A 542669-nucleotide genomic window follows, 5' to 3' on the forward strand; every position below is an offset into this window, starting at 1 on the left:
TGTGCACATGCGATGACAATCTGTGTGCTAAATTTGGTGCTATTATTTCCCCATGGAGCCCATATGTGTTTTATAATATTCCATGCATTTACTGTAAATCTGCACATTTGATTTGTTTATACTGTGCAGAAAACGCATGAAGATGGGATAGGAAATGATTTCCTGTAACAGACACAAATAAGCTTGATATTATTTGACCAGCTGTAGATGATCTAACTCTGAAGTTTAGCCAGAAAGTCAGTCCACGTTATGGAGGCCTTGTTGGAAGCATCTGAATGTTTTCTTCCATATTTATATTCTGCATCTCTCTGCCAATTTATGTCCATGCCTACAAAAGCCATATGACAAAAGACACAGCCAAGAACGTTAAATTTAACTTCGAACATAAAGTCCTTGTGATATTGTTGTTGATCAAGTCGTATAAGTAGCTTTCTGAAAAGCTACAATTTTCCCTTCTTTTATTTTTTGAACCCATTTTTTATATGCTGTTGTGAAAAATGTTCTGACTTCTAAGCAGCTCTAATAACTTGGCCTATTCACGTGCACTTTTCACATTTCTGTTAGCCTGTCCACTCAGCCACAAGGGAGTAGGGGTTAGTCCACACTTCAGCTCCAGTCATTTTTTTTCCTCCCATTGCTCACAGATTCAGCCAAAGCACACACATTTGGCGGTGTTCTCAACCAGAGACTGGCTCTGCTAAAAGCTAAAAAGCAGTGAACTTGATTTAAAATGATAATTTGCATCATCACTGGTAGATGCTCTCATTTTTACTGTCAGATATTTTGATTATTTTAATAAAACATGTGCAGGAAACTCTTGTGTCTATTATCTGGCTACAGATAGATGTGAAATAAAAGGATTACTTTTAAGAGATGTGCTTATGAGTGAAATAACTCCAGTATGGAGTCTTAATGGACCAGCAGTGTGTGTGTGTGTGTGTGTGTGTTTGTGTCTGTATGGTCTATAGGACTGGCACTGCCCACTTGTCTAGTCTACTGTTACCATGACAATCCCTACATTGCACCAAGCCAACACCATATGGTTGCTATGGTAACGTCCCCCCCTTTTTTGGCTGTTTCCATGAGCCAGGTGTATCTGCCAGCTGGTAACGACAGGTGGATGGTGGGAGTGAGTGTGTATGTGTGTTTCTCTTTTAGAGGAGACAAACCAAGAACACAGAGCCTTCAGAAGACACAAATCTGTAAAGAACCAAGCAGAAGCCCGCACGTTTACTAATTCCTAAATACGAACACTGATAATTGTCCATTCATTAGTTGTTAAGCTCTATTTGAGTCCACAGCAGTTTGACCTTTATTGAGAGTCCATCTGAGGACTCGGACCAGTAGCTCCGCGTAGCTGAGAAAGTCCGAGAAATATCCTGAAATTCTCTCGGCATTACTTTCGAATGTGCTAGATTTTAATTCAAAAAATGACAGCAATGCGTACAAGTGGTTACATTGGCTGTCATGTGCCATTTGCACACGGTGTTACAATGATTGGCTTATTCCTGGCTGTGTACCAGCAACCATTGGTTAAAGTGGGAATGATCCAGAACAGCATTTTGGGACATTTGATTAATAGGTAGTTTAATGTTTATTGCTGTTGAATGAGTTAATTTTTCGAGTGCTGCAGCCTAGTGTTGCTTCTTGTGATGGCATGAAGATAGGAGATACCTGCTCAGTAGTTAGGGGTGGCTGTAGCTCAGGAGGTAGAGCTGCCAAGTATCCTTGGGCAAGATACTAACCCCAAATTGCTCTCCGATGCGTCCATCGGAGTATGAATGTATATAAATGGAATTTAGGAAGCACTAAGAAACTTAGAAGATAGTCCTTGTGTGAATGGGTGTGATTTTTATAAAGTGATTCTTTTTGACTCACTAAATCGCATTTACTTTGGATGCATATTGTAGACAGTTTAACCTTGACACTTACTAGTGCTGCTCTTTTAATGTTGCTGATGGGATTAATATTTAATGTTCATGTATGTATTTAGTAAGGGGGATAAGTTTTTTTTCAGCAGAATACTTGTAGCTGCCCACCATCTTTGGGAAGCCCCTCAAACAGCAGACAATTCAGTAATTTACTTCTATATCCTCTGACAGAAACATGGGTTTGTTTACATTCATTGTTAAACACCAAGTGCATTGTCTGTACTCTTGAGGCCTCACCAATGTTTTGAATCTATTTTTTTCCTCATAATGCAAAGTCATTTTTGTGTATTTTAAATTGTACACTAAACCTTATCAATCAGTGTTTGCTTGTAGTCCACTGGCTTTGGTAGTTAATTGTTATGCTCCTGGAAGGAGTGGCAGTAATGTGCGTAAAAATAGCCTGTGTGTTTAGTAAATGTATGTCCACAGCAAACAGTTGTTTTTCCACCAGGATAGCATTGATCCTTAGTGTTACTAATGGTCAAAACGCTACAGGGTACTCTTAATTGGCCAACCTACTTGTGTCACACTTTTTCACTAGGCTTCTTAAGGGAGCTGGGTGTGTGTATTTGCTGGAAAGTGATATACATGTCAAAAGATTGTTACATATCTACATTGCTTAAATAGCTTTTCACACTGTTGATCAACCAGTTTACATATCCATCTTTAGCTATCAGTGAAATTGTTCTGTGGAATCTTGCAATAGCTGCTGCTTTTCACTATTTAAAAAAGACACGCCATACTTAATAAGCTGTTACTGTTTAAAACCCTTCAAAACGAATTTTTGTTCATTTAAAGTGTTAATACAAAGTATTTTCTTATTGTTCCAGGAAGACAATAGACAAAATTTCAGAGTTGTGTCAATGAACAATATTCGTCTGAAGAGTAGCAGAACTAATGAATTTGTGACGACTTTACTAGCTAATATTAACATTACATTTGGCTAAAGAGATCTTGTTTTTAGAACTGCATGCTCTTCTATTAGCTTTAGATACATCATATACCAAAGAAACATCTTAAAAGTAAGACAAAATGGAATAAATACTTTTTGAATAAAAAGAGTAAGAATAACAGAGCTGACAATAGTGATATAAAATGGAAATAAATGTACCTTGAATTTTTTTTTACTAAAGCAGTGTTTGAGTCAAGTAAGTGAGTTTGTGGGTCATTTGTAAGGACATATTTTATATATGTTAATATGTTTATTGTTTGACCTATTACCTTGTTAAAGTGACGCTAGCCTCATGAATTACATTAGCTAAAGTAATTTGCTAACTAATGTTAGCTAACATTAGCTAACTGTTATTTACTAGCTAAAGATAACATTACTTTTGGCTAAAGAGATCTTGTTTTTAGATCTGCATGCTCTCAGCTTTAGATACATCACATACCAAAGAAACATCTCAATTTTCTTGAGCAAAAGTAAGACAAATTAGAATAAATACTTTTGTCTCTTGTTGCTAATGTCAAGGTTGCAAGTCAATAGCAGCTTCCTACGCTAGACTGTCTCATTGTGGCCTTCGTTGCCCACATCCTTGGTAGGATGCAGTCTCTAATGCCAGTTAATGATAGCAAAAGTTGAAACTGCAGCACTACAAAAGTAGCTGTGCATATAGAAGAGGATGGAAGAAAAAAAATCGATTCTTTTTAGAATGGATGGATGATTATAAGTAGCAATTTTTTTGTGTGTGTTGCGGTGAGACTTGATTTCTCCACATTTTGTCTTACTACCATTACCTGCCAACTTATAAATTAGAAATTTTTACAATGTCATACAGCAGGGGGAAAAACTTAAATGTTTGATTAACTATAATGGTATAAAGTATATTAATTATGAATGCATGCATTGTTTTTACAGTGACACAAACAAACAAAATCCATATACTAATAGGAGATCAAAGGAGCTTGCAAAGAAAAGCGTCTGGACTTCTTTTAAAGAAGTCCAGACGCTTTTCTTTGCAAGCTCCTTTGACTACGATGACCTGGATGACTGAGAACCTTCACAGACTAATAGGAGATGATGACTTACTCGTCAGAAAGCATCAACTTAAACCTTTATTCTTCAAATATGCTTTTTATTGCTGAAGTATAAAAATATCAGGATTTTTTTTTCTTCTATGCAGTAACACTAATGGGACAGAAGTGGTCACAAACAAACTTTTTGTCAAACGATTAAACTGCACATCAACTTATCTTCTTGAGGAAGTGTGCAAAGAAAATTGATTTCTTGGCTTGTGATTATTCAATTATTTATTTTATTATTATGCGTGCATTTGTTATTCTGTAATGATTGCTACTGCAGTGGAGATCCGATGACAACAGTAATATTTTTTAAGTGAGTGACACAAATTATGTATTATGTGGCGTATGAAGAATGGGGAAGACCTAAAGTCGGGGTCATAAGGTTTATGAATGGCATTCACAGCAAGCCGGAAAGGACAGAGAACATTAAAAATGACTCCCAAGCTTAGGAGCTTGTTCTTGCCAAAAGAGAAAAGTTTGTGTGTCCCGCTGCTTTCCCTGGTGTGTGTGTGTCTCAGTTTGTTACTGTAGATGTGTGCACTTACATGTATACACTATAAGTATCTGTGTGATGTTGGTGTGTGTGTGTGTGTGTGTCGTCGCCCTGAGAGGAGAGGAGGTAAATTCATGTCAGAATGTTTTTGCCACAGGCATGGTAATTATGGCAGTTTTTAATAACTGTGCTTTATAATCATTTAGCACTGATGTTGCACACACACACACAGACACACACGCACACATCTCTTGAGGCACTAATGAATTTAGATGTGATAGGCACTGAAGCTGAACTTCAGGATGGGGGGTGGGACAGAGAAAGATGGATGGATAAATCACGTGGAAGGCCGAGAGATAGAGAGGTGGGGAAACTTTGCTTTCAGTGTGACAAAATAACAATTTCTGCATGAAAACATTGTGCCGCTTTGATTATTTTTCATCGCGTTTACATCATGTTTAAATTGAAATGATTAATTGAAGTGATTAGCGTTCGTGAAAGCACGAGTGAACACAGTTGTGGCTGAAAACGGTCGTACTCTGTAGTTATTAACATATTTGGTTTGGAATAAATTACATTCTACAAATGATAACACTATTGATGCTGGGCAGAGGTGACGATGACTAATCCAGTGATTTCCAAATGTCCAGTGATCCATTTTCCAAAGTGGGTTCAATGATAATGTTATGCTTTAATTTATTTTTAATTATTATTATTATTATTATTTTTAATTAATTTGCGTCCAGTCCTCTTTGCTTTCATTTTCTTGTTTAGACCATGATTTTTTGACATCAATGACAAATCTGATAAAACAAGATTTTAGAAAGAAATTGAATGTCTCAATAAACTGCTAACAACTCACAGATACAGACTACAAGCCAAAGCTACTTGATTTTAAGGTAGAAATCACTAAAATAATCCTTGTTTGTGCAATTCAATGCATTAAGCCAGCTGTCTCCAACCTTTTTTGCCTCACAGACCGGTGTGAGTACAAGAAAATAATTATTATAATATGATGTGTTAAATTTGTTTAGATCAGAGGAATAAGGAAGGATTTGTCTGTGTTTTAGTTTGGCTTAGTTGTAGGCCTGAGAATGTGTGTACTTGTTTAGAGAGAAAGAAATTTATGGACACTGGGGGTTTGCCTGCCATAGAAGGAGACAGGAAGCTACAGTTGGGGGTTGCTGATGCTGATGCTTGTACTTTTAATAAAACTCATAATTGTTATAAACTTAGAAGTAGGTTTGTAGGAGACTCTCCACCTTATCTGTAAATGTAAGACAACAAGAGGCCAACGGCCCAGTCGATGCATAGTGGAGGTCTCAGTGTTTGTAATATGTTAACTGTGTTTTCTATGTTGTGTAGAGGAATTTGGTGTAGCTTGGGTGAGATTACTTTTATGACCGTCAGGAAGTCACGTACGCAGTACTGTTACACTCACACATCCACACGCACACTCACTCACGTGCACTCACATAGACATACGGGTACGCGCACACACAGGCACTCACGTGCTCGTGCATACACACAGAGTTTGCAGCACACCATGGGGGTTTTATGATGGGGTCGCTTCTACAAAACTGTGTTTCACAGACAAAGGAGTGAAGATCTGCAGAGGGACACCGGCCTTGCAGGTCTTCCCTTCTAGAAGATGCATGCTTAAATGAAGATGAATAAAGATGAATAAAGGTTTTGTGAAATGACTACTGAGTTCCGGTGCCGTCTCTGGATGCTTCGAGGAATAAAAAGAACCGGGGTGAAACTGATTTCGCAACACCGGTTTATGTTCGACAATAATTTCACGGACAGGCCTTTAAGGTGTCGTGGATAACTACAACAAAATAAAACCAGTACCGGTGTTCTGGGAATCTATCCTACCTCACAAACCATCCTACCCATTGTTTCTGCGCATACGCTGCGCATGTGCGTAACACAAACCCCATTTGCCAAATTAGGACGGTTTCTCAGAACACCGGTACCAAAAAAATGAAGATTTATTCACAACACACAAGAGTTAATGATGAAAACGATAAAAGAATAACGTTAAAAACCGTCAAAACCCCTGAAAATCATAAATTTCCCACCTAAGCCTCAACTCTTGCAGCCCGGTACCAAACGACTCGTGCCGGGGTTTGGGGACCGCTGCATTAAGCTTTGGGTTCTTGCCAGGAGAAGACTATACGTGCATTTTATCCCTGCCTTTGGAAGAAATAAACTTTTGTTTTTCACATTCAAACTTCGGCCGACATTGACTTAGATTCTTACAATGTTGTAATGAGCAATGTCTTGGTCAATAATAACCTGAACCATATTCGAGACAGCAGAGTTGTTGTGCGTTGAACTCTGTTTCCGATGAACCAAGCAGAAATTATGAAGACAAATTCCAGTCTTACCGTTGGGAGTGAACAGTACTGTTCACAAGTCCTGAGTTAGCCCTCATTTCTATACTTTCTATTTCCAAAGAGACAGAATTCCTTATATTTTTTAAAGCATTCTTGAGCAATAGTTCTCTGGGCTTTCTGAAAGTCTTTCAAAGTTTTTCTTTGAACATTTGCTTTTGCTCTTTCACTTATTTTCTGTCCAGTCCTTGTACCTGACCATTTTAAATCTTAAATTGTATTTTTAGGCATGTGTTACAAGCAGCCTGTCACAAGAAAAACATTTCTTTACTTGAATGTACAAATAATGCCAAAGATAACAAAACCTGACAGGCATAAAATAGTGTTTTTGCACTAACAAGGTGAAAAGGGCTATTAGCCAACAATCAAGTTCAGGGTTTGTTGAAGAATAAATGTGATCCTTACATATATTGACTTTCAAGCTTGTTAGAATTTTCTTTTTATGCTTACTCGTTTCAATAAATCACCTGATTTCCATATTTCTTAGCAAAATATATAGAAATGAGTGGTACCTCGAGATTTTTATGCTTTATTTTTTGTGATTTAAAAAACTGCTGACTTGTCTACTCACCAAAAAGTCAAGAATTTGAGTTTTCATTGCATCTCTTTCGCTGTTCTTTCAGCCTAAGAAAAGGACGCGAAAGCTCTTTAGATAAATAAACCAGCCTCCTCTCTTCTCCTCTCTTCATAGGCTTCGACAGGTACTGAGTGTGGCAGAGCTGAGTGAATTGGTTGCTGAGATGGGTCATTAGCTTTTCGCCCTCGCCATCGATCTGAGGCAGAAGAGACGTGGGAGAAAGGGAACGATAGACGGAGCGAGAGAGAGACAGGAGCACGGTTGGGCCTTTAAACTGAGACGATTGGAAAGAATGAAACACTGAATGAAGTGACTGCAACAGAACGGGCCAGGTTAAATGGATTAAACTGTCCAGATTGCTTTGTTTTAACTTAATGTCACAGGATCCGTAAGTGAGTCTGATAAGGCCGCCATTTTAAGCCCTGTCATGCATGACACCGTGGACAGTTTATTTGGAAACACAAAATGGAATCAGAGAAATCCATAAACCCAGCAAAGAGGATTATTTTGGGTTTTGTTATCCAGACCAGTTAATCTACTGATCAGAATTAACAAACTACCACAAAAGGGGAACTCTGAATGTTTTTTTATTTCTTATTTAAACCTTAATTTTAATATCATTTTGACATCGGCTTTAAGTTTGGCAGTGTTAGTCCATCACATCTGTGCAGATTACCATTTTCTGATCACTAATCCCAGACTTTGTTAATCCCATGAAATTTCGTCAGGTCATTTTTAACAGTTTAAAGAGCCTAATTTCTAAGTTGTGTTGGATCTTATGATCCACAACAACAGATATGATGAAATATTTAAAGAAGTACACATAAACCATAGAATATCTCTTCAAAAATGACAATCCAGCTTCTGAATTCACACTAATAACAAAACTGAGTGTTTTAAAAAATAATGTACTGAATTAAATCTTAAATAGGTTAATGGGAAACATGAAATTGCCCATAGGTGTGAATGCGGGAGTGAATGTGAGTGCGATTGGTTGTCTCCAGTCTATGCGTTAGCCCTGCGACAGACTGGCAACCTGTCCTGGGTGTACCCTGCCTATTGCTATGAGACAGCTGGGGCTCCAGCACCCCCCGTGACCCTGAAAAGGATAAGCAGAAGCGAATGGATGGATGAATTAAATCTATTAAAATGCTACTCATACTAATAAGAAAGGAGTGAGTCAATAAAACCAGCCCGGGCTAGTGAAACTGATAAAAAAAAAAAAAAAGTTGTTGTAGTTGCCACCAGCAGTTTAAACTAGAGGTGTACACCATGCCAAAAGTATAAATAGTCCTTCATTGGAGCATGAAAAGTACACCCTTTCTCTTTTCTCCCAGCAACAGTGACTTGCCTTCGTGTATGCTCTGCGTGTGTCATGTGCATGGTGTCCGATCACGGGGAAGACAGTGTAGAAGACGGAGGAAACATCCACTCTTGGTGGTGCTGGACAACTTGGGCAGAGGTCTGAACTCTGTCGTTGCCGTGCTGTCCTCCTCAGTTTGCGTCGGGTGCTGATGCTGACCTCTGATGCTGTGCGAATGCCGCATTTCTCTTCTTGTCCCTGTCAGTGCTCAAAGAAATGCCAGCGTTCCATGGCCTCCCTCGAATTAAGGTTAATTTTCTCTGCACGTTTTGCCGCTGTGCTTCTCAGGTCACTCTGCCGTCTCTCTCATCCCATCCTGCTCTGCTGTGCCTCTTTTAAAGAGTGGACTGGGCAGGTGTGATTGATTTTGCATCGTTTGGGGCAGTTGTGGTTTGGATGCAAAACACTGAATAACAATTTTTCAAATAAAAGTATGCAAAGATTACAATAAAATAATATCATGCAAAATTTAAAACAATCAAAATCCACCAATAACATCACACAATAAAACACATGGCAAAACGTGACCTCCACCTGGTGACAACGTGAACGTGCTTTTTAATTCTATTAAATTCTTTTGCTTTTAGCATTAACGCTCATTTCGTACCTTAAGTGGCCACAGGAGCAGCTTTAATTTCAGAGAGTGTGTTGACTTCATTTTTTAGCTGTTTGCCATGAACACTCTGGTATTGCCTAAACCTATCCTAACCTAACCAAGTACCTATTGTAGCACAGAGTTGCTTGCATGGCTGTGGACTGTATGCACTTTTCCCTCTACTTCCTCCTCCACCTTTCTTCCTGCCAGAGCATCACGAGTTTTCCTTCCCTTTGCCAGCACCCTGTAATTATCCTCGAAGATGTGCTGCGTTTGTGTTTCTCTTCACAATTCTTAAATACAGCTTTACCGCATCTATTTAGGAGCGTAGGTGGAAATTGCCTGGATTCGACTATATGGTAAAAATGCCTCAATCCCATCCGCTCATCCCCTCCACCGTCTTTACAATCTTAACGATCTGTGACATCACCACCTCGCCGTTCTAACGGACTGTGACATCACTGCAGTTGTGTTTATTGATTAAAACGCTGGCAGCCTTCAGGAAGTTGAAATAAGATTCAATCCAATCAGGCTCTACTTAATAGCATTAGTAGCTGCCATTGGCTGGCTGGTTGCTCAGTAACCTGATTAGTACTAAAGCAGTTTGATGCTAATGAGATTTGGTCTTATTGGTGTCTGATTAAATCAGATCATGAATGTGTGTGTACACACACACACACACACACACACACACACACACTTGCAAATACAAACACATATGCATACATTTAAGCATATATCATATTCATATGCTCATTAACAAAACACGCATATAGGATATACTGCACACACAAGCACATACACATATTATGATTATGTCACTATGCAACACATGAACAGAAAACCCCCTGATGAGTCAAAAACAGATCAGGAATGATGGTAGAAAAGGCTGGAGAGAGGATAAAGAACAGAATGAGGAGTAGCACTTCTCAGTAATAACCCAAGGTGAGTCCTGGTGTGTTTACAATCTCCCAAATTATTCTGTTAAAGCTGCTGATTTTGAAGCATGACAGGAACAGAAAGAACGGGTTGTGTGATTTAGAGCTTCTCAGAATCCGGGTTCTGCTCTAAAAACCAACAACTGACGTGAGAAACTCCATCAATCCTCTGGAACTGTTCCACTTAGAGAGCAAACGCTAAGAGGTTAGACACCCCAGCGAGGGTGCGCAGTCGTCCGCTTGGAAATTCCCGTCCAAGCCACGTAGGCTTGTGTATACATCCGCATTTCACAACATCCGAACATCTGCTATGAATATTTTTTAAAGGTTTATCATGTCAGATAACTGTGTCTCAGCACTCTCTGCTGTGCTAATGAAAGGAAGGAAGCTGCAGGTACAAAGCCCAGTATGTGTGGCTTGATACCTGCCACACGTCTTTTCTTATTGGAAAAACAATAAACTATTAAATTTGCAATAATATGACTAGGACTCGAGAGCAGTTTAATTCTATGTTCTAAAGTAATTGGCAAAAAATGAATCAGGGATTATCATTTTTTTCTTTATAGAATGTGGATGAGTCTTTGGTTCAGAGAATTATATTACTCCTACAGACTGAGTGATCGTTAAGTATTGGTTTTGATGACTGCCTTGGCAAATGGAGCACAGCTCATGACAACCTGCCAACTGGCCAGGAGCTGATGAATGAATATTCATGAAAGAACCAGTCGACTGTGGAGACTCAGACCTAATGTCCAGGAAGAAACGATTAAATTGCATCCTTTCTAATGTTTTCAGCCTTCTGTCCACCATAAACTAGCTTTTTTTTCACAGCCCCAAATAGCTTTTCAGAAATGCAAGCCAGAGTGGATAAATCTTTAAAAGATGGTATTGTTTATTTTACCCTGAGCTTATGTCTGTTTAGAGGCAGGTTCTTTCATAGAAGTCGTGATAAAAAGGCACGCTCTCTGTAGAGTGAATACCTTTTGTTGAGCTTTAAGTTTACTAGAACTTTCTGTGAAAAAAGTGAGGAACTGATCAATCTCTGTGCAGGGGTTTTTTAAGGTCATGTTTATGAGCAACAATCAAATCTATATTAAAAAATAAAACCAGATCAAATATTGAAGTTTGCCTGATTCTGTCAAGGCCCTGTCCATAAATACACGTGTACTTTAGTAAACTTAGCCTTTTATTTTTCTTTTAGTTTGTCATCCACACATAAACAGAACTTTTAAAAACCTCCATGCATGCTGAAGACTTTTTTGACAACAGACTGTGCACTACAGTTAGACTGTGGAAGGATACAGACATCTGATTGGCCAACATTTCACTGCCATTAGGGTTATATCACCACATGTTCCTTTGAAATGCTTTTGACAGCATTTCACATCACTTTCAGCATTTTTGTGTGGATGGAGGAATATATGAAAATGAAAACAAAAAACAAAACAAAAAAGTTTAAAAAAAAAATGCTCATGTATGAGTAGATCCAGGCCTAAAGTCTGTTCACTGCCCCCATGGGTACCATGGGTCATTAAGATATTTGCAGTCAATTTTACCAGGTGAAAGAAGCAGCTTTACCAAAAACCTCCCAGTGATTGCTTTAGTCACTGGCAGAATGTTGCTATACTTCGCATAAAGTTTGCATCTTACACTTCTGCAAACATTTACACACACACACACACACACACACACACACACACACACACACACACACACACACACACACACACACACACACACACACACACACACTACAAACATAGTAGCCACTCAGATCTATAGTGAGGGCAAATGTGTTCACATAATAGTTGGCACGTTGAGCCTGGAGGTTGCTGGCAGTCTCTCAATTAAACTGGTTGCAAAAAAAAGGTCCTTGTGTTTGCTTTGGTTGCTAGCAGAATGGTGCCATGGCCTGTACTGAAGACGCTCACTTGTCTGCAAACCCTTGCCAGCTACTCTCCAAGCAGTAGTGCAACTGTGGTGCGTCACGAACTGGAAACATAGACTGATGCCTTCAAAGTAAGAGTTCTGAAAAGTGTTGGTTTCAGCAGTAATGCGGAGCTTTTAATCTGTATTTGAACAATCATGGTTTGCATTGCAGAATAGTTGACAAGTGTTTGCAGACAAGTCAGTGTCTTTCATACAGACTACAGGCCACTGCACCATTCTGCTAGCAAATGCAAGTGCAAGGAGCTTTTTGGAGCAGCATCCTCTCTGCAGACACTTTCATCTAGAGACTGCCAGCAACCTCCAGCCTCTATTTACCAAATATTAGGAGAACACGTTTTCCCCTCTTTTAGACCTGTGTGAAACAGACTAACCTCAGTGTTAGTCTCACGTTTTATCATTTGACATTGGTAGTAGTTTCAGAAAATAAGCTACTGTTAGTAGCTTATTCCTGGTAAGTTATGGTTGCAGTAATATAGTCCTCAGCAGGTATAGTTTACCCTGAAAACAAATACTTGCAGAAGGCATGTTTATGCTCTTTGTGTGTGCATTTTTGCAGAATTGTAAGGAGCTGGACTGTGTGAACACAAGAGGAATCTTGCGTATGCTAATGCATACTGGATGACAAAAAAAATCTTCTAGAAGAATATGCAGAGGGAAAAAAATCTGTTGATAGTAGCTTTGGCTGTGTGTATGTGTGTGTGTGTGTGTGTGTGTGTGTGTGTGTGTGTGTGTGTGTGTGTAGGTGTGTGCGTGTGTGCATGTGTGTGTGGTGTGTAGGTGCAGGCTTCTTTTTTCTTTGCAAGTTGAAATGCCAACGCCTCTTTTCAGTCTTACTGATTCCCTTATAATTAATCAGCCATGCAATTATACTGCAGAATAGAGAAAGAGAGAGAGAGAGAACAAGAGAAGGGGGGGAGCATGATAGGGTGAGAGAGGGAGAGAGAGACACAGGGAGTATGGAAAGAGAGAGCATGAAAACTTCTATTGTGGTTGAGCAGGAGGGTGAAAAAAGAAAGTGATGAGGGGAGAGAGAAACGGAGAAAGAAAGGGTTTTTCATGAAAGGTGATAATAAGGAGCCCTTAAAAGAACAAATGAAAATGTCATTTCTCCACCATCACCCCCCTGTTCCACCCTCCCCCTTGTTCTGTGGAGGGATAATGAGGGGGGAAAGGGAGAAAGTGAGGGAGAATGAGTGTTTCTCAACATGAGACCTTTTGTCGAAACATCTCCACACTCCTTTCCTCCCTTGGCTTTTCTCTCTTTTCCTTGTACCCTGACATCTTTCCTCCTCCACCTACCTTTTTTTGCCATCTCCCCCTCACCACCCTTTTCCCTTTGTTGGGTGTGATTATTTTCCCGATAAGGACGTGTCTTCCACCACCCACGCCAACCCCTCTAAACTCACTTTTTTCTTCTTCTTCTTCTTATGCCTGCACTCTATTATACTGGACATTAATTCCAGGTTGTTATCAAACCGAAAGATTTGGATTGGGCCACAGCTGAGTCTCTGTCCTTCTTTTCAACCAATAGAAAGGTCAGTTATTATGGTAATAGGACACAGTTTGATATTAGAGCTGCTCTTTTTGTTCTAGACAAGTTTCATTACTCTGGAGGAGCTCTCATTACAAAGAACAACGCCTCACTCTGACTCTCTTTTGTCGAGAGGATAATACATGAGGCGGGTGAATGTAGAACACTCTCTGCTCACTGTAAATAAGCTCCTGAGGTGCCCTTGAGCAAGGCAATTAACATTTGACTCCCTCTGCTGTTTTAAAGCGCAGGACATTTTGGAAAGCGATATAAATTATAATTTTGCATATGGCAACAATTTAAAACGCCCTCACGCCGGAACGTTCGCAAAATAAGAATTTACCTTCAGTTCGATTTGCTTTATTCAGAGCCCGCATTCAGCGGAATATCAAAGCAGCTCAGCGTTACTTCATCTTCACAAGCACGTCTTTTGCACAGTAAACACTTGACATTCAAGTGTCAGAGCTGTGCTTTTAGCGCCGCTCTCGATAAGGGAGTCCACTGTTTGGTGCTGCCTCACCTTTCACATTTCACACCATTTCACATTTTAAGCCACAACTACTGAGAAATCACTCATTTGCAGTGAAAGGTGAGTGCAGACCCGTGGGCAGCCTGGCAAGCAGGGCAAGAAACTGACTCCTTCTCATGGAAACTGCTGTGAAACCACAGGTGAATTGTGTTGAGCTTTTTGAGGCCATCTGCGCACAACGCTGAGCTTGACCAATGACATGTCAGCCCCGATCGCTCTGTCAGAGAAGAAAAGGTAACTCCTGCTGTGCACGGTTTTATTCTGATGTGTGTACTGTACCAGAGTTCTTTGAATCACGAGTGCCGAGGGGAGCAGCTCTCTCTTTGCTCTATGTTTGCAGCGAACGTGTTCTGATTAAAATGTTCTCTCTTTGTCGGGAGAAAAATCTGAACTTTTGTACCAATAAAATATTTGAGCATGATGTAAAAAAATTACACATGACAAACCTGGTATTAAACCGTACCAACATTTAAAGGGGCTGAGGTAAATCCTTTAGTGAAGAACAATAAAACAACTCCTACAACAGTTTGAAAATGTAAAAAAAATGTTGACTGTTATCTTTCTGTTGATTGATTGTTAAATGGATTACCCTTTCCCTGGCACAGGGACATCATTTCAGTGGGAACCATACACCAAGAAGTTGACGATGCTGCAGTCATGCTGAGGAAAATGGTGATTGGAGACTCTGGCATAAACCAAATTACTGCAACTAATTGCAGTGAACTTGAAATCTTCTTGCCTTTTGAAATGGTGGCTTCAAGCTCAGGTTCTGTCAGAGCAGGCTGTGTAAAACTGTGTCACCATAAATATTCAGTGTAGTGGTTTTCTTAGTTTTGGGCTATATTTCTTTCCAAAGGTCAGCAATGGCTGAAAAGAACAATTCTGTCATCAAAGTTAATTGATGGATCAGCTCTTGATGTAATGTTTTCATTTATAGTCAGTGACACTTTCACTCGTACATTTTCTTTATGTACTGTCTTAACGACTAACATTTTAATTAAAATGTTTGCATTTATTTCATAATGGGAAAATGTAAGTTAAGGTTTGGATTTAAAAAAAGATGTTTATTTCAAAAACTTAAAAAAAAAATAGGTATACATTTTTAGTAATACATATACATCCATGACAACGACCACATTCATAATACTGATGCTTTCAGTAATGCAGAAAGGGAGCTGTAGTTGAAACTCTTGCTTCTTCCTCCGCTTAGTGTTCCCAGACTGCAACAAGGATGTTGTGCCGTGGATCTGCAGGCGACACACAGCTTATCGTCTGTGAAAGAGTTTAAGTTGATTCCGTTATGCAGCCACAGGGAGGTTGAGTCCAGCTGGACCAGACTGATCAGAGATCAGTGAAACACACCGTGGAATCAGACGAGACTATTACCAAAAGATACAGAGCCTGTGTGTGTGTGCGCGAGCAATTTATCTTTTATTTTCCCACCCTTCAACAACAGCTTGTGTGTGTGTGTGTGTGTGTGTGTGTGTGTGTGTGTGTGTGTGTGTAGCAGCAGATGGGCAATAGAAGAATCAGTAAATTAATCCTCAACACATCGCAGACCACTAATTACTGATTAATAACCACTGGTCTGCTCTCTCTGCCTTTTCCCTCCTCACACATACACACAGTTCAAAGTGGTATAATAAAGAAAATGAGTCAGAAATTGGTGGAGGTAGAGCACCAGAAATAAAATCTCATAAACAGAGACAATGTGAGAGAAAAGAATGGAAGAAAAGATTTGGTTAGAGAGCGCGGGCAAAGAGAAAGATGAAGCAACAAAAGGGAATAAAAGGCTGTTGTCTTTTCATCAGAGCAGTCATTGTTTGTAATCCACTTAGATAGACAAACAGACACACAGGCGCACACATTTATCTATCTATCTATAACAGGACGGGTGTTGCTCTTCTTTCTGCCACAAAAAAATAGTGACAGATAACAGATGACTGTGTGCAGATACAAATAGCTACACAGCTGATCAATACTGTGCATGTTTGTTCTTCTGAAATTGCTCCAAGTATAAGCCTGGTTACATCAGCGCTGTTGAGTTAATGATACTTCAATTCAAAACATATTTGTGTCAAGTTTTTCTCTCCAGCTAGAGATAAAACCTCACAACTTCAGTGACTAATACATTTTAACCCACAGAGGAAGATGATGTATCATTGTCATGTGCTGGTGACATTTTTTTGCCTTTATAAAAACTAGTTATCTTCAGAAGCTTGCCTGCTCTTTGCTTTCTTCCGCTCTAGGACCAACATGCCATCAGCTAAAGATAAATTTATCCAAGGTCTGAGATTACTTGTAAGTCTTACTAACTACTAACTACTAACTACTGGAAAGAATCATATGTTTTTTCATGTTGATCTGGAAGATGATATCCTGTTTACCTTGGATTTTTTATGTCTCGTGACTGGACAGCAACTACACACTACTGTTTGCACCGATCGCTATCATGTGTCCACAAGATGTTCAGCTGTGCACTTGTCTTCAGATTTAGTTACATCCAGTGTGACAGCTGCTTAGTTGCTGTAGTACGGTTGGTACACCTGTAACAAATCAAGTGCAGCCTTTTTTAATAGGTTTTGATAAGAAAAATATACATGCACAACCTGTATTTTTTGTAAAAGGAACAAAGGGCAGAGGCCAAACTGAAAAAGAACCACCATGCCCTACAATGATTACATACATCTTTTTCAGTTAGACCCTTGTTGGCAATGCATCTCATTTGCATTTACACTACAGATGTGCTTTGGAGACAACCTCAGAAAGTAGTTTGAGTGATCCAGCAACAATTTATCTCTGCCGTCATTTAAACCTGTATTTAGTCGTCTCCATTCGTAATAAAAACATTTTTAAAAAGTGTAAAAAGGGTCTAACATATATGTTGATGTTAATGTTTATAAACACTGCTCAGTTTGAGACGTTATTTTTAGCTGCTGTTCTTCTTTTCGTGGTTTTTATGTATTCCTGTGAAAGAACTAAGTACACCCTTTACAGCTTTCACAGGAATTAAGAGACTAAGTAGCGACCAGGTGTAGCTAATTAAATGCACTTGATCAACTGATGATCAGCAAGTGTAACCACTTCCAAAAAAGAAGAAGTTTGGTTGTGTGTTCCAGCAATAAAAGTCTTCCTAGGAGTGGATATCCCAGCAACGTCAGGCCATGCAATGCTCAGAGAAACTGCAAAACATCCAAGAGCTACATCTTAGAGTCTACAGGTCTCAGTTAGCTTGTTAAATATTCAGTTCATGACGGTACAATTAGAAAACTACTGAACAAGTATTGCTTGTCTGGAATGTTTGCCAGGACAAAGACTCTTCCCTCTAAAAGAACATGGCAGCACAGCTTAGGTTTGCAAACTACACGACTTCTGGAACAATGTCCTTTGGAGCCACAGGACCTGGGCACCTGCACTCACTGAGTCGAAGAACTCCTCTGTATACCAAAGTATTTACGAGACAAATGTGAGGCCATCTGTTCCACAGCTAAAGTTTGGGTGAAACTGGGTTATACAACAAAATAGTGATTCCAATCAAAGCAGTAAATCTACAACAGAAGGGCTCAAAGAGAAAAGAATCAAGGTGCAATGGCTCAGTCAAAACCTAGACCTCAACCTGAACTGCAGTGGCAGGAACTTAAGAGAGCTGAGTCCACAAACCTCATGAAACTAAAGCAACATTGCAAAAGAGAGTAGTACGAAACTCCTCCACGGTGACATGAGAGACTGATAAAGTCATAAAGCCATTAATGCTGCTAAAGGTGGTTCTACAAGTTCTGAATTATGGGGTAGTTAGTTTTTCACAAGACTGCATAGACTGCTATGAAAAAAGTCTTTTTCACATGACTATTAAAATTGCCTCTTTCCTCTTCAGCAGGTAATTCCTTTGATGTATGGCACTCTGTTTTTGCTGGGCTGAATTTTCAAAATCAGATCTTGTTGGTCGCACTATAAATGGACACATCAAATGCTCTTCTGTTGTATATCTGACAAATATTCAACAATATATTGTTACTTTTTCCAATGCTTTGCTAACTTCAATGGTGTACCAATGCTAAATGTTGTTATAAAAATGCTAAACATTGTTATACCACGCAGGCATTCTGGAGTTTCGTCCTTTTCACCTTACAGGGAGCAGGAACACTCCAAACGCTTCTGTGAGGGTGTCAGCGTGATCACCTGGCTTTTGGTGTGTACCTTTAAGAGCAGAGCTGGATGGACTGGAAAATTTGCACTCATTACTCAACATAATGGACAGACAGAGAGAAGGGGGGAGGAAGACACAGAGAGTCAGTGAGATTGTGAGCGACTGTGTCCCACTCTTGATCATGCAATATCACTGCTCTAATAGATAAAGTAAAATTTGCTGACTTGTAGTTTTCCCACCTCTCTCCTGGACCATCTATCTCACTAACTGCTAACGCCTTTGGAGCTGCTATTTCTACAGGAAATTACCATAGAGCACTAACTTCCCCCAAGCGTGACCACATTAGCCTTATCTCCAGGAGAAACTACAATATGCGGGGATATTTCTACAAACGAACTCAGAAGCACACTTTTTATCTTCCAATGTGGCTTTTCATTTTAGGAAAAATAAAATTTAATTGAAAAGTTACAAGGTCTAATGTAGTATGAATAGAACCCTATGAGAGTCCATGGAAATCATTCATACCTGACTAGATTTTTTTAGAAGTATAACAATTACAAATCTAATTATGAAATTGTTCATCTTTAATCCCGGAGTAGATTTTTTTTTATTATCTAATTTTTGTTACCCTGCAATAAACCTATAGCTCAGAGAACCACCTACTTAAAAGGTTATAAACTCCTTGAACATTAGACATTCAGCTCATTTCAACCAGGAAGCTGAGAGCAGCAGTAATTTACATTAAACAGAGGTGATTCAATGGGAATGTATATTATTAATGTTTCCTCTTTTCTCTTGTTTAGTGTTTTTATTTCAGTTTTACACATTGAGCAAAGTTAATATCTCTACCTTAAACCATTTATAAGAAGGTTTTATATTTGGTATACCTTTAGCATATACTGTGTTTGTCACAGTCTGTCTCTAACAAGACTTACTATTAACTGAAAACGAGCCGTTTATTGAAGGCTGATTTTAGCAATGAAAAACTAAAGCAAAGACAAAACTAAATCAAAACCTAAACTGGGTGAGCTAAACATAACAAAACCCTGGAACATGGACATGGACATGGACATGGAGACCTGGCATGGAGACAAGGTAGGATATCAGATGCTCGGACAAGGAATGAATGAACACACACAGACTAAAAGCGCACAGGAGTTGATCGGGGGAAGTGGAAACACATGGGGAAAACAGCTGACACAAATGAACATAATGACATCACAGTAGAAGAGTAAAACTAAACACAATGAACACATGACCTCTTCAAAATAAAACAGGAAACATAATGAGACAGACATGACAACATGAACTTGACAACAAATGACATGCGGACATGAAACACATAGGACGGGGGAGACTTAATACAGGGGTAGAAAACACAAAGGGAAACTAACAAACAAAGAACTATAATGACAACCTAGGCATGATAGAATGAAATTAGAAAACCTAAAGGACTTAAACATAAAAACAAACTAAAACTCAAAACGCTGGTTCAAAATGACCCAGGATCGTGACAGTGTTAAAGTGCCTTAACTGCAACAGATACAAAAATAAAACATATTTAAACATTTACATTTTCAAAAGTTTATTATATATTAATTTCTTAAATAAATCTTCTGTGTCCATCTGCCAGTGAAATCATGTACACATGTACTCATACATAAGTTAGGGTAGCAAACAAAATAGTCAATCACATGACAATAACTCTAGGGGTTTAGCCATGTAGGCATGGTCAAGATGACCCACTGAAGTTCAAACCAAGCATCAGAATGGACAAAAAAGGTGATTTAAGAGGGTTTGGTCTTAGTATTTCAGCAGTTGATGATCTACTGGGATTTTCCCACACAACCATTGCTAGGTTTTACAAAGAATGGTCTGAAAAAGAGAAAATGTTCTTTGAGAGTAAATGTTAATTTGAAAAGTCAGATCAGTATGGCCAGACTGCTTTGAGCTGACTGAAAGGCAACAGTGACACAAATAACCACTCTTACAACCAAAGTATGCAGAACAGCATCTCTGAATGTACAACATGTCAAAACTTGAAGCAGATAGGGTGTAGCAGAACATCATAGTGGGTGATACTCCTGTCGGCTAAGAACAGGAAAACGGGGCTACAATAAGCCCAAGTCCAACAAAATAAGACTTCAGAAGATTGGAAAAATGTTGCCTGGTCTGATGAGTATCGACTTCTGCTGTGATATTTGCATGATAGGGTTAAAGTTTGGCCTAAGCAACATCTAAGCATGGATCCCTCCTGCCTAGTATCGATGGTTCAGCCACCACTAGCGCCTTAGCATCAACTGAACATTGTTTAACCACCGTAGTCTACCTGAGTATTTTTTCACATGTCCATCCATTTATGACTCCAGTGTACCCATCTTCTGAGAGCTCACAATGAGTTCACTGCACTCAGTACACCTCCACAGTCACTAGATCTCAATCTAATAGAGCACCTCTGGGATGTGGCAGAACGGCAAATTCACAACATGCCTCAACTCTCGCAGCCCGGTACCAAACGACTCCGGTCTGTGGCCCGGGGGTTGGGGACCGCTGGTATAGTGGGTGTTGACATAGAGTGACAGATTTGCCACCATGTACAGTCAGCAGATAAGACAAGTATGAATACATGGCAGATTAAATGTCACGGATTATTCATACACGACTTTAATTAAATTTCTTTTAAACTAATTAACAACTAATTTAAATGTTTTATTTCATTCGTCCACTCTTTTAGTTCTTATGAGTGTTTTTTCATCTTTATTACAATTGTTTTTAATGTTTTTAATTTATTTACATCTTTATCCTATTTTTAAAATTTGTATTTTTGTATTGTATATTTGTACGTCCTATTTAAACTTGGCATGTTACATTTGGATTTCTCAGAGCGGCACCTTAAATCTGCCTTTCTGCACAAAAGATGCTTTACAAATTAAACTACTTTGCCTCGCTTTGCCTCGTCTTACCTCAGTGTGATGTACAATCAAACAAAAAGGTTCTTGGAAAAAGGATTTTAGTGCTTTTCTAAGAAACGGAGGTTCATGGGCTGTTGTGACATATTTCCACACATAATTGTTCCACATAACTCACATGGACACACACAGACACGCGTATCCACACACGGCTCATCCTGCATCCTGCTGTTGAAACAAATCATATTAACAGCTGCTGAGAACCAATATCACTAATGACTGACCCCATAATATACTACAGTGGCACACACTAGACCTGGCTTCCAGTAGGTGCAGCATGTGTTTCGTGTATTAACACATGTATTGTATGGTGTGTGTGTCTGTAGCTGTGTCAGATGTGGGTCATTGTGTGTTTGGGATCCGTGTCTGATGATATTAATTTTAATCATCATCTGTCTGGCCACACAACAGCTGCCACAGCATAGAGCAGAGAAAGACTAGAACTGGCTGATGTTTTAAACTCATAGAAACATGAATTAAAAATAAGGGCGATCTGTCTTTAGGATGCACATTTTGCAGCGACATGCATTTCAAGTGTTTTCACAAATCAATAAAAATAGAGAATCAAGGTAGACCATGCTTCCAGTAACTGCCCAATCCTAATGACTGCTAAAGTGCTTCTTAAGTGGGTTTCAAGGACGATGCTCTTATTGAGAATGGCTGATGTTTAGAGCGGATATAGTATAATTAAGCGGCGAAAAGCACACAGGAGGACAAAGCACGAGTTGATGGGGAGTTTGGAGTGAAGTAAATGTCAGTGCAAGTGGTATATCTTCGTGATTACAATGGAAATCTCAGTCATGAATATTGCATAAATGGCTGTATTATGAATAGCTTAATTGTTAATTAATATTAAGGGGAAAAAATATGCAAAGTGGGATGCTTTTCTGCTCAGTGCCATGCAGTACAAATAGACCTATTTAAATATGTAAAAATTATTTTTCAAATACTTTGGGGCAGTGCATACAACACTGACTTTATCAGCAACATGATTAATAGACCGATTGATACTTTTTCCCTTTGCACATCAAAGTACATTGAACCTACATACAGTGCTTTAGTATGTGTTTACCCATCATACATATGCCTATGGATGCATTTCAGACAACACAGAGTTTCCCTTCTTACTCCAGAACACTTTAACTTGCAGTCAAGAGAGACTAGGGAATCGAGCTATTGACCTTTGGATTGGCAGACAACCAACCGTATCTCCTGAGCCACAGCACCCTTACCTTGCAAGCTAATAGATCAAACTTGTTAGCAAATGGCTGCCAACATGTTATGGCATTTGACGCTTGCCAACAGCTGAATAGTAGATAATTAGATAATAATGAGAAACAGTCTGTCTCAGAGTGATGCTGAAAAGCTAGTTCACGCAGTTATTACTTTTAGGTTAGACTATTGTAATTCATTATTATCAGGTCATGCTGAAAACCCTATAAAGAGCCTTCAGTTGATCAAGAAAACTACAGCGAGGACTGGGAAGAGAGGCCGTATTTCTCCCATATTTGCTTCTCTTCACTGGCTTTTTTGTTAAATCCAGAAGTGAATTTAAAATCCTTCTCCTAACAAATAAAATCTCAAATGATCAGGCCCTCTCATATCTTAGAGACCTCATAGTACTTTGGTTTCCTAACACTTCGCACACAGCACTTTGCTCACAGACTGTTGGTTTACGTGTGGCTCCAAGAGTTTTTTAAAAGTAGAATGGGAGATTTGAGCTTTCAGGGCCTGCTACTATAGAACCAACTCCCAGTTTGGATGTGTGAGACAGACACTCTCTCCACTTTTAACATCAGGCTCAAAACTTTACTTTTTGATAATACAGCTGCAAAAGGTTACCATGAACCATCCATTAGTTAAGCTTCAATAGGACTAAGCTGCTGGGGGGCTTACCATGATAAATGAGTGATTCTTCTTCACTTATCACTTTTCACTCTTTGTATGTTTTAACCCCTTGATAACCACTTGTGAAAAACATTTTTGTTACACAGGTTATTATAGTTAAGTAAAACTAAATTAGAAGCTAAAACTATATGTGAAAAATCAGTTTTGTTTACTACTTAAAAAATATGAGACTAACTAATATTATTTTGCAAACTTTAACTACTAAAATAAGATCAAATCAATCCTTAGTTTTCATGTTTTTCTTAGTTTGGTAAACATTTTATTACAACTTGCCTGGTGTGGCTTTGATCATTGGATACCTACAAGATTGTGAATCTACTGCTAAAAGGTCTGCAGTTTTGTACTAATGTTCCCATTTTCCCATGCTTCAGATTTATGCCTCATATACAACACAATGAATAATTTTAAAAAGGCTAAAACTGAAGACCGAAGCTAATAGAAACACAAGTAAAACTATACGTTTTCACACAATAAAAACCGAACTAAAATGAAAAATCCAGTCTGGAAACAAGGTAAAACTAAACTGAATTAAAAGCAAAAAGCAAAAATGACATAAAACTAAAAACTAATACAAAACTATATTAACTCTTTGTGACTGGTTCGCACAGGGCTGTAGGAGGATGTGAACTGTTGCTAGGTAAAATTGGTCCCAATGGGTAATATGGTGTTGCACTGAAAACAGCCTCTGTCTAACAACCACTTAGCAAGTAGTTGATGAGTGTTTGCAGACATGTTTTTCCACTGCTTGGTGGTCATTTAGCAAGTGTTTGCAATCAGCATCTTCCATAGAAACTACAATCAGTCTTTTAGCGGCCAAAACATTCACAAGGTTTTTGCACTTGCTAACTCGTCGAAAAATACTAGTCACTATTCCCTAGTTACCAGACGTTGCCGAGGAGTCACTGACCAGTTTGTAGACCTCTGTGGCTGAGGCCTTAAATGCTTTTCATATTTAAATTCCTTAGAATATAAAAGTTGTTTTTATATATAAACACAGAAAAGGACCCACAGATGTGGGTGAGACTAAAAGTCACGGCCACACTAATTAATGAAACGCTGCGTGCTTTAAATTACCACAATATTTATTTTTGAACGGTGCATCTGGAGTGTTAAAACTAAAATAAAAGCTGTCTTATTCCAACAGCATAAATGAGTGGTTACTAACTGTGTTTGCTGTAACTTCATGAGTTTATGGCTCTCCCTCATAAATTACTTCTGGGTTGTGCGATATAAAATTTAACGGGCCCTTTGTTTGCCTCTCTATCTGCAGTTTGTTTAGGTGTTCGGTTGACTAATACTGCATGTTTCTCAATCTTCTCATGCTTTGTCTAGTTTCTTTGTCTTATAAATGTGACATGCGTGGCCAAAGTGTTAAAGCTCTGCTCCCACACCTGTAATTTATAAGCATATAACTTGCAGTCAAATACACACAACGCACTTCTTCAGCACTATAGCCAGGCTGACAAAAAGAGAGAGGGCTCTTGGGTCAAACATTCCTTTGATGTTAACTAGTAATAACTACAGTAACCAATTTCTTCAGTAACCATCAGACACTATGAACAGCTACTTTTAATACCATCAATATTTGTAAGTTAACTTCAGTTCTTCCTCCAACCCATCACTCTATCTTTAAGACCCCATTCCTACAAGACTGCACAAAGAGGTCCTGCCATTAATTAATGTTTTAATTTTAAATATGATCAACCTCTATTAATCGGCTATGTGCCACAGGCCTTCAAGCTGGCACTTTCTCCCCTCATTACAACCAGTTGCAGCAGATGGCCGCCCCTCCCTGAGCCTGGTCACTGCTGGAGGTTTCATCCTGTTAAAAAGGAGTTTTTCCTTCCCACTGTCGCCAAAGAGCTTGCTCATAAGGAGGTCATGTGATTGATGGGGTTTTCTGTGTTTTCTTTTTTTTATTGAAGGTTCTTTACCTTACAATATAAAGCGCCTCGAGGCAACTGTTGCTGTTATTTGGCGTTACATAAAAGAATTGAATTGGAAAATATATTTAACCTAATCTAAGCATTTGAAGCAGTGGACAGCCCCTGTGCCGCAAGAATTGCTGTAAACCTCTGCCTTGGTCAAGGGTACAGTGACTGAGAATTAACCATACCACAAAACTAGCAGCATGTTAATGCTTCTGGCCACTATACTGATTCTGAGCATCTTCCTAGTTTAAAAGAATAGTTAACTAAATGCCAACATTTTAAAGTAAGATGAGTCAATCAAGGATGTTGCAATCTCGGATGATTATTTCATCCCTGAGGTTCCAACTGTTTCAGGGGGTTTTGACAGTAAATGTCAGCAAAAAATAATAATAATTAAGCCAAGTAAAAAAAAATATATATCAGGATTAAAATATGTTAGGTATGTAATCACAACAACTGAATGTTCAGTGTTCACCCCAGAGGACATTTTTTTGTTGATTCCATTTGTTGCATTTCTGTAATGAGGAATCCTCCACATCTGCTGACCCCATGCTCAAAGAGATTAAATATGACTCAGGCTTATTAGGATGCTTAATTATCATAATGGTCTCATTATTTTATGGTCAGCGATGCAACATTGTCATTTTTTAAATTTATGTTTGTTTAACCTTGTAGGTTAGTGGGATATGAATTTATTATTGCTGGGACAGGGGCAGAGCTAAGATTAAGAGATATAGAAGAGAGAGGGGGGGAAAGAGGGGCTTTGGAGGAAATCTGAGGTGTATACAGTAGTGTGTACAGTAAAGAAAGCAGATAAATTAAGAAAAAGCTAGCATGGTTTGTAAATCTGAGGAAGACAGCAGGTGCGGGAACTTGAAAGTGTTTTGACTAGCCTATTTTTAAAGGGTATGGCTGGGATGAAAAGATCAATTTGGGGGATTTTGGAACTCACTGCAGTTGCTGGCAGCTGCACAGTGGAGTGGGTTACAGCCAAAGAAGGTGTGAGCTTCAGGGAGGAGGAGAGGAAGAGGGGGAAAATTGCTGGAGCTGGTGGAGATGTGGACTGGTGAGCTCAGATAAAGCAGAGTCTTGCCAAGGATGGATTTGCAGATGAGTTGGTCTGATGAATGAGCGAGTACAGCACTGATAGACTTGTAGCACTGCCCATAACTCGTTAATATTTATGACAGTGCCAGCTGACCAAAGTGGTGTTATTATAATGCGCGGGCCAAGTTGAGTGCTCAGAGACCCACCTAGCATGCTCCACTACATCCTTCAATTTAATATATTTTCTCCAAACTCTCCATAATTATGTGAAATATGTAGTGTAAAACTGGAATGGTAATGAGTATATACACTCTTAGTTTCTGGCAACGTTATTTCTCTTCCTCTTTGTTAAGCACTTCCCAATCTTAATCATTAGGAGACTTGGCACTGGAGTTGAGTGATAAATTGACATAACAAAGGCATTAAAAACCACAAGCAGCTGCAAAAAAAAAACCAAAAAAGGAATATAAAGAAGTCGGTCTACAATCACTTATACACAAAAAAGGAAAAACATATGCACATTTAAAATTGGGTCAAACAAACACATCCCAAGAATTTTAGACAGTGAAACTTCTCCAGGATTTTAGCATTTCAGTGCAACACCCATGAAACTTTCATTTGAAAACCGGCATTGCTGACTCCTGACCTTCACAATACAAAGTGATGTACTAAACATGTGAACTTGAAGTCGAGTTTGATGTATCTGACGTTTTTCTGGCAATGATTAAAGCGAACTTTTGGTCAAGTGCAGTTTGCCTAAAATACAGTTCTGAGAATGTGAGCCTGGGTTGAAAAAGATGACCGCATTAGCCCCGTCCTGAACCTTGTTGCATTTGCTCCAATTTTAAGGCACTCCAGCTGACATATTACACAGAATTGCACCATCTGAAGCCTGCCTGAGCCAACAATGCAGAGCTCCTGATTATTCACAGAATTAACAAAGAAATTCTCTTATGGAAAATATGTTTTTTGGAATAGCTCCCCAGCTTTTGAATAGGCAGTGTCTTTGTTAACTTCAGATGACAGAATTTAATACAAGCCCTATAGGCTGCACACAATAGCTGGTCCTATAAGTACATTTAAAAAAAACAACCTAAACTTTCATATAGCCTATATTCATGGTATCAAAGTGAAATGTATCAAGCCTTTTAAAAAAAAAAAAATCTTGATGATTTAGGCTTACACCTTAGTTTATTTCATGTTGTTTCAATAAAGTACTGTTCAGACAGTATAAAAGCCATGTAACTCCTGCTTTAGTTGAGTACACACAACCACAATCATAAGGAAGACTGCTGTCCTTACAGATTTCCAGGTGACCATCATCAACACCCTCCACAAGGAGGGTGATCATTGCCTGACCACAGAAGGTCATTGCTGAAAATGCTGGCTGTTCACAGAGTGCTGGAAGGAAAAGGTGCACATGCATCATGAATGACCACCACCACGAGAGGACTGTCAATAAAAGTTGATTCAAGCATTACAGTGAGTGGACTGAGTCTGGAGTAAGAGCCACCACAGCGGCTACAGACATCAAACATGCATTACCAGAACTGGATTATTGTTCAGTTTTCCAAAGTAAATCTTGTGTTCCTCTTGGAAGTCTAGATCTTGGATTCTGGAAGAAAAGTTGCGAGGCACAGACTCAAAGGTGTTTGAATTCCAGTGTGAAGTTTCTGTGGTCTATGATGATGTGGGGGGCCTGATGTTCATGGAGTTTGTACACTGTATTTTATCTAAAGTCAACAAAGCCAACTACCAGGAGATTTAGAGCACTACATGCTTCTGTGTGAAAAACATCACAGAGATGCTGATTTCCTTTCCAGCAGGCCTCAGCATCTGCCCACAGTGCCACAAGATGATCACCTCCACGCTGCACCACACTGATTGCATGAATTTTTGGTAAAGGAGCCCCAACCCAGTAGTGAGTGGACGAAGACTTTTGAAAGGTTGGACATTTCCTTCCTTCCTATAATTTATAATCTTTATAATCTCTTTCTGCTATTTGCACATTTTTTACTGTAAATTTCTAAGTTAATTTGTAAATTTTTGTAGTAACCTGTAAATTGTAAATACTGTAAAACCACTGTCATTTAATGGTCGGGCATTGTACAGCTACAAGCATTTCACCCCCCATGTCATACTGTGTATGGTTGTGTGTGTGTGACAAATAAAATTTGAATTTGAATTTCTGTATTGTAAATTCTTGTTTAACCCCCTAAGACCCGAACTCTTCCACGGCATGCATTTTTAATTTCTCTTTGATATTTGGGCTGATTGGGACCTGATGAATGTAAAAACAAAGAAATAGAAAAATCAGAGCCACTTATGAGGATATTCATTTAAAATTTCGATAGAACAGTAGCAGTATAATGTCCTCGTAAGTGGATATCAGGCCCTTGTAGAGCAAAATTTAGTATTTTGGTCTAAATAACCCAAAATGTGATGTCCACATATGTGGACGCCAGGTCCTAGGAGGTTAATTGATATTTTGATAATTTGAGACAGTAGATTTCACATTTTTATACAGTATAAACCATAATCATCAAGATTAAGACCTCAGATACTCAAGAAATATTCCGAGAACACAAACCTCCACCTCAGCAGTACTTACTTTTAAGGCAACAGTATACATGTTATTTATGCTATTTCCTGTTTTCTTTAGGCATTACAAGAGCACACTTAGCTGTAATCAAACATGACATAAAATAAATGCACCTTTTTGTGTGAATGCAGACTAAGCTGATACAACTGATAAATTATATATGTCACTAATGGCTTTCTGATTTCATATTCGGGGGTATGCTATGCTGCAAAATTTAAAAAATAAGTCAGATGGCTCTCTGATAGCAAGTCATGGAGAAGAAAGTAAATGTTTGAACCTTGTCAAATGTTTTGCACACAGCACAATTATCGACTGGTTTTAAATAAAAAGGTTTTTTTAAATATTGGTCAAATATCTTCAGTAATACAATTTAGGAAATATTACCCTGAAAGCAGTTGTGGTAACACGCAGACACATAGTATAACATATACATACACAAATGTATAAATTCCCATATGTGCACCCACATTGCCTTACCGTATGAGCAGAGCAAAACTGATAAATATATGTATGTGTAAGCTGGCCCATAATGGCACTCCCACATACATATACACAGTGTCTTAGCCAGCCAGATGTTAAAGGGATTAGCAAAATTGGCAGCCAGCACAGAGCTCCTTATCCACTGGAGCTAATTCACTTTACTACAGTACCTCTGTCGCTTTCTCACTGACAATCTCGCCTCCATCTTCACCTTTTGATCTCTGTGTCGGTCTCTGTTTCTGTCCCTCTCTTTTTCTATTCTCCCTCCTCTCATATCCTTTTCCACCTCTATCTCCCTTTCTTCTCACCCCTTTGCTCACTTCCTCTCTTCATCTGCTTTTCACTGCAGCAGGAGTGCTCGACTTTCTTTGTTAGGCAGGTGAAGATGTCTTGGAAAGCTCCCTATGCCTCTGGCAGTAAAAACCCTGTGCTGATAAAGGTGTAGCCTACGTTACTCCTGAAACTCCTTTAGCATCTGTGAAAATTGATAAAAGGCACGCCAGACTTCCTCTAACTTTTGAACACATTTTGAGTTATTTTGCCTGTGCAGGAAGAAAAACTACAACTATACACTGCACAACCTTATTCCTAAAAAGTGTGGATGCTGTCTAAATTCTAAACATAATGATTCATCATCATGATTTAAAAGCTGAATGTAATGATTTGAATTCTCTTTTGAAAACTTATATTTTCTTCAAATAGAATATAAAAAGCAAATCAAATGTTTATGTGTACCATTTTCTGAAAACTATTTGATCATTTTGAATTTGATGGCAGCAACACATCCCCCAAAAAGTTGGGACATGGCCATGTTTATCACTGTGTAGCATCACTTCTTCTTTTAACAGCAGTCCATTAACACCTGGAAAGTGATGAGACCAGCGGCTGGATGTTTCTTTAAATAAATGTTTCCCCGTTCCTGTCTGATATAGGATTCTAGCTTTTTAACAGTCTTGGATCTTTCATATTTTTTATTACACAACGCACAATTTTTTTCAATTGCTTGAGATCCAGGCTGCAGTTAGACCAGTTCACAACCTGGACTCTTCTACTATGATGTCTTGGTGTTGTAGTGCAGTTTGCTTATTAGTGTTGTCTTCTTGAAATATGCAAAAGCTTCTGGATGGGCACATATGTTCCCTTAAAATCTGTATATAGCATTCAGCAGTGATGCACAAGTTGCCAGTTCCATAGACACTCGCGAAGCCCCATACCATCAGAGATGCAGAGATGCAGGATTTTGAACCGAGTGCTGACACGGTCTCTTTGCTCTTTTGTCTGGAGGATGTGGCATCTATCTTTTCCAAAAGGAATTTTGAATTTCGATTCATCTGACCACAGGACAGTTTTCCACTTTGATCTGTCTTTGAGAAGACAGGTCATGTTCACATATGGCTTCTTCTTTGCATGGTAGAGCTTTAGCCTGCATTTGTGGATGGCACTGTGAGCTATGTTCACAGACACATTTCTGGAAGTGTTCGATGCATGATTTACATAAGCAGTGCTGCCTGAGGGCCTGAGGACTGAGGACATCGAATAGGGACTTTCAGTCTTGTCCCTTGCACACAGAGATTTCTCCAGATTCTGGGAAAGTTTTGACGATAAGATGTGCAAAGTCTTCACAATCTTACGTTGAAGATCATTATCCTGAATTTGTTCCACAGGTTTTCTTTTTTTGCATATTACTGAATCTCTGCCTGTCTTTAATTGTGAAAATCTCTGTTTCTCTCCAGCTTTTTCATCTCAGTACCTCTTATTTCTCAAACCTTTTCCCAACTTTTTTTGAGACATGTTGTTGTGATCAAATTTAAAAATGTGTTTCAAAACTTTCAGTTTAGCATTTGATATGTTTTCTTTGTTGTATTGTAAATAAAATATGGGTTCATGAGTTTTGCAAATCATTGCATCCTGTTTTTATTTACGTCTTATACAGCATCCCTGGTAAAGTTAGATAGTGCTGCTTTGACACTGACTGCAACTGAGCGTCTTTAAAGATGCCAAAGCTCTGATCACACCACACAATGGCAAAGAAAAATGTACCATTTACATCTTTGTGGGTAACATAGACCAACTAAAATAATGTACCTAACAAGCTAAGCACTGACATGCTGTGGCAGGATGTGGTTTGTGGCTTAGTTGCAGGGGGAGGGTAGCAGTGGGTTCAGGGTGTGGTGTCAGGGGAGGCTGCCACAGCCGGTAGTCATCATCTAATCATGCCTCCCTTATTTCAGTTGGATGCTGGGACCTGGACAAAACAGAAGAGATGACGGAGACAGAGCATGAAGCAGAGGGCTGATTTGAGTGAGTGAAAGCGGTTTAGCTGCAAGTGCGCTAAAAAACGAACACTGTAAATAAACAGGCGCTGAAGCTGCTACCATTGTGCGTGAGTTCCTCCTTTACACATGCTAGTAGTTCATGCTTTTTATATGGTCACTGGCGGTCACCATGGTTCCAGTTTTTATTTTAGCTAAACGTGTTTTCCCAACAGTCTTGCAGCTCTAGACCTTTCTAGACATTAGGCTACCCAACAGAGGAACAGGTGAGAGCACAAATCTTAGGCAATTATATGGCCTTTAACCTTTGAGCTTTTGAGTACAAAGTCTGTGTTATATACCAATGTGAGAACGGCACAGGTAATAAATAGTTCAAATTCACAGCTTGTGGGTGGTGATCCTGTGTCCTGCCTCCTAAATACTCTAGTTGGAACGCTATCTTGCCTAAACTTATTAAGAGCACTGAGAACTCATCTGACTCAGTATTCTGCTATATGCTACACGTGACAAAGGACAACATGTGACAATGTCCTGACCTGATTCTCCTGACATTTTCAGGAGTTCATGTGTGAAAACAGCTTAAAAGTTAACAGATTGCTGGCAGTAGCTTCGTGTTTACCACAGAAGAAGAAGAAAAATCTTTTGAATGTCATTGTCACCAGGCATTAACGCACATCGTTTACATGCCTGCCTTCACAGAGGTTTAAACCTTGGTCACCCAGCTGAAGGACAGTAGCTGTGATGCCAAATGTAACACAGTGGACACCTTCATTCAGAGCAGCTCAATATGGTGAGTGCATACTTCTACCACATAATTGGCTCCAGTGGGATTGACTGGAACAACCTTCCAGCCTGACCCCTGATGACATGGCACAACCCAACCCACGCTCAGGCTAAATCACAGCCAGTAAGACCTACACTCTGCTTGTGAATTTACTGGGTGGCAAAGCATGAGCAACTACAGTTTGTGTGTGTGAATGGGTGGATGACTGAATGTGTAAAGCGCTTTGGGGTCCTTAGGGACTAGTAAAGCGCTATACAAATACAGACCATTTACCATTTACAGTATAGCAATGGATATCTAGAAGTAATTTTTCAAAAATGATACACAGAGATCTCTGGAAATTCAGGTACGTGCTATTAATGCAATCACCGGAACCAAAAGGGTATGGCAAAGAACCAGCATACGAATAGCATCATTTATCATTGCACAGTACAGGTCCAGGTGTATTAAATATAATTTTGGAGGGCGACCGCAGCGACGACCGATAACAAGATATTAAATCTCCTTTGTGATAAATCAATAGATTCTGAGGTCAGCGGGCTATCATTGCAGAGGGTACAATGGTTTTTTTTCCCCATGTAGTTTAATGCTGTTTTCAGCAAAACTTAAAAGAGCCCCTCTGCACATTATATGTTTTGGACAAGTATGAGCACTTCGCACTCTCATCCATTTTTCTCCACCCATTTGGACACCGCATCCATGATCAGGCGGTATCCACTATCTCACTGTTAAAATTTGACATCAGTGATGCGTGAACTAATTTATTTTCTCCTGATCTGAATGGACTGGCTCTGCTGTTGGACAATTATGGAGTATTTATAAAACTTTTTTTTTTTTCAAAAATACAAAGGAGGTCTTAGGTGTAATCTCCTGTCTGAATCTTTTTTCACAGGCTGTTTTGTAGCGATGTGTTGGTGTGGGCTGTCGTGTTCCTGCCACATCGCCGTATGAAACTGACCTCCTCTGGCTAGACACACATGTGTCTTATGATATTTATATGGACGTGGCAGGTGTTGGCTTAAAGACTTTGTCAAGCTGTCAACTGAGTATGTGTGTGTCTCAAAGTAGAATAAGGTTGTAACACGACACCCATACACCCAGAGACATTTTTTATTATATAGATGCACCTGTTCATCTGCCATTTAACACACATTTCTAATCAGCCAATCATGGCCGGAGGAATGGAAGTCTTTTTGCAACCATGGTTAATAGAATTTGGTGGTCTTGAGATAGGATTAAGGTTTTCAGGCACTTCCACATTGGTTTTATTTTTCCAACCTGGAAGCTATGCCTGTGTTTTGAACTGTCTATGGCAGCTCCACCCATTTAGACATGTAGACATGGTCAAGATGACCTGCTGAAGTACAAACCGAGTATAAAAATGGGGAAGAAAGGTGATTTAAGTGACTTTGTTTGTGCTCAGAAACTGCTGATTTACTGGGATGTTCTTACAGAATCAACTCTTGGACAAAGTTCAGCATTTTTATTATAATCCTTGCACTGATTTTCCTAAATCTTGTCACTGGCATATGCTGTCAATACATTAATAATAATGAAAACTAAACATTTTGAAACTATAAAAAACTGAAACAAGAAAATCCAGTCACTACACAACTGTAATAACTCTAATACTTCTGATGGACGGGTCAGAAGTCTCTGGAAACAGTAATGATCCATGGATAAATCCTGCCTTATATCAATCATTCAGGCTGCTGCTGGTGGTTTAATGGGATGTTTCCTCGGCACGCTTTGGCTTTAGGCCCCAACAACTGAGCATCCTTTCATTGCCACAGCCTACCTAAGCATTAGGCACGTTAGTATTGTGCATCTAGCTTCTTATTTCTACTTCCAGCAGGGTAGTACACTATATTACAAACCCCAAAACAGTCACCAGATCTCAGCCCAGTCGGGATGTGCTGGAACGGGAGGTTGGATGATACTATGTCAATGCGGACCAACATTTATGAGGAAAATTTATAACTTTTACACGAATTGCTTTGTTTTCAGCGTTACTATAGTGCAGCACAGTATATATGTGTTTGCTTGTCTCACCAGTGACTCAGAATCTCTGACTAAGAGTTATCACATATCCCCGAATATAGTTCCAAGAAACACAGAAAACTTTAATTTCTCTTCCCCTCCTCCTCAACTGTCACTTTCTGTTTGCCCTTTCTCAGTCTTATCTTTTCCGTTTTCATTTTTCATTCCTCTCACTGTTCATATTCATGCTCAGTAGATGTTTTTTAACATGGTGAAAAATTAAACTACCTTGGTTTCCTTTGTAGTTCTTTTAGGTTTTTTTTAATCTATCTCAGTTCATTTCAGTCCACTTCCACAGCGTGCTGAAAACACACACAACTGCCAAACCAAAGCCAGAATCACTCTCACCTGCACACACACAAAACACACACGTGTGTGTGTGTGTGTATATGTATATATATATATATATATATATATATATATATATAAAAATGTTAAAAATTTAGGCATTGGAAAAACATAAGTCAATTTTCTCCTGCCCAGGAGAAGTAGATAAGCAATAATTTTTCATATTTACTCCCCCCAGAGACTAATTAGTTTCACAACAATGATAAGGTGCATACATTTTTATATCTAAGAATTGTGTTTTACAATAATAATGTACAGTTAAAGGGTATATCTTTAACTTAATTTCTCTTCCCCTCCTCCTCAACTCGTCTAGTCAGAACAATTTTTTTCTCTTTTTAAGGTTAAATTAAGTTTAAATTACAACATATGTTACACTCTTTTTGCCATCTCTTAAAGAAACCCTTAACCATGTTTGATATTATATTACCCACTCTGTGACGATTTCTTGTTTAAGGAAAAGAATTTGTCTGTGATGTCGAGGTCAAGCCCAAGTCTCTTTCTCGTTATGTCTTCCCATAACAAGTCTGTGTGGGGAATGATATTTTAAAGGTTTGTTGCTGTAGTTAATAAAATGTCACAGCCACGGCCATTTGCGAGCAATGACTCCATCAGAAGCCACGAGAAACACACAGCTGACTTGCTGATTTTCACTTCATGTTCTTGATTCAGTCTCAGCATTCACAGTTACCCTTGGAACTGTGAGATTTGAGTCTGCCTGTTGCCACAAAATGCTCTCTATTAAAAGTATCAGTATATGCGATATGGAGGAGGAAGCTTGTTGCTCATATAAATGTAGCAGTAGTTTTCTTCCAATAGTGAATATTTGCTTTTATGGAATAATTCAACTCTTCTGTGGTGGAAATGAATTTTATTCACACAGATTCAACACTGAAGATCACAGCATGCACATACACTGATTTAGATGATCTATAAAAGAGGTTTCAATATAATGTGTGAATTATCTTCTTTTATGAAATGTATTTACACTTCTATATTTTTTCACCTACATGCAGATTATAATCTAGCAGATCTAACAACAGAAAGGTCACAATATCAGTTTTGTCCAGAATCAACTGGACTTGGTCTTCTTAACTTTACATCAATGCTCAGAGTAACAATTCAAAATGTATGAACACTGCAAATGTCTTGAGTCACCCCTCATTTCTTTATGTTTTGCCTCCAGTGAGCCAGACTTTCTTTAATTTTTTACACAGTTTTGAGCAATAGTTCTCCAGGCTTTTTCTTTGGCCACTTTTTCACTCATTTTCATTCATTCCAGTCCTTTTACCTGAACATTTTCAGAAGATTTTAATGATTTGTTTTTAAAACTGACCTTTGAATCATTCAAGCATAAAAAAAAGTAGCTAACTCGGACAACTTTGCAAAGAACTGATTTTAAATGCCATCTTTAGGCACTGTTAATGACTCCCTGTTACAAAACTGCAAAGATAAAACAGTTTGACAGGGCAATAAAAGAAAATATTAAAAAATATCCACTGAGAATTTTCATTCCCAAAGATCTATTAGCTAAATATTTAGCACTCACACAATTTAGCACTGTTATGTGTCTGCACTGTTATGTGTCTGTCAATTTCTTTGAACAAACTGCACAAGTGTAGGATAAAAGATGGACTGTATCTCAAAGTCATGTATTTAAGAAACAGGGGAAAAAAATCTCAGTAAGAGTCTACTGTTCTCCAAAGTCTCATCAGAGGTGATTTAAGTAGAAGTGCTGCTGTCAAGAAGTCACACTTAAGGAACTGAAACACGGACCAAACAGGGAACAAACCAAATGACACAAGAAGTGGACTGAAAATCAGTGGCAGCAGGTCTTATGGAGTAATGAGTCCAAACTTGGAATATTTGATTGGAAATATTGGCAGTATATAAAAAAATGGAGGAGAAAGGTGCATTTCAGTGATGTTGGAATGTTTGCAAAAGTGATGCAATTGTGAACATAGTAAAGTACCATCAAATTTTTAACCACCATGCAGTGCCATTTAAAAAAAAAAAAAAAAAAAAAGCATCTGAACGTCAATCTCTTCATTTTTAACATGACAATGATCTCAAGCAGACTACCGATGCATAAAAGCATACCTGGATAAAAAACACACAGTGAAACACTATCAGTCTTGGATTGGAATCCCCAGAACTCGGACCTCAACATTATTGAAGCAGCATGTGCCTGACAGACGACAGAACATCCAAGGAAGAGCTTTGAATGTCCTTCAAGAAGCCTGGAGAGCTAAGACTTACTTAAAGAAGTTACAAGAAAGCTGTAACGGTGGTCACACCAAATCTTGACTTTCAAGCTCATTTGAAATGTTAAGACTCTGTTTTTGCCTCATATACTGTATTTTCATGCATGCTTGCATGTGTTTCAGAAAATCGCTGCAACTATTTCTTGTTTTCCAAGCAAAATATAAAGAAATAAGGGGTGGCTCAAGACCAGGGGTGTCCTGCAGGTTTTAGACATCAACCTAGGTCAAAACACCTGAATCACATGATTAGTTCGTTACCAGGCCTCTGGAGAACTTCAAGACATGTTGAAGAGGTAATTTAGCCAGTTAAATCAGCTGTGTTCCATCAAGGACACATCTAAAACCTGCAGGACACCGGCCCTTGAGGCCTGGAGTTGGACACCTCTGCTCTAGACCAGGGGTGGGCAACTCCAGGCCTCGAGGGCCGGTGTCCCTGCAGGTTTTAGATGTGTCCTTGAACCAACACAGCTAATTTAAATGGCTAAATTAGCTCCTCAACATGTCCTGAAGTTCTCCAGAGGCCTGGTAACGAACTAATCATGTGATTCAGGTGTGTTGACCCAAGGTGAGATCTAAGACCTGCAGGACACCGGCCCTCGAGGCCTGGAATTGCCCACCCCTGCTCTAGACCTTTGTACATTATTCTTCATTGACAGTTTTCAGAACAAACAAAAAAAGAGAAAAAGAAAAAAAAGTACAATTTGTACATTTATTGGATCCTAATATACCTTACAAGCCTTTTAAGACTAACAGAAAACGAAAAACAGCGTGCCTATTTTTATTTGTACTGTAAACTATGTTTGACAAGTACAGAAGGGAAAATATTTGCTCATACATTATTTTAATCCAGGAATAAATACAAAGAAGAACTCGCAGCTGTTCTTTAACGTGACTGACTTAAGCTATTAACAAATTTTTGCCTTTATCCATCTTCACCTCCTATAGGCCTTCCAGTAGCCTTTTCACTGAACAAATCACACCAGACACACTACAGATGACCCCCAGACTCAGAATACCCACATCTATCAGTCGGTCCTTCACAGTAAGGCGGCTCCACTGCAGTCTAAGGTGAAATAAACATGGCAGTATGAGTGTCATTGCCGCCCCGGTCACGCTCCCTGTCAGACCCATCAACAGGGAGAACCTGGGCACCAGCAAAGCCAGCAAGTATGATGTCATCAACAAGGCGCCGCGGACCACAAGTGCAGGACGAGATACAGCTTGACCTCGGTGTTTGGAGTAAGACGACATGGCAGCATCTGAAGGGATTAAACCAAAGAAGTTGAAAAGATATACAGTGGTAACTGGTAACTGGTTTATATTCACTATCAAAGAAGCTTTTGTTGTTTGGTCTTTCAATTTATGGATCACTGAACAAGTGGGTGTTACTCAACCACAGCCATTAGATATGGTTAGGCAGTTGGTTGGATTACAGTTGGGGTCGCGAAACATCCTACTCTGACTCATTGTTTTCCACCTGCACCTGCATGTTGACTTTAATTACTAAATGACTGGAAACTGTTAGCCATGCATCATTACATCATCATTGAGTAGTGTGATGACTACATCAACTATGAAAGGTTCAGCTATGGTGGCCCATCACCAGTATGTTGACAGTTGGCACGTGTTGTAGGTTACTTTTAGCCTAATTTGTAGGGTTTTCCTTATTAAATTTGACTTACTGTAATTTTTTTTCTTACTTCAAATGGTTACACTAATATCATTAGTGAAACACTCTCTGTTAGTCATGTGTTCAATTGTGGCTGAACGTATTGGAAGTATTTTTAGCTATTCACTGTCTGATCATATTTCTCACAGCATCAAAATGCACTAAGCCTTTAAATACATCTGCTGACACTGTTTAGTCACTGTAACTGCTTCTATTTCCTACAAGGCTGTCACATTGATTTACCAAAACTGCCTTCTTGGGAATCATATTTTTACTTGTTATAGACTCTTTTGACAGTAGGCATTTTGAAGTGCCATTACAAGGTAAACAAAGGTGTATTTACTAACAGCAGCACTGTGTAGTACTGTTTCATTGAGACAATCCAGTGTTCTGGTTTTGTGCATGCTAGCTCACTGGAATGGCTTTGACACTCCAAACAGAACAGACTGTTATTAATTAAATCCACATTTAACCCACTATTATCATACGAAAATGCCCTCTGTTAAATGGCCCCATGTGGGAAGCAAGGTGGACACCAACTACAGACATGGGTGGCTAAAAAGCCATCTCAGCTGGGTGCTCATAAATTGTCTTAGGCAGACTTGGTTTAAAGGGTTTATAGAAACAGGTTGCTATTTTTGACATCTGGGCTAATGTAGTCTTTCGCTCAAGAGTAACCTCACAGCATGAGGTGAAATACGACTGATCTGTATTTACTGGCATTTGAAAGGGTAAGCGTTAAGTTTGAGCTTGTCTTTTATGGGCCAAAATATCTGGAAGAAATCACAGCTTGATAAAGCAACATGTGACCTGCATGTTCTGCAGACTTTACAGTGGATTTATGGTTCCTTGTTAGCTCCCAAGCATGCTTTTTTTTTAATTAAAAAAGGCTAAAATAGGCTAAACTTAAGGACCAACACCCCCACATATATTTGACACTACCTCCTGGTGACAACAGACATCCACAACATGTAAACGTGGGTCTGCAAAGCCCAGTGTGCCACCTGCAGACTATCAGAGCACTACTGCCTTTAATTGCAGTAGCTTATGAACATTTGAACATCTTTTTAATTTCAGTGACCCACTGTTAGTTTTAGTATGTACTGAGACAGCACTAGGGGTTATGTTTGGATTTTCTTTTGGTTTTACCTCTGAGCACACATGTTTGCAGTATTTCAGCAGCAGCATAGAATGGCAGAGGGTAGGACAGTTGGGCTTTAGCCAGCAGGCACAAATTGACTAGAGGTCGTAGGTCAGAGGGTAGATTGTCTGTGATGACCTCACTGGTTTCTGGTCCCCAGGTTAACACCGCCTAATGGAGGAAGGAAACAATCAGCCAGTCTGTTTGTCAACTTATCAGTTATATCAAACCTTAATTGCGAGATACAATTTTTGCTCTGTTTAAACGTGCATGTGTATTAACAGCAAAATAATAAGAATGAAAAGCTTTAAGCAAGGGAAGTGCTACTGCAAACTCATATGCTAATGTTACAAACTTAAAAACCCGCTTTTGACCATCATTTAACTGAAGCTTGTTAGCCTGTGCAATCATATGTTTTCCAAGTTGTCACTAACCATTAGGGAAAACATAGTTTTCATGATGCAAGCTGCTCCATGGGTCCACCCCAGCATGACATTAAACTGCCCCCTGTCTTCCATACTACCCTCTAGAGGAGGGAGGAAGATCTGCGAGGTATAGGAGAAGATGATGACACCGACGGAAACGAGGAAGTCCTCTGGATCCACAGAGAGAGACAGAGAGGACCAAGACCAGCTGCTGGCGCAACTCAAACAGTACAGCATGACCAATAGGCTGTGAGTGAGACAAAATAAAAGCTAATGAGAACTGATTAATTCAAAATTTATCAGCACAGCGATAAACACACACAACAAAGTGGGGCGTAAAAGTCCTAATTACGCCGAGAGGAAGAACAAAGTGATGAACTGCAGAAAAAACCCCCACAACAAATAAAGGCAGAAATTATTAATGGGGTAATAAATTAAACTCTCTGAAGAAGACAGTTTAATCAAAGTCTATCAGCAACATCTTAAACTATTTTAGCCCACTACACAAATGAAAAAAACACTAATAATTGTACCGGATGACACTTTAGAAATGCATTAATTTTAAGAAAGTACATGTAATAGTATGAGAATAATTTAATTTACAGATTTAACATAAATCAATAAACTCTGAATTCAACACACTGTACTGTAGTTTGATACAAATGAGTCATACTAACTGATGTCATCATATCTTATTCATCCAGTCTACCTAATAAAAAAATGGATATATTGATGTTGATATTCAACCAGTTACACCAAAGCACTTTATGATTACATGGTTTTAATTACATGATGAATTAATCTAACCAGCACTGCCAAAGAGTGGAGTGAAAACCCAGGCTTTACAATTTCTTTTTTTCATGAACTGAAAGTCAAAGTGTGTGCTTTAAAAGATCAGACAGCTGTAAGAACCCTGGCAGCTCATAGACGCAACTCTGTGCTTCTTTTCTCATGCAAGACACCTGGTGTTAGAAATAAATCAAACAAGCAGGAACAGCGGTGTGTAGCAGGTGACAGCAGACGACTTAAACAGCAGCAGCTGCACCGCGATCACACGAGCGAGAATGAGAGAGCAATTTAGACAGCTCGCCTTCCTGTCTTGATTTAAAATGATTGGTGAGTTTTTAAGGCGATCAGGTCAGCCAGTACAAATTTGCTGGAGTGTTGGGACAAATGAGTTGCTTCTTTTATTCTGTCACCTGATAAGTATGTGAGCCAGGGAACAGAGGAGGCTGAGAGTGGAAACTGGTCTGAGATCAGTCAGAAGCAGGCAGGGCAGAAGAAACACCAGAGAGACGAGTGAACACACTGATCGAGGAACAGCCACCCAGGACAAACTGTCAAACAACAGGCTTGTAGAGACGAGTAGATAGAGGGTACAGGTCATCAAAAGTTCAATGACCTGAAAGATAGCACAGACGTATATTTTTACTTCATATATTTACTGCATATTGTAGGAAAGTAAATAAATGGCCTTTTTCTGGATATACATATAATATTAGTGCATCTTAAATATTGTTAGATTTTGAGTTATCTAAAAGTTAAGTAGTTTCAGGTTTTTTTCAGTGTAGAATGATGTAATTTCACTATCTTCTAGTGCAACTCAGTTTGAATAAAGATTCTTTTTGAATTCTCTCAAAAGTGACAATATTTTAAGACTCTGCCACAAACTTAGAAGATTGTTTGATTGTTTCATCTGCTTTAAAGAAAAGTTTCGAGTTTATACGTTATATTGCAGAGCAAAAAGAAAAAAAAGGAAAATAAAGGACTGCGTTACAGTTGAAGGCGTGTTACCTGAGCTACATTTACCATCAGACCTCCAACTCCAGACCAATTCGGCCACAGTCCTTTGCAGCAGGCCTCCATAATGTCCTGATAGCTGGTTCGGACCCGGACCTTTGAAACTGACCCAGACCCACCACTGAAATATACCAAAAATATACCAAAAACAACTATTTAACAGAACTAGTAATGGCCTCATTACTTTGTTAAAATGCTTGTGTATTTGGTAAATGTAACAGTTCCCTTAAGTATCCCAATAAAACGAGACACTTAAGGTTACTTTTAGTAACGGGCTCGCAACAGGCACTGTCATATTATATTGATATTGATAACAATGTGAAAGAAACTCTACCTCATTTCTTCTTCATATAAACAGGACACCAGGGTTCTTCCTGTGTGGTTACAGACCCACGCTGAAAGAACCAACAGGACCAGACCCACATAACCTGACTGCACCAGGGCGAAGGGCAAACCCAGCACAAAGATACCCTTTGAGAAAAGAAAAAGTGCATTTAAAAAATGTAGGTTTGCGAATAGTCTAAGAAAAGCTAGAAATGACAGACGAATCAAAAACAGCTTAGATGTTCATGTAAGATCATGTAAGGGTGAAATTTCTGGCTTAATCTGCATGTCGTTACTTCATCTTTGAAGGGAGAAATTTACTCAAAATAAAACAAACTTTGATGGTGGGTTTTGTTTCTGTTTTTCAGTGTATAAATTGTGCATAGTCACACATCACAGATGCACATTTTCAGTGAAAGTTCAGCCCAAAATCAAATTTGCACATTTTAAAGATCATCTTAAATGAAACCGCTCACATCAGGAGTTTTTTTTTTTTTAATGCATGTGAATTCTACCAAGTTAGGTAATTCAGAAATAAACAACCTAGATCGATAAAGTACACTACAACCCAGAGGGTAATTTCTTCTTTGTGTGCACACAAAGCTAAATTATAGAAAGAAAGAAGGTGGGGGAATATCATTATCTTAGAAAATAATCCACCTTGAGATGACTGTTCTCATGAGATGGTACCATAAAAATAAAATTCCATTAAAAAATGTAATTGAAAGGTTTGATATTATTATAAAGAATACATCAGCATTACTGAAATTCATGCAATAATCATCATCATGAGACCCCAAAGACAAGAAATCTTAGTCAAAGTTAGATTAGGATCGTAACTGTGCATACATACGTTAAAATATTTTTTTAAAATGTGGAAATTCACAACTTAAAGTGGAAACTGAAGAGCGAAGGATGGCTGAGGAGAAGAGCGAGAGAAAAGAGATGAAAGGACTCTTCATGGTTGGATGATGAGGAGGCGAGAGAAGAGTTTTGGCTGGATGCCTGGAGAGTCTGAGGATGCAGGAGACCAGCAGGAGCAGAAGGAAGAATAGAGTCGAGCTTTGGCCCATCACCAAGGGAAAATGTAAGTCACTGCCAGAGAGGGAAGATGGAGGAGAGGGAATGGAGGTGAAAGCGTGAGGTGAGGAAAAGAAGAAAAAAAAACAGGGAGACTAGGGTGGAGGAGAAGGACACAGACAGGAGAGAAGGTTGGAAGGAGAGGTGCAGCCTCAGCGCCAGAGAGCATGAGGTTGGATGATGGGAGATCAGAGGAGACAACAAGCTACTTTGATGGAGTTGCTGTGTTTTGAATGTTGGAACACGGAGATATGCAGACTCACTGAGAGAGTTGTGGAAGCACATCACAGAGCAGACATAAGCACACACTGTGGATGCATAAACAGACAGAGACACATTCTCTCTCTTTCAAGTTGCTATTTTGTAACTGGTGACTGTTAGGCATATGCTGATAGAGCTTTGATGTTCAAATGGAGCTGCTGGGGATGAAAGCAGTTTGAGAGGAATCTGACGCTCAAGTATTTGATTTCATCTCCCCGCTGCTCTCACTGCACTTCTGTTTCTCTGTGTTTTTGCCAGCTAATTCCTAATTGGTTACTCTGAGTACAACCAAAAGCAGCTTCCAATCACAAAGGGGTACAATAAAGGAAGAAACAAATCCCTGATTGGCTCGAGAGAAGCTGTAGAAGAAGTTTTACCCCCACCCCCTTTTATTCTGCCACAATATGACAACTCTAGTATCTTCTATTTACCCAGCACTACCTTTATACTCTTTCATATCTTACACAGGAAGCATTGGCAAAACAGTGAGAGTTCTTTGGCATTACATGCTAATAGAATAAAGTTTATTACACATTCACTGCACCATGCCTGGACTTCTGAGTTAGATTTCAGCTCCTGCCCCTCAGGTCATGGCCAGTATTTTATGCATGGACATGCCTAGTTGGCAAAAAGTGACAGAGAAATGTCTCATTTTCTGCCATGGGGGGATTAGATGGTGCTGACACAGGCAGGTTTGACATTTAAATAACTGAAAGTGACATTTTTTTTTTAAAACCAGGAACAAAGAACTGTTCTCAAGTTCAATCAAGCCTGCATTGGAAAAATCAATAAAACAACAAATGGATGTGCCTAATTCATGCATTTGCTGTTTTTCTCTTTTCACTTTATTAGGAACAGGGAGATGCTCATTGAATCCAATGACACGGCATATGCAACTCGATGGATTTAGGCGTGAAGAAGTTGTCAAGATTATCTGTTGACGTTTAAATCAAGCCTTCAAATAAGCAAGAAAGGTGATTTGAAGTGATATGTAATGTCAGATGGTTGTTGGTGTCTGAGTATGGCCCGTCTGGTTTGAGCCGACAAGAAAGAAACAGCAATTTGTAATTCATTTGTTGCAACCAACGTATGCAGAAGAGTGTCTCTGAATCCACAATACATCGAACCTTCAAGCAGGCAGGCTACGGCAGCGGAAGACCACACCATGTGCAAATCCTGTTGGTTGAGAAGATTAAACTGAGGCTAAAATTCACATGGGGCTACAAAATTGGTCATTGGTCTGATGAGTCACAATTTCTATTGTGGCGTTGGTATATATAGAATTGAATACATTGAATATAATTAGAATTTGGTACAAATAACATGGGTGGTTGTATTTTAATGGTGTGGGTAGTACTTTCTTGGCACTCTTAGGCCCTTTAGTAGTTTAAATACTATAGACTACCTGAGTGTTGTTGCTGACCATGTCCATCTCACTATGCAAAGCATGATGGCTGCTTACAGCAGGATAACGCATCATGTTACAAAGCTCAAATCATCTCAAAGTGATGTTTCAGGTTTTTTCTCAGCATGACAATAAGCTCACTGTACTAAAATAGCCCCCACAGTCACCATATCTTAATCCAACAGAGCACCTCAGGGATGTGGTGGAGTGCGAGATTGACATGGATGTGCAGCTGACAAATATGCCGCAACTGCGTGATGCTATCATGTCAGTATTGACTAATGAACTAAAATGCCTGAGGAAAATTTCCAGCAGCTGAAGACAAAAGGGGGTCAAATCTAGCACTAGCAAGGTGTACCTAATAAAGTGACTGGTGAATATATGTATTATTATATTATCATATATTTCTTTAGCAAAGACTTATGAGTTGGTAAGTTCACTAGTTTAAGATGGCTTGATGTTCATATTTTTTAGTTATGGTTCTATTTAGAGTAAATCACGATATATCTAGACTGAAAAACATATTCTGATTTATAGAGTATCTATATTGTAACTGAAAAGTCACATGAGCGTGTAGTGTTGCTCAGTGAGATCGTTGTCATGTTGTAGACTGAAGTTTATAGAGTGTCTGCATACGATTAGCCTATTCATCCGTAAACAATCAGCTATAGTCGTTATTTTTGATTTATCATTTCACTGATCGTTTAAAACTTGAAATGTAAAAATCTGACGCAATTAGTTCATTAAGAGCATTTTTTTTAAACGGGGCGAATGAAAAACAGACATTCAGTTTGTAGCATCCCAATAAGTTTTTAGTCTAAGCAAAGCAAAAGAATAAAGGAACAGATCCTCCTTTTCTCAACAATCTTTCCATAACAGAACGAGTACATTTATTCCCCTCTGGCTTCTGTTTAGATCAGAAAATCACGACGACTTAAATTTTTCAGTGTGGCTTAAAGTAAAATATCACTTGTAAACAGAAAGCGTGTCAGTCGCAGCCATTCTTATTCTCAATAACATAAGGTCCATATCTCTAATTCGAAACAAAGACACACAAACTGGAGCTGCCTCATTAACAATCAGATTGGAAATCAAACTGAGTTTCATTATTCCCATGTCAGGAGCCTTGAGAGCTGGAGCTGGTTTTTGCATTTTGGCAGCAAATTTACTTTCTAATAAAAACTTTATTAAGCTGGCAGACAGTCAATTATATTGGCATCAATAAATCACCACAGGAAAGTACATATTTTCTTTTTAGCCATGATAGGAGATAAAAGTGCTGTTCTTTTCCCATTATTTAGACATTTGTTAGCCAAACATCAGATCTGTGATTAATGCCCTAATATTTCTTTACACACCACAGATATCCTTTGTCTTTGATCGCTGCCATGTGATTGTTCGTCGCTGTTCGATATTTTAGTATCCAGTGAATATTAAACCATAACCTGACCGTCTGTAACCTCAAGTGAAAGCATTACTGAGCAGTTCATTTAGTCAAGGTCGCTGATTGAGACAGAGGGCTGCAGGTAATGAACAACCTATAAAACATTAACCAATCCAACAACCCTGGAAAGTGTTTGTGCTGAGGTAAAAACACGCTACAGGAAAAGTATTCAGATCACACTGGGGTTTGGAGCTAAAATAAATAGCTGGGAGCATTTAAAAAGCCATAGCTTTAAATAAGCAATTTTAATCAGTAATACAGTATATATCACAAGCTGAATTTTCACTGGAGACCAGGATTCTGTGGCTTGCTTGGCACAGAAACCGAGTCTCTAAGGAAAACTGGAATTAAAAAAAATCTGGCACTCAGATATAGACTGCCGTCAACAAACCAAGCACATAAAATACTTCTCTACTAAAAATCATGTGCTAGAATATGTGTTATGTGCTTATACAACGGGGTTAACGGTAAGACTTTTGAGCAATCGAACACAAAAGCATCTGATGCAAATTTACCTCCGCTCCCGAAGGAACGTGTTTGCATCTTAATTAGTCAGCATTTATCTGCATATGACTGTGTATGGATGTATACACAGTATTCATATCCTAATGTCATAGAGCATTCTCTATGGCTCCGGTGACACTGTTCAATTACACCAGAGTTATTCAGTTAAAACACACGTGCACACACACACGCATTTACATGAATGCAGTGGTTGAATAGAGCCCAGCATTTAGAGCAAGAGAAGCTATTAGCATTACTGCCACGAGGACACGCTGTGACCGGGGAACTGTCATTTTTTTAAAAACGATTTTATTCACACTTAATTTAATTATCAAGGCTCGCGAGTGCCTGACAAACAGCCTGCAAGACAAAAGAAAGCATTGTTCAGTAATATAAAAACACAAAAGGAGTAAATGAAATAGGCTGCTTCATGCTTTTTGAATGACGTGTGCAGCTTAACACCTTCACAGTTGGCATTTCGAGTTGTCATTTGTCAGAGGAAAAATAGATGTGGTGCATTTTCAGCTGCACTTAACAAAAGATGTGTTATCAGAAGACAAACATGAGGGCTTTCTTTAAAGTCCTGTTTGAATGCTGCCGCTTTAAACGCTGAAACACTGACTCAAAATTCTGAATTGAGTAAAAGCACTCAATAACTGGATTAAATAACTTTGACTAATGTCTTTTCATAACTGGATAAGTCATACTAGCAACATGCTGAGTTATTGCATTCATTTGGCAGGGAACAAATCAAGGATTGTGCGTCTGTAGCTGTAGGAAAGGTTGATCGGCATGATACAGGTGCATGAAAGTTATAAAAGTGGAAGTCTGAAAAATGTGCTGCATTGTAACAACCTAAATTATGTGCCTCTGGCAGAAAATAAGCTTAAATGTAAGACAAATATCTGTATTGCTGCTCTACTGTTTTTTTTTTAATCACTTACATGAGGTATGGCATCATGAACTTCTAAAGCAGGGCATAAGAACTGTTATATTTTCTTTTAGGGAAAGCATTTTAACCATGCATGTGTGTATTAGTGTACCTGTATAGCATTGGTGATGTTCCAGCCGGCCTCCCAGGCTGTGATGGTGGGAGAGGGGTTCAGACCCAGGGTGCAGGTTTCGGGGCTCTGAACCGAAGTAACCAAACTCATGCTCCCACTCTGTTTTTCAAGGCGTGTACAGAGCTGAGACGTCCCTTCTACGGGTTTCTCCCCCTCTTGATTCTTCTCTACATCTCCTGAAACTCTCCATTTTACCACTTTCCCTCTAGGAAGCCCAGATGGTCTGATGGACTTCTTCTTGTTCCCCCGGTTCTGGCTGGAACCTTGATTCTCCCAACTCTCGCTTCCCATCTTTTCACCTTGCATCTCAGATAATCTTTTTTCTTTTTCATAGCTTCTGGTATTTTCCAACCAAAAGGGCTCTTCAGTAGAGACAGCGGAAGTTATGGTGAAGGTCTTGGTTCCAGTGGAGATTACAGTAGCCCTTGTTTCTTTAAAGGCTGGGCTTTCCCATCCTAAGGGGCTGGTGGCTCCATTATGAGCTGCTATAGAGGGCTCATCTTTGCGTCTGTCTTCTCTTGATGACGGTCTGCCGTTTATTCTGTCATCAAAATGTGGATTAATATTGCTTGTGATGTTGTTAAAGGCTGATCTGTTGTCCTCACAGTAACTTCGGTTTAACTCATCACTCTGGGTCAAAACCAGCATCTCTTCATCTCCTTGAAAGAACCTGTAAATCAAAACCTCCTTTGAGAGCTCATGATTCCTCCCCCATCTTTCATTTTACAAAGAACTTCTAAATAATTTTTACTCCTCCAGAGGTTCCACACATATTCAGACAGATAACAAAATAGGAAAAATATCAAGAAGTATGAAAATAAATCTCAAACCCTCAATAAAGTTATATCAGTTGTGAGAAAATGAATCTATAAAAGTTCACGAAAGTTATGTTATTATATGTATAACATTACTGTAAAAATATTGTTCATTTTTAAAGTGAATTTATAAATTAATATATCTCATGATGTCACTAACCTTGTTGTTCGGTCCAGGTGCAGCCTCGACATAGCCCATCCCCACAGAGACCCAGCAGCACTCCAGGGCTGCTCAGGCCCACGAGCCCAGTGAAGAGAGCCCATCTTCAGCCTTCGTGTCTGCAGAGTAAGCCTCTCTGTCTTTGGAGGTCTTAGCCTCCGGGGGAGCTTAACTCACACTGGACACATAAACAAGCCCAAACAAAAATTCTCACCCAAACACACACAAATACAGGAGTAACATATTCACTCAAATTAGCACATCTGTGTAAGTACTCACAGTCACAGGTGTGTGAATTGACTGACAGGTTGATGAGCTGTAACATTATAATATGCCAGTGCTTTCAGCAGGGAAGAAGTAAACAGCTCTAATAGCCCTGAGTACACTCAGGGAGTGGAGGCCATTGTAAACAAGTAAACAAGAAACACCCTGAAGTCCCGTAGACAATCCTACACCACTACATTTACATTTATCTTACTGCTGCCAAACAGCAGTAAGATAAAGTAATTTATTCTATCCTAATTTATCATTTATGTTTATAACAGACCAGAGCACTTTATACTGTAGTACACTTCAGTACACACCCTATAAGTAACAGCCCTATATGTCCCTTATATTTGGTAAAATATAACATCTTTATATTTGTTTTTAAACCGTTTTGTATTTGAAAATTGCTTTAATTCCACCCTTAGTCTAATCCTTCTTTTTACCCAACATACGGAGGAACCAAAACCTCTAATTACCAAATATTGTGCATCTTTAACTTTAATGTGCAGGTCATATGTATGTATCAGCGTCTCTGATTGTTTCAACAGATGGAGCTTTGTGTAGTTTCACATCTCACTTCATTCTTTAAACTACAAGCAGTTGTTTTTTTTAACTTAAAACTTTTTTTTGTCAACAAATAAATAAAATTGTAAAATAAACTGATAACAGTGCATGGCTTTCCCTTATCTAAAGTCTCTCCAGTTTATCTGTGATTTAATGTTGTTTTGCCCCAGAGTGTGGTAAGTTCTATGGGGCAGCAGGAGGAGCCATAGAACAGTAGAGCACATCTGGACACGTGTGGACCAGAACTTCTGGCTTTTTTGATACTGTCTGTGAACCACTACTTTTCAAACTTTTCCCTCTGCTTCTCCTCTTCTCAGAACTGATGCAACACTTCACTGGCTTTGTAGCATCTGTCTGAGTGTTCTTGTCTTGAAGAACACATTTTGGTTACAAGACCGCTCATTTGGATGTAGTGTTGTTGTTTTTTTTCACCTGCATCTCCCTAGGAAGGTTTCATATTCCATTCCCATCTCCCCCACCCTTGCTCCCGCCACAACTTTTAGAGAGGAGAAACGAGAGGAGGAGGAGAAGAAAAAGAAGAAGAAGAGAGAGAGTTTGGATCAACTTCTGTTAAAACTTTTCTGGCGTTCAACTCAACACTGAGCCGCGCGAGAGGACGCCGCGGACCCCACATCGCGCGCGCGGCAGGCTACACCATAGCAACTCAGACAGGACAAAATGAAGTTGCTTCTGCTCGTACTTACGACCGCGTTGCTATGGCAACACTGCCAAGCCCAGCAGAGGGGTAAGTCATCAGCGACTGATAGATAATCGATACGCCGATACCCGGCGCTCTCTGCTGGAGTTCTTTACACAGAACCCCCAGAGCTCATTCGGCTGTGGCTGTTTCAGCGTGTCCCTTAATGAACCACTCAGTCAGTAATTAGCTACACCTTTTAACTTCCGGCTATCAGTTCAGTATATTTTGTGTCGGTTTAGTTGCGAAGAAGCCTGCCTTTACTGGCTGTAGCTTTACTTTGTTTTCAATTAACAAAAGGGAGGGAAAAGTATGTGAAAATCATTCAAAGCCTATTTAAACACGTTTGTCAATGAGCACAGCCGTCTGCTGTAGCCCTAAGTTAATACTAGCACTTGATGAAAAGATGTTTATGGTGGGATTTATGCCCGCTTCTTCTCTTGAATCTGATATTGAAAAAAAAAATATGAGAAACACAAGTTTAATGGATCAGAGACTTACTGGTGGATTTCGTATTATTTTTAGCCACATAAATCAAATTAAGTGCTTGACCTTAAACATAATTGACCCTGGCTTAGCTGTACTGTTATGTGTTAGACAGATGTCACTTGGCTTGCTCTTTTGCAGTTACTGCTGCAAAACAGCATACACTGAGTTTATGATGATCTAGTCCATGTCACTGAGTTTCACAAAATACAGCCTTCCCAGTATAGAGTCCTTCTTTTTCTTTCATAAAGTTTATGTTCCACCTACTGCAACATCATCAGAAACTAATTTATTTATTTTCAATCAAAAGTCATATTTCTTTGGTCTCCTGTCACTGTAAATATAGACAATGTGTATATAGGCAGTACTTTGTAGATGCACAAAGTGACACATTTACATCTAAGCACACAAATACAAGACCTACGCATCAGTAGCGACGCGTAACATATGTGCACTATTAAAAGTAATGTCTCTTTTCTTCTTTTTTTTCTATTCTGTAACTCACCTCCAGCCCCAGCTGTAAGGGCTCTTAGCAAGTTACAGCATTAGGCAGGGCCGGTTGACCTCACCTGGGAAAACCAGCAGTTTCTAGTTTACTTATTCACACTTCAGGGGCAAAAAATAGTACTGTTTGGTCAAAGCCACTGGGATCTCATAGAAAACATTGACAAAGTCCGGATCAGATGTAAGTCTAGTAGCGCTTTCACCCAGGAGACTGCGGTTTATGTCCTGATTTTTTCTAATTCTAATTTTCACTTCCTTAAAAAAAATGAATGAATGTACTAAAAAGCCATGCTGGTTTTTATTTCATATATTGATTTTGCAGTATGACTTTAATATATTTGGTCAGAAAACCCAATATAACAGAGATTAATTGAATACCATTACAACCTTACGGTTGGAAAAAATCTCTAAATTGTTTTAAAACCAATGCTCTTAATACAGTACTAAAAAAATACACTGACCACTCATTTTTGAACATTTTTGGTGATATAAAGATTGTCCTAAATAATAGGAAACTGATGCTAACATTTTTTAAACAAACAAAAAACTAAACAATCTGCATCTGTGGACACCAACTGAAAAAAAAAAGTCTAATAGAAGTAAGAATTCAATTTTTAATTAGAAGTGCCCTGAAATGCACTCGAGAAAGAAATACTGCTCTTTTTTTACTTGGTATGTGTGCAAGGCTATGAAAGATTAATTCATTTAATGTGTGTGTGTGTGTGTGTGTGTGTGTGTATGTGTGTGTGTTAGGGCCCTGACACAGTCAACAATGAAAAATGAGCAACGAAGCCTTGAGCAGAGATGGGGATTGACAGCTGAGACAAAACCAACATAACATGGTGCACAAGAAGAGTCAAAATATTCATGCAAGCAGTGCTTCTAAGAGTTGTTAAGCAAATTATCTCACAGATCCACAAAATGCATTAAAACTGGATTGGAAAAGATGAAATAGTTGCATCCTGTGCAGGGAGCTGATCAGTCAGGTGTTTGAACATGAGTGCGTGCAGAAGTTCTTTGCATGTGCATGTTTTTTTCAGTATGAGGTGATGGTGACTGTTGCTTGAAAGATGAAGCAAATGTATTGCCAGTCATGCTTTTTTCTATTTATCCTCTTCAAACCATCTCCAACTAGTCTGTAAACCTGGAGTGCTCTGGACCTCCTGCAGAGAAGAGGATGGGGACTGCCATCAGGATGTATGTGTTTCTGTATATTGTTTGTGTGCGAGAGATGGAAAAAGAGTGAGCTGAAGAGGGTGGAAGAGGCCATCTGCTTAAGAAGCCTCATTACCAGGCGTGTCAACCAGGCATGCTATCTATCAGCGACAGAGCTCAGAGAGACACTAGGAGATAATCAGAAAGAGAAGAGAAGGAGGAGGCAAGCTGAAAGAGAGAGGAAGGGGGATCTGTTTAAGAGTTGTTAAGAACTAGAAGAGTGATAGAGAGTGGACTGATGAAACAGGTAGACAGAAGGTTCAGAGGATATAAGACAGAGGATGAGGTTGAAGTATAGATTTTCTGCAAGGAAACCAAACTACATTAGCAACTAAACAACAACAGCTTGACTGGAAAAGAAGGTTTTGTTATTCTCCAATATTTATTTTGTGCCTGTGAGAGGGTAGAACTGAGATTTTTGTTGATCAGGAAATAATGGGTATTTTTTGGTCATAGTGGAAGTTCAAGTACATTTCCTGGAGAGTCTGGTGCAGAATACACCAGACCTTTCAGCTTCAGTGTGGAACATAAATAATGATTAGTTTTAACTGATGTATTCTCCTGATTCTTGTATCTGAAGAAAAAAATCTTTGCGCAGCTTTGAGGGCATATGAAAGGATTTGTCTGTGCTGTTCTCACTGGTTTGAAGTTGGGAGGGTGAGCTGGAAAATGTGATGCTCTACATTTCTCTTCATCGATAATGAACTATCAATATTTGAATCTGAGGATTTTTTGTGTTTGTTTGTTTCTCTTAGTTGCCTCAGCATCGACTTTTGAGTGTTAAACACTTCGGGGTATTTTTCCCCCTTAAACTTGGATTCACTGTTGATTTATTATCTTTGCTTGTTGAAATTTTTTGAGACAACGTGAAATCGGGGTCTCACAGCCACCATTATTTGCTGATATTATATGGAGTGATTGAAATAATGAAAAAAGATCAACAGATTGATGAGAAAACACTGAGGTTTTGGCAAGTGATAATCAATGAACATTATGTTGAGTACTAATGCCAATACATTGCTATTTGCAAAAACAGTATGCACTGGTCAGCCAAAACATGAAAAATAGGTCTGTGGTTTAAGGCCACAGACCTAGAGACTGGTCGGCGACCTGCTGGAAACCACTCGTTGCTTCTAAAAAAATTATATTCCCTGAGTGGTTGCTGGAGGCTGCTGGCAGTCACTAGGTGAAATTGGCTGCAAAGAGCTATATGGCCTTGCACCAAAAACTGCCTTGTGATTGCCTTGATTATTAACAGATTGCTGTGGTCGCCTGTAATTTGCATGTAAGACAGTGCGTTGTTTGCAGTTGCCAAATACTCATCAAGTAGCAGTGAAACTGTGAGAATTGCAGCGCAAACTGGAAACGGAGACTGTTTGCCTTCAAAGTAAAAGTGCACCATTCGAAATGATTGGTTGTACTGGTAGGGTACACGTTTACAAGTTTCGCTGTAGCTCAGTGAGTAGCTGACAAGTGTTTGCAGACAAGTTGGTTGGTTTTCCATGCAAACTTCAGGTGACCATGCCAATCTGCTATTGACCACCAGGAATCACAAGGTTTTTGGTGTCGCACACTCTTTGCGACGATTTCACCAGGCGACATGCAACAAATCTCCAGCAAACACTCACTAACCACTAACCAGAATACTTTTTTTTCTCTAGTGGCCAGAGTTTGCCAGGGTATACTGACAGGTAGGGGTATGTAACTGGGTCCCCTCTTTCCACTAAAACATTAATGTGGTTTTAATATGTGGAAAATTAGTGTTGGTGGATGCTTATGAATTATTTTGCTCCTGCACATTCCTTGATTTCATATACTCTTATAACTTAGCATGAGCCTTCTTGCAATATAAGTTTTAAACTCTGACTTTCTATCAGATGAGAGCCAGTATGGTGCATGGGACTCTGGCACCAAACCAAACAACTGTATTGATAAAAGATAGCAAAATGTCAAGAATATGTGGCTGTCACTGGGGGGAAAAAAATGTAAAAGTTCTGAGAAGTTGCCAGAAAGTTAACTTGTTGGAGTTATGTGTGTATTAATGTGAGTATTACCAGCCTGATTTGCATGAATAGATGTCAAGTATAGTCACTAGAGACACTAGTGTGGATTGAATCCAGACAAGGCTTGTAAACCAACTGAGAAATCAGCATTTGTATTCAGTGAATTCATGTGACTTACTCATAATCTACTGTCCTGCAGAAACCTCATGCTGCGTCTTAGACAAGATGCAAAAATGTAAGGAAGAGCGAGAAAACTGATTGATTTCCCTGTTGATGTTTATCACACTTTAAGTGTAATTAAAGGTGCAGACTAATCCTGTGATATATTTTCTCCTTGGCAGGATCTATTTCAAAAAATATAACAAGTAGTTAATTTGCTGATAAAAAAAAGTCTCTTCATAGCAACTACAGATGTGTTTATAAGTTTATGGTAATGTGGATTTAACCAAGCTGGGCCAAATGCGATGAGATGTGAACTCACCAGAGGCGCCGCAATGAAGGCGATGTGAATCCAGAATGGGTTTTTCTGCTCATCAGAGAAATCAACATTTTTATGAGGTGAATTCATCCCAACGTTATAACGTTTCTAAAATATGTTGATCTCACTCTGCTATGTTAATGTGAGAGCAGCCAAGCTTAGCTGAATGGATTTGATGGTATACACAGGAGGGGGAAGCTCACTTTTTCTCAGCCTGGTACCCAAATTCAGTGAATATAATCAATGTGTCCTAGAAAATAAAGGTAGAGGGAGTGAAGAAAGGAAGGAAAGATAGGTTCAGGGAAGAATAAAAGGAGAATAGGCAGGAAGATATGAATGACTCAAAAAGTTTGCTTGGGTTTAGGAAGTGCTGTCATAAAAGCTGTAGATGCATGCAGAATGTAGATACATATGTCCTTTTGCTTTATACAACTTGCAATTACATGTTATACTTTTAATTGTCTTTTCTACAATTTCTACTAACTTTTGACAGGAATAGTGTAATACAAGAGAAATCACTGTGTTTCTCATGCGAGTTTTTGTACATTGGAACAACTACGCTTACCAAAGTTCACATTTCTTGTTCATTGTAACCAATCATCAGGCCTCCATCCACTTCACCACCACTGCAACAACAACTCGTGTCTTGTGACACCGTAGCCAAGAATTAATAAATGACATTGTGCCAAAAACATAGATCACATTTCCGCTAACAGGTGTTTGTGTTTCTGTGTGCTTCGGAGGAGTCTGGGTGCTAAATTTAGGCAGGTGCTAAGTTGGAACATAGTTGGATGCCTCCAATCAATAAGTGGAAGAGAGTTGGAAGCTGCAGGAGAAGAGAGACACAGTCAATTGCACGGACTGATTTAAGTTTTAAATGTGAATTAGTTTATTCTCGCTCTTGTACAGTTAAATAAAACTAATAGCCTGTGTCTGACCTCCTTTTGCCTTTAACAAAACACGAAAAGTTAGGGCGTTCTTTTTTCTCCATAACAATCAATATTAAAATATATCATGAGATGAATTAAATTCACTATGTCAAACAAGCTTAAAGATTACTTTTTACTACTAAGTGAACAATCATAAGGTTGATTGCTGATTTAATTGCTGATGTGGCGTTCACTGTCCTTATCCCAGTGTCTGTTGTGATGAAGACTTCAGTCCTAAAACAATGGCTTTGCCAACACAGCCCGAAGACATTTACTTTCCAGATTCCAATGATGGACAGTGAGTTGGACATTGAGTCTTATATGTGGTTCTGATGTCCGAAATCCAATGTGGTAGCAGAGCATATAGCACTTTGCGGCTCATTTTTAGTGGATTCTCTATACTTTGTCTATAACTGAGGAACTGACATCTAAGAGAAATGTTTATGGCCAGGGAGTTGGTAATGAGGGTTAGCTACTGTAATAACTCAGTTAAAGCTTATATTTTTGACTGTGCTTACTGGTGTCATGCGTTTTGCACTAAGGCAGACTGTTACATCTTTGATACCACCATATCTCTCTTTGTTTTGTTTGTTTTATTTTTTTTGTACTAAGGTATTGAACTGGAGAAAGTGGACACTATGGGTTGTTGTTGCGCAGATATCCCAATTGTTGTTTTAGGGGGACCACCAGCACTTGCTTGGATCTGGAACTGTAAAGTCTTGTAAACATTGTTTGTGCTCCAAAGGATGGAAATGCTTCAGAAATAAGCATTTTTTTACCATAATCTGCAGTGCTTGCAACTTTGTTTCTTGCCAGACTTTAAAAAGCCAAAATATCTCCACAACACTGTATTTCTCTGATCCTTCTTTTCAACAGTGTCCTTGTCTTTTGGGCCTAGAGCTATATTCACTGGAGTGTCTTTGTTGGTAATCCTGTGTCTTGACTTGTCTTTAACATTTTCTGTTGCCACTTTCTCTTTTATCTTACTCCTCATATGCTGGTGTACATGGCAGTGGCAGCAGTAACCCAAAGGTTTGTACATGTGCCATGCCTCCTTGTACTTTTTCACTGTTGTTGTCAACCGACCCTGATGTGGCTGTAACTCCACTCCAGAAGATTTCTCATGATTATTATCATTGCCTTTTTATGCCGGCTGTCAACAAACTTGGATGGAATGAGTGTTATCAATATTGTATTCACCATGCATTGCATTAATTACTTTCATCAGTTTACTTGCCAGCCTTACCACCAATTGTAAAAGGCACACAGCATGTAGAAAAACAAATCTTTTGTGGATTTAGAAATCTAAAATGTTTGCACAGTGCTGTAGGTCACACTATGGATTCATTGATAAGTGATGCATGCTATCTCTTAAAAGTAAAGTAAACTAGCAGGACTTTTTTTTAGAAATAATTATGTAAGTAACGACTCCACAAATTATTTCCATATTACTTTTGAGGCACTTGTAATTCATTCACTGAACTTTAGACCTTTATATGCTCAATTTTTCTTATTTTAGAAGTAATGCATAAACATGTGATACATAAACACGCGGGACATTGTCTCCACTAATGCATGTGTGATATGGTTGTCAGAAGATTTGATTCAGTTAGCTTTGCATATTTGATTATTTGTGTGCATCATTGTTTGTGAATGTGTTCGATGCTTATTACAGCAGGATTTTAATATTTGACTTGTGTTCTTCCCCGTGGGGCTTTGCCGCCTCCTAAAAAGCGCATCTTCCACAGAAAAAAAAAATCTAGGTCTGTGCATGTGTGTGTATGCCCATGTGTGTGAGTGTTTCTTTGCTGTTTTGTTGTCAGAACAGCATTGATAATGCTGAGGAGAAAATCAATAGTTAATTCTACCAGGGACACAATAGCTACTCTGCCCAGCTCCATTCTGTGGTGGGCTTAGACACAGAAACAAACAGGGCATGTGCTGATGAATTGGTAAGTGTGTGGTGTGTGTGTATGCAGTAACTGCAGCACTCAGACTGCTTAATGTGCCTAAAAAATAAACTAGACTGTGACATAGATTTGTAGGATGCAACACACTGTAAAAACTGTAAAATACTGGATGACAACGTTTTTAGGAATGCAACCCCTACCACTGTTTTGAATACATTACTTATTTAGGTTACACTGAGCTGCGCTATAACCAAGTGTGTCTGCAGCAAGGAATACATGGGAAAATAATGGAAATTAATACAAGTGCATTCTTCTAATAGCACCGACTTCCCACATTGAGAGGCGTCAAAATAGAAAAAGTGTTCTGTGAAGTAGTAATACCAGTACTTCAACTTACATTTTAGAGGGGCATTGCAGAAATAACTACCCAAATTACCCATCTTTCATTCCTCTAACCTTTTTTTTTGGTATTTTGACACATCAAATGCTGCTGTGTGGGTAAAATTGCTCTCCAGTAGAAAAAAATCTTTCAGCCCATCAGGTAGCTTATCATGAAGAGTAAAGAGCACAAAATGGGTTACTCGTTGGGGGTTTTACAGTAAAATCATCATAACTATTAAACATAGTACTGGAAACAGCTAAAGGTGTGCAGGAACCATAATTTGTTATGCCGTTTTTTTCAGCTTTAATTCCAAGTCAAATAAGTAAAGGTTATAATAAATGCAACTCACTCAGTGTTTACACTGTGGAGTAATATTATTCCTTTTGCTAACCAGTTATGTATTTGGTTTATAAAAAGTCCAAAAATGTAAAAAAAAAAAAATGACAGTTGAGTGTAATGTTTTCACAAATGGTACAGCAGTAATTCAGAAACATGGTGATCAAGCTTTTTATAATGGGGTGGGACTTCATGCGATGCGCATGCCACAAAAAGAAACAGTGCACTCTTCCTGGGGTAACATTCAACAAGGAGCGTTCATGATACTTAGAGTTAGAGTTTTGCATTAAACACTATCTAAATAATCTTCCTCAAAATAGGAAATGTTGTACCTATTTCGATTGTTTTTTTCTTTTTAAAGAAGCTAAACTCTTCTGATTCTCAAATTCCTATCAACTGAATAGACAATGTGCATTCAAATATTGATGCATAAATGTCTGCGTTGGATAGAAGGTTAGTAAAGCAGACAGTCAAATCCATGTATGCATGCTAGGGGATTTGATGTTATGAACTTGTGGCAAAAACACAGCATGTTTGACATACAGATACGCTGCTACAAAACCAGAGGCTGCTGACCCTTACACACATAAACACACACATCTGCAGCTGCAAAGGTTTTGGAATGACCTCTGTTTTTTTTTTTTTTATCTCTCTATGTCAGTCTCTCATCTCTCTCTTGCTCTCTGATCTTTCTGGGTGTTTATATTTTTCCAAGGAGGTTCCTGTGGTACCACATGGTGTCAATAATGAGCCCCCTACACACACACACACACACACACACACACACACACACACACACACACACACACACACACACCTACTTTGCAGAAATGCACACAGACATCCCCCCTTCCTCCCCTACTCATACTCCTCTTTCCTTCCTGTCCACCTCCGCTTTTTCTTTCCATCTCTCCTTTCATTCATTGGCTGCTTGATTGCTTCTCTCCCAGACTTTTTGTTTTTTTTGTTTTTTTTATCACTTCTTCTATCTCTATGCTTGTATCTAATCAGCAATAATCAGTAATTTTTTTTGAAATTGTCTACATTTTAGAATTTTAGATCAAAATATCTGTCTAAATTTTTAAAGGTACACTGGTGATGTGTAGTTTTTGCACATTACTTTAAGCATTTTGGAGTTTCTACATTTCATATGTAGACACCTTGCACCTCTCTTCCTCCTTCTACATTTCCACCCTTAACTTTTCTTCCACGTCCTTTTGGGTGTCTTCCTTTCATCCTCTGTAGGAGTACTCTTGACAACCTCTGTGGCCATAGCTGAGCGCAATGTCTGCCCTCAGTTTGTTTGTCTAGCTACTCCCTCACTGCTGGTTTCTGGAGGTCTTATTGTTTTGTTCCAACTCAAATCAGCTGAGTTCAGAACCTCTGTTTATCCACAGTGAACACAGTGAGAGCAAGATGTCTTTTACAGGAGAAATCTGCCTGACACAGGCAGTTGAAAGACAACCATAAAGCAAGACAAACACCCCCCGGCTTTATTTTGGATTTTTTTAGCTTGTTAAATTTGGTTTGTGGAAGTTTTTTTCCTTCTGTGTTAAAGTTTGAGAACTAGTGCTCAGCTTGTTGATTTGGGTCCAGGCTCTTCCTTTAAGCTGTCTTTACATTTTATCTAGGTCATGAACCTAAAGCATTGAGTTACACCAAAATAGTTTCTTAATCAAAGTTTGTGCTGTAGCTACACAAAAAATAATCCTATTGTAAAGATCAAATGTGTGGATATTATGTCTGAGTTATATTCAAGGCACATCTTTTAGATGAAGTCAAAATAAACTTGAAAATCTTTTGCTCATGTCTAGTTGAGTACAAAAATTTGACGTCCCTGTGTTTCCAGGGAATTCTTGCCAAATTTATTCATTTTCCCTAGGATCAATCAGAGTGATCCTGGGAATTCCAAATATGGTATTTCCTGGTATTTCTAAAGGTTAAAGCAGGATTTGCGGATCCATGTTCAAATTTACTTCTATCTCTAGCTCTAGTATTCTTCTGTTGTACATTTTTATTAATTACCTCATTTTAAAGATTAGGCCAACAAATAATGCATATATTAAGTTCAATAAAGACAACCTTTAGAGGAATTGAGATGTTAGATTTTTCTGCAGTTTAAAAAGTAAATAAAAGTGTTTATATCTAGAATAGTAACAACCTGAAGAAAGAAATTGATCACATGGTTTCAGGCATATTGCAAGCAAGGCATATTGCACACATTGAACTTGCACTAAATATGGTGTGTATTAAGACTGAAACAAGGGATAGTATTGCTGAAAAATGTAAATCAAAATCTCACAACACACCTAACCAAAGAATAAGCCATAAATAAGATGAACCAAAAACTGAAAAAAAGAAAAACAACAAAGAAGACTGTAGAAAAAGTATTACCTGCTCTCACAACCAATTAATTTCAGTTCAATTCATTCAATTTTATTTATATTGCTTATTTCACAACAATAGACGCTTCATATTGTAAGGTAAATTCTAAGGTACCTTACAATATTAGAAAGAAACCCCAACAATCACACAACCAGTATACAATCTTGACCATCAAGATAATGTCATTATATCCCGGGATGTCACGTGAACTGACACTTAAACCAACTTTTGGTACCTTTCAATACAAAAAGTCTGAAAACCAAATGGTATTTATTCTTTTAAGTACCACAGGCAACATATGAAAGCAACCCCTAACCCTAGGCTGCAATTCTTCCAGGCAGCAAACGGCTACAAGTCTTCTAATCTACCCTTGCATGCTGAAAAAGGACAGCCACAAGCTTAGGGAAAACAACTCATGTCAGTGCACTAATAGCTTCTTTATAATTATAAAAGGACCACCAGCAGACTGACTACTAAACGAGTACAGTCACCCATTGCAGTGACATCTGAGTGAAGATAATGCTTTTTGACTTCAGACCTGTTACATTTATGGCATTGCACTTTGAGACACTTTTGCCCTGTTTTTAATTTCAAACCAGTCTTGTTTATAGACACACAACAGAAGAAACCATGGCTTGCATGTCTTGTGTAGTGCACACCAGACACATGGTCTACACATGTTATAACTTTTTTGTCTGGATTCTTTGTTTGTCTGCTTGCCTTGTTGCTTCATAACATGGTTCTTATTCTTGAGGGGAACATAAACTGCCATAATTAGTTTTTGCCTATTTTTATTTGTGTGATCTTTATAGAAAATACTTGAAATTACTTGATTTTGTGTATGTTTCCCCAGCAATTGAAGTAGTCATTTCTGTATGTGTTCATGGAGAGGAACAAGGGAATTTTTGTATCGTGATGTTTTTTTAATTACAAATAAAGGCTGATAAAAATAGCAATTTAGAGTAGGTTTTAATCCTCGTGTCTTCTAGAAAATTGTGAAAAATTAGGTCAAGAATATAACATTGAGATTTAGCTCAGAGTTTTTCAAGACACATTTTGGTAAAACATTTTTTTTCTCAGAATAATTTCAGAGGCCCACTCAGTCTCGACAGAAAACCCCTTGTTTCAGACTCCCACCAACATCGCAATGCTTTATAGATCATGTTTCAAAAGCGGATTTTTACACTTTAGTTGGCAAGTCTGCTGTGGGCCACTGAGGAGTAGGAATGTCTGAGCTCAGACTGCTTGTTAGACTGGGGTTTCTCTGAACTCTGCTCAATACCAGTTGTTTTTAGTGGTTGTTAGAAATTACCAATTACCTCAACCACAACATCCCCGTTCAACACATGGTCCCAAATCTGGGTACAATATGTGTGTGTGTGTGTGTGTGTGTGTGTGTGTGTGTGTGTGTGTGTGTGTGGGTGACAAAAACAAATACAACTGAATCATGAGGATATGGCTTTTTGTTGATCCATCTGTTTTTTATTTCTCCATCTAGCTGTCTAGCTTTTATGTCATGAAGTTCATAATAACCTCTACCCTCTTACATTCATGAACTTTGACCTGCAAGGGTCACCGTCCTCGACCTTTTGTTATTGTAACCGAGGCCATTTGTGTGGTCCAAGTTGAGATATCTAAGATTATTCCAGAGCTATACCCACAATGGCTGTGGTTGAGCTCCAGAGTTCAGTTTGCATCAAGGCGAATAAGGAGCGGTATTAAAGAATTGAATCTACTGGCTGCATTAGAACTGCATTTCGGTGCATATATAGAACCTTTCCATCATCAGTTCCATGGTTGCAGAGAGTTGGTGTAATTAGTTCAACAAATTAAATCACAATTTGTTCAGCACTCCTACGAAATGGCTTGAATGCAGTTATTACTTTCTGTGAATCTCTAAGACAAAGAGACAAAGACAGATACCTGTTAAATAGGCAATCTCTGTTTTGAAGGCACCCATTTTCTTTGATTTTTTTGTTTAAATTTATATATTTTTATGTTCTGCTTTATCAAAAATCACTACCAAAGACACTATTTGACTGGAAAGTAAATTTTTGTACAATTTTTTCTCAAGGTTGACTGCTTTTGGAGCAAGAGCTTTTTATTCACTCATCTATCCGCCCCTGTTAGGTGAAGGCACATTTCCTGTTGTCATGGGGTCTTTTTTTGTTTGCTTGTTTGTTTTGATTTTTGTCTTTCTTCTGTTATTTTATACAGAAGACAACTGCACAGTTTGCTGCATACTGGGATTGTCACAAGATTAGAATTTTCAAATTTGCTACTAATACTCAAGACTCCATACCATTATCGATACCACTGAAAAAAAAATTGCCATTTTTTTTGTTTAAAATAAAGATAGGAAAAATCTAATGATTAGAAAAAGTCTGTAGCTAAATACGAAAGGCATTTAGCTACAGCCTTGTTTGTTTCTGCAAGACTTTTCTCAGGTTCAATCAGAGACTTTAAGATAAAAATAACATTTTTTAGACATAAGAGATGTGTAAACTGGGTAGTTGCTAATAGTTAAACCGCTAATTATATTGTGTGTGCCAGCCACCTTGATGTTTATGATAACTGTTTTGAACTGTTGTTGAAATGGGAGCTTTTATTACACCTTGAATTCTTCGTAATGACCAGATTAATTACCAAGTTTGTTGTGCTGCTGTTCATGCGTTCAGCTGCTAGTGGTCTCAGCTGGCACAAAACGGCACTGATGTAAACAAGTATCTAATCTGATAGTAATTTTTAGCATCAATTAGTATCCAAGTATACACTTTTTTAAAAACTCTCCTCAGTATGTATGCGTACTGTGTTGGCATGTTTTTAGAATTTGGCACTGAACGATATTCATTCATTAGTATTCATTCTGGTGACATCCCTACCTTATATATTCTTTGCTGCTGAATCAAGTAGTTAAAGCTTGGGGAGTTTATGAGGGATTTTTGACTTCGTTATCTTCACTTCCATGCCATCAGACTTATATCCACTTATATATCTTTTCTTTTCCCTGACTCCCCACTGATACTGTAGTAGAGAAACTAACATGAACATAAATGAGTTAAAATGCAGTAGAGACTCTCACAATATGGTGAAATAAAACCCTTGTTAATAAAAACTTTTTATTATTTATTTTCCCCTTTGGAGAGAAGAACACACACAAAGTTGCACCGTTTGGACACTGCAAACAGACTACCTAGACTTTACCTATTTTTATTAATGTGTTCCTTCACTACTCATAATCAGTAGCTTTTTTTCATTTGTAACTTTTAATTAATTAATTTCAAATATGTGCAGTCAGCTTGACTGACAGGTGGGTAAATGAATGAATAAAAGTCTAGGGCTTCCCATCCCAACAATTGCCATTTCTGGCATTACTGACAGATCTGTATGCAGTGCACACATTCTGTGCAGCACAGCTCCTAGATAGAAGTGTGTGCGCACGCACACACACGCACACACACACACACACACACAGACAGACAGAAAGAGGCAGCAAACAGAAAGGCCATTATTTTGGGGCTGAATGTTTGTGTGATTGAGCTGATAAAGCATCAGAGGAATAAGGGTCTATTAGACTGGCCTGGTTAGCTATGGATTTAACATTTATACACACCTCTATGTGTGTGTAGGTGTGTGACAAAGAGAGCGAAAAATACAGATGGTGCAGAGTGAAGGAGGGAGAAAGAGGTATGTGTTGTGTATACAATTTTTGCTTTTCCATTATTCCAGTTGCTTTTCTCATCAATAGTGTGTGTGTGTGTGTGCGTGTGTACATATGTGCACAGAAAGGAACATACTCTATATGTAATTTCACATTTCCATTATATTTTTTTGTGTTTCCATTATTATGGTCCAAGGCAAATCCACAGAGAGCCTAATGCAGAGCAAATGCTCACATCTGACATGAGATGGAAATACGTGAAAAATGGTTGTGTGTGTATGTGTGCATGTGTGTGGACGGGGGCCCATAACCTCTGCAGCCCCGCAATAATAGACTGGTGACACCCGGGATTTGGGACTGCGGGCTCGGGATTGGACAAGACTGGTATGAAGTAAAATATTCCACACTGTCATTTCCTTTTCGGGCTAGCAGAGATGGAGCTAAGTAGTTTTTCTAATAAATCATTTAATGGCTGGGCTTAAGGGGGCGTGGAAGTATTGAGGCCCAGAACAAACACAGAAATGCAAAAGTGACACAAACTTAATTTGATGATGCCAGGAGGAATCAATAATGTTCTTGGTGAAAATCTCACAGGCCGGTGGCATAATTAAAAAGGCATGGCATTTCCTTTATATGTACATTTGTTTAATTACCTGCATCCAAAATTGACACACATTACTGTAATGGCTGATTGGTTTTAACCGAGTATGGATAAACCAAATCTATATTTTAACTTAAAATGTCTACTGAGGAAACTACTAGGAGCACCTCCAATTGTGATCCATGTCTCACTTTGCGCTATTTGGGCTGACTAGTGCACTATATTTCCTTTTAGTCAGTTTCAAATTAAACAAAATCAAGTAATGGACTTTGTTTTTTACGTTTTTCCCAGCTGCTTATCCAGTTTGAATAAAAAAGAAGTTGCAAACAAGCAATACCAAATCTTGTTTTGTTGCTTTAGTCCATTCCTGTGAACCCAGTATTTCCGGGATGCTTTCAGAGAAGGTTTAAAATTTGGCATGGACATTAATTTGGATTCACAAATGAACTGCTTAGAATTACAGGAATACTAAAAAGTAGTTATTCAATGAAATACCAGAAAGCAGCGAAAGAAAGTTAGCTTTTGTCCTTTTTAAAAAAACATATGTAAAGAAGGTGACCGGTGAACTAAATAGTTGTTGCAGCTCTGTGTTTAATTATTGATTGGTAATTTTTGACAGAGAGAGATGAATAATCAGGACCCAGGGTGCTTTTTAGCTGAATTTGACTTTTGACCTTCTCCTTGTTGGAGGAAATTCCCCTGCTGGCATCAGTCAAGTATTAATCTGTTTAGTGTATCCTAAAATCAAGAGCAAATGTCAGATGCAGTAAAGCAATAAGAGGCAGGCTTTTTTTTAAATACATCTTTGCATCCTCATTTTCCCCATTAAACCTTGACTGTGTTTTTTTTAACCATCTCTAAGATTCATACTTTATTTTTCTTCTGCTGACCTTGTTTGCCCCTGCAGAGAAAAAGTCAACCTAAGCACTCAGCTGAGCCCAAGGCTTGTGCTGACAGTGGGTGGGAGGTGGGTGGTCTGTTAGCACATTTATTCCTAGGAGAGCCCTGTACTCTCTTCTTGCAACCCAACCATCATTGTCCTCTGCTGGCCTAGGCCATGTTAACAAAGGCTTCTGTTAGTATGACTTGTAGGGGTCTTGATCTTCTTTGCCCCCTGCTTATTGCTTTATTAATTTATTTATTCAGCATTTTAAGCCAAATCACGTGTTTCTTTATCTAATCGGTTAGAAATCCACCTGCTTTATTTAGATTTTCATTTTCAAGTCAGCTATTGCAAACACATTCTCAAAATTGTATAATTACCTGATAAAAATGAGTTCTGATCAAATGTATTACCTAAAACAGCGGTCCCCAACACCCGGGCCTTGGACCGGTACCGGTCCATGAGTCGTTTGGTACCGGGCCACGAGAGTTGAGGCTCAGGTGTGAAATGTATGGTTTTCAGGGTTTTTATCGGTTTTCAGCGTTATTTTGTTATCGTTTTTATCGTTAACTCGGTTTTCCTGGGTCTTTTCACGTGTGTTATGAATAAATCTTCTTTTTTTCGGTACCGGTACTAGTTTTATTTTGTTGTATTTATCCGCGACACGCGACAGGGCCGGTCCGTGAAAATATTGTCGGGCATAAACCGGTCCGTGGCGCAAAAAAAGGTTGGAGACCACTGACATAAAACACAAAATTTAACACATAGTGCATAAAGAGATGGATACTGCCACTTGACATCTGATTGTGAAGCCTTGACTATGGCTATTTAAATAAACAGATCTTGATTTTATTGGGATTAAATGCTTATTTGTGCTACAAACCTATTTTTTTTTTTTTTTTTGCCTTGTTATTTTGTCTTAAATCAAGTACATGCCTTATCTTTACAGCATTGCACTCCAGTCTCTCCCTCAAAGCCCAAACTTCCACACTGTTTTGTGCCGCTCCAACCAGGACAGCTCAAAAACATGTTCGTAACTTTTTTTTTCTTTTTTTTCTTTTCCTGTCCCGTTTGGCTCTTTTGCCATCAGAATTATTGTCTAAAGGCGGAGAAAGATGCCCAACGGATTTACTTTACCAAATGGACCAACCCAGCCTTGTCGTAATGGTCTATTTGAGTCACCTTTTATTGTTTATTTTATTTTCACTTGCTAATTACGGGACAGATTTGAGTGGGGAAAAGAAAGGGGAGAAAGAAAGAGGGAAAGAAAAACAGAGGGGAAGAGGGACGGGGATAAAGGGCAAAAAACAAAAACCAACAAAATAAGCACACACAAAAATACATATATCAATCACCTGGATCACCTGTTGAGAAAGAAAAAAGAGAAAACAAGCAGAAGAAAAAAAAAGAGCAACATCATAAACAACATCACGATGATCTATGGGAATATCACAGTAAATACTAAATATTAAACATTATTGTGCAGCACGTTGGATCGACAGCGCACAGTGTGCTGTGAGGTAGCATCCAAAAAGGGTGTAGTTTGTGTGTGTGAGCACCCGTGTGTACACCTGTGAGCATGAGTGCGCTTGTATTTAAAAGGTTCCTTCATGTAATGATCTGCTAGAGGGTGTGGGGGGCCACAGCCCCGTCCTCCAGGGCATGAAGCAGGTATGGAGGAGATCAAAACTCCAGACATCCAGAGGCCCTCAGAACACAAGAGACCAAGGAAGACCAACAGAGGGGCAGCCGCGCCACTATCCCAGAAAGAGCTGAGGAGAGCCCCAGATGAGGGGTCACACATGTATTTCTTATTAATTTCATCAAAAACAATCCTGATTATGATTTTTGCTACCCCATTCTCATGAGCAGGTAGCAGCGTGGAGAATTTCCTGGTTTTATCTCAACCGTTTTGGTACATAGAGTTGGGACCACATCTGAGGAGGCAGAGAAATAATTTCAGAGAGCTGATTGAAACGAAGCATTGTTTTCCTATATATTCTATAACAGTGTGCATTTTGAGCTACAAGTGAACTTGTAGCCAAATCCAGTGGTCTGATTGGTTAGATCTGCATATTCACATCCAAGAAATTAAGTTTGATCTGAAAGAATAAATGCCACAAATTTGTCCTGCACTAAGAATAGCTGAGCTCCAAAAATATTTTTAATGCCTGAAATATTTGCATGAATTTTACGTGTTTGGTGTCTAAAGTAGTTTACTCTGAAGTAATGGAGACCAACATCTCATCAGGAAAAGTCACAGATTGAGGAAATTTAGGGTTGTTTCTCATAGATATTTACACAATTATCAAATGTTGTTGATATAATATCAAGCTTAATTCTTTTTTGAGTTGTACTCTTTATTATAATGTCAATTAATATTTTTTGTCATCCTTATTCCAGGATTTTATGCAAGTTTCCTTGTGGTTTGGTGCAAAGTCGTAACTCAGCACGGTACAGATGCAGTGCACTCATGCACAAACCTGGCAATGGAAACACAACGCACATTTTTGAGGAATAGTCCTCAATCTTAACACACGTCACTGTGTATTCTATGCGTTAGATCGTTGTGTCTGCCCCCTGATGTCAAAAGCTTTCAAAGGCTGAGATAAGTCTGGGGCTTATTTTCTGCATCAGTCTGAAATCAGATTGAATAAACTTTTGAAGGTAAGTTGCAACCATGTTGAAGCTAATTTCCAGGTGGCCTACATAAAGTTATTGGCAGGCTCTTGCTTAACAAGCAGCTGAATAGAACACGTCACCACTGTCAAAAAAAAAGCACCCTGGGAAATGTGTAAGGGTAGCCAATGAAATGTGTAAGGTTGTGAGTGGGCATGATTACAACACTCAATCACAATTTTAACTGCTGGAGAATCTTGACCATCACAGGTTTAACAGTATAAGCACATCTGAGAGGGTATGATGGGATCGTTTAATTGCTCTCTAAGGTTCAGGTCTAATTTCAAATTTGCCATTCAATGGCAGTTTTTAAAGTGAGTGTGCCTTTTATGTATTACATCAGCATGCCATTATAATGAGCGTGTTAAGTCACACATACACAATAATTACAGATTATTAGATGTGTTTATTTGCTGTTTCCCTTTATCACAGCCACTGCTAATTTTAATATTGTTAAATCATAGACACACTTGTAAGGATGCATACTTATAGAGCTTCTTTCCGATGGGCCTGTCAGTCTTTCTTTTTTTTAAAAACATAGTGTGTCTAATGCAGGAAAAATCCATCTGTTTCTCAGCAGACACGCCTTTGGTGTGTGTCACACACTCAGCAGCTGTTCCCAGACTGAAAGCAATAGGAGAGCTTTGAAGTACTCTATCCTATTCTGTCATATTTTCTTTTGTTACCCTATGTTTTATTCTAATACCACTGGTTCCCAGTTGATATTTTCTTCTCAAACAACCAAAGACGGACAAGGTTTTATATGACTTCACACAAACCGGTGTTTGGTTTCACTGATTTACATACTGACTCAGAGAGAGCAGAATTCTAACCAGATATATATTTTTTATTATGCCCCGTTTCCATATGCTCTCTGCTGAGTTTCTAGGGGGTAGGTGGGTGTATTTGCTGAGACAGCAGGTCTGTGTACTAGTAGCCTCGCACACTTGTACACAGTACTGGTGATGCATGGAGGAATCAGAGCTCCAATAATGAGCGGAATCAGCCTTTAACATGGTAATGTGTCATTTAGGGCCCATCCATTTAGCTAACGACTTGCTTCCTTTTGAAACCTATTAGCAGTAATGGTAAATAGCAACTCCCCTTTCAACTCACATCTGATCTATTTGCTTTGCCTCTGTTAGTCTTCTCTTCTCTTCTCTTCTGATTTTTCTTTCATCTTCATTATTGCTTTTTAAAAAAAAATGAAGTTCAACTTCTGTGCCCTGTCTTTCATATACTCAACTTTTATTTTCATTTCCTCATTCACATCCCTTGTGTTTCCTTTTTCTTGTTAATGCAATTCTCAAAGTCCTTCTAGAAGCCAGTCGTGCCCCGTGTTATCTATCTTAGCGACAGTATTTTCACAGGTCCTTAAATGAATAATAACCTTAACGCAAGCAGTCTCCCTTAAAAAACATTAGTAAAAGAATGGGTTGTTCTAAAGATCTCTCTGCATTTGAGAATGGTGTCGTAGTAGGTGCCACTGTTGCAACGAGACACTTTGTAAAAATTTGTCCCTCCTGGGTATTCAGCGATTAACTACTGTACAAGTGTATTTTTGAAAAGTGGAAGTGTTTAGGACCCACAGCAACTTGGGCAGACCACCTAAAGTTGCAGAGTGGGGTTTCCAAATGTTGAAGTACATAGTCCATAAAAGTTACCAACTCTGCTGGCTTTGGCATTAATATCAGAACAAGAAGTGTTTGCTGTAAACTTCATAGCATAGGTTTCCACAGCTGAACAGTTCCTCTATCTGTAATACGTGTAATGTATAGGTGGTACATGCTTTATTCCCTATGATGCAAAAGGTTTTGTGTTGTTACGAGAAGGGTGTTTCACACATGACATTGTAGGAACAAGTCAAAAGAAAACAACAACAAAAAATGTTGGTCTACACCTCCCTACATCTTTACTATGTTTATGAGAAGATATGATTGTCGACCTCCCTTGAGGCTGAAATATGTCCATGTATCAAAAATGCAATAGTTTATATTAATCAGCTTTTGGGGAGGCTGGGTGGGTTGACATTTTTGGCATTGCTGAATTCTCTTGTAGTTTGTTCTTTCAGGATTTTTTAAATCCTCTGTGATGTCTTAGTTATTTCCTTTCATCCATTTTCAACCTTGCCCTTTATGCATTCACATTTTGGCCATACCTTAGGTCTTACAACCTCTCTTCTTCTTTCCGCTCCTCTCTTCTCCAACCCACAGGGGCTCATTCATAACATGTACCCATTACCCACCAAGCTATTAGGTTTGCTAACAGTGAGATCCATTGGGTGAAAATCAATGTCTATCCAGGGAGCAGTTTGTCTGTAGTGCCACTGTAATGAATGCTATATACTCCAACACACACAACTCTGGCCCTGTTTTCCGTGCACACTCTCATAAACACACACATACAGGTTCAGACTGAGAATGTGAGCATTGGTGTAACCGATAGTTTTGTCAACAGTGCACCTATTCGAAAGAGTTGTAGGCAAATTGTAGTCCACACTTATGGGCTCTTTGGAACTCTATCTGATAATCTGTCCACCCTGGTTTTGTCTCTTTTCCATTTTTCTCTCGCTTGCTCATGTTTCACCTGAATACGATGCTGAATGTTTGCTGTCAAGAAAATTTAAATGGACATTTTCTGTATATTTAGTCATAGTAAATGGCATAAAGCACTATATGTAGTCACCCATTCACTATATATTAAACCCTTGCATACACTCTTATAGCTTCTATATTCTCCAACCCATATTTCAGCTACATTCAATCTAATCGGAACCTTTTCCATGCCAAAGCAGTTAGTGATAGCCCCAGGTCAGCTAATAGCCGACGTGTAGTCGTCAGTGCTGGCCAGAAACCATGACTCAGCAACCTGTACTTCAGTTCTTGCAAAAAATCCATAGTCATTATTTAATACTATGTATGAACCTTTTAACTCCAGGAGAGCTCATTTCTAATTCAATCATTTGATTCTGAGTTTTCAGACAAATGCAGTCATATTTAAAATGTCACACGCAAGAGTAGTCTGCATAAAAAGAAGTCCTGAAAAACAGTCTGATCAACTTTAACAAAAGGTTGAGGGGAAAAAATGTGTATGAAGTGGTTGCATACTGATTCATCTGTTATCCAGCTGCTGCTTTCAAAAGAAATGGTTTCCACATTGGGAAGATTTGGGAGCATTTCTGGGTCAATTTTGTTACTCCCCAAAAATCTTTTACTCATTTCTTAAATAAAATATAGAGTTATCATTATGAGGTTATATTTTATGTAGCACAATATGTTTTTATGCATGACGGATGAATAATGAGCATTTAGTTTCATACATTTAAAAGCCTGATGATTAAGTATCAGGCTTGTATGTATGATAAAGACTGTAATGCAGCCATGTACTAGAATAAAATACTCTGATCTCAGTTTGGTCAAAGAGCTTCCTGTAAGACTTTAAACATCTGTGTGCTTTTTGACTTTTTTTTTCTGTTTTTGTTGGCTTGCAGTAATGTTTTCCATGTTGACATTCACATTTTGGGCTGCGTCTGGGGCCAGCAGACTATAAAACATTTTGAACTAATCTTCAGATCATAGCAACACTGAGACTAATGGGAACAAGTCTAGCTTCCATCGGTCTTTCTGATGGCCAGTGAGCTATGTTCTCCTTACCAATGTAAAGAAGTTGTTCCCCTGAGAGAATGTGTGAAACTGCGTGAGTTTGTATGGTTAATATTCCTTATGAATAGTGGCCCTTTTGAACCTATTGTGTTAATTGGTCCCCGTGGACCCACTCACACAACTATTCAACCAATACGCTGTTTCCTGTCTCTCAGATTTGTCATTTGTCAGTCACGTGAATCGAAACTAGAAGAGAGGAGATAAAAGTCGTGCGATAAGGGAAGAAATCATGAGGAAAATGGGAAGAGAATAGGAAAAGTAAAAGAATAGGAAGGGTGCGCAGACAGAGATGAACAATATTAACATTGTAGAGTGTGTTCGGTTTGATGTCTGTGGTAGCCGTTTCTTCCAGGAAGCTCATGCACATCCATCTGGATTTCCAATTACTCACAATCCCTTGTGACCCAACTGGCGGCGTCTAGAAAATAATGTTATTTCCTGACCTGACAAATACAAAACACACTCAGGACAGACCTGCACATTCACACAAAATACATCTACTTGAACACATGTAGGAAGTACATATGTACAGAAACACACATAGCAAGGTAACAAAACGAACAAACCTTGTTTTCTGATAATGTTATACTTGGAAAAGCTTCAGCACTAGAAACTCTATGAAAAAAAGGGTTTAGGAATGCACATTAAAAAAAAATACCTTTTACTATATAAAATAGCAGTCTGTTCAAATCTCTGTGTCACATCATGAATCAGGATAAACTCAAATTGTCTTAAAAATGTTAGAATTCCATTTTCTTTACCTTGGGGACCGCTGATGAATCACCTGTCTCTCAATGACCATTTTTAGCTGTTAAAATAAATAGAAAGATTGTGTAAAAAGATTAGACAAGGAAGCATAATTTTAGATAAAAATATTGAATTTGGTGACCAATTTGTTTGTTCCACCATTCGTAGACACATCCATTACTACTGCGACAAGTCACGGCAGCCACTGATGGCAGCAGTGTCTCCTGCTGTCTACTGATAGTGGGTACTTGGAGTGACAGTGTTACACCCAGTTTATGTTCACTTTTCTTGCTCTTGCAAATTACAGAACATTTCGAAGATATATCAGTACAAGAGCTCAGACAATCTCAGATTACAAGGATGCAACAGCTGCATCAAGATTCAAACGCATACATATTTTAGGGAGACACCATCACTGTAACGGTGACAGGTTTGTTTCAGATATTTGTAAGTGCACAGCACCATCAAACTTAATTTCATATTGCCTCGGTTTTATAAGCAAATTTGTGTAATACCTTGTACAGTTTAAAATGTAATTTCCCCCTGAGGGATAATGTAATAAGCCCTATTTGCACTGGATTAGTATTATCAGGGGGCTTTATTTTAGATTATAAATTTGTTACTCAAATTTACTAACATTTGCGTTTGCCAGTGACGAACCTAATGTTAGCATTTAATGGGATGTTTCATTTAAAAACAGGTTTGATAGCCTGCAGCATTTCCCTCTGCTGATGATTTTGATCATTTTCTGTGAATTTTCACCAGTGCTGTGTAGTTACATGAGCCCTGCTGAATTTTCACCAATGTCAACTCATGTGCCAATGCACGCTCTGCAACTCATTTACATAAAACAGGATTGGGAGAACACAAAAATTGTGATGTCGTTTTTACTTTGCACACTACAGATGGCAGAGTCACAGAGTATTAAGATCACAAATGACCTCAATATTTATTACAAATTACTAGAGGTCCCCGGGTCATAGTCCCATGTGAACAGGGCTATAAGCTCTGACAGATTGCAGACAAGTAAAATGACCTTCTAGCAGTATCATTGTTTTGTAATTGTCATATTTTCCTTTGGCTTTTATTACATAATGATGTCTACTCTATGCACAGTTAATTGTATTTACAGTACACAAGAGGTTTTATTGCTTGGACATGTAATTGTTCGTTGCATATTAGCAAAGTTATATATGAAATCAAGGCAATGCTATTTTGTCCTCTTTCATTACCTAGTCAGCAGTAAGACTGACCAATTATTTTTGGAAGCTGGAATCAGTCTGGAAATATTCAATATAATTGTCATTTTTTGTTACTTTGACATTCACCATTTCATTTGATGACATCGGGTTTCATAATTGTTTTGCTTTGGTTGACCATAAAGGCCACATATACATGCTGTAAAAGCCTGAGCAGTCACTGATCCATGACTTTATCTCCAGGGAGCATTTCATCTCAAAGAGCGGTTAGCAGAATCAGGAGGCCACTGCTGGCTTCCTGTTAAATCCAGAAATAAATTTAAAATCCTTCTCTTTATATTATCTTTATATCACCTTATCTTAAAACCTCATAGTACCAGGCTTAGTTGTGCATCCCAAGGTATTTAAAAGCAGAATGGGAAGCAGAACCTTCAGCTTTCCGGTTCCTCTTCTGTGGAGCTAAATCCCAGTTTGGATTCAGGAAACGGATACAAAAAAAGTTACTTTTTTAACATAGCTTATAGTTGTGGATTGATCACGTGACCCTGAACCCTCCCGAGCTCGTTCTGCTGGAAGTTTCTTCCTATTGAAAGGGATTTTTTCCTCCCCACTGTCACCAAGAGCTCACTCATAAGGAGTCATCTGATTGTTGAGGTTTTCTCGCTATTATTGTAAGGTCTTTACCTTAAAAGATAAAGCACTTTGAGGTGTTGTATAAATAATGTTGAATGAAACTGTTGAGACTGACATAAATGCAGTCCTGTTCTGCTCTATTTTGGGTTGCAGGAGAATGTAGTGGTTGTAGCTATGAGAAGATTAGATGCTCTCTGGGGCCAGAGGTCAAGTTGCTCTCTCCTGTAAATCTGCTCTCTGGCATGTTTTCATTACTAGCACCAACATATCCCCCATATTCCCCAGACAACGTGTGAATCTAAGTGTGTGTGTAGTGGCCTTGGCTCAGGCTGGACTCTAAGTACTAACCAAGGCTAGCAGCAATAGTTCCTGCTTAAATCATACACGGCCACACACACACATATACGAAGCGAGAGCGAGGGACAGCCATTTCGCTGAGGTGCTTGTGGATGATTTAACAAAGTACTCATCACTGCCTCATCAGGTATGGATTGGGTGTGTATATGTGAGAGAGCAGTTGGAGGGGGTGGCAGGATAGATTTACTGCTGACTGGTCTGAACTCAGCTATATCACTTCAAACACTTATCCAGGAGTTATTGCACATAAACATTCTCCCTGCTCCCCTTTGCCTTTAATTATTTTTTATTTTTTTAAACATACAGGCCTTGGATCCATTTGTTACTAGAATACTATGGTATTCAATTACAAAACCTGCCTAATTAAAGAAATACATTTTGCAATTGACTGCTCTGATTTCCACAAATGTTAACTGTCCTTTCATGGAAGTAGTCACATGGGAAGTCGACCAAATGTTGGTGTCATGCGAAATGGTATGCATGGACACCAGTAGCAGTGATAGTCTTAGCCAAATAATTTACAGTACAGTGCACCTTTTTGCATTTCTCAATACATACAAAATATCAAAATTGACCTAATTTTAAAAACCTGGCATCAGTTATCATGCCAAGGTATAGTGTTACAGTGTGGATATGCTGTCGGTGCTTGTTGCATTAGCTATAATAGAATTGTCCCTTTACAAAAGTAGTAGTTAACAAGTTATTTCCAGAGGTATAGCATTTATCTAGTGCTTTTCAACTCAGATATCCATCCATCCATCTTCATCCGCTTTATCCGAGGCTGGGTCGCGGGGGCAGCAGCCTAAGCAGAGAGGCCCAGACCTCCCTCTCCCCAGTCACCTCCTCCAGCTTATCCGGGGGAATACCAAGGCGTTCCCAGGCCAGCCGAGAGATATAATCTCTCCAGCATGTCCTGGGTCTGCCCCGGGGCCTCCTCCCGGTGGGACATGCCCGGAACACCTCACCCAGGAGGCGCCCAGGAGGCATCCTTGTCAGATGCCCGAACCACCTCAGCTGGCTCCTTTCGATGTGGAGCAACAGCGGCCCTACTCTGAGCCCCTCCCGAATGGCCGAACTTCTCACCCTATCTCTAAGGGAGAGGCCAGCCACCCTTCGGAGGAAGCTCATTTCTGCCGCTTGTATCCGCGATCTCGTTCTTTCGGTCACTACCCACAGCTCGTGGCCATAGGTGAGGGTAACTCAGATAGCTTGCTTAAATTGTCTTACCTTTAAAATATTGTCTAGAAATTTTGGGTTGGAAATAAGTGCAAAGATTTATTGAAACTTGTGCAAACATACAAGGAAGTACAGTATATGAGGTTTAAAAAGAGTTTGTATAATTCTAAAGAGCTTGAAAGTTAATATTTTGTATGTTCAACTTTAAAACAGCCTGAACTCTTTCTACCTTATTTCTTTTTTCAGTTGTATCAGAATCACAGTTGGCTCATGGCACTTTATATTGTAAGGTAATGACCCTGAAACAATAACTCTCTAAGTCAAGCTTTCTTGCGATTTCTGTAAGTAATCTTCAATAAGATCTTCAAGATGACCCCACACTGTTTCAATAATGTTGAGGTCCGGGCTATGGACAGGCCAGTCTGTGATTTCCATTGTATGTTTTTCTGTGTGATTTTGGTTAAGATCTACTTTTTGCAATTTCATCTTTTACTGGGCTGCACTGACTTTCACTGAAATGTTGTTTATGCAGTACTTCTTCAAACTTCTCAAAGCCTCAAGGAAAGAAGTTACATTAATTACCTCGTTAACTAAAGTTGATAAAATGAGCCAAACAGACAAATCGGACATTAGTGTACTAGTCTGTGAAATTAAGGACCCCAGGAAATTCTGACACTGATAATCGTGTTTATGTTTATGTGCCTGGATGCTTGACAGTTTTGAGAAAACAGAACTTAAGCAGACATACTGTTGGATAAAAAGGAGTTTTGATATTTAGTTCAGACCGCAGCCGAAATGATATATTGTCAAAGTGCACCACTCCCTATTTTGTAATTTAGCCTACATCCTGGTCAGAATTAATTTGTGAGTGGACCTCCTGGGAGATGCTCACCCTCCAGTCTGGAGCAGACAGTTCATTGACACTGGGTTTGTGAGTTCCTAAGAGTGTGTTTAAGTAGGGGATTAACTGTCTATAACTTAGCGGTTTTCCTGTTTAGTCTGGGTTTATGACCGTCTGGAAGAGGACAGCTTTCGCAAAAATCTACCATACAGACACACAAATTCACACAGAGATGCACATACTTAAGCCCACGTGTCTCTTCCTCTTCGGCTCTGTAATGACTGTGTGTGGCCATCTGGAAAAATACAACATTTGAGTCAGTAATTTCCTAAAATTTGGGCCAGTTGTAATTAGTAAAAAGAAGCTTCACGCTCCAATGAACATTGAAGTGTTAATATGTGACTTCTTACTGTGAAAGTACAGCAGTTACATTGACTCGTAGGTGAAATAGTTCAGAGATAGCTGGTGTTGTTTGTAGTTTTAGTTTAGGAGCTTTTAGACCAGTAAAAAACGTGATGTGTGGGAAGGGACAAAAAAAAAGGCAGAAATGAAATTTTATTGAAACAGAAATGAGGTAAAAGAGAGAGAGGTCAATGTCCTGACTCTTTTGATCCCACAGCCTCTTTCTTTCTTTTTAAAATAATTTTCTGCATTTATTTTCTTTTTGTAATAAGTCATTCATCACTCTCTTTCAAGTCAGTGTGACTATCTGCCTGCATTTCCTTTGGAGCTCCATTACTGTTGGGAACCCACACAGAGACACACACACACTGACACACACTCTCCCAGGGCAAGAAGTCCTAGTGAGAGCAGGATGTTGACTTAGTTTTCATTTCAGCTTTCCCTGAGAACCCCGGAGGTCGACAGAAGAGGGGCCAACACGTGTAAAGCTGGAGACAGAAGAAGGGGAACAAGACTATAGATTAATGTATATTTTCTCACTCTTATCACCCCAGAGAAGCAATAACAAGAGAGCTCAAAGTACATATTTATTTTCAGCAATGGTATTGAGGGATACAATTCAAGAAAAAAGCTTGGGGAAAGCAGACACAGAGAACATGCAAGCGCAAACACAGATTTGCCTTGAGTTTATGAGTATTGTATGATGAAAAATCCCATATTTTATCGTTTGGCTCATACGGTAACATAGATAATGGGACTTTTCTGAAAGACTCTTTGAATGAAATACACTTTAAAATGAATGTGTTCAATGTGACACTAAAGACAGTGACAGAGTGACACGTAAAGATGCTTTTCAAGTGCTACAGTAATGACAATGTCATAAAAAATGCCCATAAAAACTGAAAGGCACTACTATCGTGCATATCAATTCATTTTCTCAGCATAACATGTTTGGGTAATATTTCTAAAATCGTTTGACTATCAACGTTGTCTTAAAATCAGCCTTAAGATTGCTGAGGTCAACTCATAGCATTATGGTGACTGAATTCAACCATATCAAATAAACTGACTCATGGGGACCAAATTGGAAATAAGCAGCAGTTACAAAGCGTCTCAGAAGATAATGTGACAAACTGCTTTAAGGTTAAAGTTGGAATGGGTATGATGCACGCTGACAGGAACAAAAAGCCGCTCATTGTCCAGTGCATGAAATTTTCCACACTTCACAACGTCATTCATTTATCAAACATGTCTGTGAATTATGTTACTATGGAAACAACATGCAGTAACCAAGGAACACTGACGGTGGTGCATGGGCGCAAACGCACCAATGTTAGTATTTAACCTTTTCTTTGATCTGAGTTATGCTGAACATAAGTCTTGATAAATGCTATGAGAATTCATGATTTGCACGTGTATGTTTGTGTGTGAAGCAACCAGGGATGATCTGGTCTAACTCTGGAGCCACAGCCACCTTAAAATATAATAATATATGTTCCATATAATAAAACCTGTTAGTTGAAATCTTTAAGCAGATATTTCGCTTTTTCATGTTGCCCAGCCTCAAATTAAATGCCGTGCTGTGAACTTTGCTGTTATTTACCCATTTCCACACCTCACCTTCCCTGATTTCTTATTACTGATTGGCTCCTGTGTTACTTTGTCTCTTAATTAAAATCACCTATACAGTAGATATTGCTTAAGGACCTCCCCTTTTATTAAGTCTCAGCAATGGGTGTGTGAGTTTGTTGTTTATTATTAGTTAGATTAACTAATAACCTTACTTATCATTAAATTACTGACCAAAAGTCTAGTCTTTTTTGTGTCTTTTTAAGAGTTAGTAGTTAATGTGTGTCTTTTCCCTATAGTTAAAACTGCTTTTCTTTTAAAAGTAAAAATAAACTTAAAACACAGAAGCAGTATTGTTGGCTGTATTTATATGTATTCTGATACATGATAATAAGCCAGTTCCTGTGAAATAGCTAATAACTTTTTGGTTTGAGTAGTCTGGGTCACAATAAAGTATACATATATATTTTAACAGTTAGATTTTAAGACCAGTGATTTACAAAACAAACATCTAGCTATTTATACGAACTAACTACTGGAAAACGATGACATTTTGAATCTTCACGATTAAGATAAAAAACAATTACATGCTATATATGCCACTATATTTGCACAGTTTAGTGATTAGTCAGTTTGTCACACTTGGATCTTTTTCCATTTCAAATTCTTACTTAAAAGATTTTTTTCTTTAAACTTGAGCCCTTAAAAGTTATGCTGCATTTATTTCAATTCGCAGTTAATGAAGACTATCTTCCTTTAGATAAGGATGGTGGCTGTTTGTTAGTGATGGATGACTGAGTGTATTTTTCTTTCCTATATAATAAGTAATTTAGACAAAGTGCTACCTGTTAGGTTCCTTCCTGTAGAGCCATGTGTAACAGGAGGAAACTTTGCAATTATATCACACTTTGATTGAGCCTTGGGGGATTCAATAGATAGCTTAATTTAGCAATTATAATTTAATCATTCGGTTGCATTATTTTACTAAGGACTCCAAGTGTTGTGTTGATGTTACACTTAATGATCACTTTCTTTATTGGAAACATGCTTTGCTGTACCTTAGTTCTGTGTGCAGTTGCCTGCCTGTACCCTGTGACACCTTGTTAACTGAGACAGAAAATTATTTATGTCTTATTTGTATTTATTTATTTATTTTACCAGGGTTTCAGTCATGACTCAGGCTATCATCTCGCCCACCTTCAGTAACAAAATTAGGATATGGTCTTGAGAACACACGTTATTTTCATCTAGCCTGACATATGACGAACTGGCGAGTTATAGTCAGTTTAAGCTTCTGAAAAGGGGCCATGGCGTGTGTTTGTGATTCATAACTTTTCAGTTTCTCCTTGATGAAAAACAAACATGATGTAATGAAGCAGATACGTGGCCACCAAAAATTGTTTTGTCTTAAAGGAAAAACTGTTGAATCATTGATATTAACCACATGGCTCTGGTCATGAGCAGATGCGGGCACTGCAGCCAGAATCAATTAGCAGAAGCTTTGGTCCCTCGTTCTGATGGAAAATTTGATATATCCAGATAACAAGATAATTAAGTTTTGATTTTGATGCTGCTGGAGTCGAAATAGCTGCTGCTGATCTCACCTTCATGTGGACATTTTGGCGATATTTGGTACAAATCTGGGCATGCATTGAATTCTCCTGTCCTTGTTAAACTGTTAAAACCCCATTTCCTGGATTGCCTTGTTTACCAAGCTCAAACGAAGGCGAGAAATCATATTTCTGGTGTTTCGAGCACAGCTGAGCTACAGTAACAAAGCTGATTAGATTTTTTAGGAGAGATCCTCATGAAGCTGAAGATGAGTCCAGCACTGATTAGTGTCTCTCTCTTTATTTATTTATTTTTATCTTTTTGCTGGAAATTAATTTGCGTGTTAGGTGCATATGCATCTTATGAATAATATCTCTGTGAGACTGGACATAGAGTAATTTTTTATATTTTTGCATATGTTTTTTACAGAGTGTAAAGCTCTGCGCCTCGGTTTTTCATCTTTTTGCTTATGTAAATATCTTTATATAAAGGTTATGTGTGTGCATATACAGGATTATTGCAGTCTCATTCCTCTTCTGGCCCTCACCCTTTTTAAACAACACTTCATCTTTCTCTGGGAATCCCTCCATCCATCTATTTGCTCTCCATCAATCTTTCTATCTTTTCTTCCATCCATATCTCGCTCTCACCCTCTAAGCACTCAGGGTGGAGGGAGAGATGGAAAGTTACAGAGAGAGAGAGAGAGAGATACAGAGAGAGATGATCCTGTCTTTTTCAACCTCCTCCTTATTCCATCAAGCATACATCTAGCCTCAAAACTCAACAATAACACATCCATCACACACACACACATAAGGCACACGCACAGACGCAGAGCAAGGCGAGCAGTGCCGAGTCATCTTCTATTATGACAGAAAAAGCAAATAAAGTTTTATTCCTAATGCAATAAAAAACCTTTATAAGATAAAAAGAATATGCTATCGTCCCGAACTTGTGGAAATCTGATCAGTGTGACCATTTTCCCCTTAGATTTAATGTAGACTCCTATGTTAATGACCCATGTTACTACATTGATGAACGGTTCAGTAGCCTGACTTTTGAAAACTCTGCTTGTGTGCACTTGAGCATGTGTGCCCACCTCAATTACATATATGTAAAAAAGCATAAATATAGAAGATAAATAAAAGAAGGTGAGAGGTGTTTGAGGAGCTTTCAGTAATATTTTACATTAACAGGTGGGTTGGTTTGCTTAGTTGACACAGACGTTATATAAGTTCATGTGCTGATGAAGGACTCAAGATTTTGACTGAATTGCATAGGTACTTGTAGACTATATGAATATAGACAATATCATCTCAGTTTTTGTGCTCGACATCCTTTAAGGGCTCACAGTTGTGCTCATTGTGTAGCTCTCTGGCTATGAAAACAGAAAGTTTATGAGAATTCAACCAACACAGAGACCACAAAGGCGCTCTATTGTGCAGCCTGCCAGAAAAAAACAATCACGTGTCACCCAGTGGTGGTGACCCGATGCATAGTTCAAATACTAAGTTTGAAAAGTTGGCTTGAAAAAGTCAAGAAATATGGATGTTCACCACAAAGAGGAAAATGTACAAGGAAAAGGATAAAGTTCAAAGAATGAACAACACGATACCCTGACCGTGGCTGGAGTTGATAGTGTTCATGGTTTTTCAAACTATGTTTCACACAATTATAAAAAAAAGTGTTTTGTGTATCTGGATTGCTGTCTTTTCCTCAGCAAGGGATAGGCTAAAGTACCAGCAAAAGCACATATTTTTGCAGTATTTCTCATGTTTTTCATAGTAAATGTAGCAATAGCTATGCTCCTTCAAAGTCCTGTTGGTGTTGGTACTGACTAATAATCATAATTCAATTTCTTTGTAAGTGCACTTGAGGAGACTGGGAACTGGGAAAAAAGGTCAAAGTTCAAAAGTTTAAAAAGTCAACTTGATTAACACAAATTTTTAATGGTAACAACCATTTTTTGCTTTTGTTTTTTTTTTTGTTTTTACCTAGCTATATCAGTATGCAAGCCCATTTCCGCCCACACAAAAAAAACCCCAAAAGTATCCGTAACTCAAAATGTCGAGTTATTAACTCAGAATTTCAACTTATTTTCTCGAAATTTTGACTTATTAACTTTAAATTTTGAGAAAAGTAACTTTTCAGAGAGTTAGCTCTGCCAATCAGTAATATACGTGGAATGCGCACTCAAAACCGGATCGCAACAAATTGGCGCTTTCGAGAGTACGTTTGCTGATAGTAACGCCATGTGATTCAACTAATAACTCAAGGATTTCATCATTTGTGAAGCCACGCTGAAAATAATCAGCAATTTGTGCATTCATGACTGGCTGTAATACTAGTAGCTTAGCTCTAGCATTTGTAGCTGAGAGCTTCAGCTTCCGGCTAACAAGGAGATGATGTGATTCACGTAGATTACTGATTGGAAACTCTAACTCAAAATTTCAAGTTATCAACTCAAAATTTTGAGTAAGTCAAAATTAAAGTAAGTCAAAATTTCGAGCTACTTTTGTCAAAATTTCGTATTAATAAGTCGAAATTTTGAGAAAGATAACTCGAGTTATGGATACTTTTTTGTGTGTGGCAGAAATGGGCTTCCATAATATCAGCCTTTAATAGTAGCAAAACATCGAAAGTTTAGGACATTGACAACTCCTTGGGCAATGACACCGCCCAGCTTTCCCTAGGTATACTTATGCATTTTGACAGTATTAAAATTTAGAGCCAGTATGGCAATAAATCCTCAGAGACTTCTGGTTAACAGAGCGTAGATGGAGGAGGATAGAGAGGCCAACAGACAGACAGACACACAGACAGGCAGGTTGCCATAGTTATCAGAGCAGAGAGAAAAGAGTGGAAGGTGATGAACCTTCGTAGGTGTGTGTATGTGAGAGGCATCCACGGACCCGTAGGCAGACAATCATTGTGTCCTTGTCATTCAGTGAATCTGAAATGTGAACCCTCGTCTTTATCCAGCGCTCTCTGTTTCTCTGTTATCTCACCTTATTGTTCAACATAAAAGGCATGAGAGAAAAAACTTATCACCGTCTGAAGTCACAGTCGGACATATGATCAGAACTAACCGAGAATTTTGATGTTGCTGTAACAGCCAGCAACCCATAAAAGTCCCCAAAGTAAAGATCATTCAAATGTCCTCGTTGTATTTCTTTAAAGCTGGAATGTTTTTCTTCTCTGGAACATGAAAATTGAAATGTAAGGATTGTTGGGTTAAGATTAAGTTTATGTGGTGAGGGTCGACTGCTTGAATGTAGCATGGTGCAAGGTCTCAGAGCCTCTGCCCACAGTGCTGAGTTCTTTTTGTTCGCTCATTGAAAAAGTTCTGTTTCCTATTAGAGCTGTGTAGGTTGGATTTATGCTTGAATAATTTCCTGTTAATAACTCACATTGTTTTACTTCATTTGCTGTTCGTTGCATGCCACCTGCTACCAATGAGACAATCAGCCTCCTTGCTGTTTCACTTTGTTTATGGACAGATGTTTTAGAACTTCTTGAAGTCTAGCTTTTTAGACGTTCTCCACTGATTTGCTTGTGATTTTTTTTTCCTGAAAATCTCTCTTTGTTCTTAGTTAGCTATTTGTTTTTTTTTTTTGTTTTTTTACATTTCTTTGTATTGTTTACCACACTGACTCAGGGGTGTACTGCAAAGTGATGTTAATGGATTAGCAGCTATGTAGATCTTAGAGTCAAAGCTTTTTTTAATGGCTCTCTTTTTACCTGTCTAAATCACTGTGGTAACTTATACTGCAGCACCTGGTTTATAGCAGATTACATTCAAAGTTATAGTTGAAAATTGGCTTGAAGTACCACGATTTCACTAATTATTTTACTTTCATTATTTGCATGTGTTAAGTGTGATGTAGATTCTTTATTGGCCACGAAGGAAGCCCAGCTGTAAAATTTCAAGAGTTCTAGCTTTGCACTGACATTGCATTGGAATGTTTTTATATTTGATTCTAAGTTTCTGCTAATTCTCTTTCCCACAATTACAGCTACTAGAACACAAAGTAGAAAATTAATCAGTTATATTTGTTTGATGGTCATTAAAAAATTTAATTCATCAATAGTGGTGATCTAATGATTTTCTTGTTTCCTTTATTTAGACTATAAGATGGTAACTTTTAATTTTTAACTGTATTTTATGTTCTTTATAGATTTCTATAAAAATAAATAAAGTTTATTATTTCTGTCAACTTCTTATCATCATTATCTGAATTATTTGTCACTGGAGTAGGGACACTCATAGGGATCATTTTATGTGGAAAAGAAGAGTCATGAGTCTAATGAAATCTGGCTGTGTTGAAATTCCTTAATAGTATACCACTCCGATGGCCTGCGTATGACCTCTTAAGAGCAGTTCACAGCAAAATGACCACAACATATACACCGAACCTAAATTTGATGACAGGCTGATGAGATCAAAATGGTACTTCTGTCTAATTATAAGACTTATCCAATTCAGGAAAATAGATTACCCAGAGAGGAGCCAACACCAGTCACTTGTTGGATTTGAACCCAGGACAGTACCAATCACTGTGGCATCAGTGAATTTAATCTGACCACCAGTATTTCCCAGCTTGCTTGAAAGACAAAGCCAATACAGTTAGACACGGAAAAAAATGAAGTTCTCTTTTAAGCCCATATGGAAAAGATATATATATATAAATCTTATAAAGTTTGTATATGTCTTGTGTGAAACTTGTATGAAAAGCATACAAGAGTGAAAACAGATATAAGATCCCTTGAAAAATTATATAATGAAACTTGTATGTTTTGGATACTTACTAAAACAATATATGAAAGTAATGAGAAAGTGGCCACTTTCATGAGTAAATCATATAAGTTTTTACTATTTCTTTTCCATATGGGAGACCACATGTGAATCTGTAAATCAGACATGAAGAAGTGATAAAAAGCTAAGGGTATTAGCTGTCTCAAATCAAGCTGAAAATTCCACAGTCTCCCACACACACTTGTATCTAGAGACTCTTCCAGGTTGTGAATCAAAACCCCAGGAATAAGTAGGATGTTGGCTTGATTTCCTGGCAGTTATAAACAGTGCGGACAATAACCATAAACATATGTTCATGAAGACATTTTTTATTGTGCAGTAAGACCTTAAACTAAGTTTTATACTCGGGTCTTGGTTGTCTATGTTGACCACAAAAGAATGCAACCTCTTTTTTCTTCCTTACCTCTGTGGTATGTATACAGGGAGTGCAGAATTATTAGGCAAATGAGTATTTTGTCCACACCATCCTCTTCATGCATGTTGTCTTACTCCAAGCTGTATAGGCTCGAAAGCCTGCTACCAATTAAGCATATTAGGTGATGTGCATCTCTGTAATGAGAAGGGGTGTGGTCTAATGACATCAACACCCTATATCAGGTGTGCATAATTATTAGGCAACTTCCTTTCCTTTGGCAAAATGGGTCAAAAGAAGGACTTGACAGGCTCAGAAAAGTCAAAAATAGTGAGATATCTTGCAGAGGGATGCAGCAGTCTCAAAATTGCAAAGCTTCTGAAGCGTGATCATCGAACAATCAAGCATTTCATTCAAAATAGTCAACAGGGTCGCAAGAAGCGTGTGGAAAAACCAAGGCGCAAAATAACTGCCCATGAACTGAGAAAAGTCAAGCGTGCAGCTGCCAACATGCCACTTGCCACCAGTTTGGCCATATTTCAGAGCTGCAACATCACTGGAGTGCCCAAAAGCACAAGGTGTGCAATACTCAGAGACATGGCCAAGGTAAGAAAGGCTGAAAGACGACCACCACTGAACAAGACACACAAGCTGAAACGTCAAGACTGGGCCAAGAAATATCTCAAGACTGATTTTTCTAAGGTTTTATGGACTGATGAAATGAGAGTGAGTCTTGATGGGCCAGATGGATGGGCCCGTGGCTGGATTGGTAAAGGGCAGAGAGCTCCAGTCCGACTCAGACGCCAGCAAGGTGGAGGTGGAGTACTGGTTTGGGCTGGTATCATCAAAGATGAGCTTGTGGGGCCTTTTCGGGTTGAGGATGGAGTCAAGCTCAACTCCCAGTCCTACTGCCAGTTTCTGGAAGACACCTTCTTCAAGCAGTGGTACAGGAAGAAGTCTGCATCCTTCAAGAAAAACGTGATTTTCATGCAGGACAATGCTCCATCACACGCGTCCAAGTACTCCACAGCGTGGCTGGCAAGAAAGGGTATAAAAGAAGAAAAACTAATGACATGGCCTCCTTGTTCACCTGATCTGAACCCCATTGAGAACCTGTGGTCCATCATCAAATGTGAGATTTACAAGGAGGGAAAACAGTACACCTCTCTGAACAGTGTCTGGGAGGCTGTGGTTGCTGCTGCACGCAATGTTGATGGTGAACAGATCAAAACACTGACAGAATCCATGGATGGCAGGCTTTTGAGTGTCCTTGCAAAGAAAGGTGGCTATATTGGTCGCTGATTTGTTTTTGTTTTGTCTTTGAATGTCAGAAATGTATATTTGTGAATGTGGAGATGTTATATTGGTTTCACTGGTAAAAATAAATAATTGAAATGGGTATATATTTGTTTTTTGTTGAGTTGCCTAATAATTATGCACAGTAATAGTCACCTGCACACACAGATATCTCCCTAAAATAGCTAAAACTAAAAACAAACTAAAAACTACTTCCAAAAACATTCAGCTTTGATATTAATGAGTTTTTTGGGTTCATTGAGAACATGGTTGTTGTTCAATAATAAAATTATTCCTCAAAAATACAACTTGCCTAATAATTCTGCACTCCCTGTATACAGGTCTTGTATGCCATTGCTTTTTTTTTTTTTAAGAGCTTTATCTCTTCCCTGTTGCCAGTGTTCAAACTGAGAATAAGTGAACAAAAGAGTGCTTTTGAAGGAGTTCAGACTGCTCTCCACTGACTGTGTTCTTTGAAAGGTTGACCAAATATCAGACTAATCTTGAGGCATCAAAAAAGAAATCTCAGAAATTCACAAAGAATCACAGTGAACAGATTAAATTGAAAAGATTTTGATAGCAAATCTATAAAAGTGGCTGCATTATCATTCCAGGGTTCAGAGAGAGACAAAGAGGAGTTGCACTTAGACTGTTTGATTGTGAGTTGAGATTTAGGCATTTGTGACTGTGGGACTATTTGTTTGAACACTTTGTTGAATAAGCTTAGGAAAATGAATTTATATTAAGTACAGCAACATAAATCGCAACAAATGAAGCATAAAAAATAAATGTGGTGTATTAATGCATGATTCTGTTTTATTTCAAGCCGGCATATTTCCCCCAAAAGGTGCAGCTCGTGCACATGTTGCAGGTCATGTTAAAACTGCACATCCCATCTTCGTTGGAAGGATTCAGGGGAATTACTCGTGGAACAAAAAAAAAATCCTGGGGAAGTCTGCACATGCCTCCCGTAGCTTTCCAAACAATCACAATTTTTACATGAATTGTTTTAAATGCTTTGCTCTGACTGCAGCTACAAATAAGCACAGTGGGTAGCTGCCTAGAATGGTCATTTTGGCTAACTGCATAGGGATCTACATCTGGGTCACCTCACCTGCTGGCTGACTTCAATGGTTATTTTGACAGCAGTTATGTTCGAAATCAAACGGTGTGACTGCTCAAACTGCAGAACAGCTGATCAGTGATTTTACCATCATCACACCCCCCAGAAGTTACACATTAAATGACGACTGATTTGGAGAAAAATTGGGCCAACTCTAATACTTATTTGGGGCTAATAGTCTGTACGGTATCCTTGCAAGGTTTCTGTGACTAAAATGCACATTTTCTGTTAAATCAAATGTGTTTCAATACATTACAGCTCGAGGAATTTGATTAACTATAAATATTTTGTGTGCTTCAGTGCTTTAAGGTGAATTAAAACCACTAGAATATGTAATACAGGAGGAATAAATACGGGACTTTGTGTTATTACTCATTGAGAACCTGGTTAAAATATTTATCCGTGACATTTGCTTTATTTAAAAAAGTCGTAATGGAAGTCTGGGCTTCCTAAGTGGCAGGGGCTTCTCAGATATCATTACTAAAAGCCTGGGAAACACGTGTGCGTGTGATATGTTGTGAGTATTCGTATGAGAATGTGTGCGCATATGTGAGAGAGACTTTGGGTGTCTTAGATGTTTTTCACAGTTCATCTGTCTTGACATCTGGCCAAACAGCTGGACTCATCTGGACAAACACTCACAGACAGTCCACGCTTTTCCAAGTGCTTCTCCTCTCAGACTTCCTTACACTTTTCCTCTCCTTCTTACTCACCCTTGATTTGTTTGTCTCCTATGTGCACAATATGATACATTTATATTTATCTATTTTTCATTGTGTATACATGCACATGTTCTTTAACTTGTTTTCTTAAACTTTAATTGTAATGTCTAGTGTAACATAGTATATTTATGTGTTTATCTGTGCATGATTTCCAGAAAGGAAATGTGAACCATATGTAGGCCATGTTCAGCATTCCAGGACTTTAAGTTCAACAAGCTTGCCATTCATAGTGAACACTCTGTGATCTCTTAGGGACAGCTGATACTGGCCAATGTTCCATCCTTGTACTGCAACATGTAAAATGCAGCTTTTGATATCTTGAATGGAAGTTCTGGTTAAACACTGAACAGTTATAAACCTTGGTTGGTTTTTACATTTTAGCTTTACATGCATAGCAAAATAGTAATTTTGATTTTTTTTTTTAAGAATTGAATTAATGACTTAATTGATAAATTCTTTTTGAAAACAGTCTTTTTTTGTTTAAAAACTGAGCATAGTGTTATTTCAGGCAGACCGTCAAGTTGAGCTCATCCTTAGTCTCAGCGGCTCAGCTGATCTCAGTGCCAGCCCACATCAACTGAGGGTTTGGCTGATGTCCTTTTTTGCATCCAACTGTCAAGTCTAATATAGGGTATGTTATTTAAACTGCCCACAGTTGCTGTGCCTCTGCAAGCCACTTCGCAACTCACTCCAATCCCAGGTCCTCTGTTCAAGCTTTATCTGACTTATCCGTGTCATAGTTGTTTCTGTAGGAGGTCTCTGCTATATTGGTATCCCTCAAAAGCAAGTCATTATATCTCAAGGAAAATTCCAATAATTTTATGTCAACAGGGAGAGATCACTTGGAAGACTTGAACATGATTTATTGAGATTGAGAAATTAATGTGTTTGGTAATTAGACATCATGGCAGAACAGACTTCCAGTGGTGATAGGATTTAAGACAGGAGCCCTTGGAGTCTAGACGCTGGCGGTGGTGAAGATGAAGACTGAGATTTGGATGAAGCTCTGATGGGGAGGAGGTTAGTTGCACTGACGGTGGGCAAGAAGATGACTGGACCAGAGTCATGATGTCAGTACTGAGATTGACAGCTTGGGAAAGTGGTAGTGATGTTGTATTTTGAAATAAGCTTTTTAAAGCTTTAAGCCCTGCTTTTTCAGTACTTGTCCATCCACTGTTGCTCAGTTAAACTTATGCAGTGTAACTGGTGATTGCTGTAGCCATTCTCAGTTGAAACATTTACTTTTAGGTTGCACAAAACTAGCGACTAATATTCAACGGTATGTTTTTGGTAAAACACATTTGCCATTTCCAGCAGTTTTGGTGCACAGTATTGTTCTTTGTTGGAGATTCCCAAAGTGAACTGTCACTGAAGGTTGACAGTACTCTGGCTTCCTGGCTCCATGACATATATGGTCTTGTCTCATTGTATCCACTAGGGAACTTAAATGCATCAGGATGGATTTCCATCAATCCATTCATATGATATTTTACGTCATTTAAACATTTATTGATTAAATATGTAGATTATTTGAAAACTAACTGAATGATAATAGGTCTTAGGGATGAACAGAGTGGTGTCAGCCTTACATGGATAGATGGAGAAATGTGCTGAATGTGCATAAATATGACCTATTGGGGAATAAATTGTGGCAGTGAGTGGTATATCATACGTTTGGTCTTCACTTTTATCCTTGATATCAGGCTTGTTGCATTTTCTTTCTGCATAAAACATCCAAGTTTCCTGAATGTCCTTCCTGCTTGAATGAACCTGGTCTCACAAGATTACCATAACAATAAGGTTGAAAACAAAGTCCTGTTAGCACAGTATAACTTTATTAATGGATTCCAAGAATATCCTGGAAAAAAATTTGGAGGATTTTCCATAATGTATGTCCTCTCCTAGTTTACATTCTGTGGCTCCAGCAGTGAAAAATGTCCATGGTCAGAAAATGAAAGTTGCTTGAACAACATAATGCAAATGAACAGTTTTGATACAAAAGTACAAAATTGCTCAAAGTCTGCACAGTGGAAAGCGTGCCCGAAAATATTCTGTCCATGCTTCTTTTATCAAAAGATAAAGTGATTACAGCCATTTCTATCTGTTAATGTTAAATGATGTTAACTGCTTTTGACTGCACTGAAAATACACCCAAATTAAATAGCTCGGATGATGCGAACCCTTGCCCTCCCCCTCATGTTCCAGGCTAATTACTCATAACCTCAGTACAACAGAAATACAGGGATCATTTTGATTTGAAATACAAAACCTAAATGCAAATCAGGATGTGCTGTTCCTAACAACCCCCCACGGTAGCATTTGGCAATTGCCCACCTTTTATTTTATGCTTTGACTAAGAAATCCAGCCTGGCCTCATTTGAAGTGCTCTGAAAGGACTTTGATGTGTGATTAACGAAGATCTGAATGCACAATAACATAGAACTTGCTTCGAAGTTATCATGTACTGTGTTCTTTTCTTTTCTTTTCTAGATATGTTGAAAACGAGTGAACTAACTTTTGAAATATTGTAATTTTTTTATTGGATAGTTGATGTAGGTTTGCTTTTTATTTCACATTTTTTTATTTGTACTAAGACAAAAAAAAGTAGAAGGTATATGCAGGCATCAGTACTAATGCATAAAGCTCTTTAACTTTCAAAAGTTGCATCTGTATGCAATTATCCAATTACCCATGTCTTTTTTCTTTATTTCTTTTTTTCTTCCCCAGGTCTGTTTCCAGCTGTGTTGAATCTAGCGACTATGGCTAATATAACAACCAATGCTACCTGTGGTTCAACTGGTCCAGAAATGTTCTGCAAGCTTGTGGAGCACGTTCCAGGACAGCCTGTTAGAAATGCACAGTGTCGAATCTGCAACCAAAGGAGTGCAAATCCCACGGGTAAGGAAGAGTCACATCCACATGAGACTTATAGTCTTGGTGATTACAACAATTAATCATTTTACATTAGTTAATTAGACTATGATTGGCCAGATGTTAACCAATCATTTTGTCTAAAACGATAATTATAGAACAAAACGAGGAATCAATTGCAACATGACAAGACGACAATACAAAATTAGCCTGCACTCATTATTCAAATAGTCTACCAGACTGTCATAATACAATGGATCAATAATTCAATTAACCGCTCAGCCAGTCAAATACCCAATCAGTTTGTCAGTGAAGCACTCCATCATTAACTAGTATCCAGTGATTAGTCAACAAACCAATTAGTCAGCCATCAGTCAGCCAGTTCATTGTTGGTGTTATTCATTAAATGGAGCCCATCCTTTTCTTTATTTTCTTATTGTATACTCTTACGTTGGCGCATATTCATATAGTGATGGGCCATGGTTTAAATAATAAGGTCAACGTGTATCCATAGTAGCCTAATGCTTAGTCTTTAGTGTGCTCTCAACATGAGGTTTTAGAGCTTTGTTTTGTTTTTTTGTTTTTTTTTAACTTGTGGCTCTTTTTGTCCTTTTGAGCATATATCTTTAATTACATTTTATTTATATACCATCAAATCACAACAGCAGTTTCCTCAGTGCACTTTATATTGTAAGGTAGAGATGCTACAATACAATACAAGGAGAACCAGGCTCAGCGGCTACCTGCCACAACAATCCTTAATATGTTCATTGACAGTGTGTTCAGTATGTTCAAATAACAATGAGCTGTATTTTGGTAGGGTATGTAGATCACTTCTTGGCTGTGTAAAGTGAGTTAAGGGGGGTCAACCATCAGGTTGCCCAACATTCAGAAATGGCCCACTGCTTATAAAAGCACTAAAAGAGCAGTTGACAGTTGGTGGGTGAAATTTAAAAAAACCTCTTTGCTGTTGCTTTGGTCCTTGTATTTTGTGTAGAAAACAATATATTGTCTGCAAACACTCACCAACTGCTTGCCAAGTAGTAGTAAAACTGAAAAGTGCAACTCAACATATTGGTTTTAGAGACTTGTAACAACTTTAGTTTGAAGGTCAACACTTGGCAAGGATTTACAGACAAGTCGGCATCTTTTATGCAAACTACGGGTGATTACACCAACCTACTAGTAACCACAGAAATCACAAGGAGCTTTTTGGCGCAGGGCTCTCTTTGTGACTGATTTCAACAGAAAGCTCTAGCATCCACCAGCTGGTCTGGGAATTTTTTTTTTTCTAGGGCGTAGCTTCAGTTTTAAAATAAAGTTTATATGTCTTCATCTACAGGTAACTTTGTAAGAAAGCATTTACCCTAGGTCAGGGGTCAGCAACCTTTAAGACCCAAAGAGCCATTTGGACCCGGTTTCCACGCAAAAGAAAACACTGGGAGCCGCAAATACTTTTTGACATCTAAAATGAAGATAACACTGTATATATTGTTTTTTACCTTTCTGCTTTGTACGAACAACTAAGGTGTGTTGCTTATGAAATCCATGAAGTGCTACAGAGAAAGTTACATTTTATTTATGTAATGAACACATTTTGAACTCTTAAAGAAATATAACAAAAGGAAAGACGCTGAACTAAAATGATCCAGCAAACAAAAACTGTTGTGAGCCGCCACCCTTATATCGGCTTTGGGCTTTTGGAGCCTTGACCTGACTTTTAAAAAATAATTGGAAAAAAAGCACTATGCTGCTAAAAAAAATGAAAAATAGATATTTGCAAAATTCTGCCTAAATATGTATTTTACCAGGTTAAGGTGTGTGGCGGGGCGTCGTCTGCAGCGCCGCAGGGGAGGCTGACGCACCTGAGCGGCACCCGCAATCACGCCTCGCTGCCTTAATGTCTGTGCTATATATGCTGTTGTTGGTGTATGTCGGGCTGTGAGCTGAAAAGCTACAGCTGGCTGTATGCATCAGCAACCCTGTATGAAAAGTGGTCAACCAAGAGATGCTGAAAAGCATGTTCATGCAAACATCGTCGGGTCTGCCGTGATATGTTTACAATGGGACTTCTCCTCCTGAACCTCTGCGCATATCCCATATGCGCACAGCGTCTGCAAATCGGGGCTGTACGAAGTCACTTTCATCTTTACGCAGGACTGTAAGCTGTCATCTGTGAGGCGTGAGCGGTGTTTGTTTTTAACATAGTTCACGGTGGAGCTGCTGACATAATGTGGATCCGAAGATCCATAATTGACCTACCTGGGGTTAAATGCACGGCGTTTCTGCGGGTACACCGGCTTCCATGAGTGTGATGCTTATTTAGAGCGATGAAAAAATAATAAAATATAATTTTATTTTTATATTTCAATATCACAATAATCTTCCAATTTAGAAGTACAAGTTAAAAAAAAGAACTAAACACAAATAAAATACACTTCAGCTAAATACTTCTAATTTATTTTACCAAACCACGCCGAGCTGCAGTATAAGGACTAAAGAGCCGCATGCGGCTCCGGAGCCCAGGTTGCCGACCCCTGCTCTAGGTGAATATTCATTTTCTATATCGTGGTTTTAGTGTTTTATCCATTCTTTATTTGCTTTCTGCAAAATAATTTTCTTTACTGTGTTCTTCTAATGCCACACAGCAGGGTAGGAAAGAGCAAGATAAGTGCAATACCTTTATTTTGTTATAGATAATTTCCATTACTTTTAACTGAAATGTCACAGGTAAGTAGCCAGATGACTGACAGGTGCCAGTCAAGCTGAAAAAACATGTCTGCTCTTAAAAACCTTCATTAACACACGTATAAGCACCCAAACGATTCTGCATATAGCGCATAAATAAAATGCTTGATTGTGACCTTTGCTTTATAATAAATTATAGTGGTGATGCATTTTTATCTTCCTGCTCTATTAAAACTGTTCTATAGACTTGTAATAGTACCCAGAAGAAGACTGTGCACATTTTTTCTTATTCAGAAGTGAAATCAAATAATACTAAATGGGAAGGAAATCTGTTATTACTTCTTTTACGAGGTGGACAAATGTGCTTTTGATATCTGGCCTTGAACGTCTCAAATGCCAGAGTGGAGAAAAATTGTAGAGTACTACATTTTCACTTTAGAACAATGTAGAATGCAAGATGAAAATACCTGAGATATTTAAAATAAACTGTTTGTGTGTGTGCTTACAGAACATCATCCCATAGAATATGCCATAGATGGAACCAATCGTTGGTGGCAGAGTCCGTCGATAAAGAATGGAATGGAGTACCACTATGTGACAATCACACTGGACTTGAAACAGGTAGAAAACACACATTCATTATGCGTGAAATGCTGTTCACGTACTTTCACTGCATGCCTCTTTTCTGTTTTATTTATTTATTTGTATTGAACTGGGTTACTTGTCTTTATTAGCTTGCATCATCAAATTTAAGCATTAATTTTCTAAGGTACAAACTCTTACAATAACAAACGGGCAGCAGTTTCATCATTCGACAGATTTCTTTAGTGATGACACACATGCATAATTCGCCAATATAGAAATAATGTCAGCCAGACACCAAAGAACACACACAAGCAAATGTACAACTTTTCCTCATTTTATACCTGATTGTCAGCACCTGGGGTACCAGAGACTAGGAGGTAGGAATCACAAGCCCTGATTTCTGTTTGCAGATACAGACGTAATAAAAGATGGTTGGGCTCACCTCGAAGTCACTCGCTGGTTGGCAAATCCAAATCATGTTACAAAGCCTTGAGTGTTTTCACCATCACTTTATGTTTTGAAATCAGATGTGACAAGCGAGGAGTGGATGTGAGTGTGAAAATGCATACTTGTTGGCTAAAGACTTGTCAGTCACAAGTTTTCATCAAATGAACATTTCCTGGATCCTTTCTGACCTGACATTTCAACTCAATCACTCAATTAGTCATTAATTGAGTGACTGAGTACAAAAAGCCATCAGGAAGCCTGAGCTTGGGACTGTACCAGAGACTTGTGTAAGACCAGGAGGTACAGATATAGAAATGTAAGAAATTTAAGAATTTCTATATCTGTGTTTGTTTTTTGTTTTTTGTTTTTAAATACTGTCTAGCTTTATATGTTGGAGAAGTGGAGGCAGGGTGGGATGCTTAAAGATGGCTGGTTTCAGATGCAGCATTAACTAAGGGGCTGCACAAGGGCTGGCATAAGCTTAAAATATTTTTTAACTGTGAATCATTCCTCCATTCTCTGTGAGGTTTCATTCATGTCATTTTCATTCTTTAAGGTAAATAACCACATGCTTGTAATTGCAATTACTGCATGTAAAATCGAAATCCTTATAAAATTAATAATTTACTAATTACTGCCCAACCTTTCATACTTAGCCCAAAACATGCAGCAATAAATGCATTGCTGTGACCCAATAATTCAGCTTTGTGACAGGTTTGTGATGTGATATCAAACCGCTTTTTTAAAAAAACGAATAAAGGGCAAAATCCTCTTTATCAAGGGGTATTTAAGGGGTATTCAATGTAGTCCTAGCAGAAAATCTAAGTACACAAATGCTCATGTGTGCTATTGCAGCATGTTCATTCTCTGAAGGTGCACCTTCACTTGATGCCACATCAGAAATGTGTCTTGTCAGTACAGTGGAACCCCGACTTACGAAATTAATTCGTTCCCGAGGGTCTTTCGTAAGTCGAAAATTTTCGTAAGTCGAAGCAGCCATCGTGCGTTCTGACTGAGGCGATGCTGAACGATAGGCTATAGGCTAATCCTAACTAGAACAACAATACGTCGTTCAAGTGGAACAGCGAAGCGCAAGTACGGAAGCCAAGGGGTTGTCACATGATTCAGAAGGCATTGTGGGCATTGTAGGCTCAGCCAATCAGAGCCAGTGGATTTCGTTACTCGGGCATTTTGCCGTAACACGGGCAAAAATATTGCCGTTCAGTGCCTTCGTAACTTTTTTCGTGAAACGGGGTATTCGTAAGTCGGGGTTCCGCTGTATTTAAACATCAATCCCTGTTCGCAATGTCCCTTTTTTTTACACAATGACAGCTGTGGTTGCCTTAATGTTGACTTGTCATTATTGAAATTCATTGTAACTGCGATGAATCATAGCCACCACTCTCCCTGAAGTGGCAAACCTTTTTTCATTTGTTAAGGTTCATTTAACAGCTTCAGAATCATTATTTAATTGCTGTGTTGTATATGTGTATTATACATTCAGACATACAGATATTTAAAAACTCTTACTAAAAGGAGACATGTTTCACTAGACATGTGTACCTTTTTTTTAATTTTCGCTCAGTTTTCTTTTAGTTTTAGAAGTAATATTTAGCTTTTCCTAAATTGATTTATATGGAGATCCACAATCTCATTTTTCCATTATCAGTCGTACTCACACAAATGCCTATTGTAATGAGTCAAATTCTTTTCATTTGCTTTCTGTTTGTGCACATATGATTGGATTCACACCGAGCGCAGATGCATTCAGCTGCCAGGTGCTTGATCCATCAAGCTCATCCCTTTTCTGCCACTGTGTTCCTTTTCCATCAGGATGTTGCACATACAAACATTGTCTTCCCAGAGCTACATTAACACCCTGTGCTGCATGCTGTCATGGTCAGCTTAGCTTGGATTTTATTTTCTGTGCAATTAAAGTGATTACTGCAGTTAGTCATTTAAAGGTGCGGTGTACAAAATGTGTCATTGATGTGTCATCAGGGTTTTAAGCTACACAGAACTGTTTCAGTAGAGCTGGAATTAGTTAAACCAACTTTGCTATTAATCACTTCATAATCTTGTGTGCCACTCTTTAAATATTGGCTTCCATTTTTGACTTGGAAAGCTTGGCAGGAATCTCTGTGATTGAGTGGCTGTGTACTGGCATGGGCTGATTTAGGACATTTAGTTTAGTTTAGAAGTGTGATTAAATAGATAAGACTGCCAGATTGTAATTATATAGACGTTATGAGAATAAAAGTAATGAGCATGGAAGATTTCGTTTCTGAGAATCCATGGCTTCATGAAGAGAAGTCAGTCAAAATTTGGTCTAAAAGTTAAAAAAAAGAGAGATTAATTTTAGATGTCTAATAAAAACACCAATATTCATGAAAAAAATGAAATAAATAATTAAGTTCAAGAAAAGCTGAAAACTAACTCGGGTTAACAATTTCTGATTTTCTGATCACTATTTGACTTTATTAAGTATGTTTTTGATGTCAGCGGATCAAAATTCATACTATTATAGGGTTATGTAAAAAAATCCAGGTTTAGAAATTGTAACTTGTTCATCCCTTCTGGCTCCTGTTATAGTGGACTGGAAATATGTCTTTAAATTCATTTTAAACATATAAAGAAGAAACAGCAGTTAAGCCTTTTTACACATCTAATGCATCCTTTTCTCTTTCTAATCCATGTGATGCGTTCATGGTGCAGATGTAAAGTTGCGGTTTTGATTCTGTCCTAAATTGAAGAAGAAAAATTAGAGTTATTTAAAAGTTGCAAATAAATACTTTACTAGGCAGTTTGCTACGGTTTAGTAGAGGCTGATTAAAGGTTAGTTCAGAGTTCTGAGGTGAAGTTTATAGTAATGTGCTAAGTTGGACTGATTCTGGACAGACTGTGGCGTTCATAGGTTATATTGAGGCCTTTTGTATGTAAGCTGATGATACTGATTAGATTCTGCATTATCTGCTGTCTAAGGATTGGGCTCAACCATGATACCTCATTTAACATCTGCTGAAATTTAAATCCAGGTAACTAAATCCATAAAGAGAAGTAAACCTCTGTAGCAGTGCAGGTCAGCTTGTCAGAGCCTAAACACAAAGAAAATCTACCAAAAAAGTTATTACTTGACTTATTTCTAACTAGTTCTTTAACCTCATGCCGCACTGCTCCACCTGATCTACAAAAGGCTACAAAAGTGTAAAATGGAGCCGCAGAACTGTGGAATAAAAATAAATAATTAAATAAACAAGATAAAGTGAAAAGACAGACATGGAGCACACAAATTATGAAAATGATGATGACTGAAAAAACTGTTAATTTAATGGCAGTACATTGCATCACACGTTTTTCAAATGGAATTTAAAGTTTTTTGTTATAATAAAAATAAAGTAATTTTTATATGGCAATGTCTTGCAAATAATGTTTGTTTCAGTCAAATATATCTATATATATAATAAAATGGACTTGAGTTATTCAAATCAGTTAATAGTCTGGTGGTGAGTGCTGTCTTGTGGCTCATTAAAATCAAACTGCTAACTAGCAGTGCTGTGCTCTATTCATAGAGGATAATTGTCATAACACTAATAGAAATTGCAGGTGGTGGTAGTAGACTTCACTTTTACTTCACAGGTAAACTGGACCCGTTTGACTGACAAAACATAATCAATCATCAAAGTACTGAAATTACAGCAACTAGCTCTATCCACAACAAGCAGAATAAAACCCTCCTAGTTGCCTTATTTCAAATTTTAAGATTTCTATTCTAACATAATCCCACACGTTTAAGACAATGATGGATGAAAGTGGATGTAATGGAATGACCCTCACAGTTAAAGTGTAGTTTGTTAAGCGAAATGACAACAAAAAAGTAGTGAAACAAACAAAAAGTAAGAGTTGAATACTAATGTCACATATGAATATTGTAGTATTTCTGGTCAGAGTCCTACTATTCATACTGAATTTAGAACCACAAAGACAACTGCAACAAAGTGAGGCAAATGTGAAGAGTGCTTTTTCCTTTTCTTGCTTGCTCTTTTTTTCCTGCACCCAACACAAGTAGAACGTAATTACAGCCCTGCACAGGAAGAAGAGTAACAGCCATCTTGAAATAATAATGACTTTAGGCCCATCAATCACACCTTTCACCACTGTGGTGCGTCTACTGAATAAATATTAAGGCTTCAGTGGTCTCACAAATACACACACGCACACACACCTGTCTCTGGAGTAGTACGGCCAGTGAATGCATCTGCCTGGTTACTCATACTCACTCACTCACTTACCCTGTCACTCTTGACCTTAATATTAGTGTGTGGAGCAGGTGACACCCACACACACCCAACACCACAGTCATTTTGATTCTTATTCATGTCTAAGAAGATAATAGAGATGTACAACGAAAGATTATAAGGACTGAATAAGAATTCCAGAATTTCAGGGTATTCCTCACAATTAAATAATCTTCACCACATTTAACATGTTTACATATTTCTCTGTATTTACAGTATCCAGAGTTAATAATTTTAACATTAGGACTAGAAATCAATGAGAAAAGCCTCTTAAAATAAAACCCCATTATCTCATATTTCACTACTTTTACTAAAATTGCTTTATTTATGACGTAATTAATTATATAGCACTTTTCTACTCTCCTCGAGCACTCAAAGCGCTTTATACAACATGCCTAATTCACCCATTCATACAAGCACTTTTTTATACTTTCTATCTAACATTCACACACATTCATACTCCAATTGATGCATCAGAGAGCAACAATCCTTTATTAATCATTTCTAATATATATTTTACCTTTATAACCAGGGGTGTTAAATATGAGACCCAGGGGCTAGAATTGCCTTGGCAAAGACCTCAGATCGGCAGAATGGACAGTTTTGGAAAATAACATGGAGGGCATAAATAAACAAAGCAATTAAGTAATAGATAAACAATTAGATGGCAGTAAAAGTCCAGTTTTTTTGCAGTGGGTCTGCAGTAAAAAACAATAGGATATTTTCTTTGAATTAACTGAAACTTTCTCTTTTTCTTGTTCTGTAATTTTACATATTTATTTGTTACAATTTAAATCATGCTGACACTTTTCTTTGAATTACTACAGCAGCATTTTTTTATAATGTAGAAAAATCAAGAAATACTGTTCAAATTGCCTTTTTTTTTTCTTATGTTCAGACATACTAGGGGTTAAATCTGTAGTTAAAGTTCTTTATGTTGAAACAGAGGGGAGTTTCACTGGTCCGGGCCACTTGGGATAAAAGTGGGCTCCATGTGACCCATCATGTAAAATGAGTTTGAAATCATTGATATAAACCAAACTTAACTTACTGAGGTGTAAGACATCATATGTGCTAACCCTAATCCTACCCTGCACTTTGGGAGAGCAGCACCAGTATCAAACTAACAAAAAATAGCTGGATCCAAAATATCGTGCTGAAAAGTGTTTACCCCTTCCTAATTTCCTAGTGTTTTGCATATTTGTTACACTTACATGTTTTGGATCATCAAACAAATTTTCATATTAGACAAAGATACATCAGGTAAATACAAAATGCAGTTTGTAAATCATGGTTTCATTCATTAAGGGAGAAAAGTTATCCAAACCTCCCTGGTCCTGTGTGACAAGTAATTGCCCCTCTTGTTTAATCATAAATTAACTGAAAGCTGAGTTCAGTTTCACTAAACACACTCAGGCCTGATTACTGGCAGACCTGTTGAATCAAGAAATCATATAAATAGAACCTGTCTGACAAAATTGAAGCAGGCTAAAAGATCTCAAATCAACACATCATGCCACGATCTAAAGAAACGGCTGAAAAATAAAGTCGTTGACATCTATCAGTCTCGAAAGAGTTAACAAAGGGTTACAAGGTCATCAGGGTTTTGAGGGTTCCAGTGGACCAAGGTGAGAGTCATTATACACAAATGGAAAAAACTTGGAACAGTGTTAAAGCTTCCTGGGAGTGGCTGGGCCGACCAAAATTACTCCAAGAGTGCAGCGATGACTTATCATGGAGGTCAAAAAAGAACCAGAAGAAGATTAAAGAACCACAGGCTTCAAATGTCTCAGTTAAGGTCAGAGTTCATGATTTAACAATAAGAAAGAGACTATGCAAAAATGGCTTCCATGGGAGAGTTTTAAGACAAAAGTCACTGCTGACCATCAAGAACACAAAGGCTAATCCCAAATTTTCCAAAAAACATCTTGAAGGCATCTGGGAAAATACTAGACCTTTGGGATGACAAGATAAAAGCTGAACTTTTTGGAAGTTTTGAGTCAGGTTGCATCTGGTGCAAAAGTAACAGCATTTCAGAAAAGGAACATCATACCAACAGTAAAATATGGTGGTGTTAGTGTGATGGTCTAGGGCTGTTTTGCGGACCTGGAAGACTTCCCGTGATAAATGGAACCATGAATTCTGCTGTCAAGGTCACAACAAATGTGAAGATCAGTAAAAACGTTATATTACCAACTGTTTTTTATGGATCGTCGTCAAACTTCACAACAGTGCCACTGGGGGACATGAGTATATACATTAACTAATTATTTGACCTTGAACTTAATTGTTAGCGCTAAAGGTCAAAGTTTACCTTGGAAAAAAATTTAAAGAAAGCATATTGAATAATATATTATATGAAAGGGCATGGAACAATGCCCTACAGCAGCGGTCCCCAACCTCTTTTGCGCCACGGACTGGTTTATGCCCGACAATATTTTCATGGACCGGCCTTTAAGGTGTCGCGGATAAATACAACAAAATAAAACTAGTACCGGTACCGAAAAAAAGAAAAAATATTCATAACACACGTGAAAAGACCCAGGAAAACCGAGTAAACGATAAAAACGATAACAAAATAACGCTGAAAACCGATAAAAACCCTGAAAACTATACATTTCACACCTGAACCTCAACTCTCGCGGCCCGGTACCAAACGACTCACGGACCGGTACCGGTCCGAGGCCCAGGGGTTGGGGACCGCTGCCCTACAGCATCACAGTGATGTCATAACAGGCGGACTTCATTGTACTGTAGTACAAACAGACTAATGTCAGCTTGTTGTAAAAAAACATCATAAAACATCAAAGTTTTAATACAGCCTTTGCACTTCGGGGGGAGTTGCACTCTCTGAGTGCTCTTGTTGATTTTGAAGTCATGATTTTAGAGAGTAAAGTAAGTGATATGAGTGTCAGTCGGTCTCAATGATTACTAATGTTTTTAGTATTTTCAGAATTGAAAATTTGCATTCTCATGAACCTGAGACTTTTAGGTCAGTTGAATATTTGAAACTTCTTTATTCTCCTATTTAAATAATGGCTTTTATATTAATTACAGTACATAATAGTACATTCCATCTATGCTGCAGACGTTGACTACAAATTAAACGTGGTTAATTTTTTGTTGATGCATATGTGTGAATGTGCTTCACTGTATGTGTGACGCTCGATCAAACCAACAGAAAGCTATTTACTCTCCAGTGCACTGAATTTCCTCTGCGACCGCAGTCATTTCACTCGGAAAATGACAGTGGGCTTGTGTGTTTGTGTGTGTTGTTATCGTCTGTGACATCACCACTCTCATTTCCTCTCTTGTTATTGTTGAGACTCTCTGGACAGAAAGACTGAATAATGAGAGAGTGGGAGCTGAGGGTCTATGTGCTTCACTCCGTGTGTGAAGCAGACAGTTGATGTCTGTGTATGTTCTTCATTATTTTTAGATAAATTCTTGAATCATATCCGTGCGTGAAGATGCATCAAACTTGACAATATACTAAAAGCCATCCGCAGAGATTCTGGAGAGTGGCTTGAGAATAATTTCTAACTTTGCAAAAATAAACATTTTTTGGGGGGCTTTCATTAGTTTTGAGGTTTAATTTACTTTTTAAAGATTAAAAAAATCAAATCCCTTTTTTTTTACTGTATCATTGGAGTATTGCAACTCCAGTTTTTCATGCCAAACTAAGAGCTTTCTGGCCATGCATTGCTGGTGTATAAAACTCTGAATTGCAGTTGGCATAACTAATAAAATACATTTAGACTAAGAGATGTCTTAGAACTATTTTACCATGAGTGGATATGCTTCTCTTGCAATCCCGACATTTTAAAATCATTGTAAGATAGTTAAATGCAATACGTACTTACTCTACAATACTGAACTATTGGGTCATGCAAAAAGACAGAAATGCATGTGAAGTAATACAAGTACGCAGAGAAAGTTGCAAAATGTGAATGCAATGGAGTCGTAACATGATTGGGTGTCAAAAAAGGAGCGTAGGCTTTATCATATCCATCAAAAGTTGTCAGAGACTGTATGGGCTAATAGTTTAGCAGATAAGAATCTATTTTCTCAATATTAATTTGCAAACATTTTAGAGATTTTATCATCTACAGAACAAAATGATATTGAAACACTGATAATCTGTATGGAAATCTCAGTGTGGAAGGGACACAGCTGGAAACCAATTTTGAATGGCTGTGATCTTCTTAAAGCCATGATCTCTAATCTAATTTACTTCATGGGCTCAGAAACACTTCTGAAAATCATTCAGTCAGTGAAAATGCACAGCAAAACTCCACCATACAGACAAAAAATCAAGTAACAAAAAACATATCAACAATCTGAGAAACACATCTTTCCTTCACTGTGACTTTGCTCATATAAGCTGGACTCAATTTGAAGTGTACAACTATTACATCATTAATATAATAAATATTATAATATTATTAAGATTTTTTTTTTTTAAATTATGGACACAGCATTGTGCTGCCAAAAGAAAAGTGGATTTTCACCAGTGCACCTGTGCAGTAGTGCATATGGCATATATGCAAATGAAACACTAATAAGAAACAAAATATTAATGTTTTGGAGGAACACAGGCTACCATCTAGGGATCCTTTTTCAAGGAATGCCTTCTCATTTCAAGAAGACAGTGCTGAAATAACTTAAAAATAGCATGGCTCCATGCAAAAAGTTGTCCTGTTGCTACACTGGTCTACCTGCAGTCCAGATGTGCCACCCTATGTAATGTTTTATGAAACGAAGAGTAAAACCAAAGGTTTGCTGAACAGCTGAGATCCTGTATTAAACAAAAAGAGGAAAACTTTGTGCTTTCTAAACTGCTGCAGTTGGTCTCCACAGTTTCCAAAGGGTTTGTGTTGTTGAAGAAGAGGTGATGCAACACAGTGGTAAACATGCTTCTGACCTAACACGAGCTAAACATATTGCTAGTATCAAAATGAATATGAAAAATAAAAAAGAAATACTGTTGTCACTTTATGTTACCTTCTTATTTTAGTCAGTACCCTAAGAAAGCACTGAATTAATTATATGTTTTGCTTTCCCTCCCATATTTTACACAAAGTCACACCATTGTTGATTCAAAATTTGATGTGTTAAATGCGTATTTCTTTCTTTAAGCGATACAGACAAACTTGTTTAGCTTTTCAAAAATAACAAACATAAAAAATGATGTAGTCAGAACTTTTAGTGCCAACAAAAATCATAACTAAGAGGACGTAAATGAAACATCTGCTGTACCCAATAAAAGTTTGCTTGTTTAATGTCTGACAGTAGCTTGGGCCAAAGCAAGAATGTGGGAGATTGCAGCATCTGGTGTTTTGTGTAGAGTAAAGCCTATTTAAAAGCTTAGGGCCAAATTACGACCCAGTCTGTGAGTGAGCGTGTTAGTGTATAAAGGCATTTCATTTGTGTGTGCAAGTGTGTTTTGAGCAGTTCAGGCAGAGTGACAGACTTAAACAGAATGGATTTCAAAAGGCTGTTACACAGCCGGGCATTCCTCTGTCTTATCCCGAGGCCCGTGTTTGTGTATACTGCTTCCGCTTCGCTGTTCAAATCTATGTGAAAAACAATATTTTTTTCCGTATTTCTTGTTGGGGTGTTTTTTTGCTGCAGTTTGCTCAAATATCAGAATCCTGTAACTTATTTGCTGCAGGACTGGCGAGACTTTCAATTTTTTTTCTGGTACATTCAAAAATATGTTCTCAAATTGTTTTTAGTGGAAAAGCACAAAAATGTGAAAAACAAGTGAATGGTTCCACTGATTATTTGCAGCTTGTTTGCCTGCATTTAGTTTGGCAGTAAAGGATGCTGGATGATTCACACCATTTTGAACCGGACCAGCAGCTACATTATTAGTCCTGTGAGATGTTAACACATTTTCGTTTGAAGTGACAGTAAATCTTCGTACTAGTTTCTCTCATGACATATGCACCTGTGTGTTTATGTCTGGGGGGGAAAAAAACAAAACTACAATAACAACAACAACAAAGCACCTTTTGCTATTTACATTTTGGGGGTAATATATTATCTTGTTCTGACCTCATCTCACTTTGTTTCTGGTCAGGCTCTGTTTTTGTGCACTGGAACTGACTGGAGTACTAACAGGAATTGGAGGCTGATGCCAGTGTATCAGGCCAGAGAGATTTTAACACGTTTCCATGTGAATGACCTGTAAACACCAGCTGTTCTGTAAAACCGCTGTAACTATGTGTCCAAATCACACTGAGACAAAATGGATTCTTCACAGGCTATTTAATTGTAGGCAACCTAGCCACACTGGATACGGGGCTTAAGTGGCCCGATTGAGCATTAAAATAAACATTTTAAGTGCTCAGTTGGCTGTAACGCTGAAATATCTGCCAAAAGCCAGTTCCTGGCATATCATGATGATTTTCTGTCAAGTATGTAATGGCAGCAATGGAATACATGAGAGCTATTTGGAAATGAATTTATATTTTTCTGAGTTTTTCATTTAAAAAAAAAAAAGATTTCTATGAGATCTAGATATATGTGCGAATGTTGTAAACTTTAAAGACACTGTTTTATTGTGTTTTTATTTACGTCAACTCTGAAATCTTGTCACTTTTATCTGAAGCAATGTGCAATGTAAAATTAAAATGATTCAGGAGTTTATTTTTGAGTCAAAGAATTATTCATCGCTGCAAAAAACAAATACGATTTTCCACTTCACCTGGGGAACAAATGAGTCACCGTTTCACTTTTTAACTATTTATAAACTCAAACAAAACACAGAGCACAGATTCTCTCGCAAAAGTAAAAGCTGTTAAATTTTATACTTTTTAATTGCACAAGAGCACCGTCTGTCTGTGCATTAACATGTTGGAATTTGTGTTTTTATTGTAGAAAGAACGTTTAAGGCTTCAGCACCAGTATCAAACCATTTATTTTTAAATGGTATCAGTAAAAATTTGTAACGTCATTGAATTAACATGTGATTATTTCAGTGTCAATTTCACTAAACACACATGGGCCTGATTACTGGCAGACCTGTTGAATCCAGAAATCACATTAATAGAACCTGTCTGACAAAAGTGAAGCAAGCTAAAAGATCTCAAAAAGCAACACAGCGTGCTACAATCTAAAGAAACACCTGAGAAATAAAGTCACTGACATCTATCAGCCAGGAAAGGGTTACAAAGCAATTTCTAAGACTTTAGGACTCCAATAAAACCAAGGTGAGAGCCATTATACACAAATGGAGACAATTTGGAACAGTGGTGATGCTTCCCAGGAGTGACTGGCCTACCAAAATTACTCCAAGAGTGCAGCGACTCATCCAGGAGGTCAAAAAAGAACCCAGAAGAAGATTAAAGAACCACAGGCTTCACATATCCCAGTTAAAGTCAGAGTTCATCAAAAATAAGTATGCAAAAATGGCTTCCATGGGAGAGTTTTAAGACAAAAACCACTGCTGAGCAAATACAACACAAAGGCTTGTCTCACATTTGCCAAAAAACATCTTAATGATCCCCAAGACATCTGGGAAAATGTTCTGTGGACCGATGAGACAACTTTTTAGAAGGTTTGAGTCCTGTAACATCCAGCATAAAACTAACCAGTATTTTAGAAAAGGAACATCATAGCAACAGTAAAATATGGCGGTGGTAGTTTGAAGGTCTGGGGTTGTTCTGCTGCGTCAGGGGACCTGGACGTCTTGCTGTGGTAAATGGAACCAACCTGCTGTATACCAAAACATCCTGAAGGTGAATATCCAGCCATCTGTTCGTGACCTCAAGTTGAAGCGTACTTTGGTACTTTGGATCGAAAACACACCAATTTTACCTCTGAATGGCTTAAGAAAATCAAAATGAATGAACCGGCTTTTTAAGATCATGCCACAGCATCTCAATCGAATTCAGGTCAGGCCTTTGGAGTGGCCGAGTCAAAGTCCTGACCTGAATCTGATTGATGTGCTTGATTGCATGATCTTGAAAACTCTCCAATGTGGTTGAATTAAAACAATTCTGCAAAGATGATTGTGCCAAATTTCCTCCATAGTGCTGAAGAAGACTCATTTACAGCTATTTATAGTCATTTATAGTTTTTCATTTACTACTAAGAGTGGCCCAGTCAGGTTTGGGAGGCAAACACTTTTTCACACAGTGCCATGTTGGTTTTGTTTTTTCCCCCCTTAATAATTAACCGCATCATTTAGAAACTGCATTTGCATTAGCTTTGTCTAATATTTAAATTTGTGTGTTTTGGGGGTGGGTGGGGGGCGACTGGTCAGGTCTCCAGTCTGGCATTGGGCTAACACAGAGAGACAGACAACAAGCCACAACATATTCACAGAGATACCCACACAGACATGGGGAGAACATAGAAACTCAACACAGAAAGAAAGATCCCTCTAAGGTGGCGGATTTAAACCCAGAACCTTCGTCCTGGGAGGTGGCAGTGCTAAGCACCATGCCACTATTCTGATCAGAGTAGAACATTATGCTGTAAAACTCCTTTCAGCTGCTACATTATTCAGTAAGGGTTGCCACAGTAGAAGAATATGCATATTTGATTTGGTAAAGATTTCAGATGCCCCTCCTGACAGGAATCCTTTCTCCCTGAGAGACTTTTGTCTCTTGTCCCAGTCTTGAATCAAGGACTTTTGTGTGTTAGGTGAATGTGTTAACCACTACCATATGGAACCGCAAACTGACAGAGTAAATATTTGAAGCTAAAATTCAATTAATAATTAATAATAATTATGCTGCAAAGAATAAAAATAAGTTTTGGTTCACAAGATAGACCAGATAGATAAGATAGACACGACGTTAACATTGTTGGACTGTACTTGAAGTGGGGTGACAAATACAATGGTATTGAAAGGCAGTAACTCTGTAGTAATACCACCACATTTTATTTTTGTTCAAAATTTTCAATTTCTTTGTTCTTTCATTTGGTGATGCACTTTTTTATCCATTGAGAATGTTTTGTTTGCTTCATTTTAAGTTGGAAATAACAAGGTCTCATGCAAAACCTGATGAAACTCGCTGACACCCTGCTGCTTTGAGCTTATAGTTCTTGCACTATAAAGGAAAAAATAAATAAATAAACATTTGAGCTGAGAATCTATCCAATTAAACTTTATACTTATATGGGCTCTACATAAATGTATTTATCTGACATTAAATTAAATTTCATGCCTATGAGATTCACATTTATTCAACAGCTCTCTTATATTTTGCAGGATGGTTATTGGTTTGTGTATTTGTTGATGCTGTGTTGAGCTCCAGAGGCTGAAAAAAATCTCTTGTCTGATCCACATTTGATCAAAACCTAGACTATGACACAATGCAACCCTGGGTGCGCGCGCACACACATAGACACAGAGTGCATTAGTTAGTGGTGTTGATCTATGTTTAGCTGCTGGAGCTGCTTAGCTGTCCCAAAGTTGTCACCATATTAGAAGTTACCCCTGAAATCACTCCTTTTCACATACACACACACACATGCACACATACACACCATCCCGTTCTCAGTAAGTAACAGTGACTCTTTGTAGGAGGTTTGAATAACTGCTATAGGGTTACTTAAATGACACAATCTCTCCCTCTCTCTTGCCCTCCCTTACTTTTGCACACACACACACACACACACACACACACACACACACACACACACACTTTTTCCCTATTCTAATTGCTGCAATGTGACACTTCTTCCCACATCTGAGAAAAAAGGCCAATGAGCTTGCATAGAGAAAGGAAGCACAGCCTGGTGAAGATAGTTCAAGCAAGCATTTGACCTAAATCTGAATTTCGCATATACAGTACATTTTTATACCTGCCTATAGTGAGCTGACCTTTTATCTTGCTGAGCGAATCTGGAATTTTTTTTTATTTAAATCATAATAAAATATTTAATTTCTATTTTATAAATACAAAAAGTCGGGCAAAACTGGACAACAACATTCTGATATGGTTTCCGAAAGAGACTCAGGCGCAGGCCAGGGTATTCCTTTAAGTGAAGAACAGTGCGTTTATTCACAGTGAACACAATCACCAAGTGGCTATATACAACGTGCAGGGGAAACGGGTCCGGGTCGCCAGGGTCCGTGGGAAACAGGGTTAGGAGAAAAGGTGCTCCACACTTTCTGTACAAAAGCTCCTCCTCAGTCACTCCTCTCAGAATCCGGTTCCAAAAACGATCTAAACACAAAAGGTCAGGTTAGCGGGATAATAACAAAGGGCTTTCAAGATACAGGTTGGCAGATACACAAGTTTGACTGACGCTGATAGCTCAACAATCCAGCGAAGACTAGTGCAGACTCGCCATCTTAAGTAGTGCAGTAATCAGCTGGGATCAGCGGCCGGTGCGGTGATGAGAGCAGGTGTGTGGGCCAGCAGCGGGAGAGAGAGAGTGAGAGAGAGAGAGAGAGAGCAAACAAACCACAAACATATTGCCTAATAGAGGGTCGACCAGCGGGGCACAGGGACCATGACACATTCAGTGACTGAAAAATAAAAACCTTTTAGTTTGTTCTAGGGTTTTTTTGGTTTATTGTGGTTGTCTAGCTTAAAGTTACCACAAAACCTGCTTACTGTAAGCGCTGGTTTGCATATGTATTTTCATATATTTTGAAATTACTATAGCAGCAAATAAGCATTGGCTTTAAGCACATGAGAAAGTCATGCTCCCTTTGTGTGAGTTTTAATCTGAGTTTCCCTCTTTACTGTTTTTGGCAATCGGTACAGCTGGCGTGTTCGTGCATGTAAGCCTCTCCCCAACACCTGTAATCTACTGCACTGCACTGTAAAAGCAACAAGGGCAAAGTGCAGTCCTGAGCATTCAGTTACCCAATTTATGTGCACTTTATTTTTTAATTTTCACTTGTTAAACTCCGCAGTGAGAGTTTTGCTGCCCTCCTCTGCTCCGTGTTTCACCATCGAGCAGAGCAGGGGAGAAATTAATGAAATGAAGATAATTTGACCCAAAATAAGGAGAACTTGATACACTACTGCAAGTGCAATAAAAGCTCCCCAAAAAGTGTTAATATGTGTTAACATGTTAACGCCTTCTAAGATATTAATGCAATAAATTAAAGGGAGAGAAGCTGACAGGAAGACTGTGTGATGAGTAGACGTCATTCAGTGCACTTTTTTGTGTGTTATTTGACAGTGTGGTCTAATGGATTTCATTTTCTCTATGTATTTATTTACTTTTTGCTCATCTGTAGGCACAGGTATGCACAACTTTTGTTAATATGGGGAAATATTGAATGCCATATATTTGTTACAGTGAAACAAGAAAAAAGCTGAAAAGAACTAAATTTTCAGTCTGAGATACAGTAACATTTTATTTATTCACATATCCCTGTTAAAGGTTACTAATATTGGACTGCTCTGTATTAAGGGTTAAAACAGTGAAAAAATTGTGTAATTGTTAAAACCAAGGTATGATGTGGATTTTCTTCTGTGTGCATCTTTCAGGTTTTTCAGATCGCCTATGTGATAATAAAGGCAGCCAACTCACCTCGCCCAGGTATGCGTTCAATTATAAAAAGGTTATTTTATCAGTCTCATACTACTTGAAGTGTTAATATTTTTGCTTTGATTAATTTTAAGGAGAGGACTGTGACTAATGCTCAGTATTCGTCTTAGGAGCATTAATCATCAAGCTAATGATCATCCCACAGAGAAGTCTTCATATAATGGAAGACTCCATTCAATCAAATGGATCTTTAGCTCAGTGATTAACAATACTGATGTGAAACAACAAACTAGCACGTTAAAGTAAAATGGCGGTGGAAGGTTTAAATATGTTGAAAAGTAATCTAGAAAAAAGACGAAACAGTTGAATTCCTATGGAATTACTATGTTCTTGGCAAACAGTGCTATCCATTATGGCCACATCTCCGTTTGATCTCGTCAAAGTTCCACAAGTCTTGTGGTTTGTTCAGATGCAACTTTGCAAACTTAAGCCATGCTACAATGTTCTTGTAGCACTGTACTTCCAGACAAGTGCTACTTATTCAGTCTTTCTCTAAATCAGGGGTGGGAACTGCAAGCCTCAAGGGCCAGAGTCCTGCAGGTTTAAGATATCACCCTGGGTCAGCTCACCTGAATCAAATGATTAGTTCATTACCAGGCCTCTGGAGAACTTGATGACATGCTGAGGAGGTAATTTAGCCATTTAAATCAGCTGCGTTGGATCAAGGACAAATCTAAAACCTGCAGGACACCCCTGCTCTGTACTGTCATGATCTTTACCATTAAACATGTTAACTGAGGCCTGTAGAGTCTTTGTCAGATCTTGTTTTTTCTTTATAATTTTTAAGAGGACTGCATGATCTGATCTTGGTGGAAATTTACAGAGTTGTCTGGTCTGTGGCATCGTGTTAACACAGACCCAAATCCATCCAGATCCAGACCACCTGCTTAATAGAAGTGGTCACGCTTGCTGATTATCAGTTAATCAAATATATTTCATTAGCAGCACCTGTCTGTTACTTACCCTAATTAATTCCTATGGAAATAGTAAAGGTGAACCTAATTTTTGACAGTATTGCAGAAAGCAATGTGAAAAACCTGCTTTTTCACATGACTCTGTATAATGGAGGGATGTGGTGCTTACATGATAAAATAAGCAATTATAATGGGCAAAAACAAAGCTGATGTTCTAACTAGTTCACACAGAAACACAATAAACAAAAAAATAATAAAGATTATGGAAATTATGAGTGCATGTTTGTTTGATTTTTCTGTTGTTGTGTTCACACTTGTTTTTTCATTCAGCAGGACTCACTTTACTTTGCATTTAATCAATCCAGAATACCACAGTTAAATATGAAACTGAATGTTTTGTCAATTTTCTATGTATATTAAGCAGCGTGACCTTAATAGAGACTTGCGTGCCACTCATTATTTTTATTGATCTTCCCTGGTCTCCTCATCACACACTGAAAGCATTTCATTGTTTTCTTTACCATCATTTTTTTTGTCCGCAGGCAATTGGATCTTAGAGCGTTCAATAGATGGCGTGACCTTTGAACCCTGGCAGTACTATGCTATCACGGACACAGAGTGCCTGACAAGGTTCAACATAAATCCTCGGACAGGACCTCCATCCTACACCAGAGATGATGAAGTCATCTGCACATCCTTTTACTCAAAGATTCACCCACTGGAGAATGGAGAGGTAACACATGAAGATGTCACAAACTAGGGCTGCTGCAATGTCAGATTTTGACTATACAATTATTCTGGCTGAAAGAATTCATGCTGATCATTTTAACTGTATATCTAAAGGCTTTTGGTTGCATAAGGGTAAGCTGTCCTTCTTAAGCAAAAGAGAAAACACATTTGCAAACATTTCCAATATACCAGCTCATATAATGGGAAGCCTTGACCTGGATATCTGCTCACTCAAAATATAGCTGTTGGGGGTAGGAGGTTGGATTGACTCAAGATTATTTGTCTTTCTTTGGTCCCAGTTGGGGAAGAAGGGTTAAGGTGGGTTAGTTTAAATCTACTTAAACCATGCTGGAATTTCTGGATTTAATGCATTGCTTGTATAGGCAAAGAAGAAAAAATCCAGAGTGGTCAGAGATGATAAAGAAGGAGGCAGAACCAAAGTTGACTGTACAACTGTGAGACACAAAGGAGGATGTGGCAAAGAAACTGATCTGGTGGACTGGTGTAGGCAGGTGATGGCCAGGCGACAAGAGGGATGTGGGAATTGTTATAAAATACTTTAATCAATGACATGAAAAAAAAAACACCACAAGACACACAAATACACACATGTGCACCCCAGTGTTTACTGTTGTGTTCCTTTGATCTGCTATGTGTGATCACATCCAGTAACAACAGTCAGGCAGGCCTGACATTAATGAAGAGAAAGAGGATTTCAGAGCACACAAACATACTAACAAATACACAAACACGCATTGAAAATAAACTAATCACACATTAACATCCCCCCACACAGGGCTGTAATTGTAGATGCCCTTCTGATTATCTGCATGCGTTTCCATGTGTGCTAATGTGCGTGCATGAATATGTGTGCTCGGTGTGTCTTTTTGTGTGTTTGCACTGTATGTGCTTGTGTCCTGCGGGGGAGCGCTAGAGGGGGTGCGAGCTGGGAGATGTCAAGAGCTGCAAGTAACGACGGAGGTGTCTGAATTGTGTGTGTGTGTGTGTGTGTGTGAGCACAAGTGTGTGGTTGACAGCTCCCTTGCCGTCTGATCACAGTGAAACCATAATGAGTCGTAGGCGATGTGTCACAGCATCGCACACACACGTTCACAATGTCACCCCACCACTCATCACACACACGCCAGCACACACACATAGAGAACCGGCTCCTTCGTTACTTCCAAGTGTGCAGCTTACACCCATCAAGTGTTTCCCCTTGACATACATGCACATACACACAGTCAGCTCACTGAAAGAGTTTTTCTTTTTTTTTCTTTTTTTTACAGATGCCAAATGTTGCTTTTGGCCACATTAGTGAGACAGACAGATGGACAGTCAGACAGGCAGGCAGACAGAACCTAACACTTCTTATTATGTGCCTGCTTGGTGATTATTGTTTATGCACAATATAAACTGATGCTTCTACTACTTTCACTCTGATTTAATGTTAGACCAGTGCTGGAAAAATACAAGATTCTTTGAATGCCATCAGTAATTGTGCTTGTCCTTCCTTTTTCTATTATTATGATCCAAGTTGTAAGATTCTGTAGAGAGGTATATTCTTTGCCTTGTGGGCATCCTGTCATTAGCAATTTTGCATCAGGAAATCTTTTTTTGTTGAGAATTACTACGTTTCAGAAAGGATTTGTGGTCACCTAACATTTCAGCTCATACATTTAATGCAATTCAATGTTATTCATATATTGCCAAAAAGGTAAAGACCCTAAAATAATAGAGAGAAAACCCCAGAAATCAAACAACCCACTTTGAGCATGAACTTGGTGACAACGGGAAGGAAAAACTCCCTTTTAACAGTAAGAAACCTCTGCCGTGACTGGTTGGGGTTAATGGGAGGAAGACATGATGCAGAAGAGAGCCAGAAATTAATAATAACTAATGATTAAATGCAGAGTGGTGTACAAACACAGTGAAAATGAGGCATACTGAAGAAATACACAGTGCATCATAGGAAGCCCCTAGCAACCTACATCTATACATATAGATGTAGGTTGATGTAGGCTATTTTCCCAGGCGTGGGACTAATAAAGGTTATCTTCGCTTATCTTATCTTAGCTTATCTTATACACCCAGCCTAAACTATATACTTTATCACAAAGGAAATTTTTAATCCTAATCTTAAAAATAGAGATAGTGTCTGTCTCCTGAATCCAAACTGGAAGCTGGTTTCACAGAAGAGGGGCCTGAAAACTGAAGGCTCTGCCTCCCATTCTACTTTTAAATACTCTAGAAACCACAAGTAAGCCTGTGGTCTTAGAGTAAAGTGCTCTATTGGGGTGATATAGTACTATGAGGTCTTTAAGCTAAGACGGGGGCTGATCATTTAAGACCTTGTATTTGAGGAGAAAGATTTTAAATTTAATTCTGGATTCAACAGGGAGCCAATGAAGAGAAGCCCATATAGTCCCTGTCAGTACAATTGCTGCAGCATTTTGGATCAACTGAAGGCTTTCAAAGAGTTTTTAGGACATCCTGATAATAATCAACTGCAATAGTCCAGCCTAAAAGTAATAAATTCATGAACTAGTTTTTCATATCTATTTTTAATCAGCATCTCAAATGGCTACAACTTCATGCATTTGGACCTGTAGACATAGAAAAAACAACCTGCTGAAGTTGAAACTGAGCGGAATGGGGGAAGAAACGTACTCTAAGTGATTTTGAACATGGCTTTATTCCTGGTGCCAGACAGGCTGGTCTCAGTATTTCAGAAACTGCTGATTGACTGAGATTTTTCCACACAACCATCTGTAGGGTTTACAGAGAATGGTCCAAAAAAAAAAGAAAACACAGAGTGAGGTTTATGGGTGAAAATGTCTTGATACCAGAGGTCAGAGCAGAATGGCTAGACTGTTCTTTTAATAGATGGGCAACAGTTAATCAGATATCTACATGTTAAAAGCAAGGCATACAGAATAACACAACTGAGCGCACAACACGTCCACGCCTGCCGCCTCTGTCAGCAAAGAACAGGAAACTGAGACTACAGATTACACTGGCTCACCAAAAATGGACAATAGGAGATTGGAAAAATGTTTAAACACCACAACCTACCAGGGCACCATTTATATTGATGTCCATCTCTTTATAACCACAGTGTAGGGCTCTTTTGATGGCTGTTTTCAACAGGATAATGTGCAATGCCATCAAGTTCTTGGTTTCTTGAGCATTCGCTGAACTTAAATGCCTTCCACAGTCGCCAGATATCATTCCAATAGGGCACCTTTGGGATGTGATGGAACAGGAGATCGTCATCATGGATACGCAGCTCACAAATGTGCATCAGCTATGTGATCCTATCTTGTCAGTATGGAAAAAACATTTTTGAAAAACCTCTTACACACCATCATTCTGTGCGGTGAAGGAGCTAAACATCCAGGAAACGAAACACTGATCAAAAGATGTGGCTGAATAGAGACAGATTTTTTTAAATAAATTATGAACAAGTGAAAAACCTTCTGTGGTATTACATAAAAAAACACGCTGATGCACTCAGGAAAAAACAAATTTAGGTATAAAGAAGCATAAGAAATTTGAGGCTTCCGACTGAATCAGGTGTGCATGACAAGATGTCTTAGCCAGCGAGTATTTAAACTCTGTCAAGTTGTGGAAGGCAGGGTGAAACTGTTACTATGTGATAAGTTATCTTATTGAGTCTTCTTTAAGTGCTTTAAGTGTTAGTGCCAGGTTAGCTTAGCCTACTGTGACCAGTCACTGTTCAACAACAAAGACTGTATATAAAAGTTGGTCACAGCCACTGTGACATCACCCATTGCTTTTCCCTCTGCATCTTGAGGTCTCTTTTTCCTTTTGCCATGCTGGGTTTTTTTTGTCAGAGGGAAGTATATTTGGAAGATAAAGTGGTGTGCTAAGTTATCTACTAAGCTTGATTACAAAACAGGTATCTGATAATTATTACTAACTAGTGCTAAATAACAGATAATTCATTTGCCCAGAAAGGCAGCAAGAACACAAGAGATTAAGTTGAGTGACTCAAATGCGCTCTGATGTGGCTACATGTGTCCCCATTTTAAACCCTTTCAGAATTCATTTAAATGAGCTAAAAAAAATGCCAAAACATTTTTTGTCCACATTTTTGTCACTTCTGTGCTGGCTTCACTTTTTAGTTCTGGACTCTCAGTCTGTTGTGGTCAAAGGGTGATAGCAGGTTTTATGTTTGAATCACTGCTGTGCTTTGCTGTAGCCACTGTCTCCTGGTCTGAATTTGAAATCAGTTTTTATTATTACCAAATAAAACCATTTTCTACCCTAACATTCTTGTTGAATCCAGTGAAAATCAGCATTCTTTTAATTAAATTTGATATGGTTCTGTTGTTAAAGAACAAATAGCAATTTATCCTAGAAGCTGTCGCTGCTCATCAGTGTTGGTCAAGTTACTTGAAAAAGGAATTAGTAACTAACTACTGATTACTTGTCCAAAAAATTAACCCCGTTACTCTACTGACTACTTATTTTCAAAAGTAATTAGTTACTTAGATAGTTACTTTTTAAAAACATGATACATTATATGCAACAGTCTTTGACTTGAAGAAATTTGTTTAAGATTTAAACCTATTTTCTGCATATCAGCACATAAAATAAAATAATGTTTTGTGTTTACGCTCACTCTTTCAAATAGATGCAAGTAAATGGACTGGTTCTTATATAGCGCTTTTCTACTCTGTCCGAGCACTCAAAGCACTTTATACAGCTAATTCATTCACCCAATCACTTCTAAGCATCTAACATTCATACACATTCACACTCCGATACATCCATCGGAGTGTGAATGTGTATGAAGCAACATGGGGTTAGTATCTTGCCCAAGGATATTTGGCATGCAGACTGGAGCAGCCTGGGATCAAACCACCGACCTTCTGGTTAGTGACTGATCCGCTCTGCCACCTGAGCTACAGCCACCCCTGTGGCAAGTAAAACACAGCAGAAATTAAATAAGATCAAAGACTCAGTGGCACTGAGTCCTGTCACTCTTAAATCTATTTTCACCTGTTTAGCTGGAGTGGGGCGGGTGGAGGTTTGCCCGGTGCCGCAGCGGTCATGTCAGTGGGGGGGATCTGGGGGTTTCTCTGTGAATTTCACATTCGCGTGGCAGCGTGCTAGGTACTTGCTCAGAAGTTTAGGGGGTTTTTTCGCTGTAAAAAGAAGTTTTCTTCACACGCAGTGTACAGTGGATAGTAATGTTTTTGTCACTTTTTACGGAATCAAACTCAAAGTTGGATTACCTGCCCATCATTATGTCGTTTGAATTTTTACTTCTTCTGTTTACTGCTGTGAGAAACTCACAAAACATTTAATCTTCACAGCATGCAGTCGAATTCTGTTGTCATATCTCGGCGTTTATCTCTACAGATACACACTTCTCTGATCAATGGTAGACCCAGTGCAGAAGACCCCTCGCCAACTCTCCTGAACTTCACGTCCGCCCGCTACATCAGGTTGGTGTTTCAGAGAATCAGAACGCTGAACGCCGACCTCATGACTCTGACACTCCATGACCCCAAAGATATGGATGCTATTGTGACGAGACGGGTGAGGCTAAAAACACATGCACTACCACTTTAACTTTGTCAGTATGAGTCATTCATCTCTGGATATTTTTAAGTAGAATATCTTTTGAGTCATTGGTTGTTAAAGTTGCAATAACCTGTTTTGGCTCTTCAGTACTACTATACCATTAAGGACATCTCAGTTGGAGGGATGTGCATCTGTTTTGGCCATGCGAAAGCTTGTCCACTCAACAGTGTTACAAAGGTAATAATGTCCAACTTTCTCTCACTCTGTTTAACAATACCATCAAGGTGATGTAGCTCTTCCATAGTTCTGAACAGGAGTAAAGAGAGCCCTCAGGCATCACCTTTTCATCTAACTCCTTCTATAAAAACTTTCCGTGTGAGTCTGTGCGCGCCTTTCTGCAGGGGACACAGGTGACACTGTACAGCGTCGTCTCAGGTGTCACTTCAGACAGAGGAGTGTTTGATACCAGACACCTGATCTTTCCCTCTTTTTCTCCCACCACACACACATGCACCGCGTTGTGTCCTTTACATGTCCCGAGGCTGAAACAAGAAGTCTAACTCGGATTTGACACCTGTGTCTGGTCCCTCGGTGGTGATGTCAGTGACAATAAGTGATGTCACTGGTGTGTGAAAAGTCCTGTTTTTTTTTTTCTTCTTCTTTTCCCACCGTCTCTAACCAAGACTTGAGGAAGTATTTAAACTCACTAGAGGAGGCTCACCACTTTCTTCTGCCCAGGTGTTTAAAGGCTACACATTTAGTCAGTTTTAACAGAACAAAAAGACTTTGCAGAGCAGATGTAGTATACGGTACAGCCGAATAATTTCTGTTTATTTATAATTCTGCTTTATTTATCTGCAGTTTTTTAGAGCTTCTCCGTTGCGCTGTGTTCCCACAGGACATTTAGCTTTTTTACTTTGATTAGAGTTCAAACAATCCATGCAGTAGCATACTGGGCAGACATTCAGAAAGGTGGAGACCTGCGAGATGATTTGTTGATGATCGTCCGCAGAACATTTGTTCAGATGCCTGCTCAGCACAAAGGCAGCCTAAGCAAGAGCTGTAGCATTGTGTCTCAGATAAAAAGGGGCAAATTTACTCATGCCAACAAATCCAGACTTGGCTCTAGTTGTGCTATTGTACTGCTCTCCTCTCAGTTAAATCTGGCACCCTCACCATATCAACCAATTTACAGAAAGTCCTAAATTGAATTACTGAACCTTAGTTGGCAAATATCCTGCTACATTCTGCTTTGTCTGTGTTTAGTTTTGAATTTATTTCTCTCCTGGGAGACTAATCATGAACCTATTTACTGCTAACTGAAAATTTGGAAACTGAACCAAGTTCTTTCAGTTGAGTTGGCTCTCATGTGTACACATTGTTTAAAGGGCTTTCAAAAGGTGATGCATTTTGATAATTACCTATTTTCACTCTATTCTCACATTCATGTGAATGTTGAGGTGCCACACGAGGGTGCGCAAAGGAGAGAATTTTTTTTCTGTGTATATTAAAAATATATTCATAAATATTGTACAGAGGGTTATACATGTACACTTTCTACACTTTTAGATTCAAATCAATACAAACTTGATCTCAACATTTTATTTTGCTTCAGTTCAGGTGTTGTTCATACATTCAAACATTCTTACTGCGGATGTGGTTATGCATGTAAAGGACCACAAAGTCACAGCAAGAACATAAAGACTGCATTTGAACTAGGTTATTACTTTATTTGAAAAATTGATAGTTACAGTGCTTATTATCTCAGAACAGTTTAAAAGAGATTTGTTCTGGAAGCTATGTGGTTGAGAATGCAGTAAAATGTCTTATAACAGTGTCTGTAAAACAATTTTTGATGTGATTCTTATACAAACTGCCACGTGCATGATAATGGAATTCAAGGATTTTCCTGGCGACGAACTTTTTAGTCGACCAAACCAGGAAAAAATATTATACCCTTTCATTTATCTAAGAAACACTAAGATATCAAGTTAAATTTCCATCTAATGGAAAATGTCAAAAACTAATAACAGATGCATTTTAATAACCAAATAAACAACCAATATAAATAACCGATGCTAAATATGACGTGAAAACATGTTACTACAAAACATGTTCAAATATTACTAAAATATGACAAGTTAACATCTGACAAACGTATAAATTGTGACAGAAAAGTGTGGCGCATTGTGCCGTGCGTTATGAATGACACACACTGTTCAACCACTGCAATAAAAGTTCAAATTTAAAATAACAAAACAACCATCCAGCCATTTTCTTCCACTCATCTGAAGTGATGATTCAGTGATTTACTGGCATTTGTCATCAAGTAAAATTTTAACAATTGGATTAAACGACTACTAAGTCTGGTACCGACTGGCAACAGCGATGATTAGTTGCACACATCCATAGTGGTAATAGTCCACATTCGACTGAACAGTTCCTTTGCAGTAACTTGACCAGCACCATTTCCCTGCACAAGCAGTGCAGTTCCTGATATCTTATCATATCATCCATATCCCCCAAAGAAGTCCCAATGCTGGGTTTGGTCACACTAAAACAGTGAAACAGTAAAACACCTCATACTACACTCAAGCAATAATTTCTATTTAGACGATTTATTGTCTAAAAAACTTAAACAGATGGTTTTTATTTTCACCATTTAACTCTCCACTTAATTCCAGCTCTGAAACCTCGTCAATCTCCTCCAGGATTAAAGGCCTCACTTCGGGCAGTGGAATTGTTAAGAATATAGTGGCAAGAAACAAAATTTGATAAGAAATCCTAAGGAAAAAATAAATAAAATTGATTTCACTTCAGGATACAAAAATGGTGTAGGGGAAAATAAAAGTTAAAATCAACCTTATTGGGTGGTAAAGTCATTAAAATAATAATATCAAACAACGGGAGCTTCTCTAACAGGCTGTCACTCGGCACAGCGACAGGACACAAAAAAACAAATAATAGTTATTAGTTTGATTAACTGAAGGTCACTCTTTCCCAACACTGTGTGTGGGAGTAGTGTCAAGCTAAGGGCTGACATTTCATTTTTTCACTTAAGAGGTTTTGAATCACCTGCGGTGAAGAATTGGCTGCAGTGAAAAATCATATTTGTTCACGATTCAGATTCAGATTTAGATTTAGATTTAAAAACCAGCTTCTAGTTTGCACAATCGATTTAAAGAGAGCTCACATCTGTGAAATTTAAAGTGCACTGTTAATGTGTGTTTTCCATGTGTTTGTGTGTGGACATTTGTGTTTCTGCGCATATGTAGAAGTTTAGCTGTGAATGTGAACACAACACTTGTGGGGAGAGCTGTGATCGCTGTTGCCCAGGTTACCACCAGCAGCCTTGGATGGCAGGAACCTTCCTCACTCGACATGTCTGCGAGAGTAAGAAAAACACAGAACAAATTATATTCGTAAATTACACACAGCTACCCACAAGCTTACAGCAGTTCACCCACAACACATTTGCTACTTATGAAAAATAAACAGTGACTTCTCAGATTTTCACGAGTTAAAAAGCCTCCATCAGAGTTCTTATGGCACTATATAATAGGAACAGAATACTACATCTTTTCCTAAGAGATTGTAACTAGATATTTCAACTATTTTACCCATTATGTTATTTAACAATTTCTCCATCTACATTTTTAGCTAAATACACTTTACTTACAGATTTGGCAAACTATTACAACCATTTATACATTAAGTTTAGCAATTTGATTTACTAATGGCAGTTTAATGTTATGTGTATTGGCTAACAATTAATTTTTTTATTTATTTTTTTTATTTTGCTATTCATTTTTCAACATTGCATATTTATTTTAAATATTAATATATATCTATTTTAAAGACTAATATTATTTTTAATTTTACTTTTTTGGTCAAAGTCATTTAGGTCCATTCGGTTTAATAAATTGTGCTTCTTTTTCAGATTAGTTGAGCTAATTTTTTCACATAAAGCCTGGCTACTGCAAAAAAGTAGGCTAACCCTAGAGTACTCACTCACTGAGGTCAGTACTCTCCACACAATTAAACTGTGAAGCTGTGCCCTGAAATTCACATTCTTTCCAGCTGATCAGAATCAGTCCGTGATATAAGTCTGTATAAAGCCATCCGAAATCACCCTGGCATCCATTAACCTTCATCAGTTATGCAGCAGTGGAGGGATGAGGTTAGAGGCTTCCATCTGTCATCATAAAACTAAGGTTACAACATGTAATCTTTATTTTATTTCACACAGGCTACACCCTCTGAAAGCTCTGTAGTCTTAGTGGCTCAATGACTGCTTCTGTTGCCTTGACATTGACATAACTAAAGTGACAAAAAGGTCCTGGATAGCATAATAGCAAAAGAACTGACCATGACAGATTTAATACCAGTACTGAACAAAATGTTGTAATGGTAGGGGTAGAAAACGTTTATCTAAGATGAGGTATTTAGAGAGAACTCGGCACTCTAGGATAGCACAGAATGATGCCCTGTAGTGTTGTGCAGCTTTACAGGTCAGCAGTGACCAGCGGGACAAGATATCCACTGTTCTTAATCCCATAAACACAGCTGTGAACACTATACTGGATTAACAGTGGGTGGAAGGTCGAGTCATGCAAACATATAAGACAGATGTAATTATAACTTTCTGGAGAACAAAAATCTTTCATAATCATGTCATGGAACATATAAAGCACTGTGTAGTGTTTAAGCATGTGATAGATCATGTAACTTGCTCTGCTTCTCAAGCCAACCAATATGCATTGTAATTAATATGTCGTAGGGACCTGAAATAAGGCATGCCGAGCAGTGAAGGTCAGTACTGTTTTCTTAACACCTGGCCATTTGTACAGCTGATGCCTTTAATCCCTGGATTTAATACACTTTAAGTAATGTCCATCAGGCCATTTCCCTGTAGTTGTTTTAACCTAAAATCTAAAAGTGTTTTGTGTGTCTGGCCTTGCAAATGTATGTGCTACATTAAATGTACTGAGTTTGTAGGGGTGAGAGTCCATAGCCATAGTGTAGGTTAAAAAGTCCATTAGTCATGTAGGTTTGCTTGTCATACTGGGAAAACATATGATCAATATTGCATCAATCACAACATTATCTTTGCAAAACATGTTCTGGTCTGAATTAAGAAAATGTATGAAACAAATGAACTCAGCTACAAAATCGGAATCTAAACTCAAGAAGATCTTTGTGGCCTGGAGTTCGGGCTGTAGGAGACTTCTACAAACTTTAAGTCCAAGTTTCTTCTCAAAATTCCAAAGGACAATGCTTTTATCTAGCTCATGAATTTTAGACCACTTTAGTAAATATAGCAAACTAAAGTGAAAATGGAAAGGGCATGAATGAATAGTAAGGCTATTTTTTTCCTCTGGAGATAATTCTCTGGAGCCCTAGAGATAACACACAGCTCACAGTCAGTGTGTGAACCTTACGGCACTGTCTAAAAACCAGGATAGGGTGTTTTTTTTTTCTCATCTTGTGAGCAGATGAAGTAAAAGGATTAGAGAATGTGTCCCCCCCCCGGCTGCATATAATACTGTACAGAATTTTGATAGAAGAGGCAGGACTCGACAAATCCTATCAACTGCAGTACTACAGCCCATCAACTTTTTCTGTGTGTTTTCAGAGTGTAACTGCCACGGTAAGGCAGAAGAATGCTACTTTAATCAAACAGTGGCAGATCTGTCGCTCAGCCTGGACATTCACGGTCAGTACAAAGGGGGCGGAGTCTGCATAGGCTGCCGTGACGACACGGCTGGCATTAACTGTCAGAGCTGCGTTCCTGGATTCTACAGACCTGCTGACGTACGTAACCTGCTTATGCGTGTGTCCATACATTACCTAAATTGCTGCTATTTGAACATGTCTGCGTTCTCTACCTGTCCAGGTGAGCGCTGAGGAGGAGAACCCCTGCATCCCCTGCTCCTGCGACCCATACGGTTCCATCAGCCAAACGTGTGTCGCAGATTCGAGCCAAGCTACGCCCCGTATGCACTCAGTTTGACTTGTACTTTCTGTCTGGTCACGTGACTTTCCGCCTTGTTCTTTCTGAGGATCATTTAAGCCCTAACATAGGGATAATTTTGGCCCCTCAGTGGATATGCATGCAGACTTTTAGAGCCTGCACCCATTCCACATTTTAATTCATTTTAAAGTGGTACTTCAGTAACTCTGAGATTTCATCAATTCGGTCCACATTGATTTCCTATGGGATCGGGGTGAGTCGAGTTCAGCAGCATGCACAGAAGCTTCTGTTACTTGAAAATGTCTTTGACAGAACAGAACTATTTATATTAGAGATAATTTTACTCCTCTGTCCTCCTCTGTGTTTTCGCTGTTTTTATATCTAGCAAGTAGAGTTATTTTAGGTGCAGCTACTTCAAAGAGATACCCTTTCTCTTACACTTATACTTTTTTTATGTGTGCATGTGTCTCTTTGTGTGTGTGTGTGTGTTTGTGTTTGACTGACAGGCCAGCCAGCAGGGTCATGCTGGTGTAAGGAGGGTTTTTGGGGTCTGAGATGTGACAGGTGAGAGACACACATACACACACATGCACACAACTAGGGAAAGAGATAGACACATAGTGACAGGTGAGCAGAACCTTTCAGCTGTTGTCTGTTCCAATTAGTGTTTAGAAATTGCCACCAAGTTTCCATTAGGATCTTTGATGATATTGATTATCACACTTGGGTTGTATAGAAGTGACTGCATGCATAGCTGTGGTGCAAATGCAAGGCATTGTCTTATTTGCAGCTAAAATGTTACTTCCTTAACAAACTTTAACGGAGAGAACCACAGCCAGAGGTCTTCATGAAAAGTCTTAGCATTACTAAATTCCTACAGGAATTAAACAAGAAGCAGTTTCAATATCAACCCGTAGATCTGTCAACAGGGTCCTTCATGTTACTCTCCTGATTAGTTAGTTTGCGAGTAATTGCGTTTACTGATGTAATTGCTTTTTTTTTTTTGTATTATCTTTGATCCCACGGTAACCCAGTATTCCACTCTAGTCTAATGTAAAAGCCTTATCTTCAAAATACTGCTTTTCCTCTAAACTTTTAATGACCTACCCGCAGGGCCGCAGCATAAGCATTGTCTCTAAAATGACTTCCTAAATGCTATTTAATAGACTTGCTTTGGCTTACTTTCTCTGTTAATTAGTAGAAGTTTTTTGTTTTGGTTTTTCTGCTTAAGCACGCACACATATTACCAGCGTAAGCGGTTTGCAGCAGTGAGTAGGGGATCGGTGGGTCATGCGAAAACAGTTTGACGAGGATAAACGCAGTGGTTGTTAATCTGATCAATTTACGGTTTTGACTTGATCTTCATTATTGCTGTAAAACTGTAGGTGTGCTATTGGTTATATGGGCTACCCATACTGCGAGCGCTGTAACTGCAGCGTTGAAGGAAGCGTCAACGCTGACCCATGTATAACACCCTGCATATGCAAGGTACACACAAACACACACACACACGCACATTCACATTTCTATGCATAGAAATAATGACAAGTACTCTCTGCTAACCTTTTTAGCCCTGTCATCATTATTTTCACCACATTAACATTGACTGAGAACCTTCACAGACATTAACATTGACATTAACATTCTTTGCGCTCGTAGCGTCAACCTGAGGGCAGCTTATAAACTATGCTGCGTCCTTCTTCTTCTTTTTCTCCTCTCTCTTCTCTGCCTGCCCTTTTCTGTCTCTCCCCCTCTCTCTGTCTTTCTCACATGCAGGAAAATGTGGAGGGGGAAAATTGTGACCGCTGTAAGCTCGGATTCTACAATCTTCAAGAGTCCAACCGACGCGGCTGCGAAAAATGCTCCTGCATGGGCGTTTCCAGTCAGTGCGCTGCCTCCACGTGGACCTATCAGAATGTAGGAACTCATTATTCACTGATGTTGTGGGATGATGTAAACGTCACTTCAGTTTAAGATCTTTTCTGCAAGAGTGGCTTAGAGCTGAAAAACTGTTTTTTCCTCCTTTTATTCAAATATCATTTACTGCTGTAAACTTAAATTGCGTCATAACTGTGCACCACAGAAGGATGAACATCAGCTGAGAAACAAATTTGTGACGCAAGTTGTTCTGACTAATTTTATAGTATGTGTTCCCTTCCATGACAAGTTTCAGAGTGGAGTAAATTTTCAGTTTGTGTTCATCTTTTGCATCTAATCCAACTTTGGTGACTTTTGACATGCAGAATTTTAAACAGCACTGATGTTCAGTGAATCAGAGAGTCCAAAACAGAAGCATGTGTCATGAGGTTTTACTGACATTGGCCTGTATCCCCTTTTTCTAACAGCGTGCTTTACTTGAGAACAAATTGCTCAGCAAAAGAGACGTAAATCTGATTTTTAAACACGAGGGAAATACTACGTTAATAACAGGTCTCATACATCAGAGTTATTATAGTTTTCTATAATGTGTGGGTTTGCTTATTTCAGTTTAGTTTAGTTTTTGAAAATGTTTGCTTTTAGTTTCATTTTTACTTGTTTTATAGTTAACTTGAGGGCATTGAGGGCATATGTTGGAAATAACATGGATAAAGGTACATAGGTATAAAAAATAAAAGCGAAGAACAAACTAGTTGAAGGTTGAAAGCAGCTGACTCAAAGTAGACATGCGAAGTCACAATAAATATATGCAAAAAAGCCTCATCGGCCAAGCTGTGATAACAAATTTTGCGAAAAGAATTAAACTAAAGTGTAACTCGGCTGGGATAGGCTCCAGCACCCCGACAACCCTGAATTGGATAAGCAGAAGAAGATAGATGGATGTGTAGTTTTAGTTTTTCATTTAGTTTCAGTCACCTAAAATAACCTTGTCATAATGTTCAATTAGGTTCAAAGCTAACAAGCTTGGGCACTGACACTGAGTTTGACACAAGTTTTTGTGATGACTTAGTAATTAGTTTGCCAACTACTGTTTTCCCCTTTGTTTAATCAAATAAATTGGTTTGACCAGGCCTTCAGTATATTTTAAAGTGAAATTTTTCAGATTGTGAGTTTTTAATGTAGGTCCATAATACACATTTTCCTAACAAACAAAACAATCACTTAAGCTATCGCTCAAAACACTTTTTTTTAGATGACACGAAAACTACTCATCCACACTGCTGCATCAGTTTAATAAATATCTCTTAGGGCCTGAACATATCTGACACCAGGTGTAAAGTAATTTGGATCTGGCAAACATTAAAAACATCTGGAAATTAATCAGTAGGATGTTAAGCAGAAAAACAAAACTGCATAGAGAGTCTGGAGGGAACAGAGAGGTGAGAGACATGAAGAGAAAGAAAAATATGGAGGAAGGAAGAGGACAGGACTAGAAAGGAGAAGGGAGAAACAAGACAAGAGGCAAGAGGGAGGAGAGAGGTGAAGCAAGAGGAAAACAGTTTTTGACTGACAGGCAGGGTGGGAGAGGAGGAGAGAGGAGACGCTGACAGGATGACAGCTCTGATTTAGACACCGATCGTGTGTGTGTGTGTTTGTGTGTGTGTGTGTGTGTGTGTGTGTTTTCAAAAGGGGAAGCCAAGGTTAGGTTAATTACAATGACAGATGTGTGTCTACCAATCTCTGATTCACAAACACACACACGTGCAGACACACATCAACACACACAAAATCCTTAAGAAAAAAAATCTCTTTCAAGGTGTCGATTGCAAACTTCCAGCTGACATGTGGCAGATTTACATAACTGTTACGAAAAGCTTAACTTTGACATTTTTGTTAAAAAAAAATCTTTTATCTCAATCAACTAATTACATTTACAATAAATTACATTAAAAAAAATCACATGATAGACATTTTTTATAGTTTTTTAAATTAACCTGAAGTAATATGGTGACTTTAACTTGAATTTTGCTTTTAATTTTTAATTACCTCTTATAATAAAGTATCGTTAGAGGTAATCATTTTCCTGCTCATGAGTTTATCTATATAAACCACCTTTATTTTGCTTGAAGGATTTTTGTAAAAAGGTTTTGGGGTTTTGGAGGCAGTGGTATGGACAAGTTGACAGATGAAGTCAGGCAGGAGTCACCATGAGCTATGATGTTCATAGATGACACTGTGATGTACTGAGAGTATGGACAAGAGGAGTGTAGAGGAGTAGTAGTGGAGTGGAGGTGTGTGCTGGGGAGAAGAGGATTGGAAGTCAGTAGAAGCAAAGGAGAATACATGTGTGTGAATGAGAGGCAGGCAGGTGTAACAGTGAAGATGGACGAGTTGAGATACCTGGGGTGAAGCATCCAAAGCAACATACAGTGTACAATAAAGGTGAAAAAGAGAGTGCAGATAGGGTGGAGTGGGTGAATGTAAATGAGGGTTTACAAGGTGGTGGTGAGACCTGCTGTGATTTGTGGTTTGAAGACAGTGGCAATAACAGAAAAGACAGCAGGTGGAGCTGGAGGAGGCAGAGTTGAAGATGCTCAGAGTTTGGTTGGGAATGACCAGAAGAGGGATAGTGGATATACTGAACAAAGGATGTTGAATATGGAGCTGCCAGGCAGGAGGAAAACAGGAGAAGGTCCATGAATGCAGTGAAGAAGGACATGAGAGGGTTGCTGAGACAGAGGATTCTAGGGCAGGAAAGAGAAGTCAATAAAACAAAGTTGACGTTTGGCAGTAGACTACCTGGACACAATAGGTACACAAAAAAAATACATTGCAACTTTGGTAATAGAAAAGAAGGAGCTCAGGTGGTGGATGAACAAATCTATTAAAAGAGTCAGAGTGTTGACAGTTGTGTGAAGTAGCAAATCCGAACCACCAGCTGGGCATTATGAGTAAAACCTGTCCGTCTACACTGAACATGCCTTGCTTTAATATGTTTGCTGTCAATGTTACTGATGTGCTGACAGTAAGCAACTCTGTCGTGTGGACAGAAATAATACTGTATGTTGCTTTTCAGTTTCAGACTCTCCCTTTACATATTTATATAAATTCTTTTCCTGATGACTATATATAAACATCTTACATCTCTACATGACTCACGCAGTTTAAGTGAGCAACAGCAAACCTCCTGAAAACAGAAAACCCCAACAAAAACTTGAAGTTGAAAGCTGACGTCTTGTTATGATGTGTACTTCCGCGACTGCAGAAGAGAGCGGAAAGGTGCAATCCTGCCACAGTCTCTTCACACAGATCGTGCCTCACAATTTGGGTGTTGAATTTTTTAACAACCCCTACAAAGAAATATTCTTTGTGTACTTTGAAATGTGACATGAGGAACTGCGGTCTGGGCATGCCAGCATGATCAGAGTAAAAAAGTTGTTTTTGAAATAGATGGAGCTGAAAGTAAAATAACTTTTTTTAACCTGGATGTTGTGTTCATAGGAGACCACTCTGACAGGCTGGCACCTGGTTGGCAACACGGGAGGGAGGGTGTGGTCCGTTCACAGAGAGACCCCTCCATATCTCAGCGTGCGACACTTAGATGTTGTGGACGATCTTGGCACCGCCTACTATTGGAATGCACCTGGACTGTACTTAGGAAACAAGGTCAGCTGCAAGCACACACTCTGAGACTTTTGCAAATAGCTTAAATGACACCTATTACAATTTTCCTTGTTTTCTTTATATTAAACATGGCCAGTGTTTCCAAAAATGAGGTCAGTGTATGTGCAAGGAACCCGTGCGAGACAATAGGCCATTTTTTCTGCTTTTGCCTGTCTATTATGCTCCTAATAATCCCTAATAATCTCAGGCACACTGCTCCTGCATTGAGAACAGAAGCCCCTCAACCTCCTGTTCGAGTCTTTTGTTTGCAGCGTGCAGCTAATCAAAAGAAAGTTGGCTTAAAGGAGAGAAGGAAAGGACTTGAGACTACTTGTTTCAGAAACATGAAGAACTGAGGGGCTGCGCTAAGGCCCAGTTTAAGATAAATAATGCAAAGCTACTGTAGACGACCCCAAAAATAACATGGAATTGTCAGCAGTGTTGGTCAAGTTACTTGAAAAAAGTAATCAGTAACTAATTACTGATTACTTCCCCAAAAAAGTAATCCCGTTACTTTACTGATTACTTATTTTCAAAAGTAATTAATTACTTAGTTACTTAGTTACTTTTAAAAACACGATTTACAACCTGAATAGGTGATAAAGCAATAGATCTTTCAGCCCAATTCTACTTTTTCTGCATAATCCATCATACAAAATGTAATCAAATGGAAAAGTCTCTTTTTTTTAACTTGTTTTATCAGTTTTAATCTTTTAACTTTATGCATCAAGCAAAAATTAAATTATATGCAACATTCTCTGACTTGAAGAAATTAGTTTAACATTTAAACCTATTTTCTGCACATTCCAGCACATAAAATAAAATATTTTTTTTGTGTTTACACTCAGTCTTTCAAATAGATGCAAGTAAAACAGAGCAGAAAATAAATAAAATCAAAGACTCAGCGGTCCTGTTGCTCTATTTTCACCTGTAAAGCAGGAGTAGGGTAGACGGAGGTGTGCTCTGGTGCAGGTGTGCTCTGGTGCAGGTGTGCTGCAGCGGTCAGTGGAAGGATACGGCAGCTTCTCTGTGAATTTCCCATTACGTGGTAGCGCACTCGGTGCTTGTTTAGGGTTTTTTTTTTCGCTGTAAAAAGAAGTTTTCTTCCCACGCACAACGGACGTTTTACAGAGCCCCGCAGGGGACATGGGAGAAAAAAAAATTAAGACGGACTTTTGCGAGATCTCGCAAAACTAACTCGGGATCTCGCAAAAGTTTTGCGAGATCTCGCAAAACAAACTCGGGATCTCGCAAAACTTTTGCGAGCTCTCGCAAAACAAACTCGGGATCTCGCAAAACTTTTGCGAGCTCTCGCAAAACAAACTCGGGATCTCGCAAAACTTTTGCGAGATCTCGCAAAACAAACTCGGGATCTCGCAAAAGTTTTAGCCGCATTCTTCGGACGCCGGCTCGAAGCCGACTGGGAGGTCGAGGCACGATGTGCCGGGAAAGCGGTGTTCCTCCCGGCTGTAGTAGGTCTCGACCTACTACAGAATGCGGCTAAAACTTTTGCGAGATCTCGCAAAAGTTTTGCGAGATCCCGAGTTTGTTTTGCGAGAGCTCGCAAAAGTTTTGCGAGATCCCGAGTTTGTTTTGCGAGAGCTCGCAAAAGTTTTGCAAGATCCCGAGTTTGTTTTGCGAGATCTCGCAAAAGTTTTACGAGATCCCGAGTTTGTTTTGCGAGAGCTCGCAAAAGTTTTGCGAGATCCCGAGTTTGTTTTGCGAGAGCTCGCAAAAGTCCGTCTTAATTTTTTTTTCTCCCATGTCCCCTCCGGGGCTCCGTAGACGTTAATGTTTTTGTCACTTTTTATGGAATCAAACTCAAAATAAGGTCAGTACTTCCACGCTTTAAACGCTGCACGCACACACTCTCTCCCGCACTCGATATATGATCCATTGTTGATCTGCACACAGCTGTTGTCACGAACGTCGCACTCGCTTACGTCACTGTCATGAGACATTCTCGCAAAAAAAAATCACGGTTTTAGTAACGCAGTAACGCAGCGTTCCTACGGGAAAGTAACGGTAATCTAATTACCGTTTTTGCAATAGTAATCCCTTACTTTACTGGTTACTTGAAAAAAGTAATCAGATTACAGTAACGCGTTACAAGTAACGCGTTACTGCCCATCTCTGATTGTCAGTGAATATATTCGGTGTCCTTTGAATAACCAGCAGTCAACACTGATTGCTGATTTTTTTTGTGCCTATTTTACTTGAGATAACTGAGAAACTACATTAGCACCAACATTAAAGTAGACACATCCAAATGCTCTCAAGGTCACAGTAGTAGCTCAGTTGTGCGTTGTTTTAATCCGATCTTTAATCTTACACTTCAGCAGCAATAAGCTATAAGCTAATGTTTCGGGTTACTTCAGCGGACTATTTGCTTCACGACATGGGCATTTCTAACTATATTACTGTGTAGTGATAGCACTGGCGGGCAAATATATAAGTTCTAACGTGATGCATCATTAGGATAGGCTTCACTATATAAACAGATCCAATTTATGATCTCAAAATGTATCCCCTGGGTGGAAGTCTGGTGAGAATGTGTCCTGCTGGGATGTTCACCTCCCTCGTAGCCCTGCTTCTCTGGATCAGCTTCTGCTAATGCCGACTGTTTGAAATTGCGCCGTGGCTTTCTGTATCCACGATTAGACTTTATCACTCCAGCTGGCAAATAGCTGCAGTCCATGTTTCAGAAGTCGAGTTTTTGCTCTACTACAACAACAGACCGACTGTGATGTTTGTCTGTGTGTCATGGCTTAGAGGAATATACCACTGAATTTCATTACTTTGCACCCGGCAGGCCTGGCTTGTCATCTCACTTCTTTGTCTGAACCTCTATCCCTCCCTCTAACCATCCCTCCATCCCTGCTTCTTTTCATTGGTGTGCTCCTCTAACTCTCTCTCCGTCTCTCCAGGACTCGCATTTTTCACCTCCCTGTTCCTAAATCATCTCCTTCTACTTCCCCCAAGCTCTTTTCTCTCTCACTTCTCTCTCTCTCTCTATCTCTTTCGCTTGCTTTGTGTCTCTTGGGGTAAACAGTGTTTCGCCTGTTGAACTCAATAATCAATGTGGGTTTTTTTTCCTCATCGCGCACACATGCATACACCAAACACACACACACGCACACGCATTAACACTCAGACAGACTCCCAGGTCTATATAAGTCAGATAATGATGTGTTTTGGAGGCATTAGGGACAGCAGAGCAGAACCAAATGCCTCCAAACATGGGAAACAAACAAATTACCACTGTGTGTGTGTGTGTGTGTGTGTGTGTGTGTGTGTGTGTGTGTGTGTGTGTGTGCATGCATGCATGTGTGTGTGATCACTAGAAGCAGTACGCAATACTGTATGAAAAAGTGATTCTTTGCTTCAGTCTCTGATCGTGTTACAGAGATAGATGCTATGTGACTTGACTATGTAACGCATTCACTTACACACGCACATACACACACACACACACACACAAACACGCTGTGATCTGTCATGTTAGCGTGTATCATTGGAAGTGACAGGCCATGTTTGTAATAACAAGCTAGCAGCAGATATATAAGAGCACAAATGTGTGTGTGATGATGTGCTCCATCTCCATCTCTGTATCGTTAATGCCATGCATGCGCATTGGCCTGATCGCCTGCTTCGCGGATGCTCATTGGCCCAGAAGGGCATTCCACTGATGCTCATTGGGTAGTTTATGTGCCATGTAGGTCCAGCGACTGCTCATTCACAGTAACAGCAGTTACTATCATTTAAAAGTGCCAAGTTTAAAAAATAGCCGTCTCTGCTTTATTTGCCAGCAGAGGGCAAATGAGTGGGGTTCAGCGTAAGGATCACAATAAAACTTTTTGATGTGGAGTGTAATCTCAATCTAAGAAAATGTTCCACAAGTTCAAAGACTGTTTTTTTTAGTTGTTTTGGTCGTTCTTCACAAACCTGCAGTTGATTCAAGCACATGAACTTTCTTAATCTCTCAAATCTCCATTTTTTTTTTTGAAGCACTTAAAGTATTCCTTGCACTAAAATGTCATTTTGTTTTAGGAAGCACTCCTCTGTCACAAAAGTGCAGATCTTTGGCTTTTTAATCAGAAACCAAATACTTTATGATAATAGCACCACAGAGTCTTTGCTAATTTACTAACAGATTCACAATCAACAAAATTTGGGAATAAAAGAACGATGAAGATGGCCAAACAGAGAGCAAAGCGATAGAGTTTTCTTTTCTTCTCCCTTTAGCAACTCTATCTAGCTATTAGTGACCTTGCTTTTGTCTTCCTTGTGCATTTGACAATGCAAAGAAGACAAAATGATAATTCTTTTAGAAGCAAACTAGCTACACTCCTGAGGGAGGAGTGGAGTAGCTGATTCTTTAGAAAAATGTTATAGAAGTTGACACCTCACAGTTGTAATGAATGAAATTTGTCTTTGTGGAAAGTATTCTTTTTCTCAGTAAGAAAAACATCAACCTTTTGCAAGATGATGAGCTGTGACTTATGAGAGTGACAAATGTGTGTAGGTTTTGTGTATAATGTCACTACTAATCTGGTCTTAATTGCATGACATGGATTTGCCCTCCCCTTTCCTCTTTTCTTCTCTCCCTCCCCTTTCTTTTTCTGACTTGTACGGCTGAAAATGCACTGTTACGTCAGTTCGCGGTTGATTTCTTCCAGTTTTTTTTCATTCTAAATAGCAATCTCATGGTCCAGAGAAAAAGAAAGGAAAATAATTACACCTGGTTATCAGTACAGCAACACAAAATTGCATTCCTGAAAGTCAAACAAGACGTATATAGATACACAACCGTATTCAGTTTGCAGCAGGTCTTGAAGTTAAGATAACTGTTCCTCTATACATTGTTGGCCTTTGTTAACAAGTTGCTATTTTGGCTCGTATCTCCACTGCTTATCCCCTGTCCTACTTTGCTCTTTCAGGAGATATTAGAAGAGAACAAAAGCAGGTAACACATGCAACACATAATTTGGACAAAACTGGACTCATTAACACTGTAATTAATTGCAAAGTGAAGAGGAGTTTGGTTTTGTGCCTTTTCTGAATTATGAAATAATTTAATTTCCTGACAAATTCAGTGTAGGCCGATAGAGGCTGATAGACTTGTGTTTACATGTTCTTATAATTAAATGTGGAGTGCTAGTAGGATGTTCATACTTACTGATAATACAATAGCTGCAATGAGCCTCAAGGGTGAATATGTGCTGAATATTGAATGTGGGATATCATCTTTCTGTTTATTTGTTAGTTCAAGTCTGAAAGCAGGAAAGAAGTGTTGCACATATAGCCTGTGTATGTACGCTCATTGGACACTTTATTAGGTAGATGCCACCTCCTTCACCACCTCCACCTCAAAAGATGGAGGTGGTGAAATGGGCCGAGTGGCTTTGAGATTAGGTGACACAGGAGATAAATTAATGGAAATCTTCAAGAAACCAGTTTGAGATGATTTGAGCTTTGTGACACGGTGCAGGAAGCAACCATTGGAAGATGGCTGCACTGTGGTCATAAAGGAATGGACATGGTCAGCAATAATACTCAAGTGGGCTGTGGTGTTTAAACAATGCTCAGATGGTATTAAGGGAACCAGCATGCCAATAAAATATCCCCCACTCCCTTATGCCATCACCACTAGGGGTGACACTGGTTCAGGAGGTAGAGTAGAGATAAGAGAGATTTGATGTTGTTTACACAAAGCTGTTTACAGTCTTATATTGTCCGATTTTGATGGGCTTGTGCAAATTGTAGCCTCTGTTTCTTGTTCTTAGCTGACAGGGGTGGCAGTTGGTGTGATGTTCTAGGTGCTCTTCTGCTACTGTAGCCCATTTGCTTCAAGGTTCAATGTGTTGGGCATTCAGAGATGCTCTTCTACCTTGCTTGTAACAAGTAGCTACTTTAGCGTAACTGTTGCTGTTCTATCAGCTAAAAGCAGTCTAGCTGTTCTCCTCCGATCTGTGGCATCAGTGAGGCATTTTCATCACTGGATATTTTCTCTTTATCAGACCATCCTCTGTAAACCCTAGAGATGGTTGTGTGGGAAAATCTCAGAAGATCAGAAGTTTCTGAAATACTCAGACCAGCCTGTCTGGCACAATCAACCATGTCATCAAAAAGAATCTGTTATAATGTTGAACATTTTAACATGAGGATTAACTGTGGCCCGTTAACTTCACATTGGCTTCATTTCTTGTTTGCACAGTTGGTCTTAAAATCAAATTTTCTTTTGTTCGGATGGTGCTTCAGGCCTTAGACTTTCTTTAAGCTCAACAACCATAGCAGAACAAAGACAGTGATATGTAATATAGGCCACACTGTAGTAATACATATGATAGTAATTTAATAATTATGAGAAAAAGCCATTTGAGAAGTCTTCAGGATGTGAACTTTAAAACAAAAACTTTAAAACAAACACGAAAGCTGGTATAGCCACCATGCCTTATACCATATGTAAAGGGGAACATTTTTTGGGCTCTAAAATAACAAAAACCCATGAATTTTGATTAGATCTGATGTGGAGGAAAAAAGCTAAGTTATTATAAACTTGAGTGAAAACATAATAAGACTTGCTGGAGAAAGAACTTTGACACAACACTTATATTGAATCCATAAGTCTTTCAAATGTTAAATCCAAAACTGTTACCTTGTAGAAAGTAAAACTTCCAAATCTGATACACCGCAAAATGATGGAGTTGATTTTAAGGAGTCAGCAAGCTGCAGAAGAACACAACAATAATTGATAGGCTCTAAGAGACCGGGGGAAACAGAGTGAGCTGCTCTGTGTCATCTTCCTGAATGAGATATGCATACAGATTTACAGTATATGTAACTTTCTCTGGAGCAATAATTATTCTGTCATAGTCCTGCACACAACCACTTAAGAATTCAACAATGTTGCTTCCCCCTTTTGTTTTTCCAAGTGCCAAAGGCATATGTTAGTGTCTGTGCATCACTTAGCAGCTTGTAAAACTTCATGGAAAGGAATGTTATTTGAACCACATGTACAAGAATACGGAGACACCGGTCAGCTGTCTTTCAGAGGTTGTTTGTGCTTTTTCTTAGGAATTTTCACGTGCTGATTTTGATGTGCTGAACCCAAATATGACATTTTAAACCTGTTTACATGGTTTAGATTATCTTATGTCTTGTCTTTATGTGTGTTTCATGTGATTAACATTTCTTTATTTCTTTATGTACCAAACAATAGCCTTGTAAAAAAAGGTATGGAACAAAAAAATGACCGTGAGTTCAGGAAGTTGTTGTGTAGAAAAGGGGGAAAAAATTGATGTCTAACGTCCATTACCTCAGCTATTAGGCTACTTAATTAGGGTAATTTCGATTCATTTTTCTATGATTTTTCATTTTTCAACATGTGTCCTTATTATTCTGTTTATTTATCTATTTCATTCTTAATTTAGTTTTTCTTTGACCTTATTGTTTGTCGATCTGCACCTTGACACACAATAGTGTTATGCATTAAGTTGTGTGAATTTGATTGCGTCGCTAGGTTGTGCGGGTAAGCTACAAAGTTGACCCCACAAACTTGTCCTCGTTTGGGATTAACAAAGTTTTCTTAACCTGAATGTGAATAAGAAACTGGATATATGTAGTGACAATATATGTATTAGAAAGAACTGCAGAGTTATTCCACCTAAAAAAGCCCCTACTGAAAATATTTAGAGCTGTGCAAGTCACGTAGACGTGTTGCCTGCATGTCTTTCTATGGATGTCTCCACATCCTTTTGCACTTTGTGACTCACAGCACTCTCAACAGCATATCGGGAAAGGAAGTGAAAACTATCACTTGTGTATTGCATTATAGACTTTCTACTGCAAGGAAGGTCAAACCCAAAGTCACAGTAGAAGTCAAAAAGTCGAATAGAGATATTATATGGTTTAAAATTCACAAAATGTAATTTTATACTTTCAAATTCAGTATTTTCAGTTTTTTACTCATTTCTTATTTTAAAAACTTTAAAAACCCAGAATTCATAAAGTTTGACTATATTTATTTCCAGATCATCTTAGCTGCAGCCCAGTGAAATCTGAATAGTCTTACCCTAATCCTCAGTGGTTATCTGAGGTACATGAGCCAAAATTAACGCATGTGTATAAAAGTAAGAAGGAGTTGACTGTATGTGAATTATGGATATGACTTTGATGCCATCCCTGGTTTTGCTGATGCCTATTTTATAAGCCTGCATTTTGGCACATTTTGATTTTTAAAATAAAACATGCATGAAAAAAACCCTCAAACCTGCATTCTTTCTGATGTCCAGCAGAAGGCAATTCCTCTATTTTCAAAGAAATATGACTATTGAAGTCTATGAGAAAAATATATAAAATGAATTTTTTTAGGCAAAACAAAAGCTGTTGATTAGAAAATTGTCTAAAATATTTGACAATTTGATGTAGAGTGACCCTAGGGTAGATTTCAATAGAATTATATATATATTTTTTTTAGAAACAGAGGAAATGTTGTCCACTTTTTACAGCTGGAGGCTGTGTGCATCTGTTATATAAAGGTCATTGCCTGTAGCCATGCACAGTGTGAGGTATGTCTAGGGATCTAACCTCTTGCCACAAACATCAACTTTAGGTAGAAAAGTGAAAAGACCATATTAAGTTATTGCCTGTAATGCCAAACTGAACTCGAGGCCAAATCCATTGCAGAGAACCTCAAAGAACCCGATAATAATCCCGGCTCATTCCTGTGTGCTATTACTGAGTCAGGGTGCAACAGACTGACCCCCAATTAAAGAATGCTGCAAACAACACAGGAGGACCTCCAGGCCAGTACCTGGACCTCTGTAGCATGCACAGCTGCCAAAACATTCTCACAGTCCTGGGAAACTGCAAGTGATCATACAGCCAAGCATAGAAAAAGTAAAGTATCAGGGTGAGTACTGTCTGAAGCAAGTGCTTCCACAATCCAGAACACAAACACCTTCTAAAATTGTCTTTACCTTGTAAAAGTGATCAGAATCTATCTATCTATCTATCTATCTATCTATCTATCTATCTATCTATCTATCTATCTATCTATCTATCTATCTATCTATCTATCTATCTATCTATCTATCTATCTATCTATCTAATGTGTCCCATGTGTTTGTCATTTTAGAGACGTTTGTTTTCCAAGGCTTTTGTTACAATCTGGTTTTCATTTCCTGAAGGGTGATTTCCTTTGTCCCCCTCCTCATCCTCCCCGTCTCTTTTTTCCCCTGCCCAATCTCCTGAAGAGAGCATCTGTTGCCACTGTCTGCTTTTGTATTCGCAAAATTGACAGAAAGCAGGCGCACATTTCTGTGAAGAAGCTGGCATGTGGTACATACAAAAGAAAGTTACATGCTAATTGCATGCCATTACTCCCCGCACACAGTAATTTCTTTAATTGTGGTTACTGTACTTTTCTTCTTCAAAGTAGTGATGGTGCTGATTCTTACCTCTAAAATCTCCATGAATGTCCACAGCGTCTGAGATCAAAAGTCGCTAAAAGTAATAGAAAATGTATCAAATTGACATGTGTATGTTTATTTGTAATGTGAGAAAATAAATAGACATATAGGAATCATCATACAAATCATTGCAAATTGTTGCTCTTGTGGTTTAGTCAGATTTCTGGGTTTTTGGTTTCTGTAACTAAATACTATTTGGATTAATTATATTCTATATAACTGCATCTGATTAAGCAACTGCCACCATCAGTCCTGTGCAAAAATGCCCTGTGGTGTTTAAGGGTGTACTCACCTTAGATCCATACCATTCTTGCCTACGCTAACGCCAAAATCAGTCCATTTGACTAGTGGGATCACTATGCACAGTGCAGTGCACCGGACTCTCGAGTGCTGTTCAGTTGGACCACTGCTTCCTCAACAGCTGCTGCCAAAGAAATGTTTTGTATTAAGTAATTAGGAAATCTCTAAGGCACGCGAGAGGACACAGTGTGACTGAAGCACAAACTGCAAAATTTTGTGGTTCAGGCACCAACTTAACTACAAAGTGCAAAATGATTAACCTCTTTGTTGCCTGCACGGGTGCTTTTGAAAAGCTCGTGTGCATCAAAGAGAGAAATGGTATGAGAGTAAGAGAGACAAAACTAAACATATTCATGCTTGGACGTTTAAGCACAGAGTGAGTGCAAGCCAACAGGCAAGTGTAATGAAGGAACAAAAGTGCCTGGATGCAGTACAGAGCCTTGACTGAGTACAGCTTAAGTCTGGGCTTTGGGTGGGCCTGTCAAGGACTTGTCCAGAACCCACTCCAGTGTTTTGATTGTTTGCTTTGGTTTACTGGTTTACTTGGTTTACTTTTGTGCACATTTAAAGGTGAACTGTCGCCCTATAGCTTCAGGTTGCTGCCCTCCTGAGCAGGTATTCTCCAATGACTTTTCTATATTTGGATGAAGTCATCCTTCCCTCATTTCTGACTAGTTTCCTGGTCCCTGCTGTTGAGAAGCACTCCAGAGAATCTTTATCCTTATGCTCTCAGGGTGTCCTTAAATGCCTTTTGAGAAACAGCAAGTGGGCTGCCATGTACCTCTAACTTCTGAAGCTCTGTTACCATGACTGCTGGGGTCCTGGTCACCTCCCACATGGACCTTCTTGCTCAGTTTGGCAGCAGCGCCAGCTCTATGAAAATTCCTGGAGGGGGTCTTCTTTCTTTTGCAATTACTGACTCCTCTGTGCTACTGGGAACATTCAAAGCAAAGGTTTTGAACCCTTGCTCCCCACAATTTTAGCATGTAAGTCTACAGCAAGGTTCTTTGGATTTTTGAGGCTGAGGTTTTATCCTGAAGTACAGCGTGAATTTTCCTTTCACACAGCCATGCATATATGAGGGTTTGTCCCTATCAAACCTCTGAGTCCATCAGAGTACTACATACTTGCTAAGGGTTATTAAAGCCAATAGCATCTGGCTAGAATTTGAACTTTTACAGTAAAAGCTGAATGATTAGTAAAATTAGACATTCAGTTTCAGATTTTTAAGACGTTTGCTCTGTTTCTCATGTTCTTTTCACTTTGTCATCATGCTCGTCTGAGTGCAGATTGATGGGAAATGTCAATTCTATTTATTTCACAAATCATAAAAATACAGTTTGTTATTTCTCTACATACATACATATGCACATTAGCACACAATGTAACATGAGTAGCATATTTCTTTTAACGACTATCAATGACTAATTTGATATAGTGTTTTATAAAAGTGTGTATAAGGAACAAAATCAGCTAAATTTGAATAATTTTATGTGGATATGAGAAAACAGGTGTTGTTAAGCAGATATCTCTTTAGGAATGTCTTTTTCGGCAAAACTCACAAAGAAGTCAAGCTGTAGCACAAATCCAACTCTTTTTGGACAACAACAGTATCCTAAAATTGGAATGGACTAACCCTTGAATTATAATACTCTGACTAGGCTACTTATTATTATGGAAAAGTCATATCCATCTTACACCAGGGCTCTGCTGAGAACCTTGGAGGAGGACTGAGGTCAAACGTGACTCATATGTTGAAGGCACCCAACTCACAGTGACTCATTCTTACACCTCTTCTCTGTGCCAAACCCAAATCCAAACCCACTGCTTGGCACAAAGCCAGACTTTACTCTTCTCATTTTCTATATTTTGTCCACTTTATTTTTAATTAAACTGATAAACAGGAGCATTATTACCAGTTTCCCCTCCTTCATGGCGTTGCACACTTGAACAGCAGCATGCACACCTTCCCATTTCATCATGTTTAGTTTAGCATGCTCCCTTTTTTTACAGTAACTACTCCTGTTTTGATATGAAACTACTTTGCTTTATCCCTTTGATAGTATTGAAGTGAGCTGAATGGCTTGTATGATACTCATATAGCCGTGGCTGTGACAAAGGGTTTCACTCTAATGAAGATTGTGTCAGCTTCTTGATTAGGGTTTTAACAGTGGGGATTATGTCTTGTTCTTCTTATTCTGACCACTAATACAGTTAATAACAGGCTTATCAAGCTCACAAGGGATCTCACTGATGTCTTTTGCAGCTGTGTGTGTCTGAGTGTTTATTGTTCCTTCATTTCCACTACACATGATTCTCCTCTCCCTCCCCGTATGTCTCTCTCCTGCTGTGCTGTTCTGTTGGCCTTTTTCTCTCTCCTGTATTGTGTTTCTGTATTTCAACTCCCCCCTAGGGTAGAGATGGGTCATCAGGTTGCCATGACAAAAGCTTTGATTGTTGCCCAGGTTGAGTGGATGGCATCAGAGAAATGAGTTTTTCTGAGAAATGTCAATAATTTCAAAGGAAGTAAATTGCAAAATACAGGAGTCCTAAGTGGATGGAGAATCAGAGTGAAAAAGCTTTTCTGTTAGTTTTCAGGTCATATCATGCTGAATGCTTAGTGAACACAACAAATAGAAACAGGTTAAAAAAAAAGTATAGTACATGCAAATCCACTTTTTATGTAGTAGCTCTTTGCACAACTGGAGCAGTAAGTTGAAGCACTTACAGATCTGTGCAACTTTCTTGTTTTTATCTAGATTTTATTCTATGCAAGCACTTCCTATACTGGTGAACAAAACATTATGTTGTAGTAACAGCAAATGTGAATGAGATAGACAGTATTTGATTTTTGGTTCCATAATTCTATATGTAACCATACAGAATTACAGTACTATTTATTAGACTGACATCCAGTGTTGATTGTAATGACTAATCAACCAGTGTGTGTACACTCTTTACAAGTGAGCAAAATTTTATTTTATTATGCTGTTTGTTTGTTTTTTTTAATTATTTTCCAATTAGGAGGACAAATTGTAGGTATTTTTGCAGTTATCATTCCTGAACAGAACATTTATTTTTAGCCATTGAATGTTTTGCTCTAATAATTTCTGACTTTTCAGACAAGTCCATTGTGCTGGCTCAAATTTGGGTATATCAAAATGTAATTTTAGTTTAAAAAAACTGACAGATTTTTAAAAATATTTGTGTTTTCTTATTTTTATGATAAGTGGTCTAATCAATTTGTTAAGCAAATGTTGTTTTCATAAGCCACAAGCTAAAATGCCCGGGAATCAGGGCCCTGTGAGACTATAATGTATTTTCAGCTCATATCTGGAGTGTTGAAAACTTTACTAATCAACATTTATACTGCAAATGAAATGTAAGATGAGAAAAAATACAAGTTATATATAATTAACCAAAATGCAGACAGAGACAGAATGTTAGGCTAAAACTGGGTTTTATTATATGAGCTGATTTCACAAAAAGTAAAAGGTGTATAAGCTAAACTCACAATTTAAAAAAAAAAAAGTGTTGGAAACAAACTAAAGCTAAACTTAACTTCTTCTTTTTTTGCTCCTCTTAGGGGTCGCCACTGTGGATTATCTGCCTCCATCACCCTATTTTATATACTTTTCCTCTTCACTGGTAGCTCCATATTCAACATCCTGTATCCACTATCACTCCTCTATGCATGTCCAAACCATCTCAGGCTTGCCTTTCTATCTTTGTCTCCAAACCACTAAACACGAGCTATACTCACATCTTCTCCTGTCCACTCTGGCCACTCCCACCTAAAACATTAGTTGGAATCTTAGCATCTCCAGCTCAAACCAAAGCTAAGCACACGCAACAGTAAGGGTCAAGCACATAATCACAAGGGCAGGAATAGAACCAAGAGAGGAAATAAATTAACAGAGGATGCTCAAGAAAAAGCAATTACAAAAAAAAAGAACCATTAGGAACACAAACACACACAGACAAAGAAAGATGAGAAAAAGGAGGAAAGTACAAAACAGCGGATCAATAAAAGAGTAACAGGAATCAAGATTAAAACAAAATTCAAAACCTCGTCCATCTGCATGTTGTGTGAAGGTCTAAACTTGCTGTTTGACTTAGTCTCACCACTAATTAGTCTATTTCCATCTGCAGCAGGCAGCTGTTTCTCATGAAAAGCCCCAACCCTAACCCTGTTACAGTGATTATTTTCTTTTTTTCCCCTGCTTGCAAAGACTTGGGAGAACAATTTAATAAAAACAAAAACTACATGTTCTGATTGCCTAGGGTTAGAGTTAGGCTTGTGATCATGTAGTAACTGCTGATGCCTCAAAAGGTTAAAACCTATACACTGTCTAGCATCAGTGAATGACGAGACAAACCTATTGACTACTTGTTTAATACAGTGGGGGTCTCTAAATTCCCAGATATTTCCATTAAGGATAGGGACTAGGATTGTATTTTTTCCTATATTTACCAGAAAAAAACTATTTCTAATGCTAATGCTAATTTTCAAATGTTGTATTTATATTATCTCGTGCTTTCTCAACGTGACCAAAATGAACATGGAAATAAAATAATGTGGGTTTAAGTAAAATAAATAATTAAAAGCATGCTATGAAATTTTCACAGTAATATATGTAGTTTTGTTAATTGGTCAAAGTATGAAGTTTGTGTTGTGCTTTTTAGCAGGATCTGTGTCTCTGTTTTATCTTTTAAGTGCTGGTAGCTGTAGTGTCAATAACAATTTCAAAAAAGTGACGAGATCACCAAAAGTTACTTTTTCCCGTCTACTTGTCCTGATCATACCATTTATTACACCTGTAGTCTAGTGAGTACATTGGAAGTGGATGCATAGCTTATCGTCCTTTTTGTTGCACTGGAATGAAGTTGAGACTTTTTTAACTAAGCGTGTATGCAGTGGTCATGCTAGAGGGCTGATTAGCTAATGGAGGAGGAGGTCGGGCAGCACAAGTGTCTGATGTGTGTGGGCTGTGTGGGTTTAAACTATGATTTTACTGTCCTCTGGAGTCCAAATCGCCAAATGGAGGTAGATAGAGGATAAGTGTTATAGAATAAAATATACACCAAGTACACCTCCAGGCACACTGGTGTGGATATATCTGTGTATGTGTGTGTGTGTGTGTGTGTGTGTGGTTTTTCAGTCAGTTGTGAAAACGGTGATTCCGCCTCGTGGTTTAAAAAGTGAGTGTAATGATGTAGAATGGAAGAGGTTTATAGAGGCATTAAGCCTAACTCTTCCTCCTTCACTACCTCACTCGCTCTGTCTTTCTGTCTCCAGCTCTATTTCTTCGTCTCTCTCTCCCCCTCATCCTCAATGTCCCCCTCTCTCTGTTTTTATGGTGGCATTATTATCTCACTCTCCCACCCATTACTGTTCAGGTTGAAGCAGAATAATAAATTTCAGGATCATGCCGATGCAGCACTTCTCCAGCTAAAGCTCATTCTGTGGACTCGACAGAAACGCTGCACCAAAACAACTCGAGACAACAAAGATTGTAGCACGTACCTGCTTTCTTCATGTTTTCAGCATTTTAAAACTATTTTAGGGGAAAAAAGTCATTATAAGATGAAGAAGTTGTGGTTTTTCTGTGTTATTGTGGGTTTGTCTATGACTTGTACTTATTTACAACTTTTCAAAATCTCTCTGACTAGATAACATTTTTTGCATTTTCTAAAAACCTCTTTCTGTGAGACTATGATTAGTTTAAAACAGTGTATTAGGCTTTTTTCCTTCCTACTAATGTACTTTGTCAACATTTTCAACATTTTTAAGTTAACCTGCCTCTACATCCGAATTTTTTCTTTGTCACTTTTTCTCTCACTACTCTGATGGTTTTTTGGTCACGTTTCACTTTTTAATCCGTGCGCTCTATTAGCGTCAAATAAAGCAGAAACATGGACCTTTAAATCAATCTAATAGTGAGCTAAGTCTAATGAGCTATGAAGCATGGGAAATCAAAAGGTCAAAAGGTGTTGTTTTTATTACAAACTTGACTTTCTAACTTGTTTTGTCTGCCTCTGTCATTCTGCAGCTTTCAGCCTACGGTGGGAATGTCATTTTCACCGTGTCTTATACTGTAGAGCAGCAAGAACAAGTGAGCATCAGAGTCACATCAGAACCTGACTTAATCATAGAGGTAAGTTTTTAAACAATTCACTACTTACTTGTAGCTGCAAACTTAAACTACTGTCAACATGCTACACGGTAATGGAGAGATATTAAGTCAACCAGGACTTGAGACTGGTCGGCAACCACCACCTGATTGGGAAAAATGTGTACTACCTAAGCAGTTGGCGAGTGTTTACTGGTTGTCACCCAGTGAAACTGCAGAATAAATCTTGGTCATTATTGGTGGTTGTTATCAGATTGCATGGAGGTCACAGACTTGTCTGCAATCACTTGCAAGCTGCTTATTAACAGTCAGACTGGAAACTGAGAACATTCACCCTTAAAGTGAAAGCTGTGCCTTACCGCTACAACCAGCACCTTTTGAAGACTTTGAACTCTAATACATTATTTAGTTTAATATTTCAAGTTGCGGTCTTCAATCCACAGCCACAGTAAGGGCTGAGACTGATTTCACATAGCAACAGCCATCAACCTCCAGCAACCACTTGCCAACTGGTTGGAGATTGCAAATGCCTGTGGTTGCTAGGGGAACTGCATGACTGGAGCTTTAGCAATTGGTTTCCCAACAACAGCCAGAAATTTCTGCCAATGTTTGAAAAAGTGGAACTTTTTATTTAGAATAGTTGGAAGGATCTCTAGCAGCCACTCGGCGACCAGTAAGGGAATACATGTTTTTTCCTAGTGATCTGTGGTTTCCGGGAGTCCCCAAGTGTTCTCTATGCCCATGTGACTCTAGCCTGAAACAACATATCCATGCAATCTATATGCATGGGTTTAAATTGTGTCGTTTTTTTGTTTTACTTTTTGATTCCTATATTAAACTGTCTTGGTGCATTTGGGAGACTCCTCAGGAACAGCCATGCGGTAGAGCCCAGGAATGAGATCCAATTGAACTGACTATTTCAGTTAAAGGGGTTGACAAGGACTGCTCCCAACACTCAGCAAATACATTATTTTTGGTGTCAGAGTAACTCAAGTGTGACTTTTTCTGTTTTTGTGTACTTGTTTTTGCGCTGTTTTCTGCGACCATGAGGACCACTAAATGAAGTTGCAAACAGTTAAGAAAAGACAGACAGTCACACACGCGCGCACGCAAGCAGCTGCAGCCTGAGGAGAACTGCTGAACTTAGCAATAAAAAATGCAGATATACTCTCTCGCCCCTTCTCTCCCTGTATGTCTGTATAATGAGCAGGTTGCAATATGATATATGGCAGCAATAAGCAAAGCAGCCACACTATTAGTTAACTGTTTATATCTCTCATATCACTAAACAACATTGTGTCTGTGTATGTGTGAGAGCATGGGGTATGCACAAAACGATACACAGGTTGGTGTGTATGTGTGTCCTCTGTGCTGGAGCTGTAGAAAGGATCCAGTTACTTTGCTAGTGTTCGAAGAAATGGGAATTCTAATTAGAATAGTTGGAAGGGTTTTCAGAAACGATCTAAAATAAACTGCAGTAAATGTGAAAGCACCTAAGTCTCACATACTGACTGCAAAGAGAAAGCGGCGATACGATATTCTTTGTCCTGCAGCTGGACTTTGGGATTTAATATAGGCAAAAAAAAAACCAATTGTTTAATGACATATTGGATGTGTCATAACAATGCGTGCATTTATGTACTGTGTACGGTAGGTGAGAAAGAATGGATCGAATGGATGAAAGGGCACGGAAAGAAAGCCATAAAAGGAGGGAATGAAAAGAAAAAGAGACTTTGAATCAAATAAAGGCAGGGCATACTGAAAAGTGAAATAAAAGATGGGAAAGAAAGAAATTGACAAAAAAGGAAAAAGTAGTGGAAGATTGAAAGGAAGAATGGTGGGTGTGAAACAACACAAAAGGAAGTGAAAATGAAAAAAGGAAAAGAAGAAACAAACAGTGAAGAACGGAACGTGGAAATAAACAAAAGTAAGAATGAGGAAGAAGGAAAATTGCGAGACGGATAGTCACAGACCAATGAGCTTGTGTTATTTAAAGATGTGTCAGTGAGATCGACAGACTGGGAGGAGATGGGAGGAGAAGGAGAGGAGGACAAGTGTCGGTCTTGTTGTCAACAAAAAGCCTCTCCAAATGATGACAATAATGAACCACCTACACACTGTCAGCCAGCTCTCTCCCTCTTCACTGTCTCTCTTTCAGCCTTTGTCTCGTTTTGTTCCTTCTTTTTCTGCCCCGCTGTTTACGCTGCATATCTGCATCGAGTTGTAATATTTTTTGTTGCTTGTTTTTGTGAAGTGCAAGAAGAAACTTGTGTGTTGTTCGCAAGAAGTCGGCATCTGAATAGATAATAATCTCTCTGTCTTTGTATGGCTCTGTGGCTTTGTTGCTTTCCGTGCCTTCCTCTCGATCCATGCCCACTCAATCAGTCCACTTTAGCACAGTTAAAGTATGTAAATAAAGAAAGAAAAGAATGCTGTAAACACAGAAACGCAGTCTTGAGCCACCTCTCATTTTGTTTCAGGAAAAACTTTATAAAACCCTTTGTGATCTAATTTTTAAAGTAAGCAGTGAAATGTTTGTATTAAAAAGTATTAAGAATTGAACCAACATAATGATGTTTGTCTTTTTAAGGGATTTTTTTAACTGAATTCATTTTCTTACTGGTAAATAAAAGTGAGGTGACTCTGTCATTTTCCCTCTTTGTCTCTGTCATCCTCTGATTTTGTGCATCTCTTGGCTGTGCTGCTGGTTTCACCGTCTTTATGACTCCCCCACCTCCCCCATTTCAATTAGTTTTTATTTAATGGTTTATTGGCATAGTAAGCTCTCCCTCTCTCTCACTCTCTCCCTGCATAAGTAGTTGTCACTCTGTGTTAGCCACTACATGCCATTGATCCGTTCTCAACAAGAGATAGTCAGATACCAGGCCTGGGCTCAATTTACTTTGCATTTAGTCCATTCAGTATGTCAATATAAACTGAAGCTCATTACCTAATGACACATCTTTCACTCTCACTCATTTTTTTTAGATAAGTTATAAATGCACATGTCAGTGCTGTCATAAAAGCAACAGAGGGAATGCCGATGTTTTACATTTATGAAATGAAAAGTTCAAATTGTAATTCTTTTTCTCTACCAGGGAGGAGGGATGAAGATTAATTACAAAAGGTTTGGCGAGCCTGTCTACCCATCCTCATCCAGCACCAGTCACATAGTTCTCCTGCCAGAGAACTTCCGGGTTTCAGAGACGGCACAGCCAGTTAGTCGGAGAGATTTCTTGTCTGTGCTGGCAAAAGTGACGAGTGTGATGGTGCGGGCCTCTTACAGCACAGAACGCAGCGCTGTTTACAGGTGGGTACGGAAACATGTACACATTTCGAAGTGTGCCATCATGACGTATTGATCATACGCTGTAAAATAAATCATTATATTAAAATTAAGCTTGTAAAATCAGAAGTTTTTAGTCTCATTTAGCTATAGGAAACAAAATTTTCGCTCAGAATCAAGACTCTGAGGCATCTCCCTCTTATAGCCTGTGAATATCACGGCTTTAACCTTGTGCAACCTAAACATAAAGATGGTGGTTTTATAGGTGAAGCTTATTGCCGTCTGAGAGTAAAATCTGCCTGAGAGAATGAACTCGGCTCATAAAACCTCTAAAAGACTTATCAGCAAAACTGCCCTGTTTACACACAAGCTGTATGTTTAACTGTGAAGGCGGACAGACTCCCAGTATGCTGTATGATTTTGCTTGATATTTGTATTTCTGTGCCCTCCGTGTGCAGACTCCACTCATTTTCTATGGAGGTAGCAAATCCCGCTGCCAGAGGAGAGAGGAGAGCATCAGCTGTAGAAGTGTGTTCTTGCCCTTATGGATATGGTGGAACTTCTTGTGAGGTAAATACACACCATTCATCCATTTGTGTTAACGGCTTATCCAATGGGCACATAAGGCTGGTTGGTTACATACTGTAGCACTAACGCATAGAGACAACCGTTCATACTAACATTTATACCTACAGTCAATATAGACACAAGCACATAGAACAAACAAGATGCTACCAGACAATAAAACTTATAGAAGGGATTAAAAACAAATGTGACAAGAACAGAACCAAACTATTTAACTAAATATCCAATTGGGCCAAGAGATTAGTAAAGATCTCTGCTTCAGATGGCATTGTTGCAAAATGTATCCTGAATAGAATTAGGTATATTACACATAGCTAATTATTCCATTTGTATGACAAAATAACATCCAATCCAATGTGCAAAAGGTGGATAGGTAGACTTACAAGTTAAAAGAATCAACCACCGTTACTGGATACAGAGCCGTCTGGAGATTAGGTGGAAGTCTGAAGCTTTCTGCAGAACGTGAAGAAAGTTGTGGTTACCTTTAATTTCTCTGGAGAGCGTTGCTGAAAACCTGGAAGCTTGTCTCTGCCGAGGAAACACACATTGTTTGACAAACACTTTTTTGCTAGCCATAAGTCAAAATTTGGGGTTATTATTTTGAAATTTCAACTTTCAAATTTCAATAATAACAATACATTGTTTTCTCAGACGTTTGAATTGCTAAGACCTAACTTTTTTAGATCATTTTAACTTATGAATGACAGTTTAGGGTTTTTTTTTCTAGTTGTGGGGAAAATATTTTATAGTCTTGAGTTCATGCAGAACCGAATAAGACGTGTGAGCATCGCCTCAGCGGAGCAACATTTGTCGCACTGAAAGGGCATTGATGAAAAGATGTGGTTCAGTTTTGTTTGGCGTATTTTCGCATATCTTTGGACTGTAGCGCTGTGGAGAGAACCCATGCATCCACTGGGAGAACATGCAAACTCCACACAGAAAGGCTGTGGAGGCTGTAGCTGTAAGATGGCAGGTCTAACCACTGCACTGCAAACAAGCACAAATAAACAAAAAAATCATTCAAACACAAAGAAACATTGATTAGAAAAATTTCCAGTGCAAGAAAGGATTCTTGAAAAAAAAAAAAAAAACCTAGTCAAAAGATTGTAAACCCGCACTGAAATGTACGCAGTCACTTAATGATGCTGGTGTGTATTTCTATGTTAGAACATCACATGTGTACTTTTAAATGTGGCTAATGTTAACACATGTACAAGTAATCCCCGTGAGCCACAAGTAGAGGCTTCAATTTGTATCCTGCTATATTGACGTTAACTCAGGATGCATTTCCTTAAACGGTCATCAACTGAAGGCTTAGACACCCATACATACAAACAACAGTCTCTTTCTGTAAATGTTTGTGCACAGTTTTGTGTTACAGGCATTTAGTGTACTGATTCCTTGATATACTGTATGTTATGCTTGGTAAGACTTGACTGCACTTCAGGTGGAATTTTAGTGCATTCGTTTTTCATAAATACATCAAAAAGAAGTGTCCTTATTCATGATAACACCTTATGTCCACGCACATATTCCAGATGAGATTTGTACTCAAAGTGAAAAGATGTTTGTCTGTGTAGCTTTTAGTTATCCAGATCATGGTAGCTGGAATGAGCTCAGAAAGAAAGTGACTTTTTTAAGTCCCGTGAAGACTTGGTTTAAATACCTGGAACTTTCTTTAGAACTCAAGAATCCTCTTGGATGAGCGGTGAAACATCTCTACGAAACCTAAAGAAGTCCTCTCCATTTCTTTCCAGGCTCCTCAGACAGATGGTTGGAAATGTTATGGATCAGCTTATATTATCTGGGGACTGTTTAACTAGTCTAAAACATCCAAACATATCTCAGAGCATAATTTTATTCAAATTGTATTGTGATTCCTAAATTTGTCTCATGGAGATTTGAATTGCTTTATTCAAAGAAGACTGTAAACAATAACACAAAATTAGTCTCAGAATGCAGCTGATGTGCTGTTGTTTTAGCTGACAGCATCATGCTTTTGAAAGTCACACACAAGCGCACACAAAAAATATTCCAAGTGTTGCACTCAGAAACACACACACACTTGAGGTGCTAATTAGAGGATCACCATGTAATTACTCTACGCTACAGCAGCTTGAAGAAAGACACTCCGTCTGGCTTTCTGTATTTTCTAACTTTGTGATCCTGTGTGTTTCAGGCGTGTGCGCTTGGTTTTCGGAGGGTAAACGGGAATCTGTATAACGGGGTGTGTGAACCTTGTCACTGCCATGGACACACAACACAATGCCATGAAGTCACGGGGCATTGCTTGGTAAGTAGCTTAGTAGCGGGTGAATTATGTCACCTGTTTCTTTTTCTGATCATTTGTATTTATTATTTTATTTGTAATTTTTATTTTCGGTCAGATTATTGCTTTTATGTGTTTGTTTTATGTGTAAATTAATACTCAAAGATCTAACCCTATTTATCATCATTAAAATGTAATAAAGAGTAATGAGTAATGAGTTCAATTTTCTTTATTTGTTTGTTTTGAAGTCTCATTTCTTTCATTAACCGCATTCTTTTTTTAATCAGTATTAAGGGAGTTAAATTGTTTATTTGGAAGCCGTGGATTACATGTATTCATATTTTTTCAGTGTTTTTGTTTAAAATGTGTCCAATTAATTGAGGAATTGCAGAAAATCTTCCAAAATTGGTTGAGTTAGCTGAGTGTGAGAGGTTTGAAATGAAAGACACTCGGAAGCTAAATGCATGACTTAATATGGAATACATAAATGAACTTTTATGTATACAAAAGAGTTTTTTTCTTATTAGTTGAAGTCTCCCTGGATTTGCCATCTAGTGGTGAAGGCAGGAATTGCAGTGTGAAATGAATAAACATTCCAGATTGGCCTTCTTATGTGCATCTGCTCACATGCACCCACCCCAGTCTGCACATTGCCTTAGGGTTAAGCTGTCAGTTACCATCGCACATACACACACCAGAATACACACACAACACACACATACACAGCGATCTATGAGTTTTGTATTGCCATGTTATGTTTCATTATAGATGAGGAGGATGCTGGGATGTGTCAGGGGGAGGCCAACACACAGAAAAAGACAGACAGACAGGCAGGGAGGCGCTTTCTTTTTCTCTGACACACACACACACACACACACACACACACACACACACACACACAGAGGAAGACAATTTGACATGAACTCACTCACAGCACATAAACAACCTCTGTATACATATTCATACACAGTGAGTGGCAGACAGATCTGCACACAAACACACCTCTTTTCTGAGGAATTTGATTTCCAGCTCGGGTTGAATGACTGAATGATGCCATGGTTATACAGGTTAACACACTGTGTATGTGTCACATTGTGTTTCACCATTTGGGACGTTTGAGCTGAGAAAAAAATGATTTGGAATAAGGTGACATATAAATGCACAGACTAGCTCAAAAGTACCACCGGCGCTTCAGCTGGACATATGAAAACAACCAAGATTTTGGCCAATAAAAGAGCTGTCTATTATAGATACAGCATAATTTTACGGTTTAAAAACTCTTAAACTGAAATCTTCAGATTTTCTATTTTACGTTCTCAGTGTTGAAGAATTTAGTCTTATTAAATAAGTCGCGATGCCACAATTACAAAAGAGCACTAATGGAAGTAGAAGGTTTTACAGCATAAGTGCAGGTTTTAATATTGAGTTTCTCTCTGGAAGCAACTTCTTAATTCAGATTAAAAAGATGCAACAGAAGAAGCATCGCTGTGTTTTGATATATGAAGGTGAAGCCTCCCATTAGAAACCGTAGGGTGTCGAGGACTGTCGATTTTTAATTTCAGAGAGTTTTTTGTACTGCCACTAAATCTGGCCTTAACTATATTGTTTGCAGCCTTCACAATTTTGCAGGTAAAATATTGTTGGGTTGACTGTTATGATGTTGGGTTTCTGTTAAACCATTTCCTGTTTTATTTTGGAATTCTTTGTCTGTTTATGTTGTTGATTTTATTTCCTGTCTTTGTTAGTTTTCCTTGTGATTGTATGCTCTGCCCTGATTAGTCTGACCTGTGGCGTTCCTCATCCCTGTTTCCAATTAGTCATCATTTACCCGGCTATATGTGTGTGTCTGCAGTTGTTTTCATCTTACTTGCCTCATTTACCTAGACCTCATATTGTTGTCACCCTGCTGGGCGGGTGACAAGTTTGTGAATGTGATAACTGGAGAACCAGGTGATGTAGGATTTTGAAATTCATATCACAGTTGCATCTGCTAAAATCTTCAGACTGAATTTGAATCTCGGTGAACTTGACCTCAAGGTAAAGGTCAGAGATCAAGTTTACAGAAAATCTTGTGAGCACAATAAACTGAGACCAATGTCACCTAGGCTTTTCAAACTGATACCATAGGTGCGTCAAGGTCAGAGGTCACCTTTTTCCAAAAATCTGGGTCTGCTGGTGTTGCTTGTGTTGCCAGGATTTTCTGGTGTAGTTTTGTATGCAAACCACCCCCACAATGGCATAAAGCTCCAAAGGTGTGAACTGTTTAGTTTTTATCTTTCTAACCTTTAACTTTTAGAAACAAAAAAACTATTATGCTAAAAAAGAAAAGCAGATCTGTTCTAACGTCCTTCTTTCTAGTTTCTTTTTCTTCCAAGTCTCAACTTAAATCATCCCCTTTTACTGTTAACTGCACATGTATGGCTTGACTCAGTATGGTACAGGTTCAGTTCGTTGTTCTTCCTGTCTGTCTTTAGCATTTTTGACTGTTGGAAATGATGCAAAGTTGGTCTGCAGATGTGTATAACATGTGCACAGCTAAAAAAAATAAAACAAATACTCGAGAGGTTTTTTGTTTCCAAGACAATTCCTTGTTACTTGAAAATAAAAAAATGGTCTTATTTGGGGGTTTTTTCCTTCCTAAATGACTCAATAGAACAATAGCACAATGTTGTTGAGGTATTTTTATCATAGCACAAACTGCTTAAACTCTTCTTTGAAATTGCATCCTCAGAGAAATTGAGTTGCTCTCCTGACTCAAATGAACTTTAACCCATTTTTCTCCCCCAGGACTGCTCCCACAACACCGCTGGCCCCTACTGTGACACCTGCCTGCCAGGTTACTATGGCAACGCCACCCGTGGGTCACCTGCGGACTGTCAACCCTGTGCCTGCCCGCTCAATATTCCCAGCAACAAGTAGGTTCTGAAGACCCTGGGGTTAATGCAGCCAGGGCAGCACAATTTAATCAAATGCCTCAATCTATCACTGTTGACCCACCTGACTCTGCGGTCCCTATTTCTCTTAATAATCTCCCGTCTCCTCCTGACACTCTCACCATGTTTTTGTTTTTTTTGTGTGTGTGTGTGTGGTCTTTAGAGGTTACCGCCACAACTAGAGACTTCATCACTCTCGGCAGGAATATAATTGTAATGACATTAATGGAAATATCATCACCACAGGTAGACTCATAAATATAAGTGGAGAAACATTATCCCTGTGGGTGGAAATGTCATTGTCGCTGTTAGAATCAACATAATTTCTACTAGGAGCCTTAACACAGTAGAAAATGCAAACCTCCCACGAGTCATTAAGGGATTGAAAACCCTTTAGCATTATATTCCTCTCATATGGAAAGCTACTCATGCTGTGGCTACATCACAGACTTGAATGACAGATGCTCAGATTACACCACACAACAGTTTTCCAAAGAGATGCAAAAATACTACCAGACATGAAGACCTTTAAACCACAGCTATTAAAAAAGCATACACATTGATATGTTGTCTAGGGGTAGGCACATTGCTTGGTTACATGCGGTTATTAAATTGAACTCCCTCCGGGACCACACGTGTTGATAAAGTTTTAAAAAATCATCGTTTATAAGAATTTATTTACACACGTCTGATTTGGTTTATTCATGAAGCATACACATAGTACATAAATGACATCATTTAATAGTATTTTATGTTATTTTGAGTTTTTGGGGGGAGGTTTTGCAAAGATGTTTTCACAAAGTGGAGTCATTAAAATCAAAACTACCAGCCGGTGTAAATTTGGATAATCTTTCCTTCAAGGTGTCCCCCTCATGCATCTCTGGTGCACTTCAGAGCAAGTGTTATTATTACGTTTCTCCCTGGAAGTCCAATTTTGTATCCTGGCACTCTCTGCAGTGCACGCAACGTCCGCTCTTCTAGCGTGTCAAAAAGCCAACATTTCAACTTGAATTTTATATAGGCAAATAAGGGAAATGCTGCTAGCAGTGAGTGAAGGTGTGTTGGTGTGGCCAAAAAAACATGCTGTACTCTAGCACACTTTTGGCATAGTTTGGGCTATTTCAGCGGAGTGCCCTCACTACGGATGTGTCGGTAGACTGCTTGTTGAAAGCCTGATCATGGAGGACAAATTCACAGGGCACAACCCTGTCAAAAAATTATGAGCGTGCTCCTACTCTTGTGCACTTCAGACTTTTTGACTGAGAACTGCTCTTTGGTTTCTGAGTCACAGAGCCAGCCGTCATCTCATGTGAAGGTTCTTGAGATAAAAGGAGGGTTAGTATGATACTGAAGCTGAATTTGAGGTCCATGGTTAAGTTGCAAATGCAAAATGGGTCTTCCTCAGAGCAATATATGAATAATAGTATCACTGGAATTGGTGTAGAGAGACGCTCATACAAAGTCCAATCTTATAAAGGAAAAAATTGTAAAATAAATTATGCAGTTAATTTTTTAGTAAATGTAAGAAATTATCAACTTCAGACTGTTTTTATATTATTGAGCCGCAGATTTTCTAAATGACCAGGGTGTGATGCTCTATGGGACTTGCATGGACAAACAACACAGGCAGCAGCAGCTGAGAATTCTCATGCAGTCATGACATGACATATTCAAAACCCTAAGCGCTAAAGTAAGACACAACTCTCTCATACCTCAGGCCTCCACACCACCCTGGCAATAATAATAGCTTTGAGAAGCCATGCCTTTCACCCCCCTCAAAATAGCCATCCAGTCCCTTATGTTTACCAAAATAGCTAGTTAGATTGTTCCACTTATCTGTAATGTCTGAGCTCTTATGAACATCTGATGAAGTGATTAGTGTCAACAGGGGAGAAGACTGGCGATTTTAATCAAATCAATTAAAAAAAATGTTTTGTTTTTGATTGCTGCTCTTTTTAATTTATGCCTGGGATTAATTCTCTAACTGCCAAGGACACATTTTTGTCTCTCTTTTTTTTTTTTTTTAATTTAAATCACTGTAGTTGAATGGAAGTTAATAGGCAATTATGTATCCACGCAGGCCTTAAAAATCTGCAGATAAAACTGTATATGTCTGTTTCACTAAGCATTTTTCACCACCATTACGACCTAAAATTGTGCCAAATTTTTCCAAAAAGTATAACACGGCCTGCTTTTTTTCTATTATTTTTATTATTATTTGTATTTTAATCTTGGTATTAATCAGTTTATCAGCTTTAAAGATGTTATTTTAGTAAAATGTGTTTTTTCTGATTTTGCTACCTTGGCAGGAGCCTTTCCCAAATAATTCCTGGTGATGTCTTAAAAAGTGATTCACACATTTCTGATTTTTAGGATTTGGTGTTAAGCTTTGATCTGATATATCAGCATACTATAGTACCAGCTTCAGGCAAAATATAACAGTATGTCTACCCTTGATTTTCTTCTGCCTTAGTTTCAAAGTCTCATTTTCAGTTTCTGGCTGTATAACTGTTGCCAGGTTAAGTAAAAACACTGATCTTCTCATTTCACTACACTAGTCAGCTGGAGAATATTCATGTCTCCTGTAATTCGTGTGATGTTAATTTTGCAGATACTACCTTCCTAGATGTATTTGCAGACCAGTGACATCCTTCCCATCCTGGCCCTTGCAAATACCACTTCTAAACTGCAGCAGCCTCCTTCACCTAATGATCCACACGGCAAAATCGGATAAGAAACACAAAAGCGCAATCCTTAAAGGCGCTTTAAAACTGCATCACTTTAATGACCACCAGGGGGCAACTCGTGTGACGCAAAATAGCTTCTTCCTCAGGTTCCTTGCTCTGTGACATCAGTAAACACTTAGCAATAAAGCATTAAAATGAGCACAGCTGCAATTTGGCTATATACAACTTTATACAACTCTTCTTATACAGCTATGAATTATTTACATTTTATGCAGAAAGTGTTTTTCAGTTTTTGTTGTCCGCATACTCTGACCAATGAAATGTTATTTGTAACTCAGTGAGCCAGCACACAATTAATGAGCCAGTCAGTCAGCTAGTGAGTCAGTCTGGTGCCTGGAACCCGAGCCAGCAGAACTATCTATAGTTTTTGGAAGTGGGAGGGTGAGAGAAAGAGGGAAAGAGACTATCATTTTACTTTGTCGCTGTCTCTCTCTCTCTCTCTCTCTCTCTCCCTTGGTTCGTTAGGCTACACTTTGTAGGGTGGAAGAGGGTTTTTGTAGTCAGGATTGCGTGCACGTGTGTGCAAAACGGAGAGGAAATTAAAATGTGTGTGTGAGTGAATGTGTCATTCAAAGTGCGAATGGGACTGGGAAGAGAAAGCAGAGAAACAGGTGTGAATGTGTATATGAGGAGGCAAACAATGGCCTTAACTCGCCTCTGTCTTCTCTTCTTCTTCCTGCCTTTTGCCACACTGGGACAACGCTACCAAACTCATCAAAAACTTCAACAACAATCGCAACAACTTCATCTTGGGAACCATGGTAGCTTCAGTCCAACCTGCCACTTGAGTCAAGACGGAGAGCTGCTGTGTGATCAGTGTCGGCCTGGCTACACGGGACCACGATGCGACAGGTAACACACAGTCAAAGCGCTTAGAAACGGTGAAAGGTCTGACACAACTCTGCCTGAACTATGTGCCTAATTTTCACCTTAGCCCAGCTAAGTTCATTATTATTTAATTAAATGTCACTGTCAGAAACACACATCTATTAGTGTAATGCATTCAAACCAGCAAAGTATGTTTCATGACCAAATAATGGCACTATTAGATGTACCCAACTCTAAGTACTAGAAAGTAAACCAGACTTATAGTCGGTTGTTATTTTTGTTTTTTAATGAAAACGGAGAAACTACTGCTCATTAACTGTTTCTTGAGTACTCTGTCTCATTGTCCATCTATTTTATTAGCTGAGTGACATTCTTGTTCCATTAGCTATGGGCTCACCAGTGCAAAACTAATGAGAAATATTTCTCTCTGGATGTGAGGCTTGTTGAAACTTCAGGCTATACTGTCATGTTATGACACGCACTGAGTAAATATAGACATTTCACCACCCAGGCTGACTCAAATACAGTACATTTGGTTTGTATTAAAATAAAACTGCTCATAGTTAAAATTCTAAAGTTCTAATGTGCTATTAAGAGTCCTCTTCATTACGTTTGTTTTTCATATAAATATATATGAAAAAGCATTTAATAAACTTCAGAAAAAGCCTTGTTCTTGCTTTTTGCTAGATGGAAGTGGCCTACCGGATGTTTGATGTGCTGATCTGATTCATGTTTTGTTTTTGTACGCTTTTATGAGCTTCTTTAGTGACAAGTTTTTGGAAGTCTTTTTTTCTTCTTCTCTTTTTACACTACAGCCTGGCAACCCAGAAGCTGTTTTCTGTTGTATAAATTTCTAAATCTTTAATAAACTCAGTTGTTTGCACTGTCGTCACATAGCAAAAGAACATCATTAATCATAAAAAGTGTTCGCCCTGGGCATGTGCTGATTTCTTACATTCTTAAAAATTGGTGTCTAAAGCTCAAAATGTGTTCGTAGTAATCATGTTCTATAATCAAACTAGTGCACTTCTCAACCACATTCATTCATCTTCTTTTATTAGATAACCTATGGCAAATTTAGAATTGCCAATTACCCTTACCCATGCATGTGTTTAGTCTGTGGGAGGAAGCCAGAGATGGGTGCCCATGGAGAACCCATGCAAGCATTAGGAGAATATGCAAACACCACACTGAAGGTCCACAGTAGGCAGCTTGATTCAAACGTAGGACCTTCTTGCTGTGAGGCATCAGTGCTAACTACTGCACTACTGAACTGCTCTTCAAATCTCATAGTTCTATCTTGTAAAGCAAATGATTCGGTCTTGGGCCTGAAACATTCTTAACCTCTTATTCTCAAACTTTAAATGGCTAAGAAGCCCAGTTCACTGGCTTGGAGGCAGTTTTGGAATGGAAGAAGGCAAATGGGTCACTTTTTAGAAGTGAAATTGGTGCTGTAGGAGGAACTGAACACCAGGTTCAGGCACCCGACATTCGCCCAAGAGGTTGGTATAGACAGAAGGACGGTGACCATGTAACCGTGTGTAACAATACCCCTGCTTAACCAGCTAGCCCTGATGGCACTGGAAGGTTGGGCCCATCCTTGGAAACAAAAGCCATGAGTGCCATGAGAGTGTGCAGATCTTGGTAGCAGTAGCAAATATTCAGTTAACAAATTTAAAGGTCGAATCTTGGCTGCTCGGTTGATGGGAACGTATCAACCATGATGTAAACCACTGAGTTTCTGGTGTTTGCCATTGAAGTCAACCGACCACTGTGTCTAATGCCGCATAGATTAGTGTTTACATTTTCAGCTTTTACAGCTTTTACAGATATGCAAGGATATGTTCATATGTTTTTCTTAATGAGAGTAACAGATTAATAAAACAACTTTATATTGGTATATTTACACTGTTATTTATAAACAGTCTCAAACATTTGGGCTAATATGATGACAAATTCTGCAGTTGCAATTACCCGAGCTTTTCTATTTGTTGCTGCTGGAGGATGCGGCGCCTCAGTTCGCTGTCCTGAATAGTATGCATGCCATGCATTCCACATCAGAATCTCTCTGTCTGCCTTTGAGTCTTTTTATAAACCTCATTTGCCACTGGAAAGTAAACTGACTCATTGCCAGCTCTGTCTGTCATAGAGTAGCATCTGCACCACATTGCTTTCCAGCCACTGTGCAATATGGCCTTGTGCTGGAACGTGGCCCAACCAATACAATTTGACTCCTCCAACTTTCCAATCTACTTCTGTGTCCGTGTATTAATGAGTGACCACATGGTGCAGTCTGTGTTTTTAATTAATCCTAAAGTAGGAAAAAGCTCATAATATAGTAAACATTCCTTGTTGCTGCTTTTAATGAATTTAGAAGATGGTGTTTAATTTTGGGGAGTCTGTGTGTGCCTGTACATGTTTATCTTTTGTGCCTGTGTGCCGGTAAATTTATGGATCTGCAGCTGAATATACAGAAGGCATCTGTGTATACATTCTCCTATCCACATGCATGTGTTGTTTTGATCTCATACTGCACAGTCTCATAACACACAGGAGCTGATGTAATGGGAAATATTTTATTACTAATGACAGCATTAAGTAGGTAATCAGCAGTTGGTGTTTCTTGTTCTATTAGTCTAATTGATACCTGCTATGCACTACCTGCCATTACACTTCATTATCTACAGTGCTTTTGTTGTTGTTTGTGGTAATTAATTGTAATGCGCCAATTTGTCTGTATTATGGGCTTTAACAAAATAAGCTGGTCTATTCCGCCCATGCTAATAGACTATCCACTCACTGCTAAGTGATTCTGCTTTTCAATTTCCTGTCCATAAACAGTCATTTAGAATATAGCTGAAAGCTCTTTATTGCAGCTGCTTAACAAATGTAGGTTAAAACACTTTGAGTCACGGGGTGCTATTTAGGGTGTGCCAGTATGTTAATGGTCTTGCAGATAAGGTCTTTCATTTGTCATGTTAGGTGCTTGCTGCCAACTAGCTGATATGATGGATATAATGTACTTGAATCGATCACCCTCTCATCTAGAATGCAGAGGGATTAAAGTGAGGGTTATTGTTAATGTTGTCGTAATACTTATTGATGTTAATATTAAGAGATGTGCAAATGTAATCATATGTCAAGCCTCGCTGTACGTGTGAGTAAAAGTAGAAACTGTAACACGGAGGCTGCTGGAGGCTCCAAAGTAACATTCAAAAATAGAAATGAAGACTCCAGGAATTAAGTATCTGTTACTTAATTGACACAAACTATAGTATTTAAATACCTTGTCTCTATGCCGGTTTATGAAGTTTGTCTCAGCTACTCCTCACATGACTGCAGGTGACTAAATGAGTATATATGATTGGAATAGTCAGTTCACGTGGCATTGTTGCTAGTAGTATTAAAATGAGTGTTGGCAGAGCGTTAGTTCAGCATTACTAGATAGCAGCAGATTAATTGGTGCTTTGGTTTTAATGAAACTTTTCAGTGCAAAGTTCAGACAATTACTGTATATTGGATTTGATTGACAGTGGCCTGTTAGCAGCAGCAGCAGCAGCACCATCGCAATTATCATCAAACTTGAAACAGCCCTCTTCAACCCGGGGATGACACCACAAAGAAATGCGTTTAATCAGAAGCTTTTTGTGAACTACGAAAAGTACTCTGACAACTTTTTATGGCTTACTTTGTACTTCATTGAACGTTATAGTAAAAAGCTGATTCCAAAAATGATTTCCAGGTGCTGTTAAAGCACTATAGTTTTTCATATAGCTAATTGTTAATTCAGCATTCAGGATTTCAGATTGTTCTTTTATGAGGAAATTAGTCTAAACTGGTTGATGGTGTGAATTTGAGCATTGTTTTAGTGTTGTTCTGTTTTAGCCTGTGATGGAATGATTAAAAAAGCTTTTAACAGTTTTATTGACAGTGGAGACGAACATAAGTAATGATTATATTAAGAAGAAACTGAGCATTTATTCCCTTGTTGTCGACTCTCCATTCATCACTCTGAGAATACAACGCGACTGTTACGATCCAAGCCCGTCTGCCCTTCTCTCTCTAGAACTCTTTACAAGTTATGCTCGCCATACATTTCCTCCACACTCTGATGATTTTGACCAGGTGTTTAACCCCTCCAAAAATATCAACTTCAAGCACGCTAGACTAGCCACTATAAATACCTTCACTTCCTCTTGAGGCCCAAGTAACTACACGTATGCATGACTAGAATAGAAGCCCTAACATCGGAATTCATCTCGCATATAAGACTAAATACAAACAGCTCATCTCAACTCAAGAAATAAAAATGCTGCCAGTAAAACTGGGAAGATGTGCAGACATGCTTCAGAAACATACATGTGCACATACACACACACTCGGAGTGGGAAGGAAAGCTAATAAATCAGTTCTATTGAGTACCAAGGAGGGTCAGTGGTAATAATGGCTGGCTGCTCTTGACTCTTTCCCTCACTTTGTCCTTTCCTACCCTCCACCCCCACCCACACCCCCTCTCTAAATTCAATTCTCTTTTCAATGTGAAGACCTTTCCCCTCTCTCCATCTCCCTCTCTTCTCTCATCTGATCACTCTCCCTCCTCCCTTTTACTTTTCTCTGTCCCTCTTCCTCTCCTCTTTCATCTCAATTCCCTTTTCAGCCTGTAGAGCCTAAGCTCAGCTTTGGCCGACCTTATTTGGTTTCAGCGGCTCATGTGACAGCGCCGCTTTCTCAGGTTAATATATTTCCCAGACTTTGGCCATCTTCCTTTTTATTAATCAAATGAAGTTATTGAAAAAGCAAAATATTGAAATCCTGAACTGGTTTGACAGTTAACACATTTACTTGTTCTTGATCAAGGGTCCTAACGACCCTTTGGAATTTTTGTATCCATGATTGATGCTTAATTTTTGCTAAACGTAAAGAATCCAGCACAAAAACATCACTTGGTTTTTAATACCACCTGTCATAAAAACAAGAAAACACAAACTAAACATTTGCTGAACTGAACTGACGTTTTTATACCAAAATTTGAGCACAAATTTGAAAAATTAATCAAGAATAACGTTTCCACAATGCAAGTTAAAAACTATAATTTAGCATCTTAATCAAAAAATAAAGTGCTTTAATTCTTTCCCCGCTTCTTTTGGCAAAATATCAAATTTGAAAATTCACGGATAACAATAATTAGGATTTAATATATCGTTTTGATTAAAGACCTTAAAGAGCGCACCCTGGTGGATTAACCAATACAGAAGCATAAAAAATTATTTATTGTTAATTTAGGACAGCTGTGGCATAAACCTTACTTTGGCTGGTGGACGAAAAAAAATAGGTTAAGCACTGGACATTTTTTTTTCCCGTTTTGTATGATTTTGGTTTTTAACGTTACAAATAAATTTGAAATGAACATTGCGTAGTTTTTCGTATTTTGTTTCCAGTTTATAAATGTAGTTCAGACAGCAATGCTTTTATTTGAGTAATAGCTGGGCAGCCTGCAGTAAACATCCTGAAGTTCACTGCCTGAAGCCATTAAATCTCCATTTAAAAAAAAAAAAAAAATGTCTTCAAGGGTTTACTTTTATAAACTTTAATTTCTATGCCCTTTCATTTCTGTGGGTTTGCCCTCTAGCTCTTTGGGTGTTTATATTTATGTAATGGGAGTGTACGTATATGAATAATTCAGCTGGACTGGTATCTAAGCAGTTTAACTGGTCAAACAAATTATATAACAGTGCTCATATTTCCTGTGGACATTTGCTGATGATTTTTAGTTCTTGTCTAGATAGAGACTGGATTTTGGCTTCTGTGATAGTTTGGCACTTCAATTAGTAATTTTGTATTCGAAGTGTTTTATAATACTGGTGCTAGAAGCTGAAGTAAACAATACTTATATTTACCTGCTTTTACCTGCTGACTCATACGCAGTAGTTGTTAGATGCGAAAGAAAGATAGAAGACAAGGTGACCCACTGTGTATTTTCTTTCAAACTTGAAAGCTGAGGGGGAAAAACATATTTTCAAGTGTTATTTGGGATATAAAAGCAGAGCAAAACTGTATTTTCAAGATATTAGTGCAATACCTGCTCCTTCAGTAACAGAGAGAGGGAGAATAACAGGATGGCATCTTGTTGGTGCAGCTCGAAAGGGTAAAGCTTGGATGTTGATCAGGGTTGAGGCATTTTAAAGGCTCCTGTATGTCGAATTTTATAGTTAGACAACTTCTGCTGCTGGTATAAGAGTTGGTATGTAGAAAATGTGACAGTTTTTACAGTCAGTTTCAGCCCAGTCATCCTCAGTGGTGCTTTTTAATGCTACCTCTAGGAGTCAGAAACTTGACAGATTACAACTAAAAATCTGCAAAAACCTTGATGCAGAAAAATATTTGTGGGTTCACTGGCATGTCTTCTATCTGCATTGTACAAAATATTTCACCTTATTCTCTTATTATTACATCTCCCCCAGGAAGTTGATCAGTTAAAGATGATATGAAACTGATTTATCCATCTCTTGGTATCTCCACTGATTCTCAGATGTTCCAGTGGATACTATGGTCAGCCCACTGTACCAGGGGGATCCTGCAGACTTTGTGATTGCAATGGCAACCTGGACCTTTCCATACCTGGGAGCTGCGATCCAAATACAGGCCGGTGTCTGCGGTGTCGCCAGGGTTATGGTGGCGAAGCTTGTGACAGCTGCGCTGCAGGTTATTATGGAGACGCCATCATAGCAAAAGATTGCCAACGTAAGTAAGACGACAAGAATTTAAACAGAAATCAAGCAACTGATATACAGTCATGGGAAAAATGAAAGCACACCGTCTTTCACTTCTAAGCTTCTGTTGAGCTTTGTCTCTTGCGTGTTGCATGGCCCAATTTCAGCCAGGCTTTAGCAGTTGTACAGATGGACTCACATCAGTATTATAGATATGTTTATTTTGTTATTAGTATCATTATTATTAATAGTAGCAGTAGTGGTGATGGTGTATACTAGTTGTAGTATTCGGTTTTAAGATATTTTTACATTTTCTAACACGGCCAAAGCTTCATAATTAGTTTGTACTTATTTTGTGATGCAGTTCTAAATTTGGACATAAAATACAGACAGTTTCATGAATGAAATTACTCATTTGATTTTAATCATTTGTGCATCAAACATTCACTCTCTGATCTAGAACTAATTTTGCTGGTACATCCACTCCAAGGAAGACTATTTTGAATCTTTCCATTTGTAAATAATCTTTCTCGCTTTCGAATGATAGATTTCAAATGGCTTGAAAATGGCTTCATAACCCTTCTCAGATTTATGGGCAGCAACAGTTGCTTCTTTAAAATAATTTATTTTCTCCTTGGCATTGTGTTAACACACACTTGAATGCTCCACACCAACAAGCTGCCAAAACCTCTGCTTTTATAGCAGTGGTCACACTTGCTGATGATCAATTAATCAGCTGCTACTTACCTTCTTAAGTCCCATGGAATCAGGCAGTTCTTCTGCATTTTATCTTAGCCTTTGTTAAATAAATAATATTAAGAGCTGCTAAGGATCAGATCTGATTTGATATCTAAAACCTTAGAACTGAAGGATAATGTTCTTCCTTTTTACCATGAAGGTATGTTAGTTTATATCGCTGTAGTATTTCAGTAGTTTTCAAACTTTTTGTGGCCAAGGCACACAAAAATGTCAAAGACTTTGAAACTTTGAAAAGATTTAGGTTTTGTTTTTTTTTGCTTTTTTAGACTGAACTATTGCTTTGTTGTCACAGCAGCTGTTGTTTGTCTAAAAGTTACCTTGGTCCTCGTTTACGTTGGCTATCCACTAAGGTGGCACTTCATTGTATGTTTCAAAAAAATCTCAATTTTTACCATACAAGGTTCTCATCCTTTCATTCTCTCGAGAGGCAGGTCAAAATCTTATCTAAATCAGAGTTTGTATAAACATGATAAATTTGCAGCCCTCATTTTTAAAATTTCAAAATTGATCACTTTGGTGACTCCTAGTGTCAGAAAGAGACACTGCACGCCACTGCGTCGCATCCCCAGCGTGACCCCTGGTAAAAGTGACATATTGACAGGACCCATCTGTCAATAAAGAGTTTATTATCATAATGATTTTAAAGAACCTGCAATAAAAAATAACACTCAGGGCCTTAAAGATGGAAAATATAATTTGGTTTTCCTTCATTATAGAGAAAGTCAGCAGTGCAGCTTGTGGGTCTCAGCAGGGTGTCTCACTGTAGAACACAATTTCTTTATGAAACTCAGTTTTAGCTAAATTATACTTTTAAGCCTTTCTCTGAAACATTCAGTGGATTGTACGCCATCTGGAGCACGCCTGTATGTGTGTGTGTGTGCATCAACGAGCAGCTGTGCTAGTGGGAGGTGTGATGTTGGAGCAGCCCACTGACTCCCAGCTGTGTTTAAGATTTAAAATAAACACTATACCTGTAAAAATGAGGTGGTGAGAGTGGAAGAGAAAGAAAGAGATGACAGCGAATACAGATGGCACTTGTTTGTGAAAATCTTCATTAAAACCTGTGCTGTTTTTTAAAAAAAAAAGAAAAAAAAAAGAAGACAGCGGTGCGGGTGGGTGTGGGGAGGGTGGGGTAGGGGAGACAGATCAGCAGAAAGACACTTCACAGTGAGCGATAGACAGGCAGACTGATAAACAGACAGATAAAACTGTCAGCCCAGCACAAAAGCAGGCAGACAGGCTGACAGAGGGTATTAATGTGTATTTGATAGTTCATTGTTCTGTAGTTGTTTCCCCTCTCCAACCAGCTAAATGGTTATTGATTAATCAGCCTGATCTATTGCTCTTTCACAGTGCTGATCGGCTGCTTGTGTCTGGGAGATGGAGAGTTGTTATTGATCCTGCATGAATGACAAAAGACCACCAAGAATTATTAAAACACAACAGCTCTCTCTCTTGCTCCCTCTTCTTCTGCCAGTCTACCTCTCTCTCTCTCTCTCTGTGACTGCTTCCCTCTCCCTGCTGCTCCCGGTCTTAATGAATTTTATTGAGTGGAGCAGGAGAGTTCAGGCCGAGTCCATTTGCGCACTATTAGACTGTAAAAATCCTTTACTTTTTCTTTTGATGTCAGAGTTCCCATCTTCAGCCATTTTCGCCGCAGCCTTTTTGTGTCTCCCCCCTTTAATAGTGTTTCGCTTTAATTCTGTTGGAGAATTGAAAATGGTTTGATTTTGCAAGAAAACTTGACCACAAACCAAATTGTCTGAGGAATAAATTTCAAGAGAATGGACTCCTCTGACCATTTCTCACATGGGGGGGGATTCATTTGAAAGTTGTAGAAAAGATATGTCAATTGCTCTGTCGCACATTTGTCCATGGGAACAAAATGAATATGTGGTAATTCAATGGCGTAATTACGCTTCCTGTGTATCTGACACTTAATGAATGTTTCATAGATGTTTCTAACAGTTGGTCAATAAACTCTTGAGGGATCTTTGGGAAAACTCACAACTCTAATTTTATCACTCCTAACGGACTATTGAGTGCAGAGGCCCAGGCACTTTTCAAGGGACTGATGGGACCAGAGAAATACTGCAGGAAAATAAAATCCTCAAACAAGTAAGAAGTCTGGACTGACTATGTTTTAGCCAGTTATTTTTTTTTACATGTACATTAATAGTGCCCCACCATGTATAAGATTCAGACTTCCCTGCCTTATGCTTACTTGACTTCTGGAGATTGCCTGTGGAGACTACTGTACCTGCAAATGATTTCTTTCAAGGGGTTTGTGGCTTGAATTTCTCCAGTTAGACTCCCATCTTGAGCTCTAGATGTGAAAAGGAAATGAGAAACACTTTTCTTTTCTTTGAGTCAGTCAAACAGCTTAACCCTGGATGCCACCACTTCATGTGCTCAGTGGTTAGTAGAAGTCCCTTTAAAGTAGTGCTTGCTGCACTGTATCATGAAAAGCAAATGTGGCTTTGGTGGAAAACAGGATGTGCACTCAGTGGAAATCATCTAGATAAAGACTTGTAGAAATTAGAGATGGCACGATACCACTTTTTTATGTCCCATACCGATATCATAAATTTGGATATCTGCCGATACCGATATGAATCCGATAGTGTTTTTTTTAATCAATAAAACTGTTTTTTTAATATCTTGCTGCATTTTGTATAAGTTCAAACTCAAGTTTAAATAAACAACAACACTAAAGCTATTCTGTTATACCTGTATGTAAAAAATACACTGCACCCAAAATATTTCATAGTTCAGCAATACTGATCAATCTAATAAACTTAAACCTACTCCATCCTCCCTATTCTGGAGTACTTAGCAGAAGTATTAAGCAACCTAACTAATATGGTTGCAAACTCCCAGCAAAAAAAAAAAATAGGGAACTCCCCACCCTCCACTTCATGATGCTTAATCAACGTAATCAACTTTAATTTGATGCAGTGTGAAAAAAATGCACAGAAATAAATTATTTTTCAAGAATAATTAAATAGATTCAACATCTTTCTTCAACAGAATTGCAGACTGCACAGATGGTATCTTCCCAAAGGAAAAAGTACTATAGCTTACTAGGGTATATTAGACTTAACAGTTACTATATACAGTAATGGACTTCTATACATTTTACATCAGATTAAAACTTTGGGAGTAAGATTCAGATAATTATTTATTAAAAGCTAGACATTTTAAATGAGAATAAGAAAGAAAAGTATGTCTTTGTATGTATGCCCTTTTCCCTGTTCATGCCCTATCGGCCCCCCTGGCTAAACTTTGCTAGATCCGCCCCTGGACAGTTACCAGCCGTCAGCTACATAGAAAAGGATCCTGGTGTAGAAAGTAAATAAATTCTAACAACAGCTTATCAAGGTTAAATGTGCTGCTGTTGTTCAGCTGCTGGTTTCCTCTTTCTGGTGCAAAGTGGGCCAAAAACAAAGAAGAGATATGGACTTGCGACAGAAAAGCCAATCAGCTGATCATTAATCAGTTTCATGGTTGAAGTAGCAGCAGGAGAGGGAGGGAGAGAAGAGGCAGTCGCTCCATATATCGGTTGTTAAGCTTAACGCAGGAATGCTTTACAAACATTCAGAGATGAACTTACACACTTGCTTTACTTCTCTCTGGGATAACTTCCTCGGAGATGAAATGCTGGTTTGGTAGCGAGGCTCCAAATACACACAGCCGCTCTATCACGTGAGCACACTGCTCCAATGTGCTACGGTTATGAGCCGAGTTACGCTATGTCGCAAGTTTTGTGAGGTGCTTTTTTGATATTTAATGGATCGGATTATATTTTTTATTTCTCTCCGATATCCGATCCAGTAATTTATGTCAGTATCGGACCGATACTGATACGTAATATCGGATCGGTCCATCTTTAGTAGAAATATCAGGCAGATAATTATCTAAATCAAATGCCTGGTATAGCTCGGATGCAGGGAGATCTGATGTCAAAAATCTCAAACTTGAGATTGTAACCCTGAAATGCATATTACGTGTAGTAGTGCAGATAAAACTGGTTGAATTTGGGACCAACCTGATGCCTCATTGATGGAATTGCATCATCTTTTACACAGCAGTTCATATAAAACATGCATTCATAGCATTTAGGCTCTCTAATTCCCATTTTTATTTACATGTTTATCATTTTAAAATTATTATGTAGCACACATGCAAGCAAAACCCTTTGGAGTGATGTGCATTTATGGATAAATGCAATTTTTTTTTGTTGCATTATTGAATAAACACTGTGTTCACTAATATCATTATTCTAATGATAAATGGCAAAGCTAATTAAGGACAGAAGTTATCAAACTAGGATTGGTGATAATCATTAGTTATTTTGAGTCATAAAGATCTCAGTACTGTGGCCAGGGGTTACAGACCCCTGGGCACAGATGTTTGATGGGCTTTTGCCAGCTTGTTTTAAGGATCAGGCTTGTTTCTCTTTTCTTCAGTAATCAGACATGTCATACAGGACTGTGTGCAAACATGTACATAAAATAGTTTGAAATGAGTACACATACACACATACCTGCTCTTTTCCTCACTTTTTTTCTCTCTCTCTCTCTATGTCTGATTTCCTGGTGACCTCTTCTTTTTCCTCCTTTCAGCACCTCTTGACAGTACCACAATGCTGCTTCTACATGAGAGCTGAAGTAATAATGAAGTAGAGCCCAGCACGCTTTTATCAGGAAAAGCACTGGGATGTGTTTGCTTAGAAAAGGAATAAGCATTGTTTCTTTGTCAAAAACCAAAATTAAGTATATAAAATAATAATACAGGTAAAACAGAAATATTTTTGGATACTTCCTTTTTCGGTTGTGAGGGCAGCCTGGTTTTGATTGAGTCAAACCTTTAGGTCATAGATTTATGGTGATTGTGAGCTGCTAACCTTTAGCTTAGCAGCTAACCTTTAGCTTAGCAGCTCGCTAACTTTAGCATTCATGTTATCACACCAAGCATTTCAAGAACTTTAAAGTTAAGGGCAATGTTTTCATCCTGAATTTTTAAAATAAAAATGGCAACTTTATTAAAGTTAGGGATCCTCATTTCCTCCTCTTTCTTGTCATGGCTGTTTCATTAATTTTTCTTCCGCTCCTGTGTGTCCCCGCACCCCGTGCTCGCTGCTCTTGTCTTCCCTGCTCCTTCCTGGAGAAAAATAACAAAGAAGCAACTTGTCAGGACACTCGACTACCGCGGGCATGCACTCACTGGACTTGGTACTAATAACACTAACGTGGAGTCTCACGCACCGATCCCATGCCAAGGAGCGCTCAGCCACCTTCTTAAGAAGCTCCCCAACAACGCTTCATTAGCTGCAGGTGTGTGAGTCATCATCTGCTTCAGGTGTGGCCATCCTCTAGATAGGACACGCCCACCAGGCCTACCTGAAACCCAGTACTCAGCCACACTCACAGACACACCCACTTGCCTATACATAACAGGACAGGGAATCACAAGAACAGCAGCAGTGCAGACAACACACATCACAAAATCACAGCAATAATTATAACAGTAGTCCACACTGCCCACGGACCCTGAGTCCCCGGAGCTGGGTCCGTGACAACTAGCCTCAATAGTATAGAGAAGAAAGGGCAGGTAAACTACTGTATTCTCCCAATTATGTAATTGTTATGATAAAAAAAAGATACATAGATAAAAGGTTTCAAGATCTAATATTTATGATAATACAATTTTGGTCTTTTTTGGTCTTTTTTTTTTTTTTTTGGTCTCATTTTCCTCATGAATAGGCACCCCAACTGAGTCCCTGGACACATACCCAGTATGCACATTGGAGGCTGTGGTAATTCATTAAAAGATGATGTAAAAGGACAACATGTGATGCTTAGTAAGTTCAAAAACAAGGCCAGAGTAAAGGAATTGTTGGAGGTGGCTAACAACAATTACTATTGGAAGTTATAGGGCATGGTGTCCATGGTAAAAATTACAGTGGATATTCCAGATTTTTTTCATAGTACCAAACACTGGCATTTCTTTGGGGAAGAATGCGCTTTTACACTGGCACTTTGGATGCCAGATGCACAGTAACTACTCCTCCAGTTGGTTAATCTGACAGATTGACAATTGCTGAGTAACAAAACAAATTTAGTTTAAGAAACATTTACTTCTCCAACACTGAAAATAGAAAAAAAAAATTTAAGTAGTGATTTATCCCACAACAAGGTCCACATAGTAGCAACAGACAGAACAGTCCAGATGGTTCCCCAAGGGTGAAGCTGGGGAAGTGAGACAGAGTACGAGAGAGTGTGAAACAGAGGCAGGTGTATGTGTGCATGTTTTCTCGCACGTTTAATCAGCCGTATGTGTGTATTTACATCTGCATGTATGTGGCTGAGCAGGTGTGCATGTGCATGGCTTTCTGCAATGTCCTTTATGTATCGTATGAATGTTTCTGCATATCTGTGTGTATTTCTCCATCTCCCTATCTCTTTGTGGGGGCATCTGTTTTGAACCCCTGCCTCTCACCTCAATTTCCCATCCCACAGTCATGTCTGTCCTTCTTCCTCTTTTATATCTAAGAGGACAGCATGACAGAAGGCAACACAAACTACAAATACCCACTGGTGTTTGTCCAATGTGATGTGTGCTGTTAATTGCAGGGTGTGTTTACAGATGGATGTGGTTATGTGTGTTTTTAAGCAGATACGCATTTCCTTCTGACAGCCCATCTACCTGATACAAGCTGTGATGTTCAAGCTTTTAGTTGTATGGATAAGTGGTTGAATGGCAGGGTTAGGCGTGTCTTTATTTACTTTATTTATTTGAGTAATGATTTAAGCACATTTTATTTATTTATTTATGTATTATTATCTCAGTAGGGATATCAGGACATAAATCTTAAATAAAAATTACATTCATGCAAAGTATTAGGAGTAAGGTTCTAAAAGTCATTTTGTGGGAACAAAATGTGCTATATCTTGAATTTCTTATGCAGTACTGTGCAAAAGTCTTGATCAGTCCCTTATGTCTTTATATTTTGCTAGGAAAATAGGATGTAGGCACAGAGGTTGAGACAAAAATACACAGAAATTCAGTATATAAGAGACAAATAGAATGTGTACAATTCTACATGCAATCCTTTTTTTCTTTGCAATTGAGAGGTGCTCAAACAGGTGCTTGAAACATTTTTATTTTTTTTAACTGAGAATTTTGAAAAATGCAGACAACAGTTTTCAAAATTCATTCAACCCACTAGACTACAAAAAAATATTTGAGCAACAGAATATTTTCTCAGAAGTGCAGTGACCAAGTGGATATCAGCAGTTAATCCTGAAACGAAGACCTTAAGCAGCAACTCTTATCCGACCCACCATAGTGTTAGATAAACGCACTCAGAACATGTGTTATTGTTAAATATGCTTGTTCTCAGTCTCTCCTGTCTTTTCCTTTCCTGCAGCGTGTCAGTGCCATACTAATGGGTCTGTTTCTGAGGTCTGCAACCAGGAGACTGGAGAGTGCCACTGTAAAGAAAATGTGCTTGGACAGAAGTGTGACAAGTGCAGGGTAAGTGTAAAGTTTTCTATACTGACATCCCTGGTTTGTGTTGATGGACTTGTAGACTTTAATTATTTCCAGCTCTATCTCTCTTTTTTTTTAATCTTCTGTTTTTTCTTTCTGCAGTATTATACCGACAGAGTATTTCACATCTGTGTTTTTATTTGAATTTATCTTGCTTGTCTCATCACATATAATGTGTTTTTAACCACTGGTATACAGAGTACCGACAGGTCAAAGCTGATTAATGTGTCTGCTGCTGCACAGTAAATGAGGTATTATAAGGCAGTCGTGACCTTTAGGTGCTTATATGTCATTGTTAACCTGTTTCTGCAATTTCCCAGCACCTACACAGTTTTTACTTCTAACACAACCTAAGACCCACATGCAAAGCTTTTTCACAAGAATTGGTTTACAGTTGCATTGACAGTATTTGCAATATTTAACCTTGTGTTACCCTGTATTTCAGTTAGCCACACAACACAACGACAGTGCAATTCGTTAGTGTGTAGCCTTGACTTTTTTTAATTTTCTTTTTAACTCTACTGTTTTTGTTGCCCTCCTTGTCTATCTATCCTCCACTATCTGTATTCTGATTGGTCCAGCCTAACAGCTGGTGGGATGCTGAGCATCAGGAGTGCATGCCCTGTCGCTGCAGCCCCTACGGATCTATTTCTCAGCGCTGTGACGTCGAAGGCCGCTGCATCTGTCGCCCTGGCTTCGTGGGCCGACACTGTGATCTCCGTCGCCTAGGTTACGAAAGGCGGGAGACACGGCGGCCCGTGGAGCGCATCTCGGTGGACTCTGCGCAGCAGAGATGGGGGGGAATATCCCGCACGGGTGGTTGTCCCAGGGGCGCATATAGGCCTAAGGCACGGGTAACACGCGCTGCATGTGGATGGCAGTGGTGTGTTTTTAGTAGCATGGATGTGCTTTCGAGATAAACTCTCTTGGTTAAACATATTGTGGTTTTGGTTTTAAAGCAGTGCACGGCAACGGAAGACAAGTTTATATATAAGGGTTTTATGAGCATGGCTGTTCCTCTGTGTGTGTGTTTCTTTTAATTCTGAATGTAATCAGTAAAATGTCATCCCTCTGGGTAACTCGAGATGTTTGTTGGGGCTGAAAATTGGCGTTGTAAATGTCAATAGTTTTGGCAAATTATGATGTTCATGATGTTTTTTTGTTTTGTTTTTGTTGTTTTTCTAGAGTAGACACACTAATGAAGCTATTTTTTTCTTTCAGTTGAGCTTTTTTTCTTTTTTGTTGTCTTTTTTTTGTATGATAACTTCTGAAAATACATTTGATTAAAAAATATTGAGTCAGGCTTTATATAATATGACAGTATAGTTGGCATGGAAATGTCAGATAGCTTTCAGAGATCTACAGCAGTTTTTAGGCGGCCTCTAAGCTGAAGACTGATAGAAAGTAAAGGTGACTGATTTTGCTAATTTACAGACAAATTTTACTCTGCTTTGAATAGTTCATAGTAAAAATATATATATATAGTTATGTATTTCATATCGGACCTTTATTTAGCTGCTTGTATCATATGTCTAAAAATATTTTAATGATCCGTTCATAAATGTTTGCTTTCTTCTTATTGGTTGCCCCTCACCTGGCTTGAGCAAACAGAACGTTTTTCTAAAGAGATTCAATTTTATTTTATTTATACAGCGCCAAATCAAAACAACAGTCGCCTCAAGGTGTTTTATATTGTAAGCTGGACCCTACAATAATACATACAGAGAAAAACCCAACAAACCCCCTATGAGCAAGCACATTGGCGACAGTGGGAAGGAAAAACTCCCTTTTAACAGGAAGAAACCTCCAGCAGAACCAGGCTCAGGGAGGGGTGACCATCTGCCAAAGAGATATCTATTATATGGTCTTTAATACTTATATCCAACGTTATATATTTATAAAGATGACCAACAAAAAGGAAAAGTAATATTGCCTCTGAAATTATTTCCTCAGTTTTTCCCGTCTTTATATTTTTCCAGTCTTCTAAAGTCTTGTCTGTTTTTCTAACTGCTTTATCCGAATTTGAGCGTGTCTGACATTTGTTTATCCCGGATCAGTTTATACTTTGTCATTTCAGCTCACTAACTCAATGCCAATGGTCTGTGTGTTTCTCCAGGCTGGGACTCATGGCCTTACCACAGGTGGAACCTGCATCCCATGTCACTGCAATTCATATGGTTCCAAGTCATTCGACTGTGATGAAAACGGTCAGTGTCGGTGTCAGCCTGGCGTCACCGGACCCAAATGTGACCGGTGCTCACGAGGATATTTCAACTTTCAGGAGGGAGGGTGCACGCGTAAGCACAGAATTTTTAGTCTACTTTTCACAGAGGGCTTTTCCTCATTTCAGTCAACAAATGCAAGTCCGGAATTTGTAAGTAATGTCAGCAAAAGCACTGGGATGTCAGCAATCCTTCCCCTCAAAAAATCCTTTTTAAATTACCGTTCTGTTCTTTACTTTTTAATTTGAATTTTGAACAAACTAAGATAAAGAAATCATATTTCTATCCCTTCTCTGCCCTCAAGTATTGTTTCTGTTGTGCTCAAGAGAGTTAAAACAGCCTGAAAAAATATGTAAATCGTAACGAAAAGTAATAAATTGGAGCTGCTGCTTTCTGCTACGCTGCAATTTACTTTACTAAAACGCAATATACTGTTTTATTCCAGGTTCAGATGAATGTGATTATACAGTGTTCAGCCACACCTGAACTTTCAAAGCCAGACAGCATTTTGGAATATGCTGCAATTGTTCTCATGTACTTTTTTATGTCGTGACATGTATTATATACAGCTAAGCAGTTCCCTCAGGCAAAAGGCCTGAGATGGAACCACAAAAAATCTATACCTGTAAATACACAATGAAAGGAACAAATGAAAGACAGAAGAAAGAAGGAAAGGGAGACGCAAAGCAATGAGTAAAACATTGCCTGGAGAAACTAGCTGCTGAAGGTCTTTAAAGAGTGAACACACACACACACAATAAGAAAAGAGTTGTTATTCATGCTGTTTGGTCAATAAGGAAAACAGCAAATAAAAATTATGTGTCTAGGATATTTATAGGAGACAATGTTTAATAGATCCATCCATCGACTCTGCTTAACTGGTAGCCGAAGCCTCTCCCAGCTTACATTGGTTTATCCAATCAAATATTAGTCAAATTTACTGGAATATCTATGCTTGATGCTTGATTTAAAAAACAACAACAAAAGGACATGAGGACACAACATACCAAACCGTAGCTGTGTGTGTTTGTGTATTCATGCAAATTGCATAACTCTATATGAATGTTCAATGAGGCATTCTTCAATTAGTTTATCAATTTGTCTAATATATATTTATATTTATTATGTTAACTTCTGTTTCCCTTATTGCACTCTGTGACTGGTGCTGTGTAAAATTGTGATTTTCCACACCGAATGCCAGTCTTCATCCTGTAGCGGTGATTCAAGGTCCGAACCCATTGGGATGTAAGAACAAGCACGCGTTTCTATTCGCACCTCAAATTAAAGGTCAAGGTTTGTACATCAGTGATTTGAGCTGGAAGTGGAGACAGAATTATTCTGTGCCAATTAAGTCAGAGTGTAACCCCTAAAAAGAATAGAAAGTGAAGGTATGTGCTGTAAAATTTCAGTATGTTCTATTCATTTAGGAAAATGTTTTCCTTATGTGCATTTAATGTTGTATTTCTCTTGAATTTGCATAAATGACACAGTTACACTCATGTCAGTTGCTCAAATAGCCAGGTGAGTTAACATTAGAGAGCTATGTTTACCTACCACAACAGTAAGTGTCTCTTATGAGTCTCTGTGTGTATCCTCTGCAGCAGTTACTACCACAAAGGACACATTCTTCCCTCTAAAAACAACCCCAAAGCTCTTTTCTTCATGCCAGCCATTATTAAACTGGCCTTTAAAATTCAATTTTCGTTGATAACAAACACACTCGCATTTGAGACAGCTGATTTTTTTTCAGCTGCTATGCTCGCTCACCTCTCTTTGCTTTAAATTCTCTTTAACTACCTTTCTGCCTCTTTTACAGCATGTCAGTGCAGTCATGTGGGGAACAACTGTGATGCTAACACTGGGCAGTGCATCTGTCCTCCGAACACAATCGGTGAGAGGTGCGATCGCTGTGCTCCCAACCACTGGGGGCATGACATCGTAACTGGATGCAAGGTAGGCTGAACAGTGAGTGTCCACATCAAAGGACACTCACTTATGAGTGTACATACGGACACCACATGCCATAATGAATGGGTTATTGAACATGAAACAGAAATATGAAGGATACTGAAGAATGCTTTATCACTAAACTTGGGGCCTTCTGTAATTATAGAAAATATTTTTCAGACAACACATTTTTGTTAATTTATTTATTTACTTATTTTTTTAACTTTCACTTCTAAACCTGAAACTAACAGGTATGTCTGTGCATTTAATAAAAAGTAATCATTATTTGTGAAATTATAATATATTTTCAAATGTATTTAATGTCTTTCTGATAAAATTAGAAATTCACTGTACTCACTGATCCAGGTGTTTAATTAATATTTTACAATAGATGTAAGTTAAGTGATTGTTTGTGTATATGATGTTATTATGTTATGTATAGTGTATGTAGGTAATTTTTGGACTACCCTTGCCTTGTTTCCACACTCTTATAACCTGCTTTCAGTTCTTTATTCCTCACTCAACTGATTTCTACATGCTCCCTTTCTTTGGCATTTTGTTTTCTATTACTGTGTTGGTTTACTCAGCTTTTTTCTTTATCTTGTTTTTGTGCTTTAGAAGGTGTTGTTTTGCTCTGAAACTATTTGACCAATGAGCCGTGAGGCAGCGATAACAGTAAACTATTAGAAACAGGAACAGGCTACTAGTAATTAGACGCTTCAACCTAATCCACAGGAGTACACCGGGACAACTAAGAGAAGAGGAATCAAACAAATCTACATGATAAAAAAAAAAAACAAAGAAAATCACAAAGCTACAACCTAGATGTCAATGAGGTCTCAGTAAAAGCACAACAGGAAGGAAAACAGAGTGAGCAAAAAAAAGTTAATTTCAAGGTCATGTGGAGATGCTCAAAACACAAAAATAGTCATGCATCAGCTCATAAAATATTACTGAATATTGGGTTATTAACTCTAACAGTGTTACTTTGGGTCAGTAGATCAGGATTTCCTATTTAAAAAATTTCGATTCGGAGTTGAAAGTCTTGCTGTGATTCTGTCGTAGTTCCTCTCATTTCAGCAGAGACATAGTTTACTGGATGATATTTGTCCATCTGCAGTCTTTGCTTCCCGGCATGCAAAACAAATATCTACTTTTTGTGGTGTTTTCATCTTTAATTGCAACATCTATTAGGGGAACATGGCATTATACAATGATGTCCACTGTAACAAGTGGAGGTTCTTCTCTCCACTCATGCATACATGTAAAGTTGTCATGCTCACTTTGTGGACACAAAACTGTGACTGCATCGTTGCATTAAGATACAAGTTTGTGTTATACACAGTTACAACATACAAAGTTTTTCTTTGATGTTTTCATAAAATTTGTGTTTTTTGTGTGTGTTTATATGTAGGAGTGTGGCTGCAATGTGATCGGTTCAGTGACCCAGCAGTGCAACGTAAACACAGGCTGCTGCATCTGTCACGACTCCTTCAGAGGAGATAAATGCAATGAATGCCAGATTGGATACAGAGACTTTCCTCAGGTAAATGGTCCAGATTAAAGCTGCTAATATTTCTCATATTGTCATAAATGTCGCTTTTATCTCTGCTGACATGAAAGATGAGACGCTGGAGAGAATCCCTACGGGGATTCAGTCATTAGGACTTGATAATGTTTGTAGCTATAGTTGGACAAGCAAAATAGATTTTCATAGACATGACAATGCTGTTGTCATTAATTTTATGAGCACTGAAAACCTGAATAAAAGCATTTGTTTCCTTTCCTATTTATAAAAGTCCAACAGTTTCATCAAAGCCAGTATTAGATCATTTTTATGGCAGAGCCAAACTTTTCAAGACGTGCTGATATTTCTGTATCACAGGTGCCTTTTATGAAAATGAATTATTAAAAAAAACATCCTATAGCTTAAATATAGTGACATTTTAATCAAAGCTTAAATGGACATTATTGCCAATTTTTTGTTTTGTTTCAGTCTTTCTTTGATAAGACTTTGAAAGTTTATACATGATCTTATATTTGTCATTTGGCTTTGTTGTGTAGCTTATGATAGAGGAGTTGTTTTGTTTTTAGCACAGTTACTGAATCAATCAAGGAAGACACTCTTTAAAAAGTTCAGAAAACAGTTTCTTTTTTTTACACTTTTCAAACCAGAAAAATTCTGGTTCTGGTGTTTGTCTGAAATTCTCAGTTGACATTGGAGTGAGAAGATAATGGCAACATTTTCATTTTGGAGTAAGTTGTTTAGTGAAGCATAACGCTAGGACACACTCTGCTCCCTCCTCTAAGGCCTGTCATGTTGTTGATAGCAAAAACTTGCTGTTTTTTTCCCCCACAGTGCGTCCAGTGCAAGTGCAACATCGCAGGATCGGACAGCCAGACTTGCGACCAGGAGAGAGGAGCCTGTGGCTGTGCAGATCGAACAGGAAAATGTAGCTGCAAGGTAACAGCCACCTTTTCACATTATGTTAAAGGCTTATTTTATTCATTTATTTATTTTTTTTTTTATTTTTCTGGCAAGATACTGGCAGTGTCCAGTGAATGTTTTTATGGGAAAGCGAGAAAAAGCATGTGCTGTTTATTATTTTGACTCCTCATGATAGGTTAGATTTTAAATGTCAGTGCAGATTTAAAACCTAATTCGCATGCTTTCGCTGTCCTTTCTGTCTCTGTGGGGAGCCTGCCCATGTTTGTGTTTTAAAGTATATGTGTGCGCATGTGTTTGTATGTAATTATTCCAGCAAATGTCACCGTGCCGAGTATGACTGACATCTGCGCACGATGACCTCCATATACTGGAAGAGACATACATGCAAACGTATGAGGTGTGATCAAAAAGTTCAGTGAAATGAGCCAGAAAACTTTCAAAAGTGCAAAAGGACAGAGCAGAACTTCCAGGAAGTGATCTAAAAATAGTTGTGGTGTGTGTGTGAAGATAATCTTGGAGGAGAGATCAGATACATTTTATGGCCTGGGTCCCAAAACGTTGTCATCACACCTTGTACACTAACAGATATAAAGATGCTGTCATGGTTTGCAGACCAGAACTCAAATGCAGGACATCAGAGGCAGAATGAATAAATGGGAAGTTAATTTTTATTGCTTATATAAGTCCCAAACAAAGAAAGGTCAAAAGGTAAAACATAAATCTAAACTGCTGGGAGCCAGGGGAAAACCAGGAAACACAAAGAATAACTCAGATCACGCCCCACCACACCCTCCTTTATATTTCCCATTTTGTCATGTGTCCGTCAGTGGTACTCTTCACTTTGACTGATACTCACTGAAATAGTGTTGCCACAGAAGGTGAGATTCTACCACTTTTCAGCACCAACCCTTATTTCCCTTGTTGGAAATAGCGATTTCATATTTACCTGAAAAATATACAATGTTGTTTTTCTGACTATCTTTGAAATCATATTTTTTCCACAAGACACAATGTGGCAAAATTACTAAGCTTTAACTCAATTTTCTTAATTCGAAACATTTTCTTCATCCCGGTAGAGGGGTCTTTTTGATCATGGTCAAATTGTCTCAGTGCAGTAGTAACTACTCTTTACTTGATGAATACTTATGCTTGCATTATCCCTGCACTGCTTCTGATTTAGCATCTGTATGTGTGAACTGTAGACATCTGATATTTCCTAGATTTGTCCTGTCTGTGTGTCAGAGAGACAGAAATTGAGTTACAGTCAGAGTAGTTAAATGTTCTACCTGAGAAAACTGAAATTTGATTCATCCGTCACCATCATCTCTCTCTGTGTCCTTGAAAAACCCTGACACACACATTTTTACAGGAGTTACACACATATAAAGCTTAAATTTTACACCTCTTATCGTCACGTTGACAAGGTGATCGCATTACTGCATATGCACTCTTTTCATCATTACCTTGCTGAAGATACACACTTTCACATATTTGATAGAGACTGGTCCACCTGGCATCACTTTTCATCTCTGCTGTCACTTACTGATCACATTATGACACACGCAAAAATGCAAACTTTTCGCACATACACACACATATACCACCTGATTCATGGCATGTAATGAGCCTTTACATTACCGAGTGTCATCTTCTCTCTGAAAAGGTAGGAGGTTGAATCACTCGGTCATTAGTAACCCGTCTCCTGTATGTAGACATCCTGTATGTTAATGTGTACCTCTCTGCCTAGCATGTGATCTACCTACATTGCGTTATATCATCAGGCACATCACTGCTCTTCAATTTTGTGCTTTAACATTAAAACTTAAATGAAATCATGTCATAACTTACTAACCCCTAAATTAAAAGCTGCTGCAATCTAAATAATTTTTTTAATAAAGCAAGCAGGCAGAGATAAACATTAATGAACAATCTAGTAGGAAAGTCTTCAGCATATGCATGATGAATGTTGCACATCAAGTCAAGAATGTTCCCCTGCATGAAGGGGAACATGCATGCATGTTGGCTGTTGTTCACAAAACTTACAAAAGGGAAACAGTAGAGTTCTGAAAGAAAGAAAACCATCAACCTATCAAAATGTGATCGATGCCTTCACTTTTGACAGAAGCAACAGAATACAGAATGAGAAACAGGCACATTCTGTGCGCTCGGATTCAGCCAAATGTATTGGATGAGATTACATCATTCCACAGAACAGTGATCATAAATATACAGCTAAGTAGCCAGGGAGCTTTTCAGAGGGGTAAGAATGGGAAATACTTACCACACATTTGTTACATTCTTTTGTTACAGCATTTAAAGTAATAAAATAGCATTGTAAAGAATTATTGCTCTGAAATATTTCCGATACGTGTCCTTGTTATAGAAGCTGCTCTGCTGCCTGTCTGGTAAGCAGTGCAAAAGGTGCAGTGCAGGATTATCAATGATGGATAACAGTTTGTTCCATGACCTCCTCTCAACCACAGCTTAAAAAGTGTCCAATTTGCAGCCAATCACAGAGCTCCCCTGATCAGTTTATTTGGTCTGTTGGTCACACAAGCTTTGATGTTGCTCCACCAGCAGACCACAGCTAAGTACACTGCGCTATCCACAACTTACTAATAACTGCTACCACTAACTACTAATAAAATATCTCCAACACCAACGTGGAATATCATACCTGAGCTGTATTCCACTTTCTGAAGATTAAAGACAGTAAGACATACAAGAGATCAGTGTGTCAGCAGTGAAGGAAAACAACACTAACGACTTTGGGTACAGTTTTTTTTTAAAAAGTAAGGAAGTACAGTATATAGTGCATTTAGGTTAACAATTGTTGGGAATCTGAAGAACAATATAAGGAAATAAAACTGTCACTGTGCACCTACCTTTGGGACTGTACAGGGACTGAATAAAGTATAATACAGTTATGAGCATTAGTTACAGTAATTCAAATGTGGGTATGTGTGGATTTTTAGGTATTGCTGTATGTGAGCTTGCAGTGGGATTTCCTCCCAAAAAAGAACTGTTGTTGATTATGATAAACAGCCCCCAATAGTGACATAATGATTTACTTTTAATGAAGAAATCCTAACGTTGTCCTCGCTTCCTGACTATACCTTCCCACTCTTCCCTCCTCTGTCCTTTCTCACTAAACTGCAGGACTTTTTGACAGAACTCAACATTAATTGGATGATGTTGTGTTGACAGCACTGTAACTTTCCTTTGCAGAGAGAAGGCTTAATGCACAGCCCTGTCCACAATTCCATTTTAGACCAGTCAAGTCTCAGCTTATTTACTCACAATGTAAACAGTCGGTCCAGATTCTTATTGCCACCCCAGTGAAGCCAAGACACCAAATGCATTTCCTGGCAAGCATATAAACTAATCAGTTAAACTTTTTATGACATCTAAGAAGATATTAATCATTAAATTGCTGTAAACACATAACTAGGGCTACTTCTGGACTGCTACTTTTATCTGAAGGGTTTAGACTTTCAGCCGTGCTGACATGTTCTGGAGTGAGACACTAGATCCCAAGAGTACTATTAGGCTAAATGTGCTTTATAGCCTCAAGCAGAAAAGAGTCATTTAAAGTATTTCCTAAAGAAATGTTTTCATTTAAAGTATGCATAGAAAGACTGGCTCAAAGGTTGCTTTAATTTGCTGTGTCACATTTTAGGAAAATGTGGAGGGAGACTACTGCGATCACTGTAAGCCCGACACGTTTGGGTTATCCCTACGAAACCCGCTGGGCTGCAGCAGGTGTTACTGTTACGGATTGACCCACTTCTGCACAGAGGCGCAAGGACTTATCAGGATGTGGGTAAGTAAACGTATGTGTTTTTGAAATGTTTAACAGATGAAAAGACAAAGAAAGTTTAATTTCAAGTCAACTCTGAAACATTTGGAGGATTTTGATAGCAGTGTTTTATTTTGTTCCCAAAAACTTTCTAAAAAATGAAGTAACCAACAAAAGCAAAATATTGCTGTATATTACTTAAAATGCTGGTGATGTCACTAGTGACTTTAAAGCTAATATTATGGTCTGTATCCTTGTTCACTTATGAGCTGTTTTGCCTGTAGTGTGTCAGAAAAGAGGACGTAGACAGTCGTTTTCTACACTGCCTATTTGATTTACACGCTGTCTACACTAGCTTACTTGCTGAGATAACTCATTTGGCAGCCGGCTGCCTGCAACTGCCTCTGCATTATACGAGCGTTGCCAAGTAGACTCCATGTCCTTTGCTCATTATGTACAGATGATCTGCAGCTTTTATGAACATTTAATCTTAGCAGATTTGATTGCACCTAATTTTGCTCAGTGAAAAACCAAACATAGTTTTTTTTTGCCAGTAATCATAAGCATTGTTTAATGATTTTCTCCTGTACTGCAGATGGAATTAACAATGTTATAAAAAGACAGACACCTCCAATGATTAAACAAGGTTAAGGGCTTTTATAGCAGCTCTGATAGCTGTGTCTTTTTGAAGACTGTGGATGCTGCATTGTTTGATGCACTTACGAAAAGTGGGTATCAATACAAGGGATAACAATTACAACCTGATGGGGGCAAAACAAAAAAGCGATGGACCAACAAAACCCGTGTGGTGTTCACAACAAAAGTTTCGCCTCACATTGGTTTGCAGAAACAAGAAGTCCTGCAGTTGTAAATCCCTCTGCTGCCCACTGTTCACAGGCTATTAAATGAGTTAATAGGTGTCTGTAGGTTCTCAGTCACAGGAGACTTAAATGTTTGAGTTGAAGCCATCTGGACTTCTTGAGGTTCTAGAAGATTTTTCACATCACACCTGAAACTTCTTCAGTTCTGGCAGCTGATACGGAGATATGTGAGCAGTTAGGATCACATGGGTCAAGATGTGAGTGTGCGTTCAATGATGGTTGTTCCAGGTGAGCATAGATGTCTTGTTGTACTCCTCTCTTAACCGTCTGTCTTCTTTGACCAAAATGTCAACACCTGTATCCTCAAAGGAATGTCCCTTCTCTTTTGAGAGCAGATATTCACTTAGTATTCACAGATTTGCCTCTCTGGATAGACTTTGTTGTCATTGCAACCTGTGTAGAAAGTATTGAGTTATTAAATTAGCAAGCTACCTAAAGACTAACATTGGCATTCATAGCTGTTAATGTGTCTAAAATGTATGAAGTTGTTTTAACAATGAAAAGATGAGATTTCCTACACTGTCAACATAATCAAGGAACTTTTCCTGCTGTTCAGTCATCCATTGTACATGTTTTAGAGAACATAAACATAGGCGTGAAAATGACATGTAGGAACTTGAAGTCAAAAACAGAGGTCTTATAGATTTAGAAAGACACTCGGGAAGTTTACAATTAGTTGTTGAGGAAAGAGTGTTTTGAATAAGGCCCCTTTATTGTAGAAATGGTTGCAATCAGCAATAAACTGCCGTTTCCGTGGTAACCCGTAGAGTTTTAGGAGGGTGGCGAGAGGCCTCATTTGAACAACAACCATTGACTTCATTTATTGTTGACTGGGAGGGTGGACAGACAGAAAGAGAGAAAAAAAATGGAGAGTTTATTGGAAAGAGGGAGATTTTTTCTGAACCACTGAATCGTGAGATTACACTGAGTGAAGTGGGATATATACACACACACTATGAGTGGACACTATGCACACACACACTATGCAAACACAGTACACATGAATTAATGCACACTCTTGAAAACTCACACTACATCGGATTACATAGAGGTTTTACGTACATACAACTTGCTGCACACAACTTTTTTTGAGGAAACTAGAAGTGTTAGATGGGTGAATATTTAATGAAGATTTGCACCAGCATAAAACTGTAAAAGCTTTTACCTTTATGTGGAATTTCCCTTATCTGTGGGAAAACTAGGAATATTAAAGCACCAGATAGAAGAAAGAAAACATTGTAAATATCTGAAAAAACAAAAGTCTAGTGCTTGCTTTAAGTCTGTAGGTAAACTGTAAAGATAATGCATTGATTATATATATTATATACAAACTTTGTGATTTTTAAAGAGGTCTTGAACACAGGTCTTTTTACAAAAGTTTTCCTTTAGACATGAGATGCCTTTTCACTCATTTTCAGTCCAGTCCTTGGAATGTTGTTTGACTGTAAAGCCACTTGATGCTCAAAGGATCAACAACTGTTGTGGCTAGCTGTAACAGACATCTTTAAAAACTTATAATCAATTTTACTAGCAGCCTTTTGCTAAAACATGCCTAAGATAGCACAGTTTGGCAGGCATAAAAACACATTTCTGCACCAACAAAGGTGATTCCCAAAGTGCTGTTAGATGAAAACTTGGCATATCGCAACATGGTATGCAGTCTCCTTAAAAATGTCACAAAACTGGACAAAAAAAGAGGACAAAAGAAGAAGCAGACCTAAAAAACTGCCACGGGTGCTGACGCAGACGTGTGAAGTGGTGAGGAGTGTAGACCCAAGTGCAGGCACTGACGACTGAGTAGCTGTGAGTGAGTTTTATTTACAGCGGGGGAACGAAATGCAAACAAAGGCAGAGCATCTTAAAGTCATGAACTTGGGAAATAGAAAGAAATTTAGAGACATGGGACATGAGATATAGATCTGGTCCTTCAGTTGATCCACTGATGATCTAGAAGCTATTCTTAGGAAGGAAAGCTGAGATACAAGAACTGGGCAGAAAATCGGTGGCAGCAGGTCTTATAAAGTGATGAATCCAAATTTTACATTTTTGGTTCAAATCATTGTATATCTGCAGAAGGACATGAGAGAGGTACAACAGTGAGTCTCTACAGCGATCTGTAATACCCTGTCATGCTTCGGCCTGCATTTCAGGCAATGGAGTCAGGGTTTTTGTCAAAATTGATAGAATCATGAATGCAGAAAAGTGCTGTCAGAGTTGGTGGTACCATTGGCAGTTATCCCAAACACTCTGCCAATACAGCAAAATCCTATCTGGATAGAAAAACACATAATGGAACACAATCAGTCATGGATTGGCCTCCCTAGAGCCTAACCCCAACCCCTAACTGAGACTGGAGCAGAAGGTAGTCAACCTTCCAAGAAGAGCTTTGAATTTCCTTCAAGAAGCGTGGCGAACTATTCCTGAAGACTACTTACCAAACATAGCTAAAATTGCACAAACTCAGTTTATATAGTGCTTTAATACAATATTTAAATTTATGTTTGCACGTGTTTCAATAAATTTCTCATTTTCCTAGCAAAATCTAAAGAAATGAGGGGTGGCTCAAGACTTTTGCATGACTATACATATTGTAATATAGATAGACTGCTACCTGTGACATGCTGGCATTAGGGTTTGGCCTGCCTCATTCGCCGTGACACACTAAACACTCAGATTAGAGCATTAAAAAGAAAAACATTCTTAATGATACGCTGTTACTTAAACAGATATATGAAGGCAGCAGTTTAATGTGTTTTATATCTGATGAGGTCTGTATTTACACATTGTTCAATGACAGTACGGAACTCTTATTTTTTTACTAATTTTTTACCATTAATTTGATAGAAATCCATTACTCTATATTAATGTATGCCATAGTAATAAGTAATAATAACTTATGAGTAACAGTTAAGTAAGAAGCGAGCAGTTTCCCATTTCATGTGTGACTACCTCACTTATACAGGCAATATTCCTAGTATATCCATGCTTTAGTAACTTAATAGATTCCAGAAAATCTGTGCACCAAACCAAAAAAAACCCTTCCATAATGCCTCAATATTACTCACGCAATATCCACATATCAACACTTCTGGACAGATGGATCTTTTTTTTAAAGTGTTTCACTGAACCACAATCCACAGTCAATAATAAACTGTGATATTATTCGAGTAGTATTGAAATATATACACATAAAATGAGAGATGGAGAGAATGGAAATGAAAGGGGTAACTGAAATATTATATCAAAGAGAAAGCTTGGCACATCAGATTTAAATTATATCTAGAATGTAAAGGAACAAAGTTTGATCACTAAGAGAAGAAATTTTAAAATTATCAATTTACTGAAGAAAGAAACAGGAAAAAAGGAGATTTCTTCTTATTGTTGTTTTTTTTTTTTTAATGAATAATCTGTTAATGTGTCGATTAAACACATTTTTGAGAGTGAAGGTGTTCCCTTGTACAAGACATAGTGTGAACACGGTAAAGAAATTGTTCTTAATGCATTTAGGTTCAGAGCGGGAGTAAAGGTCATTGTTATATCACAGATAAGTCTTCACCTACTTCAAAGGACGAGAAGTACGCCAAGAACTATTCAATCTCATTTGAAGGATTCTCTAAAAAACTCCCATCATGTTTCAATCAAGTGTGTGTGCAGGAAGTGCCTCCGTTTGGACCGTTTTGGAGGCCAAATTACAAGACGGCAAACAGAAAAAAAAAAATAAGAGAAGCTGAAATTTTGTCTGGGCATCTCAGACAAAAGCCATTTGAAATGGCAAAAAGATCAAAAGATGGTGATGAAAGAGCTTTGCTTGAGTCAGCATCGTCAGGAGGTGAAGAAAGTATGTGGATAAACAAGACAAGAAACACCACTCTGTCCAGTTATTGTTACACATTCTGTTCACTCGTATACTAGAGGCTACGTAATGAAATTGCTGCTGAACACAGACTCCTTCACTGCTCGTTAGAAAGTTTTTAACATGTTCACATTCTTTAGGCTTATGCCATTGAAAATAACTGTTGTACATATTCTAAGTACTTGTATTATGCTATTTAATTTTCTAATAAACAGTACAATCAGGTACGCTAACAGTATGAACAGAAAACAGGATTATTCTCTTAAACGATATCTTTTGGCGTTATTCTGCTGGGTTTCACAGGCTACTGCATTAATATTGTCATGGTTGTGTATCCCAGTTGACACTGAAGCCGGAGCAGACGGTGCTCCCCTTGGTGGATAAATCCAACGCCGTGGAGACGAGAACAGGAGTTAGCTTCCAACATCCTGAGATCATCGTTCATGCAGAACTTATCACCTCCACTCTGTCTGAACCCTACTACTGGAAACTGCCTGAGCAGTTCAAAGGCTCTATGGTAGGAAATATCACAGTGGTTTTTTTTGTTTTTTGTTTTTTTTTATTGTTCGTATCATCTTGGATTTTACTGTGGTATTTACAAGATAGTGTGTATAGTGATAGACGCTAACAAACATCATGTCTTTCCAAATATAATTGCAAAACTGATGTCACACCTGCCATTCATTAGGATAATGTACATTCGTATATTGCGTACAGATCCATTGTCTTGCATGCATGTAAGACAAAACGGCAAGATATTCATAGAGAATCTCAAAAGTAATGCTCAAAAATCTAATAAGTACAATGTTGGTGATTGTTTTGTGTCATTGTTTTTCTTAAGATCACAGCATATGGGGGGCAGCTGAAATATGCTGTGTACTATGAGGCCAGAGAAGAAACTGGTCCTTCCTCCTATGAGCCTCAGGTCATTATTAAAGGTGGTCCTAACCACAACATGGTGATGACACGCCACATAACAGGACTCCAGATTGGTCAGCTCACCCGCCATGAGATTGACATGACAGAGGTACAGTAATGGTTTAGAGGTGATAAGGAAATTCATAGTAGTAGTAGCAGCAGTAGAAGTAAATACTGTAGGAGTAATTTAAAATTGTTTATTTTACTCCATGCAAACAGGGTTTCTTAAACTGAGTGCAGTGATGATGTTGATTGTTCATCATGTGTGTGTGCATGTGTGTGTGTGTGCGTGCGTGCAGCATGATTGGAAATTTGCAGATGGTCGGACTATGACTCGAGAGGACTTTATGGACATTTTGTTCTATGTGGACTACATCCTAATTAAGGCATCACACGGCAACTTGATGAGACAAAGCCGGTAACACACACACACACACACACACAGAACAACTTAATCCTGCATCTCCACACATTGGGACAATGGCTAAATAAACATTACTTTTGTAAAAGTCTTCAGGTGCAATAATGCAATTTTTTAAAATCTATTTTTTTACTTTACTTTTTTAGAGTTTTGTTCATTAAACTTATAAATTCAAAGATTCTTTTTTTTCTTTTTTTTTCTCCCAGTATTTCAGAGATCAGTCTGACAGTGGCCGAGGAGGGCATACCAACCAAAGAAAGCGAGAAAGCCCACCAGATAGAGAAGTGTGATTGTCCAATTGGATACTCTGGACTTTCCTGTGAGGTGGGGACACAATTAAATACCTGCATGCATTCACACATGACACCACACATCTGAAGACCAAATATCTGCAAAAGTCTTGTAAAAGAAGCTCAGTAAATATATACAGCTTACAGATGGTGGGTATAGTGCTCCATAGTATTTGCAAGTAACAGTTTTTTTTTAAATTAATCATTTAAAATTTAAAAACAGGTGAAACTTGGAGACTATCTCATATAGAAAAGATTCGAGGACATCTCTCTAAAATGAGGCAGCATGGTTTGCAAAGTATCTGAACAAACCAAAAGACTTATTGAACAATGTCCTTTGGACAGATGAGCGGAGATATTAGATTGTTCTTTTTTTTTGCTTCTGCCTGGGGATGAAACGTTTTTTAGCTGGGTCCTGTAACCCAATATGAGTTGTGTGTTGAAATTAATTGAGTGCAGCTGAGAAAAAGCATGCAACATTAAAACGAATGAAAAAAGACAAAAAAAAAGTACGATAGTGTGAGATTCTTACAAAAAAAATCACAAGAAAAACTGTTTAAATTAATAAAAGTTCAACATTAATCACAGAGTGAGCTGAACTGGCTGCTTCCTTCAGAGCTTGGAAGAATTTTTTTTTTCCTGCTTCTCTCACAATGAGAAAGAATGAGGGGAAAAAATGGGCGCACAGACATGGCTTTCAGTACTATCTCAAAAGTTTCTAATTTACATTTAGTTCAGCATTTTAAGCCTGTCGGTGCCTTTCAGACCCTCCTGTTTTTTTATTCTGTTTTTTATTCTTTTACTTTGGTTAGTCAGGATTAAGCCTCACTGAGCATCTCCTCCACTCAGTTGCGATTTTGTCCAAGCAAATGACTTTCAGCTGCATCCAGCTCCTTTGCTTAAGCCACAGAAATCTTATAGCTGTGACTCAATCTTTAGTCTAATGAGGATTTTGAAGACACAGCTTATGATACACTGACACGACAGTTCTGGCTAATTCTGCTAGGCAGCAGTGCCCGAAAGTCGTTTAGGCATTATTGTGTTAATCTTAAAGGTATACAATGTCTTCTGGCAAACTTTTAACTGTGTTCTTCAACTTCTGTTTCACTTTGTTGGATTTTATTAGTTGTTCAGAGCACATATTTTCTGGAAAAAAATAACTTAAAAGCTACAGATACTATTAAAAATGGCATCTAAACTTAAAATGCTGACAGATGGCCATTTCTATTTGTAGCTGCCGACGTTGTTAATAAAGTATTTTTAAACAGGCGTTTAGTGCTAGCACAGGGAACAGATGGCTCTTTAAATGGACTCCATTAATTATTACTGAGCAGGAGAGAGAGGAAGAGAGAGTTACCTTGCATGTGTGTGTCTGTATGTGTGTGTATGAATGGATGCAGTTTTGTGTGTGTGTGTGCATTTGGCAGGTACATGAGGGTGTGTGCCTGTGTTCAAAAGTTACTGAAGGGAGACACCTTTGTGTGTGCGGGAAAAAAAAGAGAGCGGTCAACAACTGCCCAGAGAAGTAATGATTGGGGATTATTATGTGAGTGTGTTCCAGTGCCAGGCACAGTTTGATGTTACCGTGGGAACGCACGCTCCATCAAACCTGTAAAAGTCTACTTCTATTTTTAATCTTTGTCTCTGATCTAAATCTTCGCTCCCATTATCTCTCCGTGCAGGAGTGTGCTGCAGGATTCTACCGTCTTCGCAGTGGTTTCCTGGCATCTGCTCCAGCGTCCAGAGTGCCCACGGCTACAGGCATGGGCAGCTGTGTTCAGTGTCAGTGCAGTGGGCACTCCTCATCTTGTGACCCTGAGACATCCATATGCCAGGTAACTGTGTGTGTGTGTGTGTGTGTGTGTGTGTGTGTGTGTGTGTGTGTGTATGTGTGTGTGTGTGTGTGTGTGTGTGTGTGTGTGTGGGCATTCTACCGCTGGAGACCATCCTAGAGCCATATGCTGAGCAGTTTCTGGAGGAAAGAGGTGGATGAGGGTGCCATATAGGTGTGTAGGTGTGTGTTGGAAAGGATGTCTGGTACTGTAATTAGCCCTGCAATAATTAACGACCTCCAGCTTTCTCATATTTTATGTAATTTCCTCTTCTCTGGATCTCACCCAAAGTTATGTCTGAATATTTTTTTCAAGCAAGGGCTATTAGTTACAAGTAGTTACTGTATATAATGCTATGGCTGTATGACAGAAAACAGTGGTTGGAGACAAAGTTATTGCAACTTTGTGTAATAAACATACAATCTTGTTGCCTTTGAAATGGTTTGTTTCAATGATAGAAACCAGGTCTGCAAGTGGTCAGTTGCCATCAGACTGACTTTAGCAATCTAAGGGCATAAGACAGAGTCAGACTCCTGTCTCTTTGTGATTGAATATAAGAATTGCATTGCATGTGTTTCTGATTAACTGTGCTAAATTTTCAAAAATTCCTCCACATAAAGTGACATAGTTGGTGCAGGACTGCGATTTAGCTGCAAAATGACAAAATGAGTATGCACCGATGAGTTAAACTCATCGGTGCATGCTGGCTTCGACTGTAACCTGTTGGCAGTCTGTCTACATTAAAAAACACTTTCTCAAGTTGCAGTCTGAGTAAGACCGTGATCATTTGGAGACAGGTTGGGTACCATCGAGTGACCTGTGCAATCCTTGCATTCGAAAGTGGTCTCCACAGTTACTTGCAATCAGTTTCCAGTGGGGAAAAAATTCAGTACCATCACCAGACACTGATTTTTGTGAGTCGTAAGGAAGTCGCTGTTGTATTTTTATTCTAGCGTGAGTCATCAAAGGAGATTTATAACATGATCTTGGGCAGTATTGATAAAATTATAGGTTTATGTTAGTTAACATATTATCAATGGCTTGCTGTAAATAGATGTTCAATATTTATTGAAATGGGTTTAGTTCCTCAAACTGTGTTGTATTTACCTATGTTAGATCAGGGAACTGCATAGTGTGTTGCTGGACCGATCAGTCCCCATATTCTGCGAAAATACACACGCTCATATGCATGCCCCCAGTGTGAAACCAAATAGTTTTTTAAACCTTATTTAGTTAATTTCAGTATTATTTACTCGGATACATAACAGTACACATTTTTGTTCATCATGTAGTCAGAAATTTCTGCAAATTTGCTCATAAAAATCCAAAACCTTTTCTTTCACTTTCAGATTTTAATGTAAGTTATCTACCACACTGAGGTGACAAGAAACGTGTGCACACAGACAAACCATTTGACTTAAACAGCTAGTGTTTTGATACTCTTCTCCTAATCGCCTGCTTTGACAGGTTATACTCAGAGTATTGTTTGTTTGTTGAAGTTACAACTTCTTACTTAATTTCTTACATGTTCTCCATTTCTGTTAATCTAATGGCACCTTAACGTGTTGGCACCATGTCAGAATTAGCACCTTGGCCACTTTTCTGTGAAAGTGATTTATGTACTATTAGTAACTATTAGTCTCATTAAGTTAAAATACATTTCAGTGCAATCTGGGTGATACTGTAAATATTGTGTACTACACCGAGTACCCTGACTCTCCGTTTATCACTACTAAAAGTATGTTTGAGTAAAGCGATGAAGTTAATGTAAAAATGAATCGTACTTGAATGGTAGGATGCTAAATGTAATATCAACAGCTTTCCAAACAAATGGGGGTGGTTGAATTCTCATGGAGCCTTGTATACCCTTTTGCATCTTACTTGCAACTGTTCGTGGCAGCTGGCTGTCATCCCAGAGCATGTTTATGCCTCAGGTTTGTGTCCAGTGCAGCTCAATTTTTGTTCCGAAAAGTTTGCTTGACATGCTTAAGGACATACAAACAGGACAACTGAAAGAGTCAGCTAAAACAGTGTTTTCATTCCAATTTGTTTAGGTTGTAATGCATCAATGTATTTGTTGCCCACTGTCATTTTAAAGGAAAATTGTACTGCTTTCATTCTTAAAGGAACAATAATTCCCTTCCAAATATGGATTTAAACCACAAATCCTAAACATTCAACATAAATGCATGGATAATAATGGTAATTATACAAATTCTGTCCTTGCTCAGCTTAATATTCCAACTTTAAACCCTAAGTGTGTGGTTATGTACTGACTTTTTTGCCACTTTCAGTTTCTTATACTGTCTAATTTTTGTCAGTTTCTCCATTTTCTTCCATGACTTTCATCTCTGCCTTTCTTCTGCATTCCTTGTGTTGTTCCTCCTTCTGCCACTCCTCCAATTTATCTTTTTTCTCCTCATTCACATCCCCTAAATTCCTGTTCTCCTTTCCCTAGTTATATATTTATTCCTCTGTTGTCTTCTTTCATCTTCTTGCCCGTCTTTTGTTTCTAGTTTTCTCATTTTTCGTTTTCCCCAATCCTCCTTAACACCTCCTTGGTTTTACCAATTTGTTTTTCTCTCTCTTTCTTTTTTTTTACTACTTCACACCCTCTTCCTCTCTGCCTTCCAGACGTTTTTTTCCTTGCCCATTTCTATCTTGCTCTCCATAGCAGCAGCATCATTAGCATTTTCTAACCGAGCGGGCTAAATTGAAAATGCTAAACGAGTTTCTGTGGTAATTAGAGGTAACGAGGAACACAGGAAGTTAATGGAAATGACTTGCCTCGTTAAGAGGCGACTTCCTGTTGTACTGATTGAAGTTCCTATTTATAACAAACAATTCGAACACATAGGACAGGACCCTGGGGATATGAAAGAGAGAGGTGCGTGTTTGTGTACAATATGTATTGCCGTTTAAATTGTGTGCGTTAAAATGATTGAGCTCACAGTGAGTGTTTGAGGGTGGAGGTGGAATAGAGGGTATTTTGTTGTGTGTTCTAAGTGCCTACAGTCTGCACATATTGTATAGATTTACTCTATATAAAAAACATGGCATATTTTTGTCATGAGATGTACCAGAATACAAGAAGGAATAGACACTGTGTCCGTGTGTGTGCATGTGTGGGTGTATGAGACTTTTATAACAAGCATAGCTAAAAATAAACTACAAAATAAACAGAAACATCTGTGGATATGAAAATATTTTAGATATACTTAGATCTCTGTGTGTTGTTGTACCCATGAGGCAATCTGAACAACAGCAAGAGTGAAATCCTGCGAGGAAAATTAGTATTTCCGATGCTCTTGAAGAAGGAAGCTTATTAAAGTCTGTGACGCGTGAGAGCGCACCTGTCGGCTAACAGCTACTGTAGCTGGTCGCTCTTGGTCTCACAGCACCTCATCATGCAGGAATGGGACTGAGACCAAAAACCGTGCATTATTATGTGTGACCAACTATATTTCTTTTCAGAAATGGTCTGTCTTAGATAAAAGTTCACCAGTGCAAAAGCTTGTACTGGCTCAGCAACTGTAGGTGGTGAAAAGAAGCGAGTAATGATTTCCCACAGAGATTCAGAGCAATCAACACTCACTGTACACTTCTATTAGTTACAACCTGCTAGTACTGGGCGAGACCTCTTTTCCCTTCAGAACGCTCTTAATTCTTTGACTCAGACATTCAATATTTTTCTGAGATTTTAATCCTTACTGCAACATCACCTTGCAGTTGCTGCAGATTTGTCAGCTACACATCCATGATACAAATCTCCCATTCCACCCCATCCCAGATCTTAATCTACTGGACTGAGATATGGTGACTGTGGAGGTCTTGTGAGTACAGTGACCTCATTTGTGACATGGCATGTTATCAGAACATAGCAGACCAACACACCAAAACCATCAGTCAGAACTGCTGACATGAAGCAGGGTGGATCCATGCTTTCGTGTTGTTTATGCCAAATTCTGACCCTAACGTCTAAATGTCACATTAGTGTGGCACCCAATGTGTTTCTGTATTTCCTGAACCCTTTTACTTTAAGTCTCAATGCGTTGTGCCTTCAGAGATGCTCTTCTGCAAACCTTTGATTGAATGAGTGGTGATTTGTGATTTGTTGCTTCCTATCACCTTGAAGCAGCTTGGCCACTGTCCTCTGACATCAACAAGGCATTTTCACCCAGACAACTGCTGATCACTGGATATTTTCTGTTTTCAGACAGGTGTAAGCCCCAGGAGTTTCTAAAATACTCGGACCATCAAAGCGCATCAAAACCAGCAACCATCGTAATTTCAAAGTTACTTAATTCTTCTTTCTTCCCCATTCTGAAGCTCAGTTTAGGCTTACCAGGTCATTTTGACCGTGTCTACGTACCTAGTTGCATTGAGTTGATGCTATGTGATTGGCTGATTAAATCTTAGCATTTATGCCCAGTTGAACAGGCATACCTGACAAAGTTGCTGGTGAGTGTATACGTATGTTAAGATAGTAAGTTTCTCAATTAATAATTAATTCATCCATCCATTCTCTTCCGATTACCCTTTTCAGGGTTGCGGGTGGGGGGTGGGCATGTCCTAGCTGTTTTAGGGCCCTAAGATAGCTGGAATAGGCTCCAGCCAGCTCCAGGATAATTATCCTTAGGCTGGGATAATTTACTGATAAATAAAAGGGACTGTGTTCATCTTCCCCTCTAGGAAAAAGCAAATCAAAGAGACGGCCGGCTCTTGACATTGAAGAGATTTAAAGTGAAATGACCCATCTGTCAACATGTTGTCAAACATTTCACAGAGAGTCTCTAAAGTGTCCACCTCAAAGCTAAGCACAAAAGTGTTCGAAAAGGCTGTTGTTAGCACCAAAAACTGAAGTGACAGCAGGGAGGTATGCTACTATTATTTCTACTTCTCTGGTATTGATGAAACTCGAACAGCGGTGCCAGGATAATTATCTCACTCACCAAAAAACAAGCCTCTTCAGTGTTGTTTTGTCAGTAATGAAGGAGGTAATGACAGGTGACCCAGTCTGTCATCGTTTCAATTATTCATTGTCAACTTGAAAAACATGGGAGACTGTACACAGCTTAAGAGATATACAGATTTCTTCTTTATTCAAGCATCTGAAACACAGTAGATTTTTTTAAAGTCTACATGCACTTGAATAGATTCCCATTAGCCCACAAATGCCTGTAAGTGATTCCAAAAAATGTTTTATCGTCTTGCTCAAGCAAATTTGGTGTCTTGCTTTTTGTCGTGCCAGGGGTGATTTCCAAAAATAATGTCCAAATGGGAGTGTAGGTTAATTTTTGTTAATTTAATTAGAAAATCTGTTGATTTTAGAGATGAAAAGCTTTCTGGAGAGGCAACATGAGTTTTCTTCTTTTTTGTGTGTGAGTGTGTGTCACCATCTTAAAGTTGCCTTCATTATGCTCAGTGTGACATTTTGTATTTATTTCCCATCCCAGCACACACCAGGATTTTCTGGGTGGTGGATGATGGATATTTTTGCACCCACATATTGGAGTAGGTTAGAGTCATGGGGGAGTTGGAGAATGACTAAAGGTAAATAGAGTGCCTTCGCATACATGCATAGTATTATTTTTATGTGTGCGCATTTGTGTTGGTAGAACTGTCAAGACAACACAGAGGGTGATCGGTGTGAACGCTGTGCACCGGGATTCTACGGCATGGTCCGAGGTTCTCCTGATGACTGTAAACCCTGCGCCTGCCCCCTTACCAACCCACAGAATAAGTAAAATTTCTTGCAACCTATGATTACAAATTTTAAACAATATTAATCTATCAGTTTATGCACATTTTATCTTTTCTGTCCTCTCTCCTCTGTAATATAAATAGACTGTATGCTCCAAATGTTTTACCATTTTGTTGTAATGTCTGTGAAAAATCTCTTTTCATATCCAGTTTCAGTCCCACCTGTGTAGCAGAGGGGTTTGATGACTACCGCTGCACCGCCTGTCCTGAAGGATATGAGGGCAAACACTGTGAGAGGTCAGACACATACAGAGAAATTAACAAGCATAGAAGTTTGGAAATCATCGGCTTTTAATGTGGACTGCATGGATATTTAAATGCAAAGACCAATACAGGGAATACGAGTTGATGTAAAGTGGAATCCAAAAGTCTTAGTCGACCAGTGATAGTTTTAAGAGAGACATTATATGGAAAGAAGGTAGTGGCAGTTGCCCCATGCCCATCCCCAAAGAGCCAATCTTCAACTTCATACCAGCCAAACCTGGAAATGCTTTGCCAGTTGTTTGCACTCATGTGTGCACTCATTTGAGATCTGCCTGTTTATTTAGATAAAGCTATGGCCTGATAGAACTATATAAATGTGCTGTCAAGATGCACAGTTAATTTTATTTTTAAGACAATTTTTTCATGATAATTACAATGAGCAAAATTTGAATATTTAGAATATCTTCGTATGTGCTATGCCTAAATTCTGCTGTAATGACATGCACTTGAGGTTTACATGAAAACATCTCAGACCTTGGGATCCCACTGTGAGTATTTTGCTGGTGAAATAATTTGTGATATCTCTTTACAGTGTAGGGTGAACATATGCTAAAATTTGGTTAGATTTGAATACTCTCTCTCTCTCTATGTGATCCCCCCTGTTTAGGTGTGCCACTGGTTACCATGGTAACCCAAGGATACCAGGTGGCCACTGTGAGGAGTGTAAGTGTTCCTTGTGGGGTGCGTTGCCCGGACCATGTGACCCTGTCACGGGCCAATGCCGTTGCAGGGTTGGGGCATCTGGGATGACGTGTGACCAGTGCATGGATAGGCATGTGTGTGGACCATCTGGGATCATCTGTAAGACTAACGCACAGCTTTTGGTTACTCGTTCTTTTGTTTTCTTCATCATTTCATTTTTTTTCCTTCATCTTTTACTGTGTTTTTGTTCAGAGTGGTCTAATGTAAAACATGAAAAAATGAAGAAATAATGTGGCTGGAATTTTTATGCACTTACCTTTAAATTGAAGTTGAGAGATTTTATTATAAAGATTAGTCTGCAGTGAAAGTTACCACCAGTGGTGGAAGTAACCCAGCGTAGCAGCATGGGGTGTCATGCTTCATGAACCCCACAGACTTGCTCTCTGTCTCTTTCTTCTCTGTTCTTCTGTTCCCTTCCCTCTGGTGGCTCACGTCCCTTCATTGTCACCTGATGTTGTGATTTTTACTTTATTTTGGCAATGAAATGCAAATGAACAGTCAGAGCTCCTTTCTCCAGTTGCCATGGGAGACAGGAGATCGTGGCAGAAGTCAGATTCAAGTCATTTAGAAAATAATTTCAATGTCATTTGGAGCTAATTTAAACTTAATATGACCATAATGGCAGGGCCAATTTGGTGCCATTAGCATGTCTAGAAGGAAGTCTATGTGTGCAAGTGAGAGCACAGAAGAAAGGGTAGTAAGACAGAGGCTGATGTGAAATTGCTGCTGTCAGGTCAGTGAGGAAATTGCTTGCTCAGGTCTTTGTGTTCAGACACAAAGCGTGTGTTCATAAATTGGCAGTGCGTGTGCCGCAATGCTTCCTGACACCAAACCGCTCGCCTCTACGTCCAGGCTATAATCCCAAGTCCTGATGGTTTACAGAGAATGGAGTGATCACACTGCTGTTCACTTGTTGAAGAGTGATTGCACTCTGCATTCCTTCTGTTATCTGGCCTTTCTCCCATTCTGTCCAATGCCACTGAGCACTTTTGGAGTCAGAAGTAGTGGAAATGCATGCAGCTCCTAAATTTGCTGTATAATGCTGTTTGCTAAGAATTGCCCCTTTATGTCAATAGATTTTGTAATGGGTACATTAGTAAACGCACCCAAAGAAGAAGAAATTAAGGAAGAAAATTGAGAATAAACTATACAGTATCATGGTGTATGGTTATAACTAAAGACTATATCTGCTTAATAATGGAAAAGAAACTTGCTGGGCATTTTATATAAACTTTAAAACCAAGATCCACATCACTACATGACATTCAAAGCCTGACCAACAGAATCACTAGTGTTTGATCTTAACAGGTGGATAGCATTATAGCTATGTAATAATTCAGGATATAGCTTATTTCTAAATTAGATTAAACTGAATTACAATGTGACTGCAATGGGCTTCCCTATTAAATTAAATAATTCAATTAATTTTCCCATTGTCAAAAATTGACAAATATTTTAAGTGTTGTAACTTTAATTTAGACAAACTGACTTTGGACTTATCAGTCTGATGCAAAATAATTGGGAACACAATATATTGATCACTGAGTATTCAGAAGATGGAAACCGTTGGTGGGTGGAACATTTTGACCATCACTGTCCTGTTTTTATGGATCCAGACATCACATGAGGGAAACTGAGGGATATACAGATTCATTTTGGTTTTAGTCCCACCCTGAAATAATACTTTTCAAACTTAAAAATACTTGACTGTAAAGTCATTAGAAAATTGCTTATTTTGGCCATAAATTTGGTGATTAGTATAACTTTCATGTTATAATCAAACTTCAATGTCCATCTTTTTTCTTCTGTCTGTGTATATAAAGTTTTTGGGTTTTTTTAAAGACACAGGTGGGGACATTTGCGCTGTTGTTTCTGTGAACTTGCTTAGTGCCACACCTTTAAATTCAGTGGTGTTTTGAAACCTACAAAACCTACCTACTAAATAAACTGCATTACATTTGTAACCCTTACAACTCTTATAATCTCATATAATTTACTATATCAATAGAAGTTTACTATAATTATCACACTTCAATAGAAAACATTTACACTATAATATTACACTTGCTTGGTGTAAATATATATATCATTTCAATGGCACGTTGGAAATGTTTGCAGTGATAAAACAACTGCCGTTGTATAGTGACTCACACATGTACAATAATATTGTGTGTCATTATTAAAATCCACTATCAGCAAACTCGAACATACTGCTTACAAGCTCCATCTATGTAGTACAAAATGTTTTCCCTCAGTGCTGAAGTTAGTGAATGCAATCCTTCATCAGTGAGCTTCTTGAATATCTTTGATTTGACAAGCAGCTATTTACTCCCACATACACAATGTAGTCTGCATACAGTACACTGTGTGCGCATATATGTGTGGGTTTGTGTGTATGCATTAAACTGCATGAACGCATGGGTTTATTTGTGTTTTGCTGTTTTGTCAGAGATTGATAGAGTAGAAACTGTTTTTATTTTATTTTATTTTTCTTTGATTTCCCTTGTCAGAAATTTTAATTTGTGTAATAAATCAGCCTCAGGCTGCAGAAGGCAAAGAAATTCATACACACGCGATATAGGAGAATGTGTGTGTGTCTTAGTGAATTCCCTGGTGTGCGCCGTTCATATTTGTGTGTGTGTGTGTGTGTCTGTTTGTGTGTTTTTAGCCTGCAGTGTGTACTTGTAGTAGGCACTTTTGCCCCTGCGCGCTGAATTTCATGCATCACCAGCCCTGTCTTTCTGATGCCAGAGCCACTTAAACAGAAAAACACAAGCAGTCACCAACAGTCCCTTATTGATGTGTTTCTGAGCTCGCCCATATAAACACACATTCACTTGTAAAAATGCACTCAAAACTCAAACTTTCTCGAAAAGTTAACATGTCAGCTCACACACAGACACAAACCCATAATGACTGTTTGTGGTTTTAGCTGCCCTCATGACTCACTGCCTTACATCTAACTGTGTGTCTTTATTTGTTTCTCCAGCCTGCGATGATGAGTGCTCTGGTTTGTTGATCAGCGATATGGACCGCCTGTTACGCATCATCAATGAGGTCACTTTGACGACACCCCTTCCACCACCTTATAAGGTGTTGTACCGATTTGAGAACATGACAGAGGAGCTCAAGGTAAGAAAAAAAATGTGTGAGAGTAGTTGGAATTTACTTTTATTTAACCCATGTCATAACTACAAGTGGTTTCATTACTTTGACTTACTTTGACCACCTATATGTGGCGTCCCTCAATTCGATGCCTTCAAATTTCCTCCATTTGAATTCTGGAAAAACTGAGATTCTTGTGTTAGGACATGAAATTTTCTCCAGTGAGGTCGGTCATTACACCAGCCCCCCTGCCAACAATATCAAATATTCTACTGAGAACCTTTGCATCGTTTTTTGTTTTGTTTTGTTTTGTGAGGCTCTAAGATCCAAATCTTGTTTCTTTCATCTAAGGAACATTTTAATCGGTGCCTTGCCTTACACCCAGTAATTTGAGACTTTTAATACTCCCTTTAAATTCCGCCCGACTTGATTATTGTAACTCACTTTGCTTCGCTGTCCTCCTTAGCCTGTTATTCCTTTTGTTATGATGCATTTCTCTTTTTACTCTTTTACAATTTTTATTAGAACAGTAGATGCTGGTATCTAATGTTACCAATGGTTGTGACCATTGGTTGCATACTACTTTTTATGAGGCGTTACTTGAATGCTCTATGTAGGGCATACTGATACTCATTGTGCATTTTAACACTACTACAACATGGTAAACTTATCTAATGAATCTACTGATTAACATGTGCATGACATGTTATGATACTTCGACTGCTTCTGTTTGTGATCCATTCAAATGCTGCCTTCTTTTTCTAGTGAAACTTTTTTTTTTGGCCTCACTATGATGTGTCAGTCTCTAGTGGGCTCATTACTTCCCCCTGAGGTCTAAAGACCACTGGTACAATTATCAAGTCACAGTGAGTCCTACACACACCACAGGGAAATCTGTACTTTTGTGTTTCAGCCCTGTGATAGACTGGTGCCATGTCCAGGGCGTACCCCACTTTTTTACACTTTTTAAACTAATAGGCGCCATAAATAGCCTCCTAAGTTGGACAAGCAGTATAGAAGGATGCAAAGATGGCTGGATGAATGAATGGAAATGTTTTCTGCTTTGAAGGTTTTACAAAAGAAAATATGTACTATAACTACTATTTGGTTTATTGTAAAAAAATAAACCAAGTAGAAAGCATTTTAAAGTGCTGTGTAATCAAATATATGGTCGTACATTGAGACACTCACTTTAGCTCACTTAAGATGTTCTGTAGGTAAAGGATTATCCTGCATTAACACTCCTTAGTGAGTTTTTCACATTTTTCCAAGCGCTTAATTACAATTCCATAAAGTTGCCACATTTATATTGCTAATACACACTGCACTTTGAGACAATTTAAATATGTTTATCAGATGTGTTTACAATTGAATTATTTATGTCTTCCTTGCCTTTTGCACGCACTTGTTTATTCTTTTCTTTTTAGCTCTACGGCACAAAGCCAGACAGTTCAAAAGCCTAGCCCAGGGCCAAAATGTGTCAGACATTTCTCTCCATAATTCCTTCATCTCTCTGTTTCTCTCTTGCAGCACATGTTGTCGCCTCAGAAAGCTCCAGAGAGATTACTGCAACTGGCTGACTCCAACCTGGGATCGCTGGTTACAGAGATGGACCAGCTACACAGCAGGGTAAAAACCTTTGAGTTTTTCTTTTGACTCAAATTTTGTCTCCATCGTTGTCTGCCTTCGTCCTGTCTTTATCCTTGTTTCACTCTTTCTTTGTGTGCAGCCGGAGAGCAAATACACATTGTGACAGGCACTGAGATCATAGTTTAAAGCAACAGATGTGCGCATTGTGTGTAACAGTTTTTGCTGTCTGGGATGTCAAAATATAGATATATAGTACTGAGACACTGGGAATTAAGTGCTGCCATCCACTGAAACATGCAATCATAAATACAGATAAAGGATAAAGGATGTAAGGTAAAAATCGAGTTTGTACAATCCTAAAAGTCTTCTCTTACGCAAGCTTTCTTGAACTTTCTTTCAGGAATAGTTCTCCAGGCTTCTTCAATGAGATTCAAAGCTCTTCTTTGGACGTCGATTGCCTTTTGTTCCATTCTTTGTTGAGATAATCTAGATTTTAAATGCTAACATATACCAGTATTATTGAGGGTCAAAGAAGCATATTTTGAGCATTTTACTAATTTTTAAAGCAGATTTTTACACAGCTTTTAAATCCTATATTTTTACATGCATGTTTCTTTTTAGTGGTGTTTCCCATACTATGCAAAAATAATGAAGATGAAGTGCAGAATAACTTGTGCCAGTTGGTCAAAAATGCCTTAAAGGGCATTTTAAGCACTTTATCATGGCAGTTTCACTTTAATGGTTTGTTTTTCAAAGCAAACCTGATGTCATGAATAGCTTTCCCACCCTCTGGAGCTCTGTGTTGCTTCTTTTGGCCAGTTATATCGCTCAGCTGGGCGCGGATGAGTAGCTAAGTGGTTGGATATTAATAAAATAAAGTGGTTGTCACACATGAACTCCAGAGAGTTCCAAAGTTTTCACATCTCACATGGAATATACAGCTGGAAACACTCTGTTTCAGACAGTTTGGTTTACTCGAGGGTTTTGCAGGACGGAGGACACCTGACACCTACTTATGTTCTCCCTGAGCCTGCGTAGGTTTTCTTCAGTACTCCAGCTTCCTCCCACTTTCCAAAGATAGATTAATTGGTGATTCTAAACTTGGTGTGAATGCGGGGTAGATACAGGTCTTAAGCGCACAGATTAAAGTGCTCTTTGAATGTGTGTGAAAGCCCATAGAGTGATATATAAATCCAGTCTAGTTTATTCCATCTATTATTCTGTGATGCCACAGAATAAAAGTTCAGGGCTGCGCTACCTGTTTGAGAATCAGTCCATGCATAAAAGTAATTAAGATGAAAAGTTAACACTCTAAAGTTTTATATACCACATAAATAATGAAGTATTCTACAAACTCTTTGTCTAATACGCGCTCATTTTTTACCATTTTGAGAGTCAAAGTTGTCTGTAAGAGTAGTTTACCAACACAGAAGGAAAAAAACACTTTTTGAGTGGAGGGGACCTAAAAATACCAAATGGAGAAAAATAACACTCACATTCGTGCTGTCAAGCTGCAGCCTTTTAGGGGCTGAGGCCTTGACATTTATTGACAGCAATACTATCCCCCACACCCCATCGCACATACACACATACTCTCACACAAACCACCTAAAATGATATAGCATGGTCTTGTCAAATCACAACAGTAATTACCTACACTTTCTTTCTGTCAGTGTGTGCGTGTACATGTACATTGAGTGTAAATGGAACTGTTTTCATGTCTGTCAAAAATTCATCCGTCTCTTGTTTTCCTGGTCCTTTGTGAACATGTTAATGTCTGATATTTTGTTTTCATTTCATGTCAGTAATTCATTTATCCTTATATTTGTTTGCACAGTATTATCAATAGTGCTTATGTATTGCTTTCATCGCCCTTTACGTTGAAGATCTCATCCTTCTTTTTTCCGCTCCATAGAAGTCGATACGTTCACTTATTCAGCAGTTGTTCATTATTTTATAACGTATATGTCTTTGTGTATAGGCCACTAAGGTGTCTGCTGATGGAGAGCAGGTTGAGGATGATGCTGACAGGATTCATAAACGAGCCGAGGACCTGGAGCAGTTCATCAGGGACACACTGCTCGGAGCTAAAGGTAGCAGAAATGAGAAGCACCTCTCCCCTATTAGCTTCCTCTATATCCTGCCAACTGGGATTTCAGGATTTATCTGTCTATTGTCTCACTAGTTTCATCTGTCATTAGAGCACATTTCATTAAATTAGAGAATATTACACGTAACAGATCCCAATGGGAAATTTGGGTTATTATATTTCAGGAGAGTGGGACAGAAGAGTATGAAAACGTAATGAAATGAATAATTATCATGACAGAACACATTAAAAACTCCATTTAAATAAAGATGCAGCATCTTCAGAATGACACTGAAGTTGAATTGCACATAAAATAATTACTGTGATAAGAGCAGTGTCATTACAACCAAGACTCATTTCAGCATTTACTCGGAGTAAACAGCTTGTATTCGTTCTATTCGATCATTATTCTTTGAAAGTGTGACATTTTCAAAGTGAGACAAACAAAACATCTTAGTACCCCCTTGTAAGATCACTAATGGAAAACGTAGCTCAAACACAGTCGCTGATGGGCCAGCTGCCAGTGCTCTGTGCCAGCTGCCGGAGTAAAGTGTTGCCTGACCAATAAAGACAGATCCAGCAGGCTGCAGCATCGCTAACCACGGTGATAAAGAGAGCACCTACCAAGATAATTGGGTGCAACAACTCAGTTGGCTTTGTTCGTTTTGTAGGTAGTTGGCAAGCAACTCTTCCATTACCTTGAAGAGTAGCATCATATGGCAAAAGAGGCTTCTAAAGCACAATCTAGCTCATGTGCACATGAACTACAGTGCTACACAAAAATCTTGAGCCAGCCTTTCTTTTACTAGGAAAATGGGAAATATGTGCAGTGATTTATTGAAATGTGACCACATAATTATAGTGAAATAAACTGTACAAGGTAAAAACAGTTTGTACCATTCTAACAAGCTTAATGCACTACAAAATCGATATTTGGTATGAGCACCTTTATTCTTCAGCACAGCCTGAACTCTCTTAGCCAGGTTAGAATTGCTTTTAGTCCTCAGGAATAGTTCTCCAGGCTTCTTGAAGGACATTCAAAGCTCTTCTTTGTTTAAAAAATGCTGAGGTCCGGGGTCGTTATAGGCCATGTCAATGACTGATGGTGGTGCATTGTGTATGCTTTTATTGCCCTAGCAGTGTGCTTGGGATCATGGTTATGCTGAAAAATGAAGCAGTTTTAAATCAGACGCTTTTTCCAAATGGAATTGCCCAATGGATCAAAATCTGATGGCATTGTTCTGTGTTCATAATTGTTCATAATACCCAGTTTTGACAAGTTAACCAACACCACTGTTTGCAATGTAGCCCCAAACAATGATAGATGCTCCACTATGTTTTATAGATGGCTGTAGGCACTCACTGTTGTACCTGCTTCCTGACTCCATGTATACATCTCTTTATACATTTTGACAATGCCTTGTTGCAATGTCTGCTTCTTGTGCAATAATGCACACCTCTTACTTAAAAATTGCTTCTTCCACTGAGATGGTTTCTGATGAGGCTTTATTGAACAGTACATGGATAAACTGAGGGGCCAGATGAATCTCTTACATGCTGTTAATCTGCTGTAGGTAGTTCTTTAGGTCTGCCACTTCTTCTTTGGATTATCTCTTGTTTGCTTGGCATATCTCGGACTGCCAAGCAAGCAACATATTGGCATTGCCTAACGATACAATTCCAAACTAGTTGTTTTTTACACTTGAATGATTCATAGTTCAGTATTTAGGGCCTTAACATACAAAAAAGGAAGAAAAAACATTCTTCTGAAAATTGTCTGCTACAAGGAAAGGACTGAAAATAAGTGAAAAGCAGCCAATATCCAAATAGACATTTTTTAAGACCTTTAGAAAGCCTGGAAAACTGTTGATCAGGAACACTTTAAGAAGTTACTCTTCCTCCCGAGAAGAACGGATCAACATCTTTGCACAATACTGTACTTATCTGTGTGGGTTCTCAGTCATCCAGGTCATGGTAATCTAGAAGCTTGGGGGGAAAAGTACTGTACTTGTTCAATCACAAATGGTAGCTTGAGCAGCATTGCTCATGAATACACAGATTCATGCTTCAATTATTTTTTTTTTAAAGATTTGTTTCCACATTGGCTTTTTTCAAAATATATTTTTTCATGGTAAATGTTCAGCTCCTGTTCACCAGCTCGTTGCTGTGGTGCTAAGTATGTACTGCAGAGTGGCGTTTAAAGGAAAAAAAACAATAAATAATAAAACAATAAAGCATTTTTGCTGTGTCTTGATAAGAGGCAAGAGAGCGGTGAATCAGAACGGTAATGTTGCATTTCAGAAAATTAGAACAACAAGCTTGTAGCTCGGAAGGAAATCTTTGTAGGTTTAAGAATTCAAACAACCCTGCTGCTTTGATTCACTGTTAATAGAATAATATTGGCTTACAGCACCTTTAAATTAATTTTCAGTTAATTAGAACCAAAATATTTTCACAACTTAAAGGTATTTCTACACTATTATTTGTTTGTTTGAGTTCTTCATGTGGTGTCTTTGTTTAACCACAAATCATATATTATCCATGTAGCCACAGATTTAGGGATACGTATTGTCCAAAAGCGGGATGCTGGTGTAAAAGATTCTCTCAGAACTTTGCAGTTTTTTCCAGATGGTTTCCTCCAGCAGTGACAACTTCAGGCAGATTGCTTCTTTCTTTGGCTCTCTCTTACGCACACATGCGCCCGCACACACACACACGCACACACAAATATATACTCTGCATATGTAACTAGCAGGTCACTCAATTCAGCTCCAGTGTCCTTTCTTTTTTCTTTTTTTTTTGCTGGTGCAGCTGCTGCATCTCCTCCTTCAGCTCTGTCAACAGTGGCTTCGTGACCAGCTTGTGATTAGTTTTCTCCTTTGACTCAACACAAAATAAACACAACAGATGATAACTCAAGTATAAAAGAGGTTTCACTGCTTTGTTTAGGGATTCCAAGCCATTAGCAGTCTTCCGTGTGGGAGTGGACGAGAATTGAGCGTGTAGCATTTGAGCTTTTGTTTAGCCAAAAGTGCTTTTTTGCTCGACACTTTGGTTGTACTAGAACCCTTCATGCTCTTCTTTACCTACTATTACAGCTGACACCACATTTAGTCCCTGTTGTTTCAATATTAGCCTTAAAGCGGACTACTACACTTTTTCTCTGGTAGTGTGTTGCAATGGTGGAATCTAAATAAAATGGACAAAGTTTCGAATAATGAAGTTAGTTTATGTGAAAGTTATCCCTATAAAGACTTTGAACTATCCTAAATGAACAGTTTCGAACAATCGTTTGTACTCTTGGTTGTGTATGTCACTGAGATTATATCCCTGATGTGGTTATCCCTGGCACATGGCTCTGGCTGTGGGAAAATCAGCCTATTTGTAAAGCCTCTGTTTACAAGGGACAGCCAGCAGTGAACTGGCTATTTGGGCACTAGGTTAAACAGTTTGTTGCAGACAGCAGGTGGACTCAGGTCCAGTGTAGGATGAACTGTGAAGAAAGAAAAGCTACTCCCCTTTTTTCACATTTAACAAAGTAAACATCAGTGACACAATTCAATGCAGTGTGCCATCACCAAGATATTTTTTTAACCAAGTGCATCTTTGGCATTAGAAAAAGCTGCCGATTTCAAACAGTCTCCACTGACTTGTTTTTGAACTCTCATTTTTAGATAAACTTTGCTGTCACAAAACAGTTTTTTTCCCCCTATTCTGAGTATTTTTTTATTACTTGTATTCATGCTGGCTGGAAAAAGGTGTTTTAGTATGGACAAAAGACACAACCCTTTAACAGAAAAACTAAAAACACTGCAGCTCCATGGCAACCACCTAAACTTTATCTGCTGATAAAAGCTCCATAGCGAGCGAATAAGTGGATCTTGAGTGCAGGTTGGTTTGTCACCTGTTTCCACAGTCGCTCCCTGTTGTCTAATGTGTTGTTCTCTGTATTTTCCCTTTCAATAACTGCTCCGGTTAGACAGTCAAAGCTTAAAAAAAAAATAATATTCTTGTTGGTGAAAATAGTTATATATGTGCATGTGTGGCTCTAGTTTTAGTCACTTTATCCTGAGCAACTCTAATTGAATTGTACTTAGGCTTAGCACAAATAAATCTATTTATAAGTGGCTCTTCCTCCCCTTTGCTGATATTAGGTGGGAACAACAAACAAATGTGCTCTTTCTAAAACTGTGTAGTCAAATAATGAATTATTTTGATTTCCACTATGAAAATTTTATGGCTTGTGTGATGAAAAGAAAGTTACTAAACCAACCCATTCTGGCTGGCTGTGATGAAACTGTCCTCTTCTTGTTGTTGCTCCCAGCTCTCTGGCCCTCTGCCTAATCATTGTGTGATTATGGTTGTGTGCGTGCACGTGTTTGTTTCTGAGAGAGGAAAAGAGAGACTGTGTCGCAGCTCACTGGATGATTGAGAGCAGCAATTAGAGACTTAATTAGTGGCTATCACAAACGCGTGCGCATGCACACACACACACACACACCAGATACACAAACACTGATGCCAATGTACACACACATTCATACAGCTGCGCATGCACAGCCACACACGTGCACACACATAATAATACTGTACACACTTTTCTCTGTGTGCGTGCCTGTGTTTACTAGATAGCATAATATGATTCCATCCACGTTTTAAGTGTTTAATTGGCTTTTAAATCCTACTATGTAATTATATGGCTGTGACACACACTTACAAACTCATAGACATACGCACACACAAATGCAACATGCGCACACATACACACATGCAGTACAGCTGTTCATTAGCATGATGGCTTTACTTCTGTCTTGGCTCTAATCACGGCATGTTTACATTTTAAATGAGCGGAAATGCTGCATTGCCACACTGCGCACACATACACTCAGGCCCACCCGTACACAAACACCTTCCAAACACTCACATACTCTGTTTAAGTTTGAACTTACTTTAATCATATTGTGTTTACATTTCAAATGAGAAAGGACTGCAGCATTACAGCAGACACACAAACCACACAAACACACATTCAGTTTTTCCCTCTTCTGTTTTCGTTTTGCATAAGCAAATACACAGACACACTTCTCATTAGGGTTGCAGCAGTTTGAATATTGTGAGCCATAGAGTTTCTTTTTTTTACTGTATTTTAATTATTGATTAGTTTGAGATTTCACTAGCTGTAATTTAATTAAAGAGGGGCAGACATAAACTCCTTTGCTTTGAATAGAGCTTTAGCGTGTGCGTTTGTGCGTCTTACTGTCAGACTTTGCCAAAGACAGAATGTCCATCGGGTTTGGCGTGTTCATCTGTTTGGCTGTGGTACATCGCTGTATATATGTAGATGATTTCTGTGTGCACAGAAGCGATACTGTTTTCTGCATTTTTAAATTCTGCTTTGCAGCTGTTGACAGGAATGAAAACAACAAAATATAGCTTCTCAAACTGTCCCTATAGCATCCACTTCTGTCACACCAGTCCTCTGCATGTCCTCCTTCACTCCTATGTGGTCGTCCTCTTTTCCTCTGGCCTGGCAGCACAGCATTCACATGTCCAAACAATCTCAGCCATGCCTCTCTAACGTTATCTCCAAACTGCTCAGCCTGAGTTGTCCCTCTGATAACTCTACCTTATAATAATGCTGTGGACTGAACAGGCAAGATAATACTTGAAAACACACAGGGTTTCCATCATTAGATTAAAGTCATACAGGTTTAGAAAATTCAATCTGTGGATGATGAATTTAGTATTTTGTGCAGTTTCTGTCCACTACTTTGGTGATGGCTGAAATTTCTCAGCAGCTAATGGATTGCCATGAAATTTGTGCTGAATCATTTGCTGAATGTTAGAGTGTCCACTATCCGTTTTGTAAATTAACAGTTTGCGTGGTGTGAACATTTTCAGAATGTAGTTTTACTTCTTTGCACTAAATAGTAGGGCTGTGCGATATGACCCAAATCTCATATCCCGATATAAGAATTCTATCGTCCTGATAACGATATAAATCACAAAAATGTAACATTTTCTGTAAATTCTGTGAATCTCGGGCAGCTCGTCTTGCGGGAAGTGTTTCCAGCTGCGCGCCATGTAGCTGGAGTCGAGTGTTTTAACCGATGCATGAAACTATACATTTTTAGACATAAGTTGTAACAGCCGCCGTTTTCTTTGTAAGTATTTATTACACGATGTGCTGCGGGGAAAAGCCTGTTCTAACGCTTGAGTCTAAGGTTTATTTTTTAGCACCCGGCGGCTCTTTTTTACTTCTCATCTGTAAATAATCTGCTCTTTCACGTGATTCAGTTTATTTTGAAAAGTCTCAACAGGATCTTGAGCTTTATTGTGAAAGGTTTATGTGGAACATAAACAAGCGGACACGCGATGCTGTTACCGTGCATAACACCAGGCGCTTGTCCGTCCATAGTGTGTTTATATTAAATATAAGAGAAAGAGAGAACTTTACGAAATTAATATAGCCACTACAGTGACCATCAAAACGATGAAAAAATATTGCCGTAAACAGTTTATTTTGCGACACCACGAAACAAACTATAGCGTAAAATGAAACGATAGACGTTTTTATATCGTCATCCGATATATATCGTTATATCGAACAGCCCTACTAAATAGGACTTTTTTTTTTCATGTTTTTATCCATCTTTATGGAGTTATTTTGCTTACACAGTTGGGCTGTATATTGCCTATACACTAAAGGGAGATTGACCCTCTTGGCTGTTTGTCTTGTATATAACAGACTAACTGCTGAAAATTGTCAAAGAAGCTGATCATGGTGACAAACCCACAAAGAACTGACAGAGAAATCTTTAGCTCTGATAAATAGATTAGACTCTCCCTTTCATGCACCAAGCTCTGGTGTGTTAATGTTGTTTTTAAACTAAATTTGATCATCTAACAACTGAAAATACCCAGATTATTTTCCCAGGAGAGAGTAAAAAATAAAACTGAGCTAAAATATAAAGTGAATATGTCATTACAGGAATTGCTGGCCAGTGTATAAACTGATTTCATAAGATGATTACGTGTCAGTGGTGTGTTTCAAAGCTTGTTTTGAAGTTCTTCTGCTCTTGGTTGCTGAAAGGTTTGTTAGTGAAGCTAAGCAGAACTGTTAAGGTGACTAAAATAAAAACATCTGAACTTGATAATACCTATATATATTTAAAATATAAAAGTTCATTATTAACCCTGAGGAAATTTCAGTGAATCTGAAATGCTTGCAAAACTGTGACTGCATGAATTGAGTCTGTCCACCTGCCGTGTTCTAGATTCAGACTACTTTCACATTGTGTCTTTGTGTCCAGACCTCGAATCAAAGGCTGCTGAGTTGAATCAGTCTCTTTCACGGAGAGGTGGAACTCCAGAAAAAAGCCTGAGCGAGATGAAGGAGGAGATCCAGGCTATGCTGCGTGAGATGAGGCAACGACAGCTGGGAGGGAAGAAAGTTATTGCAGAGGAGGAAAACAAGTATGGAAACACATGAACACATATGTACAGAGGTCATGTTTTTCTATCTCCCACACACACACACACACGCACACGCACACAAAAGGAAAACTAAGTAAACAGACCAGCCATTGTTTTAGACATATGCAACGGAGTGTGTGCAAACCATAAGGTGGTAATATACAGAGATAAAATATGCTAACAATCATGTCTGAGTACAAGAGAAAAAGTGAGCATCCATGCTATGGGCACTTTTTGAGGATGCTTGATGTTTCTCTTTCTCGCTGTCTTCATTATTTTTATTTTATTTTTTGTAAAATTTGTAGATTCAAATCACAACTGTTATCTCTAGGTGCTTTATAGTGGAAAGAAAAAAACCTAGTGTAACAGTGGAAATCACATCAACCAGACAAAAAAAAAATCTATGATCAAGCATTGGGTGATGGTGGGAAGGAAAAACTGCCTTTTATCAGGAAGAAACCTCCAGCAGAAGCAGATTCAGATAGGAGCAACCACCTGCTGTGACATGTTGGGGGGGGTGAGGGTGAAGCGAAATGAAGAAAGGAGAACAGGGGGAGACAAGACGAAAAAGTCCATGTGGGAGAGAGAAGACACAACAGTGCCATGTAAACACACAAAGAATAAATTGAGGTGAGTGGAGATGAAGTGCTCAGTACATCACAAGTCCTGCAGCAGCCTGAACCTATATCAGCATAACCAAGGGATGCTGAGGGTCATGTGATAAAGCCAAAAGTATAAGCTTTATCAAAAGGCCAAAGTTTAAAGTCTAATCTTAAGTCTGTCTACCAAATTCAAACCGGGAGCTAGCTCCACAGGAGAGGGGCATGATAGCCGAAGGCTCAGCCTCCCATTCTGCTTTTAAATACAATATGAACCACAAAATGCTCTACTAAGATAATATAGTACTACTGGCTCTTTAAGATATGAGGAGGCCTGATTGAGGAAGATATGAGCGGACTTTCTACAGTAAATGGGATGGTTCTTATATAGCACTTTTACTCTACTTGAGCACTCAAAGCGCTTTATACAACATTATACATCACCCATTCATTCAAGCACTTTTTTCTGTGCTTAAGCGCTTTCTGTCTAACATTCAAACACATTCACACTCAGATGGAAGCATTGGAGAGCAACTTGGGGTTAGTATCTCGCCCAAGGATGTTTGGCATGCAGACTGGAGCAGCCAGGGATCAAACCACCAACTTTCTGATTAGTAGATGACCTGCTCTACCACCTGAGCTACAGCCACCCCGAAAATGTGAGGAGAATGATTTTAATTCAATTCTTGATTTAACCGGAAGCCAAAGAGAGACGCCACCATCTGGGAAATATTATCTTGCTGCAGCATTTTGGATCAACTGAAGGGTTTTCTGAACAATCTGGTAATATTGGATTATAATAGTACAGCTTGAATGTTCTGAATGCTTATTTAATTCACAAACTCGCTTTTCAGCATTACTTTGAAACATGATGTTTCTAAATTTAGTGATAATGAAGAGATAAAAGAATGCAGATGAAAGAAATCAACACATTTGTTTGATGTGACTCCAGGATTCCACCTACCAGTTATTTTGCTCTCACTTGTTCAAGACTTTGCATTTACTTTGAGCTGTTTTTACTCATGAAATTGTGAGTGGTGCCAGGACATTGTTCCAATGTGTACAAAACACTCTGCTTCAGAGATTTTCTCTCACTTGCAAATACTCGGTTTGATTTTAGCAAGGTTGCTGCCTGGGTAGAGTGTGCAGAAGGCAGGAAGTAAGAAACACATTCGCTTTTTGCAAAATCACCTTTTGTATTGTCACAAAGTGGACATTTCTACTTATAGTTTGCGGTAAATTAGTTTGGAAACAAATTAAACTTGTGTGTAATTACTTTGTAAATGCACTATGTTTGTTTCTGGCCATTTAAATAAAGAAAATTCTGCCGCGTGTATTGATAAAGTAAACTGCAAATGATGTCAGACTTGATATTTTCAAGAGTTAGAAACTAGTTTCATTTAGATTCTAATTGTTATGGAACTTTCCGTGAATGCCGGGAATAAAAGAAAATCACCTTCATTTGTAAAACAACACAGCACTGAGTATTTGGAAAATTGTTAGGTAATATGTAGAGGTTAAATTAAGAAAACCCATCATTCCTTTGTGATTGATTTCTTTCTTTTTTTGGACATTGGGTATCAGATGTAAACCACTCCCACTTACAGAGATCTGATTGCTATGTGTCCTAAAGCCCTGTTGATGTTTCCCCCTTTGCGTTCCCACACTTTCTCTGTCTCTCTCAATGCATTTGATGGAATTAGTGATCTGTTCCCGTCTTCCCTCCTTTGCTCCCTCTCTTTGTCTGTCTCTTTGAGCAGTAAATGTTGACAAGGTCGATGAGTTAATTAAAAGTATCACCGCGGGGGCAGAAGCGGAGAGAGACACAGCCATACAAAGAACAGGTAGTGAGAAGAAAAGTCACAGAGGGACAGGGGAACAGCTAACAGATGGACAGCGAGTTGTGATGGGATAACATATGAGGAAAAACAGAGAGACAAAGAGAAGTTGCCACTGCTATTCAGTGACTTGCCTGTCAGTTCACAGTGCATTATTTCACTGAACCCTGAGGGAAGCAAAGAAAACGCTAGCAAAAAACAAGTGCTAAAATGAGCAAAGCTGGCACAATTATGCATACTGTTTATATTTCATCTAGATATGCCAGAGTTCAAAAACTTTGCAGTGTGCTGCAAATGTTACTTTCATTCACATGCAGCATTAGTATATAATGATGTTGTAATAATTAATTGTTAGATGCACCTGTTATATTTTTTTAACTTTGACTTTCTCTTGCTATTCTCCACAGGGTTCATTAAATTTTCATCAGATCAAATCATTACCTTCCATATGTCCCTAAAATTATATGAAATTGTCCTCTGAGTACTCTTAACTGGAGGACACTAGATCCTTGTAGTCCTTTTTAATGCTGAAGGTGAAAAATTGCACTCATTACAGGACTCACTGGTAAGCATATGGCTACTAAACTGTTTGAAAGTATTTCTGCTTTCTAAAAGTTCACATCATGGCAATAATTGCAATGAAGTAAAAGCTGCATTCAAATCTGGATGGGGGATTAAATAAAGTAAATTCAGACAAGTTAGTTTTCATGTCATGTTTACTGAACAATATGGGTGTCCAGAGGTGAATGACATAACTCAGAAAAAGGTTGCACTGTAATTCAGGGCTCTGTAAATAAAACTGAATTGAATTGAAATAAACGGTATAATTGATGGTTAAGGTGCATGCTGGTGGGCAAATCGCACAATCAAGTGTTCTGTGCAACAAGATCAGTGTAGGCAGACAAAGTTAAGCTGAAAAGTATTTAGAATTCCAACTTTTACTTGCTTCATCTCTCAGTTAAAGAAGTGGTTTTAACAAAATTTGTAGCACAATGTTAAAAAAGGTAGAGTGTTCCTGCATATAAACGGTGCTTTATCTTTGTTGAGACAGGATTTCACACGAGTTTGTGTTATCCATGTGTTACATGTTCTTATGAGCTCTCATTGGCATGCATTCTGTGATTCACACCTTGGAGCAGAAGTCTCCTCAAAATACGCCGGGTGACCCAGTCTTCTTGTTGGGCCTGAGGATTGCTGAGAAAACTTGTGGCTACAAACAAGAGTCGAAAACACCACAATTTGCAGTGAAAGCGCCTGCAGCCTTTGAAACTAAAGACAGAGTTTCACAGTATGTCAGATTGGTGCTCTGTGAACATTTTCCCTTGAGTCTGTCCCCTATGTACACATCCTCTGATGCCCCGAGCCAGCTAAGGAAGAGAATATTTGCTACAAGCCACCCAAAATGTGAAGTGGTGACTTTTAGGTGTCTTCAACATGACAAGATGTCCAAGTTGAAAATGCTCAATGTCTTGGTTGTTGCAAAACAATCATTGCTGCCCACTGGCTAGTTTTCCTTTTAAAGTTTTTCATTTTGAGAAGTCTTTTCTAGAAACATTCATGATGATGCACTGCGTTATGCAAAAAGTCCCCTAAATTCATATAAAGGCTGAAACAGGGGCTTGAGAAAGTTTATGCTCGGCCAACTTTCTCACCTTCATACAGCTGGCCGTGTATGCGACGGCCATGAATGTTGCAACATAAGTTTCAGAGATTGTACTCTCCCATCCAATTTTGTCTTTGGAAATATGTGGCGGTAGAGACTGTTTGAACACCTATGAAGTATTTCTGATGGAGTATACTGGCTCTCTAAGCAATCGGTGCTCTGCTCTTTCGTTTGCTGGATGCCTGGTACCACACCACTCACCTGAAAGCCATGCACTCACTTGCTTCTACTGCTGTTTTCATTTCATTTCATAGCCTAGAATGCACATGGAGTGTCTGAGTCTGCCTTTCCCTATGAGGAAAATGACTATTGTCACCTCCCCACTCTCAGCCTTGCTGAGCCTGATGTTGTAAAAAGAGAAAATGGATTGTTCTGTAAAAGCCAAACACAAACATTATACATAAATACATTTGCAAATGATCCATCCCATGTTAGATACTCAGTGTGTACTGCACTTAGAATGAGAACAGCACAACAAAACTATTAAATTTTAATGAAATGTCCCTTAAACAAAGCCTGATGACAGCTTAAAATTCCTTTTATATTAAACAAAGTCTCTGGATTGTTGGCTCTGGATATTTGTTGCAGCAAGTTGAATGCAAAATTTATGCCTCGGAGTATTTCTCAGACAGGCAGCCTGATGAGGCTCGGTTGTTAGGTTTTAGTTATCTTTTAGAATCTTGTTTTCTTCCAGTTTTATTTATTGCTGTTACTTATATAGCAAATTCTGCTGCAGTGTATATTACCACGTGTTGCTTTACCCCCTCACCCACACAGACACGCATGTTAGAGTGATATTTGCAATGTTTTACAATGCTGCAATTTAATCTATCTTAGCCTGAGGGGTCAATAGACAAACGCTGCTAATTTCAGACCAACATTTCAGTGTTCAGTCATATGGAGTGATTACTGTCTTCAGACTAGCAGAGGCTCTTTCACACATGGCAGTAACTCCCATCCTCTTGTCTCTTCTGTGGATTCTAGTATTCGCATGTGATACTTTAATCCACTGTTCTACTAAGTCATGTATGACACTGTGCAGTAACACTGTGGGATTTAATGGAAATAATCCAGTCTCTCTCTCTCTCTCCTCTTTTTCCATTCAGTTTAGCAGAAGAGTTGTATCAGAAAGTCCAAAGACTCTTTGGTAAACCGCATCAGGCCACTGAAGACCTCAAGGCAGAGGTGACAATTAATTTTACTTATTTGTCTTCAGTTTTACTAAATGAATGGCTTAACACCTCCTTATCTTCTTTCTAAGATAAAAGAGAAGCTTTCAGACCATGAGGAGAAGCTCAGGGATGCCCATGGTCTGCTCATCTTTGCCCAGGGACAGACAAGTCTGGCCGGCTCACTGGCTTACCAAAACCAAGCTAACCTCACAGCCCTGGAGGTACAAGCACGAGTTTACATTGTGACCTCGTGTCCAAACTGTGTGTTTTGTGTATAACTGATATTTTGAGATGTCAGTTAGTTAAATGTTGTCATAATGTGGTAAGCAAAGCCTCTTTGCCTCTTTAACTATCACATTGACAGTAGATTCTGTAAAAACACCCTTCTGTTGGCATTATAATTACTTGTCATTGTATTTGCCGTATACTCTAAAGGGCTGAAGCTGCAGTATTTCATAAAAACCGACTCTGAACCTGAAGCATCTACATGAACACTGCTGCGTGATGTCTTTGTTACTCCCCATTTGCTCTGTACTTTCTACTGTGGCCTGGATAGCTACAGAAAAGAGCACCAAAATGACTGTTTGCACATTTTTGTACCCTTCCATGCACTTGAGAGAGACCAGTGCACAAATTTATGCTCATACCAATAAGCATGTTCCAGTCTTTAAGAAGTTGGGGCGTGAGTCACAAAGTTAAAGGCACGAGGCCACACGTTACCCAACGTCTGATAGTAACGATAACGTTTTAAGTGTATTTTATTTCTGACTTTAGACATAAGACAATTAAATCTTTTAGTTTCTCTCTTAAACTGAAAAAACAATAAAAATGCTTAATAATCCCAAAGACTGAGATTCACCATCTATAAATCATTGACGCCACTTAATCTTATTTTGTTGAGAAGCCTTTTGCATGTGATTAATCATCAAGAAGAGCTTAGATGCAGCATAACCTCTAACAGAAAAAAAGAAAGAAAGCATTTATTGAATAGATTATCCTACATATCCTACAGGAAAGATTATACAGTCTTCTATCTCTGACACACTCAATCAATATTGTCTCACAGCCATTTCATTAAATGCACCTTGCTAGTTACGGCTCACTACCCCAGATTCAACAAGGTCCCAGAAACACTGCTTAGAGATTTTGGTCCATATCAACCCGATGGCATCACACAGCTGCTGCAGAATTGCCAGCTGCACATCCATGATGTAAATCTCCTAGTCCACCACATCGCAGAGGTTCTCTGTTGGATTGAGATCTGATGACTGTGGAGGTCATTAAGCTCATTGTGATGAAACCAGTCTGAGATGATTTGGGTTTTGTGACATAGCACATTATCCAACTGGAAGCAGCCATCAGAATGTGGCTACATTGGGGTAAAGAGATGGACTTGACCTGCAACAATATTCGGGGAGGCTGTACTGTTTGAATGATGCTCGGTTGGTACTAAGAGGCTCAAAGTGTGCCTACAACATACCCCCACACACATTACACCACCACCACCAGCCTCAACCAATGGTGTAAGGCCAGATGGATCCATGCTTTCATGTTTTTACCACCAACTCCTGACCCCACCATCTGAATCTGGTCCTGTTTTCTTTTAATGCAGAGGAAGCGATCTGCAGTCAGCGGAGTGAAGCAGGAAGCACAGAAGGTTCTTAGAGAAGGAGAACGTCTACTGGGTGAAGCGAACCAGCTTTCTGACAACGTCAACAAAGAGATCGAGGTACGGAAATAAACCTTTCGTACTCTGTAACACTTTAAACCTCTGTCCACTCTAGAATATTCTGATTCGGGTTAGTTGTATTGCTTTTGTCTTCAAGAAAGACAAATTTCAGTTCGGCACATATAATATTATTGTTATGTTTTATTAGCATTAAAAGTCACTTTTATGTAGATCTGAGTCTCTGTTCTCTGTTCATAGGACTTGGAGGAAATGGCGAGTGAGCTCGGTGCTCTTCATGGCCGGCTGGATGACAGAGTCAGTCACCTCACTTATGGTTTGAGCGATGGTCGCCTGGCTTATCGCGTGCAGGATGCAGAGGAACATGCCAAGCAACTTAACGACTCTGCAGGCATTTTAGATGGGTAAAGGGAGTATACTTTTACAGTACAGAAAAGCACACACGTAGGCCCAGGTAGTATTTACTTCAGGCCGAGTGTGATTTTAAAATGGGTTCAAGTTTTTTTTAATAACATTTGCTGGTTACAGCTTTTTATTCAGTTCCATGTTACTGTAAGTTAAATATCCAAATCGACTCTTAAGCGCTAAAAGCATACCATCATCAACTGCTTCATCATCAGCTTCACAGTTCAGTTAAGCTGGAATATATTATGCTCAAGTCCACCCAAAATCAAACTAATGGCAGTAAATGTTGAGACATGAAAAGTTCTGGAAATTCTCATTATAACTTCCAGTTTAATTTAACTGCTTACCAAAGCGTGTATAACAAATAGAATAGGAAATCAATGTCCATTTTTTCCTCCCCCCTCCCCTCTCTTCACAGTATTTTGGCTGAAGCTAAAAACCTTTCCTTCAATGCGACAGCCGCCTTCAATGCCTACAGTAACATTAAAGCGAATGTTGATGCAGCAGAGAAGGAAGCAAAGGCAGCCAAACAGAGGGCGAGCGAGGCGCTGGCACTGGTAAGAGGACGTGCACTGTCACGTATGGAAACACATGCTGTATGTAACTCGCCCTGTATTCAGCTACTGTAGATACCAAGCACAAGCAGTTTAGCAATCCGGACCATGAAAGTGTTCTCTCAGCACAAAAGATAGTGTGTGTGTGTTTGTGTGTGTGTCGCATGCAGTAACAGTAATGTAAGCTTGCGCTCTCCATTAGTCATGGCTGAGGGATCAAAGCACAGCTCTGTCCCTCTTCTTCCTTCCCTCTCTTTCTCATTATCATGACTCACACCTGAATTCTTCCTTTTTCCTTCTTTTATTTTTTAATTTGTCCCATTTCCTATTCCCTTTCTTTTTCCCCCTATTTTTTTTCTTTTTCCCTTGCACGTTTTACTTTTTTTTTAAACATTCGCCTTCATCTTTGATTGTTTTTTCTCTATGTATTTCCTCTTCTCTCCTTTTTCACTTTAATTTCCTCTGAGCCAGTTCATTCGTCTGACCGTCATTCTGCTGATACTTTACCCTTCTCTTGTTGACTCATGCAGCTCGTTTGCCTTTTCTTTTCCTTTGGCAAGTAATATGTAAAGGGCTAAAAGTGAAAAGCAAAGGGATGAAAAAATGATTCAAAGGGTTGAACACGGAGAAACAAAGTGATGAATAGTTAAGTAATTTGAATCCCTTTCTTAGAGGATCATTTAGCAATGCGAAGTAGTTATGCTTTGATCTTACAGTCGGTACCTCTGTATGCAGATTACTGCACCTTTACATTTTTATTTTTTATTTTTAATTTGTGTGTGAACCCAAAAATACTTTATTCTGAGAGCATTTTAAGTCACACAATTTGCACTGTTGCTCCTTGTATGCAGGCTTTAGGTCCAGAGATCCCAGTAAAGGAAGCAGCTCGAGATGCCCTGCAGAAGAGTCATGTACTGTTGGATCAAGCTAAACAACTTCAAAATGAGGTCCAAGGTACTGTCGGTGTATGTGTATCCAGAATGTATATTATATATAATGCAAGAAATAGGTTCCTTATACAATATAAACAAGCCTTCCAATTTTAGAGCAGTGTATCTGATATCACTGTCGTCCTACATTTGCCTCTCTATGCCTTTTTCTCAGTCACTCTTTCCCATTAGGGAGGTGAGGGAAGTGATTTCATTAGCAGGCGGCCTTGGCTTCAAATCAAACCACCATCATCATTTACTTTGTGTGTGTTGTGTGTGTGTAGAGAATGCAGCTGGTGTGGCCGGGCTGAAGGGCAGAGTTAAAGCAGCGAAAGACAAAACCAAAGACCTGCTGAAAGCTGTCAATGGAACCATGGCAACGCTCAACGCCATCCCCAACGGTATGATTGCATCATTGTGTGTGTGTGGGGGGGGCTGTGCATGCACACACAAGTGTGGGCGAAAGATAAAGAGAGAGTGGATCAATATCAGTGTGTGGATAGAGGTCAGTTGCTCGGGTAAACTCAACTTGACACATGTCAGTGCTCACAGATACGCACTCGGAAATGCACTGCGGCGATAGCAAAGTTACTGAACTGAAGTGTTACACACGTTTGTGTTTGGATCGACACACAGAAAGCTCTCAAATGTAGCAATAGTAACAGTTCAACATGGAAACATTTGCCTTAAAAATAAATGAATATGAATAATAAAGAGATTTTTACAGGATTTCCCTAGTGTGATGTCACCGTCCGCTTAGAGCAAATATTCAGCGTGATACTTTTATAGTTTCAGTCTCAAACAATAAAATCTGTTCATAGACTGACCCTATGCAAGTGTTGTATCAAGTTTCACTTTCTTTTACTCTGATGTCTAAAAACTATAATCCTTGATACTAAGTGATGAATATTTAAAATTATTGTGCAGCGTGAACGGAGAGAGCATATATCTGTGTGCATGCGTGCGTGTGGATGTATGTGATGTGATGCCATAATCTAACCAAATTAATGCCAGACGTTTGCTTTGTGGAACTTACAGAGTCCAGATCTGACCTAAGAGCTATCTTGTTATTTCTTTAATAACACATAAAAATGATAGTAAATAAACTGAACAGTAAAGTATATATTTGTTTAAAAATTTGGGTTTGCACAACATCAATGTAAATTATGGCAGTTACAGTACACATCTTTTGTTTCATTCTTTGACAGACACAGCAGCTAGGCTAGCAGCCACAAAGGCTGTAGCAGCGGATGCTAACGCCACAGCCATCGACGTCCTGGAGCGTCTTGGAGATTTGAACCTGCGACTTGGTGGACTAGAGCGCAACTACACTGATCTAAAGGAGACTGTCAGCGAAGCCAATCAGATGATCCAGGACCCTGAGAAAAACAGTAAAGTGCTTTTCTTTTGGTAGTTAGTATGCATAGTCTAATATTAGTAGGCAGGTAGTAACTAATTACTCTTTCTTTACTCTGAAAAGAGTGAGCTTTTGAACATTTTTGCAACTCTTACATCCTAATTTGATAAATTAATAACAAAATGTTGAAAATGATCAACTGGAACATTTCCAAACTTTTATCTTGTTGTTGTCTCAGATCTACGTAAATTCGAAATTGAAATTTGATATATTTCTCTCTGTTTCTCTTTTTTCAATCCCCCACAGCAATCAGTATGTATATTTCACTTACTTTAATTTGAGCACGTATTATACGTGGTGCACCAATACCATATTTTAATTGCAATATCTCACATATTTGTTTTGCTTAAATACAACAAATCACAGAGTACACACTGTATTGAGTCAGCGGGCTCTTCAGTCAGTATCGCCTATGGCGGCATAGGCTGATTTCGACAGCAGTATTGGAGCACCACCCATTAATATTGTGATTATCTTTAATAGCTACACGGTAAACAATAGTTGCTTCTAATAAAGCCTCCATTCGGCATGAGCATGAGAGCTCTGCACACTGCAAGGCATAGCACTTCTTTTTTTAATTTTTATGTCTTCTCTTTATTTTTATCTTTCCTGGATCTTAAGCTGATACAATTTCTCCAAGTAAATAAATTAGAAGCAGTTCTCTTTGAATGCTGAGTTACACTAATTGTTTGGCTCTTACTGGCTTTGCCATCTTTCTGTCTCTTCCTCCACATTTCTCCTCCTCCAGTGATTTCCTCATCTACCATTATTTCGCTTCGTCTTCTGCAAGCTTTCTCTTTTTCTCAGCTGCAGTACTGTACCGAATAGTATCATGATAACAACTATGGTAGTGTTCTGTATCGTTGTATTTGATCTCTCTCTACCTTCAGTTCATGCTGCAGGAGCAAAAGTGAAGGATTTGGAGGACGAAGCTGACAGGCTGTTGGAGAAGCTTCAGCCAATCAAAAAGCTACAGGACAATTTGAGGCGCAACATCTCCCAAATAAAGGAACTGATTAACCAGGCCAGGAAACAAGCTAATTCAGTAAGTTGTTGACACACTGCCATGTACAACTCCTACTCATAGTTGTAGGAGATCACATGTTTTATAGTAGTTTAATGTACAATAAATGTCAGCAAGTTTGCATTTATTTTATAAGATCTTGTGCAAGATTTATTATAATTTATTTGAACTTCCAGAAGCATTTGTGGCTGGCTAACACTTCGACAGGTTGACCAGGAGACAGTTGGACTGAATGTGTTTACATGTACGAGGCCCAGCCGTGGGTCTAGTAGGCTTGGTTTCTTTTGATGGCTTTCTTCCACCGCACAACTGGGAGCTATTTAGAAACATGTCGGTGCCCAGCGGTTGGTTAAAACTTTGTTGCAGGACTATATATGGCATAATAATTCAGGCATAATCTGCCTGCATTTATAAATTAGATATCAGTCTATCTGAGACTGATTGCTCTCAGTCCAAGTTGGACTTTGAGGCAAGCACCAGATGTTTTTTTTAAATACTTGTGTTTTATTATACAATATGTAGGATAAATTCAAACTATAATCGAAGATGCCTTTTTGTGGAAACATTCTTAATTCCTTCACTCTTTCTTCCTGTTTACAGATCAAAGTATCAGTGTCTTCGGGAGGTGACTGCCTCCGTAGTTACCGCCCTGACATCCGAAAGGGGCGGTATAATACCATCATTCTTCATGTCAAAACCACCACACCTGATAACCTGCTATTCTACCTGGGATCAGCCAAATATGTAAGCACATCTCGGAAAAACACAGGAGCATAAAATCAAAAGTAGTTTGAAGTTGTACAGGTTGTTTATTTCTAAACAAAAACCTAATCTATTGCCTTAAAAAATGTGTCTTTATGTCACAATTTAAATATCAAAATGTTCATTTTTTTAAAAATGTTTCATATCGATGCATTGTTCTCATTTAATTTAATACTCAGGTGCTATGTAGAGCACCATAACATATTTTTTTTCTCTTGAAGCGTTCTCGTGTACCATTAGTCTTGCATTAAAAAGCACACACACTTGTCTCTTTCCCATAAACCGGCCCTCTCACACACCTTACAGGTATTCCCAAAGTGGCTTGTCTAATATGTGAATAACTAATACACATTGGCACATACTTGCAGGCACCCTATAAACATAGCACTAATTTAAGTCACCATGCTACTCCCAAGGTGTGCATATGTGTGGGTTTGGTTGTAAACACATGTGTGTATCTTGATGAGCAGCACCAATTAACAACAAGTTTACGTTGCCATGTACTTTAGCCTGATTTCCCCTGAGAAATCTTCACTGCATCTGACTGGAAAGTGTGAACATTCATATGTGTGTGTTTGTGTGTCTCTACTATTTTCTGATGGTGAATAATTTTATTTTGTATAGTAATTTTGTGTGTGTGCATGCACGCCTCTTACATTTTTCTAATAGCGTGTAATACTAATTGAATAGTAACGATGCTGCCCTGTGATCTCTACTAATGAATAATCGGCATTACCCTGGGGAGACCAGAAAGATTAGTGCATGCACTTTTGTGTCTGTGCATGCGTGTCATTTGTGTCTTCAAATGTGACCCCCTGATAATCTCTAATTGCGCATAATAATATATGAATTATAATTCTTGGTATGCACTTCAGCTGCAACATGAAGATGAGAGCATATGCTGAAAGTTCACTTTTTATTTTTTTTTTCATACTCATACATATGTAATAAGAGCATTAATCAAAATACAGCAAGATCCAGTAAAAATCCACTTACAAGGACAGATGAAGAAAAGGAAAGCTTTTGTAGCCCCAGAATAGATCAGAACTGGGTATAAAAGTACTTCACTGTTCAATCATTCACATTTTAGTACATAAAACTGCTGCATAACTCCTGCATTGTGTCATCTTAAAAGCATAGACTGTGTATAAAAGACACCTGTATAGAGGGAAAAGTAAAGCCACTGCCCATCACTTTTTACCTTACAGTTTGCCACTAATGGACATTGTAGGCTTTGGTTTCATAGGTCACTCTATGCTAGGACATTTCCAACAACGTTATGTAGGTAGTTGCTTCAGTTGCTCATAATTTAACTCTGTAGCTGCTTGCTCCACATGCAGCTATTTTGTGGTCGAAACAAGTTGCTCAATTTCACCGGCATACTGTGGTCTTACCATGCATAACTTCAAGCCTGTATATAGCTTACATGTTATTTCTCTTGTAAATCATTTTAACATGGGTACCTTTATTGGCTTCACCACAGATCCCAGCTTGCTAAGGAGCTAAAGCATGATTGTTGGTTGTTCATTTCTAAACAAAAAGCAGTATAAATATTACCAGTGCACATTACGTTGTTATTTGCAGAATTCCAGTAGATAAATTATTCCACATTCACAAAGGTGAGAGGTGTACCACATAACCTCTGAGATTTGTGTGGTCTGATAATCACTTTGAATATATTGTTTGAATTAAAGCCTAAATCTGAGAACAATGCAGATTTTTAGAAAGCATGCAAAACTATAGAGAATCTGATTACATTAGCAGCATCTGGAAAAGGTTTTGGATAAATTGGAAGAATGCCTAAGATTTATTATTAAATTTAAAAAATATATTCTTGCAATAAAATTACAACCTTTAAACTACCTTTACTGTCCTCCAAACCCTTTTGTTTAAAAAAAAAAAAAAAAGTGGTTAGCAGTGTCACCTCAAAGCAGGAGGGTCGTGGGTTTGAATCCACCAATTTGCTGGGGCCTTCCTGTGTGAGGTTTGCATATTCTCCCTGTCACTGTCAGGGTTCCTTCTGGGTATTCTGACTTCCTGTTACCATGTTAGAACAATTGGAGAATAGGCGAAAACTGGCCATAGGTATGAATATGAGCATAAATGGTTTTCCCTACCTCTCACCCTATGACACCTGGAATATGCTTCAGAATCACCGTGACCCTGAACACTGTATATCTCGAGTTTTCTCCAAGTATTTTTGAATGTTTCATAAACTGTCAACTTATTCATGCGCATTACCCACAATTACAAAATCAGTATCTGTATTCATCTTGTTAAGCGGATAAATCAGCACTAAGCACAGTAACCTTAACCTAAAATAAATCACAACAATGATTTTTTGCAGTTTATTCAGCTTATGTCTACTTTGTCTCAGGTTGATTTCTTGGCATTGGAGATGCGCAAGGGGAAGGTGAATTTCCTTTGGGATGTGGGTTCAGGTGTGGGGAGGGTCGAATATCCCCATCACACCATCCATGATGGAAACTGGCACAGGATCGAGGCGTCTCGGTAAGAAGAGCGCACTCATTCATGTGTATGGAAATGTGCTGTACCTTTGACACGTATGGTTTAAAAACTGATGTTACATCTTACATTTCAGGAGTTTTGAGAAGTCAATAATAAGAAAACATGCGTACACCCACACACAATCACAAAGTGAGTGTACAAGAAAGGGGTATAACAAAAGAAAGATACTGTACTTATCTATACATGTCTGTATAGATGTATATAGCTAATTAGTTTTATACATTTCTTTATATTTTTTTTTGTCTGTGATCCCGTCTAACCACAAGCAACAGTTGTAACCGACAGTTGTTGCAGAAATAAACCAACAGTTACCTAAGGACATCTTCTCATTCATGCTACTGTGGAAAACGCACTGTTTCACTTGGGAAATCAAGAGATTGCAGGATGTCAGCCTGTGGCACATCATTGCATAGATACAGTGTAATCTAACAAACTAGTTTTCTCTGTGAAAGCTGCAGCGATGTTTTATGCAAGACCATCTAACATCAGGCCAATTCACACAAAGGAGATGGCTCATTTGCACCATGTATTTCCATCTGAGAAATTTCCCAAAGGTGTCTTCCAGTGGAATCACGCAGACTATCGGTCTTAAGTGTTCCCCTACACAATGTAGAAATCTTGACTTTAAACTCCAAGGTGGCCGGCTGATTTTGCCATACATCTCAGAGTTTTCACTGCAACAAAACTGGCTCCACACTCTGTTTCTATCATTCTTCTTTAGCACCAAGAGTTTATAAAAACTGATTCCAAATGGCTTCAGTCATAACAAATCTCTTCCAGGCAGTACAGAATGCCAAGCAAAAAGACAACAAACCCTCTTCTCATTCTCTCAATACAGCAATGGGTTGAATGGTACCATATCAGTATATCCTCTGGAAGGCTCTATGGCTGGTATGATGCCGACCCCGGCCAGTGCCAACTCGCCCACGGCCTTCACCATCTTGGATGTAGACCAGAACGCCTACCTGTTTGTGGGAGGGATATTCGGCTCTGTCAAGGTGCCTGTCTGTCTGTCTCAATACATGAAGAACCTGTCTTCCTGCTGTGTTTTCTCATTATTATCTTTTTTCTGTTTGTCTTTTAGAAAGCAGAGACAGTAAGAACAAATACTTTCACAGGCTGCATGGGGGAAACCTACCTGGATGGTAAACCTATTGGACTGTGGAACTACAGAGAGAGAGAGGGAGACTGTAAGGGATGTGTCGTCAGGTATACAGTCACAATTTAATTAGAAGTTAATTATTTTATTCTTCCTTACTGATATTGATAGTGTAGTCTTTTTATTACTCCCAGTTGTATTCCTAATCGTAGATATGTAAAGAACATTTTATACAGGAACTAGGATTTATTTATAAAAACAGCTGTCTTTTGCAGATATTCTGGTTGGTCTAATATTCAAGTGAGCGTTTCATTGTCCCGCCTACTTTGCATTTAATTATTTGTGACCTTTCAAACTCAGGCAGTTGGACAGGAAACAAAGCAGTTGTAAATTGGTCCTTTTTTTGTAGCCCCCAGCGTTCCCACGGTGAAGGGACCGTTCAACTGGATGGAGAAGGCTACGCTGCAGTGGGACGACCCACCAGGTGGAACCCAAATGTCTCCACCATCACTTTCAAGTTCCGCACGTTCTCCTCTGATGCTCTGCTCATGTACATGGCAGCTGAAGACATGGTATGTGTTTAATATGGTATTAACACCATGATGGAGACAGATATTTTGTTTATTTTGTAAGTTGTGAGGCTTTTTAAAATTTATTTAGACAGTACAAATACTGTAAAAAGCACATCAAACAATCAAACAGGTGTCAAGCTCTTACTGCTTGTGTCTTATGACAATTAAAAAGAAAACATTACAGTTCTCTTTATGTGACATTAAGAATAGTGTCCAAAATCTGCTGTTTTATTGAGCAGTCAAGATTTGATTAATTGATAAAATAATTTTAACCATTTTCTTCAGTCTAGTCCATATTGGGACCCTTTGCAGTATATTTTACACCGTGTTGTTAAATCCTATCTTTTCAGACTCGTGCTGTTATTGATTTGTACTGAATTTGAAACGCCAGAGTGTCACAGCAGTTTCTCCCTGTTTGATGCTCTCTGCAGAAGGACTTCATGTCTCTGGAGCTGTCAGAGGGTAAAGTGAAGGTTAACTTTGACCTTGGATCTGGAGTTGGAAGTGCCAACTCATCTAAGCGCCATAATGATGGCCACTGGAAATCCCTCACCATGTCGAGGAACAAGAAACTATGTAAGCCTTCTTATATAACCTGTGCTGTGAATCAATGGAACAGATAAATTAGAGGGTATACATATACAATCTCTCCGTGTTCTGTTGCTGATAATTTATCTTCAACTCTTAACAAAGCCACGGTGTCCATAGTAGACGTCGACAGCAGTGACGAGGAAAAGATTGTGGCCACATCTCTGGGGTCAGCTACTGGTCTGAACCTTAAGGAGCACCAGAAAATCTATTTTGGAGGTCTGCCAACGATTGGAAATTACAGGTACGCAAAAAGTGCTGTCATTTACGTTGGTTCAGTTTATAAAAGCTCACATGATATTCTGTGTGAGAGCTGCATATTGTTTTGCATTTGCGTTACAGAAATGCTCTTTAATATTTTTGAATGTTTCATTTGCGTTAATTCATATAGTTTCCTCATGGGAAAGTTATTTTGACACTTTGAGGTAGTTAAAGTAGTAACAGACCAAACCTCCACTCCAACATATCCATTATGTGGGGATAATGCTTGCTACTAAGCACAAATACTTTTTTATCCTATTTCTAAGCCCCATTCCAGAAATAGGATAACAATTAGGTCAGTGAAGACTCTGAGTTTGTTAACCCTGAGATGAGAGAAACGCCATATGTTCTGATCTGAGAGTTAACTTCAACTTTCCTCCTGCACCTGAATCAGCTGTCTGACACGGGCTATCAAACCTCGTAGCACAGTGAATTAAATGGCATAAACATTAAAAACAACTTGACCAGTTCAATGATCAAAGTAAAGATGGCAAGTTGAATTGAAGGTTTAGTTTAAGAATGTTAACATGTTTACCATATGGTTGTGTGTTTGCTAATGCTTGAATGTCATGTTCCTTCTTAACAGCATCGCAGCCAGGTAAATGAATGAATAAATAAATAAGAAATTTTATAATCAAGCACAATAAAAAAATAAACTGTATTCACTGTTGAGCTGTGCATGAGGCTGACCTGCTGATAATGCTGTACAGCCCACACTGAATGTACGTTTGTTTGTTGGCTGGACTCTCAGAAATCACTTTTTCTATCCTTTGTTAATCTGAATTTGACGTTTGTTCAACAACATTTTGGTGGAATAACTCAAATGAATAACTCCCTTGCATATTTTATTGGCATATTCAGTAGATTTAGATGTTAATCTACTTCCTGACATTTTTGAGATTGATGGGTAACTTAAAAAAAGTGTATTATTCTGCTAAAATAATGTTTATTGCAGTCGTTGACGAGGATTATCATATGCTGGATATTTTTTAAGAACTTTCTCTTGAATAACAGATACTCATCTTGAAATGAGTAATATAGAAAAATATCCCAGTGCATTTGTATGGACAAACGACATATTCCGATTATTCTTGTTGATGTTTAGGCATCACTCTGCTTGCGAATTCACTGCTGCAGTAATTCACTTCTACAAGAGCAGACTGACCATTATTATGATTATTGAATACTCCAAAGTAAAACTGTCTTACACTTCATATAGGTCAGAGGTCATTCTGAAGAGGTATGCGGGTTGTCTTCGGGACATTGAAATCTCCAGAACGCCATATAACCTTCTGAGCAGCTCAGATTATACTGGTGTGACTAAAGGATGTAATGTAGAGGTAAGTGAGCTTTTATGAAACATCTCGTATGATTGCTGACCCTCTGGTTACAGTATTATATATTTTAGATTTGCTATATATAGAGAGATGTTTGAATGCGTCAGGTCGGCGAATATGTACATATAATTAACATAACATCCACTAAATGGGGAATCTGAAAAGGCATTAAAATCTGTTGATTGGATGACCTTGAAATTCTACAGCTTTTTTTTCAACAGCACATGTCACTTTCATTCTGATTTGCCTTTCACTCAGTTGCTTCTTTATGTAGGAAGATGGTTTCCGCACAAAGAATAAAATAAAAAGGCACAGACGTGTTTAATCTGCAGTACCCTTTCATATTCATGTTCCTCTCACAGACACAAACTATGCATTATGTATTAATCAGTGCATTTGTAAGAATATACACACTTCTTAAATTGCTTTTTATATTTTAATCTTTCAAGCCTATTATGCAAACACACTCATGGAGCTTTCAACAGCCATGCAAGGTTTTCACCATGACTAGTGCTATTCATTCACTTATAAAAAAAATGTAGCCAAAGCGTATCAAGGCCCGGAGAATGCTGAAGAAGATTGCTGAAGGTCTTTCTCTTTTTTTCTGCGTGTGGTGGTGGTAGAGAGGAGGTCACAGGCTGGGGACCTTCGTCTTTTGGAAAACAGCAAGTCCTTATTATGTGAATGATTTAAGATAAAGACTTAGTTTAAGCATAGTATAAAGTCAGGTTAAGGTTAGATGTAGGCAGTTAGTGGTTGTAAAAAAAAAAGAAAGAAAGAAAGAAAAAGTCCTTATTAAAGTAATAAAACCACACGTGGGTAGGTATGTTAAATAGAGGGGGAGAATTTCATTTTTACAACTACCGTAACAAAAGGAAAGCTGGATGATGATGCACCAGAAAGTCTGTGTGAAACAGCGTGCCCCTAAAATGTGTTGCTGTTCTTTGAAAAACCTTGACTAAAATATCAAAAAGTCATATAAATTGGATCAACTACATTCAGACTTGTGTAGTCGTTTTCACTCTTTTCTGTTTGACTTCTGCATTGTAGGCATGATGAACGGTGCTGAACTAAATAACTTATCTGTCCATTGACAAAATACATGTCAAGTGAAACTGTTTCTTCTTTGTTTGCAGAACCTGCACACAGTCAGTTTCTCTAAGCCAGGATACATGGAGCTGAGTGGTCTATCGCTGGCCGTTGACACAGAGATCAGCCTGTCATTCAGCACTCTAGAAGACACTGGGACCATACTGCTGGCAGTAGGCGGAGGGTCACCAAACAGACAGAAGGTTGTTGTTATTTTATTAGGGTTTTTTTTTTTTTTGGTCCATCTGTTTTACTCACTGAGTCACTCCAATACAATATACTTCTTAAATCTGAGTTGTGCTTTATTTTATCTGATCAAGTTCCTCATTCTGTTATAGTTGTAAGATATTTCTCATGGGTGGGAAACAGTGTAATATGAAGAGTAGCTTCATTTGAACTTAAATATTCATTCACCACTAATCACTCAAATCTTTCTCTATTGTCACCAGTTTGTGTTCAATATTTTTTCAGAAAATAGTTTAAAAATTGTTAAATTGTTGTTAATAATTGCCATAAAATCTAATAAAACTGCAAGAATGTACAGTATAATCATTTATTATATAGTACATATATAGAATTTATGTAGTATGGAAATGAAATAAAATATAAAAATTGTTTGGTATATTGTTTCAGTCCATCTTTGTATTTGTGCTAAAGAAACATTTTGAAAACATCAATTTGACTTTAAAGGGTTAAAACAATGTTGTGTAGTGACAAAATTTGCCAGTGTGTGCATGGTAACATAACAGCGTGCCTGTTGTCTAATAATATGGCTTCTTTAAAAACCTTGTAATGCAAGCTCAGTTTTTTCTGGTTAAGTTTCTTGCACATCTGCCACTTTTATGGTACAGTTAAACTATGGAAAACAGCAAAGCCAAAACTATTGTGACCGTTTGCATTGAAATTGTAATACAAACAGCTGCAGAGCAGCTGAGCTACAAATTGATCGCAAACTGTCTGCGTCTATAAATTTATGGCAATAATTTGCCAATCTGTGTGAGTGATTTCAGTCTGGTCAAGGTGGACTCAAGTGACTCACTTGAGTAATAGCATTACTCAAGTGAGTAATCCAGTGTAACTGTACCATTAGGTAATGATAGCACTTTATGATAAAGCATTGTGAAGCTATTAGTAAGGTGTTAGCAAGTGCTTAATTCATCATTGATACAGCATTATTTCTCCTGAAGGCCGTTTATAAATACAGATATATGATCATGATCATGATTCATGACTCAAAGCTGTGCATGGTGTAAGAGTAGCAGATAGATAAACATATCTCTGTTTATAAATGACATACCAAGGCGGAGTAATATGTATGTAAACAATAAATTAAGCACTTCCCAATACCTTACTACTGCTTAATAGTGTGACATTATTAGATAGTGCTACCAAGGCAGTATCAGAAAACTCTGAGAAGAATCTGTGCACAATAACATTGTTCTGAATATCTTTCCAATCCAGGCCCGCTCCACGAGCCTTTCAAAGTCCAAGAGGAAGAGAAGACAGTCAGGAGAGGTGGGTTCACCATGCACAGTTTGGACCCAAATGCTGTCTTGTTTGCCTAAGTGAATGGCAGTTACATAAGTGCATATTAATGAGATTTGCAGTTTTTGGCAACTGAGCTAATGGGATTGTTGTTTTCCAAAATGCACACTCTTACTTATACACACCCATAGATGTGCAAAGACTCATACACACCTTTAGTAGCTGTTGTGGACGTTCAATGTATAGTGGCGATCTTAGCTTTTAGCTGACTTTGCCAGTGCGTCCACACAGTCACACAAGCAACTTTTCTGTAAGTGAATTAAATTTCCATGAGTGCATATTAATGAGATTTGACTCTGTTGGCAACTACACTGATTAGATTGTTTCACAGCTAAAACACCTTTTTTTCCACGTGCACACACACATGTGCACACATGCCTGTCAACCCTAGCCAGTGCTAAATAATTAAATCCATTATTTTAACTCCCCTGAAAACACCATGGGCAGCATGTCATATTTGCAGCTGTGTGTGTTTGTATGTGCACGTAAGGGGTTTGTGTGTCATATCAGGTGTGAGGATGGCACTCACACGCGTGCAAATTTAAATGTGTGTCGTGTTTTTGTGTGTGAGAGAGGTAGAGAGGACAGAGGGTTACCTCTAGCTTATCCATCATCACTGGTTGTTAGGCACATAAATCTATTTTTACTAACTATGCTGGCAGGCACAGCATTTGTGTGTATGTGTGCGCCTCTGTACGTGCGTGTGTGGAGAAAGGTTAAGCGAGGTTAAAAACACCATCAACTCAACTTGGCCCTGACTAATGGCTGTTTTAGAGAGGGACACAGAGAGAAGGGGACAGGAGACAACGGATGGAGGGATGGAGGAGAGAGATTTAGAGGTGAAAGTAAGGATAGAGAAGTAAGAACAAAGCTAAAAAGAAAGGAAATGAGATGATGGGGAGGATAGTCTGCTGTGGGAGAGAACAAAATTGAAAAAATGGAAAGAGCTGGGAGCAAAAAAATGAAAGGACGGGTACAGAGGAGAGGTAAGAAGAAAAGAGGTGGAAGAATAAGAACATCTTATGGAAGATGAAAAACAATAGATTGTTTTTAAGCTGGCCAATAAAGAAAGAAAAACAAATAATCACCTGTAGGTAAAAGATGGAGACCACCATGACGTCACAGAATATTTGTAAAGCATTTTTGCCACAGGTCACTTTAAAATAAAAACTAATAGCCCTGCAAAACTGTACTGTTGCAACCTGTCTGTCAAAATATAGCCGCACTCCTAAATAATACCCTGTTTTTTCACCAGATTTATTCTAAATGGAACTATAATTGTACATTCAATATTTCTCATGAGTACACAGAAAATCCAGCATGTCCAAATTAACACTGTCAGATTTGATTTCAACTCTTTTAAAGTGTCTATATGGGTCCACACCAGGGAGAGTTAATTTAACTCTTATTGGAGAGTTGGTACGTTAACTCTGATTTAGTGTTAAGTACCAAATCTGTCTGGAGTTGATAATTTAACACTTATTAATGCTAACTAGGCGTTAAGAGTTTATATACTAACTCTCACAGAGTATTCTAGTTTAACTACATAAGAGTTATCTTCTAATTAATAATTCTAAAAAAGTTTGAATTTTACTCTTCTGAACTTCTAGAAATTCCTTTGGAAATAAAGATATATTACAAAGAGGCAATGGTTTTTGAAAAACATTTATTTTGAACTGTGCACTACAATTTCAAAACATTGTCTGAAACATGTAACAATATCGAGCAATGTACATGTTCTCACTTTCATTAGAATATTGTTTATCAAACGGTCTGACATAGATAAATGCAACAGCATGCTCATTGTTCTTTTCTTCAATACAATATGCATGTCCTCCATTCATCACTTCTGCTCTTCCCCATATTCCACCTTCACAAGCATATCCTGTGTGGAGATTCAATAAAAATTAGTTGTGCACTAATTAATTGCACAAATAATCTGGTAATTAATTGCAGCACAGTTTAAAAAAAAAAAAAAAAAAAAAGGGAAAAAAAAGAATAATTTTTGAGCTATAACTTGTATTTTCCCGAAAGATTCCAGATACGAATCCAATGCCCATATTTAAAGGCAATATTCTACCCGAACATGTTTGTTAAAATGGTGCTCTCTCAAACAACTGAAGAACACAGACAACAGTTAATGGTGAACTAAATTTAAAAGCTCAATCTTTTTCATTTTTACCTAAACCGTGTGTACAAAACTCTGGAGGGATCTAAACGTACAACCCAGTCAGGACATGTTTGCTCGTTTTTTTGTGGGAGATCGTTTTCAGGCTTGAAGTAGCACCATTATACGAACATTTCACAACCTAGACATTGTTTTAGGTGTATTTAAGTTAACCAAAAACTTGACTGAAAATTCATATGCAAGCTTTTTTTCAAGGCTGTACTATCTGCCTGCAGACAATACATTTCAGCTAGCTAAAACAGAATATTATGCTATCACAGAGCAACGTGGCTAATGCCTTTCACACAGCTTTGTCTAAACTCCAGAAAGCCACAGAAGTAAAAGCTAATAATAATAATTGAAACAATCTCACAAAAAATGACTTACCAAGCATGGCAAACAACTCAGAAATATGTAGAGCAAAATGTTCTGAAACGGCTTCACTTCAGCTTGGATTGGAATCTGTGGTGCTGGGGGCGGAGTTCCATTGTAACACCTCCAGATTTGACATAGAAACACTAATTTTAACACTCAACACACTATCATTTTATACCTCAGAGTTACATTAAAAGAATGTGACTCTACTTAGAGTAAAATTAACTCTACTTTTGCAAGAAGTCTACTAACACCAAAACATTTGACACTTTTGAATTTGCTGTGTAGTGGTTGAGACTATAAACTTACTAGGAATGTGTTTACTGAGGATATAGTGAACAGTATCATTTTTTTTGCGTGACTTTTATGAAGTCTTTTTTTAACTTGAAGAATTTCCCCATGTTGGCAATGCTAAAGAATGTGCACGTGTGCTATCTCCATCTTTTATATACAGTCTATGGGAAAAGTCAGCACATGCACAGAGGGAGGAGAGATGGTAAAATGATGATGACAGTTTTGAGGTACATCTAAGAGTTCCTCACTCATTCAAAACAACTGAGAATTTTCTTTATACAAACTGGAGATCAAAACTCTTTCTTTCCTTCTTATCCACTGAATGATTGTACTAGTTTTGACTGCCTCGAGATATCACATTACTTTTTGTTTTTAATTAAGACGTTAGATTGTCTCATAAAATGTGAAAAACATATTGAATAGGCCTGACCTGAAAGACATGGACTGCACAATTCTACCTGCTTCAGCTTTACGCTCTAGAGTGAAGATATAGAATGAGAAATGCAGAAAAGCATACCATGTTTTGCATGAATGTTGTATTTGTGCACATTCTGCATGAGTGTGTGTGTACGCGCGCGGGCGTGCTTTTGTACCCATGTACGAGTGTGAGATGGCGCAGTGAGAGTCATGTTGTAGCTACATCTCAGTTCAATTTGTCCCCGACCTCAAATTGAAATTCCATTTTCAGGTGGTAAATTGTCTCCCACTTCGCCCTCTGGCACACACTGAATTAAAATTCAAATTAGCCTGACCCTGCACCACTGCTCTCTAGCACCTCTCTGTCTGTCTCACTCTTTCTCTCTCTCGCCATCTCTATCGTGCTTGCTGTTTTGCTCTCTGCCCTCTCATCTCTTCCCCCTATTATCCTGTCCTCTCTGTTCCTCTCATCTCTTGTTATCCTTTCCTCCCCACTCCCCTCGTCTTCCTTTATCTTGCTTATTTCCCCCCAATTTTGCTCTATATACCATATATCTCCCTGCATTCACCTCGCCATTCCCCCTACCCTTTCTCTGCTCTAATCCTCACTCTGTTTTGCCTCCCGTTTTTCTTTTTCTGTCCGTTTCATCCAATGCCCTTTCTTTCCCTTTTTTCTTTTTGCACAATATGGATATAGAGTTACAACCAAATGTGCATTTATTTATTTATTTGTGTGTGTGTTTGTGTGTGTGTCTTCTTTAAAACAACATAAATGGATTAGAAGCTAAAACAAGATTGTTGTTGTTGCAGTTCCCCTGTGTGTTTTTAGGAAATAATCTGTAATCAAACGCCTACATTTTCATGTCATTTTCTACTCATCAAAATAAAGTTTCTGATATATTTCACTGGACTGAATGTACTGAATTTAAAAAAATAAAGTCCTTTTGCATTTACTTATGCAAATTTACTTGAACTTTACCATATTCTGTCTCCTAAGGTTAGTTTGAATGTTCATGTTGACCCTGTTAATAAAGTTTATCTCCAACTCTGGCAGCCCTACCTCTCAGTCATGCTGACCAGAGGTTCGCTGGAAGTCGTAGTGTCTACCGGCAGCCACAATCGGCGACAAGCCACCAGACGACCTGAACAAGGCACGCTGAATGATGGCAGAGAGCACACACTCCGCATAGAGAGGCTAGCTGGCAGGTTAGCGTTTGTTTTTGTTATGAAGTAACAAACTCCTGTTGAAGATGTTTTATTGTGTGTTATAATCCATTTCCTCATTTTGGAATTTTTCTTTGTTTTCCAACAGATCTTTTGCAGTCCACGTGGACGATGAAGCCAGGATGCAGGGCGTGCTTCCCAATGACCAGCCATTGAACTTGCAGCGTATCTTCCTTGGTGGTATTCCCGCAGAAGTAGAGCAGACCTCCAACAGAGCCAACATCCCCTTCAAAGGATGCATATGGAACCTCATGATCAATGCTGTGTATGTTAAACTTTGAGGCCTGGTAATGAAATCATCATTTGATTCAGGTGTGTTGACCCAGGGTGATATCTAAAATCTGGAGGATGCCAGCCCTTGAGGCCTGGAGTTGGACACCCCTGCTTTAAGCCAAAAAGATCTGGTTGGCAGTCCCATCCAAATAAAAGACCCGAGTGCGAATACTCTGCTCACACATATGTATCTAAATGATGAGAGCAGGAGTTGGAAAAACCCTTGTAAGCTGAGCTTTTAGAGCATTCTGAAGCCTAAGCGTTTGGCTAACAGGGATTGTTTAGTCTTTCGTTGTTTTTTTGCTGGTATTGTATCTAAGGCAGAACCACTTTTGTCAAAGAAAATGTTATATCCATCTAAAGTAATGTTATGTAACAGAGCAGAACAGAGATCGGTGACAAAAGATGTGAGAGGCTCGTGGTGAAGCTGGTTGCAAAGTGTCTTGAAGAGAAAAAAGCAAGTGGAGACAGGCGAAAAGCTACTTAAAGAATGTGCCCTGTGTGAAACAAATATGTATAAATACTTGGAAGTGTATAAACTGAATCAGTTGGCATCAGTTGATGTATTGGAATCAGGGGCTAAACTTGGTTTTGGGGCTAAACTTGGTTTTGGGGCCTGCCTGATCTAAGACTATGCTCAATTGATTTAGCCATAAAATTATGTGCATGTCAGGCCTGTTGTTTTTATTCACCAGCAGGGAATCCATCACACGCGACAGTGATGATAGTCATTTCAGCCTGATATTTCTTAGTTGCAGTTTTATTTGTATATGTAAAATAGTAAATATCTACTTTATTTTGTGAAGAAAATGAAATTAAGGCTTGAAATAATAAACCATAGCAAACCTTGATACTTACAGATTTATTTAATTCTGTTGTGCACATGATTTTTACATCTAACTGCCTGTTCCCCTCTCAGTTTGTCAGATTTCGCTCAGCCTGTTTCCTTTGAGAATGCTGAAATTGGTCAGTGCCCGAACCTCGCCCCACCTCCACCTCCTCTACCAGCAGAGAAGGAGCTCGAGAAAGAAAAAGAGGATTCAAAGCCCTCAACCCCCATCTCACCACGTCCAAGTCCTCCTGCTGTAAGTTTAATATAGCAACTAATAAAGGATGTTACAACTATTAAGTAAATTGTAATGGCCATTGTTTTTGTTAGTCAGCCTGTTTTAGACTGTTTGAACATTTTCAAAATATAAAAACAAATAATTATGTGCATGTTAGGCACATAGAACACAGTGTAGTAAAAAGACACACATTCACCTGTGTACAGCTGTCCTACAGGGCTACAGTGCTATTTTTCTGACTCTGTTATACAGAATATACTCTCACTCCCTTTCTCTCTCTGATGAAATGCAGCCATGGCCTGCCGTGTTAGCTTAGCAATTCATCACACAGCAGTTGTACAGCCCATTAACTTTTCTTTATAGTCCCTTTAGCCTTGAGTCACTAAACGCCAGCCCTGGCAGCCTGTCATACAGAGTGGAGCCATGGCGTTATGCTAGGCTAACTGTGCATACAATTAATGCTTTATGAGTGCAGAGGAGCCAAACACTCTGAGCTAACATTTAGCCACTATTCTAAGAAGCTGGCAGGCGGTAAAGTCAGTCATTTTTACACTCTTAGCACCGGGTTAGGCAAGATATATTTCACATATATGGCTTACAGCAGGCATAGGTTATCAGTTACCCAGTTAGCTGCTAAACTACACCTCTTAAGGAACATTGATCTTCAAGCACAGAGCCAAAGAACTCTGCTATCCTAGCTATAATTCTGGTTTGTTGCTTTATGGGCTGAGAATTCATCTGATTTTATGATTTAGACTGCAGGCTGTAAAAGCCACAGTTCTCTGAGTTCTCATCTACACATTAAGTTTTATTAGGGTTTTTTTTTATGTGTATTTATATATGTCATGCTTTGTTTGTTTGGTGCTTTGTTAAGACTCTTGACTCCTAGAGAAGTCTGTTAAATTAACATCATAATGTAGTATACAGCAGATACTATAGAAAACATCATTACTGCCATTTTTGTCTTGTACTGGATACAACACTGTTAAAATATTGACATGTTTTCATTATCGAACAACAGTTTTTAAAAATTGAACGGCACAATTTTGGCTATTAGCACATTGTTTTCAAATGATTAAGCAATGGAGCTCTGCACACGAATGACATGAATTTTTCATCAGCAGTAGGAGGATTTTGTCAAAATGAAGAAGTAAACACTGGTTGAATCACAGTTGACAGAACACAACAACTCAGCATGCGTATGAATGAAAAGAGCTTCTTTACTTCCCACTTCTCTGTCACGGCTTCTGTATTTGTGATTCTTCTGATAGTCACCGAGTACCAAGTGAGAGGTCAAAGAGGCTCCATAGGCCTCAGTGAACCTCTGAAAAATATAACTCAGACTTTAATTTGAGCATTTTCCTTTTTCTCTTTGCATTCTGATTGATAATGTGACAACTGCCTCTAATTAGCTTTTTAAATCTTAGGTCTATAATTTCCTTCATTTACACTGAGCTGCAACATTAATAATGTTGAACAGGCTATATTTTCAGCTGCAAAATTTGACTTTTTCTTTTAAAAAACCCAAAAAACTAGAAATAGGCCTTGATCTATTCATCTGTTAGAAGAAACTATGGTATGAGTCTAATAAGGAATGGGAACCGTTGCTTTTTGGCATTATCATCTGCTCTGTCATCATTCTGTCTCTCTGGCTGCCACTAATCTGCTTCCTTCCAACTCTCCAACTGCTGACTTGCAGGAGGCCATGCCCCCTTCCCCACCTGCTGCTGCAACCCGTGCACCTGCTACTGCAGCACCGTCCAGTGATAAACAGAAACCCAGCTCAGATGTGGTATACACACACATGCAAACACACGAACTCAGTACTGGTTTGCTATTATTAAGTCAAGTGTAAGATTGTGTCACTCAGATTTTGTGATTTCCTCTGTGGCTTGCAAGCCCAAAACTTGTCCATTCATACTGAAGACATGATCCAAAAAAAGAGAAGATGACAAATAAATAATTTAATCTTTCAGAAATAAATTTTTTTATTATTTTCTAGAAGCGCTAGTTAGCAGACACTATTCAGAGAGAGAGAGAGAGAGACATTAAACAGTTGTTGGTAACTATTCTTAGACACAGATTTAGTGGACTGGAGAGTAACCTTGTGTTTACTCCACCCATGGCATCATTCCTTCTTTGGCCTTAGGCTAACAAGTTATCATGAGACTGACCCAAGGTTCTCTTCTATCTGTCTGCTACTTGAGGCCAGGCAGAGAAATTGGTGCAAACACAGCCCTCAACTGGCAGTGACTGACCACCTCTGCCAGAGCAGCTGAGGGTTAAGTGCTTTGTTCGAGAGCCCTTAACATTAGGTACTGAGAGGAAGAGGGGCTTTCTTGTTTGATATTCCGATGGTGTATCTGTTATAGTTTGGGATGCACCAGTTTATCAGCTGAAATTAACCTTGACTGACTTCAACGCATTGGCAAAAGAGATGACATTCACTGACGGGAGTGTTCAGCATTTATTTTGTGTGTTCCATCAATTTTGTGGTCTCTGGGATTCAGTTTCATTTAAAGACAGCGTGGCAGGGAAAATCTGAAAGACCTGAGATAATCAAATTGAGAAATGTCTCTGTTTTCATAGAACAAAAGAGGGCATGAATAATAAAAACTAAATAAACAGAAAAAAACAAAGGTTCACAGGATTCTGGGTACTCCTGTGAAAGACTAAGAATGACCGCATCGTGACTTGGTAGCTTGTAGAACAACCTTTAGCAGCAACACCTTGGAATAATAATTATCTATATGAATTTAACAGTATCTCACATTGTTGTGGAGGAAGCCTGGCCCACTCTTCTCTTCGTCCCACCATAGCATTTCAGTCAGGTTGAGGTCTGGTCATTGAGTTGGCCATTGCAACATCTTGGTTCATTTCTTCTTCGGCCATTCTGTTGTAGATTTGCTGCTGTGCTTGGGATTGTTTTCCTGTTGCAGTTGCAAGCTTAAGACTTTTTCCTGACAAGCGTTCCAAATAAGCCATACTTGTTAAGTCTTTTCTCTTTTCCTTCACTTTCTCTAAACATTGCGCAGTTGGACCTAGAGGGGAATTTTCACTCCTGTGATTGTGCCATTGTTTTTAACACGTACCTGAATGCTCCAGACCAGCAAACTACCACATAAATAGTATGTATTATACACTGTAAAGCGATCATCCCAGATTTTCACAATCATAGGTATAACAGGTGATCCAGCTGCAGTATATCAGTTTGATCTGCAGTTCTTGTTCCTAAAAACTTTTTTCCAGTGGCTGAAATACAGTAAGCACAGTATCGACTTTATAACTATAGAAAGTGGTGGGAACTCTTACCTACACACACAGGCTCATCTTCACTCGTCACAGACACACACACACACATATATATACATAAATTTCTGGCTAAAGGACAGATTCTATTGGTGTGACCTCCAACCAAAGACCTGAATGGAAGACTGTCTTCCCATTGTTAGCTTAATGGAAATACGCAGAAGGGATGAGAGAAAGGAAGGGAAGAAGAGGAGGATGGAAAAGGGTAGAAGAAAGACGAGAGGGAAGAGAGAAAAGGTGCAACGAAAAGGGAGAGTCTTTCTGAACAGAGTGGCGCTCAGCTTTTGTTGGCTTAATGGAAAGACGGAGGAGAGGAAGCGGGAGAAGAATGAAAGGAGAGGGAAGTAAAGGACTTCTGAGCAAGTGACGTCTGCCTTTTGTTAGATAGGGGAAGAATAAGAAAGAGGAAAAAGACTGAGGTTGAAGAGGAGGAGCGGATATGGGGACAGAGTGATAAGAGGTGAGTGTCAGCTGTAACAAAGCAAGGTCACAGTGTGGGGAATGTCTTCACTTGAAAGGGAACAAGAGAGGATTGCAGATTGAGACACACATACACTCAGTCGTCTCAGATCCTCTCTCTCTTGCTAACTTTGTCACGCACTCACACTTGAAGTATGGCAAAGTACCTTTATCACTTAATAGGCATTACTGTATATTCAAAAAAGGAGAGACACAAACTAGACGGTGAAGCTTTTGGAAGGGGGGAAAAATTAGGGGGGGGGGGGGACAAAGGAAAGACCAGATACTGAGGTGTGAACAGAAGACTAGTCTAGATCTGGAGAGACTATTAGAGGTGATACGAGGTAACAAAATGAAGTAGAAGCAAAACGGAAGGACTTCAGGTGACTGTAAGTGAGACAAGATAGAAGTGTAAGATAATAAAAAATAGAGGGAAACAGATAAGGGCCAAGGACAAGAAGTAAAGCAAGAAGTAGAGAGAGAGGACAATGACAGGAGGGTACGATGGGAACACAGGGTTTGGTAAGTAAAAGCCAAAAAAAGAGGTGTAGAAAAGTGGAGAAAGTTGAGGGAAATAGAAGATCAGTACAGTTTGGGAAGAACAAAGCAGAAGAAAAACCATGTACGGTAAAAGAATGTGGAATGAGTGGGATTTATCGGTACATGCTGGTACAGACAGCAGGAGGAGAGGGAAGAAAGGAAAATTGGGTGGGTGGGAGGAGAGGCAAAGATGGTAAAGCAGATGATGGGAGCACAAAGGACGAAGAATACTACAGGAGACTTAGAAAGAAAAAATGAATAAGAAATATAAACTAGTGAAGATGAGCAGTATAGGGGGAAAAAAGACAGATATTCTGAGTTTTGAGACAAGTAGACAAAAATAAAGGAGGTATCATTTATTTTTAAAAGGAGAAAGTAAAATTGGATATTGTTTTAGAGTAACCAACAAAGTAAAGTTGCATCTGATGCTAGTATAGGAAAATATAAAAGCAGAGGGAATAATTGTGGGGAAATAAAGTAATTGTAAAAGTGAGGACAATGGAAGGAATAAATAAAGTAAGGAAAAAGAAGAAGCAAGATAAAAGTATGCAGGAGTGGAGGGAAAATGAAAGCAGCAGATGGGAGGATAGGTGGGCATCATGAAATTAGGGAAAATATAAAGACTTGGACAAGGAGGAAAAGGAGAAGAGGTATAAGAGTGAGGAGGGATTAAATAGAAGCAAGCAGAAAAGAGAAATGTCTTGGAAGGCCTGGTGTGAGATACAACAATGACACCTGGTGGTTGCTGACTGAACTGCAGAGTGCGGGAAGAGACAGCACATAAACACTAATTGAATAAGTTACTAAAATAATACACAGCTAAAGCAATTCAAGAATGAATAGTGGAATTGTAAAGAGGGCCTCGAAAAGCGCTATATAAATGCAATCCATTATTATTATTATTATTATTATTATTATTATTATTATTATTAATATAATTAAGAGAAAACAGCTGTGATGCCTGGTTTAGATGAAATAAAAACATGCACAGGGGTCCTAAAAATTAGACGATGCCATGTTCCATAGCAAAACACCAAATCTGCCATGCCACCAGCTGTTTTGATGTGATGAAGAACATAATTGATAAGCATGACAAGCATCCAGTCTCCCGTTTTCTTAACCACTTAACCACAGGCTTATTGGAAGGATTTGAACCTACCTATGATGATACACACACCATGGGTTTCATGGTCCATAACATAGCAGCAGTGCAAAGGATTGAGAATGTTATACTGGACTATACTGTGTTTGACAATCAGATTATTTTTAATTGACTGTATTGTTTAAATTAGAGTTTTAAAAAAATTACATCATAAATACCCCATCTAAAAACTACTGTGCCTTTAAAATTATTTTTTATTTTCAAACATTTTCAATGACCTCTTATGTAAAGTCCTGTTTGGTGCGTCATCGTGACCTGCCAACCCTGCGAGCCCTTGCAGATCAGAAGAACGAACCCTATTAGTGTGATTGGCATGTGTTCTGCTTGGGTATTAGGGTTCAAGTTGACAAGAGCCAATTGAAGCGGTGCGGTGAGACCTTGTCACTGTAACTGACATGTTATGTCCCAATCTCCAGGAATCATGTGCATCAGCTGTGGCCCCAGCAGCACTTGAGAAGGCCTATCAGTTTGGATTGACCAGAAACAGCCACATGAGCTTCGCCTTTGATGACAACAATGTCAGAGACAAGTACGTTCAAAGCAAATGAGCTTTTTCAAATGAATAATGGATTTGAGTTATTTATTTTTTAATGGTTCTTGGCTAACATGTAGACAGAGCTGCTTTGTGGAATTTAGGTTTTTACAGTTAAGTTATGCAGTAGCTGTCATAGATGAGACAAACCTTTGTAGTATTGTCTAAAACTTGGATGTAATAGCGATGAAAATATTCATCTCAATCAATTTGAGTTTATTGCAAATTATTTACTGTAAAGAAAAATGTGCAATGGGAGGAAATATTCAAATATTATAAAGTAACAGTTGCATGATCACCTTAGTAAGAAATTGTAATATGCAAGTAGAACTGTGTGCATTTGAAGCACATTGTAAGTATGTTATTATTACAGATGATATGCCCTTAATGTTTTTCTGAATAATTACATAGTTGGATGAAGCAGCATAAAAAGAAAATACTGTAAAAGTTAGTCACCCCAGTTACAAACGTAGCTACAGTATAACCCCACCACCTGTAACATAGTGAACATAGCAACCCCAGATATGTGTGTGTGATCTGCAGTACGGAGCACATTTCTAAATAAATAAATAAAAAGCAGAAGTGAGCGGTAGTTTTGGCAGGATGTGATTCCTACAAACAGAAAGGTGTACACCGGGTCAAAATCTACTGTATGTCTTAAAAAAAGGAACATGTTGGCTGGACCAGCCGTCAGAACAACCCTTCTGGTCCACAGCAAACTGACAGTAACAAAAAAAATACACTCTACAAACAAGGCGAAGGTCTGAGTATGTTTTAGTTGTTGTCCTGGTGGTCTGTGCAAACGAGGGATTTGTGTCTTGGGCAGTGTCTCTGACTGTTTTAAGAATCACACTTGTAACATTTAATTACTTCACATGCTCCCTAAGCTGCAAGGCAGCCTGCTGTCCAAGTAAATCACCATGTATCCATTACTCTGTGTATCTGTCAGTGCTAGAAAACACAAACCTGACTCAGATATTGAACTCTTCAAACTTAAGTTTGTCCTTAGAAACACTTCTTGTAATAATCAAGGCTATGCAGAACTAAAGACAATTACTAATGTAAATCTTCGGGGTGGAAAATATGGTTTGAAATATTGAAATGGTACAGTCAAAGAACATACTAGACATTATTTTGTATGCTGTATGCCCTGATCTCAATCAATCGAATCGTTTGACTAAGATAATAACAGAAACTGGTCACAGTCCTTTAAGATTTCCTGTCTCACGCGAACTCTTAGTATTAGAATTTAGTAATGTCTTTTTGCATCAGTAGCATCAGTCATATATTTCACGTAGGCTTTTTTGACTCTTTATTTCTTTGTTTTCAACCATTCATTTGTTCTTTAGGCTGTTCATGGTTGCTTTAGGTTGTGATCTTTTTGGACTGCTCCTACAGTAACTTCAGAGTCACAGGCTACAAGGCACAATGATTGCAAGGAATCCAGGTGCTTAAGTAGCAAAGCCTGAAAGGTCTCTTGCAAACCTAAAACATGCCACAATGTGGTCGTGCAATGGCTTTCATTAACTTAAATTCTAAATGTGAACTCTAGCAAGTTGTAATGATTTATGCATCTGTTATGCTTGAGTTCTTCTTCACTAGGACTTCAGGATATATGGTGGATGCCAACTTCCAGGAGAGTAGCAACAGTCCTGTATTTCCTCCATTTATACACAGTTTCTTATTGTGGATTTATAAACACCCAGGGACTTAAATATGCTTTTGATGCTTCACATACAGTTTTTCTATGATGCTCCTTTTAGGTCCTTGGTTCAAACCAACGTATCTTTCTTTAGAGAGCAGGCGTTGTCAGTAAGAAGACTCCATGTTTTTATTTAAAGAGCCTCACAGCTCTACAGCCACCTCTTCCAATCCCTCTCTCCAGTTAGCCTTAAGAGAAATAATTAATGAAGAGGTTCATTTCTTTCTTTCTTCTGGTCTGAGTCTGTGTGATTACAAAAAATACAACTGTTAGTGTGTCATCAATTTAGTCAGATCCTGTTTGTCTTGACAATTCAGAAACCCTTTCTTGCAACTGTACTACAATGTATTCCTGTGTTTGTTTGTTGTGGGGTTTTTTCTCCACAGACTGAAAATTGAGTTTGAGCTGAGGACAAAGGAGTCATCCGGTCTTATTTTCTACATGGCAAGAATCAACCATGCTGACTTTGTTTCCATACAGGTAACTATCTGATATACTGGCAGGTGTTTTTAGTTGTTTCTCTACTGCTGTTTGTCCTGTAGTATTTTTTTTTAGTTTAAGACTTAATCTCATAAAGGGATGTAAAGTTTGCTCTTTGTGTGTTTGTTTTCCAAATTAGGCCCAGTAGGTACACACTCTGAACTGCTTTTACAACTTAAAAGGTTTCACCTGATAAATTTCCAGTTTGATTTCTGTCTGTGCTGTAGAACGGTATAGAGGCTAAAGCTGTATGTACTCTGTTTTACATGTCTGCTTGTTATTCTCCTTCATCTATCATGAAAACCCTTTTTTATTCTTTAAGATCAAGAATGGTCAGGTTTGTCTGGGTTATGATCTTGGCCATGGAAACATATCTGACTGTGTCCCATACTCCATCAATGATGGAAGCTGGCATAAGGTACAACAGTTCTTAAGTTTTTAACACATTTCTTCAATTATTTGAACAGCATCTCCTGTCTGGATTTTATCTGCATGACATCTTTTATGCAACATACAAGATGTCATTGAGTAAAGATTCAAAATCTTTACTGTTTCAAGAGCTTAACTGCAATAATAAAAGTTCTGTTGCTTGTTGTTTTATAGCTCTTAAAAGAATTGTTTATAATAGAAAATCTGCACTTATTAGGAATAACAATTTGTGTTACACTGCAATGAACACATTGGAAAAGTCACAGCACGTAAAGACAAGTTGTCAGTCTTCATACGTCCAAGGCAACATTTTAGTCATTGATGAAACTATCGGATGCTTGTGATTCAGTTACTTCACCATGTCTACTTCCTTTTTGTTCTCTCTCTGTCTCTGGTTTTTGTTCCTAGATCAGCGTAACGCGTGACAGGCAGAGAGCCACGCTTATTGTGAATAGGCGGTTCCAAAAAATGATGTCAAGTCCAAAGAAGGTGCTCAGAATAACTCATACATGTAGCATAACACAATGCATGACCTGCAAAAGCCGTAATTTGCTCAAACTCCGCTTCTCATACGTTACTCATTACTTGTCAGTGACATCAGAAATAGTCCTTGGACCTGTACTATAAATGAAGTTTATACATCCAAGGTGTTATTCCTTATCTAGCTTCTAAACACTGGCAGTCCTGCCAAACAATAAGTCAACCTAGGGGTTCGATATCTAGCTACAAGCGCATTTATGTGAAAGAAGTGGTGTTGGCAGCGTCTGCTGGCTGCACAGCGGTGTATTTTATGAAAAACTTACACTATAATATTTCAGAAATATGAAGAGGTTAAACAGAGTATCTAAGCTGTAAGCATCAATACATCCGTAAGTGTCCATAGTGATGTACATGCTAAGAGAACCAGCTCCATAACATTGAAACCTAGAATTAAAAGTTGAACTTGCATCACTGAGCCCAAGTCCTGTTTCTGCCCTCTATCGTCACAATGAGGTAGTCAAAATCCTGCCATTATAATGTCATTCAGTAAATCATGAACTTAAACTGTGGCTAACACAAAGTTTCACAATGATTTATGTCAAAGATGTTGTACACAGCAGTACAGGAAACCAAAATAAAGTGTTTTACAACACTGTGTAGCACAAAGGAAAAAAATCACAGAGGAAGCATCAGAAAAGACTCTTTGCATGTTGCATTGGGAGAGGAAATATTTGTTCATATTTGGACTTTAAACTGTGGCCCAGCAAGGGGGTGTTTTCACTGTTTGCATTTCTAATTTTATATTTTTATGCTGTATTTTTGTGTCTTGTCAATTTTCTCTGCTACATCACCTTGACATGGTGAGACACATTATTGTAATAATCAATAATGTAGGAAGCAGACAGACAGAATTGCTTTTATTATCTGTACTAATAGAGATGAAATTGTGTGTCAAAGTGACTGAGCACTGCAAAAATATTGCGTTAATGAACTGTGTTCTTGTTGCCAGGCTGACCTGTTAGATGTGGTGGGGATTCTGTACATTGGCGGATTACCACAAAACTATACCACAAAACGAATAGGACCGGTAAAACACACACACACGCGCACACACACACGCACACACCATTTAAAAATAGGTAATAAGTCTTTCATTGCATGTCAACACATACCATCATATTTTTATTTCGGTGCTTCACTTGTTTGTTGTCAGTTTAGTTGTTTTCGATTAATTGAAATAGCTTGAGTGTCATTTCAGTATAAAAATTAAGAACTTCTAGCATGATTATCCAGTTTTCGAGGACTGAAGTTAGTATCAGTCAGATTTTGAGTGATTTTTGTTCAACGAAAGTCATTTTTATCAACTCTTTTTTTTCTTCGTCAAGATTCTCTATAGTATTAATGGATGTATTCGTGACCTTAGGGTGGCTGGAAGCCCTGTAGGAGGTGTTTCAGGTAATGGTTTGTATTGTATTTAATGAGTGCATATCGGTTTTAATGTCTCTTTTGTTTTGTTGTGTTTTTTTCTCAAAAGAATAGTGTAACAGCTTGATATACGAGATGCTATTTTTGAATGTGCCCAAATTGTTTTTATTAACTTGCTCTCTTTCTATCAAGGTTCTTCTGAGTCCATGATTGACTTTAAACTAGACATGGCCACACCCACATCCAGTCATATGGTTGGAAGGTGCTTCGTTGCTACTGAGACAGGCACTTATTTTGAGGGCACTGGCTTTCTAAAAGCAGGTGAGATGACGCTCAGAGCATGTACGTGAAAGGGGAACATAAGGCTGGGATTTTTTTTTTTTTTTTTTTTCCTGGTCATGTTGTACATGCATATAAATTACCTAGCAATGACCTGATTTTGGTTCTTTTGCTGTTTTATTTTATTTTATTATATATTGAACTGAATAAATTTTACTTATTGGAATGTCTTTGTACAAAATGTGCCTTCCATTTCTCACCAACAGTTACTCTTTGTCTTTATCTAGTCTCATCCTATAGAGTGGGTCTGGATGTGTCCATAGCATTAGAGTTCCGAACCAGCAGAACCAGTGGAGTGCTTTTGGCAGTCAGTAATCAAGGCAATGATGGACTGGGGCTAGAAATTGTCGATGGCAAGGTACGCAACATTCGTTTATGGCTCAGTCGCCCCAAATATAGTGTTTATAGTAAATATAGGATAAGACCCTCCTTGTGACTAGAAAAAAACAGCAGGGATTGCACTGAATTTTTTTCACCTTTGCTGACTGAATGCAAGTAGTTGTGGTGACCAGCTGGTTGTCCAGAGGTTGAACATGCAATGCCCTTAACCTTTGGGTAATCATTTCTGACAGATTTAGTAAGTAAATCTTTGCTACTGTCTGATTTATAAATGCAGAAAAATTGCAACACATTGCAATCAATCTTGGTCACTTTGCACCAATGAGCGCAATTTGTCTGTGACGTGTCTCACAATAAGTTCCCTGTTGTTAGACACACTGAGGGACTCTACTGAACTGGTTGCCAACTGCTTCCATTGCCATATTAAACTGGTATGCCATCTTACAATTAAATCACAGAAATCATGAACTCCTGAATTTTAGTTTCAAATCTATGAAGTTCTGGCTGGACTTTCAACATAAGTACTTAATTTGAATTTCTGTGTAACAGATTTGCGATTATTACAAACAGATTGCATGTAATTAACACATTGAACCCATTCAGTTGCAGACTGACACCGTTTTGTGCAATTATGGTCACAGACATAGCAGCCATGTTCAAATTGGCCGCTTTCAGTTTCATTGTACGTGGTCTTAATGATTTTGTTACTGTTGCAATTTCCAGCCACCGTTGCACAGCACAGTGGTTCTCAAACTTTTTACATCATTCCCCACGTGGCAAGAAGAAATACTTTCAAGCCCCATCTAAACAAAATAATGACAGAAAAGCCTGGCTGCAACTTTATTTAGATAAGAAACTCATTCACATTGAATCATTCAGTAATTTTTGTTTTAAACAAACAACCTTCATTTCAAACAACAATTTTTTTTAACTTTTATCACTAGACTGCTTCATTAGTCTGCACTACTTCTTCAAAAAGGCAAAAAGTTAAACAGAATGTGAACATTGCCAGACATGGAAAAATAAAATTCAGTCTTAGTCTTATAAAAAAAGAAATCCCCAGAAACTTGTGAACAGAGGTGAAAAATATATAATTTAGTGAGAGTTTAATGCTATTCACTCTTAAAGGCTGCAGTCAGCCTGTTTTTGACTGCAGAGCTGTGGCGGGGCGTGGACTGGGGCGTGGCGCGGGGGAGATGGACGCACCTGTGCGGCATCCCCAATCACGTCTCCCTGGCTTAGAACAGAATGAACTGGGTCCTGTTGTTGTTGTTGTTGATATGCGTAGGCTGTAGCCGAAAAGCTGCATTCGCGTGTGTAAGTCGACAGGCGCAATATAGTGCGAACATGCAGCCCAATCCTGGGTTTTGGCACCACTGTAAACGATGGACGACAGACCCAACCACATGTTCGCACTTTTCACTACACTTCTTTATTGCGGCTGTTGAATTACACACGCGGCTGCGTGCAGCTTTTCAGGGATGCAGCGGATGCGCACATTATTAACGTAACTGCTGCAAATTTCTTGTTTCTTTCCGCCGTAAAAGTGATTCTGATGTTAAACATTAGTTCTGCATGACTTTTCTGCCAGGTAACTTGCGCCCCACCTGTCAGAACTCCAGTGGGGCGTGCCACACACTTTAAAAACTGCACTAACCTGACTGTAGTATAACAGACTGTAGTATAAAGGAATAATATTTGTGTGAAATGCACATATTTAAAAAACTCACACTATAATATTACAGAAATATGAAGCGGTTAAACACAGATTTTTTGCTTATTTAAACAGGACAGTATAACTATTGAGATCAAAAATCTCTTTTACAAGTGTGTTAGTTTTCTAGCCAAGAAATACAGCAGTAAAGTTGCAAAAAACTGGTAACACACAGAAAAAAATACACAAGTTAAGTACTCTAAAATAAAAACAATAAAAATAAAATACAAAAGCAACCAAAATGTATAAATGTCATCACCAATAAACCCTGCAAAATCAATAAAAGTAATTCCCACAATTTTTTGATAAATGGAAGTCAGTAAGACAGGCGCAGACCATATAAATAAGACCTTAAAAATAAGAATGTACCAGTGGCTGAGGCTATGAAATGACAAACCAGACCTCCCAGCACAAGCATACAATGTACAGTGGCAGGTAAACGCTTTAAGGTTTGTAATAAATCTCAGTGCTCAGTTATAGAAAGAATCCAGCGTATGTAAACGTTGTAATGTAAGTGAGTATCTCGACTTTTGATATATATATTTTGTTCAGTAAAAATGTTTTATATCTTCTTTGAAAATTATCCATGGCTCTGCTGTTTCTGCAACAAAATCATAACAGAAAGTCGTCGTCATTAGCAACAACTCAAGCTGCTGCACATTAACGTGGAACGATTGTGATAAATAAATAAGTTAAGCGCTAAGTGACCTCTTTGGCGGTTCTAGCATTAAAGATTTCCTGGATACCTTGAATTAGTTGTCAGCAATCTGAAATTGATTTAGAGAATCACAGCAAACTTTAAAATCATTCCAATTCAAGTCTTCCAAAAGAACCATTTACTTAAAATTCACTTAATAAAAGCTTCATTAAAGAGGGTAGTGCACTTCTGACAACTGAGGATGTTCTGGAGTAGCCAAGTGTAATCTGGAGGGATTCAAAGACCTCAGGATCAACTACCAAAAACTGAAATGATCAAAAACTCACTGATTCAGAGTTTTTGCCAAATATTGTAATATCCCTGACTTTTTTAGGTCACTCAGTCCTATATACATATAATACCCATCAACACTAATATCTGTATTTGTAATAGATTTGCCTAACCAGATTTCAAATTAAACTATAATATTAGAATGTGCTCAAATGCTAAGCATAACCATAGCACATAAACTATGTATGTTCAAATGAAGAAAACATAAATCTGTTTTAAAATCAACAGGAATGTTAAACCTTGTGCTGGAAGCAGGCCCGGAAATAAGAAGCAACACAAGAATTAAACACTTGTCCTTTTTTAAGATTTTAGTCCATTGTAAAATAAAATAAATGCTGCTTACAGGAAAAGGACATCGATACAAATTTGATCTTAAAAAAAACTTAAAAAACAGCAAAAATAACATAAAGGGAAAAAACCTCCAGATAGAAAGCTTTTTCCGTTGTGAGGTTTGGGTCCATCAAACATGTTCTTGGTCCATCTCCACAAATTGAGGGATTTTTTTTTTACATAAACTTGTCACAAAAAGTAATTTTTACTTAGTATTTTTTGTGAAAATTTTATAAAACTTTTCACAAACTAATTTCAAAGAATTTCGAAGAATTATGAAATTAGTTTGACTACATGCAGTAAGCTTGTTTGTTGTTTCCATGTGCCTTTCCCTCCCTCTTAGCTGCTCTTCCATGTTGACAATGGAGCTGGGCGCTTTACGGCAGTGCACGTTCCTCAGGGAGAAGGCTTCTGTGATGGACAGTGGCACTCCGTCACCGCCACCAAGAAACGGAACAAGCTGGAGCTGGTGGTTGATGGGAAGCAGAGCGATGCAGCCAGTCCGTATGCACACTCTGTCACCTGTGACACCAGCGACCCCATATATGTTGGAGGATATCCTGGTATGAATGCCACCTACCTAAAATGATACTTGGACAAATGTAAAGAAACATGCCAACACATATGAATTGTTGTTAGCATATATAGAAAACATACTTGTTACAGGAGAAGAGCCTGTTCAGGGATTATGGAGTAAATTTGATTATGTGTTTTTGTTTCTGTCTCAGCTGGAGTTCACCAGGCAGCTCTTTCTACCAGCACCTCTTTTCATGGTTGTATAAGAAACCTGAAGATCACCAAGTCTTCTAAGACCATGGAGGTGCACTTCAACAAGGCTCTGGAGATTAGAGGAGTCCAGCCTCTTTCCTGTCCCGCTGTCGCTGCCTAATTCTCCTTAGTGCTTTTCAATAAGGTCTCAGCTTTCCCAAGGGACCTAATGCCAATTTATGTGTTGACCCATTTCCTCAGAGTGAATTTGTGTGTTAGCTGTGCAGTCATTACTCTTTTAAGCCCTGCAACTCGTGACACATTTCTCTATTCCCAAATTAGTGTACCTTTACAGCCATTCATTAATCCTACTCACAATTCATTTGTTTGGTGTAAGTACCTAAAAAATAAGTGCCCAGCTCAGCTACACTTTTTGCATTGTAACATCAAAAATGTCTTTCTTAGCGTTTTTCTTCACTCAAATTGAAATATAAACAACAACAAGTCTAACCAAACAATTATTCTGATGCTACCAACATGCAATATTGCTCAGTGTGATTTTTAAAGTACCAAATTCGTCCATCAATCCATCCATCTTCTTCCACTTATCTGGGGCCGAGTCGCGGGGGCACCAGCCTAAGGAATCCTCCCTCTTCCCAGCCATCTCCTCCAGCTTGTCTAGGGGAACACCAAGGTGTTGCCAGACCAGCCGAGAGTTATAATCTCCCCAGCATGTCCTGGGTCTGCCCTAGTGCCTCCTCCCGGTGGGACATGCCCAAAACATCCAGGAGGCATCCTTGCCAGATGCCCGAACCGCCTCAACTGCCTCCTTTGGAGGAGCAGCGGTTCTATTCTGAGCCCCTGCTGGATGGCTGAACTTCTCACCCTATCTCTAAGGGAGAGGCCAGCCACCCTTCGGAGGAAGTCCATTTCTGCTGCTTCTCTCTCTTTTGGTCGCTACCCACAGCTCATGACCATAGGATGAGGGTAGGGACGTGGATCGAACGGTAAATCAAAAGCTTCGCTTCTACACTCCACCCATCCCAGTTCTTCAAATATAACCTTAAACATCTACTAAGAAGTTGTCAGTTTGAATGTGAAGCTCTGATCAATAAATTTGTAATGGCTATAAAGTGAGTCTCACTGTGTTTCAGTTTGTCGTCTAAAGTATTAAAATCCTGCATTGCAATACATGTGCTTACAGTACTCAGGTGCTGCTTTCTGGGATATTTTTTGGTGTTTTGAATAAGTTCAGTTTTGTCTTTTATCTTGGAAACAGTTGCACCAGGATTTTTTTGTTTGTTTTTTTCCTGTCTGTTCTTTGTATACCTTCTTTTCTAAAAAACGGTTTAGAACGTCTGCATTTTTGATCAATATGTTTTTAAGCAATAATGCACAAGAAACATTTAAGTAGCTTTGATCTGTCCCACAAAACTTGAGTATGCACTTAAAGCTTTACAACTATATGTAGAACATACACTAACGAATCACTAAAATATAAGAGTAAAGTAAAAGTAACATTTTTTTGATACTCGGAACAAAATGGTTTTATCCAGGAAGTGTACAGTTAGATCCATAATAATTTGGCCAATCACTCATTTTTACCCCTTGACTGTAAAAGGCTGATAGGGTATTGCCGTCAACTTTGTGAACACAATAACTTGAGATTGAGGCAGTGTACTATGTCTAAATCAATACTACAAGTGCATCTAGTAAAAATCTCAGACAAGTTATGAATATCAGTGACTTTGACCTCAAGGTCTTTTCAGTTATTTGGCCACTCCTAAAGCTTTGATTCTCTCTCGTGGATTTATTTTGTTTTTTCAGCCTCCTTTACCTGCACCGACATCTGTTTGGGTGTCATATTGACAGTCTCAGTTACCAAAATGAAGTTCAACATTTGGAAGATAATGTGAACTATTCATCTGCTAACTTTGTCATGAAATAATGAGGCAACAGCCTCACCTAGTCGTCAAACTGCTTGTCAATTGTCAAAATACGTTTGAGCCTCTCAAAATATTTCTAATACTTTTGCTGAACCTCATGAATTAAAGCTGAAAGTCTGCACTTGAATCACATATTGCTGGATTTGAAACCCACTGTAGTGGTTTACAGAGGGAAATCCAAAAAAATATGCCTTATTCAAAAATAACATGGAGGCTATCAGAATAAAACAGTAGTCATACTTGTTTGATGAAGATTAATGTAAGACTGAGTTACAGGAGGAAGATAAAAATAGAAAAGAGAAAAAAAAATGTACCGTTTCTTAATAAAATATCCACCAGATGGAGCTATTGCACTTCACAGCTATTACTAAGATGGCAAGATACTAAAAGCTCTTTGTAGCATTAGATGTAATAATCAGTCTTTATTTCCCAAGCATCAAATTCAAGAGCGACAACACTTTAAAGCTGTACTGTTTAACATTTAGGTTTTAATAGTACATTTCTAAAGCGTACTTGTTGCCCAGCTGTAATGGTTTTGCTCCACGTGCCAGCAAATGACAGAAGGTGAGACGTTTAACCAGTACTTACTACCCAACGGACACTAGGGGGCAGTATGTAACTACAAAGTGCAAAGATGCACCTGTTACATGTTACATGCATTTATTCTGGGATTTTATTGAAAGTGTCATCTGATGCATTTTCCCTGTAAGAAGAAATGGACATGCTGACATAAGGGTCCAAAACTCCGTCTTTATTGTGCATTCCTCTTTTATTGTCATCTTTACACAAGGTGAAGAATGGTAAGAAGTCAGCCAAATAAACATTACTGTGGCCGCCTGCAGTGGAATGTTTAGAAGATAGAGAAAAGCCTAACCTTTATCCACCCACCCGTTTAAAGCAATACAACTGTTTGTAAACCTACCAACTCACCTTTTTATGACAAGATGTTCACCTCTGGGTGTCCACAACATATGTTTAGGGTAAAGTAATTATTGATTTGTAGATTAAGAATATGTCCAAATGATCAGGTCAACGCTGATTTTGGTTAGCTTTCCAGGATACGTGTGGCCTTTGTGTTCGGTGCCCTTTACTTGGATTTAAAAGCAGACATTTCAGATTGTGCTTGTACTAACTTCAGTATTAGTAGCTACTGTTGCACATACTAACACATACTATTGTACCAACTACAGTACTACATTACACAGCTATAAGTGCAGGGAGACAGACAAAAGCAGCAAGTGTGCTGATTTAAATGTGAGCGCACACTGTAACCAAGTAAACCGGCACTGGACATACAGAGGCATATCTGGTGTCATACAATAGTAAGTTGATCTAAAAGCTTTAGTCAATCAGAAGTTCAGTGTACTACACCACCTGGCAGTCAAGCATCTGTAAACTGCTCCCAACGTTTCATTCCCTTATATCATCGTAGTGAATGATGAGATAAAACAGCTAGCTACAGCATTTAATCTAAGTCTCGTTTGACATCTGTCAAGGCATTCAAGCATTCCGTGTTTATATCACTGAAAGTAAAAGCAATAGCCTCTTCAGCTACTATATTAACATGAGAGTAGATAGAGAGAAACAACTGAGCCCGGCTTTCCTTAGTACAGGTGATTTTTGTAGAAACTTCCTAAGAGGAGTAGCATTGTTTATCATCTACACTGTGGCAGCACTGGTGTCAGGTCTGGTGACTTATTGCATGCTGTCGGTCCGCTTGAACTGATCTGAGGTGAGTTTCACATGTGGTAGTAGTCCAATCCAGTGGTGTAAGCTTGTTTGGCGCCCTTATCCACCTCCCATAGCTACACAAGCACACCCCAGGGTCCTTTTCCACCTGCTTCCCATAGGTAAGCAGCTCTTCTGGGTATGGTTCCACCTATTCTTCATCCAGGCCTTGTCAGGACGACTGCATGAGGCCCGTCAGTCGTTTGCCCGTCAATGACTTGCCCTGGAAAAGAAGAGTCATAGTTTAAAGTTTTATTCTCAAGATTTCTAAGGAGCTAAGGAGAAAAAGAAGAAGGATGACCTGCATGCACATAGAGCTTTGTCTGCAAAAATATATTAAATCTCAAGGTGAGAATACATTATATTAGCCCTGAAAAAAGGGGGGGAAAACAGTAATGCAATGAGAGGTGCCTTAGGGAGCTCCAAGCTTGCAATATGAAGTCCAATAAGACTTAAAAAATGTTTATTTTTTTCTTCTTTGATATCAAGCTCATAATGTGTCTGCAGAGAAATGCATAGTTTGGTCACAGCTCCATGTCTTTGCAAACCAAAGGCGTCATCTGTTGAACTGAAAGAAATAATGCATTTCATAAAGCAAAAACAAACATGGCAACACATGGCAAATGGCACCCCAAAGCGAACACTGAAGAATACAGAAATCACTCAAACCGCTTAGCTGTAATTTTACATTCTAATTGTTTTGCCTGCATCCTGCCTCTTCCCTCATTTGCAGTCACGCAGTTAGGCAAACTAATTTGTATAATGGACAGTCATTTATTACTCAATACGCCATTCTTTTTAACCATTGTTTTAAAAGAGTAAATGTTCTTTGTAGCTGCAAAAGTATCTAATGACTACAAAAAATACTTTAGCACAGATGTACAATTAAAAAAAAGTTTGATAAAGTAGCTGTAATAATTAAAACCAGACGCAGCGGGACACTCACCACACTGCGAGTGAACTTCTCCAGGGAGGTGCGTCGGCCCTGCTCCGTTTCAGGCTAGAGTCAAGCAAAAAGTAAAGAGTGTGAGAGTTCAACTCCTTCGAAGCCAAAATTGCATCTTTCACATTAAGAGTCAGTTCGCAAAAATTGCACAAGATTGCAGGCATATTTTTAAACATTACTGATATTACAGTAATTGCTGGAAAATACTATGCCGTGTTCCACTTTCTTTTCTAAATAGGGCTGTTAGCGGTCGTCTCAGCAATTTAGCTGACTGAATGCAGTGCACCCCTCATGCCTCATAGCTGGCCCTGCTAGAGGCAGGTTGCCCATCAATCCAGTGTCAAATATGTCAAAATGCCCTTTGACATATTCACAAATTATACTGTATCTCATGGTGTGTGACTGTTACAGTGCTGTGTGTGCACTTTGAGCAGTCATTAAGTCATAAAGACTGGTCCACTTATCTCTACCAAGTAAAGTCGGGGAGCCTGCCTTAGTCTCAGCTTCACTGATGCTAATGTTCAATGATGCAGCTTCTGTATGTCCACAAAGAGTAATTCATAAATAGATGACAGAGTCACTTACTTTCTTCCTCGCCATCAGAAGGTCCTGGTACAGGTTGGAGCGTAGGAAACGTGAATAGCTGTCACTTTTCATCAGCTTGTAGATGTGGTCCTTAGAGTTCAGAAAGATGGGATACATGGCAAGTAAGAAGGAGAAGTTTGCGTTGGAAGGATGGCGGTGCAATTCTGCTATGTTTATATATAACTATGTGTCAATGATGTACAAAACTTGCCAACTCAAGCAGAGTAAACTGAACAAGACCCTCTCAGTGGGAGAGGATGATTGAGGCACACTGCCAGGTAACTGACAGGAGAAATCTTTTCTTTGTTTAACTCGTCCCATTTAAGCCTGTGACACGAGACGAAATTTAATAGATGCTACGCAGCGCCCAGTATTCCCATCCTCCCCCCATGCCCATCTATCTCTCATTGAGACGTATTCTCTGGAAATCACTCCACAATATAAACCCATTAGTTGATACTGGTGAAGCATGTAAGAAAGACAAATGGAGCAGACAATAGTGTGGGGCAGAGCTTCTGAAAGAAGCACAGAAAACCCACAGAGATATAACCAACTTAAGTTGGAATGTAGAATAGAGCCTTGTGGTAATACTCTTGACCTCAAGCAGGCCTATTTGGAGTCAGTCACATAACTGGGGAATCCTGATGCACAGGAAATGACTGAAGCTTATCCCAGCTGTCATAGTATAGGTCAACAGTCTATTGCAGGTCTAACACATAGAGACAGACAACCAGTCACACAATTAGGTCATTTAGAATTAAACTTTAGAAGCATGGCGGTGCATTAGTTAGCATTCAAAGGAGCTTGCAAAGAAAAGCGTCTGGACTTCTTTAAGTTTACTTGAAGACGTTTCACCTCTCATCCGAGAAGCTTCTTCAGTTCTAAGGTCAAATGGTGGAGAGTCCCAGATATAAACCTAGTGGGAGTATCCCCCCACAGAGGGACAAAAGGACCCCCTGATGATCTTCTAATCGCCTGAGCCAAGGTGTGAAACTGGGTGTGGGTCCCAATCAGCCAGAGTTTCGGGTGTGTTCATTGTGAAAACCTGGCCCCACCTTATCATGCGCATGACTCTCCACCATTTGACCTTAGAACTGAAGAAGCTTCTCGGATGAGAGGTGAAACGTCTTCAAGTAAACTTAAAGAAGTCCAGACGCTTTTCTTTGCAAGCTCCTTTGACTACGATGACCTGGATGACTGAGAACCTTCACAGACATTAGTTAGCATTGTTGTTTCCCAGCAAAAAGGTCCTGGGTTCAAATCTGCTGACTGGCTGGGGCCTTGCTATGTAAGTTTGCCTGTCTGCTTTACTTTTTCAAAAGTCACTCCAAAGGATATGAGGTGTGTATTTGCAGTGTAAATGTGTTGCGATCACTGATCAAAAGTAGGGACATTTTTCTCAGTAGTGAGAGAACAGAATGAGGCAAACTGAAATAAGCATTTATTTCAGTTTGCCTCATTCTGTTCTCTTTTTTTTGCTAAATGACTCCTTTTCTAGTATTCACTTAGTATTGTAGTTCACCTTTTATTATTTATGAGAACCACTAAATCTCAGTTCAGCCAGACAAATTTCAGCTGGCATTTGCCAAAAAGTTGCATAAACCTGGACAGGATTTTAAGAACAGGTTCTTTTTTTCCCAGTCATATAATTTCTATATGTAGGTTTAAAGAGGTTGATATATTGTTACATCAGCTCCACTTTAAAACCCTGTGAAGTCCGACTGGTTTTATAATTTTCAAGTTCAAATAATTTTACTTGAGCTCAAATGCACTACATGCTTCTCTGCTTCTCACCTGTGCATCTTCGTAGCTGTATCGTCCAGGGTCCTTCAGGTTTTGGCTGGTGCGTTCGTAACTGTGGGAGTCCAGGTTAATAGAGCTGGGCGCTCCCTCTGCCAGGAACTCTGCCCAGATGTCCTGTGCCCTCTGTGCAACTTCGTGCTGAGGTATCCTCTTTAACTCCTGTACAGCCAGCCAGAACCTGCAACAGCACAAATAGAAACACACATCAGTGGCATAGACCTTTAAATCTGCATGCTAAACATGTAACTGGTGATAACTTATCTTTAGATAGATTAGCGAGTTTAGGACAGTGAAAGCTTTCTGTATGATTAAGGTGGTAAAATTAAAAGTGAAACCTTCCTGCAAAGCAAACATAGTTTTCTCGAAACATGTCAGTATCCAGAACATTGTCTTACATGTATTTGATTTCTTTCTTTCTAAAATGCTCTTAAAACTTTCTCCTCCTTTCCTCGACGGCACATGAGAATAATTTTCTTTTAAATATTGACACAGAGAAAAAACTTAAACTGTGTTAAATACCAGGGGCAGCAGAGAAGCAGACTGCCTCCAATATTAGTTTCTATCTATATTGATCTGTGGACTGGTTTAACAATATAGAGCGAAGCACCTCTGGGGTGTGCTTTGCTCACTCACTCTCTATTTCTCAATAACTGACACTCTCTCGTTCTGTGCCACTCCTCCAAAAGCTCCCTCATAAAACCAAAAGCAATTAAGGGTCCAGAAGAAGAGAACAACAGATGGAGGTGAGGAGACTGGTGGTGTAGCTGAAGGGTGAACAGCGATGTGAGTGTATGCCCTCCCGCTCTGCATCTCACCCTGCTTATGTGTGTGGTTTTTTTCTCTGTAGTGCATCTCCCCCTGGCTCAGGGGTATCAACAACCTCCATACTATCACTTCATCCCCAGACTCTCATTCCTAACACGTTTCTGTCTCTCTCACTAGGTTTCAGAGATGCCTCATCTCCCTCTCCCACCCACACACTATAAAACACCCACTTATTGCTGCATAGGTGCATAAGGGACTAAATATGACAGTGCCTAGTGTGTAAATTTGTATTTAATGTGAGCTGTAAACCATTACAAGAACAAGTCAAAGAAATCAAAAACATTCATGGACCTAAAAATTAAACAGACAGATTGAGAAAAAGTTGCCACGAGCCTAAAAACACGAGATTTGAAATGCTCTGTGTCATGTGATGGAACGTCAGGCTAGCAGTTTCTCTTAGTATGCTTACTGCCGGTGCTCTACAACTCTGTTTTTGATGTGCAGACAGAAGTAAAGAAGTTCTGTGAAATCTTATTTCCCTTTGAAGCTTTCCTTTAAGGCACGACAACTTAAATTATGTCTTAAATGCATAGGAGGAGTGTGGTTGTCTGTTTAAAGAGGCCCTGTGGTAGGGCGCGTTGTGTACTCTGCACCTCACCCAGCAGAGCCAGCTGGGACAGGCTCTACTGCTGCTGCTATGACTTTTAATTGAATAAGCAGTTAAGAAAATTGATGTGTACCTCATTAGCTCAGTCTTGCTATTTTTATTCCAGGTTTTCCAGCAGAGCTGTAAGGCTGCATCTTTTTCTTCTCTTCGATACAACATTGTTGTTTTTGGTGATAAGACCTTTCAAAAAACTGTTTTTATCTTAGATTTATCCAACAGAGTAAAAAAAAAACACTAGAAGAGATACATCTGCATAATGTTGTAGCTCAGTATTGCTCCTTTCTAATACTGTTTTCTTTTCCTGAAATTTCGATGAGCAGAATTTTAGTGTGGTTTGTGCGCTTCTCTTTAAGTGTTCTAGGTATCTAGAAACTGGCAAACCTTCACTTGATTGCTCTTCCATGTTCCAAGTGGGTTGAAATGGTAGGTTGGAACAATGAGGTTGCCAAGAAGAAATAATTTCTGCCTATTTTCATGGAAGTGAAAGCTTTTGATCGACTCTTATACTCTCCTCACGTTGTTAAAGGGGAGCTGCACAAATGCCCAACTGAATGTCTTAAAATTTATCCTATGAAGCACAGAGGATTTGTTATAATGCAGAATAAGCTGCCTTTAAAAATTCACTGCAAAATCTGTGCTTGTGCACCACTTGCCTTTCTTCATTAATTGAGTTAAGTACAGCATGGTTAAAAAGAGCAGGAAAAATATCACTTCAACATACAACAGTGGAAATGATGACTGAAATATATTTTGCTCACCTGAGATTCTCTGAGCTAAACTCTGATTCTAGAAACTTGAGGAAAAGCTCCTGCCCTGCTGGATCTTTCAAGGCGTCCTCCAGAGAGAAGCCCCACTTCTTCACCCTCTGCTGACTGGGCTCCTTACTGGGAAAGATGGAGAGAGGGATTGGCAGTTTGTTTTATATATATATGTATATTACAGCCCCTCTATAAAAATATCTGTGGTTCCAAAATTATCATTGCAATATATTTGTCTTCCCCTCAAATTAAGCTGAAAAATCTGTAGTGTTTATAAAACTCTACTTTCAATATGTTTTTGACAATAGTTACAATGTCCTTAAAAAAAATAAAGAATGAAACTAGTGTCTGAGACTTAATTACAGCTGGGAAAGTGTGGACAGATCTAAAAAGTGAAAACAGAGGAAAGATGAAGATAGAGATGAGACATTAAAACTGCAAAATCCTCCTGATCTTTGGGACTCACGAAAGGGTCTGATGTGGATGTGATACTGGTTTATGAAAAGCTGCACATTATGACAGTGCTCATCTGAAATCCAATCATTACAATCTCTGCAGGGAATATGTTCTCTTATCCTGCAATTAATCAATTCAGATGAATTATTAAGCTACATTAGGCACAGTGGTTATGTGTCTGATCTAATGAATTCCTGCGTATTCAGGAGTTCCAAGCATAGTGCACCTTGTTGAGAGCACTACTTTTCTGTATATGTTTAATAATTTGGTAGCTAGGCAGTTCATTTGTTTGATCGGTCTTATATGTGTTTTCTTTGATTTGGGCTGAGTGATCTGTAAATGTCCTTCACTAGTTCAAAAGTTCTCTGCCAAAGCAATTAGTGCTTGACCGGGACTCAGTCAGTTACACTTTGGCTTTACAAGAAAAAAATCATAAATGTATAGCAGCTACACACCTCTGGAGCGCGAGTCGCAAGTTTGATTCCCACCTGGGGCGTCTGTATCCAGTAAGGGTCCTAGGCTTGACCCTCCATGCTATATGAAGTCATGCCGATACCCAACATCCACATTGACAGCGAACAACTAGTAGCTCAGTGTTCCAACATTTAGAAGAAGGGACTGTTCTCAAAGCTAGAGACTGACGAGGTACAACACACATGTTACGGCAAGGGGAGCCAGGACAACAGGTCAGGGGGGAGATATCGTGACCCCCCCACCCAAGCACTTGGTACCCGTCTCCTTGAGTGCGAGAGTCCTGAAAGGTAGGATCATGGCGAAGCTTGACTTGACTACGTGCTAAGATGGATCAATACATGAGGAGATGCTCTCCCCACTACTGTTCTGCATATGTCTGAACCCGCTATGGATACGGAATTGAGTTGTCAGCCATCCTCCTGTGGATTTCATCAAGCTGTATGCCAAGAACGGGACATCGATTCACTGATCCACACCAGCAGCAATGACATCGGAATGTCATTCGGGCTAGAGATGAAGGTGGTCAGAACTGAGGGGATTGAACTACCAGACGGCAACATTGCAGATGTAGAGGATCCCGCAGGCAAATGGTGCCTAGTGGCCTATTCATGGTTCCCAAGTACCTGTAGAGGGTCAATCAACGCCTACTAAATAGCTGGCCAAAGGAGGAGATAGAAGCCACTGACATCAAGACAAGGAAGCTCCATGCAAGGAGGGTTTCAAGGGTTTCCAAGTCCAGCACCCTGAGGCTGTACGCTAAGCGGAAGAAAGGAGGCAAGGGACTGGTGAGTGTCAGCACCACAGTCCAGGATGAGACAAAATACATCAGGAAGATGGCCCCAACCAACTGTGTGAAAATTGAATACCTCAGGCAGAAGAAAGCTGAGGAAGAGGAGGAACATCATGGAATCCAATCAATAGCTCAACAAAGCTGGACTGAAAGACAGCAATAATCAGGCGCTAATCATGACACCACAGGAGCAAGCTCTGAGCACATAGAGGCTGGGGTCTACCACACCCCATGTGCAGGCTGTGTAAATGGCATAGTATACAGAAACATCTGTGCCGAGTATGGCGTGGAAGTCCCCAGGTCAAAATGGGAGACGCCCCCTAGCGTGCTGGAGAATGACCTAGCTAAGATTCCTGTGGGACTTCTAGATACAGCCGGACAAAATGGTGGTGGCTAACCAACCAGATATAGTGGTGGTAGACAAGCGGAAGAAGACGGCTGTAATGACAAATGTAGCGATAACGAATGACAGCAACAACAGGAAGAAGGAACACGAGAAGCTTGAGAAGTACAAAGAGCTTGGGAAGATGTGGAGAGTGAAGGTAACAGTGGTCCCAGGGGTAATCGCACTAGGTGCGGTGACTCCGAAGCTAGGCGAGTGGCTCCAGCAGATCTCAGGAACAACATCAGAGAACTCTGTCCTAGAAGAGTGCAGTCCTAGGAACAGCTAAGTTACTGCACCTTCAAGCTCCCTGGCCTCTGGTAGAGGATCTGAGCTTGAAGGATAGACCGCCCGCAGGGGTGAGAGGGGAATTTTAAAATGTTACTACTGAAGTTGCCCCCTGATGCAACAAAGTGTGTTTGAATGTTGGGAAAAAGCACTTGTATTTATGTGTATGTGAATGAGGCTTGTTACAGCAGTAAGATGGTGCTTTGAGTTTTCAAAGACCATTTAGTATTTAAGTTAGGAGAATTGTGCAGTGAAATTTCTGATTATCCAGATCGTTTAAATTTTTGAGTTGCGAATCAGGGTTAAAAATAAGCTGATAAGTAGCAAAAAGAAATATTTTGGAATGAAAGTCGATCATCAACAATCATTTCTTCAACGACTTTGTCAGGACTTGCCTGCTGTCAGCAACTATATGATCAAGGGCAGCACATGGAGTGCGTTCACACTTGAATTTGCCTTTTGTGAGATTGGTTTCGGTCTGTTTAATATTTACTTGCAAAGGGGGGTGCGGTGTGAGCTTTCACACTGCACACACCTAAAAAAGCGTTGAATAGGTGTCCTTGAAAAGAATTCCCTTCCCCTATGGGCTCTATGTGAAATTGGTTTTGAGATTTACACACCAAAAGGCAAAAAGGAAGGTTATAGTTTACAGAGCCCAACAACAGAAAAAATTGTTTGGAAATTATTTTAAAATAATCAGTGCAAACAGTTTCCTCTAAAAATACTATGATTATGACAACAACAACAACAAAACAGCACGCAGAGACATATCTTGAAATATCCACTGACAGTGATCGTACCTAGCCTCCAAATCCCAGAAAGTGGGGTCATCGCTGGCCCAGGGGTTGGATGGTTCAGGTGATGTCACAAATGGGTCATACTCCAAGTACTGCTCAGTGTAGGCTATCAGACTGACACACAACAGCAACAACACACATGACAAAGGAAAGGAGGCATTAGCTTGTCATATGTTTAGAGACAGCAGTGACATGCTGATGATTTGAGGTAAATGTTAATAGTGAACCGCATGTTTTTCTGCAGTAAAATTAAGAAACTGATGTCTTGAGTAGTCTGAGACATCAACAACAACAACAGCAACACTGTGCAGAAAATATTTTCCTTCTCACAGATTAAACAATAATGCAAGAATCCCCAATAACATACAAATGTATGTACTACAACTTCGCTGCACTGCCAACGCATGACCTCAAGTTGTACGAAGGCGAGGAAAAACACACAACTTCTTCTCTTTACAGTAGTAATATCCTTCTAACCCTGCGGTACAAAAGCTTCATTATATCTAGCTATGACTTTTTGATTTACATATTACAACACATGACAATATGTGCTATATACATAAAAAGAAAAAGAAAAATATAAAAATTACAAAAAACTGCAGAAACTCCATTTACTTATGTGTTTCCAGACCTTTTATTTTTGATGCTGATTCCAGAAAGTTTTAAATTGACTAACAAATAAATGCAATTCCAGATACCAGGATACCAGGATCGATAAAAATCATAGACACCAGGCCAACGGAAGTTATAGAAGCTCAATACAATATACAGTACATTCTGTAACGGCAATGAGCAAGATAAGCAGGGTATCAGGACCATGGACAGAGACAGCATCGGCCCAGAGTTTGTTTGGATGTTCCTGTGCAGAGATCTCTGAATGAGCAACAATGTAGTAGAAACTTGATGTCCACCTGAGGATGACACCTACAAGAGCTGCCCAGCCATAAAAATCAAAGCTCCCCTGCACAGTTTAGTGCTGTTGTTAATGCCAGGGGAAGTTTAGAAGCAGAGCACTGGTGACTTTTACACACCAAATACCTCAGCACTTGGCGACCCTAATCTGTAATTAAACTCTTCCCTTTTGCAATAATACTACATAAAGTTGATTTTGAAAGGAATTTCTTGAACTGACTTGATAATTCATTGAGTGACTCTGTGAGAGTGACCCATTCTTTTGCAAATGTTTGGAAGGATATTATAAGCTTTGGCAATGGGACTGAAAACAATAATGCTGTGTGTGGCCCAGTGCTTATGTCCACATAGTGTAGTTAAAGACTTGTTCTCAGTTGAAGTTCAAATCATTAAACAGGGCAAGACAGTTGAAATTGTACAGTGAGCAGTTTTTTAAAAGACTACAAAAACACAATGTTTTGTTCTTAATGTGTTAAAGGAAAAAGTATAGTCTTTATGGGGCTGGAATATTGCACAAAAATTATTTAAAATGAAAATTGTGCAGTTTCACATCACATCCCAAACATCCTCTCTAGAACTCTTGACCCTATGGTGTATTATTAGGTCAATATTCAAATTTAGAAAATGTGACATCATGTTGATAAATTCAAGAGAATGAAAGTAATGAAAATGCATGTTGAGCCCGAATGTCACATTGTCTTTAGATCTGTATATCTAATAGTCACACTGAGCATGAAAATCCAGGAGCAAAATACAGCCTTACTGAACCAATTCATACCCAAACAGCAAAAGCAGCACTCTGGACTCAAAGCTTTGTCACACTTACTGGTAGGCTCCACTTCTGAATGTCAAACTGAAACCTCCACAGGTGTCAAGAAACCTATTATCTCCTGTCTGCCACTCCTCTAGGAGAGTTACAGTAAAAGGTAGGCCAGTAGCACAGAGCTTTGTCTGATTATGGATGGTCAGAGAGTACAGGAGATGGGAACGGGGCACCTTAGCGACAAAGAGTGCCTCACAAGATTGACAAGATAGAGATTGGACATGATGCTGTGCTCCATTTTAAATGTGTATGTGATGTAAGTTTCCTGTACCTTTCAGCAACTTTGGACATCTTCATGCAGTGACGATCTAGCTGGGTATTCAGGAATACGATCTGAAAAAGACAATGAGCACTAAACCATACCAAAAAATCTTTTTATATAAAGGTTTTTGAATCTGATTGCATGATCTCAACTAGAGCTAGCAAATACCTGTAACAGAAATAAATGAAAAGGAGCTTGTTGAGTCAGCTGGCAGTGTCTATGTCAATCGGCAATACTGTTAGTGCTACCATTTCTCATAATTACTGTTTGTGCGAGAAAACAATCCAGCAGATTTGAAAAGATTTGACAAGGTGGGCACCGCACAAAATGCGTTACAATGTCTGCCAATCTTCTCTGTAATTGGCCTGCGGCTGTGAAATCCAGTGCTTGTGTCGTTTAAAGCAGAAAGAGCACAAAACACTGACATCTTCTCTAATGATGGCTTATAATTTTGTCAACATTTGAACTGATTTTTACCTCCTTTTCTACATCCTCCTTGGTGCCTTTCCTGCAGTGGTGTAAAGGAGTGTGTATGGGACTCTGAGACTGTGTTCCCTCCTCTATCACACCATACACCGACTGGGCCATTCAACCATGATGAGAGAGGAGACGTGGGTAAGTATTAGAAGGTACACTTATTTTCTTGCAGTGTGGGAAATGATATGTTATGTCATTTAAAAAATGCAAGGGACATGAATTTTAACACAACTTACAAAACATTTTAAAAAAGGAATAATCTTGTTGCATGGGGTATATTTTAAAAAATCTCTTTAAAAAGATTCCTGTCACAAAGTTGACAGCTAAGGTTTTACCTTCTTAACTCTGTGAGGATTCTTCATGCGTCTACATTTCCTGATGTCCATCTCTGTGGTGTTAACACATCCAGGCTGCGGAAAAAAACACCCCAAGGAAAACAATGTCATTGCATCAGCACTATTTGAGAATGCGGATTAGGTGGGTGGCTATAATCTCACATAGACAGGAAGTGTGTATGTGAGACTTACCACAGGTCTGTGGACATCCCAGAAAGCTCTCTCTTGGCTGTCCAGGATCTTCCTTTCAATTTTATCCTTTTTCCTGTCAATCCTGCAGAATAGAGCAGTGTTTTTTAACAATAATGAGGCTCAGAACAGACTCAGTCTACAGTGTACTCTGTAGCTTCATACACACTGTCTGCATCCACATACTGTGTAACTCTGTGTTTTTCCAGGTACTTGAATACTTCCAGTTTTTTGATACCTACATTTCATTTTTTTCAAAAAGAAATTAATTTAAAAATTAAGAATATTCATCGTGAGTTAAAAAAGCATTTAAAATTGTCTAACAGGCTTCGAGAATAATAAGAATAACAATTGTATAATTTGTTGATCTTCATAATGTTTTAATAAGTTATGACTTTAACTTTTAACTTAATAATTTTAAGGAATTGCTACTTTGCATCTAAAGTCTTTGACCCCTGGCAAAGTGCATTATGTTTGTTTATGTGCTAGACTTCCACATTGTTACTTATTTAGAAGAAGAAGAAGAATTAGAAAACATTTTAATACTAGTTTCGTGAATCATGATCAGATTAGAAATGCTGGTCATATATACCTGGAACCAAAATATGGAAGCAAATGTAATAATAGCAGTTCTCTTTATTTCACAAAGATCTTGGGAACATTTTGGAAATTACAGCTTTCCCTTTAACATCCTTCAGACTGATGCAACTGTGGATTCATAATCAAAAGAAGGCTGGCAAAGGATGGTGGAAAACAGAGCAGTGTGTACAGTCTCCACTCTTCTTCCATTTTCGAATTTCCATGTGTTCCAAGTAAGTATTGCCTATGTTTGTTGGTTTAAAGAGCATCTGATGTGAAACACACCTGTAGACACGTCAATCCTAATCCCACAGTGGTAATCTTACACAAAACCACACGTACAAATGCTCACTTCTCATGATTGCTTGTCTTTTACCTTGAGTGTGAATGACATCAGTGCATGCACTGCAGTTTCATGTGTTGCCTTGGTAACAGATCACACTTACTTGACCTGGGCCTCAGCCTGCATGTAGATAAACTCCCACTTCCTGGCAAAAGCTCTCTGCAGCCTGGCCAGGTTCTCCTGTTAGAAATGAGATTGAAACATTATCAAAAGTCAACAAGGAAAAACAATAGTTGGAAAAAAAAAAATACCGTTAAATACATTTGACAGTTTTAAAGTTTGAGTCTGCTCCAAGAAGTAATTTAGATTTCATGCCATCACAGACACACGCCTGTCTGACCTTTAAGAGGCTGTATTTTTTTTGGTCCCAGAGCTTGACGCACAGATCAATACTTGGACTAATAGCTTAGAGCAAAAGTTCAACACTCACAGCCTCATAATCTGCCAGCTCCAGCCTCGTCTTGTTCTGCATGGTCCGCTTGCACAGGTAAATAGCTGAAGGAGAAAGAGAGAGAAAGAATTAATCACAGAGACATCCCTGTTCCTCCTTTTCACTCATCTGTGCTCATCTCTCACTCTCTGTGCAACCCACCTCACCTCTCCTCACCACCCATTTTACATGGACTACAATCCCTCTCAAGCTGCCCACCATTGGGATTATGAGGCAGTTTTAAGAGTCCCTGAAATCCCAAACCAAAAACTCCAGTCGTGGCTGTGTCTGAAAGGATGAAGGGCAGGAAGTGGAACAGTGATTGACTAATCATGTCAGCTGTTCGCCTCCTCAACTAAAAGTACAGTGCTTACTGGGCTTCAGTGCTTTGCTAAGTGGGAGTTTGTTGAGCTTTAGTTATAAATTGCAGGCTTATGTCTTCTCATCTGTTTACGGTTGCTTCATCTTTCTTCAGATCAGGAAAATCAGAAAAACATCTACATAGTCAAGACTTGAAATGAAACATTGTATTAAAAAAAGAATAGCACAGTTATATCACCTCAATAAAAATAAATAAATAAAGGTTAAAACTCTGTGTCTTGGTGAGACATTATGACATGAAAATATGTAGTTTTCATCAATTAATAAGAATATTATGACATATTGAAATTAATGCATAAAGCTGATTCTCTTTATCCGGATGCAGCGTTTTCTGTCAAAGAAACGATTTGTCACTCATCCATGTTACTTGGTCAGGCTCAGCTGACTGCAGGCATCCCCAATTAGTTACTTATTAATACTTCCCTACAGTGGAATATTTAATTGGTGTCTGCTTGTTATAATCACTTTTTAAGCTACACAGTCTAGCTTTTGCTGCATAAAGCTTGTTCAGAGTTGAGCTGACAGACAAGAATTGAAAAGTTAGATAAATTATCCAGTTATAATCTTTCTGCTGCTAATAAAAAGGCAGTCAGAAAACATGTTTTTCCAAAGGTTTTGCCACAAGATCAGATGTAGATTGATAAGATCCATATCTTATCCCTCAGCTATTATTGATGGTTATTCATACCCTGCTGATGTCGGAAGTGTAGTTTGCACTTTACATAATACCTCAGAAGCAGCTGTTGTAAATTAGATTAGAGACCGGGACCACAGAAAGCATTAGTTCCAGCTTAAATTCAGTATAACACTAGCAGGTTTCGTTCCATGCAGTGATGCTATATTACTGTTTCCAGCCCATGTATACTATTTCTAATCCATTTAATTAATCTTATGACTAAAGCATTGCTCTTTAAAACTTAAAGGACAATCAAAAACCACAAAATGTCAAGATATTCCTTGAAGTTTCTCACCATAGTCTGTGTTCTCAGGCTCCCAGCAGTTGGACGGCCAGAAATATGGCGCCTGAGGGCAAAACAAAGTAGAAATGTGAAAATCAAAAGTGATGCTGAATTGCTGCTGATTGTTCCCTGAACCTCCCAGGTCACGATTTATGAGTCAAAACTATTTGACAAAACTGGAGTGACGATGATGACCTTTACAAGATAGCTGTTTGCCTCTGAGACACAGTGGAGCACATGATTGTCTTGCTTCACCAATCAAAATATTTTTTATTATCAGGGCAGGAGAGATTCAGAACAGCCAACTTCTAAAACTTTTCACACCTCTGCAACACCCCAGGGGGCTATTACTCATGGAAAAGTATTGCAGAAAAACAATAAAAGAATGACAGCTGGGAAGTAAACAGTCAGAAAACAGAACAATAAGCCGCCAGGCAAAGAACAGGTTCTGTATTTGACAAAAAACTACGTAAAACTGTTAAACGAGTCCAAACCATCTGTAGTATTTTCATTGAGAAGAGATATTACATAATTGTGATTTTTCTGCCCTGTGTTTCTCTTTATCTTGCACTTGATTTGCCTCCAAAAGGAAATGCTAATGAGTGGTGATTATCTTTATGAAGCTCTTTCGGCTACAGCAAATAGACCTCCTCCTCCTCCCCTCTTTTATTCCACTTCACTTTGAAGGAGGAGAACCAAGGTCAAATAACCTAATGTGCACTGTTGGTTTAATTAAACTGCTCTTCTGGCTTCACTGGAGATTCAATCCTGTAACTGCAGTATGTATAGGAAGAAGATGCTACATAGAAATCATTCTAATCGCACCACATGCTGCTTTTGCATTCACAAATGAAGAATTTGAAAACATGGTTTCCTTTCTTTAATTAGAGACTTCAGTCTGGCATAATTAATATGCAAGCTTAATGCCACTGCCTTATCTGTGAACAGTGAAGGAGGCACAAAATGTCAGCCTTACTTTATTTTTTTTGTTCTTTGATATGAGTCTCTAATTGTAGTGTGGGCTGCTACACTACATGTCCCTGTAAAGATTCTGGTAGCTGCCTATTTGGCCCGGACCCAGACCTGCTTCCTCTGAGCTCTTGATGAATATTTTAACAGCTCACCATCCATTTTTAATAGGGTCACAGGATCCCAACATAGTACTGAAGAAACTGTAGTGGACAGGGCCCCAGTGCTTCTATAACGAAGCAAGCAATCGTCAGTGGCTGATTGGGATATTGTAGGCGACCCCACAGCTAGATTAAACTTGCTGGAGGTTTTTTATTATCTCTTACAATTACACAGAATGAAGAAGGCATTAGTGTGAGAGTCATGTCTGGCACAAAAGGGAACATAAAAGGGAACATAAAAGAAAAAGTATTTTCATCTATTGACAATAAAGAGCCGGTACTCGAAACTTACTATATCTACATTTCAAAAGCTATCTGAATGTGCTGAGTCAACCACAATTTTTCCACCATGTTAAGAATAGCTATCGAAAGTAACATCCATCCATCCATTTTCTTCCGCTTATCCAGGGCTGGTTCGTGGGGGCAGCAGCCCAAGCAGAGAAGCCCAGACCTCCCTCTTCCCAGCCACCTCCTCCAGCTTGTCCGGGGGAACACCAAGGCATTCCCAGGCCAGCCAAGAGATATAATCTCTCCAATGTGTCCTGGGTTTGCCCCGGGTCCTCCTCCGCGAGTCGCTACCTTATTGTGGTGGACAGGTTTGCGTGACCCAGGGATCCCAGGGGCTATGTAGGGCTGTGCGATATGACCAAAATCTCATATCCCGATATAAAACATCTATGTCCGATAACGATACAGTTATCGGACATAGATGTTTCACAAAAATTTAACATTTTCTGTAAATTCTGTGAATCTTGGGTAGCTGAAGTGTTTCCAGCTGGGCGTCGTGTATCTGGAGTCGAGTGTTTCACCGATGCATGAAACTACACGTTTTTAGACATAGGTTGTAACGCCGCCGTTTTCTTTGCGGCGTGCTGCAGGGAAAAGCCTGTTCTAATGTTTGAGTCTAAGGTTTATTTTTTAGCACCTGACGGCTCTTTTTTGCTTTATTTTTTGCCAGCTTTATAGAAACTCCATCATGCTAGCTAGTACCCAGTACGAAAAAGTCAGCATAACTAAAATAAACTCCACCTAAACCTGCAGTCTATCTGACCCAGATAGACTGCAGGTCATAACTTCTTACCTGAAGTTCAGTTCACCCGACACTCGGACCGGCGGCCGCCTTGGGCCAAATACCGCCTTGCCCTTTCCCTTATCCACCTGCTGGCCTCCACCACTTGCTAATCTGTCGGAAGCTCCGCGACAGCCACCACACGAAGTAACGAATAACGACCCTATCTAAACCCCAGTAACGATTAACGCGTCCCTGATTTTGGCATAATAACTAGTTACTGTGCTCGTTACCACAATAATAACATAGTTACTGTAATGCGTTACTTTATAACGCGTTAGTCCCTACACTGCCCAAGAGTAACAGTCACAGGGACAGAGCCCTGTTTTAGGACAGACTATTGTTGTTACCAAGTAGCTTTCCCTTAACTGTTTTTCTATTCCAAGAGCATTAGGTATCTGTAAAGTTTCTAAGCTATTTCTTCAAACTGTAATCTGGTTTTAATCACATCACACATCACATCCAGAGTTTCAGGTAATCATTAGCTATCCAGTTTCATATAGTGGTTCAATCCCTTACTTACTCACTTGAATTTTTCACCCGTCTATACAGAAAATAATTTTACGATATTTATCAAAACAAGACACTAACCTAGAATTAACCACGAAGTATCTAAATGCTGATTGTTACGGTTCTCATTAAGCTTCACATCAAGTATAAATCTTGAGTTTGCTAATAATTAAATGTGGCCATACCTATAGCCTTCTCTGTGTTTTTAACCACTTGGTGTGTCCGCTCACCTGGAAGCGGTAGAAAGTTCCATCGTCTTTCAGGGTAAGGACATGGTCTGAGATTGGGAAAAAGTACCCCTGAGCTGCAATTAAACTCCCAATGTGCATCGCCTCAGCTGTAAAAGGAGCAGAATAAAGAGATAAATAGATTACAGTAGATTCCTCAGCATTGCAGACAGTATTTACATTGCAGCATGGATAGAATTAAGTTGGTTGAAACAACATCTAGACAATGAGATCAAATATGACAGTCATGGAACTGATATTTTGTAACATTACATTAATACAAAACTATGAATCACCTGCCAAATATACCATCCCTGGAATATTTTTGGAAGTGGAGCATTTTAAGAAATGCAAATATATCAACACAGCTTGTTGAACCTTCTTTGTTTTGTTTGTTTGTTTGTTTAAAGTGGCTTTCTGCTAGGACTATGGGAATCAGAGGTGGTTGGGATGCACATGGATGACTCAGTGACTGATTCACTGTCCAGGCCGTGGGCTATTGTACCAACAATAAACACTGCTCTCCCACCACCAGGCTTTAGGTCAGGCCAAAGAAACAACAAATATAATACAAATTCTGTTTGTTAAAAAAAACAACCTAGTTGCCTCTTTTCCTGTTTGGTATGTTTTCTCTATAGTATTAACTTGTAAATGATTTCTACAGATAATTGCCAAGTTTTTGTAGTTAGGTCTTCTGAACAACAATGCACCTGCTCACTATAAACATCTCTTCATTGTAAGCATTTATTGCAGGCAATTGTTCAAAAACCTATCATAAAGATAGACACACCCCTGTATTTCTTATTACATAGTGTGCATGCTTTTTATAAATAAATCCTGCTGTTCTGCTATCATGGGAGGTTGTGGCATTTAGAATTCATTCAGCAGAGTACACTCTGCTTTCCCATTTTAAAAACATACCTGGATCCTCAATGGACAGATTCTTCATCAGCCACTGTACAATATCTGCACCTGTATCAGATCAGATGAGGATAGATAAATAGCTGCAATACATGGTGTGTTTACAATAATGTACTGAAAGATATAGATTTGGGATTAAACATACAGCAGCCCGGGGGGGGGGCAGGACAGAAGGACACAAAAAAACAAAACAAGGGGGCTTCCACTTTTGGGGCAAAATATACACTCAACAGTCATTTTAGTAGTTACCCCTTGCTAGTAACTGGTTGGAGCAGCTTTCACCTTCAGAACTGCCTTGACTTTTAGTGCCATAGATGTAACAAGGTGTGGGGAACATTCCTCAGAGATCGTGGTCCAATAAAGACATGATAACATTTTGCAATTGCTGCAGATTTGTCAGCTACACATCCAGATCTTTTAGATAGAGAATTGGCAACTGTAGGCCATTTAAGTAAAATGTAATGTTAACCATGACCAAGAAACCAGTTTGAGAGATTTGAGCTTTGTACTATGGTATATTATCCAACTGAAAGAACATGGGTACTGTGTGGAAATACAGGGATGGATGTTGACAGCAACAATGCAATGCTCGCTTGGTAGTAATGGACCATAGTGAGCCAAAAAAAAAAAAAAATCAGATCAGGCAACATTTCTTTCATCTTCTGTTGTCAAACCCTGCATCAATTGTAGCCTCAATTTCCTGTTTTTAGCTGGCAGTAGTGCCATCCAGTATTTGAGTGGGGAAATCCCAGTAAATCAGTTTCCAAAATACTCAGAGCAGCCCATCTGACACCAACCACCATGTTCAAGGCCACTTAAACAATCTTTCTTCCCTATTTGGATGCTCGGTTTGAATCTCCAACCTACATGCCTAAATGCACTGAACAGGTGTAACTAACAAAGTGGCCAATGAGTGTAAATATACAAAAGTGCCCCAATTTACACTTCCAAAACAAAACCTAAAGGTAATAGAATGATGATAATAAGACATAATACATAATCAAAGGCTTTCTGCATGCTAAAAACTAGGTTAGCTTATCAGTATTTTTCCCTCTAACAGAAAACGAAATCTCAAATGTTTCAACTATTTCACCCAAAACAGTGGTATTCGTTTGAATATAAATATAAAAGATTTTAAATGTGATCCCATACCTCAAAAGATCAATATTTAGAGACTATAAAACTCTATTAGAGTGGAATTAGAATATCTTCTACTTTCCTTAGTGAGGTGATGTTTCATTTCTTCATCAGTTATTAGTTTCTTAGCCTTCAGCACTCAGCTGCAAACATTTGAGAGATACTGTTCTGCATATCCATCAGCCGCTGGGGTAATTATGTTTATTGATACGCTCTGCTTATTGCATATTGGGTATGCATCTTCCATTAATGCAAAGACTGGGGTAGTGGTGGTGGTGGGGGGGGGTGTTAATAGTCTATGTTTTTGTTTTCATCATTTGTTTCATTCGTTTGCTGCGAAAGCCTCCCACTGCAGCACCAGCCTGTTGGAATGATTTATGCTGTCAGTGAAAGTGATTACAGCCAGCTGGCAAGGGGGCTAACATTCATCCCTACCCATCAGGTTCAGCTAACAAATAATGCTTTCTTTTGTTGTTTTTACTCCATTTAAATTCAAAGTTTATTCTGAAGTTGGACAGCTTGACGCACAGATCCCCACAGTCGCAGCTCTACAGGAGAAGTCAGGGGTTGACTGCTTCACTTAAGGGCACCTTGATAGTAGGACAGCATTAGTCATTCTGTTTATGCACTTACACACTTTTTCAAACGTTTAATTATATGTTGTCTTCCCACTTTTACCTCCAGCTATTCAGCTTTTCTGTGCCTCAACAGACTGAAATGCAGCCACCAAGCAGATGATTATTTGAATATAAATGTGTGACCAAGCTGGAGAGCTAGGATGTACTGTATAGTGTTTCACAAAATACCTTGCAAGATGGATTTTTTGGATGCCTACCCTTGTGTTGTGAAATAAACTAATGCTCTGTCTAGATGACAGGTAGGAAATTGATATCCTGCTCATACCTATCTGTATAGTGTATCATAAGTCTGCAATTAACAGACAGTTCACCTTTTTATAAAGTCTACCCAGATCATTAATATTTCCATATTTCCTCACCTTTTTTCAGCAATAATTCTTCACATACAACCTTAAAAAGAAGCTGAATAAGTATATATCTCAAAATATCAAATTAAAGTACGTTGATTAAATTATCCTGGAATAGCTGATTGAACTGTCATTTTTCAGCCTCACTAAAACAAGAGGCCCAACAGACATCAGCATTTTCCATCGTCTCATTTTGTTCTCTGGGCACTTAATGTCCATCAGTGATGCACTTCTATAGTTAATGTTTGTACAGTGCAGGTTAGGTCACTTTTTGCTTGACATCTGTCTCTTTTGATTTCTTACCCGTAACGACACTGGGGATTTTCGTCATGAAACTTTTGACAGTTCTGATGGGTACACCGTCCGTCTCGTCCTGGATGCGAGTGATAATGTCTTCAATCTGTAGAATAAGGCAGAAGACAGAGTTTCAAAGTTTGAACAAACGGAAACTTTTATCCATGTGAGACAAGTATTAGTTAAATATACTTTATTTAGATTTTTCTTCAGATATTTAAACAGTTAATCTTTAAGTTGAAGTGCTGCATTACTTCAAACCAAGACAATGGCAAGCGCTATGATTCATATTTATGCCATCACAAAGGATCAGCTCACTTCTCTTCAATTTATGAAGACAAGACTATCATTAGCTGCAAAGATGCTGCTACAATTTCTACTGTAGAATAAAATATGGCTTGCAAGAAAGAAAAATGATATAATTCATTATATGGTCTAACAAACCAGTTAATTACATTGACTTTAAAATTCAACTGTTTATAAATGCTTCATGGAAATTGATACCAGTGGAAAAAACACAGGTAGTTTATAAAAAACAAAAGCTCTTCTCCTTTTTCACTTTTTATAGGTTTAACTATACACTTCACCTCTCGCTGTAATGTTGTGTCAACCACAAGACTGAGTCACATGATAACTGAGTCTAATCTAAGCAGGAGTTGAGGTTCAGCAGGACAGCACATATCTGTGGCCCTTAATTACAATTGCACAGATGTTAAACGAAACACGTCACCCACTTTGCACTTAAGTAATCAGATTAGTATTTGATTATCTGGTTTTGATTGCAAGGTTGACACCCCCTCTCTCTTCACAGATGCTTTTTTTGTTTGCGTCAGGGAGTGGGAAGTGAGAAGCTGGTCGCTTTGGAGACAGCTATCGCACACTAACGCACAACCCGGCAGCTATATATAAACCCTGAATGGAACCCAGAGCAACGGCAGAGAGGCAGAGATAACCACATATGCTTTTTACATCTAGACAATTAAAGTGATCACAGAAAAGAAGTGCATTTCACCAATTTTGAGAAAAACACATTCTACTTCCTACCTGTAGTGCCCATAGTTTATTTTACTGCAAATATGTCCTCAGTTTGTGCAATTTTGCGACCCTTATGAGTATATTTATAATGTGCAGCTGTCAGTGGAGTATAGTTCTAGGAGCCACCCACGCTGGGTTAAAGCTGATGACTTCCACAACAGACTCATGCAGACTCAATGTACAGTCTGTTTAAGACTGAACATACTATTCATCCACACAGTTTTTCAATATTTCTTTTTTTTTTTTAAACATTGCACAATATCCAAAATAATTTAACAACATTGCTTTGCTGGTGTGCTTTTTTTACTTGTATGAATAGCAGAATCCCGTGGATGCATAAAATCACCTCTTCAATGGCCCCTGTCTTTAGAAGCATTAAAATTTTGCTAAAAACAAGCAAGCATACAAACGCAGGGTGAGAGAAGTTAAAGCTGGCTTTAAATCTGCAAGAGAAGAGAAATTCATCCCTTTCATAAGAACAAAAGGAGCAAAAGCAACATATTGGCTTTGCTCTGTGTCTCTTTGAATAACTCAGCTGGGTAAAAGTGCTGTTTTCGCCACACAATTTTCAACTGCATGACTACCAGCAGTTTTTAAAAATATCACAGCTGGTTTTGGTTTGTTTTTATTGACAATACCCCAATGTGATTGCTATACAAATAAAATGCTGTACTCTTCTAAAGTCCACCACCTATTAACTGGATAAACACAGGCAGATAGAAAATTGGTGACTGAGGACTAAACAGAAGCTATAGTTTATGCTATATGAAAGGCATTTAAGCTGCTTACACCTGAAAGTAATTAGGCAAATTTACCACTATCTCCTATCATAAACCTCCTGTCCTGTTGCAAGTAGACAGGTGGCGTGAAAACGCAGTATTTGTGTCGTCGAAGGGCCTGCAAACATTAAAAAAAAGAAATGACTGAAACACATCTTTCTCACTTTCCGGCACAGATGCTTCCAACCAGTCTGGAAATTCAAACTGACAAGCTTCCTGCTTTTACATACATTCCCGCCTCTGGCCATCAGACTGCTGTCACCCTGTTCCTCTCTATAGATCCTGGCTGTCTGCCAAAAGCAAAGACACAGAGAGCTCCGGGCTACACTTCAAAATCAATACAACTAATATGATTGTAATAAGATGTTGATAGTGTGGAGGTAGCTGCTCAAATGACTTTAATGGCTTCCACTATCATGAACAATCTACTCCTGCTCCATTAATGAAAATAGGCATTCACAACATGTTTACTTCATGCTACAACAGCTGTCACCCACTGAATCTAAAATTGCCCAACACTACTTTGTATATCTGTGACGATGAAACACGACAATGGTATTTTTGAAACAAAAAGGAGGAACATTAAAAAAATATTTTCTGTGTATTTTATAATATTTATCGTTACACGTGACCAAGTTGAGTCGCTGTTGCATTACATAAGTTACATAAGTATCATAATTATTAATACCGATTTGCTGTATGTGGTCTGACTTACTGCCTGTAGCGTTTGGTTTGCAGTTTTTGGTTATGGAGTTAGACTCCATTAATGTGTGTGAAACTGAGTGTGAAGTACGGGGGATGAGAATTAGCTCCCCCAAATCTGAGGCCATGACTCTGAGCTGGAAAATGGAAATGGCTGAGGAAAAGTTGCTGCCCAAAACGGAGGAATTTAAGTACAGCTGTGGAAAAGAAAGTTTTGGAAGCAGCCAGATGCTGCAAATCAAAAACGCACTTGAATAACTGGTCATCAAAATCCCCCAAAATACTCTTGGTCCACTCCGCAGATTAAAAAAACTGGAGATTTGATACAGATTCAAATATGATCCTTAGATCAATAAGACTTCAGCACCTCATCATACAAGTATGGACTCAAATATCTAATGGACTCAAGCAAACAATTACTTATTTAATTCTCTATTTCTGTGCCTGTGAATCATTTGTTTTCAGCTGTCTCTTAGCTACAAATATCATGACTACTGAAGAAGAAACTTGCTGCACTGAGAGGAACGTCCACAGGTTAGTCATAGCACTTTGCAATATGACATTAAGCCAGGTCTAATGTGTTTTTTTCTTGCAAACCCTGTACTGGAACCCTGATGCAATGCCATAGCGATCTTTTACCCCCATAACTGAAGACTTCCTTTTAAAGCACAATCCTGGTGCCCTAACATAACATTTTAAGACTAGATTAGTTCAAGATGACTCTTCTGTTTAGATTACTGGTTGATTAGATTGGTAGTTATAATTACTGTATGTATTGTGTCAGTGTAGATCCTCACAAGTCCATACAAACATATGTGCATGTGTATATAGTTTTGGGGTTGTGTGCTGTATGAATGCGCCTGCTTGTTTGTGTCTTGGCTTGTAGTGCAGCCCAGCGGGAACAGATTTCATCAGACTTATTGCAAGCCGGTCTATTTAACACGCCTGATTACAGTGTTATCACCACACACTTAGCATGGACCAGCTAGCGGGCTGGCAGGCATCTTGGCAGACAGGTTGGTTACAGGGAGAAAAGGGCTGTGCTACGGACTGTGGTTTAATGATCTCTTTGGGCAAAAAAAAGAAAGAAAAAAGAATGGCTATCCATTTGTACTTACCAGAAATGCCATCGTCATGGTCCCTCACTAAGCCATTAATTGTCTGATTGGGTATCGTACTTACTTGACTGTTACGCTAGAGGGGTGTCAAACTCAATTGCACAGGGGGCCAAAACTCAAGGCACACTTTAGGTCGCGGGCCAAACAAGATAAAGATTTATTGAACACACTAAAACAATGTTTTTTAAACATAAATATGAATGAAAACAGACCGGAATATTATTCCAGATTAAATAAACTAAAAAAAAAAAAAAAACAACTTTAACAATAATAATGGATTGGATTTATATAGCGCTTTTCAAGGCACCCAAAGCGCTTTACAATGCCACTATTCATTCACTCTCGCATTCACACACTGGTGGAGGCAAGCTACGGTTGTAGCCACAGCTGCCCTGGGGCAGACTGATAGAAGCGAGGCTGCCATATCGCGCCATCGGCCCCTCTGGCCAACACCAGTAGGCGGTAGGGTAAAGTGTCTTGCCCAAGGACACAACGACCAGGACAGAGAGTACGGGGATCGAACCGGCGACCTTCCGGTTACAGATGCGCTTCCCAACCCCCTGAGCCACCGTCGCCAATATTCTGCTCCTCATAAAAATATATCCTGTCAAAATTATGCAAGTTAGAAATATGAACATGCTGCCAAAAACCCCAGAAAAAATAAATGAAAGCATACGCATAGGTTCGAGCCGCATGTAGACGGAGCTGGGCATTGCTTCAGGAATGGAACTAATAAACTGTGCGGGCCATTCAGTGTCCCATTACACTGCAGCTCCATCTGAATCTGCACAGGTGCAGTTCAGCAAAGTCCGCTGACTTGGTTCAAGTGAGGCAGGTTGCACTGGTGCATTTGCGACAGCTTCACTTGAAATGCCTTCACCACATCATACATGTCCATGAACTGACAGGTTTCCTTGCTGAGCTCAAAAACTCTATTGAGAACTTTTCCCCAACTCAGCCAACGGACCTCTGTATGATGAGGAATGTCGGCAAACTCTGAATCTATTTCCCACATAAAAGACTGAAATTGACAGTGATTTAAACTTTTAGCTCAGATAAAATTTACGGTTTGCGTTACGGTGATCATTACATGCTCCATTTTTTAGGACTTTACCACACAGCCTTTCCTGGTGTATGATGCAGTGATATGCTGTTAACTCACCGGTACAGTTCTCCTCCTGCATCTTTACTCGCATCCTGCTGACTAGTCCGCTTTTTTCACAGCACAACACCGGCGCTCCATCTGTTGTAAGTCCAACAAGTTTGTCCCAGGGCAGTTTCATGTCGGTTACACTTTGACATACGTTTTGAAAAACGTCTTTTCCTGTCGTTGTCCCTGCATCGATTTAATGTTCAATATTTCCTCTGCACGGATGAAGATGGCCAGCTGTGCAATGTCCATCATGTCTGTACTTTCATCCACAGCAAGAGAGTATGCGATAAAGTTTTTTCACACAACTGTGTTCTTAAATCAGTGGCCATCTCACAAACCCGATCGGCAATCATATTTATCCTCAGGCTCACATTTGCCAAAATCTGCGTTTTGTCTGGACACAAGACGTCGCACAGCTTCATCATGCAGCTCTTCAGAGTGGTACCGATTTGGCTTTCTCCTCTGCTACAATAAAATTTGCTTTCACAACAGCTTCACTTTGTGATTTTGCTCTGGTGAAAAAAAGTCTGCTGAAATGTCAGATTCTTCTTTAGCTCTTCTACTTTCTGTAGTTTCTGCATTTAGGTTTTTCAGCTTATCCTGACGTTTTGTCTTGTAGTGCCGTCTAAAATTAAATTCCTTCATTACAGCCACATTAGCTCCACTAATAAGACACATGGGTTTACCAGCAATGTCTGTAAACATATATTCAGTCACCCACTGGCGCTGAAAGGCTCTGCTTTCAGAATCAACTTTTCTCTCCACCATTGTGAGCGGCTAGCTTCAAACAGAAGTTTGACTTGATTGACACGAGAATGTTCCCAGTTAGCCTAGAGTTCAGCAAGGAGGCTGCAGCGCTGCATTATGGGACCTGTAGTTTGTATATTATTAGCGCCTCATATCGCCGGGCCGTGCATAACAATAATAGTACATCTATATAAAATGATCTGGGCCGGATATAAATGTACTCCGGGCCGGATGTACATATATCTGTATAAAAAAGTACAAAACATTTTTCTACACTTTTTTTTTTTTTTTACAAATTAACTTATTTCAGCAGGTATTGTGAAGCATTAGTTGCATAACAGACATGCTACCTATCCATCCATCCAACACAAGGTAAAAGAAAGGTACTGCACACCTAGAATTTCTCCCTCAATGATACAACCATACAGAGTATTTCATTGGTCGTTGCATCATAAAACCATTTATCAGTTGAGAACATTTATTTAACATCCAGCACTGTGACTAATGATGGTAAAATTATTTACTCAAGAGTTTCTTTTTTTTTCCCCAAATGCAAATGGGCTGAAGCATGAGTCAGGACAAGGGCACAATAATTCAAAGCTCAACAACCTGGCATGGACACCTAAACACGCAGAGGAGGCTAACACAAAGTACATTTTATTGTAAAATAGCCCCCTTTTGAATTCCTGTCCCTGAAACAGCTGCAATTAGCCTTTCATAGCAAAAAGCGAATTACGTGGGAGAGAAGACTGACAAGGCCATTACTATGGTTATAATGGAGCAGGGATACATCCTGCTGAGAGAGAAAATGTCAGCCACAGCCTTGAAGAATGGGAATTTTTGTGCAGTGATACCTGGGCAACACATTTTGAGAGAAAAGAAAGAAAATTACCTCCTCTGAACCATGCAGTTCCCAAGCCATCCCCACAGTGAAAGTTAACATGCTGCTAGATTGATAACAGCCTGGCTGAAGGCCAGCTGGACAACAAGCAGATAGATGACTTCAAGTCAACAATCTTGAGTTGAATATCCTCGCTGTTTGTTTGTTTGACTGCAGTTTTGATCATTTAATGGTCTCACTCATCTTGATCTTTCCAGACAGATTATTTACAGTTCCTTTAGTACTGTAAGACTATTTTCATCCATTCTAGGGCTCAGAATTATTTTTGTAACTCATGTACAAACACCAATCAAACCTAAATGTACCTTGGGAGGATTGCATGCCATGAATTTATTAATTTGAATTTTTGGGGAGGCAAACATAGTATGAACAGGAGACCATTGGCTGATTTGGCTCCTTCCGGATCTACTTCAGTAGATTGCATATTACCTTCCTAAGACCGTTCACAATCAACTGATTGCAACACATTCCTCTGTGCTTTGAGTGGCACTTGCATACTGACAAGAAACTTGGAAAGAAAGTCAAGAGCCAAGCACAGGAAAAAAGGGATTAGAGATTCTGTGAAAGCGCTTACCAAGAGCCGCGCGAGCAGATACAATTTGTCAAAAAATGCAGCATAATAGACTATGAGCTTAAAATATTCAACACAGTGCAATGGACTCAAGAATCATGTTGGCAATGCAACAAAAAAGGCTCAATTTACATGTGTTCAAGACTGTCACCAGCAGCCTAGCAAGCATTTTCTTCAATTTCTGGTTTTTATGATAGTCATAGTAACTTAGTCTGCTTTTTGGCTTAATGTCATGCATATATGCTTCATATAGCATGTTTATGTCAGAGATTTGTCCCCAATTTGACACAAAACGCATGAAGTAATTCATCATGCAAAAGCCAGAGTGTCACGGACCCGGCTCTGGAGGACTCGGGGGTCCGTGAGCAGTTTTGACAGTTTTTTTGACTGATTGTTATTATTATTATTATCGTTATTATTTGGTGATGTGTGTGTTTTTCTGCACAATGCTGTGTTATTCTGTGTTCCACTCATTATATGTATAGGCAGGGTGTGGCTGTGTACCTGTGTGTGTCTGCGGGTGTGGCTGGAGGATGGAGCACAGCCACCTGCAGGCCTGATGGGTGTGGCCCTGCGGGAGGACTGGCCACACCTGAAGTTCCTGCCACACCTGTTGGTGATCAGGGCTCGTCGGGGGAGCTACTTAGGAGAGTGTTGGAGCTCCCGCCGGTGCGGGATCATTGTGTAGTCATCCCAAGTTAGTGTGTGGCAGTGTATAGGAGTGCAGTTCGTGTATGCCCGCGGGGGTCAGTGTTGACGGCTGTTTCTGTGGTTTTCCTGCAGGTGGAAGAGTGGACCAGAAAGGCAGCACGCACGGGGTGTGCGGAAACACGACAGCGGGGAGCACGAGCACAGACGTCGGAGGGGAGCACACACACGGGAGTCAAGGGAGCAACGGGGATTTATTGTGTTTACAGCTTTCACTGTAAATAAAGTGCACTGTTTGCATCGCAGAAACCTGCGTTATGGGTCCTCATTCCCCATATCCCCACAGTCTGCCAGCCAGACCGTGACACAGAGCCAGCCAGTATAGTCTGTATATTAGAAAGTTTATCCACAAACTCAACATTTAATATCTCACTATAAAGAAATATTATGAAAAGCAGCTCTTTTTATAATTCATCCCTTGTAGCATGCCGTTATGGGTGGTTGACACATGTTATGTTCCTAACAGCAATTCAAAGTAATTACAAAATCTAGCGAGAACTGGTAATAATGCGACATGTGACAGAAACAAATAAAGCACTGAAATTGTGTAAAAATAGTACAGAGAGATCTGGTGAAGAAAGATTACCTTGGAAACAGCACAAACCAATCAAGATATAATTACATATCCTACATACATCGGATACATCGGCTCACACAGGTGGTAATTAAACGTCTTACCTTCTCCATTAATGCTACTGGGCAAAGACAGAAATCTCTATAAGAAACCTCTTGTTTTGAGCTTAAAACAACTAGGTGGCACATCAAGTGCTGTGGTGCTAGGCAAGAAGCTAACTACTAGGACATTTAACAAGCTCTAACAAGCTCTTTCTGCAGTCCTGGACTGGGAAATGCATGCCAAACCAGGCAACAATTCGTTTCCCAGCCAAAATCCCAACAAACAACTTGCAACCAGACCCGGATCTTTGGCAAGTAACACCTGTAAAGTGTCTTAGTCATTACGCTGAAGGTCTGAAGATGCTGACAATCAGCCATACAAATGGAGAAAGCTACTTGCGTTTCAGCTGAAGAACAAGTGCACAGTTGGAAACTAAAAGGTATATCCAGTGGAAATGGGGTGTAAGGGCTTTGTAGTCAGTTTAGCTGTAAGGCTTCAGAGGGGGCTCTAGGAAGGCAATCAAAGCAATCAAAGCACTCGCCATGGTGCCAAAATAGCCGGTCACTGTCTTGGGGTAAAAAGAAGAGGCAATGTCAGAGCCACCGCCTAAAAAATAACTACAAGACTCTAATCATCCTGCAGTGAGCCTGTGCTCAGGTACAAAGCCAAGCAATCGTTTCACTAGAACTACATTACAAAGTTGCTTTAACACGTCCATATACTGTAAGTATAATAACTATATGGAGGCAATATACTGCATCTATACTTATACTCCAGGCACTCTAGGGTTGAAGATGAAGTAATGTGTGAAGCCATGCTTTAGTGTGTGCTTGGATATGTGTAGGTGTAAGTATAAGTGTCATCCAAGGTAACAGTTCCTTCTGAGACCAGTTTTTCTTTTAGTAGAGCACCTTGCCTCCCCTGCAGTTTCCTGCATCCCACTGCTACCGCTCAGAGATCTCTGCACTGCTGCAGATATCACATGATTTTCCTGTAGAGAAGATTACAAAGATTACTAAAAGTAATACCATATCTTATTAACTTTTACAGAGGGTCCAGATTCCCCAAAAGCCTGTTAAAGTTACATAAGCCAACTCTGTTAACTTGGATGATCTAGCTGGAATAACTTTAGCCCCTGAAGACCTGGACTAAATTCACAGATAATAATTTAAAAAAAAAATAAAATAAAATTAATATATTAAATGCCCTTCAGCACTCTAGTTTTGTCAAGGCAGCGGTTTTCAAAGTTATGATGACCAATATTGGCAACTGTGAAACCCAGGATGTAATTCAGGGCTGCACAGAGAAAATGCAGATATTTAACATTTGTAGTCTGCGTAACCAGAAAATGAAAGCTTATGATACGATGAGTTTACAGTTAGGTTAGGTTGACACCAGCTGTATTTGTCAGTGTTATGAAGGTTTTATCTACTGAGTGAAATGCATAGTGGTGCATTTATTCTCTTGTTCAGGCCACACAAGACATTATCAAGGGCTGTCACTGTGCAGTATGTGTGTGTGTACAAACAAACCAAAATTAATATTAATTGTAAGTTATGTAATACAAAATGCAATCAATAGGTTAGATTGAGACCGACCAGTCTAAATGAAAACATGGTATGCTTTAGTTTTGCTAACATGCTCAAGATGACTTGCTGAAGTTCAAACTGAACATTAGAATGGCGAAGATAATTTAAGTGGCATGTGTTGAATATTTCAGAAACTGCTGATCCACAGGGATTTTCCTATACAGATACCTTGAGGGTTTACAGAGGATGGTCTAAAAAAAGAGAAAATATCCAGTGAGCAGCAGTTCTCTGGTTGTGCCTTTTTGTTGCTAGATGTCAGAGGAGAATGGCCAGACTTCTTTGAGCTAAAAGGAGGGCAAGAGTGGCTCAAATAACCATTTGTTACAATACATGGATCCTTGAATCAAATGGGCTATAGCAGCAGAAGACCACACCAGGTGCCACTGCTGTCAGTTGAGAACAGGAAACTGAGGCTATAGTTTTATATATATAAAACTAACAACAGACGATTGCGGAAACGTTTTCTATGGCGTTATTTTTGTGCCTCTATTCTGAGCGCATGTAAGAAAAAGAAAAAAAAGCGCAAATGTTGCATTTTGAGGAGAAAATTATTTTGAGCAACGAAAAGTTTAATTTGAGCAGACAAAATTCATTGTTGCCTGCAAGAAATGTATTTCAGTGTTTGCTATTATCCATATACACACACAATAACAGCTGCTCTCAGTTGTTGGCCACAAAACCAACCAATCACAGACTTGGATGCAAAAATTCTGATTGGCTGTTACAGTCTCCAATCAGCTTGCTAGCTACTGCATTCTGGAAACAGGGTCCAGAATGTAGCTAAACCCAGTGGAATGGTTTGGTTTAAACTAGATTAAAACCAACAATGGTCTTAAAAATAATATGTTTTGAAATAAAGTAATTAAACATACTAACCGAAAATGGATTTAGACTGACACTGTAACAGCCCATCAGAATTTTTGCATCCAAGTCTGTGATTGGTGGATTTTGTGGCAGACTTAATGGTGTACAGAGAGTTGAGCGTGCACGAAGCAGAGATGATTAAAATATACTTAAAATTATACTTGAAATCATATCTAATTGATTTTTACATTTTATTCATTTAGATTTATACTGTACTGCTTGATAACAAAATTCATCACAGGAAAACTTATGCTTCCTCACTTTACAACCCAAAACAAAACTATAGTTCTAGTTTATGAGAAAAAAAAATGCAAGTTTAAACACCGTAAATGTATTTTTATATATCTATTTAAATTTCTATAATGCTAGACTAGACTAGCATCAACACCTGTGGTAATGTGGCACCTGTCAAGTACCCCATCACTGACTTGAGTAGCTTGATGAGTTCTTTGCTATAAAAAGGAAATGCATAATTTGCACAAGCTCCCAGGTCAGTGAAGAGGATAATTATGATTGTCGACCTTTTGCTTAAGAGTGAAATAATGTACTGATAATAAATCTCCACTGTGATGGAAATTGCATAATAAAGTCTGAGCGCATACAGTTAATGATCAAGCTCTTGTATGCGAGAACTAAAATGAGAGAACTTGGGTAATCCCACATTCAATCTAAAATCTCATGCAAGATATTAGCGTCTTTCTTCATTCCAGAAGATAATCACCATCCCAACCTGGCAAAGGTCAAAGTAGTTTCGTCAAATATATTAAATGTAGTGACTTCGATCAAAATGCGTGTGTGCATTTAACACACACTTCTCACACAGAAGCACACATTAAATGAATTACCATTCTCCCAGAGTGGGTGTAATGACTCATAGCAGAGACGGTGAACCTGCTTGTGCACAGTGTGCACAGTGTACGGGATTTATGTCTGAAGGTCAGATTCGATGGCTCGGTGACAGTGATGATGAGCCTTACTGGTTTCAGCCCAGTGCATTTGGCAGCAGGGTTACATGACTGTTAATGGAAGTGTAATGACAACAGGATGGCTTTGCCACAGTTGACTGCCGATGCATCTCTGCCTGACAGCTGATACCATCCCAGGGAAATATGAGGCTGGTCGGGATTCTGGATCACAAAATGAAAATGTCATTTAGTTTGTTTCTTTTACAACAATAGCTGCTGAAAAGATAATCTACAATCATTCCCCCATAGTTGCTTACCCATGTTTAGCCCCACTGTTCATAATGAATAGACAGCCGGATAAAATAGTACTGCTGACAAATTAATTAAGACTTAAATTATAATATAGTTGGGTTTTTTCAGTTAGAAGATATTAAATGTGTGTTTGCTGTAGGGAATTCTGTGAGGCCAAACTCAGGTACTCTGCTTCTTTAAACCAAGATGCTGTTATGGTTGGTGTATAAAAGGACATTTCTGCACAGGCGAGATGTACTGTTTGCCAGTAATGGAGGATTAACTGCAAAGCAGTAGTCAGACACTGAGCTGCACCTGAATCCTGTCTGCGCCTAAATTTTAAAACAGAAGCTCACGTGGCATCTCAATTAAAAGCTGGTTGTTGTTTTTGGAAAACATCTGAGGTGAGAATAATTCATGCAGTTGCTAAATCTTAAATATGTCTTCATTCTAGGTGGGCAATGCTTAATTTTATGGTTTCCTGAGTTATGACACCCCTAATGTGCGGAAGGTAGACTAGATATCAAGGGTTTTCTGCAAGCAATGAGCAAGGAACTCAACACCCCATCAATTAAAACACTACATGACTCCATGAACTAACTGCAGGGCTGGCAACATAGACATTTAATGGGAAGCATGGAAAAGACAGATCATGAAGACGTAACAATAAGGAAGTTTTGCAGAGCCACTATTGATTGAGCATGTTAGTATGTTAGAGACACAAAGAACAGATGAGGCAGATAACAATGCAAAACTTTGCAAAAATTTGGTCACGTAAGAAGGATCTGAACTAACAAATATTTTTAACAAGGTTAAGTTCACATGTTTAAAAAAAAATCACCAAAGCTACAGAATTCATTAATTATTTATGAATGAATCATATTTCATGGCAATCCATCCAGTTGTTTAGAGCCAATAGGGGAAAGGTCAGAGCACCAGATACAAATGTATTTTTTTTCCTATAACAGTGAAAAACCACATTTATATTGAAATTTTATGCTAACCCATCATGTGCATGTTCAGATATGAACAACACTCTATGGATATAACGAGAGGTGATCTAAAAGCCAGAGAAACAATACAATTCCTATCAATTATATAGCAAAAATATATTTTTTAAAAATTACATGACATGGCATAACTTGCCTTGTACTGTATGTGCACTCTTTTCAAAGAGATTAATATTTAAGCTCACATGCCGAGGGATTTTTCCTAATGCTTTATGTTAACACGACTCTGCTTGTGATTTACTGATCCGTCCATCACTTTCACTTTCTAATTTTGAGAAAAAGGAAAGACTATGATAAAATGAGCTAACGTGTCCATCAGATTAGAAAGGGCACCGTACATCAAAGTAAATGCAATAGAATGCTATCCATCTAAACTGCAGTCTGGGACGAAACTGAAAAATATTTTTTGGAATCTGATCTAATCAACTAATCATTTCAGAGTCCAGGTGTTAACTATAGTGCTTTAGTCAGGTGGGGGAAAAAAAAACATGAAAGAGCTACAAATCTAATTTCCATGAAACACAATTTCAGTTGAAAAAGAAACAAATGCTGCAAAAATTAATTGCACACAAAAATGTTTGAACAGACTGCTGTTTCTCCGGCTACAGGAGGTGTACAGACCTACAGCCTCAGCCTTCCTCTGCATGGTTAACCTCTCTGGAACACAACACCTACTGCACTGAGGGTAAGGTGCCCTTGGCGACAATGACGCAACAAGTCGTCTACCTGACTGCAGCAGGAACAGGGAAATGATATGGGTTTAGGCATGAAAGGGTTTTTTGACTGTGTACTTTTATTTGTTCTACCTCATGAAAAAATATAGTACTAATAAGGAAGATCTAGAAAAAAGGGTGAGGTGGAGGAACAAATGCAGAAACTTATGGTACAGAAGGCACCTCACATACACAGCCACAATGTGTATGTGTATGTGATGTACTGCTTTTTTGATTAGACTTTTCAAAATACTCCCATACCAAAATGTACTTCTTTTTCATCTCCTAGGTATGGGCTAAAATATCTTTGCTTTGTTGTCACACCTAATTTCAGTCCGATTTCACTTAAGAATGTAAATCTTGGAGTTTATCCATATCTAAGAGCCAGGCCTCTGTATGCTACTTAGTATCATATTTTTCTACAAATTGACTTCAGCAATTGGCACGATTTAAACTATTCAGCTTTTCAGTGATTTTAGATGCAATATTTCATATTATATGTTATATGTAGAGGACGTCTCATTGCCTCAAAGAGCATGTCTTAAGAATGAAATTCAATAGTTAACATAAGAAAGGGCAGTCTTTGCCACTGGAAACAAAGTGGGAAATGTGTCCCTGTTGGAGTCCCATAAGGACACCCATTTTCATCCCAAGTGTCAAAGCATATATTTAGACATTCCTCAGGAGAGCTTTAAGTCCTTTTCTAGTTGTTTCTCATATGCTGAGAACAATTCCCCTTGTTACTGGGAGATGGGTGATAGGGTGCAGGACTGCTTTAAAGCAGTGACTTTGGTTAGTTTTTCTGCTGATTGCTTTATTCCCTTGAAGGACAATCACACACTGGCTCACTGCTCACAAACTGGATTAAGTAAAAGCTTAACCACATACTGAAATCTGCATAGATGGGCTGCTTCACATATTGAATCTGATTGTGCTGAGCGCATTACATGTGTTTTCTCTCCTCTCATTTTTCTGTGTCAGCTCTTACAGGCACAAATCAAATGTAATTCAACAGAGAACGTTTGTAGCCTTGTGAAATGCTGTCACGTTAAAGTCAAAGCTCCTTTTTATTGCCCTAACTCTGTTAGGACCTCAGTGATGAAAACTCACTTAAAACATCCACTATGTGAGTTTAAGTAAACAATGTCGGGCTGCAGGGGTAATCACTATAATTCCCTTTTTGACACTCCTACAAAATGCATTATATAAACTTTTATTTAAGCTTGATAGCAGTGTTTTAACAAAACAATGGTAAGTAATATTCCATTTGGAAATTTTACAGAGCATAATATTTCTATTTTCACAAAATTAAAATAGTAACACTAAAGAAAAAAAAAGCACTCAAAATGCTGCAAATCCAACCAAAAAATAAATGACCAAGTTAAATAACTCCAGACAGTTGTGACTCACCAGAGTACTCAACCCGAGGACATCAGTTGCATAACAAGTAATATGACTATAGCTTACTACTATAATCTCTCTGTGGCAGATCTACTGTCTGAATGTCATTTGGTGTTAGAGCCTGTTAGGCAGGGGTGGGCAATTTATTTACCCAGGGGCCCACATGGAAAAACTAGGACTGTTGTGGAGGGGATTTTATAATAAGTTTATAAAAAGTTTAAATTAAAACTGAGCAGGATTGAGTTCAACGTATCAATGCAGCACAGTCCCAGTTTCTCGTGTTAATGAACTGCCCACCCCTGCTGTTAAAACTGTCAATACCAAAGATAAACTGTGATTTCAATAAGTTCATGAAGTTAGTGCTTTTTGTGCCATGTTCATAAAACAGAGTCTCTCTCATCTGTGCTGAGGGTGTCCGCCTCCTGCTGTGGCGTGAAGCTGCAAAAATTTAATAAACTCAGAGTAAAGACTCCAACAAACAGCTGTAAGCAGTTAAGAACTTCAGCTCCCATTAACGCTCTGTCAAAGCAAAGATTACATTTATTATTCATATGTTTCATTATCTTCCTTACACTGACTTTATTGCACTGAGGTTATATTTTTAAGGACATTTCAATCAATACACGCGTTGATGTGATTTGCTTCCACCCAGTTTTTGATTCTAATGCCGAAACAGGAAGTACATTTCCATTATATACATACACGTGCTAACCAATTTATTTGGTACACTTTGCTGGGTTGGACACATTTTTGCCTTCAGAAATGTCAAATTTTTTTCTTTCTTTCTTTCTTTTTTTTTTTTTTTTTTTGGAAACAATGATCATGTGGTATTACAAAGCCTGAAACATTCCAAGAAAATATCCCACATATCAGCAGCAGCAGTCTGAACTGCTGATACAAGGCACAATGAATCATCTGAGTGTGGCAGCGCAAATCAGGACTCATCAGACCAGGATATGTTTTTCCAGTTTTCCGTTGTCTAATTTTGGTGAGCCCATGCGAATTGTAGCCTCAGTTTCCTGTTCCTAGCTGACAGGAGTGGCACTTCAACATATTGTGAATTCACAGTTGCTTCCTCTTAGCTGTAATGAGTGGTTATTTAAGGTCCTGTTGCTTTCTTATCACTCCAAGCAGCCCAGCCATATTTTTCTGACCTGCACCATCAACAAGGCATTTTCAATCAGAGAATTGCTGCTCATAGGATTATTTTCAGACCATTCTCTGTAAATCGTAGAGATGGAATTGCGGGAAAATCCCAGAAGATCAGTTGCTTCTGAAACATTTGGACAACAACAACCATGCCGTGTTCAAAATCACTTAAAATGTTTTCCAAATTCTGGTACTCAGTTCAGGGGCGTAATTTCCAGGGGGGTTAGGGGGGTTATATACCCCCCCCCCCCAATAAAACTATGAATTATCTTGCATAAATAGGCTGTTGATTTTCTTGACTCATTTCAGTCCCCCCAATGTTCAGCACAAAGTTACGCCGATGACTCAGTTTGACCATTTTTGCATTCCTAAATGCATTCGATTGCTGCCATGTGATCGGCTGATTAGAAAGCAGTTGGCTTTGAGTGTCCTGTCCAGGTCTCCTCACTTGTCTGATCATTTGCCTTTAGTCTAAAGAAGGAATATGAATGTTCATTATGCAAGGTCACTGTAAATTTTCCTAAAATTGTATCAAAGAGAATTTACCAAATGGGCAGAAACATGTGCTCTAAACAGAAGAAACAAAACCCTCACTTTGTCCTGTGAGCAAAGAAAGCCTTGGAGGCCTTCTTTTATTTGCTGTGAAATTTGTCTGGGCAGCACATGATAGAGCTCAAAAGCGACTACTGTCTTATGCCAAAAGCATTACAGATTGGCAAAACTAATTTTCCCTCTTAAGTGAAATATTTGAGAATAAATGAGCATGAAGAACAAAGAGAAGCACAAACAAGCCATGAAGAACAAAAGGGGTATAGTCACTAACACGTTAGCAAACATCCTTTGCTAACATTCAAGGTCTTACAGCATATTTGTTTTTGGCAACTATAGCCGTATGTCACTACCATCCAGAAGCAGATATTTCATACGGGTACATTATTAACTGTCTTGTTAATAATTCCTTGGAATTCTCAGCTGGTTACTTGTGTATATAGATTAGAGTTTGAAGCTGTGCCAGAATATAAAATAAAATAAAATAAAATAATATTAATAAAAAAAAAAAATTAAAAAAAAATTAAATAAACTGAGGCTAGAATTTGATTTCCAAAGCATCATTAGGATTTCTTTCTAAATGCTATTTCACCACAGGGTTCGAAGAGAAAGTGACTAACCGCTGAGGAAGAAGTCGACAGGCCAAAGTTCTCATAAAATCTCGGTGTTTGAGTTTCCTGTCTGGCAGAGAGCCGCCAGCCAGACAGCAGAAAGTGAACTGAGGCCAAACACTCCCTGGGCAATAATCAATCCAGACAAGTTTTCATTGCTCCTAGCGAGGGACACCAACAGAGCTGACCTCGTGTCTCAAAGCCAGACGCATCCATACCTGGCAGAGAGTGAGTAATCATCAGAGGGGGAGGCTGATTATTTTCCATTCTTCCTGTTCGCCCATGGGAGTCCAAGTTTGCCTGCAGCACATCTTGTTATTACTGTATATGAAATAATTTATCCAAAGTTTTCCCCATGAAACATAAATAGAAATAAGAATGGTCATTTTATTACTGTCACCATTATCACACCTGGCAATGACGACCAGATATTATATATGACTTCAAAGGTTTTATGTATTCTCACACTACAAAGATTAAAATGATCCATACCGCAGGGAAATTCCTGCATTTGCAGCCTTTATAAAAGCTTTGCACCCACACAGCCCTAATCAGCTGTGATTATCACTTAGTGACTGTAAGTACACACAAAAACAATGCTAACAGTGTCACATACCCTTAATGATTTCAAACTGCTTATGCCTTCAAGAATTAATACCAGTGATTGCCATTTAAATTTTTCTTTGGGGCGTTTGAGCTGTGTATTACATAAAGAAAACACATTTACGTTAGTTATTTAGGGGGGTAAAAGTCAAAGGGTGCAAGGGAAAAAGCACTTGGCATTTCCTTTCATAGATGAGCCTGTGCCAATTTCAACTTCATTCTTGGTTTGTCAGAGAAATCCATTAGCCTACAATTTAATGCTCTCCTGCTGCACTGTCAGAGGGAACAGGGAAGGGTACGTGGGTGTCTCTGGAACAGTACTCATTAAAATCCTTTTATCTACCTAACACTTCAGAATTCAACATGAAATAGCACTGACAGAGGAAACTGAAGATTGTTCCGCTCTTATGGGGCATGCCAGGACTCTTTCCAAAGCATTTGGGAATCCAAGCTTTGAAGTCTTTCACAACAACATTATCAGTGTCCAATAACGGAGCTCTCCCTTTAGTTCCTCATCACACCTCATAGAAGGCTACCCTTTTCTAAGAGCAACACCAAAGTCCTGGATCAGTAGCCATAAAATCTGACACAGATGTTTTCTACAGGTGAATCCTAATGACTTTGGTTATTTCCTGATATCTCAGTCTCTCTTTCCAGATTAGATCATCTACATTTCTAACAGTATTGAAATGTCGACAGAGAACATACAGTGCTGGGCAAAACTCTCGAGTCACCTCTCATTTATTTGTATTTTGTTAGGAAAATAGGAAAAGGGTGCAGTGATTTATTGAAACGTGCAAACATGCATGGAAATGCAGTGTATAAGGCAAAAATAGAGTTTGTCTAATTCTAACAAACTTGAAAGTCAATATTTGATATGACCTCCTTTATCCTTCAACATTAACTGAATCCTCTTAGGTACTTATAATTTCTTTAAGTAGTCTTCGAGTATTTCGTTTTGCATACTTGATGAAGGACATTCAAAGCTCTTCTTTGGATTTGGCTTGCATTTGTTCCATCTCTACCAAGATTATCCCACACTGCTTCCATAATGTTGTAATCTGGGCTTTGGGGAGGCCAATCCATGACATTATGTGTTTTTACATTATGTTTTTGGGATCATTTTCATGTTGAAAAAGGAATGGTACTGCATGGTGGATCAAAATCTGATGGTACTTTTCTATATTCACAATTCTCTCAATTTTGACAAGATTTCCAACACCATTGATTGAAATGCAGCCCAAACCACGACAGAGCCTCCATCATGTTTTACAGATTGCTGTAGACATTTACTGTTAGAGGCCTCTCCTGACCTCCTCTGTACATACTGACAATTTGAACCAAAAATGTCAAATTTTGATTCATCACTCCATCAGACCTCACCACTGATTTTTAGTCCAGTTCTTGTGTAATTTGGCATAGGCTTCATGACAGACACTCATCCACTGAGACCATTTCTGATGGGACTTCAGTGAACAGTAGATGGATTAACTGAAGAACCAGATTTAACAATGCTGGTCTTTGTTGGAGTTTTTTCTGTTTTTTAAGGACATGACTTTCAAAGCTAGTTTCTTAGGCCTGCCACTTCCTCTTTTGCTCTCCATTTGTCCAGTCTTGGAAAAATCTTGCCAGATTTTTAATAGCACCTGTCAAACTTACATATATTTAACTAAGGAATGGGGAACAATGACATGTTTTTGGAACAGGCTGCCAATAAAGTACCTAAAGACACAGTTTAAAATTGGTTGTTTACCAAGTTGCCTGGTGTCTTTTTTCATACTTGAGTTGTTTATAGGTCATGGTTCAGTAGCTAACAACAAAAAGCCTCCGAACATAGTCAGATACAAGGACTGCAATAAAAGTGAGTAAATCAACCTATGTTGAAAGACAGGTGAAAGATGTTTGTGCAGTGGACATTGTTAATTACCACAGCGAGCATTCAAATAATTACTTTGATGTTTTATTCCCCATTCTGTGCAAAGCATGTATTCACAGTTTTTTATTTTTAGTTATTTGAAAGTTGAATATTTTAATTGATTTAAATCATATCTTAATTGACTGCTGTGGAGCATTTTGGTAAATGTCTGCTGTGTTTAAACGTGCTATGTAGGGATATGATTTTTACAAGCAGTGCTGTTGCAAGTACGGTTTTAAAGGAGCTGCTGACATTGCTGTCGCAACCTGCCTTCAGTAGAAATTACAATTGTTAAAGTCTTGGACTGCCTGCAAGTTTAGGAAGAAATGTGTGGGTGCTGGAAATGGTCTGTAGTTATTTTTGAAGATTTAATGAAGAGCACAGAACCGTTAAACTGCCAACAGATTCACAAAAAGCAAAAAACAAACAAACAATAAAACTTCATTTAATAAGTATAACTTTGAGTGATAAAGAAAACAATAAGCCTTAATTACCTTACAGTACATACCCACATATGCACACCTAGAAAGCTAAAACAGAAGAGGGTTTTTTTTTGTTTTGTTTCTTTTTTAATGTGAAAGAAATCTTGAAGAATTGCATAAATCTTCTGCACAAATACACATAAACCCACACATATTTTTTTTCTTCTTTTCTCTGTCTCTTGATAAAACAATCTGTCAGATCTGGCCGACAGGAATAGACATTCGCAGTTAAAACTTTGCTTTTTGTTTGAAACTGTCAGACTTAAATCAAATACACAGAAAACTAAAATGCTGGCTGTGAGCGTTGTGCAGAACATGCACCATTTCACATTCCCATTGATCAGTGGGTGGTAGAGCAGTGGGGGACAGATGTCTTTGCCTCTGTTCTGTTGGAAGTGATGCAGGTTGGGCCTGATCGGAACTCATTTGCAGGCTTAAAAAGAAAGAAATATGCAAGTGTCAGTGGCCATGACTTCAGGTCCCCTCACCACCACCCTGCGGAAGAGATCATAGGCTGCTTTTTATTTCTTCATACATTCTTATATAGTTCTATACTGTGTATTGTGTATTTGTTGTACAGTTATTTTATTTTTCAACTTTCATTTATATATTTTATCTTATTCTTTCCCAGTTAAATTTACCCTTCATTCTAATTTGTGTTGTACAGTTATTTCATTTTTAACTTTAATTTTTATATTTTATTTTATTCCTTCCTAGTTAAATTTACCCTTTTTAATTTTCATATTTATTTCCTATCTTATTCATAGCCTTTTCTTTTTTTCTTTAGGTCACGAGCAGTTGTCTAAGCATTTCACTGCATATCGTACTGTGTATGACTGTGTACGTGACAAATAAAATTTGAATTTGAATTTGAATTTGAAGCGTAACGGAGCAGACCAAGATCTAAGAAACAGGCTAAGGGTCCAGCTCTTTCTGGGAATAAAGGCTGAGACTTCAATAGCTCTAAAGGATCATCTTTACTCTGGCTGTTTTCTTTTACGTCTGTTTATTTCTTTTCTTTATTCTCATGGTTTATCCCTGTGATGCTTTTCTTTTAAAGCACTAGGCAGATCAGTGAAGAAACAGCAAAAGATTAAAGTCTTAATCAGCGCTGGTTTCAGTGCCCCAAGCTATCTCTTACTGTAAAAAATACATTAGACACTGGAGCAAAACAGCTGGTGGGAATTTGGTGTGAACAGTCTGTCTTCACGCCATCTGTTAGATACCATTCGCAACAAATGCTGAACTGTGCATCTTTCTCTTTGGCATTTCAGCCTCATTCTTTCCATAGTCTCTGTAGATCTTGAGATAAAGATAGGTCTAATCAAAAATCTCTAAAAATAATCTTTCCATTGCACTGGCTGTAAATTCTTTTGAGTGCCAATTTTCAGCTTTGCAGTGTACTTATGAACTGGTGCTATAAGGCAATCAAGGGTACCAAAGAAGGAATTCTCTCTCAGAGCTGTAATTTATTAATGCACATAGCTAAAAATTCCTTCAAGATGTGACTGAAAATGATTTATAATTTCAATTTTATATCACTGCTGAATCACTGCAAACTTTTCTTTATTTCGCTTTCATGATTTAAAGTTTTAAATATGCACATAAGGAGGAATTATCACATCAAGGACCCGTCTTTCATCAGCTGCACGTTTAGTATTTCTTCAAAACCTTTCTCCAGGTGACTCATGGTTGCAGGGTTAATGCCTGTGTGACTTGGGCCTTAACTGCAGCTAAATTGCTTAAATGTATTCTCTTTGGCAGTGCTGTCTGATATGGTCTGAGGGGAATGCTGGTTCTTTGGAGCACTTGTAAAATGGTGTGCATTTTAACATTAGGGGCATTGAGTATGGCCAAAGCTGCAACTCAATGAGGCACAGTATGCTAATGTGCTCACAGTGACTATGCTTGCATGCTGATAGTTACTGAGATGACTGACACAGTACACACTCAGGTTAACAGTTGTGTCACAGTTTTGCAGATGTTTGCAGGTGGTCAGTAGGAAAGAAAAACAGCTCTGGGTAGGAAAAACATTTTAAGCTGACAAAGGTTTATGATTAAAAAAACAAAATAAAAACTGAACAATTGAGCCAGTGATATTCAAGCTGTGGAGAAGATGCAATCCATATTCTTATGACGTTCCACGTGGATATTTTCCATCACCTGCTATAAATCACATTCGTGTGTCTTACCAAACTGGGCTCATTTCTCTGGAGCATTTACGGCTGCTGGTGTGAAATCCCTGAGCAAAGACTGAGAATAATAAATGTTAGCAGGGGTAGTAGTTTATTTGTGAATAAGATCTGCTACAGATATACTGGCTCAGCATTTCAGCTGTCCCTTTCAATAAACCAACAGGGTTTATTAACAAGACCAAAGGGGCAGTCCATCTAACGGGGCTATTAAACAGTCATCTTGAATAAAATACTGAACAGCCTCAATTAGTCCCTGTAAAAAGCAACTGAACCAAATAACAGTTTTATTTTGCCATTATTTACAGATTTGTTTCTAGGGGTTTACTTGAATCTGTGAATCCATGTGATGCTCTGGTGATTAGCTACAAAAGGACAAATGGGGTCATAGCCTTTCATCCCAAAGCAGAAAATGGACCCGTGTATACAGGAGACGAAAGAAGGAGGGAACAAATGAACAAAGGAGCAATCAATTTATTGCCGTTAGTATTCAAGCTGCAACAGCAGCAGACAGGTTTCTTCTATCACTGCTGAGACCTTCTCTATATTGCACTGAGGACTGTCATTGATTGCTGTGATAGCCCCTGGGAGCTGATGGCCTGATAGATAGTGGTGTAGTCAGACATTGCTCATCGAGTCTTCTTTATTGCCCCGGGGTTCACTTATTCATCCTGGCCCCATCTCACAGCTACATCTTTAGCTTTTTTCTGTCATGACCAGGAGATGAATATGCCCACTGGTTTTGCCTTTGTGGAAAGCTGCCACTCCTTTTAAGCCATACTTGAGAGCCCTGAGGCAAGACACCATAGTGTACAAGTGGAGGCTTTGTCAACGAACGATGAAGAAAACACTCTGCAGGAGCAATGGCAGCGAGTGCACTCTGCCAATGAACGAGTGGGGCCTGGGGATGTGCAGACAGGAAGTGCACATGGGTCAAAAAAAGAGCTCATCGCGTCGGCTCATTTTAAAAAGCAGTGTGCAAGAGGACGCTGACATTTTTTAACCCAGCACTCTCTCCTCAGAAGTTCAAACTGCAGTGACACTTTGCTGTAGTTCAGCTTCAAAGTGGGCCTGGTAAGCCGTTAGCCACTCATAAACAAGTAATGCTCCAATTAATGAACTGTGGTGAAATGATAATGTAGTCATTATGCTATACTCAAAGTGGAAAACTGCCTCTATACGCCACTCAAAGAGAGCACTTATTATAACGAGAGCTGGGAAATTTGGGGGAGTATAAAGAGTCAAACTAGTGTAATTTCCATATTTACAGGATGAGGAAGTCCAGTAGAATGGGCAAGCTTTTTGCCCTTTCTGTGGCTTTCCTGATGCCTGGGACTCTTTAATGCACCGAACTAAATAAAGAGGGGAAAAAAAAGTCACAAAAAATTACTTTTAATGAAAACAGCGATGGGTCCAAAGGCGAGGCTCCATTTGTTGCTGCTGATTCAGGCTTGAGCAGTCAAGGAAAGCATAATGTTGGAAAGTCATTTCTTTTCGGTGCAGCATGAAGGCAGATAGGAGCAGACTATTACCAGGCAAAAGGAACACTCTGGACAGTTATTCCTTGGGGCAGCCATGGGGAGATAACACACACACTCTCCCTTTCCATCATTCTGGCACACATGTGCACACACGTCCATTTGTTGCTGTGTAAAGCAGTTTCTGACAGAATGACAGCGTCAAATACAATAAAGACATGAATGAAACTGTATGCAGGACTGGAAGGTGAAACAGAGTGAAGGGAAGAAAAAAGCTTATTTCACGCATACTTCCCAACTGTGTATAATTTACACCCAGAAAGAGTTACCTGGGAGACAAAACATGCATATTAACAATTTTTATTTTTATTATTATCATAACAGCATTCACACAGTTGTTTTTTAAAGGTCACCGGGTAATAATTAACAATTTAAAAAATGCAGAAATCATTTGAAAACAATTAAAAATTTAATTTTTCCACACATGAATCTGTTACCATCTGGTATAATAAAACGTGCAGCCATGAAACACATCCTTGGCCACTGAGCAGGGGGCCCATTAGTCTGTGATGATATTTAAAGGTGTCAAAGTGATAAACCAGAGCAGCAGGAGAGCTGTAGTCACTTCTCAGGATGGTAAAAGGCCACTGTGATTCCATTAATGTCAGAAAACTGAACCTGTAGCCCTGTTAAATTGCCTTTAAAACAACATACAGGGTTGTGATACCAACATGAAACCAGTTTCTGCTGGTATGTCGGTGTATGGATTAAGTTTTAAACTCAGATATTAATGTTTTAAACCATTCAGTGATTTCAACATGATGTGGTTCAATCTGACATCGAGGGATTTCAGACTCATCTTACAAGTTTCTTGAAATCACATTTGAATAAAAGACGCCAAAGCCAGATTTTTCTCTTGATTTTTATGTACAAGCACAATTGGTCCACCCCCCCCCAATTTTCCAAAGCAGTAATTAAATCAGTAATAAAATTAGCCTAAGCCTTAAACTGAGATTGTTATAATTAGTTGCAAAACCATTGACTGATAGACTTGAAAGTGCAGCACAAATTCTCCCAGGAAGATAGAAATATATCATTGGAAGCGAGGTGACTGCTAACTTTCTATGCAGATGGTCCAACTCTCAGTGTTTCCTTGGAGTATCACATACAAAGCAGTCTGTTAATTACAGATAATTATTTTCACACTGATACAAGTGAAAATTTGGTTGAGTTTTAAAACTCCCTACACGTGCTACTTCTTCTACCATTACCGCTGTCTTCATCAGCTGACATTATGGACTAGATGACAAACATCCAGATGATGTTACCAGGCTGCTGATTAGTTATCTGCATAACAGGTAGTGTGGTACACAATGAAGTCCATTAAATTACCAGGGAATAAGTGTGAAGGTGCCGTTTGTTCCTTTGGGTTAATTAGACTGGTGTGAACCCTGCAGATGAGGCTGCTCCATTGTAAAATCGCTCCGTCTCCACTGATTAGCAGTTCTTAACAGATACACAAAAACTGACACATAATATATGAAAAAAACCATGACTTATGCATACTGTAAGAATCAGACCAACACAGGTACTAAAAGGTGCAAATAAATGAGGGCAAAGGTGACCATTAGATGCATTGATATACCCAGAAGGAGAAGGAGATACAGATAACATCCCAAGATAGCCTGAAGATAGAAAGATAAGTATTCACATTAAAATCCTTTACATACCAACCACATTCTTGGGAAAGTCTGTAGTTTAGATAAAATGTGGTAAATTTTTTTTAAAAGATTGAAAGTTAATAGTAGTTCATTAAATTTTAGCCTATAAGTTTGTTTTCCCCCCAATAGCCAAGTGGTTACAAAGTTATAACTGTTCACAGTGTAATACTAGACTTATGACTGAAACTGGTGTCATTATTTTTTCTGACACAGATTACTGTTAAGAATCACTTGGATTAAGGACAAGCTCACTGATGAAACCATCACTACCTGACAATAATTTTTGCCACACAATGTAATGATATAAAAAAAAATTATATCCCAGCAAACATGGTTAAGATCCTGAAATCAACCAACCTGATATTGTGGCAATGCGTGTAATAGGCTTGGCTGGTAGACCGTATATATTTCGAGATGTACATGCATGCAGAAATTGCAGTAAGCTACAATTTCATTGCAAGCCAATATGAAAATAATCACGGGAAAGAGCTTAAACAGATATCATTAACACATTAACACGCACTAACATGATTTCTTGGCTTTAGATATATCATCGCCCCATGCTGGTAATGCAACTTCTGCATACAGTAATGCAATCTCTCCATGTGTGTACATTTCACACTTTGGAAACGCAAAGGATGAACTGGACGCGGTGGACCAGTGTGTCTATTACATGTTTTGCATGAGAGTGGGTTGAATCATCTCCCTGATGAGTCAGGTGTTTTATTGAAGTCGGCAACTTCAATAAACCACAACTAGAGTAAAATAACATATAACATCTAACCACACTGAAACCCCTATTAGCAGCAGTGAAATTGAGAATCGGTATAGTTGGCAAAAAGAAAAGAAAACCACATTGCTCTGAAAGCAAATCATTCAAACACATGAGACAGGAAGCCAATCTCTACAAAACTAGTTGTGGCACAACGACAGAAACTAAACTATAGAAAGACTGAGAAAAATTGGATTATTGCAGTGAAGGAATTAAATGCATCCATCTTTGTCCACATTCTTGTTTTTTTTAAACAAGAATGTGGACGGCTACACAGCAGCTTCTACACATACACAGACCAACTTTAACGTGGCCTATTTTTTAATATAAGTCATTAAATGTTAAGCAAATGATGTTTATGGTCATATAAAATCCATTTCAATTGCTGATCGGTGAGTTTAAGATGTCAGACTGTTACAGTCACCTTATCTCTGACCCTGCTGTCCACACACAAACACTGTGATGGGAATTTTTTAAATGTAATGCTGATTAGCTCAGCAGTACGAGAAATGGACCCTGAAGTTTGAGGTCATGGGTCTGACTGACACTTCTGGTGTTTGCTTTTTTTTTTTTTCCTTTTCTTTTTTTTTTAAAAACAAATCTAATAAGGACATCCAGAAGAAGCATGCCGAACTCACAACTTTCATTTTGGAGCTATGTCTTTTCTTTTTTTTTTCTTTTCTTTTTTTTTTTTTTAGCTATCCTTTAAATCCTGACTAAAGGTTGTCAAAAGACCACCAAGTGTAAATGAGCTCTTTCACAGCACCAAAAGCGACAGTGAAGTCTCTCTTTTTGAACTAACAAACGGAAGATACAGCTACCATTTATTACAATCGGACAAAAGTAACAGAAGTGCAAAGAACTGGTCATATACTGTCCTGTTTGAACTTTTCATCCATCATTAAAACTTTTGCTGAAATGTGTGTTTTTTTTAAGGACCTCAGTGTGCATCGTTCGCCAATTAGCATGTGAAGTACTAATAGATTCATAACATCAATTCTCTTTTCCCCTAATGTGCTAGACTAACAGCACAACCATCCAATTATACAAACCAATTATTTGTTCACATGTCTTGCAACTAATACTTTGGCATAAAGGGTTCATATGAGATGAACTCTCCTCACATTTTCCCCCCTCTTTTGTTATTGCATTAAAAACTGACAGTACCCCAAAGTCAAAGTGAGTTTTTCAGAACCACTTTCAAACCCCAGCCAGTTCAGTATGATGGCAGACAATGAATTTTCGCCCCTTTTGTTTCTTTGTCAAAATCTCAATCTGCCAATTGCTCCTGGCTTCTCGGTGAAGAAAAGAAAAGAAATAAGCTGGGGCCACTCCATCTCCATCTCAGCAGGCAGTGGCTAAATTAGGATGAAACACACTAAAGGAGAAGTGTATGCAAAATGATGACAATCCGGGTTTTTTTTCCAGAGCAAGGAAATAATGTTTAATTGCAGATGTGCTGCAGAATGGCCTGTCAAAGGCTTTAGTGTCCTTAACAACGTGTGCTCAATCATTGAGGAAATGTGCCTCTCAAGAAAGTTTGGCTCAATTATTTCCCATTAAAAACAATTTCTAAACAGCCTCAGACAGATTCTTTCTTTTGCCTAAAAGTAAAGTGATTATGAAAAAGAATGAAAAGATCCATATCCGTAAGAGTTATCCTGGTAATGACAGTAATTAGCTGCTATAAAACTAGGATTAAAATTGACAGTGGCAAACAATCCAGACTGCTTTGAGTTGATAGGAGCGCAACAGTAATTTTTAAAAAATCACGTATTACAATGAAGGTATGCAGAAGCGCATCTCTGAATGCAAAACATGTAGAAGATATAATCTTGACACACTTTTGCCCCCTTAGTACCACCTGACCATCTTCTAATGGCTGCTTCCAACAGGATAACGCACAACTTCACAAAGGTCAAACTGGTTTCCTGAACATGGGAATTCATTCACTGTATTGGATGGGGATTCACAGTCGACGGATCTCAATCCAGTAGAACACCTTTGGGATGTGGTGGAATAGGAGAGTCGCATCACAGATGTACAGCCAACAAATGCTGTGATGCTATTATGTCAATATGGAACAAGATCTCTGAGGATTGTTTCCAGCAACTTGTTTTATGGCCAAAGGGATCCCATCCTGTACTAGAAAGTGCAACTAAGGAACTGGCCAGTGTGTGTATGTTCAGTAACCTGTTTTCATGTTCAGTTTATGATTTTCGAAAGAAAACTGTGCAGACCAACTCCGTGCAATGAGGGACCTAGTACGAGAACAGCCGACCCAGTGAAGCCACACAAGAACCCAAGAATCTTGAGTGACCTAAAAAACCAAAAAAAACCAAACCAGGCTTTGCTGATTAAACCTCTGTCAGTGCGCCCCAGGGTGGCTGTGGCTACAATGTAGCTACCCATCACCAGTGTGTGAATGTGTGTGTGAATGGGTGGATGACTGGATGTGTAAAGCGCTTTGGGGTCCTTAGGGACTAGTAAAGCGCTATACAAATACAGGCCATTTACCATTTACCAAACCTGATGGAAGCGGATATTTTTAACTACGTCTTCTATTTCAGGTGAGTCTGGATGAAATTAATCACCGTTTTTCCAGGTCCTCTTCAACCTTCTCTGGTATTCCCAAAAACACCCAGTTGTCCCTCATGTGCCTGGAGTTTGATGATAGTTTCTTTCATTTTTTTCCCCCCAAGAGTTGTATCATTCCCTTGGTGAGGGATTTCACTGACTCTTTGAGGGTGGCGTTTTCAGCTGCTGCTGACTGAACTCTTTAAAAAATCTTCATGGAGGATTTCCAGGAAGGCAGGTATGTGTCAAAGCTGGACAGTTTATTATCTATGGATGCCAACATGTCCACAATATCACTGTTTTGTTGAGAAGATGGCTCTGGTGAGTTTTCAGGTGGCTTTGTTTCAAAGATGGCGTTCCTTTTCTACTGGGGGAGTCAGCGCCTTGTTACCTGGTTTCCCCATAATAGCACACTTGAAACACTTGTCAATATACTACTGCAAACTGTTCAGGTGTTCTCTGCGGTCCTCCAGAGTGCTGAAGTTGGTTGGAATGTAAGTATAATACCTATTGTTGTAACCTTAAAAGTTGTCAAGGAATAACATATCTAGTTCAAGTTGCCTCCTTAGATTAGCTTAGAGGCTTTTTATTCATTTTCAGTGCAGTACTTTATCTTACAATAAGTATGAGTACAGCATAGTTGTTATGCTACTACAAGCATATAATATAGTCTCCTCATTTGAACTGACATCATCTCTCAACAGAATAAGATGTGCATTATGATCCCAGAGTTAACGTGCTGCTTGTGTTTAATTACAGAAGAGTCCTGAATTTATTAGCTTTTTTAACTGTGCTCCATCAGTGCCAAGCAGGGTTTGAAATACTGCTTCTCCTTTTACAAAAGTTTATGAGCCTTTCAGAGCACCAAATTACACAGGGAAATCGACTAGTCACCGATTATTTTTGCGATTAGTCGACTAATCAGATCATGCATCCACTGGACATAAAACGTACAGCTTATTGCACCAGCAGCATCTGCTCTTATATAACTATCATTAGCTTACAGCTTTAAGTGTTTAAGATCTGTGCTAACTAAAAATAAAGACAAGATGATAGTTTATTAAATTTTAATGAAATTTGCAAATTGTTTCGGTGAAGTTTAATAAACTCCTTGCTATCTAAAATATAACAGGACACCGGAGTAAATTCTCGAGCATCTCACACTTCTGATAATCAGTTGTCTGCTTGACGTTTATTCAGCTGTGTAAAAACTATAACTTTAATCTCAGCCAAACCGATTTACTCAGGAACAAATAAAATACTAAAAAAAGCCAAACAATAACATTTTAAAGTTATCTAAGTGACTTATATATGTTTAACCTGAGTAGCGAAAGACAGCGGTGGGTTTGAAAACGATTTGCCGGGAGTCCGGTGTTCTCGCGGGCTCTAGTGAGCCTTGCCCCCGGCTAGCTATCGAGCTGGTGGGTAACAGACGTCTCCGAAAACGTCGGAGCGCTTTTGAAAATATGTGGTGTCTTGATAAACTGAGCAGATATTTGAGGTTTACACAGCTACATTCTCGCCTGAAAATATGTTAAACTTTATTTTGTGACCCAGAAAGAATAATAAGAGTAATATTAAAACTAATTAAAACTCTCGTTTGGCTCTCAGCGAAGGCGGTCGCACTTTTTCTCGGGTTCATTCCACTGCAGGGCAACCTGCCACTGCATGTGGCGAATAAACTTTGAACTTGAACTTGAACTTGAACTGACTAGCTGCCGCCATTGTTGTAAACTGAGCTGGGCTGCGCTATGAATTCTGGGACGCTGCTTCTTCTTCTTCGGGGTTTAACGGCAGCTGGCATCCTTGTACATGCAGTGCTGCCATCTTCTGTTTCAGTCCGTTATTACACTCTAAAATCCTACTACTTATTCCTGCGTCTTTTGGGATCTTACAAAGCTTCAAACGACGCGTCGACTATTAAATTAGTCGTCGACGATTTTGATAGTCGACATAATCGTGACTAGTCGACTAATCGTGTCAGCCCTAGTTTATATCCAAGGCTCTTGCACTGTCTTGGTTTACTTTTGGTCATTTTTATTACTTTTATTGATCAACAAGACCATCAACACCATGTTGTTACATTGTGGGGCATGAAATCCTTGCTCAGTTTCACTTTAATTAAGCATGTCACTGATCTACCATCTGCTTCATCCGTGACTAACCTCTGCTGTTTCTCACCAGACTGACCACAGCCACGCTTAATAGTGGGATTGATTATCAGTGAGATACAGAAAAATCTTCACAATGAAAAAGTCACCTTTTTCACTCACTATGTGTTTATGCAGTACATCTCTCTGCATTTAATTATTTGTTATTATTAATCTCTGACTGTCTTCCACAGCATGTCTTTGTCCTGTCTTCATCCACTCACCCCCAACTGGTAGAGGCAGATGGCTGGCCCTTCCTGAGCCTGGTTCTGCTGGATGTTTCTTCCTGTTAAGTGAGAGTTTTTCCCCACTGTTGCTAAAGTGCTTGCTCAGAGGAGGTCATGTGACTGATATGTTTTTTTCTGTTTTCTTTATATTGTAAGGTAAATACAATACAATAATACAAAGCACCTTGAGACAACTATTTATTTATGATTTAAATTGAATTAAAATGTAATATTTACATTATCTTCCAAGCATCAAAATGCACTGTGTGTGCTTAAGCTCCTCTACTTTCAAGTCAAATTACTCCTGATTGGCTGCCCCCTTGGATACAATAGTTTGGATAGCATTTAGGTAATGCTTACGTGCTCACAGCTAACATCAAAAACTGAAGGTGTTTCAGGACCAAATCTGCATATAAAAGTACAGATAGAAATGAAGTGATGGATTTCTATGAGTCAGTCCCAGCAGTACTCAGCAGGATATATCCTGGAGCACTCTTTGCTTCTTTGCTGTTGAGTCTACATGCACAGAAACCTTTCAATGTTTGTTTTAATATTTGTGAATCTGGCAAAGTATTTTACTTGGCATTGGATCAAAACCAACTTGGAACTGCCTGTAATGGTGTGGTGTGCGCAGAAATGAGGACCCAACTGCAAGGCGCTGAGAAAAAAACTAAGCAAGCCATTTTTTAGGCTAATAAAGTCCAAAACATAAAAAGAATACAGCATAAAAAGTAATAAAATCTATGAGGTACAGGGATACAGACAGGCAAGGACACAGTATGACCTGGTAAGGCTCAGCTGAAAGATAGACAGGCCACCCACACACACACACACACACACACACACACACACACACTGAAGGCTAACAAGGGTGGGTAACAAAAAGCAGGTGAAACTAATCAATAATAACAAAACAAAGTAAAACAGGAAGTAACTAACTGAACACTGAAATAAGACACTGACATACTGGGAACTTGACACTGGAAAACACTAACAAACATGACTCCATATTATAGGAACCCTAACCAAGATAAAACAAAATATTAGCATTAAATAATAATTCAAAGTCCACAAAAACTCAAATCCAACAGTCAAAGGCCCAAAACAACGACACTGCCCATCTACTGAAAGCTACCAACCATGACCCTGTTTATGAGAAGGGGTTAACCAAGCTCTACAGCAACTTACTTTCTTCAAAGAATCACCAAATGAGAGACAGTCAAGTCTAAGAACTGCTTTTTAACTGGGAGCTGAAAATGGAGTCTAATGAAAAACACAAATTCACTCCCTGCATCCAAATTGCTCTCAGACTCAGACAAAATGAGCAATTATTTGACTGCTGCGAAGTGAATCACCAGATAGTATTTCATCATCTAGGGAGTCGATATAGTAAATCCCACATTAGCAGAGTTAGGGTATTGAATATAGAAATAAAAAGATTTTCTCCTTTGAAATGTTTTTCATTATTTCATGTTAAAAGCACAAACATTTACTGCCTCCTACAGAACAGACAGTATTTCTTCAGAAAAGCCAGAGCCGAGGTTGACCTGCAGAGTATCACCCTTTGAGCAGCTGAAGGTTAACCACTTGAGGTTAGAGATTTTATATGAAAGGGTGTAATATCCTTTAACTATCCTTCCTCCAACAAATGACTTCATAGGTTGTTTTTTCACAAGCTGTTATGACCCACCTATAGATCTTGGATATTGAGCTTGTTTCCATTAATATTAAGCTTTCTTTCACATTGCAAACCCCAAACATTATAAGCCTATGCAAACAGTGAGGGCACCTAAATCTAACTTAACAGCAGAGTCGAAGTGAAAGTCAAGTGAAGGGAAAACTAAAAAGTGTGGTGTTTTTGTGATGACACCATCTTATCTCATAAAACTGGGGATATACTAACTTTGGACATGTGCACTGACTTAGTTTAAATGCAATTTAAGTTTTCACATAAATGCAATATTGGATTTCTCAAAATTGAGCTTTTTAAAAACTCCTGCCACAGTAAAGATGTTCAAAAACCCTATTTCTGCATTTACATTTTGTTTCACAACATCAAAGTTGTGTGCCTTTTTTGGCATCATTATTGTCTGTTGGCTTTTGATTGGCCATCGTTTCTTCACGGTTCAAGTCACAGTGCCACGTGTTGCTTTGGCATACTCTTGACAGACCTTCAGATCAGTTTTTGCATCATCATGTGGACAGATATATTTAAAAACTTGTTTAAAAAAACCATTGTACATGTGGACAGCCTCAGTCTCCTTTTCAGAAAAGTTCAGCCCTTTCTGCTGAAGGAAGCATGCTTGGATGTGGATGTGTTTGATGTGTAAACAAGTCTGCATGATTACAAAACGTTGAAGGTGCACTGTTATATGCACTGAAACTTGTTTACCTGTTGACGATGGCATAACTAGGAGTCTGGTGGACTTCCAAGTGGGAAGGTTCAATGCTTGATTCATGATACTGATTTAAACCCAAGTGGAAGCTACTGTGTTAAGATGCAACCCTTAGCTGTAGCCTGTTTTGTAGCCTATGCATTGCAGTCATCCAGGTCTATGCAGTGTAATTACACAACACTGATAACGGCAAAGATAATACCTCTGTGAAACAAATTGTAACAAGTTGTCATCATATCCAGCTTTCTTATTATGCCAGTCCAACAGCAAATAGATATATATCATTTTTGTCCTTTTTAACTGCATTTGATTGCATTTGTATAAACTAACATTCAGTTATGCAATGAAAGAGAGTAACACTGTATTTTGAATTATACCCAATACTATATTGCAGACTTTGTTGCTGTTCTAATGTAGAATTAGTTCTGTATGTTTTTATAGGGTTATAAGTCTTATAGGGTTAGGTGAAGGAACAAGCAACCAAAATGAGAGTTGATCACTTGATTTTTTTCCCCACTCTTTCTGTGCCAAACCTGCAAAGAGCTTCAACCTAAAAAATAAATTTAAGCCTTGAGGAACTTGTGTCAGCTGTCTAGAATTTGTTATTGAAGTTCGCTCTACACCGAATTATGGAGAAAAAGCAAATGTCAGCTACAGTATTAGAGTCCCCCGATGCTTTCTTACTCATTCCTTTTTTTCCATTTTCATACTGTAATTTAGGGAGCGAGTTTACCATGACTCAGAGCAATGTGTGTGTGCAGCCTGAGACATAACAAACCATACATGTAGGAGTAAGAGCTCCAATTACTGAAACAGCTCTCTGGAGCTCTTTCCAAACTCTGAGACCTAATGTAGCTGTAAGTGCAATTCAACCAGCTACCAGTTTAAACAAATTACAGGAGTATGTGAAAGATTATGAACAGCGCTTTCTGCTCTTTCCACCTGGAGTGGGCAGGGTTTGGTGTGAATCTGTCTGAGAGGCTAAAAGCACACATTTCTATCCTGTGTTACATTTGTGAGGAATTCAGAATATAACACAATGTAAAATCAGCTAATTAAAGAAGAAAAATAATTTCTAAACTACTAGAGAAGCTTCCTTAAAGTGATTTACAACAGATCCCAATTTGCTATTTAAAAGTCTCCATCACAGTTTATCAAATCACCTCTCCAATCTAGTGAAATGTCCTAATTCCTGCTTGCAGTTTATTCACCCACAGTGCCCCTCGTATTCAACTCCCTCTGGTGTGTTTCCATTTCTCTCTTACAAGCAGAATTTTTTCTCAACATGAAAACAGCCTTTCACCGAGGGAGAGGAATGAGCGCAACTTGGGAGGAGGCTTTGAAATTAGGTTTTAAAAATGAGGCAGAGGGTGGATAGAGGCTTGTCGTTTTCCGGTGGTATCAGTAAAATGAAACAGATCTTCTTATTAGTATGTCTACACAGTGTTTCTACAGCAGTGACCCATGTGACTCAGAGCAGGATAGGAGGACACAGTTCTGCTGGGGAAGAAGGAAATTGACAGTCTCATTACAGCTAAACATTCAGCCTGTGCTTAAAAGGAAGTGACAGGTCAATTTACTCTCTGTGCCACAGGAAAAGGTCTTGAATCCATGGATGTGCACACCTTCACACTACAGTATAAACAACTATATGTTCATTCTTTTCCCTCATGTGGGAGCTGTTGCAAGGTTTAACACTGTAATAGGATTACTCGATTTGTCAAAAGCACATGTCAATTGCCATGAAATGCTGGATGAATTCAATCTTTATTCAGCATTGATTCTCTCTGAGCCGATTCCCCGGACGAATTGCTGTGGCAGCGTGCTGTCCATGAAATCTGCTATGCCTCACAGGGCTTTAAAGAGCAACATGCGGACATCGCTGAGATTTTTTCTCTTACTTAATGTTCAGGGAATAGATGTATTATCACGTTGTCATAGGCAGCATGAGCAGATGTACTGAGGGAGACAATTCCTGTAGTTCATTGTGCTGCAAGCCTATATACTCAAATATGTGCAAACATACATGGAAATGCAGTAAGTTAAATTTGCTTGTACAATTCTAATGAGCTAGGAATTCAGTATTTAGTATGACCACCTTTACTCTTGAACATAGTCTGAACTCTCTTAGCTATGCTTTCTTGTAATTTCTTTAAGTAGACTTCAAGAATAGATCTCCTGGCTTCTTGAAGGACATTCAAAGCTCTTATTTGGATGTTGGCTGCCTTTTGTTCTGTTCTCTGTCAAGATGATCCCACACTGCCTCAATAATGTTGAGGCCCAGGCTCTGGGGAGGCCCATGCATGAGTGATAGCTCAGTGATGGCTGCATTTTACTCTTTAAATAGTGGTAGATCTTTTCTGCGTTCATAATTCCATCAAGCTTCCCCAACACCACTGGCTGAAATCCACACAACCACAAACCACAGACAGAACCTCCACTGAGATCTCAGATGGCTGTAGACACTCATTCTCCTGATCTCCTCAGTTCATGTTTATGACAATTTAAGCCAAACATATCTAATATGAATTCATTATTCCATTAGAACCTTAGATTTTTAACCGAGCTCTTGTTTTATTTGGCGTACCTCGACTTTTTCTCCCCATGTCTCCTCTTTAAGGATGAATATGGGCAGCCACCGCTCCACTTAAACCATTTCTCATGAAACTTTGGCAAGCAGTAGATGAATCACCAGATCCAAACGTATGTGTTTTTGCAACAGGCTGTTCTGTAGAAAACACATAACTGTCTGTTATTTGTAGACACAACACTGGTTCATCACTTAAGTTAGGTGATTTTTTTTTTAATGCGCGAATGATTCATAGGTCAGTGATAAGTGGCTTAACTAAAACAAAACTATTTGACTGAAATGGTCAGGTACATGGACTGTCCAAAGAAATGAATCTAAAGAAAAACTTGAAGAGACTTTCAGAAAACCTGGGGAGCTACTGTTCAAACCACTTTAAGAAACAATGATAAAGTTCCTTGAGAGCAAAATAATAAGAAATGAGGTGGCTCAAGACTTTTTCACTGTAGTGTATAGTAGTACTGTAAGTAGTAATATCAGTAAAGTTAACTACTAATCCTCTGGGATTAGTTGTTAATTTAGAGTTGCATTCATGAATGAGTAAAGTTGTATTGATGAATTTCCTATCAATGGCGTCGCAGCACTCTGTTTCATTATTTAAAGAAAAGCAGCATATCAAAGTATGATCTTCTTAAAAGGGTTCTATGGCCTTTCAAAAAATACTTTGATGCTTAACAGAATGGAAAAGGTTTGGATACGCCAGGGGCAGTCGACCAAGATGAGAGGTCACAACGCAGTAACTTCCGCACACCTAAAGACATCTCTGACACTGACCCATCCATGTACATCAGTCTGCCATCAGGAGAACACTGTTGAACATGGATGTGTATGATAGTATTGCAAAGAGAAAGCTTTTGTTCTCCAAAAAAATCCTTGTTCCTCATCTGCAGTTTGATGAAGACCAGCTGGACAGGCATAAAAGTTAAAGGGAAAATGTTTCGTCCACAGACAATACAAAAGTACATCTTTTTGGTTTAAATGAGATGAATTATGTAAAGATTAAATTCAAGCATAAAAGCCTGCCATGTAAGGAAAAAAAAACAGGGTGGTAGTGTCATGGTTTAGGCGTATTCTGATTATCAGGGACATGATTGATGGAGCAATAACACCTGAATGTTAAGCACAAGACGAAGACGGTCATGATGCAAGACAGTGGCAAAGCCCACGGCTCCCCTCCCCCCAAAAACGGATTGATCAAAAGTTACCAAAAATATTAGAACTATTCCTTCTTACCTTTCCTGTATAAAAACAGTCACTATTAGTGTAAAAAACACAAAAGGCCTTTGGGAGTGCAGCATGAGAGGACTTAATTCTAAGCCAACAAAAACACAATTAGTTATAGCTACAGCCAATTGCACACTAATGAAACTTCTGCAAGTGCACCTTGGCACTTTAACATAACAAGAAAATATTGTTAATCAGCTGGTAAATATATGCTTAAGATGACAGTAAAATTTTCATTTTCAGCACATTTGTTTTCGGACAAACAACGCAATTAATTCTAACACACATGAGGTCCTCCATTAATACTAAGCCTCTCCAAATAAGGCTTAATACAGAAAAATACACAGTAATTTACATTTAAGGTAAACCAGAGTCTTTGACTAAACTTCAGGGAATATATTCAGGATATGAATCCTGGATGTCACAGTGCTGCACTTTGTATGCATTTCATTTACCCAAATCACCGCACTGTGACTCTGGTACGTTTGATATGTGTAATGCTTCAGTCATGATCATGATGTAAACCCCAAGAGGAAGAAGGTGGCTGTTTTTTATTCTGCGCTACCCATATGGAAAAGATATATATCTAAATCTTATAAAGTTTGTATCTGTCTTGTGTGAAACTTGTATGAAAAGCATATAAGAGTGAAAACAGATATAAGATCCCTTGAAAAATTATATAATGAAACTTGTATGTTTTGGATACTTACTAAAACAATGTATGAAAGTAATGAGAAAGTGGCCACTTTCATGAGTAATCACATATAAGTTTTTACTATTTCTTTTCCATATGGGTAGCATTGCCTAAAGAGTATTCAAAGAGTAACTGTAACCAGCTTATTACTCATAGCTTCAAGTGACTAAAAACACCATCACAGAAATTAGGTTATACAACTTTACTATCAATTTTGAGCTCGGAAATGTAAATACAGCCACGCACTGATGTACAGACCATAACATCTTATTTCCACAACAAAGGAGAGTAAAGTCCCATATGCCCCAAACAGCAGCTCCTTCTAACCAGCTGAAAGACCCTCTCCAGTTAATCAACTTTGTGTTTTGTGGAGGAAGACTGGCTCCAAGGACCTTATACCCATAAATAATTCATTATTTAACAGAAAGTCTTCTTGTTTTCATGCTTTGGTGCCAGCTTAATGTCAACTAGTGGTACAAGACTCAACACTAACAAGTGAAACTATGGCTAAAAGAACATTTTCATTTTCCCAGCAAACCCAAGGGCTGAAAGTGTTTGGCTGAGTCAGCCTTACATAAAGCACACCTCTCTCTTGAGAGAGTGGAGTAATAATCCGCAACTAAAGCAATATTTACAAATGTCTCTCAGACAGATGAACATCTCAACATTAAGGGTCCACTGAGGGGTCTCCATTAGCCAAAGCTATTGTACAGATTTCATCTTTGAACTCTTTGTACTGTTTAACACGTTTTTTCCCTATATTTTGGCTATCATCTGGCCTCATTTTTGAAAGATATTTCACTAGCTGGGACCACATCCTCGGTAACGATGAGGGATGAGGAAGTGTGAACTGGTGCTGCAGTTTGGGGAAGGCCTCGAAGGGGACTGGCGACGACTCTCGGGCCGGGCAGATCCCCATGTACTAACGAGAAGTGAATGAAGGAAGGAAGAGAGGAGAAGAGAGGGAAAATGGGGGGGAAGGGTGGGGCATGAAAATCAGAACAGCAGGTATTGATGAAGGGGGGCCGGAGGGGGCGTGAAGGAGGAGTTGGGATCCCACTTAAGTTGGGATCTGAGCCTTTCAGTGCCAACTAAAACGATGTGTTGGACCACAACAGAAATTAATAAAGTGAAATAAGCTGAGCACTTGCACGTACTTTTCAGGCAGGTTTGCGTGTTTACTGTTCTTACTCAGTCGCACAGGTTTAGAAACCAGTCTGTGAAAATGTGTATTTGCTGACTGCTTGGTGAGTAGATGTTGAAGGTTTGTGACTGCCACGATGGGAAACTGGCCCAGATGTAGAGTTGCAACAAAAACCTTATTGTGATTGCTTTGGTTGCTAGCAGATTACTTGGAAGATGACAACTTGTCTGCAAACACTCAGTAGCAAAACAAACAAAAAAAAGCTATGAAAATTGCACCCTGTTAACAATTGTTTTTAAAGAAAAAAAGGAGTACCTTATTGGTGAAACCAGCATATTTTCATTATGCAAATGTACTGTTTATAAGGTTGGGGAAACCTGCAGTCAGCTGACATTGAAGAAGTCACCTTGATAACAAAACATTTCTCCCACTGAAAACGTCCAGATGAACAAAAACAACTTTCTGGGATTTCCTTACCTGGATGATTGAGCATACATCAAGGCATTTTCAAATGTTATGACTTTTACTTTAAAAGGGAACTCTCACTACCACTCAGCTAGTTGACACGTTTCTTCAGACAAGTTGGGGTCTCCCATGCAAACTATGGATGACCGAAGCAACTCCCAGGAACCAAAAGAATCATACGGCGGTTTTCCTATATACGTCTTTGATACCAAGTATCAGCAGCAACATTCAGCAATCATCACTCACTAGTTGGTCAGGGAATACTTATTTTTCTAGTGGCAGGTGTTTGACAAGGAGCCATCAACCGGTGTCTAGGCTCCTGTGGCTGTGGGATAACCTACTTTCTTGTTAGCCCACAAATGTAAGTAATGATGACTGAGTATGTAGATATGTGTTGTGGTGCATGAACATGTTGATGCGTGAGGTGGTTACGTTTTCAGTTAATGGTAAACTGTATGAATAGTCCTTTGAGGTAAAGAAGGTATCACTGGAGTAAAAGATGCTCCCTCTGAGAGTGAACGAATACTAGAAAGAACAAAAATACCGGGAATAGTTCACACAACACAGCTACCAGTGATCATTGGGGACAGTTCATTGGGGAAACATCACACCACTGACCAGTACTGTGAAATCTGCAAATGTTGACTTGTAACAGGAAATCATTATTGAAGGGTGAGACTGAGCAAACAGCTACAAACTTCTCTACAGAGCTAAATGACAGTTAGTTTGGGAAATTGGATAACTGGGGGCTGCATGGGTGGCAGAAGGGCGTGAGTAAAAGAAAATAGTTCAGAACTGCTCTTTAAAAACTTAAAAATGAATATCAAGTAGTTCATTTTTCAGACATACTGTAGAAGTTAGTTCAAAATAGGGAACTGCTATATGAATGTGAACTTCTTACAAAGTGCAAATGTGCCCAGCATTGCATATTAGCCAACCCTAATTAACCCTCATATCAACTCAGGCATAGACAACATGTGTGAATCTCTTTTCACATATTAACAAACCACTCTATATGCAACAAGGTATAATTCAAATGGGGTAACCATCTTTGAAAGACTTGTGATGAGTGCCAAATTAGAATAATTGTTTTGCAAAACCCCCTAAAGCAAACGTTCAGCTTAAAGTCTTTTTTAAAGTCTTAAAGTCCTTTTTGATCAATTAAATGTAACTACCCAACCTATGAAATTACAGATTTTTGAACATTCAGCCTCGTTCAGACGAGGGATTCTGACATTCAGACGAGGGATTCTTTTCCCTCGTCACAAGATAATTTTCTGTGTAACAGAGTTGTGCCAAAGCACAGAAAAGACTATTGAACAGCAGAATAGCAGAAGACATAGAGGACTACCAGGTTCGTACAGCAACCGAATGAAAGGTTCTACCAAATTCCTGAATCCTTTCCAACCACTTCAAACATTCTAATGACGTAAATGCATTCAATATTGCAGCTTGCCGCGAGGTACAGTTGCCTCATAAGACTGGTCATGTGTTGAGAATTACAATGTGCCTCCTCTTCCTAAGCCCTGCAGGTCTCTACTGCTGCATGTCTGTCAGCTCTCTGTACTTTGTTGCCAGTCCTTCTCCACCCAGCAGTCCTGATGGATATTGATCACTTGCTTTCTTTAAGCTCTGTCTGTCAGTCTAACCATCTGAAGCACTGCACCACCCTAACCCTATTAAATATTAATACCAGCTAGCAAAGGCCAATCTCATGGATCAATGCCTCTTGGTGAGTGAAGTGCTACAAACTTTGAAGAGAGGGAATCTGAATTTTTGGCTTTCTTCAAATCCAAGTAAGCGTTTTATTAAAGTCTTAAAGGTGTTATTTTGTTGCAGACAATAACTGTTACACAGCTGCATACTGAATTATCCCTTCATGCGCTTGGTTGTGGTTTTTCAAAGAGAGGAATTGAAGAAAAGAGTTTAATCACCCATGTCACTGAAGACTAGAGGAGAAAAGGCTGAGCCATGAAACAAACAATACGTTTATCTCAGGAGAAAGAGCAGCTTTTCACTTTTAGTTACACAAAGGCTTCTTGGGATTGTTTTACAACCATTTTTCCTGAAATAGGAAGTTTCAAAAGAATGAAAAAAGTAGATGCAATTTGTCTCAATTTGCTGTTTGGATGGGGGCAACAAATTAACAGATTCACTACAAAGTAACAGGAGTTTGCCTGAAGGCATTCAGGAAACGTGATAAGGAAAGGATTACACAGGAGGTAAATTAAGGAAATTGTTGACTCCTCTCTGAGAGTATGATTTGCACGGTAGAGAGTGGGTGATAAAGCTGTGAAGCACAGAAAAGAAAAAAATAATAAGCAGATCAAAATGGAAAAACAGATAAACAGAGATATGTAGGGAAAAAGTGGGAGACAAAAGAGAGAATGGGTTCATGTAATAGAGAGTCGTGCCATTATAGTTCTCCATTGATGGATGGCTTGATGTCTATATCTTAATGGACTCCGTTGATAGGCGAGCCAAGGGAGGCAGAGATCTATAAAATCTATACTAATCTGGTAAACACCTTTATCTTCTTTTTTCAGAATATGGGGGAATGCCATGTGAGGAATATAGCTCCTGTCTATCTATCCTGGCAGATTTATTCTGGATCCCAGTCTTTTATTTATCATACTCTTCAATCATTTTTGTCCTTGAGCTGCTGTCTCGAAGGCTCTTTCTATACTTCCTTCTCTGGAACTATTATACAACACCGTTGCTAGAGTTTCTTTTTTGTCTATATAATGCTTATTCTTCTTGTTCGTCCTTCCTTTTCTCTCTTTATCCCGTATCATTTCTTACTTTTCCCCATTTACTTACAAGGTAGACATCAGCTTTCCAACCAGATCTTAAATAATACAGCCCAATATAATGGTTTCATGACAGAAATTCTCTATTTAAGGGGGACACACTTGTACTGCAAAATGAACCACAGCCACAAAGAGTCTATCAGAACTTTTTTAAAAATTGCTGGAAGGCAGTTTGAATTGTTATGTACCACTGTATGTGGCTTGTAGAATGAAATGGTGATCCTGTTCCTCAAAAAAGCAACAACAGTGAGCTGTAGCATACAGACCAGGTGTTAGACAAGAACTCTGAATATTTGATTTTGCAAAAAAGGTCTAAGTTTTGGCTTAAAATCCTTCTTTTTAAGCAGGCAGCGTAAATCGTGCTCGTCATCAGCTCATATTGTTCATCTTACAGCATATCAGCTGCTTACCAATCACACTGCTACTTGGCTGATCATGTTACCATTACTGATGATGCATATCACCGTCATCACTCTCTACCAGCACAAGTAATGGCTTTCTTGTTGCTGAGCAAGCCATTACAGCAACATCCCTGTTTTTGAGCTATGTTTTGCACATGTATTGATTGAGGCCCCCAGTGATACTCGGCTATATGGAGTAACTACCAGCCTATATCAAGACTGCAGCTGTAAGCAAAGGTGCTGAAAAAGTTGTTTACCAACAGGTGTGAAACTTTTTATTGATGAACAAATGCTTTAATAACTGCAGTGACACTGCACTCATAAAGATACTAAATGATTCACCTTAAAAGCAACTCAGGCAAAGCTCTAAGGACCAAATTATATATTAATTGAAGAGAAAGTCCTTTATCTGCAGTGGAAACTGTGCCACTGCACAGAGGGCTATAGCCTGTGGGGTTCCACAGGGCCATTAAGGACCCATCTTGTTCAATCTTTTTATGCTTCCTGCTGAATCTCAGTGGCACTGCATTCAACAAATCAATGAGTAGGTGCTGCAAAATCCTGCTAAGCAGAGATATTGTTGGAGCACAGATAGAGAGACAAACAATCAATCCAGCGATCTTGGTGTTGTCTCAAATTTAGACAACAGTTTACTTAGTTTGCTCTATTTAGAGTTCATTTTATCAGCTATATCTAATCAGCAACTCCTTCATCTGATTATCATTTTAAAAGCACTGATAGCATCAGTAGAACAATGTCCAAGCGAGACCTCATAAGTCTCACCCATGTCGGTTTTCAATAGAATTTAAAAAACTGCAAAAAAAAGAACTAAAGAGAGAGCTTTTGCAACAGTGGCCCCAAAGTCTGGGACTCTCTCCCTCTGAGCCTGAGATCTGTGGACTCTGATCTCATTTAAAATGCAGCTAAAAACTCTTCTTTTTAACTCTACTTTGGGTCTGTGTGTGTGTGTGTGTGTGTGTGTGTGTGTGTGTGTGTGTGTGTGTGTGTGTGTGTGTGTGTGTGTGTGTGTGCGTGCGTGCGTGCGTTTTGATGTTGTAGTATTTCTGTTGTGAAGCACTCTGTAATATTTATCTTTAAAGGTTCTGTATAAATAACATTTTACTTACTCCATGGAGCTTTAGGGGTCCTAACTAAAACTAGGAAACACAATCATACAATACCAAGTCTTCCAACCACCAGTCGCTTGGATAATTAATTTTAATATCTTACCAGGAGTCAACAAATCAGTTGTTCTGGGCCCCACATACGTCTGACATGCTTGTGCTATATTAACCCTAACCTCCTTTTGAGTCACCAGAGGCTGTGTCAGAGCCAACATGAGACAGCACAGACCTGAATCAGTCACCCAGATGTTAGATAGCACTCAAACTCAGTTACATATAAGTGAAAGCTAAAACCTGTCGGATTTTATGAAAACTATAAACTTTAACAGTCCAAGCTGTCATCTTAGTATTTGTTGTAAAATATACTTTAAGTGTATATTTTATTGTTTGCAATAGTTTTATTTTATACTTTTATTTCATTTCAGTTTACTTTAGGTTAGTATTTTATTTGTACTTCATTCATATTTAGATTCAGATTATATTTTTACTGCATTTTTACACACACTGGATTGCCTTGTCCAGGACCTCTCTTACCCTTTCAGAAAATCTTACTTTTACTCCACCTACAGATGGAAAGGTAACTGTGAGGACACTCTCGGAAATACACAGCATACAGATAGGACACGATGCAGAGTGAAGCAGGAATCTGATGTGTGGCAGCTCGAGGAGGTACGAGGATATTGACAGGAAGAGATAGAGAAGAAGGGGGAGAGGAGAAGCACAGCAAACTGTATTCAGGTTTAATCTTTCCTTATTCAGACAGTTTAGTGTGTGTGCGAAGGATTTTGGTAGTCCTTATCCTTGCTCACAAGCTTTTACAAAGCCTTAAGTTTTTCTCCATCTTGAGTAAAACTAGAAATTTGTCACAAGATTAGTGTCTCTTCTGTTCCTTTCTGCTGAGCCCTTTCTTTTACAAGGCTTTGTTTAAAAAGAGGACTGAGCTGGACAGATTTTATAAAAATATGGATTTATTCATCAGCAACTTTGACTGCTGATTAAATGACCTTTTGCAAGTGAATGAAAACATTTGCAAAATAATTAATGAGCTGAGAGTTTCTTAAATAAACTTAAACACAGGGTCAGAGCCAGAACTGCATTACAAACCAACTGAATATTCATGGCAGGGTCTGTTTTTTAACATATGGTGATATCTTAAAATAACCAGTGGCATATGTAGGCATTAGAAGACAGCGTGATATTTGAGTTATTTTTGTAAGTTTTCCACTGGCACTTCAATCTTTCCCATTTGTTGTCAGTTTAATAAGAGTTTGTTTTTAGTCGGTGAGTTTCTGTATTTGTGTTAGTGGATTTCAAAGGATGCTGTTTTTCTAATGCAATTTTAAAAGAAAAACATCATTTCAAAGTGTCACTGCTCTGAAAGTAGCCATTTTCCACACTGTCACTTTTAACAATAGAAGCCCACATTCACATGTGACAGCTTAGATTGGAGCACTTGCTACAAATGGACAGTTTAAATAATCGCAGATGTAAAGCCAGCAGACATCTTATCTAATGACGCGTCTCGAAGAGGAAAACTAGATTTTAATGCTTTTTTAATATGTATATTGTCAGGCACGAGTCCAGCTAATTGAAATGTAGAGAAGATGTGGAAGATTGAAAGGTTTCTATTAAGTTCCGAACACATGCAGACAGGGATGGTTTTTTTTTTTTTTAATCTCCCATTGTGTCACCTCTATTATAGGCATCCCTAAACACTGCTTTTTCTTGCTGTCAGTCATAAAAAGCTCACAGGTACAGCTCACTATTTCATCACAACTTGTGCTCCTGCTAGAAGGTCAGCAAAACAAGTCGGCAAAGGGGAACCAATGAAAGCCATTAAACATACTGCAACTTTCTGCCACTGAGTGATGGAGGCACGTGTAGATGTGAGCATGGCAGCTCATACACCAAATGTGTGTGGTCACAGTTCAGCATGTAACCAAAATTGCACATTAAATTATTTTGGAGAGAAGACAAATGTACAGCTAGGCAGTCAGCTTTTACAGACTACAGCTAACTGTAATGAAAACTGTCAGTCATGCAGTGTCGTGCATGTTTTTCTCAGATCAAAATGATTAGAAGCACATGAGCTAACAGTAATGTTAGTGAAATTTTCCTGCGCTTCCTCTGTTGTTGATGTGGATTCCCCTGAAGGAAATGCTGACAGGTAGGAAAGAGGTCAGCTGATCTCTCAGAGTGAAGCTAAGTTTGTAGGAATTAATCAAATTTGAAGATATTAGCAAATACAGCAGATAGATTACATAGAGAAAGCCTTTATTTTAGCTTTTCATATTTCCCTTTAGCACAAGCACAATCTAGTCAGATTAAAAACAACAGTTTAATGCCAAACTGATCCGTCAGGCTTTTTCACATTCCAGACAGATCAGCTTAAAGTGAAATTCATGGTACCGCACTTGTGTCCATTTGTTAGTTTGAACAAAAAAGGGAAAGACAGCCGCGTTTACCAATAAGAGGAAGAAAAAACAAACCAACATGCACAGAAGCACAGATCAAACCACAGTGGATAGTCTTCTTTTAAAAACCTCACTTACAGTACAAATTAATTCTTTGTATTTTATGATTTGTTTCCCACAGCAACAGGATAACAACAGCACCGAGATGGTGCAACTCCCCCTGAATGCCAGGGGCTATATCAAAACTTTGATCTTTTATGATGTTTTTAAATCACAACATGCTGGAATCAGGCTTTTTTACTACAATATGATGTCGCTCTTCAGAGCTCAAAGAGTTCAAGTGTGGTACTATAATGGGACGCGACATTGCAAAGAGTGATATTATGAAACTTTTTCCTCCTAGATGTCCTACGACATCAACTCTAATCTGTATTATTGTAAAGCAGAAGCATTTAGGAACCGCAGCAACTTAATCGTGATGTGGCAGATGTCGTAAAATTGTAGCGTAAACGTTACCAGTACGATGCTGAATTGGTAACTGCAGAACTCCTAACCTCCTCTGGCATTACATCAGCTCAAACTGTGGACTAAAAAGTTTGAGATCAGCAGGCTACACCATCCTGATCCACTTCATCTAAATTCATTTGCAACCAAATTGACACCCAAGCTCCAAACTTCATACTTCATCTTACCTAACATGATATCTGTTTTTATTAATAACAACCTTATTTAATAATCCTACTTTCACACCTAATACTCTCCACGTATACACATTTTCTACAAGCTTCTTGAACAGCTGGTTTGACAAAAGACTCATGTAAGCTTTTGACTTGCAGAGGTTTTGGTTGCCTTTAAGTAAATGTGTTTGGCTTTAGTAATGTTATGTTTCATCTCTTTGGTGACACGCGTCTTCTTTATGACTTTTTCAAACACTGATGCTTTTGAGTCACACATGCTTAAAGGGCACTTAAACATTACCCTTAAGTTACCATATAAAGTAATGAGATGGAAAATGATGCAGATGCTTTTTCATATCCTCTAAATTGCATTTAAAACAACATTGTATGACTGCGTGACCCAAAACTCAGTGTCACAGCCATGACATATCACTTCCGGGCTTCAGCCTCATTACAGTATTACCCCCACTCGTATTCACTCTGTATTTTGACAAATTTTTTGCTGCTTCTTCTGTTAGCGAGGACCTCTTCAACCTCTACCTGCTTTGATTCCGTTTTCTTTTCATGCACCCTGGGCGGTCTTTATTTCTAACAGGTTTCCCTTGGGGGGATTTAATTGCACTGCTCCCTGCTTGTTTTCTAAAGAGGATATTCTTGTTTTGAAGCAGCAGGGAGTATGTGTAAAAGTAGCATCATGCCACGAGTGTTTTTGCAAAAATGAAAGCTTCGGGAGATGGGTTCATTCATAGATGTGTGAATGAACCTAACCTTTCATTTAGTAGTTTTAAGCTAACCTATTGCTCCAACACATTTACAAATTGTCCTTGCACCCATGGGTATCTGCTTTCTCCTTGTCTGAGATTAGGCTAGAATTTTAACTAGTGTGCAAACCATGAGATCATGAGATCTCACAGGGTCTGTTTTCACATGCAAGCATCCACAGCCTTTGAAGCAACTTTCTTGTTTAACAGAAGAATATGCTTTACAAGATGCCCACTGCTGCACAGCCTCACTTGGCACTACTTGTTCAAGGTAAGTGCTGCTTAATTAGAAAACACAAGTACTGTCCATTATTGAAACCAATGCAATGTGAGCTTGCAGCTTTGAGTGAAAACACTCTTGGCAAGTTTTGGTTTCACAGCCAAAGAAAATTTAAGGGCAGCACTGAAAATACCAACAACAATCAACAGGCAGCTAATAAAACTTATGCTGGTGCTTCAGCTGCCAGCTCCCACAGTAGGGTCCTCTAGACAACAACGTCAGGGGAGAAACACTGCACCAGGTGCAGCTGAAGAGCTCTATAGCAAGCACTTTACTTTAAATGTCCAACCCTATGGAAAGGGAGAATGAAAATTAAGTTTGAAAGCAGTTATACAACAGGCAGAAGCATCAATATGTTTTGCTATTGAAAGTGGAAAGCAGAAGAGACACATCATGGCTCACCAATTATTGTTATCTCTTCTAAATCAGCAGAGTTAATCGGACCGAGACTTCTCTCGTCCATATCTTTTAAGGTTAGCCTGTGTATTAGCTGTAAAATGTGTAATATTATGCCTGGATGGCAATAATAGCAAAGAAATTATTGTGGAAAGCGCAACAACAGAACTAATAAAATGCCATAGCTTTGTGATATCATTTTATAATGCTGTTCCAATTTGATATCAAACAAACAAACAAAATCCTCAAATTTCTGTAATGTGTGAGTACATGGTAATTAATGCATCTGATCTTCATGCTGCTTATCTACTTACTGTAATTCACATTACAAAACAAAAGGTCTTGATTTCTCTAAAGAATGTGTTTACTTCTGGTCCCTCTTACCTTAGCAGGCCTTGGACCACAGAATAAAATGATAACTCGAAAGAAACAAATAGAAAAAGCACTAGCTGTTGTTCTTGTATAACAAGAGCTAGTGTGTTGGCTAATGTGTGCCTATACCGGGTTTCTGTTATGGACTGTACTGTCCATCACATGCCCCAATAGCCATGGGGTGCTTCACACACTGGTTTTAACCCCAATAAGTCCACACGCACTGAGCTGCTAAGTGTCCCTTGGCTCTTTTCCAAGTGGAGCTGAGACATTGTCTGGCCTACTTCTCACTTTGCTCAAGTATTATTCTCAGCCAACACTGAAACTAAACCGTACAGTAAAGACACAGATAGCCTAGAGGGAAGCGAGAGAGAGACAGAGAGAGGAGACGGGGGAGAAGAGAGAGAAGAAGAAAATAGTAGGGTGTGGTGCAAAAGACAAGCAAGGATAAACAAGCAAGTCGTGTGAGTGGATAATATCATGCTATCAACAGACCATACCTGCCGACAGGTATAAGATCCAGGAATCTGAGGGATTGTCAAGCCTGTTTCTAATTCTAGTTGTAGCATATTCAAACTATTTAATGAAATTAATGACAAACATAACATCAGCTACATGCAAAAAGACTTTCTGATGTCATGAAGTGAGACTACGATATATTAAATCGAACATTTTTATGACATCTCAGCATCTTCAGTGTCACACATTGTTGGTGGTCCCATTCGACTCATGATGCTTTTGTCAAACCACATACAGTGTCCGTCTTGGAATATTTGAATGATAAAAGTTGGAAAATAGTTGTAACTTGTCTGCACAGGAATTGACAACTGCTGAGAGAAACCCAAACCAGGAAAAACTAAAATAATTGTACCCATCAATGCCAATATCAAATACAAACTGTGCTGGCTAGGATAAGCTCAGCTCTCTGTATATTCAGGCCAATGCAGTTTCCCTCAGTGTGAGAGAAGCAAATTAGTAAAAGTACAAAATCTATATTTTTAAAGATCAGTTTAAGAGACAATGAAAGAAGTTGCTGTTTTGTGATGATGACAAAGAGAAGAAATAAAGTGAAGAAAGGACTGATTGCAACATGCAGAATAAGAGAAGATACCAATGGGAAGAAAATGTGCGGTCTTACTTTCATATCATCCATCTAAAGTGTGGGTTGTCTTTTTCCTTTGAGTATGTCTGTTTTTTGTTTATCCATCTAAGTTTTCTAATGGACTTGGGGATACATGCTGAGTGTACCTGACAAAAAAAAAAAAAATCACATTCATTAATCATAACCTGCCACTTGGTGCTGCTGCCTGTGCTGCTTTGGTTTCTGCCATCCTGGAGCTCCTCAGATAAACTCAAGTACCATTACACCTCGTCCAACATACTATAATGGCCCAGATCCACACAGCCCTAGCCTCTCGCATTATCTGTAGCAACACAAAGCCTCATGGTGCCGCCTTCTAGTATGGATACTTAGAGCAGATGAGTCTGAAAATGAGAAGACAGTGAGCGGCAGTTTCCTGGGTAAAATCGCCTTGTTGATGCCAGAGATCGGGGGAGACTAGCCACACAGAAAGTATGTCTGAATGCACAACATGTCAAACACTGAAGTCAATGGATTACAACAGCAGAAGACCACAATAGGTGCCATTCCTGTTAGCTAAGAACAGGAAACTGAGGATACAGTTCACACAGGCTCATCAAAATTAAACAACATAAGAGTGTAAAAGCATCTCTGGCTTGGTGATTCTTGATTTCTGCTTTGCTATAAATTTTCAATGGTTGGGTCAGAATGTGGTTGAGACAACATGGTTCAGGTTGGTGGTCATAGCATAATGGTATGAGGTATTTTCTTGGCACACTTTGGACCCCTTAATATCAACTGAGCATGGTTTAAATGCCCCAGCCTGCCAGAGTATTGTTGATGACCATGTCCATCCCTTTATGACCACAGTCTACATCTTCTGATGGCTGCTTACAGCAGGATAACACCATGTCACAAAGCTGAAATCATATCAAACTGGTTTCTTGAACATGACTCACGGGTTCACTGCACTAAAATAGCTCCCACAAGCCACAAGTTCTCAGTACAACAGAGACATCACAGATGTCCAGCTGATAAATGATACAAATAATGCAGCTGTATGACACTATCATGTCAACATGGATCAACATCTCTCAGGAACGTTTCCTTGTTGAACCTGTGTCATAAAAAATTAAGGCTGTACTGCAGGCAAAAGGCAACCTGGTTCTAGTAAGGTTTACTTTGGAGCGATAAATCTGTGCAATGTTACATAATATTTCTAGTTAAGTGTACAGAATTACTGTAGAGCACATACACAGGAAAGCCTTCACTTCTGTTACAGTTAGAATTTGTAGCTGCACTGTAAAATAACAGTTTTATACTAGTAAATCTTGCTGCCAGAACTTGGGAAAAATGGATCATTTAACTACTGATTGATTAAAAATTTGTCATAATTCTTTGACGTGTTAAATTTTAGAGCTCTCAAGAAACCTTAAGGCTCCTGGGGAGCTGAATCCAAGGATTCTGACATATAGACAGAAACTGATTGGGTCAAATTAGCAAATTATCAGAGCTTAAAATGTGCAGTCCAGTAATCCACTGGTACTATTCTCTTAAAGCAACCCTGTCAAAGGTGTTTACTATCTATCCATCCATCCATTCGCTTCCGCTTATCCTTTTCAGGGTCGCGGGGGGCGTTGGAGCCTATCCCAGCTGTCATAGGGCAGATGCCGGGTACACCCTTGACAGGTCGCCAGTCTGTCGCAGGGCTAACACACAGGGACAGACAACCATTCACGCTCACATTCACTCGCACATTCACACCTAGTGGCAGTTTGGATTATCCAATTAACCTATCCCCACAAGCTGCATGTCTTTGGACAGTGGGAGGTTGCCGAAGTACCCACACAGAAAAGACCCCGGTCTGATGGTGGAATTGAACTCAGGCAACAATGCTAACCACCGTGCCACCGTGTGTTTACTAAAACACTCTAAATGAGGCTCGTCTTCCTAGAAATAGAAGTGGTTGCTCAGATTCTTTATGATAATGTCTCCTTGTGAATGTGGAGATGATTCATTCATGTTCAAATCCTGCAAGTAACCACTTCCTATTCATTTGAAATATTTAATATTTTTGTACCTCTGTAGTCGGGACTATCCCGTCCCAGCTGGAGGGGGATAAGAGAGACTGCGTTCAATGGGCTGTGCTGCTTCATTATTTTGGCTCGATCTGCTTGCCTGGCTGCTACGAATGAACAAAACAGGTGTCACTACATTGGGCTGAAGCAGCTTCACAGTGCATTAGCACAATAATGGCTGCAGGTGTATTTATTCACAGTTGAGCTCAACCTTCTATCCAAATATTAACACCTTTCTGAATATATTCACTTCCACACTGAAGAGCTCTCTCTCTTTCTCACACTCTTTTTTTCATAATCGTGTCTCAGTGCGGGGAATGTGTGCGTACACGTTTAAGCTTTGTGTCGCTGTAGTCCTTTCATATGCAGTCCTTTGTAATTTCTGCCAAAAAGCGACAGGAGGTTGTACTATGTCTCATTATGGCATAGAAAAGGCTTTTCTCATTGTTTCCTTAACAAAACAATATGGTAATCCCTATTACAGCATGAATATCTGTGGGATTAATTAGGGATTAAACAATTTGCCCACAGGACAAGACCGCTGTATAACCGACAAAGAATTATGGCAGCACAGAGCGCAGGTAAACAATAAACTGCACAGTTATCAAATGATATCACCCGTGCTTATGAATTGCCATCTGCATCATAAATATCTTTCATATACAATCTCCACTCTGATACGCCTACGCAATAGCTAATATTTGTTCTAATACTAACAATGTTTCTTTAATATTTCTTGATGGTTTTGTATTTATATTACTTGTTTATGCTTCTGGCTACAGATTAGTGTTTTTTCCCTCACTGGTGCATTTTTCTGATTTGTGTTTAATCATTGGCTGAACATCAAATCTCTTATGGAATATTAATGAAATTACAAATATAGCATCAAAATACAAGTTGAGATGACATTTTTCCAGTGAAATGGGATACTGTGTTCTTTGATGTCACTTCAAACGTTGTTTAAATGCAAATTTTTGCTGTTCACTTCACAATGTGAAAACATTGTCTCAAAGGCTTACAGATACATGACATTCTATTATATTTTTAGCAGTGTTGAAAGTGTAACAGGACCCAAAGGCAGGTTTAAAAAGTATCGCAAGTGCAAAAAAAAAGAAGTGCAAATCAAAAAGTGCCTGACAAAACCCAGGCAAACAAATAATAAAGCCAAAAATCCACAAATAAACAGAAAATATGTATGTACAAACATGAAGAAAAGGACAAACAAGAGACAACAATCAGATGTTTTGCATCAGTAGCTCACATGAAAACCTGGAAACCCTGACTTACACAGACAACATAAAATAAACAAAAAATAAAGTTAAAAAAAAAAGCAGTGCTAAGAACATTCAGGGAAATATACTTAAAACCAAAAGTAGCCACTGCGTGTAGCTGTTTGAGATGAAAAAATGAATACAGTTGGGTCTAAAAGTTACTGAACAAGGACACTTTTTGTGATTGCCTTTCATAAACATTCATGAACATTAATTATTTAGCGGTTACAGCCATTTTTATACTCAATACCCAATTTATGAGCTTCGAAATTAATTGGAAAAATATGTCTTTATCATAAGGACTGTTTTAAAAAACTGGATAAACAATTGTCTGCTTGAAGTCTACAACCCAGTGACATCACCAAATGTTTCCTCCCTTGAGATGCTCTGCTAGGCCTTCACTGCAGCCACCTTCAGTAGCTGCTGGTTAGTAGATCTTTCTGCATTCAGGTTTGACTGCAGTAGCTGAAAAACGGGCTCTCTTGAGTTGAAATCAAACAAATTACATCATCATTGGAAAATATCCCCTTTCTTGAGAAACTCTTGCTTTTGCAGTGTGCTTCGGTTCAGCTCCCATTTGCACTGTGAAACACTTTCCGGTCAGTTTTGCAGGGAGCCTAAGCAGGGAGTATAGCCCTGTAGACTTTACTATTTATTACAATATAAATTGTACACTTTATCCCGCTACCATCACCACTCACATCACGCAACACTAATGACCCATTTCGACTAGCAGCCATACAGACCTATGCCTTAACATTGCCTCAATCATGTCTGACACATAATGCTTTGGATCATTAACTCCCTCTGTCTTTTGCCAGTTTTCTCTTCCAATCATTCAGATTTTTTTTTCTAAGATTCGTTTGAGATGTTTTCTACCTGAACATAACCTTCCCCCCTTTTCGTGAGTGTACTCAGTAGTTTGCACCTTGCTATAAACCCTCTGTATTTACATTCATGAAGACAACTCTTGATTGTTGACTTTGAAAGTGATACACCTACCTCCCCAAAATAATTATGTGATCATTCCTTATAGTTGTCTTATATAATATTTCAGGCCTTTTGGTGTTGTTGAGCTGGCGAGTGCATTCATTCTTCTTAGTATATTCATAATATATTATTGATTTGGCCTCTTCTAAAGTTTTTGCCATCTCTCTAAAAAGTTTATTTTTTATTATTATTCTCATTATTGTTATTAGTTTGAATGATAGCCTCCTTCACTTGCAGCAACATGTCATTTGGACCTCACATTTGAGTTTCAGTGAAGAGCAACTAAACGCAAGTTCAACAGCTCCAGATCTTTTTTGTGTTTAATTTGTCATAGGATGATAAGAGAACAGGCCTCAGCTGGCTGTGAAACTGCTTGTCAATTGTCCAATTTTAAGCCTTTGAAAATGAGGGACTGCGTTATAAATGTCTGCAATTCCGAAACAGTTATTACAATATTTTTGTTACACCTCTTGAATTAAAGATGAAAGTCTGCACTTCAATCACATATTGATGGGTTGATTTAAAATCCAGTGTGATTATGTACAGAAGTAAAACTACACTAAACTAATAACAGTATGTCATTGTCCAAAAATGTATGGCCCTCACGAAAAACACACTTTCTATGCAACGCAGTGTGTTTAGAAGTTCCATATATCTTTGAATGGTGGGAGCAGGAAAAATTATTACTCTGGCAAATTCAGGTTCAGGTTACTTTATCTCTACTCATAAATAGATTTGTCTGCAATGGGGAGTCATCTAACATAATGCACATTTTCAATACAAATACAAATAGCAGATTAGCATAACACAAAATACTGATGAAATAAATAAATAATGACAGAACAAATTCACTGGGAAATGGGAGATGGATGATAAATGAAGCTATGGTAGGTGATTTTGTGTCGTTTGGCTTCAAACACATCCAAATGAACACCTGAAACAGGACGAACTGAAATATCACAGACAGCGTCTGGTCTACTGGGTTCATCTTTAATGGTGAGTTGTGTTTTTAGAGCTGTCAAATAAATAGTAATACAGAGGATGGAAATATTAGGTAAATGTTTTGACTTACAAATAAGTCAGTGTGTGTTAATCCTGCGTTAATGTAACACCTCAGTTCATGTACTTTGATCGATTACACTGTGGAATTTCAGACGAGGTGGTTTAAACATGGTTGACATACTGCCACACAATCTGTATCTGTCTCTTTAAAACAGCCAGGAAACTCACTGATCTGAAGTCAAAACCAGCACAACACACACGCTTACATATTCACATATGCACCTAGAGATCTGGTCGCAGTAACTTTACATTCATATGAACCAGTGAAAATCGGAAACGCTGACAAGAAGCAAGGCCAAGTGGGTTCATCTGACACCTGCTGTCCGACACAACCAGAGCATGACAAATACACTGATGCCTCAATAGACTCACAAAACCAACAGGCTCTTTTCTGCCAGATAGGAGTAAACAAGTGAATGCCCTTACAAGGAGTTTAGACTAGTCCAGATCAGACTCATTCAAGGGCATCTGCTTGTAAAGTTGACTTCGTTTTTCCCCCGGCTCTGATGCTTTGATGTTTGAACATACACGGGCACACAGCAGGCGTCGTGAAACTGTGTGGGAATTAAAAATAATCCAATGCTCAGTCAGTGTTTTACTCTTCAGTCTCTTTAATCACAGGCAAACAAAGAATTAACTGTCATATATTTTAGAGTACGACTAAAAATAAACAAAACTCTCATGTTCTGTCTTAGATGTGGTAAAAGAGTCACTCCTGATGCCAGAAATAACAGAATAAGAAAACTGAATCTGTGCAGGAGTTAAGTGCACACTGAGGAGGATTAATCTGGATTAGAAGTGAGAGAAACAGGAACTCAGTGGGGAATCAGGATGTTATTATTTCTGCCGGCACAGGGAATGCTCCCTGAAGGACTGCTCCCACTTTTTCACTGTCAGAACCAGATTCTATCGCTAATACTGGCCAGACCTGCTGTCACGAGTTCCCCTTATCTTTTACTTTTGATAATTACCAAGAAGAAAACAACAGGGATCACTTTATCCCCTCGTAAAAAACAAAAAACAAAAACCCTCCTGTCACAAGTAAAGATATTAATTTCTAAAACAAGGAAAAAATGCACTTGACATTTTCTTCCAGAGTATGTGTTTCCCAAGTGTTCAACTTTTCTTTTAACTTAACAGATCTGGTTTGTGTCATACGCCAAGAAAACCTAGCAAAACAATTATATCAGCAACAGTGCCGCACTATGCAACGTTGTCAGTTGCAGTATTTATTTCAGTCAGACTGATTTATTGGAGTTTGGTGTCTAGGCTCTGAGTTCATCACTGCCCATACATATAAAAGAGGGGAATAATGAGTAATTATCCCACCCGAGGCTACAGCTGGACGCCGGTGTGGTGGAACAGCATGCAGTCATGCAGGGGAGCAGCAGGACTGACATGTCAGAGGGAGAGATGGAAAACTTTGCAGCGTAAATACACTGCCAAATTGGGAGAGTGTGTTTGGTACGTGAAGTGAGGAGAATGAGGCATGTTAGTGTGTATGACGCAGTGCAGCTTGAGAACTAGCTTGAAGGCTTCACTCCTTAAAGCAGTTTGCCTCTTCAAAAACAAGGGTAACAACATGCTTCAGAAAAACCAAACCAATGCAATTCAAATTAAAAGAGTAAAAAGTAAAAGAATGCTGGAAGTAAAAGCTATACAGTAAATAAGAAAGGAATAATAGGGAAACAAAAATTACAAGATAAAAAAATGAAAAATACATAAAAGAACAAGTGCAAAAACTTAAGAGTGCGTGCAGAATGTCACAACAACAAAACTCAGCGGGATAGCACTTTGGACATATCCATCCAAGAGAAACCGTAACAAAACAAAGCCCACCATTTTCAAATATACCATCTAGCTTCAGCTAATGAATGGAAAGGTGAGTGATTTAGTCACAGGTCAAGTCAATAACAACATTATAAGTTCAGCACTGTTGCCTTTTCCTTTTTCAAGGCATCATCTTACCGAATCTTATGTAAATTTATCTTAACCCTCAGTCACACAGGTTTAAAGACCTGTCAAAGACCTGTGTATTACTCGACCTGTTGCAAGTGATTGCTGGATTGTTTGCTGTAAATTCGATGGCTACTGTCTTGGTCACACAAGCCTAGAGGTTGGTAGTTGACCCCTGCGCTAACCATCGTCGCGAGGGGCTGCAGGCAATAATTAATGTGAAATTAGTTCCAAAGTTGTGTTAGGGTGCGGCACCCAAAAATTATTTTTTGATTGCTTTGGTTTTAGGCAGATTGCTGAGGTCACTGGTAGTTTTCATAAAAGACACATATAAATTGTCTGCAACTGACGCAAACAGGAAACAACGAGTATTGGCCTTGAAGACGAGCTTCTCTATTTTTGTTGCCGTTTCCAATTTGGATTGCATTTTCTTTCAAATTCCAGTGCAGCGGCGATACTAAATGGTGGCTGCTTGCAGACAATTCGGCATCTTCCATGCAAGCTGCAGGCAACTGTGGCAATCGTCTAGCAATTAAAGGTTTTGTGTTGCAGTTCCTGCAATTCAACAGATTCTCCAGCAGCTACCTGAAAACTGTCAGGCGATACACATTTTTCAGTAGTGACTGGAGGTTGCGGGGGAGTTGTCGACCGTTCTTTTGGGCCTTAGTCCATTATTGTTCCGTAAATAACCCCAAATACATGATTCTCATGATTTGGGATTTTTTTCAGAATTTTCTTTCCATTTTTACTTTTTCCCCCATTTTTACTTCTTGCCTTTGTACCTTTTCCTATGAGTCTTTAGTGTTATCTATGTTTTATTAGGCAGTTAGTCGCCTCAGTATAAACATTCCCTTATCTTGCCATGTAATGGGGAAATTATAGTTCAGTGGAGTTAGTGCATGGGCAGTCTGTTGACAGGCCAGGGGAAGATTCATCTCTGTCTGTCTACCTGCAAAGAAGCATCTGTTGCCATAGGGTGGGAATGTTCAACACATGGTACAAAAGCAGTCTGGGGGATGCTCTTTTTCTTATATTGTGTGTCCATCAGCCAGCCGTGGAGAACAACAAAGGTATAACACAGAAAGAGCTGAAGTGAAACATCAGTGTCCATGGCAGCCACTGTCTGTGCTTTTGATACGGTACTTTCTGGTCTTTGATATTTGGCTCCACATTTCTCCCTTCCCCGTTTCAGCCTATTCATCAACCAATCAGCATTCAATCGCTGCACGGCTTGAAGTGTTAAGAAGTGTTCAGTTAAGGGACAGAAAAGCATAAGATACCAGCTCATGAAATGAGTCAAACAGGAAAAAAGTGATGGTTTCAGGTTTCAAAGTTAACTGCCATATGCAGGGTAAAGAGACGCGTTTCCCTGTACAATTAAATTGTTTCTTTGTCCACAGATGCCAAACAGAATCGATAGAATGAAGGATTATTTAAAAAAAACAAACAGTAGAAACAATCATAAAGAACTATGTTAAGGACAATAAAAGAAATACAATGAGGTGTTCAAAATATATATACAGACAAAAAGACAACTTGGAGTACTACGTTACCATGTGCAGTAGACGAACAGTAGTGTGTTTGCTGATGATTGTGTGTTGCATGTCATATCTGAAGTTTGAAGTTTCTCTTTTCAAGTTGAAGCCAAACAACCTTTCTCCTCAGTCCTGAAATATTTTAGTATTTTCCAGGTTGTTGTTTTTTTCTTATGGCCTAACCTCAGACTTCCTACAGTTACTGTTACGGTGCTTTGTGCCTGGATGTGTAAACAAAATATTTGATCATATATGCCCGTGTTGTATTTTTCAGATAGTTTCGCTGCCCTCCAAGTGAGTGAAATGCTCCAAGTTCACAGGATTGTGGCAACAAGCAAAAATGGAAAATTAAAAAAGTGATGAGTGATCACCTTGTCACCTTAAAATTTGCAATTTAAACTCTCCCAATTAACCTCTCCCTGCCACCTTGATTTGATTAGCCTGCTGTTCTCTACCTGCTCTGTTATTATGAACTCTCTTCAGATATCTGCGGGCGGCTGCGCTGTGATTAGACGCGCTTAGTCATTTGCTAAGTGACAAGCGGGAGCACACAAACCTACGAGCAGGCATGCATGAACACACAACACCACACACACAGTTGCATTTCTCACAGAAAAAGGCTTAGATGAGAACAACAACAGTGGAAGTCTTTACATTTACACATTTTATGCCTGCAATACTCGTCTTTACTTCTAAATTTTTGTGTCATACAGAGAAATTATATTTGTGTGCTTGTCCACATTATTAACATCCAAACCATTCAATACACTGCTAAATGCTTGAGCAAGATAAATGAAAACTGAGAAAGTCAGATTAAAAATCTAAAAATAATTGAACATGACCAAAGTGAGAATGTTGATCCGCAGTATCTGCTTGGATACCGTGATGCCATTGGAGTTCAACAGAGAGCTATGCACAGGTTCAGCTGTGATTCATACTCTTGCTCACCAGCGAATATCTTTGCCATGTGAAATTGCCTAATAAATATGCGCTGGACAGCGGTGACTAGGCATGACTGGAATTTTATGGTTCATAAAGGGGCTCAAAGGCTCAAAGGCATAAAATAAGTCATCACCTTGTGCAGTCTGCGTTTCACACTATAAACAGACAATATAGTTATTAACTCCTAAATAGTAATGTTAAATCACACTGAATTGTTTTTATTGCTGCATGGACATTTGAAAAAAATGCATGCAATTAAATTGGGATGTTGTATATAGGAGTTTTAATAAATCACTTAATCTATTTAAACTGTTGTTGTGATTTGCCTGCACCGTCAGAGGATTCCTCTGCTCAGAAGAACCCCATACACGTGGAGGAGAAAAAGAAGAACTCGTTTATTAGTTTAAAAGCTGCACCGTAGACTCAAATGGATGAGGGTGCTCACATTAAAGAAAAAGTAAGCATATACCTGAAAATTTGCATATTAACATTAACATTTTATTTTCTTCTTGGTGCTTCTTTGATGTGCTCTGAACCCTTCGTCAGGGCGTTTGGCACATCAAAACAACAACAAAATGAGCACAACATCCTGCTGGGGCTGTACAACTAAACAACAAAAATACTCCTTTTCTTAAATTAGGTGGTGTGTGTGTGTGTGTGGGGGGGGGGGGGGGGGGGGGGGGGGGGGGACTCTGCTGTGAAAGGCTTGAGATCTGAACGTTGAACACCAGAAGATTGGGTTAACTTTTCAAACAGCCATTTATTACTGCTATTGCTTATGTTTCATCCACATGGCAGCAAATGTTTTGTGGCAGCCTCTCCCATAGGCCCTGAACTCAGCCATTTCTAAACAGAGAGCAGTAAGTGCCAGCTTTGTGGCACATGGGCATTACGCTGAAGTGGTTCAAGAATAAGGATCTTGTTGGGAAAGCAATAAAAGTCTAATGAAGCTTAGCTGACAGTAGTTTGATGCCCAATGTCTGCATAAAATATGTTATTTTCAAAAGTTAACATTTAATCTTAAATCTTTATTTATAAAGATTTAAGATTAAATTATTGCTTCTGCAAGAGAAAATGTATTAAAGTTACAGTGTCTAAAATCTCACCACTAGATGTCAGTATATTGCAGATTGCAGATAACTGAATTCCGTTTTCTTAGCTTTAACAATTCAAGTGCGTAATTCTACCTATGGTAGCCAATGTAGGACAAAAAACTCCCTATTCTGGGTTCATCTGTTGTGAGTGTAGGCTGTCAGTCCGCTGTCAATGTGTGTCCATGTCTATTTACCCTGAAGAAAGCTAGAAAACTTTGTGAAAGAGGTTTGATATGAGACAATGAGTCAGCGAAACACATTTCTGACCAATGACAGCGATACTGAGGTGAGTTGTTGAGATTATCCTAAACCTTCGTGTTAGTAAGTGCTGCTGTTTTTGCTGTCCGTCTCTGTTATCTACTGTTAGCCACCATTAGCCTCTGTTTGCCTCCGTTAGCCACTGTTAGCCACTGTTAGCCTCCGTTAGCCAGCGTTACTGAAACTTTCTTTGAAGTGTATCTAACATTTTTCGATTCAGACACTTGCCGAATAAATTCCTATACAACGTGAGAATGGAATCAAACTGTTTATCAATGGAAAAGTGTGATTTGGGTTTTTTCTAACGAACACTTGAGCCCATCATTAGCATATTGTTAGCTTATAACCAGCTGCTGTTGTTGTTATTTAGCCGCCTCATTGCCAGTTGTCCGGAGAGGGGAGGATTGTATGTCTAATCTCCTGACAATAAGTACGCTTATGCAAGTTTTCATGAGATAGAGCCCCGACTTCAGTTTAGGAAGTAAGGCTCGTGTGGGGGAAGAGGATGACGTTTTATCCAAATGGCTGTCTTGTTGTGTCCTTCCTACGTGTTTTTAAAAACATAGATAAAACATGGGTATGATCCCTCATATCTTGGGTATGAAGGTGCAGAGGAGTTCTCTTCTCCTCAACCTTTGTTATAGTACATATGTGGCTGGTTTCTAGCACACAATTAGACAGAACAGCGATCTTAGCTACCGTATTTAAGTTGCCAGGGCAACATCGCAGCTTCCACATTTTACATATCTCAATTCATAGTTTATAAGAATGCATCACTTGTTGGAAGACATAATTTTACAGTAATCTATGTGCATTTATGTCTATAATATTGTTTTTCTATTAAATTAATATTTTTTAAAAACCCAACCGACTATACCTTTAAGTTGCCATAGGATGCAGGGGATCTTAAATTGAGTGATTGTTCTGGTATTTATTGCTCCTCTTACAGTAAGTCATTGTTGACAGTTCATTGGTTGTGTTCAATATTTTCTCCATTAAGAGAGCTGATGATGCATATGGAGAAAGGGTTTACATTAACACATGGGGATTTATTGTCTTTGTGGTTACGATATATGGTTCACTACTGATATTGATTCCTCTAATCTCTCAGTTGACAAGCTGCTTTAAAGCACATTATGAGGTCAAAAACATAAGGATTTGTCAGGAGGAAGGTGCTCCAAATAGAGCTTTAGGTAGTCGCTGAAATATCTAGCTTTTGAGGGGAGGCCCTGGGAGGAGACGGGTGATGCAATTTCCCAAAGTAGTGTCTGCATCATTGAAATCATGAGATGTTTTGGCCTCTGACTGAGTTCTGTGGCAAGAGCTGAAAACAGTTGAGAGACTCAAAAATGAACACTTCATCATAGGATGGCTGTACATTAAAAAAAACTGATTTTTGTTAAAATATTACATTTAATTTCTATTTACATATGCAGAAAAAAATCTGTAAAATAAAAAAATAAATAAATTTAAATTGAAAGAATGGATGGAACCTAACTCGTGCCATAATGCTAGGAACCTGGTGAATATTAAGAGTTTTTTCACAGTGTGTTTTTCAGTAGGATTACATACAGATAAACAAATGGCCCATCATTTAAAAAAACATGGTTTTTGAATCAATGCACCTCTTCAAACAGTAGCTTCATGGTGGCTTTTCAACCTCTGTGCTCTCTTTTAAAGCATGTTCCAGCGGCCCAAATGAATATGGGAAAAATGCATCTGTATAAACAGCCTGTTAAGTAAACAGGTCTGCACTTCAACAGCTGCTAATGTCAGACTGGAAATTAAAGAATCGTGGGGGGTGGGGGTGGGAAAAGGTGTGTTACACTAAAATAACAGCTCTACAAACACACAAGGACACACCCAAACTGCAGCATGCACAAATGCTCTGTATCCCACTTCCTACCATCTTTTCTTATCACTCTCTCTCTCTCTCTCACTCTCTCTCTCTCACACACACACACACACACACACACACACACACACACACACACACACACACACACACACACACACACACAGTGTTTCTGAGCAGATGCTGGCTGACAGGTTTGAATTCATGCTGGTGAAAAGGTGAGTCAACACCCTCCACTCTTGTCAACACCATTGTGTGTGTGTGTGTGTGTGTGTGTGTGTGTGTGTGTGTGTGTGTGTGTGTGTGTGTGTGTGTGCATTGGATGCTGACAACGAAAAATAATCTAGTGGGGAGAGGGGGAGTAATGTTCAGTTTCTTAGACAAACATCTATTGTACGCATAGAAACCAAATAGGATAAAAGCATTAAAAATAAATAGAGGGAGAATTAATTAAAGTGATTAGGAATCAATTAGAACAGCAGACATTAAGATGATAGAATAAGAAAGTGAGGGGAGGGGTAAAAAAGAAGAAGACATGGAATAAAGTCATACACCATCTTTCTAGCAGATGAATGGGTCCCTGTGGGCGAGAGGCATCACTTCTCATCCTAATTACTCTTCAAACACTGACCCAGTATCAGCTCTCATGTTCTACCCGCATTTAACTCTCCAAGCACTAAAATCGTCTTGCAGGAAAAAGTCGGTGTATAAAATTGGAAGTTAATTATCTATAAGACAAAAAAAAAGGAGAAACTTAATTCACCTTAATTCACCATTAATTTGATAGTTTGGGTCTCAGCTTCGGAAACTGTGAATTTGAAGCACAATTTGCATGCATCATGATTGGTGACTCATCCAAAAAGACTAATGGGAATGCAGTCCTGGGAATACATATTTAATCACAAAGCAACCTTTTGTGTAATGGCCAATATGGTAAATCAGTAGGTCAGCTTATAAGCAAGTGTTGTAATGCAGAGAGACTGTGAAAGCTATAACTCATTGGAATGACATTTTGAAGTAGCTTTTGTCTGCATATAAATGCAACGCAGCCCATGTAGCTGATTGTAAGTGCATTAGTCTGTTTCATCTTCTTCATAGCAGCCAGTGAAGACACTGACCAGTCACAACCAGCTCCATAAATGGACGCCAAACATCGTCTTCAAAAACATGATGATGAAAAATATAATTTTGTCATGACATTCCTCATTAGAACTATTAAAAAATGAATTTACTTAACTACTGTACACAATTGATCTATTTGTCATTAGAAAGCACACCTGCCAGGTGGCCTAGCTCTTCTGTAATCCTTCTAATGATTCAGTGATACTACAGTAAAAATAGAACGACCACCTCTCTACGTATTGGTGGTTGCATTGAATTTGATCAGGTTGGTGAAGGTCTGTACATAACTGCCATATAATTCATAAACACAGACAGTCTGTCAATAAATTTCAGTTGCAGTCAGTCTGTGCCAATCAACTTATCTGTGACCCATCTGCAATCTGTCTCCTTGCAATGAAGGATTCAACTCAGCTGGTTGTCAGCTGGTTATGTTATTCATAAAAGTAAGGCTGCTGAGTGCCTGTGTCATTTTGTAGTTTAATTGCCATCCTTCAACAACTACCTCACTATTTCTGGAGGATTTTTTGAACTGAATCTGAAAAATTGAAGAAATGTTTTTGATAAATAAAAACCTCTCCTGACTGTCTTTTTTTGTTTTTTCCACAAAACGCTTTTTTGGTTCAACCACAGTAAAAGATCAAATTTAGCTGAGGATATTATGATTTGGTAAATGGACTAATTCTTATATAGTGTTTTCTATTCTCCTCACGCTCTATACAACATGCCTCATTCACCCATTCACAAGCACTTCTAAACTCAAGTGCAAACTAATAAACATTCACACACATTCACACACATTCACACTCCGATGAACACAGGTTTTAAAATATATCTTGGTGATACTACGACTTCTTTGCTGGAGAAATGATATTAGATGACAGGTGCTCTTATCCTCAACTAACATGTGTAAGGCTGCTGCTCAGATACATTTTAAGTCTACAGATTCATATTTTTTGGTATTTTTTCTGTTATCTTTTCCTTACCCTTTGCCTACTGTTTTTCTTTGCTATCAAACTATTTTTGCACTCTTATTGTCACGGTCTGCCAGGGCAAGCCGTGGGGATGTTGGAGAAAGGACCCAAACACTGGACTAAGTGCAATGAACAGTGCGTTTATTTACAGTGGCGTAATGTACACCACACAATAAATCTCCAATGTGCTCCCTCAACTCCTGTGTTGTGCCTTCTCCTAAGTGCTGGTATTCCGTGCTCTCTGCTCCTGTGCCTACGCACACCCCGTGCATCCTGCTGTACTGTGTCCCGCTCTCCTCATGGAGTCTAACTCAACGATCCTGCGCCGGAGGAAGCTCCATCGCTCTGTTAAGTAGCTCCCCCGACGAGCTTGATCAGAAGCAGGTGTGTGAGAACCTAGGCGTGACCAGCAGCTGGCAGGGCCACAACCATCAGGCCTGCAGGTAGCTGTCCAGCCACACCCGCAGACAGACACACACACACACGTACACACACCAGCATAGAACACAAGAGCACAGTGCAGAAAACATACATCCAATACAATAATAATAACAGTCCACACTGCTCACGGACCCCGAGTCCCAAGAACCGGGTCCGTGACACTTATACCATCTGTTATTTTCTACTTCCTTGTTTTTCAATCTCTCCACACAGCTTCTTTTTCTATCTGTAAACTCTCGTCTCTATCCTGCATCAGGAACTCGTTTATTTATTCATTTACTGGCAATTGGAGTCCTGCGATTCCAGCTCCACCTCCAGCATCTTTAGATAAATGACATTTCCAAAGCCAGATGGACTACAGATACTGAAATAGTCTGCCATGAGTTCATCAGTCCTACCACTTATCAACATTCAGATTTTTCTGTCTCATTGTTTTTCTTGTCATCGTGGAAAGATAAGAAGAATTGTTTAAAAAAAGAAAGAAGGTTGAAATACACTTAAAAAACACCGCACAGAAATGATCAAATGAAAAAGCAGCTGAGAACAGAGGGTGAATGTGTAGGTCAGATGAGTCAAAATACATAAATCAATACACAGATTGATCGATACACATAGGTTCATCTCACTAAAATTATTTTTCTTAGCAGAAAATCTCCATTTATAGATCCTTTATCAACATCACCAGTAAATACTTTATTATATAATTATTATATAACAATAAGACACTCAGAGTGAGTAACATTGTATCAGACAATGCAATCACATTATCCAGTTTCAGGATATTAAGACACGCGCGTCTTCAGTTGCATTCATCCAAATCGGGACAAAATCTATATCCTCCTGCATCAAATCATCCATAGACCCTTCAGACAGATATTCAAACCCAACTTTCTTAGCATCTTGGATAAATCAATAAACCATTCTTCTTAAATAGCCTACAGCAAGAACTCAGACCTACCCAACTGTAGCATCTAAAACAATATCCAGCTATGGCCTTTTTGCTGATGATACCACTGTTTTCTTTTCTGGTGGTGAACACACATTGCTGGGGTCGGCTAATGATGAAACTGACATGTTTTAAATTTATTTGACACATAGGTAAAACAAGATGACTTTTAGGAAAATTGAATTTCCTAGTGTAATAATAATAAACCTTCTTGAAAATCTATTTTAAGATATACTCTGTCAGTTTAAATTCTTGCATTACTCTTTAATTTTGTCACATCTCAGTTATTGTTCTGAACTATGAGATAAAACAAAGTTACAAAACGTACAATAACGAGAATCCTGTGGAATTGGTCGATTTGGTCAATTTAACACTTGAAATAATTGAAAATTATTGGCCATAAGAGATTGGTCTATTGAACACAAGAGAAATCTCAATGTTAAAGTCGACTTTTTGTTAGAATACTTCAAAACAAACTATGGAACAAAATCCTCAAGAGGAAGCTTTGGACTGCACAGTGCATAGCATAGAACAGAACAGCCCACTGTACATTGTACATGAACAATAAATATTAGATCATTTAAGTACATGTATACAAAGAATATATTTGCACATTGACTACTATGAGTTGTATTTTTGCTTATTTGTAGGAAATGGTAACTCCAGTTGAAATTTGTGCTTATTCTGTTTGCCTTTTGCCTTTTAAGCACATGTGTATATGAACATATTGTGCAGTCATCTGCATGTTTACATTTGTCTGCATGTACAGTGCTGTGAAAAAGTATTTCCTTCCTTCTTAAGTTCCTTTTTTTGTATATTTGTTTTGCTTTTGTTGAATGTTTCAGATTAAACAAATCCAAACCTACTTGATCCTTTGTCTGAAAGTATTTGCTCTCTAAAAGTATGACTGGTTGTGCCACCTTTGTCAGCAAGAACTGCAGTCAAACATTTGCAATTACTGGGAACAACTCTACATGGCTCTGGAGGAATTTTGTCCCACTTTTCTTTGAGAATTATTGGAATTCAACCATGTCTGAGGGTTTTCAAGCATAAAATTCATGTTTGATTTGAGTCCAGCCAAGATCGCTCCAAAACCTGGTTGTTGTTTTTTCATTTGGGTTTTATTGTTTGTTTGTTTCTTTAGTTGCTTGATTTTTGCCATTTAGAGGTGGACTTGCTTTTGTGTTTCAGGTCATGATCTTGCTGTAAAACCCAAATGTGCTTAAGCTTCAGGACAGGAACTGATGCTCAGGTACTGTCTTTCAAGATTTTTTGGAAGAGAGCAGAATTCATGGTTCCATCATGTAAGGCAACTCATCCTGGTGCTGAAACAGCAAAGCAGTCCCAGACCATCACACCACCACGTTTGACTGATGATAATGTTTTTTATGAAATGCTGTTTAGTTTTATGCCACCTACCGCGGGACTCAAACCTTTCAAAAAGTTCAACAACAAAAGTCTTGGGGGTATATTGAGATATTTCTTTACAAATGTGAGATCTTTGTGTTCTTTTGGGTGAGCAGTAGTTTTCACCTTGGAACTCTTGGGTGCCATTTTTGCCTGGTCTTTTTCTTATTGTTGAATCATGAAATCTGGCCTCAAATGAGGTCTGCAGTTCTTTAGATGTTGTTTCTGGGTGAGTTGTCGATGTAGGCCAGCCACTGTTTCAAGTCCCCTAACCTTAGAAATGGCTTCGTAACCCTTTCCTGATAGATGGCAGTGACTTTGTTTCTTAGATCTTGACATGGTGTGTTGATTTTTTAAAGATCTTTTAGCCTACATAACTTTGTTCCATTTAAGTGATTTCTTTCCTTAACATGTCTGGTAGCAATGAGGTCTGGGTGTGGCTAATCTAACTGAACTCAGCTTTTCAAAAAAATGTGGTTAATCGCAGTTAATTCATAGGTTAATATTGGGGGCAATTACTGTGTGACAAATATGCAACTAAGTGTATGTGTTCTACCAATGTAAACGATTCATTTTAGAAAGGCCACATTTATGACATTTTCTTCTTCCTGCACCTTTTTATTCAAACTTGAATAAAAATAAATGAGTAGAATACACTCCAGATATGAAATTAGCTCTTGATTTGAGTCATTTGAGCACTTGTTAAACTAATTGAACCAGAAAAGGTTATCCGTCCAAACAAAAAGCAAAAATAGTGTTTGCCACTAGTAAGTTTTATCTTCAAGTGCTGCTTCTTTATATTGTCAAGTGCAAGTGCTGTCACTGTGGTTCATTTCCAGGCTTCATCAAGACTGAATAGGATGCAAAGTAATTTGATAATGCCCACTCAGCATTTAAACAAGTTCTCAGCCTGCATTAAATATCCTTCACATCTCTGATCGCAGAATTTAGTGCTTACTGACAGAGAGAAATTATTTCAGCCAATTTCACCCATTAATTCTTGCATTACAGACACGCTATGGCTAGTAGAGATCATTTTCCATCACTCTCTTCTCATCTTTTTCATCTCCTCATCCCTATAGAGCCACACTTCCGTGGTCACGATAAATAAGTAAAAATGTGCACTAGCTGCCTCCTGGTAAACAATACTGACATTTAGCACAGGAGGCGAGATTGCCCTCAGAGTAAATTCATCTCCTTCCCCCTTGTCTTTAATTCAGGTTGGGGTGACATGACATAGTGCATTGATTCCATCCAGAGAAACAGTATATTCTCATTCCCTTTCACAATGAGGTTAAATGTCAGGGTCAGCCACAAAACACGCCTTTAAACGGGGTGGAAACTTACAAAAAATGGCAACCGAGCCTCCTCCCTTATATTTTATGTACAACATTTTGGCATTAATTTATCATGGACAGTTTCATTTGTGGTGTGAAACTGATTCTAGACAGCTAGTCCTTCTGGACCAGCATTTAGGAGTTAGTGTTTTTTTCCACTATTCTTTATTTATCTATGGTACTTAATGCAGTTGTCAACTTGCAGTGGTGGCTCAGCTGACGTCTTACGTAGTCTCTTCACTTCACACTTCTTTTAAAATCCCATTTCTCACAAAGATGTTCTGCTATTTCTGAAACTATCCTCTCCATAAATTTGATGTGTCTTTTCTGATCAAAAGAAACATACTGCAAACTTGTTTATGAAAAACAATCTCTCACTTTTTTCGCCACCTGTCCAAAAACTTTCCATCTCAGTTTGCAGCAGGAGCCTTCATTTCTAGTGTCATATATCAGGGCAGCAGCTCTTCAAATACATATGACTCCAGCAGCTCCAAGAGGAAATTGCTGCATCACCAGCCGATAGGAATTAACTTCAATTTTAGTATGTAGCATCCTAATTATGCATGATAATTAGTTAAATGTGTCCACCAGCTGCCTGCTGGTAAGTAATGCGGTCACAGCTCATATTCATTTAGAAGAGAGAGCAAGACTGCCTTTGAAATACATTCATTTGTCTTTTAATCAGTTCTGTGTGGCATAAAGTAACTACTGTAGAGGAATAATAAACCTCTAAAGCTTTGGGTTATAATCACACCTATAATTATACCACCTATACAGTAAATCTCCATCTCTGATGACACAGCCATCAAAAAGAAAGTAATTTTGTCCTGTTGGAGTTTATGCTGATACTCTGGCTTCCTCCAATTAAAATACATGTAAAAGATGCATACATGTAATACACATAAAAAGAATAAAGCTAGTTTCAGAACTGGCCTCACTGATTCCAGCCAAACGTAGAAATCTCAGAATCACCTGAAACTAATAAAATTTGCTCCAAAACCCTCACAGATCAGCTGAATGTTCGCTTTATTTTTTATTCAAACTTACTTTCGAGTTTGACTGACAGCAAAGCCAAAAAATCATTTTGCACTGAAGCGCTTAAAAAGCATTCCCCGTCCTACTCTCTCAAGTCTGCAGCACCACCAGCAGCAACCGGTTAAAATTTGTCTAACAAAACCACAAACTATTGTGAGTCAGCAAAAAGATGCTGGAGATTATGCTTGCTCTTACCTTTCTGTAAACAATCATGTTGGGCGTGTCATCATCTGGGTCCACGATGCTCATGGACCTCGTGGAGAGCAGAGGTCGAGACGGGGTCGTCTGGGCGATCTCCTTCGGTTCCTCAGCCCCTTCGTCAGGTTCAGTCTTCTCCACGGGGCTCGACTGCTGCTGCTCCTCTTCCTTCTCCTTCTCCCCTCCTTCCTTCTGCTGTTGCTGCTGCTGCTGTGCCTCAGCCATCTCTCCCTTACAGTCGCCTTCCCCGTGTGTTAAATTATCCTCTCTTCTTTGTCTTCTCTTCTTTATTTCCAACTGTGCTGTCTCCAGAGTCTAGGGAAAGAAAGAGAGAGAGAAACAAAGTGATGAATTGGACCATAGAACTCAGCATTGGGCTCCAGTCTCCCATGTCTCTCTATTTTCTGGTTTTCTGTCAGCAGCCACAGGATGGATGCAATGGAGGCGTCATCAATTCTCCTACTTTTCTCTGTTATCCCTTCTACGCTACTCCCTCCAGACCCGTCACATGAGACTGAAGTTAAAGGAGAATAAAATACATTCTGTTTTTGCTTGATTATTCCAGTCAATCATTTCAGTTTGTGGGACATCATATTTCCTGGCATATAAGAGCGTCACTTGCTTCTTTCCCACAAAGAATGTGATGTCTTGTTTTACAGGGGGAATAAAAATTTGTTTCTTCAGTTAAAATTAGACATCTTGTGCATGAATTAATTCAAATGATGAAAATCAGTCAGACGAATATCTCATTTAGAAAACTAATTTGCATGTTCATTTCCATTCAGAGAAGCAGAAGGATAGCAGCAAGAGTGAAAGGGAAGGTTTACAAGATGGTAGTGAGGCCTGCTATGATGTAGAGTTTGGAGACAGCAGTAGTGACAAAAAGACAGGAGGCTGTGCTGGAGGTGACAGAGTTGAAGATGAATTGTGTTACGAGTGACCAAAATGGACAGGATTAGAAATGAGTATATCAGAGGGACAACTCAGGTCGAGCGGCGTGGAAACTATGTGGAGGATGCTGAAGATGGAGTTGCCAGGCAGGAGTAAAAGAGGAAGAGCACAGATAAGATTCATGGGTGTAGCGAAGGAGGACATGGAGACTGTTGCAAAAATGATTGCACATTATTCCAATAAACCACTCACAAAGTACAGAAACAAATTGCAGCAGGTTAAATGTTGATTTTAAACCCCATAAAATTGCCCTTTAATTTACTACAGAACAACCAATCACCGAATCATGCACAATACATGCAATATATATGACTCCACACACACACACACTGGTGACATCCCATTACTGTCTGTGCTCTTCTGACAGCTGTCAAAATATTGTTGTGTGACACTTGAGCTCAGATTAGGTGCAAGAAGGAGAAGGTTCAAAGTCAGATAGGGGGCAAACAGCTGGAAAGAGAAATGAAACACACTTGACACCCTGGTTTCTATATGAGGGCTCCATCTATGCATCCTCTTTTCCTCTGTGCTCATCAGTGCCAGAAGATTTTATCCCAAACGTAACTGGGACCAGATGCCTTTCCATTTAGTCCATTGTAAAAGAAATAATAGCTTCTGACTGATTCATCTGCAGACAGCTAGTCTCTTTGCTGGCTGCAACACAGTGAATGTGCAAAATAACGTTACACAGGCCTGGAAATCGAAACAATTCTGCACTCGATTAAATGAGTCTGGTTGCAAACCGCGCAATGAAAATGCAAAACAAATCTAATCTGCGCACTCTATAGGAAATGTCATGATAGCGAGCTCTTCCTTGTGTTGCAGATAACTGAATCCTTACAACAATATACCTGGAAACTGCCAAATATGCACTCATGATAATGGAAACACACTCCATTATTTCATTTCAGTTTAATTTATTCATTTCTTTTGCAATGCAAACCAGAAGAGTTTGCACATAATCTCAGTGAGACGAAGGTTTCCTGGAAACATTTATCTGAGAAAATATTTGTGGAAGAAATTATAGACTTTAGGTGTATGACTGGAAGATGATTCTGCTCAGAGAAAAGAAGTATTTTCCACTTTGTGTTTCCACTCAGTAAAATCTTTAAAAAAGACCATCACACTCACCACTAAATATAAAGAACTGAAATGTGAATGAAGGCCTGATGCAGGTTATCAAAGCAAAATGTCTTCCTAGAACTTCGGCCAAATGTTGGCAAAGAGTTTTTAATAGTGTCCACCTGTGCTTCATAAACCATGTATACATGGGAAATGTAGTTCACATGTGTAGTTCCCAAAAGCTAGCATGCATGGTGAGAAGGAGAGCAAAACTAAAACCTGAGTTAAAGTTCTTTTTTCTTTAACTGGGAATTCACTGTAAGAAACAGTGTTTTTAGTCATTTAAATGTTTATCTATTGCTTATTTACTTTGGTGCAGTATGAATGGGCAGAGGAAAACTAGCAAAACTTGAAAATACAGTTAAAAGTGAAGTCACATTTTCTAAAACTGTCCACAGGCTCAGACTGGAGTCATTGCCGGGCCAATTCTAGTCCCGGGCCTCATGTTTGACACCCCTGCTGTAGGAAAGAAAAAATCAAATTTATCTAATTTAATCAATTTGTAAATATTAACAGTGTAAGCATGTTGTCAGCTGAAGATATAAAGGTATCAGAGCTGAAATTTGACACAGAATCAGTGTGGGTGCCTGCATCCGCAGTATCATCATCGTGAGCATCATGTGTTGATATGCTATTTCAATCGTACATAATCTCGTATTCTGAAGCAAAATTAGAAGTTAAAGAACTGCCACAAAGCAATTTCTGCTTCATGCCCAAAGAGTGAAAAGAGAAAGGAAGAAAAATGACAGCAGACTTGAGCGTGATTGGTTGTAGGATGATTAGGTTTGGCATGTTGGGAAACATCCACAGATCTGAAGACAAGATCAATACCACTCTCATATCTATATGGAAACTACAAAGCTTCAGCCAGAGGCTAGTGTAGCTTAGCTTATCTCAGAAACAGGTGCACCTAGGTTGTGTATTATATTTAGTTCATGTATTACTCATAAAGCCGCTTACAAAGACACATATTGGTAGCACATCTTCTTTCGTGCTAGTAAGCTAAACATTAAATAATAAGAATCGAACTGAAGTTAAGAAAGTGGTTTTGACTGGGTTAAGAGTAAATGGCAGTTTTGTGTCATCTGAAGTGAATTTAATGTCCTTTTTAAGTCGACACTCTCATTAACCAGCTGTTTGTGTGTGTCTGAATGTGTGAGAGGATATACTGTACAAAGTGTCCATGTGTCCACGAGCTTTCTGGTGCTGAAGAAAAGACAGGGACACCGTCTGCTTAACTGCTGCTCCAAACCAGCAGTCAATGCTTAGAAGTGATGCCTGGTTTGTTTCTCTGAACTGTTCAAGTTTAAACTCCCATTTTCTTTCCATCCTGCTCCTGGAATGTCGTAAAGTTGCGTAGGCTGGGATCAATACCTCCAACATTCGCTCTAACACTCTGGATTTTGGAAAGAAATGAAATGTTCAGATTGAACATTCACATGAGATCATCCTCTATCGCACAGTTATTTAATTAATGGTTCACAGGGGAGCCTCACCCCTGTTGATAGAGATGCTTTAGTTGGCCTAATTGCTTTAAAGAACTTCCAGAGTCAGCTTTGGTCACTCTGAAAGCCTCTGATGTAATGCCTAATCTATTTATCCAAAATTAGATGAACGTGAGGATGAAGAAGATATAAAGGGACCACACACGCCTCATTTTATGAAACGCAAACAACATGTTTTTACAGAAGCATTAAAATCTTCCTATGTTAAGCCCTCAAACTTCTTTAGAACCGCCAGCTCAGGAAACTCCTTCCTGTGGTGTTTACGAGGCTTCAATCGATGTGCTGTGATGTCTTCGTGAGAGCCTGTAGGTGTAGAGTCCTTTGTTTGTTCGGCGCTCGTGTTAGCTACGTACAATTACAAGTAAAGCACAGTTTTTTAAACTTCACTTAAGCTTTATCTTTCTTCTTCTTAAATGCAAAAGACTAACAAGCACGCTTGAATTTCAGCTGATGTCTTCACCAGCTCAGCGTTCAGCTCTACATAATTGGAACAAATCAAGCGCTGCCACAGAAATGATACTCGATTGCAAGAAAATGAACACTGAGAAAGGCATCAGTCAAAACATTTGTGCTCGCTCCTCTTTTGCACTACAAAGGAATAACAACAGTGAAAGTGTTGTGATGTAATTTGAAGTCACTGAAGAAGAAAAAAATAAAATAAAATAAAAATAGGCCCCAGGTTTCAGGAAATTAAATGACTGAAAGAAACGCATGACATTTATTTTTATACTTGTCGCAGATTAATACTCTAAATTATTCTGATTACATTTAGAGGTGAACATTTATTTAACCACCCCCCTTTCCTTTAAAACACACTGCGATGACAGGAAGTGGATGCGGTGAGTGAGATCTCTTGCTGTGTCTAAAGTCTGCGCTATCCTTTTCCCTCTGGACCCTCCACAGTGCAACGCACACCCAGCGTTTGCTTCACCTTCCATCGAAAACCACCCCAGGGAGGGCTGCATGAGGATGTCTGGCTATTTTACACAAAAGCCTGGCTACAAATATAAGGAACACCACAAGTTTAGAAGCCATTCAACCTTATAAAGAGTCAAATGCGTGGAGTTGTGTGTGTGGTTTATCAGGCAGACTGCATTTAACAGCATATATCACACAGTAATGGTTCATTCACATCTTGTTTAAGATACGAAACATATTAAGAGCTTCTGTATATTTATGGTACAGTACTGTATCTTTTTCTTGTGTGATCATGTAAATTCAAGTTCAAATCCTTGATTGTTTTTTTTACGTGTGATCTAGTTACCAGGGTTTGTGTAGCAGAAAGCTGTGCTGAGGTTTAGACAGCAATGAGTGAGACTACCATAGAAATTCGCCAGTCTTCACCTTGGGTGGTTGATACAATTTTGAGCAGGTCAGGAATACTGTAACCTTGTGAGGCAAGAAGTGAATACCAAGCTGCAAACACAGTTTAAGCATAACAGGAAACTGCATTCAGAGTACACAGAGGAGGACACCCACAGGTAATTTTAGGGTAATAAACTGTTTATGCTCTCATACTGTTCCTCTTTATACTACTGTAGTAGCACTAATATGATTGTAAAATCTCATCCACACTACTGACAATATGATGTCATAAAGCTTAATGCACAGTATTCTTAATTACTGTAAATCCAGCTACCAACTGGGTCATTCCAACACAAATCTTCACATTTTTTAGAACATTTTCTGCTCACTCGTTCTTTTTTTCCACTTTTTTTGTTAGATATTCATGTTCAAGGGTTGTCTCGGATTTTCAAAGTGTGAAAAAAGCAGGTAATATTAAAAAAAAGTATTTTATATAAAAAGCTACAAACTTTGGACATAAAATTTTTAGCCAAATTGGAGATAGGCAAGCAGAGAGCCCACAGTGATTTGAGACTGTATGACCTTTAACAGTGAAATTACAGTGTAGCGTTCATTGAAATGAATCTAATAAAGTATTGTGCCACACCTCTTAATCTCTGAATTCACGTGTTTTCAGCTCCATTCCCATAGCTGTATGAAATCGAGCACCTGCCCATGCAGTTTATTAAAAGTTGGTTCCAAGGTCTCAGTATCATTGAGCAGCAGTTTCTTAACTGCTAATCTAACTGGGGGTCATATAAGTGCTGGATCGTGCTTGATAAGAGTTCAGCAGCCTACAACAAAGCTAGGCTAGACTATTAAGCCCCACATCCACAGCTAGGATCAACTTTAGAATCACCATTTAACCCGTCACTGGACTGTAGGCAGAAAGATCTTGGAGGCTCCGAGAGAACATGCAAACCCCACAAAGAAAGGCCAGAGCCTCGTCCAAAATCTTCTATCACTTGGGAATTTATTTTTAGAACAATGTAGGAGTGAGCACCTGGTCACAATATAAAAACTTCTATGCTTTGTGAGGCTGCGACAAATCAGTCACAAGCGTTTTACTGATATAAGCCACTGGTGCTGGCCGATAAGGCCAAAGCTGGCACTTGTTTATCTTTTTCAGTTCATCCTCGACCTTTAAAGATCTGATTTTCTTCTACAACCGAACAAATTTTTGCATGATGGTGACGTCAAAACTTGTGCATCCACATTTGACCATAAAGTCAATCAGGTAAGCAATGCTCTGACAGTCCACAGATAACTAAATCAAGATAACGTGTAATTATGCAGCATTAATATAAACATCAGTATCACTGCTTAATAGCCAGAACCGGGCTCAAATCGTCATCTGTCTTAATGTGTGGAGAGCTTAAGTTTGATGGATGATGGTCGTGCATGTCTGCATACCAACAGTGACATAGATCTCTCTCTCGGTCTCACTCCGACCTCTTTCTGTGGTCTCTCTATCCTCACAGAACCGCTTCACCCCCCGCAAACACACACACCCAGCACGCTGCAGCCTAATTTACACGACACAGTCCGCAACAACCAGCAGCACGCATTTTTACGCGCGTACTTTACCCTACACACACACACACACACACACACCACACCTCTCTCACTATCTTCCTCACAAATTTCCGTGCGCATCCCAACAGATGCACAGAGGACGAAAACGCGCAAATTGATTTCAAACATGCACTTGTGCACTTCAAGTGTCCCCGACAGATCACCTGAGGTCTCTTTAATCCCAGGTGGGGAAAACTGCATCCTCCGTGTCACCCTCCGAAATATTAATTACTCCAGCAACAGCCAAGCAACACCTCAAGCACAGCAAACTGAGAACACCGCTGCAATGACAAATAACAGAGGCTTTACCAGTAGGAGCGTTAAAAGCGCACGCAACAACATTTCAGTTTTCTTTTATGCATCTTTCACCACTAATAATACCGCCACTCGTATTCCCTCTGCTCCAGCCTCTCCCCCTTCTCCCCGTCCCTTACCTCTGCAGCCGGCTTATCTCTCTCTCGGAGCTCAGGAGCCAAGAAGCAGCTTCACCGACCGACCCATCAAACCGCCGCACAGTGGAGAGAGAGAGAGAGAGAGCGCGAGAGAGAGGGAGAGAGAGACCGTGTTTGGAATATGGGAATCATTATACTGCAACAGTTCAGATAGTAGGTGTAATCATTTATTATCGCACCTGGTATTCCAGGGCAATCCCAAACTTGCACGAATTTGGGATTTTAGGAGTTTACGCAGAGTGTGCATCTCTCTATTGTGTGTGATTGTCAATCCCCCCTCCGATGAAGGTTCACCAACAAATTAGGTGGTTGTTTATTTTTTCAGGGTCAGGGGAATGTTGTGGTTATGGTCATGGTTAGGTTGGGTTTGTAGGATAGTGGAAAAGCCAGCTTTACATCTGTGTAGGCACCACTTATCCTGAAGATTAACAAATACTGTTAACTCAATATTTGATATGTTCACGTACTGGCTCTGTTATCTGCACTGTTATCAAAGAAATATTGGCTGTAAACAATTTTTAGATTATTGTATTGTATACTGTTTGTATTCATAATGTACACGGTGTCACATAAAGTGTCCAGTCAAGCTAGTCATATTCATATGTTCCATTATCATAAGTTGTGAATTTTCCCTGCAGGGTCTTATGGTTTTACACAATAATACTTGACCCTCTGTCTGCAGACACAAGTCCCTGTGCTGCTGTTTCCCCTCTTTGCCTTAAAATCCATTGATGTCATAATGCCCACACAGGATATGAGAAGATTTGACTGCAAAACCAGGAAATTGTATGTGAGAAAACAACATACATGCAGACAAAGAAGGTACGTTTTCCAAACAACTGTACTCACACTGTTCATAATTATCCTGATAATACAGCCTGAAATTACTATAAAATGAATATGGACACAACTTTATGGAAAAAATGCATGATAGAAAAGAAGTTTCAAAATAAAATGAAAACAAATTAGAATTGGATAAATGGAAGAAAATGGATGCTAGAGGTTGTACCTGGAAATGGAAGGCAGCTAGTTAATTAACCTGACTCCTGAGTGGTGTTTGCCAGACATGAAGAACCATCATCTTCCAGTGTGTTTGCACATTTCTTTCTCCAGATGAATAATATTTAAATTTGAACCACCTCATCCAATTTCTCTCTTGCTTTCTCTGCTTATTTATGCTGTTTTGAAGCTCGCTCTTCCACCGCCGCTGCCATCGCCTTGTCAGTGGCCGTCTCAAGATAACAATTAGTTCAATGAAGAGAAAAGAGGCTTTGTTGGATAAGAAAATTAGCCTGTTGTCATGGGGAAAACAACTAAGAGAATAGGGAAAAATGCACTAATCAGGCACAACATTTAAAAAAACCACCTGCTTAATTTTGCCAAGGTCCCACCTTGTGTGGTCTGTAAGGACATGGATGGGGGGAGGGGAACCAAGACGTTGACAGAAGATCATTTGAATTCTGTGGTTTCACAGGTAAAGCATTGTTAGATATGGGTAATCCAACGGATGCTCAATCCAGTTTAAATATGTGGATTTGGAATTCTGGTTGAACATCCTGGTCTCTTTGCTGGGTTCCTTGAGCTGTTCCTGAGCAGTTTTTGCATTGCTGGGGAGGTCGCTGCTATTGTGCAGGGGTGGCAAGTGACAAATTAACATCCGCATGGATGCCAGGATCCAATATATCCCAGCGTAACCTTGCACTATAATGAGATAATCACTGTTATTTTCTTCAGTTATCAGTAGTTTTAAGTTTTCAGCTGATTGGTAGATATTTATAACTCTTCTCAGTGCTTTTGTAGCTGTGAATTTTAAATGCACGGCAAGGCACTTTCTGAAATAAATGCACCCACAAGCTTGCTAATATCCCCTACATGGGAAATTATCTGAAATACTCACTCCCTCTCTTAAGTCTTTTTCTTTTTCTTTTGCTCTTCGATACTCACCCCGCTCCCCATCTTTCTTAGTGTAATCGCTCCTAATTTCTCATCTTCAACATATGCAAGGGAAAAAGCTTCAAACCAGCGAGCTGCAAGCCCAGCAGATAAACTCTTAGCTGATGGGGACTCTCGGCCAAGCACTGAGGCACATCAAAGGCCCTGATGCAATGATGGACTAAGGGAGGAAACTGGGTGCTTACTACAGCCAGCAGAGGTTTCTTCGCTTTGTGTGCATGTGTGTGCATCCCAGTCTCACATGAAACGTGTCAACAGACAGCAAGTTTACCATTTACTGTAATTCAGGCTACGTTTTCTCACAGCCGGTGGTGGCGACTAAAAATATTTGCTGTCCTAATTCAATAAGCCATTACTGGGACAGAGTGAGGGGGGCCACATGCTTCAAAAGCCAGCGGTTTCCCTCTCCTTTTTTTTCTTTCTCGCTTTTATCCGCTGTTTACTGTACAAATGGAAAAATGGACGTCAATAAGCTCGTAAAATCAATACGTGCACTTACAAGCTAAATGCCGTCAAAAACAGCATTGATACTAATGGCCCCATCTGTTCGTGCGGATACACACTCGAACACATCTTCTCATGGTTGGAAATTATAGCCTCCACTCTGGACCGACTGAATTATTGAGCAACAGGAAGCAGGAAGAAAAGATCCCACTGGAGCATATCTGTGTGTGTGCTGATAAGTGGTTTAGCAAGGGATGCCCTATTTTATGTGCTCGTTTATTGCAGTACATCGTCACATGTACACACGTGTATACACACATACATACCCATGTATACACTGATCAATAAGCTGCTAAACTTACAGAAATTCTATTTTTTCCCATGGCAAAAGTATGCAACTGTATACAATACAAGATATTATTTTAAACTGGATAAGTGCTCTGTGCACTCTTCAGAAATTATAGTGATTTTGTTTTAAATACAGTGGCTTGCAAAAGTATTCGGTCCCCTTGAACTTTTCCACATTTTGTCACATTACAGCCACAAACATGAATCAATTTTATTGGAATTCCACGTGAAAGAGCAATACAAAGTGGCGTAAGAAGTGGAACAAAAATCATACATGATTCAGTTTTTTATTTTTACAAATAAATAACTGAAAAGTGGGGTGTGCGTAATTATTCAGCCCCCTGAGTCAATACTTTGTAGAACCACCTTTTGCTGCAATTACAGCTGCCAGTCTTTTAGGGTATGTCTCTACCAGCTTTGCACATCTAGAGACTGAAATTCTTGCCCATTCTTCTTTGCAAAACAGCTCCAGCTCAGTCAGATTAGATGGACAGCGTTTGTGAACAGCAGTTTTCAGATCTTGCCACAGATTCTCGATTGGATTTAGATCTGGACTTTGACTGGGCCATTCGAACACATGGATATGTTTTGTTTTAAACCATTCCATTGTTGCCCTGGCTTTATGTTTAGGGTCGTTGTCCTGCTGGAAGGTGAACCTCCGCCCCAGTCTCAAGTCTTTTGCAGACTCCAAGAGGTTTTCTTCCAAGATTGCCCTGTATTTGGCTCCATCCATCTCCCCATCAACTCTGACCAGCTTCCCTGTCCCTGCTGAAGAGAAGCACCCCCAGAGCATGATGCTGCCACCACCATATTTGACAGTGGGCATGGTGTGTTCAGAGTGATGTGCAGTGTTAGTTTTCCGCCACACATAGCGTTTTGCATTTTGGCCAAAAAGTTCCATTTTAGTCTCATCTGACCAGAGCACCTTCTTCCACATGTTTGCTGTGTCCCCCACATGGCTTGTAGCAAACTGCAAACGGGACTTCTTATGGTTTTCTGTTAACAATGGCTTTCTTCTTGCCACTCTTCCATAAAGGCCAACTTTGTGCAGTGCACGACTAATAGTTGTCCTACGGACAGAATCCCCCACCTGAGCTGTAGATCTCTTGTCTTGGTAGGTTTACAGTTGTGCCATACTCCTTCCATTTCTGAATGATTGCTTGAACAGTGCTCCGTGGGATTTTCAAGGCTTGGGAAATCTTCTTGTAGCCTAAGCCTGCTTTAAATTTCTCAATAACTTTATCCCTGACCTGTCTGGTGTGTTCTTTGGACTTCATGGTGTTGTTGCTCCCAATATTCTCTTAGACAACCTCTGAGACTGTCACAGAGCAGCTGTATTTGTACTGACATTAGATTACACACAGGTGCACTCTATTTAGTCATTAGCACTCATCAGGCAATGTCTATGGGCAACTGACTGCACTCAGACCAAAGGGGGCTGAATAATTACGCTCACCCCACTTTGCAGTTATTTATTTGTAAAAAATGTTTGGAATCATGTATGATTTTCGTTCCACTTCTCACGTGTACACCACTTTGTATTGCTCTTTCACGTGGAATTCCAATAAAATTGATTCGTGTTTGTGGCTGTAATGTGACAAAATGTGGGAAAGTTCAAGGGGGCCGAATACTTTCGCAAGCCACTGTAAATAAGGCACAAGTAAATTAAAAGATAAGGTAAACTCGCTCAGAATTCTGACTATCCTTGGAATCTTGACCTTTAAAATATTAATCTCAATATTCTGAAATTCTGATCCACAACCATCAACACCCAGAATTCTAACTTTATTCTCTTTAAATTTGACTTTTAGAATTTTGACAGTCAGATTTATGATGAGAAAATCAGAAGTCTAAGAAAAACATGGAGCAAAATTCTGAGAATTTAGTAAGAATTACAAGTAAAGTAGTGAGAATTCAGAGAAAAAGTGAAATTCCTGAGAAAAAAATCAAATTCTGGGATTAAAAAAAGAAAAGGAAATTCTCTCCGAGGAGAAACTTAATTCTGAGAATTAGGCAGAATTCTGAGTAAAATAGTGAGAATTCTGAGAAAAAACGAATTCAAGGGGCAAAATGATGAGATTACAGAGATTAGTGAGAATTCCAAGCAGATTTACGAGAAAAAAAATTCAGAATTTAAAATCAAAATCAAATTCTAAAAGTCTGAGAATAATCTCAGAATTCTCACAAAAAGGTTATAAAAAACATCAAATTATTCCTGTTATTAATGGTAACGTCATAAATCTGAGCAATAATCTGAATTCTGAGAGAAAAAAAAAGTCATGATCCCAAACTTTTTCTATCGTTTTCTACAAAAGGGGACGATTCCTGTCGATGCAAAAATAAGTCAGGTTGTGTAGAAGTCTATGAGAACATGGCCCCACCTGTCACTTAATCTATAACCTTAAATCTAATCTGATCTGAATCTATGAATTTCTAATGAGTGTTTTGTTCTATATATTGTGTATTTTATTAGCTAAACCCAGTGGGTAACAGATGAGGAACATACAAACATACATAAACTAAAATCATGATATTATTATCCTATCTATTTATTTATTATAGTGACACACCATTCTTTTCTATGACATTCCCCTTTCCCTAATTCATATGATTATGGGCCTTGAATAAAATATTTATATACTCCATATAGATGTTGCCACTCACAGAGCCCTAAGCAATGTTTATGTTTCACTGAGAGCGGTCCACTCGTCTAGGAGGAGCTAGAGAACATACAAACATAAATACATATGATCATTATAGCATGGTGACAAGTGGTTTCAAAAAGCCAAAAATGCTTCTCGAGGCTTTTCACAGGAATTTCAAAACCATAATAGCTACTTCCATATTTTATAGTCTATGAATACTGCATGTAGGGAGGTAAGGGTAGCCTGGAGGTCTTGAGCAGGCATGTCATGGTCTGGGCAGACTGTCTTTTTCTACCCCCTTTCTTCCTCTCTCTACCAGCCTACACTGTCTGTGCTTTCTCTCTCATCTCTCCTTTTCTCACCTACAGGTGGAGCTGGTTCTGAGGTCTTCTTTGCTCAGTCTTCGGGGTTCATCAGTCGCACCTTTTCCTCGTTTCTCATACTGCTGTTGATTTAATGACCGACTCTCACGTCCATTCTCCACCGGATTGTTCTCCAGCTCTGACTTGTAATTTAATATTTGCTTTAAGCACCCTGGCTCTCAAACTCTGGCTATAGAAGAATCTCCCCTCGGTTTACCCGTCATCCTCGACGCCCAGCTTCACCTGTAAATTGGGTGTTCAGCCTGCCAATACCACTCACCTGTCTGACCACTTTCTCCACTTGGTGAATTTAACTGCTTGTACCTTCTTCAACTAACCAATCAAAAAAAAAGTGGTTCGACCCACATCACTGGTTTGGAGAACTCGTGTTTTGAACGCTCAAGCCTGGCATTAGCATTTAACAGGACATAAGCACAAAGCAAGTCTGAACAAGGACGCTGGGCTCTGGCACAGTTGAGGCACAGCAACTTGTCCATCACAATGTTGCCACACTGTAAAGCATATCCTACTTTATTTGTGTATTGTTGTTGTTGTTTTTCAGTGGGACCTGAATTTACAAATGACAAACATGTTGCATGAAATGAGACTTGAAATTATCGTTTGAGGTCACGATCCTAGTGAGAAGTAAGGTTGTTTTCTAACAGTCTCCAATGCAGTTAGACTTCTTACTGCAACCCCAGGTTCGCCGCGGCTTTACTTTTCAGACCTGAAGGCCATGTTTATCTTTTATATGCAGAAGTTACTGCTATATTCAACAGCGCACCACTATTATTCCAAAAGCCCAGTAATATTAAAACACTAGTGAACTGTCTCAGGTATGAACAGTCATGGTTGGAGATTAACTTTTGCTCAGGTTGATGAAGTTTAACAGAAATTATTTTTATCAGGGGAACCCGGTGTGTTCGATGGGTACGACAGTGCTATTGGTCCTTTCGTCTCTTATTTGGATGACAATAAGAGACGAAACGTGATTCTCATGAACGTGATTCTCATGAAAATGTAATAGGAAGATCATTTGGGAATCTATGTGTCTGTAAATGAAAACACCAGAAGAAATTAACTGTGTGTATTAGCTAGAAACTAAAACTGAATCTGAAATCTTCAGTCTACAAAAATTAGGCATCAACCTTTGATAATTCACTTATTTAAAGCTTTAAATAAGTGAATTTTTAAAGGTTGATGCACTGGGATCACAGCAGCTCAAACTCCCTCTTCCCTGGTGTTTTCATCAAGCTCCTCCGAGGATATCTTAGCAGATATCAGGGCCAAATGTAATATGGAGTACAACTGCTCAGCGTGTTCCTCAGTGTCCCATTGATGCTGGATGTGCCGGAAAACCTTTGCAAGCATCCAAATCAGGTGGCTAAAGCATCTGAACTGACACCTTGCAAATGCAAAGGAGCAGCAGATGAATCTCATTGCAGCTGCTCATACTGTATCTAATTCACACTGTCAGGTGCTACCCAGGTCTGGGTAGCACCTGACAGTGTGGCTTCAGTGGAAAGGATGGTGCTGGAGAGTTGGAGGGAGCTTGCATGCTGGGTGGGTGAAGCAGTATCTATCAAATAAAAACCTAACAAGCATACCAAACCTACAGAAAGCATCTGAGCGGCTCTTGTATCAAGTTTCTAAACGTCTTTTTCCAAGAGGCATGATTTCCATGAGGCAAGTCTTTGTAAACGGACTAATTAGAGCTCCTCGCTATGTTTCGTGTCAGCGATGCAAAACAGAAACGGTGACGATTTGAAAAATATGCGTGTGTGCGTGTCACCAGGACAGTCTGCTGAATATCAAGAGCCATCATAGACAGTGGCGCAGACTGACAGGTATTGTGTAAATCAACAAACAGAGGGGCTTGTTTGTATCTCGAATGACAGCAAACAACAATGCTGCGCTGCTGAAGAACAAAACACCTCTACTTTCTACTGTCTCTCGTCTCGAGCGCCTGATAAGAGCCGAGAGCGTTACGGAGACATGAAGGCGTTGTGTGGGCCGCTGGAGAGTGTGGGATAAAAGCATTAAGGGTCCGTACACGTTGCAAGAAAAAGAAAAAGTCAGGAGATGAGCGCATGCTGCTGGTAAACCGAGACTGTTTCATTTTCTACGTCGGGTCACAAGGTAGAGAAATGAAACTGAGATTGCAAACACGTTATAATTAAAGCTCCTTTTACAGTCGTGGTATAAAATAGAGATTTCTAAATGTTTAAGTTTTAACAATGTGGCTATAAATTAAAAGGTAACAGTTAAATAGTGGGGGGAGTGGAGGGGGGGAGCATTCACACAAGTGCTTTTTCTTTCTATTCCTAAACAGTTTTAGTCTAACGTTCACAGACTCCCACTCCAATGGATGTATTTCTTCTTTTTCTTCTTCCTCCCTGAGCCTGGTTCTGCTGGAGGCTTTTTCCTGTTAAAAGGGAGTTTTTCCTTCCCACTATTGCCAAGCGCTTGCTCAAAGCATGTCATCTCATTACGGTCTTTACCTTGCAATATAAAGAGCCTTGGGGTGACTTTATATCAGCTCATATTCAGCTTTTTGTATAAGAACTCTATAAACAAGAGAAAAGAAAACATGGTCTGACCTCTCTCTGTATGTACCAACAGTAAAAGTACAAATGATAGCAGATGGGTTCGCTCATCAGACTTTACTTCAGCTCTCCTATACTTCTCTTAGTAACGAATCCTGAAAGTAAGTCCAGGTGACTCAGCCTCCACATTTTTATCAAAGATGACTAATCAGTGTCCTCCTCCACATTATACCTTTCCTCATCCTGTCTTCGCTTCTGACACTGCAGCGACTGCCTCGCTGGTCTCAAACAGCCCCGAGCATCGCTGCAGGGGGACAGAGAGGAAAACAAACGCTTTGGATCAGAGGTGATTTACCAGCGAGGCAGTTTGCCCTTCACAGTCTGCTTATACCTGCGTGACTTCCTCTGTGCGTAGATGAAATGCTCATTTCTACAGAAGTCATGAATGAAAGGGTGAACGTATATTATCAGTGTGGTGATGACACGGAAACAGAGCTAAACCCGACAGTTAAACCACAACAATGAACGATGCGGCTTATTTGTCAATAAAACAGATGGGTTGTTTGTTTATTTTTTAACAAAATCCATATGTTATTTTAAGAGGATTTGTTAAACTTCAAGAATAATAATCATTCCAGACAACAGGTGCACTGGAGAGGCAACGACAAGACAACCTCCAAAGAGGTAAGAATCTTTGCAGGTGATGGCCACAGATCACTGGTGATTGATTTTACTCCAGTTTGCCTTTTTCATGTCCCAGTCACTGCTGTTGGAATGAGAAAACATCTGGGATTGGTCCCGACCAATCTCCTTCTTATCCAGGATCAGGGGACCAGTGAGCTCCTGGACAGTGTGTGTCGCCATTTGGTTGCATCAGATGGACCTATACTATACATAATGTCCCACAGCCCTTTTGAGCAGTATATTAATGTGCGTTATGCTTTATGTTTACGTCTTTTTCTTACCCGGTGGCAAAGAAATGTCAGGGCAATTTTATTTTATTAAAAAAAAAGAAGTCATAATCATTTGATAACCTTTTGGTGGTGATGGTAGGGTTGTAGTGTGTACCGAGGATACAAATTCATGTTTCATTCATGCTGCTCGAAACCAGTTCTGTTAACCTTTTTATTCCACTAAAATCAAGCAATTTCATATACAGAAAATTCACTTAATTTTGTATTATTACAGCCCTCAAAATAACAGATTCTCCTATGAAACTGTACTGCACTAATGGACTAAAGTAACCAAGATGGATATCAGGACAGCTGTTGTGCAGAAATACCTTTATTCCCTGTTATCTTAGAGGGGAAGGGGGGGGGGGGGCTTAAATTGTTTTACTATGATTTCCTCTCACTGCTTTCAGAAGTGGCTACAGCATAATGAGAAAAAAAAAAAGAAAACACAGTTGATGCAATTTCTGGCTCTGGCTGTGAGAACGGTTAAAATGCAATCAGGTGAATCAGTGATGGGGAACAACAGGAGCCTGAGGCAACTGCAGGTCAAATCCCAGACCTCTCACCATCTCCTTACTCTAGTTACTCACTGCAAGCTACAATCAGACAGCAGCTTCACAGGAAACACAGAAAATACTTCTTTTTTTTGGTCACAAGTAAACTTCAGACTTTGCAGGTGTTTTATTTGATTGGACGCAGCATGAAGGAACTATTGATGATAAATTAAAAAGCAAGTTGTCTGCACTTCATGCAGATTGTTACAGTAAAATATGCGCCGCGCTTCTTTTGTGATAAACAAAACATTCGGACTACCTGTGGAACTTAATTTAGATGAGACTGTCAAATTACTGTTTTTGTAGTGCTTTTAATTAAAGTGCCTGTAATTCCCTTTTAAAATGTGTCGGTGTATGTTTTTAATGTTGGACCCCAGGAAGACTGGCTTATGCAATTTGCTAAACTTAATTACACTCAGAACCCCTGCAGTTAAAAGAGGATGTTAATTCAAAGAGAGCATGAAAAGGACTAAGCTGCACTTTGTGCCCTGCATGAACTAATACTATGTTTGATTTTCCAAAAATGTAGAGGGAAATGGTACAAAAGGCGCCGAGATCAGCTGATCCGTTGGAGGGAATGTGCTGCTGCCACAGTAGGTGGTCGTGTACGTGTCATCGCTTTAAAAGTGACAAACTTCCTTTGGTATCTGCCCTCAAACTGTCAAAAGTCAGGCTGATTTATTCGAGCTAAAGGGGGATGTCTGGTCCGATGCTTAGTTATATATGTACCTATAGCTGTTGAATTTGTGAGGGACTGCCTGTTTCTGAAACAACATTACACTTAGAGGCCACTTCCTTAAGTACACCTTGCTAATTTAGGTGACACCACACAGTTGCAACATATTTCCACATGGCCTGAAGCAATTCCGTCACATCCCAAAGGTGGGCAGGAGGGAGGGGCTTTACTTAGGACTAGCCGGGAGAACGGGAAAGAAAAGAAACAGCTAGACTAGACCAATGATGTCAGCATCGAGTTTTAAAGTGTGGGGAAGTGAGTTAAAGAATAGACTAGCAGCCAGACACCCAGAAAAGCACAGGTCCATGATTACCCATCTTTACCGAAATTACACACAAGCTTCATATCTAAATGCACTGATTAGACATCTTTCACATGCAGGTGAACAGGTGCACCTAATAAAGTGGCATGAGTGTATATGTGCTGACTAGAGTTCATCTTACTGTATGCTGTATGCATCAGTGAGGAAAATGATAACTGATAAATGCAAGTGAGGATATTCCAATATCTACGATACACAAATAAACTGACAGCACCACAAAATCGACACAGCATTTATTTATTTATTTATTTCAGAAACCTTAATACTGTGATCACTGCAAATGTCTTATTCATACCTTTACATTTTACAAAGACAATGGATCTGGGATGTAAACAGTATTTTCAATTGTTTAAAACGTATGGTCCTCTTAAAATAGTGTGCTTTGTTTCCAGTCAGAGCGGATCACCTCACCGTTTCCTCTGTTCTTCCAGCAGGAGCAAACAAAACAGATCAAGACTCAGCAGTGCAGGGCTGCGTCTCCGAGCTCTGGGAAACCTTCCTCCCCTGCTTCAATCACTGAAACCCAGCATCCCTACAGTTTACACAACATACGACCTCCTCCCGTCTGATCAGTGATGCTTGAGGAATAAAGTTATAAAGCACCTGTTTGTCAGGAGCTGCATTGGCAGGGAAAACTACAGAGCAACATTCTAGACAAGGTTGCACAGGAATCCATCAATTCACCCTTTTTATATCCAAAACCTGTAAACACTATGCTTTTTTTCTTTAATGTAAAACACATTGTTGTGCAAAGAATCTCAAAAATAAGATATTGCAAAAAAAAAAAAAAAAAAAAAAAAAAAAAGAAGAAGAAAAGAGAAGAAAAGAAAAGAAAAAGAACATCTGAACATTCAAATTTCTGATATCCTTCAGTGAAGCAGCAAAAACAACGCTGAGGAGAGAAAACCCACGTTCACTGCAAGGTAACAAAGACGAGTGAAACCCCAGACCGGCTTATGTTTGTTTCTGACTTAGTGTAAACTGAATCTAACATCCAAGTTGATGCACACTTTTAAAGATGCAAGCAAAACATCTGCACGTTCTGTCATTTGGCCATACTTCATTTAAAATACAAAAAAAAAAAAAATTAACCTTGACCACTTTCCTTTTACAATAAAATATAAACATTGCTTTTAGTTAATTTAATCATTTTAATCATTGATATAGTTTTGGACAGAAACCCAGTGTACATGGTATATAATTTACAGTCAACACTTTACGGATAGGGGCCCATTTGCGCCAAGAAGACTCACCTTTTTTCATTAATATTTCAAGGATTTCACATTAGTGGATGACTCGTTTTCACAACTGGCCAGCTTGAAAAACTTAAAATTAAAAAAAGGGAAAAAAAAAGACCAAATCTGGTGTTGACTATCTACTGGTGTAACTGTCGTCCACGCAGACTGACGGGAGATTCCTAAAACAGAACCAAAACGTTTGCTAACAGTCCACTCGTGTCTCTGCGAAACTGCAGAGCTTAATGAGCATGTCGGTTATAGTAAACATCATATTTCTTTTAGGCTCGTTTATATTCTCTTTACATTCAGACTGGGAGATCATTTGTGCTGTGCGATGCAGGGCTTCTAATTGCATAAATGTGAGATGCAAATTTACTTGGGGCGAGTCAAAAACTTTAGCGCGGGGGAATTAAGGCTTTCGCCAAGTTTAAATGGACACGCTTAGGCTTCGACCTCAACGCCCCTGTTGTCGTGTCAAACACCCAGCTGTGACTCTTGCTTGTGTTGTAAGCAGCTTTGTGATGTGGGGGAAGAAAAAAAAAACAACCTGTCTTCCGGCACACTTGTATTACAGGGGCCAGTGGCTCAAGTAATTGAATGCAAAGGCACACACGCAGACAGACTTCCACAAATACTCATCACTGTGTCGGGAGGCTGGCCTGACTGACTGAAGAGGAGAAATAAGCATCTGAGCAAATGAAAGGATGACGCCTCTCAGCCGAGTCGACGACTGTGAGTGTGAACTCAAGTTAAAATCGTATCTGGTGAGTGCGTGCGTGTTACTGTACCAGGTGTGCTTATCTTTCAGGATGAAGGAGAAGAGCCTTTCCCTTTTATCTGTTCCCCAGGTGCTGTTTCAAAGGCATGTCCCTGCTCTGCCTCGGAGTAAATGACCAAGATAAGTGACTGTAGGCACGGCTGGATTGACTGATGTACATTCACACGATGACAACACACACACACACGGGTACAGCTGATACTGTAGCCCCCTCCTAACAGATAGCCACATATGCAATTTCTGTTGATTCCTCACATTCCTGACATAAACTGAACCTGAGGAAAACTATAAATGCTCTGCAGACACAACATCCACACACACACACTCACACACAGACACACACACCTTAGGTCTGCTCCTTTTTTTTTATCAAAAATACACCTGTGATTGTCTCTCAAGGCTGGCTTCTGATTATTCCTCCTGTCCTGTTTGTGTGGCCTCCACGGTTTGATGTCTGACTGATTGCGGAAGAGGCGTTAGAAAAATACAGAGTGACTGGCAGCACATTTACAAATCATGACATTTCCACTGGTCACCACTAGAGGGCACTGTAAGCAACACGACAGCAGGCTTGGGCACCACAAAATACAACAGAATACAGAATAAAAACCATATAAGTCAGGCTTTAGCCAGAATTAAGAAAGAAAGCCATTTAAATAATATAGCTAGTGACCGTTTGTCTTGAGGAACTAAACACTGATGTCAGTTGTACTATACGAATAGAACAACGTATTTATTGGATTATAATACAAGGAAATAAATAAACCTGGGGGAGGAAAAAACAACATTCCAACTTTTCCATCTCATTAATGTCTCTGTCACTTTTAATCAGCAGCTGTCTCTGCAGACAGTGGGATGATGTTTAGAGTTCTCACTTTCCTTTTCCCCCCTCACAGTTCAGTGGGAAAGGATAAAGGCTCTTGTGCAGCACAAATCGGCAGCCTTGTAAGCTCCAAATCATCTTTTCCTACTTTAAGCGTCTCTTAAGAGAGTCCTGACTTCTTCCTATTGCTTTTAAGACACATATAATTAGGAGGGACCAAAGCACTACGGATCAGTCCTGGGTTTTTTTTGTATTTTTTGTTGTTGTTTTTTTAAGTGGCATCGTTTGCCGATGGCTTTTAAATATCCCCCTCTGTCAGGATGTTGTAATCCAGATTTGACTGACACAGAAGAGAGAAAGTGAGATCGAGAGAGAGAAAGAAAAAGAGAAACTGTACAAATCCCTCCTGTGCTGAAGCAGAGCGACCTGTTTCCGTGTGGGTGGCTGCGGTCGAACAGCCAGAGCGACCGTCCGGTGGTTTCAGCCTTCGAGGGGAGGGCACGCAGGTGTGAACGAAGTGAAAACCTCTCCCGTGTCCTCTGCTCTTGTGGTTTCAGATTGATCGTTTCTGTATGTGTGTTTGCATGCGGTCGTTTGTGTTCCAGTAGCTGGACCGGCAGATTGATGGCGTACCCGTCTTGACTTTGCGGGACCATTTTTAAGAGACTTTCATTCAGATCACCTTGGTGTCTCTGTAACCCCACCCCACCCATCCTGTGGCAGCTGAGATTTGGCATAAAGGACTCGAGTCCCCTTTTAGAGCAGCTGGGCATCATTTAAAAAGACTTGCTGGGAAAAAATATTTTTAAAAAAACAAGAATAAATGTCCTAAAAAGAGAAGCACATCCACGTGAAACAAAATCTACAGATAGGAGGCGGAACTTCTTTGCGTGCACCGCTGGAACAACCGCAAGAGGCAAAGTCGACTTCTTTAGAAGGTGGAGGGTGTGAAGTGCTTTCTCCTGGTCGGCAATTTAAGAAAAGAGATTTTGTCACACGAGAGAAAGACAAATTCAACAGCTCTCATAGGTGAGAATGACACCCATTTTCTTGAGTGTCATCTTCCTAAGTTTAACAGAGGGTCTGCGAGGAGAGACCGAGACTGGTCGACGGCATTACCCACTGATGGCTGAAGCCAATAGAAGATGGTTGACGGATTCAGCATCAGGATAATTCAAGTCCAACAACAACAATCTCCCGTTTCCTCGTGAGTGTCGATCCTCCTCTGCCTCTTTATCCAGAGTGTGTGTGCGTGTGTGTGCGCTCATGTTTGCATTTGTGTGCATGTGTGTAGGTTAAAATGTGGAGGTGGGAGTCAGTTCATGTCTATGGTGTTGAAGACCCACTCGGTGAACTTCTTGAGCTTGGCAGCAGAGGTCTGGGACTCCTCCTGCAGTCTCTGGTTGTCCTCCCAGAGTCTCTTGATCTGAGCCTGAAGCCTCACCTTTTCTTCCCGCTCCTGCGGAAGGTGGAGAAAGGTGGGGTTAAATTACTTGTTTTCATTAACCCGTTATTAAGCGATTAACAGTGGACAAAGTTTTTCTTAAGCAATCAATTCGATCTCTGCTGTGTTTATGTAAACTAAATCTCGGGCCTGCAGTCAGCGAGTCGCAGCTAGATAGAAGTTTGTGATTTTGTAAACAGATATTATCAGCTGACATTTTAAACCCGAAGACAGCACAACGAAATAAACTCCGAGTCGGGTGCATGAACATAAATATTGAGGCTCAGTCTAGGAAGGTAAAGAACACACTGAAGGAAACAATAAAACTGGAGCGAGCTGCTGTCAGTCAGCTGCAGTCGATTGCTGCTGGGGTGAGAGAGGCGCGTATTAGCTTTCTTGGTGTCAAACTGATTTCCTGTTATGTTAAAAGTAAGAAATGTAGAAAAGCTTTGCAACATTTCACGAGACAGCTGAAAGTTTCCCAAGAATTGCGTTACACGTGAATCTCAAACCGCAGCAGTTTTCTGAGTGAAAACTTTTCACTGTCACAAAAGGTCAGACTCAAAGAGGGGATGGTGAGGGAGCTATAAGGTGATAAAAAAAATTCAACCACCTGACTCGTGGTTTCTAATGCCTGAGTGGACTGTACCACTGGAGAAGGGGGTGATTAGTGATAGTCCATCCTTTTTCTTCACTGCTTTTCCAATTAAGCATGGTGGGAGGCTGGAGCGAGCTCTCATAGGGCAAAAGGTATCCTACCTTTTATCCTACCTATCCTAACAGGACTATCAAAGTTTGTCGCTTTTTGCTGTGATGTTTAAGTTAATATACTATATTCCATAAAGTCGAAAGTTACAGGACTATGATTTATTCATATCATCAATAACCTTACGGTTAATTTTAGGGAAAAAGCCATATTTTCAGCCTATGGGCAGAGGTGTCTTGTATTCTGTTGCTTCTTTGCTATTTCCTTACACTCTGGCGTTTGATGTATTTCACCATACTCGTAACTCTCAGCCGCTTCAACCTCACTACCAAACATGAAGCATTAAAAGTACAAATCATGACTTTATGGTTAGTATTTGGTGTGAATAAGGTTCTGACCTCTGTGGTGTGCAAAAACATTTGTTTGGACCACGAGCCAAAGATAATCTTCCCCCTGCTGATAATGTTCTTATCAAATAAATCATTTTAGTTGTAATGACAGATTTGTAGGAGAGCTTTGTGAGAGCCTAAAGTAACATGATATTTTTTTTGTCGTATCCAATTATTGCAGAAGACAAAGGAAATCACCAAACATCTGCATTTGAGAAGCTGACAGCAATAAAGTGGCTGATTTCAGTTGTCCCTGATTTGTTTTCTACTAATCAACTACTCGTTTTATAAAAAAAAGTTTTTGAAACAATAAATCTCTCAAAGTTTTTTAAGCAGTAACTGAAATATGGACATGAACTGTGAAACACTGGACGAGTGAACAGGAAACATGGGAAACTTTTTCCAGGTGATTTAAACGTTATCATTTTAGTGGCCGCAGTGAAACTTGAGTCAGCAGTTAGCAACAACAATAAGCAGCAGAGTGGACCTAAGAGAACAATAGAAACGCTCAACTGCTGACTTTGTATATTCTTTTGAAAACAAAATATTTATTTACACCACCCGCTCCACGTTCCACTGTATACAAAGGCAACTGAAGTCTGTATCTTTCATTCACACTTCAAAAGAAGAGGGGAACCAAAAATGATTCTTTTAGCGCAGCACCGAGCAAAAGTTTGCACAGGACTCAATGCAGTCATGTGAAAAAACCAGTTTATCCTTACAGTAAGAGGATAATGTGTCACCAGGTGCTGCTAAATCTGATTGGCTGATCATCAGTTTGAGCATCTCTATAAATTCTTCTATAAAAGCAGATTTTTGACAGTTTGCTGGGTTGGAGCGTTCAAACATTTCACTGATAAGACATCAGCAATGATCTTAGAGAAGCACTTCTTACTGCCCATCAATGCCATTTGCAAACAATTTGAAGACCGTCACTCGACAGTGAGAAAGATTATGCACAAATGCAAACATTCAAAACAGCTGCCAATCTTCCCAGAATTGAACGTCCCAGCAAATTCACCTCAAGGTCAGACCGAGTAACGTTCAGAGAAAAACCCTGGAGCTACAGGCCTCAATTAGCATGTTAAACGATAAAGTTCATGACAGCACAATTAGAAGAAGACTCAACATCTATGGCTGTTTGGAAGGGTTCCCAAATGAAAGCCTTCACTCCTGGAACAATGTCCTTTAGACAGATTAGAATAAAATGGGACATGTTGGGCCTTCTTCTTCTTCTTTTTTTCTCCGCAGGACTGTATATATTTATTCAAACTGTGTGTCATGTTTTAGGTTCCGTCTCACCTTCTTCAGGTCCTCCTGAAGCATCTTCACCATGGCCTCCAGCTTAGTCACTTTCCTCTCCAGCCCTATATGTCCCTCACTGCGGCAAGAAAAGAAAGTCAACCTGAGTAAACACTGCATACATCTTTGAAGTGGAATTTTATTAGCAACAAACTCTTGTTTACCCTGTATATTCCAGTTCTACTGGATACTGAATTCAGTTATTAATCTATATATGTACACACACCATCTGCTTCTTGTATTATCTGGTTAGACGTGAAACTTCTTCTTGTTGCACTGATAGTTAATTAATTTCATTTTAAAAAGTCTAATTCCCAAACCAAACCAACTTTGTCACATAGTATATGCAACATTACAGGTAGGCAGTACTCCGTTAACCTGCTCAGCACCTCTGGATCTTGTAATTTCTCATTCTGTGCAGCTGGATGGCTTTAGCTCATTTGCTTTGTGAAGTTGTTTTTTCATGAAGGAAAATAGGACAGTAATTTTATCTTTTGTCTGCAGTCCTGAGGTGATGTGTGTTCGCTGCACATATCTTGCATGTGAACATTTAACACAGACTACAGCGTGTGTGTTGTGTGTACCTAGACGAGGGCCGTGACAGTGGAACAGGCTTCAGCTCTATGTGAGACTGCTGTGGACTGGAGGTGCCGCTGCTCCGGTGGTTTGAGTCACCAAAAACAAAACTTCTCTGGACTAAAAGAAGACAGAAAAGTGAGGGCAAAGAATACCAAGTGTTTGCTTTAACTACTAGTAAAAGCAGGAGAACTATACCATAATGTGTGTTTCGCTCATTCTCAAAGGTATTGGCCACGTCCACCAGGTGTGTCCATTCGAGGGGACTGTCTCTGTCTGAAGAGGGGAGGGGCATGAGCTCCTGAGGGAGAGGTCCACGATGACGCTCCACCAAATCCACCAATGATGTGTCAGATGCCGAAAGGTCACCTGTTAAATTAAGTTTTGAAAAGTGATTTTTCCACACTTTTGAGCATTTTTATTGAAAAGAGGGGACAGCAGGAAAAAAATAAAATAATTTAGGTTTAGCCTTCGCTGTCATTATCACATAATATTAAGAGATATGGTAACCAAATATGTCCTTGGCAAATATAAGCACCTCTTAGTTCTGCAGAAAACATAATGAGCTGCGTTGCATTTATTCAAAGCACCCTTATTTAATTATTTTCTAATGCATTTGGTTATTTCCCATTGCATAACAGTAACAACTATCAGCAACAAATTATGTCTTCAGTATATGAAGCGAGTTGCCAGCCTTCTACTCAAGCTTACCATGCAGTTTGACTCCCAGCTTATAGGAAGGCCGTCTAAGGGGCACGCCACGAGTGGTGGGCGAACGTGGGAGGGTGGAGCAGCTGAAGAGAACGTCAGCGGCGAGAGCCGGTTCAGGAATGTTGTCGCTCAGGGAGGGAAGGCGCTGGCCACGATAAATGCTCTCATCTGATAGAGTGCGATGGAGCGAGCGACGGCGGCTGAGAGGCTGCTCTGGCGGCGACTTCTGGCTATGCTGCGCAGGGTGAAAGTGAGCAGGTGTTACTTTAATGATCACATTTAATACTGCACAGAGTCTTCTCTGACACCTGTGTGAGACCAGGGGCTGCAGTGCTGCTCTACATCAGCTACAGCCTCTCTCCTGTTTGATCTGCTGCCAAAAAACATTCGCCACACATCAAATACATTTTTTTCCCCCAACGATGTGCAGGTGAATGACCTATTCTAGCTACAAGCAGACGAGCATTAACACCCGATTTTTATGTTTGATATTTGACCTTTGCTTTTACAATTGTACCACTGCCTGCGAAAAGCTGAAGTGGCTGCGAAGGTGGACGGAACAAGCAAAGACTGCAAATTGAGCTTTCCAAGTGAATTCACTCCACTCACCTGACAAATTCTCTGAAAGCTGTGCAAACCTTTATAGTAGCTGCTTTTGGTCTTAATGGCAGACGTACCTTTTCTTTATGTTTTCGTGGTGGCGGGGGACTGTCTGGAGCACTGTGCCTCTTCACATCTTCCTCCATTGTAGACTTTGCGTGAGTCTGGGGCGAGTGCATGTCTCTCAGAGATGGCCTGGCTGCCGGGGTTGGAACCACGTCTACTCCACTTTCTCCTGGAGATTTCCTAAGACACAAACACACACGCACACACACACACACACACACACACAAAGTGTCAGTAAAAAGGCAGTTGTGAGAAAATCATGTTGCACTGATAATGTTTTATATAATGACACAGAAAATAAAGATATGTAGCCTTTCAATGGGAAAAAAATAAATAAATAAATAATCACATTCAGGGTGTGCATTATAGCACTTAATGCAATACTCTCTTGAGCCACAAGGGGGTAATCAAGTAGTACACATGATATTACATGAAAACCGTTAATGTAAAAATTGTAGTATTAGTTGTAGTAGGATTAAAAGCAGTCTGCCAAATGAAAGCACTGCTATAAATCAGAGGAAAGTTCAATTTGATCCAATGAGTATAAATGCAGTAATGCAGGGGGAAAAAGACAGCCACAGTGGCAACATTAGGCATCATTCATTAATGTGGTTGGGAATAAAGTGAATTTCAATGCACTGTACTATGCCCAATGAACCATCTGAAGGATTTGCCAAATTTAGAAAAATCAGACCGGAACATCTTTCACCTGTTAATTTGTTCTGTTTCTTCATTATTAACCAACCGCCTGAAAATAAAATCACCAGGATCAATAACTTCTTGTGAAAGTTAACACTGAGCTGACACAAAAACATCCAACTCTCTTTTGCCGAGGCATTTAAAGCTCAAAAACCTCTAGAGGAATTATTGATAACATATAACTTTAATAATATATGTAACTTTTCACACCTCAAATACACAGTTTGAATAACAATTCAAGACTTTTGTTGTTTTCTACTTTTTGTATAGTCCTTTCATCCTTACTTGCGCGTGTCTCCGAAGTCGACAGAATTGATGGTGGAGCCGGGCTTCCTCCAACCAATCAGGTACTTGGACTGAGCTCCTTGGCGCGGGTAGAAGCTCTTGGGCCCAGGGGACACTGAGGACTGAGATGAAGGGGAGGTTGCCGAAGAGGACGACTCCTCTCTGGGAGAGCTGTGGCCCGAGTGGCGAGCACTGATGGACAGAGGAAACGAACAGGATGTGGAAATAGTAATGAAACATATGTACACAACTTGCATCATAATCCTCACTAAACAACAACAACAAAAATACATCTTAAAGCAAAGACAGGCTTTTTCTTTTAAACCCAGATCTGTGCATTATTTAGGCAAGAATCTTAATGCTTTTACGTTTTAAGAAGTCAAGCTTGGTCTTAGGTCAAGCAGTAATACAAAATTCAGCAGTGAGACATCTTTTATCAAGGAACTTTGAGGTAGGGCATATATTATTCAGGTATAAATGGAAAACTATATGAAAGTATCACCTGCTGTCAAGCCAATCTTGGCAAGCCCCCCCTCCCTTTTTTTTTTTACCCTCCATCACTGTGACAGAATACAAATGTAGTTTTAATGCTGGACACATGATACCGAGGTCATGAGGTGTAACTATCATTACTGGTGATTTAAGACTCTTCAAATGAGAAGAGCAGGTCACTGGAGTTCCTTCAGATCTTCATATAACAGCTTAACTTAAAAAAAAAAAAGTTGGCATGTGTAGAGGGAGTTAAAATTACTCTTTAAGGCTGGCTTCACGTTTAAAAACGTGTCTGTGGATGCAGTTTGCAGTATAAAAGTACTTGAGAGTGTTAGGTGAGGGTAAAAAAGGTTCTAGGTTTGAACCAGTCTAAAGTTGCTTATCAGGTTAACTGGTAATGCTAACTGGACTGGCTGCTAGTGTGATGGTTTTGTTTGTTTCTCTGTGTTAGCCTGCTAAAAAAAACAACAAAAAAAACCCCACCCCAAACTGAATAATAAAATAATAGAAAAATATATATGACAAAGTGTGCCAGCACAAGGGAGCTGAACAGATGGTGAAGGAAACTTCATGCATCCAGTATATATAAATCACTGATTTCCACAGGAATAAATTGGCACCAGATACATGTTAAGTGTCCTGACCTAGCTGTAAGTGTCAAATACTTACAGTTGTAAAGTAAGTCATAAATTTGATTAATTTGTAGTCAAAAAACACAAAAATCAAGAGAAAAACCACCAAAACCGATTCGGTGGTTGAAATTCTGTAGTTAATCAGCTGATTCCTAAGATGGAAATTGGCAAATAGAGGGACTAACACACAAACTTCAGTGCTTGTATCCACATTTAAAAGATTATTTCTGTTATCTCATGCACTACAATGACTGCAGCAATCAAGCAAATACTGAGATAATAAATTATGAAATGGATGAGGCCAGATCTCAATGCATAACTGAAGCTCGATTAGTTATAGCTGTGAGATGAAACATATTTTGAATGAACCAATTTATGTTATTCATTGTCAATCAATGTTAAACAACTTGAGTTTTTTTTTAGTGTATTGTGGCTAAGGGATCAGTTGCTTATCCTATCAAGGTAAGAGTGACAGGACAAAAGTGGTAAAGCTGAGTGAGCTGCACAAATACAGTTAATGCAGGTTTAATCAGGTAGATTTATATTTACTCAGTCTATTCATTACATCCCAAGCTGTCAAACTCAATTGTGTCGTTGTCACTCTGACCCAGTCATTTTCTTCTGAATTATCATTTTACGCTCTCATTCATCAAACCCACCTCCTAACCATTTCAGATCAGAGATCATCACCTAAATCTCCAACTGCTTCATCACCACCACCAGCATCTAGACTCCAGGGGAGGGTTTGGGTCTACTTCCTACCATTGTTGGACTTTGCTGTCAAACTCTACTTTAATAGATTTAATTCAGGTCTTTCAAACAATTGCTTCTTAGTGAAATGTGTTTATTTGAAAACAGTATGATGATGCATTTGCCATCTGCTTCTAGAAGCAGTTTACCTCAACCTCAGGTATGATCATGTCATCACGTTACGTTCTAGGTGCAATTCTTAGGCTTCAAGGTGAGAAACAACAAATGGAGTACAGTGTTTGTGGTCATTAGCTGTATGCAATTGAATCAAAAGTGGGATCTCTTCTCAAATCTGTTTTTCTTCAGTGTTTTACAAAAGCTTTAACCATCCAGCGTTTTCTAAGAAGAAGCTAAAACATTTTTCTTCTGTCAGGAGTCTTAATCATATCACAACATTTTTCTGGAAACTTCCACCCTCAAGCCTGCACTCCCTGCCTTAGAGGATAAGTTTAATACTGAAACTTTAGGTTTTACACCCACACCCACACACACCTTGAGTGAGATCCAGTGTCACTCAGGCTGTAGGTGCTGCTGTCTCTAACAAGGAGGTGAGTAGGTGGACTTCGACCTGTTCCATCCATGCTTCTCTCTCCTGGAGGGCCAGGAGACTCGGCAGCAGCAGGCGACCTCTCGAGCATCCTGCGGCCTCCCTCGGTTGGACTGTGCCATGGGGACGCTGACCTCTCCCTGCTGTCTCTGCCTCCACTGGGAGCCAGCAGCGAGGTGGTGCTGCCGTGGTGAGAGTGGGGGTGGGCGTGGTGAGAGGCTCCAAAAGAGCCGCTGTCGATACCGCTGTCGGCCGAGGCGCCCTGGAGGTAACCACCTCCTCCCAGGCCATTGGGTTCTGGGTCACCCTGGTCACCACTGGAGCCCCCACCAGTCCCCATATCATACCATTTGTCGCTGTCGCTGTGGCCCCCACTGGAAGTAGTGCTGGATAGTGTGTTACTACTGGAGTGACCGGAGTAAGGGCCATCCGACTGCATAACGACAGATAATAGGGACGAGTACAGGGGAAATGATAAAATATTCTGGTTATACAAAAAAGCCTAAATGTTCATGTTACATCACCATCATGTCAAAAACCATGTAAAGCCTGACCTGGCTGCCCTTCTTCGGGGACAGGTGGATGACTTGCTCTTGCCTCTGGATACGAGGAGCTCCCGAGTATCCTTGACCAGACTTCGAGACTGGCGCCTCTGCAATAAATAGACCATTACACAGAGCTGGGGTTGGTGACAAACACATGAGAGCACACCCTGTGGCACAAACATCGTTGATGAATACACACAGAAGTTATGTTCATTTGCATATATTTTACTACTACAGCAGTTGCGCTTCCGAGAGGTTCACGACACTGATTTTATTTTGCTTTTGCCATGTCCATGAACAAAAACCCACATCACTTGTCAGCAAAAGCCAAGCACATCAAACACAAATTTGTCCCCAGATGGTCCCTGCTGGCTTTGTTTGTTCTGGGCAAGCTGTGCCGCATGAGAAAACGTGTGTATGTGTCCCGAAGCAAAACTTGGGGTATAATTGGGACTATTGTATAATCCTGTGGATGTTATGCAACAAGACCTACAGAGAAGGCTGCTAATGACCACAGCATCATGACAGAGGGAGTAAAGAGAAATATCATAACATCTGCTGGAATGAATCTAGAAATGTAGATTCAGTCGCACATTAATCTGCAAAGTTGCACCACAGCCCACGGGGCTCTCCACTAATAAAGGATGTAAGCACGTGTGCATGCCTGCTTTTCAGGAGTGCACGTGTTTATATACAAGCATATGTGGGTATTTGTGTATTGTTCACTTTCTGAAGAGTTACCCTTTTAAGCTAAATATAAAAAAAGTATTGAAAAGTCATGACAAATAGTAATTTCTCCATGAATTAACCATGTAATTACTCTGGTGGAAAGCCCTTTTGAGGCTAAAGGGTAAGCAAATGTCCTGTTTGTGTGTGTGCATAACAAAAAAAAAAAGTATGTATTCTGCCCGCTGCGTGACTCGTGTTATTTCTGGACATAACATGACCACATAATCGTTGCTGAAGACTGGCAGGTCAAAGGGTGAAAATGGAAGGAAGAGGAAAAGGACAGATCCCTAAACCACAGAGAGAGCAGACTGTACAGTGCAGGGCCAGACACTTGGCTGACTCTGGCTGCACTGGCCCAGTTTACATTGTTCCACCCTGACCAGTAACGACATAAGTGCTATGAACAACCACAAAATGAAAGACTAAAGCCTTTAACTGTCATTGTGGCGGTCAGGAACAGGTTGAGAACATGACTGAAACTAGGCTGGTCAACAATCAACCAAAGCAACATCCTGCTGGGAATCAAAGGAGCAGCGGGGGGGGGGGGCTTTGTGGGATTCGGGCCTTTAATAAAAGAAAGGTCCCAAAAACAGTGCATGGGAGAATACTTTCAATTAAATGAAAGGGAATGTACAATATAATAAAAAGAAGTTTGAATGAGAAGCAAAAACAAGCAGCAGTGGAGAATGAGGAACAGACTGAAGGGAGGGAGGGAAGGAAAGGCGCACAATGACTAGGGTGGCCAACTGTGTTGACGGGAAAGAAAGGAATTTCTCCCTTTTCTCTTCTTATTAAGTCGTATAGAACAGAAAGGAAAGTGACAAACAAAAAGCCACTTATTGTACCCAATGTCACCGTTTGAACACCTCTTTCTGATCCCTATTCAATAATTCCCCCCTTCCTTCGCCATTTGTCTCATTACGTTTCCACCATTTTGTTTGCAGAGACATTAAGACCTTCTCAGTGAAGGCAATATAATTCACAGCTTGCAGAGGCGAAGGAGGTGGAAGAGGAGTGGAGTGAGGGGGGAGTGGAAGGGAAGCGCTGTGGCTGCTGTCAGAGTTTTTATCTCTATGAAAAAGCTGCTGCTGCAAAGAAGAAAAAATGTCACCGGCAGATGAGGTAGATGAGGAGGCACACACACACAAACACCACTCACACACTCTTCAAGATACCTGTCATTTGAAAGAAATTTACCACCACAGATAAATATGGATGATTTCTTTCCAGTGCTGTCTCCTCCTCCGCCCTCAAAACTGAAAAGCCAACTGCCCTGATGTCTATAAAAACACGTCCACAGGCTCACATTTATGCTGCGTTTTATGTTTACACTACTGATAGTATTAAAATACGCCACAATTTGCCAAGACTTTACAGCGCACTTAATTCCAACATACCTGTTGACCCGCGTTCGGCTCCTCCCCCTTCATCCATCCTGGACCAACTGGAAGAGGACTTTCCACCTGACCCGCTCTCTCCAGCCACCTCTCGTCTCTCCCCGGACATCGGAGAGTGGCGATTGCTTGCAAATCTAGGAAACGAGCGCACATGCACCAAATTAAACCCCCTTTTTTAAAGTTACTTAAATGTGTTTTTAGTGATTAAAAATACAGGGGAAGGAATGATAGAAAAACAGAGTTTGAAACAGAATACATTTTCCCACAGGCTACAGTGGTTGGAAATTGAAACGGGGTGGGGGTGGGGGGGGGGGGCTGTCAAGAGCATTAACAGAGACAAAGACCTAAATGCTAGCATCTCACTCTCCTACAGTAATGCCATATGCTGTTACGGTTGTAAAAAGATTATACTTCAAGCCAACTTTTTTTGTATATAGCAAAAAATATATACACATATATATAAAAAATTTTAATAATTTATGTCACAACGGTGCATAAATGCATAAATCAGCTTCTTAAATGTAAATGCGTCTTAAACGTCTGTTTAAAACGGTATATCAACCTGTTGCTTTTTGTTGGTTTAAGACATATTTTATGACATCTACGATAAATACCTGACCATATGTCAGAGTACACATACAGCGCAGTGGACTTTCTATCATTGATGAATGAAATCACAAATCCCTAAAGGCAGCATAAAACTTTGTAGTGAGAAGAAACTGGGGGTTTTTGTACATAAAATATGCAGTCACTATCCATAAATCGCATCCATAACCACATATTCTTCCTTACTGCTCAGGCATGGACTTCTGTCTCCAGTGAGCAGAGCTCCCGGAGGCGTCGCTGGAACAGGACAGGTTGCTGGGAGAGCTGCGGTTATGAGGGGAACGGCCTAGTGCCAAAGATGAGGCCAGGCTATAGCTCTCACTGCCTGGAGACATCCTGGTGTAGGAAACACAGAGAAACGGTAAGAATTTATCTGCTCATGAAAACATGAAGGTTTTTGATTTTTTAAGCCAAAAGACTATAAAAGTTCAATTTTCAAAGTTCAGGAAAATTTAGATGGATTTTTATTTTGTCCCAAACAATCAACATGGGGGAAAAAAGTCTACTTCTAAAGCACAGAAGCACTCATTATACATAAAAATGTTTTGTTTATTTTCAGCAAAGGTTAAAAAATAAATAAAATCTATTACCCAGGAAAATATGGACTGTAATACAACTGATCAGTTAAACAGCTGGAGGATTCTGGCTTTCGCAGCACATATTTTCCAGTTTGCTCTCTCTTTAGTAAACCTTTCCCAGTCTCCTTCAACATAATACGGTTTTCCAATCATACATACTTAAAGAGCCAACAAGCTCTAACCTCTTGGTGTCTAGAGGTCGTCCATCGCTGCTAACGCTCCGCGGGATGACACCACCCCTCTCCAGCCTCTCGGCTGACAGCGTCTTTCCCACTGAGCTACCGAGGCTGATGGCTCGGTTGGGTGTGTGGGGCTGTGGCGAGGCAGTCAGTGATTGCTGAGGGCTGCTTGATGTCCTCTGCCACTTGTTATTGTTGCTGCGGAAGGGGAATTTGTACTCAAAGGAACCGCTGTCGCTGCTGCTGCCCTTGTACTCTGACACAGGCACCCGATAGAGCTCTGAACAGCCCCTGTGGAGGGAGAGAAAAGAAGTTTAGTTCACATGTGTCTGTGTGGAAGAAGGGCTTGCATATTGCATAACCCATATTGAAAAGGGTTGGCATAACATTCAGGACAACAATATTGGTCACCTCTGGCTCCAAAGACACAAAATTTGAGGGCCAAAACACCAAACTCAAGGTTTCAAGTTTGGACATTGCCACAAACCAACATGTGACATCACAGTGGCTACATGCAACTTCTATGAAAAGTCTATGACACACACATAATTTTCTTTTCCACTTACCTGCGTGGAGTGGCGTCATCATGTGGCGGGATGATAACAACGCGCACTGTCACCGAAGTCCGCAAGAGGTCAATCATCTGCTCGTGGGTCAGAGTTGCAACAGCAACCTTGCAGATTTCCACCAAACGACTTCCCTGCCGCAGTCCTGCCTGCCAAGCGTAGCCGTATGGCTCCACCTAAAAATAAAGTTACAAAAAGTAAAAATCCCAGAATAATTTCTTAATCTTCAGTAATCCTTGATTTTGACTTCTGCAGAGGAATCTTTGCAGATCCTTTGATATTGTTGCCCGCATTTATGCCTGTGTGCTCATGTCTCAGTGTTTTATATGCAGTCTTAGCTGACAGAAAAGAAAAATAGAATGCTGGGATTTTTTTCCTTTCGTGGGTACCCACTTTTTCTCTCTCTCTCTTTTTTTTGCACACTCCCTCATATCCATCCCAATAGTTTCAGCAATCTCATTCCAGGAAATTGCTGTTATTTCTGAATCATTATATTGATGCTATGATTATGAGGAGATGATTGCTATTATTTCACTCATAAAACAAAAACTGCATCGGAGAAGTAAGCAGAAATGCACAAGAGGAATCGATGATGCTGAACAGGCCAGTCACAGTAGTTGTGGGCTGTATCAATTCCATGTGTAGTTAGATTTCTGGGGAGGTGCACGTCAGGTTACACAATATATTACAGCGTATATATCACGCTAAAGAATTCATTTTTTAAATAAAGCATAAAAACTGAACAACTTGGCGTTTCATACTGCTGGACAAGCACATCTGTGTACATTAAACTATTAAATTATACAACATCGCTTTGGTAAAATACTCATTGTCACTAAAAATAAAGGTGTATTTGAACCTCAAGTTGTCTGAGAAAGGAAATGTGTGCAAACATCTGTTGCATGACAACAACAAGTTGCTATGTTGTGATGCAAATCATCTCCCTGGGGCTGCTTCATCACCAGCAAACATTTTACGGCTACAAATTAGGAGCTTCTCAAACCGCGCATAAGCAAGTGTTCTCCCTGAATGCGCTTCACAGTTCTCAGACACACATTTTCATTGTGAATGGACAAGTACCTCAGCTACGATGCCTTCGTAGTTCACGTGGAAGCCGAGCTGCCCCAGGCCATTTCGACGAAGCGTCATCTCTGATGTCTCACAGCCTTTAGTCAGGAACTGGATATAAAGAACAGCAGAGAGGTGCACAAAGTGGATGTGAGCCATTAAAGGACAGGGACGACTGGAGGACAGAAGCTAAAGCAAAGAACCAAACAGCCCCCGGGGTGTATTTTGGTTCAACATAAATAAGTCATTATTTGGAAAAAACTTTGCAGGATATTTGAAATACTCGAATAATGGACTTCCACTTAAGAAGCAGTTTTAAACAACCTGCGTGATCCTTAGGATGTTTATTTGCATGAATAAAAACAAGTTCTCTATCTGAACAGCGTATTAGCAAAAGCTCTGCAGAAGTCAAACTTCACAAGAAAGTGTGAATAAATCATGATGCAGACTGGCACCTGACAGGAATTGTTATTTTGCCCTCTGATGTTTCTGAACGTGTGTGTGGGAGAGGAAGCGAGCACAAGAAAAAAAAAGGGGGGAAGGAAAAATAGGAAACAAGAAGAAGAAAAAATAGGGGGACAGGAGAAAGAGAGAGAGAGACAAAGGGAGGGAGAGTAGAAGAGATGGGCTCCAAAAAGCAGCTGGCCCGAGGCCACTTCCCTTCCACGGTCTGGCACTGAGGTAGTCCAAGCGATTGAAGATTAAAGCCAGATGCATAAAATGCAACATGTGATCAACTTCTGAGTCCCGAGCCAAGTAACGAAGTGCAAGTGTTCAAATATGTTTGTATGCATGTGTGCAAATGAAAGATGTCAGATTCAACCCGGGCTACAGAAACACATCACATATGTTCGCATGCAAACACACACACGGTTTTAAGGCAGATAGAGGCTGAGGAAATGAATGTATTCTAAAGCATTGATGATTACATAAGAAAACACCTTTTTTTCCTCCGACCAGTTTCCATGGAAACAGCTAAGGACGAACTAGCATCACTTCACTGTATGTGTAGGTGTATGAGCCATTAAGGAGTATGTTGTCCAGTGGTGTTTCTGAAACTCCCTCAATAAGCAGAGGCCAGTAATGAGACAGCAGCTTTGGCATGTGGATGCAGAAATGTTGTCATTCTGGCAGACTGACAGCCGACACTGAATAGTAAGCGAGACTGTGAGTGGGCCAGGTAACTGATCAATGGCAGCCAGCGGCGTTTTTTCCATTGGTTTGGTTTCTCAGTACAGTTCTACTATTAATATGAATAAATAATTCTGCCATCTTCAGGACTTCCAACAAACACAAAGAGCGCGGTTAACATCGCAAGCATGAGTGGTGTCGTCCAAAAGGGACACAACAATATTCGTCTTGACGTTCGAAAAACAAATTGCAGTTTTTCTTGGCACATAAACCACTTAACCTAATTTAATTTAGAATATGAGGCTCTTGGGCATGAGAGCAGAGGGCAGAAGACGGAAACAATTGTTAATGGATGACTCATTGTGAAAGGGTAACAAACAAATACTTGTTCATTACCACTGAGAGGAAGGTTGAAAACCTAATTATATTTTCAGCTATCATTTATAATAATAATGATGTCGGCTTCCTTCTTGGCCAGGTCACTCATGAAAATAAAAGTTATTTTTAATTTCAATAAGATGCAGAACACAGACTGCAACTCCCTCCATCGACTGTTGTTTATACCAACAAGCACCATTCTTATGTGTATTGTATTTTGTGTGTGTTCTAACCTCTAGACGTTTGACCACCTCTTTGAAGTCTTCTGTATTATTACTGATACTCCTCAGAGACACGCTTTCACCCCGCTCGTAGAAAATCTTCAAAGACGCGGGGCTGCTAAGCGTCCAGCCAATCACATCCTTAGTGGCACAGTTAAACACCACAGCCTTGGCCTCCTGGTCCAACAGGATTAAAAAGTCATTGGAAATGGCCAGCAGGGCCTCCATTTCTCCTCCACTCCCATGATCCTCAGCATGGACTGGCCAGGTCACCGCCCCAAGACTGCGCAGCTCTGCTCCTTCATATGGCCGGGTCTTCTCTTTCTTTTTGTGGGCAAGCGAGATGAAAGGGAACTTCCCAGAGGGGTCAATCGGGGTGTTGGTGGTGTGCCGCTCAGCCAGGTCGCGCAGATACTCCTGCCGCGTTCGGGTGGCCATGGCTCGGAACTTGTGTGATTTGTGGGCAGCATTTTCCGCATTGATGACCTTGGCCAGCAGGAAGTCCCGGAACACCGATGACTTGGGGAACGTCACACCCTCTGGGATAGGGGGGCCGAAAGAGGGTACGTCTTTGGAGCGGGTGACGGCCACACTACAACGGACAGGAAGAGACCAGGCAGAGAAATTAAAAGAAAGAAGAGAAATAAAAATGGGAGAAGAAAAGAACAGATAAAAAAAACAAAAAAAAAAACAACTCCAGGCCAAGAACCGGGCCAATTTAGAGTCTGTGTTTTATTCAGACATCAGATTATTTTACTTTAAATGAAAACAATATGTCCCACGAAAAGCTTGAACTCTTTGCCATTTTAGACTAATCAGATTTAAAAGCAACAAACTGCAACAAAGCTATCTGTCTTTGATTTGTTGTTGTGATGTTGAAATGGAGAAGTTTAGAGTAAAGCTATAAAAGCAGAAATGTATAATTTCTTTATTCCTTTTGTTTAGTTTCTTATTATTGATACACTTTAGTGTCCTTACAGGCCATTTTAAAATGATTTTTATAGTTTTTATAGAATTTTGTGACTACTTATCGGGTTGTCGAGTCACCTGTGAAATACCGAATGCCTCTAACCTGCATCAAAGGTGTAAATAAACCCTCATTTCAATCAAGGAGCTGTGTGATTGCATTTTTTCCCTACACCTCCTTCCCCCTCATTCCTTCCTCCTTTCATTAAGTCCCTGGAATGTCCATCTGAGGATACTTGCTCTCTCTGGTATGTCAGGAACTCAGCTGAGCAGCCATGAAAAGCAAGGAAAGATGGGGAGGATGAGGGGAGACAGCTATTTTAAATCTGCTGTCCAAAGCCACAGAAAACACAGTGTGAGACACAAAAGGAATATGTGGCTAAGAAAGGAAGAAAAGAGGTCTGTGCAGGGGAAACATCAGGAAATTATTGCATACTGGCGAAAGTTTTAAAAAACTATTTTTAAAATGTCTGAGAGTGAAACAGTTCTCTAAACGGTCTACAGAGCTCTGTGGCTGCACGCTGGCCACCTGTCCTCGTCTCAACCTCTTCATAACCAAATGTGCTCAATCACAGGTGATAATTGCCAGCTGACAAGAGTAGCTGTAGAAATGGGTGCTCTCATCCCACACACACTTCCCCGCTGACATGCGTCAACATACATGCTGACACCAGGATTAATAGCTTTGTCTAATTAGCGATACCTGTGCCACCCACATCTTTCTAAACATACCTCAGAGGCACCCCATCTTCATTGGTGACATGGAGTGTTCAATTAACCTAACCATCATATCGTTGACACCTCATTTCCCATGTTTGCAACATGGAAAGGTGGGCCCTGAGGTAAGAGAAGAAGCATTGTTTTCTAGACAGAATTGCCTTTGAGAATGAACACAAGCTATTATTGTGCAAGGCTGGCAAGTGCATCCTGGGAATACTCACAGGAATTCTAGTGCCATTTTTCTACAAATAGGGACGGGGCCTTTATCTGGCTCAAGTGCAGAAGAGAAAAGTCCCTCGTATGAGAAAGAGTGAATTAGAAATAATTAAATGTTACTACATAATTCAACATATTTTAGCAGACATATCATCTGTGCCAAAAAGGAGATCACCATCAGCGCATCAACCCAGCGTGCCCACATTGTCACAGCTTCTCTAATCTAACTTGAAGGTCAACCACACCCTGCCCATCAACAGAGAGCATGTTTTTAATTCAATACAGGTATTAATATAAAAAAAAAAAAAAAAAAAAAAAACCTAAAAAAAACCCAGAGTAAATAAAATTATTGTCTCCATTTCCTTCCTGGCATTTGTGCTTAAATCAACAAGGAAAAGGAAAGCAGGTAGCGTGTACATGCGTAGGTGTCAGGGCATGCAAACGTGTTAACATCAAAGACCCTTCTGCCGTTAGCGGTTTAGCAGTTTTCACTCTTAACTGTGTATATTTTCAATATGACCCTTACAATGGAGGGAAAATTACATCACACTGTTAGTTCACAGCTTGACTTGTTTAACATGATCACAGGATTTTTTCCACATTTATTTAAAAACAAAACAAAACAAAAAACTAATAAATGGTTCTGACTAAAGACATAATTCCCCTGTAATTAAACGGAATTTAAATTATTTTATTTGAAATTACAATGTAATTATATTTACCTACAACTACTTTGAAGGTAGGCAGATTAGAAAAAGGGGTTAATGAGCAAATAAAAGTGTTGCGTTAATAATTTATTTTGAGTAGTGTTCAATTTCATGGTAATGTTGAAAATGTGTTGTAATTTTTGGAGCGCACGTATTATGGAGTGGATTAATATTGCTTTTTTCACATCTTTATTTAATATTCATTACGTCAATAAGTATGTTGGATATTCTATTATTCAAGATTTATTTTACCAATATAAACAGGATAAGAAATGTTATCCCCTTTACCAACTTTAAAAAAAAAAATAAATACCATTAAAATCTGCAAACCTGTGTGACCTTATAATGACAGCACCCTTTAAAAATCACTGTTTTAAACTGTTCAAACAAGTGCACAGTGTCTCTTTCCCTGTAAAATACCTGGAAGTTAGGGAAAGTTTAGCCACTTCATAATACTGTCCACAGCACACACTCCAAAAAGTACAGTGCATTTGCAATGTAAGCTGGGAAAATACTATTCATTTTGCCACAAAGTTACCAAGAAATTACAAAGTAGTTACTTACTTATGGACTTTCATGAAATTACCTACAAAATAATTTATGTGTCCTTTCCTGCAATATGCCAAAAGTTATTAAATAAACTTAGTTACATGTAAATACTTACATTTATTTACAGACAACTTAAATTCATTTATAGTATAATACGACTTGTTACCTCCCATTCTACTGTGTACACCTTTAAGTATTTGTAGGTAAATTTAATTACATGTCATTTGAAATAAAATTCCATTAATTTAAATTAAATTAATTAAAGTTCTTTTTAAAATAACATCTTAAAAAAATATATTGTGTCCAGGGAAAATTAGAAGTCTTCCTAATTCTGATGTCTCTCTATTGAAGGATTAAAATAAACATAAAGTGCAGCAGTAAAGAGTTTAAGTGAGATATAAAGTGACATTACATGAACGTATTTTGCCCTATAGCATCCTTATTAAAACTGTTACTAGCATATAATCCAACTCTGAAAAAATAATAACATCAAATCTGATGAGAGACTGGCAGCAGCATAGCTCTATTAGCCAGGGCTTCTGTCGATAACAAATGAACCATGCCGGGTATTTGAGAGAGGGGTAGCTAAAGTGATTATACGATGGGAGAACAAATGGTTACAATAAAATGTGACCTTTTATTCTTATTCTTCTCCATCACTACAGCATCACTCAATGCATTATATATTGGAGCTCTAAAAGCACTTGTACTGATCTCAAACACCTGTGAGTCAGTCAACCAAAGACCTGTGACTCATGCAGGACAGAGGAAAGTGATGGAGAGAGGTAGGTAGAGGTATGAAAGCAAGAGGAAAAGACTGAAAGAGCATTAAGAAATAATGAATGTGGAGGGGGGGAGGGGGGGAGAAGGAGAAGGAACGAGAAAAGCGAGTGAGGAAGACAGAGAGGAAAAGGAGTGTTGGGGAATTGCTGCACTGTGAGGCTGCTGTGTGATCCCTATGGCAGGAGGTTTGGTAAAAGAAATGAAAGAGCACATTCCTGTGGCTTTCACTGATTTGTGGTCTTATAAATATCCAATGTGTGGGCAGTTCTGCTCTCCCAGTATCTACGACCTGCTGCCCACTGAGCCAGGCCAAGAAAAAGAACATGTCAATACCTGATGGAGTGCGAGATTGTGAGAGTGTGGATATGGGGAAGGTATACATTATGTTTTTGTCTACTTTAGGCAACTAATATTCAAAGCATGGACTATTTTTGTTATCTAAAAGTTTTGAGGTTTTGTTTATGTCGTGACTTTTTAGCTAAGAGCCGTGCAAAGAGTTTAAAATTCAAATTTGTGGGGATAAAACCTTTTCGAGAAATTCTAACCGTTTTATGCGTGAAACCCTTTTTTTTTTTCACATTCCAAAGTTATTACATCACAATGTGATTGGTCAGCTGCAATTTCCAACAGTCCAGCATTATGCTGACGCAAGAACAACATTGTTAAGGTACAGATGAATTTACCGTTGAAGAGGAAATAAGTAACCACACTAGTAGTTTCCAAATGGAGTGCTGAGACATATCGAAGAGCCATTCAGGCAGCTCCTGCATGTGTGACATATCAAAGTTTACGCTCGACTGTGAGGATGATAACAAAAGCTGCGAGTTGTGGAATGAATCATTTTATTGCGTCGATCAAAACACAACTACAGACCACCACCTAAAGACGAGAGGAAACAATATCTAAGAGGAAACTATCTGACGGCTGCCAGCCTCATGGCTCCAGCTGGGGCATGAATGTCAACAGCCTCAGTGAGCGTGCAACATCTGTCAGGAGAAGATGATGCACTTGAGAAACTGTGCCTTCTTCAAAGGCAATCCAATATGAACCAGAGGCAACGGGACCATTTTTTGGACTGTGTGTCTACTCTTTCATGGAAGCATCAAAAAAGACATCTCTGAAGGCATAGACACCATTTTGCATAGATATAAAGTACACTGTAAGTCACCTCATTTCTTTATATTTATCTAACTAAACTGGATAGAGGTGCAGCAATTTATTGAAACATGCACAAAAATATGCGCCTGACTTAGTTAAAAAGTTTGTAAACTTGAAGCTTTTTCCCAATTGTTTAGTTGCTTTTTTTCTTTTTTAAAACAAAGACAGAAAACCAGGCGAATCAAAATGTGCCATTACAAACATTCAGTCCGCTCATTGGCCAGATGTGTCTGGGGCGGGAGCAACAAAAGTAAATACAGGAAGAAGGTGCTGTGTTCTGGACTATTGGAGAACACGAGCAGTCACCCATCCATGCTGACCGTTACACATCTATAGTAACTTACCGCATCCCAGAATGCAAAGCATACGTGGCTACGGGAAGTTTTTAGCTCAAACTTGCAACGTCAGATCACTTTCAAACTGTGGTGTGAAAACAAGTATCAGGATTTTTGTTATGTGCACACATAATACTGGTCAAGCCCCATCAGTTATGTGCCTTAAGTCTTATTCCTTAGAAGCAAAATATTAGAAAAACGAGGGGTGGTTCAAGATTTTTGCACTGTACTGTAAATACACTTGTGCCCACTTGACCTTAAGCCGTGTAGGAAAGAGACCATTTTTCACACCTTTAAAATAAACTGTTACTCGAGCATTTAAGTATCGCACTTCTCCAGTGAGGACGCATCATTTCTCTGCAGCTGTATTTTACAGAGGCTTTCAGCCCTGAAGACATCTGTAGATTTCTGCATTATTTTTTTTCACAGAGTGAACTCAAATTACCTAATTTCTTGATTACAGTGAAAATGCCAGTATAATCCTTTAAAGGAAATCCTCCATCAGTTTTCAGTTACGCGTACAGTATCGCTTTCGGCAGCACTCTAATGCCTTTGGCTCATACACTAGGTCTGATAACAAAATCAGTTTGGGTTGCAGCCATCAAAATATCATTACTTGAGAGTAGCCTATTTTGTATTAACAGGCAATTACATTTAACTGTACAAGATACTAGCAGCATTAGAGCAGTGAACAGAAAACACATCCTGGTTTACATTAAATGGGGTTACACACTATTTTATTGTACTTTGCTCTATTCATATCAAACAAAAGAAATAGTTTTTTTAAACTTCCACTAAGAGCAGACATTAAGCGAGCAGAATAGTTATGTTTTGATCTCTAAATGCTTGAAAGCAGGTGCAAGGCCAGGTGAACCCAGAATTTTCCCACTTTCAAAATGACAAATTGAACAGAACAGTGAAGTAGTTCAATACCAAGTGTGTATGCCCCCGTCTTCATAAACCTTAAGAAAACAAGCCAAAGCTTCAAAGCATTTAGGTCACCTTTGCTTAATATCTTATGACTCAGTCAATTTCCTGTGGTGACTATGAATCATAATTTCTTTTTGAAAACTGATGTTTCACCTTCATATGGTGTGCAGAAAACTCCTTTTCACTTCAGAAAACTTAACTTGCGTTTGTGAATCGCGTAAGGCACATGTCAATAGTACTTGCTCTTCTTCTATTCAATTCATTATTGGCTGCTTTGCTCACATGTGTTTGTGTATGTGTGGTGCTGTTGTTTAGTAGTGAAGTAGCCCCATGGGGGACAATTAAGTCCTCACACAATGTGCTCTGACAGCAATTAAAACAGCCATTAGTGGAAGAGGGAGGCAGAGTCCTAGAGAGCAAGATAAGAGAGAATGACAGAAAACGAGATAAAAAGAGAGCCAGGAATGAGCTAAATGAAATGCCCTTCAAATCTGAACAGCGCTGAACACGAAAGACTGCAAAGGCAGAATATAAATAATTACTTAAAAGTTATTTCAGACTTGTACATTGTATTTAATATTACACCCTCTCACAGCGGGGAAATAAATCGCGAGTTGTAGAGAGGGCTCTCAACACTCTCGGCCTACTCCATGATGAAACTGCAAAGGCAACGAGAGCCGTGCAACAATCTGAGCAGAAGGATGAGAGCATTATTGTTTTTGCTGTGATGAAAAGTGAATCATAAATCACATGCAAGTCCTCAAATGCAGTATTTTTCCAGACATTTTGAAAAGGCAGGTAAAGCACTGGCCTTATATAACCTCTAATGTAATGAAAAGACATAGAAGGGAATGTTCCAACCGACCTCTACAGCCCTTATTTTTTAGTTCAGTGTGTAGTTTTTGAACTCGCCTTCCTTAACTATCACATTTTGACACCGTATTACTTTGAATAATGCCAGTCTGGACGTAACCTCTCCAGATTCAAGTAGACTGACTGGATTCTCTTTGACTTGATCAAGTCTAAATTACAGCATCAAACTGGTTATTTTTGCACTGTTTAGGCTTCAAATGGGGCACAGTTCGAAAAGTAGTATGCAGCATTTTATTTACACGCAGTTTATTCTGGTGTACTCTTGAATCTTACCTGTAGGAGGTGTTTTCGGAGCAAGGGTTATGCGCTCGCACAATCACAAAGACGTGCTGAAAGTGTGAGCGGATGTTTTTAGGAGTGAAGGGGAGCGCCCCGGGTTCCTGGAACACAATCGTGACGATATCGTTCCCAATATGTCGCTTCCGCAGCAACTGGAAAACATTTTCAAAGAGAGAAGCTAAAGTTAAAACATAATTAGACATCTAGAGGAAAAAACAACAACACTTGAGCTACTGTTGTTTCGGCCTTTCAGGGTCGCCACAGTGAATTATCTGCCTCTATCTGACACCATCCTCTAGAATCCTCCTGTCTTACCAAATCTCTGCATGTCCTCCTTGACTACATCTATATACACAAAGAACAGGATCATGTTAACTCTAAAAATGTGCATAGCATGGATTACTACTTTCTCTAATGAAAAGCCACAACTTGCTGGTGGATCCAAAGGTATTTTAGTGTATCCAAGCTCTGAGCCCTGTAAATTAACATACCTGTTGCTTATTGTTGGGTGTGTAGGGCAGCATGGTGGATACGTGGAACATGATCTCATAATCCTTGTAAGTAGTATACAACGAGTGGGTGCCAGTTGAGTCAGCTGAGAAGGAGAAAACTGCACGTAAATGTCTCATACTTCAGGAAAATACGCCATGACAGGTTTGTTCAAGTACCCTAAAACTTTCTTCCCGCATGCTTGTCTCTACTATATGCTGTTCAGATGGCCCTAAAACACGCTCACCTCTTTACAGTCAGGGAGCCACTGCACTACCTCACCAGGCTGTTGATGTTTTCCATTTAGAGAGCCAAACAGTCACAAGGTATTTAAAGGCCGTACTTAAACCAGCTACATTACCTCAATTAATTACACGCATTCATTAAGGAGGGCGTTGCATGGCTGTATTTAATTTGCTAGAGGCTACTAACGGTTGTATTACACATCCTGCAAAAATTGACTGGGGCAGTTTTTGGTATTGGGCAATGGCTTAGTTCATGCAGGGATAATATGGATAACATAATATCATACACAGGCTTGGAAATGTCACAGAGGTAGCAAAAATAAAGTGGACATCAATTCTGTTTGGAACAAACACAGGTGGTCTGGCAAAGGAGAAGGGCACAACCACAGAGGATCAATATCAGTGTCCAAAAGAAAATACAGTAATCTGAAACTAAAGGCCATCTGTCAAATGTCTGAAGAAACATCTGAGGAAACTTAAGAATCGGTGAACGAAGTCAAGGAAGTGAGGGGGATTTAAGGGGACTGGAGTTGAAAACGGGGGGAGCAGGATCAGAAAATTTTAAAACATGTATTCTACCTGCTCATAATTAAATGTTTTGAAAACTGCAAGGAATTTAGGTGCCAAAGGCAAGGAAATGAAATCAAGTTAAATGCTATAATAACTTACAACCTCAACAATTAATTTCACTTCTTACATTATATACCTTCATCCTAATAAAAAGTGTAATAAACATTTTATAAGGAAACAATGTATTTAGTACTAGTGCAGTACTCAAAGAAGAAAATCTATTATTGAGCCATCACTGCACGATCTATGGCTGTAAGAAACATTTGGACAGACTTCAGTTTTACTCAGCTCTCCTCCTGAAAAAACACAGTCTGGAGTATTTGCATCTGCTGGAGATTGATGACAAACTATAAAATAATTTGCTAAAACCCTAATCATTCAGATGTTGACCAGTCAATAACCCCTCAACCCCACCAGCCACACGTCACTAGATAAAATCGTTTGTTCCCTGACTGGTTGGTAAGTTGGTACGAGAAGTTGCCCACAGCCACTAGGCCAAGTTGGATGAGAAAAGGTGTACGGTGCTACACAAAGGGCAAACGCTTGTAAACTACTTTCTGAACAGTAGTCAAAAAGTGCAACCAGAAACAAAGCCCGATCATCTCCAAAGTTAAAGTTGTGCTTTTTTGTTTCCCCTCTCCAGTTTCCAGTTTGGATCACACATTTTTCAAGTTTTACTACCACTCAGCTAGCAAGTGTTTGGAGGCAAGTTGCCATCTTCTATCTGTTAGTGACCAAAGCAATCTAAAGGAGGTTTTTGGTGCAGCAACCACTCCCCAACTGGTCAGAGAGTATACATTTTTCTCTAGCAATCAGAAGATGCCAGGGAGTCACTGACCAGTCCTTTAACATGTGAATGAGATCTAATGTGATTATCACAATGCAAGTTGAGGCACTGAACCCATGTGTGTATACACATAATCTAAAAGACTCTGACGACCCCCTGCATGCTCCAATCCATCAAATACTTGCTGGGCAACTGAACTCAGCACTTTTTGATCAATGCGAACGTCTATTTAGTGCGTGCCAATTTACTACCTGCTGTGCTGGATTAGACAGGATCAATGTCAGTGTAAGATCAAATATAAAGGTTCCCTCACACCCTCACTGGCACCTCGCAGTTTTTTGCAAATGTACATACTCTTTGTGTCCAGCTGAGCTCGATACTTGGTGAAGCCTTTAAGACGAACCCTCTCGCCCAGCAGATGGAGGAACTCCTCTAGTGCAGGCCCAGCCGCTTCGTTGTTGTACATCTCCTCCTCGCTACTCTGACCCGCCATGCAGTACATCACCCCCACCTTTCGCTGAAAACTCAGCTGCGGAGAGAACAAACATTATTCCAATGAAAAGGGGAGAAACAAATGGAGATTACTGTGTGGAAGTCATGTCAGAGTAACCATGTTGACATTTGAGGCAGGATTCATGTTGACATTTTAAGAATAACCTTGGGTTGTTCTGTAGTGATTTTGTGCCATTTTCCTAAGAAATCATGTTGACATTTTCAGAGGATTCAGCTTCTGATAACTGCATCAGAAAGCATAAGAATCAAAGAGCTTTTGAGTATATATATAATTTTTTTAAGGGTTATGTTGTGCGTGCATGCATCGACACACGTCGACACAGCATGCATATAAACAGTTTCTTCAGATAAATTCCACATAACGGTCTGTGGGAGTAAATAAAGAGATACAGCAAAAATAAATAAAAAGAATTTAGTTCAACAATGAAACATCCCCTTCACAGAAAAACACCCACACACTAAAAAATTCATGAAATGCCAAATGACAATCGTTTGCTTTGCATAGTCAATAGTACAGGTTACCAGCTGCAAAAGTTCTCTGGCTCAAAGACCGATCGAATGCATGCACGAAAGGATCGCACTCTATTCAGCGGATGCCATGTCTGCATGACACTGTCTTTTCACTAAATGGAAAGCAGTAATCAAATGTGCTCAATCAAAGGAATTAATCAAGCAGATTCATCCGGCCCATCATAACCCACAATCAAACCTCAAGACGTGCTCGCTGCATCTCCTTACCCCCTGCTCGTCCAGCTTCATCAGCTGCTCAGTGACCTTGGGTGTGTTGAGTGCCAGGCGTAAGCAGTGAACATTGAGCTCAGGCACGAGGTACTCCAGCACTTCTTTGAGGGGCAGGCCTCGACCTAGACCATGCTTGGACGTCGAAGGTACAGCATCTTCCAGGATGGAACCCCGCAGAGTATTCAGCTGGAGACCACCCATAATGCAGGAAAAGAACAACAAAAACACAATTGCAGGGGTCAAAGCCATTATGATTTTCACTTTAAAAAAAAAAAAAAAAAAAAAACCTAATACTCTATCCATCCATCAATCTTCTTCCACTTATCCAGTTCACGGTTGTTGGAGCCTATTCTAGCCGATCATTGTCAGTATCGAATCAAACCATCAAAAATATCAAGATTTCTATTTCAACTTACTTAAAAATGGAAAATGGAGTTTAACATGGTTCTAATACGGCGCACGAAACTCACAGAAGCATGAGTTTATAGCTGTTGCTAATTTCTAACCCTTGCTTTTAAATTCAATTACATAAAAGCACAGTGCACTATAAATAGAAAACTACAATATGGCACAACCATTTGTTAATATTTAAGAAAGAAACGAGCTTTATTGGTCAGATACATGATCACACAGAGTACAACATGCAGTGAAATGTGTCGTGTCCGAGCTGTGGACAGGCTGCAGGCGTAGCCGCACCATTCCAGGGCTTGGTGTTTGGCATGGGGGGCCTAGCCAGGACCTTTACTGGATACTGGGAGGGAATCGAACTTGCTACTTCCGCAAGGTGTGTGGTCTTACCATAACACTATCCAGCTTAACTATTTGGTCACAGTTTTAGCAACCCTTTCACTTCTCCTGCTGATGGTGCAGATTAAATCATTTTTATGCTTTGTGCAGTTTTACACTGCTTCCACAGCTAATGGAGATTTGATTGGTCTATTGGTATTCACCACAGAATATTCAATGATTGAAATGAAATTCACTTTGATTTGGCTAAAACTGAATTGATTTCCACTTATCCCTCAATATGGGAGCATATTAACCTCTTTAGGTATCATGTTTAAATATATCAAGTTAAAATGTGAAAGCTTTAATGCGCAGCATTTATATTAGAAATTAAATGCATAGCGGGAAAATATGTAATATCGAGACACTGTTTGACTGCAATTCTATCTTTGTGCCAAAAGACTGTGCTTTGTGTTCTTCATAGCTCTCCATAACCTGCTCGTCTTGAAGCAGGCAGCACTCAAGCAAGAGATTAAAAAAAAAAAAAGAAGAGTTAAATAAAGAACACCTAGGTTCAAAGAGAAAGCTGATAGTTTTAATCTTTTGCTTATCCAGTCTGTTAATGCAAATAAACTTGCTTCATAGCACACCCGTCAGATCGAGTCCAGATTAGTTGCTGGTTAGATAATTCTTCTCTTGGCTCTTCCATCCTGCTCCACGCAGTGTGTTTGTTCTTTGTAACAGGCAACAATAACAGCATCACTAGCTATCCAGCCCTCTGTAGAATACTAGTAACTCTATTTTGGGAAAACTGGAAGGAAGCCTGTGATGAGGCCTTAATCTATGCAATTAAATTCAGTTTAGGATCACACATGAAATTAATCTTTTTCCACAAAATCTAAAAACAGATATTTTTTCCCACTCTCTGTTGGTACAGGGAAAGCAAAATGCAGAAAAGTGTCTGGCTAAGGGAGAAAATAAATAGAGTGTAGGTTTTGCTGCTGTAGCTTTCAGTGTGAATACTAAGGCTTTGGGGTAGAAAAAGCTCAACGAGGACATCCATGAATAAATCAGGAAGACTGTTGAAAGTCCAGAATCTGAATATCTACTATCAACTAACAGCTGTTAGTCAGTAGTGGTCCCATGCCACTTGTGTGTTTTTGCCTTCACGTGGTGTTTGGAAAGTCCAGAATTGCTGGCAGCGCACTCAGTACTAAACAAACCAAAGAAGAAAAGCACTTTAAACTCATCATGGGCAGTATTAAAAGGACAGTCGTCCTCTTTGGTCCCTGGACTTTTGTCTTCAACATTAGTGCAACCCACTCACTCCCACACAGGTACACAAATATATCTAAACCTGTGAAGCTCCCTGCTCTGAAAATAGCAATTAGAGAAGAGACTGAGAGGAAAGAGAAGGAAAGAAAAATAGAGGAAAACATAGCACAGTAGGTCGTGCGTCATCCCAAGAGATTGCAAGGGCTATTACTCATGGCACGCTTTAATAGAAAAGCAATGCTTTACCTTCTTCACTCAAATACCTCAGGTGCTATTTTAGTGTCGTTGAGCTGCAAAATGGCACAGCTCAGCCCTTCAAAGATGAAGGCTGACAAAGATGGTGGGTGGGTGTTCAGCTCAGCAAATAAGGACGTGCATCTATGCTTCTACTGTGTCTACTGATGGAAACAAGGGCTACAGGGATTCACGAAAAAGTTGAGAATTTGGGCTAAAAAAATGGGAGGAAACTATAAAAACAAGATCAAATGGGCAGTAATTTAAGGTGGTATCAAGGAGCGGAGGCGGTAGCATCCTGAGCTGTGTGCGACAGCCTTGAGCTGAAGCTTTTATAATGTCTCCCCCCAACTGGCTTCATCAATAAGCAGGGAGCAGTTCTTATATGTCAACTCCTACACAGTTTGAACTCATAAAAGCATTTCAGGAAGATCACTCAGGAGAGCATACTAAATACTGACAGATATGTTCACATGAACTTTCACAGTGGGAATAGCTAGAAAAGCTACAAGCTTACCCCGGTGAATGAAAACATTATTAAAAAAATAATAGTTATATAACAAAATCGTGAACACGTCAGACAGATGGCACACTATTTGTCAGAATGTATGTTACCTCACTCGTTCTGAAAATGACCCTGTAGTTGTACTGCTGTCCATGGTCTTTGTGTTCCTCCAGCTTCTCCCTTCTCAGACTCACCGCCACAGGGCCCAGATTCTCATCTACCCCCAGGTAATTCCAGTGCTCTAGGGGTGAAAAGTATTGGGATTTCAGATGCAGACATAAATTGATGACAGAGGACAGGAGAGATAAAACTACAGAAAGGAAGAAAACCTGAGCAATTATTCCACTATGTGTATTGCAGCTGAATTATATCAACTATTAAAAGTTTACAGAACGTTCGCACCTTTACTAATGACTCTTCGCTGGTTCCCAGGTTTTCTCACATGTAATGCAGAATGAAGTACAACTTTTGCACCTTGTCTAATTAGTGTCTAAAACACTACAAATGGTATTTTTTCTGCCAATACAGTCCACAGCATTTGCTCTAAGACTGGAAACGTTCAGTAAGACAAATTGAAAAGCACCCACTAAAGTTGAAGAACTACAAATAAAAAAAGCCCAAACTATCCAATTTTCTCACCTCTGAGATAAAAGTACTTTCGGTAGTAATAGGCACCAAGGTCAACATGTTCCACAATGTATCGTTTGGACCTGTCGGCATGTTGACTAGGCCCGTCCTTGGAAGCCTCCAACACAGCCACACCTGCATTGGTAAAATGGGTAGTGAGGGTGGCATCCAAAGGGCCTTCTTCTGTATTGCCAGAGGAATTGCTTGAGCTCCCACCGCTTCCTATGCTTCCCTGCTGGAAGATGAATAAAAAGGAAAGGTAAAGCCAGCAAGCTGTAAACCACATCATCATATTTTTATCTTTACATCTTAAATATGCAGAAATCTGAGCGCTTTTCAGTGCGTTTTCAAAATGCACATCTGCAGACTGCAGCATCAATATTAAAACAGCAGAACCCGAGAAACCGTTTTATATATTAAAATGCATTAGAATATTTGCATATATCTAAGAAAATATAATGACTACTCAAGCAGACCTACCTGTTTAACAGGAGAAATGTTCCTTTCCCCCTCTCCACCAATCTCATTCCTGAAACAAGGGCAGCTGAGAACCAAATCATTGCTCTTATCATCGCCAGGGTCCAAGGCAGGGTTGGTACCGCCTCCTGTCCCCTCCTTGCTTAGCTCTTCTTGGGAGCCACAAGGTGACCCATACACTCCACTCTGATTAGATGAAAGAGAGGACGAGGCCGAAGCAGAGGCGGCAGCTGCAGCGGAGGCACCAGTAGTGGTGTTTTTGCGTTTGGCTCCAGATTGCCGACTTTGAATCGCCTCATTGAGGTCAAAGAGTAGAGACTGAACATCAAAATGGGCAAATCCCTTTTGGCACGCCCAGGGTTTGGGAGGTGGTCCACTCTCATCCCCTTTCCCACCATCTTCAGCATCCGAGCCAGCCCTTGATGTGTCACCCTCCACCTTTACACTGCGCAGCTTACGGAAGATCGACTCTCCACCTGTTTCTGACTTTGACCTTCTCTTCAAATGCTTCTCTCGTTCCTTCAGCCGACTGGCAGGACTACCTCTGGCTGGACCTAAAGGTCCATCTGGCAGATCCAGAGCAGCCTGTTTTATGGGAGCAACAGTAAGGAGTTCTGTTAGCCTTTCTGGAGCTGGGCTTCGCTGATCCGGGGCCTCAGCGGACTGGTATCCCTTTAGCATATCAAAGAAGCTCTCTCCTGACACACCATGCTTGTCTATAGATGAAGTGCTGCCATATTCCCGGTGCATGGGTGTCCACCCGGAGAACGACCAGCCCTCGTTCCCATCCCCGTCGAGCTCACTGATAGTTATATCACTGTTACTGCGTTGGCGGATGCGTCTCATGCCCTTGCGAGGGGAACCCAGATAGCCATCCGGTGACAGGAAGCGATTGTCCTTCCCCTTGCTTTGCATCTTGCTCTTTAGTGTGTTGTGGATGTTGCGCAGCATGGATGAGTCCTGTGGGCTTATCAGGTGACCCAGCTTGGCTGACAGATTGCTATGGGCTGTGACGGCTGACACCCCCCCTCCTCCACTCCCACCACTACCTCCTCCACCACCACCTCCTCCCCCTCTTTCAAGTCTTTCTCTATCTCCACTTCCTGACCCTGAAGAGCTAGTGGTGTTGGTAGAGCTGGGTGAGTCTGTTTCCACAGTGATGTGCCAAACACCCCCTCCTCCCCCATCTTTTCTTGGTGGCCAGTCAGCTACACGAGCCCGAACCCCCATCTTTGGGACGCCAGGGTTGGTGCCCGTGGTTGAAGAAGAGGAGATGTGGGCGCTCTCACTGCGAGGTGGTGGTGCCCCTCCATTAGGCAGTCGCAGACGACGAGTGTAGAACTCATCGGTAGCCGACACTGAGCCCCCAACTGAGCGCTCTGTTTGAGAGCGCTTCAGACTGGTCATGACGGAGTCGGGAAATGGTGTTGGGAGGGGAGATGGGAGGGAAAGGTAAGGATGGGGAGCTAATGAGATTAGATTCGGGTCAACATAACGGCCACTGAGTGAAGTGATTCAAGAGGCTAAGGGACATTTAGTGCTGTGGAAACAGGAAAGGAAAAGTAAACAGGAAAAATTCAATATTTTCTTTAGTAATATAATAATTATTGTAGACCAATATTTAATAACTATAGCTGACGAAAGGGCAGCAGTCAATTAGTTAAAGCTTAAGAACCAATGGGAAAATGGCTGAGTTTGAATTTTACAGGTCAAACAAAAGGTTTAAATAAAAATTGCAATATACATATTATATTCAACACTTATCAATAGTTGCATCACAATACTTGGGACATTAAGAGAAAGTTCACCGAAAAATCTAATTTATATTTTATACAAGGTGCATACAATGGAACTAAATGAGAACTGCCTTACAGCAGCATTGGATTTCTGAAAACATAACCCCAAAAAAAAAAATAAATAAATAAATAAATAAAATGGTCCCAAACAGAGAACTACATAAATTAAAAAAAAAAAAAAAAAATCATTGTAGGAACCCAAAGAGTCCATCTCTTTGGGGGGGATTTTGGACACCATAAGGCAAATGTGATCAGGATCTATTACATTCATGAAAAGCCTGTCATGTCTGGAGACGATATGCCCAATGGTCAGCTTACACGAAGACAATCTAGAAGGATAAATGGCGCTAATGATTTTAACCATTTAAAAAAAAAAAAAAAAAAGGGGGGGGGGGGGGAATTATTTTGTACCTCTACAGTAGTGAGTCTTGATGAAGAGAAATTAGTTGATGGCCAACTTTTATTGTTGAAGACTCTTACAAGCAGTCTGCTTAGGAATCAGGTGACAGGGGACTCTTTCTATCTGGAACTCGGCAACTGAGAAGAACAGTGAACAGTAGAGAGAGAAAACAGAAAGCAAAGACAGAAGGAAACCGAAGACAAGTCAGATTACAAGCCAAATTACATTCAGTGCTACATACTCTTTAGTATTACATTTCTTTCAGATACTCTACTGCAGTAGTAAAGAAATAGGAAACTATGGTATTTTTGTGAAATTTTGAGATCCTCATATACAGCATACAGAATATACTCTAGGGTTTAGAGTCTATCCACTTTTACTGCAGTGTCAAAGATTAGATCCCCTGTTATTTAATTAACAGCTACATGAGAGCCTAGTAATTTTACACATCAAGCCCAGTCTGCTATCTAGTCATAGGGAGTATCTCACAGCCTGTAAAGTTGAGAATGAAGTCTCCTCAGGCTCTTTAGAGTACATTAACCAGCAAAACCCTTTTTCCAAAATTGGAGCTTCTTAGCTTAGACTTTGCAATGTGTTCTAAAACTACCAGGGTATTCAACAAGCAGCAAAAGTCTTTAAAAAAAAATGCTATATTTAAAAATATCTTTAAAAATTTTTTTTTTTCCTTTCTCTTTATGCAATGGTGGATGCCCAATATTAACGCGACAAATATTAAAAACATTAAAAAATAAATTTTTTTTTTTTTAAAAAAGACAGTTTTTTTCCTTCTCTTGTATACTCATTATGTTATAGATCAGCAGGATTAATATGGCCATGTCCACTGCAGAGCTCTGGCTCATTGATAGTGGCAGTCAATCAGGACAAAGTTAGGTAAAGTTAGATTGTTTGGCAAAATGAATGAACTTGGGTGCTGGACCAAGTTGCAGTGCAAGGTAAGTAAACATTTTTTTGAAATGTGGATCATGCAAAAGTACTCTACTAGACATTATAAGGTTAACAAAATATATATTAGATAACTAGAGCCACTTAAGTACCTTAAGGATGGAGATTAAAGTAATACAGCAGGGGGAAAAAAACCCTCACAGGATGCCACAGTAAGGATGGGCAGCTCATTTAGTCAGTCAAACACAATGTGGCAGTAATTGCTTTACAGCACTATTCACAAGTTTAAGAAGGACCAGCTTGCTTCAGTATGTGCTCGTCTACTGGTGGGTCCATAATGATGCACCACTTCTCCCTTTCAGACCACATTCTGAATCACCATGGTGATACAGAGTTTTGTATGGTGCATGTTTTAGTAAGTGAGAGTGTGTGTGTGTGTGTGTGTGTGTGTGTGTGTGTGTGTGTGTGTGTGTGTGTGTGTGTGTGTGTGTGTGTGTGTGTGTGTGTGTGTGTGTGTGAGAAAGAAGAGCGGGTATTGATCGCTTCACACAGAACTCGCTGTGAGCAGTTTTCATGAAATTACCTTTTCTTGGTTTGTGGATTAACTGGGAAAACTACAACAACAGGTGTAACAGAGTTGTTGAGCGTTTTGAGTGTAATCTTTAATGTAAGTGGAACAAACACTGTGGATCGCTAACATGATTCATGGTTATGTCACAAATTTCTCCACGTCTTTAAAACGGAAACCATCTACGTGGTTCAGCTCCAAGTAGAAATTAGGATATTTTTTATATCATCTGTAACCTAACTCTGATCTGAAAAAGATCTAAGGTGCTTTGGTGTACTACAGAATCTGCTCAGTTTCCCAATGCTCACTGAACACCAAATTCTCTTTCATTTCACTTAAGCATATGTGTGTTTGAGCACAAGTATCTATTTCCCTTACACACATAATGAGGAGCCAAACACTAAGGGAACATTTTGGATTTCCTAAAGAGGCTTCTCTATTTTCTGCAGATTGTTTTGGGACAAAAAACAATTCTCAATTGTCTTGTCTCCATTGGTGCATTAGTACAACTGTTTTCAAAGGGGTTACAATGATTTGCAAATCACCGCGTTTTGCTTTTATTCATTTTTTCCAGAAACACATTAGTAGAACAGATATACAATCATCTTGGGGGCTTTATAAACAGTTTCAAATGTCTCAAAAGAGAGCGAACTGTGAAACTGAAAGAACATGAATATAGATGAACCTCCTGCGAGCGATTTTCTTCTATGCCAGCAAAAGCTTGTCAAACTTTTTACTTCATTGGAAATATCAAAAATCAGTACGACGCTGGCATACTTTCAACCCACTGTAGACCAACATCGATTGGTTCAACTTTTTCCCCACCCGAGGCTCCTTTAATTAAACTCAAATGAACAGATATTCTCCCATTAACCAAAGCAGAAGAAGAGGCTGAGTAACTGTAAGACTGTTTCCCAATATTCAGACACATTTTGGTCCTATTACAGAATCAACTGGCCATTGCGGCTCTGTTTGCAGTACAGTCATCCCTGCAGTACTTCAATTGTCATTCCAAAATAGGAGATCTCTCGCTTCTGTTGTAGACTGTCTGACTGATAAAGGCCCTTGTGAATGAGGACACTGCTTGCACAATAACACCCAATCCTGAGGCTCATTACAAAAGTATGTGAATACAAGTTGATAACATTACTGACCTTGAAGCTAATCATAAGAGGCTTCTTCTACCAAATAAGAACAAATTTCAATTTTTTCTTATCCAAATTAATGCAAACAAGAGAACAAGTGGATGTTCTAATCCACAAGCTGCTTAATTTGCACAAAATCCGCTGGGTTGATATTAGGCTAAAAATATTTTTTCTAATTTTCCCATTTATATACAAATCTTGTTTACAACTGTTTTACATGTTCTGTTGTTACACAAAATCTGATTAGGAATAGTTCTCTACCATACTCCTGCTTATTTTTGATCATTTCTGCTGAACATATCATCCTGGGTAAACGGTCCCATTATCCATTTGGCTGTGCAGAGGTAAAAACAAAGCACACATGCTGGTATTTTGAACATATTCGATCATTCAAATCAGCACTGTCACATCAGCTATCACCATCAAAAACAGCACATTTGTTTTTACCTCCTGTTCCACAAAGTCTGCTATGAACCAGTGTCGTCTCCAAGATACTACCACTCAAAAACTGTATCCCAAATAACTAGCTGCAGAGTGCCCTTCACTTATTCCACAGAGGATTGCGTAGTACTTTAAAAAAAAAAAAAATGAGTTGGATAGTACGTGGAGAAAAACAAAACAGTGAAAGAGTTTGAGAACTGAGCAAACAGGAAGAGGATTAAACTGTATGCTTGGCTGGAAGACTGGTAATTCAAAATGAATGAATGTGGCGTTGCACGCATCTATGCAGCCACTGAGGACCAATTACACTGACAGATACTCAGTAACCTTTAGCAGTGTCTAAATGAGGTCGATTCCTGAGGTAAACGCGCAGCATCCTTGGCCCAGTGAATGTAATGGCTGCTGATGTTATCTGTTGGCCCAGCTGGCAGGAAACTGTCGACAGAGGGACTTATTTACTTCTTACAAATGATAGTGGCTGGGACCCCAAGCACATTATCACGCAGTGAAAGCGGATGTGTAATATCATATCAAGCACTTGATTTTAAAGATAAAAATCTAGAGATTTACATGAGAGGCAGTTCAATCCTCTACAGTGGGAATTTTGCACACAAAAAAACGAACCCAAAAATAAAATTAAAAAAAAAAAACATGATTTTTAATTTGACTGTTGTGCATTTGCAGATGTCTTACAGCTTAGTCACTGTAAATTTCCATAGTAGGAATCATTACAATGGCTAGTACTTTGTTGTACATACAGACATATAAATGTGTCGAGACATACTTGGAAAAATGTAAACTAACTGCAATACTGCAGATTTACTATGTATTATAATAAATCAGATATCATAGGGCGAGAGGCGGGGTACAACCTGGACAGCTTGCAGAGCTAAAACAGAGAGACAGACCACCATTCACACTCACATTCACACCTATGGCCATTTTAGAATCACCAATAAACCTAACCCCACTAACTTAATTTCTTTGGACTGAGGAGAGAAGCCGGAGTACCCAGAGAGAACCCGTGCAGAGACGGGGAAAACACACAAAGCCCACACAGAAAAGCCCCAGTCAGATGATGGATTTGAACCCAGGACCTTCTTGCTGTGAGGCAATTTGTTAGCACTGTTAAACAATCATTACCATTTATAAAAGAAATAGTATTACTGGCATTAGCATTGTATAACTGACATCATTACCATAAAAAAACAAAAAAAAGCAGGGTTTGTTTTGGCTCAGAATGGCTGTGGGGATGACTATGTACAGAGGTACAATGAGCTAATAACATGGTTTTAAAAAAAAAGAAAAGAAAAGAAATGATTATAATTCTGGTGATTTTTCTTTTCCTCTGGCTCAAAACCTCTGAGGCAACAAAACCATGAACAGGGGCGTTGGCTGCTTGTTATCACTGGGTGCACCCTTTAAATATTCCTGTGTTCTGCTAAAAAAAAAAAAAAAAACATTTCTGCTTTAAAGTAACATTCAGAATGTGGAAACCCCTTTGTTGTAACCCATTAATTTATCTTGAATTAAGCAGACACTGTTTGGCGACTGGCAGTTACGGCCATTTCCAAGTAAACGCTCCACATCATTCCAATAAAAGTTTCCATGAGGATTTCAACCTGGAGTTAGTGTAATTGTCTGAATAAGTAATCACTTAACAGTGACTTCAGTGTGACCTCATCATTACCAGTCAGAGATGATATGGTTTGTAATTCCCCCGAACACTTCCAGCAAAGAATTATGCAATGCTGTACCAATTATTGCGGGTACAAAAGTCATGTCTAGGACAGATGTTTTGTTGCATTCACTCCCACACACATACACACTTCCTTTTATATGGTGAAGTGGCTGGTGAGTGTAGTTTTCTGTCATTCAATAAAAATAAACCGACATGAAACTTCTCATTGAAGTAATACTGCAACTTGAGTTTTGTAATTGGAACACGTCAGCTATGTGTGACGTCAGATGAAAACCATTAGACACATTTGTCATTTTTTCAGCTGTGCATGTTAAAAAAAAATGGTAATGATCACCACAGCTGATGTGTTCTAACTATAGGATGTAAGTTAAAGTATTACTACGAGTGTCTACACTCAGTGGTAACTTCGCTTCTTACACTAGTTAAACTGCTTGTTTACACAAATATCTAATCAGCCAATCACATGGCACTAACCCAGTGCATTTAGGAACAGTTCAAACCAAGCATCAGAATGAGGAAGAAAGGCGATTTAAATAACTTGGAATGCCGCATAGTTGTTTGTGCCTGTCTTTGTTGGTCTGAGTATTTCAGAAACTCCCCACACAGCCATCTCCTAGGTCTCTCGCCAGAGAATGGCCTAAAAAAGAGAAAATGTGAGATGAAGTTCTGAGTCAAAATGCTTTGTTGATGCCAGAGGTCAGAGAAGAACGGCTGACTGCTTCTGTCACTTTATGACTACTGCACCCATCTTCTGATGGCTGCTTCCAGGAGGATAACGCATCACGTCACAAAGCTCAGATGATCTCAAACTGCTTTCTTGAATGTGACATTGAACAGCTGTACGATGCCGTCATATCATTATGGACTAAAATGTCTCCAGCCCCTTTCTGAATCTATGCCCTGAAGAAATAAGGCAGTTCTTAAAGGGGGGCCAACCTGGTAACAGCAAGATGTACCTAACAAAGTGGCAAATCAGTGTAGATGTTAATATTTAACTGTGCTAGTTAGTATAGTAAAATAATGTATTAGCAAAAACACTGATGAAGAATAAATACAACTATGGAATATTAAATATTAATATATATATTTTTTAAATGTTTCTGCCAGTCTAAAGTTGCCATTAAGCAGCCCAGGTGTGCCGGTGACTGTCACTGTGAGACTTAATATGCTTCAGTGCACAGTGAGTCATGCACACCTGAATATTACAGAGCAGATGAGTTCTCACTGACTGATGGAGGCTAGTTCTGCACCATGAAAGGAGACCGTTAAAGAGGCGGCACATAAAGTTTAGGAATAAGTGCATTGAGTGTGAATGGTATGGTATGTGTGTGCATGTGAGCGGATCGGGTGCAGAGAAACGCTACAATTTGTTTCTTCAATCCATTCAATTAGTATTTTCAGAAAGGTACAAAGAAAATTAATAGTCTCCATTCATTAATCAACCTGTATTGTGTAGAAGAAAATGGATAGTTTTCCCAAACCTGTGTTTAGCAAAGATATTCTAAGTACCTTCCAATCAGAGACCAGACAGAAGTGTGGAGGCAGAAGATTTAAGAAAACAATAAAAGAAAAGAAAAAGGAGAAGAAAAAAGAAGCATAACTCTCTAACTGTGATGTTTTTCTGTTAGTAGATATTTGACAATTGCACACCTGTTTCCCCAGACAGACATCATTACTACACCAACTGGTGAGTCAGGTCAAGTCACGTCATGTTTTTCTACGTCCTGACAACGCATACTACGTTATGTCTCAATGGTTTTCACAGGCTCAAAGCAGAAACAGTTTCTGAGCCCAAGCTTCAAGCTGCAGGCCTCTGGACTTGCAGTATATAATGGGGAAAACCTACTGAGCGTAAATTCAAAGAGATATCGCTTCCTGGATGGTTGGTGGTGCAATGCAAGCCTTATGTGAGCAGTGCCAATTACAAATAACAGAAAGAGAGAAACACTGACTCAATCTTTGACAGCATGTCCTTTTGTACACCAGGTGCCAAAACACTGGTGGCATCAGTGTGACCACTGAGGCAAGTTGGTTGCCTCAACCAACTGGGGTCCAGATTATGATGCAGACATTTAGTTTGCATTTCCATGTGTCTCTCTCTCTCTCTCTCTCTCTGTCTGTCTCATAAGTTAAACAAACAAAGCAAACAGAGAGATAATGAGCGGTGTTGCATCACATTCTTGTTTTCTCACCCATGTCATCTTTCCCAGGCTCAGCAGCATTACATACTCCAACTTTCATTTGGTTTAAACCTTCTGCCAATGTGGCCCGACAGTTTCAAATATTTTGAAACTTCCTGAAGACTTCAGCAGTTTAAAAGTATATAAAGAGACATTTTAAAAAGTAGCACTGATGGTTTTAAATGTTCTCAGAAATCACAAACATGTCAACAATAAGAGTTCTGCATCAATGATGTCCCCTAAACAACGAAATGTGTGCTTGTCACACAGTAACAGTCATGACCTACAGCACTTTTGAATACTATAGAGCCGTTTGAAAGGTAAACAGCTTTTCATCTCAGCTTGTCTGAGCATAGATGAGGAAATGCTAGGCCAAGACACAGAGAGAAGATAAGGAGAAAAAAATAAATAAAATCAAACATTCTCTTTGAAAGCTTCCAGGCAGCAGGCAGTCCAAAGTGTTGGAGTTTCTGCTCAGAGCCGTTCAAAGTGAAATTGGAGTTGTGTGGAAAGATAAACGTGGTTTGCAGATTTTTTATTTTTTTTTCTTTCTTCCCTCTGCAGAGCTTGGTGGTGAGCTTGGGGTCTCCTCTCTTGCTCACTAAAATGTAAGAGGGGACTTTTGAGAGCTCTGAAGATATTCTTATAGTTTATTCTATAGCGTTTCCACTTCCCCAGCTACCACAGAATAACAGTGGAAGCAGTGGGCGGAGAGCAGCATTGAGATTTGAGTGATGAGAGAGGGTCTGTGTGTGTATGTTAGCAATAGTTAAAGCAATGGGCTGTCACTTTAATGCTGGAATATATGCATTCTGCTCAGGTTCTAGGTATCTATGAGCTTTATTTTTTAACACAGATAAAAATTACTTTGGTAGATAGCACAGGTGTTAAGGCACCAGTATACCTGCCTCTGGTGACTGCGCCACCATTTCATTGAACAGATTTACTCAATTTCATTCAATTTTGCACTCAGTTCTTATGAGGCCATAGGAGTAATGGTGTCCTTAGCAAAGCCACACCTCCTGCACTGTGTGTTGTAATCTTCACTTTACTGTTCTAAAGTTTTGGCCATGCGTGCATGTTAGTGCATGCGAGTCGCTCCCTTTGAAACTGCTGCCTCTCCCCAAATTTACAATGAGACTTGGGAATTTTCACACCTATAGCTTGTTTGCTCTGGCCTGAATTAGATGGTGAGTTTGTTTTCACAACACAGAAATGTCCAAGCAAAGCAAAATGTGTAAGGAAAAAATCATGCGAACAGTAAATACAGAAGGAATATTTGTTTTTCTGGTGCATGTGTGAGAAACAATGTTAGTAAGGCCATGGTTCATTCTCCACCTGGATACTACTACTATTATTTAGGTTTCCAGTTTGCATGGATCCAAGAATACAAAGCATAGCCACAAGGTCCTTTATACCTTTTAGAGCTTCTATCAGCTGTTGGTAAAAGAAAGAGAAGACAAAGTTATCACAGAATTTTACAGCTTCCCCCCCCCATTCTCTGGATTTCATGACTTTACCGTTTTTAAAACTACTCTCACCTTCAGTTGTTTACCCGATTTCCATGTACTTGTGTTTACTCATTATAGCCGGCTGCGTGTGAACAGCATTAATCATCATTAAGGGCTCTCCTTGTGGCGTAGCTCAACTTACTCACCAACCTCTGCCTTTCTGTCATCAGCAGAGAAAGAACCAAGAGAATCACTAATGTATTTTCACAGTTACATTATGGCGGGTGGATACATTAACAGAAAGGTCTGACATACTGGGTTGCCTGGGTGAAAATTCTATTGTATTGTACAAAGTCACTGGAAGAATAACAACGTATCTGGTGGAAACTCTGAGAGAATGGTGCACATCATCACAGATCAGAGATTCAGATTGTTTTTATCTATTATGCTGTTATTTGAGTGTGTTATTTACTGGCTCTGAATGCCATACATCAAAAAGATTCATAGTAGATTTACAGTATTGGTTAATACAATGTGGTTTTCAAGTACCACATGTAGCACACTGTATAATTAAGCTTTTAACAGATTAATTAGGAGAGAGCAACACCTTAACTACTTAGGTTACTTAGGAGAAACTGACTTAAGCGCCACTTATGCTTTGATCAGATAGTAAACTGTCTACATCCTACTAGCTTCCTAGTGCAAATAACCTTGTAATGCCCACTTGCGCCATTTACCCAGGCTTCACCATCATCTAAGCCAAAAACAATATTTCACTTGAGAATTCCTCAGAAGCAGAATACTGTGTGCTGCATGTGAGAAAGAATAAGTTAAGACCGCATCCTGACCAGATTCTCTAAACACTGTCCTGAGGTCATTAACATGCCTTGAAAGCAACACTCAGAGCTTTCCTACATCCCCTGCATGCAAGCATGTGTATACATGTTTGTATTTGCCCCACAACTAAACATCAGAAACCAACTATGCTCTTGGACAGTCAGGAAATTTGGTGAGGTACCAAATGGGGGTTTTTAGCATAAAGACAAGTCAGGTAAGTCACCAACTCTATATATGACCATAACTGCTGATTATAGCTAAATTTTTTGAAGCATAGTATCCATTTTTAGTTTATGAAATAATCTAAAATAGTAGGAATATTCAAAGATATTTCTCAAATAAGGTAACAGAGTCAATGCCTTTAGCGAATGTGGACCACTTGTGCTTACAAGCAAAGTCAGCCCCCAGAGGTCCATTCTAAGCCAAGAAATACCCTGCCGTCGTGTGCACTTTAAGTCACACAGGACAGCATCTGGGTCATGCGAGTTATGATGAATCAGGTCCATTAAGCCAATTGCCCTCATGAAATGCTGGTCTATTATTCATGCAAGCAGGGATGATTTTTCTGAGAATAAAGGGTGGTTAGTTAGTAGCAAGCTTCAGTGACTTTTCTTTTAGGTGTATCAACTTGACTCGTACTTTAACTCCTCTTGTCTTTGACTTATGAGCATTTTTTACTTTTCATATGTGGTCATTCATACATGAGGACTGAAGTTAGACTCAAGTTAGACTTACTTAAAACAGCATCCTTCAATGTGAGTTTAAATAATATTACAGCAAACCCAGCAAAAATAGCTCGACATTTGCACTGAAAGTACATTTTATTGGTAAGATCTGTCGCAAACATGCAATACAGGTATTAGGTATTGTTATAGTAATAACATTATTATCATTTAATAAATATTAATGTAACAACAAGCTGTAGATTACTCATTTATGCTCTGCCCAACTTTGTTTGCATCCAGCTGATTGTTGTGTTCGTGGCGTTCCAAAAGCATCTGTTGCCAAGAGAGAAGTTCTTTACATTTTTAATTTTTATTTATCAGCTGATACTTGAAAATTATTTACATACGTCAGCTGATAATATCAGCCCTAATAATATCGGTCGAGCTGTAATAAACAAGTCAAATTTTATTTCCAACTTCCCAACAATCCATGAGACAGATGTAAAAAAAAAAAAACCATGTAATTTAATTACAAAACATAAATATATTTTTATTAAATTCCACCTGTATAAGTATAATGTAATTAGTGTTGGAAAGCTTAATCATAGACAAAAACCTGCTAGGGGGGTGATACCTGTGGATGCAAAAAGACCTGCGATCCCATAGCCTATAAAGCTTTGTGGCTTAATCCTGCCGAGTTTGTGGGCTCAGTCACACATTTAGCGTCACACTGAATACAAAACAAATTCTATTTTATAATAGAGTGTGGTTTTAAAGCCAGACCTGCCGCCTTCTCATTACATGTGGTTTCAAAATACTAAGATGGTGATGGCAAAAATCCTGCAGCCACCTCAAAGTAGCTACAACCATCTTTTATACTGTCTGTGTGCTTGATCAGTTTTCACAGACAGTCATGTTTTATATACTGATTTTACAAAGATTTGTGTTGCTAAATCAAAATAGTTGAGCTGTTTTCATTTGATGTGTGATATGTCGAGCCACAGTATCTACTATTACTTCAAAAGTAATTACTTAAAGAAAAAAAAAAATCTCTTCATTGCATTGCCTGAAAATCAGTTATTTCTGTCACTCTTTCCTGCAAAATGCATACTGTCACACCTTGTTCAGTCTAGTGTGTCTACATAAAGACAATAAATAAGTAAAACACTGAAGAAGGCACACGCAGACAGACTTCAGGTCCTATCTGAGAGGTTCCAATCCATTTACCATAGCCCTACAGTGCCTAAAATAAGCAACTAAATCTACCGAAGGCATTACGTTTGATGGCAACTGTACACGCAATAGCTGCAAGATCTGAGAGTGCTTTGAATACTAGCAAAACTACATATGTGAACATGAACTTGAAATTAAATAAACTTAGTTAATCTAAATAAATCAAGGAGTGAAGTAGCTTGCACTGATAAACATCCCATTTACCACATTCAGTAACTCTGGCATTAATGCACAAAATGTCATCATCATAATACAAACTGTTCAGCTGCTTAGCGTTTAAGATGTCGTTTTCTGCACTGCAACTTGTCTCAGCCATTCTAACTTCAGTAGTGAGGGTGGCATAGATAAATATGCACCCATTAATCGAGTTTAATTTGGCTTTATGTGAGCAATCCAGCTCGTTTTGATGTTGTTGACGGCAAAAGTCCATTTAAAGAAACGTTTAAAGAAATCAGGCAAATAGATCAGTCTGCAGTGCACAGACAGCAGCAATGAAGCTGCCTGGTCTTCTGCAACTGCCACCTCCACACCACCGCCAACAGCCCACTAATCTGTGCCAATCAGATGACGCTAAACAACCATTTGTTGTTGAATTGGGCACCAGTACACGCACCCTCCTCATTTCAACAGCCACTGCAGACCCTAGCAAAATGCTGGCAATGTAGCAAATGCAGGCACAGCAGTGAGGGTGACAGAAATAGCAGAGTGGTGAATAATAGAGAAAAAGAACTGTGGTGTAATTAACATGGTGGCTGGGGGCTGATAGAGGGGCCGTACAGAGATAAAGAAAGGCACTGAAGAGAGAGGGTGCTGTGAAAGAGGATGTAGGAGAGATATGAAGAGAAAAGATGAGAAATTAAAAGAATAAAAAGAGCGAAGAGAAAAGTTCTGGAAGACAAAAGCAGAGAAGCAACTTGTAAGAAACGGTAGGTTAGAGAGGAAAACAAACTAGGTCTCTGTCATCTAATTTAAAAAAGTAAATAAAAACACTGGTAATTGGCAGAACTGTCAAATTATGTGGCTTGATTGAGCAACAATCCCACAAAATCAACCACTATAAAAATATAAAAAGCTTTCATGCGTAGTTCCAAAGAAAATCCCAGCTGCTGCTTAACAAGACAATCCAACATATCAGAGAACTGTGGTACACAATAGCTGTGAAACTGAGGGAGACAGAAAAGGACAGAAACGGAAATGTAGATAATTACACGTTTCCCAGCAGCAAGTACAACTCAACATGGTCTCGCTTGCTCTGGTTCAATTCTGCAAAGCAAGAGGATTGTTTAACTGGTGACAAGTCATGCATTTGGATATGAAACAAGCCTACTGAGTAAATTAGGACGTCTTGTTTTCCACTGCCTCACAGCACAGGTGACTTATTTAAAAAACAGAGAGAAAGCCATGGATTGCAGCCATCAGAAACGAGCTGCAGATTTCCAAAATGGCGCAGCTCTGCGTGGGCAACAGTGAGCTAGAAGAGCACTGCAGTAAGAGAGGAGTGAGTAGGACTGAGAACGAAAGCAGCTCGCTCTCCAGTACTTGTTATATGTGGTAAACATGTAAGCCGAAAGAGGAGGATAGACAGAAACGCAGATAGCAGGTGAGAAATGGCAGGCATGAAAATACATATACCAGCAAATATGAATGAAGACAAAAATATTCAAATTCACATCAAAATTCTCAATCTTAAAGCAAAAGCTTTAAAAAGCTCATACTTCTCCAACAGGGACTGGAACTGTTCAAAGTGATCAACAATAGCTTACCAATCAAGATGATTAATTATGGTGCAGCTTCAACAATCTGAATCTAGCAACAGTTGCAAGGATTTTTAAGACTTTAACACAGACTGCATTTTTCTCACCCAAAGTCTTTGAGTAAACCTCCAAAATGCTTATTTGGTGTTGGAGAAACAACCATTAAATAAAGCAGCAGACTGGGTCTGTTGTGCACCAAATGTGCTATTATATGCCAACTGCAACTAGGATAAAATGCCACTTTACCCTTGTTCAGGTTTACTAGACTTTACACAAACAACCTAGTGTGGGTGAAAAACAGCATTTTGAAAATTAAGACAGTCAAAGCACATGCAGTCTAAAACTCACAATGGGAGAGCCAACAGCAGTGGTTAATGAAATTTAAATGGAAAATTGCACTGGGAGACAACCAATTAACAGGGAAGAGAGGCTAAACATGATATCTTTGTTGTAGTAACTTGACATCAGTAAGAATTTATTAGCTTGCTGTAACAATAGCGGGAAGCTTTTATTCTTACTGCATGAAAATCAGAGAGCATGCAACATCAAAGCTACAAGTTACAAAAACTGGTGGAGGAATAGCCTAGAACAACTTCAGATAGGGTTATCATGTTTTCCTTCTTGCGATTTATCTTTTTAAGAGAAATTATATACATTTTCAACAAAGCCTACGCATAGACATAGGCATACACTTTTCCAAAACACCATATAATACCACAAGACCTCAGCTTCTCCATGGACACAGTCATACTCTTTCTTACAAGCCAGTTTTTCAGACACAATCAAAATTTAAGTATAATTTGAGTAATAGTATAAGTGCAGAGGACAAAGTCGGACTAATTTAGTCTAAGCTTGTACAAATTACATTTGGCACCCAATATTATCTGTATAATCAAAGCCTTTTGATTCATTTGTTCAGCAAAGTAGAAATTTGTGTTTGTACTCTACATAACAAATTTAATACAACATACTGTTGCTGAATGCTTACAAGTAACGAGTGATGGGAAACCCAAATATTCTTCTTTTTTCTATTCATAAAGCTACTTTCAGCTGTTCCATTATTCACAAGGTTCTGTTATTCACAGCACTTTTTGATTTGGCTGTTTTTATGTCGGATGCCATTCCTGATAAATGAAAGGAATTTGTGTCTCCTATTCAACCGTGGATCTTTTGCTTGTTAGGTGAATACCTAACCCACTACACCAAGGAGTAACTAAAGTTTTTACATTTATGTATTCACTTATTATAAAGACAAAATAAAAGAGATTATAACTATGGTAGCACAACTTCTTAATGGTCACTACACACTTTGAGAAGTTCCTTTTAGATGTAGGTCTCGTTTGTGAGACTTTTAGACTAGTCAAGAATGATCAGTCCTACAAAGAACAATATCAGTTAAAAAAAAGTTTTTAAAAAAGGGATTGTACGGATAGCTGCTTCTGCCTTGTAATGAGATGGGGATAATGCAGAGTGCAATGAATATACAGTAAGGAAACCCTACTCCTTCCTGTTGCTTTCAGACCCAGGGCTATGCCAGCTTGTGCTTTTGCCAAGGAAGCAGTCTCATATTCCAACAGGAAACACATCTCAGCCTCTTCCTGCTTACCCAGAGGAAGTGGCAGGTCAGATGGGGAATGGATGAGACATTTATTCTCATGACTAAAGTCCAGAGTGTTAATTTCCAAGAAAAAAAATATATATATAACCACATACAAACTATTGTATTAATAACAAAGTTGATTATGCTACCACATGTCTTCTGCTTTTGATAACACAAGTATTCTTCAATTCCAAATTTCCCTCATTTTAAATAAAAGATGTTTAACTGTGTCTTCATTCTTCATCTACTCTGCCCTTTTAGTTTAGCTCTTATTTTAATGGCATTTGAAACAATATACAAAAGCCACCAAACCCAGGTATGCTACAAAAATTCAAGCTTTAACAGTATAAAAAAAAGTTTTTTACCTAAATAAGTATGCATAACTAAATTTTTGCTTCTAGAAAGTAACACCTGATCATGTGTAGTCAGCCCAAACAAGCAATCCACCTATGTCAATAAATGAACTTAAATACGCTCACCGGCCACTTGTTAGGTACGCGTGTTCAACTGCTCATTAAAACAAGTAACGAGCCAGTTGCATGGCAGAAATCCATGGCAATTCTCTGGGTGAAAATACCTTGTTAATGACAGAGAACACAGGAGCCTTCGAGCTCAAAGGACGGCAGCAGCAGCTCAAATAACCAGTCGTTGCAACAAAAGTGCGCAGAAGAGCATCTCCAAACACACAACACACTGAACCTTGAAGCAGATGGTTTAGAGGAGCAGATTGACGCTGGCTGCCCAGCTGCCAGACAAAAACATCAGACTGATGTTATAATTCACTTAGGCTCACTAAAATTGGACCAAAGAATAAAAAATGAAAACAAAAATAGGAAAAATGTCTCTCTCTCTCAATTTCTGCTGCAGCATTTAGATTTTAGGGCTCAGATTCTAATGTATATACACAAAAAAAAAAAAGTATGGCTCACTCCTTCCTTGTACAATGGCTGACACTGGTGGCAGTGCTGTAATTATATGAGGAATATCTCCTTGGCACATTTAGGTTCCCTTAATGCAAACCTAGCACTGTTTAAACACCAGAGTAGTATTGATGGTGACCACGTCCATAGGTCATCAAGGGATGCTTCCAGCGGGATAACACAGCATGTCACAAAGCTCATAACAGATAACTATTTCACAACTATGGGAAATTGTGAATCACCAGTTAACCTACACCCGTTAACTAGATGTCCTTTGATTGTGGGAGGAAGCCGGAGTACACAGAGATAACCCAGGACCTTCTTGCTGTGAGGCAACAGTGTTAACCACCGTCCCACTGCTTCCCAGTCACACACAGGAAGCTTACAAAGCTCAGATCATTTCTCATTGGTTACTTGAACACAACAATGAATTCACTGTACTCAAGTGGTCACAGTCACCAGCTCTCAATCCAATAGAGCAGTGGTCCCCAACCTTTTTTGTGCCACGAACCGGTTTAATGTCAGACAATATTTTCACGGGCCGCCCTTTAAGGTGTCGCAGATAAACAACATAAAGTGATACAACTAAGAAAGAAACTGGCATTTTGTAAATATAATAATAAATGTGAATTCACTGTGTAATTGTGTAACTTTATTAGTAGCATCTTCCTGAAATGCGCCAACAACATTGAGAATGACATCCTCCTCTCTGCCCCTTAATGCGCTCTGGTCGCTATGGTAACACATAAATATTTCTTTCAAAATAAGACACATAACTACAACATGGGAAAAGCCCAGGGAAACTGAGTTAATGATAAAAACCCTGAAAACCATAAATTTCACAACCGAGGCTCAACTCTCGCGGCCTGATACTTCATGGACCAGTACCAGTCTGTGGCCCGGGGGTTGGAGACCGCTGCAACAGAGCACCTTTGAAATGTGCTGTAGACACAGGTATCACCTTAATGATGCAATTCTCCCACTGCATTGAAAAAAAGATGGAGATCTGGTGAACGTGGAAGTCACTTAATGTAAGTGAACTCACTGTCATGTTCCAGAAACCAGCCTGAGCTTACTTGAGATTTGTGACCAGGCATGGTGTCCTGCTGTAGCAGCCATTAGAAGATGTTACGCACACGTACACTCTCCAACAAAACTCAGAGGGGCTATGGTGTTTAAATGGTTCAAACTGTGCCAAAAAATATCCACTGCATCATTACACCACCACCCGCAGTCCAAATTGCTGAGATTCGATAGATCTGTGCTTTTATGTTGTTTACATCAAGTCTTATAGGCTACTTCTATTCTTTCATTGTACTTTTCTTCACTTATGAGCAGTTTGCAAAGACACGTACATTAGCACAAACATAGCTCCTTTCCCTTCTTTTAATGAGACATAACAGCCATTATTCTGATGCATTTTCAGTTGAGTCTTTACATGAAAACTCTTAAAACATTAAAGCACTCTTTGCAAACAGCCATTAAATGACCAAAATATAAGTCCATGTTATCACAGACATATCATTATACGCAAGTTACTGGAGGCCCTTTTTAAATTGTATTTCACCAACACAAAACATGCTTTTACCATAAGAAAAATGGCTAAACGCACACTCAGTTAAACTGTAATTCACCACAAAGCTTGGCCAACATACCAGTCGTGTCCCTGTAATTAGCCACAACCGCTCTGTCAGTGGCTGCCATGTTACTTTTCATGCAAGTTACTGAACTTCACCTTTTAACCTTTTCTATGTCTCTTCATCTGCAGCTTGGACCACTGATTCTGCCTGAAAGTTCCTATAGGCTACTTATGTACAGCCATTCACTACTTCCTTCAGCTTATGGCTAGCTATCTGTGCTACTTCTATTCAGTTGCTGCTTTAATTACTAATATTACACTGTAATTATATGGGGCGATCGTGGCTCAAGAGTTGGCAGTTCGTCTTGTAATCGGAAGGTTGCCAGTTCGAGCCCCGGCTCAGACAGTCTCGGTCGTTGTGTCCTTGGGCAAGACACTTCACCCGTTGCCTACTGGTGGTGGTCAGAGGGCCCGGCGGCACCAGTGTCCGGCAGCTTTGCCTCTGTGCGCCCCAGGGTGGCTGTGGCTACAATGTAGCTTGCCGTCACCAATGTGTGGATGACTGAACGTGTAAAGCACTTTGGGGTCCTTAGGGACTAAGTAAAAGCGCTATACAAATACAGGCCATTTTTTTTATAATATATATATATATATATATATATATATATATATATATATATATATATATATATATATATATATATATATTTTATTTTATTTTATTTTTTTTAATTCACAATCGTAAACATTGTGAGCTATCACTGAATGATGCTAGTTCAAAGGCAGCTGATCAGTACAAATTAGGGATGCACCAATCAGCTGTTGGTGCAATCCTTACTCAAAATGCCTCAGTGAGGAATAAAAATGATTAATTTAGCAATGGTATTGGATCTGTACTTGGTATCAGCAGAAACCATTCTTTCCTATTCTGACATTTGGCTTAAACCTCAGCAGATCCTCTTGGCCGTGTCTATACGCCTAAAGTTTCTGCCATGTGATTAGATAGTTCCTTTAACAAGCAGCTGAACCAGTGTAACTAATAACGTGACCAGAGAGTGTTCACTTTTAAAAGCTGCCTCTTTTTGTCAGTGCCACAGTCATTAACGTAAGGTAGCAAAGGTGGTGGTGGACTGTGTAACAACTGATTCCCCAGGATTCAGCTATTTGCTATAATTGACACTGGACAGCACTGTCCCATGGTTACTCTGAAACCATTGTCAAAACCTACACACTTCTAAGATGCCCTGTGGCAGTAAAGAATAAATTGCAGCATTTGTACTGGGGCTGCTGCTGACAGGTAGGCAGAGGTTTTTGCCCAATTATAGGAGAAAAGGGATGAAGCAGGATAAGGCGGGCCACTAGAATAGACCTAATGAGGACGTGGTATGATTGCTGTGGGACTCATTCGTGCCCACAGCAGGCGTATTCGATTGGTACAGAATGGCCAGAATGAAGTGGCAGAGAGAGCGGCAGAGATAGATATGGAGAGATAATAGAAGTGAGAAGGACTGATTCCTCACTCAATGTGAGAGTATGTGGGAGGAGATGAGATGCTGAGACTGAAAGTGGGAAAGAAATGGATGCTGAAAGTAAGTGAGTAAGTCAGTCCATCAAGTCAACTATGCTTTCACTCTCTCTTCTTTCCATCCATCCATCCATGGCTGCCTCCATCCTCCAATCATACATACAAACACTGCAAGCACAGGCGGTGCTGCTACAACCATCCAGAAAGATGTATGTCATCAAATCAGTTTAACTTCATGCAAAGATGTTCAAGGTTGTAAAACAACCACTGACATGTGTCAACACTATGGGGCATTTGCCTGCGGCGGAACAAAACCTGGAAAACCTGGGCAAACAGGAAGTGAAGGAAGTGCATTTTCAAAAATAGTTGATATCCATTCAGGCAAGAAGTGTTTAAATAGATTCTGCAAACTTAGCAAACCATTGTATAGGAGTGACTATAGATGTAGCTACTATAGTAGACATGGATGCTTGGCCATGTAGGGCTAATACATCAATTCTGTTTGATTACAATGAAAATGTGAGTGAAGTGCAGACTTTCAAATTGTAGCTCAAGGGTTTTTTTTTTTTTTTTAAAAATTGCCTTGACTGTTTAAGAGCTCTTAGCACAGAGGTTCATCTGAGGAAAAACTACAAAAAAATGTGTATTTGTCTGACAAATTATAAATCTGGAGCCATTATTAGTTAACAAGGTTAATATTGATATTGAACTTTTGGACAGTTTATGAGTTTGTCCTTAAATGCATGATAATTTAGGCTGCTGCAAAAAGTAAAACTCCCCTCCCTCTTTAGGGACATATTACCATTTATGGCAATTAGCTTCAGTTACTGTGACTCATTGCCATCTAAACAGACAGTCACTACATGGTACTGATTTCCTCTTATCACTAGACACACTCAAGTGCAACTTCTTCAACTAACTTCTTCAGCCTAAACTGACTAAGCAGAAAATAGATGTACATTCTTTGGCACCAACCACCTTCATTATATACTTCCTGTAACCACTGATGAGATTTGTGCAATAAAGAGGAAAATTTCTGGACTATTCTTGATACAAAACCTTTTGTATTGATAACCCCTCTTCAAGTCGGCATCTTGCTTGGCTGGGATATCAATCAGACCACAGGACTCAAGTTGTCCATTCCACGCCATTCTTCTCTTAACCATTTAGTTGTTTATTTTATTGCTTTACGAAATGTCTCCTAATCATTCCCCAGGATTTATTGATAACTTTTCACCTTTTGAAATTCTTTTTGATAACTTTATGTCCGGGCCCAGACAGTGATGCTGCCTCCACCGTACTTTGAATTAGTGCGTTTTCTCCCTCCAAATGCAGATTTATGTATGTGTGTTTAACTCACATTACTCCACAGAGGAGATTTTCTCTTTGTTTATTTTTTACTTTAAACGTGCTACAACAAGGCATTTTTTGGAGTGTGGTGGTTTCCTTTATGGTGGTGTTTCATTAACACCATTCTTATTCAGTGTTTTTCTTATAGTGAGGATGTGAGCAAAGATTATAGCAAGTTGTATAGATTTCTGCAGGTGTTTTGCTGTTACTCATGGGTTCTTTTTCACCTCTTTCAATATTGCACATTATGCTTTTGGTGTGATCATTGTAAGACGCCTACTCCCAGAAAGAGCAGCAACAGTCCAAAGTTTCCTCCATTTGAACATAATTTATCTTGTGGAATGATAAACATCAAAGGGTTTTGTATGCTTTTCGAGTAAAATGCTTCTTCTAAAGGTCCTGTAAAGTTTGTTTTGATCGGGGCATGGTTCACAGCAATCACTCATTCTTGAGGAAACCAGACCTTGTTAGTAATCAGACTTTGTATAACTTACTTGTAGTGAGGGGCTCCCTCTACAATTCACATTTCTGAACCTCTCAATTGAAACACCCACTCTTAGGAGGTTTTGGTTTTGGTGAAGCTGTTAGCACAGAGGTTCACTTTGATTTTCCTGAACTTTAAATGATAACTGTGTGTTCACTAAAGCTCAAGATCGTGTTTGCATGTTATTAGTTTTTCCAGATTGTGTTAGTCTATAATTAAGACGGAAATTAAGATCAGACCACATTTTAGAAGTAGTCAAAGAAATTATAATCATAGTGTAAGCCTGAAGACGCCATTTGCAATTTAGTGGTTTATTATTAGGAGTCCTATACACTCAGCTGTTCTTTATATTTGTTCTGCAAGAGAATACTCATGCAAATCTACCTTATGAGAATTTTCCCAAATATTTCATGCAAATTTGATTCGCTTCTTTTTTAAGGCTCGAGGACTTCCAGAATTCTAAATTACAAGATAAACAGACTTTACCAACCACCTGTGTTACTTTTGAGTCCAAATAGATTTTCATTAAAATTCTTATGCACATCATTTTTTTTCCGATTTCTGTTTTATCTCTCTCTATCCCATTATATTAATTTCCTTCGCTCTTTATTATAATTTCCATTTCTCTTCCCTGGTGTTTTTCCTTTCACCATATCTCATTCTTTTCTCCCCCTCATTCTTGTGTGACTGTAGTAGTGTCTGTGTGTCTGTGTGTGTGTGGGAGTAGAGGAGAGCAGCTATGTTGGCTGGGGGAGGAGGTGAGAGAGAAAGAAAAAGAAGCGAGAGAGGGATAGAAATACACAGAGAGGGAAGCAAAGCATTTACTGGAACAAAACATGCTGTTTCAAACTCATAGATAAGGGCCGCCTACTCGCTAGTTCTTATTTCAGAGCAGTTTACGCCTCATTTTTACAATCTATTCTATTTATTTATTTATTATGCATTTTTATTAGTAATATTATTATGAATACCTTAGACAACCAAGATGTTGTTTTCTGGCATTTTTTACTCAACTGAATTACTTTAGAGTTGCTAGACCTACCATCTGTCCAGTGTCCATAAAGTTTAACTCCATATTTCAAGTAGGTGGCAGGAGGAAGACTACATCTGAAAGCCAATTAGAAGTGAAGGACACACGGAAGAGTTTGATTGTTTCTAAGGATGCTAGTTTTTATATTATTACTATTGTAACACATAAACAGACAGCCTGTTGCTAGAATCTTTATGGTAGCCACATATCTAATATCTAATAAAACCAGCTCTTCTTATAAGAAGATCAAGCACAGAAACATTTACTTTGAGAAGTTCTGAGTTATTTTTGGTGATAAAAAGCAACACAAAAGAGCATTAACACTGATACCATCTGCATCAACATCTAAGATGAATGTAACCCAACAGACCCTGAAAATCCAGCTGAGCAAGTTGGATACTCACTGTTGATCCCGGTATCTCGTCAACACCAGTGAAGTGCAGATGACACAGCCTGAAAGCTGTACAGGAAACCTAAAATAGAAGATGATAATTTGCGCATGAGGAATAGCGTACACAGTGAGGTCAAATAAAAATAACAGAAATGCAACACCTGTAGAGAAAAGAGTGCTTCTATGAAAGACGAGCTTAATGAGAGACCAATCAGGAAAATATTACAAATTCTTGACCCAAGTAGTAAATACCCATCTATGAATTTTGCATACTTAGACACCATTATCGACAATAATAACATACAATAGCAATATATATAAATATTAACATGAATATTTGATTTTACAGGACTTACAGTGCCTCTTAGATTCACCACAACTGAACCTGTTAAATCACTGAAAAGCCAGAATTTAAGTTTGTTTTTTACCTCGTCCCCTACAGACTAGCTTTTACTTGAAAACCAAACCGCATTACTGATTAACCAATTCATAAATAAAGCAACTAATTAAAAATAATTAAATAAAAAGGTATAGTCCTTTTCAGTGACACACACACACAAAAATTGCTCAGCTCATTATATTCAGCTAAAAGCCTCTGGGAGAGAAAAATGAAAGCGCTAATTTAATGGAGTATCTCAAAATGCTTGTGGTAATTCCAGTTCAAGGACCATCACACACAAACTAACAAGACTGCAAAAATCATCAGGCCTGTAATGAAGGGCAAATCTTAATTGACACACAGTCTAATGAATGACATCCATTAGGATAGTTACAAAAATAATATGTAAGGTTTTGTGGCTTACTGAAATTCCAAAACAGGCTTCAAACAAAGATGCAAATTGTACAGTTGGGGATAAGGGCTCACAAGAGTACAGCGTCCACTGTAATGACAGGTCAAACCAGTCATCTAGGAGTTGTTTTTAAACACACACATCCCAACATGCACATATTTCATTTCCTCCCTATGGAGGCTGGCTGGATTTCCTGGAGAACCGATGCAGTTGCATCCGCCAACTCTGCACACTGCAGAAACGCTTGTTATAACTTCCATCTGTGTGGTCCTGGGAATTCATTTGATTTGATGTTAGTTGTGATGAGCGCTGATGAATACCAACTTTAACCATCTGTTTCCCAGCTTAAATAAACAATTAGGTCAGACCTAAACTCATGGCACCAGGGTTTGAGAAGCTGACAAACTTGGTTACTTGGTTAATTGATAAGTGAAGGATCCCAGAAATGCACTGTCCCAAAAATTTACACTGCACTAATGAATAAAGGGATTCTTTATTTTTATTTTCTTCCCTCAGCTACAGTTAACCCATTTTACCTCACACTTGATATATAGCTGGGGTTGATGTCAGGCCTTCAGGGAGTAAATTGTGGCAAGTCTCACAACCTCACACCAAGTTTATCAATTATTATCATCCAAAAAAGGAACTGTCAGCAGTATCAGCCATCTCTTGCTTATTTTCTATTAAACATACATTAAATTACATTAAGTTAACTCTGTATTTTTCACCTGATTGTCTGGCCTCCCTTGTCCTACAGTTTGAAGACCACTGCTCTAATTGTAGGAAACACTCAGCTTAAAGCAAAAAGCTAATGCAAGGCGAGTTTCTGTTTAATTGGCAGTGATCTGACCTGTTGTTCAGGCATTATGTGTTTACTAGAAACAACATATACATTCATAAAGTTTTTACTTATCCTTCTAGACACCAACTATCAAACGAGCCAATACTATGTGTATATTTTACACAAATTGCTGCTTAAAGGGGAAAAAAAAGACCTATCCCTATTTCTCTGCATGGGTCAAACACTAGAAAGGACTACATTTATATCTGATAGATTCATCAGTGTTACATCACTATATTGTGCAACTGTGCCACAGAAGTCAATCTGTGTGCTATCTTTAGTCACTATCAGCTGTTCTGCTTTTTTAAATCACAGCAGTGGTTATGTTAAAGGAAGCATGCAATCCGCCCATTGCGAGCAGGCACGTGCTGACTGACACTGTAGTAACAGAACAGACTAAATTCCAAGAACTTTATACTTTACAGAACAGGATCTACTGGCTACCCTCAACTGCCACCATATTTTCAATCTTGTGGAAGAGCTGGATAGTAATTCAGCAGTTTAACCATTTTCCACAGGTTGCACCCTTTCAATCACTTACTGTCATTTACTAAGCCTAAACAGTAGTGCTAGTAGTACAGAAAGATGAACAGGGTTCAAAATCCAACACGTAATAATACGTATCCTTCGTGGCACTGCCTTTTTCCCCTTATGGTTAATTTTTGAGAACACTGTTGAAACCCATCAATCCATAAACATACAGGAGGCGGCAGGCAGAAGACCACATCAATTCACTTTCCCGTTCCCCATGTTTAAAAAAAACGTAATTGTTCTACTCCGATCCTCATCTCCAAACCTGGTTACAGTCTCCAAACTCTCTTCCATCCTCTGATGCAAAACAGTTTGGAGCAGCAGTCATCTTTATTGCCATCTCTCTATACCCCAGGCTATTAGTACAGACTGCTGACCTGGACCTTGGACCTCTCCATAGTCTGTTTCTGCAGGCTGGCATTAAGCCTAATGAGGCTTGCTAATGGTCCCCTCATGTCAGTCTGAGGAAAGCCTTCTACTCTATGCAAACTGGAACACATGTCCACACACTCACTCCTTCCAGCACTTTCCACAGTTGCCTAGTTGATAATAAAAAACAAAGATGGCCAATGTATGACTCAACTAAACGCCAAACCGCTGCCCATCATCGGTCATACTGTATCACACAAACTCTACTTATCTGTCCTTGCTTTATGACCTTTCTTTAGCCCCACTGCACAAGTCTTTTTAGGACTATCTGCACCTGGTCAATGCGATGTGGGGAATTTCAAACTCAGGAAGCACAGAAAGGAAAAGAAAATGCTTCCCATAACTTATCCATTATCAAAACAGCTGCTTTTTGTGCTGGTTTTCAGTCTGGGAAAAATTACACAGGACTCTGAGTAATGCATAGAAAATGAATGGCAGGTTACACATTTCCACATTTAAAACATTCAGGGGAAATAAGATGTACAGCAACTAGACAACATTTTGCTGTGCCTGCCACTAAGTCCGATTGGCTTCACAAGGCCACACTTTCAGAGAAACTTGTCCATTAGCCACGTTCTGTTAACACTTGCTAGTTAATGATTATGAGCCCCGCTGAAACACATTTTAAAACATGTGGTCATTAACTATGGACACGCATGACACATGCGAGTTAAATAAAACACCAAAGAGTCCAGCATTGATAACTTTGTCCCAGAGCTGCTAAGAAAATTCAAAATATCATCTTTTACTCTTTGGAATGATGAGAGCTCCAAAAGCACCTGTAAAATCCATTAAGTTTATGCAGGCAAGTACAGTGAGCCGTAGCTAAGACCAATGCTTTGACAGACTGAAGACTGTCACGGCAGATAAAAGATGCTCTAAAAGCAGAGTGCTGTGAGAGTGACAAGTTAGGTAGGAGAAATCAGAAGTGCTTTAAAAAAAGCCGCCAGACAGACTGCAGAAATGTCTGGGAGACATGAGTTTTAGAGAGCGGTAAAAAGAGGTGATGTGAAGCTAAAAACAAGATTAAAAGGAAAGGTCCGGACTGGCAGACCAGTTCAAGGTCATGTCTTAAGCCAAAGCCACAAGCTACGCAAGATGCTTTGACCCCTGGTTCTAAGCAGTAGGCGTGCAGCAAATAAAAATATCAGTTTTTAGATGTAGCTGCAACTATTAAATACATTTCCACCCATCAGCTTTACATCAGCCGGGGATTTAAAGATTATGCCTGCCTAGTTAAGTAAAGTATCAACGTCGAATTCAATCTTCAAAACATCTGAATTAAACTTTCAACAGCCAACTCTAGATTTCTGTAAGATAACGTATTCTTATTTTACCATAGAGGGAATCTGTTAGCTTTGGCTAGAAAACACAATCCAACATGACAACAAAAAAGCCCGTGATTAAGTGGAATGTGTCCTTTGGCTAGATTTTATTTTATTTTTTTTATTTTTTTTTAGGAGGCACCTTCACAATACAAATCATACTTTGGGACACTGGATTCAGACAGACCCTAAGCTCAAGTTGCAGGTCGTAAAACAGACAGCGTCCAGATGTCTGGCAGAGGGTAGCAGAGGATTTAGGTAGTTCCCTTCCAAGTCAGCTACTGGTGGTCATAGCTGACAACCAAATGCTTGCCAAGTAGTTCAGTGCAGTAGTTCTTGTGTGTATTTGGCACACATTTATTGTTTCATTAACCAACTATAAATTCTTTCTATAAATCCATCTTTAAATTTAACTAGATATGAGATTTTTGTGAAGCTCTCTTTTCATTCTGAATTTTACCACAACGCTTGCAGCCAGGGTGACCTGCGGCTTATTATAACATTATGACAGAAGCTTCTTCAAAAGATTGTCGAGGACTGAGAAGAAACAACAAATGGCAGGTAAGATGAGAGTCCGGAAACATCACAGTGATACTGTTGTGGTGTAAATCATGAATGCTTAAAGCCTGAGCCTGTTGCAGTACAGACAAGATGGGGAAATAATAAACCTGACAGCTGGCTTTTTGCAGTCTTTTGCAACGAATTCAATTGATACAAATTAGGCTTTACCAAAATATGCTCACCAAAAAAAAAAAAAAAAATGATGCCACATCCCGTTACTTACACCTATTAAGATACAAATTCAAGTGTTGCGACGTGTGCCGTTAGATTCTCGTTTCCTGTCTACTTGAGAAAAAGCATTGAACTCTGAAGAATAATTAGCACCTTGTAAGCACTTCTTATGTAACCCCCTCTACCTTTGCCTAGTCTCTGATCATCAGCAGGCAATGCTTCACAAATGCCAAGACTAAAAAGAAAAACTGCACCACGCTGATGTAAAAAGTCAACACCTTTTTTTTTTTTTTTTTTTTTAATGACCCATAAAAATACCACACTCACTCCACGTTATAAATGCCCCACATTAGGGGAGTGAGTCAATAAAGTTTGAGGTAGGTCATGTTGCATAGAGGGAGGGGAAAAGCATACTGTGCAAAGCCCCATGAAGGTGTCTGGGTATGGGACTCACAGCACTTGCAAAAACTCATAGTGCATCAAATTCTCTGTGGATTTCCTTCCAAAGCCACTTCTTAGCCAGTGCAAGCCAGCAGAAGCAGCTTTGTTCCTTTGCCACCTATCCTCACTTTCTACCCATTGTAAACCTGTCTTCAATGCTTTGGCTATAGCTCTCTATCAAGTCTCAACTGCTTGCTCTTCACATTCCTCCATCACGGGGACATAAGCCTCAGTTTCTCTCTCCCACACTATTCAGCTCCTTGGAAAATGGGGATACGGGCTGGCAGAGTCACTGTATCAAATCTATTTGTCGGTTAAACCTGCAGCTGGATTAGGCCTGCTTTTAGCCGCTGCTGCCATTCAGCAAACGTTTCGTGTGTGTTAGCTCGCGCTGCCGTCCAGTCAGGTTTTGATGGGCCAAAGCTATTCATGAAACTCCTGACTTGCCAGGAGGAGTTCAACCACCGGCCACAAAAGCCTCTGACTTACTGTCATCATGGTAATAGTCTTCACAAGTGTGTCCTCATAACCACTGACATGTGAGTATGTCATTTTCCAAAAGTCTACATACCAAGAGTCTTTGTAGAAAATTAATGGTAATCATAACTGTTCTATCCACGACACCGTTAAGCGGTCATGGCAGTGATGTGGCTGGTTTTTTAGCCAAGTATCACAACAATAAAAGAACAAGAAAGAAAAAGAAAACAAGAAAAAGAAGCAACTGTGTGACTGAAAAAGCCTGGGAATCATCTGCACAGGGTTAGAAAAGCATGACCAAAGTAGCAGATCCTCTGCTATGACTATAAATCACAACAGAGCTGAAGTCTACAAAGCTAAAGAGAAAGGAGTGGAGAGAGGAAGACCAAAAAAAAAAAAAGGAAGAAGTTTTACAGGGAAATAAAAAACATGCCAAATCAGTACAAAAAGATGGGCTCAAGACCAAATACCAGAGAAAGGGCTTGAGATAGAAATATAAAAAGATAATGTGAAGCAAAAGTAGCCAGTAAAGAAACTTGAGTTCACAAGTTCATCTGGGAAAAAAAGGAAACCTTTGCACTCTCTACTCTTCCACTTCATCTCCAGACGATTGTGTCTGCACTTTGCAGTGAGCACAGGAAGAAAAATAAAATCCATGTGTGTTTGTGTCATTTCTCAAAAACCCAGCAGCACCTGATGCATACTTTGGAAGGAATTAAAATTGAATCCCTGGGGATAAAGATGCACCTTAGGTAAATGTAACTGTTCACTGCCTTTGTCTAACCACACTCTGGTAAAGTGTAAGCCTTCACACTTACCTCAACTGTGTGCAGACCTGTGGGGAGCCTGTCGGGACCCAACAGTGTGGTAAAACCTTGATAATGAAAGCTATAAATCACCCTTACCACATCCCCAGCCTCAAAGCTCATAAAACTCCAGCCCACAACAGCTTGACAACAAAAACATGGTACTTTTTTTTTTTCCTCTCCCTTTACTCGAGTTCACACTATAAACATCAGTAGTGACAGGGGTAGCCATGGCAAAGCAGAGTTGCCAGGAAGACTTCTTGCGCCTTCTATGTCTCCAAGATGATAATAAGTAGAATTAAAAGACATTTTCTTCTGTTTGATAAAACCTAAAATACATTTTACATCACTTTATTCCCTTGCTAATGTAGACTTGCTGATTCATATGTGCGCCTACAATCACAAGTAAAGCAATATACATTTTTTAACAGTCTGTCAGTCACTGGACCCACATGTTTAACTCATTTATGTATACAGTGACAGATGAAGCTGTCAGAGCATTCATTCTGGCAAATTAAACAAATTCTGTGTCTGCTAATCTAATATTTTATTACATTTAGTCTCATATTGACTGAAAATAAAGTATGATTAAAATTGAGTCCTTGCGTGCATTACTTCACAGACGATGAAGTCAGGAAGTTTGAGTCACTGTTAGTCAGAGATATGCCAATTTACCAGCCGCACAAAGAAAAAGAAAAATGCCGCCATAACATCAAGGTAAACAAAAGAAGAGAGAGGAAGAATGAGTACGTGCCAACGCTTTTAAACCTGACATCTAAAGACACAATCCCACTACTTACAGCAATTAACCCAGCGTTTTGTTCTCTCTCTGCTCTTTGTTGTTCTGACACTCTAAACACAGTACCAGGTAGCATCACTACAGACAAAGCCAAAAACACTGTCTGACAAGTTCTGTGGGAGGATAGCTTAAGTTAACTGATCAAACTAACCAGGGAGAGTGTCTGTCTGTAAATACAGGCACATACATACCTCCGTGTTGCGACGATAGCAGTTTGATCGATGGTTTAGTTCTGCATGCACACTGCTGTGCAAAAGTCTTATGACTTGGTAGGAAAATGGGAATGAGTGCAAACGTATATGGAAATGGTTCAGTCAGTGTTTGGTATGAGCACCTTTACTCTCTTAGGCAAGCTTTGTTTTTAAGTCTTCAGGAATAATTCTTCTGGCATCTTGAAGGACTTTCAAAGCTCTTCTATGGATGTTGGCTGCATTTTGTTCCATCTCTAATAAGATTGATATGGTTAAGGTCTGTGACCCTAGGGAGGCCAATCAATGGTCAATGAACAGTGGATTGATAAGTAGAATGACCACATGCATATTTTATTACATTCAGTCTCATATTGACTGAAAATAAAGTATGATTAAAATTGAGTCCTTGCATGCGTTCCTTCACAGACGATGAAGTCGGAAAGTTTGAGTCAATGTTAGTCAGAGATTTGCCAATTTACCATATCTTTGCCTTTGGCATATTTCGGAATCATCTTGTTGATGCAAAATTACCATTTTATACCTGTTAACCTGCTAAAGTTGGCTTTTTTGAAGATGCAACTAAAGCATTGGGGACAAATGGTGTGCTTTTGAGATTCCCAGTAACAAAGTGCCTAAAAATAAAATGCAAAATTGGTTCGTTGTTAAGTTTTATGTAGATTATGCTGGTTCGTCCCTTGAAGTTAGGTGTCTTTTTTTATGCTTGAATGGTTGATAAAGAAGTGTTAAGTGGCTAAATTAAAAGAAAATCCCTGAGAAAATGGTCAAATATGGACTAACGTATAAGCTAAACAAAAAAGTGGAAAAGATTTACCTAATATTTCAAGCAAAGCACACATTTCGAAATGCAGTTTCCATTTTATACAGAAACGCTACATGTTGTCAAAAACATGCTTGCTTTTAGTCCATGGAGTAACCCAAATATCCATAGTAGGCAGGCTTGTATTGATTTTGCCTAGCCAGCTCAGAGGCAAATGGCGATGAGGCCATCGGTCACAGGGCGATTGACAGCTGCATGTTTAATGGTCGTGAGAAACGATGTGCAGGGGTTTCAAGGGCAATCGCTGTTATAAGAGATGGGAGGAGATGAGGTTAAGGCTCCAGACAGCAAGCCTGTGACACTTTGACAGATGTGAGTTTTATACCTCACAAAGCAACACACACAGAAAAGGTCTTTGAATAAAATGCCTACTGCTAAGCTTTCTGTGCAGTTCCCTCAGCCTCAGAGCTCAAACTAAAGAAACAGTCAGGCTGTTGGTTGACTGGGGCTTAATTGTTTTGTTTTTCCAGATAAAGTTCAGGGGCGAGATTTTCTCAAGGCTTACCTTTCCCTCACACTCCTTTGCATTTATGACAGCCTCTACTGCTCTACTAGTCTTTTATCTGATGCTACATTTTTTCCCTTTTAAAGATCTAATGTTTTTACCTTTTCTTCTAATGCATGGTCCTCAGATCTATCTGCCTAACTCTAACATAGTTTATTTTCCTTCCTACTCTCATCTTTTTGCCATTTCTCTATCCGTTTTTTCTGTTACCACTTTCTTAGTTCCCACAACTGGGTTTCTTTTGGAACTTTTGTGGTCATATTTCCCATTTGAGAGCTGAGACAGCTGGAAGAAACGGTTTGGATATAGTCCTGTCAAAATATCAAATGGGAATGCAGGCCCAATTTGTTTAAGAAAAGAAACAAGAAAAAAAAAGAAAGAAAGAAAAGTAGACGATTCAAATACAGCATTAGTTCTCCAATCCTCTCTCCAACCAACCCTCACACCGAACCATTGGGGAGTTTTGCATTTTTAAGATGTTTTTAGACACAAACTACAGCTGTTTAATAATCTATGTACTATCTAAAACTTGAAAGAAAAAAAACGTTTTAAAATAGCACCAGACTTAATATACTTTATCTACAACAACTCCTCAGCGGTATAAGGTGCCCAATATCTAATGATGCAAGTCCACAAATTCATCTTTAAATTGTTTAATTATATGTGGCATCTTTTGGAGGATTCTTAATGAAATTTTGGTGAACTTTGAGAGCACTAATAGCTCAACAAAGCACCATGAGTAGGGATGGGTACCGGTGCCATGATGGCATCGGTTCTGACATAAACGGTAGTAACCAGACCGAAAAGCAGCGCACATTTCGGTGCTTTATTTCGGCGCTTTTTTTTTCCTGAGCTGTGATACACTTTAGATTCAAGCCAATCATTTTACGTTTCCGAGGATAGTAGGCGGGCCCAGGTACGTACGTTCTTTTAGAGCAAAGCTACAGATTAAAAATGCCCAAGGCGAAGTAGTCAAAAGTCTGGCTGTACTTCACAGAAAAATATGCAAACTCAGCAGCCTGCAACAAGTGCTTTAAGCTGATACTGTGATACTGTCAAAGGAGGTAACACCTCAAATCCGATGAAACACCTGGCGACGCATAGCGTTTTTTTTTTGTTTTTTTTTTAAGCCGAGAAATGCGCCATATTTGATAGCTTGCTGCGAGATCTCACACCGAGCACATCTACTGCGGGTGGGTTGCCTGTTATCGGACCCGGAGTTAACAACATCCCCCAAAAACCCGAAGAGTAGAGTCCTGGCCCCTAGCCCTGCCAGTGTAGCAGAAATGATGACGGATGATGATGGCAGCAGCAGCCGTTCTTCTCTGCGTGAGTAGCTTAATGTTGTTCGTGTGTAATTTACGTTGAGTAGGCTAACCACGTTATTACATTAATGCATGTAAGGTGAACTAGCAAACACCATCGTAGTTATATGCGGCTGTCTTCTTGTTTGATGGCAGATACTCCCTTCACCCTGGCAAAAAAGGCTAAAATGACCAAAGAAAAAGTGGAAAACAGTTAAACATGAGAGGTTTTTGGACAAAGTTTGTGTTTTTTTCCATTGTTTAAGCACTGCTTCCAGCCAAGAGTGATACCATATATGCCCCATAGCTGCAGAAAAGGCTAACATTGTTATCTTTTTACAAAAAAAACCCAGCTGAACATGAGAGGTTTGTGGACCAATTTTGTGTTCTCCATTCTTTAAGCACCGGTTCAACCACCGTTTAAGCACCGGCACCGTTTCAAAAGTACCGGTTTGGCACCGGTATCAGATAAAACCTAAACGATACCCATCCCTAACCATGAGTGCTGTGGTAAATACATTTTTCCAGCTCGTGAGACAACCAGCCATTGCGACTGATCAACTGTTTTTCCATTTACTCCTACAGTGTGAGAGGCACAACAAATCCAGGGGGGTTCCTGATCCCTACCACTGTCCGATTAAAGTATTTAAATATGGTTAAGATAAAGAGAACTCCGCTGAGAGTGACTAAAACCATTTTACAACTTAACTCCAGAATATGTTGATAAAAACATGTCTGCATACTCTACAAAGTTGCCATTTGACAGCGGTGCATACAGGAGGTAGGATTTACATTTCTACATCCATCACTATATCTCTAAATTCTCCAGAGATCAACGTAAGCTAGTCACACATAGGATCAAGTGAACATTGGGAAAACTGCATGCTAAGTAGCTAGCGAGGCTTAACATCCAGTCTGAGTAAGTCCAGTGCTCTTGGCAATGTCTATTAACTTCATAGATGCATCACATGTGTAAAAACAGCTGAACAGTGAAGGCGTTTCAGATAGATGTTACCTTTACAGACCTGTCTGGGTGATTCAAACATCTCTCTTATACATAGAGCATTCTGGGAATTGAAAGGCTGGTTTGCTTAAGCTCAAATTCCAGTCGCCACAGATACATAATAAACTACTGCAAGCTTTAATTCCCCCAAATACATTTTCATTAGTATGACAGGTACACCAGAGATAGACAGACCCTCTTAAAAGCTTTTTCGCTAGACATAAACATGTCTACTACTCATCAAGAGCTGAACTGTATAATCTTTTTACTTTGGATATAACACAAAACAAACACAGCCAGTGGATTGGCTTACAGTTCTTTCAGTGGTAAGCAGTAATTCAACAGCTGATGCCAAGGGAGGAGAGATGTTTTGTGTGGATTTCAATTAGTTGTTGTTGAAAACACATTTTTATTAAATGGCACACACGAGAAAACGCTGGCTGTCTGCATGTCAAGAAATAATACTGTATATCAAAGACTTTAAGCTAAAACACAGATACCTCTCCCTTTAATTACAGAGGTCTCAGAGGGCGAGATGATGAGCTTTTTAAATACAGCTTGCAGGGTCACATGGGCCTTCCTGGAAGACCCCTGTAGTAAATTATTCAGTCTTTATTCAACACTTATGATACTTACAAAAGCCAAAAAGAAGCACACCAGTCAGCTGGGGACATTAACAGGAACAAGGTCTTCACAAAACTGCCCGCAATCACTGAGTAACAAAACGTATGACGCCTTTTGTATGGCCTGCTTTAACAACGTGCTAACCTTATTTACAATCAATATTGTATGGATGTAATAATGATGCTAAAGATACAGAGGGAACATGCGAACTTGAGGGTAGAAAATGGTCTGTGCATGAGAACCAACTAGTGTAAACTGTCCTTTTTTTAACAGAACATGAAAAAAGCATGCGTCTTTCTTGGTGCATTGCTCCACTGAAGAGCGGCTGTAGGGATAAGAAGGCACTAGATGCGGAAGAAGGAAAAGGGGGAAAAAATAAAGCTGCTAATTACCGTTGTTAGAGCCCTGCATTATCATTACACTCCAAGGTTTCTGACAACACAACAACTGTGCTGCCATGGCAACACTGTGCCGAAGGAGATGTTGGTACTGTGGCTCTGTGTTTCGCCCATTTAATATTGCCTAGGAGATCTGCTGACTACACGCAATCAGTCTGTTCAACATCAATCTGATCATTGACCTGCACCTTAATCCTGAACCCCGCTCTGATGAGCGCAAGTGGACACATCAGTCAGCTTGGCTGGCACAACTTCACCCATGGGCGAAACAACACAGCACAGCTGGGTTCGTCTGATATTATGTAACCCAGCGCCACCCCCGCCAGGCCTTGTTCACACCACAAGACCCCTCTCCTCCTACTCCACCTCCCTCTAGTGCACCGTTGGCTATTTGTAGGAATAGGTGCATTGTGAAACAAGAGTGTTCCAGTACAAGCACGGCTCATGGGGGATATTTGAGGAGGAAAATATTTAAGGTGGCCAAAACAAGCAAAGAAAAAGTTTATTTTATGCATTGGTCAATTTTTAGATTTTGGGTTATATTTTGTTCCATTACAGTCTTATTTCAGACCAGCAGAAAGAAAATGACCAAAACTACACCTGTAAGTGCTTTACAACAACCTGTCTACAGGATGTTTATGCAGAATAAGATACTTGAAATAGCCAATGTCTCATTTGCATATTTGAACCAAAATACACACACACACACACACACACTTTCATATCTTAGTGAGGACATCTAATTGACATAATGCTTTCCATAGCCGCTTATCATAACCCTAACCATCAAAAATGAAGCCTGATCCGAACCCTCAGCCTAAACCTAATCATAACCTAATCGTAACCCTGACACTAAAACCACATTTTGACCCTCAAAAATGACTTCAAACTCATGGGGACAGGCATTGTGTTCCCAATGACTGTTGGTCCCCACAAATATAGTAATATCTATTTGGGTGGGGGGGACTGTTAATTGTATATTCCAATAAAAATTCTGCCTCATACATTGAGCCAGGAATGTCCACTTCTGTTTATGCACCAACTTTTCCAGGTTTATTCTCATCTTGTATTCCAAAGGTTTCAACAGACGGCTTTGTTCATGTATTATTCAGAGTGTGATTTACAGAACATTTTATTCCCCCCCCTCCCCGAAAAAAAACATGGGGAAAATAGACATTTTCTCATCAGTGACAGTAAACTGGAGGCAAAAGTTTGATTTTGGTACAGAAACAAATAATTTTTCCTTGTGGTAAACTCATTGTGCATTCCATGACTCTAACTGGAATTGATTATGGTGATATTGTTTATATGTATGCCTCCACCTCCCCACTGAAGCCTCTTGAATCTTTTTTCTCTCAGTGCACTGTGTTTCACAACACATGATACTTTCCAAAATCATTGCTGTATGTTAGGCCCCAGTCACACAGACCTAAAGACTATTCCGTGACACCCCAGGACACTCCAGGCGCTGACTGGAACAACAAGCATTTGCAGACAAGCAAGCATCTTCCATGCAAACTGTTGGCGACCTCAGAATCCATTGCTAACCTGTCTCTCGGCCTGTGTGAGTGAGGCCTTATAAGTAAAAGTTAGATGGTCCTCCTTAGAAAGGAGCTGGAAAGCATGCAAATTATAGCTAAGACTCCACTTCAAAAATCACCTTGTTACCTCTAGATCCTTGCTAATTTAAACATAGTAGTTATAATGTCATAGGATATTTTAGCATTAGCTGTATCTCTGAGTCACACTGACTGCAGAAAAAAAATCCTTTGGTCCCTACAAATACAGTAAGCCACAAAATATTCTCTTATTTCACTGTAACATTTTAAAAGGTTATATTTATTCATTTTTATACTGTAAGGTTATATTTCACTGTTGCATATGCTTTGTGTCTGTATAATGGGTCTGTCTACGCTGTTTTTAGTTTCTCTTATGAAAATCTCCAGTTTCAATTCCATTTTCAAAATGGACTGTGTCTGAATAAAGGATTCAGTATTTTGTGATTTATGGAGTGATAAAAGGTCATATCCAAAATCAACAATTTAAAAAAAAAAAAAAAAAAACTTTATTATGAGCTTTATCTGATGTTCAGATTGCTTTTTAAATAGAAATCATTTTTAGACAGATAAGGACTCATTTACACATTTATGTGTAAAATCTTAAAAAAAAATACAACAAAACTATTAAACTAATTAATAAGATTAGTAAAGTGTCATTTACAAATGTGTGCAAATTTTCTTACCCTAATCACCTGTATTATAACACTGTAAAACTAAATATGCATGAACAAATTGGGGCTTGAGCAAAACTACCGCTCTATGAAAACAGATTGTTTAATGTCATTTACAACAATTTGGTCTTTTTATACTCATTAAACAGAATGAAACATAAGGTTGATTGTGTGGGACAGACACTCCCTTCAGCTGTAGTTTAACACTCTTACAGATGACTAGCTTGTGGCACTGCTTTAAGTGCCTGTAATAGGTCAGATGAGATTCCAGTGTCGTCTCCATCACTGATTCCAGCACTGATTCTGCCTTTACTTCTTGGAAACAATTTTTGTTACTAAGCAGTACTTGCCAAAAGTGGAAGTGCACCCGTTGCCTGGCAACATTAGCTTACTGAATCTCATATCAGGAAGCAATGAGAACTACGGGTGCTTTGAGCTCGAACCCTCCAGATACTTTTCTAATCTCCGACTGTAGAGACTGTGAAGTCCAACTACAATCATGCTATTCAAGTCATCTGATAGCACATTATATCTTGTAGAGCTCATATCTGCACACCTGACTACTCATCATAATCCCATACACAAGCATAAACCTTAAACCACAGAACAGTAGTGGATCCCCACAGGTTAGTTACTACATTCAACTTAATTTTCACTAACTCAGTCCTGCTTAACAAAGACAGAAAAGGGACACTTCTTTCCAAGCACTACATCTGTGATGAAAATTAGGGAAGCAGCCTCAAGTGTCCATTCATTTAAGCCTCTCTTCAAGCACAGACAACCCTCCACTCACCCCATCCCAAGTCTAAGGGATTTTAAAGGTAGTAATTTCATTAAAAAAACAACCCTGTGGGTTCTCACTGAATTAGATTTTCCGCTAAACTGGCCCTCTGTCATTAGAAAGTGCCACTGGGGCAATCAACTGTCCAACTATTTGCTAGTTAATGAAAAGCATGAGCTTTCACAGGCACAAACCACTGATCGAGCTTTCCTCTCTTCAGCTTGTGAGACCCAGCAGAGGCACCAACTAGAAGTTGTCAGAATACCACTACTCCAATGGATCAAAGCGCTTAGTGGTAAATCACCACCAAAGACCATCTAAAGCAGAATAGCCCTCTCTATTTGAGTGACTGGGAAATAAGGCAGCATCCATTTATGTTGGCAGGGAGAGATGTAAGGTAGCAGGAGAAAAGTGTAGTTTGATATGGAAGCTTTGAGGCAAACAAGGTTACCATCACCTGCATCAAGTATTTTCTGGGAATGACAGAAAGCGTATGATAGTTTCTCTTGTTTCATGTATTGGTTCGTCACAAAAATTCTTATCACAAATTATCAGACCAAAGAAACATCTGTAAATCAGATGTAATCTTTGGTCTGAAAACACAAGCTCATTGTGTATTTGAGTGTTTAATTAACTAAAAATATCTGCAAATTTACTTTTTTAAATTGATAAGACAATATTATGTTATAGAAGAGTTTCTCCAACTATAGGGCATGCCAGATCACCTTGGACTGCACTTATTTTGCCGTTCCATTACACAATTTCCTGCTGCTACACATACCAAACAACTTGCTAAAAGAGGCAAGTGCCATATTGATCAATAAATTACAATAACCAATTTCAGCATTCTCTGTCAATAAAAATGTTCACAAATCCCAACACACTGATATATCGCAGGTAATCTTCACCCAGTTTGTGAAGGAAGATCTAATTTATGCTAATATTTTCAAAGACTCACAATCTGGGCCAAAGTTCACATGCAAACCTACTGAGGGTCACCGCGGTTAGGACTGCATTCACTAACTGACAGCAGGAACAAAGCCCATAGCAGCTGGTTTCTCTACAGCAACATGCGCCAGTGTGTGTAGCACAACACTTCAAATCCCACTTGTCCAAATAATCATTAACCAGTTCAGCCCTGTGTAAATATTTTAAGAACCTTTGTAAACTAAAAGGTAAATACACACCTTAGCAAGAGGACACACACAATAAAAGGAGGGGGGCTCAGTAGTGGGACGTCCAGATTTCATTGTTATTCGGCATGTTGGGCTTGCATAGGGTTGAAAACGATGAGGTCATCCCTATTGTGTACACCAAGCATTCACACACATACCTCTGCATGCTACTGCAGACCGTTGGCTCAGCTGAAACACAAACGGGATGAAGCTAGTTTTTGGAAGGTTGGGGGATTTTTTTTTTTCTTCTCATTTAACCAAACTTTTTTTTTCCTCCTCAAAGTCATCAAAATAAATCCAATAAACTCAAAAATGAAAACTCTACTTGTGTTTGCAAGGCTGTCACCTCAAAAGCCAAAACACTCCCATTCTTCGATGAGCTCAGTGAACAGAACAGTTGCACTGAGCAATACAGATCATGACAGGCCACTTTCCTGTTTTGGTTTCTGCAGTCACCACCTGCAAGCCAGATGATGTGAGATTGGGCACTGTGACCCATTTTTCCGGATTAGAAGAAAACTATCTGCAGGTCTACTTGTCTCATCATTGTTTATGTCCACTAGTGGAGCACATGATAATTAAGGCGAAAACAAGTAGAGACAGACTATAGCAAACAGTCCAAACAACTGGATTTGCTGCTTTTTTGAATGTTGAGCCCTTTGCAAAATAAGAAAGCTGCCCTTGTAAACTGGAAAGGCAGTGTTTTAGTACTGTATAGACTAAATAAAAGATTCAAAAAAAACAAAAAAAAAAAAACAAAAAAAACAAAAACAAAACAGTAATGAAATGAAAATAAGCCAGAAGCCTGAAGTTTCTCTGGATAAAATAAGCACCCTACTCAGTTACCAGCAACAACTGAGGAATTCATACCTATCAGCACCATCTGTGGCTTTCTATGCGCATCTGACAAGCAGGAAGACCGAGCAGGGTTCAGCCAAAAGCTGCTACTGCTGATTTCAGTAAATCCAGATGGATTTATGTGTTTACCATCCCTGGCACTATCTAGGACCTCCTTGGAACCAACAAACCCAAGCAAGATGTCTTTCATTATGTGGATCTGTCCTCCTCATCACGAGGACTGATTGTTGGAGCTTCATTTAACATTTCTTCCTAAGATAAAGATGCCACCACATGCACTGAAATTCTTTTTCCATGACCCTTTAGCAAATACAGCTCTTTTTGTTGGAGAATTCTTCAACGTAGAATTCAGAGAAACAGACCATAATACCGCCAATGATCGGCTAAATGGCAGAAAGGCTTTATCCTCGGTCGTGCCTAAACTCAGGCAAGAAGCATCCATCTATCCCTTTATTGCTTGTTCTACTCAAGAAGGCTGTAGCCTTTAATGTGCACTGGGCAAAGCTTCAGTGCATGCTGGGATAAATTAAAAGCTCAATTCATTTCAATTTTTGATATTCTTAGATGCAGGGAGTTGGTGTCGGGGGTTTTATGAGCAGCAGCTGACAGCCATGTTTTGACTTACATTTAACCCTCAATAAACCAAACTATTTAAGTTGCCAAAATAACAAGGTTGAGTAATTTCTTTATATTTTTCATCCAAGTGGTCTTGACAACAGCTCTCCAAGCATTCTGAAGGTCTTTCAAAGGTTTTTCCTGAACATTGGCACTGAACATAGACCTGTGACTCATTCTACAATAAAAAATAAATATAAATATGCACCTCTCTCAAGGAATGAACCCGTGTTGTGTCTATACATAACACTTTAACACAGAACCACTTTTAGACTGCATCTTTATCTTTTTTTTTTTTTTAAGATTGTATCTTTTGTTACTAGCAGCCTGTTACAAAAAAAAAAACAAAAAAACCCAAAACCAAACACTTATTCCATTTTCTTTCATTCAATCTATGAAAAGAATCCAGTTTGACAGGCACAAAAACTTGATTTTTACACCAAGAAAATGATTCTCAAAGAACTGTTATGTGAAAACCTGACATACATAGAGTGTCCTTCAAAGATTTAAAGAAGAACAGAAGTATCAGGACTATCTACAGCAGATAAACAGCATTTGAAAGTTATGTCTTTAAGAAATAGGACAAAGACCTGACACAGGACCCGAGAGGTGATTCTGGTCTTTCACAAGAATTGGACTGGAAGGAATCAGTCAGATCAAATTTTGAGCAACCATGCAATATAATCTGGAAAGAATCCAAGTGGCTACAACTTCATTTTTTAACATGACAATGATCCCAAACACACTGCCAATGCAGTAAAAGGATATCTGGATTAAAATAAAACACACAATGGAAGACTATCAGTTAAGGACCTCAACATTATTAAAGCAGTGTGGAACAAAATGTAATGAAAGGCAGCCTTGGAATGTCCTTCAAGAAGCTGTAACAACTATTGCTGAAGATTACTTTAATTACAAGAAAGCTCGTTCAGGAGTTCAGGCTAAGTTGTTCATACAAAATACTGACTGCTAAGTTTGCTAGAATTTTACAAATTGTTGTTACTTTTATTATTCCATTTCCATGTATGTTTTCACATTTCAATAAATTTACTAACCCCACTTCCCATTTTCCTAGAACAATATGAAGGAATGAGCGGTGGCTTGAAACTTTTCACAGTGCTATATAATACAGCAGTGTCATTTCAACAACAAAAGATAGATGAACCAATACTTTAATACAATAATCACCAAGAAACTCAAATAAACTTTTCCACCTTCATGCTTCCATTTAAAATAAAATTTTCTGCAGACGTTTCATTTTGTTGTAGAAATTATTTATATAGTACTGAAATATCTGAAATTTATGACTGGCAAAATTACATGTCTAATAATGGGAAAAAATAACAACAAATTGCAATTTTTTAAAAAAGCCCATGATGTTAAAATTCATCCCCACTCAGCCACTCTAAGGTTAAAGTAACTTGAACACTAAATCCTATCTCTGGCTGAAATATGCGCTTCATGTATCTTACAACCATGCCCTCCTCCCCTGTTTGGCCACATTACCATAAACATCAACATAGCCAAAAGATTATCTGTTTGAATTGTTGTGGCTCAGTGGAAAATTACAAGCAAGGAAGAGAAATCAAACTGACAGAGAAATCACAAAGACTGTCAATTACAGTGCACTTAATGAATCAATTTCAAGGCTGGGAAACAACTCAAAAGCTTGTTGACTTTAATACCAGATTTTTCTTTTTGAAACGCCTCTTCACACTATGGCAGCTTAGCAATGCGTACTTTAAAACAGAAGAAGGGAGAGAGAGAAAAAAACCTCATATCCCCTTTATCACATAAAAAAATCAGCTGCTTCCAAGCTTATAGTATGTCACACTAAAAGCAATACAGACTGCAGATGATCAAAAAAGAAAACTTAAACCAGGCACATGACAGCTTTCCAACTTTAAGAAGTGACAGTTTCCCTTGGATGAAAGAAGCAACTCCATCCTGCAGTAATGGATAATGACCAGGATGTAGGTCTTCCTTTAATCCCGTGCCTGTTTCCCTTACTTGTGCGACTGTCGTCACTGGAGGCTTTCCTACAGTTGCGCGTTCAGGAAATGGCACATTAGACCTTCAGGCTCCTGTATAAAAACGCATTTGAATTTTTCAGGATCAAATTACTACTATAATGAAGCTGTGAAGCTGCCAAAACATACAAAAACAGTATTTATACAAAAGGATAATCTTGTTAAGTCAGGACCACTATAGTCTAAAAATAAAAATTGCCATTAGCAGTGATTTATATTTGGCGTCATGGCTCTGATGTGTCACCTTTCCACCTTTCCATGGACAGCTGATGGTGAAGAGAGCTGCAGCAAGATCATCAACATCATGACAAGGAAAAGCTTGGATGGAGGTGGGTAGCAAAGCAGCTTGCAGATTTGTAGCAACTGAGGACAGCTTAAATAGGACACCCTGCCTGTATGCTATTTGCCCACTAAATGTGTAGAAAAACATTAAGTTGATGTGAGCTGGTATTGAAATCAGCACAGTTTTTTTGTTTTGGGGTTGCAAGCCGCCTGAAGGAATGCTATGCTCAATTTCTTGTGCACCCTCTCAATGATATGGAAGAACTAGAGCAGCTTCTCTGGCCAGCTTGGACTTGGAATAATTAACTGTGTGCACTATGTAGTTAAGCGCGCTCTCATTTCAAACTTTTGCCCCAGGAATTTAGACATTAACTCGAGTGGGTACTCGTGTGTCATGCTTGGATACAAATGCAGGAACATTTGAGAATGGGTCAAATGTTCCCAGAGGATGTGGGTGACAACACATTAGCCTCACTTCTTGAATTCTTCTGGACAGCTTGCTGCAGTCATATTAAATATCATGTATCATTTTTGGAAACCCACCAACAGCAGTGTGCTATTAGTCTAATCATTTTTTGAGCATTTTACATCCAACCATTTAGCCAAGACAGGGTCTCAAGGGGAGCTGGAGCCAAGCCATCACAGGGCTACTGCAGAAGATCAATCATTTATGCTTACATTCACACCTAGGGCCAACTTGATGCCCAACTTGATGCCCAACTTGATGCCCAACTTGATGCCCAACTTGATGCCCAACTTGATGCCCAACTTGATGCCCAACTTGATGCCCAACTTGATGCCCAATGAACCTAACAATCACCATTAGAAGAACCAAGAGTATCCAAAGAGAATGCAGAAAGCCACAAGAACAATATGTAAAATTCCACATAGCTCCAGTCAGTCAGTTAATTTGAACCCAGAATCTTTTTGATGTGAGAAGACTGATCATAAACCACCTGGCAACCATCTGTCTCTCTGCGTGGCAAGTGTTTGCTGAGGTTGCTGCCTGTCGCTAGGTGAAATTGGTCACAAAGCAGTATATGTAGATTCACAGATTCACAGGTCTTTAGCACATCACCCATAGTTTTCATGGAAGACATTTACACTCAGCAAACTGTTACCAAGCTCACTAAGCAGCAATGAAACTGAAGAGTGTGACGCAAGCTGTAAATGGAATCCATTTGCCAAGTGCCTTTTGTAATGTGTTGGTTGTGGTAGTATAGCACAAGTTTTACTTTAAAGGCAAACTGTCTCAATTTCTAGTCTGCATTACACTACAAGTTCCACTATCGCTTGATCAGTAGTTGACGAGTGTTTGGCCAGCCCAAGGGTCTTCCATGACCATGGTATTTTGATAGCAGCCAAAGCAATCACAAGGTGGTTTTGTAGTGCAGCACCCTCTTTGCAACCAATTCCACTCAGTGATGGCCAGAAAACTCCAACAACCTCTACCAATCACTCACCAACTGACTGGAAAACACATTTTACCTAGCAACTGAAGCCTGTGACAATCCACCTCGTAGGATATAATCCACTACTACAACTGAAAGGTGCCATTAAAGTGCAAGCTGTCTGTCAGCCACCACTGAACAACAAAAACAAAAGAAAGCAATACCAGCTACCAGTTGTTGGAGTTGTAAAATGTGTGTGGCCCTGTGAGATTGGATCCTACCACAGAAACAGTAGAAACATGCTGAGCCAAAGGTAACTAAAGCCACCAGGAAGTCTTGTGCAGAACTCCTTCAAATAAACGAAAATGAGGTCCAGAATAAACTCTGCTGTGTAAGGCTAGTGTGACTGCCACGATGGTCATTAAGAGCATTTTGGGGTCAAAGTGAGGGTCAGACAGTTGTCAATTTGAACACCTTTTTTTGCTTGAAATGCCATCCTGAAAATACATGAATGGGTAATTTGCTACAAAAACCCCAATTTCCTTTTTCAAAGAACATCTCACTCCTGAGCCTCAGAAGTTCTCCCATTTCCACTGTTAACCAACATCTAACATAAAACATCTAAAATGAGAAATTATAACTGTCAATCTCAAAAACAGAGCATGTTATCCAATATTTAAAAGCCATGTGTCAAACAGAGAGACAGTATTAACAGAGATGCTATTAATTTGAAATTCCAATACGTTTCCCACTCTTTAGGCTTCCTTTTTGTTTGTTATTATTTATTTCCAACTTTGTACCAGGAAAAACAAATGAAATATACATAAATAAATCACAGCTTTAGCCCCTTATCTTTGTAAGAGCACCAACCCAGTCAAGCAAATACATGAAAGTAATCCAATATTTAAGGACAAAGAACAGATAAACATTGACTACTGCCACTTCATGTCATCTAAATTGCTGACAGAGTGATGGCAGTAAACAAGATAGATATAAGCGGATTTCAGCCAACATATTAATGAATACCCAATCATTAAGCTATTAAGAGGCAAATACAAAAGCTACATGCAAAACTAAAGAAAACAAAAGGTGCACTCTGTCACAGACACAGTCCTAGCTGTCTCTTTTTTACCTGAGATTTCTCTACAACTCTTTATTTCTATTTTCATCTTTTTGGTTTTAGTCATATTTCTCCAAGGTCTTCTCTCCTTTCCCCTACAGCTGTCCCTCTGACTCAGGCTACCAGCTTCAAAGTGGCTAAGGTTATTTAAAACCTCTGAACAGCTCTGAACAGCAGAACTGTGCAGACTAGGGCTGCCACGATTAGTCGACTAGTCACGATTACGTCGACTATCAAAATCGTCGACGACTAATTTAATAGTCGACGCGTCGTTTGAAGCTTTCTAAGGTCCCAAAAGACGCAGGAATAAATAGGATTTAAGAGTGTAATAACGGACTGAAACAGAAGATGGCAGCACTGCATGTACAAGGATGCCAGCTGCCGTTAAACCCCGAAGAAGAACAAACTGTGTCCCAGAATTCATAGCGCAGCCCAGCTCAGTTTCCAACAATGGCGGCAGCTAGTTAGTTTTAATATTAGTCTTATTATTCTTTCTGGGTCACAAAATAAACTTTCAACATATTTTCAGGCGAGAATGTAGCTGTATAAACCTCAAATATCTGCTCAGTTTATCAAGACACCACATATTTTCAAAAGTGCTCCGACGTTTTCGGAGACGTCTGTTACCCACCCGCTCGATAGCTAGCCGGGGGCAAGGCTCACTAGAGCCCGTGAGAACACCGGACTCCCGGCAAATCGTTTTCAAACCCACTGCCGTCTTTCGCTACTCAGGTTAAATATATATAAGTCATTTAGATAACTTAAAAATGTTATTGTTTGTTTTTTTTCAGTATTTTATTTGTTCCTGAGTAAATCGGTTTGGCTGAGATTAAACTTATAGTTTTTACACAGCTGAATAAACGTCAAGGAGACAACTGATTATCAGAAGTGTGAGATGCTCGAGAATATACTCCGGTGTCCTGTTATATTTTAGATAGCGAGGAGCAGATGGCCGAGTTTATTAAACTCCAACGAAACAATCTGCAAATTTCATTAAACTTTAATAAACTATCATCTTGTCTTTATTTTTAGTTAGTACATACCTTAAACATTTAAAGCTGTAAGCTAATGATAGTTATATAAGAGCAGATGCATGCTGGTGCAATAAGCTGTACGTTGTACGTCCAATGGATGCATGATCTGATTAGTCGACTAATCGCAAAAATAATCAGTGACTAGTCGACTATCAAAATAATAATTTGTGGCAGCCCTAATGCAGACGCGTGCACCGCTGCTCCAACAGAGAAACGAATGATTAAGCTCATTAGAGCTAATTAGTGAATATTACTGGACAGATTTCGAAAAAGTTCTACCAGATATTTTGAGTAATTTTACACATTTCTACATTTCCTGCGACAGACCACGACTTACAACCATTTTCATGATGTGCAACTCGGATTATTTTGATGAAAACAGTCACAACTTGTTATCTTCAGTTAGAAAAGATGTGTCATTTGTGTTTTTACAGAATTTCATGTGTTATTGATTCTGAGAACTCAAACCAATTTAATACCTTTACAACTATACTTAAGTCCAAACTGCTTGTTACACAAATTCAAAGACTCGCAAACATGGCTCGAATCACTTTTTCTCGAGTTTTTAAAGTCTCGCTGTTTATCGAGTCTTCGCAGTACATGAAGCTGAAAAGGTCAAATAACAGCAAAGACAGTGAGCCATTTACTGTCATACCATTTACTGTCATTATGCAGAAATATTAACTTCACACACTCCTTGGCTCAGGTTGTGGGTTGCCAGATTGCACTAAAGATTAATCTGTATGTAGTGTGTAGATTTTAGACTGTTCCACAGGCAATCGGGCAACTTGTCGCATGGGCTGTCCAGCTGAAGGCAGTGTAACTTCCCTGTCGGAAACACGTGTTTGGAACACCAAAAAACAACCACCAACTTATCCAAACAGAGTCAGCCGAATAAATAAATAACTACACATGAACAGCTTTCCTGAAAATTGGTTGTTTTGAGCATTTTAAAGTTTAAAAAAAAAACCTGAAAAATAGAAATTATGTTGGATATTTAAATCACCAAAAATCAGTACCTGTGCTGGTCTTGCAAATTTGTGTATTTTGGCTTCAGCTCCCCCACGACCCTGAATAAGCAGAAGAAGATGGATGGATGGCTGGGTAGACAAATATAATGTCAGGGCTGTGCAGATTACAAGAGATTCCTGGGAGAAGGAGCAAAATGCGAACCCAATGGAAGACGGTCTTTAAATAATAGTAGGTATGCCATATATTTCTCCCAAAAAGTTATTTAAACAGTTTAAATATCATCTTTGTAGGGACACTCTATATGATTCACCCTTGGCAAATATAAAGAACTCTAAAACAATACAGAAAATGCTAACCACAAACTAAAGTCAAATACAGCCGATGACATTAAAAATATGGGATAACAGCAATCTTAAAAGATTGAGCAACCAGAATGGGTTAAGTTGTCAAATAACTCTCCCAGTACTAATAACCCCAATTAGAGTAAGAAATTCAATCCAGTTCAAAGCTGACACTCAAATGATCACGAGTGCCGACATTACAAGGTAATTTCAGGAAAAATGGCTTGCATGGATTTCAAGTTGCACCTCCAGACACAAACACACACAACAATTTCCCCCAAAAATGGCACAAGAGAGGCGGCAGCAATTAACAAATCCAACTGGGTCACAAAATGACTTCTTTCACTAATACCAACTCAGGCAGCCAACACCAGCAGCATCCATTTAGCCATCCAGAAATACAGAAATTTGAGAGCTTTGTCTGCTTGGAAACAGATGGCAAGGCAGTTGGTAGGAATTTCAGAAACACTCCAGTACATGTTAGTCTTATCCCCTAACAGTTTTTGTACTCAGTGGCACTCTTGCAATTTCATTATAGAGTTGAAATGAGGAAGGGTTGAGGACAGTCTGAAAGAATTATTAATTTGACACAAACTCATTGTAATCCAGGATAATGAACACGTGCACCCCTGCAGTCAATGCTTTCTACCAGTTAGCTGACGTGCTGTTGTTGCTGTTGCAGAAGTGAGAGAACAACTAGTATAATGCTGATAATACCCAAGTCATTCAGTCACAAAGGACATGAACTAATAGTGAAATTCTGTGTCAATGATTATGTCCCCAAAAAAAAAAAAAAAAAAAAAAGGAAAAGAAAATAGAAAAATAAATCATTGTGTTATCACACCTTTCAGGTCTGTATCCAGTGCAAAACACATAAATCAGTAAATGCCACCTCATTTACTAATGTCAGTCAACAGGTCCAAAGAGCCAAACAGCTCTTTTTAAACATTAAAAAAATAGATATTTTCAAGGCTGTGTCTAATCATGTAAAAAGCACATGATCTCAATAGTGACCAAAGGAACTTTAAAAAGTAATCCCTCTTTGTAAATGACTTCTTATGATTATTCTGTTATTACGTTGAATAGAGTAGCTTGATAGAGCATCATAAATGTGAAAGAGTAGGGTTTTTCAGTTATCATCGTTCACACTGCAGGTCTTAATGCTCAAATCCGATTTTTTTGTCTACTTGTTCACACTACAAATAAAATGTGACAGCAAACGCGCTCTAGTGTGAACGCTCAAAGCGGCCCGCATGCGCAAAAGAAGACGTCACACACAACGCGCTCTGTTTAGACCCAGAGCAACCAATATTGTTTGACTGATGGCCGTTAATATAAAGACTTCGGACTTTAAGTTTCCTAATTTTTGCTTTAAGTTATTTTGTTATTTACATAATAATGTAGATAACCTAATAATTATCCTTATTGCTGTTTTCGAGAGGAGCGGTGCTTCAAAGGATAGTTGCAGATTTCTGTCAGAATCTGCAGATTATACAGTACAAATAAAATGTTCACGTTTCTCCAACGTTGCCTTCCCAACAGTTTCACTGACATCTACACTGGATGGCCAGGAAGCGTTCGCGATGTCTTCTTGGGCGCTTCTCCGGAGCTGATAATTGGCGTCTGTCTTGTGTCAGTGACGTAAAAGACAGATTTAATGCGACTTGACCATTCAAACAGCAGTCGCTTTCTAAAACATCGGATATGTATCGGATTCATACGACACATACGAAAGTCACCCAGATCGGATTTGTGCCGTTCACACTGTCATACCATGATCGGATATGGGTCGCATAGGGTCAAAAAAAAATGTAAAAATCGGATTTGATGCGCTTTCGCCTGTAGTGTGAACGTAGCCTAAGTCGGACAAGCAGTTGAGAAAGAAGGAGGATGTGCGTACATCACAAAAAGTATAAAAGACTGATGCAGCTACTGTGACATAATCCACTGGTTTCTGAAGTCCAATTTTGAAGCATCAAGATTTTCCATTTTCACCTTCGCCAAATACTCATTTGAAGGATTTGACAACAGCGGACCATAATTACAGTGAAACTGTACATTCGTTAGCTACCAACTTACACATTGATTCTCCTAGCATGATTTAGACTGACCAATATTTGTGTTTACGCAAAGCTGAGCAGTATCAGACCAATATTAAAAGCCTGGCCAGGAGCAGAGGCCCAAAGCCAGATGGAATATCTGTTTAACTATTCACACCAATCTCAAAACACTGTATAATTACAGATTACGGCATCAGTCTGAAGAGAGCACTGACAGCCAGAACAAAACAGAATATGGGTGAAATTGGTGGCTAGTTATTCAGTCTGCAGCAGAACTGCAATCAATTCAATTGTTAACACTGCAAAACTAGATTGTAAGGGAATTTAACCTGGCTTTTTTGGATAATTCGAGAAGTAAACTTAAAATGTTCAGCCAACCTGCTGTGTGTAGGCCGGGGGATGCCAATGTAGTAGTATCTTATGTTTTTATTCCAAGCTAATTTCTGCAAATTGCAATGAAATAATAAGGAGAGCAAGGGCACAAATGATCCCTGCTTAATATTCTAGCATTACAATATCCATATGAAGATACTCCACGTTCAATCTCCATCCTGGCTTATATCGTTTGTAAGGATTATACGTTTATTCTATAATATCTAGGCTGTTCTTGCTTTCAAGGCTTTTGTACAGTACATTGTGTTTACTTCTATGTTGATTAATCTGACTAGTCATTGTTCCCTGATGCTTATAGATTTTTTTTCCTCTGTCATTTGTCACAACTAAAATCTGAAGCCTTTATAATCCACAGTGCTTTCATCTGCTACAATCCACTTACAGCCCTAATTAAAAAGTTGTTTCACCAGACAGACGGGAAAGTGGAGAACTGGACAGGGATCCAAGTCCCCTCACCTCAGGTGGAATGGCTAAAAGTAACTGCTTCCTCTTGTGACCGCCTTTTTTCCTTTTCTGGGTGCTTTGAAAAGACCTGACAAAGCCTTCATGGGGTTTCATATTTATCCTCTGCAAAGGACCATAGATCAAAAGAGATAGGCAATTTCACATATCAGAGAAAACACCGCAAGGGCTGTTTGTTGACTGAAAACAAAATGCTGGCTTGCACTTCAATGTGTCAAGAGCTTACAGACTCAGGCTTTCTAACATACCCTGCACTTAAGTATTTGGAGATACTGTCTTTCTGTTGACTACTTAAAAAATATTTACCAAAACAGGTGCCTGTACAAAACACATGCACATCTGATGTGAATCAGTCTGAAAATAGTTTGATGTTCATCTGTTGCTGCCTGCTTTTTGCCGTTAGCGATGTCTTAGCTACTCCTCCATTTCCTCTATTTCTACCAGTGGCTTTGACTTCTTGCTCATTTTTTCACAAGATCAGCATCTCCTAGAAAAATGTGGTCATTGATAGAGTATATTCTTAGTGTCACTTTACATGTTACTTCTGTTCCCAATTAGAGTTCATTATTTGGTCATTTCTGTATAAAAGGGGAAGTGAGCATGTTGGTCACCAATGAGATAGATTACAATCATGGTCCTACAACTACAGCAGAGAGTATTATGATGTTTAGTGCAACTGCAACCTTGCCTTCAAATAGCTCAGCTAGCTCACAAGAGCTAGGTTGCACACACTAATATGTGCTGAGCACTGATAGGCTGTTACTCAAGATATGTAATCAATAAGATTATCAATAAGACTAGAATGTGAGACATTTCTGTCAACCACAGAGCAGCATCTGAGGAAATTAAAAAAAAGAAAGAAAGAAAAGAAAAGCAACTGCCAAATTGTTAGCAAAAAGTCACCACCTGAAAACATTTGCGTCTCACTGTTTAACTAGTTCCTTTATTGTCCGGGCCATCAACAAGGTAATCAATACGGTAATCAATCCTTTTTTCAATGCTAATTAAGATTCCTGGTATTACTGACTTAAATTCAAAATGTGATTAAAGTCTGCACAGCATCTCAGTAAGAATCCCAGTATTTTGTATTACACCGTTTTGCCAGGCCAAGTAGTTTTATTCAATCAGTCTGCCCTACAGTATGAGCTACTTATTGTTACAGAGTATTTCTTGCTCTGTTATTTCTCAAGAGACAGCCTACCCCAAGACCTTAAACAGAGTGAACTCACATTCCAATCTCCAGCATGTAAAGAGTCACCAAAACAGACAGACAAAAGCACAAAAAATGAAAAGGTAAGCTCAAGAAAAAGAAGCAGCATAAATCATGAATCAGGATTAATGCAGAAAGGATCGACATGGGCACTCTGAAAGAGTGACGTGGTAATAGACAGAGATAAATATGAGAGATGTGGACAGAAATGAAGAGTGTGTCATAGTCCCCGGCATGCCATCCACAACAAAAAGAAAGCAAGCAGAGAGGAAAAGGCACTGTCAGTGATGGGCAAAAGGAGGAGGGAATCGTGGGAGGTGGGGAGTAAAGGAGCAGCAGCAGAACTGAGACAGAAGGGGAGGATGAGGCAGTAACAGTGGAAGGGAGGGGAGCATAGTGAGGCTAGCGCGGTATGTTGTAAACAGGTAAGACCCCATTATCAGATACTGTCAGTGATGCATTACACGTCAAAAGGGAAAGAGCTAGTATCCCAGTTATGGGATTAAAATGTCCTCCTATTCCTCACTTTGCATTTCTCAGATTCTCTCCTTGAGCACCTCCAAATCTTTTCCTGTCCCAAACGGGGCTAAACTACACATTTGAGACTTTTTCACCACATCCTAATTGAAGTGTTTATTTAAAATGCAGGATTTTGCTCACAAGAAGACACCAAGGTCCTGGGAAATTCTTTATTTGAAAGCAGTAAAGAAACCCCCTGCTGTGTGCTTGCGATGGCATGATGACAACTGTCTCATTCATTCAACTCGTGCTGCTTAATCTAAAAACATCTAGAGATGTTTCAACATCCCAAAGCACTTAAAATAATCTCTCAGCTGCCCACCATCAGTGCTTGAATTTTTTTTTTCCTCCCCTCATATCTTTTTTTAAATTCAGCAGCTACACGTGTGACAGAACATGTGCGCCTCCACCTACACACTCAATTTCAATAGTCTACTTAATATTATAAATGCGACACAGCTTCCAGATCAGCTCAGCCTTGGCATTCACAGGCACTGACGAGGGAGGGCTGATAGCATGAGATGTTCAACCGCTATATCAGAGTTTGGGTTTTTTTGTTGGTTTTTTTTTTTTTTTTTTACGCAGCTGCTGCAGCAGCCAAAGCAAGAAGGACAAAGCAGCTCAAATGATGCCGTGGAAGGAAAGCATCTCCAGTGGTGCTGCTGTGTTGTTCGAGTTGAAAATTAGACCCATCCCAGTCACCCAGCGAACAGAAATGTCATTTCTTTGATGTGTCCATTAAGGAGTTGTCAGTGAAGGAAGCAGAGTGTTTCTGTGAGTGTGTGTGAGTGTGTGTGTGTGCGTTAACCCCCTCCTCCCGGAGGGGTAACGCTGGTAGCCTGGGGGCAGACTCCACAGGTGGAGATGGCAGTAAAAAAAAAAAAAAAAAAAAAAAAAAAAAAAAAAGAAGAAGACAGAGCATCTACAGGAGGTCCATTAACAATAACCCCCCCCCCATGGTGACAGAGAGAGATCTCAGACACAAGCAAGTACTAACCTCTTTAAGACAAGCAAACTTTAATAAACTTAACTGGCCTATACAAAAAAAAGAAAAAGAAAAATGCTTACTTCATGGTTAAATCGTTTGATGAGCCAAGCTTCTGAGGCATCTTAAATGTAGCACTCCTACATCACTATTCAAATGTGACTAAACTACACTGACGGCCATTTTGATTAATGAGACTGGTGTTGACAGAGCCTTAGGTGGAAATAACTTCATTTTTGATTTCCAGCAAGTTCCTAAGCTTGCACTGCGCTCTGAAAATAACACATCACATGCAAGTAATACCATGAAACAACACGTGAGTCCGGGGATAAGTAATAAACTTTGCATCTCTCATCACATCCCTGACTGATCTCTATGCGAATCAACACATTACAGAGCTGTGAAATGCTGCAGATGTCCAGGCAAACCATTCAAATCGGCAGCAGCAATGCCTGCTGACAGAAATGCACTGCAAAGCATGCATTTGCACCAAGAGCTGCTTCCCCAGATAGAAGACATTTCTCTGATGAAAGTGGCCCCACAAGTCTTTACGCCAGCTGCAGCGTCCACATGTAAGATGATAAGACAGACAGCATAGGTTGGGATACACAGGAAACCCACTAGAGCGGCTGCGGCTAGCCATCCCCAATTATGCAGCAGTCACGGAGAGACTTAACCAAACAACCATTACCTTTATCTGATCGTCATTTTCGCAAGATTTCCTGTGTCTTTAAGAGCAACGGTGAATCGTTGTCTGAATTTTTAACTGTGGTGTCTGCGTGCATGTGTCAAAAAAGACGCCGTTAACTGAATGGGGGCTGAAAGCCTGCTCGTTATGATACAGGTAATAAAATCAGATACATGCTGGGAGGGGAAATAAAATCCACACCAGTACCACGTAAACGTTACCTGAGCGCCAGTTAAACTTTTCAGCCTTGTTTTCTCTACCTAAAATATACTGCATTTATCCAAATACTTAATCCACACTGGTTTTTAGCACACTAATAGCAGCTACAATCCGGCTAACCGAATACTAATGGATCTAATATCCCCCAGTTTCTATACGCACACCAACGGAGAAGAGAACGCACTCACCTTTATAAATTTCCACCTTTTCGACAGGAAAAATAATGCTGTCGCTGGTCATTCGGCGGCGCACACACAGACCGTAACTGCTGTAAAGTGAACCGGCTGTCAAAGCTTCGTAGCAGAAAACCTCCGCTGCTTTTCACCTTTGTATCTCTTGCTGTCCGAGCACTCCGCCGACCGCCTCTCGGTTTGTTCAAATCAGAAGTTCATCCAAAGTTGCAGCGGTTCGCCCCGCCTCGCGACGGCGATTAGGTCACCGCCTCCCTGTAATCCTCTGAGCTGTACTCTCGCGATACGGACAGCCACTGCTTATCAGACTGCGTAGCCTCGCGGTGACACGGCGAATTGAATTAAAGAGAGGCCGACCCAGTGCTGTTGAAAAAGGACAGGAGAGAGGGAATGCGTTGCTCTGGCAACACAGTGGCTGGGCTTTCAGCGATGCCCCCCTTTTTTTAAAAAAATTCAAGCCAGTGATGTTGTGGCAGGTTTGCGTGTTGATAAACACTACCTAATCGATCTAATGCTTGTATCGAGGACAGAATAACAGGAAGCTACCTGCTGGAATGTGTTTACCCTGTTTAAGAACTGTCATTTGGTTTTCAGCTGCTACATTGGGATATAATGAAGTATAATGAAGGTGCTCTTCATTACTTAGATAACAGTACCGAGGGGTAATTTTGGCACTATTTGTATAAAAGAATACAAGCATCGAAAAGGATGAAGAGAGGCATTAACATATTTAAATGTATCTATATTTTGCTAGTTCTCAGATATGAACCACAACGTGGGTCACAGATAAAACCTACCCACTACATTTGATGTCATTATCCATTTCTGGGTCCAATGGCTCTTAACTTACACAAAGAAAACAAAGACTGAGACACATTAGAGTATTAAAATTATCAGTGTAGCTGGTTTTCCAGGTCTTACAATAAAGAATATAAAATAAAGAAATATGCACAAGGTGTAGTTGTTTTAAAAGTATGTTAACTAGCTAGTAGACATCTAAACATGGTGGTCTGTCTTAAGAATTGAAAAAAATATGGCTATAACTTTGGACTTAATAAAAGGAAAGAAAATGAAATATCAGCAACATTTGGATGGTTAGTGAAGTTGGGTTGGATCAAACAATAGTCTGGTAGCTATTTTAGGTATAACAAATGCCATCACAGGGAAAGTAAACTGTCAAAACTTAAGCCAAGAAAACATCTGAGATTACAGTTAGTCAATAATATGTTTTTGTGTGGACTGGGTCAGGAAGATGAGACAAACCTACCCAGTCTGGAACATTAACTAATATTAAGTTCATCACACATTGCTCAAGAGTTGTCAGTCATACACTTAAGGCACGATGCAACCACTAGTTCCAATGTAAAAATCTGTATGAGTACACATTTCCTGGAGTCTGCTGGCTCTCACTAGGTAAAATAAGTTGCTGCCTCAAAAACCTAATGATCGCTTTTTTGTGTTTTTCAGCAAATAATCACTGACTACTAGTTCGTAAAACCTGCCTACAAAGAACATTTTCTTTAACCTTGAAGGTGAACCATCTCCATTTCCGGTTTGCTGTTCACTAGCTCAGAGAGTATCTGGACTCTATTTGTGAATATGTGTTTTTCCTTAGTGACAGGTGGTTACTAGGGGGTCAGTGACTGGTCTGTAGGCCTGTGTAACTGGGGCTTTCACAATCATTTCCTTTGCAACTGCCAACCCCAGCAACCACTCAAAACTGATTATAGAATACATGTTTTTCTCTCATGACGAGTGGTTGCGAGATGATTGCAGATTGGTCTCCAGGCTAGTGTGAATGGGGCCTTGTTCGTTAATCCTACATTGTCACCATGACTGCCGCACATCCAAAATGCCAGAGAAGTTAACGTCACATGGTTAGTGGTCACAGTTAGTGGTCACAGTTAGTGTCTTCAAAATCTCAACTGTCATGCACATGTCACCCACGGCCCCCACAAATGTGTGTCATTCATAATAATGGTAAAAACCTAAAACTATATTTAATGTACAACTCAGACTAAGTAAACATGGTTGGGCGTAGGTCAAATTCCATGTTCAGCCTCAGGTATTGAGATCCTGAGGTTAAGGTTAGGATAAGTTGCCGTGCTGGGGCTAGTTGAGAAAGTCTCTGGTTAGGGTTAGACCATCAAAAGCAGTGGTTATGGATAGGGAAGATGACCAGGTTGAGTCTCCACATTGTTCAGTTACAAGATCCTGAAATTGTTATTCATTTTATAAATGACAGTACAGCCCCTAGGACACTCTAAGACAGCTTCACGAGTCAGGACAATACCCAGATGCATCAAGCCTGGTGTGTATACTTCCATTATTAACATCCAAAGGTATGAGTGCTAACTAGGTAATTAGCTAGAACTGATTGAAAGTATTCAGAAAAAAAACAAAAAAAAAAACAAAAACACAAAAAACACAAAAACTAACAAATAACCTTAATATTGGATGCAACTGGTGTTGTTTTCACCTCTGAACTCTGTTGGGGAAAGCAGTTGGTACATGTCTTTTGTCACACACAAAGGGTGAGGGTACATTTTAGACGCACTCAATAAATAATTGCAGGACACAAGATGGCCATCTAGCAGCAAACTATCGATCACCTGACTGTTCCCTGCACTATTCTCACAGTGGCACAACTGGATGTCACATAGACTTTGTGCTATTTTTTTCACTTTCATCTCTGTTGGGTAATGTCTGGTGAATTTTGGAGTTCCAGTGTACGTGAGAAAATTATTTGAGATCTGTGCTCTGTCATTCAGGAAGTTAAGTCACAACAGTGTGAGTAACTAGAAACTGACAATGATCATAACAGTTCAGTAGGACTGGTGATCCACTGTTTGGAGGAATTTGCTCTTAAGCCTCTAAACCTGGTGTGTTTCCTATTAAACCACACCCATATGACACAGACGAGATACTATATATTTATGTTTGTGTTTTAGTGCCAAGTATTTAAATGGGAGTCACTTACTGTAATGGTGAAGGTGTTTGCGGTAAACCTAATTCTAACACTTTCATCTATCCCAACCCCATTGCAACACAATAGTAAAGGTAAAGGAAAAACTAGCAGATCATTTAAAAGAGTGCTTCACTGATGTAGCATTGAAGCTCATGTAACATTGTTAGACTCAGAGTGGATAAAGAATCAAAATCAATCCCCGTTTTCTTATACTTGTTTCTACTGCTACTGGTGTTAAGAGCAGGGCCACTTTGATTGACAAGTGTCATGACCCAGTCAGCTTACCCAGTGGCGTCTGCGAGGCCTCACCTGAGCTACATTAAGTCCCTTTACTGGGTGCCTCTACTTTTTTGTGCTGTTGGAACCTTTAATTTAATTAGCTGACCAATACTTTAACATGCTGCATTATACAGACTATTCAAGAAGTCTTGTGTTCAGTTTTGATAAGTGAAATTCGATCATTTTATTAGTTACTATGCACTAATAAGCAAATATGTATGTCTGTGTGTTGTCTCTCAACAGTTTATGAATGGAGCTTCCTAACCAAGCTAGCTAGCATTAGCTTGCAATAGTTAGTGCATCACCTTCTTGTACAAATATGTTAACTACTTGCTTGAAAAAGCTAACATGGCAGTGGCGACTAAGTAGCTAACATTGAAGCTTCAAAATGTAGAATCCAAAAACAATGCGTGACATCACAGTAGTTGCTTTCATCATTAATATACACTCACTACATATCATTAGTAATAGCTGGAACAGTAAAAGGTGGGGTTCATTGAGATGCTAACGTAAAGTCAGCACAAGTGTTCAAATCCAAAGACTTCTAAAGTAGTTAAAACACACAAATATTTATGCAGTGCCCACTTTGGAGCACGAACAAGATGCTGTCCCAAGTGGATGCATTCAACTATCTCCGGGTCTTGCTCACCAGTGAGGGGAAAGAGGTGAAGATCGAGCTGAGCATGAAAGCAAAGCTGTCAATTTACCATCAATCTATGTCGCTACCCTCACTCTATAGTCATAAACTAGTGATGAAAAGAACTAGATTGCAGATACAAGTGGCTGACATGAGCTTCCACTGAAGGATGCCTGTACTCAGCTTCAAAGGTAGTGTGAGGAGCTCTCTGTTTTTGGGAGCGACTCAGAGTAGAGCTCCAACTCCTCCAGATTGAAAGGAGCCAGACATCTGACCAGGATGCCTCCTAGGTTAGGTGTGTCCATCTCTTGGCTGGCTTTGGATGATCTCTCCCCCTGGAATAGGTGGAGAAGGTGATTGGGGAGAGGCAGGTCTGGACTTCTCTGCTCCAGGGGTGTCAAACCAGCATCCTGCTTGTTTTTGAGATATCCCTGCCCTACCTGCTGCTGATTACCTGGATCAGGTGTGCTTTGCAAATAAGAAGCTACAAGGGCAGGTTAGTTGGAAAACAAGCAGGACAGCGACCTTCGAGGCCTGGAGTTCGACACCTGTGGCTTAGATTGATACCCCCAAAATTCCGACCTGGACAGTAGAAGAAAATGGGCGGATGGATGGTAAAACCATGACAGGTAAAAGGCCTACTTTAATTATGCACAGTCATTTAACCCTGAGGTGCATGAGTAGGGACCTTTGAACAATAGTCAAACAGTTCACAGTGATTGAACAGTATTTTTGCTTGAAATGTCCACTCATGCTCAAAGCAAAAACTTTATGATTACACCGGTTTATGTAGCCTCCAGGAGCTGTCTGCAGTACCTGTAAACATACTTTGATGTGCCTGGTTGTGTCTGTGCCAGTGGATTTCCCCATTAATTGCTCCTCTTAATTAATGGGATTTGTGCTTGAAACACAGCACATAAGTGAACGTATTTCCTACCACCCCAGATTATTTGGCAACTTCGAGAAGAGTTCTGTGATGTTGTTTGAGCAGCCTCGAGCTTAATAACCAGAAATCCTGTAGAGTGTAGCCTATTAGCAAATCACATCCACCACTGCGGCAAAAGATTTAGAACGATATTGCAGCCACATTAAAAAAGTCCCTACTTTCTTCAAAAACACTGCATTATTTATTTCTTCTTAAATTTTTAATTAGATAAGAGAAAGAGCATCGCCCTAATTAAAGTAGCTCAGCAGGTACCAATGTGAAGAGTGGGTGAACAGTATGAAAGACACAAGATTTCAACTCTCACCCACATAATCACCTGTGAATAGTCACAAACTTATTCTGTATTCTCTGTCCCCAGCCTGTCTTTTCTCCTCTGCAGTTAATAAATGCTGTTCTAGTGGCAGCAGTTCACATTCTCATCTTCATTCAGTCATTTTCTCCCCAGTTAGCTCAGCCTTTCCTTTCATTTCTACTTTCCATATGTGCATCCATTATTGTAAAATGTCATCCAGGATGACATAAAAATCTAATAGAGACAAAGGAAAAGAGATTACTGTCATTAAAACTGCTCTATTCCTGTAACTCTGTGGGTCTTAACACTACCCACCCCGTTCTGTCATGGGGCGGATATTTGTGTGGGCGGTTTGTATTGTTCTCTGGTGAAAAAGTGCTCCCTCGGGATTAGTTCAAGTAGTCTAATTGGGTTAGCTGCAGAATGTAATTGAGTTTGGATTAAAGAATTGAAGAGACACATCAGCAACAAGATTCACTGCTCGTTATACCAGTAAAATAGTGAAGCATCAGATACTTAAGCAGAAGAAAATAATCAATTCATCTACAGGTGTTATTATGAATTCTATACAGCTCAGAAGTGAGTGTATTTATGAGAATAAATGTGACCAATGTAACTTCTGCATTCATTAGAACAGCAGTCATGCAGAGCAGAGGGGAAGTTATCGGTGCTTCTGAAAACATGGAGTCCTGATGTGGGGAGATTGTATGTGTGTAACAAACAACTGCTGACATTTCTAGCTGTCTAAACGTAATTTCCTGCTAATTTTATTTGAGTATGTAACTGAATTTAGAAGGATAGTGAAGAGGAACAGCTATCTATAGCTGTCATTTTATTTTAGCCATACTTTATCTACCTTATAATTTAAAAAAGTATTGTATTTACTATGTTATGCCACAGAGATGTAAAAATCCAATACTTTTTAAGCCTGACATTGATTTCAATATCTTCCCCTAAGTTGTTTATACAAAACAAGTAATGGGAAAACTAAATTTTATAATGCAATTTACAGTCATCATCACACCATAGCTGACACCTAGCTTGATGTCATTACTGATGTCACTGTGATTCAGCGTATTTTACTTCCGCATTTCCCCTTTTTCCACTTATCTGCATAGATCTGCACAGCAATAGGGATTTAATTTAAAATTACATTTTTGTTTGAAATTGGGAGCATTAAAAACTGAAGAAAATACTTTTGATTTCTGTTGCACACCCTGATAATAGTTAATCAAAAATAAATAAATAAACAATGAAAAGTACAGTGTATAACTAACATAATGCACAAGTGGTACGCATGTAGGTCCAAACTGTGAACTGGGACAGTGAAGCCAAATCCTTGGAATGTCCCAGTTACATATTAATTATATACAGTACGTAACAGACAGTTATTGTGTTTGTATTATTGGTATAAATAAGTTATTATGTTCCAATTCCACATTTGATACAAATACATTATATGGAAAGAAACATTGGGCTTAATCTTTAAAGTCAAGTGTTTTCAGTCCCATTTCCACAGGTTTATGAAGTCGTGCAATCTGCCTTTGCAAACATTTGTGAAATAATGGGTTGCTCTAAAGAGCTGACTGACTTTGAGTGTGGTACTGTCATAGCATGCATCAACCGCAACAAGTCAGCTCATGACATTTCTTCCCTCATAGATATTCCACAATCAGCTGGAGGTCATATTATTGCAAAGTGGAAGCGTTTACAAAAACCCAAGACCTCTTGAGCAGAGTTGCCACTAGTGGGTATTAACAATAGCACAAAACCTGTGTGCTGGGAGCTTCATGGTGGAGCTGATGCATATAAGTTTTACATGCCAAGCATCTGTGCCATGTGTAGGTGGCTTTTGTCCATATAGCTGACTACATATACTAATAAATATTGTACATTTTGTAGAAAAGTAGCACAGTATTACTTAACCTCTGTCCACAATTTGTTTTTATTAAGGAGTGTCTAAAGTAGCCTCTTTATTTTTTACATGTGTCCTTTACTCTTACTGACCACTTGAAGCATGTTACAGTACAATTTGCATTTCAACCATAAAATCATGCAGTGCTTTATTCTATACACTTGAAGCACCAACAGATTTAGACCAGGAACCTTCATCCTATGGAGTTACACTGATAATCACCTGTTTTTATTTTATTTTATGCTTAGAAAAAATGAATATAAAAGTTACTTTCGCACTCTTATTTAATAACCAAAACTTACATTCAGTACAAAGCAATACAATGGAGTAAGTCACAGATCAGATACGTGGTGCTTTTTGGAGCTCAGTCTTTATTACAGCATGCTCTTTGCATCACTACACATTATCATATCTGATGCCAAGACTGCAGCAGGCAATTATTACACGTCTGAGTCATATTAAGATGTCAAGTAGTGAAGAGTGAACCCAGAAAAGGACAGCGGTGGAATTCCTTACCCCGTTACCCCTGGAAGCAGAGGAATGAAAAGAATGGGTCCCATTCACGAAGTTCCACTCAAATGGTGCTCCTACACTAACAGAGATTGACACGAGGAAAGCGGCAAGTTCTTTTCACACACACTGGCTCTTTTGTCCCCTTTACTAAGGGGCGTAATGCAGACAGTGCGCTCTGGAAATAGGCAGAATTTGATGCGCTTGTTTTACATGAGTGGAAACCAGTGTTTCTTGATTGGAGTGTGTGTGCAATTAGCGCTTTGTTGAATAATGTCATTGTATAAACTGCTAGGGCCATTTATTTGGCTGAGTGGCAGCCGTTTTAGAAAGACAGGAGGGGAGGGGCTATTGATGATATTCTCTCCAATCGCTACTTTGAAAGAGAGTAAAACACTTCACCCACTTTAACATTTGTGCACATTTTGAGCACATGTATGCCATGTTCCTTATAATTAAATTCAATGTGTCTTTCACCCTTAGGAGTAAGACATATCTGATGTTGTTAAGGAGTGTCTTAATATTAGGACTGCAAAAGTTGTAGCTAATTTCCTGAAGATGTCTCTGCATGGCGTCTGTTGATGCAGTAAAACCAGCCTCAGTCCACTCGCCCCGATGCTGTCCCAGGTTGGACTTTTCTCGACCATAGTCCCAAGGCTGCAGTCATCCCTGTTGCGTATGCACCTTTTCCTTCTCTCCTGGTTACTTTCAGCTCTGTGCCAATAATCCGATTTTTCAGGAGTGATTATATGTGGCTAACTGTTGTTGTGGAGGATCTCAGTGACAGTCAGCACATCTTCCCTATGACTTTGGTTGAGCGGTATTCATAAAGTTTTAAATAAGTTATTAAAGTTCAGTATGAAATATTCTAGTAATATGAGATACAGGGTTTCTGATTTTCATGAGTTATAAACAATAAAAAGCAAACACCAAAACAAACAGGGACTTAAAATATTTCTCTTTGCATGTAACAAATACAGTTTATCTCTTTGAAATAAGGAACAAAAATTAACTTTTTCATTCTTTTTAATTTTCCTTTTCTTAGATTGACCAGTGTTGTAGCATGCTGATATTAATCATATAATAATATATAATTATTAAAATCAGATTATTATTATGGTAACGCTTGCTTATTAGCATCAGTGACCCCAAGCTTATTGGCTGAGTGGTGACACTAGAAGAAGTTGAGCAAAATTTTATGACCAATCAAGAATATATCCCAAATATTTATTTTACAGTGTCCAGTTAATATTAAAACTGTGTCCTCTGGGACTGGCTGTCTAAATTCTTCCAGCAGATGTTTGTGTATTTACAGATGAGTGAAATGTTTTACTGTCATGGCTTCACCTCGGCCAGTAGGAGCAACACAGAAAGTTGTCTTCCTTTCCTCCTTCAAATTCTTTTACATAGGGTCTGTGAATGTTGTACATAGAAAACTGTACATTAAAAACTTTATGATTTATATGGGAAAACAATCTCACATTTGTTTCTGATTCTCTACCAAGTTTCTTGTATGTACCTGAAATATTCTCTTGTTAACGACGAGTTAAAGACTCCCCTAAACAAAAACTTCACAACACATTTAAAACCAAACATTCTGAAGTAAAACTACCAAACAGGAAGTCAATCAACAACTGAATTTGGTACAATGATCCCATCAGAGAAAGAACAATTTCTTTACTATCACACAGAAATGCTGATGTTGTTTATCACGTCTCAACAATTATGCTTGGATTTGTCTTTTCTTGTACTGTCATTCAAAGTTTGCCAGTTTTTTAAAGTTGTCATACTAACACTACGGACTTTAACATGATAACTAAGTTTGGGAAAATTATATAGTAAATCTTAAATCTACGGATGTTAAAGTCTTACCAATACATCTGTTGGAGTCTGTAGCCTGCAGCATTTAGTTCAGTAGTAATTAGTTAGAAGCAGAATGCATACTAGAAGCTCTGTGCAAGCAACTTTATTGCAAACACTTCAAAAGTCCTTCTGTCACGTTAGGTGTCACTTTCTAAAACAAACATAACAGAGACAAGACTAATGAAGAATTAGTTATTATTTATCTTGTGTATATTTTACGTGTATTGCGCCATTTATGTGCTAGAGGCAGAATTTATTAAATATGCCTTAAAATAAGGCAAGTTTTTTGCTTCATTATTAACTTTCAAATTTATTCATGCTTTTAGTTTTGAGGTAAGCAACAGCAACAGAATTTAAAAATCTTTAAATCTTTTGTTTTTCTGTCTTCCACAGTTCTTAAAGGGAGCTAGTATGCTAACTTCAAGGTCCTTCTGTTTATTCTTGGACTGAAACCAGATTTATTTAGAATACTTTCATTCACAGCAACTAAAAAAACTAAAAAAAACTAAAAAAAAAGACCGTCTGAAACTTTTGAGCAGTCTGAAGTGTAAGCATTTGCCTCCAAGGGATTACACACTGACTTTCACTGACCTCGCTATTTACAAGTTTAACCATGTTTAATATGAGCATTCAGTATTGTTGTAGTATATGCATGACAGGAACAAGTTGAAGCCACAAGGGAGACCCCAAGCGGCTTGTTCAGCCTTCCATATTTGGGGATAATTAAAATTTCCTGTCTTTATTTGTAGCCAGCTAAGCCCCTTCAAGTGTTTAGTGAGGCACTTCTATGATTAACAATTAAATGTAGGATATAAACAAAACTAAGCTACAAAGAAGACAAAGATACTGTGGCCTGTGTCCAATTCGTCAGTAGGGGTATGAACTGATGAGAGTCATTATTCAAAAAAGTCATTTATTAAACAGAACACTTTTCTTAAAAGTAATGCAGTACATTACTTTATTACTTCCAGGAGAAAGTAATTTGTTATACTACTTGTTTCATTACTTGCATTTTTCTGTAAAATGACCTTGAATGCATTGTCTTGTAATTAGCATTTCACAATATAAACCTATAGGCCACAGTGCCACACACCAACACTATCATAATGAGGACACACATATGAGCTTTCTCTTAGTATTTAAGTGTGAACACAAAGCTGACAACAACAAATCAAAGATGAAAACCAGCACAAAGAGGCAGAAACGGAGGCTGCAGCCTGACTGCTCATCAGTTTGTTACCTGTTGAAGTTCAAGGTCTGGCAAGGATGGGGGCAGCATTCACTCGGGTTTACCATCACTCTGGGTTCTTGCTTAGCGTTAGCATGCTGTCTGTGTAGGTGCTTGCAAAGAGCTGAAGTTGATCATATTTTTCATGGATTTTACAAACTGCATTGATTAAGAAACTATTTTTGTTGTGGATTGTGAAGCCCAATATAGGTTATGCATTCACTAAAACACTGAGCTCTAAATTAGAATTAAATAAATAAATAAATAAACCATCTGACAGGCGAGAGACAGAGAAAGGCTGTTGGGTGAGCCACACTGACCTATTATCAACAGAGAGAGTGGTGCATGGAGCTATGAATTCATTAACTTCTCTCACTGGAAAATGCCTGTGCTTTAAAGAAGACATTTTCAGTGCTTACTATTGTCTATTGTTCTGCAGGTTTTGCTATTTTAAGTAGAAAAAGGCCTATTTGATCCATTAAGTGACTTCATCTTCACTCTAACCCCATACACTCATTCTGTGCAGCCAGAAACTGCAAGAAAAACACATCCATTAATTACAGGTGACCTATTTGTTAACAGCTCCCATGATGAATGGGTTTATTTCCAACTGAGACTGTGCACATATCACATAAACAGAGAAGTCAGGCAAGTTCAGTGCAACCAAAGCTCCAAACAAGTTAAACATCGTGTCAGTGCCTCATATGATATGTCATATGGCAAAGTTTCTTCATCCTCTACTGAACCCTGACGTGCTTGCTCACATTTAGCATGCATTGGTCAGTGTGAAATGGCCAGTTTTTACTGGTCAGACTCTCCCTGTGATAACTCAATAAACATACTTATTTTGATAATTGAAACTAACATTACTGAAGTGAGTGGGCCCAGTGTCCCTCAGGCTGTGGCAACAGGTTTTTTCTTTTGTGCTGTTGTTTGCACATTCATTTTTTGTGTTGAAATCGGTAATATTTTTTTGAGGAAACATAGACGAACATTGTTTTTGTTACCTTTTATTATTATTATTTTCTTCTGTGGCTTTAAATTGTTTGGGTGCGCGAAAGATCATTGAATTTTACATTCACAAATCTAGCCAGTTTTCTTTTGATCATCTTAAAGGGTTTAAACTCCTCCTCTCCCATTGTACTTTTACAAAATAGGGCCCCCCAAACAGAATCTTGCAAGGGTCCCTGAAAAGCTAGAACTTTCTCTGCTCTTAACGCAATCTTAAACCTACCGACAGGCCGATCCCATGGGGTGCTGGGCTGTTATTATTCATGCTTGATGAAAACTGTATTGCCAGTATGAGAAATGTACTACGTATAAATTAGTCTCTGTCTGTGCATATGGTAAAGAAGCTGGTGGGTTGTCAGCACCGTGATCCTTGGAGTCCTGGGGGTTTTCTTGTACAGAAAACTCTTCTAAGATATGCATTAAAACACACTGACAAAATGCAAGTTCAAAATACCTCCCGCTTGGCACTGTATGCACAAATACATTTCCCCACAAAGAGAACTGGAGCGCAGTGACTCACACTGGTGCGAAAACACAGCGGAGAGGTGGGAGGATGACATCACAACACCCTGCAGTAGAACAAGTGCTTTGGAGTTGGACCCTATTCAAGCACGCACATAAGGGCACGTAGACACATACACCTATACACATATAAGTGCACACAGTACTCCTCTGCTGCCTCTCAATCACACCGCCCGCCCCCGCCACACGTGCACACGAATGCGCTCAGAACATTTCCTCACCAGAAATAAAGCTGATTGTCCTGAGGAGACATTTAGTTGTTATGTTTTTGATTTCCAGCTCCACATGGGGTAGGGGGCGTGGGAAGAGGCAAGCTGGTGGTTGGCCAGGATGTGGACATGCTGTGATAGGATTTGGGGGCTTCGGTTAAACAACAAACACAAAAAAAGATGGATATGTATTTCTTCGTAAGGAAAAAGGTACACATCTAGCTCAGACGCTGATGTTAAGATGTGAAGCTCCACCAATCTTTTGTGCCCTTGTATGTGGATCTGAATATAGCATATGCTCACCAGGAGCGGCTCCAGCTTCTGTGACGATAGCGCGAGCAGAAAGCAAGTGTGATTAATTGTCAAACATACATACTGCATTCAAATGCAAGAACAAGCTCGAGCTCAGTGTTTCTAATGCGAATGAAGGGCGGGGGGCTTCAAGATTAAAGCTGGATCTGTGAGACAAGTTGCTGATGCAGTGATTCATCAACAAAAACATTTCACCGTGCTTCCGACAAACTTTTTTTCTTCCTTTGCTTTTATCAAGAATTGTTATTGAGGCTGACAAATACAAGATTGAGTCATGCAAACATGGTTGCTTTAGACCAAACAAAGTCAAGTCAATTTAGTAGCACTTTTGGAGTTTTGAATTGCTGTCCTCCTGAGGAAGAAAGAAGACAAAATTTGTTAGAAGTCATGAAACTGCAATATTGTCGTTTATATTCGTACTTACATTAAACCTGAATTAAATGAAGTAAGCCTAAAGTTAGTCCACTGCTCTGCTCGCAATCTTTTCACTTCACACAACAGTGTATTTGAAGAAGCAAAGAGAGAATTTTATTGCATCTACAAATGTTTTGCTTGACTTGTCTAACTATTTAACTATGGTGGCCAAAGGTCAAGTTTTGCCCTTAAGAGGTCATACCAAAGTCCTTCTAGAAGGGAAACACCTTTTATAGTGTAAAAGGTGGATGGAGCTGCGGTGACTCTGCAGTCTGAAGCTTAACTATTAGCATTTCTTCCCCTTTCATGTTTTATAGAGTCCAAGCTTACGCTGCTTGGGTGAAAAGATGGAGTACTAAGATATGAGCTAACACTACGAGCTAGCACGAGGTGTGGGTGCAACACACAGACCACATATCTGATGATTAACGATAAATAAAAAACTAATAAACAAAAATACTTCCTCTTGGATGTGTATTAGTCTGATAATGGTTTAAGGTCAGGACTGCAGGCAGGTCATTCGTCTCCGATACACCCTGCTCTGTGGGAGCGAGCATTGTCATTTCGAGGACAGAGTTTGGTCCCAGACTGTGGAGATGTGGGATTGCCACTGGTAGCAGAATCTCATCTCCATGCATTGAGATTTCCTCCAATGATGACAAGTTGTTTTTCCAGTGAGGGAGATGCTGCCCCACACCATCACACTGCCTCCACCAAAAGCTGCTACCCTGTCAGTGCAGCAGTCAGCATAGCATTTGCCATATCCTCTCCATACTTTAACCGTACAAACCAACTCCTGTAGGCAGAATCTGGACTCATCGCTGAACATAATGTTCCCTTACATGTTCAGGTTTCAGTGTACATGCTGCCGACACCAGCGTGAATGGGCCTGATGGTGAAGGGCAGTCATGGCAGGCATCCTGGCAGCTCTGTGAGACAACCCACATACTCAGCTCTGCTGCTCAACCTACAAATGCGTTCTCCTTACATTTAAAGGAAATAAACAGGTTTTCCATTGATATAAGATATATTGCAAAGACGTATCGTTGCAACAAAGAAAAATTTGACCAAGCATAAATTTCCTTGCTTTTTATCCTAAGTGTGCTGTGCTATGTGTACACACATATTGCTCGATTAATCAGACCTTTCTAGCAAACCCAAATTGGTCCTTCTGGAGTAATCCCAACAAAACCTGAATGAATCCATGTATCACCTTAGTTTAAATTTCCACCTGAAAATTCACATTCTGTGTTTTTTTTCTTCAGACAGAGCCCTATACCTACTGTCACAGGCAATTTGGAATGAATCAGACATTTTATTATGAAATTGAGTCCAGGTGTAGCATCTTCCACTTGGCTTGGCATTAATTTGCAGTTTTTCTTTTAAATAAAATTTATATCATAACATAATGACATTTATATTATAATGTCCGTCAATTTAACCACTTTTGCAGTAAAATAATATTATACATGAATCTTTTTCATCTGTTAAAGACCTTAAACAATGTGAAAAACACTCTTGTCCTTGGTTCTACCTCTGGTAGAGGTATTTCAGAATTCTGGGAGCAGTTCCCCTGTTTTTTTGCACCGTGATGTTTGCCACAATGTTAACATTCATTTTAAATCGAAGTGGTTCATGGGAGTCTACGGAGATTGTCTCGCTTTTGGATTCAGCCTCAAGTGGTCGTTAATGGAACTGCAGTTTTGGCACTTCATTGTGTGGATGCTTTAAGCATCCACACTATTGAGTTCCTCTTGGGACTTCCGTACACTTTTTGGCACTTAACTACTTCCACAATTTTCAGCCGATTTTCACCGTTCAAATTTTAAACTATTCTGTTATTTCTGCTAATGTGTGCTATGTCTTTTGGTATTTTTCACTATTATACTTTTTAAAATATTAAGCTTAATTTGCCCCATTGAAATGAATGGGAAACTTCTGCAATTCTGCTAAAATTTGCTTGTTTTTGAAACTTAACTACTTCCTCATATTTTCACGTAGAACAACCATTCAAACTTTAAAATGTTCTCAAATTATTGGGCTATTCAGGTATAAATCAGCTTTTTCAAATCTTTTACCGTTTTACTTTTATGCCTCTTAAAGTTGTGATAAAATTGTGATTTTTCACAAAATACATGCCTTGTTATGGTTGCTATGCACTTGGCTTCCAGTGTGCCACTGAAGGTTTTGCAGTCTTCTCTTCATGTCCGAACAACTTCTTGCTACTTGCTCAATTTTCACTCAACTTCCACAAATTATACATGAAAACGTAGGTATTTTTGCTGGCTTTCCGAAAATGTCACTATCATTGTTGTGGGATTTATAGAATTTTGGCAAATCTCCTCAGACCAACACAAAGTCGCAAAACTCTCCATAGAAAGTCAATGGAGAGCTTGTTCAAAATCACCGCTTGATTTCTGTAATGAGAGGCATATTCGAATCGTCATATCTCCTTAACGAAGCAAAGTTAAGACATAAGGCTTGTCCCAGTATATCTTCAGACACTCCTGACGCTCACAATTCAAGAATTATTTTCTCACCTATTACCGTTCTGAAATGAGTTAGACTTGTTTGAGGGTAGGAAATTCGTCCTTCGCTCAGATTTCTTCAGATTTCAAACTCTGGAAATGAACCACTTTTTTCTCTCGTTATATCTTTTTAATGGATTTCCACAGAGACCTGAAAATTTCCATGATTGTTCACCAAAGCCTGCTGTCTCTTACGGTGAAAGAATGATATTGATACTCCAAATAGATTTAGAGTTAGAAAGCGTTGTTTGAGGGCAAGTCAAGGCAGTTTTTGCTTTGCTCTACTCAGTTATGGTGCATTAGAAGTCAAATATCTTTAATAATTCATATTTTAATGATAAATTGTCAACACTTTAAGATTCCCCCATCTCTTCTGAACAAAACGGTGTAAGAATGACCGTTCTAGCCCCTACGGTTAGGAAATTATGGTCATTTGTTTGAGGGGAGTCGTCATTATGAGAAATAGACTGCAAAAATCCTGTGTCTCTCTGTGCTGCACCTGTTTTGGCGGGAAAAAGTGCACAGGCTCTCTGATTGGTGGATTCAAATTCAGCAGCTCCCAGGCTGCTTGACTGAGCTAGAAACGTACTTCTCTCTCCCTGTGTGTGTGTGTGTGTGTGTGTGTGTGTGTGTGTGACAGAGAGAGAGAGAGAGAGAGAGAAAGCCTTTTTATGGGATGATCTCATTGTAAGATTTAAATTCAATATATTTAGACTGGTTGACTGAATTGGATCTTGTGTGTGTGTGTGTGTGTGTGTGTGTGTGTGTGTGTGTGTGTGTGTGTGTGTGTGTGTGACAGAGAGAGAGAGAGAGAGAGAGAGAGAGAGAGAGAGAGAGAGAAAGCCTTTTTATGGGATGATCTCATTGTAAGATTCAAATTCAATATATTTAGACTGGTTGACTGAATTGGATCTTGTGTGTGTGTGTGTGTGCGTGAGAGAGAGAGAGAGAGAGAGAGAGACCCTCTTTAGGGCAGCATCTCATTGTTGGAAAAAAGTATAATATATTCAGACTGGTTGACTGGCATAGACCCTCCGTGTGTCTCTCTCTCTGTGCATTTGTGTATACATATTTGATTTTGTGTGTATCTGTTGGCTGTTCCTTCTTGTTTTTTAAATTTATTTTTATTTCTTTATTTTTTTTTCACAGGTGAACAACAATTAGTTTTGAGGGAACTTAACCATGTTCCGTTTTTTTTTTCAGCTTGTCATCTTACTTTTCCAGTATTTTCACTTAAGTTATTACTATTCTGCTCAATCATAGTATTTGTTCTAAATCATTGTTATTATGCTATATTGTAGTATTTCTGCTAAATCATACTATTTCTACTATATTATATTTTTCTTTCTAAATATAGCATTTCTGCTATATAATTGTATTTCTGCTATGTTATAATATTTGTGCTAAACCAGAGTATTTGTGCTGAAACATAGTATTTCTGCCAAATGATAGTATTTCTGTCAAATTATAGTATTTGTGCTAAAACATAGTATTAATTTAAAATTACAATATTCATAGTTCATCACAGTGTCTCTGGTAAATCACAGTATTTCTGCTCTGTTGTACTATTTTTCTAAATCATAGTGTTTCTGTAATGCTTAAGTATTTTTGGCTAAATATATTCTTTCTGTTATCTTATACTATTTCTCCTAAATTCTTGTATTTTTGAGAAGTTATCATGTTTCTGGTAAGTTACAATATTTCTGCTAAGTTCTGCTATGCTATTGTATTTCTGCCAAGTATTATGTTTCCTCTAAGATATTGCAGTTCTGCTAAGTTATTCCATTTTAGCAAAGTTCCTTTGCTTCTGCAAAGTTTTTACAATTTCTGCAACTTTTCAGCTTTTTCAGCTAGTTTTTGCATACAGCTTCAGCTTTAAAGCATCCACACTGCATTTTCGCAGAAAATGCAAATTTTTCTAGTTTGACTTGATTTTTCATCCGTTGGCTGCCATCGAGAGATATTCCTGCAGACATGTTTGGGCAGTTATTTTGAATCATTCAGTAGTCACTAGGATATAAAACCAACAACAATACACTTCCAGACATTGCTGACTTAGCCTTTTTTCCTCTGATTTTGAACTATTTTTGCTGCAGTGGATTAATGTCTATACTAATAATGATAGGCTTTTACATATCCAAAAGCTTGCAACTCTCCTGGTTGGTGAAGGCATACAGCCGCTGTGGTCCAGCTTGTTTCCTGCCACTCTGTACACACCAAAGCTATGCTGTTGCTCTTATTATGTCCAATATTCCCACGTTTAAGCCTCAGAAAGTCTCTTTAGTTGCTAATGCAGAGCTGTGTTCAAACAATGCCAATAACAGTGTTTGCTTTTGGTTTTGCATACTTAGCATACGCTAGTTTGTTTTCTTATGAACAAATATTGATTTGAACGTCTCTAAAGACCGCATACAAGAAAACATTTTCTTTTAGGTGACACTATAGCTCTGAACCCAGCACCCACCAATGTTAACCACTGCACCACCAAACTGCCTGCTTAGTAGACGTGCAGCACACTGAAGTCACGTGTGTGTCCACCTGATGAATCCAAGTCGAAACTCTCCTATCGATTTTTTTACTCTCCAGCAAGCGCCAGTTATTCTATGTGTCTGTCATATCAGGTGGTAAGTCTTTATGAATTTAGTGCTATTTCTGACGCCTACCGCATTAGATATAGTTGCACACATTACACAAATTGTTACTACACATGGCGCAGCTTTAAATTAATCAGCTTGTTGAAACAGCTGCATGTGTTAAATCGTGAAAAGAGAACCATGAAGCATTTATTACTCACAGAGAAACGCGCACTATTTACTCAGAAAAAGGAAGGCGCATCAGTTATGGCATCAATTTACCTTTCTCATCATGCTGCCTTTTTTTTTTTTGCTTTCTGCAGCCTTCCCACTCAGTCTGTTTTTTAGATATTGTTAAAGGGGATAAATGGAGGTGGATCTCAAGAACAGATAGCTTTAAAAAGCACAGCATAACCACAGGTGGCATGACAAAAATGGAGGACAGAATGTTTCAGTGTTAGATCTGGCTGTACAAGAAACCTTCAACCTACACTGCTACATCTGAATGTGTGATTTAGAGTTATTTTCTCCTCTGATTTTCTGGCTCACTGTGACCATAAAGCTTCAGCTCTATTTGGAATGGCGAGGATGCTGAGAAGTGCTGAGCAGAGGGAGGTGGGGGGGGGTCTGGCTGGGTCTGGCTTGGCAGGGTGCTACAGCAGTTAATTAAAGCTGCTGGGCAGGTATTTCGGGATTAGGAGTGGGTGTGTGGAAAGGGCCTCTGGTGGCCTTAGCATGAAGTCATCATCTCATGAGTAATAGTGGCTGTGAACATTTGAGTGTGCCGGTTGTTTCTTCAAATGCTTGTGGTTGTGTCAGTAGAATTTGCTTGATGTGGTGCGTCTCTTTGTTATGACTGGCGCTTGCTTTATGGCACTGATCGCTTTTACCAGTGAGACATCTCATTAATGTGGCGATAAAATGTCATTTTGCTGGACAGTCAACCATGGGCTTATTCAACTAGCAAGTAAACACTCTTATGTAATGGAGCGTGTGATTATTTTTCCTACTTTTATTTTCTTATCATCACAAATAATGTTGTCATTTAGACAACATTGGAATTATTATTATCGTTATATAAGATTTGCTTCATCATCGTGAGAAAATGGCCTGGAGGTATTCTGAAAACATCACAAGACTATAATTTGCTAAATCAAGATCACGATAACAAGAAAAATAAATAAATATTTGGGGATTTGTGATCTTTAAAGAACACATCCACAGGACGTTAGCTGACACGCTCAGTTAATAACTTTATTTATTTCAGACCTTCAGTCAAACTCTGGGTCACACCAGCTACAGAAATACTCTGACGATTCAGTTGAATGCTTACGTGATGGGCAGGAGGAGTACAGAGCACTACTGGATTATTCTGTGGAGCGGGGTGGGAAGAATTATTTTCTTTTGAATGTGAATCAGACCAGAGAGGTGGTGATCGACTTCAGAAGGAAGACGACGGCATCACGTCTCCTGTCTGTCCTGGGACAGGATGTTGATGTGACGGAGGAGCGCAAAGTACCCGGGCATCTACATCGATAGCAGGCTGAACTGGAATACAAACAGAGAAGCTGCGCACAAAAAAGGGGGATGAACAGGTTCTACTCCCAAAGGAAGCTGAGATCCTTCTGTGTGTGCAGGAAAACGATGGAGATTTTTTTTTTTACCAGTGAGTTGTGTTCAATGCAGTGTACTTTATTGCGGCATCAGAGAAAACTGTCTCTGTGACTGTGACTGGCTCCAAACTGGACACCTTTGAAACTTGTACAAAATGTTTCACATCATGTGACCACCGTCTGCACCACTCACTGGACAGGCAGTGGATCGCCTTCTATAACAGATGCATACCACAAGGACAGGAAATCTTTCATGCTACATGCACTTTATAATACAATATTTCTGTCTGTTACAGAATCATCTGCAAGATCTTATCTTTATATGTCCTGTAGTGTATAGTCCTGGGATTTTGCATCCTATCAGCCTGAGGGTGTGCTTGGCGTGCAACAACAGATCTCGGGGCTTGAGGTTTCCCAGCAGCATGGTGTTTTGTAACAAGTGGATCAATGAATTTCACTTGACCTTTCAGGGGTTTTAATGTTGCGGCTGATTGGTGTGTGATTGTTATACCTTCTTCCTCCAGGTGGCCGAAAAAATTGTCGTGACACTTTAAATCACAAGTACTTGATCTTTTGACCATGAATGAACTCTGTCCTCTGTTTTTATTAGGGGAGCTTCTCCGTCTTTCTCCTCCACCCCCGCACTTCTCCGCACATATATCCATCCAGTTATGTCACTGCAGCTCCCAAACATTCCCTCATTTACGCTCACATACGCTGACACACACACACGCACCATATGGTTGAATGTCAGACAGCTGCAAGACCTGAAGTGATGTGGCAGGGGATTGTGTTGCAGAAAATGATGATGATGAAGATAATGATGATAGCTTCTGCTCACAACAGAAAGAATGAACTGCCTCCATGTTTAGATGTATACGTCTGTACGAACTGTGTGTGCGTGTGTGTTTATGTGTGGGTGCTTTGTGTCAGCGTGTAAGCCGACTTGCTATTCTGTACGTGTGTCCGTGTGTCACTCAGCCTTGTGATAGATACCGAGTTGTCACATCTATCAAGCAGACAACAGTTCCACATGCATATTCATCATTATGGTAATTTCATCCGAAGCGCTTTAATGAGTTCACAACATTAACAGCTCCGATGAGGTGATGAACAAAAGCTTTGCAGCTTTTTTCCCCCTGTCCCTGTCACTGACTCATAATGAAACATTTATTTGGTACAGTTTTCCTGAGTGTGCTAAACAAATGTGTAGGGCATTGCTGTAAAGTAAAGCTGTCACTTTTATTTATTTATTCCTTGTGGTTTAGGAATAATGTGGGCAAGGGGATGTTTCAAGTATTCAAGTTACATTTAATAAGAGTGACCACCAGATGGCAATTACATTCATATGTGGAAACTGACTCTGCTGTTTATCCGCTGTTGTAAATATTCCCTGTGTTACAGTATAAACGACACATTTTAAGGGACTCGCACTCTTGCAGTCGAAGCAGGCTCTGGCAAACTAATGGGGCGAATCTGTCACCTAGTGGTTAAATTAAGAGGTGAGACAAAAGCAGCTCTCGTTTCATCAGCAGAGATCTAGGGTATTGTTTATGTAACAATGCAACAATGTGAGTTTGGTGACATGGAGTCTGGAGACACATTAAAGGAAAATCCTGAGTAAATCAGTGGAGAAACACAACGAATGCAGATGTTCATGAGTGGAACATTGATTCACCGAATGGCTTGATGAGCATGAAAATGATGTGATTCAGATGTTTAACCCAGTTGAACATCTATGGGAGATTTTGGACTCAAATGTTAGACACAGAAAAGATGTCTTTCAGCTGGCTTGGGATTGCTTTGATGTCCCACCAGAAGAGCTGGAGGAGGTGGTTGGGCAGAGTGAGGTTTTTTGCTTAAACTGCTGCCTCAATAACCTAGCCCCTGATGGATGGATGGATGGATAGATGGATGTTTGACCACCCTACAGCAAGTGTTTTGATCCTTCCATCTTGGCAAGTCCGTCACAAGATGCACTGAACCTTAAGTGAAGGTGAACGAATTTGCTAATCTGTGCCTCCTGTGACACCTCCATCTTCTCGGGTCTTTTCAAAATCCAATTTAATTTTAAGCAGTCACCTCAAGGCACTGGAAGTTAAGGACCATATAATAATAGAGCCCCAACAATCAAACGACCCCCTGTGAGCGAGCACTTGGTGACAGTGGGAAGGAAAAACTCTTATTTAACCAGGAAGAAACCTCCAGCAGAACCAAGCTCAAGGAAGGGCAGCTATCTGCCGCGACTGGATGGAGATGAGGGGAAAGAAGAGAGCAGAGGGAGGCAGGACAAAATACCCACTGTAGAAGAGAGCTAGAGTTTAAGAATAACTAATGATTAAATGTAATGTGTGTATAAACACATATAGAGTGAAAAGAGGTGAGTGAAGAAGAAACAGTATGGGAAGCCCCCATCAGTCTAGGCCTATTGCAGCATAAATAAGAAAGGGTTGAGGTTCAAGTTTATCACAGACCTCTTGCACCAATACCACAGGAGGTCTATTGATTGCCACCCATTTGCATGTAAACTTAGCAGAACAGCAGTGGGGACAGAGAATCTCCTTGGTAGATCCTGCACTTCATGGTGACCTATGCTATGGACTTGAAGGTGGCCTCTAGTGTTGTTTGCCACATCCCCACTGAGTTCCTGATGAAGGCTCTTAGGGTCCTGTTGATCTTGTATAGTTCTAGGCATTCCAGAATCCATGTGTGGGGCATTGAGTCATTGGCTTTCTTGTAGTCAATCTAGGTGGTGCTGTGGTAGGTCAGTCTGGTCTTGCAGTCTTGGGCAACTGGTCTGTCTACCAGGAGCTGGTGTTTTGCACGTCTAGTATTGTTGCGAATTCCTTTCTGTACCCCGCTTATGTGCCTGTTCATCTTAGCCGCTATGATACCTGAAAGGAGCTTCCATGTGGTACTGGTAGTTGGATGGGACTGGTCCCTTCTGGAGTTCCTTGAGGATCAGGACTATCCAGGCTTTAGTCAGGCATTCTGGGTGTCTCTTGTTGACTAGCAGCTGGTTCATTTGAGCTGCCAAACGCTCATAGAGTGCAGTCAGCTTCTTCAGCCAGTAGGCGTGAAACATGTTGGGGATGGTGCTGTCCAGAAGAAGAAGGTTAGAAGGTTCTGTGATGAAGTGCTGGTTTGTTCTTCTACCTTCTATCTCTCTGATGTACCTCTTCAATCATCTGGCCAAGGCTGTGAGTCTTTGCTTGGCAGTTTCCAAGGCTCAGGTATGGGCACCTTGCTGTATTTCTTAGGCACCTTCTTTATTGCGCCTTTCTGCAGCTCCAATTTTTGATTAAGTTTCCTCTGTGCTACCTTGACCTCAGCCTCTAATCTCCTTCTCCATGGAGGTTACTGCTCCTTGTGCCTGTTCATCTTGTAGCCAAGAATCTCAGTGACCACTACTGCCGTGGTCTAGATCAGCTGGTTGGTTTCAGTGATGGTTGGAGTAGGGATTGTCCGTAATGCTGCAGTCCCATCTTATAGTAGACTTTCAGAGGGTACTTCATGCAGTCTTGGTAACCAGTTACGGAGGATCCAGGTTTCCAGCTTTGCCATGATCCTATCTTTCAGGTCAGCTGCTCTCGCAATCAACACTCCTTCTTCCATCATACTTAGGGCTTGGTACGCCATCTCGGGTACACATTTATAACAGTTATCATCAATGCATTTTATGTTTACTATGAAACACGTACCTGAGAATTTTAATTTATTGGGCACACCTATAATATGTATCCTTCAGCATGAATTATGTATAAATTATTGCCTCTCAGATCACGGTCAGAGAAAATGGATGGATAGCTCTATTTTCTAAAAGGAAAAGAATAAATGAGCACACTCAGCAGAAAATAAATTTTCACTAACATTTGAAGGAGAAAAATGTATGTGCGTCTGTTTGTGCTAAAATTTAAAGATTCAGTAACTTGTGCAGCTCATCACATTTTAACTGTAACTCAATGCCAGTATCATTGTGAGAGTTGCCATGCTACCAGTGACCACCAACACTTGCACAACAGATTGTCTCGTATTTTAGCTTAATGTGGATTCAGTAATTAACATACTTGTTAAGTAACAAATGCTGGCAGCATCCTTAACTTGTAGTTACTGGACTGAAATTGCATTTTTTATGGTTAGGTTTATACACTGGCAACATCTGGCCAACTAGAGGGAAAGACAGTGGTTTGGTTTGATAAAGAAATTTCGAACACAATAAACTGTATTTCAGATCCACTTTAGACTCATTTTGTGTCTAAAGTGAGAGCAGTTCAGCAAATGATATGATACCATTGCCCACACATTGATAATTATATCACAATACAGCAATTCTATGTTACTGGACACACTGCAATACCATCATCTGGTAAGAGTAATAATGGCCATTAAAAGACAAAAAGCAGGAAACGTGTCATTTCAGGGATTCTGATAATAATTATTAAAAAGGGGTTAAATGAGCAAAGGTTTTATGTTTTTGCCATTAAAATCTTGTCTTTAGTACCCGAACATTTAGCATAGTACAATGCAGTGCATCTCCAAATCATATTTAGTGATTACCAAGAAGACATCTGAGCACAGTGTCATATAACTGCAAGTATTTACTCATAAACATCAGACATCATTTCTTCAAGGTTAACATGTTGCATGTAATATAGTTACACAAATGCAATTAAAGTAGTCTGAAAGAAAGAGAAAAATAAAGTTCCTGAAAACAACACAGATAAGTTGTGTATCTAGAATGTAGTCCAGAACATAATTCGCTACGACATACCGCCGCTTCACATGTTGCACACGTTAACAATTGTTTTGAGTAGCATTTAGTAATACTAAGTTGCAAAAAATGTAGCCAAAGTTCATCTTTCTGTGTCTACTCTCCAAACAGGCAACTCTGGTCAAATGCTTCACTTATATTACGGTTAGGTGAATATTAACTTCATTGAAGTTACAATGAAAAGAAAGGAAAGGAGTGTGAAACGCATGCAGAACCCTCATTCGTCCTTTGTTAAATCTGTGAGCAAACAAAAGAAAAGGCATCTCCACTGAACTCTGTACAAAACAGCTATTAAAAGAACAAAATGATCGATACATTATTATCTTCACAAAGGGAATATTTTAGACCATCGAGAATACCCATGTGGACTTTTTATACAGCCTTCTACAGTGAAGTTCATGACGTACGCTTGCTCATGAGTCTATCAATCTACATTGCTTTTAAAAACGTGGTATGTACAATGCAATAAGCAGTCAGCGATCCACCTGTACTATAGTTTCTTCTATAAACAAACTCTATAAAATAATAAAAATACCTTCTGTTTGCTACAGGGAAACTATATTATTTTGTTCTTGATGTTTCCCTTGCCATAGACTGGTAAATCAGACCACTTAGATAATATTACAAGCTGCAACACTTCCTCTGTAGTCATGATATGTATGAAAACAATGCAAACAAAATGCAATAAAGTGGATGCATATATTCAGAATCATTTCGCTCCGTTGAAGGAAGCCACTGCAAGTGCAAATAAAACCAAAAACGAACGGAAGCAGAAGAAAAACAGGGATGTAATGACCGCTGGACATCTCGAGTGCTGTTTTTGCAATGCATATAGCACCCTCTTGTGGTAATTTCTTGATACTGGATCTAAAGCATTTAAAGGTAAAAAAGGGGCTTTCAACCAGTTCCTCTGTACTCTACATCTGTGTAGCTTATAAAGAAAACATTATCAGATTTTCATTTTCACCTCTTATAGAAGTTTTGTGTCCATTGCCAAATTTGCAGTGGATAGAGATCACATTTGGTTACAAAGACATGCTAAACTACTCAGAAAATGGTGAACATTCAGTTACAAGGAGGCAAACAGCCTTTGTTCAGCAAAATATTTCTCGCTTGACCCTTTAAACTGCTCTCAAGTGACTTGTTAGCACTTTTGGCCCTGCCCCACCAAACTAAATTAAAATACTAAGATGAAACATAGCTGATATCAAAATTACAGACACGTGAGCCTCATCCTCAGGTGGGAAAAAAAGAAAAGAAAAAGGAAACACATTTTTCCAGGAGTGTGCAAAGTGTGTGGCATGTGTGACATATGTTCAGTCAGGATTCAAGGTTTTCCTCTAACACCAGCAGCCTTTGCGTTGGTCGCCAGCAGCACTGTCACAGAGTCCCTCCTCTTCCTCCAGAGCAGTGAGATTGAGCTCGTCGTTAACGGACATCCGGAGTAGATCCAGGTCCTTTTTGTTGGCTGCCAGCACCTGCTCAGCCAGTCGTGTAAAAGTCTTTGGAGGAGACACACAGACATGATGAGACACCAAGAAATTTCCCCCCGTGATGCAATTACAGGTACATGCATTTCTGTGCACGGCCTTGAGAGAAGTGTCTCCCCGTGTAACCTCACCTCTGTTATATTATGATTGGTGAAGGCACTTGTCTCAAAGAAATCCATTCCATAAGCCTTGGCCAGCTGGAAGACAGATTACGGTGAAAATGGGAGCAAATGGAAAAAAACTGAGCACGTTATGCTTCTTTAGTCCCTCTCTCCCGAATAATCACAGGTATCTAAACAGCAAAGCAGAGCCACAAAATCGAACTCAAGTTCTGCATAGCCATCGATGCCAGAGTGACCCACCTTGATGCCTTGCTCAGTGGCCACCTGCCTCTTGTCCACTTCATCTGACTTGTTCCCTACGAGGATCTTCTGGACCTTGTCAGGAGCGTACTGCAGGGGTTTGTGATGTGGACACGAAGAGATGTTTACAGACAAGGGAGAAGAGCAGAAAACAAAATGAAAGCGATAAGACAGCAGAGAGCTGTTTCAAATGCCAGGAGAATGCAGAGAGCGTGACAGTGTACAGGAAATGAGACCTAGATTAAAAGCAAGTGGGAAGCGTGCCAGCATCAATAGGTGATATATTTGGAGAGACCCATAGAGGAAATTACATTCATAATGACTAAATTAATAGCATAAGATCACCTGGGAAATGATAAAGGGGAGCGGAAGATGAGAGAGCTTTATGAAGAAAAAGTGAGCGCATGTGGAAAAACCGCGTTCTTTCCGATATTTATGACAAACGAAGACGAAACACCGTAAACGCAGAATAGCTGTCAGGTCAGTGTGTTTGGTTTCTATCACACCATGCCAGCCATATGTTCTTCGTCAAGCTGGAGCCTCTGCACACTCGGTACATTTGTTACTTCGGGCCTTTCGACAGTGTTGAAAAAAAATGTGCCTGATTTATTGAGTTCTTAAATCCCAAATCACACTGACTCACCTCGTCCACGTCGCTGGCCCACTTCATGATGTGCTGGAACGATCGCTCACTCGTGATGTCATATACCAGGAAGATCCCCTGAAAAGAGATGGTCAAAGATTTTAAAACAACAACAACATGCATATTTTTCAAGCACCTTTGAGATCCATGTTTACAAAATGTTCTCAGTTGCTTGAACCCTTTTTGGAGCATTTCATAACACGTTCCTATGATTCCCATAAACATATCAGACTAGCACTTGGAAAACTGGCTGCCTCTACTGGCAGTGTGTTCTGTGTTGTGAGCCACAGTCTGGAAGAGAAATCCACTCAACTGTTTTAGAGCACAAAACAGGATAAAGAAACTTTCCTTTCAATTTCATTACCAGTTTCTGGTAAATAGACAATTAGGTTTCAGCCAGTTTAACCTCTTTAGCAGCCCAAAACAAATTTCATGCTGCTGCGAAAGGGCTACACACTCCTTTGAGGAAAGGAAGAACATTTACGACACCACTAGTCTCAGATAAAATCCTTTTATTGTGAAAACCTCAGGGTAGCAGCTCCACTATGATTCCTTTAAGAGAAGTAACATAAGCAGCTGTAAGGATTAGGCAAGGGTTATTCTTGTAGCTGGAACAAATTGAATTTAAAACAGATTAGACTTAAATTTGTACTGTGTGTGTGCAGAAATAATATTGCATCAATTTATGGCAGAGTAACTGAAGGAGACTTAAGGTCCGCTACCTGCGCTCGTCTGTAGTACTGCTTAGTGATGGTCTGGTACCTTTCCTGGCCCGCAGTGTCCCTGCAAAACAAACATATATGAATATTCATTTTGTGATTATAATACAATGACATGGAGCGCAGGAGGCAGGTAATTAGAAGTGTTGAGGCTAAAGAGGACACTTAGCAAAATTTCGACCAGACACCTAAAATACCTTTTCAGCTTTTCAGACAATAACAAAAAAGGGCAAACTGTGGTCAGCGGAGCTTTTTTTTAGTGACTCTTGTGCAGCTTTTGCAATGTCAAAGTTAAGACTTCAGGTAGACAGATGTATGTGAAATGTGGTTTATAGGCTCTCTAGATAAAATGCAAAAAAAACAGCAGTTGATCTGTGATCTGGTTAAATTCATAAAATTATTTTCTAAAAAAAAAAAAGAAGTTGAGCGATTTAACTGCATTTTAACAATTTTTTGCATGAAAAGAAAATTCCCTCATGCATTTCAATTTCTACTTAATTCTACAACGTCAGTGTGACGCATCAGTGGTTAAGTTTGGGAAAATGTCATCACTCTAGTTGTGAGTTATGACAGGGCACAAACTCCAGGTTTGGTGCTACAAAAATAGTAAAATATACGTGACAAAAATATACGTGCTATCTTCTAGGTGAAGTCAATGCAGGTGGGCTTTAAACCTGGATGCTATCTGAAGGCCGCCAGATGAAGATAGCTGAGGTTGGAAAAAGAAATTTTATCCTAGGGCTGTGCGATATGACCAAAATCTCATATCCCGATATAAGAATTCTATCGTCCGATAACGATATAAATCACAAAAATGTAACATTTTCTGTAAATTCTGTGAATCTCGGGCAGCTCGACTTGCGTGAAGTGTTTCCAGCTGCGCGTCGTGTACCTGGAGTCCAGTGTTTTAACCAATGCATGAAACGATACACTTTTACACATAAGTTGTAACAGCCGCCGTTTTCTTTGTGAGTATTTATTACACAGCGTGCTGCGGGGAAAAGCCTGTTCTAATGTTTGAGTCTAAGGCCTATTTTTTAGCACCTGGCGGCTCTTTTTTACTTCTCATCCGTAAATAATCTGCTCTTTCACGTGATTCAGTTTATTTTGAAAAGTCTCAACAGGATCTTGAGCTTTATTGTGAAAGGTTTACGTGGAACATAAACAAGCGGACACGCGATGGTGTTACCATCGTTGTTGCTAACGATAAGACATAAAAACAGGCGCTTGTCTGTCCGTAGTGTGGTTATATTAAATATAAGAGAAAGAGAGAACTTTAAGAAATTAATATAGCCACTACAGTGACCATCAAAACGATGAAAAAATATTGCCATAAACAGTTTATTTTGCGACACCACAAAACAAACGATAGCGTAAAATGAAACGATAGACGTTTTTATATCGTCATCCGATATATATCGTTATATCGAACAGCCCTATTTTATCCTATAGAAGTCTCTGGGAAAATAGTTTTCTGTGTTGACCTCTGTAAACACCTTCCTGCTGAGTTTTTGGACTCAATCATTCATTTTTGATCTGGGACACTGTATTAAAAAAATATTTTGTAAATCTTGGTCATACTATGTCTTCAAATCGAGAAATATCTGTGGTTTGAAATCACTCTTTCATCTGCGGTTGTGCCTTTTGGGTCACCTTTGATATAATTATCTGACAAATAGCACGGCTTATTGTGCACTAAAGTTTCTTTCAGCTTTTCCTATTTAATTTTAAGAAACACAGATGACGTTCCCAACACAACCCTATCAGGATTTGTCTCTCCCGCTAACTGTAAACAAGGGAACTTGTGTAGGCCAAACGTGTTAACCACTATGCTGATTTTACTTTATTTTATCACTAATTAGCAATTATGCAATTTATGAATACACCTTGCTAACCAAGCTTGTTATCTCCACCCTTCAATCCAAATATGGTCCCTTTGTGCTCAAATAAACCCCCGAGATGGTGGCGGCCTTAATGCCTGACATGAGGTTTCAGAACAGTAGTCCACATATCAGTAGCTGGCATTATGGTTTACATAATACTTTTTTTATTTTTCACATGCAGTCTATGGCTAACCCTTCAAACAACATACAACACCTTATAATAAGATTTTGTCTCTTTCCAGTTTCTTACCATATCTGTATGCGGACTTTGATACCATCTATTAGTAGTGTCTTCATTTTAAAGTCGACCCCTGCAAGGGAGAAGATACGATTAGGAAACACAGCATCACATTCACAAAGTAGCTTTATTTGATATTTCTCCCAGAGACAGCCTAAATGCTCTGACTGTTGTCAGAATTGTATACACTCTCCTTTCGATAAGCGACCAACATTAATTAACCAAGCTTGTCCGACAGATGGACGTTTACCACTATCTGCTCCAGCTTTGCAACATCATAGGAAACATTAACACAAAGAGAGGCACATCATCCCTGTATAATCAGCCTGAGAGAAGGTCGAGCTAATGATCCAGTGAGCAGAGTGCTCGTTTAGTTCAGTCCTTTGTATTGACTGCGTGGGGGAGGGGTTGGGGAGGTGGAACAAGAAAAAAAGAGCTATATGATAACTGAGCACAACATAACAACAAACAGGAGGGATGGGAAGAAAGAAAAGAGAGCTGGGAAGGGGTTAAGTAAGCAGTCACTCGCGCTTCAGTGATCTGATCTATTTCAGACAGCCGAGTGCGATATTATTCACAGAAAGTCAGACAGAGGCAAGTTTATTTTCTATCATGAGGACTGTCCATTTTTGAACATATATGAGAGTTTTTAGTTTGTTTGGTGTTTTGGCAGTTATACTTTGTTTGTAAATGTGCAGCAATTTATGGAAACATGGACAAACATACATGGAAATACAGTATATAAAGCAAAAACTAGGTTTTGCACAAGTCTGTTGAGCTTGAAAGTCAGTATTTGGTATGACCATTTTAATTATTCAAGCCTCAGACAAGCTTTCTTGTAATTTCTTTATGCAGATTCAAAACTTTAAAGCTCTACTTTGGATGTTGGCTGCCTTTTGTTCTGTTCTCTGTCAAGATGATCCCATACTGCTTCAATAATATTGAGGTCTGGGCTCTGGGGAGGCCAATCCATGACTGATATTTGTGCACCGTGGCATTTTTTATTTACCGCGCATGCATGCTTTTACTAGGTTCGTTTTATAAAATGTTTGAAATCATTGTCAGGACAAAAAATGAAGCTTTTGCTGCTTTCCACATCTTACCCTGCTGACATATGCCAGGTTTTTCACTAGTTCTTTGTGAATCACATTCTTTGTGCAAAAACACTATTTCATACAATTTTTCCTTGCATTAATGAAAGAAATGCTTAAAATGCTAAGTTTTTGTTAAAAGCTTCTAAGACCAAAATGCAAAAAGACACAATTTAAAATTGGTTCTTCGCTTAGTTGGCTGTTATTTGTATACACAACACTGGTTCCCTTGAGTTAGGTGTCCTTTTTAATGCTCCAAAGACTCATAGGTAAGTCTTAAGTGGCTGAACAAATTAAAAGACTTTGCAACAGTGAGGTGCAAGGAGTGGACTTCAAATGAATGACAAAGCAACAAATCACCAAAGATAAACATTGAAAGAACTTCAGAAACTCTGGAAAACTCTTGTTCAATATAGCCTTAAAAATTATAAGAAATTCTGGCTCCTTAGAAAAAAACATATAAAGAAATGTGGGGAAATGAGGACTTTTTGACAGTAGTGTATATGTAATAAGACTGTAGAAGAAGAGCCTGAAGCCAGGATCTCAGAGAAACTGCAGTAAACTGAGTCCTGTTTTGCATGGCAATACCCCCAAACCCCCTGAATATCAATAATAACAAACAACTGCTATAGTAAGTCTTTAACGTTTGGATAAGATACAGTAAAATTCCTAAACAAAGCAATCAGATTTTACATTCAACTACAGTCATTGTTTTCCTCATCTCCTTTCTCTATCTATAATGCAGACTAATGCAGTTAAGTCAATACAAAGCACACCCACAGGCTTCTATAGACCGCACTAATCCCTGGGAAATCAATTAACTGTTCATCCCAATTAACCTGATACTCAACACCCCTGTGCCACAGCCAGCATCACGCGCACAGAAAGAGCTACCGGGTCCAATCGATTCACAGAAATGGAAAACGCCCTTCTTGTGTTTTTTATTATGAGGTTCATTTTCTAAGACACTGATAAGGAAAAGCTGGCATATCTACTACAGTTGGCCGAACTTGTTTTCAGATTATACTTAGGCTAAGAAGGAGTCCATTGAATGTTGCTGGAGGCTAGAGTGAACTGGCTTGACAATAAGGGGCCTCATTTAAAAGTTATACTCAACCTTTGCCTTTGACCAGAGAGATTTCAGACTAAATGAAAGGTCAGCATCACAATCAGCAGCTTGCCGTGCCCGAGGCTTGAGACAAGAGAGGAGACCATTAAAAAAAGATGCTGTCTTCCTGCATTGTATTAAGCAAGTCAGATAGTCATTCATGCAAATTGTAATGATTTGAGCAGAACATACGGATATAGACAGAAAGCCTAATGGGCTCTGCAGTTTAGCAGTGAATGTCTACAACTAAGATTCTGACCAAATCTGGAAAATCAAGAAAACTAAACTGACATATCATTAAAGTCTAAGTTCTATTTTGAGAAAAGCAAGTCATGCTTCAGCCTACACTGTCCTCTTTCAGCTGCCAAAAAAATCAACTTCAGTGGGCTTTTCATCCAGCCAGCCATCCTGCCAGCCATTTTACAAAACTTATCCTATTGACAGGAAGAAGGGGTTTTTCCATCAAGCTGGCATTGGACAAGCAGGAACCTCTAAAGCTGAAAAAGGCAAAAAAAACCCAACAAAAACTGCAGTTGCTAGAATGGCCACTTGAGGCTTCAAAAATGAGCCAGTCCCGATAGACTTTCATGTTAAATGAAAGCAGAAAAAAGTGTGTTTATAGCCTGTGTGCAAATTCCCTGCTGACTCGGCCTCAGGATGTCTAGAGGCAAGAACCAAGCGCACCCAAATGAGCGCATCAGTGATCATGTGCGCATCACGCAGAGGGAGAGTGAGAGACGGAAAGCAGCAGCAGAGCATGGCAGTTGTGTCGCAGTTTGTGTGATTCCGTGTGCGTTAATGAGACTGTAAGTGTTATTACCTTTGACAGGTTAACTGGTATGATAATAGTTATAGTTATTGTTTAGTTTAGCTGTTGTTAGCTTGCCACATGCTTGCCTTAGTACTAGCAACTGGGAAGATATGTGCTATTTAGCCAACTTCTGGTCTTACGGCGACCCCTTGTGGACATTGTAAAATATTGCTGTGTCTGAGTAGACGATATGTTCTGATTGTTGTTTAGTTATCTTTGACCCTGCTAATTATAGTATTACCTGTTTCTGTTTCCAGACAACCATGCTTATAGTCACCGATACTGCACCTGCCACAATTATAAGTGCATATCTGGCTGTATCATAGTTGGATTTATCCTGGCAAGCCCTGCTGTAACCAGTTCTTCTGTGAAGCTTCATTAAAGACGGTGAACTAAACTCCTGGACTGCTGCAGACTTTCTGACCGAAGACTTAGGCCAGACTTGTATACCCAGCACTTCCAGTATATATATATTCTACAGCCTGGTAGAAAAATGGTTTGAGCCTCTTCATAACAATTTAAAGTTGTTTTATTCATAACTTATTTCTCTGCACACTGGAGTTACGAGTGTGGTCACCTTAACTTTCAGTTCATCTCTGCTAAACGAAGTTGGCTCTCCAATGTGTTTGTGCCTTTTTGAGCATTTAATGGAATAATCAGATTAATATTGATGCAGACCACCAAAAAGGTTCGTACTTCAGCTTTGCATATCTATGCCTTTTCATTGCATGTATACAGTTCACTTTGCTAACCCAGCTTGCTAATATTAGCACCCCAGCCTGTGGGCATTTTTAGCTCTAAGATAAACCTGTCAGCGGCCAAATGATAACACTGAACCTTCGCTATGCAGAATTCAACACCCACGCGTGGCATCACAGTGGCGACATTCATCTTTTATATTGCTTTTGATTACTTTATAACAACTGTGCGATATGAGGCAAATTTAGTTGTAGTTGCAAAGCACCATATGGAAAAGATATATATAAATCTTATAAAGTTTGTATCTGTCTTGTGTGAAACTTGTATGAAAAGCATATAAGAGTGAAAACAGATATAAGATCCCTTGAAAAATTATATAATGAAACTTGTATGTTTTGGATACTTACTAAAACAATATATGAAAGTAATGAGAAAGTGGCCACTTTCATGAGTAATCACATATAAGTTTTTACTATTTCTTTTCCATATGGGCGTAGAAACAAAGACAGTCTTCAACATAAAAATGTCTGTTTTCTGAGCTTCTTTTCCCTACAGTTTTTCAGTCTGCATTAGAAAAAGTGTAGAACGCCCTGAATACTGCTGTTCAAGGACAGAATTTAAAAAAAAGCATGTGTAACTGTTGTTACAGCCATAAATGTTTTAATGTGTTGCAACTATCTGCAATCGGTTAAAAAAGCCTTAAAAGGAAAGACACAAGTACATTTGATTGACAGTCTGTTACTATTCGAAATGTTATTGCTTTTTGTTGGCAAAGTCTATTGTCCTGAGAGAATATATGATAGAAGAATAGAGCTGAATCGTGTCCGTGACTTGCACACATTTGAGTTAGCGATATGAATACTGCATACTAAATCCTGCGCTCAGCTTTTGTAGCTCTGTAAAAAAAACATTAATCTTGAGGAACACCTTGAAAAAAAACAAATGCTTCTTGTCAGCTTTGCTTCTTCCCTTCAGAGGCACAATGTGCACAGTATGAGAGACAGCAGTTAATTGAACACGGCAGCATTTCACAATCAGCAGTTTGAGAGCCATGTAAAAACAAATGGCTACACACCCAAAATTGACTTGACTAATTACTGGGATGACTATATTTGACTGTGCAAGACGGATTAGGCAGTAAAATATGTCAGCGTGCTGTAGGTAATGGTGACAGGCTCACTAACAGATGGATGGACGGATGGATGCTCTGGCACTGACACCCAGTCACTGGGGGATGGATCTGACATGCATGACTAGCATTACTAGCAGAGGACAGACAACAGCTGTCAACAGCTGTTGTCTTTGGGGAACACAAGGACAAGGGGCAATCCTTCTTTGGCAATAATAAACTTGTCATCAATCTGTATTGAAACACAATCTTATTAGGATTCTTTAGTACCAGGAACACATAGAGGAAAAAAGGTGGCAAAACTTTTTTTAAATTTAAGGCTGATAATAGCACATGAGGGATTAAAAGCAAGAGCGAGGATGTGAAAGCAAAACACGGGGTTTGAGGAATGTCAAGGGAGAAAACCAGTGGAACGTGTCTTTTTAAGATGGGTAAAATATCCGAGCCAGAGGAAAAATTCTACAGAATTTTAGAAAAGGTCCAAGAGAAAGGGTTGTCAAAGTGTTTTATGACTGAATACCAAGTTATGCAGCCAACATGTGACTGAGGACCAGAGAAGAAAAAGACACGTCATTAAGTTAGCATTTGTAATGTGTCTATTCATAGGAAAAGGGTTTATGCTAGTTTATAGTTAGTGAAGTAGCTTTTACATTCCTTGGCACCTGTTGTATTTGACAGCTGCAGGATGACACAGTCTGCTTTAATGGGTTGAAAAGAAGGTTATCCAGGAAAAATGTTGCTTTAACACAGTATAACAAAAACTGTGGATGATTAATACTGAACCCTTGGAGTGTTTTTATAATAAAGGGTCTTCTAACTACACTCAAGCCAAGTAGATGGCAGAAATGTACCTTACTAATAGATGTCAGCTGCTTCAAAGAAGAAGGAAACAAATAAGTATAGAAATGCTGAAGGCAAATGCTGATGAGTTTAAGGAATCTCCACTTAAAACCTTTTTTATCAGTACTAAAATGTCACATGTCTTAAAAAAAACTTATTTTAGAAAGATTTAATTAAAATGAAATCTGTTTAAGGATCTTGAGGTGTATGAGTGCATGTATGAAAAACTTCTGCAGAAAGAGTTGTGTAAAACATATTCAATTCATGGAGCTTACTTCAGTCAGCAGTGGTTGAGAGTTAAGACTAAAAGTTTGACAGAAGAAATATTTAGAGTTGCAAAAGTAGTAATCTCACAAACTTCTGTAGCCTGTACCTAATCTGTGCTTGAGGGTGGCAGCTCAGCCGTGTGATCTGAGCCACTTCTCGCTGAACTGTCTGCAGCTGAGCCACATTGTGGATGAAGGAGGAAGCTGTAATGGTGATAGAAAAAGGGGACCTTCTTCTGGTTTTGGTGCGTCAATCTTGGCTGTGCACTGTGAATCTTTTTGTGTCCGAGTAACCATTGAAAATGACTCTCAGTATGAAACGTTCAGGGTCAATTGGTCAAAAAGTTTATACTCTATGATTAAATGTTAGATAAAAATTATTGTGCACCTAATTTAGGAAAGAACCAATTCTAAATGGTATCTTTGGGGAACTGGATAACTGGAGAGAAAAAAGTGGCAGGCCTAAAAAAAACTAATCTACAGCAAATGAACAGCATCTGAAAGTCATTCAGAAAGAAGGAAATCATTGTCAATGTGTATGAAGGAGGTCAGCAGAGAGGAATATCACTGAATCTCTCCAGTTGTACATCTGTAAAACAGAGTGCAGGCTCTGTCATGGTTTGGGGCTGAATTATAGCCAGTGGTGTTGGGAATCTTTTCAAAACTGATTAATTTATGAACACAAAGTACCACCGGATTTTGTAATACTTGTAATACTTGTAATAATTTTGTAATACATGGAAAAATGAAACAACAGGTCAATTTTTCAGCATCACAATATTCCCAAATACTTCAAATGCAAGCATACGTAGATAGTAACACTATCAGTCGTGGATTGGCCTCCCCAGAGCCTGGACCTCAAAGTTACTGAAGCAGTGTGGAATCATCTTGACAGTGATCAGAACAAAATCCAAATTAGAGCTTTGAATGTCCTTCAAGAAGCCTAGCAAACTAAAAGACGACTATAGTAGTAGAAATGAGGGTTGATTCAAGACAAAACGCTGTATACTGTGTGTATTTATATCTTTTTCCTGTCTTTTTTAAGACACATTAGAGACGTGACAGGAACTGCAGTAAGAGAAACATGCAGTAAAGTCGCCAGCCATCTGAAACTTCCTGACAAATACAACCTCAACTATAGCCACCTCAGCTGACATAATATACTCGTAAGATTACGCTATCTGTGCTATGGAAAGGCGCAGAAAAGCCAAGTCTATGACAACACCTCTGTTTCCCTGATAACCTCCAACAATAGGATAGCCATCTGTGCTGGCTGTAATCCATTTCTGACCCTTTAGAGTACTGAGCTTATCAAGCAGCAGCGAGCTACGTGTATAACCATAACACCACCGGGATCAGTACAATGTGGACAGCTGCTTATTGAGCTATGATATAGAGCAGCACAGGGCTGATATTTTATTGGTGTTTTGACAGCCAGGAGGTCCAATGAGGCCAGTGACAAGACTGGCAAGGTAACAGTGAGGAAGATTAAACTCAGCAGTGTGACTGAATACCATTACTAAATCATCTCTGCAGCTGCTCTTTGTCAGACAAGTGTGCACGCTCCAGCCCCCGAACACAGCTATCTGTGAAAATAAAATGAAATACCTCAACAAGAGAGGAAGTATTACTCATTCAGGTGCGATCAGAACTCTTGCTCCAATTACCGTGGCCTTGTTTGACTCTTAATATTCAATCTTTCCATTTTTAGTCAGCTGAAACTAGAAAGCTAAGTCATAGTTTCTCGTTTCATACATGCAGTGGCAGTTTTAATGACTATAGCACTGATTTTATTTCATGGTAAAGAGACCAAGTGACTCACACTAACTGCCTATTGAACACCTCTTTCAGAAGGTGATGAATCTAAATATGCTGGAAGAAAGTATTGTAAAAGATATAGGAATTTTTTAAGGTAAGTAAGGTGCAGTATTTTGTGAATAGTTCAAATGCTTGTGTTAAATCTAATAGAAAATAATAATAAAGGCAAGTTTCTGTGGAGTCTAATGATTTAAAAGCATATTAGAGATGACCCACTACTTCAATTAGTGCATAACATACAGAAATTTAAAAAATAAACTGGACCCAGGCCAGACATGGCTAATTAAGGAAGTGTAAATATTAAGTTCATATTTAAAAGTAATGTGGTGTTATTTTGTACCTAGTGCTTAGATTTTGATTGCTGTGGATGTGTTAAGTGGTTTCCAGTGTTTTGCAAAGAACAAATAAGGTTTAACATGGCAACGGTGAATGCTAATGAAAAAAGGGATCTTGTCTCAGTGCAAGAAAGACAACAAACTTAACTCAGGAGACGCAAATATGGACACGGATTAAAGCTTGATTTAGTCTTCTGTGGGAAATCTACGTCCAAACTTACAACGGAACTGCAAACGTCTACGCCATTCAAGTCATTGCAGGTTGCATTGACCGTACGTATAGTTACACTTCTCACAAGGTGCACATCAGGTTACGTGGAAGGTTACGCCATAAGCTTAAAAGAGGTTCCTGACTATGTCATAAGTTATAAAGTAGATTTCTGGCAGAAGATTTGTAAGTCACACATGACGGTCTGCACTGCGTGAGTATTTTGCCTTCAGAAGTGCTTTAATTCTGCATGATACAAACTTAACAAGTTGCTGGAAACATTCCTTAGAGATTTTGGACCACACCGACATGATAGCATCACATAGTACCCGCAGATTTGTCAGCTGCACGTCCAATCATGATCAAATCTCCTGTTCCATCACATCCCAAAGGTGCTTTACTGGATTAAGATCTGATGAGCATGGAGGCCATCTACGTGCAGGATATTCAATGGTATGTTCCAGAAAGATGATTGAGCTTTGTGACATGCAGTCTTGCTGGAAATAAAAATAGAAGATGGCTAATCGGCCATAAAGGGATTGAGATGGTCAGCAGCAGTACACGGGTAGGCTGTTGTGTTGGTGCTAAGGGGCTCAAAAATGATGCCAAGAAAATATCCCCCACACCATTACACCACCACCACCAGTCTGAACTGTTTATTCAAGGCAGGATCAATCTGTGCTTTCATGTTGCGTATGCCAAATTCTGACACTATGATCCAAATGTTACAGCAGAAATCAAGACTCATCAGGTCAGGCAACCTTTTTTCAGTCATCTGTTGTCAAATTTTGGTGAGTCCACTGAGAGGTAGGCTCAGTTTCTTAGCTGACATGAGTGCCACCTGGTGTCCTCTTCTGTTGCTGTAGCCCATGTGAGGCTCAACGTGTTTTCACAGATGCTTTTCTGCGTACATTGATTGCACCGAGTGCTTATTTCAGTTACCTTTTCCTTTCTATCAGCTCAAGGCAGCCTGGCAATTCTTCTCTGTTCTCTGACTGTAAACTCTGGAGATGGCTATGCATGAAAATCACAGCACTTCAATAGTTTCTGAAATACTCAGACCAGCCCATCTGGCACCAACAACCATGCAATGTTCAAAGTCCTTAAATCACCTTTCTTCTTCTTACTGATGCCCTGTTTCAAATTCATGTCCATTGTCTTGATCGTGTCCACATGCCTAAATGCACTGATTTGCTTCCTTGTGATTGGCAGATAGATATTTGTATAAACGAGCAGTTGAACTGGGTTTTGTAATCAAGTGAGTGTATATATAGATTTACAGCACGCAAAATTAATCTTCCAATGGTAATTAAAGTATCGGCGTTAAAATTACATTAAATAACAGGCTGACAATATTACAGTGTATAGCCAATATTTTACACAGCACAGTATTGTGATGTTTTTATAGAAGGAAACTTGATCTAAATTACAGTAATTTCAATGTAAAAATAACTGTTTAATGCTAGAAAACCTGTCTGCATGTACTTTACAGTAAATGAATGCAATTTGACAGTTTTATATTTATGTATAACTTAAAATTGCTTCCTGCAGAATTGGCAGGGACTGACCTGTCATCAAATGCCAAAAAGCATTTACAGGTCACGTGACAACAAAATGCTGTAAAAACACAGGAAAATGTAGTTCTAGAAACAGTGGACGTGTTTTCCCAGCTATGTTTTTATAGTTTTGGTCTGAACCAAGCCTGTTAGTTCAACAACATGTCAACATGACAATATCCTCCACGCAATGCCAGCTAAACAACAACAGCTAGTTGAAATCCATCAAAACAGCTAGTTTTCAAAACAGCTAGTTTTGATGGATTTCAGGTGTGGAAACACTTAAAATGCCCTGGACCAAAACCCTTCCCCCACAAGTCACAGCTGACAACCTTAATTCATGCTCTTGTGGCTATATGGGAGAAAATTCACTGTCTGTAAATGCCTTGCAGCAGATTAATGCCTATGGTATAACAACAGCAATCAAAATTCATATATATGTTTTCGGGTATCCACATACTTATAAATATCTATTTATTATCATACTGTTTAGGAGCTGTTAATGTCTGCATGTTGTGATTGTAGCATTCTGAGTAACAGCAGGAGCATCAGCTTAATGAGAGACTCAGGTTTTTATAGTGTTTTATGAAGGAAAAAATGAGAAGCCATGGGAGCAGCAGTTTTTGGGATAATTAGGAGCGGGAAAATGAATGAGTGGACCGTAAAGGGATGTGATAAATAATGGAGTAACCAATGAGGGGGACAGGGGAGAGAATTTATATCCCTCTGTCAGTGTGAAGGTTGGGAAATGATTCATTGAACCGCTGAAGGAAAGCACTGATGGTGGTCACTCTTGAGCTCCTGCTCTCTCTTTCCCTTTGGAGTTTGTGGGCCCTGTTTATCAGAAGAATTAACTTTTAATTATTTCATGAAAGACCTCTCAGTGTGGCTTATAGGCACCACCTGCTGCCAACAGCTCCTCTGGCCCGTATGAGTCTGGATTTCACTGCCTGCCAGACGGCAGATTCTTACCACATCCAGCTGTGCTTGTGAACACTGGGTATGGTCTAACAAAAGCACAAAAAGATCGATATATTCATCATTTTCAACATACACAAACAGCTGGGATTTTCCTTGTAGGAGACAAGAGAAAGGCTTGCTGCATAGGCTGTAAGCATCACTCTCTCCAGGGTGGAAGTTTCCTGTGGAGTGCTATAGGTCTAGGACTTAAAATAGCATACTGCAGCCTTTGCAGCTGTATGCATGTGGGCATATATCACATCTGGCTGGCAAAAACATGAGGGAAGACAAGCCTTTAAATGAATTTGAGCTTAATAGAATGTGGATTATTTACAGGAGCATTATTCAAACTAACACAAAGGCATTTATTTAACTACTAAAGGAGTCCAAAAATAAAAAGGAAGAAACAAATAGAGACACAGTCGTGTTCTTATTCCCTTTTTATATTGGATCTTGTGAAGTAATATCCGCCTGTAAATACATGGCTTAGCACCGGATTCATGATTCACTGCCTCGACCTTATCTGGACAACATGTTCTGTGTGTCTTTTCACTACAAGAGTCAGTTATCACTCACAACCAGCAGGAGCATTTCCTGACTTTTTCTTCACCCACCAGCCACGGCAATGTTTGTATGCTCCCTTCTTCATTTCTGGCAAATTGCAGATCTCTCTATTAACTAAACACACACAGAGAACACAGCCTGCAGACTCTGCAGCAGCATGTGAGTAAAGCCCACTGCTTACTGTATATCCTTATTTCCCTCACCTCAAAGGAAAACACGGTAATGCGCCTGTCGTGACTCTGAATCCAAACTATGAAGCGCACAGCCCATATTAACTATGAGAATGAAGGCTGGCTCGGCTTTGCTGAGTCAATAGTCATCAACGGGGAAGTGGCAAATCTACGAGTTTGTTCTGCAAACAGAGAAGGAGCTGAACATGTCAGAGTCAGCCCTGTCAGTCACAGAGAGAACATCTGATTAGTGCATACCTGGATTGTGTAACTGATATTTAGTCAGTGATGTTTGCAGTTTTAATCATTTGACAAACTTTCATTTTACAAGATTTAACATTTTATTTAAAGACCTCACAGAATGGGTCACTAAATTTGTGCCAGGCATTGAGTTGAGAAGGAACTTTGATCAGAAACCACTTGCAGCCAATTAATGCACACCTGCTGACTCCAGGGCCCCAGTTTAACCGGTAACAAGGATGCTGATGCAAAACGTCCACTTCTCATTCATATATATATGTATATATATATATATATATATATATATATATATATATATATATATATATATATATAAAATATTATATTATATATATATAAAATTGTTCTTTTTTTTGAATGGCACTCGTTTGCATAGTCAGTGCCAAGTGCTGGTAGTTGGTGAACTCATCTGCATGGCTGCCAAGTGTTGGCTCTTCCCCTCTCAGGGCTTCTCCAAACAATCCAATCACGCTTTTCTATTTCTGCTGTATGAATTCACTGCTATGGTTAAATAATAACGCAGCACTTTCCCGTTCAACCTTATTGGATCTAATTGGTAAAAAATTATTGGCCACAAAAAAGGGACACACACACACACATAAAACGATGAAAGGGGGTTAGGATAAATCAGGAAGCTGATCAACATGAAGTGCAGAAAACAGGTAACAAACGAGTCCTGCTGGCAGTGCAGCGTCTTACCGATGGTGGAGATGTGAGATGGGTGAAATTCGTTGTCCGTGAATCTGCATAACAAACATGTTTTCCCAACCCCAGAATCTCCGAGAAGCAGGAGTCGGAAGAGCACATCGTACTGCTTAGCCATAGTGTTGCACGTATTGTTGAAATATAAAAGCCGGAGTCAGCTAACTCAGCGATGGACGAGCGACCCCTCCCCACCTGCATCCCATATCTGCTCAGAAGCTCAGCATAAACGGCTTTGACTTCGGGTTTTTTTTTATTTTTCTTTTTTTTTTTTTGCTCACTGGTGTTGGGTCGGTGGTTAACAAAACAAGGATGCCCCAGCTCCACAGTCAGCCTCCAGCTTCCACTGGGCGCGGTGGACCGCTGTCAGGTGAGACTCGATGATAAAAACACACTTCCGGTGATGTTTTTCAACATAAAAGTGGCCCTTTCGCGCTACTAGTTTTGAATCTTAACATGTTCTGTACACGCTGTTGGCTTTAAAAGTTCTGATAGTGACAACAAATAATACACCAGGCCAAAATTTCCCAGACTTTAGCTGTTTCAATCTGCCAAAACAAAATCTAAAAATGTTTATGAATTACAAAACATAAATTGGTTGTTTAAAAACGTGTTTCTAAAGCTAGGAAAAGACATAAAGCTTGTCTTTTTTTTCTTTAGTAAGGTATGGTGCTATTTGGTGTCTTGCAGCACATTTCTGGGATGTAATAATAATAATAATAATAATAACAAGCAAGTCCAAACAATCATATAAGCTACTGCTACTTTGAGTAGATTATTATTTGTAGCATCTACAGGGCTAGTGGCCACAGAGATGGGTTGGATATACAGCCTGTATCTGTCCCGAGACAGGATCTACAACAGACTGTTCCAGCTATACTCCTACAAGTTCAGACGTAGGAAATCTTTCATACCACATGCAATAATTCTCAGCACTTAATATATAACAATGTATATGTCTGACAGAGAGTCATCTCTATAATACTAACAACAACATTAACATTAATTAATTTAATGTTTAATTAAGCCTCTTAACATATGCACATAACATCAAAAAACAAATGTGCAATTAATTACAGTCCTATTATATTGTATATATCATAGTCCCAGGAACAGCAAGATACTGCGCAGGACCCTCAACCTCCCAGTCGTCTGGTAGAGGACACGAGTTTGAACGATAGACCGCCTGCAGGGGTGAGAGGGGAATTTGTTATATGTAACCGTGAAACCCTTTCTTAAAGGTGGTCGATTTTTACCTTAAATAACTTTCTGTTTTAATTTGGAAGGCAAAACGGAACTATTTCCGGTATCCCCCCCCCCCCCCCCCCCCCCACCCCCACCCCACCGGGTAGTTTACCATACATACCATAGGTCAACAGCAGAAATATTACCTGCGGTTACATTGACTCTCAGAATGCCAGTTAATGAAATGAAATTAAAATGGTCACAATACACACGCTCATAAACACTTAAAATGTATGTTTACCACTTTTCCAAGCGGCACTGCTCGTTTCTTTACATTCTCGCGTTCAGTGAATAAAACGCCACTAAAGAAGTTTGTTCCTTTGGAGACACCGTAACAGTTATCCACGCAGTTTCCGCCCAACAGGAAGTGAGCGGAGTCCAGCGAAAGTGTGAGTGAACTGTCAAAACAAACCAATAGCGACAAAATTATATCTTCACTCAGAGCGTCCGCACATCTAAAGAGGTCCCTTCACCACCATGGACAACATGCCTAACCCTCTGTGGTGTTTCCGTGAGCAGCAATCGGCAGAAATGTTCTTGGATGACGGGGTAGAGACGGTGACTTCTGTGGAGCAGGTAAGCACACGAGCGTTAGCTTTTCTTTTTTTATAAGGCAGTGTGGCTAATGCTAACGTGCGGCTCTCCAGTCTGGGTGTAGAAAAGTGCACAGAAACTAAGCTGCCATACACACAATGCGTTATATTGCTAAAATGTCGGCACTTTGATTGAAAAAGTAATCAGAAACTTGTTTGCGGGCATTAGTTCGCCGTGCTTTATCCATTTAGCCCATGGGTGGCTAGCTTTGTTCCTTAATGAGATTAAGTTTGAATGTAGCTAGCTGCTAGCCAACTAATTAAAATAGTTAAGCCTGGGCATGACATAAAGTCTAACTTTGTCTTTAGTTTCTTCCCAATTAAAACAAGATAGCAGGAGAGGGCTTTTATTTTGAAAAAACCTTATAACACGTCAATTTCTGACAGCGTCTGAACATCTCTGCATCCTGGGCACTGTTCTTGAAAGTTACTCCACTGCAATCATTTTAGATCAGATCCAGTAACAGTTATCACTTCAGTCAAGGCACAAGTTAGAACTGCATTAATAAAAAAGGAAACTAGGATTCAGACTGCCGTTTTTGCTCATTTCTAAAAAGTTCATCTTTCATTTTTTTTCCGGGGGGGAGCAAACATTGTTATGTACGTTTTTGCTATTTGCAATCCAGAAGAGATCTTTCTCTCGAGTCTGTGTGGGAATGTGCGACAGCTGCTGCAGCATGCACACACATCTTAATCCAGGGTGTCAAATTTAATGTTTGTCTCTTACAGTGGGTATGCACAATTCAGTGATTTATCCATATTTTAGTACCTGAATTTGTTCATACTTTAGGAAAACATTTAAAAGTGCCAAGTAAACAAATGAAGACCTGGCGGTCTTAGGAAATGAGGGAAGTGAGAGCAGTGATGGCGGATCAGGCAGATGAAGAAGAGGAGGAGAAAGATGCAATGAGAAAAAGATAATGAAAATATACAGGTTACAGGTACACTGTTAAATGGTCATATATAGTTTAAAAGAACTATTATGATAGTTATGTTAGAGTTATGATGTAACTTATAAGATGTACTATTTATGTTTCTGGTCTCTGCAAACATACATAAAACTCAATCAGGTGGAATGACAGTGTCCATCTAGGTGCCTTGTTGCTTTTGCTAATTTTGCTGATTTTTACCCCTTTTGATGACACCATACACTTAAAAAAACAGTACAATCAGAAATGTATGCATATTGTAGCATATCCCCATAGCAGGAAGAGTAGTGACTATTGGTGATGTCACAAGAAATTTCACACGTTGCAAAGCCCTCAAGAGGGTCAAATTGGACCCTTTGGCGGGCTTTTTTCACCCACTTGTCATATGTTTTACATCCCTGGTCTAAATTAAGCTATATATGAACAAATAATGTCAAAAGTTACCCATTTGATTATGATAGAAGTTTTAAATATTCCTGGCTGCTAACGTTGATAAAGTAGCTCACACTCTTTCAGTCACTTTCCATAATATAGGTCATGTGTAAGGCACAAATATGAGGTTATATGTTTTGAATTGATTGAGTTGACAGTTTTGACCACGAAACACACATGAGCTATTAATGTTCAGGGGTTTACACATCAATCGCACCTTTTCTGGATTTTGTGGCTGATGCTAGTCCAGATTTTTAAATAGGAAATAATTCTGTTTTCTGAAATGCCTAAAATACGTTTTTTTTCCCCTCAAAATAAGCTTCATAACAACCAATCACATGCTGCTTTTTTTCTCTTTTATTAGAAAAAGGTGGAGAAATCCATTCAAGAAGTCATGAGTGTTTACAAGCAAATACACAGCTTACCACAGTAAGTATCCGCTGTGTGTTGTAGAATACAATGGAGCAGAGTCTGTGAGCTTTTTCAGGCAGACAGCTCAGCCCACTACAGCCTGTGATGTGCCTCGTTCTCCTCACTTCATATATCAAACACCACCTTCAGATTTGAATATTTAATTAAACTGCAAATCCCCATCTCTCCCTCTGACATGTTAATGCTGATGCTGCCATGTGTTGCTGCCAACATTTTCAATCCCTAAACTGCACCAACATCTACCTGTAGGCTCCAGAATTTTAATCATCTCCCACTAATTTCTATGTTTATCCTGTTTGCGGGGAGTGATGAGCTCTCATTATAGATTATAGAGATTTTGGATATCCGCCAAAGGAGGAGGGGGGTTGTTTCTCCTTTTGTCCAAGGGGAACAATTAACAATTTGAAGTCCTCCTTCACACTGCAGTACATTTTTAGAATTACACATTCCATCATACAAAATGAGGAAAGTAGATCACAGATGTAAGGATGTAGGTGATAAACACTGCCATCATTGATTGGCAATTTATTTGCCAATGGGCCGATAGCAGACAGTAAGGAAAATGTCGACCAATACCAATTTTCAGTGCATCCCAAAGTATTTTCACTATATGTGGGATTGAGTCATTTATGGGTAATGTTGATGTTTGAAAAAGAAGGAGACGGGATGGGTTCAGGTGACTCTTCTGAAACAGAAAAGTAGAATTGCCTTGTCTCTTTATAAAAATCTCAAAATCTTACTTTGTTGTTTTTTTTTTAAAGACTCAGACCTGGCTTCCTACATTGTTAAAGTCATTACCTGAAACCAAGAAACTAAATTGGCCTGGTTATGACAGAAAAGTGTGCATTTTCAGACTCTTGCTGACAAGTAGGCCAGACGTTGTGTAGCCATAGCAATAATAATTACCTATTCATCAGTCACTCATAAAGGTGACTACATGAACAGCCTATATGAGGCATTTACAGAAACACCATTATTGGCCGTAGCTGTTATTATGTTTTTTTTACTCACAAACACCTGCTGTTTGTTTGCTATTAGAGAAGGCTGCACTGTGATGCACGATGGCTGTTATCTTAGCGGCGAGTAGATCTGCCCACGTAGTTTGCTTCTGCTATCAGCTGCCGTCGCTTCTCAATGAGGTGACTCATCTCATTTCTATGACAACTGCTAGATGTGAATGTCAGCGGTACTGCAACCAATGGAGAAATGCATTTTAGTACTACTAAAGAATCTGTGATATTCATCAGCTAAGGTCCTGCTTTTAGTGGTGATAATTGTTTTTTCAGCCTTGGCCGGGACTTGACCTCGAACAGGTGGGAGGCAAGATTTAAAGTTTTTAGATACGCTTTTTAAAACATAGTTGCAAAGTGCTTTATAGGACATAATAAATGGATCATATGAAATATAAAAACAGTGAGTGATTTACAGGATGGGTAAAATAAAGTATTTAAGAATAAATAAAGGAGGAATGAGAACATTTTTATTATTAAAAATTACTTTCTGTAAGAATAAGTTTTGAGGAGGGATTTGAAAGTAGGGTCTTAACCCTCAGCGCCTCTGGTTAAGGGATCCACAGCTACAAGCTCTAACAGAAATGTCCTGATGGGGGTACGACAAAGCAAGTTTGGCAAGTTCTTTGAGTTAGCTGGGTCGACAAAAACCTATAATCAATGTCAGCAATCTGTAAAAATATCTTTTTGTTGTGCCTTCATTTTTTGTTCCACTGTTTGTTTTTCTTTCCTTCATTAGTTTATTTCTTTAGATAATTTGCCTGTAATATTTTTTCTTTCTTTATGTGCTTTCTTTCTCTTCTTTCTCTTTTAGTTCTTCTATTCTTTCTATCTAGTCTTTCTCTCCTTCCATGGTCTTTTCCATAGCTTTTATTCTTTCATTAATTTCTTTTTCCTTCCGGTCATTTGGTCATTCGTTTTCTTTTTCTTTTGCTCTATTTATTTATTTGTTTGGTCATTCATTTATTTCTTTAATTTGTTCTTTCCCCCTATCTTTTTTAGTTGTATTTTTGTTTGTTCATTTTGTATTTTTTGTTTTCTTTCTTTCTTTCACTAATTTTTGGTTTCGTTGTGTACACTTGCGTGTAGCCTGTCGAGCTCTCAGCATTTAAAAGGGTGGGTTGAACATATATTTGGTGTGGTGGGCAGACGAGGTTTTAGATGTGGAGCTCTGCTTCTGTCATGTAGTGATCTGTGACTCATTCTGTGTTGGTAGAAAGCGCATATTATAACAGGTGTAGCGAACACTGTGTGGAAAGGTCAAGCAGAGAATCAGAGTGGGTGGGTATCAGTTGTCATTGATGTAGATATATAGTCAGACTTATGTTTATGAAGAGCTGCAGACTGAATTTTCATTCAAACATTTAAAGATTAACTATGCAGCTCCTTAGTTTCTGTCATTCTGTTATAGTGTTTTAAGGCATTCTTTCATTCATATGTTTATTTTTATTAGTTTTTGCCTTAATTTCCTATATATTATAATATGTGTGATTGTCTACCTCAATTTAATTTGATGTTTATTCGGGACAAGAATACGATATGGACCAGTATCACATACCACAGCATTAATGGGTGGTTTGTGGTGCTGCTTCCTAGATAGATTTTTATGCATAAAACTCTTAAAACTATCGACAACAAATTAAAAAAACAGTGCAGAAAAATATGATAAACATGATGACTTTCTTTTCTTTTCTTTTTTTTTTTTAGTTTCGTTGAGAAATACTTTAAAACTTGAAAGGCTAAGCTGATGTTTTGTTTTGCCTGGCTTTGGTTTCTTTTTTCTTTTTGTTCTTAATGAGGACAGGCCTCAGAGCTCTCCTAATAGAAAGTGAATAAAAAAATAAGGAAGAAAATAAACAGAAGTCGCTAATTAGACTGCTGAGGATCTGAATATCTGAAACGAGTGAATAAATAATGCAGAGTTTGATCACAAACCCTTGCGTAGACGATCATTTTATTTGTGTTTCTCAGATTTTGGGCTACCTGGTGAATAATTAATTTTTGACACATAAATCAGTTCTTCTTTTTTTAAAATTTAAACTTACAAATGTTAGAAAAACAAGTGACTTGTGTGTCTAAGTTTTTAAATTATGAGTACTGACACTTTTCTGATTTTTTTTATTTATTTTTAAAAAAAATTTCCAAGTTGTCTGACATTTAACTTTTTGTCCCGCGTTTGTTTTTCAGGCCAACGTTGTTGCGGGAACAACACTACCAGTATCTCAAGAAGGGCTTACGTCATTTATCAGATGCTTATGAGGTAAAGTAAATTACTAATAAATAAAAGAAAACACACACAAATTATGTGTTGTAGATATATAGATGTAGCCAAGTTTTCGGGTGAACTCATTGTGAGACCTTGCCCCACCCTAAAATGTGACTTACTGTGGTCAAATGGCCCAAAGTGTGAGTGGGCGTTAAGGCGCCTGGGAAGGGATCTTGACACTGGATTTTAGATGGCAGACAGTTGGTGTCGTAAGCCACAACTTCTGCTCAAAGATGGTCATTCACAGTGGACATAGATGGCCTGTTTCACTCCTCTTTCAAACCATCTGTCCTCTCTGTCCAAAATGTGAACAGGTGCTCAGGTGGTATTAATTGGATCCCAGTGTGCCTACGCCTCCACTACCAGCCCAAAGTGTTGATGCAATGCAGGATGGAAATGTCTCAGCAGAAGTTGAGACTCATCAGGCAATGTTTTAGTAATCTTCTGTTGTCCAGTTTTGGCAAGCCTTTTGGCGAGTGAATTGGAGCCTCATTTTTGGCAACCACTGTGGTCTTCTCCTGCTGTAGCCCATCTACTTCAAGAACCAGCTTGTTGTGTATTCAGAGATGCACTTCTGCTTACCTGCTATCAGCTCGAAGTAGTCTGGCCATTCTCCTCTGACATCAACAAGGCATTTCCACACAGAGAACTAGTACCGACTGGATATTTTTTATGTTTGCGACCATTCCCGGTAAACTGTAGAGAAGATTGTGTGTGAAAATTCCAGTCGATCAGCAGTTTGTCAGATACTCAGATCAGCTGGTCTGGCACAACCATTCCATATTCATTGTTTGAACGATTAGCTATTTGCATTAGCAAGCCGATAAGTGTGTAACTAACAAAGTGGCTGGTGAGTGTATGCTTAATATCGTGTGCTGAACAGTAGGACACCAACTCTCACTGCCTCTGGAAAAATGCCGAATTGTTATCCTCTGCTTTAAATAGAAATGCTGCAATTTTCAATTGGCCAAAAAAATATAGTTGTCTGCTTCTGGCAAAGTCACTGCTTTTTTTTTATCTTTTACTTTTTTAATGTGTGTGCTTTTTGTTACTCTAGCCAGAAGAGAGAAAAGCATTTGTGTTTCTCCTTTTCTTCAGCTCAGTAACTTCATTATTTCAGTGGAGTTTCCTTTGATCACACAAAAGCAGGCAGACAGCCAATTTATGTAGTTAAGTGTACGCAGTGCTAAAGAGAACAAACTGAGTTTGAATTATATGTAATAAAATCAGCACAAAAAGCATCACACAACTAATATTTGCATCATAAATGGCAGACATAATCATAAAGTCCATTTACCAACTGCAGAAAATGAGTTTGTATGATGTTTCTGTGTGGCTCACTCCCATCATTTTCCTCCTCCTGCCTCTTCTGTGTCTGGCAGAGTTGTTTTTCTCTCATCTGTGCCTCTGACTGGCTGATCTCACAATCTCATTTATAGTTGTAATCGGTCATGTGATGCCCATTTGATTTTGCGTGTGTGTGTGTGTCTGTGCGAGTAGTGTCTGGATGCTAGCCGACCGTGGCTTTGCTTCTGGATTCTTCACAGTCTGGAGTTACTACAGGAGCCCATTCCTGCTGCCGTCGCCTCAGAGTGAGTCACACACGACAACAGAGTGGAGCCAAATAATACCCGTGCACTGCCAACGAATTTTGTTATTTATTGCTTTTTGCATAGTTCTCATAATTATTGCAGTAAAGCAGGTTTGTTGAAGATGCCACCCACCAATACCCCACCGCCCTTTCTTTATAAATATCCATAAATAGTAAATGTAGAAATATGGTATAGTTGTGATGTGCTAGCTTTACTTAACAGAGTTTTTTAGTGGATTTCATTTTGGTTTATTTTTTTAAAGACACAATATCCTTGATGACTGCATTTTTTTTTGCTTTGTAGTTTTCTCTTTTGTATAGCAAAATCTAATATAACCACACACAACTTTCAGGTCCACCTCCTGGTAGCTAGGCAAGTGGTGTTTTTCTGTTATGGTTGATCATTGGTAGTTTGCAGATGGCTTGTAGACACATTACCGCCCCCTTCTGGTAGTAGTAGCAAACTCTTACGTTAAAATAGGCCCTAAAAAGGAGACAATTTACAGTTTTGAGCAGGATAATCTTCCTTTCTGGCTCCAATAATGAACATAATGTAGTTTATCTTATTCCATATGATCTGAAATTACCGACCACCCTATAAGTTCAGTGGTAAATGTCACAGAGTTAGGAACCTGAGGCTGTTTTCCCTCAGACTTCCTATAGAGGCCATTGAAAAAGAATGCAGGTTTAGTGCATCTGCTTCAGTTCTCAGACCCAGGGGTGATGCACATTTGTATAATTGTGCATATGAATAAACCCAAAATTTCAACATATTTTTCTAAAATGGTCCAGATGTGTTGAAACGTGTTATATTGCTTAAAACAAGTTAGAAGATCAGACCACATCTGTATAGAATACAGTTATACTAGCTCTTCCTATGTCTCAGGTTATACACAATAAAAAGAGATTAAAATGTCCTTTATACTTTATTCCTTATGCTACAGTCACACTGTGGCAAACAGCAGTTGGATACTGAGGCACAAACAAAATGAGTGTAAACTTGTGATTTCGTTGCCTTTGAAACGGTTGCTTTGAAAATGGGGACCAGGTCTGTGACCACTTGCTGTTATTTTTCTTCTTCAAAGCATCATTGGTGTATCAAGATGGTGATGAAACAGCAATAAGACTGAGTTGGTCTGCTGTCAGTTTGTGATTGAAGTTGGCAGATACTTAAAATTCATTTGTAACTGTGACATATTGTAAACACTGCAATTCTGTTGCCATCTACCTACTGAAAAATTCATATTAACTACTTGATTTACAGTCTAGCTGCAACCTCATAGATCTGGACCCAAAATTTCCCCCAAAATAGTGATGTAGTTCCTGCAAGATGGCAGTTTAAGTGCTCAGCAACCTTATTTTTATATAACCAGAATGCAACCAGTTGGCAGCCAGTTCAGTCGAATCCCCGATTGCAAAGAGCCATGTCACACATGGGATACACTCATTGGTGCAGACTGACTCTGACTGACTGCAGCGTGTCAGGAATCTGACTGTTATGAATTGAAAGGGATCATGTGCCAGCAGTGCGAGTCAGACTGCAATTGTTTGTAGACAGGTTTCTCCCACCGGGTGACCTATTCAAGAGCCTCGCGATCACAAGTGGCCCACCACAGGTTCAGGGTGTTGCACGCAGACATTATACTACATTACATGTACCAATGTTACTGTAAACTCCTCCTATCCTCTGGCTCCCTTCCTAAAACACAAGTCACCATTTTATAAAACAGAACCAGAAGTGGTAAGAGATGAAAGATGTTGATTAAATTACCATATAATGACCAATAAAATGCTTATTTTTTTCCTGTCCAGCTGCAGCATTGGCCAGGGCTTTGCTGTTAAATCATTCCTTGTCCTTGCTTCCATGGCTAACTTCAAGAAGTTTAATTTATTCTCTGTAATAGAAAACTCGCAGTAATAAAAAGTTGGGGTGTTGATGTTTGAAGCAGTGAAATGAAGGTTTTTCCAAGAGTTATTATGCCTGATAAGTGTGATTAAAAGTGATGACAACATTGTGCACGACTGGCAGGTGTACTTTTAAACATGTTTATGCTGACACGGCTTCAAACACTGTTGCTCTCACTGCCACCAAAATGTCATTTGATTAAATTACTGCCAGTCAAAAGTAGCACTCTGCAAACCACGTAGCGAGTCGCCGTTACAGGCTGCCAGCCCACGCTCTCATTATAACCGTGAGGCGTGCCAGCACACCGGCTGGCACTGCCCGGGCACCAACGTGATGGCTTTGTGCTCACACACACAAAAACACTGGCCCTGTTCAACGATCTATAACAATGCAACCTACAAGAGATTGCTTTCTCTGGTTTATGAAGTGTACACTGTTCTCAGGTCAGTGTTGGCACCAGACTGGTTGGCCAAAGTTAAAGTGGGCTTCCCTTCCAACTCACTTGGCTCAAAGCACTCTTACAGTTTTATTATTTTTCTCCATGGCGGAGGATGAAGAGGACATTTGTGAGAGAAACAGCGTGGTGCATGGAGGCTGGAAAGAAAGGGACCTGTGGTAGAGTTGGTCTATGCGGTATGACATGTCAGCTAAAGTGAATAGCCCAGTGGAGCGTGTTTTATAGCCCTCCAACTTTCTGCCGGCCTGAGATAGAAAATAGGAGCTGTGATTATTTAGTAAACGGAAACTGTGTAGCGTGTAGAAAAAGTGGTTTGTTCAAGTCAGGTGAAATAATTAGTGTCAAACTTTTAAACAGAAAGAAAAGCTGTTGTACGTACATACTTATACAGACTGGAATCTGTATTGTACAGGATTACTTAACCCTCAGATGACCAAGTGGAGTAATTTATGACGCTATTGTGTATTTTTGTGCTTATCAGCCTCTTACCACATCCTTTATCTATGAAAGATATTCTAAAAATGTGCTAATGCAAGTAATTATGGTTTCTAATCATTTCTATGCAAAAGCAACTTGATCATCACCTTCATATCATTTTCATTGTCACATTGGGTATTAGATATCTGCTGCTGCTAACAGACCTTTCTACTGAAGGTCTGTTAGCCTTGGTTTACGGCAAAACATTGCAATGCAGTGATTAGAAGCAGAAAACTGCAATAAGATTGAAGACTATAATGTTTCAAAAATACACTATCCACGCCACAGTAATGGGCCAATTACTGTTTTTAAAAAAAGCTAAAAAACATGTAGGAGAACTACACTGACAAATTACTGGTAGTAAATGTTTTTATGATTAAAGATGTGTAACTGCAACATACGACATGGCCCCATTTCTTGACACCTCCTTGAATATTTGGTTCTAAAAATAGTATTTAGATATCAGCATTATTTTTATTTTTTTTTTAGAAATTGTGTCAATATCTTGTGTAACTCAAGGAAGTGAGCATCAAAACTCATTATCTGTGCAAATATACATTTCTGCAGATTGCCTAAACATGCCAAAAATTGCGAACCCTTTGGGTGTTGACACAGATCTGGGGTAAATGGAAACTGTAACTTGCCGTCTTAATCAAACGAATAAATAAATAAATTATGTGTTTTACAAAAAAGCTGAAAAAATAGTAAAACAGTGAATTTGAAAATTGATTAAAAACAGTAATTATATTTTAGCATTATTGCTGCTGGATTAGCCTTTACAAACATTAATGTGATTTTTGGCAATTACTGTTAATTGAGGGCAGTTGTGGGGTAAACCTTTGGGTGGTGGGCTAATACATTTGTTCAAACTATCAATACAATTAATGAGTGTTTTGTTGCTGCTGTGCAATTTCAGCAATCCTGCATGTAAGAGAGTATGCTGGTGTTTATAGTACATTCATGTAGTACCATTTGGCTGCTCTTTGTGGTTGTCAGTTTGTATATCAAATAAATAATGAAATCATAACCTCTGCATCTTTGCTCTCCAGTGTGTGTCAGTTTCTGGCACGCTGTCAAAGCCCAACAGGGGGTTTCGCCGGGGGACCGGGGCAACACGCCCACCTTGCACCCACCTACGCTGCCGTCAACGCCCTCTGCATCATCGGCACAGATGAGGCCTATAATGTTATAGACAGGTATGATCACACAGTGTGCTGCTAGGGTGGTAAAACTACAACATGACAAACACAAAATAGCTTCTGTTAAAGCAGCTCAGTTTGTTTGAAATTAATATGTCAAACAACCGCTAATTTATGTGATGATATTTATTGGATTTCTTTTAGACTTGCATAGTTTATTACAGTGCTCTTATTGTATCTTGGATATTTATTTGTGTTTTATAGGCTATTTAATATTGTGTCCACATGCCTGTGGGCTTTAGATTGGAATTAGCTTGCAGTTATCCTATGAGATGAATCTTTTTGTGCAGTTTGTTCTCTGACAAATAAAGATGAAACTAAACTGTGGCTGTGTAATTGATATTCATAATTTATGCCTTTAAATTTGTTTGTGTAACTGAATTTCCCTCCTATGCTATAACCACTATAACACATTTTCTTACAGTTGGAGGGGGTTGTCGCAGCTACGGATCATGTTAATGTTATTTAACCAGCAGCTCATTATAAGAGCATTTCGAAACACTGTTTACATGAGTTGTTTTTCTCCTAATTGACTCTGCGTGACGGAGAAAAGGTGAAGTTTTGCGTGTTTACAGTCAAGCAGCGATTCCTGTTTCTTCGCAGCAACGCAGATTTAGACAGCGGGTGTTGACTTTGCATTAGTGCTTTATTAAATTTGCAGCAGTTACTCTTCCATCCCCTGCCCTCTCTCTCCTCTGCTTATTCGTCACTCCATCTACAGCTCCTCCTCCTCCTCTTTACACCATGAACTCTTCCTTGTTTCTAATCGACCCTTCTCCCCCTTCTGTTTTGACTTCCTCCAGGGAGAAGCTGCTAGATTTCTTGTGGTCAGTGAAGCAGCCAGATGGCTCCTTTGTGATGCACGTCGGTGGAGAGGTGGATGTCAGGTGAGGCCCCAGAAGATAAATTTTGATTCCTCTATTTATTTTTTAGAATTTGCTTTTCACCACATAAGAAATTGTATGTCGTTAACTACATCTTTGATGACTGCTTGGTGTCATCTTTGGTGTCCATACTGTGTTGATCACAGTAAGGGGGTCATTTTTGAAGGCTAATTTCCCCTTAAGCACACTCTGCTTTGTATTTATATTCTCCTGTGTTTTCTTTTAGTGTTTATAACAGGGGAAATAATGAGAAATGCCCACATCTCTTTTACATAATAGTGGATTTATCTCATTTTGGATGTGTGTGTGTTTTTTCCTCTTTGAGGCTGTTATGTGGGGCTTTTTGTTATGTTTTTGTTTTGTTCTTTGAGGTTCAGTTTCCTTTGAACAAAGAACTTCAGAAGGCACTTTTTCATTCTCAGAGGAGCCTGATATCTGTTTCCAACCAATTAGCATCGAGGTGCCATTATGTATTACTGAAACTGTCTTTCTCTTAGGCAGGTTTTGCTATTCAGTTTTTGATAAACCATTTTGTGTCACATTTTTCTAAACTGTCAACAAAGTTATCCTTATTTTGAAAGTTTTTTTAGGGGTTTTAATTACAGGATTTTCTGATTGATGTTAGTGTAAGTGTGGTGATATACAGTGTTATGCAAAGATTTAATTGCCTTATTCATGTAATCACTGTTTTCTGCTAGAAGTCTGATATAGCTTAGCTTTTTAAAAAAACACACATTCAATTTAATTACCATGAACAAGTCTGGCTGCTGTCACTGTTCACGAGCAGCACTAAATGTATTTTCCAGATGAAAGTACTCCAACAAGAAGTGGCTTATACATTCAAGGGAAACTTTTTATTAGGTACAGCTTGCCAGTTCCAGGTTGGATCCTGTTTTGCCTTTTTTGTTTCATAGATTCAACAAGACGCTGGAAACATTTTCCATAGATTCTGGTCCATATTAACATGATAACATCACATAGTTGCTCCAGATTTGTGTTTTGTTTTGACATCTTAACAGGAAAAACAGTAACTTGTCTTTCTACAAACCTGGTTTAAGGTTTTTCCCAGCACAAATAAGCACATTGGTTCATGCACACTAAAAGCAGCAAGCCTGTGTTATCATATTTGAAAGAAATTGAAATCAAATAAACCCCAATTATTAAAACAGTCTTTCTTTCATTGCTGGTGATTATTGTTTGTTTTCGGCTTGAACCTCTCAGTAGTTATTTAGTTAACATAGTTTTTGTGAACCCACATGAACTATAGCCATGGTGTTCATCATAAAGATAGAAGATTATTATATGACACTTTTCGAGTTTTTGGACGATCTCTGCAACCAAATAAGGAGTTTTATGCACGTCCGATACCTGAGCTTTTCAAGTGATTTATTGACAATATCAAAGATTAAAAAAAACACATTTCTTGAATTCTAGTTTAGTTATGATTCCTTGCAGTCTCAACGTTGCAGGAAAACAAAATATTTAACAGTCAAAATGACTGACTGAACAGCAGGGGAACATAAATGGCAAATTGGATGTTTATGTTTGGTCTGCTGGCAGCCTAAAACTACAGTATGATGATGTTTAGCGAGAGCAGACTTCCTGCTCCCCCTCAACTTTATCGCGATCTTTATCAGCCTGATTTGTTTTTTCTGCTTTTTTAGGAGTGCATACTGTGCAGCTTCGGTAGCATCGCTCACAAACATCCTCACACCTAAACTGTTTGAAAACACAACCAACTGGATTCTCAGGTACAACAACCGACCACAGCACTCTGAGTAAATTATTAAAGAGCATTTTTGTCCTGCTTTTTTTACATAATAGAGTGTATGGGTTTTTTTGTTTTTGTTTTTGTTTTTTAACTACATGGTTTACTGATTTCTAGCTGTCAGAACTGGGAGGGTGGTTTAAGTGGAGTACCGGGTTTGGAGGCACACGGCGGTTACACGTTCTGTGGTACAGCCGCCCTTGTCATCCTGGGCAAAGAACACATGCTGGATCTGAAAGCCTTGCTGGTGAGCACATCCTCCCTCTCCACCTTTTCCTCTCTATTGTAACCTCAAATGCTCAGTCTGTGTCCCAACAGCAGAAAAAGATGCTATCATTGTCAGTCACAACAGGGGCTTTGTGCTAAAGTTTTATCGCTTTCAAAGTTGGGTGCTCAGTTCTGTGACGAAGCAAGCAGAAAATGTCATTAAAAATCAAATACAATGTTGCAACTCACAACAAAATTTCATCTTCTGAAAAATTTGGAGAAATCTCTCTATGTCAGTCTTTCCTTCCCCTATTTGACAAACATTAATCTGATCCACTTATTGTTAAGCTGTTCTCATACTTACTATCTTTGTGATGATATTTACTGACTTTAATGCATCCACAGGCCTCTAATTCCCAAGTTAAACATTCACAAAAAGTGCCAAACATCAGGTGCTGGTTTAGCTCAGTAGTTGAGCAGGCAAGCAGATAATGCAAGCCCAAATGCAGCAGCCTGGGTTTGATTCTGACCAAAGGCCTTTTGTTGGGCATCTTTCCTGTTTCCTCTTTACTGAAAACTATCTAATAAAGGTGAGAAAAACACAAAATTTGTCACTCAGGAACTGTCCTTGCATACATCTTTACACTACATGTTACTTTTATTGTGCACAATCACACGTCGCAGTAATGCAAACCTCATCATGAAGTACTAAAAGGAAATAAGTATTCAGTGACTTCAAGCAACAAAATAACCACAGATTACATGAAGTGAGCAGGTCCCAAGTTAAAGAGTGAATGTTACTGCTGTTTGATAAAAGAGGAGGCCTGAATTTATTGATGTCACCTAGGTTAGCATAGTGACTGTAGTTTCCACTGGTTTACATGCGTACAGGGCTTCAGTTAGGGGGGAAAAAAAAAAAAAAAAGCTGCCTGGAAATGTTCAGCTTTTAAAAAATTCCTTATTCTGATAGTTTGATGTTTGGTTTCTGTGATAAATTACTCATAATTTGTTTGAAGCAGCTTCCAGGAAAACTGCAACCTGCTCTTTCTTCACAGACTCGTTTAAACTGGCACAATTACACAAACGCATTCGGCGAGTCCTTGTAGCTGTCCTCTTTACACAGGAGTAACTTAATAATGACCTGCATGTGAGCCGTTTAGGAGACATCTGTAAACTGGAGCTATAAAAAACATGGGTTACACTCTTCCTGAATCTACTAAAACTGCCGATGTTCCTTTTATGACTTCTTTACGTTGTTTTCCTGCACCGTAATGTGCTTCCGTGTATTCAATCACTCTTTCTGTACTGTAGAATAAACATCTGTGCATGTAGTTACTCTCAGAGCGCTCTGGAGGACAAGGTTTACATTAGTTTTTGTTTTGCAACTGTTGGGATGCTTTGTTTCTCCCCTCAGGGAAATCTCATTTCCCTTCTTCCTTAGTAGTAAAAGGTTGGGAGCAGCTTCCCTTTAGCTTTGATGCAGGTCGAGCTTTTGAGTCATGCTCAGGGAAGCTGCAGTGGGGCAGATGCTCGCTGACACAAAGCTTGAGGTCATCCTGAGAAGATAAAATGATAAGGCTGTCACCAGAAGGCCAGTCTGCAGCAGTTTTTTATATTTTATTGAGCTCATAAAACACTTGATGTCATCATCCCTTAGCTTTTATTCAAATACTGTGTGATCACATTTGCATGTAACTGTTAAGTAAACCTGTTTCCACACCTGCTTGCACACTCCTATAAAGTCCCTCCACCTTTAAACAACGTTACAGTTATTTTCACCCAACACCCAGCTCAAGTGGCAGGTCAACAGAGCGCGGTCTCTAAGGTGTTGTGTGTCACTGTCCATCCCTCAGAGACGCCCGGCATATGGCTCTGACTGAAGGCGGCGGGTTAGCAAAGGTTGTAAGTTGAAACCAGGTAGAGAATATCAAAAGCAGCAAGACTCGCTCGCTGCACAACTCGAGTCATAACCTAGAAATTGTATGTGAGAGAATGCATAAATCATTCATGTTGAGATACATAGATAATTCACAATGAACAACTTTCATATTTACGTGGTGTCATTGTTTATTTTCATGGGGATCTATTAATGTTCTTGTGATGATCATAGTCCAGATTCTCATTAGGAATTCATTAAATCCGTGAACAACCAGGCAAAAATACTCATTTTACCGCAAGCCGCATTGTTTCTTTGCCTTGCATTTTTCTTTCTTTGGTAAAGGCGGCCACTTCTCACATGATTAAGACATTTAAAACCTTTTGAAGGTGCACTAATTAAAATTTGCCTCTGTGGCACGCAAACACCCATTAGTTCCCTCATCCAAATTTGGATGACTACATATGTGGCCAGTCTCTAACCTTTAAAAGAGAGAGGTGGGGAGCTTGTTCATTCAGGTGACTCTCCTCCAGTATCTCTTGGGTGACTCTGAGGTGAGGTGTTCCAACATGTCCTAAGGGGGGGAGGGGGCAGAGCAGACCCAGGACATGCTGGGGAGATTACATCTCTCAGCTGGAATGCCTTGGTGTCCATGCAGAAGAACTGGTGCAGTGGGTTGTCTGGAAGACTTTGTTTAGGCTGCTCCCCCAATAACCTAGCCATTGATCAGCAGCTTTTGTGTTACATGGCCTGCGTATTGTCACATTATTAACTCTTTCGCCCTCGGACACTCACTAGGACTAACCCTTGTTGCTCTTTTCTTAACTGAGCAGTTTCTATTATATTTCAGGCCTGCTACCAGAACAAAATGACAGTTTTTTTTTTGTGTGTGTGTGCACCAAGTTGAGAGCAAATCTGGTCCAAAGAGCACTTCAAATAAAAATGTGTTGCAGTTTACAGTTTCATCTGGTGTAGAAACATGTAGAGGTACAAATGGAGGCTGGAAATGTTACAAGCATCACTGCTTCTGTTACCTCTTGAAGGCTCTGGCTGCTGGGCTGGGTTCAGGACACACTCACGCTGCGAGCTTTGTAAGCACCTGCAAAGCCAGCGTGCTAACACAAAGTTCAATTTTGCGTTAGCTAGAGTGGATCGTTTTCTGGCATGGGTGTACTTTGTGCTTCACTGTTACGTTCTTGTCCTTTTGTGCAATAAAAATGACAGTTATGTAATCTCCACTCCTCAAAAAAGTGCAGGCTGCTCAACTATTATTTTCTGCTCCATCAACATGAACGCCAGCTGCTTGTAGCACAAGTGCACAGAAAAGGGGACGCATCATGATGTTCTTTTTCTTAGTCTGCTCTTGCTGGTTATTAAAGAACACAAATTATATTCCTACAAATTCCTTAACTTATGCAATGCACATCATAAATCAAATACATTGTGATAATTTGATGCTCTATTTAAACAGCAGAATTTTCAGAGCCGTTTTAACGCTCTCCACCACTGCAGCAAATCAAAGTTCAATATTTGTAGCCAACCAAAAGCCTTTTTTTCCATCTCAGCCCCCAGATGCAGTGAAATTAAAGCTAAAGCAGCAGCATGTTTGAAGCATCTATGATACCCTGTGACTTAATGAGGAATTATGTGAAAAATAAATAACAGAAAATCTGAATTGAAGGAAATTTGCATTGGAAAAAAAAAAATTAGGCTAAAATTAGCTGTTTTCGCCATGTTTAAATACTGATTGGGATGACTCTTACAGTGTATACCGTTTTGTCAACTGAAACACTCGCTCTTTGTTGTCTAATGTGGCCAAAAATTGGGCTTGTGCACAAAACACACATACTCACTATCAGCAGTTTTCTAAATCGTTCCTATTCTGAAAAATATCAGGTCCCGTCTGGTCTGCTCCTGTCTCCTGTCTCGTCTTACCCTGTGAGGTTTTCAGCTGTTGGTATACATGCGATTCCACTCAGAGCTAAAGGGACACAAACACATTATAACATGCAGTACATGCTTTGTTTGTTAATTCAGTGTATTTAAATGTGTGTTTGTCACCTTTCCTCCTCAGCGTTGGGTGGTCAGCAGGCAGATGCGATTTGAAGGAGGTTTCCAAGGCCGCTGCAATAAACTAGTGGACGGCTGCTACTCTTTCTGGCAAGCTGGACTCCTGCCTTTACTCCACAGAGCCTTATACAAAGAAGGTGCCTTTACATTTTGACCCTAAACTCTTAAAACAGTTCGAAATGGAAAGGTCTCATCACCGTAGCATCAAGTGGCACGAGGAAAACAAATTTAACAAAGTGTGATTTTTGGTCAGAATTATTTGAAATGATAATATCAGCAAGTCTCCACTGACTTCAGCTGATCTGAATGAATGTCAGTGCAACAAAGATAGACTATTTTTCCAGTTTTAGTAGTTTTTCACCCAAAACTCTTTGACTAGTGAGTGATAGATTTATCAGTGTCAAAATCATAAGGTTTGTCGTGAAGCAGTCCTTCGTTCTAAAATGTAAATCAGAAAAGTAGAGAATATGTGGTTAGGAGGTCATTTTTCTTTAGATTTTGACTATAATTTGTATTGTTATTCTGTGGGTTTTTTTTAAAATGTTAAAACTGGAAATAGCCAGCGTGTTCACATTTTCATGTTGAAAATGAGGTCTGAATTTTCTGTGGGATCATCCTTTTTTTGTTGGTTTTTTTCCCCTCTTGTGACTGACCTGTGTGTTTGCTCAGGAGAGTCAGAGCTGAGTCAGCAGCGGTGGATGTTTGAGCAGCAGGCCTTGCAGGAGTACATCCTCCTGTGCTGTCAGAACCCAACAGGAGGCCTTCTGGATAAGCCTGGCAAGTCAGTACCACACCATCTGAGCGCACACACACACACACACACACACACACATACACACACACACACACACACACACACACACACACACACACACACACACACACACACACACACACACACACTACATATTTGTACAGCTTTACTCATGCGTAGCGTTTTTACATCACTGCCCTGTTTTATTGTCTTGGTATGTCCAGGTCCAGAGATTTTTACCACACGTGTTACTGCCTCAGCGGCCTCTCCATAGCACAGCACTTTGGGAACATGGACAACCATTATGAGGTGATCCTCGGCAAGGAGGAGAATAGATTGGTGAGAATGAAAGATATACATTATATGAAACTTTGACAAATGTTGGGTGTAACAAATATTTTACATAGAGAACATGTTACTTGTTGGGGAGTGGAATCAGAAGCTGGTCTTTACATTCAGTTAAAACATGTCATCCTAAATGAGCTGTTCTACAGTTGTGTATATACTCTACCTTCCTGTTTCGCTCAGTTAGATTAGATAATCAGTGCACACTCATATCTGTCTGACCCACCTTGGCTTTCTGAATAACTCTGTGAGGTCTCAGTCATCATTAGTGAAGACCCTGAAGGGCATGGTTGAGAAACACACGGATGTACGTTGCTTTTGCTAAGAGCTTTGCATCCATCGTTATTTGGCGGTCATCCTAGAACAAGACTTACACGAATGCCATCCCTTCCCCTGTTCCTTGACTTGTAAGCACCGACCGCATATATGAGAGCAGGTAAACGTATAGCAAATCAGTCTGCAAGAGTGGGAGCTACACTCTTGGATACTGTCCAGGATTGGAAGATGCAGGTTGACTTGGATCAGAAGCTCAGTTTTCCACCAGAGATCACAGCACCTGCTCGTAGGCCGGGCCAAATCTCGTGGAACAAACGGTACCATTAAAGAATGCAGTGGGTGAAACGCACGAACAGAAAAAGCTGAAATAGCAGCTGAAGCTGAACAGAGCAACGAATGTACAAGCTGCTCCCTTTAGAGTTGGGATGCAGGGGATTTGTAGTGACATCAACAACAAGGCTCCCAAAGAGCACAGAGGTTTGAGAACAGGCTTTCTGATAAGTCATCAATTCACTGTCAGTTTGGAAAACGGACTCAAGTGGGACCGCAGGATGTCCAGCATAAGTGGTAAAAGCAGAGCAGCCATGAGAAACCGCATGTGGAGCTAGTGCATAATAATGCCTCAGCAGATGAGTCCGTGCGATCATAATAAACCGCTGGGCTCGCAGGCGTCTGCACAAACCCTCCTGGTCACCGTTTGATCTCAAGTTTTCTGTTATTCAGACTGTAGCAGACCCACTGACAGGACACTGTGGAACATGTTTGACAGAAACACATATTAAAGCATTCACAGGTTTTACAAAAAAGGTGCTTTTCCAAAGGCTGTTATGTTAGGGCGAAGTCCTCACCGAGTTACACTAATTAACTCCTGAGCAGTTTAAAGAGATTAACATTACTGTTAATTTTTTCAAGTCTGAAATGGTAGCTAACGACATATGTAGATTTTTGATGGCATTATTTATTCCTAAAGGTCTGTGTCAGTCTCGGCTGAAAACTCTGCATTAAATCAGGTGGTTTGATTTAAAATAAAACAATGTTTTAGGACCTTTTTGCATCAAAAACTGAAATACCAACAATAGAGCTCAAATATTATGTATGTATACAGGTTTTTATATCATGTCACGCTGTTGCAAACACAAGCTGCTCTTCACGAGTAGATGAGAACTAACTGTGCACAGTGACATGGCTGCTTGCAGAGATAATCGTTCATACGTGAAACTGCTTAAGAAGGTTGGCAATTTTTATTTTTTTATAACCAGGACATGATTTCTGCACTACATTTTATATGTATTTTATTTTATTTTATTTTATTTTTCTTTTTGGGCAGTTTTTGGTTTATAATCCCATTATTTTCAAGAGAAGTTGCACATTTTTTCTGCAGCCAGTATCTCTAAAACTGGGAAACTTGCACTAGAATATTTGCGCAAGAATACTTAAGTTTAACAGTTTAACTGTCTCTTTAAGGGTAACTGCTGCTTCTTTTTTTTTTCTTGTTTTTTTTGCATCCTTTCATTTCATCACCATGCAGTAAATAATTAAAGTACTGGTTTTCTTTTATCAGCCATTGTTTAATCTGCACACATCTGCAAGAAGAGCCAAAAACGCCTCAACGCTGTTCCTGTGCTGACTATTGAGTGCAGTGCAGTCAGGTTTAATATGAGCGAGCTATAAAATGAGAAGCTCTGAAAGATGCTCTACAATAAGTGGGGTTTATATAAAAAAAATAAATAAATAAAAATTGAAGCTACTGAAATGACACGTGTGGTTGCACGTAAAGGCCGCGGCAGTTGGTTTTGGTTTTGTTTTCCTGTTTGCTGTTGCATTACTGGCACTGACAGCTGTTTACAGTAAGTCTTCCCCCTGCACATGCATATGCATATCGGCTCGTAGGTTAAAACAGCAGCCGGGTTCAAACTGTATCCCTAAAGTGCCTGAGCTATGGTGTTTTCAGCTAAGAGTGTAGTGGGTTTCTTTGTGGTGTGCAATTCTCAGATAAATCAATAAAACAGTCTCCGTGGATGGTGGCAGCTTCCTGTGATGAAAATGTTAAAACTGCATCATAATAGTGAAACTGCAGTTCCACCCACATCAGTGTTGCAGCTAATGGGATATAATAAGAAAAAATATACATACTGCGACAAACGAAATATCTCGCAAATCTTATTTTTTCTTCTTCTCCTGACTTTTTAGGCACCAACTCATCCAGTTTACAACATCTGTCCAGAGAAGGTGGCTCAGGCCCTGCAGCACTTTCTCCGGATGCCCGTTCTCGAGGTCAGCAGGCAGCCGGGAGGCTCCGGTGAAGACAGACAGTCAGACGCTGCTGCTGCCTCCTCATCAGCTGACCTTCAGTCCTAGTTGGTCCTCAGCAGTAACATCACTGTGCGTTTTTAAAAAAACAAAACAAAATAACAAAAATCAGCCAGCTCTGGGGATCGCCCCTGAGCCGGGAAGCTGTTGTCAGGTTTTTTGTGGACAAGCGGGATAGTCGACCCTCACTGCAGACCAGTGCTGAATTTTGCCCCAAATAAAGGTCAACGGTTTTGCAAGGGCAGCCTCACATTCAGTTGAAAATCTGGTTTTTGTTTTTTGTTTTTTTTTTCTTGTTTTCTTTTGCTTGCATTGTCTGTTTTCATTCTCTGAAATAAAGGTGGAACTTTATAAGGTTTCAGTAGGTTAATAAAACTTGTTAGAGCTTTTCTCATGATGGTGTTAGGGTGCTGAGGGTTGGTCAGGTGTTTTTTCTGGGTTTGTATGTTATATACATATTATATTCACTGGCCAGTTCATTAGGTACACCAGTTCCACTGCTTTTGTAAAGCAACCAACAATAGGGCGGCAACTTGGTGTATTTACACACACAGGCATGGTCAAAACAACCTCCTGAAATTCAAACTTTGCTTCTTCTTTTTTTTTATGCCACATACTATTCTGTCTATCCCTTTGTGACCACACTTGTATGGTGTATCTACTGTGTCACACAGCCGAAATCATCCCGAACTGGTTTCGTGAATGTAACGAGTTCACTGTACTCAAATGGCGTCCGCAGATCTCAATCCAGCAGAGCACCTTTGGGATGTTTTTGAACAAGCGATTTGCATCGTAGATGTGCGGCCAACCAATGTGCAGCACCTGTTTGATGCTATCATGTCAACATGTGCAAGAGTCACATGTCAGATGTTTCCAGCAGCTTGTTAGCAGAGGATCTAACTTGGTACTAGTGTACTTAACAAAGTGGCTGGCGAGTGTATAATCACACTCGGTGTAATTTCCCTTTAACTTGAAGCTCAGCAAAACAGGATGCAGTAGATCTTCACCAGGTGTTTGTGTTGCCAAATTAAAAGGTAGCAAACTGTGTCAAGTCCATGATTACCTATGATTACAGGACAAATGGGGACAAAGTATTAAGACAGCTACTTAACTCTTTCCCCCATAAAGATCACATTTTATGACCTCCTTTGTACCCTTAACGATGACTTGACACCTCAGTGTGTAACAATAAAGATGCGGTTTGATGACCATTAGGATATTTTCCAGGTTTTCAGATGACAGCTAGATGATGCAGACCCAGTCATTTTGTCCTATAAGCAGGCCTGAAGTATGAAAGACGCTCAGTTCAGGGAAGAGCATCAAGGGTTACTGCTATAGGCTTTCAAAAGGGTAAAGTGTTAATGTAGATCTTAAAAGGTTTACGTTTGAGGTCATTTTAGACTTTACAAAAGACAGAATAAATCTATACATAATCAGATTTAGTTTTTCTCATCTCAGTAGTTGCACCCTCCCATTTTAGAAACTGGAGCTTTTGGACATTTGCCAAATGATTTATTGCATCAGCTTTATAAAGGCAGCGTGTCTAGGCTCACTCCATGCAAACATGTTATTTACAGTAACTGGGGAATGGCAGTTACAGGTGGATACTGGAGAAGGGCGAGTCGGCGCTTGAATAGGTCATCAAATTGGTACATGTGTGCAACTCAGGGCAAAGAACATAACGTATTAAAGCAATTAAAATATTTCAGATGCTTGTAGACTTTTCTAAAATCCAGGGAGTGGTTAAACCGGAGAGCAGGAAACACACAAAAGTATCCTCTAAATAAGAAGGGAATGACCGTGAACAGACAGAGTAGGCTGGGGTTGGCCGCTGCTCAGCCACCTGGTTAAAAAACTATGGGAAATTATAACACATCAGGTAGACAAACAAAACCAGAAAAACCTGATTTCACTACACCTGCACAATAAATCAGTTAAATTCAGTTTGAGTGTTTAATGTTCCCAAGTACAGCTGTTAACGGTGAAATGCATTTTAAAATTTGAAAAACAAAACATGGAAACCATAAAGATGACGACACAGGTCATTAATGACCAAATAAGATTTCATCTATGATGGGTATTTCCATTTCGGTCTTAAATTTGATTTAGATGCATAGCTTTGGACCAACAAGTGATTCCCAAAGAGCTGGAAATGTGCCGTATATGTGTGCAGTGAGTCCTTAAAAAAATTTGAGGAAATTGAACAGGTAGAGGAGGAAAGAAGTTCCAAGGCTCTTTCTTTTCAGATGAAATATGTTTTTATTCTTATGGCACTGTCATGTTTAACTTAAAAAACAAAAACCTTCCAACATATTTTGGCACACAAGCCTTCATCAGGGGAGTCAGTCATACACGGGGACCAATTCTGGGTCCCCGTGTATGAATTATTGTATATTTCTTTAACATTTTATGCACATTTTTTTGAAAAGAAAAGCCTTTGAGTTTTTTCAATGTTTAGTGCCTCAAATAGCAGCTAAACAGTTGAAATTTAGCATTTCAGTTGATCAATCTGTTTGATAAGGTCTCGTCATAAATGGTCTCATTGGAAAGGCAGCTGTCAAGAAGCTATTCTTAAAAAAAAGAAAAAAGAAATTGAGTAGAGTCCAATATTTTAGCACTTTCACACGCCGAAGGAAATGCTGATCAGTGACCACAGACAGACAGCTAAAGGATAAAATAGTTTATTTTATAGTCTCATAGTAAAGGTAGGCCTCAACTTGCAAGACAATTGTTGGCAGTATGTACAACATACTTGTAATTTCCATGGAATGGAACTGGACAAAGACCTACTACACTAATAATATCCTTCTAAATAGAAATTAAATGGAAACAATATACATACACACACACATTTCCTAGACACGAAAATGCTTCCTTTTTTTTTTCCTTGGAGGGGGGGGGGATTCAGCAACATTGATTTTTACTGTGTAAAGCACAACACACCGACATGGACTTCTTTTGCTTCCCTGTACTGCAGGAGACGGGGGCTACTTTTTCAGATTCAAAACCTAGTTCATAACCTTGAAGAAAACTACATGTGACAAAATCAGCATCATCTCATGACTCATGTGATCACTAAAGAAATGCATAACATACTGTTTGAACTTGAAAACATCCAATTAATGCTTTTTTGAAATATATAAAATGAGATGCCTAATGTATTCAGCCACCTAAAGTCATCCACTACTTCAAGCTAAAGGACAAAATACGATATAAGTTCAGGAATATTCTCCTTCAAAACATCAATTTCAACAGAACAGGTTTCTCTCTCTCTTTTCTTTTTTTAATCATCTTGTGTTGACAAGCGTGTACTGCAGAAAACGTCTGCAATCCAGTGGGGCTGAGGTGGGTTATCACTTTTAACATTTGCTCCGAGCATCTTCACATTCTTTACTGGAAAAAACAGAAAGCTACAAATGTTTTATTCATTTTTAAAAAGGTAAATCTTTCCAGAACATTTTTTATCTAGGTGTGTGTGTAAATTCTAAACAACAAAAAACAAAACAAAAATACATAACATAGCAGTGCTTGAAAGAGTACACCTGGCTCATCCTTCCTCCCAAAGAAAAAAGATAACTTGGGGGAGGAGGAGGAGCTTTACTGAGGGTACACACACACACAAAAGAGCATCGAGTCCTTACGTAGCCAAGCTGCCTCTTTTTAGGATTTGGATTGATGTTGCTAAAGAAGGGGAGGATACCAATGACGGAGAACAAAAATCAACAGAGAAAGAGGGGTGGTGGAGGAGGGGAACCTGAAGCTCTCTAGGTGGATTGAAGCAGTTGTCTTTCACCCTGCTTACAACCTCTCTCCCGTGGGTGGAGACTGGCTGGAGAGAGACGATTGTGGCGGCTGTTGTGAGGAGATTTGATGGCGACGAGTCTCCAGTGAGAGCCCACCCAGAGACGGAGGAGAGAGGATGACGAGGGAGGCCGAGGTGGTCGTTGGCATGAAGGTAGGAGAGGTCGGTGAGCCTCGAGAGCTTTGAAGGCCGTCTCCCCTCTCGCCCTCCGCTGTGCTCCGCTGCCTCGACCGCACCTATTTTTTTTTCCTTTTTTTTCTTTTTTCGTTTTAAGACGCTCGGCTCTCTAGCTGGCCTCCACGCGCACCTTCTTCCTGGTGGGCGGCTCTTCTGCCTCCGACTCCGAGCTGGAGTCGGAGCCGCCGTCGAAAGCCGACACGGCGCTGCCTTTGGGGTTGGTGTACAGGCTGCTGTCAGACGAGGAATAGTTGGCCTGGAGCTGAGCTGAGCCCTTCACTTTCTCCAGAGCGCGGACTGCGTGGACACAAAGGAACAGAGAACTCAAATTTACTGAAGAAACGATTGGTCTGAGGAAACACTGCTGATCATAATTCTCTGCTTTTATAAGCTGGACAGAAACCTGATTAGGATGCATTCAAAGCACTAACAGATTACTTTCAGCGCGAGATCTTGAAGTAATTAAACAGATTTCAAACAGTCAAACTTAAGAGCGAATCTGAATCCTGAGGCCAGAATCGCCCCAGCAAAGATACCAATCTGGATGGCATTAGAAATTGTGAAGGAGGGCATTTACTTTGGACTTTTACCTGCAGTTTCATGAGTTTAACAACTTCTTATTGGCAAATAGCTCAATCAAATCAAATCAACTATTAGATGACAAAAAAGTTACAGCACAAAATTCTGTAGTTAAACTTCTTTAGACTGACAGAAAGGGCAGCTTCTTTGGGCCGGCCCACTCAACATTAAATTGGGTTGTTTGTGGCCCACAATGTCACATGAGCTCAATCAAACTGCTTTAAAGCCTGAAACTGGACTGTTTATTGAGCCTTCTAACAAACAAACAAACAAAAAAACCCTTAATTTTACATATATTATCTTATTTCTATCAGTTTTGCTACAGCTGGCATTTTTGTGCAATCTAATGCTTAAAAGGGGGGAAGGGAAAAAAAATCAGAGTGATGACGCAGAGGTCTCACAAAATTTTAACCTCCTGAGACCTTGCATCCTTATGTGGGAACACTGCACTCAGGATTTTCTGTATCTTACACTTAACTCTGCTCAATGAAGCGTATTATACTTTGTTAAAAGATGGTGACTTATTGTATTATAGTGTAAAATAAAGCCGATGCAACCACACACAAAGACGCATTTTCGGCTCAGTTATCAGGAGGGTTTAAGACTTTAAGAAACAAACATGATCCATATACGTATGGACAACATCCTCATTTTGCACAAGAGTGTATTAATGCACCATGTCTAAGCTACACCTTTCATTGAGTTTTGGAGGATTTTAGGTACATCAGAGACCAGAACATGATGGTCCAAATTTGCTCAAGGTCTAAACAATGACAACATTTAGACCTTTGTCTCTCCAAAGTCTCTGAGAAAGCTTCCTGTGCTCAACAGTTAAAACCATTTTTGTCTCTTGGATTCTCCAGTAATGCTTGGTACAAAATGCACATTTGTAGGTCCTTTTGCTTTTTATGTTGAAAATCAATCTTGTTTCCATCATTCTGAGCTTTGTCAGGTTTGTCTAATCCTTCACTCTGGTTTTAGTAACCACCATCTTCGTTTACATGACTGTTAAGAATGAGCTTACTGGAGAAAGACGATTGTAACCTGGTTACTGAGGAGCATGGAAATATTAGCCTTAGAGCAACCTCGGCCCTGGACGTAAAAATAGACAAGCACATCTCATACATAAACTTTAGAAACATGAGGGAGAGACGTTAGAGGGGCCATTCTCTTTTAGGTGATTACATGGAGGTACAAGGAGGCATGTTATTAAACGCTCAAACATAATGATAAAATGCTGTATTTCCCCCATGTAGTTGCAGATGATCCTATAGTAAATTTAGAACAGAAAAGGGGGCAGACTTGTGCTTTTTCTAAAAAAAAAAAAAAAATCTGTTTATGCGTAAAGAGCAGTGTGTTTTAAAACTATTCTCTCACACACACACACACACACACACACCTTTATCGCCAAAACATTCAAACAAACATTTATTGTTCGGCCGTCCACACTTGCACATATCAGGTGGAAAACCTCACAGCCGACCGAAACTAGCATTAATCAGCCCGCCTCTCCCCGATAAGAAGTGTTACCTTGTTGCTCAAGCAGTGCGTTCTGCCTCTTCAGGTCGTCGATGTCCTGCTGGTGTGTGTGGTTTTTCCGCCTCATGTACTGAATGTACTCTGTGGCTTTGTCTAGGATTTGAGCTCGAGACGCCTGTTTGGTAGACTGCTGTTAGTGACACATGCAAAAATTGAAGCAATGACGCAAGTATACAGAGTCTTTATCACATTTCTAACACAGTAACTCTAAACCCTGCCATGATGCTACGCAGACTGGCCCCAGAGAGCAGCACACTGCAGACTCAAACCACTGCAGGACACTACAGGGTATCTGAGACAGCAGTGCATTTCTCTACCTAGCTTGCCTTCTTTTAACCCCCTGAAATCTGCTAGCACTTCAGTCTGACATGCATAAGCTTTGTCATACCCCTGACAAGTTACGGTCAGAGGCCTCTCCTCGATTACAGCAGACAACAAACACTGCAGCAGCAACCAGCTCAGATTACAGCTTTGCCATCATGCCTACCTGGTGTCTGTCAGCTACTTGACCTGTACAAATTATGGCTGGGTATCACTGATTAAAAAAAAAATCATTTAAAGGCTCCAACTTACCTTCTGTTTAAGAAAAACAAGTCTAATTTAAATTAAAGTGACAGTGACAGCGAGAGGTGTCCACCATAGAGAATGTGATACGATCCCCCGTTGCTAGGGAAAAGTGAAAAGTGCCAGATGTGTATGAGTGTCAAAGAAAATGCCAAACCAAAGTTGCCTGCAGGTTTTTCTTGTGCAAACACTCGCTAACCAGTAGCTCAGCACAACTGGAGAAAGTGCAACACTCACTGGAAATGAGAACGCTTCCCTTAAAAGTAAAAGCTGTGCTGCAGAACTGAAGCAAAGGTGTTTTTCACTGAATGCCAATGATCTGTTTCCTGCTTGTGTCACAACAGCTCGGAGAGTAGCTGGACCATATCTGTAGACAACTCCATCACTTCCATTCAAACAACCGCAGCAATATGCTAGCGATCAAAGCAATCACAAGGCCAAATGGTCAGGGAACAACCTAGCAACAGGTGAGTCTCAAAGAAGTCCTGCCATTAATTAATTCTTCGATCTTAAATATGATCAACCTATCTCTAATAATCGGCTATGTACCACAGGCCTTCAAGCTGGCTGTAGTTAAACCTTTACTCAAAAAGCCATCTCTAGACCCAGCAGTCTTAGCTAATTATAGGCCAATCTCCAACCTTCCTTTCATATCAAAAATCCTTGAAAGAGTAGTTGTCAAACAGCTAACAAATCATCTGCAGAGGAATGGTTTATTTGAAGAGTTTCAGTCAGGTTTCAGAGCTCATCACAGCACAGAAACAGCTTTAGTGAAGGTTACAAATGATCTTCTTATGGCCTCTGACAGTGGACTCATCTCTGTGCTTGTCCTGCTAGACCTCAGTGCAGCGTTCGATACTGTTGACCATAATATCCTATTAGAGCGATTAGAACATGCTGTAGGTATTACAGGTACTGCACTGCAGTGGTTTGTATCATATCAATCTAATAGACTCCAATTTGTGCATGTAAATGGAGAGTCCTCTTCACACACTGAGGTCAATTATGGAGTTCAGTGCTAGGACCAATTCTGTTTACATTATACATGCTTCCCTTAGGCAGCATCATTAGAAGACATAGCATACATTTTCACTGCTATGCCGATGACACCCAGCTCTATCTGTCCATGAAGCCAGATAACACACACCAATTAGTTAAACTGCAGGAATGTCTTAAAGACATAAAGACCTGGATGGCCGCCAACTTTCTGCTTCTTAATTCAGATAAAACTGAGGTTATTGTACTCGGCCCCTAAAATCTTAGAAATATGGTATCTAACCAGATTCATACTCTGGATGGCATTACCTTGGCCTCCAGTAACGCTGTGAGGAACCTTGGAGTCATTTTTGACCAGGACATGTCCTTCAACGCACATATTAAACAAATATGTAAGACTGCTTTCTTCCATTTGCGCAACATCTCTAAAATTAGAAATATCCTGTCTCAGAGTGACGCTGAAAAACTAGTTCATGCATTTATTACTTCCAGGCTGGACTACTGTAATTCGTTATTATCAGGATGTCCAAAAAACTCACTGAAAAGCCTTCAGCTAATCCAAAATGCTGCAGCAAGAGTACTGACAGGGACTAGAAGGAGAGAGCATATTTCTCCTGTTTTGGCTTCCCTTCATTGGCTTCCTGTTAAGTCCAGAATTGAATTCAAAATCCTGCTCCTCACATACAAGGTCTTAAATAATCAGGCCCCATCTTATCTTAATGACCTTGTAGTACCATATCACCCTATTAGAGCACTTCGCTCTCGCTCTGCAGGCCTACTTATTGTTCCTAGAGTATTTAAAAGTAGAATGGGAGGCAGAGCCTTCAGTTTTCAGGCCCCTCTTCTGTGGAACCAGCTTCCAGTTTGGATTCGGGAGACAGAAACTATCTCTACTTTTAAGATTAGGCTTAAAACTTTCCTTTTTGCTAAAGCATATAGTTAGGGCTGGACCAGGTGACCCTGAATCCTCCCTTAGTTATGCTGCAATAGACGTAGGCTGCCGGGGGATTCCCATGATGCATTGAGTTTTTCCTTTCCAGTCACCTTTCTCACTCACTATGTATTAATAGACCTCTCTGCATTGAATCATATCTGTTATTAACCTCTGTCTCTCTTCCACAGCATGTCTTTTATCCTGTCTTCCTTCTCTCACCCCAACCGGTCGCAGCAGATGGCCGCCCCTCCCTGAGCCTGGTTCTGCCGGAGGTTTCTTCCTGTTAAAAGGGAGTTTTTCCCTTCCCACTGTCGCCAAAGTGCTTGCTCATAGGGGGTCATATGATTGTTGGGTTTTTCTCTGTATCTATGAAGCGCCTTGAGGCGACTTTTGTTGTGATTTGGCGCTATATAAATAAAATTGAATTGAATTGAGTCACTGGCCGGTCTGTAGGCCTGCGTGCCTGGGTCTTTAGCAATTATTTTCCTAGCAACTGCAATCAAACCTCCAGCAACCAGTTGGGGAATATGTATCCTTCACAACAGGCAGTTACCCGGTGGTCACTGACCACTCTAAGCCCAAGGCCTTATTCAGTTGATCTTTTATTGCCACACATCCAAAATTGGCAATAAGTTAATTTCACGTGGCTAGCAATGGCACGTTTACAAAACTTCAATTAAGGTCATGCGTTGCAAAGAACACGCCACTGGAAATAAATGTAGGTATATTTGGGATTTAAGCTTTATTTAACCGTCTATACTGAGGCCACTATGTAGTTTATTCGAGTTGGCGTATCTGCACTGCAATTTTGCCACTCGAATAGCACTTGTGAGTGGAACTTCTCTCTTCAAGTTGAGCTGCTCTCTTCGCGTCAGTTTGGCAGATAGAGGCACAAGAAGTGCTCGTCAGAAATGCACAGATGGAAACAGCACCAATCGCAGTCATTGCGCAATGCAATGAAATGCAGTTACCTTTGTAGGGCGATGCATGTCTGGTCATGAGGTTTCATAGGATTTTGCAGTTACAACGAACCCACAGAGATAAATTTAATGCAAACATTTAAACTCTACATTACTCTCATTGATAAAGGTAAGCCACGTAGTATGGATAAATATATGTGGACATTTTCCTCTGCCTCAGAAGGTTAACACTCCTAACTGGACCTTCACCCCATCCACAGATGTGTTGCTGCCAGCTGGGCAAAACATGTCCATGAGATATATCCTACAGATGATATGGATGTCCCTAACTACTAATTTCATAACCGCTTTAATGCCTTTGCAGGTGAAACACTGCGTTAAAGGGGATATGAGTTGATTTCAGCTCCTTACCCTGCAACAAAACACATTTGGGCAGACACACAACCCAAATATCTCCAAGTCTGATGGCAGTAAAGCTGCTCTTGGTTAGCGCTTTAGCAGCTCTACTGCTGAATTACAGCTCACCCCAAGAAACTCAGAAGGCTTCAAACCTTACTTCAACTCAAAGGCAGAAGCGGACTGACATTTAAGGGACAGACGTGTTTCTTCTTTCCCAAAAAGCAGTTAATCAATGGAAAATTAGAATTTAGACTGAGGATCAAGTCTAACAGTCAGGAAACAATAAGAGTGTGGCACCACCAGCCTTCCTTCCTTCTAGATTATAGGCTCAACATGCTTGCACTGAATGCACTTTCCAACGCTCAACTATTTAACACGTCCACATATTCTAAAGCAGCCAACATACTAGTGTTCATTATCTTGATCAAAACACTGCTTGAAAGAATTTTCCAAGATGCAATCTATCACATTTTTTTACTCTGCTTGTTTACGACATACATTATGGCCATTAGTGCAGGGGAAGGGGAGCTGTTGGGTAAGAAAAAAACCAACCACTACTCGAGCCAAAATACCAACAACAACAAAAAAAGATCAGAATTACAGTCAAAACACTGCAATCTTCTGTTTAACACTAGAAGGCCAGAACCACTAGGAAGGTGAAAAAGATGCTTAATCATTAAAAGGGTTTGTTTATTTTGTAATTCGTTCCATATTTAAAGAGTTAAGCCTTCTGGTTAATCTGCCTGTTTATGATCAGCACATTGGTGCAAGTGATATGCCATAAACAGCCTCATAACCATTTATGCTAGTGATCGAGCCACACTCATCTCAAAGAAGGTTCACAACTCCCAATCCGTAACTGAACAGGGGAAGTCCATATTCCTATTTTTTACGTTAATGCAAGTTTAAGGTCTAAAAATTGGCCAAATGTTTATTATTGGGAACTGTGACCAAAGACTGTGAACCTGCCCAAACCACAACAGACTGCCACTTGGTAATCTTTGAAACACAGACTCAGAACCACAAAAGTACACTGATTTGATACCCAGCCATAACTTGTTTTGTTGTTTTAATCGACAGCTAAACAGCCATATCCATGTGGTGATTCGGACTGAGATAAATATAGCCGAGCATCTTATCAGGCCATTTTGCACTGTGTTTCCTGAACTGAAATAAAACCCTTGTGCAGCCAATTGCTGAACCCACTCTAAAAATTCTCAACGTCAATGATGTCAAAACAGGAAGAGAGCAACAAAATGTCCTCATAATAACTTCCCAATGCTGCTCCAAGTACTTAGACTGCATCACTGCCTTCCTGTTGCCAGTCTGCACCCTTCTACCATTTACCCTCCACTAATCAGCTGCCCAATCAATGCCCTCCACATGAAGCAACAAGACATCTGCATCTCTGAACATCTACATGCTGTTTTCTAAACATCATAAACAGTAAAATTCACATTTTAGCATAGACATGACACAATAACAATTCATTCAAATTCAAATATTTTTCATACATGAGTGTGTAGTTGGCATTTGTGTGGTAGGCAGACTTACAGGCTGAGTGTTACCAACCTTTTCTCCCTGCAGGGAGGGTACCGAGTCCCGGAGGCTGTGAAAGCTGTCTTTGATGTGGTCCCTACGCTTGCGCTCCAGCGCATTGTGGTGTGCCCGTTTGTCTGCCTGCAATGACAAGAGTCACAGGGCCTTGAGCCAGGCAGCAGAGCAGCGTGGGTAGAGGGACAGCGGGTGTCCAGCCGTCCCAGTCAAACGTTCACAAGCCGCTCTGCTGCCAAGTCGCACTCTGCAGTAAAACACTGCTTTGTGCTTTTAATTCAGTGCAGCCATCATTATTATTAACCAACCATTACAGAGGAGGACTCCTCATTTAAGATGTAGTTAATATCCCCAGTAAGGCATCAAAATTCGTTTGTCTTCAATCTATAATAAAACACTGAGAATGCTAGTCACACATTTTTAAGGCCATCTTCAAACTGCTCAACAGCCTCAACCTGTAAAAATTCATTTTACTATTAAAGATGTAAATCTTTTCCTTTTCACTAACTTCAAAATTTGTGAAACATAACCCTCATTTCTTCTTTTTTAATATCAACACACTTATCTTGTCATTTTAAAGAAATTCATATTAAAACAGGGACTGCAGTTCACTGAAACTCATGCAAATATTATCGCTCTGTAATCCACAAGATAAAAGGTTTAACCTCACAGTCCTCAACGGATTTCAATATCAGCAGCCGATATGACAGATTGTACATAGAAGGCCAGATCTTAGTGTAGACCGTCATTACTCTGATATTTTACCCAAATTTAAATATGACCAAAGGTGAGAAAACTTTTCTTTTTAACTAAACATAAGGAAGATATAACATATTTAAAACACAAAATGCTTAAATTTATTAGACCAATAGTCATAAAAACAATCAAGCTAATATTTTAGAAATAATCCAAAACTTGTTTAAATCTAAAAAATTATATTGGTATTTATTAGACAAATTGCATTTGTGTTTTTTAATACCTGCATTTATGCCGGCACACTGTACTCATCTGAGAAGTCCGAAAATAAGAACATCAGTCAACCATAGAAATCTAAATAAATAACTTTAAATTTTGCAAATTAAAGAGCATAAAGTGCATATTGGTGGATTAACAATCACAGAAACGTGAAAAATTATTTTGGTAATCACCAATAGTGTTAATCTAGTGTGGCATAAACCTTACATTGGATAGTGGTCTAATAAATTTGCCAAGCACTGTAGATGCATTATTACATCTTAACATGCTAACAATGAAATGCTACTTCCAGCTCCCTCTTCATCCGCTGCAAAACTCTATTGTCTAAAATAGACCAAAATACGGAGAAATCTCTAAATTTGAACATGAAAACTAGTCACTGCAAACATGATGACAAATAATAGTGTCAGCTAACTCCCTGATGAGAAAGTAAACAGTTCAGCCGTCATGAACAGAAGTTGTTTTGCTCTCCAACCTTTATGGGGTTCGGCTTTTCACCGTAAATTTGAGGTTAATTTTAGGCTGCTGTATGAACTAAAATACAACATTTTTCATATCTTTTATCAAATCAAATAACTAGCTGAACTATAACAACCCAACACTATTAACAAACACCAACTAAAAACAGGCACATAACTAGCTGTTAATTCAAAACCACACATCAGAACTCCAATTAAACTTGAGGCATAAGACAGCTGCCATTAGCACATGACCAGAGCACTAATCAGCATGTAGTTCGGCCTGTTTTTAGGCCAAACAATTACAGCCTCCAATCAAATCTGACTCCTGACTAATCCATGCTGTCACCAGGCTGAGCCCAACACCCAATAAGAGCCTCCAAAATCATCTGTACATCCACCATCACACAGCTTCAGCAGAACACGAGATGTGACTAAAATATTAGCAATGAAAACAGAACAATATTTGTGGTCACGCCACAGTTTCAGGCAAAGAGAAGAGGAGACAGAAGTCAGGTGACCTTGTGTCATCTGACTTGTTTTGTCCATGGATTACAACAAAAGCCAGAGTGAGACGAAAGAGCAGGTTAAGACAAGCCTTTTGCTGTGATCTCGGTGGGTGTAAAGCGTGACTCAAGTAATACTTTAAAGCAAGTAAACATCCTGCTGAAGGTCTTAGCAAGAAGATAAATGCTGCAGAGCATGAACACATCCTAGACACCCTGAGTGTCACTGAAACTGAAACTTTAATTAAAAAAAACCAAACAAAAACCCACATATATACCCTTAAAGCTACCCACAATGCATATCATGTGACTCAGTGGCAGCTGCTCCTACAGTGTGTTGCATAAAACAGAGACCAACCAGAAAGGAGAAAAAACCACCAGGACCATGTGCCTCATTGTGCCAAGCACTCCCTCCATTAATCCTTGCATGAACAAACACATGACTGCTATTGATGGCATGTGCAATTACCAGTCTGGTGGCTGTATCTACGGATGCTTCAGCGACGAGACAATAGATACAGAAAGTACACGTGGTTGACTTTCTCGTTCAACGGCAATGAGGGGAAGACTATGTTCAGTATATTAACAGGAGTAAAGCCCAGAGTATGTTAGCATTCATTTCTTATAGAATTCCTGCTTGTTAAAAGCAAGCGGTGACTTACAGACAAGCTATTTAAAACACTGGAACCGCTTTAAATACAGTTACCAATCAATGTTGGCCATTAGGTTTACTTTCCCTTTTGTAAATGTACAGTTTATTTGGCTAAACTCAGAGCTGGACGATAAAAACGACAAAAGAAATGCCCATGAATAAAGTTTTGCTCAATATAAATACAAGATATGGTCAACACAAAGCTGACAACCCTCATTCAAGCAAGTTTTGACAGATAAGACAAAAGACCAATGATAATGAGAACACAGAGCCACGTCAGCATAGGCTGACATAGGAGGTGTAGCCAGTAGCACCACATATGCTAGTGTTTGGGCTACAGCCGTACACGTGAGTGTGACTGAGATAAAACAAAATAAAAAGTTTAACGAAGACTCGCGGCACAAGACTCAAGCTACGAGGACTTTGCTGAATGGAAGCGTCCGATAACAAGACACGATGCCAGATAATGTTGAATTACAGTAACTGACCATTAACATTTCTCGTACTTTTAAAGCTGTACATCAGGGGTGCCCAATCCCAGTCCTCGAGAGCTACCGTCCTGCAGCTTTTAGATGCATCCTTGGTCCAACAAACCTGAATCAAATGAATGGCTTGTTATCAGGCCTTTGCCAAACTTGATGGCATGCTGAAGAGGTAATCAAACTATTTGATTCAGCTGTGTTGGAGTAGGGATGCATCTAAAAGCTGCAGGACGGTAGCTCTCGAGGACTGGGATTGGGCACCCCTGCTGTACATGGACTGTAGAGCGACGGCTGGACAGCTGTGTCATTCTTCGCCACCACACTGGCTTTGTGGTCAAGTTGCACATCTGATCCATATGAGCGTCACTGCCCACTTTGTTGAGACGGCACTTTACTTCTTATTCCATACAACCCCTTCCTCTGCTTCAGGGAACAGACGTTATAGACATAACTGTTCGCTTGTGCCTTGGAGCACAAGTGGCCCTAAACTATCTGAATGTTCTCCTTTGCCTGCATTTGAAAGGTTCTTGAATTTGTACAGACAGTCTGAATCTATAAAAAAAATACACTTAGTTTTTTTTAATATCGGATTAATATCTAGGTTATATTTATTTGGAACGGACCAAAGATTTCAGTTTTCCATTTGTGTTTTTGTTCTTGGTTGTATATCTTGGTATGAAAAAGAACCTCTAAGCTTGACCGAAATTGTGAGTCCATTTATAGCATGATTTATATTTCAGACTGATAAGAAAGAAATTATTGTTTTATGACTTTCTTTCCCATATCACCCAGCCCTAGTTAAACCTCACAATAAACTCCAATCCAATAATCCCATAAAGCTGCTTTTGTTTCCTCATTTCTTTCCATTCTTTTAAAATTAGCAAAAATAAGCTTCACAGGCGGATTTTGACAGGCCTGTCACGCTTCTTCAAAGTCTTCGTTCAGTATTTAGGGCTGATTTGAACAAAGTTCCACCACATATATATTTTGGTGCCTTTAAGTTACTCTTTGGCAATGTAAGTCGCACTCTCAGGAGGATGTTGAATATTTACAAAAACCATCAGAATTTGAATTTATAATAAATGTTTTAAAAACATAAATGTTAAATGTTCATGCAAAGTTTCATTGCACCAGTTAAAGAGGAGACAGGGTACATAAAGACATTTAAAACCACTGCAGTTTAAAACAGTTTCAAGGTCTGCAGTTGTGACTTATAATAAGTGTAAAATGTTTTTTTACTTTTTGTTTTTTAAGAGAAAAGTGGTTCTGTTTTAGACAGTAAATATCACATTAGTAAGGATAAGGTTAGTCATTTCGTGAAAAATTTGTTCATTGATTTATTAATACCACCCACCTCATGACCTCAGAGGTAAATGATTTTTAGTGGTACACCAACTTCAGTCTGTTTAATTGAGGCAAGATTTTACCTTCAGCCTATGAATATTTTATATAATTTAATATTTTTACAAACCCCAAAGCAAAAAAACAAAACAACCGTATCTGAGAAGGTCCAGAGGAAACGCAATTATTTAGATTTATATGAAATGACCCAGCTGTCTGCACTATACATGCTCTAACCTACATAATTATAATTTATATTGAACACTAATCTAATAACGATTAGCGGTTAATATGAAACTGCTTTTTTACATTACAAAATTTTATTAATCTGAGTACCAGTGAGGGTACTTTTTACTACTGTTAAATGTGTCTTTGGGAAAAGAAAAGAAAAAAAAACATCTCAAATTCTGTTTGTTCTTGTTGTTTCTTTTGAAGGCAAAAAAGAGTGAAAATAAGCTGACAGAAAAGCTTGTTTTGGGAAAATTAAACAATATAATTGCCCCCAAATATCAAGATGTGACCCCACAGTACCGACAGAAAAATAAGGAATCATGCCTCTTTCTGGGAGCAGATTAAAGGACAGACACCACACCCTTTACATAAAATATCCACAAGATCTCCACGTATGTACTGTCACGTAACCTGACATACCTTTCAACAAGTCTGTTCCTTCAGAGAGCCAGGACTGCAGCAATGTTTCCTTTATTTCTGACTTGTGTAGGAAATTTTAATTCCAAGTGAATCCACTTTAAAGGTTACATCATGCACATAATTACATTTAACTAGGTCGCCAACACTAAACAGCTGCTATAAACACAGCAGTATCTGCATGGTCAAGCTACCTTGTTGAGCACATCAGGCTCCACAAAAAGCAGGTGTCCTATTACCTGCTTGCAACCATTATCACTTCACTGTAAAGCTGATACGTTCTGCTGGCGGCCTACGCCAGCTGAGCTTCTCCTCCGTTCTATTCATACCTGATCATGAGACATTACATAACACCACCAGGTGCCTAGCTGCTGCTTCCTGGCCATTCCTTGACCAACTCACCTTCCCCGCACGAAAGCCTACGCTGCTGTCAAAACTCTTTGCACTAGTAACCATGGAAACGCCACTAAAACAGATTCGCCAGCAGGTGAAGCAAAGTTGACGATTTAAAAAAATGTCCTCATTAGGACATATTTAAGATGTTACAATGACTGGTTTCACTGTTCATTAGTTTATACATTTCTGTTGTTGGAGCTACAAAACAAATCACATTTTGCCCCTCGTACATTTTCTAACCATTACACACTGCATACCATACATACATTAAGTGCTTAGCAGCCCCTTTGCTCCATGACTAGACAGCGTTCAGTCTCTTATCTCACCTTCCAAGACATATCTACAGACAACAGGCCCACTTTCCACATCACTATTCAAGTTTTGAGAGCTATTCAACGTCTGCCACCCCGAAACCATCATTACATTTTATTCCTATCTCTGTTTGCACAGCTAAAGAGGTGAATTTAGCTTTTTGGAAACAGAAATTGCAATCTGGGAAGTGCAATCCTGAGAAAATACGAGCCACAATCTAATTAAAAAATAAATAAATAAATAAATAACTGAGAGCATCTGAACAAGCTGACAAAAGTATTCTTGGTGGTAAATTTACTTTCCTGTAGATAATTAAACCACGAAGAGAGACACCATTCTGTTCTATTACTGCTGTTTGGCAAAACAAGAAGAGGGAAACTTCTTTTTATCCTTCATAAAATAATGATATTTCTCCACACATCTGTGAGCACATCTGCCAATGTTGCAACATTTTTTATACACTTGAGACCACTTTTTTTTAAGCCATCTGACAAACATCTAAAATTATGACTAAGGTAACACTTCAATAATTGTTCAAAGCACTGGTGATTTTTTTCTAAAAGCAACTTGCCAGGTTTTGCTCTAAAGCTAGCTTTTCTCTAACTGTCTGAAGCAGTAAGTCGGGGTTTTCCTGCAAATAAAATTGACTGTGTTAAATATATTTACTCTTTTTTTTTTTTAAATGGGGTTTAACCTAGTTTAAATTCACCCCCCAGAAACAGAAAAATGCATAAACTTCTTGTAAGTAAGGCAACCATAAGCAGACCAATGGGACTTGCTTGCATAATCAACCAAGAAAGGCACATTTTAAGCAAGAAGAAAAATACTCCTACTGTTCAGCAGAAAACCAAATATTTTCGGTATGCATGTATAAACTAGACAACACAAGCAGAACATTAAAGTCAGTATTGATCAAAAAATAAATAGAGAACTGCCTCAGGTCTGTTGGGGGGAACCAGCAAAAAGGCTATTTTCTAATCTTTATATCACTTCATGTTAACATTAATATTTCCTAAACAGCTCTTCCGCATTTTAATTCTAGTTATTTGACAGACGGGGAAACATGGTGTTTTTGTGTGCACCAACCAAATCGTGCAGGGTGTTTTTTTCCCCCTAGCTTGTATGCATGCAGCTATACGTCATTCATTTAGGCTGCCAGCCTTTTCGTTGCCTGTAGAGAGAAGATGGCTCTAATCACCGTCTGCAATACAGGAAAACATCCCGCTGCACCCTTTCCTGACACCAAGCCCTGTCCGAGGAGATGCAGCAGCCTCTCTACCCGTTACGCCCCCCCTCTGCATCTGCATCATGGATGCAGAACAAAATGTAAACGCGCTCTCTTTACTAAGATGACCTACATGTGTGATATGCAAACCTGATTGTGAGCGGAATCCCCGCGGAGGGGAGCAAAAAAGCCTGGGGTGGAAGAGGGGGGGGGGGGGGGGGGGGGCACTAACCTGCTGCTACGGAGCACATAAGGCTTTGTGTTAACCGGAAA

At 39.1% G+C, this 542669-nt stretch overlaps 7 protein-coding genes across 17 annotated transcripts in view; 2 read left to right on the forward strand and 5 right to left on the reverse strand.

Moving 5' to 3' along the window:
• Nucleotides 1-37576: 37576 nt before the first annotated feature.
• Nucleotides 37577-49382, reverse strand: LOC146371957 (vesicular inhibitory amino acid transporter-like). The gene is made up of 8 exons (XM_084953481.1): nucleotides 49211-49382; nucleotides 48215-48905; nucleotides 42488-42624; nucleotides 42148-42274; nucleotides 41553-41755; nucleotides 40363-40600; nucleotides 39937-40099; nucleotides 37577-38377 (listed from the first exon to the last, which is right to left on the reverse strand). Exons 1-8 carry the CDS (start codon nucleotides 49312-49314, stop codon nucleotides 38058-38060), a joined length of 1983 nt encoding a protein of 660 aa, XP_084809607.1. The 5' UTR covers nucleotides 49315-49382; the 3' UTR covers nucleotides 37577-38057.
• Nucleotides 49383-50335: 953 nt separating this feature from the next.
• lama2 (laminin, alpha 2) lies at nucleotides 50336-256900 on the forward strand. Of its 6 annotated transcripts, XM_084954250.1 has the most exons (74): nucleotides 50336-50786; nucleotides 92364-92534; nucleotides 95704-95816; nucleotides 111991-112042; nucleotides 113508-113698; nucleotides 119086-119265; nucleotides 119398-119487; nucleotides 122526-122643; nucleotides 124886-125064; nucleotides 125147-125246; nucleotides 125731-125788; nucleotides 126610-126712; nucleotides 127001-127141; nucleotides 130604-130768; nucleotides 146592-146696; nucleotides 149771-149982; nucleotides 150417-150528; nucleotides 152723-152836; nucleotides 155600-155727; nucleotides 159258-159344; nucleotides 165850-166061; nucleotides 174222-174328; nucleotides 174925-175197; nucleotides 176460-176640; nucleotides 178382-178518; nucleotides 179927-180058; nucleotides 180872-180976; nucleotides 184641-184784; nucleotides 189835-190011; nucleotides 190336-190521; nucleotides 190712-190830; nucleotides 191040-191157; nucleotides 192806-192958; nucleotides 198574-198698; nucleotides 198869-198955; nucleotides 199590-199783; nucleotides 202674-202816; nucleotides 204320-204418; nucleotides 206361-206472; nucleotides 213782-213944; nucleotides 219151-219229; nucleotides 219306-219437; nucleotides 220829-220945; nucleotides 221144-221307; nucleotides 221727-221865; nucleotides 222714-222816; nucleotides 223076-223192; nucleotides 224000-224182; nucleotides 225099-225253; nucleotides 225833-225976; nucleotides 228372-228505; nucleotides 229362-229521; nucleotides 229608-229732; nucleotides 230032-230194; nucleotides 230626-230770; nucleotides 230888-231026; nucleotides 231630-231641; nucleotides 232263-232383; nucleotides 233517-233672; nucleotides 234931-234984; nucleotides 239322-239473; nucleotides 239580-239756; nucleotides 240684-240849; nucleotides 242531-242623; nucleotides 246718-246830; nucleotides 248922-249015; nucleotides 249338-249433; nucleotides 249853-249933; nucleotides 250934-251011; nucleotides 251310-251379; nucleotides 251542-251670; nucleotides 251916-252046; nucleotides 255403-255622; nucleotides 255788-256900. In XM_084954250.1, exons 1-74 carry the CDS (start codon nucleotides 50720-50722, stop codon nucleotides 255946-255948), a joined length of 9756 nt encoding a protein of 3251 aa, XP_084810376.1. In that variant the 5' UTR covers nucleotides 50336-50719; the 3' UTR covers nucleotides 255949-256900. The 6 variants fall into 6 exon arrangements, with proteins under 6 accessions (XP_084810376.1, XP_084810372.1, XP_084810375.1 ...); XM_084954246.1 differs by lacking the exon at nucleotides 174925-175197 and having other exon boundaries at nucleotides 50337-50786; XM_084954249.1 differs by lacking the exon at nucleotides 174925-175197 and having other exon boundaries at nucleotides 50337-50786; nucleotides 199590-199645.
• A 1543-nt stretch (nucleotides 256901-258443) lies between these two features.
• On the reverse strand, nucleotides 258444-358008 carry LOC146371959 (regulator of G-protein signaling 6-like). Of its 2 annotated transcripts, none has more exons than XM_084954252.1 (18): nucleotides 357900-358008; nucleotides 350966-351283; nucleotides 280125-280221; nucleotides 277700-277750; nucleotides 276782-276888; nucleotides 273855-273906; nucleotides 272503-272567; nucleotides 272176-272252; nucleotides 271154-271235; nucleotides 270962-271036; nucleotides 270627-270728; nucleotides 270159-270220; nucleotides 268156-268266; nucleotides 264966-265091; nucleotides 262767-262953; nucleotides 260973-261062; nucleotides 260388-260441; nucleotides 258444-259664 (listed from the first exon to the last, which is right to left on the reverse strand). In XM_084954252.1, the coding sequence occupies exons 2-18, from the start codon at nucleotides 351191-351193 to the stop codon at nucleotides 259614-259616; spliced, it is 1617 nt and encodes a 538-aa protein (XP_084810378.1). In that variant the 5' UTR covers nucleotides 351194-351283; nucleotides 357900-358008; the 3' UTR covers nucleotides 258444-259613. The 2 variants fall into 2 exon arrangements, with proteins under 2 accessions (XP_084810378.1, XP_084810379.1); XM_084954253.1 differs by lacking the exon at nucleotides 357900-358008 and adding an exon at nucleotides 357630-357740.
• Nucleotides 358009-369001: 10993 nt separating this feature from the next.
• On the reverse strand, nucleotides 369002-458723 carry sipa1l1 (signal-induced proliferation-associated 1 like 1). 2 transcript variants are annotated; one of them, XM_084954436.1, is made up of 25 exons: nucleotides 458464-458723; nucleotides 426889-426957; nucleotides 405129-405254; nucleotides 402925-404461; nucleotides 402457-402679; nucleotides 401928-402058; nucleotides 399075-399263; nucleotides 398178-398352; nucleotides 396224-396327; nucleotides 395727-395884; nucleotides 388229-388808; nucleotides 386499-386597; nucleotides 385419-385594; nucleotides 384856-385143; nucleotides 384282-384431; nucleotides 383490-383623; nucleotides 381373-381470; nucleotides 380764-381251; nucleotides 378398-378589; nucleotides 377425-377593; nucleotides 376748-376982; nucleotides 376235-376405; nucleotides 376045-376156; nucleotides 375461-375539; nucleotides 369002-373078 (listed from the first exon to the last, which is right to left on the reverse strand). In XM_084954436.1, the coding sequence occupies exons 4-25, from the start codon at nucleotides 404326-404328 to the stop codon at nucleotides 372935-372937; spliced, it is 5499 nt and encodes a 1832-aa protein (XP_084810562.1). In that variant the 5' UTR covers nucleotides 404329-404461; nucleotides 405129-405254; nucleotides 426889-426957; nucleotides 458464-458723; the 3' UTR covers nucleotides 369002-372934. The 2 variants fall into 2 exon arrangements, with proteins under 2 accessions (XP_084810562.1, XP_084810564.1); XM_084954438.1 differs by lacking the exon at nucleotides 426889-426957.
• Nucleotides 458724-482866: 24143 nt separating this feature from the next.
• Nucleotides 482867-501301, reverse strand: rab15 (RAB15, member RAS oncogene family). Its single transcript, XM_084953364.1, has 7 exons — nucleotides 500908-501301; nucleotides 488405-488465; nucleotides 486275-486335; nucleotides 485553-485630; nucleotides 484910-484999; nucleotides 484679-484744; nucleotides 482867-484559 (listed from the first exon to the last, which is right to left on the reverse strand). The coding sequence occupies exons 1-7, from the start codon at nucleotides 501029-501031 to the stop codon at nucleotides 484398-484400; spliced, it is 642 nt and encodes a 213-aa protein (XP_084809490.1). The 5' UTR covers nucleotides 501032-501301; the 3' UTR covers nucleotides 482867-484397.
• Nucleotides 501302-502488: 1187 nt separating this feature from the next.
• On the forward strand, nucleotides 502489-524982 carry fntb (farnesyltransferase, CAAX box, subunit beta). The gene is made up of 12 exons (XM_084952278.1): nucleotides 502489-502731; nucleotides 504474-504538; nucleotides 507739-507811; nucleotides 509318-509409; nucleotides 513298-513444; nucleotides 514251-514334; nucleotides 515996-516082; nucleotides 516217-516346; nucleotides 520257-520389; nucleotides 520922-521033; nucleotides 521231-521345; nucleotides 523818-524982. The coding sequence occupies exons 1-12, from the start codon at nucleotides 502633-502635 to the stop codon at nucleotides 523983-523985; spliced, it is 1305 nt and encodes a 434-aa protein (XP_084808404.1). The 5' UTR covers nucleotides 502489-502632; the 3' UTR covers nucleotides 523986-524982.
• A 1620-nt stretch (nucleotides 524983-526602) lies between these two features.
• The window catches only part of max (myc associated factor X), a 16754-nt gene continuing 687 nt past the window's right edge, over nucleotides 526603-542669 (reverse strand). The window contains exons 2-4 of one of the 4 annotated variants that reach the window (XM_084952280.1): nucleotides 535402-535527; nucleotides 530026-530149; nucleotides 526603-528213 (exon numbers count right to left, since the gene is read on the reverse strand). In XM_084952280.1, coding sequence (XP_084808406.1) covers nucleotides 528026-528213; nucleotides 530026-530149; nucleotides 535402-535527 — 438 coding nt within the window. In that variant the 3' untranslated portion in view covers nucleotides 526603-528025. Of the gene's footprint in view, nucleotides 528214-530025; nucleotides 530165-535401; nucleotides 535528-542669 lie in introns of all 4 variants that reach the window. The other 3 variants (XM_084952279.1, XM_084952282.1, XM_084952281.1) reach the window with 3 other exon arrangements.

This window comes from Perissodus microlepis, chromosome 15 (genome assembly GCF_051167445.1).
Source record: "Perissodus microlepis isolate ML-2025 ecotype Zambia chromosome 15, ASM5116744v1, whole genome shotgun sequence".
Classification (NCBI taxonomy): Eukaryota; Metazoa; Chordata; class Actinopteri; order Cichliformes; family Cichlidae; genus Perissodus; species Perissodus microlepis.

What these genes read in the sequence shown, in the direction of transcription:
- LOC146371957 (XM_084953481.1), bottom strand. Translation starts at nt 49,314, where the DNA reads ATGGGCTCTCTTCACTGGGCTCGTGGGCCTGAGCAGCCCTGGAGTGCT. An exon ending in TGATGGTAAATGTAGCTCAG is followed by an intron (nt 41,756 to 42,147) that starts GTAACACGCCTT and finishes GCTATCTTTCAG; the next exon opens with GTCATTGAACTTTTGATGAC. An exon ending in GCAAACATGTGTGCTCAGAG is followed by an intron (nt 38,378 to 39,936) that starts GTAAAACCAAAA and finishes TAATCCCTTCAG; the next exon opens with ATGCTGCCATGTCGTCTTAC.
- lama2 (XM_084954250.1), top strand. Translation starts at nt 50,720, where the DNA reads ATGAAGTTGCTTCTGCTCGTACTTACGACCGCGTTGCTATGGCAACAC. An exon ending in TCACACTGGACTTGAAACAG is followed by an intron (nt 95,817 to 111,990) that starts GTAGAAAACACA and finishes TGCATCTTTCAG; the next exon opens with GTTTTTCAGATCGCCTATGT. An exon ending in CACTCGACATGTCTGCGAGA is followed by an intron (nt 122,644 to 124,885) that starts GTAAGAAAAACA and finishes GTGTGTTTTCAG; the next exon opens with AGTGTAACTGCCACGGTAAG.
- LOC146371959 (XM_084954252.1), bottom strand. Translation starts at nt 351,193, where the DNA reads ATGGCTGAGGCACAGCAGCAGCAGCAACAGCAGAAGGAAGGAGGGGAG. An exon ending in GGGATGTCCACAGACCTGTG is followed by an intron (nt 271,037 to 271,153) that starts GTAAGTCTCACA and finishes TTTTTTCCGCAG; the next exon opens with CCTGGATGTGTTAACACCAC. An exon ending in AGGAGGATGTAGAAAAGGAG is followed by an intron (nt 270,221 to 270,626) that starts GTAAAAATCAGT and finishes TGTCTTTTTCAG; the next exon opens with ATCGTATTCCTGAATACCCA.
- sipa1l1 (XM_084954438.1), bottom strand. Translation starts at nt 404,328, where the DNA reads ATGACCAGTCTGAAGCGCTCTCAAACAGAGCGCTCAGTTGGGGGCTCA. An exon ending in AAAGTACTTTTATCTCAGAG is followed by an intron (nt 402,059 to 402,456) that starts GTGAGAAAATTG and finishes TTTCACCCCTAG; the next exon opens with AGCACTGGAATTACCTGGGG. An exon ending in AGCCGAACGCGGGTCAACAG is followed by an intron (nt 381,471 to 383,489) that starts GTATGTTGGAAT and finishes TATTTATTGCAG; the next exon opens with AGGCGCCAGTCTCGAAGTCT.
- rab15 (XM_084953364.1), bottom strand. Translation starts at nt 501,031, where the DNA reads ATGGCTAAGCAGTACGATGTGCTCTTCCGACTCCTGCTTCTCGGAGAT. An exon ending in ATCTCACATCTCCACCATCG is followed by an intron (nt 488,466 to 500,907) that starts GTAAGACGCTGC and finishes TCTCCCTTGCAG; the next exon opens with GGGTCGACTTTAAAATGAAG. An exon ending in AGTACTACAGACGAGCGCAG is followed by an intron (nt 485,631 to 486,274) that starts GTAGCGGACCTT and finishes ATCTCTTTTCAG; the next exon opens with GGGATCTTCCTGGTATATGA.
- fntb (XM_084952278.1), top strand. Translation starts at nt 502,633, where the DNA reads ATGGACAACATGCCTAACCCTCTGTGGTGTTTCCGTGAGCAGCAATCG. An exon ending in GGTGGAGAGGTGGATGTCAG is followed by an intron (nt 514,335 to 515,995) that starts GTGAGGCCCCAG and finishes CTGCTTTTTTAG; the next exon opens with GAGTGCATACTGTGCAGCTT. An exon ending in TGGATCTGAAAGCCTTGCTG is followed by an intron (nt 516,347 to 520,256) that starts GTGAGCACATCC and finishes TTTCCTCCTCAG; the next exon opens with CGTTGGGTGGTCAGCAGGCA.